The sequence below is a fragment of the Jaminaea rosea genome (genome assembly GCF_003144245.1).
Source record: "Jaminaea rosea strain MCA 5214 unplaced genomic scaffold BDZ90scaffold_1, whole genome shotgun sequence".
Taxonomy (NCBI): domain Eukaryota; kingdom Fungi; phylum Basidiomycota; class Exobasidiomycetes; order Microstromatales; genus Jaminaea; species Jaminaea rosea.
The window spans coordinates 2,523,388-3,003,411 of NW_020289975.1; the positions used below are offsets into that span (position 1 = coordinate 2,523,388).

The following is a 480,024-nucleotide window of genomic DNA, read 5'->3' on the forward strand; positions in this document are numbered from 1 at the left end:
AGAGGTGGGGGCCCTGCTTACTTGGCAGCGCCTTCTGCCTCCTCTGGAGCGCTAGCGGAAGACAGCGACACAGCATCCTTCTCCCTCCTCGCAGAGCGACGCGCCTACCTTGCGTCGCTCCCATCTCCTCTGCACCGCAACATCGAGAATTCGAGGCGGTTTCGCGCCCTCCCTGTGTACACCACACTCCTCTGCTACGGGCGCGAGGGTATCACAAAGATGGTACGACGCAACGTGGACTTTGCGCGGGCGATTGAGGCATGGATGAGGGGAAGCGAGGGACGGGAGTGGTACGAGGTTCTGACTCCAGAGTGCGGACAGATGGACAAGGGGAAAATGCACGAGCCTCAACCTTGGCGCGGGGAATGGGCTACGACGGTGGTCCTCTTCCGTGGGAGAGCCGTTGAGGCTGCAGAGCTGATTGCAAGAATCAAGGCGACGAGGATGTTGTATGTCTCGCCAACGTCGTGGGGTGGGAAGGGGGCTGTGCGCCTTGCTGTGAGTAATTGGCGGACAGGGCTGGAGGATGGTGACGGGAAACATGTCGCGAAGGTGCAGCAGAGTTACGACTACCAGGTCACGGTGCAGACGCTGCTGGACATCGTTCGAGGGGATGCGTTGGCGCAGTGAGGGCCGTCCGCAAATAGATAACATTGTTCTTCGCGGCGTGCCTACTTCATCTCGACATCGCCGTCCTGTGCAGCATCAGCCGGCGCATGTGCAGATTGAGCCGACCCCTTTGGCGCTTTCATGAAAGCGTCGAGCTCGGCATCAAGATCGCTTGCCGTCTTGGGCGTCCTCTTCTCGCGTTGCTGCTGAGAGGCACCTCCTCCGCGTCCCGCTTCTCGTACACCTCCCGCGTTGCGTCCGCCTACGCCTCTGACTCCCGACTCTCTAGTACGCTGCCCACCTGCTAAACTACCACTGGCAGCGCGAGGTTGTCTTGGCGCGCCCGGTGCTCCTGGCGCTCCCCGAGCTCCGGACGGTCCCGTCGGGGCGTTGGGTGGGGGCAGCTGTCGTTCTCCCCCCATCCTGGAGAGGAGGTCCATCCTGGACCTCAAGTCTTGCGAAGCAGCACCTGCACTGGCAGTCTGCCCAGATCCAACAGCTCTGCGTCCACCGGGATTTCTCATCTCTTCGAAGGAGATGGTGATTGGCTGGCCCTTAGCATTAGCTCCATCGTACTCTGTGCGGGCTGCTTCAGCATCGCGCGCATTGCCGTAGATGACAATGGCCGTACCTGTTGGTCGTCCGGAGCGGTCGTACTGTAGACAGGAGTATAAGAGGGATGAGTCGCTGACGCGTGTCATCTCGTGTCATACGTGCTGTGCTCACCTTGACGATGAGCTTTTGAACCGGTGCGATCTGTTCGAAGAGGTGCTAGTAGCGTGTGATGGTTGGGCAAGCGCCGCCGTCGATGTGTCAGGAGTGGATTGACGGTGTGATATCGGGGCACGAGCTAGCTTTGACTGATTCAGAGATGCCCAAGCATCCGTCTCAGCCGCCCGCGCATGAATCTTGCTTCTTCATCGCACCTTGAGCTCAGCCTCGGTCACTTCGTAATGCAGTCCCTCGATGATGAGTTTAGGCGTTGGAATCCTTGACTTGCGAAAGCCTGAAGAGTCCCTTGATGGTCCCTCGTACATGTCATGCTGCCATCTGTCGCCGCTGTCCGCTCGAGGTCGGTCCTGTTGCGGGCGCTAGGGGGAAGAAAGTGGAGAGAAGCGGGTTGACCAAGTCAGCGACGATGAGGGCAGCAAGGTGCGCAGAGACTCACTCCGTACGGCGAGGACCTTCCCCCTCTTGCCTGCCTTGCAACGCCCTCGACGGAGCGGTTGAGTAGAGAAGATGACATTGTCGGGCAGCAAAGGAATTGAGTGGAGTGTGGTGGTGGTCAACAAGTCAAGCGCCATCGCCATTGTCGCGTCGGACCACTGGGCGCTGATCACTGACTGTCGCGTGGCTCCGCGACCGGAAGCCGCCCAAGACTAAGAAGACGACGGAGGCGCTTACGAGGCTCCACACCGGCCCTTTGGAGCGAGGCCGTGTGACTGGGCCATCTTCCCTTTCGACCTTCTTTACCTGCTGCAACGCATCCTCCAGCCGCTATGACGCTGCTCGCAAGGGTGTCAAGGACACAAGCACGCAGCCTCGCACCATCCTCTTCCTCTTCTACCTCATCGTCCTCAGCATCATCAGCATCTCGCCGCATCGTCTCATGCGCTCGACCGCCACCTCGCTCCTTCGCCACCCCGAGATGCGCAGCGCCCTACACTCCAGCCCAGCTGGGCAGCAGCCCTAGACTCATCTCTTCATCCGCGATAGCAAGCTTGCCGCGCTTCAAAGGCAAGGGCGTTGACCCTCGTGATCACGAAGAGGGCGAGCAGGAAGACGAGGATGACGAAGGACGCCTTCGCAGACAGGATCAGCCTGAGGACTCGTCGGTAAAGTCAGACTCCAAGGGCTCTTCGTCCTCGTCATCTTCTCGCTCTGGCTCGTCGTCTTCCTCTGCCGCTGGATCATCCGCTGGCGGCTCGGGCTCAGGAGGCAGCTCAAGTGATGGCTCGTCATCTGGCGGGTCCTCATCCAGTGGATCCTCATCTCGTCAGCTTACCCCGCAATCGGTACCGACCGTCTACCCACAAGTCCTCGCTCTCCCCATCACCCGCCGTCCACTCTTCCCTGGATTCTACAAAGCCGTCGTCATCAAGAACCCGCATGTATGCGCGGCCATCAAGGAGTCGCTGAAGCGTGGCCAACCCTACATCGGAGCATTTCTCCTTAAGGACGAGGATGGCGATGCGGATACAATTGAAGACCTTGACAAGGTCCACCGCGTCGGTGTCTTTGCCCAGATCACTAGCGTCTTCCCAGCGCAGAGCTCCTCTTCGAACAAGAAGTCAAAGGACGCCTCAAAGTCAGACGGCAAGGAAGGCGAGGAAGACGAGAGCGAGGGCTTGACGGCAGTTCTCTACCCGCATCGCCGTATTCGCATCGATGAGCTGTTGCCGCCTCATGGATCGCCTCAACGTCCTGAGCTCGGCGATGGAGCTCATCAGGATGGCGCCGAGTCAGCGACGAACGCCGACGCTGTCGCCTCCAAGGACCCTGTGGAGGCAGAGCGAGCAGCGACTTCGACGTCGTCTTCCGAGCAGATCCCTTCGCACGGTGCTCCTTACCAGACCAACTTCCTGCGCAATTACCCCGTCTCTCTCGTCAATGTCTCCAACCTCGAGGCGCGCCCTCACTCCAAGGACTCGCAGGTCACTCGCGCTATCAAGTCTGAGCTCATCTCCGTCTTCAAGGACATTGCTTCACTCAATCCTCTGTTCCGCGACCAAATCGCCAACTTCTCCATCGCGCAAGGGGCTGGCAATGTATTCGAAGAGCCCGAGAAGCTCGCAGACTTTGCTGCTGCCGTATCGAGCGGCGATGTCGGCGAGCTGCAGGCCGTCCTTGAAGCTCTTGACGTTGAGGAGCGACTGCAGAAGGCTCTCCTGGTCCTGAAGAAGGAGCTCATGAACGCGCAACTGCAGAACAAGATTTCAAAGGACGTCGAGCAGAAGATACAGAAGCGACAGCGCGAGTACTTCCTTCACGAACAGCTCAAGGGCATCAAGAAGGAGCTGGGCATCGAGTCGGACGGCAAGGATAAGATGGTCGACAAGTTCCGCGAGAAGGCTGCTAGCCTCAAGATGCCCGAAGCCGTCCGAAAGGTCTTTGACGAGGAGCTCAGCAAGCTGCAGACGCTCGAGCCGGCAGCGAGCGAGTTCAACGTCACACGTGGCTACCTTGAGTGGCTCACCAACATCCCGTGGGGTGTTCACTCGCCAGAGAATTACTCGATTGCCAACGCCACGACTGTTCTCGATGAGGATCACTATGGCCTCAAGGACGTCAAGGATCGCATCCTCGAGTTCCTCGCTGTCGGCAAGCTGCGTGGTACAGTTCAGGGCAAGATCATCTGCCTCGTCGGACCTCCCGGTGTGGGCAAGACTTCGATTGGCAAGTCCATTTCGCGAGCACTGGACAGGCAGTTCTTCCGCTTCTCCGTTGGTGGTCTGAGCGACGTCGCTGAGATCAAGGGTCACAGGAGAACCTATGTCGGCGCGATGCCGGGCAAGGCAATTCAGGCGCTCAAAAAGGTGGGCACGGAGAACCCGCTCGTGCTCATCGACGAAGTCGACAAGATTGGCCGTGGACACAACGGTGACCCTAGCTCAGCTCTCCTCGAGATGCTCGACCCGGAACAGAACGGCTCCTTCCTCGACCACTACATGGACGTACCCGTCGACCTCTCTCGTGTCCTCTTCGTCTGCACGGCCAACACGCTCAGCACGATCCCGCAACCTTTGCTTGACCGTATGGAAGTGATCGAGGTCTCCTCGTACACCGCTGACGAGAAGCGTCACATTGCCAAGGGATACCTCGCACCTCAGGCCAAGGAGGCGTCAGGCCTGAAGGACGCAAACGTCACTCTTCCCGACTCGACGATCGAGTTCCTCATCAAGAACCACGCGAGGGAGAGCGGTGTGCGATCATTGCGTAAGCTCCTCGAGAAGGTCTATCGCAAGATTGCGTTCAACATTGTTCGCGATCACGGCGAGAGTGTCTTCCCTGAACCGAAGGAGGGCGAGCTGAAGCCGGCTACTGCGGGCGAGCAGGAGGAGGCGGCAGAGAAGGCCAAATCGACGGAGAGGACGGTCGATGAGCCGCAGCCGGACGATGTGAACAAGGCTGTAGGAGGAGCAGACAGTGCATCGCAAAGTGTCACGCCGCCTCCTACGCCGGAGGATGCGGCAGCTAATGCCGCGAAGGACAAGGAGGGCGAGTCTGGCGATGCTGAGAAGGCTCCCGATTCTTCCGTGCCAGCACCCGACTCTCCGCCACCCGCAGCCCCGAAGACGACGACTGAAGAGCGTCAGCCGCTCAAGGTCCCCGATTCGGTTCAGGTCACCATCACCATCGACTCGCTCAAGGACTACCTTGGTCCCCCGGCCTTTAGCAAGGATCGACTTTATACCGGTCACATGCCTTCGGGCGTTGCTACTGGTCTCGGGTATCTGGGCAATGGCTCCGGCTCGCTCATGCCCATCGAGACGGCTACCCTTCCCTCGCGTAGCGGTGGGGGAGAATCTGGTGGAGGCGGTGGTGGCTCGCTGCAACTCACAGGCAAGCTGGGCGACGTGATCAAGGAATCAGCCTCAATCGCCCTCTCGTTCCTCAAGAGCAACGCTCCCTCCCTTGGCCTCGCGAAGGACGACACTTCCAACATTCTCCGCGGTAAAGACGTCCATCTGCACATGCCGGAGGGAGCAATTGGCAAGGAAGGGCCGAGTGCGGGTGTTGCCTTTGTGGTTTCGCTCGTCTCGCTCCTCTCCGACAAGCCCGTACGCTCTGACCTCGCTATGACGGGCGAAGTTTCCCTAAGGGGTATGGTATTGCCAGTGGGGGGGCTGAAGGAAAAAACCCTTGCGGCGCATCGTGCTAACATGCGAACCCTGATCCTGCCCTTGGCGAACAGGGCGAACGTCGAAGCAGACGTGCCCGAAGGTGTGAGGGAGGCTATGGAGATTCACTACGTGGGCAATGCATGGAGCGCGCTCGATGTCGCATTTGGTGAGGGACCTTGGAGCGCAAAGGCGAGGGAGATGGAGGCAGAGGAGAAGAGGGAAGAGGAGGAGAGACTGGGAAGGGAGAAGGAGGAGAGGGAGGGGGAGGGTCAGCAGGCCTAGAGGTTTCAAGATAGCATCGAGACCTTAGGGACGCTCTCATTGTTCGCTGCATGTGCTACATCTGTTCTTTACGCGCGTCAAACCACCCAGAGCAGTACATCACCATCACTCGCGCATTCTCACGATGGCCACTTCTTCGCTGACGATCAGATGACGGTCGAATAGCATGATGGATGAAAAAGGGAAGAGCTACAGTGGCAAGACAGCGTTCAGGCCTCACACCCACCCGCTTCCTCCCGAGGAAGCTCCCTCGTCTTGACCTTGGGCGTCTGCAGGGCATCCTCATCTTCTTCTTCTTCTTCTTCCTCCTCCTCCTCCTCCATCTCCTCTTGGATCATGTCCCCCTGACCAAAGCGGTGAGCAGCATGCTCGAGCCCTTTGTGAGAAGACGAGGTCGATGGAGTGGGCGAAGCGGTCCCGTTGCCATTGGCTGCTGTATTGCCGTTGGTGTGCGTGGAAGTCTGGGCAATGGCGCGGCGAGCTACGTAGGCTCTGTTGATTACGCCTTTGCTTGCTGGGGCAGAGGAGCTCGAAGCACTCGCAGTAGTAGGTCCTGTGTTGGCCGACTGGGGGTCGCGCTCCTCATAGCTGCCTCGACTGCTCGCTCCTCCACTGCTAGACCCGCTGCTGTAGTACTCATCTTCGTAAGAAGGGCGACCGCGCGATAGCTCTTCACTTGGGCGAGCACTGTCAGAGAGGTCGTCCTCATCCATCCAGCCGGCACGCGAGTCATAGGAAGCTCGTGGCAAGGCAGCCGAGTCAAGGCTGCCCGCCTCTCCTCCTCCACGGCCGCGTGAAGATGATGAGATCATCGATGAACGATAGTCAGTGGATCCGGCCGAGAGGCTGCTACGCATCGTGGCAGACGAGTCGTTGCGGCTGTGACTATGTTTACCCGATCTGCCGTTGCCCACCGTCTTGCTACGAGGGCCGGCTCCTTGACTTCGCGATCCAGTCCGACCGCCAGAACTGGCCGTGTTCGCTAGGCTAGGAGGGCGGGTCCATCCGGGCTCGTGCTCCAGATCATCACTGTCTTCATCCGCAGCCTGCTCTTCGTCGTCATCGAGGCTGGAGGGGGAGCTACGCCAGCTATCCAGCGAGGTACGATACCCCTCGTAGTCTTCCGAGTAGTACGTGTCCCTGTTGCCAGGACCGCGACCGGCTGCTGAGGAGGCAAGGTCGCGCGATGAGCCGTTTTTCAAAACGTCGGAACCGGCAGTAGCACCACCAGTAGCACCGCCACGATTGGTTCCGAAGCCGTCAAAGACAACATCCAAGTCGTCAAGGAAAGAGCCGCCGCCGAAGCCGCCTGCTGCTGCAACGCCGCTGGAGCGTGGGCTTCCCCGGCTGGTCGTTGAGCTCCCTCCACTGGATGAGGCGGAGTCTGAAGTGCCTAGCGAGGATGAAGTCATACGGCTGTCTGTCGAAGGTCGGACAGAGCTCTCGCGCTGGTCGCGCTCCTGTTCTTGGCGCTCCTCCATCTCACGTTGCTGTCGCTCTTGCTCGGGCAAGGACGGTAGTGGCGGCAGGGGTGGCGAGGATCCGGGAATGTATTCGCTCTCCGCAGCAGTGAAGGTGCTCATCCTCTCTGGTCGCTCCGAGATGCGACTGAGATGCGCAGCTGCACGACGACTCTTGGCTGTCTCTGCATCCGCCGCCGCCGCTTCGCCCTCGTCTCGCTGCTGCTGCCTCTCGTGGAGGCGAGGAGCCGAGTACTCGCTGTCATCAGCGACGGTGCCCCATCCACCGGGACCGCGGTAGCCGCTGCCGCTGCTGCCGAGCGCAGGGGATTGCTTGGCGTCTTGTCCTAGGCGAGGCGTCACCGGAGGTGTGGTCGTCTTCGTCGAGGAAGCAGACGACGCAGCTCCACCAAAGAGGCTGCCCGCACCAGCGCCGCCGATGATCCTCTTCTCGAAGAGGTTGAGCGGGATGGAGCTGCGCGAGTGGGTGCTAGCGCTGCTGCTACTGGGTCCGCCGCTCTGCCCAAGGTTGGGTGAGCGGGTGCCTCCAGTTGCGGAGCGCAAAGAGTGCAAAGAGTGGAGATCTGCCGATTGGCGAGGCGTGGAATAGTCGATGGACATCGTCTCCGCGGTGCGCAGCCCATCGTTGCTTGTTGTCCTACTTCCCAGCATGGCGTGGCTCGCCAACGCCCGGAACTTGCTGCCGCGCGACTGCTGTGATACGGATGAAGAGGCCGATGGAGGCCTCGACGAGGTTGACGCGGAAGATAGCGTAGCTGGCAATGAGGCATCAGTCGTCGAAGCCTCGTGCTCCAGCTCAGCGTTGAGGTCGGGCGTGGAGGAGGCTTTTCTGATCATCGGAGTCGAAAGCCAGGAGCGCTTCGATCGCAGGAGAGGCACGTCCGCGTTTTGCGGACCGCGTGCTAGAACGGCAGCGTTGCGAGAGACTTCTGAGCTGGATGGGCGCGATGAGGAAGAAGAGGAGGTAGTGGGACGTCGAACGCCATCAAGGCTAGCCATGCGGGGGCGAGAGCCCTCGAGGCTTTGCTTGAGCGACGACTTTGCGCTGCCGCTGCCGCTACCATGATCGATCATCGAGCCTGCTGCAGGTCCATCGTCGACGCTGCTCTCGCCGTTGTCTCCATTCTCGCGGTGGTAGCGACGGAGGTCTGCTTCAATAGCGCGCTCCTCGCTGAGCCTCTTTGCCTCCGAGCGCGGCGTAGCGGACGGGGTCGATCGTACCTTATTTGTCGGCATCGACGCCTGAAACTCGGACGACAAGCGCTTAGGAGCCTTTCGTGGCGAACGTTGAGGCGATGCAGCTGGCTTTGCAAAGTCACGAGCCTCGACCTTGTTGACGGTTGCTGGTAGCTTGGGCACGGCAGGTATGGCAGTCGTGGCGTGTTGAGAGCGCTTCGACGATGAGAGGCTACCGTCGACTTTTGCGCTGCTAACGCGTCGCTGGTTCTCAAAGTTGCGAGCAATGGACCTCACGCTGCGTAGACCCGTCGCACTGCGCTTACTGCGACGAGCTCCTGCAGATTTGACACTCTCCGGTCGCAAGCCGTCCTCGCTGTCGAGGGCCCTGGGCGTCTTGAGCGTCATGTCGCAGCCTGCCTGAGTGAGGATGCGGGGAAGGTCAAGGTGACCCCTCGTCGTCGTCATGCGATGCACGAAGGAGCAATCAAGACCAGGGCCGAGAATGAATTCCCCTCCCAGAAGCTTGAGGTCGCCGGGACTGCGGATGGGCATCTCGAAGAGACTCTTCTTGATGGCTGTCATACTGCCCTTGAACATCGTCATAGTGATGTAGTCTGGCTTGGCGCACGCCGGTCCTGGGTCGTTGGTCTTCAGATTCATGCCCAGGATCTGGTACGTCTTACGCGATGGATCGGAGAACATTTTGATCCACTCCGGGACGCCCATGACACGCTTGTAGGCGCCAATGACTTCTGGGTGGCCCTGACCCACGACAATGAGGCCGAGGCCGGCTCTCTGGAGAGGTAAAGGGTCGATCTGCTTCATGGACATGGCGAACTCCTGACACATTGGGCAGAACCAGTGGCGGAGGAAGCAGACGAGTGTCCTTTGTTGAAGGAAAAGGTCACCGAAGCGCACCTTGTCGCACTCCTCGTCGTAGATGTGAACGTTCGCAGCCTCCTGCAGGGCGAGAGCCGATGGCTTCTGAATAGCGTAGGCTCCACTCTCGGAGCCTGCCTCTTTGACCTCCTTGCCTTTCGCGTTCGTCTTGCGCGGACCAAAGTCCAAGCTCTGCGATCCCTTCAATCCGAGCGCACGAGTCGACTTGGCGGCAATGCCACTCATGGCCGTCCCAGGCCGGCGAGATCGGACCGTCGAGCGAGAGGGACTCGCGAGGACCTGATTTTGTCGTTGCGGGGACGTAGGTGGGGTATGGGGCTGAGGTGGGGCTGTTCCGGGCCTGCGATCGACACCACCGTTCTTGAGGTGCCATTGGTAGACTGGCTTTTTGGAGCCCGGTGCCTGCGATGATGACAAGCTGGCCGTCCTCTTGTGCTCGGCGTCGGCTGCAGCTTTCGATCTCTCTGACAGGTCGATAGCGCGAGGCGCTGTTCGCACAGGTGACGGAAGACTTCGCAGAGTGCTCAAACGAGACTTGCGAACTTGCTCGTCATCCTCGTCATCGATAATGAAAGCTTGACCATCGATCATGATTGTGTCTCTGCCCTTGCTGGCCAGTCGCGCAGGGGCCGCCGAGATTGGCGCCGTCGCAGGGCGATCGATGGAGGCAGCCCTCTGCCTTGGCGAAGGGACTGGTAAAGCACTCGTTGACTTTCTGTCCGGACTGACAGATTGCAGAGTTGTGTCTGGGTACATCTTGGCGGAGCGTGTGCTTCGCGGGCTAGCAGGGGCGTCTTTGACGTTGAGTGCTGCGCCGTTCTCTGCAGAGGGGGCCTTGGTGGCAGGAGCAGTCGAAGGGCGTGATTGGGAGTGAGCAGAAGAACGTCTTCTCGCTAGTCCCAGCGCTCCTCCTTCATCTGGCAGCGAAGCGGCGACCGACCGGGGGCTCGTCGCTTCGGCGGTTGTGCTGTTGCCTCCTGGTACAGCCTTCCTCCTGACGCGGTGCGACGAAGCTGTGCTGCCGCGTCGCTCGCCAGGAAGAACTTGGAAACCTCCGGATGGCGATGAAGGGCCGCCAAATGATGATGAAGAGGAAGGAGAGAGGAGCGGCGCAACGCGGTCTGCTTCGTCGATGTCCTGATGTTCGGGCGTCAGGACGCGAAGAGATGAAGACGGGGGTAAAGCTGGTGCAAGCGACGACCCCGCGTCTGCCTTGAGTTGCTCTTTGCTGTGAATTTGGTGGCGAGGTGACTTAGGCAATGGCGAGGGTGGCGCGGGTGATGATGAAGAAGAAGATGAGGCGACGGCAACAAATGGCACTGATTGACCCGGTCCCTCGGAGGCGTCGCGGCCGCCGCTGCCGCCGCCCTGCTGGTCAGCCGCCATCGCCTTCTTCGTCATCATTGATGTTGACATTGGTTGGTCTGGCGCTAGGCGGCCCTGCGAAGGCCGTCGAGGGCTCTTTCGACCTCTGTAAGGTGAAGGCGATCGAGTATCAGAAGGTGCGAATCGGTCGAATGGATGGAGTAGAAAGTTCGGAGGGTCCGTCGATGTCGACGTCTGAGCGCAGGAGGCGGCGGCCTGTGAGTGAGCCTGAGCCTGTCCAGGCGGGACAACCTCGACCGCTGCCATTGAGGCTCAGCCAGACGCGGGGAGAGGATCACCAGGCGCGGCTTACACAGCGCTTCGTCCACGATAGACAGGTGACAATAAGGAAGCCTGATACAACTTCGTTGTCGATGTCGTTGTCCTGACCAATGTCTCTCGTCCCTGAGACGAACGACGCTGGTTGTAATGTGCAGCGCCCTGAGCCGCCTGGCTGCGATGCTGCAGATGCCTTGACTTTCTCGGGAACGGGCGCTAGACGAGAGTTAGGCCTTTTGTTCCGCTTTGCTTGTGTGCGTCCGGTGCTGCACGATGCGAGACCTTAAGAGAGAGGAACAAACAGGCAAGGAGGGGCGGCCAAGAAAGGAGGCAGAATGGTGGTGGAGAGAAGGACAAGATGTGGCGATCTTCAGATGTATAAGTCTCTTATTCATCTCGGCGGCCATAGCACCAATGCAAGGCCTTGCTCGACGACCGCGGTGACCATCTCCCACCGGCTGGCTGGGCCGTCCCTCTCGGCCACGACCAACCTCGCCGCCCTACGAGCCTGCGTCTGCCCCTGCCGTGGCGGAGTGCCAAGTGAGTGGATCCAGCCCCCGCCGGCAGACCTCCTGGTTCGCACGGTTTTGGGGGAAGCAGGAGGATGATCACCATCATCTGCTTGCCTGCCCTTGCTCTCCAGGGGAATGCAGCGGGTCAGTTCGCACAGTGCTTCAATCTGTTTGAGATCTCCTGCGTCTGCACTTGAGTTGATTGGAGCTGCGTCTGCGTGGGAGGGCGTCTGTGTGAGTCGCCTTACAGCGCTACACTCCCTTTCGCCGTACCGTATCGTGCGTGATCAGGTGTCAGACTGCGCCCGCTGTGCTGCGCCTAGCAATGTTGAGCGGCTTCCTGCTCTTCTCGGGGCCATCGATTAAGTTCGTAATCGACGCGATAGGTGCTTCATCACTAGCGGCAAGGGTGCGTGCTGCTCCTCGCTGCCTCTTACTTCCGATGAAGCAGGGCCACAAGGACAGCTATGAGCGGGCTGCTTGCCTACAGCTGTACTTGCTCACTGCCCTGTCTTCTTTTCATTGGTCTCAAGGGCCCTTCGACTGCTCGTTGAGTCTCAGTAAATGCCAACGGGTATGTCTCGATGCGGAAGACGTTCGCGCACGCTTCGCGACGGAGATTCAAGGGGGGAGCGGGGCTTCATTCCCAGACGACGTTGGCCATAGTGGCAACGGCCACTACTCGACGAGAGATGTTCGCTAGCAAGCTGATGCGAAGCACAACTTCTTCGTGGGTTTCGGGGCCCAAAGAAGGTTGGACAATCCGACAAGCTGGCGCCAGCCTGGCACGAGCGTCATTGAGGAGGAAAGGCGAAAAGTACCAGCGCCTTGGTGCTCGCCGCCGAGGAGGATTGTGGGACAGCTGTCTTAATATTAGGCGTCAAATCAACGATGCTTAGCCTCATCGATCGTCCGAATGTGAGCAATAGTCGGAACGAAGATGAAAGAGAAAGAAAAGAAAAAAAGCTAGCTTGGTATCGATGTACTCTCCCCTGCCTAGACCGTGGTGGCCGCCACGCCGTTGCCATTTGCCTCTGCGCCAGAGAGCGCAGCCTTCAACTCTCCCTGCAACTTCTCGATCTCCTGCTTCAACTTCCCAATATCACCTCCGGCACCGTCAGCCTCGGCCTCCTGCTCCAAGAATCGCTTCTCCATCGTCACGCTCTCTAGCTGTTTCTCGAGCTCGTCGGCCTTCTGCCTGCTGGCTTCGAGCTGGGCTTTGAGCTCTTCCGAGCGAGCATTGTGACGCTCAGCTTCCTCCGTCATGCGGGATTGATGGGCGGCGTGCAGCTTCTCAAGCTCAGAGGCATCGGGAGCTTGAGGACGAGAGTTGTCTGCCGCAGTAGCATTAGACTTGTGCGTCGCGATTTCCTCTTCCTTCTCTCTGAGCTGCGCCTCTGCCTTAGCAGCGCGCTTGTCCGCTTCGGCCTTCGAGCGCTCCAGAGCATGAATCTTATCGTTGAGCTCCATAGTCTGCATCGCCATCCTCTCATGCCTGCCCTCCGCCTCCTCAAACTCCTTCCTGTGCTTCGCCTTGATGTCCTCAAGTTCCTTCGTCCAGCTCTCCGCTCGCTCTTTGCCTTCCGTCTCCTTCGCCTGACTCATCATCTCCATCTGCTGCGAGACCATATCCTGCGTCTGCCTCAATGCCTCCTTACTGTCCTCCAATTCTTTACGCAGCTCGACCACGAGATCCTCAGCCTCTTTGCGCTTCACCTTGTCCTGTTGCGCCGCATCCAGCGCAACTTTCGCGTCAGCGAGCGCAGATTCGACTGCGGTGCGGCGCTCAGTGTCCTCCTTGCTCGTACCACGCAAGGTCTCCAGTTCGGCCGTAGCCTTGGCGAGTTCTGCGCGTGCTTGCTTGAGGTCGTCCTGTGCGGCGCCCAAGTCGAGACGGAGGGTTCCGCTGGCCGAGTCCTGCTCCGAGCTGGCAGAACGCATAGCCTCGCCGTGATCGTGCCTGAGGCGCTCCAGCTCGTCAGCGTGGTGACGCTTGAGCTCTTCAAGAGCAGAGGAGGAGGACGTCTTGTAGGTCTCTAGGTCCTTACTGTGCATTTCGGCAGCCTCAGAGCGGGCCTTCTCGAATGCGTCCTTGAGCTGCTGATCGAACTGCTCCTTGGCCGCTACCGCCTTGGCCTCGTGCTGTGCATCCGCCTCAGCGAGCTCCTTCTGCACCTTCGAGAGCTGGTCCCTGGCCTCCTGCAGCTGCTTTTGTGCTGTCTCGCTGTCAGACTGACGGCTGGTCTCGCTGGCTTCGCGCAACTTGCTGATAGCTTCCTCGTGAGAGGTTTTAAGCGTCGTAACAAGCGACTCGTGCTCGCTGATGAGGGCGTCCCGTGCAGCTTGCTCGGCCTCGCGGACGCGCTGCTCAACGGTAGTCTGGTGCTCTTCGCCGAGGGAAGCCATGTTGTTCGAGTGGTCTACGCTGGTTTTCTCTGCGTCTGCTTTGAGGGCTGCGACTTCCAGCTCGAGCGAGGCGATCTTCTCATCCTTGGCCTGGAGGTCCGAGGCCTTCTCGGATGAGCTCGAGTCTGCACGCTCCTTGGCTTCATGAAGTGCAGTCTCGAGAGAGTCGATCTTGGCCTGCAGAGCCTCGACTTCCCCGCCGTGGCCTTCGACGGTCGTCTGATGCTCAGTGTGCTTTGCCTTGAGCTGGCTGACTTCATTTTCCAGCGCGGCTACCGAAGCACGAGCACTCGTCAGCTCCTCGTTCGCCTTTGACGCCTGCTCCTTGTCATGCTCGGCAGATTGAAGAGCAGCCTGGGCTTCAGCGAGGGCAGTCTTGGTCTCCCCGAGCTGCTTTTCGACTTCAGCGAGTTTATCGTCGTTGACGTTGCCGCTTGCCTCCTCGCCCGCAGACTTCGCCTCCACTGCCTCAGCTTTGGCTTTTTCGAGCTCTCCTTCAAGCTCAGAAATGCGGCGAGCCTGCTCTTCTGTCTTCTGCGTCGCGGCCTCGACTTCTTCACTGCTCTGACCACCATTCTCCTTCAACTCGATCTCTTCTTCATCAGCTTGAGGGGTGGACTTGGCCTCCGCAGCGCTGAGAGTGTGCATCTTCTCCTGTAACTCCGTTTCCTTGGCTTCCAGATCAGCCTTGAGCGTCTCGAGCTGCTCTTGTGCCTCGGTGAGCTCTGCTTCCTTTGCAGTCAGCCTCTCTTTGAGTTCCGAGGCGGTCACGACCTTCTTTGCACCTGCTGTGGCTCCGGCAGCGGCAGAGGGAGTAGCTGAGGGTCGTGCAGACGGCGTTGCCCTCGTTGCGCCCGTCCCAACAGTGCTCGATCGCGGTCCACCAGCGGTGCTGTTGCTCGTGACGCTCAGGCGGCGGCCGGCAGCGGCGGCGGTTGCTCCTGTTGCGCGGCTGGCTGCCGTAGCTGAAGCTCCACCAATGGAAGGACGAGCAGAGGAGGTATTGGCAGGCTTCTTGACGGGTGATGTGGTGTTAGAAGGAGTGGCGCGAGAAGTGCCGGTGGTCGACCCACTTGAGGGAGCAGATGGTCGGGGAGCGGTTGTAGTACGAGAGGTAGCCGATGAGACTGGTGGGCGCGCAGAGCCAGCGACTGAAGGGCGCCCCGCGGTAGCTGTACCACGAGCGGGTCCACTTCCAGCAGCCACTCGCGAAGCAGGGGTTGTGCCAGCAGCAGCGGATGGACGAGCAGCGGTACGTGTAGCTCCCGTGGTGCTGGCGCCAGGTCCAACGCTTCGATTGAGGGCCGATCCAGCGGCGCTAGGTCTGGCAGCCGTCTTGGCGACTCCAGGTCGCGCGGCGCCCGCTGCTGCTGCTGTCGTCGGCGTTCTGCCTGGTGGAACCGTCGTCTGAGCACGACCGAGGGGGCGAGGAAAAGAAGAGTTAGTGGGCAGCCTTGGACGCAGGAGATACCCTCGTCGCATGCTCACCTTGACTTTGGCAGTGCCAGCCGCAGTCCCTGCGACTTTGTTCGTCGGCGTGCTGCTCTTGCTAGGCGTCGAGTCGTCGGCCGGTGCGCTGGCCTCAGAGGACGAAGCAGGGGGAGGCGACTTGGCTTCCGACGATGCGGATGCGTCGACGGGAGGCGGTGGGATGTTCTCGACCTCGTCAGCCATGGTGCGTGAGACGGAGTGGTCTGCTGTTACGTTTGCGATGTGCGCGTGCGTGTGCAAAGGGGACGACGTTGTGGGTGGTGGTGGTGGTGGTGAGATGGGATGATCGGTTCTCTCTCGCTGTCTCTGCTTGCTCGCACTCGCGGCGCTTTGGAGCGAGTCCAACAGCAGCTCTTGAGACCGTCTCGCGCCGTCGGCCTGCGCGCTGATTGTTCTTTGCCTGCAAGGCGTCAGAGGGCACGCGGGCGGAGCAAGGAGGCAAGGCAAGAGAGCGAGCGGAGTTAGTGTTGGTTGGCATTGCATCCTCGGACGTTTGATTTACCCCCTTTCATCCTCCTCATCACCAATCGATCAGTCGCAGAATCTGAGAAGTGAGAGGTGCTTGGATTGACGATCGGGCGATTATCGAGGATATAGAGGGTAGCGAGATTAGATGATTTGACTGAAGGCGCGGTGAGGCGGGGAGACAGGAATCGAGGTGACTCTTTTGGCTGGAGCAGACGAGGTAGTAAGAGAGCGTTTTGGTATTGTGCTCGTAGGTAGAAGCAGAGATGGCCCATTCAAAGTGCACAGTAGCTCGGCGCTGCGCAGTGAGGGCCATCGCTGAAGCGCCATTGCTGTCGTCTTGTCACAGGCTGGACGATGGGCAAAAGAGCGTACGAGAAGCGTGCGAGAAGCGTGTGAGAAGCGTGCGAGAAGCGTGCAAGAAGCCATAGCGAGGAGAGGGAGAGGAGACAGATGGCTCAGCAGCTGTCGATGGGGATGGTGAAGCGAGCTCTAGGCTGTGAGACGACCGATGAGCGCCGATCAGGATTGATCAAGGCCTCCACCGAGTTTCGTCGTCGCTGCGACCTCGAGGATCCTGACCTGGTGGCGGGTAGAAGATGCCGTAGTTGGCGGGCTGACCCTCCCCTTGCTGTTGATATTGCTGATGGCCCTGGTGCTGAGCAGCGGCGTAAAGGCTCGAACTGGTACCACGGCTGCTGCCCTCTCCTCCTTGACCGGGTTGCTGCTGATGACCGTACGGCATCGTCGTAGTCGGGCGCCATTGCCCAGGCCCGCTCGTCTGGTAACCTCCCATCATATGAGGGGACGTCTGCAGGCTCTGCGAGTGGGCGTCTGACGTCATGGACATCTTGCGCGCATCCGCAGCATCGAAGCCAGCAGAGGTTGAGGAACCAAAGTCTCCCGTGCTAGGCCATCCGGCCATGCTGCTCATGCTGCTGCCAGAGCTGCGATGAGAGTAGTCCGACGGCGACGAGAAGGACGTGTACATACTTGGGCGTCTTGGGACAGCGACTGGCAGTGAGGAGCTAGATGAAGACGAAGGCATGCCAGAGGCCGAGGTAGATGAAGTCGAGGCAATGGGGTCGTTGACGCTGCTCGAGGAGGAGCCGGCACCACTGCTGCCTACTAAGGGGCCCTTGCCCTCAGCAGCATCGCTGCTGGCTTGGTCTGCTGCTTGCTGTGCCTTCTTCAGAGCTGTCTTGGCCTTTGCCCGCCGGTTCTGAAACCAGATCTGCGGGCGAGAAGTGGATGCTTGAGGTCAGCGTCGCTTCAAGTCAAGTCCGGCGACTCGTCTCCCGTACTCGCCTGAACGCTGCGGGAGTCCATGCCAATCTGTTCACTGATTTGCTTGCGGGCTTCGGCGGTGGGCTTGGGCGTGTCTGAGGTGACGAGGGCGAGATGCATCCACGTTAGCTCCGTTGATCGCTGCCAATCTCGGCCCAATCTCGGCCCTGTGTCTCTGCTTTGCTACTCACTGGCAAATGCATTCTCCAGCACCGTGAACTGCGCCTTGGTTGTTCTGCGACGATGTTTGACCTCAAAAGGACTGTAGGGCACTGGACGATTCATGCCATGATCATACATCGAATGGTGATGAGGGTGATGACCAAAGCCGTGTTGTGTTGCTGGATAACTGCTAGGCCCACCGGGGTGCCCGAATGTGCTGTGCTGTTGTGATGGATAGGAAGCATACATTGCTGTGCCTGACGATAGCGAGGGCCCGCCTCCGCCGCCGCCGCCGGGGCCTGCCGCCATAAGGTGGCTGCTTCCAGCAGAGAGAGCAGATGCCGGCCCTCCGTAGCCGAGTGGTGGGTAGCCGTACGTCTGAGCAGCCATTGTAGGTGACGAAGCCGACGACGACGACGACATAGGACGGTAGTGGTAACCCCCGGCCGCTCCCGTCGACCCAACACCCCCGTACATGGCTGCTGCTGCTGTTGCTGCTGCTACAGTAGAGCTCGCATCCGCATGACCTCCTCCTGCCGTTGCTCCAACGCCGCCACCACTGGGGAAGCTGCTGCCTCCTTGCCCTCGTCCTCCGTAGTGCGAAGGCAAACCTTCTGCCGACATGGGCCGGGCTTGGTAGAAGTCCACGGAGCCAAACCCGCCGCTGCCGACGAGGCCGGGGCCAGCGCCAGACCCCATAGTGGGGAAGCCGCTTTGCTGCGGCGGAGGCTGATGAGCCCAACTCGGCGTTGTCGTTGTGGATGACTCGGCTTTGACACCGCCAGCAGCGACGAGCTGCTCGCCCAGCTGAGAGTCGTACGAGGGTCCGGCTGTACCCGGACGACGCCCCGCTGAGTCGGCTGTCGAGGGAGGGCGCTGCGCCTGATCCATCGAAGCGCGAGGCGTGTGGCCGTAGAGGCCCGTCTGATCGAGGCTCTGCTGCTGTTGCTGTTGCTGATGATGATGAGGTTGGTCGCTCTGGTGTTGCTGCTGCTGAGGTTGCTGTTGAGGGTCTGTCGGCCACTCGTGCTGGTGCTGCTGGTGCTGATGGTACGCAGCGGGGTCGCCGCCGCTAGTCGCTGGACGCATGAACAAGTCTGAATAGCCGCCAATTCGTGTCGAAGTTGCGGGCGATTCAAAGAGCATCGTCATAGGGGGAGAAGCTGTCTTTGGGCTGGCGAATCACGTCGGATATTGGTGGTATATTCAATCGCTCTCTGAAGTAGGCGCGACCGAAATGAGGTGGGAATGACTCCCTTGATGAGGATGGAATAGCGGCACGCAGCGACAAAGGGAGGAATTGGTCGTCGTCGTTGCTCGTTGTCGTCGACAAAGGCGGGCGTGCCTGAGCAGTTGATTACGCTGCTCGAATGTGGGCGGCGGGGAGCGGTCACACGCGACGTCTGACGCGGTGCGATGACGCTCGCGACGATTGCTCTTTGCTCTCTCGAGATTTGAAGGTAGGTATCTGTTGTGCTACTTGAGCGTGAAGAGAGCGACACGACAAGGAGTGATCTTAGCTTTGGTGGCGGCGGAATGTAGCGAGATGAGATGGTGAGGTGATCAAGACCTCGAGAAGGTCGTTCGAGGAGGCCTCTGGGTCGACCTGGGATCGCTTGCCGCTGCCGCTGCTTCGACGTCGTGCGTCGTCGTCTGTGCGTGATTTCCACTCGCCGCTGTCGCCTCACCTCTCCAATACGCTAGAGCGTCGTCAAGGAGAAATTAAGCGAGAGAAGGTGAGGGCGCTCGTCTAGATCAGGAGCTAGATGAGAGAGGGGGTGGGGAGGATGATGTCGTGGAGTGGGAGAAGAGGAGAGAGAACGGGGTTGGCCGAAGGGGAGGGAGGGGCAGGCCCGACTTCTTGGGAACTTGGGTGCGTCGAGAGCCGACGGCGGCGACGACCGCTTTGTGAAGCTCGCGATAGCGAGGCGGCCCAGGCCAGGGCGGTAGATGTAGGCGGCACGGATGGCGACGACAGCGACGATGACGGACTCTGGGACTGATCAAGTGCCTCTATGCTGTGTTGACCGATCCTGAGAGCGGCTTGTGAGGGCGAGATGGGTCGAGAATGGCCAACGATGGGCGATGGCGAGGACCGATGGGTACGAGGGCAGCCAATTATTCAAGGCTGGATATGGTGAGCAGCGGCGGCGGCAGCGGCGGCGGCAGCGGCGGCGGCTGCAACGGCAGCAGCGAGCGCGGCAAGACGGTCCGTCGTGACGAACGAGGGCTCGATGCGACGAAGACAACAGCGATGACAGCGACGTACGACGGCGACGACGAACAACGGTCGCGATGCATCATGTCCGCATCAGCGCTATCTCCCGGCCGGCGGGCCGCCCAGTCGGCTTTTGATGCGGTCGAGCAGCATCAGAAGCAGCACCAGCAGCGGGCGACGATGAGAGTCGATGGGGGGGGCGATGATGGATGAAGGCCAAGACAGGCGCTGTGTCTTGCCCCGGCGCTGGCGCGAAAGCTGTCGCTCGACGTCGTGGGAGGGATGCACGAGCATCGACGTTCTTTCGCTCCCTAGGTTTGACATCTTGCGCCCACAGACTTGCATTCTCGCTACGAAGACACCGATGCTCGTCGACAAACGCGCCTTGACACCCACAACTTCAACACCACCCCTCTTTTCGCGCCGCGCTTCCGCTGCCCTCTCGCTCTCGCTCTTGCGGACACCCAAGAGCAAGCCCCTGGCCCTCGTGTGGCCGTCGTTGCCGGCTCTGCCCGTCTGCCTCGCGCTTGGGCGTCCCCGTAGCGAGAGGCAAGAGCTCTAGGCCCGACCCAGCGAGCCGCCGTTGCTGCATTTGAGCTCCGCGCCGCTGTGCCCGTCTGGACGACCGACCAAACCGACCGGCTGGCCGCACGACCACCGAAAGACGACAAGTAGGTAATGAGGGATGCGAGAGCGCGCCTATCGTCTTTCAGCGAGTCGAAGAGGCAGACGAGGTATGGGCGAGTGGGTGCGGACGAGCTGTACCACTGCAGCGCGACTCATACGGTGAAAAGGTCGAGCGTAGCTCAGTGTAGCGCAGTGTAGGGTAGCATCTCTCGGAGCCTTTCGAAGGTAAGGCGTTGGAAATGACGCCCAGCTTGAAAGTCAGCGTGTGGGGACGCAGCCGCATGCACGCAGCAAGAATCGTGGTGATGGGTCACGTCTGTTCTGCACTTGCAAACAGCCCACTGTCACGCAATCGACATTGACGTTGCCTTTGCCCTCACTTTGAAGGACGCGGGAAGGTGTAATGCACGAGGCCACAGCGGGGAGCATTCATATGCCGGCGCCGTCAAATCAAAACCATGTCTCACAAGGACAGCGTGGTACGCCGAGAGCGACGAGAGGGCAGCGATCAACGACTCAAGGGAGGGACGAGCAATCTCGCAGACTTCTCGGCTCGACTTCTCGCAGGTGAACTCATGCAAGCTGTGACGACGGCTACGACGTCTTTGGGGACCACGGAGGGGGGTTTGCTTTGCAGTAAGACGACGATGTGTCGCAATCCTCAAGCTTGACACCGTCTGCGTCAGCGGTGAGCGCCGCGCCATTGCTTTCCAACAACATTCTTGGTTCAGTATTGGGGTCTTTTTGGCCGCTTCTGCGGCATGTGATTTCGCGATGGCCCCACAAAACGGCGCCATGACAGGTTGAAAAGTACGAACTCGCGCGCTGCCAACGATGATGAGCAAATCTTGCTCTGTGTAAAGACGGCCGTCGACACCCGAATGCCAAGACCGCCTGACCGCAGATGGCCTGCTGAGGACACGATGATGCTTAGCCGGCGAGGGCGGTCTCCCGCTGGCCGCAGACCATGCGTACGTGCAAGTAAGCGTGCGTGCGTGCGTGCGTGCGTGCGTGCGTGGGGCCCCTAAACGAAGTTGGGATCCCACGGCCAAGCTTCTACCTGCCTGCCTATTTGCCCTTACTTGACTCCATCTCTCAGCCGAGGAGTCGTTGACGTTGACGTTGATGAATGACGACGGCGACAACGAAGTCTGCCTACTGTTTGCTTGTGGCTTCTTCCTTTCACGCAGGCAAGCAATGCATGCACACCTACCCATACGCGTAGGCGCAGCTCGCAGCGCAAATGCAGGGCGCAATGCTCGTGATGCTGCCTCGCCGCGGCACGGCGGCAGGATCATCGTGCGGTAGCAAGGTGCGGTACGTGCGCTACCACCCAGGAAGGAGGCTGGATCGATCGATGGCCATCACTTGCCCCTTAGGCTTTTGACGCGCGGTGATCTGGTCTGTCCTCAAAAGGTAGGCGTTGCCAACCAGAGCTCGAACGGGGGACGGAGATGATTGGGCTTGGCAGTCAGGGAAGACTGCTCCGGACGTGCACACTGAGCGCCGACATAGGCCACGCATTGCTCCGGCGCTCCTCCTCACTCAATCGGTCGGGTCGCAACCGCGCACCATGCTGGTGCTCCCATGTCACGTCTGCGATTCTGCGCAGCACAATTAATCGCGACTGGATATGGGAATTGATAGTACGTACGCCGGAGCAAGACATCAGGAGCGAATGGGACGGAACGCCGAATATGGGTCGTAAGGATGGCTCAGCAAGGAGTACGGTACACCGCTGGGGGCTAGCAAAGACGGCGACAGGAGCAAGGTGATGGTGAGCAGATGAGAAATAAGATAGGGTTGGCAGAGTACCACATCACGTCGGAGCCCGAACGACGGGTGCAAGGCAATGGGACCGAGCGTGTTCCTCCAGAGCCCAGCACAGCCTCCCGCAGCGCGTCGCATACCCCCTCAAATGGCCATGAATGTGGGCGATGGCTCTCGTCGGAATTGCTGCTGCTGCGTAGGGTGGTAGCCCGGCTGAATTCCCAAATGCTGCCCCTCGCTAGAGGACGGCAGAGAAGACGGTAGCGAAGACGATGGCAATGTGGTGCCGGACTCGTGACTACCGTTGACACTCCCCACAAGAGAAGCCTCAGGACCTCGATGAGAGTGAGCGGATCGAGGTGCGTGAGGAGACGAAGGTTGTGCCCCGCCCATGCTGGCGCTGCCGTGACTTGGGGGATTTGGGCGAAGAGAGGCTGGGAATGAGGGCCTGCGAGGAAATGTGCGATCCTGGTAGGGCAAGTGCGATTGCTCTGTCCCCACGAGCTCTGGCCGTCCAGTAGCCAAAGAAGAAAATAGAGTCGCCGATTGGGGAAGGGCGGCGGGACCATGGCCAGCAAGAAGAGGGTGCTGTTGTCGCTCGAAGAGGTGGTGAGGCGGTAGTGTCTGAGGCGTGAACGCGTAGTACGGCTGCTGGACTTGCGACGTCAGATGGCGCTGCCCTTGCTGCTGCTGCTGCTGAGACATTGCCACGCCAGGTTGGTCACCAGGCGTTGCCCCCATCCTTCGTACGATTCCAACTCTGAAGGCGCTGCGGCTTCGACCCCGTGTATGCGCCGTACTGCCAGCAGTATTGCCGCTTGGTCCTCCATTGTCGACAGGACCTCCAGCTGGCCCTGGCGACCCGAGAGAACCAAAAATTGAAGCCTGATCATCTTTGTCCTTGTTTTTGATGCGGTTGCGGCACCTCGTCACGAAGCCATCAAGGTTCCAAAGACACGCGATGACGAGGAAGGCGAGTAGACTTGCACATACTCCGACGGTGATGACCTTCCACTTTTCCTGTACGAAGCCATGCTTTCTACCACGGCTCCAATCGATTCCCTGGCCGTTGACTGAGACCAAAGTGCCATTGTAGGAAACGGTGGGGAGAGCCGTGATGTTGCCAGCCTGGTCAGCGGGCACTTGGACCGTGTTCTTGGTGACGTCGACGCGGCAAGGGATGGTGAGTGTCTTGCACGCCATGGTGGGTGGGGCATGGGATGAGTTGTAAATGGCCCAGATGTCGGAGACGGCAAAGACGGAGTCGGTCTTGGGAGGCCCTCCCGAGAAGAGCTAACGAGCGAGCGCGAGAGGGAGGCAGACGTCAGTCATCCTTCTGTTTCGATCCATCAGCGTGAGCTGGCTGGCGTGCTCACCGGATTGCCGTCTGACCAGTGAGCAACGAGAAGGTAGCTGGGCACCTGCGGCACTTCATGAATCAGTGCTGCTGTGTAGTTGAGCTCAAGACCAAAGTGAACGACGGTCGGCGTCCACCGGAAGGACCACGTCCGATAGTCATCAGAGATCGAAGCTCCTGGCATGCTCGGCCTGAACATTTGTGACATGTACGTGTCATTTGTCGGTCTCCCGCTGGCATCGTAGTGCTGCGGCTTCGTAGTGTACCGCAAATGCTGCGTCTTGTCCTGCGCTACGTACTCGATATCGGCCTCCTGCGAATCGTTGAAGTAGCTGTAGAAGGCAGCAACCGTGCCCGTCTGATTGCTGACCTTTCCCCTCATGTGGTACGACCCGAACCAGAAGTCATTGTTGACAGAGGATATGGCAGCCGAGGGAATCACCTTGCCATCGACGGAGGGCGATACTTTGAGCTCGATTCCGTCCATTGCTGGTGTGACCTGCTGAGGCTGCATGGATCGACTGAAGTCGCTCGACTCGCGAGCGATCGAGTAGGTCAATGCTCGAAGGCCTGATGCCAGGATGTCGGAAGTCATGCCCTTAAAGTCGGCGTGATAGTAGCTCGTCCAGACGTTCTGGTCGCTATCAGCGTTGTCGACGAAGCCGCAGTCACAGGCTGCTACATCCGGCACCAGGACCATGTCATGATCAGACATGGGCGCAGCGGAGGCAGTCGTCGCATTTGTCGTTGCATTATCCTGCCTTCCAGTCAGCGTCGCAGGAGGTGTGGCTTGCCGTGCCGCTACCGCTGCGACGAGTGACGAGAGTAGCACGAGCTGACTGCGCCAGAGACGCGGCATGGTTGAGTTGAGGAGTAGCAAAGCTGTTGAAGGTGGCGGCGGAGACACACGCTCTCAAGCGTGTCGATCGTCAACATCACATCGGTTCCCATTGCTCCCCTTGCGGCTCTTCTATGCTACCAGAAGGGCGGGCCGATATTAAGCGACGACTGCGCTGGGCACGAGGGCCGTCGACGGCCCGTGAACACAGCAACGCGGCGGCGAAGCCGCTGACAATGCCTGCCATCGCCGGCTCTTCTCCTCTTTACCGGTGTCGGTCCTCGCACCTGGCTGGCCTATCTCTGCGATTGTCGTCGCAGCATTGTCATTATGAGATCGATGGAGAGGGAGGGCAGACGTTGACTGGAAGTCGTCCAGGGCTGCTCCCGCTGCTCCCGCTGCTCCCGGACGGAGCTCGTCCAAGAGTAGTGGAGGCTTCTCTACCCGGCGTCAATCTCACCCACTCTAACGCTCACACAGCAGACAAAGGCATGCGTACACTAATATCGGTATTCTTCAGAGCTAGCACCCATCCTCGACGAAGCTTGGCGTGCACTGCGAGGGGTTGGCCCTGCTCGTGTCGTGCCCTCGCTGACTCCTCTCACGTCCTGTACACCTTGGAAGCGTTGCGGCTGAAGATGCCCTCCAATGCATCATTGTCAAGCCCCATGCCTGCAAAGACCTCACGCACAACTTCGTACCACTCCTTGACGACTGCCTCCTCTCCTCCTGCACCACCGCTGCCGAGTGTAACGGCCCAGACGAGACGATCTATACCGAATGCCTCGAGCAAGACGTCAAAGAAGACGCGCAACCTCCTCCTGAGCTCGCTCCTTCGATCTTCATCGCTCTCCCCTCCACCCAAGGCGCCTGAAATGGCAGACTCGACGCCCGAAGCTACACCTGTCGCCGTGTCCGTAGCACGCTGCAGAGTCTCGGAGGAGTAGTCTGCATTGCGCCCCTTGGCAAGGAGGGAGGCCGGGACGAGGTTGGCCAGGGGCAGCGGGCTAAGCTTGACGTACGTACGAGGGTGCAATGCCAGTCGGCTGATGAAGCTAGCCCAGTCTGACAGCTCCTCACTCTTGATGAGCTGCGAAGAGGCGAGGTGGAGCGGAGGAGAAGCCAAAGTCTCAAAGACGATGCGATAGCCTGTGTCCTCGCCGCCGGCAATGGCCGCCTCTGCATTGCCTTGAGCACTTGCGTGAGACTTGCCCAGGAGCTCCTCGACTTGATCGCGAACCTCCTCGAGAGCAGCATCCTTGCCGCCGCTGGTAGAGGGGCTGCGCATGGCTACCTCGAGGGTGTACTTCTTGTCGCCGGCCGTCTTGAGGAGGTCGAGCCAGCCTTGCTGGTTGGCGGCGATATCCCTGCGGGGTCAAGTATATCAGGGTCAGAACTGTGGGCTAGAGAAGCTCCCGTCCTGCGCACTTACTCCTTCTTGTTGAGCGTGGGGAGCGAGAAGTTGACGCTTTCGTGAGCAGGTGCCTGAGGGGCTTTGTCCGACGGTAGGGATGGTGGCAGCGTCTTGCCGGACACGGGCTGAATTAGGGTGATGGGCATGTTCTCGCCAGCGACCTGAGCATGCAGCGGCGGCGTTAGATGTCACCACGTACTAAAATGCCTCTTCCTGCTCTCGTCGCGCACACTCACCCTGCCGGCCTGGAAGAGCTTCGGCGTCTCATCGACGCCTGCGTCGCTCTGGTTGAGCTCATAGACGAGAGCTCGGAGCTTGAGTGCCTGATCGCTGAAGACACCATTGTTCCACCACTCATGTGTAATCTTGTCAATCGTCTGGACGGGCGCCGAGCCAGAGACGACGAATGTGATCGATTGGGGTTTAGCGTCCCCTGCCGACCTGGCTGCGGTCCCCTCCTTGGCCGGGTCGAAGGCCGAGAGATCCAGCTTGGCCGGGCGCTTCGATTGCTGTTGCTGCTGTGACATGGTGATGTTGCGGGGATGTAATGAGGGGAGAGAAGAGTGGAGTGAAGCAGAGGTGAAGACGTCGAATGAATCGAGGCAATCACGGACCTCTCTCCCGCCCTAAGATCGCTTCTTTCCATTCCCACCGACCCCGCGTCGTCGATGCAGCAGCTGCTTCCCTCTCCTCATCTCCGCCTCTCCACATCCCAATGACGCACAGCGAGCGGATCGAGCGGATTGACGCCCAGACGCAGCACAGTCTAGCAAAGCGAGCTTGGGGACACGTCCTCGCCTTCACATTAAACCTCGGCCAAGAAAGGCGAGGCCAACGCAGGCGATCGACATGGAGAGAGCGTAATGATCGGCAGCTCAGGCGAAGCCGGCCGCGAAGATCGGGGGATAGAGTCATGATTTTCTATTGCCTAGCTCCGCCGGCGACACGCTCCTCTAGAGTTTCGATGATATCAATCAACTCGTCCATCTGATCTCGAGTCCATTGCACAGCATGGTCGAGCAGCATTGCCTGACCTCGTCGATAGACTTTGATCATTCGCAGCACCTCTGGGCGAGCGCTGCTCCCGCCATTGTCCCCATCGACTTGCCGCTGAGCTGCTCGAAATCCCTTGCGCTTCGCACACAGCATCTCTTCGAGCGTCTCAAGGACCTCGCCGTCCAATTGCGCCGCAGCCAGACGTGCTTCGTCACGGCGACGGGCGAGGAGGGCCGCCTTTCGGACTGATGAAGAAGGAGCGCCTTCTTGCTCCTCCGCCTCGCTCGCGGGTGTGCCTGGCGCAGAGGGTGTGGCTGTGTGCGACTTGAGTAGCCACGAGTCCTCCAGCTCGGGCTTCGCAGCTGCGTCGTCGGCTGCTCCGTCGAGGAGTCGCTCCCGCAGCTCAAAGAGGAGACCAGCTGGTGCTCCCTGTCCCATGCGCCAGTAATGATTGCTGCCCCAGGGCTTGCGGAGGCTAAGGGCATTCGAGGCTGGGTCTACAAATGCGTTATTCGGCGCATCTGGGGCTGCTTCGCCACTGGCCTCTCCGCCTTTACCGCCGAGTACGAGGGTGAGCGTATCGTCTGGCAAGTCAGGAGTGTCGAGTACAAAGCCGTAACCTGCCAAGAATTCCTCATTAGACTTGCCGCCATAGCAATTGAAAGCCTGCGTGTTCGCTGGTACCGTATAGCCGAGCGTGATGGCCACCTCCATTTCAGCATCGCTGATCGCACTCGGTGCGGCTCTTGCCGGTTTCTCAGGCTCATCAGTAGGCACACAAGGATATGTCCAAGTGACGGGCACACCCCGTGCGTGGTTGAAAGCGTCGATACCTGGCAGGAGTACTGGACCCACGAGGCTGCTCTCGTCTTCTGGCTGGGCGACGAGTGAGGGTGGGAAGGCCCGGCTTGAGTACGCAGTAGCCGCCCAAGTCCAGATGGAAAAGAGTGGGTGTTGCGCTGCTTCATCCTCGTTGCCAACGTCGTCGACGCTTGGTGTACCTTGGAGAAGAGCTTCTACTGGGGAGGAATCCGGCCGTCTTCTTAGCCAGCGCATTGCCGTCGTGAAGGCCTTGAGCATCCTCTTACGTCGCTCGATGGCGTCACCGTGAAGGGGCGTGGCTTGCAGAAGATCGAGCTCAGAAGTGCTGAAGTGAATTGGTGTGAGGGTGTCGTTCGGGAGCAGGGCAACATACGGGTTGTGAGAGGTGAGGGTGACTCTACTTGAAGAGGGATCTGGCCTCCAAGCCTTGACGTCAAGTATTCTCCTCACAACAAAGAGGTAGAAGACGACCCAGTCACCTGGCATCGCAAAGATTGGATCCCCCTCACCATCGCCAAGGCCAGCCTTGAGCGCGTCACGACAGCGTTGAGGTGTCAATGCTAGACTGCGTGGCATCCGCACCACCGTCGAGTCTGCTGGGATCTCAGCCTTGGTAGCATAGAGGGAGAGACCAGTGGTGGCATCTAAGCGGTACCGTTGGCGAGGGTGCAGGGTCAGCGGCAAAGCCCAGCTAGCATCCTATTCTTTCGTGCAATCACCTTGTCTGAATTCTACGGCCTTGTGATACCATCCACCCGCTTGTCTGAACCACTCGATGAAGTCTTCGCACTCGCCATGGCCTTGAGGCATTGCTTTGCTTGGCTTGGCTCTCTTGCTTGCACTCTTCCTGCTCTTCGTTTGATGAGCGGGAGCAGGGGCAGTGCTATTTTCGAGGCGGTGTTGTGCCGCCCGCGCGGCTCAAGGGCCCGATTTCTCTGGGCGCGGCAACTTGGCTTGCCTGCAGGGTGACGTTGTGGAGGCCTGCGAGTCGGACGACTCACTTTCAGTTTCCTACCATACGCAGCATCCATCCATCCATCCTCGTCGTTATCACCCTGTGACCGCCGCCCACGCCATCACCACTACCTACCTTGCACAGCTTCGTAGTAGTCGTCAACAACCTTGTATTCGATTAGCGCAGACGGAAGCAAAAGCACAAGTCACCTCCATCTTACGTCGCCGCCCAAAGCGCTCCCAGCACCTCGAAGCCTTCTCCCTACTCCAAACCTGATCGAGCTCCTCACAGCACGCTAAGATGGACTTCTGCTTTTTCATCCCCGTTATTGTGAGCGAGCCTCGCACTTCATGTCGGCGTTCCGGCCAGAAACTGACCCAGCGCTTCGCGTACACTTCTCCCCCGGCCGCCGCAGTTTGGCTGCCCAAACAAGATCAAGCAGGACGACGACCACACACCATACCTCTGCCCAAAATGTCACAATCCACAATTGGTCAAGGCGCGGTCTCGTACTTGGTTTGAGCTTTGCTGGATACCACTGATCCCAATGAAGAAGCACGCCATTTACATCTGTGGGATCTGTCAATTCCGAGCAGACCAGGACAAATTGTAAGTACCACGAAAAGCTGTTCAAGGATGACCAGCGACGTCCTGCCTTCCTGATGCTCTTGTTGGATCAGATGCTGACACTACAGCACCCCTCTCTCCTTGGCTATTGCAGCCAGCCGCAGCCAGCTGGAGGCGGAGGCGGCCACTTCCACGGCGGCGGGTACCCTCAGCAGCCGTACATGCCCCAAGGTGGTGGCTACCCTCCGAGAGCCTAATCATTGGGCTTTCTGCTGCAATGAGTACTCTTCGCTATCAAGTTCGACTGCTGCTCGCTATCAACTTCGACTGCTCCTCTCTCTTGTATCTCCCGCCGCACTGCGCGTGGGCGCTTCGTCATGTGTACATTGTGATGTGAATACTATTCCCAGTCTTTTGCGAGCTTCTCATGCGAGGCATGACTTGCGATCCGACTAGCAGAGACTACTGTGGATGAAGCTAAGAAGATAGCGAAGGCGGAGCGGGCAAGAGACGCGTGAGAAAGGAGCGAGGGCCTCCTCCGCACGTGGAGGCCTGGACTTGGCGGCGCGGGGGCGGTGACACACACACGAGGGCTGGTTGCGAGTGCGAATGCAACGCTCCGCTGCGCTGTGAAGCCGGTGGTTGTGCTGCTCCCCGTTCGTTGGCTTCCTCTCTGCGACGCCTCGACTTGTCCAACTCTTTGTTTCCTCTCTACACCATCTCTAGATTGCTAGCAGATCTCACTGCTCGTCGTTTCGACACCATCATCCAACCAGCCTCCCGCGTCATTGGCCGCCGCCGCTGCAGCGACTGCCACGACTGCCACGACTGACCATCACAACGTCGTCATGTCCTCCACTCAAGATGCAAAACCACCACCATCGGCCGTAGATGCTGACAATGCCTCAGCAGATGAGATTGAAAAGGCGCCCGAGTCGGTGGCCATGACCGATGCAGAGGAACTCGACGCTGCCAATGACAAGGACAATTCAGACTCGGGCAAGCTCAAGACGCTCATGGGCGTATTGAAGCGAATGATCGGCGTAAAGGATATGGCCGCCATTCGCCTTTCCCTCCCCGCCAATCTCCTCGAACCCGTCCCTAACTTGGAGTACTGGAACTACCTCGATCGAGGTGATATCTTCTCTTCCATTGGGGAGTTGGATGACCCCTTAGACCGCATGCTCCAAGCGCTGCGCTTCGCATTGACAAAGGAGCTCAAGTTTGTCCATGGCAAGGTCTGCAAGCCCTACAACTCCATCCTCGGGGAACATTTCCGCTGCCACTGGGACATCGATGGCATGAAGGCGTCGAGCGACGGGGGCATCGTGCCCGTCCAGTGTGTCAACAAGAGCAACCCGTCCACTCTTTCTACGAGCACCTCCAAGCCAGGAGGGCTCACCGCGACGAGCTCGCGAACCTCACGGCCCAACAACAGCCGTGCAGCCAGTACCAGCTCGACAGCTACTACCACGACCAACAACGATGAGGCGGCAGCACCTAAGCGTAAAGGGCTGGGAAGGCTCCTCTCAAAGGAAAAGGTTACCAAGCCCCTGACGAATGCGGCAGGTGGGGGCAGCAGTGGGGCTGGAAGCTCCAAGAGCTCAACCAAGTCGCCCGTTCTCGCACCAACGGCAGAGGAAGGAGACGATTCCTCGAGCTTGGCAGGAACAGTTGACAAGCTGTCTCTCAGCGATGCAAAGAGCACAGGGGGTACCTCACCATCGTCCGGCCAGACGCTCGCTGGTGGGCCACGTCGTATCACCTTCTTGACGGAACAGGTCTCTCATCACCCGCCTATCTCGTCCTTCTTTGTTGAGTGCAAGGATACCGGGGTACAGCTGTACGGTGTTGATCAGTTAAGCGCCAAGTTCACGGGGACGGCAGTCAAGGTGAGTGCAGACGGGTGGACGTCAGCCCGTGAACGATTTCAGCCAGCAGCCTGCTGATATCACCCCCCCCCCCTGGTTCCGGCACGCAGGTCTTCCCCGGCGAGCACAACAAGGGTATCTTCGTCCGCCTCACAGACGATTCACCTCTGGGCAAGTCCGTATCAGGGGAAGAGTATCAGATCACCCACCCGACTGCGTCCATCAACGGGCTTCTGCGCGGCTCCCTCTGGGTAGCAATCTGCGACACCCTCTACGTCACCTGTCGCGGTGGTGAGCGCTCTGACTCAAAACGTCTTAGAGCCATCGTAGAGTACAAGGACGAGTCATGGCTCATGAAGGCCAAGTATGCCCTCGAGGGAGTCATCTACGAGTACGACTCGCCCGATGATGCGGACCAGTACAAGGCTGTAAAGGACGTGCCTGGCGACAAGGTCGTTGCGACCTTTGAGGGCACCTGGCGAGGCAAGATCACCTGGAAGCGCAAGGGCGAAAAGGAGCCGCGCCTCCTTATCGACTTGGACGAGATTGAGCCACTGCCCAAGACGGTGCGCCCTCTCTCCAGCCAGGAGGACATGGAATCTCGTAAGATCTGGCAGCCTGTCACTAAGGCGATTCTGGACAAGGAGTACTCGGCTGCTACTCGCCACAAGCAGGTCATTGAACAGCGTCAGCGAGAAGAAGCTGCGGAGAGGAAGAGGGTGGGAAAGAGCTTCACGCCGCGCTTCTTCGAGGAGGACATCAGCGATGGGAGACCGAGGTTGACGCAACAAGGACGCGAGGCCATCGATGGAGAGAGGGAGCTCAAAGGGTACGCTGAGGGACAAAATGTCGCCGAGACGAGCAGGGAGGCCGCTGCTAAGAATGCGGTCGAGGGTGGGGGCGGGCATGGTAAAGCCGCCTCTACGCCGGCCAGCGCAGCCGGTGGTGATGACGACGACGACGACGATGATGATGGTCAGAGCTTCAGAAGCGCAGAATAGGTACGAGGTACACTAGGCATCGTCTGCCTTCTCTGAGCCGCACTGTTCCTCGCCCCCTCATGACGTCTCGCGTACTCTTCCCCCACTTCGCAAGCTCTCTCGCGCTCTCTTCTCACGAAGCTCAGATCCTTCCACTTATCCTGGACGAGTAGTACCATTTATGCTGTTCTTGCCTCTCTACATCAATGAATGAACGAATGACAGACCAGCTGCGCGCTGGCTTGGCGCTGCGACATTCCCGCCGCTCTGGAGCGAACACTATCAGCCACCTTTGCTTGCTTCTGCTTCGCAAAGACAATATCATTGAATGCTTTCTCCCCCCTCTGCAATGCTATCTTACATGGAAACTGAGCTTGACGCCCATTGAAGCCAATTCTGCGGCCAGGTAGCGTGTGACATAGCTGATGGCGATGGTATCCAGCCCGCTTGACCCCCTCTTGACCACAGCCTCGGCGGGCACCTGCAAGCGCGCCGCAACCATGCTGTCCTTTGCCTCATCTTCATCCACCTCGCCACCATTCGCCTCAGCATCAAGCGCCTTTATCCTCCTCTCCTCCTCATTCGCCCTGCAGACCCTGCAGTACTCTCCTGAAAGGCCTTCACGCTCCATCCTGTCCTCCTCCTCCTCAAGATTCCACGCATCGAGCATATGCGCATCATCCGCACCTCCGCCACCACCCTCGTTGCGTGAAGCGTTGCGAGCCTCGTACCCCAGCGAGGTGATCGACCCACAGTCCCTGCATACGTAGCAGGTCGAGTAGTCTGAGCAGTTCATGAGACGATCCGCCAGGAGGAAGGCACATCCGTGCGCCAATGTGGCATCACGCTCCATCTCTCCGAAACGGATACCTCCTCCGACTTTACGTCCCTTGATCGGCTGGCGGGTCAAGGCGTGAACGGGTCCGGTGGTCCTGCACTGGAACTTGTCGTTTACCATGTGCCTTAGTCGCTGGTAGTAGACGCATCCCAGGTAGATGTCCATCTGCAACTCCTGTCCCGTGATCCCCGAGTACATGGGCTCGTGGCCCAGCCTTGAGTAGCCAGCGCGGACGAGCTGCTCCCCAAAGTAGTCGTGAGGCGTGTCGCCCTCATTGAAGGTCCAAGGGGTCCCGTCTTCACGGAGACCGTGAAGAGCGCCTGCTTTGCCAGCCATTGACTCGACGAGCATTCCGATCGTCATGCGTGAGGGGAAGGCGTGCGGGTTGATGATCACGTCTGGTTGCATGCCGGACTCGGAGAAGGGCATGTCGATTGCGGGCCCTGCGTGTGCGAGAAGAGGAGGATGGTCAGCTCTCAAGAAACCTCCTGCCTTGGTGCCCCGCGCCACTCACACTTCTGCGAGCAGACACCCTTCTGCCCGTGCCTACTCGAGAACTTGTCCCCGATCACCGGACTCCTCGGGATGCGCAAAGTGATCTGCAGCTTGGTCCACTGCCCGCCGCTCGTCTCGCTAGACGGCATGAGCCTTACGGTATCCACGTACGCAAAATCGTCTCCCTTGAACTTCTTGTACTTGGTCTTGTTCGTCACCGTGTCCCAGTATGCTACCATTGGCTCGCCCATCTTGACCTTCTCACCAGGAGGCAGGAGTCCATCCTCGTCGAGGCGCTCGCGGATGGGGTTGTTGGGACCGACGTCCGGGCCAAAGCCGAAGCGCAAATTGCAAGTCGAGGAGCCCCGCGAGCCCGCTTCCACCGTAAGGTCGAGCACCTCGCTCTTGTAGACCGTCCCGTACCCGAAACCGCGTTCATGTGCCGACTTGTTGAGGATCATTGCGTCCTCCATGTCGTATCCCGTGTACGAGATGACCGCCACAATGGCATTGGTCCCGTTGGGGAAGCCGTCGAAGCCGTACTTGTCGTGCAGCTTCGGGCGCACAATGGGCGTCTGCGGCGTTTGGATGCGGTAGAGCTTGTTGTCCGTCCGGCGAGAGATGCTAGTCGAGGGAGTCCCCATCGTCTGCTTGCCCATCTGGCACTGATACATGTTGCGAGGCGACTGGTTGAAGTCGGAAAAGGGTGTGAGATTGGCAATGACTGACAGCACGTTGGTCGGCGCCCACTCGATGTGCGTTGTCAATCCGCGGTGAACATCCTCAGGCAGGCAGGCGACATCGAGGTAGACCTGCTCGAATGGCCCGACGTGGTCGAGATGGCCATTTGACAGGTACTTGACCGGACGCATCATGCGCGCACGACCCGAGAAGAGGTAAAGCCCGGGGTATTGCCCTGCTTTGGAGACGGGTACGTACCCGATTTCGAGGTCGAGCGGCACACCGTGCGACTGCTGCGTCTTGAAGAGACGTAGGTTGTTGGCCATCTGCTGCGCTAGGGCAGGGGTCGCCCAGCCTACGATGCTGCCGTCCAGCTGGACGACGACGTGCGTTCGGCCATCGGTGTGCGCAAAGGCGGGGGACATGCCCATTGATGAGAGGAGGGGAAGAACCGTACTGACATCGAGTTCGCGAGTCACGAGCTGGCAGGTGTGGCTGAAGTGGTTGAGTAGACCACAGGGCGACCCGTCGGGCGTGTGGACGGGGCAGAGGAATCCCCAAGCCTCGGGCAGAAGCTTGCGCACCGACGTCGTCTTCAGCTCGGCGAAGAAGGCTCCTCGATGTACCGAGCGGAAGTGTGAGACGTAGCGATAGAAGTTGAGCTTCTCTGCCACAACGGTGAAGCCGGAGACTTGCTGCAGATCAAGACCGGAAGGGGAGAGCAAGTTGCCTGTAGCGAGGAAAGAAGAGAGACGCCCACCGATATTGGGCGTGACGCGACGGAAAACCTTGGTCATGTAGTGGCCGTCGAAGAAGTCGAGATTCTTTGCCCCCTGACGCACGTCGCGGGTGATCTGCAGCGTCAGGTTCGAGAGATACTCGTCGAGACGCTCCTTGATGATCATGCCGTACAAGAAGCCGGGCAGAAGGACTTCTTGGTGCTGAGGCGAGTCTGGGTTGTCGACGGAGCACTCCCCTCCAACGAGAGCATACAGCTTACGCATCATAAAGACGAGCAAGCGGTACTTGTCGCGCGGGCTGTCGAGGTGGACAAGGACGACCTTGTCGATGAGGTAGACTCCCACGTCGATATCGCTCCAGTCCTCTGGGCAGCCAAGGACGATACGGAACTTGGAACCCAGGTACTCGAGGCAGTGATCACCGGAGAAGAGCGAGTACGACTTGAAGCCTCGCAGGAGCATCTCAACGCGATCGGTGAGGAAAGTGTTGTCTACTTCGCCGCGGGTGAGCTCCATGAAGATGTCCTTGTCCGAGGCGGACACAAGTGCTTTGAGAAGCATGATGGCTGGGATCATGTACTCGCGCTTCTTCCAGCTGAAGCGCAGAGTGACGCCTCCGTTGTCAAGGTAGTGGATGGTGTTGGTGACGCTGGTCAGGTCATTGCGGTGCAAGCAGCGGATCTGGCAACCTTTGCTGGTGTAAGATGGTCCTCTGTTAGAGAAGGATGGACGGTCGATTGCGACGACGTGATTTGATCTCGGCACAATGAGCAAACGAATGAGACGCTCGTTACCGTTGATCAAGAAGTAGCCTCCCATCTCTGCGGCTTCCTCATTGTGAGCTACAAGCTCTTCCGACGAGAGGTCGCGCAGGTGGCACCTGTTGGACTTGATCATGATGGGGACCATTCCCATGTCCCTCTCGACGACCTGCTTGGGCAAGCCATTGACCGAGTAGCTGACCCTGGCCGTCATTCTCGCCTTGTACGTCATGAGCCTCTCTCGACACTCAATTGGCCACACTCTCTTGACATCTCCTGTGTTGCCTGCGCCAGTCTGTGAAGGCTTGCCTAGGTGGATACCCTCGATTGCCATCTCGACGCGGTTTCCCCTCTCTCCTGGTTGCGTGGTTGGGGTCTGTATCCTGTCAAATGCTACTTTGGGAGTGATGCTGCGAATGGCTCGGTCGAGGAGCCCACCGCCGCTGCCTCTTGAGGTAGAGGCCGCAGCTTCGGGGCTCGAGTTGATGGAGGGGTCATCGCTAAAGAGGGCGTTGAAGCTCTCGAGGTGAGGAGCGATGAGATCCTGGAGGGATGGGTTGACGAAAGTCGATTTGGGTGGATTCTTGAATTGGTCGACATTGGTCAAAGTGTGGAAGGTAAAGGGGTCTTCATGCTCGCCAGTCGGAGTGATTGGGCCTGACGACGAGGATGCCGACGATGATGAGGCAGACGACATGCCTGGCGGTGATGACATGGCGGCGATGGTGATGAGCGAGGGAAGGAGGAGCGGCCGCCGCCGCCTCTGCTTCTTCACGTCGCTCGACACTCACTCTCGGCCGCCTGTCCGCCCGCCTCCAGAACGCAAAAATTTGGAAGCGCGGACGGAAGCGCACCCACCACTCGGGATGGGCTCGTCACTCACATCCTCTGCATACACTCACAACCTTGAACAGCATACAGAGATGGCATTGACGGGCGCAGCACCCTCATCGCTGCCAAAGAAGAGCAAGAAGAACACAACAAAGCCTTCGGCCTCAACAGCAGCAGCTTCGCCGTCAACCGTCTTTGCAAATCGCCTCGCCGCTCTCCAGCAGTCGCTCTCAACGTCGACGGATCTCAACCCTCTCGCCGACCTAGTCAACCTCGTTCAAACCCATGCCGACGACCTCAACTCAAGCGCCATCATCCCAGCCCTGACTCTCATCGTACGCACCTTCACGCATCTGATTGAGCGCAAATCTCTCCAGCCATGGCCGGCAGTCCGCGCGACAGGATACCTCGCCATCGACGACAAGCCAGCGCAAGACCAAGTCGTCCACTCGTGGCTCAAGGAGCGATTCAATGAGGCACTGAAACTGCTTTCTGGTCTTATTGCCACTCACTCGAAGGACAAGACCCGCAACGCTGCCCTCAATGCCCTCATGGAGCTGCAGCGCGCCACAACAGAGGCAGGAGCGGCAGCTACTACTGGTGGGGCGGCTTGGAGTGAATGCCCGTGGAGACTCATCGTGGGCACTGTACTCTCAGAGTCAGTCTCGGACGAGCTGCGTGCCATGTTCGTGCAGGACTGGGTAGAGAAGTACGCCGATGTGAAGCTGGCGTTCTTGCGATCCCTCAACACCGTCCTTTCGGCTCCTACATCTTCTGGAGCGGCGCCGCCTCGATCTGCTGCTCTGTCGATCCTTGTCGCCATGAGCAACCCGCCGGCAAAGAAGGTGGAGATCAAGTCGAGCGACTTCTTTGTCAAGGTCTTCTCAACAGCGCCTGAGGCGTCCTCGTCGACTGGAGGCAAGGCGAGTGGGCCCAAGGGAAAGGGATCCAAGGCGGCCGCCAAGAAGCGCAAGATCACTCAGGATGGGGACAGCGCTTCTGGATCCGACGATGAAGATGACGATGATGGTGTCATTTACTTCTCTGACTCAGGTGAAGAGGACGAGACGAACACGGTGCCCAGCCGACTCGATGGTGCGCACAGCAAGGGTGACGGATCTTCGCGCAAGCGTCGGCGTGGCGGTATGGCCTCGATGCCCTTCCACCAAGCCCTCTACGAGCTCAAAGCCTGGCGCGCATCGACCGAAGCCGTCTGGCTGACCCTCATCCTACAGGCCTCCCCAAAGTCATCGTCTGTGGACGCGCAAAGCTCGGCCACTGGCCTGTCGTTGGGTCAAATCAACACTATTCTCCGCATAATGGAGAAGCGCGTCCTTCCTTACCTCTCCCGTCCGCAGCTGATAGCGGACTACCTGCTGGATTGCCTCGACGTCGGCGGACCGACGGCTCTTTTGTCCCTGTCTCCGCTCTACTCGCTCTACATCAGCGCCTCCCTCTCCCTTCCCACCCTCTACACCACGCTGTATGGCCTGCTCACCCCTTCGCTGCTGCACAGCCCGCATCGCTCCCACTCGCTGCGGATGCTCAGCCTTTTCCTCTCCAGTGAGAAGTTAAGCCTCGCAACTGTGGCTGCCTTTGTCAAGCGGCTGGCTAGGTGTGCACTGAGAGGCCCGCCCGGTGGTGTCATCCCAGTGGTGGTGATGACGTACAATCTTCTCAAGAACCACAGAGAGGGGATGGCGTTGCTCCATCGTGAGATGTCGGATGATGAGGTCCCGGAGGGTGGGTGGAAGGATCCCTACGAGGAGGACGACCCGTCCTGCCCGCCCTCGGCGAGCAGGGCAGTGGACTCGTCCCTCTTCGAATTTGTGTCACTGGGAGCACAGCCGACCGAGCCGACCGCCTCTACGTCCACGTCTCAGGGCAGCAGAGAGTTGGAGTCGCATTACCACTCCCCCACCTCTACGCTTGTCCGCATGTTGGCTCAACCGTTCACAAAGACAGGGTACGATCTGGAAGAGTTCCTCGACCACTCCTATGCCACGTTGCTTAGCACCGAAGTGAAGCGCACGCTCGACGAGAGCGAAGCTGCAACCAAGAGGAGGAACAAAGCTCCAGCTCCAGCGGTAAGGCACAGTGTGCCGGGCAGCTCAACAAGGACCGGTCCTGATGGCAAGAAGAAGACTAAGATGCCCAGGGTCTTTCCTCGTACGGTAGGCGGGAATGCGGGAATTGCGGGGAAGGTGGCGGAGGTGGTTGGCGCTGAGACCGGTACGGCCCGGCTCGGTGCCGGCGCATACGGTGCCGCTGGTGATGGTGATGCGACAATGCTCGATCCCTCACTTGCACAAGCACAGCCCGACGACGACGATGCGGAGCCCCACGAAGCTGCTGCCTCCGACGACGACGAAGAAGAAGAAGACGACAGTGTCAATGAGGACAATCTAGACGATGAGGAGCGGGAGGCACGCGAAGCTATGCGGGAGGTCAAACGCGAGGAGAGGCGACGTCTCGCACGGGAGGCTGAGCTTGCGAGGAAGAGGAAGGACGAGGAGGGGAGACTCAGGAGGGAGATGGACACTATGGGGTTGGGGGTGTTCTGAGAGTGCGACGTGGGGGCAATCAGACACGTGTGTCATGAAGAGGAGTAGCATGTCCATTCACAATAGCATTACCAGTCGCTACCTTCAACTAATCGCTTCCCTCGCTCTACATGATGGGCCAGCCTACACGCTCATCTTCATCTCAATCTTCTTGTGCGGCTGGTACCCAATCACCTCAAAGTCCTCCGCCTTGAAACCATCCACATCTCCTACTTGCCTCTTGATCCCCAAAGTCGGGAAACTCCTAGGCGTCCTAGTCAGCTGCTCTTTGAGCCCATCGACGTGATCCTTGTACACATGCGCATCCCCCATGACCAGCGTCAACTCTCTCGCCTCGCAACCAGTAACGTGCGCGATCATGTGCGTGAGGAGGGCGTAGCTTGCGATGTTGAATGGGATGCCTAGCCCAAGGTCGCAGGAGCGTTGGTACATTTGGCAGGAGAGGCCGGGTTTGCCGCCCTCTTTCGTGGGCAGAGTCACGTAGAACTGAGCAAACATGTGACAGGGTGGAAGGGCCATCAGAGGGAGGTCTGGGTGCGAGGGTGAAGCCGTCGTTAGCGCGATGCTCTTCGCCACATTTCGCGCTGCGCTCACCCTTCGGATTCCAAGCACTCATCACCATTCTCCTGTCCGTCGGATTCTTCTTGATCGTCTCGACGATCTCCTTCAACTGGTCCACCCCCTTGCCAGCGTAATCAGCATCCGCATCTTCGTAGGCAGCACCAAAATGGCGCCACTGGAAGCCGTACACTGGTCCGAGGTCGCCCTCCCGTCGATGCTGCAGTCCCCTCGAGTCTAGGAAGCTACGCGATCCATTGCCATCCCAGATGTGGACATCTCGCTCCTCGAGCTTCTTCGCGTCTGTACAGCCGCCGACGAACCAGAGGAGCTCTTCAACTACGCCTCGCCAAAAGACGCGCTTCGTCGTGAGCAGGGGAAGTCGGTTGTTGGTGAGATCGAACTTGAATGGCTGAGGAGCAAAGAGGGCGAGAGTGCCTGTGCCTGTTCTGTCTGCTCGCGGCTGGCCGTGATTGATGACGCGAGAGATGAGGGAAAGGTACTGTTGTTCTTCATGAGGTGTTGAGGCGGTAGGCTGGCCGGAGGGGTTGGAGGGGGAGACGGATACAGTGGGGGACGGGCCACTGTCCAAGGGAGGAACAGCAGGGACGATTGGGTTGTGAGCAAACCGAGCATTGCTTGTCAATAGGCATAACGCCGCGTCCACTCACGTCTTTGAGGAGAACATGCCTGCGATCGTTGGCTCATCGAAGTTGTGGTGCGCGTACGATAGAATGCACACGCCTCCTGCGTCCATCTCAAAGAGACGGCCGTTGGTCAGAGGCAGGCCGAGCCAGCGGGTGATGAAGCAGCTGCGGGTGATGATGACGGGCGAAAGATCAGCGACACAATGCTTACCAGTCAAGAGCCTTGCTCTCTCGCCCGCCAGTCCTCACCGGCTGTGATGCCCATGGCTGACAATCATGACATCGCCCCCCTTCTGCATCACCGCTTGATCATGCGTCCTCTCGGGATGGCCTTCGATGACGGCCTTCTGCAACCTCTTGATCTCAGCGATAGTCCCATCAATCCTCTTTGTCATATCCTCTGCCGACTCTCCCTTGAGCTCAGGACGAGTAGCATGGTCTTTGGTTCCGTCAACCCAAATATCCCATCCTGGCCATTCCTGCCTGATCTCCCCGGTCTTACGTCCCTCTGCGAAGCCATAACGCCATTCCTGACATTCGGGCTTTACTTCTGGCTGGACGACGTTTGCGAGTTCGTGCTCTGTGAGGTGGGCTAGGAGTAGCTGCAAGGTCCGCCTTGATCGAGTACGTGGGCTCGTCCAGATATGGCTGATCCTAGTGGGGTCGACGGTAAAGCGACGATCTTGCTTGTCTCCCTCTGGGCTGTTGACGCCAACGAAGGTGGGTGCCAAGCGTGCCATGACCTCTTCCCCGTGAGCGGTGAGGGGAATGTCCGTCTCTCCTGTATGTTGGCCGCTGAGCGACCACTCAGTCTCGCCGTGCCGGACGAGGATGACACGGGGCATGCGTACGGGGGGCGAGGGGGACATAGTGGCCGGAATGAGGGTATGTAGATCGGTCAGAGGGAGGAATGACAGGATGTGAATGAATGCACTTTGCTCTCGTCCTGAGTCCTCAGTCGACCTTCGTCGTTGGCCGTTGCCGTCGCGCCACTTTGTGGCTGCACCCGCGTCGACGCGGCCGGACAGAGTTGCCGCCGGCACGCAAGTCTCCTCCTTGACAACTCTCCGTTCTTCAACGTGCAAGCCTCCTAGTCGATCACGCACGACGGTCCACCATGCCTCGCCTATCACCCGTTCCAGAGCCATCGACGCGCCGACTACCGCTGCCAGAGGTGGTACCGAGCGCGATCTCACCTCGCAGGCCACGTCGCAAGAGAGCGCTCTACGGCCTGCCCTACGAGGACGAAGACGATGAGAGGCAAGCAGCGAATCCCCCGTCGCAATGGCTGGGCAGCCACGGCGCAGATTTCCAGCCTTGGCCTCGAGCTGCAGATCAGTCGAGCTATGCTACTTCTTCGTCATCACACGCAGCATCACAGCCTCGTCGAAAGCGCTTGGAGAGCGATGCGCTTTACGACGTCGTAGCCTGGATATCCGCCAGAGTCCTCAAGGAACGTAGACAAGAGAAGGGAGGACGTCGACATCGCTCGGCACCGCTTCGACCAAATCAAGAGGATGTCGACAACGACAGTGTCTCTGCGGCTGGCTCGATGTCTTCAGCACTGGGCGCGAGAAGTTCTACGTCGGCTTCGTTGAGAGGGAGTGGTCAGGACAGCGATGACGAAACTGAAAGTGACGGCGATGCAGAAGGATCAACGCTGGACAGCGACCTCGAAGACGCAGGATCTTCCGATTCTGGAACTACCACGCCGCACGAGCAAAGCGATGCCCTCCTCTCCCCGCTCGTCCTCTCCATCCAATCAAGTCTCGAGACCCTCCTTACGTCTCTGGAGCAACGAAGACGCAGCCAGGTGCGGGCGCAATCCCACCGTGGATGGAAGCAGCCCCCCTTAGAGCCTATGACAGGTTCAGAGGTATTGAGTGCGCTAGAGAGGTTGGTGACCGACGAAGAATCGCGCAGAGGTGGTCGTGAGGGGAAGGAAAGGGCTGAGAGCTGTGTGGGTGGGAGAGAGGTCTTGGAGGCTGTGAGGCGGATGGTGAAGGAGCGGGCGGGGGAAAGCGAGGAGGGTGTACACCAAGACGATGATGAAGGAGTGGAAGAAGTAGCAGAGAGCGAGCTGCCCAGCCAAGAGCCTGGTGAGAGGTTCGGCGACCCCAGCGACGACGTCTCGATGCAGCACCCCAACCAGCAGCCGCAGGACGCAATACCCTCAGTGAAAAGACGCCGCCCTCCCCCCTCAAAGAATCAGGCAAAGGCAGCGACGTGGACACACTACGCCTCGAAGCAGGAGCAGGATCGTCAGCTCGAGAGACTATTGCTGCTCAGCTAGACGAGCGAAAGGGAGATGAGCGAGTCCAGATCAATCTATTGGAGGCGGAGGCGGAGGATAATGAGCTGTTCTATGATACATAGTAGATTTCGATGGGTCAATCGCATGGATATGGTAGTTGCCTGCCAGGTGGCTACGCACTAGCGCGGCGGAGGAGAAACAGCGCCGCTTCATGCTTCGGCAGCTTCAATCAATCCTTCCTCGCCGCAGCCTTCGCGTCATTCCCCCTCGCCAGCTGTCTCCTCGCACAGGCACCTGGTCCCCATCCATACTTCTGCCCGTCCCCCTTGGCCTCCCGCAAAGCATCGTCCACTAGCCGCATAATACCAATCGCCTTCTCTTCCTCAAATTTGCGTGTCACAACCTGAACCGATACGGGCAGACCACGCATCGCGACTGGATCGTAGACCTTTTCCGTGTAGAGGGCGTGACTGACCATCTTCGAGCAGGTAGAGAAGCCGGGCGTGGAGAGGTAGGACTGCTGAGCCTTGGTGAGGGAGCTGCCGGCCTTGGTGGGCGGTAGAGCGTCCAGCTCTGGGTCCACGCGCGTGACTGGAAGCACGGTCACCGCTGTGTCCAGTACGTTGTAGATGATGGTGCTCACGGCCAGCGTGCTTAACTTCGCCGTCGCCCCATGTGGGACGGCTGGACTGCCTTGCACAGGACAAAGAATCGCATCGACCCCATACTCCTTCCATACCTTTGCGTCAAACTCTCGCTCATACTCGTTGCGCTGCGCCACAGTCTGGAAATGCTGCGCGGCCGTCTTCCTCCCGGCAGCCGTCGCACAGTAGCTTAGCGTATGATCGCGGACGACGTACTTCATGATCCAGTAGACCAACTTGCGTGCCCAACCTGGCATGCGGGCCAGAAGAACGGGGACGAAGAGGGAGGAGTCCATTGGTTCCTTCACTTTGCCTTGGCGAAGCGGTGAAAGGAGCCCATCGAACCCATCTGAGCCTACTGCGGCGAGAAAGGTGCGGAGCGCTTTCTTCGCTTGAATTGCGGCTGGATCGATGGGCACCAGTTGGATAGAGTCGCCGTGCGCCTGCTGGAGGGCGGCGACCGTCTCGTCTATGCTGCGCACCACAGCCGGAGAAGACTGGACGAATCCGTCGCACGCGTAGTAGCCTAGCCGCAATGGGCGGCCACGGTTGGAGGCTACCTTGAGGGGCTCGAACCAGGCGGTACGTAGCGGCGATGGGCGCAGGGCTTCCGAGCTGAATTGATCTTGGGCTTCGCTTGGGTCTAGTGGCGAGTCGGAGGAGGGGTGGATGAGAGGGATGATGTGGCGCATCATGCTGCGGGGAGGGGGAAGCGGCGGGAGGTCAGCCTGACGTAGCGACTGACAAGCTAAGCATGCTCGGCACTCACAACTCAACATCGTCCGCTGAGCGACACATCTGTGCGACGCTGACATTGATGGCCTCGAAGCCGTCACGTGCGCTCGCCGTACCTTTGCTCGGGATGCGGCCCTTGGTAGGCTTGAGAGCGTAGATGCCGCAGTAGCCCGTCGGGATCCTGAGTGAGCCACCGATATCACTGCCAAAGCCGGCCGCTGAGCCGTCAGAGGCTAAAAGGGCAGCTTCTCCGCCACTGGACCCGCCGCAGGTGTGCGCGGCGGAGTGGGGGTTGGTTGTGCGACCAAAGAGGGGATTGTTGCATTCGAAGGACAGCATCGTTTGAGGGACGTTGCTGCGGTCGCACAGGGACGAGAGCGAGAAGTCAGAGATCATTGGATTGGCAGGTGTCTTTCCTCTGCGCCTACTCACGTTTTGGCTATGACAATGCCGCCAAGATGAAAGACGATCTGAGCCAGGGCAGCATCGTGCGTGGCCTTGCCCCTTGCGGTCCAGCCACTGTACCCTAGCGTGGTGCTGAGGCCCTTGATGTTGAACTGGTCCTTGAAAGAGAAGGGGATGCCGTGCAGCGGGCCAATGACGTTGCCCGTCTCGCCAATGTAAGCATCGAGCTCACGAGCGCGCTGAAGAGCAGCCTGGAAGTTGGGCTCCGTAATCGGGTTCGAGGCCAGCTGAGCACGGCGTGCTGATCGTATGAAGGCTTGCGTCACTTCGACAGACGTCCACTTGCGCTCTTTGATCGCGGCTGAGAGGGCAGCAAGGTCGCTCGAGAGGATCTCGATGTCCCCGTCTTGGATGTCGATCTCGCTCGCCTCGAGCTTGATCAGCGAGGAGGATGTACGGTTGGCTGCATCGTCCAGAGGAGCGCAGAGAGCTCGCTCTCGATCCGCGATGTGATTGGCGCGAAGGGCCAAGGTGTGCTTGTTTGCACGAGGGAAAAGAGAGAGCATCGTACGTATGAGATGAGGGGGCTGGGACGTTTTGGAGGAGCGATGAGGATGAAAGGAGGAGATCGAGGGCCGTGTTTGTATATTGAAGGGCAACGAGTGCCTTGGCCGGTCTCTGATATGAGGGCAAAGAGAGGCAAAGACAAGGCAGAGACAAACCCGTGCGTCAGGCAGGTAGAGGTGAAACAGGAGATGTGGATCGAGAGAGTAAAAGGAGCCGTCACCTCAGTGTCGAGGCCGCTTCGGACCTCGGACCGGCTATCCGAAGGGTGTTGGTTGCTCTCGCTGCCGCCGATTCCGGTGCAAGCGCGCTCCATCGTGCATCTCCACCGCGGCTTTGCTTCCTAATCACTCTTCCAGCTCGATTCGTTCCCATACGGTGCTCCCTATGGCTTGCTGACAGCATGGGGTATGAACAGCAACCAAATTGGATATCACGGTTCTGACCCTCAGGCCCCGTGTCTTTGCCTGTAGCAATTGACGCCGCCTGCTGATTGGCGGGGTAAGATGCTTCGCGGCCAAGGTCTCGCGTTGTTAACCCATCTAACCAGGGCGATGACATGAGAACTCATTTCCCTACATTGCGACCCACGACGGCAATCTGCGCTCCGCAGCGGCTCCTGTCGCACACCAGACGTGGTGTATGAGCAAAGAGCGCTACATCCTCCCACGAGCAGCTTGGGGGGCTCTACCGTCTACGCTGGCCCCGGAGGCATGCAGCCATCATCGAGCCGATGAGCCTTTTGACGATGGCGCATCCGCTGTGTCGAGCGGCATGCACAATGTCAGCGTCTCGACATCAATGGATTCGCCATCCTCATCAGGACCGAGGACGGGTAGACATGGATGCCAGGTGATCCGCCGCCTTCTCTCCCGACTGCTGTCTTTGGCACGCTCGCACAGAAGGTTAGGCCAGGCTCTCAATGGAGTGCTGCTCCGATTGGTTACCTCACAAAGGCTCACAACGCGATGCTGATCAATCGTCTCAGCCGGTCAGGCTTCGGAGACGGTTCGCTGACGATGTCACAGGGCTACAGCATATCGCAGATGAGCAAGCGGCACGTCCTCCCTGCGATCCTTGAGTCTTCCTCTACATCGAGCCCTAGAGGCCCTTTGGAGGACGAGGAGATGGTCGACATCGACCTCGCTCTAATTCGGCAACAGCTTGAGCCATACAGGGGGTCGTTGCCTCTGTGCCTGCTTCGACAGGCGGCCAGTTGACATTGGCCTCCACGGTCTTAGCCATCCTGCGAAACTTGCATCCAAGGCCAACACTCGCTCGGCAGCTTGGCATCGCAGGCGATCTAGTCTTGTGGGTAGACAGCTCGACGAATGGACCTTCGTCTTGCCCTGACCGCATCCAGCTGGCCATACCCTTGTCCCTCTTGGAAGCACGCAATCCGCCCTTCTTGAGATGTGAGCTCACTTCAAGGCCGTCCATTCGCACCTCACGCGCTGCTGGATGGTGTTCATGGTTGCTCAGATCATGGAGCACTCCTCTGGCTGATCTTCAGCTCAAAGCTTGGCATACCTTGCTGATTGTAGAAGTTCCAACACGAGTGACATGCCTTACACCCGCGTCAATTGCATCCGCCCAACGTCGGACAAAATCGTTTGCACTATCACATGGTGCTGGACCTTCATCAGGCACGACAGAGTTGGTGGGACAGGCGCACGAGGCTGTTGAGGAGGTCGATGACTTGGTGCTACGGCCGATGAGGGACTTCTCAGCTCGGACAAGCTCGGAAAGCTGCCACGCTGCATTGAATCCTGGCTCGTGAAGCGACAAGCTCGTCCTGACGAGGACGATCACCGACTCAATTTGAGCACGCTCCTCTCCTCTCAGCGTCTTACATGCTGGCAACCCGCGTACGTCGATTGTACGCTGGGCTCTGCACTTGCTCGACAGTTGAGCAGCATTGTTGAGAGGTGCTTCGTGATAGATGCGGTCGAGCTTTTACATGCAATGGCATCGCCTATCCTGAGTCATGTGTGGTAATAGCCTCACCGTTGCCTCGTACGTTGTGCACTCCTCGTCGCTGTCGTCTAGAGCATGCTGGCACTGAGATGGCATTCACGTTAAGTCAGGAGAAACGCATGTCGACCGTTGAGGACGAGGCAAGCGCCAGTTGGATAAGTCCACACCTCTGACGATGCCGCTTACTCTAGCGAGCTGAAGGCGGCCAGCTTCTGGAGAGCTACAACGAAGTCGCCTCTGAACATCAGCTGAGTGCTGATGAGGACGATGGAGTAGGCGATGATAATGATAGGCAGTACGAGGGCGACCAGAGCAACGAGAGCAACGAGAGTAACAAGGACGTGGGATCGAGTGGGGTCAGACACCGCTCCGGCGCGACAGTCGCTGCAACCCCTCGTAGCCCAACAACCTTGTCTACCTGGACACACAGAGCACGCTGGAGTCAAGAATGCTGTGCGAGAGACATTGGGAAAGTCACACCGAGCAATGCATCACTTTGAGAACTGAGGACGTCATCGAAAGCACACGCCAAGTGCAGGGCTGGCACATTTGCGAGTCATTGTGGAAGCAGTGTCGGCGTCGTTGATGTAGGTCGGTGGTCTACCGGACCGTAACGCTCGCGACGGCCTGACTCGTCACTCGGATGTCTGCCCCCGTCTCTGCTTCGAGTTCTCAGGGAGGCTCCCCTGACGGCCAAGAGAACTCCTTGAGCGATAAGCGATCCCCAGTCTGGCAGACGGTGCTTTCCTGTCTCGAATCGTTTGCGGACGGGATATGTCATCGCACACGGAGCTCTCCAACTCGTAGCCAGTCTTTGGTCACCAGTGAAGACGGCACGCCCTGCCGCTCATGCGAGATGCCGCGAACACATCAGTTTCGAAGAGTCTACAGAGGGGACGGGAGCGTCACTCCAAAGAAGGACGTGGAAGATTGTGCGTACGACTGCTTCGCTGCTACTTTGAGAGATAGGCTGGATGCGCCAACAGCGACCGCCAACTTGCATGCCGTGCCGTCGCCGTCGCCGTCGCCGACTGGCGATACCATATCTCTGGACCTACCTCATCGTTGGGGCGCCATGCCGCAGAGGGTAAGCGCCACATCTAGCTCAATGCTCCGGCTCCCCGTCTTATCTTCCGATGGTTGCTACTACTAGCGATAGCTGATCATCAAACGGGATCGCCACGCCTTCAGTCTAGACCGGGCTTGACGATGTCCTACTCAGCATTCGCCTGCTATCAGCAACGCCTCAAAGCTGGATGATGCTGAACTCCGTTCGCACGCCAAGTCAGCTTTATCATGCTGAGCTCAAAGAGGGGCATGTGTGGGGTGCATGCTTCACACATTGACATTGTTCGTCGTGCGTATGAGTGGCCCCCTGCACGTCGATGCCACCATGCCCCGCGTTGAGCTGACCGGCCGGTAGGCGGCCGGCGACGTACCCCGCAATGAATCCTCGAGTTCGCTGCGTGCTACCCCACAAATGTCGCTCAATTCATGCTCCTCATGCTGCTGAGATACGAAAGGGTCCAGCTGTGATCATCTCCTGAGTGTCCCGTGACCCCCTCTTGGTAACAGATTTGGCTGATTGGACCATGGTACTAACTTCATCGTCTGTTTGCCGTCAAGGCGCCGGCGGTGGCGGTTGAAGCTTGATGGTCCGCGCTGTCCTTGAGTGGCGGCAGACAGACAAGCGAGTTGCTAGGCCAAGATGGGACCGCTGCCCATATCGCCCCTCGCGCGTACCTTGTCCCGCTTTGAGACCACTGACCTCACTCTCCGCCTTGCCCTGGACCTTGTTCGCTTTGCCCGTTGGCCCACCGGCTATCTGCCTGATGTCGCCTCACTCCCATTACTCACTCACTGTATCGCTAAACCGTAGTCGAGGAGAGCTTCGCATCGTTTAGCAGAGCTAGCTGTGCAGCCGCTTCATGCATCCCTTGTGCATCGTGGTGCGGCAAAAGCAACTTTGAGCTCTTGGCCCTCTAGGCATTATCTCGGCGCCTTATTCCAAGTGGCGGCTTCCGAGCCAGGCCCAGGTCGCGCGCCACCGACCCCAGCGCGCAGCCGCGCACGGTCGAGATACGGTTGGACGGCAAGAGAGGGACAGGATTCAATCTCAGCAGACTCACTCCTTCGTAGCCGCCTTTACGCCTTTACGCTAGCTAGCACGCGATTGCATATAGATACGACCCCACACCGTCGTCTCTTCTTCCCTTCCCCCCCTCATCCTTCGTGGTCAACGACCGCCTTGACCCAACGTCCCTTCCCTTTACCATCCATCCACCCCTCCTGCCCTCCCCCCCCCCAACCCTTTACAAGGCATCCACCATGCCCATGTCACACAAGATGCTAAGCTTCGTCGAGGACTTCAGGCCCAGGGACATGACGGCACCCCCGTCTGGACATGGCGACGTTACCACGTCATCGCCTAGCACTACGTCGTACGAGATGAAGACTTCGGACGACCCAGAGAAGGCTACCGCCGAAGTATCGGAGATGACCCGCGAGGACTTCACTGGTGTGGGTCCTCATGGCAGCCCTGCTCAACACGGTGTCGTCACCGATGCCCAAGGTCGTCGATACGCCACGGCCGACACCGGTCTCAAGCGTAACCTCTCCAGCAGGCACATGCAAATGATTGCCTTCGGCGGTGCCATTGGTACCGGTCTCTTCGTCGGATCCGGAGGCGCACTCGCTAAAGGTGGTCCGGCCTCGCTGCTTATGGACTTCATCATCATGGGTGTCCTCCTCGCCTCTACCATCCTCGCCCTCGGTGAGCTCGCTACCGTCCTGCCCGTCTCTGGATCCTTCGCCGCCTACAGCACCCGCTTCATCGACCCAGCCTGGGGTTTCGCCATCGGATGGAACTACTGGATGCAGTGGTTCGTCATTCTGCCCCTCGAACTCGTCGCCGCCTCCATTGTTATCGGCTACTGGGACCCTAACGAGAACATCACTCCTGGAGTGTGGATCACTCTGTTCATCATCCTCGTCTTCTTCATCAACTGCTTTGGTGTACGTGGCTACGGAGAATGGGAGTTTGCCTCGTCGGGTATCAAGATCCTGGCCGTCCTCGGTTTCATCATCGTAGGCATTGTCATCCAGACTGGTGGCTCCCCCAGCGGCGAGTACCTCGGAGCGAGGACCTGGCAGAACGGTGAAGCATTCAAGAACGGTTTCAAGGGTTGGTGCTCCGTCTTCGTCACGGCCTCCTTTGCCTTTGGTGGTACTGAGCTCGTCGGTCTCGCTGCCGCCGAGTCTGCCAACCCGCGCAAGGAGGTTCCCAAGGCATCCAAGCAGGTCTTCTACCGTGTCTTCTTCTTCTACATCATCACCCTCTTCCTCATCACCCTCATCGTCCCCTCTGACACGCCCGCCCTCCTCGGTGGCTCCTCCTCGTACGATGCCCGCGCCTCGCCCTTCGTCATTGCCATGGAGATCGGCAAGATCAAGGTCCTCCCCGACATCTTCAACGCCGTCATTCTCGTCTCCGTCTTGTCCGTCGGCAACTCGTCCGTCTACGGTTCATCGCGTACCCTCTGCGCCATGGCTCAGGTCGGCCTCGCACCCAAGATCTTCGGCTACGTCGACAGGAAAGGTCGCCCCACCTACGCGGTCCTCCTCTCCCTCGCCTTTGGCTTCCTCGCCTTCCTCGTCTACTCTGCCTCGAAGAACGACGTCTTCGACTGGCTCTTGGGATTGTCTGGTCTCTCGTCCATCTTCACCTGGGGCTCCCTCAACTGGTGCCACATCCGTTTCCGTCAAGCATGGAAGCTCCAGGGCAAGACTCTTGAGGAGCTCCCCTGGAAGTCGCCCCTGGGCACCTGGTTCTCGTGGGTCGGTCTCTTCCTCAACTTCATCGTCCTCCTCGCTACCTTCTACAAGGCTGGCTGGCCCATTGGCGAGGGCGAGATGTCGACCAACGAGCGTCTCGTTAACTTCTTCCAGAACTACCTTGCCGTCCCCGTCGTCATCATCACCTACGCTGTCGGCTACTTCTTCATCAAGGGAGCTGGATACGTGCCCCTCGACCAGATCGACGTTGTCACCGGTGCCAAGGACCCCCCTTCCCTCGAGCAGCTCAGGCTCGAGAGGGAGGAGGCCGCTATGCAGCCTTGGTACAAGAAGGTCAAGGCTTTCCTCCTTTAAGCAGGCAAAGCAACCAGCAAATCCTAGTCCCGTCAGCATACCAAATCGAATCGTCCCCTGCTCGTCCCGTATCCTTTTGTAGCTCGTAACAACCCAGATTCCGTGCTTCTCTCGTCTTTTATCCGCCTCCTCCTGCTATCGTCGGCTGGCGATTTGCACAATGCTCGTAATCTCAATGAAAGCTACGAAATGCCACGAAAACCCTCCTGTGTGCGTGCGTGCGTGCGCGCCTCGATTGTTCAGCCTGCTCGTCTGCTTATTGTCTTTGCGGACGCACATCGAGCGCGCCGAACCGTAGGTGACGTGGTCAAGGAACCGTAGCGGCCCTCTACCGGCAGTCTACTGTCTACAGCGCGGTCAAGCTGGATCGCCTTCGTCAATGATCGATTTGCAATTCTCTCGTAGCAGCAGTGACGAAACGGTCAATGAGCCAACGTCAATGTACAGGGCGAAGCGGTCCACGTGCACAGCTTCTCTCACCACCCCCTCCAGAGAGAATGCGCCTCAGCCATGTCAGATCCACCTGCCCCACCTTGTCCACCTCCACCACCACTGCCATTAGTCGCAGCCCCAATGATCGAGTTGCTGATAATTCGATGCACATGACAGAGATAATCCACCATGCTCATCGCACCATTGTTCTCGTCCTCGACCAACATGTTAGCCGCTTCCACCTCAGAGGCATCCCGGTTCTGCCTGGCAACAATCACTGCAAGCTGGGGCTTCCCGCGTTGTCTCGCAAAGTCCTTGACGAGGGCGCGAGCCTGCTTGGAGAGGTGTGTGGGAAGGCGAGGGAGGGTAGTCATGCGCGGGTCGACCTCTTCGAGGGAGGAGGCGCCATACAGGTCTTCAAGGAGTCGCGGGTTGACGTCCGCGCCCAGCCAGAGGAGGACGTGATCCCCATTCTCGATGAGGTAGGCGCCATGCGCTTGCATGCGCTGGAAGCTTGGGCGAAGTAGAGTAGGGCACTTGACGCGAGGAAGCTCGATCTCTGCTGCGCCGGCTTCGTCGCTTTGCTTGACCTTGACTGGGTGGCCGTCCTCTGCGCTCATGTTGTGTAGCGCGACCATACGCGGGTAGAGGAAGGCCATCAGGCTCCCCACGGGGCTGGAGCGCATCAGCCGCATGTGATGGACACGCACGTCCGATGTGACGTTGCCTCCCTTGATGGCTTTGCTCTTGTTGATGCACAAGCTGTACAAGGGGAGGAGTTTGAAGGACTCGGGCAGGATGAGCTGCTGAGGACCTGAAGAGGCGGCGCAATTCTTCTTGTATGCCAGGAGAATCTTGGCACACCTGTCGGTGAGGTAGTGACGGAGCTCCTGGAGTGGCTTAGACTGTGCGAGGGTACTGACTTCCTTCAAGTAGTAGGCAATCGTCGAGTCTAGGTCCGCGTAGCGGAAGACGTTGCCCAGCAAATTGGTGACCGGGACTGCGATGTTGTGCACTCGTACGCGCCTCTCGCCATAGTTGGTCGTGTAGAGTAGTGCGGACTGGAAGTGACACTCTTGCTTCTCGTCGAGACGTCCCTCGTGTTTGAGGAGCACCGATACCGTCTCGTCAGCATCGATGTTGGCAAACTCGAGGTCTGTGACGTTTCGCTGGAAGAAGTTGCCGTAGTGCGTTGAAGGGTGCAGGCCATTCGAGCAGCGCAGCCTCAGCGTGGCATTGTAGCCCACGTCCCGCAGAACAGTCCTCTGCACCTGCGATAGAAGCTTGACACCGTCCCGCACCGGGTCGAAGCGCGGGTGGAAGTAGACGTCGCCTCCCGTCGTGCCCACCAGCGTTGAGATGGTGGCCACGTCGATGTACTGGCTCGGGAACAGGAAGGCGTTGATACCGATACCGGCCTCGACACATTCCTCGGCCACGCCTCGGTAGAAGCCGTCAGCAGGGACAAAGAGCTGCTTTTCCTTGTCGGTGCCATACAGCTTCGTGTCCTCGCGATGCTTGAGAGCGCCAGGCCCGATCGTTGGGATGGTGCTAAGGAAGACGTTGACCTGTCCGCCGATGGTGCTTAAGCACGCCTGAGCGCCTCGAATGACAGCGCCCAGGGCAGCCTCGGATGCCATATTCTCTGCAAAGATGCTGGCGAGGTTGTCGAGCAAGCCCTCGACGACGTGGCGAGACTCCCAGGGATCTGCGAGAAGGCCATCACTGATGGGCACAAAGGGCTCGTCAATGTCGGGCACGACGAGCATCTGGGCTGCATCGAGCTCTTGACTGAGGTTCCAGAAGTGAAGCGAGCGGTCGAAGGTCAAGAAAGCAACGCGACTGCCGTGAGGCAAGCCAAAACCTGTGCTTGATGACGATGAAGCTTCGCCTTCGCCTTCCGATGCTTTCTCCTCTCCCTCTCGCGGACCGTACAGGGCCTCTCGGATGCTCTCCGCAGCTGCCTTGAGACTGCCGCACCTCACCGCCGAGAAGCTGACGTCGATGGCGAAGAAGTACGTGAGCGGGCGAGGAGCTCGCACTGTCGCCTTGCCAGGCCCAATGGACAGGTTGCCAAACGCATCGCTAGCCGCTTTGGTCGCCGCCTTGGCAGCTTGACCACTCTGCCCGGACAAGCCCATCGTACTGCCCGCAAAGGGATCTACGTCTCCCTTCTTGTCTGGCAGAGGAGACAAACGAGCCGTAGCCGCATCCGTGAGAGCGGGCGCCACAGGTAGCATAACGCTGGACGGCGGCTTGCTTTGTATGGCCCAGTACTCCTTGGGCACGACAAACTCGACTGTGCCCTTCTGCAACTCGACCCTCTGATCAAAGTCGGCTCTTCTGCCGGACATGTCGAGGTTGCAGAAGTATTCGGGCCCAGTCTCCGTTGCCGTGCCGCACAAATTGCAGACCCACTTCTGGCCGCCCTCGACAAAGATGACCCAAGGGTTCACGTAGGCGCGACAACGCTTGCAGCGCGGGGGGCCAGATGGCCCGCAATCGATGACAGGAATGGGCTGTTCATCGGGCCGCAGCTGCGCAAGAGGCTGGACGTTGACAGCGAGGGGCAGCTGAGCGGTCGAAGCCAGCTCGTCGGAGAACGGCATGCTGTATGTGGTCAAGCGCATAAACTTCGGGTTGGCGTTGCCCTGATCGACGGCGCCAAAGTCGGTGGTGCTCAGCGGCAGGCCGCCAGTGCCACAGGTGGCGAACCACTGCTTGTCAAAGAAGGTCTGATCTGCTTCTTGATTCTCGACGGGCGCGGGGACCTGGTCGGCGCTGATGTTGGCCTTTGGACCTCTGAGCCTCTGGCCGGCTTGATGCGGCGGTTGGCCAATCCCTCCGCCAGGCTGACCACCTTGCTGCTGCTGATGTTGCTGCTGGAAGAATTGACCTTGGCCGGCGCCCACTGGAGCTGGCGTGTGAGGGCCAGGAGGAGACATTGGCAAATTCTGAGCATAGCCGGGTCCTTGCTGCCCTTGACCTGGGACATTGACGCGGCCCTGTTGAGCGGCCATGCGCTGCTGATTGGCAGCTGCGTGCATGGGGTGAAGGACGTTCCTCTGGCCAGGGATCTGGTCGAGTGCATCGTCTGCGCTTCCCTCGAAGTCGTGGGGTTGATCGCCGTACTGAGCGAGTCGAGCTGCAGCCGCCGTCTGCCAAGCCTGCTGCTGAACTTGATTTGGAGGAGCATCGTTCCAGCCGCCGTCTGTACCAGCAGTCGGATCATGAGGGGCATCCTGATGATAGGCTCGGGCGCTCCTCTTATTACGGGCTACAGCGTTCGGGGGAGCGGGTGACGTGGGAGGCTGCGGCGAGCCTGCGTTGACATTAAGTTGCGACATCTGCGCTGCCAGTCCCTGCTGCTGTTGAGGGGCCATGCCTGGTCTGGGCTGCTGTTGTTGCTGTTGCTGCTGCTGGAGATGTGGCGGCTGCTGGCCGGGCATCGGCATCTGCGGTCTGGCGCCGGGAGGCATAGGCGACGTGGCTCCATTCCTCATCTGCTGCTGCGGCTGCTGATGCGGCTGTCCAGGAGGACCGGGCGGTGGCCGTGCTCCCATGGGATTGGGCGATGGCGCCATGCCGCGATTGGGACCCTGCGGAAAGGGAGGTCGGGGGGCATTTGGTTGTTGAGGACGAGCTGCGAGGGGGTGAGAGGTTTGGAGGAGAGATCAGCACGAGCTCGATAGCATATAGGCGGGTCATGAGCTATGCTCACCACCTGGAGGAAAGCCTTGCCCTCCCTGCTGAGGCGGCGGCGGACGCGCTTGGCCCTGGAAGGACGGCTGCTGTTGAGGAGGATAAGGACGTTGGGGCTGACCACCAGGGCCAGGCGGAGGAGGTTGCGCCATTGCGGAGGAGTTGTGACGCAGCCTCGAGTCGTCTGTCGGAAGGCGGAAGCGGCGTTACGATAGGAGGAGCAGGTATAGAGCTCGATCCGATGCTAGGAGTTCTCGAGGCGTTGTTGTCGTTCGTCGTTGTAGTCGTCGTCGTCGTGAGACCAACTGACACTCATTCGCGTTGCTCGCCCGCACGCCGCCTCCTGCAGCGTTGTCGTGGCACGCTCAGGCTCAAGCTCAGCCCGGTTGTGGTCAGACTCCCCGTTCCGATTGGTTGTGTCCTCGCTCGGGCCTCCTCCCTTGCAGCAATGCGGCAGTGCGATCCAACACCTCCATCCATCGTCAAGGTCCACGTCCCGTCCTCATCAAACACATGCTATGATTGGCCGCATTGCTCATTACACGGCTGATGCCGTGCTCATCTCGACGGTTCTTGCCGGCGTCAAGAGGCACACAGGCTACACGTGAGTGCGTGAGAGGCACGCGAGGAGGCCAATACTGCGCGTGCCTTCCCTCCTCCTTTGACCACCTCATCGCTTTACTTACTCCTATATGCTATCTGTTCATCCTTTACCTCTCCTCACTCTCAGCCCAAACGCAGATCCCAATGCTCCAAACCCAATCCCCTTCGTCTCCGGTCCCAATGCCTCAAAGTACTTCGGCCACTACCTCGGTGTAGGCGAGTACGTCTACGACCACACAGTAGCTTATGCACACAAGTCTCCTTACTTCAAGCAAACAAACCCGGCCTTGAACTTGGCTGAGGGAGCGGGGCACGTAGCAGAAAAGCTGAGGGAGGAGGGTATGAAAAAGGGAGGGCAATGGTTCTGGGGTAGCGGAGGGGGAGGAGCGGAGGGGAAGGGAAAGTGAGGTGGTGAGGGGACTAGGGAAATGGGCAGTGATGATTGATTCCCTCTGCTTGGGACGATGGGGCAGGATCATCACACTCACCAATTAGATGGTCACACGCCTTTCACGACCGCCATCACCATCACCACCATTACTCGATCATTGCTTTTTACGTGTCGCCGCAGCCACTTCCGTAGCTGCAGCCTGCTCTGCGCTTTCATTCTGTTCACTACGCCCTCATGCTTTGTAATACCACCTTGCGCTGCTTCCAGCTTATCAGTCTCGCATGTCACGGGTATGAGGTTGGATATCATTGATGGGTAGGGAGGCGAGGAAAGAGAGAAAATGCATAGAGTAGAGAAAATACATGATGTGATGCTGGATGGAGGGAAGAGAAGGCGAGCCAGATAGCCAGAGAGCGTCGACAGGCGCTCAGTGTGCGTCTGCCAGGTATGCGTAATTTAATCGTCGAGAGTGTCGATCACTGTAGCCAACATGACCGCTTCCGTCGCCGGCGCCTAGAAAAAGAAATCCTCATCCCACCCACCGTCGTCGACAAAGACGCCTGCCTCGTAGAGCATGGCCTCGTATTCGTCTGGGTCCTCATCGAAGCGGTAGCCGTACATCCACAGCTCTTGAATTCGCTGCTCGTAGCGGTCCCCCAAGCCGTGCATGTCGAACTCAGACTCAAAGTCGAGGTCGTCCTCCTCGTCGTACCAGTCTGCATCATCGTCGAGGTCGTCGAATGTGCCCGCAGCGGTAGGTATAGCAGGGCGTTGCCGGTCGTTTGAGATGGTGCGGGGACGATCTCCACGATTACTCCCGAATAAGGCCTCTTGCTCGCGACGGTAGGCTCGCTGAGCACGACGACGTTGCGAGCGACGGCTGCTTTGTGGGGGAGATGCTGGTGGCGCTGGTTCTGCTTCTGCTGCTCTGGGGGCACCAGCGTGGCCAGCGGTCGCTGCGGCTGCATCAAAGGCTTCCGCTACTGCTACGCGGCGGTTGGTGGCTATGTGACGCCGTCTGACGGCTTCGTCTGGCTGTCGATCGTCTCTTCCTGCCCGTTGCTGATCCTGACGTTCGAACTCTACTTCTGCCTGTGCTCTCTCGACGACAGCTCGAGCATCTCCTGCGTTCGCTGCTAGTGCCGCTCTGAGATGCCTGCCCCACGCAACTTCCCGAGCGATCAGGGCCAGTTGACGCCCATTGTCCGCCATAGCACGCAGAGCCAGGTCCGGGTCCACTCGAGGCTGAGGGCCGAAGGTTGCATCCAGATCGCCGCGGAGAATGGCAGGGGCGTCGTTGAGCATTTGCCTCATTCTACGAATGTCCTCCTCGAGTCGGGGTGGTTCGCCTCGTTCTATAGCAGCTCGTTCTCGAGCCTCGGCATTGGCACGGAGCTCGTCGCCTTGCTCGTAGGAGCCTCGAAGCGGATCCAGGCCCCCACGCGCCGCGTCCAGACCAGCGTGTATCACGGCTAGCATGGCTAGGGCGTCGATTTCGGTCGCAGGCTCGTGGCGAGGGTCCAGACCGCCGTCTCGAAGGTCATTGCGGTTGCCGGGGGCAGCTGGAGCGACTGGAAGGGCCGCGGCGGCGGCAATCTCTCGAGCTGCGGCAAGAGCGACTGGGTTGTCCTGTGCCCTCGCCGCCTGAGGCCGCAGACCACCGAGTGGAGCACCGCGCCTGGCCCTCATAGCACGCTCGAGACGGTTGCGACGGACCATGTCTCCCACGTGTGCTCTCCACTGTCGCTGCTCTCTAGCCTTGCGATCCTTTTCTCCTCTCTTGAGCATGTACTTGAATCCGCCGCCGAATTCGTAGCGTCCTTCCCCCTCCTTGAGCACGTGAGCATAGAAGCACTCATCTCCGTAGCGGCACCAGGGGCCTCTAGCTGTGCCCTTGGTAGCTTCGAAATGCTTGCAGGGCTTCTTGGCTACCACGTCCTTGAAGCGCGCTGTAGCGACATCCTTTGCCGGGCCGGCTGAGTGGAAGACGGACGAAGGGATGATGTAGAGAGACTGCTTGCGGCAGAGTGGACACGTCTTGCGGTTGTTGCCCTCGCTGAAGTCGTCGTCGTCTTCGGATGGTGGTACGCGTGTATCGCGCCATTGACGGATGCACGAGAGGCAATAGGCGTGGGAGCAGCCTTCGAGGAGTCCGTAGGTGGCTGGCGTGTCGTGGAGGCAGATGTGACACTGGGGCTGCTCCTTTGTTGGCTCGAGGATGGCGTCCGGCGAGATAGGTGGTGATGGAATGGTGTCGTTTGTGGGTGCGTCTGTCGTGTCTGCTGTGGCTGCTGAGGCTGCTGAGGCTGCTGAGGCTGCTGCTGGCTGGAAGACACGAGCTGAAGCGGTGAGGCGCCTGGCACGGGGGGCTGTCAAGGCCACAGGTTCCTGTGGCGGTGGGTCGGCCACGACTCCATGCTTGAACCAGCACTCTTCACCTCGAGCGCAAAAGCCTTGAGCCCACCACTTGCACATGATGTTGGCTGCTCCTGAAGGTGGACCCTCAGGTCGCTGACCCCGATTGGCCGTGGTGTTGGTCGTGTTGGTCGCAGCGGCAGCAGCTGGCTGAGCTGCCGCCGCCTGTGGCGCTGCGTCGGCGATAGGTGCGGCTGGCGGTGCGTCCGCCATGATGATTAGGAGGAGGTGGTGGGATGGAATTGGAGATGTGGACAGAAAGGCAAGCTGTTCAGTACAACACTCGACCGCTGATTAGGCAGCGATGGCTAAGCGCCCCGCGATTGAGCGAGAGACAAAGACATTTGGTCCCGCTTCGACTTGACCGTCCGTTGCCGCCGCTTGGCCCTCTCATCTGGCGACTGCCCTCTCCGCTCTCCGTCTCCCAAATTCAAAGGGCCCGAGCGCTCGACGGCAAGGAACAACTTCCTACGACTTCGAAGCACACACTCGAGTCACGTCAAGAAGGGCAAGATGGCTACCATGACGGCGACGGAGACGAGAACGTTGGGCGGCGGTGGTGATATGGCAGGCACTGCGACTCGAAACGACCCCTTGTCAGCACCTGCGCTCGCAAATTTGGGGCCAGGCTTCCCCGTCGCTCATCCAACAATCTCGCATTGGCAGGAGCACGCCCGAGACTCGCCGTGGCACGATCACGTCCATTCGACAGAGCTGATGAGCAAGCAGCCTGATGACGTCGAACTGACGATTGTAGGAAGCGGTATCTCTGGCTGCTTAGCCGCCTACTTCTACCTCAAGCAACGCCACGAAGAGGGCCTCCCAGGTGACGGTGCTCGCGGCAGAGTGCTCCTCCTGGAGGCGCGGCGAGCCTGCTCAGGAGCAACAGGTCGAAACGGCGGCCACTGTCGCCCTGATAGCTACGCCGGCTTTCTGGCCTACTCGAAGCTCTTCTCACCCTCCGCAGCGCATGACATCCTCTGTAACGAGCGCGAGACCTTCGAGCTGATGCGGGACGTCGTCCAGGAAGAGGGTCTGGCGGAGGAGTGCGAATGGTGGCAAGGCAGGACATGGGCCCTTTTTCTAGATGTAGAGCGTAAAGCAAGAGCTCGCAAAGCCTTCGAAGCATACCGAGGCGCAGGGCATTTGACGGAGGGCGACGGACCTGGACAGGTGCAATGGATAGAAGACGAGACGCAGGCGAGGGAGATGAGCAGGGTACAGGAGGCCGTAGGCGGGGCCACCTTCGAGGCTGGCTGTCTATACCCGCTCAAGTTCTGCCACGCCATCCTACGGATCTGCGCGGAGCGGTATGGACTAGAGCTCTACACTCATACGCCTGTTACGGCCATCCACCGCGGTCGCAGCGACGAGGCTACTTCAGCCCGGTGGACTGTCGCCACACCTCGCGGCACCATCTCGACCGGCAAACTGCTTCTAGCCACGAATGGCTATACGACCGCCCTCTTACCAAGCATGAACTCCTGGCTCGCCCCGCACAGGGCGCAATGCTCCTCCGTACGTCCCTCAGCCAACTTTCATGCCTCTTCTCCTGGCCGGCTAGATCGCACCTACTCTCTGGGCCGTCGAGAAGGGTCAGACTACGAATACCTCACTCAGCGCCCGGACACGGCAGGAGGCTACTTTATCCTAGGCGGAGGCCACCCATTTGCGTCAAAGGAAAGTCAGGTGGACACCTGGGACGACAGCGAGGTGATGCCTACTATCTCGAAGCATCTAAGCTCCTACTGCGGGCGGGTATTCGACGACTGGAAGCTCGACGACGGTGGTGTAGGTGCAGTAGAGATGATCTGGACGGGCATTCAAGGGTACAGCAGAGACTCGGTACCTACGGTAGGCGAGGTGCCTGCCTCTCTGCTGCCTGGCGCCACTGATCGACGCCTAGGAGATGAAGACCCTACGACTCAGCGTGCATCTGGGAGAACCAACCTGTACATCTGCGGCTCACACCACGGTCACGGTATGGCTCGAGCTGCTACGTGCTCGCGCGGCATCGCGAGGGAGATGGCGGGCGAGGCGTCGCTGCTCTCGACCGAGGCCAGCGATGAAGATTGGGCTCAACTGACAGGCTTGCCTGCTGTCTTCCGATGGACAGCGACGAGGGCGCAAAGGAGGGACGTCGATTGTCGATACGACTTCTAGACGCGGCGTGGCTTGATACCACCGAATCAGATGCTGTCTGAGCCCAGGTCTCATCGCAATACATGTGTCAGCGCCCAAACCTCTGTCTCGATCCAATCTCACCTACCCCACGCTCTCTCGCTCCCAGCCAGCAAGATCATAGCGCCCACCGTGGTAATATCGCCACCAGCTTGACCTTGACGGCGTCAATGCTCCGCTGCTCCGCTCTCGCGATTGGTGAGCAGGCACCGCCTGTCGTGTGATTGAGCGTGCGGGGCTCACCTGATGGGCAACGGATTCAGCGAGGGTGAGCTTCACGGCTCATCTAGCGGAGGGCAAAATCTTGCATCGTCATTGTCTCATCGACCTCCTCACTGCTAGCGTCGCAAGGAGCAGCCGCGCCCATCAGCGCTCTCGTCCGCCTTCTCGTCCGCATCGTCATCTTGAGCTGTCTCCGCCCTCTGGATTTCTCACCCCGCACTTCTCGCGCGCAGTCAGCGCCAGCGCCAGCGCCCATCTTTCGCACCCAGTCGTAAGTGCGCTCGCTCGCTCGCTCGCTCACTGAGCTGGGTGCGGATGTGACGATCGGGCGGAGGCCGAGTTCTGAGCCCCAAGCAGCAGCCAGGCCGTGCGCTCGCTTGAGCGTCGTTGTGCCTCACGTAGACGACAGGACGAACTCGAGAGTCTGGCGGGGGCGGAGCGGCAAAAAGTCAAGGCAGCGGTCTCGCCCCCCGCGGTCGCTCTCCTCGTCATCGAAGAAGCAGTCTCACTGTCGGCGTGCCTCTGCTAGCCCTCTGCGAGCTGCGCGGAACACGACGCGAGACGGCAAGAGAGTGTCGCAGTGCGTCTGGCGAGTCTGGGGTTCGCAGCACAGGGCGAGTGTGAGGAGAGCAAGCGCGTAGAGCAAAGAGCTACGTCAAGCGCACACTCTCAGAAGACAGAAGGGCGCGAGCGGCAGCAGGCAGGAATGCGGTTTGAGGCAAGCAGGAGCGCCGCCGTCGTACGCTCGTCAATGCCGCCGCCGCCGCCGCCAATGAATGGGTGATTTCACGACTGTGGGTCCTGGATGGCAAGCAAGCCTGAAGCAGTCTGCTCTTTGATCTCTCCTCGTTACCAACCATCCATCCCCCTACCTCCTAGTCCTCATCCGCCGGGCTTCGTCCCAACTCCCCAAGCCTACTCCTCCTCCTCCTCCTCTTCCGCTTCCGCCCTACCTCTTCGTCACCGCGAGACACGACGCTCAGACCTTCGCCACAAGCGGCCATCTGAGAACCTAAAGCTCGTCCATCGCCACCTATCGCCCAGCAAAAACGCGTGCGACACCCTTGACGTCAGTCAGTGGTATCCTCCCCTCCCCTTCATTCTCATCCAACCCACTCGTAGCGCGCCACCATGGGTCTCCCAGAGCGCTACTCACTGAGCGTGCCGGCGCAGGACCCGCGTGATGGTCCTCCGGCCATCAACCCCAACATCATCCTCGTCATCCGCTTCCTCCTCACCTCGCTGGTTTGCGGCTTGGCGCTTGCCACAACCATCATGTGCTTGCTTGTTGTTGTCTACTACAACTCGCACGACCCAATTATCAGGCCGTCATGGGGCTCACTCATCTACCTGATTGTCCTCGGATTCTGTGAGTAGGCGCGCATCTCTCTCGCCACGGTGAAGACACCTACTGACACGCCCACCCTCCCCCTCCTTCTCTGATCCGCAGTCACCTGCATCATCTACTTCGGCTACAACATCTTCCTCCCGCTCATGCCCTTCATCAGGTACGGCGACTTCCTCTACTCCCTCTTCATGGTCAAGCTGGAACTCCTTCTCCAATTTGCATTCTGCGTCCTCTGGGTCTCCGGCGCCCTCGCATACGCCTCTGATCTACGAGGATACGAGAATTGCCAGTTTGATGGGTACTACCACTACCCAAAGCCTGCAGACTTCAACCACGTCTGTGACCTCATCAACTGGGCTGTCCCACTCGCCTATGCCACTTTCGGTGTTCAGGTGCTCCTCTGGTTCTTCGAGACCTCGTTCGGTCTGTATACCTTCCTGCTCCTCGACCAGGAGTCGTTCAACGAGCCTCACTTTGCCTGGGGCCGTCGCGCGTACGACTGGAAGCACAATTCCAGTGCTCACCGTGGCTCTACCGGCTCCAACACCTACCGTGCCCGTGCCGTCGCTGCTGGTGCTGGCGGCGCGGCCGCTGGCGCCGCTGCTGGTGAGCGTGGCTCGCCCAACGGCAATGGCCGTGGCAGGCGAGGTGCGGCGTACAACGATCCTGAGGCGGCTGAGAACCAGGATGAGGAGTACGGATACGCTCATGGTCAGGACGGCGAGTCAGAATTGGCCGAGGAGATGACCGAGTCTGAGCACGGTCAGTCTCGCGGACCTCTTGCTTTGGGCAGGAGAGGCAGAAGAGGGTACGCGGACGAGGAGTCCGTCGGCAGCGGTGGTACAGCTGATGGGAGGTCGCAGGGTCACGAGAGAGGGGACAGCGAGGCATGGCATCTGCGCGAGTAGTGTGCGTGCTGCCCTCCTGCGCTTCCTTTTCTCGTCACCATCACCTAGCAACCTCAGCCTCCTCACCAGCTCCGTCCTCGCAGCATCGACTCTGGTCCCTCACGGGGCGACACGTACCCGTCGTCGCCTCCGATGTAGGCCTCAATACCACCACGACCACCAACATCGAAGACGCTAATGCGGCCTTGGCTGCCAAGCCGCTTCTCACTCTCTTTTCGAATCGTACCACCACCACCTGCCCCGCCCAGCTCGCCCTCCTCCAAGGGCTGAGCGCACGGCTGTCCCCTCTTTCCTCTTCGTCGCACTTTGTTTGTCTCACTTTCGTTCACTCTCCTTCGTCTTCATCGAATGGTCACACTTCGTTCTTTTGCCACAGTCGAGCGATTTCGATTGCGTGAAGAAGACGCTTGATCCTTGCCTGCGCCTCACAACTTGGACCCAACCCTCTCCCCCTCCTCGACCCTCAGCTCTGCCCACCCGCCTCCCAAGCTCTTCTTGCCAGTCGTCACATTCGTCTGCTCAAAGGCCACCTCGCAAGTCTCACCCACCTTGCCCAATTGACCCTTCAGCACCCACACGTCTGTCCTCAACTCGTCGCCAGGTCGGACGGGTGAGGTGAATCGACCCGAGATACGGCGCAATGTCGAAGCTGGCGCGCCTGCTTGGCCGTCCTGTCCGTTGGCGGCGAGAAGAATAGCTCGAGTTGCAAAGCCGTAGCTGCAGAGCCCGTGCAGGATCACACCGCCCAGTCCACCTCGTTGTCCAATGGCCGGGTCGACGTGCAGGGGGTTGGCGTCGCCGGCCAGACGATACAGGACTGCCTGATTAGGCGTAGTACGCTCCGTCAGACTGAAGTCAGGCTTGCGTCCGTCCTTTGGCGGGCTCCCCGCTGGCGGCCTTGTGTCAGCGCTCAGGCTCTTGCTGAAACCTGTGCCTTGGCCTCCACCACGGTAGAAGCTCGAAGAGACCATAGTCGCGTACTCCCTACCCACGGGATCGCAAAGGACCGCTGTCCCTTCGAGGATGAGCCCACTCTTTTTGTCATGTACGGCTGTGATCTTCTTGCGGAGGTGCCAGCCTTCACCCTGCGCAGCCGTGAGGGGCAAGCGGCGGTGAAGCTCCAGAGTCTGTTCAGCATGAACGAGCGTGTTGGGGTCGAGCTGCGGGAAGCCTGGCAGTTCGCCTCGCCCGCTGATCATGGTTGCGAAGTCATTGATATCGGGCGAGTCACCCTTCAAGGCTAAGACGAGCGGGTAAGTGGGAAGGGGCCGGAAAGCGTCCGTCTTCTCGTAGACGTAGTCGAGTTGCTGGGCGCTGGCGCCGATGGCGACGTTGTAGAGGAGGAGGTCCTTGCGGTTCCAGCTGACAGGCTGAGAGGGCTGCTCGTGACCTACTGTCAGGTCGAAATTGATAGCTGGCTTGGAGGCGGACATGCTAGGCGTGAAGAGTAATAGTGAGAGACGCTCGATCGTGGGGAGCTGAAGAAAGAAGGTGGGGCCCCGGCCTTCGGGACAAGATTGAACGGCGCCCGGCACTCGGCAGATCCATCGTTCCCACGGCCCGTGCGACCGGCCAATCTTCCAGCGAGATTGAAGAGGGCAACTCATCATTTTTCGTCTTAGACTACGAGCATGTATTGCGAACAAGTCAAGCGTTTCTATCTATGCTCTATCACAGAGGAGCGTCAAGGCGCTCTAAGCCACGCTCAATTGTTGTTCTGCGCCCTAGGAATCGGCCTGTGAGGATCCTCGCTCTTCTTGTGCGGGTGAGAACGATGATACTGCGGGCTGCCCGCAGGCTTGACCCCCATCAGGTTGGCGCCCGCAAAGGTGACCCAGGCAGGGTTGCCGAGGAAGCCTCTTGCGAGCGCAATGAGGTCGGCATCCCCGCTCTGGAGGACCTCCTCAGCCAAGCTACCCGGCTGCTCGGGCGTTGCCCCCTCCAGCATGCCGACGCTCATGACCGTCAGCTCGCTCTTTGGGATGCCGAGCTTCGAGACGCCAGCTGCCAAGTGACGCTGATAGCCTGGAGCAGGCTTAATCTGCTGGAAGGAGACGAGACCGCCGGCTGAGCAGTCTAGGACGTCGACCATGCCAGTCTTGGCGAGAGAAGAGGCCAATTTCTTCGTCTCTTCGAGCGTCCAGCTCTCACCCTTGCCAGCGTTCTCGGCGAAGTCTGTGCCGCTGACACGAACCCAAATTGACTTGTTGGGGAACTCAGAATTGATGGCGCTGATGATCTCGTGGAGGAGTCGGGTACGGTTCTCGAACGAGCCGCCGTACCTGTGCATGGACAGGAGCAAATGAAGGTTAGCGCCGAAATAGACGGCATCGGTCGCCCTTTTTCTACTCACTCGTCCGTACGATGGTTTGAAAGCGGCGAGAGGAAGGAGTGGAGCAAGTACCCATGGGCCGAGTGGATCTCGACAAAGTCATACCCAGCCTTGAAGGCCCTCCTGGCCCCCTCGACGAATTGCTTGACGACATCCTTAACTTCCTGATTGCTCAGCTCCTTTGCCTTGAGCCAACCTTCGCCGTATGCCAGAGCAGAAGGTCCAACGACCTCATCGGGCCACCCACCCTCCTCTTTCGTGACATACTCGGCATGCTTATGCTCTCCACGGTAGAAGGGACTCCAAGTGCTCGCCTTCCTACCTGCATGTGCCAGCTGGAGACCAACAGTCAGTCCCTCAGTGAATGTCTTGAGGCTGCTGACGATGCTGGCGTGTGAGGCAATGTGCTCGTCCGTATAGATGCCGGCGTCTTGAGGGGTGATGCGCCCTGCGGCTGTGACGCCGGACGCCTCGACCATGATTGTGCCCGCGCCGTGCAGGGCAAAGGAGCCTAGGTGAGCGAGGTGATAGGGAGTGAGGTGGCCATTATTGGCCGAGTATTGGCACATGGGGGAGACGACGCTGCGAGCGTGGAGGGTAGCAGGGAGCAGGACGGGTCAGAGGGTCGACTCGAATACATCATCGCAGCTAATGGTCTCGCACCACTCACGCCCGATTCTTGAGCCTGAGCTTGGAGTGAGGCAAGTCGAGGTGTTCGAAGAGCTTGGGCCTCTGCACTCCATCTGGCAGAGTGTCCTCAGGGACGGTACCAGGAGGAGGGTGATGGAGACGAGTAGGCACAAAGGACTCGAGCTTGAGACCGAGAGGCTCACTGCCCGACCAGGCAGGGTCAGTCTGACCGTGAGCAAAGTCGATCTTCGAAGATGACATGGTGTGTGAGCGGCGTTGGTGATGAAGGAAGAGAAACAGAGAGGAATAGCTTTGTGCTGCCGCTTCTTAAGATGGATACATTTGGGCGGGCGTTGACTTCGGTCGTAAGGAGGACCGTGCCACCTTCGCCCTCTGTGGAGGCCCGTGGCGTTGCCTTCCCGCTGTGCGCCACCTTGTTTCGCGTCTGGCGTCACGAGCGGTCAGCCACCGTACCCTATTGCTGACTGTCAGCGCGTGCTGACAGGCGTTGCTTCTGACCACTCGGACATGCGTATCAGGATACACAGGGTCGCTGGACCACTGCATCTCCTTTCTTCTGACCAATGCCCACCGACTGGCCCGCTGACAAGGGGCCCTGACGCCAGGCCGCCCGCAGAGGGCGTCACGGTGAGCCGCAAAACCTCTCCCAGCCCATGCTCTTCGCCCTCGTCATTCGTCAGACACGTCTGGCTGAATGAGTATCGTATCAAAGGAGAGAGGGAAAGAGAAAGCCTATACGTACAGCGCGCCTGGGGTGCTGGGCGACAATGGCGATGCGACGACAACGAGTAGGTAGCGGCCAGCTCAGCCGCGCCAGCGGTATGAGAGCGATGGGTAGAGAAGAGAGCTGGTACATGCCTCGATGACCGTCAACTTCTCGTATCGTATCGCCTCGTGACCTCGTACTCGTTGCGGTAGTCGTGAGGGAGAGGAGAAGCCGAGAAGAGATAAGCCGAGAACACAAGACACAGTTACAATGGAATCATCGAGACGGAGAAGGCGCGCACGTGAGCCGAGCGAGATGGTGTTGGTAGGCCGAGAGAAGATGTGGTGACGACGACAGCATGGTAGTGTCGACGAGCTCCTTACTTCTTGGCAGCGGCCTTCTTGGGCTTAGCAGCAGCCTGTGTTGTAGGAGCGAGAGGAGTGCGCTGAGAGGTGAGCGATGCGGTAGGCGGGAGAATGAGGCAAGACACGTGTCAGGGGCTGCCCATGATGACGAGCCCGGAGACAGAGGCGCGTACGGCTCAGCTCACCTTCTTGGCCGGGGCAGCCTTCTTAGCAGCGGGCTTCTTGGCCTTGGTGGTTGTCGACGAAGCAGCCTTCTTGGCGGGGGCAGCCTGCAAAGGACGTGGAGAGGTAATGCGATTCAGCAAGGTGTCCTGCTACATCGCATCGCGAGCGTGGTAGCAGCGGCGTCTCACCTTCTTAGCAGCGGGAGCTTTAGCCTTGGTCGAGGTGCCGGTAGCAGCCTTCTTAGCCGGTGCCTTCTTGGCGGCGGCAGGCTTCTTCTCAGCAGCGGCAGCGGGCTTAGCCTTGGCTGCGAGCTTGACACGGCCAGAGGGGCCCTTGGGGAGGTTGAGGGCGCCAGTAGAGTGTCCTCTCTGGATGGCCTTGGAGACGAGGTTGTTGAACTGAGCGTCGCTGACCTTGGTCGTAGCGGGGAACTTGGCGTGGATGTACTTCTTGAGGGTGGGTCGGCCGAGTCCGACGCGGGCCTCCTCGGGGTGGCTAGCGATGGCCTGCTTGATCATGTCGACTGGTAGTGATGAGGTGAGGAGTGCGGTGAGGGAAGGACGATGATGTGTCAGTGATTGATGTCAGGATGGGTGCTGATTGTGTCGTGATTGCGCCGTCGAGTAGATGGTGGAAGTTCGTCGGCGGGGCGGCCCCCACGCGGCGCGCGCTCGGTCCTCGCGAGGAGGGGTGTGATGATAGCGAGCTCGAGTGCGATGGCACCGAAGTAGCGATGGCGCTCCAAACACTTCGTCATTCGATGGCCAGTGGGTGCGCACCGTGGATGCCAAAGGTGCGACGACGATCGCTTGGGTGTGCGAGGCGTACCATCGATTCTGGCGCGTCGAGGGCCATCGCGACTCGACACGTCGGCATCGAGGACCAGCCTAACCCCTGTTAGCGGCCAGGGCTCGTCGCCAAGGTAGCGTTGCGATTCGAGACCAACGGAAGTGTGTGGATGCTCGGTATAGCTACCGCCTGAGCTATCCAGCCGCTCGCTACCGCTCGGTACATGCAAGAGACGAGACGATGACAGCATAACAGTGTACTCACGGTAGGATGGGCCGCTCGACGACTTGGCGCCGGAAGCCTTCTTGGCGGGGGCCTTCTTGGTAGCAGTAGACATTGTTGTTAAGAGGGGTTGTGGTGGTGGTGGTGACTAAGGTGTCGGTGAGCGATTGGTTGCTTGAAGAGACGATGAGGTCGAGTTGGTGGTGGTGGTGAGGAGGATGGGAGGGAGAGAAGGGACTGGGCGAAGGTGGGCGCGAGACTCGGCGCGCCCTTTGGCCGTCGACTCCAACTCGCGCCGTCTCCGTCTGTCCGTCCGACAAAAGCTGATGCAGCCGCGTCGGAAAGGGAGCTGAGGCACTCGGCCAGTGTACGGAAGTAGACTCGGGCAGGGGCCACACAGAGACGCATACAACGCATCAACTCGAGGGGCGGCGAGGCGTCGAGGCCGCAAGGCGGCGGCGCAGCCAGAGGCAATGAAGCAAAGGCAGTTAGTTCCTCAACCCACCACACACACACGTACAATCCCCCATATTTTGCGATACGTCTTCGTTACCACCATTGAATGCCAATGTTCTTCTCGACGATACTGCCAGATGTTCACTGCTGTCGCCACCACCAGCCTCTCGATGATTCGTTGCTTTCGCCACCGCACGCGGGAGCTGCAAAACCGCGGCGCCTGGCTGGCTGATGGGATCAGCGCGGCGGCCTGATCGCACGCGAATTCCAAGGTTTGGCGCAGCTGGCTGGCGATTCCAACTCGATAGCCGTGGCAAACTCGGGAGAGAAGTGAGGGCTGTCCATGCTCGGCCCGTGCCGCAGAACAATCACCGACGAGCTGGAGGCAACGGCAGCGGGCCCGAAGTCACCCGCCCCCGTCGTCGTTATCGCGGGAGGATATCGGCCGGACGAAGGCGGTCTGTCCTCGTGGCGACGTAGCCTTCCGCGATGTCTTGAGGTGCCGGGCATCGTCTTTCGCGCAGAGATGAGCACATGACGCTTTCGTCGGGCCCTACTCGAAGGCTCATTCTTTGCAGCCTGACTGCGGCGAAGACGGTGGTATAGCTGCTGTGAGATCATCGTCTGTCCGGAGATTTTCGCTGGATGTCTCTTGCACTCAGAATGCTTCATCGTACTCTTGAAACAGGCCGCGAGCGGCTACAATTCGACAAACATAGCATCATCGTTGGTCGTGGTCGTGCATTCAACCGTCGCGGTGTAGTAAACCTCAGCTGCGCTCGACCGCCGCGGCGAAAGCTCGAATCACGTGTGCAGCACGATGAACCTGAAGTCATTGATTGAAAGCTGCCATGACCGGTCGAATGGCACTTGCTAGCATAATGATAGCTCGGCCCAGCGTCAGAGAGCTCGTCGTCGACGAACGGGCGGTTGTGGCTTTCGCGACTGAAAGGTATCTATGTGGCCTGCAGAGTCAGTCGAGATTGCCTCTGCCCGGACAATCCTGGTTAGCTAGTATCCATCAAGGCTTCGATCACTGCTCGACCACTGCTCTGGTGGCACCATGGAGACTCAGATGCAGAAGGATTGTCATGCTGCGGACCCACATCGTTGGACTCGTACACAGCACGCCAGAGGGAAGAGGTCCCGCGCTGGGAGGGGGGGCGTGCGACCTCGTAGGTGGCTAGCGCCCAGACACGAGCAGGAGCAGTAGTGAAAATCATCTCAGCTCATGTGTGCTCGCTGACCATCTGCAGTTCGCAGAAAGCCATGGGTGATGATGATGCAGACAAGAAGTTGAAACAGGGCGTTGATTCCTCGTCGTGATCGCGATTTCTATGGTGCAGGAGCCGCTGGATCCTCCATGACCGCAAGCAAGAGCAGCGCTCGCGAGGCCGTCAGCATCCGGCTATAAGATAAATCCGGGGCAGAGTAGGTAAGGCGCTCCTTCACAGCGCTGCTGAAGTCATCCCTCTCCATTTGCATGGTTCACACGGTCTATAGCATGTGGGAGATCTCTGCCCTGATGAAGTTGCTCATTCAGGCTCTCTTTCGACTTATGAGCATCGGAATCCATCGCAGTACCGACCCCTACGAAGACAAAGATACCGAGATGTGCTCGCCGCAGAGGCAATTGCCCTGAAGTCTGACAATCATCACCACAGTGAGCTCGGAGGCCAACTTCCGCAGCGCACGTCGCGCACATCGGCAAGACTTTCGAGTAACGACCGCACGCTCAATCTTTCCCTCGTCAGCTTCATCGATGCTTGGCACGTTGCTCCCAAGCTTCATTAGATTTGATTCGCCCTGCCCATCATCATCCTCATCGCCACCGGGGCACCGTGGCGTCGAAATAGAGCTCCCCATCCTTGCCACGCCTCCGCCGGCTCGCCGCGTTCCGTCCTACCGAGGCCGAACCTCGGCCTCAGCCCCTCCATCTCGGCGTCGATGCCTCACGCAGTCCCCCGCTTTCATGCCCGCAAAATGAGCGACGGGTGCCATCTCGGTCTCGATGTCAAGGATTGGCAGAGGAGCAATGACTTGGCGTTGCCTGTCAGATGAGAGCAGTCGTATATAGAAGAGACAAGCTTTGCACTTGCTTTCTTATCATCATCACATATTTCCAGGGCTATTCGTAACCTCACGCGTCGACCGCTTGGTCTCGAGTCGAAAGAAGCGATCTAAAAGCGCCCGTCACCCGTCCCCATCGTAGACAAGTCAGGATGTCGTCGACTACAACGTCTACGGCCACAATGCCCCCTGCCGCTGGCTTCACTCCAAAGCCAACAATCAAGAGCAAGAACCAGATGGCTTCCAGCTGGCTCACGCAGGACCCCTCAACCTGGGATCGTAGCCAGCGTCTTCTCCACAAGGTACGCCGCGAGTGACGTAGATCGGTGCACGTCTAACCTTCGTCGACCTCTCGCTCACTTCTCTTGCTTAACCTCGCAGCTCGGCGCCGTTCAGTTCCTCCCGGACATGAATCTGCCCAAGTTCGACGCATCGCACCCGGTCCCTTACTTCCCCATCTGGAAGCAGTGGGCCTGGTGTCTCCCTCGCATTCTACCCCCCATCGCCGTCAACTGGGCCGTAGTCAAGGCTTTTGGCTCTTTCCACCCTGTGGCTGCTTTCCTCTTCTATGCGGCGTACCTCATCTGGTTCGCCCTCAGCACCCTCGCCCTGCTGCAACGAATGTCAGTCAGATACGGCGTCTTCGACGGACAGAAGGCGAGGGACGGCATTCCGGACGTGCTCAGTGACAAGGTTTTCTCAAGCTTGCTCTCTACGGTGACGGTCAGGCCTCTCTTTGCCACCTTCTTCGCATTCGATCGATTTGAGCTGCCCAGCATCAACCCCTGGGCGGTCGTCTTCCAGGTGGCCGTCTACGCCACGGTACTCGACTTCTAGTGAGTTAGCGCGCCTGTAGATCCCGATGAGAGCCATGAGCTTACCGCATCCACTACAATTTCTGTCTCAACAGCTTCTACTGGTACCACAGACTGATGCATGAGGTCCCCTGGCTCTGGCGTGAGTGGCGATCGGAGCGCGTAGTAACTGCGGCGACCGTAGATGCTGACGGATCTTCTCTCTTCTTGCTTCTACAGGTCTACACAGCCTTCACCACCGCACAAAGCATCCTCAAGCCGCGCTTGCGCCCTTTGCCGACGGTATTCAAGAGATTGGGTAAGTTCAATACCATCCTGTACCTTGCCGCAGCTTTCCAGAACCCACTGACACGCTTTCAATCATCCCATCATCCTTCCGGCCCCTCGCAGCGACATCCTCGTCATCCCTCTCATGACCTACTTGACCTGTTCCCGGCTCTTCCACATCAACTTCGCAACTTGGTGGGTTGCCACAACCATGATTCTCTTTACGGAGGCCATGGGTCATTCGGGCATCAGGTTGTACTGGCCGGTCCCTACTACCGGCCTTTTCCTCCAACCCTTCGACGCCGACCTGGCACTTGAGGACCACGACATCCACCACCGCGCTGGATGGAAGAAGGCCAAGAATTACGGGAAACAGACGAGGTTGTGGGACGTCATCTTCGGGACGTCCGGGCAGAGGATTGAGGGGCATAAGGCTAACATTGATTACTCGGTTACGGTTAGCCCTTGGTAGTGAATGGCCGCTATTTACAAATGTCTTGGCTCTTGGTTTGGTGACGACGGCTCATGCTTTCTAATGATATGCTCTCTTCTCTGACTCTTAGTCCCGCGTGGCCCCTGTTCACATCTGCATCTCCGCATCCTCGATCAAGTACTCAGTCCTCCTCGCCATCTGTTGGCGCCCGTACGGCAAGGCTCCGCGACCAGCCCAAGCTCCGTCCGTCAGTCCCATGAATTGGGCCGCAGCTGCCGCATCAGCAGCACCGGATGCGCCCGCCGCCGTGGCACTGGATCCGCCACTGACGCTGGCCACGATCGCCTCCCCAGCTCTTGCGAGCCCGTACCTACTTCCACCCACACCGGCCGCCCGACCCCGTGCTTCAGCAACCGCCTCGCTGACCTCCCCCTCCAAGTCAAGCAGCGCGCTCAATAACCTGCCCGCGTGAACCTCGAGGCTCTGCACGTGAAATTTCATCTCCATGCGATGCGTTGAGTTCAGGTGCGAATAGGCTGTTGAGCTGCCAAGGTAGGCGTGAGAGTAGGAGGAGAGGAGCGCGGGGTGCGCAGAGCCGCTGCTGCTAGAGGACTCGGGAGAAGTAGGCCCTGGATGCGGCTGGATCACCGCTTGACAGGAGGCGTTGTCGACCTCGAGCTTGCGTAGCGAAGGCCATTGCGAGGATTGCTCTATGCCTTGCTCCGGGTGCCGAGACGGTCCAGCCAGATTAATGGCGCCGAAAGTGCTGAGGACTTCGGGCGTAACGGACGTCTGCCATAGCGCAGCTTGATACGAAGAGCCGGGTAGATTCGTGCTCGAAGAAGCTTCCGTAGCGGCAGTCGAGGGCGCGTAGAACCAATCTCGATACACTCTGTCGAGTCCCTCTGCCACTCGCTTCTGAAAGCGTAGGGTTTGCGAGTAGCCCGAATCGTACGACGCAGGCGCCGAACCTGGAGTTGACGAGGGATAGCCAGCCCTGGACCGGGTCGTGCTCCCTATCTGCTTCTTGCTTCTAATAGTCAAGCTCAAGATCCACGTCTCGAAGGAATCCAGAGGATCGAGCTGCATCTTGTAGGTAGGCTGCTGGTACGGCCCTTTGCCCCGAGAAGCTTCAGGCGGAGCCGTTCCTGACCCTCTTGCTCTTGATCTGCTTCGCATGGAAGAGGGAGACGTGCCTCCTCCAACTTGCGAGGAGACTGGCGCTCCCCAATCGTAGGCGCTCGCTACGGGGAAGAGGTCGTCTATCCCTGCCTCGGGGATCGAGGCGTCAGAGGAGAAGTCACCGCGGTTGGCCTGCGGCTCCAAGGTCGAGTTGCGTGATGAGGAGGCTCCCCCAACTGGTTGAGCGTCACGATGGTCCAGCGGCGCAGCAACGAATGTGAAACCCTCGCTGCGACTCGCACTGCGTGATCTCGCCACTACGGAGCTGGAATGATGCTCCTCTCTCAATCGTCCCAGCAACGAAGGATGCACACCGCGCTGCATGGCCACTTCCTCTACGCTCTTGGGCGGCGCAGGCGGACCCCTCGATGAAGCTCGCGAGACCGGTTGACTGCCCTGCTGCTTCTCATCCTGGCTACTCTGCGCGGCGGGCGGCACAAAGACAAAGTTGGCGATGGTCGAGAAGACGCCGCCTGGCATCGAGTTGGTGACCCCAAAATGCGAAAAGAACAAGGAGTGTTTGCTCACGACCGTATCGATTGGTCGCTGGGCCTCGAAGATGAGCTGGGTGCGGGGCTCACGACCCTCCAGGCCACTGGTGCCGGCTACCAGGGCGAGGAGCTCGCGACGTATATGCGCATCGATGAGGGCGTGCCAGTAGCGATTGGTGCGGGCCAGGCCCTTGGATAGGGCGCGGATTGACAAGCACGAGAGGACGTGACACTGTAGTTCCATAGGAAGGCTGGCGAGGAGAGGAAAGCCTTGCAGCTTGGAAGAGGAGGGGACGGCGGCGGTCGCAGCGCCGGCGGTGAAGTTGGCCATCTTGGCAAGTCGAGTACGAGAGGGCGAGGATGAGGTATTGCGCTTCTTGTCGAGTGGCGAGCGGATGGCGTCTCTAATCTTATGGCACGCCTTGAGGATACGAGAGCTGACTTTGTTGCGAGTACGAGCTCTGCTAGAGGGCATAGCCCTCTCTACGGAGTCACGATGACGGTGCAAAATAAAGCGGTGTACAATGTACGGAGCAGGATGAGCGTGGTTATAGCGGCAAAGAGGCAACACGGCCCGCTCTCTCGCAGCGGCCTGCCGTACGGCCCGAGGCGGCTGAACGGAAATCGATGGGCCCGTGCACCCCCGCTGGGCCGGATCGGGGACGACATCTGCGACGGCGTGTCGGGAGGCGTGAATGCCGTGGCCAGGATAGAATGACCACGCTCACTCTCGTTGCGGTGTCCCGGTCGAGAGTTGATGAACACAATGTCGATGATGATAGTCAAATTGCTTGTCCGCAGGAGAGAAGACGACAGCGGCGATGAGGACGATGCCTTCCGAGGACGCGAAAGTGGAGCAAGACGAGAGAGAGTGTGAGGAAATGGATGAGTCTGACCGGTGTCTGCGAGAGGGCGAGAATGAACGGAGCAAGGTGTAGTAATACAGATGATCGGCGAGAAAGGAGAACGATAGCCTTGAGAAGCAGGGAGAGGAGCGAAGACAATAGCGCGAGAGCTAACGAAGCTCTCCAGGAGAGGAGGGGGAAATGGAGACGTCTATGAAGTGGAAGAGAAGGAGATAGGAGGGGTAGCCAACGCTTGCGAGTCCCAGAGGTAGCTGATGCGATCAAGAGAAAGGATGCGAGAAGTCGCGTCGAAATGAGGCCGAGCAGTGAGGAACGAGAGAGAGCTCCAGTGATGCTCATGATGTAGGTAGGGTAGGTAGCGCGCGTTTGCGGATCCGTCGTGTATGGCGAGACGTAGCTTAAGAGAAGAGTCGGGCGGGTTGCAGCGGGACTACAGTGGCTTGAAATGCTACAGTAATGCTGCTTCCTGAGGTCCCAAGTCTCATCAGAGAGCAGGAGGAGCCAAATGGTCTGGGTGAATCAGGAAGTTGCTATCATCGTCGCTTTGCATATTGAAGTCGTACGATGTCGAGGAGCCGTGGGCCTTGTCTGCAGAGATAGGGCTGAAGGCCATGAGGTGCGTAGGCGTGATAGCCTTGGGCGTGGCTGGACCCTCGGAGCAGGCTGGCGATGGAGACTCGCCGTGATCGAAGCGACGAAGACCAAAGTACGAATCGTCGTCGGCACTGTCGTTTTGCAAGACTTCCATGTCCTCTTGGCTGCCGCCGGCGTTGAGAGCCGTCATGTTGAAAGCGAGGGGAGACATGCCTGAGCGACGCGCCTTGCCGTGCTTGGAAGCGTGGCTGGCCTGAGAGGGCGACGCAGCCATGGCCGCGCCCCCTTGCGCTACCATTGCAGCTGTTGCCTCTGCCTGACGACGCTGCTCGCGATGAGCGGCGAAAGACGACGTAGTAGCTGGCCAGCCGCTGGAGAAGAGAAGACCGTCGGAGCCCTCTGCCTCGATGCGGGCATCAAAGGCGCGACATTGCTCATCATACTCCTTCTGCGTCGCGACAGGCGTTGAGTAGCTGCGCATCATGCCAGACGCCTGAAGAGTGCGCATTTTCGCCGACTTGGTAGCCTTGACTGTGGACGACGTCGTGGGACGCTGATGGTCGTCAGGGCGTGGCGTGCGCAGACCGTCCTCCTTCTCGCGGGCGTTGCGGGCAGAGAGCTCCTCGCTGGTAGGGGCGGGAGGCAAAGGAAGAAAGGGCGACAATGGCGCGAGCCCACCTCGAGGAGGAAGACGAGAGGTAGCCTTGCGTGGACGCGTGCCTTGGCCGAGGTCGCGTGATCCTTCGTCTGAAGGTGGATTGTAAAGAGGACCCATCTCAGAGATGGCGCGAGACTGGAGCCTGGGTCGAGTCGGCTGCTTGGCCGTCTGCCTGGTACTCATAGGGGCGATGGTGGTCATGCTGGCGCCTTATGAGGGATGATGCTCAGGACGAAGACGGTTGCCGTCTTGATCGTGGTGTCAGGGTTGATAGGAGGAAACAGCGGCGGAGGTGGACCTTTGTCCGGGAAGCGCAAGTCTTGGACGGGAGCGGACGACGCCGGGCCTTTCTTTTGTTGGTTGGTGCCGAAGGCTGAATGAGGCTGGCGACGGCGGGCTGCGAGGGCAGGGGGCAATCACGGCGGCCGACGGCTCTTTGATGATTGTCAAGAGCGGCACTTTGAAGGATTCAATGTCCCTTGATCCCGAATGTCCGCTGCCAATGTCAGTGAAAAGGACCTGTCAAGGAGATGGCGTGCGCGAGAGACGAGAGAGCTTGGTGGGTGGTGCAAAATGAGGCACCGGTGTGGAATAGGTGAGGCCGAACAAAGGAAGAAGGACGCTGTAGTGAGGCTAAAGACGGGAACGCCCTTGATAATTAGCCAGCGATCCGACTCGGAGGCGGCGAGCTCTGTTTAGCAAACCGCCGTTGTTGAGTTCAACCAGCGAGGGGGCGTCGAGAAGAGACGACGATGATGGCCGATGAAGCCGCTGAAGCCGCTGGACGCTCTTTCCCGCACGAGGGGGGCCGAGGCAGATGGGATGAGGCGGAGTGTCGATCGTCGTGGCTCTCAGAGAGAATTGAGGAGGCGACTGGGAAAAAGGGGGCGGGCAGTTGCAGGAGGGCGGAGGAACAGCAGGAGGAGGACGGAGAGGGTATTAACGGGGCAGTTGATGTAAGATAGAGTAGAGGTGAGGGCGAAAAGGAGTTGACGAATGCGATGCAAATGTTGAAGGTGATGGTGACGAGGAGAGAAGGCAAGAGGGACAGAGGAGGTTGCTACTGAGTGGACTTCGTAGTCTGGAGCGAGACAAAGCGGGGGGGCCAGTCTGAGCCACTCGCTCGGCAAAGGGCGCGGAGGTAGTTGGGCAGGCGAGCGAGCGAGCAGGGCACGCAAGGCGGGGAGGCGCAGGCAGGCTTGACGAGTCTTAGTCGCAACAGGCGCGGAGGATTCAAGGGGCCCTCAGTCAGCGGGAAGCTGCTCCTACGCCTCCTCACGACAGGTGGCCGCCTTCACGGGTCGTCATGTCAAGCGAGAAAAAGGAGGGACGTGCTTCGGCGCTTCGAGACGCAGCTTGCTCTCACCTCCAGGATCATGTCGTCGCCTAGCAGCAGTCTTAGCGATACGGGGCTGCGGGACTCAGACGGACGCCCAATGCTAAATGCTGCCGGAGACTGAGATCAGGGACGAGGGACGGGCGCGCCTGGCACTTGGGCCAACGCTAACCAAGTGACGCTCAAGCTTCGTTCTTCTTCGAGCTTGCTTTCACTTCCCATAATCGGCCGCCCTGTATCTCTCACATCAGGCCCCGGAAGCCGGCAAACGGGACGACTCTGTCTTGCCTGCGACGGCCTAAGACGCCATGATCACTCGTCGACGTAAATGGGCAACAAGCCACCCACCAAGAAGAAGGAGCCGGCAAGGCGGGCAGCAAGACGCGCGGCGCGCTCTTACGAGGTGGCTGATACTGGACCCTCGCACCTCGATGCACCCTCGCACGCACGCACCATCGTGTTGGAGCTCGGTCGGGCCCCGACTTGTGCTTCAACGCTCCGGTGGCGCTTGGGAGCGGCCAAAATCGAGTCGAGACGAGAGGCCACCACGCCCGCAATGCAACACCAACGGGGCGGGCGGCAATGACGGCCGTGCAGCGTGCGAACTTGGTCACCTTTGCGAGGAGCGACGACTACGTTTGGACCCGACGTTCCCACAAGAATGAAGCCGAGAATAAGCCCTCATGAAAAGCTACGAAATGCAAGACGCTTGCGTTCTCTCGAGGGCGGAATGCTTGCACGAAGGTTGCGAGAAGGTCGGCTGCGTCAATGATCCCGTCCGTCTTCGTCTGGGTGTTCCTCTTTTCGCCTCACGTTAGCTTCTTCTGGCGACGTGTCCACGCGCAAGGGGGAGGAGATGCACGAGCGTGGGCAAGATTATCAAGCTACGGCGCTGTCTGCGATGTCTGCACGCAACCCAACGCACCGGTTCGCAGAGGTATTAGTTTCATCTGCTGGCGCACTGCTCTGCACGCACTCAGATTGAATGGAGTGAAATTGAGAGACAAACGGCGTCTCGTGCAGACCTTGGAAGGAGGTGGGCGAGGGGTCTTGCCTGCCTGCAAGGGTAAAGAGACAGCCGCTTCGATCATTTGTATGGACCCTGCGATTTACGGAGTCGCATGATCGCGTCGGGGCGAGCGAGAGACCCTTGCTTCCTTCTCACTTAGGGAATCACAAACTGCTCTATCCTCGCCGCTCCCGTCGCACCCGCTGCTGCTGATCTCGAATCATTGTCCCGAGGAGTCCGACACCTCGACGTGTGAACTGTGAAGCTGGCATGTAGAAGACGGGCAAAGCGGGACGTTGTTCACCCTGCCATCCGACGCCAGACGTGCGGAACTCGCTCACACTCGCTGCTCACGGCCCATTGCTGCTGTCGACGCTGATGCATTATGGAGTGGTGTGTACCTGATACGAATCCTTCATCCACCCTGACTACCCCACACTTCCTCTCTCCTTCCCCTCCTGTTCTGCTTTCCCCCATACAATTGCTGATGACACTAAGAAAGAACCGGGGAATGTGTGCGTGATAAAGATGCGCCGGGTGAAGGGAACGAAGGGAGGGACAGAGCCACTGGCGCTGAGATGCTGGAGATGAAGAAGATGGTGATGATGTTGAAAGAGAACGGATCATTTGCTGGTGTGCTATCGCCGCTTCTTTACATCATTCCCCCCATCCCGCCCATCCCACCCATTCCACCCATTCCACCCATGCCGCCAGGTCCGCCAGGGCCCTTCTCCTCCGGCGCCTCAACGACGCACGCTTCGGACGTGGTCAGGAGCGACGAGACGGAGATGGCCGAGGTCAAGCTGGATCGCACGACCTTGAGCGGGTCGAGGATACCGGCGTCGATCATATTGGTGTATTGGCCCACGCTGGCATCATATCCGTAGGCAAAGTCGTTGGTGCTCTCGAGCAGCCTGCCGACGACGACGGAGCCCTCCTCACCTGCGTTCTCGACAATGGTGCGGGCAGGGCGGGTGAGAGCGGCACGGAGGATAGAGACACCGAGCTGCTGGTCAAAGTTGGCCGTCTTGACCGAGTCGAGGGCAGCCGTCGCCTTGAGAAGGGCGACACCACCACCGGGGACGATGCCTTCCTCGACAGCAGCGCGGGTAGCGCAGAGAGCGTCATCGTAGCGGTCCTTCTTCTCTCCGACCTCGACCTCGGAGCTGCCACCGACCTTGATGACGGCTACACCACCCGAGAGCTTAGCGAGGCGCTCTTGGAGCTTGGTGCGATCGTACTCGGAGGTAGTGTTGTCGTTGATGGCCGAGCGAATCTGCTCGCAGCGGGCCTGGAGCGAGTCCTTGTCGCCGTTGCCATTGAGGAAGATGGTGTCCTCCTTGGTGATGGTGACGGACCCGGTGCTGCCGAGGAGGTCAGGGGTGGCCTGCTCGAGCTTCGTCTCGAGCTCGTCGGAGAAGACCTGGCCACCAGTGAGGATGGCGAGGTCGCCCAGGATGGACTTGCGGTTGTCACCGAAGCCGGGGGCCTTGACGGCGCAGACCTGCAGCTGGCCACGCAGCTTGTTGAGGATGCAGGCGGCGAGGGCCTCACCGTCGATGTCCTCGGCAATGATCAGCAGGGGGCGGCGGCCCTGAGCTGCGGCCTCAAGCGAAGGAAGGATATCCTGGAGAGCAGAGATCTTCTTCTCGGAGAGGAGGATGAGAGGGTTCTCGAACTCGCATTTCTGAGTCTTGACGTCAGTGATGAAGTAGGGCGAGATGTAGCCGCGGTCGAATCGCATGCCCTCAGTGATCTCGATCTCGTCCTCGAGAGTGCGGCCTTCCTTGACGGTGATGACGCCCTCCTTGCCAACCTTCTCCATGGCAGTGGCAATGAGCTCACCAACGTGCTTGTCGCTGTTGGCCGAGATGGTGGCGACCTGGGCAATCTCGTCGGACGTGGTTACGGGCTTCTTGTTGGCCTCGAGGAAGGCGATGACGGCTTCAGCTGCGGCCTGAGTTCCCCTGCGCAGGTCCATGGGGTTGCATCCCGCAGCGACGTTCTTGACGCCCTCTGCGAAGATGGCGCGGGCGAGGACCGTAGCCGTCGTGGTACCATCACCAGCCGTCTCGTTGGACTTGTTGGCAACGTCCTGGACGAGGCGAGCACCGAGATTCTCAAACTTGTCCTTGAGAGTGATAGCCTTGGCTACAGTAACACCGTCCTTGGTAATCTTGGGTCCACCGAAGGCTGCGCGGGCGAGGGGTGGAGAAGGAATGAGGATCAGAAGGGGACCAACTATAGTGCGATTGCTGCGCCACACTCACCCTGCTCGATGATGACGTTGCGTCCCTTGGGTCCAAGAGTGACCGAGACGGCGTTTGCGAGAAGGTTGACACCAGCAAGCATAGCCTGACGTCCGTCATTGGAGAACTTGACCTCCTTGTGAGCTCCCACAGGTCGACTTGAGCTGAAGCTCCTCGCTGACGAAGCCGCCGAGGCAGCTGCGAGGGTCTGGCGCAGCGACACGGAGCGAGTTGCTGCCGGTGATGACGATGATGCGGCTCGCAGAAGTGACATGGCGGGCGTGAACGTGAGTGATGGTGAGAAGGAAAGAATGGAAGGATTGCGTCGTCGCAGTCGCAGTCGCAGTCGCAGTCGCACCAGACTGGAGGACGTCAGTCGTCGTTGGATCAGTCGGCCCTTCCCCGGCTGACAGACAGAACTGCAGACTGCTTGCGCTCGACTCTTCTCGCTCTTTGGCCTAGGCCGCTTTCTCAGGCCCGCTCGACACAAAAGTTGGCAAAAGTCGTCGGACTGGCGCTTCGACGAGCTTCGGGCGGCGAGGGCCATTGTGGGCGGGCGGACAGGCCGGCCGGTGGCTGCCTGTGAGCAAGCTCTCTCTCCGCCCTGGCTTCGCAGTCTTGCAGCCTCGCAGCATCGTGGACGACGTCGACGTCGACGTTGATTCTTCCCATCTCACCACTACCAGTGAACGAGCAGCAGCAGCTCCACAATGGTGAGACGGCGGCAGACGCTCAGGTAGATGGCAGTTACTCCGCTGAGACCTAACGTCATGTTGCGCCCACCCCGCGTCAGGCCTCGTCAACGATTCGCTCAATCACCAGCGTCAAGCCGCTCCTGGACCGAGTCCTTCTCCAGCGCTTCAAGCCGGAGACCAAGACGTCTTCGGTGAGTGCGAAAGAGGGATTCAAGTAGCCGCATACCGTCATCAATGACTAATGTCCTCTTGCTTGCATCTGTGCCAGGGCCTCTTCCTCCCCTCATCAGCCACCTCGTCGCCCCTCCCCGAGGCTAGCGTCATTGCGACTGGCCCTGGCGCCCCGAACAAGGACGGTGTCATCCAGCCTCTCTCGGTCAAGACCGGTGACAAGGTTCTGCTCCCCAGCTGGGGCGGTCAGAGCATCAAGGTCGGAGATGAGGTGAGTAGGCGCACGGCCGAGTGGACTGGGGGGAGCGTTGCCACGCTGCGAGGTAGTCGCCGTCTGCCAGAGAGTCCGATGGCTACAAAGGGCCTGGAGCAGCTGCTGCAAGGCGCCCCTACGAGCTTGTAGCTCTCTGCAACGTAGCAGCTGCGACCTGATTGGCTGCAGACAGGCTGTGGTGGCGCAGACGTATCCAGACTCTCCGCCGCAGGCCTCTTCGCATAGGTCGCCACTGCCTTCTACATCAGCTTGCTGACCCCTCATCGCCGCTTTCGCCTCGCCAGGAGTACCTCCTCGTCAAGGACAGCGAGATCCTGGCAAAGATCAACGAGAGCGCTTAAGTCTGCCTCGTCTCTTCTTGCCCTCTCCTCATTGTCACCCTTGAACTCCTAGCATATGTTTATCCGTTGATCAGATGGGATCTCAGCGACGTTGTCGCACGAAGCGTGTGGTCGCAATGGCCATCAGCGACGACGATGGTCGCCATTCACTGTAATGCAAGCATAGCTGACCGCGTATCGGCGGTGGCTTTTATTCACCTCTCAAAGAGTCGAGAGCGCTTCCGAAGTGCAGCCTGCCTAGAGTGTGCCACAAAGGTGTGGAGTGTCGTCGTAGCCGCCTCACGACATCTCTTGTGACGCAATCACTTGCAGAGACGGACCCTTGGCAGAAAGGACGCCATCACACTCCGTCTTGGCCGAGACATTCTCCTCGGCTTGCTTCAAGACCTAGCTGACACAGCTTCTTGCTTATGATGTCCTCCGTCGCATGTCTGTCGCTGTCCTTCTCGTGTCGATTAGACTTTCTCTCATCCACCCTCTTCTTCACGCCTCTCTCTTGCTCATGCTAACAAGCCCCGCTTCTCGACGACGTCGGAGCACGGTGACGAGCGTCAAAACGCGTGGGCTTCGGTCGCCACGCGATGCGGTCCAACAAACAGACCTCGAAGAAGCAGGCGTGTCGACGGCGGGCGCGTGGGCCGGAGGGGCGAGAGCGAAGCAGCAGCAGCAGAGCTTTCGTCGAAGTCGAGGTCGAGGTCGGGGCGAGGCGAGGCCAGACTGGGCAGCCCGCCCGTCGACGACGTCGCCCCTCTGGGCCTCTGGCTCGCTGCTGCTGGCTCAGAGAGTAACACCTCGACTTCGCCCGCCCGCTCGACGACGGCACACCCGCTTCGTCTCGCCTTTGTCTCTTTTCACCATCACTCCCACCACTGCCCGCCCATCTTCCTCGACCCTCCTCTCCGTTCCTCTCACACACACACTCCCTTGTGGCAGCTGCTTCTTCTCCTCGTCGCTGTCTGCAACGCAAGTACCACTGCTCCTCGCAATCAAGCGTGCCTGAGAATTGACACCTTTGGAAATGTGAGCACACGCGCGAAGCCAAAGCGCGAAGATTGGGTAGCGATTGCGGTGGTGATGGGCTGGCGGGCGTACCTCGACCACGCGGTCGTCTCAGGGCAGGGCAGCAAGGGCGTGTTGTTGTCGGCGGATCGATGAACAAACAGTCGCGCAACCACGCCGCCATCTCGAGAGCCAATCGCTGACCGCATCGTCTTCCTTCTCTCCTCCAGCTTCCTCTTCCCAACCCCCCCACTACAGATCTGCAATCATGAGGGAAATCGGTGAGCTGCCTTGGCATTTGTTGATGATGACGCTCGCCCACTCACGCCTTGTGATCTTGCCCGCCCTTGTGCACGCGCAGTCCACCTCCAAACCGGCCAGTGTGGTAACCAGATCGGTGCCAAGTTCTGGGAGGTTCTCAACGAGGAGCACGCCATCGACGCTCAGGGTAACTACCACGGCAACACCGATCTCCAGCTCGAGCGCATCAACGTCTACTACAATGAGGCCTCGGGTGCCAAGTACGTCCCTCGTGCCGTCCTCGTCGACTTGGAGCCCGGAACCATGGACTCGGTGCGATCCGGCCCCATTGGTGGTATCTTCCGTCCGGACAACTTCGTTTTCGGGCAGAGCGGTGCTGGTAACAACTGGGCGAAGGGTCACTACACCGAGGGTGCTGAGCTCGTCGACTCGTAAGTAGGCGCGCGCGCGCCGAGACGAAGGTTTGGACTGATGGCACGAGGAGCATGCTGACAGTGAATACCTTCCTCCCTCTCTCCTTCTTCGTTCGCACACAGTGTCCTCGATGTCGTTCGCAAGGAGGCTGAGGGCTGTGACATGCTGCAAGGTTTCCAGATCACCCACTCGCTCGGTGGTGGTACCGGTGCCGGTATGGGTACCTTGCTCATCAGCAAGATCCGTGAGGAGTACCCTGACCGTATGATGGCTACGTGAGTCGGCGCGCCAAGCAGCGTCAAGAAGATCGTTTCGCAGCAAGCTCACCTCCTATCGTCGCTCGCACCCTTAGCTTCTCGGTCATGCCCTCGCCCAAGGTCTCGGACACCGTCGTTGAGCCCTACAACGCTACGCTCTCGCTCCACCAGCTCGTTGAGAACTCGGACCAGACGTTCTGCATTGACAATGAGGCCCTCTACGACATCTGCTTCCGCACCCTCAAGCTGTCTACCCCCAAGTACGGCGATCTCAACCACCTCGTCTCCCTCGTCATGTCGGGTGTCACAACCTGCCTGCGTTTCCCTGGTCAGCTCAACTCTGACCTGCGTAAGCTCGCCGTCAACATGGTGCCCTTCCCGCGTCTCCACTTCTTCATGTGAGTCGTCACAGCGCAGAGGGCCAAACATTGAGCATAGTCTAATGGACTGACGCCGCCTATACCATCCCGCTCGTTCTCACAGGGTCGGCTTCGCTCCCCTCACCGCTCGTGGCTCGCAGCAATACCGCGCTGTCTCGGTGCCGGAGCTTACCAGCCAGATGTTCGATGCCAAGAACATGATGGCCGCCTCTGACCCTCGCCACGGCCGCTACCTGACCGTCGCCGCCTACTTCCGCGGCAAGGTCTCGATGAAGGACGTCGAGGACCAGATGCAGTCAATCCAGACGAAGCAGTCGTCGTACTTTGTCGAGTGGATCCCCAACAACATCCAGACGGCGCACTGTGACATCCCTCCCCGCGGCCTCAAGATGGCCGTCACCTTCATCGGCAACAACACGTCGATCCAGGAGCTCATGAAGCGTATCTCGGACCAATTCTCCGTCATGTTCCGCAGGAAGGCCTTCCTGCATTGGTACACTGGAGAGGGTATGGACGAGATGGAGTTCACTGAGGCCGAGTCTAACTTGGCAGACCTGATCTCTGAGTACCAGCAGTACGAGGCGGCTACTGGTGAGGATGAGGAGGGGATCTACGAGGGTGAGGAGGAGGAGGTCATCGAGGAGTAAGAAGCGCAATAGACACAGCGCAGTAAGAAGAGCAACAGTGAAAGGAGTCTTGTCCCCCCCCCACAAAGCCCCCTCCCTCTGGACGTCATCATCATCAACTTGGAAGGCGCGCGCCAAGTCGCCGTCGACTTTGCTGCCCCGTCTTCGCCCTTGTCCCTTTGCCCCGACCTCTTCTTCTTCTCCTCTCTTACTTTCTTTGCGAACTCTTCTTCTTTTTCCACGCTCCCTAATTGATTCCACAAAGTCTTCGCGAGCCAGCGTGCGGTGAATGATGGCTCGGGGTTAGCGCTCCTTACGACCTGCTCTCGAGGCTGGCTCCTTCTTGCCGCCGGCTGAGGGGGGCGGACAGAGGCTGCGCTGCAGGGTTCACGTCAGCTCCTGGCTTTTTGGCCCGCTCTTCTTTCACGTCCTGACCATTCGTCACACTTGGATCCGCATGGAACCCTCATCATCTCTTCGTCCCTGATTGTCTCCTATTTCATTCATTCATTCGTCCGTCATGTCCACCACTCGCGCTGACGAACGGACCCCACTGCTCGACGACGACGGCGGCGGCGGCGGCGGCGGCCGCAGCAATGGCGAGCCTTCTCAAGAAACGACCCTTTCCACTCTGCCTTCCCCATCAGCTTCAAAATCCACCACAAGACAAGTCGCACCCGACCTCCTCCGTGGCGTTCTCATGATTCTGATGGCCCTCGACCACACCTCCGTCTCATTGGGAGCATACCCGCATGGAACTGGAACGCACAGCGAGGAGGCTAGCGTGCCTGTTACCCAGTGGAGCGCTCCGCTGCCTTTCGCAATGAGATCCTCGACGCACATGGTCGCTCCGGGGTTTAGTCTATTGATGGGCATGGGGATAGCGTACTTCATTGAGAGCGTGAGTTGCGCGGACAAGGGAGACGCAGCATACATAGGAGCGGATTGACATGAGACATGAGCTGACCTTTCGTGACCCTCGCGAACCGCAGCGCTCAAGACAGGGCTGGACTGTCACCCGTCAGCTTCGTCATATTGCCGTGCGTACTCTGGCCATCCTGCTAGTCAATTATGCATCCGTAGGCGTCAGCATGGCCACCTGGACCGGCAAGTTTCTGGTGGTGCCCAACATAATTCTTGTGGCATTGGCCCTCGACTACCTGTTTGTCGGGGTGCTCTACGTGCTGCATGTTGCGTATGTTGAGCCGTGGCTGAAGAGAACGTTCAGCAGGCGGCAGGGCAGATGTGAGGCAGACGAGGATGACGAGTCTGCGGTAGCGTCATTGGGCGAAGGAAGCTCTTCAACGCTCGTCACCGTCGCGGTGGACGCGTTCCTCGTCCTCCTCGCCGGCGTCACCCTCTCCGCCAATATCTTGACCTCAGCCCATCACGGTGTCTGTCCGGCAACACAGGGACACGCACACGACCACATCAGCGCCGCAACAAGCGATGCTCCTACGATCTGGCTCCTCGCGGGCGGACATACCTTCCAAGCAGCAGCAGCAGCATCATCTTCTCGTCCCTCTTCACCGCCCGAGGTCTGTCAACACCCAGGGAAGCTCCTTTACAACTTCCTGTTCCAGCAAGTCACCTGCCTCGACCAAGGGATTCTCTCCGGCTTTCCACCAGTTGGGTGGCTCTCCTTCGTCATCTTCGGTGTAGCATACGGGCGATGGTTGCTCGCTTCCCGCAAGCGCAACATCAGCGCACAGAGCATCAACGCTAGCCTGGCAGTCGTGTTCGCTCTGCTCTTTGTCTCGACCAGACTAGGCCAGTGGGGCAACACATCGACGCATTGTCTTTCCACCCCGGACCAGCTCGCCCAGAAAGCTGGCTCCAATCCTTACCTGGCAAGCTGGCGCTCATTCGCCTACATAGTCAAGTATCCTCCCGATGCAGCCTTTGCCTTTGCCACGCTTGCTGGCAACTTCATCTTGCTCGCTCTGTTTGACGTCGCCCTCTCCACTGGGCCCTCTCTGATCAAGAAGAGCCTGCAAAACCCGTCCAACATCCTGCTAGCGTACGGAGTCCAGCCCTTGTTCTTCTACGGCGCCCACTTCTGGGTTTTAATGACGGTGCAGGCGATCTTGCTATACAGTGGTCTGGCGAAAAGGAATGCAGAGGGCAGGCCCGAGGTAGGCCTGGGCTGGGTCTTCTTGGCCGGCTATGCCACGGTGCTCGGCGTGATGTGGCCGCTATGCGTTGCGTTTGGACGATTCAAGCGCAGGCAAGGGGGCGATAGCGTGTGGAAGTTCCTCTAAAGACTGGAACTTTTTTTGAAATTGGAATCGTTTAATGTGTAGAGTCTCTCAACCATGACGGCGAACGTGACGATTGGGCGTGATTGGGCGTGAGCGTACGACTTGATGCATTGATTCGCCACGTGGCTCTTCGTGGTCGGTGCGCGTGCGACGTGGACCCGCTCCTCGACCTTCGCACCTCAGCCAACCAACGCACTGCATATCATCATGGTGAGCTGCGAGCCAAGCATAGGGCATATCAGCGCGCCGGAACTGACTCGAACAACTTTGCCACCGCTATCAGGCTCCATCAGCAAACGCCAACGCGGGAGCGGCGGCCGACGGGCCTCGCGCTATTGAGACTCTGCATGAGGATATGATTGTGAGGACGAGGCGGAGGCGATGACGACGACGACCAGGAGGGTAGCTACGATCTTCAAGCGACTGACTCGATGCTCTCTTTACTTCATACCCTCTGTTTCTCCTCGCTCTGACAGCACGATGCCCAACTCGACTACTACGGAAAGCGCCTCGCTACCTGCTCCTCTGACCGAACGGTCAAGGTATTCGACGTGGTTGACGGCAGCGCCTCTGGACAAGGGACTACGCTTCGCGGGTTAGTAGCGCTATTCCTCACGCTCTTTCTCCTCATCTGGAGTACTTGCTCACTCTCCTTCCCTCCTGCTCCTCGTCCACAGCCACGAAGGCCCCGTCTGGCAAGTAGCCTGGGCTCACCCCAAGTTCGGGCCCATCCTTGCATCTTCCTCGTACGACGGCAAGGTCATTATCTGGAAAGACAATGGCTCCGGTGGAGCGGCGACGGCGCAGCAGCAGCAGGGATATGGGGCATATGGACAGCAGGGATACGGCGGGGCAGCGTATGGAGGAGGAGCGGCTGGAGGTTGGACCAAGATCAAGGAGCATGCACTTCACAGCGCGTCGGGTGAGTCCGCGAGTCCTCCAGGGGACTTGAATCGCTCTCCATCAGCCAACTGACGCCTTCTTATGCCGCGCTCTCGCAACCAGTCAATTCAATCTCCTGGGCCCCGCACGAGCTCGGCTCCATCCTCAGCTGCGCCAGCTCGGATGGAAATGTCTCCGTCCTCACGTTCAACGATGACGGCTCATGGTCGGTGGACGTGGTTGCCGCTCACCCTATGGGATGCAACGCTGTCAGCTGGGCTCCGGCGACTGTCCCTGGCTCCCTGATCACGGCGCAGCAGCCAGCGACGGCAGCGAACGGAGCAACCGGTGCTGGGCAGGACGCAGGGCAGACTCGCACCGTGAGGAGGTTCGCGAGTGCCGGGTGCGATAACGTCGTCAAGATCTGGGAGTACAGCGATGATCCGCAAGCAGGTGTGGACCCTTCAGGCGCAGGAGCTGGAGGTAGATGGAGGGAAGTCGAGCAACTCACAGGCCACAGCGACTGGGTCCGTGACGTAGCCTTTGCGCCCAACGTCGGTCTCCCACGCAGTTATCTCGCCACATGCTCGCAGGACCGAACCGTCCTCGTATGGACTCAAGATGGGCTCGAGGCGCCGTGGAACAAGACGGCGCTCAACCCTACTCCCGGGGCTGGAGCGGCTCCTGGTGGGAGTGCGACGGGGGGCAAGTTCGCGGACACAGTCTGGAGGGTGAGCTGGAGTGTCAGCGGGAACGTTCTGGCGGTGAGCTGTGGAGATGGCAAGGTGACGCTTTGGAAGGAGAATCTCAAGGGAGCGTGGGAATGCTGTTCAGAGATGGATTCGTAGTAGGCGGCGCGATCCATGTAGAGGGCTGGGAATGATAGGCCCCTGCAACGAAATAAGATGCCATGTTCGATCGATTGCTACTTCGCGACGTGTGTGGTATCAAGGGAGCAATGATGCGATACAAGCGAGAGACGAGTAAGGGGGATAGACGGATGCTGGGGCTATTGACACTGAAGCGATGAGGCAAAGACGATGATGCAGATCCGGTGTGAAAAGATGCATAGATGCTATGAGAGATGTTGCGATGATGGGCAAGCTCAGTTGCCGCCATTCTCGCCCCCCTCCTGACGCTGCTCCTCCATCATCTTGGCGCCATCCTTATGCTCATCGAATTGATAAATGGGCAAGTCGAAGAGCAGCCACGTCTTGACGAATTGTGGCAGCGGCTTGTATACGGCAGGCGGCATCGGGATAAGAATGCTCGTCCTGTTCTTGTGAGCCTTGTACCTTCTCCAGGGGTCTTCTTCACGCTGCGTCTTGCCGTAAGGCTCCAAGGTCTCTCCTTTGCTCGACATCTCGAAGTATTTCTGCTGCGTGGGCTTCTCTGCGGTCGGCATGCCCGAGAGGAACATGAGGAGGCCAAAGGTAAAGAGAGGCGAGACGACGGTGCCCAGCAGTGCGGAGTGGCCACGGTTTGAAATCTCAGGCTGAGCCGCAGGCGAGATACAGACGAGGTAGATACCCAGCCAGTTCATCATCTCGCCAAAATAGTTGGGGCGCCTCGACCAAGCCCATGGTCCTACATCGGTAATTGCGCCCTTTGGTGGCTTGACGACTGACTTGAAGCGGTACTTGGAGATGTCGGCCCAAGACTCGATGCCGAGGCCTAGTGCCCAGATGATAACACCGATAATATCCTTGGCCGTACCGAAAGCGGGTCCACGCGTGCCGCCGTAGCCGTCGACGTCGCGGGTTACAGAGGGGGAGTTGAGTACATTGATCGGCATGGTAATGGTCCAGACCCAAAGGAATTGGAAGAACCTGGCGTGGAGCAGAGAAAGACGGGTGTCAGTGAACTGTAGCTTCGGGCAGAGGATGGAGTGTCAGTGGTGCTCACCAGAATCCGGCGAACTTGAGAGGGTTTCCCCTCATCTGATCGAACCTGGAGTCGCCTCCCATCTTTGCGATCCTGAAGAGCTGGAATCCGCCGAGCCTAGCTGCCCAGAGCATCCCAAAGATGGAGGCGACGATATTACGCGCCGTGTACGCTGCACCGAAATTGAGCGTGACGAGGACGAGGAGGACAGTGGTCAGTGACGACCAGAAGTCGGTAATGATGTCGGTGCCCAGCGTGTAGGCAATGGTGAAGCCGACGACTTGCATGCCGGCTGAGAGGATGGCCGTGAGGCCCAGGTAGTAGGCGTCGAGTGCCGCAACGAACATGGCGGGCGAGGTGACGACGAGGTGGTGAGTGACAAGAGAGAAGTGGATCGCTGTAGGCGTCGCGACTTTGTACGTCGAGAGAAGGAGAAATTATCGGCTTGGCTCAGCTGAGTGCGGATCTCGGGACCCGCATACACGAGGTCGAGGGAGCTCAGCTGGACCCTGACGATGAGAAAAGTGGACTCCACAAGCAGCAAGCCAAGCCAAGCCAAGCCAAGCCAAATGGGTCGATGCGTCGTAGTCTACCTCTAGCTTAGCCAATGTCGCCTGTGACTAAGGCCCGATGCGGCGGCGCGACTGCGTCATCTCTCATCCGCTGCCGCGTGGGCGGCTACTCTTGCGGTACGAGGTGGAGGCGATGGCACGCAAAGGATCGAGCTCTAAATCAGAGATCGGCTTAGACTAGCACACACGCGAAAGGGCAGAAAGCATAGGCCGGGCCTGCTAGTAGTCGGAAGGGGCGGGCCAATTGGAATGACAAGCCAGTATTGAGACTTGACATCCTACTCCTACTCGTGACATCCGTATCCAAGGCCACGGGCATCATTACCACCCTCTTCTCCACCAAGACCACTCGACTCGGTGCATCGGCGCTGCGATCGTCTCTCATCAGTGCTACCGCGCAGCATCATCCCGCCTGCTCGCGACTAGCACAGAGTCACCAGCTCGCTCATCCTCACCACCTTCAACAACTGCTGCGCCCTCTGGCTACTCGTTCAGCACCATTATCCACCATGGCTCCCAAACGTCAAGCAGCCAGCAAGAAGTCTCCTTCGCCCGACGCAGATGAGAAGGCTCTGGACCCCACCCTGGCCGAGCATGGCGACGCGTCTGATGGCGAGATGGCTCAGCCGGCAAAGAAGAGAAAGACGTCAGCAGGCTCAAAGAGCAGCAAGGATGACAAGAAATCTGGAGAATACGGAGGAGCCCCGCTCAATGACGATGATGGAAAGACATTCAATGCAAAGAGGAACGACTGGAATCCTAATCCGGGAAAGTTGCCAGAGGATGGAAAGACGCCACTGGATCAGTTGAGGGAGGAGCTAGGCAAACAGAAAGCTTCAGAGGCTAAAGATGGGAACGTAATCTGGTGAGTCGCAGGATTGTGTGCGCGAGAGCCAAGAATATTACTGACCTCACTCATTGCTATCATTCTCGCCCTCGCGCAGGTTCATGGGCATGAAGTCGCTCCGCATCGAAGACAATCGTGGTCTTGCCCACGCCTCGTCCCTTGCAAAAGAGCGTGGCGGCCATCTCATAGTCGTCTTCTTCATCTCACCAGGAGACTGGAAGATGCACGACCGAGCACCGCAGCGCATCGACTTTGTCCTGCGCAACCTCGCCGAGGTGCAAAAGCAGCTTCAAGAGCTCAACATACCCCTCGTCATTCACACACAGAAGAAGCGCACAGACATACCCAAGGATATGGCTCGCTTTGCCAAGGAGTGGGGAGCTACCAGCGTTGTGGGCAACATCGAGTACGAGGTTGACGAGTGCTGGCGCGACATTGCGGTGATCAAGGAGCTCTCCAAGTCAAACGTCCACGTCGACTTCCTCGAAGACGTCTACGTCGTCCCAGCCGGCGTCCTCAAGACGGGACAGGGCAACCAATACTCCGTCTTCTCTCCATGGAATCGCTCCTGGACGGCCTACCTCTCTTCGAATCTGGACCTCATCGAAGAGTCACCACTTCCTGAAGCAAACGACGCCTCGATCCGCAAAAAGGGGGGCAAACTTGCCCCTCTCTTCGACTCCAAGGTGCCCAGTAGCGTCGAAGGGTTCGAGTGCGAAAACGTCGATTACATGAAGAAGCTCTGGCCCGCTGGCTCGCATGCCGCACGCACCGTACTCGACAACTTCATCAAGCGAAAAGGCGGCGAGAATGGGATGGACGCCCCCGCCACGGGAGACTGCTGGGATGACGTGGGGCCCAACGCCAAAGAGTCCCGCATTGGCAGGTACGGCATTGGTCGTAACCTCGTCTCAGAGAATGGCTCAAGCAGGCTCAGTCCTTACCTCTCCGCGGGCGTCATCTCTGCACGCGCCTGTCTGCGCGCTACCATGAACTTGGAGAAGGGCAAGCTCAAAGTGGGTCGCTCGACGGGCGTCGAGATGTGGAACACCGAAGTCTCCTTCCGCGACTTCTATGGGCACGTGTTGGCCGCCTGGCCTCGAGTGAGTATGCAACGCAACTACATCCTCAAGTACGAGGCCGTCGTGTGGGAGAACAACGAGGAGCACTTCAAGCGATGGTGCGAGGGGAAGACGGGCTACCCCTTAATCGACGCGGGAATGCGTCAGCTTGCCCACTCGTCGTGGCAACACAACAGGGCGCGAATGGCTTGCGCCATGTTCCTGACCAAGCACCTCCTCTGCGACTGGCGCTGGGGCGAACGTCACTACGCCCGCCATCTGATCGATAGCGACCTGGCGTCGAACAACGCTGGATGGCAGTGGTCCGCTTCCACCGGTACGGACCCCCAGCCCTACTTCCGCGTCTTCAACCCCACCAGCCAAAGCGAGAAGTGCGATCCTAATGGGGAGTACATCAGGCATTGGTTGCCTGAGCTGAGCGGAGTCAAGGGAAACGCGATTCATGAGCCGTTTGCGCGATTGAGCAGGAGCGAGTTTGAGAAGCTCGACTACCCGAAGCCCATTGTGGAGCACAAGGCTGCGAGGGAGAGGGCGCTAGCCAGGTTCAAGCAGCCTGGGTCAACCTAAGGGGGCCATGAAGTAGGGTCGAAAGCTCAAAGTACATCTATCTTTCCCAATCATTCCCCATTGTCGTGCGACATCCCCCCCTCTTCCTCTCTCGATTATCACATCTACTCGCTCTCTCTCTTGCTCTCGTTTAATACAACGTCGTCGATTACTCCATCACACCCGCAGGAGCGTCTTCGAGTCACAATTTGTTTGCATTTCAATTTTTCGGGATACGGTACACAAAGCTTCTAATAGCAATCCTGAGCAGCACGATCTCACTTCCACCCAATCCTCCTACAACTGTACCGGCAGATCACGAGGCGTAGCCAGCATCATGACAAGCAGCGCCGCCCTCACGAAGAGACCATATCGCATCTGTCTGAAGTAAGCGGCCCTCTTGGTATCCGTGTCCACCTCCGGGCTGAGCTCGGTAGTCCTAGGCAGCGGGTGGAGCACGATCATGTCCCTCTTGGCCTTTGCCAGGAGGGCATTGTCGACGCGGAAGTGGTCCTTGACAAGCTCAAACTCCTCGGGGCGCTCGAAGCGCTCCTTCTGGGTACGCATGACGTAGAGGACGTCCGTCTCCGCAATGACGTCGTTGATGTTGCTCGTGGCGAAGAGCTGTACCCCGCGCTTAGCCAGATCGCGGCGAAGCGACTCGGGGAACTCGAGGCCGGGGGGCGAGACGAGGTTGAGCCTGCACTGGTAGAGGGAGAGGATGTGCGCCAAGCTGTGGCATGTTCGCCCGTTCTTGAGGTCGCCAAGGAAGGTGACTGTCAGGCCCGAGATGGTACCAATCTCCTCACGGATGGACCAGGCGTCCAGCAAGGCCTGCGTGGGGTGCTCACCAATGCCGTCACCGCAGTTGACGACGGGGACGGGTGAGAAGCGAGCGGCCTCCTGCGCCGAGCCTACTGCAGGATGGCGAAGGGCAACCGCGTCGGCGTACGAGCCGACGGTCTGGATCGTGTCGCTGAGCGACTCGCCCTTCTGCACGCTGGAGTGCTTCGTGTTGATCGGGAGTACCTTGGCACCAAGGCGCTGAGCAGCCGCTTCGAACGAGGCGGAGGTGCGCGTCGACTCCTCGTAGAACAGGGTGCAGAGGACACGGCCCTTGAGGATGTCTAGAACGCCCTCGCGCTCGATTGCCAGTCGGATTTCTGAAGCGACGGAGAAGAGCGCGTGCAGGTCGTCACGGTTGAATTGCTTGACGCTGAGGATGTGTCGACGCGAGAAGGTTGGGTGGCCGATCAGAGAGCGGATCGAGGGCAGAGAGACATCGCCTGCTGATGCTACGGGGGCAGAAGAGGGCAGAGGCGTAATGGCGCCCAAGCTGGACGACTCCTGTGCGACGAGGCTGGGCGACTTGAGCTTGGCGAGGTGGCCAGATGGAGGCGACATGACACCAGCCGGGGTCGAGGGGGCGTCGACACCGCTAGCCACGTCCGAGGCGAACGACAGGCGACGGCCCGTCGACCTGGCCGCAGGCTTGATGGCGCCGCCAACCAGGCCGGAGACGTTGCTGCCCATGGTACCGTTGGAGAAGGACTCGCCGTCGATGACGACCGTACGGCCTCGCAGATTGACACGGTGCACCGAGCCAGTAGCTGCTTGCGACTCGAGCGGGCTCCAGTACTCGCGCTTGATGAAGGGCACGGTACGGTCAACCTCAACCTCGACCTGCGTCTCAGGCTGATCAGTGATGCCAAAGACCTCACGAGGCTTGTCGTGGAGCTTCTCGAGAATGTCGTCAAGCGAGAGGCGTCCCTGGCCGACAGCGCCGAGGAGCAGGCTGAGGGTCTCCGAGATACCTGATTGGGCAGAGGCGGTGTGGCCGAGCTCCTTTGCGAGCTGATAGGGCGTGCTGCCGACGGAGAACATATCGATCTCGGACAGGTTGGCCCAGAGTGCGTTCTGGTCGTCCTTTGATGGCAAGCAGGTAGCAGCGGGGAACATCTCCGACGAGAAGAAGAGCGCGTACACCGTGACATCGCATGTGACCTTGAGGCCCTTGGCCTTGCTCAGAGCGATCAGCTGAATGTCGTCGCGGTGGAAGACGTTGGTGACGTGAATGCTGCGGCTGTGCAGCGAGGCGAGGAGCAGGACAGAGGCCAAGTCCGTTCCGCGCGCGTCGGTCACAATCGACTTGTCTTCAGGCCAGTTGGCAAAGTGAGCTGCAATGGCTGCGGCTTTGCTGACGTTCTGACCCAGGCCGTTGAAGGAGATGAAGAGCGAGCGAGCACGGTCCGAGAGTTCGGCAACGGCGTCAACATTGTCGGCTGTGGCCGAGAGAGACAGAGAGACGTCGCAGTGTGCCGATCCTGTCACCTTGCCCTCGGCGATGGCGAGGCTTTGGCTGTCAGTGAGGGCCGACGAGGCGACGAGCTGCACACTGGTGAAGCCACCAGCGAGTGATGCCTTGGTCAGTTGAGCAATCTCGCGGGCGCCGCTCGTTGAGTTGGCGATGTCCTCGGCGTAGGCCTGGATGTTGATCAAGCCGGGGAAGGTGAAGGTTGAGTGGCTCGTCTTGAAGTCGATGGGCAGGATGGGGAACTGCCCTTCCCTACGACGGTGTCGGGCGAGGGCCTCGACGAAGAGCTTCGCATTCTTGACGTTGGTGATCAAAGGAATCGAGCGGTCAATCGCCAAACGACGAGCACGGTATCCCATCGAGGTGAAGGATGCCGGGCGACGGTACTTGTTCTTCGACGGGAGCGAGATGAAGAGCGACGACAAGCCCTGTGTCAAGTGGCTGAGCAGCGAGTAGGCGGCCTTGCTGTTGTTGTCATCAGCGCCGGGCAGGTCGTCCTCAGGCAGGGCCTCGAGGTGGATGACGGGAATGCCCTGCTCCGAGTAGAAGTCGGCGGACCCAGACGAACCGTACAGCGTGAAGCCCAGGGCGTGGAGCGTGCGAACGGCAGGCAGAAGCTCCTGCTTCTCGCTGAAGCTACCAATGGACAGCAGCACGTTCTTCGTCGGCAGCTTGATGCCACTGGCCAGCATTCCCTTGAGGTACGCCTCATACTTGTCGCGACCAAAGCAGGCCACCTCACCAGTCGAGGCCATCTCGACGCCGAGGATAGGGTCGGCACCAGCGAGTCGGCTGAAGGAGAACTGCGGAACCTTGACACCGACATAGTCGCGAGGCAAGTTGAGCTTCGGGTAGGGCACGATCGGCAGGTCAAGCATGACGCGCGTCGCCATCTCAATGGCGTCGACGTTGGTCACCTTGGAGACGAAGGGGAAAGAACGAGCAGCGCGCACATTGCACTCGATGACCTTGATGTCGTTGTTCTTGGCGATGAACTGGATGTTGAAGGGGCCAGTGACGTGCAGGCTGGCTGCAATCTTGCTCGTAGCCACCTCGATGCGACGGACCGTCTCAGGGTCCAGATCTTGAGGCGGGAGAATGAGCGTAGCGTCACCCGAATGGACACCGGCGTTCTCTACGTGCTCCGAGATGTAGTGCATGACCATCTTGCCGTCCTTGGCGACGGCGTCCATCTCAATCTCCTTGGCGCCCTCGAGGTACTTGGTGATGACAACGGGGTGGTCGCGGTTGACGGCCGTAGCTTGCGACAAGTAGGATTGAAGGTCCTCGGGCGAGTACACGACGTTCATCGCAGCTCCACTCAGGACGTACGAGGGTCGAACGAGGACAGGGTAGCCAAAGCGGGCGCAGGCTTCCTTTGCCTCATCGAAGCTGGTCAACTCCTTCCACATGGGCTGATCAACACCGATCTTGTCAAGCATGCGCGAGAACTTGTAGCGGTTCTCTGCCATGTCGATCATCTCGGGAGAGGTGCCGTACACCTTGACACCCTGACGATACAAAGGCAGTGCGATGTTGTTGGGCGTCTGACCACCCATGGAGATGATGACACCTGCTGACTTCTCGACGTCGTAGATGTCCAGGACAGTCTCGAGAGAGATGTTCTCGAAGTAGAGACGGTCAGCCTCGTCGTAATCGGTCGAGACGGTCTCCGGGTTGTAGTTGACCATGACGGTCTTGAAGCCAGCTGCGCGGAGCGTGCGAATGGCCCTGACGGCACACCAGTCAAACTCGACCGACGAACCAATGCGGTAGACACCGGATCCCAGGACCATCACACCCTGGTCGGCGAAGTTGACGTCGTGCTCGCTGCCATTGTACGTCGTGTAGAGGTAGTTGGTGAAGGCAGGGAACTCGGCGGCGACTGTGTCGATCTGCTTGGTGAAGGGCATGATGCTGTTCTCTACTCGCAGACGGCGGACGGCGAGCTCGGTGCTGCCCAGAACCTTGGCAAGACGAGCGTCGCTGATACCAAGCTGCTTTGCTTGACGGAGATGGCCAACGGAGAGAGTGGCTGCGTTGTACTGCGAGAAAGCCTGTTCTGCCATGACGATGTTGTTGAGCTTGCGCAAGAACCATCGGTCGATGAAAGAGAGCTCGTGGATGCGGTCGACGGACATGCCCTTGGCCAATGCGTTGCCGACAGCGAAGAGGCGCTTGTCGGTGGGGGTCGTGAGCTCGGTGTCGATCTCTGCATCGTCGCTTGGGCCGTAGCTATTCTTGCCGAAGCCGTCGAATTGAGGGTCAATGGCACGGATGGCCTTCTGGATCGTCTCCTCAAAGGTTCGACCGATTGACATGACCTCGCCTACACTCTTCATGCTCGAACCCAACTTGCTCGAGACTCGGACGAATTTACGCAGATCCCAACGGGGGATCTTGACGACGCAGTAGTCGAGCGAAGGCTCGAAGCAGGCCGACGTCTTGAGCGTGACCGAGTTGCGAATCTCGTTGAGAGGGATGCCGAGACCAAGCTTGGCAGCAATGAATGCCAAGGGGTAGCCAGTCGCCTTGGAAGCCAGGGCGGACGATCGCGACAAACGAGCGTTGACTTCGATGATGCAGTACTCACGAGTGTGAGGGTTGAGGGCGTACTGGATATTGCACTCTCCCACTACACCGAGGTGTCGAATGACATTGACGGCAGTGGTACGCAGCATGTTGAAGTCGTGGTCGTCGAGCGTTTGCGAAGGCGCGACGACGATCGAGTCACCGGTGTGGACACCCAGAGGGTCGAAGTTCTCCATGTTGCACACGGTGATGCAGTTGTCGCGACCGTCACGGACGACTTCGTACTCGACCTCCTTCCAGCCTCGCATAGACCTCTCGACGAGGACCTGCGGACTGTTAGCAAAGGCCTGGTTGCACAGCTTGCGCAGGTCGTCCTCATTGTAGGCAAAGCCGGAGCCAAGACCACCCAGAGCAAAAGCAGCTCGGACAATGACGGGGAAACCGATATCGCGGGCGGCAGCCAGGGCCTCCTCCCAGGTGACGGCGGAGGCGCTCGGTGCACACTTCTCACCGATCTCTGCCATCGCATTGGCAAAGAGCTCACGGTCCTCGGTCGTGATGATGGTGTCGATGGGCGTACCGAGGATCTTGACGCCCTCCTTGATGAGCTCGTCCTTGATCTTGATACCGACGTTGAGGGCCGTCTGACCACCGAAGGTCACGTAGATGCCATCTGGTCGCTCGTGGCGGACGACATCCATGACAAAGTCTGGCGTGACGGGCAGGAAGTAGACCTTGTCTGCAAGACCAGACGACGTCTGAATGGTAGCGATATTGGGGTTGATAAGGACGGTGTAGATGCCCTCTTCCTTCAGAGCCTTGATGGCCTGCGAGCCCGAATAGTCGAATTCACCAGCCTGACCGATGGAGAGACCACCAGAACCAAGAACGAGGACCTTGCGCACGTTGACGCGAGGATATTTGGCGGCGTTGTCGGCTGCGAGACCACCAACCCACTTGACAGGGGGCAGAGGGGTAGCGACAGGGCCCGTGAGCTGAGCCTTGACGGTAGAGCAGTCGACGACGGAGCGAATGAAAACATCGAAGAGGTATTCTGTGTCGCGAGGCCCCGGTGTGGACTCGGGATGGAATTGGACGGAAAACCAGGGGCCAAGCTCGGAATAGACACCCTCGTTGGACGAGTCGTTGGCGTTGTAGAAGAGCTCCTTCCAGCCGTTGGGCAAGCTGCTGGCGTCGACCTCGAAACCATGGTTCTGAGACGTCTGCGAGCATCGACCAGAGATGACGTCGACGCATGGGATGTTGTGCCCACGGTTACCGAAGAGCATCTTCTTGGTCTTGGCGCCGGCTGCGAGGGAAAGGAGCTGGTGACCAAGACAGATACCAAAGATGGGCAGAGCCTGCGAGCCTTGGAGAGCGAGGGCCTTGCGCAGGTTTGCAATGGTGGGGCCGCACGACGTCGGGTCACCGGGACCGTTGGAGATGAAGAGACCATCAAAGGGTTCAGACTCGACGGCCGGGTTGAGGAAGTCGTGGTCCCAAGGGACGACCTTGAGCTCGACCCCTCGGCTGGTGAAGCAGCGGATCTGGTTGTACTTCATGCCCACGTCGAGGGCCAAGATGCGAATGGGTCGGCCCGAGGGGTGAAGGAGGGGAGGAGCGCCGATGCGAGAGAAGCCTCCCGCAGCAGTGTTGGCAGGAGTGTAGAGCTGGGGCTTCTTGCTCGAGACGAGGGCGACGAGGTTGACTGTGTTGGGGTCGGCGAAGGGCACGTCGACAAAGGAGGACTTCCAGTCGGCCTCAGCATCGGCGCTATCACGCACGGGCGCGTCGGCGCGCTTGGCGAGGAGCTTGCCCAACATGCTTCCCTCATTGCGGATTCGCTTGACGAGGGATCGAGTGTCGACGCCATAGATGGCTGGGACGCCGTTCTCCTTGAGCCAGTCTCCAAGGGAGCTCGAAGCGAGCCAGTGGCTGTACTCTTCGCTGTACGATGCAACAACGAGACCGGCGACGTGGATGCGCGAAGACTCAAAAGGCGATGCAAGGAGGGCATTGAGCGACTTGGTGGCCTCCTCGCGAGAGGGCACACCGTAGTTGCCGATGAGCGGGAAGGTGAGGACCAGGATCTGCCCTTCGTACGAAGGGTCAGTCAGAGACTCGACGTATCCGACCATACCTGCAGAGCGAAGGTACGACGAACAGGTGAGCACGAGGACGAAGTCCCGTGTCGCAGCTCTGGCGCAAGCTTACCAGTCTGGAAGACGCATTCTCCGCTGATGCTCTTGCCCTCAGCTCCGAAGCTCATACCACGGTACGAGGTGCCGTCAGCGAGCTCGAGAACCATCTCGCCGTCGACTTTGCCCGAGAGAGGCGCGCTCGTGGCCGGTGCAGAGGGTGACGGGAGCCTCGAGGCCGTACCAGTACGAGACATGGCCGATGACGTGGGCTGTGTCGTGGGTTGCGAGGCTGTGGCCATCTTGACGGCGCGATGTGAGGAAACAGTAGCAGAATCAAGAGGAGGCTGAGTGGATTAGTGGGGCGCACTTGGCGCGATAGCCCTTATTGGCTGCGTTCTGGGCAGGAAGGAGTGTGAGGTGGTGCGGGAGGGGGGAAGGGGGATGGGACTGGGAGAAGGCGGAGGGACTGGGTAGGGTACGTGCGTGCGTGTATGCTATATTCCAAGTGCAGAGTAGGAAGCTGTGAGGCTTGAGCTTTCCTTTCTCTCCACGAGGATATCGTGGAGAAGGAGAAGAAGGGAAGGAAGGAAGCGGGCGCTGCACTCCCACTCACTTTACTCTCCTCGTTGCTCGACCACGTCTCTAAATCCGAGTGAAAAACGCGCGGAGAGCTGAGCAGACGCCGCCAGTGAAGCGCGAATCGATTATGTAAGCGCCCGTCGAGTTGCAACAGAATTTTGGACGCTCTCGAGGGCGGACGAGGACAATCAGGCGAGCAACGTCGAATTGTTGGTGCCCATCCGTCCGCATCATCAATCGATCGATCGTACAGGGGTCATCACGCCAATCACGACGATGGCGAGAGATTTCAGACCAAAAGACAAGAAGCAAGGCGGTGGAACGAAAGACAAGGCGTCCAGGCCTCAGGCTAACGGCCATGCGCAACAGCAGCCTCGCGACTTTAGACCAAAAGCTGCGAAGCCCAGCGGTCAACAGACTCGTTTCGGCGACGACGAGGAGCGTAGCAGCAGCAGCGCAATTGCTAGTGGAGAGGTAGCCCCGAGCGCACACTCAAGTGATGGAGACGATGGCGAAGAGGGAACAGAAGAGGAGCTGCGTGAAGCAATCGCAGCTCTAGGAGGGGAAGAGGGAGATTTGGATCTCATTTCGTCAAAGGCTCTCAAGGCCACTAAGGGCAAAGGAAAGCAGGACGATGGCAGTGAGGTGAGCACACTTTGATGAGACTAGAGACTGGCTGTAGCTGACCATCGTCATCATCTGCCACCCGCAGGCTGGCCTTGGCGATGAGCTCAAGGCGTTCATGAAGGGCCTCAACCTTCCCACCGACGTCGTACCCCAGCCCGCTCCTGGCCCATCAAAGAGCCCTGCGAAGGAGGTCGGTGGCCCCGCGAAGAAGATGGATGATGATGCTGCTGCTGCTCTCCAGGAGCCCACACCGACGGACGCTGCTCGCGCCTCGCGAGCAGCAGATAAGGAGAGAACAAAGCAGGAGAAGAAGGAGGAGCGCCGCAGAATGGCAGAGGCGCAAAAGGCAGCAGCAGATGAGAACAAGCGCAAGGCATCCAAGGTCGAGGAAATCGCAAAAAAGGCAAAGGAGACGGCAGCAAAGAAGAAGGTTGAACAGAAGAGCAATGCTGTGGTCGAGGCAGCCAAGGCCTCTAGCAAGCCGACTGTCAAGGAGGCAACCTCGCAGCTTCTCATCACGCCAGCTCCTCAATGGATGGGCACCGACGTTGAGGCTCTTGGGCCTTCCTCGTCTTCAGCATCGTCTTCGGCCCTGTCACACGACAGGGTCGTTTCTCTACTCGCCGAAGGCAATGCCGTACTCAGCGCCGAGAACGCCACGTATCACTCACTCCTCAACTCCGGGTCTCACAGCATGACGGCTGCTCTCGGCGGCCTCACGCCCAGCGATGCTAAGTTCATCTCGTCCCTCCTCGGCGATACATCCTCTATTTCTGGCAGCGCTGGAGGCGGTGGTACACTTTCGGATCGAATCGCCGCTCATGCCTTGCTACTGGGCTCATCGGCGCTTCACAATTTGCGCTCGCTCGATGCCCTTGTCACCATGGCAGGCAAGAAGAGCCGAGAGGAGAGCGGTCGCGCTACACGCGCTCTGGCAGACTGGTTTGCGGGTGCGGGGCTGGGTAGCTCAGGACGCAAGCTGCGCTACTTCCGCGACCAGCCCGAGCTCGCTGCCACAGCTGCGGCGCCCAGCTCGCGTGGAAAGCAGCAACGTCTCTGTCTCTTTGCCTTCGAGGACCGTCTCAAGAAGACGTATTTCTCCTTCCTACAGACCCTTGAGAACCAGTCGCACGACCCGCTGCCATTCGTGCGTCAGCAGGCCGTCAGCCAGACATTCATTCTTTTGCGCGAGAAAAGCGAGCAGGAGCAGAATTTGATGAGACTGCTGGTCAACAAGTTGGGCGATGGAGAGAAGTCAGTGGCGAGCAAGGCCACGAACAATCTCCTGGAGCTTCTCAACGTTCATCCGAACATGAAGGCCATTGTCACTCGCGAGGTGGGCGAACTCATCCGCAAGCCCACTCGATCGTCCACACGCGCAGACAAGGAGACAACAAAGAAGCACCACAACCACGCCAAGTACTACGGTGTGCTAGCGCTCAACCAAATCATGCTCACTCGGCAGGACACAGAGGTGGCCAACAGCCTCATTCAGCTCTACTTTGAGCTCTTTGAGGAGGCACTCAATGACGAGGCGGCACGACCAGATGCTGACAAGGCGGATGGCGAGGAAGGGGACCAGGCCAGCGGCAAGAAGAAGAAGGATCGTTGGCGTGACAAGAAAGGAAAGAAGGGCGGCAAAGGCAACAACAGTCAGAATCCGGACCACGCTGCTGCTGCTGTGGCCGAGACCGAAGGCAAGATGATGGCAGCCATCCTTACAGGTGTCCGTCGAGCCTTTCCCTTTGCCCAGCTGGAGACGAACGTCTTCGACAAGCATCTGGACACCCTCTTCCGCATCACCCACTCCTCCTCCTTCAACATTGCTGTGCAAGCACTCCAGCTCATCTACGTCGTTGCCACCTCTTCTTCTACCTCCTCCACGAGCCTTAGTGATCGATTCCACTCAAGCCTATACTCCTCCATGCTCGACCCGAGGCTTGCCCAGACGAGCAAGACGGCCATGTACCTCAATCTATGCTTCAAGGCTATGCGGGACGACGTGGATGAGGATCGCCGAGCGGCAGAGGTTAAGCGCCTCGTGCAGGTCTTGGCGCACATGGACGTCGAGTTCGTGTGCGGTGCACTGTTCCTCATTGGAGAGCTGATACGTGCTCAGCCGCGCCTGAGGGGCATGCTTACGGATCCGGAGGATGACGACGAGGAGGTGGTCCGCGACCAGCCTGAGGACGCCGAGGACGACGAAGAGGCAGACCATTCCAAGTCACAAACAGCATCGGCGCGCCCAGCCACAGCTTACGATCCTCGCAAGCGCGACCCCCGTTTCGCACGTGCGCGCCCTACCTGCCTCTGGGAAGTGCGTCCCCTCCTGTCGCATCACCATCCCACTGTCAGACTCCTCACCACGCAACTCATCCAAGGCCAAACCCTCACTACCACTCCCGACTTGACCCTCTACTCTTTGTCCCACTTCCTCGACCGTTTCGTCTACCGAAACGCGAAGAAGGCTGGCTCTGGCGCTCAAAAGGGTGCTTCAGGCATGCAACCCGCAATCGCTGCGGCTGGATCTGGGGAGGACGGTGTGAGGAAGGTGAAGGGCTGGAGCGGTGTCGGGGCTGCGGATGAAGTGAACACGGAGAAGTTCAGAAAGAAGAAGGCCGAGGATGTGCCTGTGGATTCGCTGTTCTTCCATCACTTCTTCAACTTGAAGGAGAAGAGAGACGCGGCGCAGGGAAAGAAGAAGGGCAAGGGGCGTGGAGATGAGATGGACAGCGATGGCGGCGAGGCCGGGGACGAGGACGTCGACGACGACGAAGTCAGCAGCGACGCGGGCAGTGCGATCAACATGCTGGACGATGAAGAGGCGGAGGACGAAGATGTGGCAAGCGACGCTGATTCGGATGCTTCAGACGACTCGGAGGAGCGCGAGATCTGGGCAGCGATGAAGCGTACTATGCCGGCAGAGGACGGAGATGCGGAGCTCATGGACGACAGTGGAGATGAGGATGAGGATGACGAGGATCTTGCGGAGCTGGACTACACCGACAGCGAGGAGGAGGCAGAAGAGGGCGAGGAAGCAGACGCTGGCAAAGCTGGCAAGGAGGACGATGTCTCGTCCGACGAGGAGGGCATGTTCGACGAGGATGAGGACGACTTGCTTCCCTTCGCCGATTTCGAGGACGGGGAAGACAGTAGCGGCGAGGACGAAGGCGCTGCGGCGACAACAACAAACGTTGCAGGCAAGAAGAGAGGCCGCGACGATGGCGAAGACGAAGAGAGCAAGCCCAAGTCGAAGAGCCAGCAACGCCGCGCCGAGCGCAAGAAGCGCAAGGCTATGCCGACTTTCGCTAGTGCAGAGGATTATGCGCACTTGCTTGGGGGAGGAGACGATGAGGAGTAGAATGTCTGAACTTTGTCATGTCCTTTCGAAGGCAATCCCGTGTTGGTCCTCTATGTTGGTCCTCTATGATTGATCAGACTAGGCTTGATGATGAGTGATCAAGTGTGCATCTCTCCCGCCTGCACGAGTGGAAGTCAGCCAACCTCCGAAAACCAACACTTGCGCTCTTGCCGAGCTCAGACCAACCAAGTCGACTCTCGAGTCGACGCATCGATGCACGCTTGGACCCTCGCTTTCGCCTTCGCTTCCTCCTGCGCTCGAGCAGGGAAAAAGGAGGTTGATCCACCTGACACCATCTCGTCTCCTCTTGACCCCCTATCCTCTTTCCTCACCGCATCGTTGCTCGAAGACTTGACGCCTTCGATACCCTTTCTCAGCTGGCCTGAGGACAGAAAGACGACGGTTCCCACCCCTAGCACTCTGACGCTCCTTCTACCTCGGTTTCCCGCCCCTCATCCTCGCCTCGGTGCCTGAAGCTGGCTTCAGACTGGCCGTCGTTCATTCAATCTCTCCATCATCTCCTCCGTACCTTGCCCTCATCCCTCTCCTTCCCGTCAACATGTTCGGCATAACAGTCTCCTTCGTCGTTCTCTGCCTCGCCCTCTCAGGACACGCCCAGCCCATCAACGTCAAAGAGACGCTGCCGCACCATGCCCCTTTCCAAACGGCGACGACGCACCTCTCCTCTTACCTGCTCCTCACAGGCGGCTACTCCGGGGATCTTTCAGTCCTGTCCATCGATTCCACCACAGGCAACCTCACCAACCTCACCTCGACCCGTCAAGCGGGTGCGGGACCCTCATGGGCAAGCTGGAATCCCAGCGATGTCAGCAAGCTCTACGTTGTCAATGACAATGCGGGCGCAAATGCCACGAATCTACATCGATTCACCTGGGATGGGGCAAAGCTGAGGGACGTCGAGCCTGGAAGGTCAGAGCTCGAAGGGACGGTTCATACTCGCTACTCTCGTCGTAAGAGCGCAGCCAGTTGTCTTCTCTCAGCAGGCTATGGAGCCAAAGCGGTTAGCAGCCAGGCACTAGACCAACAGCAGAGCCTGCGAAATGCAAAGACGAGCGCAGGCGTGACGTACAAGTACAGCTTCTCAGGCAAAGGACCGAACACGGCACGACAGGACCAGTCTCGCCCACATGAGATCATCGATTCGCCTGATGGAAAGTTCGTCTACGTTCCCGACTTGGGAGCTGATCGCGTGCACGTCTTCCGATATGCCAATAGCACCACGAGCGATGCTGTTGGGCAGAATGGAAAGCAAGATGGCAGTCAATGTGCGCTCGAGGCTTTGGCGCCGATCAAGACAGCCGCGGGCGATGGCCCCAGGCATATGGCCTTCTTCACTGCGACGGATCAGACGGGGTCACGCAACTCAAACGCGAAGCGTGGTGGTCGCGCACCATTGTCGCTTCATCCCATGGGCACCACGGCCGCCGCCGCGGCTGCAAACAAGACGTACGCCTACCTCGTCACCGAGCTCGGCGGCACCATTCGCAGCTTCACCTACAACTCCACGACCGGTCAGCTTTCCCTCATCGGTCTCGCCCAGACGACCCGCACGGGCATTCAGGGCAACAGCACCGAGCTCGCAAATGTCGCTCCCTCTGAGCCCATGATCTCCCCAGACGGGCGCTTCGTCTATGTAGCCAACCGCCACCTGCCCCATGCTGCCAAACAGAGCAGCCGTGCCGCTACAGGCCGCGGAGGGCAAGACGACAGCATCGCCCTCTTCTCTCGCAATCTGACTACCGGGCTTCTCACTGGCCCTCTTGCCCAGTACTCGAGCGGCGGCCGCAACCCGCGTCACGCCTCGCTGCACAGCGATGGCAAGTGGATCGCAGTGGCCAATCAGGGGGACGACGATGGTACAGGTGCCAGTCTGGCTGTTTTGCGCGTCAATGTCACGAGTGGAGCGCTCGAGGAGGTGCAAAGGTGGGATAATATCACCTCGCCTGCTTTTGCCGGGTGGTGGGGTTCATCCTGAGTGCGGCGTCAGCCCGGGACTTTCTGCTGCTCTTACACTCTCCGTCATTCAAGCCGAAATGTGATGGTAGTATTACAAGCTTTGACCTCGCCCCAAAGTAGCACGAAAGCCGCACGCACGAATGAAAGGGCGATTCCAGCGTAGGGCAGAAAGCCTTTCTGGGCCGTTGCCTCGACGGCTCGCTAGACGGAGCTTGCCCCTTGAGCTGGTCTCCACCTCGACCCTCTGTATTGACAAACTCGCCCAGTGAGACTTACTTTGCTGTGATCGCATTGACGAGCCTGTGACAGACCAGCGATTAGTGGTCAGCTCCTATTTCCCCCATGCAAACGCGCTCGCGCGTACTCACCAATCCATTCCCTCATCCAGTCCCTCTCCCTTTGTTGCCACACTCTTGACGATCGTCCATTCCCTATCCTTCAGCTTGGTCAGACCGAGCTTTTCTGTGATCTCCGCTGCGCTTGCTGCTCCCTGGATATCTTGCTTGTTGGCAAAGATGAGTAACTTTGCCCCTTTGAGCTCGTCTTCGCCGAGGAGGGAGTGGAGTTCTGATTTTGAGAGGGACAGACGAGCGTGGTCTGATGAGTCGATTACGTAGATGACCGCTGGAGAGGAAAGGAGGGAGGAGAAGGAGTTGGTGAGCAGACATGTCGATGAATGCCCAGTCTGCGGGCTCTTTTGGCGCTCACCCTTGGTTCCCCCATAATAACACCTCCAGTACGGCCTGATGCTCGTCTGACCACCCAGATCCCACACTTGAAACTTCACATTCTTGTACTGCAGGGTCTCCACATTGAAGCCAATCGTAGGAATGGTCGAGACCACATCGCCGATCTGTAAGCGGTAGAGGATCGTCGTCTTGCCTGCCGAATCGAGTCCTAGCATGAGGATGCGCACGTCCTCTTCGCGTGACCAGAAAGCTAGTCTGCCCAGTAGGGACGAGAAGGTAAGGCCCATGTTTGCAGAGACGAAAAGAGAGAAAGCGAAAGGGGTCGGGGACGGAGAAGGAATGGGACGTGGATTGGATCTATGTAGAAGAGGAGGATGTCGGAAGAGATGGACCACAACGTTGGAAGGCTGCGCTGTCGAAACTGCCGTCGCTGGCGGGTCCACGACCCTAGACGAGGTGATAGAGATGCCCCTGCGGTTGCCTACGAACGAGCAGCGTCTTGTACGTCTGCCTATGAGGTATCGCGATGTGGCAGCGTCTCAGGAGTGGACGATGGTGTTGGGTGAATGAACGGAGAGAAGCGCACTGACTGCCATCTCCCCTAGTCCCGTTGCCTGGCCCGCCTCGACTCGCTCTCCCCGCAACGCGTGGCAGGGACAGACGGATGGAAGTGAGGGAGTGAAGGCGTGGCTGCTAACTTGATTCGAGAGCCACGGCGAGCTGAAGCCGTTTCCTTGCTACAGAACATCTCGACGCCAAGGTGAAAATTGGCCGAGGAGCATCACGAAGGCCAGGTGGAGGCTTGTGGCTTAACGAGAAATGGATGCACGATTTGTTTGGACAGGCGAGTGGTGGTCGCATCGCCGGCTTCATGGCGATCAGCGATTCATACCACGATGGGCGACAAGACAGCAGGGCCCGCGTTGACAGGCTTAACGAATGGCTCTGCCGCCCACATACGAGCATTTTGGCGCACGTCCCGCCCTCACGCACACCCAGTCTGTGAGACCGTGGCGTCGACTCGACCAATCTGCAAGCTCGAACTCTCCGGCCAGCTTGCGAGCTCTATCCATCATCATTGCCTTCGCCTGATCCACGACGACAGGCTCCCCCTGCCAGGTCACCATATGTGAAGATAGGAAATGTCACGAAGTTGCTCCTCCCAGCCGTCCAGCCGTTCGCGCGTCGACGTATGCGCGTCGCCGAGGCTCGCTCACTCATCACTCATCCTTGATCGTCAATCCACCTTCGCCCATCATCTTTCCTCGCAGGACGTCCGACCACTCATTGCGACTCAGTCGAAGGTCTATTCTGAGGCCCAGGCTGCGTCCGAGTTTGCCGCAATACGAGGCGAGCGGCCTAGCTGGTCGATGCAATCATCTCCTCGTTGCGGAAGGACGATTGACCATTTCTTGTGCTGCCAACGTCGGTGGTCCGTCGCGACTTTGCGTGGAGTTGCAGTTTAGCGGACCTGGACCGACGTGCTCCCGACCTCGGTCACGGCTGCCCGGCCTGCTGCCTGCGTGCTCCTTGGGTCGACATATTGCTCCGCCCGCTGCTCATCGATGCAGCCATTCTCTGTCAACGCCTCGTTTCATCTCGTGTCTCACTCCTTAGTCCATCTGGATCGCCTTGCTCCATCTCTCCTGGTTAGACATGCTGGCCTCTCGCCTCGATTGGATCATCCTGGGTGATTGACACCAGCCAACCATCATCTCCCCTCTCTCTCTTCAACACAACACTCACTTCTTAACTCCTCTTCATCAAAGTCACGCGACACGTTCTCACCGCACGCCGAGTAAAGGCTCACCCTCATCTTTGTCGCCTCGCCTCCTTGTCTTGCTAGCAAAGAGGGCATTTTACAGCCATGCAACACCTGCGCATCGCCGCCTTTTGCCTCATCGTCGCGGCCGCGCTCATCGCCTTGCCCAACGCAGTCGCAGCAACTCACGATGACCTTCGCCGCGGGATTCGCATACCACCAGCTCGCAGGCAAGCCTCTGGCTCCTCTTCGCCATCGTCATCATCAAGCGCCTCCTCGGCGGTGGCCACTGCAGGCGTAGGCGATGCTCAAAATGTAACCGGCGCGGCCTCTGGGGGCAGCAAGTCTACCTCCTCCTACATCAACTGGCAGCTCCCCGACACATTTGTACAATGCCAGCCGGCCTTGATCTCCTTCTCTGCCGTCTTCGGCGCCAAAGACGAAGATGCTCTGGGAGGTACACTGAAGAAGGCCATATCCAATACGTGGATCAATCTGCGCATCCGCCCCACTACGGGGAACGAGGAGGGGATTAGTGAAGACTTGTCTAGCAATGCAACATCGTGGTCATGGGCAGCTGTCAATTTTCCCGAGGGTACCAACTTCGAAGTGCTGATCAGTGCTCTCACCAACATAACTCTTGGCAACACCACGTCCTCGTCCAAGGGCTCTTCCAACTCAAAGGACAAGAAGACCAACAACCTCGCAGTCTCCAATGCCAAAGACGACATTTCTCCAGTGGTCATCGCGCGCGCCTTTGCTCGCTCGATTGTAGTCGCCAGCCCAACAAATGATTCCACATGTCTGGGCACTACGACAGCCAGCAACGGTACCGACGCGAGCACGTTCGGCGGAAGCCATAGCGGCTCTCTTGCTGGACCAGCTGGTGGAGCTCGGGGCGATGCTAGTGGTGGGAGCCGCAAAAAGAACGGCGATCGTACCGTCATCATCGTCGCCGCCTTCCTTGGCGGGCTCGGCGGCCTCTTCATTGCGCTGGTCGGCGCACTGGCCTGGCACAAGCGCAAAGACCAAAGGAGGCTGCGAGGAGTAGCAGAGGCAGGGCAAGGAGGATACTCGCATGCCATCCAGATGGCGAGGAGGTCCGGCGCCTTTGCCACAGACAACTCTTTGCCGCGTCCCATGTCTCAAGGCAGCGGCCTCGCAGGCGCAGCGGGCAACACGGGAGGCAGGGGAGGCGCCCGCTCCTCGGCCGTCCCTCTCTGGGACGGAGGCTATCGTGACGGGCCCTCTGCTGGCTGGGGTTATATGGCCAGCCTGGTCCCCGGTCTGGCACCTCAGGCCCCACCAGCCTTTACCTCTCCCAATTCAAGTCCCGTTGATGGCACCTTCGCTGCACTTCGGGGAAGGAGAGGAGGGCGTAATCGTCTGTTGGCGACGAATCGTCGTCAGGAGGAAGGGGAGGAGGATTTGCCCAGCTATGGGAAGAGTGAGGCCGAGGTGCGCGACTTGCCTAGTTATGAAGCTGGGTTCTTGGCCGGGCTAGCAGCATTGCAGCAACAACAGCTGAGGGGACGTGCCGGGTATGAGGCGGCACCAGGTGGGGAGCCGACGGCGTACGAAGATGCGACAGCCGCAAGTCATGGCGCCAATGCCACTGGCTTCTTGGACGAGCGCTCCGGTCTCCTAGCTACGGTGGCAGAGGAGCGGTCTTCCCTATACTCGAACGACGGTGCATCGGGCGGCAGCCTTGGTCGATCAAACAGCAATGCTACCACGAGCACGACGGGCTTCCAAGCTCCACCGCCCGCCGAGGTGGGCAGGAGCGTCACGATGAGCAACGTAGATCGACAACAGCGCGGCAGCGGTAGCAGCGGCGGGCCGCGCAGGAACGACTCTAATTCCTCAACCACCAGCGCGGGCAGTAGTACGGGTAGCGCAACGTGGAGGCTCGATGAGCGCTACTCACAGCAGCCGCGCCTCCCTCCTATCCAAACGAGCGGGCAGGCTTTCACCCATCATCGCGAGGATAGCGACAATAGCGGTGACCACACGGCCACCGCGACGGTGATGCGCAGCCCCTTTGACGACGACTCTGCAGCTCGTGGGCACAGGCACGGACACTCTGCGATCACTTTCCTCGACAATCACCACGATGATGTGAATGCGGGGACGGCTACGCCTACTGCTACGACGGCTTATGAAGCCAGAGCGATACTCGATGGCATGGGCGATGGCGATGGAAATGGAAGAGGCAGCATGGCGGCGAGGAGGCGGTCGAGGGGCGGTAGCCAATCGATATTGGGTGGGTTTACTGGGTTGAGTGATGAGTAGGAGGAAAGGGGCCAGCCTCGAGAGGCCCTTCTTCACGTGAAAGAGAGTGTTGCGGACTCTCCTGAGAGCTGATTCCCGCATCCTTTCCCGCGATCTCTGTCCCATCATCATCTGCTCCTCTTGTTGTACCTCAGCTGTCCCGTACTCTACACTGTGAAATAAGACCCTCAGCATGCCGATTGATCGCTTTGTCATGCTTTCGGCTTGTGGCTCGAACTTCTCGGGCTTTACTCAGTTTGCCGTCGCGCAGAGGATGCGCATACTCTCGAGCTGGCAGCGAGGTCAGCGACGATGATGAGGATATATTACAAGCGCGGGGCATGTGTGAGCGTGACAAGGAGGCATCGGCGAGACCAGGCAGTGATTTGGCTGTCGAGGCTTATTTTCCTAACCGGCTCTCATCTTGCCTTCTTGCCCTCCGCAGCAGCAAGAAGTGGTTCCTTCTCGACCTCGTCGACGCTTTTGCCTTGCTCCCCTGTTGCTTTCGCTTCGTCTGCGTCTGAACGGGGAATATTGGGCAGCCACTTGGTCTGGTGACGTCGATACCACGGCCATGCGGGAACGACGAGCTATGCGAGTCGGCGAGGGGAGGGGAATGAGCGGAGCGGTGAGCTGGCTGCACTACTTACGAGGCAAGGGCCAAGAACTTGCTCACAACGAAGTCAACGGCGGAGATGGCGGCAAAGATGAGCATCATGACCTGCAGTGAGGAGAAGGCGAAGCCGACGAAGAGGGCAAGGAGCTGGTAAAGTAGGAGGGACGGCGAGACGAGCAGGTGAGCCAATCCCTCTGAAAACTCATTGATTGTCTAGTGATTGCCCAGCATACACTCACTGCCCCCATGACCAAGACCTCCTGGTTGATGCGGTCGGCAAGGCGTTGCCCTTGGAAGTCCTGGGCGACGATACGATGCAGTGTGGGGTGTGAGCCCTCGGGCGGACATCCTGTCCCTCAGAGCGGCAGTCTACTCACCACCTTGCCTTCGAAATAGCCCTTGACCTGGTCGAGCATAGCTGACATGGCGATGCGATGGAGACGAGATCAAGTTGCTTGGTTGCACGCCGCTTGATGATTGAAGGCGGAGAGAAACGAGGCCAGTCCACGTCGTCGAGGGCGGCCCGTGCTCGCTCGCTCGCTCGCGTGCGGCGCTTCTTCGTTTCCTCCCCTTCGTACCCATTCCCTCTCACTCAACCATAAGAGGAGGCAACGCATCATGGCAACGCCCCTCACATTGACACCATCAGCCTATGCACTCCTCGTCCTCCACGCAGCGCGGCACCCACACTCAGCAGTCGTTGGAATCCTGGTAGGCGATGCGGCCACCTCTACCGTAAACCACGTCGTGCCCATCGCACATCATTGGACCACTCTGGCGCCGGCGCAGGATATCGCTGTTGACCTGACTGCCGCCCATGTCACTTCACAAGGGAAATATCAGCTTCTGGGCATATACGAAGCCCCGGCTATCGCTAGCGTCGAGGAGCCTTCAGCCGCCGCTGTCAGGCTGGCGATCAAGGCCTCTGCAGGGCAGGCTTCGAGCTCCAAGTCCTCCTCCTCCTCCTCCTCCTCATCAGCAGCATCGCATATCATCGTCCTGCAAGGCTCGAAGCTCCTGCAAGGTGACTCGACCGAGTCCACATCGCATGGGCTGATTCCGTACACTCTTCCGGCTTCTGCTGCGCCTACCAGCCGACCGAAGAAGACAGGAGGCGATGCGGCAGGGAGTGGAATTGTGGTTCAGGGGGCGGGCAAAACGCTGCAGACTGTCAAGGGAATGGTGAGGGGGACGACGGGAGAAGCTGGAGCATGGAAGAGGTTGAGAGATTTCGATGGTGAGAGAGAGCCTGCAGCTACGAGTTGGCTATATGCGTCAGACGACTAAGCTGTCCCCTTCCCTACGCTTCGCAGACCATCTTGAGGACACGGCCGCCGACTGGCTCGACAATGCTGCACTGGTCAAGTCCATAGCTGCGGCAGGCGTAGCAGTCGCATGAAGTAGCAAGTCCGGTAGAGAGAGGTAAATAGGCTTGGGCCTCGTGGGTCAGCAGGGAGATCAAGACGAGGGCGAGCCACACTTTGTGAGCAGAGCATCAATAAGAATAGAGAGTCGAGCACATTCATATCATGATACAGAGCGAGAAAAGCAAAGCAGACAAGAAGCATCGAGTCAAGCAATGGCGAACTGCCCCGCGAGGTGCGGTAGGTCGTCATAGATCTACGTCAGAAGAGAGCCGTCAGACTAGGCAGTCTCCGGCAGGAACCCTTCGCCCTTCCAGTATCGCAACCATGCCTTGACCTCCTTCTCAACATTGAGCGGCTTACTTTCCGCTAGCGTAGAGCTGGCCGCGCACGCCCTACTCGTGCTGAGGCGACGTAGACCCATGGCTTCGTACGCATCATCATCGTTTCCGTCCCCGTCGCCCCCCCTCATCGCCTGGGCAGCGATACCCATTGACTTTGCAGCGCCCAGATAGAAGTCCAGCAACTTCAAGGTGGGCAGGTTCTCTGCGCCTGAAACACCAGCTGCTTTACCGTACTCCACGAGACGCTTTAACCACTCCGTGAAGGGGAGGAGCTCGACATGCAGCTCCCGAGCGAAGACGCCGAAGATGTCGTCCCAGCGTGAGAGGCGCGGGTTGACGATGTGCATTGTGCTGACTTTGGGTGTGCCGGCATTGGTCACGCCATTGCTGTGGCCATTGCCGTTCGCGCCAGGATGTTGGACGAATTGATAGCGCATCTCCAGCAGGGCCTCGGCGGCTACGTCTGTTGGGATCCAGGATACGGATCCTTGACTCTCCTCCTTCTCAGAAGCAGACATCAAGGGCAAGCACTTGAGCTCCGAGGCGCTTCGCACAATCATAGGAAGCCAGTCGCTCGTGGCCCAAGCGCCATTCGTCCTGCTCCCACTCATCTGGCCAACCCTCACGTTCGCCACGGGCAGACCAGCCTCCCTTCCCGCACTTGCCAGAAGATGCTCGGTCACGGCCTTGCTCTCTCCGTAGCCTGTAGGCCCCACGCTGCACTCGAGCGGGAATTCCGTCTCGGGAGTCGGGCCCTTCATGTCTGCGGGAGGTGAAGCGATGGCTGCGATGGACGAAGTGAAGAGGATTGCTGGCGGCTGCGCATGAGGAGAGGCGAGCGCTAAGTCGACGAGGGCGCGCGTTCCCTTGACGTGGGGCTCGAATGACGAAAGGGAGAGATTGAAGTTAAGCTGCCAGGCGTTGTGGATGATAAAGGTCGTGGTGTCGCGCAGTGAAGCGTACGTCTCTTGAGGGAGGCCAAGCAGAGGCTGCGTAAGGTCGGCCTCGAGCAGAGTCACCTTGCCGTTCGAAGCGATATCAGGCGAGAGGCCACGGCCGATGAGAGCATCGCGCTGTCGCTGCAGCAAGGAGCTGCTGCTGTTCGATCGGTTGACAGCGAAGATGCGCGAGACGTGCGCATCGGCTACGAGCTGGTCGAGTAGGTGAGCGCCGAGTCCGCCCGTGGTGCCAGTGACGAGGGCGACCTGCCCGGCAGCAGCGTGGCTGCCGTTGCTATGCCCCTTCGCTGCGCCATTGCTCTTGCTTGCACGACGCTGCGGCCAGTTCTTGCCGTACTTTTCCAGCATAGCCTGCATCGCCTCCAGATGCTGCTTGCCCAGGTCAGCATCGGCCGCTGCGCCACTAGGCGTGTACTCTCCTTTCTTCGCCGCGAGCAGCGCGGTCGTCAAGGCCTGGATGGTTGGATTGGCGTATACGAATGCCGGCTCGAGCCTGGGCGTAGCATCGCGCACGGCGCCAGCGAAGACATTTCGGATTTTGGTGGCATTGAGCGAATTCACGCCAAATGAAAAGATGTCTGCGTCGCTGCCAAGCCCCTTGTCGACGTTGCGGCCGAGTGCATCGCCGATGACGGAGCGTACGAACATCTCAACCGTTTGCTCGTCCCAAACCTCGGGCGTAGCGACCGACGTGCGACCGATGGTCTCAAAATCTTCGTAAGCCTGATCAATCTCCTTCTTGTAGAGATCAAGAGCTATGCCTGAGCGGACGCTGCCCTTTGCGGTGCGGGGCAGGGGACGGGCCTTGTCCGCCACAATGATCATCTCCTTGAAGAGCAGCGAGTGCGAGGGCGCGAAGCTGTTCGCCTTCTCCACCGCAGGCCAGATGGCGTTGCGATACGCCGCCAGAGCTTCGAGATCGGTGGGATCAATCTCGTGTCCAGGAGCTGGCTCAATCAGAGCACCGACGTGGTTGCGCTGTCGTCCGAAGTACAGGGCCGAACGCACGAAGGGGGAAGCCTGGATATGATGCAACAGGGGGCCCGGATTCGTCTTCTCACCAGTCGCGTGCATGATCTGGTCGTCAAGTCGACCGACGACGTGGAAGTACGTGCGATCGGTCGGTTTCTCCTTGGGGACGAGGCGAATCAGATCCTTGGTTGCGTAGTAGCGCTTCCCGTCTATCGTCTCATTGAGGACATTCGGGGCGTACCAGTCGTTCTCACCGATCAAGATCTCAAATACGTCGCCCTCACCCGCCTTGGCAGCCTCGCCTTGTCCTTCCCGGTCACCTTGAGGGCGAAGGTAGACGGGTAGAAAACGATCTGGCAGTTCCATGCGCAAGGGATCCTCGTCATTATTGATCATGACAGACAACATCGTCTCAGTAGCGGCCATGGCATTCTTGATCTTGACGCCCTGACGCTTCAGAGCATGCGCGACATCTGGGTCGATGGGCCCTCCGCCATTGATACAGTATTCGATGTTGGCTAGTATCTTGACAGCCGCCGGGATGGGCGCCCAGCCATGAAACATGACCGGAACAGCTGGGAATAGTGAAGGCTTCCAGAACGCTAGCTCGGCGAGAAGCTCCTGCGGGGAGACTGGCTTCGGAGGGTCCGTGGGCTCTCGCAGGACATTGGTCGTGCCCATACCTGCGCTGCACACTGTTCCGATGAAGAAAGCGAAAGCGTGCCACGCTGGTAGATGGCCTACGAACTGGTCTCGCCCAGAGACGTTGACGTCGCCATGCCAAAGAAGGCACAAGGATCCTACAGAGTTCTTGTGCGAAGAAGGAATGGCTTTGGGAAAGCCCGTTGAGCCGGAGCTATGCAGGATGAAGAGGGTTTCTTCCCTCGACTGGACTGCAGGTAGAGTGTGGATGGGCTTGCCGTAGTTGTCAAGCTGCTCTTGGGAAGGGTTAAACAACAATGACGACTCTGGCCATTCGATGACTCTGGGTGCCGAAGAATCGCCAAGGTCCGCAAGTGCTGCGTCCAAGGCAGTATCGAGGTCGACAGTGGTGCCTCTCGACCCTCTGAGAACGGCTACGGCGCTGCTTGACTTGAGAAGGTGAGCGATGGCCTCGCGCGAGTTGTTGATGGAGATGCAAAAGGGGACCAGACCAGCTCGGTATACGGCGTTTACGACGCAAAAGTACTAGAGCGTGTCCATGTTGGCTACCATCGCCACAACAGGGCGGCTGTCCCTGTCGTGCACACCTTTGCCGATAGGTAGGTAGCGACCGGCATCAAGGTCAATGCTGTCGAAGTGCTTGACAAGGTAGCGGGTGCTGTGGACGGTGCCCCGAGCAAGTCAGCAACGAGCACGACCACGAGCCTCGAGCTCCGAGCTCTTCCATTCCGCACTCACATCCTCTGTACCATGGCAGACATCTGACTGTAGTTGTACTGGACAACCTCATTCGTTCCCTCCTTGCGGTACTTGGCCCATACGAAGTCGGCATTGTTCTGCGCATGCCATTGCATGATCTCTATGAAGTTGAGGGAGCCGTCGAGTGGAGGAACTTTGAAGCCATTCCTACCCTCAATCTTCAAATGGGCATCTGGGAAATGCTCCGGATTGCTGCTGGCCGAAGCCCGATCGACAGAAGGCGTCATGCTACGCGACTAGTGGCCGGCGTTGGTGGTCGATTAATGGAATGTCTACTTGCTGGCTGGATATGAGGCGGTTGGGCGTGAGTCGTCTTTAGCTATGGCTGTTGAAGCAGGCGGCCTGCACTGACCTTAAGGTTGAAGGTCAGGTTGCTACGAGTCTTATAGCCTCTTCCCACCCCGGTTGCGCCTCCTCATTGTCAACCTTGACCATCAGCAGCCGACGGTATCGCTCAGCCGACAACGGCTTTGCTCCTTCATGTCGACGGGCCGTGCCGGCAGCCGACCATTCATCAACTCTCGGGGTTGCTCTGCCGTTGCCCCGTGCCGTAGGTTCGCACGCAACACCAACGAATTAATGCGCCCTTAGCCGTCATCTCAATCTGACTCGGTCCACGAGGGCGAGGCATCAGAGGTACGATGGGGGAGGACGGAGCAATCCGCATAAACGAGGGCGCGTGCGAGGGCGCCAAGGCGGCAACTGACATTCTCCGCCTCCACCAGGCCAGAGACATCCTCAGCCCGTCTGGGTCTGTGCGGTGGTCGATTACCAGTGAAAGGGTGACTGAGCATTTGGGGCGCTGCCCTCGCACGGGCCTGCCATTGCCTCCTTCTTCCCCGCGTCTTCCGTGCATTCGTTGCGTGGACCTGCGCACTTTGACTCGACGAGCAAGAAGCGGCATGTAAGAAGGCACGGACGTGTCAATGGCCAGTCCTTCTAGTTCGCTGTCAAGCTGATAGGGTGACATGACCGAGAAGAAGGGCAAGTCAAAGCGTGATTGACAGGTATGTTGAGCCTGTGAAAAGGCATGAATAGACGTGTGCGTGCGCCTTCGCGGCTCACTCATCCCGAACGGCATTGAGCCTCACACCCAAGTATTGCTATGCGCTCGATTTAGGCGACCAAGAAGCATCGGAGGTGCTGATCCGGCCCTTATCGTCGACCTCATCATTCATCCTCATCCATCAGTCTGCTCCACATTTGCCTTTCTTCACTTGTGCGTCGCCCTGCCCCACAACAGATCCGCCAGAGCCATAATCGTCCACTTCCTATTCTCCGCCTCCGGGAAAACCAAGCTGCGCTTCGAGTAGAAGACTTCATCATCGACCTCCTCGCTCTTCCTAGGCAAGCAATGCATGAACTTCCAGTCGTTCTTTGCTCCACCCTTGCTCGCCATCTGACTCGTCACCTGGAAGCCGGCAAAGTCGCGCAGACGCTGCTCCTTTGAAGCCTCGTCGCCCATGCTGATCCAGGTGTCGGTCACGATGATGTCTGCATCCTTGACGGCTTCGAGAGGGTTGCTGGTCCATTGTGTGATGCCCTTCAACCCCTGCTCACCACCACCATTGGAGCGCTGAGCTGCAACCCCGTCTTCCATCGTCTTCCACACTCCCTTGTCCACCTCGTAGCCCTTGGGCGTAGCTACAGACAGCTCGATGCCCAGACGGGGGAAGCAGACGAGCATGTCGAAGAGGATATTGTTGGCGTCGCCAACCCAGGCGACCTTGAGGCCGGAAAGGGAAGAAAGGTCGTGCGTGCCTTTGGGTGAGTACGTCTCCAGAAGGGTGAGGAGGTCGGCGAGGATTTGCGTCGGGTGGTACAGGGCTGAGAGGGCGTTGATGACGGGTACACCAGACTCTTTGGCGAGCGTCTGTACGGCGCGACCGAAGTGACAAGAAGTCAGTCAATGTCATGAGACATCATCTCCTGCGTCTTCTCTCTTGGCTCACCTCAACCTCCTCATGTCCGCCGACCCTTGCCATGATCCCATCAGTCATTGACCCGATAACCTTTGCCGAATCATACAAGCTCTCGTTTACCCCCAGCTGGATGTCCGACGGCCCCAAGAACATCGGATGGCCACCCAAGCTTGCGACGCTGGTCTCCGTCGCTACGCGCGTACGAGTGCTACGCTTGCTGAACATGATAGCGATGGTCTTGCCTGACAGCGTCTGCTCGAGAGGAAGCTGTCCGGGGGTGCGAGGGGCCTTACTTGCTGATTTAAGAGCGGCGGCGTGGGAGAGGATGTTCTGCATTTGAACGGGGGAGAGATCAGCCATGCTAAGGAGGTTGCGGGGCAGGCGGGGCTCCATCGTCGGCTTGGGTTGCGAGGCAGCTCGCAGCGACGACGTGTGGAAGCGCGAGGTTGCCGCCCATGATGAGCAGCCTGCGCTCTTGGCGAAAGTGGCGCGAGGTGCTGCCGTCTTAACAGCGAGCATTGTGATGATCAAGGTTCGTGAGGAGGGAAAAGAAGAAGGATTGCGGGGTCACAACGAGCCTTATCTCGCCCCGAGACGGAAAAGCGCCTCGATCCGAGTCAACGCCGCCAGTCCGCCGGTGAGCGCGAGAGAGATCGGGCAAGGCAATACGCTCATGAGGCTGCATAGGTAGCAATGGTACATTGTTTATAAGCACATGAGGGCAGAAAGAGATTATGTACAGATCCGAGGAAAGATGCAATCTAATATGTCGAAGTGTTGAATGGGGCAATCGTCGGCCCCGCCCTCCGCGCTTCTGTCGAGCTACTCGAAGCCTCGGAGCTTTCCTCCCCTGCTCCATGCCTATCCCTCCTGCTTCTCCTCCTCGTCGTGCCCCTCCTACTGTTGCCCGCCGACGATGTCGTCCTCCCCGGTCGCAGCGCTCGATGACACACAGGGCAAAAGGCCTGCGACATAAGCCAGGGCACGAGACAGGGGGCGTGCAGCTCATGCTGGCAGTCCAGACGCACCCCGTCTTCGTCTTCGTTCGCCCATTCGATAGGCTCGAAGCAGATGGCGCACCATCCGTCCTCGGCACATTCGTCGTGATCGTGACCGGAACAGAACGCGGTAGATCCCAATGCCGCCGCTGCCGCTTTGTCATCGCGCTCCTCTTCGCTCGTTCTCCTTGCAGTGGTCCGGCCCCATCTCCGTCTCACAAATTCCAGGCCCTCCATCTTTCTTCGCTCGACATTCCAGCTCTTTGCCAGGAGCCCAATCTCGGCCCGTAGCGCCAGTAGCGCAATGACAGCTGGCAAACTGGTGGGAGAGATGGTCGGAAGCCGCATGGTCACCACGGCGTAGCCCACGATGAGGCTGAGCGAGGAGCCTACCATCAGCGCCAACGAGGCGAGATAGAGCGAAGGCAGGCTAACCACCTGATTGTCCCGCCTCAGACTGGCCTTGCCTGCCACTGACGTCGCCTTGTGAAGGGAGCGCGCGTGAGTCGAGCCCAGCTTGCCCGCCGTTTCGAGCTCGTCAAGCATCTCTTGTTGCAGGCGAAGCAGACGACGCCCCTCAGGTGAGGTGGTAGAGTCGATGCCCCGACTGTCGAGGCCTGAGGCCTCCGCTGCCAGGGCCATCGAGGTGCGCACGGATGGTGAAGGGGAGGCGTCGTCGTGCGATGATGTGGCAGCGGGTGCTAATGTGGAGTCGGTGGCCGGTACGTCTGCTGATACGGCAGAAACCGGGCTATCGATGCTATAGCTTTCACTGACGGTATCGTGCGAGGAGAGACCGGGGTTCCCTACGTTTGCCTCGTCAGGGGAGAGTGACAGGTGCGGAGGTAGTCTTCCAAAGGCTCCGTGCCTTCGACTGCGGCCAGAGGCGATGGCTGCATTTCGGGCTCTTGCCCTCTCTGACGGCATGAATGGCGCTCGAATCCAGAGAGGGACTGCTTCGAGTAAAGAGGGTGAATGCGAGGGGGAGGGGACATTGACCTTCGTCGGGAAGCGTGAAGGAAAGAGAAGCAGCGCCAGCGGGAGCAAGGAAAGTAGTGTTGGCACCGCCTCCACGAGGAGGATAATGAGAGAGGGGAACGTCGTCGGCGGACGAGGTCTGTCAGCGTTCTGACCTGACCATTGCCGTGCTAGGCCGTGCAGTGACGCAGCCGTGGTAGGAGCAACAACTGCAACCGTCGTTGCGAGAAGAACAATTCCAGCGACAAGTGTTGGCCAGAAGGCTACGCGTTTGCTCTTGCCGCTCGATCGACCTTCGATCTCACCAGCAAAGAGCCTGACAAGCCAGAGGCCATGCAGCTGAACGAGCGTCGGGAAGATGGTCGGAAGTAGAAGCGTCTTGGGCGAAAGAGCGCTCGAGAGGGTCGGCACCTTGCTACTGCCATTGTCTGCACCCTTGTTCTCGACGAGAACAGCGATGAAGCTTGATGGCTTCCAGATGAGTGCATCGGGTCCATCCGATGAAGACGCTTGCGACCCTACATTTGAGCTCTCGCCTTCACCTCGCAAAGAATCTGGCAGGACATCGCGCAGCCTCTCTGACCAAGTGCCTGCTGGCGACGAGAACGACGATGAGGAGATGATCTGCGTACCGAAGTCGAGCAGCGTACTCTTGCCATTGGAGTATGCCGAGGTGACTGCATCACGAGCGCTAGATGAGGAAGATGATGGCGTCCGTGCACGTATGCTATCACGATAGTCGTTGAAGCCGAGGGCGAGGAGAAGCAGTACGAGTGCTAGCCGTTGCCGATAGACGCGGGATCGGAAATGGTCGAGGGAAACGAGAGCGGGCATGGCTGATGCTGGTTGTGTTTGAGCGGGAGTAGTAGCTGAGGTGGCTGCTGCTGATGCTGCTGCTGCTCTAGGCAGCGGCGTAGAGGAGCTTGCTAGCTGAAAGTAATGGTTACCTCCGGCCGGTCAGAGGGCAGTAGTTGTCTGAAAGTTGAAAGTCTGTGCCTGCGCGGCGCTCGGCCTGGTTATCTCGCAGCGGGCGGCAGCAGCTGCGATTGTGGGCTGCTCGCCCACGTCAGGTGGAGGATGGTAGTGAGGAGAAGGAAAGGTGTGCTGTGCTGAATGGGTGTTTGAGGGTAAGTGGTGTGCGATGGTTGGAAGGGCAGGAAGGCAGTCACTCCACAACCGGGCAGGCATGCGGGGCTGCTCACAAGCCGGCTGATGAGATCTGGACCGGGGGTCAATTCAGTCTGGTCTGGTCTGGTCCAGCCGAGTCGAGCTGAGTCGTCGAGTCGACGGTCGAGTTCCGACAGCCAGTCGCCGAGGGCAAGAAGGGGTGCGAGCGAGCCACGGCGCGGGATAGACGGGATGATTGTCTCCATTGTAGTAGCGAGATGAGTGATGGATGACGCTACGCCTCAAGCCCCTGTGCACGGATGATTATCGCCCTGGATGCTCGATGCTCAAGGCGACCATGCATTGCCTCAAGATGTCTTGTGAGCAGGCTTGGGTGAGCGGTGCGGTGGCTTCGGCGCGGGGCAGATCTATCTCCCTGCCCGCGGGTCGCGTGGCCTCTTGGCGTGGGCCCGCCGATCTGTCGAATCGTAGGATTAGCCGCGGCGGGAGGAGGAGGACACGGGTGCGCTTGCAGCCAGCCAGCCCGCCCTCTGCAGCTCCGTCAGATCGATCATTTTGGCGAAACGGCAAGCCAAGCAGCAGCACCTCGAGTCGAGTCGCAGCCAACGACGGCCATCACTATCCTCCATCCTCCCATCCTCCAACCTACGCGTCCCCTCGTAGTCATCGCATCCATTGGCGCAGTGGGCGCGCGATATAAAGCAGTAGAAGCTTGTCAGTGCCATATCGAATGGCTGGCAGCGCCTCGTCCTCGTCTTCGACAACAGGAACGACGACGATGTCAACAGGAGGGGCGGGGCAGCCATCCTCTTCGTCGTCGCACGCGCAATTCAGCCTACCGCCGCCAGTAGACTTTGATGCCATCCGCAGAAAGCAGAGGGCCATCACGCAAGCCGCAGGAAGCGCAGCCAGTAGCAACGGCAGCCAGATGAACAGTCCAGCGTATCAACAAGGCGGAGGCAGCAGTGGCGGTGCTGCAGGCAACCACTTTAGCATGAGTGGGAGCAATGGCGTCAATGGCAGTAGTAGCAGCAGTGGCGGAGGCGGGCCCAAATTGCCTACGACTTCGTCATCGGCAGGTGCCTTCGGATCGGGAAACGACCCTGACGCATTTCAAGCTGCGCTGGATCAACTCATGGCGGGCAATGACCATGCCATGGGAACGCCAACGCATCCACCAGGCGGACACGCCAACATGTTTGCACCCAGCCAACAGCAACCGGCTCCGCACCATCATCATCACCATCCTCACGGCCCAGCACGACAGAATTCTCAGCCAACCACGCCGCAGGGCGCGCCGATGATGATGGCCAACCAATTTCACCAGCAACATCAGCAACCTCAACATCACTCTCATCCTCATCTTGCACATTCACATCATCATCATCACCATCATCCTCACGCGCCGCAGCAGCCGCAGCAGCCAAGTTCGCAGCCAGGTTCGAGCGCGTCCCCGTTCCCACCCTCGGCCAGTCCCATGCCTGCCGAGGAGCACGCTCGCCTCTTGGGCAACGCGTCGATGTCCTTCAATACCTTTGCCATGGACCTTGGTCGCTCACAACAGGCAGCTGCAGGCATGCAATACATTGACCCAAGCGTGACTGCATGGGTCGGCGGCGTACGCAGTGCGGCGCAGACGCTCTGCACCGAACTTGCTGGCATCAGCCAAGCCTTGCGAGCAGGGTCGATGTCGTTGTGGAGAGGACAAGGCGGTCGTCCTGGTCCGGCTGGCACCGGCGCGACCAACCAGTTCTGGCCGAATGACTTCGCATCGATGTTCGCTCAGATGCAAGGTCAGCAGTCGGGTGACAGTTCGGCGCAGGCTTCCCCAGCCAACCCTCGAGGTATGGGCGGCGCGCAGGGGCAACGTGGTATGCCCAACGCCGCCAACATGGAGCCTACGATGCTCCTCAACTTCCTCGATCAGAATCAAGGTCTGCCACCTGGCTTGCCGCCTGGCCCTGCCGAGCAGATGCTCGACTTCCTGACGCAGCCGTCAACAGGCATCGCGCATGATGTCAACGGCAGCAGCGCCAGCTCGTCGAACGCAGCCATTGCGAACAAGAAGCGTCCCGCAGACTCATCAGCCTCCCCCGCTGGCCCAGCTGCTGGACCTTCGGCCTCCAAGATACCCAAAGCGGCTGGCAAGCACAAGTCTCGTCCACCCATCGAGGGAGTGCGTCGCGAGTCAGTACGCTACCGCAATCGCAAGCTTCTGGTTGACATGCGCGAGCAACTCTACAAGTGGCTTGACACGACGGAATTCTGCCGCATTGCCCGCTCTTACCCTCAGGGATCCAATGGGTGGGCTACTGTACCCATCGACGCTGAGCGCCCCGAGTTGGGGACCAAGCGCGTCTTCAAGCCCAATTTCGAGATTGGGTCTGACTTGTACATCTGCAACAAGGAGCTGCTCGAAGCGCTGATTGAGCTCGGCCAGCAGAAGGTGCGAGATGGTCCGGAGGCGTACGGGATGAAGGAGGGTGTGGAGGCGAAGGATGTTGTGGTGGACGTGGCGAAGGATCTGATGGATTCAGCACGACATGGCTATCGCGCGAACCTGAAAAAGCAGCAGGAGGACGAGGCGGATGCAAAGGCCAAGTCGACGAGGTATAAGCAGCAAGAGCGTCACAGAACCAAGGTCCGCAATCGTGAGGTCGGCGCAAAGAGGCTGCGCCACCCGATCCCGGATGCCCTCTTGACGATGGGCCTGCACTCGGACGATGCGGCTAGCGACCAAGAGGACATGCACAAGATGGACAAGGACGAGTGGCGTCGTACGCGTCTGCGCAAGCTGCAGAGTAAGCGTGGGTGGGAAGCTCTCTCACCCCGCTGGCGTAATCCGCACCTGACAAAGGCCTATCACATTGCGGACACCCTCTCCAAGTCGAAGCAGATGCCTCGCTGGCGTCGCGATGGGGGCGTGGACTTGGATCCTCCTTCACGCCTCTGGGGCAAGACCCTGCCAAAGGTGGTATTTGACCCCACCTGGCTCGCGGAAAACGAGCAAAGGATAAAGGAGGACCCTTTCCACATTACTGTGGAGGATCGTCCTGTTGCCGGGTGGAGGAACGAGGAGCATGGATTGAGCGACGATACCGAGGATGAATTGGAGCGCTTTGAGCGGGAGGTCGCGCGACTGAACCGGGCAGCGAGGAAGAAGACGGCGGGAACAGCTGGTCCTTCCTCGAATGCGTATTCGATGATGGGGATGCCTGGGGCCAGCGGTACGGCGGGAACAGGTCGTCAGCACTCCTCGTCTGCTTCTTCGCCGTCGACGGGTAACTCCGAGGGTCGAGATCGTGGAAGGAGCAATAGCGGGCGCTCAGGGGAAGGAGAGGACGCTGACGGCGATGCGGACGATGAGGGCCACAGCGGGGATGTTGGCATGAGCATGGACGTCGATACCAAGGATAGCAGGTCAGCGCTGCTGCCAGGGGTCGGGACGGCTATTGGCGGCGCAGGGGGAGCGGGAGGAAGTCTACTTCATCAGACGGCCGGCCTTGTATGAATGAGGAGTCTCGCAGACGGAGGCCGTAGTCGCGGAAAGGCGGTGTTGGGAGTCTTTTGTATTGTATCAAGTCCACTTTCGAATCGTACACTGTCATCCACTTGACGCATACCGCTCCATTAGCTAGACACGAAGCATTTGTATCGCACTGGCTGCCCACCTACTTGCCAATGCCCTCAATTCCTCTTCCCATCAACGCCTCCTTGATCTCCTTCTCCACCTGTTCCACCTCACTCTTCGAATCGACCTTGACGACCTTGCCTTGCTTCTCGTAATGCTCAACAACGGGCATCGATGTCTCCAAGAAGGTGCGGAATCGCTTCTTGATCGACTCGGCATTGTCATCTGCTCGACCGGAGGTCTCACCACGCTTCATGAGGCGCTGCAGCATGATCTCTTCGGTGCAGTCGAGGAAGAGGACGAATTGCGAAGGACAGACTGACTGGTCGAAGAGGAGGGCCTGGTCCCTGCGGCAGAGGTGAGGCGGAATCGATCAAGTCAGTAGAAACACAGTACCAGTTGACCCGTTCCAACGCACATCTTCCTCGGAAAGCCATCGATCAAGACTCTGCCCTTTGCCTCGTTGCCGAGCTTGTCCTTGATTGCGTTCTCCAACAACTTGATGGTGATCTCCTGCGGGACGATTTGGCCTTCCCTGATATAGCGGTCGATGAGCTCTCCAAACTGGGATCCCTTGCGGTTCTGCTCAGCGCGAAGGAGGTCACCAGCGGAGAGGTGGACGAATCCGTACTCGTCTACGAGCCTAGCGCATTGAGTTCCCTTGCCTGAGCCGGGACCACCGAGGACGAAGATGACTTTGCAGTCTTTCGATGAAAAGAGGGGTTGTGTGCGAGAAGTGATTTCGTCTGCCATTGTGACTACTTTGGATCGCCGTCCTTGTGTCGTGGAGGGATGAGGGGATTCTCAAATTGACGCCTGCGTTCAGAGGCTGGGAGGTGCTTTGCTTCTTGGTCGCGTGATTGGGTAATGTAGACGAATGCGCCGAGTGATAGGGCGGCTAGTGCTGCGAATGCTAGGGGCGAGGGATTGTTGCTGCGAGGTGGGGGCATGCGGATAGCGGGGAGAATAGGAAAGGGAGAAGGAGGTGTTGGACGGCTTCCAAGTCTCGCCCACGCGGCTGTCGATTGCTCGCCTTGGGTCGCGGACAGAGCGAGGAGCGAGGACTTTGCTTCGCTCTGCCTTTGTCTCTTCCGTCCGTCCAATCAAGGCATATACCCACCACGCGCCATGATCCGATCATCATCCTTTGGCACTCTGGGTCAGCCTCCAGCCAAGCAGCCATTCTCCTTCGGTGGTGGCGCCTCATCATCACAGCCGCAACAGCCTCAATCAGCTACGACGGGAGGCTTCTCCTTCGGAGGCGCCGCTGCTCAGCCTTCGACGAGCAACAACAACAACACGGCCGCCTCGTCGACGTCTCTGTTTGGAGCACCAAAGCCAGCGACGGCAGGCGGCTTCTCTTTCGGCGCCGGGGCGACCTCACAGCCTCAACAGCCGCAGCAGCCGCAGCAGCAAAGCAATCCTGCTCCATCACTAGGCGGCAGCCTCTTTGGCGGTGCAGCTTCCAACTCGGCCCAGCCTTCAACATCCCTCTTTGGCCAGCCTCAGCAGCAACAACAGCAGCAGCAGCAGCAGCAACCGAATCAATTTGTTTCAGGCGGTGGCGGCTTCAGCTCCTCTCTCTTCGGCCAATCACAATCGCAGCAGCCCAACAACCAGCTACAAGCCTCTCAGGCTTCCACATCCGCCTCCCCCTTCAGCCGTCACGCCTTCTACCAGAAAGAGCGCTTCAATGATCTCCCTGACGATGCTCGTAAGCTCGTCGAGGAGATGGACGCCTTGATCACCTCGCACGTCTCCATCCGTGACGAAGTCCACCCCAAACTCATCCCGGCCTCTTCTTCCTCCTCCTCTGCTACAACCGCCGAGCTCGCACCATTAGGGGCGCAAATCCACTCTCTCTACTCTCAGCTACACGACGCAACCGTGACCCTGAGCGCGCTGAGTGCTACAGTAGATTACCAACAAGCCAATGTGCGCAGCTTGGCCAATGGAGTCGAGACGGACAGGAGGGATCTGGCCCAACTGTGGGAGATTGGGGATGCGTACAGGCAGAATCAGATGGGTGGCACGATGCAAGCGCCGTCGCAGGGACAGGGGCAGCAGCAAGCCTTTGGACAAAGCCAAGGCTTTGGTCAGAGCCAACAAGGTCAGCAGTCGCAGCAGCCAAATCAGCAACAGCAGCCCCAACCCTCCCCCACCTCCTCCCGCCCGAACAATGCCCAAAAGCATCGCCAATTCCTCTCCTCCTACTTCACACGCTCCGCCTCCGACTTCCAGGCCCGTGTAGCGCAATATAGACGCTCTCTGGACGCTATCACGCAACACCTCTCTTCCCTCTCCTCGCGGGACAAGCACTCACCCAGAGCGATCAGTGACACCATCTACTTTCAGCATGAGACGTTCATGCAGTTCGCTGGACAGGTGGCTGCGTTGAACGGGGAGGTAGAGGGATTGAAGAGGGACTACCGCACTTGGTATGCGAAGGTCTTCAGGAGTGTGAGGGATCCATTCGAGGCCAAGGGGGAAGGAGATGGGCTGGACATGTAGGCAATGAAGAGTGTGCAGGGGGCGTCATAGGCGACAAGGAAGGCACGCAACCGAACGCCACGGCGAGCCGATGTACATGCAGCATGGAATGGCATCAAAAATGGACACATTAGTGTTGCAAATACAGATTGTAGAACGAGCGATACCGCCTCTGCGCCGTAACATCTCTTCTTCTCCCTCCTCCCCCTTCGTCCCTACCGACTCTCCTCTGCCCGTCACCCCGCTCAAAGCGTCGACCTACAAAGTGGGCAAGTCGCAGACCCACTCGTACTGACCCATCTGAACAGACACGCAGCATGGAAGCCGTGCTTACAAGTCTTGCAGTGCTTGTTCGGCAGGCTCCTCTTATCCTCTGGGCTAATGATCGAATAGCAAATCGCACATTCTGCCCCTTCGTACCCGGCAAATTTGGCTTCAGCGTTGCGCTTGAAGAGGAGCAGCGCGTCAACAACTAGGCCGCCACCTTCGGTGGAGACGAGACGTTGCACCGAGAGAAGCCAAGAGCGCCAAGTAGACTCGGCGACTCCTACTCTGCGGACGTCCTTGACTTCGATGGGATGCAGAGGGTACGAAGAGGGAAGACGGATGGCCATCTCCAATGGATGCTCGTCGATCGTGTACGTTGCAAGCACCTCACCTCCGCCCCCTGTGCCGCTCGACAGCACCTTGATGCTCATCGCGTCATCCTGCAAGAGCTGCTGCCTTGCCTCAGAGTCAGGGTCGCGCAGAGCGGAAAGCTCCCTGCCCGTGAGGAGCGGTGAGCAATGTCGCGTTGTGAAGGAGGCGACGCCTATCGAGAGCTGGCGGTCCTTGATTGAGGAGAACCATTCGCGCACCGAGGAGGCAAGATGGATGAGCGAGCGAAGATAGACGTGCGCTGCAAGGTGCCGTAGTGAGGTGACGTCCGAAGGGTCGATGGAGTCCAGGAAGAGCTCGTCGAGGGAGAAGCGCTCCGGGTCGTAAGCCACCACAGGCGCCGAAGCAGCTTGCGCCGAAGCAGATATAGCGGCCGTCATCGACTGGGTCCGCCCACTACGCTGCGGCTCCACAAGATCAAAGACGGTCGGCATCAGGCTGCTAGCCACAAGGGCTCCATCGCTCTGCAGCTGACTTGAGAAGACAGCTCGAAGGGCCGGTGTTGCCCCCTCGAAGTGTTCGAATATTGCAAGCCAGCAGAGCAGGTAGCTCAATGTTGCGCGGCAGAGGTCGGCGTCCTCTTGTAGGTCCTCGACGGTAGCGACCAGCGGGGAGCGCACCGCCTCTATGAGCTGGGGCAGGAGCTCGACGCGATGCTTTTGCACCGGTGTCGGCTTGGAGGTGGTCAATTGCTGTGCAGCATCCGCAACTGGAGTAGCTTCCTTCTCTCCATCTCCTTCGTTGGCACCCTCAGCACCGCCTCCCCCTTCGTTGCCCTTGTCCATCGCCGACTGGAAGATGAGTTCCTGCACATGAGCGCGAATTGAAGCCGACAGCATACGGTACGCTGTAGCCTGTACAGAGCGCATCGGGCTGCTCAGTAGCTTGCAGAGGGTAACGCGGTGCTCTGTACTCTGGCCGAAAGCCTTGCCGCTCTTGCCCTCGCTGTTACGGCGAACAACGGAGACGAGGAGGTCGGAGGTGAGCTCGAGAGGGAGAGATGTGCGCGCTGCTTGCTGCTGCCCTTTTGCAGAGGACATTGTGGCCAGCGAAGCGAAGAGCGGTTGCAAAAGTTCCACGATTGCCTCCTCATGGTCTTTGTGCACCTCCCGGAGCGTCGCATTCGTCCCCGCCAGCTCGCACAGCGTCTCAAGCAGCTGAAGTGTCGCATGCAACCCAGGCAGGGATGCCTCCTCCTTGAGTGAAGCCAGCTCTAGATTCTCCTCCAAGACATCATAAAAGAAGTCCAAATGCGTACCTGGCATCTCCTGCACAATAGGCGCTACATGCAGGAACAAGTCGACCACGAGCGTATTGACCTCATCGGGGAAATCCTCTTCGGAGGCCATCCAGCGCTGCAAGCCTTGGAGGAGGAAAAGAGCACGTTGCTGCGGTACCAGAGCCACATCCGACTCGACCGGCGGTGCTAGTGCAACGGCCAGACGCAGCAGCCGGACGCCTTCTGATGCTGCCTTGGTGGGTGGAGTGGCGGACAGGCGCGAGACGACGTCGTTCCTCATGCGGTCGTAGAAGGGCGTTTCGAGGACGAGGGGCTCGGTTGAAAGAATCACTGCCTCGCTCAGGAGGGGGGCTTTGCTCTCCACACTCATGCCCAGACGCAACCAAAGCGTGGCCTCCTGATCGCCGGCAGAGCTGAAGGAGAGGACGCCGGAGATGAGACGAGAGAAGATGCGGGGCAGGCGTGAGTCCGATGAGGGAATGAGGCATTGTTGCCAAAGCCGTGCCAGAGTGGCCAGCAGAGCATCTTGGCTGCTCACTGCGCCATCGAGACCTCGTTGAAGAGCCTCGGTGGCCGTCTTGTGCCATGACTCCGCGATTGACCCGCCCACTGATACGAGAATGCCGCTACTGACCTGTACGGCTCGCACGAGTATGCCCTGTAGCCTCGCCGGATCGACCGAGCCTTCGACCAGACCTCGAGAGGATCCGGCAGCACTCAGCTCGTCCTCACAGACTGTGGCCAGGAAGACAAGGTGCGGCAGAGCCCACGGATTGGCTTTGGCTGTTGCCCGACTCTCCTCCAGGGTGAGGAGCAAGGCATACGCGGATCGCACGCCGAGGCTCAGACCCTCAACGTCATGCTGAACAGATGTGGCTGCGGCGCTCTTGCCGGCCTTTGGCGTGACGAGGGGATCCAGGATAGCTAGCGCAGGTGACGAGGAGGTGGCTGCTAGACCCTCAAGGAGAACTTCGTCCATCTTCTGTCTTGATGGCAGTATCGACAACGCAGTGACGTCTTTGCTACTTGGTCCGGCGGTGGAGGAAGAGCCGAGAAAGCGCCTCGCGGCCTCAAGCACGACCACGACCTCGATCTGGGCATCGAGGACTGAATCGCGCAGCACCTCAAGCGCGGCATCCGTTGCCTTGGCGTCTGAGGAGACAGCATCCCACAGTGACGACAATGAGCCATGCGGTCCGCTCTGCCTGAGATACTTGAGCATGAAGGCTGCAGTAAGCAATGGCTCGAGCAGGTGAATATCGCGCACCTGATCGAGTCTCTGCTGCGGCGCCTTTTGTACCCAATGGTGCAAGATGCCAGCGATCTGGTCAAGTGAAGACTCTGCGCTGCCCCTCTGCTCCCTTGCTGCCCCGTGAATGTGCGAGATGAGGATGGCAAGAATCTGCTTGACCGTCTCCACATCCACGAGCGGGCCCGGCTGGTCCAGAATACGACTGAGGAAGGCCTCGCCCTCGGTCTTTGATCCTGACGCAAGCTCATTCGCCACGTCGAGCGCCACGTCATCCAGTTTGGTACCGGAAGGGGCATCCAGCTGCACGTCTGACGGCAGCCCATCTAGAAGGCATTGCAGGGTTGCTACCTTTGCCTTGGGGTCTGAGACAGAGGCGGCGCTCTCTACGAGAGTGACTACCGCCTTCTCTACGTCCGACGAAGGCGCCGCGCGAGCGTAAGCGGAGATGAACTTGCCGAGTGTCGAGGTGTTGATGGATTGCTGGGTGATGCTAGTCGGCAAGACGTCCTGCGCAACGCTGTGAGCCGCTGAGGACGGGCCAAGATCGGCAGGGAAGTGCGAGAGGAGGCTCGAAAGAAGGAGAAGGCGACTATCGAGCGACGTCGTTGTGGTGGACTGCGCAGCCTCGTCTGCGGCTTTTGTGACTCTGCTTTGGACTTGCTGAGCGAGGATAGAGGTCGAACCCTCTGACGGTGATGATGCCAGCTTCGACAGGATGCTGACTGCTCGTTCGATGTGAGCTGCCGAGCTTGCAATGCTGCCTTGTGCAATCTCGTCCAAGCGGCCGAAGATGGCATCGAGAAGCGGAGTGGCTGCATTCAGCTTGGCCAAGCTCGCGATGGTGCTCGCCAGCCTGTCATCGACGCCTTGGCGAAGGCTGTTCAAACGAGTTACGGCCGCAGGATTGGTGCGACGCGTCTCTATCGGTTCCCGCCCCTCAGTTGCATCAAGCACCTCCTCTCTCCACACTTTGCCCAAATGATCCCTCGCCAGCTGTGCCGCCTGCTCCGTGCTGTTCTTGCTCACCCTTCCCACAAGGTACGCCGCGCACTCAACATAGCTGTTGAAGAAGACATTGAGCGGCAGACGGTCGCCAGAATCGTAAAGACCGGACTCGTAGGAAGCCCAGAAGTTGTTGAGAAAATGATCCCATGGTGTGGCTTCGAGGGGAAAAAGGTCTGCGTGGATCGTGGTGAGGAAGATGAGGATCGTTGGAAGACCTTGCAGTGGCTGGCCTGCACAACCTGACTGAACCCATGCTGTAAAGCTGGCGAGCTTGGTGCTCAGTGTCGAGGTCGTCGATGCGACGATCTTGGGCTCCTTGACCCCTGCTTCTGCTTCCTCTTCGCTGTCCTCATCGTCCTCATCATCGTCATCGTCATCGTCGCCATCGCTATCTGCCTGCTCACCGGCCATCTTCCAGGCATCTGGATGCTTGCTCAACAGAGGTAGTAGGGCGTCCAACATCTGCCTCTGCGTCGATGTGTCCCTTTCTTCCCACGCCGCTGAGAGAGCGATTGGGGCTACGATGTCAAGCGTTTGGGTGAGCAAGCCATCATGCTTGGCCGTCAAGACCTCGATGAGCTCCCATGCTCTTGTTCTTGTGACAGGGTATCCGGCGCCAAGCCCTTCGTGCTGCGGCGAAGAGTGCAAAGCTCCCCACATCTCTTGTGAATGGAGCAAGTTGACGAGCTCCTCGCACGAATCTGAGACGCTCGCGTTGGACGAGAAGATCCAAGTCAGGGCCCCGAGAGCCCCTGCTGCTAGTCTAGCATCGATGCCTCGCGGATCTTCCTCGACATTGGTCTCGTCGCGATTCTTTGCGTCCCTGCCTCCATCGGCGCCATTGGCGAATGATTGTCCTCTCGTCAAGGCGGGGGCTGCAGAGCCACTCGCGAGAGCTGCTGATGAGCCTTGGCTGAGGAGGAGGGAGAGATAGTTGGCGAGTTGCGAGAGGTAGTCCGAGAGGGACAGCTTGTCCCCCTCACCTTCGGTGTCACTTCCCCAAGTGACTGACTTCTCCCAGCTCTCTCTCGCCGTAAGCGACGTAGCTCGATCGGTATCCCATGCCAGCGTCGCCCAGGGTCCTAAGATTGGTTCGATGTATTGATGTGACTGGGTGAGTTCTCCTCTTGTGCTCAATGACGGCGCAAGGAGGCGACTGTGTATCTGCGCAGTGAGCAAACGCAACCGTCTTGTGGGCGAGGCTGCCAATCGAGGGAAAAGGTGCGCCCAGCTAGGAAGCATCATGACGAGAGCGCTCTCTCTCTCCTCAGCGCTGAGCATTTTTGCTTCCTCGTCTTCACCGCCTTGCCCGTCCACCCAGGCCAGTAGCCCCTCGAGCGCCCTACTTCTCGTGACGACATCCTTCTTTGCAGCTTTCCTCAGCAAGACGACCAAGCCCGGCGGCAGTAATGACGCCAAGCCGAGCGTATCGAGCGGATCAGGCGGGGGCTGAGGTGGCTTAGGCGGCGGGATGAAGACCTTCTTCTTTGGCTCCTTCTTGGACTTCTTGTCCTTCTTCTGGCCACGCTGAGGGCCTTTTGGCGTACCGGGAGCTACGGCGTCCGGTCCATCGCCTGCCTTCTTGGCCTTCTTGGCCGCCTGCTTCTTGCGTGTGGCCGACGAGGCGGAAGATTTGCCGCTGCCCTTTTTGTTGGCGGGCATGGCGGGTGCTAAGAGAGAGACGAAGACTTAGTTGCGTGGTCTCGAGAAGAAATCAAAGGCAGGCGGCAAGCAAGACGTCGTGTGCCTCTCTCCATCGCCCGCGGAGTCGGACTCACTCGCTCGCCCCTCGTCTCGCCGCTCTGTCCGCCTTCTTCGTCAGCCCGCGTTTTCGACGTTTAGGTGGAGTGTCAAGGCTGCGACGTACCACATGGCACAGGGTCTTGTCCAACGTGAGATCACCATTGAAGCATTTCGACGTCGCTGCTACTGACAGAAATGCCAGGTGACGAGGGAACACGACACGACTACCACACCAACACGTCAGCGTCTTGGTCGAGTCGCGACGTCTCTTTGAGATCTCCGGTCGCGGTAGAGCGTGACATGGCCATCAGTGGCGTCACGCTAGGCGCCGAGCATCATCGATTACCACGCCCATCGAGGATTGCTACGCTTTGACTTCTGACTCCTGATAGCGTGAACACTTTCTCGGCGAGGTCACCGATCCCTCGCTGTTCTCCTACGTCATCCTCTTCAACCTCCATCTTCCGGACGGGACAGGAAGAATTAGCAGAGGAATAGGCGGGCCTGCCGTCTCGCAGCTCCGCCGTGCGCCCGCTGCTGGACCCTGACCCTGACTATCGACTCGAAGGACGATGAGGCGGTGCCCTGAATGACGCACGACACGCCCTCGCACAAGCCAAGCACTGCCGATTTGGGCGCTCGATTAAAGTGCCTCCCCATCAGCAGCAGGCGACCAGGGTCGTGCTCCTTCTGGGCGGCGACGCTTGTTTGGACGCCTGCTTCATTCAGAGGCAGAAAGAGATGTCGGCAAAGCAGCACTCGGAGCAGCGGCTGAGATCGTACGATGCGGTGCACGCCTTGATGTCCGGGGTGGCACGAGAGCAATCTGAGACGTTGAGCCGTTGACTCTGTTTTGGGCATCACGGGAGCCGTCGATGGGGATGGATCCGTCAACTTTTTTAGAGTGCAGCGCCGCTCAATGACAACATCGTTGCCGCTCGACCCCTAGACAAGCTCAGGCTTTTCTTGACGGGTCGGACGAGGGCCGACGAGGACGGCATACAAAAGGGTCGATGGTGGCCAACTCCGTCTTGACTCACTACAACAACATCATCGCTACATACCACTGCCCTCATCTAACAACATGGGAGGTGAGCACGCTCGGGCCTTGGCCACCGTACCGTCCACCATTCGGAGCACTGACAGAATTCCTTTCTTCCGTCCTCCGTGTCGGCAGCCGTCTACTCTTGCCTTACCTCGATCGTCCACGCCATCGGCGGACTCATCATGGGTCTGTTCCGTGCCATCGGTGCTGCCCTCGCCGCCGTCGTCCGTGCCGTGGAGAGTGAGTCTCGCGCCCTTGCTGCTCTGAGACCCTGCTTCGGCCATCATGCTGACCATCCACTTCCACTCTTCGCCAACAGCCGTCTTCTCGGCCATCATCGGCTGCATCACCTGCCAAGGCTGCGGAGGAGGACGCAGAAGGGGAGGGAGGACCAAGGTCTGATCAGCGCAAGAGAGGAAGGAGTAAGAAGGGACACTTGACGTTAGACCGACGGCTATATCAGCTAAAGTCTAGAGAGATACCCGATCAACAGTAGCAGTCCTCTCCTCAGGATCAGGCTGTGCATGTAGCATTCACGATACACGTTACGATACGACATGCGCGTAGTGCAATCAGACCAGAGTCGATTGATCAGCGAACCATCAGGACGAGTCTCAGTAGTCATTGCGTGGTGAGAGTGATGTGTGTTCCTCGAATTGCATCTCGAGGAGTCTGTGATACCAACGGAGAAGCAATGCCCGAGCGTGAGACTTTTGAGACGCGTCCGTCAACGCAATTCCATCAACCCATCGTCAGCACAACTGCCTTATCCCTTCCATCCATGTAGTCATCCACTCTATCCCATGGCGCCCGCCATCGCCGACAATTGCGCACCCTGCGCCGGGAACTTCTCAATGAAGTTGAGCTGCGCTCTTGATGCACTAGCGTACGAGAAGGCATTCAGGAGCTCTCCCTCCGTTCTGGCGATATTCGCCGAGCGCTCAAAGAAGTCGATTGCCTCCTGAAGCTTGCCCGACTGCAGGCTGAACTGCGCAAGCGTACCAACGGCAGCATCGCAGTCCTCGTCGATCTTGAGTGCCTCGCGGCAGAGCCTCTCGGCCGACGCAATGTCCTGCTTCCACTGGAAGAGGGCCAAAGCCTTGTTGATCATTGGCAGGACGTTTCGGCTGGAGTCCCTCTGGCTCTCAATCTCGATCGCTTTGTCGAACTTCTCCATCGCCTCCTCATGCTTCCCCTGGTCGAGGAGCAACTCGCCGTAGTAGTTGTACGCTTCTGAGCTACCCTCGAAGTTGCGCAAGATGCGACGGAAGGAAGCGAGAGAGCCTCCGACGTTCTCAAGCTTATATTGCGCGACTGCGTGCTGGACTTGGGAGAAGATGAAGGTGTCGTCAAGCTTGGTGGACTTTTCGTAGTCAGCCATTGCTTCTTTGAACTGGCCGAGGATGAAATAGACCTGACCGCGATGGTAGTAGATGTCCGGGTCGTCCGGGTTGGCCGCGATGGCCTTGTCAAAGTCGGAGAAGGCGGCCTCGTTCTCGCCGAGCTCCATATGTACGGAAGCCTTCTTGACCCAAGACTGGACGTGGCTGGGCTGCAGCTCCGTAGCCTGGTTGAGGTCCTCCAGAGCGCCAGGTGCGGTGCCAATCAGGAAGCGGAAGGTGCCGCGCATGTTATAGGCCAGCGCCTTGAGCTCGTCCGTGCTTGGCGACTGGTCGACAGCCTCGTTGAAGAGGCTGCAAGCGTGCGGATAGTTGCGCGCGTCCAGGGCTTGGAAGGCGAGGAGGAGCGTCTGGTCGCCCTGAGAGGGAGAGTCAGGCAGGGTGGGGTGCGGCTTCTTACGGAAGGCCTCGAGGTAGGCTGTGACGAAGGTGGGCGACGGCAGCTTGGGCTCACGAGTCTTGAGAAGCTCCTTCGCTTTGACGGTCGAGACCTTCTTGAGGACGCGCTCGACGCTCTCTGTGGCCGTCTGATCAGAAAAGTGGCCGAGGAGAGCAACGGCGGTGAAGTCGCACAGACTGCGAAAGAGGAGGTCTTTCTTCTCGTCAAGCTCAGCGCCGGGCTTTTCGCCGTCAGCGTCTGCGCCGAGGTGCTCTTGTGCCACTGCTCTCCTGTTGAGAGCTTTGATGTAAGCAGGGTCCATGGCGAGGGCTGAGTCGCAGTCCTTGATGACCTCGCGGTACTTGGACAGGTTCGAGTAGCAGGCAGCGCGGTTGGAGAAGAAGACTGCGAGAGGCTGCGCCGCGATAGCCTTTGTGTAGAGGTCGATTGCAGGCTCGAAGCGACGCTCTTGGTAAGCCTTGTTCCCCGCAGCCTTGAGCGCTTGAGCCAACGACTCTTTACGTTCTGATGGCAGCTTGGCGATCTCGTCCGCGGACAGCTTAAAGAGGGCCTCGTCGGATGCTTCCTCCAGCAGTGGTCCGTCAGGGCGTTTCAATGCATCGTCGCCGCTGCTACCACCACCACCGCCGGCTCCACCCTTCTTGCTCTTCTTCTTCTTCTTCGACTTTGATGATGCTGCAGCTGCGCCGGTCCCCTTTGAGCCCGACTCTGCTGCATCATCGCTGCCACCTGCCTTTCCCTTCTCAGCTGCATCTGCTCCATCGGGCGCTGACTTGCCCTTGGATGACTTCTTCGAGCTGCTACTGCTGCTACCGCTGAGCAGGTAGTAGGCTCCTCCTCCAGCGACGACGGCTGATCCGACACCGAGGGCGATGGCGAGGTTCCTGTTCTCGTCAATCCATCGCGAGAGGCGATTAGCCGTCGTGTGTGCCTGCGTAGAGGCAGCGTCGACGGCCTGTTGAGCGCTGTTGTTGGTCGTCGTGCTCGCCATCGAGGAAAGAGTGTTGAGAGGTGAGGTCGATGAGTTGACAAAAAGCAAGAGATCGTCGTCGACCTCTGGCTCGCACTTGCGCCTCTTTCCTTCCTCCACCACCCTGTGAGCCAGTCACTCACTCTGCCGCGCGGTTTTGGTCGAGGCCGACTGACTTCAACGACTCAGACTGATGATGGGCGGCGTCGCGTGGCAAACCATCTTGCTCAGGCTCGCTCAGTCCGCCCTCCGTCGTCCCCGCTCGCTCACCTCGCAGTCGAGGCGGCAATGAAGCGTCGTGTTTCTGGCCCGCCCTGAAACGCATCCTCATCATCTTTCCATCCGATCAAACCAACCACTCCTCCTTATCGCCACTGCCAGCAAGACACGCGCAATCATGTCTGACCACGAGGAGAACGCTCCCAAGCCCGAGCCTGAGCAGCTCAACATCAAGGTCAAGGACAGCGACGTGAGTGGGCGGGCGAGCGAGCGAGGGAGCGAGGGAGCGCGTATCGTGAGAGCGACGCATAAGCTGATGGCGACTGCCCTTCCTTCGCTCACCACGAATTAGGGAAATGAGGTCTTCTTCAAGGTCAAGTGAGTGCAGTGTGGCGCAAATGTTGCCTGATCGTTGCCGAGCAAGGCTGACCATTGTAAACCCTCGTTGCCTCCACCCCCACCTCAGGAAGCACACCAAGTGAGCTTCTTCTCGAGGCCAGCCGCACGCTCCATCGCAGCCAGTCTTGCTGACCACGCTCTCATCTTTGCCCCATTCCAGGCTCGCCAAGCTGCAGAAGGCCTACGCGGAGAGGATGGGCAAGCCCTTTACATCCATCCGCTTCGTGTTCGACGGTCAGCGCATCAACGACGAGGACACAGCTGACTCGATGGGCATGGAGGACGGCGACGAGATCGACGCTCTGCCCGAGCAATTGGTGATTAGCCTCGAAGATGATGCTTCCGTGCGTCGCTGTATCGCTGACACCACCTCGCCTCACTTCGCTCTTGCGTTCGCAGGGAGGCTGCAATTAGGCGCTGCACACCCTTTCCTTCTTGTCACCTTGTCGACGTGTGAATGGATGGACGGATCGCTCGCTGAATTGACCAGGACGGCAACATCGGCAACGACGTCCTCCTTGCTCGCTCGGCCCATATGACCCGCTACCATTCGATGTACACTCAACCTCCCTTCCATCCGTTCATCACCTTCACTCGCCACCTTGTTCCGCTGATGCGAATTTCAAGACGATGTTCCTGATTGCGAACGGGATGATGAGCTGTTGCGCTTGGGCGCGTCGGTCGCGTTGTGCCGACTTGCCTGCTAGGCAGATTGGGTCGGCCCTGTCTGGTTTGCTCTGACCTCCCATTGTCACCCTCCAATCCACCTTGCCTTCCAATCAGCTACATTTGCGCATTCACCCAACAGGCGCACATGTCATCATGGCTGTCGCGGGAATTGGTCACCTCGCGCTCTCCTTCGAGATGCGCCTCGACCGCCTCGTGATTGTCGTCATCGACATTGCACAACAGCTCAAGCCCATACTCACGCACACCGTCGTATTTGATCGCGACCTGCCCCAATATCAGTGAGGGCGAGTGCCGTGCACTACCATGAAAGTTGCTAATGCCTCCTCATCATGACCTTCACTTTCCGCCCCCTCATCGCCATTCTGCAGGACTCGCAACGGTATCTATACGCTTGGGCCCGCTCCTGGCCCAGCATGCGTCACCCCCGTCGAGCTCATCATTGCTGCGCTCGACACGGCGTTCGAGTGGCTGGCCCATGCTCAACTGCCATCCACGCCAAGCTCATACACCTATTCAGCTCTGCCCATCATCGCCCGCATCATGTCCATTTCCATCGCTTCTGAGGTGAGAATGCGCCAGCAGTGACGCTGCACTGCAGCAGTAGTCTTTGCTCAACTCTTACTCCACCGTCCCACAGTCCCTGGCTCCTGTTTTCCTATCAGAGATGGCCGGCCCACTCTTTACTGCCCTCTCACCCTCGCTCGAGCTACGCAGCCAACTCTGCTACCCGACCTGCTTCACGCTCCCGCTGAGCCCCGTCGAGCAAGATCATTCAGCTTCAAACGAATTGCACGACATCGAATGGGCCATATTTGAGCAGCTTCGCGACAAAAACCCCGACTGCAAGGACCCAGCCTACCGCCCGTCACGAGTCGAGGTCCGGAGAGTCGTCAATGAGAGGTTGGGAAGCCCTTTGAACGCCAATGGCTGGATGCCGCAGCTCCTCAAGATCAAGCGTGGACGTACTGTTGCTTCTGATGGACGAGGGATGGGCACGCTGCAAGATGTGTGGGAGAGGAGTGAGCGCGTCGTGACGCTGCCCGGCTTGCTCGCCAGCATCCTCGCTGCAACGGTCGTAGAGTGAGCCGCCGTTAACATTGCTCAACATTAGTATCTCGCTCACCTTTTGATGCACATTGCACAGCATGACACCAAGCGAAGCTTCGCTCACTGGCATGCTCCAAGCCGACGGCAGCTGGGACCACAACATCCTTGCTCTCGTCGATAATCTGAGCCATACCGGCGCGCCAAGTCAAACCTACGACCGACCCCTGAAGGACATGCTCGGCCCCATCAACGACCTCTCCCTGCAGGGCACCATCAGCGCCTACTTTGTCGAGCGCTTCGGCCTCAACACAGCTTGCATCATTACTGCCCCTATTCCGTCCGCTGTCGCTGCGTACCTCTCCTTCCTACCTGGCTACAATGACGTCGGCCTGCATCTCAGCCACAGCGATACGCTCATCGTACCCACCACCACGGCCGCCGTGATACAAGAGGGCGCTCTCGTACACAATCCGACGGCAGGTCTCACTGTCGATGTCGAAGAGAGATCGGGCACACCTTCTCAGCCCTATCTGCGAATTGCCACATTCCCATCGTCCAGCGAGGCTCGTTTGGCCATTCGCAATGCATATGGCAATGCGGATTGGAGCATCTTCGGCAAGGTCATTGGTTTCGTGCCCGTCGGCGGGAGCATTGGACTGGACAACAAGGTGGGCGGGATACGCTGCTTTCACACCAGCAACATTATCCTGACTTCCACTCTTCTGCTCCTAGTTTTTCTCCATCTGGCGTCACGACGGGCATGGCCCCTTGCTTACGCGCTATGAAGGTGGTATCCCTGTGCCGGAATTTTCAGACCTGCGAGCCAACCCACGCTGCCTCATCGAGGGGCAGGCACTGGCCTCACGCGCCGTCTACGCCCGAGTAGCCACAAACGACCGCTCCGCAGCGGCTGCAGCGGGCAAGAAGGTCCTCAAGAAGGCCACGCCGCTCTCAGCCGACTTTGCCTCAGGCTTTCTCGGCGCTGGCCAGGTGCTTGGCTTCGACCCGTACGACCTGACTGTGTCCCCCGAGCGTATACTCGCGTGGGGCAGAGCCGCACACAATGAAGCCATCGCCGACTGCTGGAGCAATGTCTTGGGTGGGCAGTGGGTCGTACCGTCTTGCGAGCGAGAGCCATGCGCTGCCGTGGGAGCGACCTTTCTCGGCCTGGCCAGCATTGAGGCTCACCATGCCCGGCAGCATGGAGGCAGCTTCCCCGGCTTCGCTCCCTATATAATTTCCCTTCTCGACGGCTCTACTGCCTTCTCGCCTACCACGCCCTCGAATGCACAACTTCCCTCAAGCCCACTCTCACCGCTCTCACCCAGTACGTCGTCGCCCCCACCGTTCTTTCAAGGCAGGCTGCGTTCATCCTCCTCCCCGCTCATTAGCAGCGACCTCGGTCGCTTCACGCCGTTCAGCCTCGTCATCCAGCAGGCGGACTTTGAGCACAGGTCACCGTCCATCACCAGTCCTACGACGGGCTTCTCAAGCGTGATCGGTGGAGAGCCACTCACCCCGCCTTCCTCGCCTCTCATGGCGCGTAGGATGCCAAAGAGAACGACTTCGAATATCTCTTCAACGACGCATGGAAGTAGCTCGTTGCATGTTCTGGAGGAAGGAGAGGAGGAGGGTACTGGTGCCTGTGCTGGGCCGGAAGCCGTGACTTCCAAGGTAGGCAGCGATGAGCCATCGATTGAGGATGCCACCACGCCCAAATCGTCCGTCTTCAAGATCAACACAGCCGTAGGCCGAGGCCAAGCGGAATCTACCACAGCTTCGACGATGATATCGCGCCGAAAGTCTTTCAATACTCTCGCCTGGGACATGACGAGCATGAGCCGCAGCATGAGCAGCAGCGGGATTCCAACGACGAGCAGCGCCGCACGAGGCATTTTTGAGCCTCCTTTACCTGTCATCGGCCGGCCGCGCGCTGATACGGACCTCGGCCTGCGAACACTTTCTACCATCTTGGACACCGTCCCGCAGGCCAAGTCAAGCGCCTACCAGCCACAGCAGTTAGAGCAGCCGATTCACCATGCGCAGCGTCAGAGACAGATCTCTTCCGGCGCCAAGAGTGACGGTGACGTCGGAGTAATTGGCAGCGCCCGCTCTGCCTCTAACTCTCCAATTCGACGCATCTCCTCCGCTTCCTTTGTCCAGGCGTCGTCCATGTCGCCTATCTCGCCGCCCTCTGAAACCTCGTCGACCGCAGACAGCGACGGGCATGAGAAGAGGATGCGTGCTTGGTTGATGGGACACATTGATGGTCCAATGCCGGTCGCAAGTGCCAAAGAGCCGGCTTCTGCGAATGCGTTGCCCGCTAATGCGACAGAGGCAAGCAAGTGCGTGCGATCCGATCACGCTGAAGAGGCGGCTATGCCCCCTCCCTCCAACAACGAGTCGTCAACCAGCTCCGTCCAGCTCATCAACAATCGTCATCATCTCATTCACCCTCATTACTGCCAGCTTGACTCTCTGCGTCACTCACACGCGCGTCATGAAAAGCTCCTCGGCTTGAAGAGACTGGCAGAAGCAGACGAAGACTTGTGGATCGTGTACGGTGCGCTGGCCGAGGAGTATGTCAGACTGAGGTGTGGAGGGAGGGAAGTAGGGAGTGCTGTTGCCGAATCGCGCGAGTAGTAGATCATGGCGAGCTGGTCCTCGTCTCTGATGTTGCATTCTCTTCACCCTTCATCTACTCACAGTCAATGAGAAGTCACTGTCCATCCAGCCGGCTGTGATTTGCACGACTCCACCCCCCAACTTGACAGCCAACCGAGGCGCGCGCCCAGAGTTGCACGAAAAGAATTCGGATGGCTCGAGCGTCCCCACATTGGGCGTGACCCAGCCCTCCAGCCCTCAAACCCAAAAGCAAGGCATGGCTTGGCCCCTCAAGGGTGGCGGCCCGCTTGCCCACTGACATCCACCCCAGCTCCGCCTTGCACGCAACCTAGTGCTCTATCTAATCACTACCACCATCATCATCATAGTCTGAACCCTCAAGCGATAGGAGCGACTATTCAGCTCAACATGGAGCACCAGACCACCCACACCACCAGCGAGCCCAGGCTCGACGACCTTTTCGACTCGGTCAGTCGACTGGCCTCTGGCAACCACACTCCACATCAAGCTCAAGGCGCAGGACACTTCACGCCTGGGGGGCGATGGGTCAGCAATACCAGCTTGCCTGCTGAGGAGTGAGTTTGGTAGAGATATGGAGTGAGGATGGCGCTGATGTTCCATCTTGTCGATCGATAACAGGCTGGTCGCTCGACTCACTGGCCAGCCTACGAGGAGGAGCGCTTCAGCTGTGAGCAGACTACCAAACCTTTCGACTTGCAGATGTGATCGCCCCATCTGACGACCTCTAGCACGCTGCCCATCAACAGTCATCCTACCCTAGGAGCACCTCATCCTCCCTCGCCGTCGCCATCCCCGCTGGGCCTAAGAGCAAAGTTGTGAGCATCCAAGGACATGTACAAAGCCGGACCACAAGGGAGCACACTGACATCTCGCGTCTTCGCATCGCGCAGCTCATTGCCTTCTCTCGACCCCCCTCTCCTCCCGAGCCAATCAACCTCGAGCTGTGAGTCCTGTCGCTGCCCTTCGCCTGACAGATCACCAGCTCGCACAGCACTGAATGCTTCCACTGCCCTTGCGTCTCTCTCGCGCATGCTCAGCTACAACATCGAAGGCTTTCCCCTCCCCCTCACAACAGGCTCAGCCTGTGGATGGCTGATCCGCTTCTCGCTCCTCGAGTGGGATGAGGACCGGCTGGATCGCCTGCTGCTCAGCTTGAGGCGTAGCATGCCTGAAGGGGCCGAAGGTGAGTCGACGCCTTACCTGCCATCGGCGAAGTTGATTTGACTCTCAAACGTCCCCTTTGCGAACACGTAGCCCGCACCTCTCGCATGCTCCTCCACGACGGAGACTGGGTTTGGCGTCTGCAAATCACCTTGTACCTGGGGCCATTCTTGGGCTGGCAGGAGAGGACCTTCGCCGCTGCTGCTATGAGCGGGCGTCATCAGAGGGCCAGGCTGAGGCCGGCGGGGCTGATTGCCGCGATTTGAGCGTTGAGGAGGGGAGGACAAGAAGGGAGGAGGGCCAGAAGCATTCAGAGAGGACGAAATGGCCCTGCATCATCGCTGAAGAACGAAAGAACGTCGTCCAAACCATGTCGAAGATAGCTTGCAATGAAGTCGTCAATCATTCTCTGAAGGATAAGTGGGAAAGAAGAGAAGAATTGACGGTGCTCTGCCTTGCCTTCTCCGCCTCTTTCAGTCCACCACCTAGGGCAATCAGACCAACAGCCCCGCTTTCCGCTCTCTCCGCACCTTTCTTCCTTTCCTTCCCACTCGATACCCACCCTTAACGGCTGGCGTAATGCCAACCTCACAACAGCAGTTCCAATCGGTGCCGCTCACCTCTCCGGACCTCACACCCCTCTCTTCACTACCAGAGAAGACCGATCTCGCACGATGGCGTCTCACCACTCCTGGCCTGGGAACGCCAGACGTGGGAAGGCATTTGTGGAGCTACTTGAGCGACGATGAGGTGGGCACTGCGGGGGAGCAGACGATGGAGGATAGATTTCACCTGGGACTACTGCCGACTTCGTCGTCTGGATCGAAAGGCGAGCGCCGCAGCGCAGCGAAAGCAGCAGAGGATGCGTTCCTTTATTACCAAAAGGTTCAATCCCCTGATGGCCACTTCGCTGGCGAGTATGGAGGGTGAGTATCGCGCGCAGCGAGACTATATGTTATCAGACGCAGACCAATTAAGCTCACTGTCCTTCACATTGCCGTGCTCAGCCCTCTCTTCCTCCTTCCCGGTCTCGTAATCGCCTCGTACGTGACCGAAACCCCTTTCCCAACCGAATGGCGCATCGAAATCACCCGCTACCTTCGTAACGAGCAACACTCAGACGGCGGGTGGGGCCTTCACATCGCCGGTCCCTCAACAGTGTTTGGCACGGCAGCAAACTACGTCGTGCTTCGTTTGCTAGGGAACGGGCCCGATCTGCCCTTCATGGCGAAAGCGAGGGCTAAGCTCCACGAGCTGGGCGGGGCAACGGGGATCCCGAGCTGGGGGAAGCTGTGGCTGGCTGTTCTGGGCGTCTATGACTGGGAAGGCATGAACCCAATTCCGCCTGAGCTGTGGTGCTTGCCCGATGGGGTGCCGATTCATCCCTGGAGATGGTGGATCCATACGCGCATGGTCTACATCCCTATGGGGTGGTTGTGGGGGTGCAAGTGTGAGTTCGGTGCGACGGGCGATGGCTACGACGGCAGCTGAAGAGATTGACATGTTCCCGTCCCTGTTTCCGTAGACACATACCATGACGCCGAGACAGATTCGCTCATTTCAGCGCTACGCACAGAACTCTACGCCAAGCCATACAGCTCCATCAACTGGCCCTCACAGCGCAACAACATCGCCTCAATCGACATTTTTGCACCGCACACTAAGGTGCTCAACGGGCTCATGTCCCTTCTCGGCATCTACGCCAAATTTACCCCGGGCGTTGTTCGCTCCGCTGGCCTGAAGCAAGCCTACAATCTGCTCTGCCGGGAAGACGAGAACACCGGCTACCAATGCCTCGGCCCTGTCAACAAGATGCTGAATCAAGTAGTCCGCTACGCAGTCGATGGGCCCAACTCCCCCGCAATGGCCAAGCATCGCGAGAAGATGCGCGACTTCCTCTGGATGTCCCCTTCCGGCCTCATGATGTGCGGGACAAATGGCTCCCAACTGTGGGACACGAGCTTCATAGCTCAGGCCGTCTCCTCTACCTCGACACTTGTCCGCAACCCCAACATCAAGCCCAGCATCCAAGCCATTCTTGCTTGGCTGGACGACACGCAGATTCGCGAGAATCCGCAGCATTATCGCTCTTGCTACCGCTTCTCTACGAAGGGGGCTTGGCCGTTCAGTACGAAGCAACAAGGATATACTGTGTCTGACTGTACGGCGGAAGGATTGAAGGCAGTTTTGGACCTGCAGCAGGAGAGTATGGGATTGGAACAGCTGGTTGATGAGGGGAGGCTCAGAGACGCAGTCGACCTGTTGTTGACCATGCAAAATTCTTCTGGCGGATTTGCTAGCTACGAGACGATCAATGGACCGGCGGTGCTGGAGTGGATCAACCCGGCGGAGGTGTTCGGAGACATCATGATTGTGGGTGATGGCGAAGCCGCAGACCGCCAGGTACTTGAGCTGACGATCGATCCCCCTCACTTGGCCGTCATCAGGAGTACTGCTACCCCGAATGCACCACCTCCGTCGTAGGCGCCCTTTGCAAGTTCCGCGCCCATTCCCCCAAGTATCGCCGTGCCGACATCGACAAGTGCGTCTCTCGTGCCGTGGCCTATATCCTCTCCGCCCAGCGCAAGGACGGATCTTGGTTTGGCTCATGGGCTGTATGCTTCACCTACGCGACTATGTTCGCCCTCGAATGCCTGCACCTCGCCGGCTACCACTACGAGAACTCAGAGCCGGTCAGGCGGGCGTGCGCATTCCTTGTCAGCAAGCAGAATGCAGAAGATGGAGGATGGGGCGAAGGATTCGAGAGCTGCGTACGTGGGGAGTGGACGCCGACAGAAAGCGGGAGGAGCGAGGTTGTGCAGACTAGCTGGGCACTGTTGGGGCTCCTGCATGCACAGTACCCTGATGAGGATGGAAGCTTGAGGAGGGGCGCTGAGTTTGTGCTTCGGGGCCAGGAGGAGGATGGGAGCTGGAAAGAGACGCCAGAAGGTAGATGTGTGGGCGTCTTCAACCGTAACTGCGGCATCGTGTATCCGAACTATCGGTGAGTAGCGCGAGGGAGAGGAGGAGACGTTCGCACACGAGAGCAGCTTTGACTGACTTCCGCCTCGCCCTTTCACTTCGCCGCAGCTTCTCCTTCACCATCTGGGCGCTGGGTAAGGCAACGCAGCGATTCGGAGAGTCATGGCCGCCGGCATCGACGTCTTAGATAAGGCAAGTACGCGACTGTATCTAGCATTAAAGCCAGTCATCACTGGCCGAAAGCTTGGCAATGTCAGACAACAGCATCTCCGTGACATTGGTCCACGCATTCGAGAGATGCTATGCTGCGCCTGACGTCCTCAATTTGCCTTCTTGGCGCGGTCAACAGCGCCCGCATGTTTTTCAAGCGCTGCCAATCTTTCGGGCAAGGTCGGGTGAGAGTGGTGATACGCCGAGTAGAGCCAGTCGTAGTGCATCGACGAGAGACTGTTGCAGGAGGAAAGTTGAAGCTGTCAATGTTCGGCTACGAAGAGCGGACTTCGAGACTCGCACTTACTTCTGCTTGTGTAGCTTGATCAGCGCTACCTGCAACAGCTCTGCGTAAGACGTTTGCGTGCTCTGCGCCAGCTCGGCTTCACGCAACTCTTTCCTTGTTGCTTGGTCCTCGTCTTTCTTCTCTGGCCCCTTCTCCTGGCTCTGGCTCTCCTCCTTCTCGGCTACCGGCTCCGGCTCCTTGTGCATCTCTTTCACCTGCTCGTCCGTAAACGCTGGCCTATCCAGCCCGGCGGCAAATGAGTCCGCAGCATACTCCATGGAGCGCACGGCGCTATTCATCAAGAACTTGAGTACCGCATCCAGCGGCGCCAATACCAGCTGGAAAAGCTCTAGCCCAATGATGACAGGCAGCACCGGGCTCGCCAGCCCCGCCTTCTCGGCGAGCGTACTCGCCTGCCCAAATCCGAAGGCCTCAAAGAGTGACCTGTTGTCGATGAAGCCAGCAAAGACCGCAAAGGTGAAGCCAATCTGCGCCTGTGCGAGTACCAGCAGCTTCGTAGGGTCGCTATGCGCCCAGTGGCCCAACTCGTGCGCCAAGACGGCCTCAATCTCACTGCAAGTCGACTTGGCGATGAGCGAGTCGTAGACGACGATGTGCTTGTTACCCCAGGGCAGGACACCAAAGAAGTACGCGTTTGAATGGGCAGAGCGCCTTGAGCCGTCGATCTGATGCAACTTGGCCAGAGGAAAGCGCAGAGAAGCGGCCAATATTTCGACTCGTGCTTTTAGCAGTCCGGGGGGCAGAGGCGTCAAGGTGTTGAATAGCGGCTGGATCACCAATGGATAGAGTACCTGCAAGACCACCTGGAAGGCGAGCATGAATACCAGCACCCAAAGGACGAAGCCATCCGTCCCCGCCCAGCGGATGATACTGATCAAGGCGGCGATGACTGGGCTCAGAACTATCCCGCCCAGAGCGGTGGATTTGAGGAAGTCGGTGAAGAAGGTGGTGCGCGTCATCTTGTTGAAGCCATGTGCCTCTTCGAGGTAGAAGTGAGAGTAGTAAGAGAGAGGTAGGTCGAGGATAGTGCGAGAGAGAGAGGACAGGAGGGTAAAGATGATCGATTGTGTGATCTGCATATGGAAGGGGCAATCAGCATGTTGGACACTGCGTGTGCGGGGAATGTATGCTATTCGCGAGCTCACCTCCGTCGTACGCCAGTCGAGCTTCTGCAGCACGTCAGCCGATAGCTGCCAAAAGAATGGCATGAGGTCGAAGTAGACTATGGCGAGAGAATTGAGGAGCCCCCACGCTGCTACCACGAAGCCGAAGCGCGCCTTGTCCCTGCCGTATCGCTGCGATTTCTTATAGGTCTCGAGATCGACATGCTGCAGAAGAGAAGCGGGAGGTGATGGGAAGGAGTAGACCTGCGAAGAGAGCATACTCAAGCATCAGCTGAACGTTCGTCGATAGTCGGTTTTCCTCGCGATGCACTGACCTTGTATTGACGCAGAGAGAGGTACGTCTCAAAGGCCCAGACGCCCACAATGAGGTAGAGGACGAGCGTCTTCCATGGGACAGCAGGGTCGTCCAGCGCAGCAAAGGCGCTATGCAGCTGATGCTTGGCAGCTTGCACGATATGGCCGGACATGAACGTTGAATGTGATGGTGAAGAGATAGACATCGTACGACATTCTCTCGCGGCTCTTCTTTGTCCTCGTATGCACGGGCCCCGGCGCCTCGCTCGCGTGTGAGTCTCGGGCTGACATAAGCAAGGGAGGAGATTTCTGAAGCGGCCGCTCGCCGGGAGCAGCGGGAAAGTGAGAAGCGGGGCAGCGACTTTCTTCGTGTTGCGCCTCCTCATTCGTCATCAATATGAGCGCCCGTATCGTCGCTGGCAGCAGAGTTGGAGCTGGCCGACTTGCTCGCCTCTCAGCTAGAGGCGTAGCAACGTCTCGCAGCGCTCCTGTTGCTGCCTCTATCTCGCCATCATCATCCTCTAGACGATGCATATATTCTGCTCCTCTTCGCTTCGCCGCCGGCGCTCCTTCATCCTCTCGCTCCTTCCACTCTTCGAGAGCAGCACACGTCGACGTAGCAGCAGAAGCGGCCGCGGCTGCTCCTCCTCCGGTGGAGTTGAGCCAAGCGGATCTGACTCGTCTCGCTAGGCAACGCAACATCGGCATCGCAGCTCACGTTGACTCAGGAAAGACGACTTTGACGGAGCGAGTCCTCTTTTACACAGGCCGTATCAAAGACATTCACGAGGTCCGCGGTAGAGATGCCGTGGGAGCAAAGATGGACCATATGGAGCTGGAGAGAGAAAAGGGAATTACCATCCAGTCCGCAGCTACATACGCACATTATCGTGCCACTCCGCCGACGGAGACACGGGCTGTGAGTGGCGACGCAGCTTTGATGGACACAAAAGGCGAAGCTCCCAAGGAGGACTTTCACCTCAACATCATCGACACACCCGGTCACGTTGACTTCACAATCGAAGTAGAGCGAGCGTTGCGTGTCCTCGATGGAGCTGTATTGGTGCTCTGCGCCACCTCCGGTGTTCAGTCACAGTCCATCACCGTCGATCGACAAATGCGCCGCTATCGTGTCCCCCGCATTTCTTTCATCAACAAGATGGACAGGCAGGGCGCAGACCCCTGGCGTGTTATCGGACAGATCCGACAGAAGCTCCGTATGCCGGCCGCAGCTGTGCAGATCCCTATTGGAGCCGAGGACGAATTCAGTGGAGTAGTCGACATTGTGAGGTGGAAGACGGTATACAACGAAGGAGAGAAGGGAATCGTCGTACGAGAGGAGGACGGCGTACCTGCCGAACTGGAGGAGTTTGCCAAGGCAAAGAGGCAGGAACTGATTGAGCAGCTCAGCGAGGTGGATGAGACTATGGCGGACATCTTCCTTGAGGAGCGAGAGCCTACGCTCGAGGAGTTGGCAACTGCCATTAGGCGAGCGACGCTCACGTGCAGCTTCTCGCCTGTCTTCATGGGCTCGGCCATCAAGAACAAGGGCGTGCAGGCCATGCTTGACGGTGTATGCGCGTACCTGCCTGACCCTTCGCAGGTGCCCGTCACGGCGATGGACATGAGCAAGGAGGCCATTGAAAAGGCAAAGGCAGCCGCTGCTGAGGCTGCAGAGGCCGCAGCGGGTACTGCATCCGCCGAGGCAGTTGTCACCGGCACGCCCGCCACCCAACCCCTCATCAGCCTCGCCCCCGCCTCCTCTGCTCCCTTTGTCGGCCTCGCCTTCAAGCTTGAAGAAGGTCGTTACGGACAACTAACCTACGTGCGTGTCTACCAAGGGACGCTCAAGCGGGGCACAACAATCTTCAATGCCCGTACAGGCAAGAAGGTCAAGGTGCCTCGCCTGGTGCGAATGCACTCAAACGACATGGAGGACGTGGACGAGCTTGGCGCTGGAGAGATTTGCGCCATGTTTGGCGTCGAATGCTCATCGGGCGATACCTTCACGGACGGTCAGACGTCCCTCAGTATGACGAGCATGTTCGTCCCGGACCCGGTCATCTCGCTCGCCCTCACTCCCGAGGGAGGCGAAGGAGGCAAGGGAGCGGGAGGTGCCATCTCGCAGAACTTTTCGCGTGCGCTCAACAGGTTCCAGAAGGAGGACCCGACCTTCCGCGTGCACGTTGACTCCGAGTCTGGCGAGACGATTATTAGCGGTATGGGCGAGCTTCATCTCGAGATCTACGTCGAGAGGATGAAGCGCGAGTACAATGTGCCGTGCAAGACTGGCAAGCCTAGAGTCGCCTTCAGGGAGACGATTGGCGCGCGCGTACCTTTCAACTACACACACAAGAAGCAGACTGGTGGTGCTGGTCAATTCGGACGTGTGGTTGGGTACATTGAACCAATGGAGCGCGACGAGGAGACGGGCAAGGATGTGGCTTTCGAGAACAGGGTGACGGGTGGAAACATTCCCTCGGGCTACTTCGCTGCATGTGAGAAGGGCTTCTACGAGGCGCTGGAGAAGGGTGCACTTACTGGGCATCCGATTCAAGGGATTCGCTACGTCCTAGAGGACGGAGCAGCTCACTCGGTCGACTCGTCCGAGTTGGCCTTTAAGCTGGCTGTCATGGGCTCCATCCGAGACGTGTACCGCAAAGCGCAGCCTATCGTCCTGGAGCCCAAGATGAAGGTCGAGATTACCAGCCCGGCACAATGGCAGGGTGCCGTCGTGGGCTCTATCAATCAGCGTCAGGGACTGGTGGAGGACTCGGAGACTCGGGCAGACGACTTCAGCTTGACGGCAGAGGTGTCGCTGAACAACATGTTCGGATACTCGAGCTTGTTGAGAGGGCTGACCCAGGGCACGGGAGAGTTCAGCATGGAGTACAGGAACCACTCGCCCGTGGTGCCGGGGGTTCAGAAGGATATGGAGGCAGAGTATGCCAAGATTCAGGCGAAGAAGAATTAAGCAGTCGAGAATCTCGCATGTGTAGACTATAGAAGCTTCGCCTCCTAGACTGCGGAGACGCATCGGTCAGCCCGATAATCATCACTCTTTTGCGACGCATACCTCTCGTCTCGACGTCAAGTCATGGTTATTCGAAGCAACGCAACGCAGCGCAGCTCTCATGGAGGCGCCGTGATATCACCAAGTCAATTTGTCTCGACGCCTACGACCTGCTCGCCCTGTACTCGCCCTCTGCGCTAAGTGCAAGCTGTGCCATCTCCCCACTGAGCTGGCCCAAGAGGTCTCCCGCTGCCTTGTGATAATCAGCCTGAGCCTTGATCAGAGCCGCGAGACTCTTGACTGGCTCGTCATTCTCCGTCACGCTCTTCATAGCACTAATCGCCTCCTCTGTAGCCGCAACGAGGGAGTCTTCGGCCTTTTCTACCTCATTTCGCTGATGCTCGACCTTCTCCGTCTTGCCCGCCGCCTCTGAAGCCTTGAGCGTCGCCTTCCATGAGTCGAGGTGGAGGCGCGCAGAGTTGACGCTCTGTCTAGCCTTTGTGGCAGCGGCGAGCTGCGAGCCAAAGGAGGTCCAAGGCTTCAAGAAGCCCTGGCGGATCTGCTCGTCCTGGCTCAACCTCGCATTGCCAAGCCTGTCCTGAGCCAGAGCGAACTTCTGGAGAGCTTCGGCCAGCTTGCCCGGCTGAGCTGATTCGGGTTGGACGCCAGCGGGCGTTGAGAGGCCGGCAATGTTCGTAGGTGAGGCGCCTAGCTGGATGGCTCCGCTGGCTGCGGCACGCGAGAGGGCATGAGGGAGAGTGCGGTGAACGTTCTCGGGGGCCGAAGTGGCTTGGATGGGAGGGAGGTTGGTGCCCTTAGCTGCGGAGGCGGCCCAGCTTGTCACCGAGTGGGAGACCTGCGTCGAGAGGAGAGTCATGGACTCTTGGACTTGCGTCTGCGCGATGTCGTACAAGATGATGGTCAGCATGTGAGGGAGTTGCGGACAAGAACAAGAGACGCACCGGGTAGTCGTAGGCTTCGTTGTCATAGGCCTTGGCAATTTTGAGGAGGCTGGCGTGCGCATTCTTGAGTCCATCGACACGGTTTTCGAGGGAGATGTACTCCTCAGGGAGCCTGGAACGGGGACAAGAAGTGTCAAAATGCATGTATGCTACGTTTCGTGGCTCGCAGCCTCAAGTCGTCCTCACTCGGTGATATCATCACTGTGAACCTGTCCCAATCTCTCACGGGCCTGCTGGCTCAGATTGCCAACGCTCTGTCCCAGGTTACCGACGCTCTGGCCCATGTCTCTGCCCAACTTCTGGAAGTTGGCGGATAGCTTGGAAAAGTCCATGTTCATGGCGGCGATGCAAAAGGAGGGATGCGGATGGTGTCGGTGTTGGCGATGGTTATGGTTATGGTGGAGGAGGACGATGAGAACAGTCGAAGCCGAGTGTCAATCAAGGCTGCGCGAAGCTGTCCTCGGCGCCTCTTCGAAGCGGCAAGCGGCAAGCGGCAACGACAGGCACACCATCAGACTGGCGTCGAGCCGGAGAGCGGGCTGCGTTGGCAACACAGACCAGAAAGCAGAGCAACACGTGGCACGGACCTCCGCCTTGCAGACCGGGACGATCACCACTACGGCGTTTCATCAAGTTAAGGCTCATAAACAAAAGTGGTCTATTGAGCCCTGTTATAGAAGGCTGTTCATCGCCGCACACTAGTCGCGCAGCTCAAACCCTCTTGAGCTTCTTCTTATCCCTGCCAGAAGCTCCAGGGTCACCACCGCCGCCCATCTTCTTGGCAATCCCCGCCATGATCCTCTTGACCTCCCCATCCCCCTCCCTGAAGCTCGACGGGTTGAAGTACGCCGGGCTTGACGTAAGCAGCCACTCCGGTCGCACTTCAATGCACGTTCTGATCCAATTGCGGCTTGTGAGCACGAATTCATGGTAGAGAACGAACTCGGGCGAATGGTCCAGCGATGTGCTAGGGTGGAGTGCGACGACCTGGTTATCCTTGAGGGTAGTGTACTGCGCCGACTTTCCACTTCCCGATCGATGCGCCACCTGCATGAAGAAGCCACACGCAATCGCCTTGCGGATATTGTCGTAGTAATTGCGCTCGTTGCCCTCAAATTGCGTCGAGACCAAGTCCAGATTGAAGCGCTCCATCGTCCTCTGGAGCTGGGATCGCACGTTGTCCGCCTGCTGCAGCGCTCGGTGCGAAACGTAGTTCTGCCAGCACCAGTTGTTGGGATCCTGCTTGCCCGCCGTCTTGTACGCATGGTAGACGTTGAGTAGCGAGAGATGGTCCCCATCCGGGTGGCTGAACTCGGCCTTGGCCGCGTCCGCCTGCTGGCGTTGCGCATTCGGTCGCATGAAGACGTTGGGGACGGAGAGCATGGCGGCGATGGTGAGGATCTCGTTGCTGCATTTGAATTCAGGTGAGACGATGAGCATTTTGGCCAATTGAGGGTCCAAAGGGAACTCGGCCATGATCTCGCCCAAGGGAGTCAGGTCACCATTGTCGTCGAAGGCGCCGAGGTAGTTGAGAAGCTCCAGAGCACGCATGATTGTCTCAGGGGCGGGAGCATCAAGGTAATCGAAGCGGACCAGATTGGAAACGCCGAGCTTCTTGAGCTCGAGGACGGTGTTTGCGAGGTTGCTGCGGAGAATCTCGGGATACGTAGACTCGATGAGCTCTTGGACGAAATCCTGACGCGGAGATGATGGAAAGATTGTCAGCATCATCTTCACTCTCTTTGCCGTTTGCAATTGCGCCTCACCTTCTCAGTGTAAAGCCTGAAGCATTTACCCTCACGCGTACGCCCAGCACGACCCATTCTTTGCTGTGCTGACGCCTTGGAGATGGGCGACACGAGGAGTGACTCGACTCTGATCCTCGGGTTGTACACCTTTTGCTTTGAGAAGCCTGGATCCACCACATACACGATACCATCGATGGTGAGCGACGTCTCGGCAATGTTCGTTGAGACGACGACCTTGCGTCCTGGCGGACCATCAGGGCTGACCCTCGGCGGCGCTGAGTCGAAGATACGTTGCTGTTGGGAAGGTGGCAGAGACGAGTACAGGGGCACGACCTTCAGCGGTCCGCAGAGGTCTGGCGATGTAGACGCCAGCTCGTCGGCTCCTGCTCGGATCTTTCTGCAGGCATCTTCGATCTCCTCCTCTCCGGTCAAGAAGAGGAGGACGTCGCCCTCGTCTTCCGCCTGGTGGATCATGAGGACAGTGCGAATAGCCGCCTCGAGATAGTCTGGCTCTGGCTCGGGAGTATAGAATGTCTCGACGGGGAAAGTACGGCCGGGTACTTTGAGGAGGGGAGCGCCATTGAAGTAGTTTTGGAACTTGTCTGCTTCGAGGGTTGCGCTCATGACGATGATCTTGAGATCGGGTCGCTGTGCACAGAGGGGCTTGAGGAGGCCAAGGAGAATATCCGTCGCAAGCGTTCGCTCGTGGGCCTCATCGAGAATGATCGTCGAGTAGCGCGAGAGCGTCTTGTCGTGCATAGCCTCTCGGAGGAGCATTCCGTCCGTCATGTACTTGAGGAAGGTGTGAGGCCGTGATGTGCAATCTTCGAAACGAATCGTGTATCCTACCTCCTGGCCTAGCGTTACGTCCATCTCCTCCGCGACACGCTTTGCGACACTCATGGCCGCCACTCTCCTTGGCTGCGTGCAGGCGATGAGCTTGGGTGCGCCATCGGGTCCCTTCTTGAGGTGAGGTAGGTCAGAATAGGCGACAAATTGAGGGATCTGCGTCGTCTTTCCTGATCCAGTCTCTCCAATCATGACCATTACCTGGCTCTCTTGAAATTTCTTCAAGAAGTCGCCCATCTGAGCAAAGACGGGAAGAGCCTTGCGCTTGGCGAGGATGTCGCGGTAGCGCTGCGAGTAGGACTTGTTGGAAGTGGTAGCAAAGGGGTTGGTGGGAGCGTCGATGGCTTTCAAGACCTGGTCTGCTGTCACCTTGCGCGGCAAGAAGCCATTGAGTGGGCTAGATGATGATGATGAGGTTGACGCAACTTGATCTTCAGGCTCCAAGTGAGCGAGGTATGGATTGGGCTTCGCCGGCGGAGGTCCCGGAGGCATAGCGCCATTGGCAGCAGCTGAATTTGCCATTGCTGGTGTAGGCAAGGTGGTGGTAAGATGGATGGCAGGCAGCAACAACAAATGCTCGAAATTCAATCTCATGGGACATCGAGCGGACGCAGCTTTTCGTAAGGGAAGGACTGAGCCACGTGGGGCGGAAGGAGGGAGCGGAGGCGTGGAGAGAAATATTTGGCCCTCGTCGAGCAACAGAAATTGACGAGGAGCAGCGGCAGCAGCTCGTCGTCGACGCATTCCCACTTCATCACAGTGGGCCGCCATGTCAGTCGATGATGGCGCCCAGGTCGCAGCTGAGTCGCCTCTCAAGAGGAAGAGAGACGGGCAAGACGATCAGGCTGAAAGTAGCAACAAGACCAAAGCAGAGCCACCATCAGCATCAGCTTCAGCATCGCAGCTAGCTTCTGGACTCAAGACAGCATCGCCCGACACGCTGCGAATCGCTTTGACATCGCTCAGGCAGGCGACGCAAATCCAAAGCGACGAGGATCCTTTGACGAGTATCGCAGCCAAGGACAAGCGCTTGCAATTTGCTCGCGAATTCCTTCAAGAACACAACGGACGAGATCGCATCTTTGAAGCATGGCAGCGAGTCCACGAGGTGAGTGAGGCTACTGAAGAGGCACCTAGGGCGACTAAATGCTGATCACACGACTCATGTACGCCATCACAGACTGGCATTGGGTCTCTCATGCCTCTTCCCATCTTCGTTCTCTCCAACCTCATCACCCTCACCTCAGTCCATCCCACAGATAACGACCTCTCCCTTAGCCTCATTCAGCCTATAGCCCCAACCAAGTCGGCCGACGTTTCTGGCTCTTCGAGCTTCTGGAACCGGCTGCATGGCTACCTGCTCAATCCAACCTCACGCCATGGGTCTCAACAGCAGCAGGGTGGCAGTGGTGGGTCGAGCGAGATTCTCGTCGTTGCCAGCCTGCACGTCCTCACCAGCATGGCCCGATTCGAGAGCGGACGCTTTGCCCGCAGCATCGTTGAGAATTTGGCTTGGAACGCCAAGTCTGTTTTGCGACTGACGTCGATGCGCAGACGGTCAGGCAAAGACCAGAAGGGCAAGGCAGGAGCGAGCGGTGCTCAGCCCAAGGCAGCGGCAACATTCACTCGCCCAGATATCAGGCTGCTCTTCATTCAGCTCCTGCTCGTCATCCTGCATCCGAGAATTCTGCCCGAGATTGACAGCGAGGGCAAGCAGCCTGAGAGCGTTGACTCTGGGGTTTCTCCCTCGACGAAGATGCTTCTCATCAACGCCGACCACGCACAGTCGAGTCTGTCGTCCATCTTCAAGACACTGGCAGACGATCCGCCCTCAGTGGTTCTGCACTTCCTGCACGTCCTTGACCGCTCTCTCTTGCTCGATAGCAAGCTGCCTCGAGGAGCGCTCGTCTCGCTGGCCAAGAGCGTCGACCTCTTGAGCTCCCTTGTTCAGTTCGCATCGAAATCAAGCCAGGTCGAGAGGCTCGCAATGGAGATGCTACACAGGCTTTGCTCCCAGCCAGGTAGAGGAGTCTGTTTCAAGGACGCTGGATGGTATGGGAGGGCAGCACCGTCATCTCGACCAGACGGCGAGGCCGAGCCGGGATTGCTGGACGACGATGAAGCACCGCGCCCGACCGACACTGCCAACCGCAGCTCAACGAGCGGCATTCACAACCCCATGATCGGCTTCTTCATCCAGTCTCAGCAGTTTTCGCCGCTTTACAACGACGCGCATCGTGACTTGCTCATGGCAATCATGCGAGCCGCACCCGAGTTACAGCCAGTCTTCTTCAATTCGACGCGCACTGTTTTTGGTGCTGGCAGACTTGAGCCACCTCTTCCCGAAGCAGGTGCCCGATTGAGCGGTCTATTGGCCAATCGGCTGATGGGACTGCTACTAGATCTGGGTCTGCCGCGAATTTTTGACGCTACTCAGCCACCGGCAACAGGGAGGTTGATTTCAGCAGTCTTCCCTCACACACTTGCGAGAGCCAATCTCATCAAAGGATTGCGTCACCCGGACAGGCTAGTGCGATGGAGCACGCTTGACCTGCTCAGCCGCCTCCTTGGGCGGGTCGGACGGATGCTCGCTGTATGCGCACGCTTCGCTCGTCAAGACGAGGGGTGGCAGCAAGCAGGTCGTGCTTTGCTGCGCGAGTGTGCGAAGCGCCTACCTGACCTCTCGACGATCATGAGCGCTTCGGAGCAGATCGCTACGCCCGCGAAAGGCAATAGTACAGCCACTGCCCCATCGACGTCTGTGACGCCGCAGGAGAAGGCGACAGCAGGAAAGATCGACTGGGTCCTCCTGGAAGGCTCGCTCCGCTCCGGCCTGCGGTACATGCGTCTCACTCGTCGACGTTTCGGTGGCGGGGGAGTGAGTCCGCTTAGCTCAGGCGGATACGACTTCCGTAACCTGCTATCTGCTCCCTACCTCACCAACGCCTTTGTCAGTGAAGACGCCAGTGAAGCAAAGGAGCTCTTGCCCCTCATTCAGCTCCACGCCATCAAGATGCTCAGACTGGCAAAGCTACAGCTCGCCTCGACCAGCGGGAGCGACAGTGTACTCGCACAAGTGGTCGAGCTCCTCATGTCGCCAGAGAATTCGCCTGAGGCGCGTGCAGAGGCGGCGAGCTTGCTGAAGGAGGCGTTCGGATCAGTAGCTGCCGACGATCCGTCAGCGTCCAGCGCAGCGCTCACCTTCGAAGGCGATCAGGGAGAGTTCGAAGCTTGGATTGCAGCTTTGCCCACTGGCCATGATGAGACTGCTCGCGCTCGCCGTGCTACTGCCGTCGCGCTGCTTGAAGAGTGCCTCTCGCGCTGCTCGAAGAACACTTATCGCTATCTGGAGGCTGCGCGCTCCTTCAACACCGAGCTTGAAGAGAGCGATACCCTCTGCGTGTCGCCTTTGTTTGCTACTTTCGCTGAGCAGCTTGCCATCAAGATGGAGAAGGGGCTGTTCCCAAATGGAAATGCGCAAGAAGCCGTGCTGCAGTATCTTCGTCGGCTCATGCCGCTGCTGATCGGCAGAAGCAGGCCAGGAGCTCAAGGCGCGATGCTCGCATTCCAGGGCAAGCTAGTGGACATTGCAGCTGCGAAGGCTTTCGAGGAGAAGCAGGTAGCCACCATCAAGGGCACAAGGAGCGTCATCGATTGGGGCTCTGCTCTCGAGGAAAATGAGAGTAAAACCGTGCGCGCCGAGACTCTGTCGGCCATCGGCTTCGACCCTGAGGACCCAGCATCCTACCCGTCGCTGCTTCTTGCAACTCCTTCTGCTCTCTCAGAAGCAAGCGCCCTCCCTCCCTGCATTCTCCTGATGCAAGCGCATCGCCACCTAGCGAGCAGCCATCGCAGAGCTGGCAAGAAGAGCAAGTCAAAATTGGCAGTAGATCACGTTATCCTCCTCACAGAAGATGCGCCAATGGCCAAGCTCTCCCTCCGACTCATCGCAGAGTTGCTTGCGCTGCCCAAACGCACGCCCGAGGTGAACGCTCTGCTCTTACGCTGCCTCGATCACACTCTGGCTGCTGCAGACCTGCCTTCTTCATCGCTGGGTCAGGTCTTCTTCGACCTCCCTCAGCTACGAGACGCTGTGGAACACTGCGACGCCAAGCTCCTGGCTGCGTTTGCAAATATCCTCGCAGAGCGTCTCGACAGCGCGAGGGCAGGCGTGCTACGCGACTGGGTCTCGTCTTGTGCGGACAAGCATGGCCTGAGCGCCGTCACTCGACCTCTGGTGCCATTCATGGACGACATTACGCTGGACCGTCTCTGGTCAACCAGCTTGCAAGGCGACCTCATTACGGGTGGAGTGGAGGAGCTGCGGATGCTCAGAGAGATTGATGCTCTGCGCCACACGTCGAGTCAGAGCGCGGACGCTGCTCAGCTTCTTGCCTTGGGAAGCAAATTGCTCGCCCACGATGGATCCCGCGAAGAGTTGGTAGCTCTACTCCTTTCGATCGTTGGAAAAAGTCAAGCAAGCAACAGCTCCAATGACCACGCCCGCGCGTATCTCTCTGCTCAGGCCTCAGTGGGCAAACTCGACCTGCAATGGCTCACGCCAGACTTGCCCGGAGCTGACGCTCTGCAGTCGCTCCTAATCTACCGCTTTCATGATGGTCTCGAGCTCCTCAGTTCTCAATTGGCGACCAAGTCTGGAGGACAAGACGTTGCAAAAATGGTCGAGAGCATGCCATTGTCAGTGCTGGCTTGGTTGGATGTGCAGTCGATCCTTTGCGAGGCAAGTGACTGCGGCACCGCTCTGCAGTTGGACGAGCTCGCCTCGCCGCTGGCGTCCCTGGCCTTCCACCCAGACCCGACTCGGAGCGTGGTAGCAGGCGATGCTCTAGGGCTGCTCTACCTCCTCTCCTCTCGCCAAGCCGACAAGACCCTGCCGTCATCTGTGCTCAGTGTCGTCCTCTCCGTCATCCCGAATAAGCCAGGAGATGCCTTCACCGCTGGCGCTCTTCGTTTCGGCGCCTCCTTGCTTTCATCCAGCAAGACTTCGTCGACAGATGCTGTCAACATTGCCCAGCGTCTTTTAGAGCAGTCTCTCCTTTGGCTGGTTCGCCGCTTCGCAGAGGATGAAGAAGATTCTCCTAGCCTCCTTACGGCAATCGATGCCTTCGGCTCCCTCCTCTACCGTTGCGCCGCTGTTGGCGGCCAAGCAAAGCCAGTACCACACCTAGCGGACCCAGCCATCGAAGCTGCATTTAAGCGTCGGTTGACACAGAGGAAGCAGATGGATATGGTGCGCTTGCTCGTCTTGACGACGGACCTCAAGCCCAGCTCGGCAGCGGCCCACACAGCGGCTTTGCTTGCTCATTCGCAGTTCAGGACTGCCGCTGCCGAGGGTGCAGCCTCACGAGGAGTGCTGGTCTCCATTCTCCACTCGCTGGCATCACAGCACGCAGAGCAGGTGGTGACGCCGCAAAATCTGCAGGCTCTGCTGGGCATTTACGGCGGGACCATGTCGCTTCCTGATCGACAGTTATTTGACCTCTTTCAGATGGCAGGGGAGCGCCTTGGAAGAGGCTTGTTCCCTAGTCTAGCCCGCAGCTGGTCTGCTGACGGCACACGCGGTGGTCAATCATCGACGACTGCACTTGACGCTCTCCTGTCACTCGACAGCGGTCGTGCCTTTTCAACCTGCGCAGCCTTCCCTCGCGACCGTGCCTTCGAGCACCTCTCAGCCGGCGCAGTGCCTTCAGGCAGCAACGACACTTACGATCCTCTCTGGGTCCTGACCCTTCTCAGCGGAGCTATGCAGCAGCAGAGTGGCGACCTGCGTATTACTGGGCTCGAGTGGCTCGCCATCGTCCGTACCAACGCCCTGGGAGTGGCCATTGTCTGCCTCAGCTCCAAGCAGGCCAGCACGCGCAACACTGCAGCAAACGTGATCGCTCGAGCTTACGCGGGGATCTCGGGCTCGGACGTTCAAGAGAAGCAGCACCTCATGCTCAATATGGACGTGGTTCGCTCCCTCCTTTCTGCCTCGCAACAGGAAGAGGAGGCTGCACCTCTTCCCCTCACCACTACCCTCTTCCTCGCGCACCACCTGCGACTCGTCGGCTCTCCCTCATCCGTTCTCTTCCCCCCAGTCTCTCGCTTCCTGCTGCAGCGACCGACGTTCGACAGCACGGATGTGCCGATGCTGTATGCCACACTTCAGTCGACCGATCCGGATCACTGGAGGGCGCATCGTCTCTGGATGCTGCGCTTCTTGAGGGATGTGAGCACAGCGGGTGGCGTTGGGTTGGAATGGCGGGTGTTGAAGAGGCGCTACGTCTGGGATCTATTGGCCAGTATGTATACCGCACTCAAGAGGGCGGCAGGAGCTTTCGATGGGGCGAGCAACGGCGGTGAGGAGGCCGAGGGGTCGTCTTCAACTGCTCCGAGTGTCACAAGACAGACGCTTCGCCTCGTCGAAGAGACTATGCTCGCGCTCGTGAACAAGCCGCGTGTGGCCAGCGAGCTGCTGACGCGCAAGGGCCTGTTGACGTGGATACTGCAGCAGATTACGCTCGAGGGAAAGGGCAGGCCAGGCAGGCACGCTGCTACCTTCGAGTCGAATAGCATCGAAGCAGGGAACGAGCAGCTAGACCAGGACCACGTTGAGACAGCAGAGCAGGAGATCGATGCCAACTTCAAACTACTGCTCTTACGCCACGCCCTCGGAGACAAGCCTGAGCTCTGGGACCGTTTAGACCGCACCATGGCCGACGTCAGCTGGACATCAACGGTGCTGGCCATTCTTGACGGCATGGAGGACTCTTACTCATCTACGCGTCACTTCATCGAGGTGCTGTGTATTGTAGCCATGCGCCAGGCTAGCGACATCTCCGGCTCGTCTAGAGGTCTACTGTTGCGTCTACTAGGCGAAGCTGTCGCTGGTCTGCAGGCGCGATCGAGCGCATCAACGAGGTCTGCCCTGAAGGGTGAGGTGTCTATTCTGGCCGGCAAAATCTTGGAGAGCCTGTTGACCTTGCGAGAAGGTGAATCAGAGGAGCAGAATAGGCGGCAGATCGGGGCTTACTTTGCACAAGCTCTCGGACTCGCAGTATCGGGGGATGAGCAGAGATGGAGACGAGAGCATGTGAGGATGTTGCATTCGTGACCAGACGACAAGGATGTATTTTGCAATGCTATCATGAGCTTTCCCCGGGGTCTAAGATGCTTTGTGCCCTTCCGTCCCGACCGCGATTCTCTGCCACGCGACGCTGGCTCTCCCACGGGAAAGGCGTCCGCGATTGGTCGACCGTCCATTACTACTCATCGGCTTCGCACCACTACCCCTCCTTCACCACTCCCTCACCATGCGCCCCACCTCTCTGCTGAGCGTCTCACGCTCGCTGCCTCTGCTCCAACAGCAGGCGGCTTCCTCATCGTCATCAGGAGCGGCTTCATCTCCCTTCACGACGGCGCATCGCAGCTATGTCAAGTCGCTCTACAAGCGATACCTCAAGAACGAGCTTGACTGGGTGATTAGGAGGGACATTTGGAGGGACAGGGCGATTGAGATTCGTGCAGAGGTAAGTTCCAGGCTCGAACTCATCAGCATGTGCGGTGATAAAGGACAGGCAAGGCAATGTAGCGCCCTTGGACAAGGTCTTCTGCCTGGCGTCTGCAGCTCGTCGAGGCGCATCTATGCTGCTGCCCCCGAACAAGGAGATCGGACATTGGCTCACCGCGTGCGCCCTTCCCCTCGCTTTCGTAGTTTGAGCGCAACAGGCACATTCGCAACCCCCGTGAGCTCGCCAAGGTCCTCGAGGCTGCGGAGGAGCGATTGGCCAGCCTCGCCCACCCGGACCCTTACAGGCGTGAGTGCGAGGACGAAGAGAGGATTGAATTGTGCAGTACACAGCGTACTGATGTTCCGCATCCTCACTTTAATACACCGCAGCGCCCCTCGCCGAGGATGGAACCAAGTGGGAGCGTAACATGCCGCCGCCGTACGTATGAGGCGATTAGGCCAAGCTGGGCAGTCGGATCGTCGGAGGAATGGGAGGGGGGCATGGCCGGCTCACGTACGACAGCGTCGAGAAAATGTAGGCAGAGGCAGCCAGGTCAGATGCAAAGGAGATACTCAATTCGGCATTGTGTGGGGTGAGGACGAAAGCGTGCTTTGCTTCGTGACAGTCGGCGCTCCTGCGTGAGGACAGCATCAACTCGATGCAACACCACGAGGAGGCTTTGTCAAGGACGAAATGATCAGGTCAAGGTTGCTTGAAGATCAAGATACCGCATTGCGTGCAGAGGTATTGGCGGTAGCATAAAGGGCGAAAGGTGTATCTCAGAGCGCTATGAACAGATTGATTACCCCTCCTTCTCTCCCCCCTCGCGGCCCCCCTCGCGCCGCTTCATCGCGCCAACAACAACCCCCAAAGCGTCACATAAGCTAGTGCGCCAATGGGCGCCACATTTCTCCTTACCGCAACCTCCCAATGAAAGACCCTCCTGCTTCTGATATGCCACGACCCTTTCATCGTAGCGGCGGCCACAGCGGCAGCCCTGTTACTCGCAGCGGCAGAGGCTGTAAGCCCCCATCCGGAGACGGCCCATACCTTCTCGCGCATACGGCGTCGGCGGCGACGTCGTCGCAGAGCGAGGCGAAGACGACGCAGGGCTTCAGTGGGCGTTTCGCCATCCTGAAGTTGGAGCGAGTCGTGCAGATCTTCATCGTCGTCATCGTCGTCAAGACCTGTAAGGCCAGCGGTGGTGAGGCCAGGGTCTGTTGTCTCGCCTTCCAGAACGGAATCTTCTGCGCCAGTCACGCCACCACCACCATCGTCCGTTGTAGCCGCAGCGTCTTCTCGAGCGGGCGATGTATTCTTGCGCCCCGCAGCTCGCATACCCCTCAGTCGCCTGAGGAGGATGTTGGTCATCCCACTTCGCCCAATGGAATCGAGCGCACTCGTCTTGATGAGGACACCGTTGCGCTCTTGTTGACGTTCCTCGGCCGCAAGCAGGGCGCCTTCGTCCACCGGCCCTTCGTCTTCATCGCCGCTCTCTTCGTCGGAGGTAGAGGAGTCGAAGGGTGCTGAACCCATGATCGCACGCCAGAAGCGCTGCCCTGCTCGTACGCGGCCTGGTGTGTAGGTAGGGCGAGAGGGACGGATGGCTGGACCTGACTCTCCGCCAGCTAGCGTCGAGGCTGGGGTGCGCTCCCTACTGCTGGCGCGCGATCGGGACGAGCCCACTGTAGGCGTGTGGAGCGCCGAGGCCCTAGAAGAAGATCCTTGCATCCTTCCATTCCTCGTCGAGCCGCCCGATGGTGGCGCCCTCTGCGTGGGCGCATCGGCGATGTTACTCGTGACCCATCTCGCCACGACGTCACTGAAGGCGGTGAAAGACGCAATGACGATCCACGCTTCGACCGGCCTGTCAGGGCCAGCGACGAAGATCGTCAGGCGAACGAGCGGCCAGCAGATGGCCTGCAGGGCGATCAATCGGATGAGCGAGGGGAAGAGCGAGTAGTAGATGAGCCACCTGCGCAGCAAAAGCGTGGTGAGGGAGAGGGCGTGGTACGCCGTGCACAGGGCCCACAGGCTCGCCAAGAGGAAGTCGAGCCCGCAGGTAGCGCGCGCGTGCGGGTATTCGGCCACGTTGAGGAGTCGACCTTTTTGCAGAAGAGAGCCGCGAGGTGTAGAGCGCGACATGTGCAGCGCGGTGTTGCGTAGAAGCCAGAAGGTGCCTACGAAGCCGGGTACGGCGGCTAGCATGCGCAATGGATGGAGAAGCAGGCGGAGAAGCCAGGGTGAGAAGCCATCGTCATCGCTGTCGTCGTCTTTGTCTGCGCTGACTTCCGTGACTCGTCGCGACGATGTTGCGGGCAGTCGGCGACGGTGATCGTTGGCTGTCGAGCGCCCTTCACTTCTGGTTGGTGGACGACGTTCCCGCCTCGATCGAGTGGACGAGGTCGTTCGAGAGTGTGAGACCTCGTTTGCTTCTTCGCCTTCGGTGTCGCTTTTCGGTTGCCAAGCAGGGGGCTGTGCAGCCTCCTCGGCGTCTGGAGCTTGAGCTCGCGTTGGCGGTGCTGGAGTTGTAGAGATTCGGCGCCGCGCCTCACCGATGGCAGATGAAGGAGCTACGCCATGCTGTTGGAGAGGGACGGACGCGGAGGCAGAATGCCCCCTGTTGCGCCTTGTCTCGAAAGCCAGACCGTCGTCATCATCCATGTCCGCAGCAGCCTGAGCGTTGATGGAAGCTCCGTCCACCGCATTTGCGGGGCGAGGCGGTGGGAAGTCTGCATCGTTGGCCTGGTACGGCGGAGGAGGCGGAAGCATCTCGCGCACATCCGCGGGCATATGGTGGGGCGACGCCGCGTCGGAAAGACCATTGACGGCGGTGTCAAGCCCAGCTGCGGCGCCTAAGGCAGCTGCGTGCAATTGCCAAAGGCGGGGATCCCCCGGAGAAATTCCCCCCTCTCCGCCACTGGGACTGATGCCAAAGTAGCCCACTGGGGAGCGCTGAGCTGCATCCATTACCATAGTCTGCCAGGCCCCATCGTACGTATGATTTCCTGTTGAAGACGAGGGTAGCCCGATTGGCAAGGATGCGCTCTGAAAGTGGAGATGCGGGCTGCTATGAGTCCGACCTGGACGGACTGGTCGTGCATTGCCATTACAGCGAATGCCTGTCCCTTCTCCAGCTCCCACCTCGACGTCGCCCTCCTCGCCAGTATCACTCGCATCAGATTCTGGGAAGCCTTGCGAGGACGTAAGACTGGCGCCCGAATTCGAGCGGTGTCGCGTTCTCCGGCGGGAGGAGGATGAGGTCGCGACTGAGCTGAAATGACCGCTATTTCGCCGCGAGCCTGGAGCACTTCCTCCCGCCACATCGGATGATGAGCGCAAACGATTTCTGCTAGATGAATGCTGCTGTTGACGACCGCTGTGGCTGCGCGAGCCTGACGGCCGAGCTGAAGCAGACGAGCTAAGGCTTCCACTACCTGCAGAAGAGCCGCCAGCTGCGGCTCGCACGGGAGCTGGCCACGAGCCTGTCTCCAGAGGTGAAAGCCGCGGCGACTCCATCGCTGGCGGAGTAGTCGCTGGCGTGAAGCCTGTACCACGAAAGTCATGAAAGGGCGAGAGCCGCCTCTCAGAGGAGTGAGGGAAGAGGGAAGAGCTGGGTAGGTTGGTCATAGAGAGTGGAGAGAGGGGCGAGATCATGGGCAGCGCAGATGAAGGGGATGCTGGGGATGATGACGTCGACTCGGATCGTATACGCCGGTCGATGGATGTCCGCGACTTTGGTCGGCGAAGACCTCTCGGTGTGGATGATGAGGACATCGATAGGCGTGGGGAGGATGGAGAGGATGCCGACGAGGATGCGCGTGGGACAGCCTCATCGCTGATTGGAAAGGTATGTGCGCTTTCGTCGAGGTCGAGGTCACCGCTGCGCATAGCAATGGAGTTGCGCAATACCTCGAGGCTGGCAAAGCTCGCCGAAGGAGAGACGGGCGCAGACACCGAAGATGTCGTCGGCATCATGGCGCGCCTTTGCCTCTGCGGCGGCGAATCCGGCGGGGATGTGGCCATGCCTCTCTGCGACTTTGAACTCTAGGCGCGGTAGCGAGAGGCTATCATGGATGCGATGAGAGCGGGGGCTGTGGTGGTAATGAGGGCAAGGCTGGTTGACGACGACGTGGCGTGGGTGAGAAATAGACCACGATTGCCAGGAACAGGCTAGAGATAGAGTGCCGCCGCTGCCGCCCACCGCCCGCCGCCCGTCGCCTGGATGGAGGCCGCCCACCACGCGGCAGCAACGACGCTCCAAGACTACGACGACAACGACGACGAAGACGCTACTTTGAGCTGAGCGAACCAGGGCCGCCAAGGTGTTGATCAACTATGATCTCGACGCGACCTCGTATAAGATATTACGATAGCAGCTCACTGATACCCGTGAGACCTGGATCCAGATTCGCCATCACCGGCAAGCCTGTTTGCACCCGTTTCCAATCTGACCTTCCCGCGACAAGCAGGAACCGTCGGCACACTGAGACCAAGGTGTTTGCTGCTGCTGCGGGTGACAATGGCTCAATTGAAGCTAGGCTACTCAATCTCGCGAGACAGCCTCCAATAGGCTTTGTTTGAGGAAGAGCCGTGGGAGATGGAGACGGCATCGCCAAAGGCCACGCGACGAGGCACAATTCCAACACCGCGACGCCGCTGCGCGAGAAAGTCCCGATGGACGAGGTGCATCAACCTTCGCATCGCCCCCGTTTCAACGTCTACGCGACATTGAACGCGGCCATGAACCGCCCATTTACCGCCCGACTTGGTACGGCAAATCAAGGTTGCGCCTCAGAAGGCATGCAAAGTGCGAAGGCCGGGGCCCGTGGCAGCCAGCAATGGACGGCAATAGCAGCGGCTTGCTTGTTCCCTCGACCGGTCCACCGTCATCGATCACAAAGCTGCTGTGTGGAGTCCGAGGTAGCGAGCCAGATTTGGCTAGACGTTTGAATGCTGCTGCTTGCCTGAGCCGGAAACTCAATCCAGTCTACGCCAGTTCCAGCTTGGACACGGGTTTCGGTCGGGTGACATCTGCTACTTTCCTTTCCTCACCCCACCTACTTTCCCTTTATCCTCTCCACGCACGCACCAACGTCTGTGAAGCGGCTCATAGAGGACAATCGTCTTGACTGGTTCAAGTGATTGCCTTCCTCGCACCTTCCTCCTCCTCTCCCTCTTCAGATACTCGAATCGCCCTCTGTCCGGGAGACAGCAGGAGCGAAACCAGCGCCTTCCAGGATAGCCTCTTTGCGGAGCTCTTGCTCAGGCCGAGCAGCCTTTCAACATTGCTCTAGTCTTCACGGCTTCTATACGCACAGAGAAGGGGTCCGTCTTCAAGCAAGCGTTCTCTGTTCGTTCCCTCTCAAGGCGTCAATCATCGACAAAGGACTTCAGTGGCCGGCCACCTTCGATCGTCCTCGTTCTATCCCCTCTTCCACCTTCCCTCCCTTACCTCTTTCCTTCACGACATCCTCCAACATGCCTTCTCGTAGGCAAACTCCCTCCGTCTCGCAGTACTTTGATCAATGGCTCCCTTCGACGAGCGCTTCGCCGAGCCTCTCGCCAACGATGGCGTTTGGGTCGCCCATTCTCTCGGCTGTCAGCAAAGGCTTCAAGGGCGCCTACGACGCCTTTGCTAGTCCTATGCTCGGCACTTGGGGACCCTTGCTGGGGGGCGTCAAGGGTGATGGTATGTGCAACCGGGCAGGTCATGATGAGGGACACCGACGATTGACCCCATCTCCCCCCTCTCACGCAGGCTCCTTCTTCGGCGGCCTTATGAGCGACGACAGCCCAGTCCCCTCTGACATGGGCTCGTGCGCAACGTCGTCACCCTCGTACACCTTCCCCATTGCCACGGCTCAGATCGATTTGCCTGCGTGGTGCGCCGATGCCACCGCCCTTTCCCCCTCGGAAGATGACCTGCGTGGCCCAGACGCAGCTCCTAAGGCGGAACCCATCAGGAAGCTGCGTCACACAGGTAATCGCCGAAAGAAGCAGTCGATATCGGCCGCAACGGCCCCTGCTTCGCCTGAGTTGGAGGGTGGAGCAGGCGATGTTATTCGCTCGCACGTCGTCGACCCTTACCTGAACCCCATCCCAGCCAATCGCCTCCCTCTGCGCCAGTACGTGAGTGCGCCGGAGCTTCACGCTCAGCGATACTCCCAGGCAGCACCCGTGCAAAAAGCAGGAGAGACGCGCGTCGGTGGTGGTTTGATGGCTTCGGCGTCGATGGACGATCTACTCAGCGAGCTGGGCTGGTCGTCAGCGCAGGACTATGGCAGTGGCGGTGCGACATCGGACGCCGGGCCTGCGGTCGCGCAGGCAGCTGGCAACGCTCCGGAGAGCGGCTCTCTCTTCCAGCGTCGTGCGGCGCAGTGGAGGGATGAGATGCCTGCGCCTGCTCCCATTCAGACTTCCAACGAGGCTTCCGCCGTGACATCGTCCTCCTTTACGAACCCGGAGCCACACACTGCGGAAAGTAATATCCGACAACAGCAGCGTCGCCTCGAGATCGAGCAGATCCAAGCTCAGTACGCCGCCACACACGCCGGATCATTTGGCATGCCTCTCCTCAACGACTTTGTCACCCCAGCAGCTCAGCACACAGGCGACGAGTCGTGCGAGAAGACGGCACGGACTGTGCAAGCGGCGTTGCTGTTTGGCTCAGACGCGCCCGAGCGACGCAACAGCGTCGAAAACCTGAGCGTATTCGGCTTCCCTACTGACAGCAATGGGCGACAGTATCATGCGCCTCAGCAGCAGCAGCAGCATCCCTCAGCCAGCCCTTACGGTGGCCACTACCTGCTCTACAGCGGCGGTCCTGCCACGGGACCCGGCTTCACCTCTACCTTCCCTCCATCGTCCGACCCTCGCACTCCCCGTCAGCGTAAGCAATCTATGCCGGCACAACAGCAGCAGGCTAATTCGCTGCAGCTCGAAGGAGTGCCGTCGTACGCCATGCGACCGCAGTCCTCGGTCACACGCGGCGCAGCGGCCGAGACAATCAACCCCTCGACTGCATTTGCAACGCCTCAACAACAGCGCACCTACGCGGCCACGGTACCGCTTATGCCCGTCTACCTCCCCCCTACCGACCCAATGCACCAGCACCAGCATCAAGGACCTCCCTGGTCAGCCCCTCGCCCCTCGTCAAGCGCCTCTTCGCACCCAGGCAGCGGAGGGTCGACGCACACTTACGCTAGCCTGCCCTCGACAACTCACACTTCGCAGGGCTACGCTAGCGTGCAACAGGCCCCCGTCAAGCTCGAGCCTCAGCAACAGCGCACGATGCCCAAGACTCCCACCTCTGCCTCCTCCTCAATGGCAAAGAAGGCGCGATCTACGCCCAACCTCCGCAACACACCACCGAGCAGCGCCGACGTCACTCATGCGTCGTCGAGCAGCGCCGGTGGCAGTAGTGGAGCAAGGCACGCATCGCCAACCACGCCGACGAGGAAGATCGCAACGAATCGCCGCGTGCAGTCCAACAAGGATTTGCGTGGTAGCGCAGGGCTGGGTTCGCCCATTGGTTTGCACAAGAGAAAGGCTGCTTCAGGTAGTGCAGGCAGCGGCTCGGCGGCAGCGGAGATGGCTGCTGTGATGGGTGAGGGTGTCGATCCTTGGGCCCCTGCACCCGGCGGGTTCAGCTTCGTCAACTACGGCGTTGAAGATGCACAGGAGCTGTGCGCCGCTGTGGCTCCGAGTGGAAGCACGAAAATTCCCTTGAAGGGCTACGTAGCAAAGGAAGGACAAAGCGCTTCGGGCGCGACGGCGGCGACGGCAAGCAGTGCATCGAGCAGCAGCGCCGGTCACAGCCACAGCGGTGGACTCCCGCACAAGGCTCCTTCTGCTGCCATCAAGAGCAAGCCCCGCCCAAAGGCTACGGTTGACAACTCGCGATGGATCCAGGAGACGGGCGAGGAGACGGATGACGAGGATGACGATTCGGATGGAGAGGATTTCGATGACTCTGGCGCGGGTGCATCGCCTGCGAAGAAGAGGAAGAGCATCGGTGGCGCAAGTGGGACGGGTGTGGGGGCCTCGCCCGCTAAGAAGGCAACGCCGAGGAGGAAGGCAGGGGTTGCGTGAGCGGGGCAAATGGTCAAGGTGGTGGGCAAGGGCCCCTGCTCGAACAGGAGTGAATCCATGTGGGCCTCTGTGTGAGGGTCATGGGCATTTGGCATTTGGCCGTTGGGTATTTACAGCGGTCGCAAGCATGCAAGCGGGCAGTGCGGCAGGGCAGCGGCGTGATACAGAAGCAAGCGCTGTCGAGCAGTGCGTTGTGGAACCTGTGCTATCGCAGTGTCTTTGGGATGATCGTTTGTACCTGGAGTAGAAGGCCAGTGTGGCCTGTCTTGCTGGAAGGCTGTCTCGTTCCTTTTGTTAATACCATCTTTATCACTTCATCCCCTCCGAAGAGCGCCTGAAGTCCAGCTTGTCGTGCTCGTTGCATCGTCCCCTTAGTCGACCAACGATACGCGAACATTGCCCACTCTACTCGGTCTGTTGAGCCTTGCTCGGCTTTTGCGCCGTGCGACTACGTCAATCTGCGCCGCTGTCAACCGAGGTCGCGACGGTCGATCAGCGACGCTGCTGTTGGAGCTCGAAGGGGCGCTGCCCTCGTTTCCCCCGCTCTCCGCCGCATCAATGAGACTCTGCGATGTGGGATCGATGTATCGCTCGTAGCGATAGGGCGGTGATGCGCGCGATGTTGTTGGCGTAGCAGATACTGTCGATGCTGACGATGGCCGTGAAGAGGTCTTGGCATCCCGTGACCGTTGTACTTGCTCCCTTTTTGCCCCCTTGCCCTGTGCCACTGAGCTACCGCTGAGCCTGCCGGCCGAGTCCTCCTCCTCCTCTTCTGCCCATGCATTGAGCCAAGCACCACGCCCACCCCTGCTCCACACCTTGACGTCTCCCTTCCCACTGGCCGCATCTGCGTCGATGAGTGCGAAGCGTATTGAGCCGCCTGGTGAGAGGAACATGACTTCCAGTAGCAGCGACTCGAGAATGCCGCGCAGCCCACGAGCACCAGTAGCCGTGGTCGTGGACGCAGAACCTACGCTAGCGGCGCTTGCGTCCACATTGCCCGTCGCAGTCTCCTCGCGCTGCTCCCCATGCATGGCCGTCTTTGCAATTTCTCTCAGCCCCTTCTTGGTGACCTTGAGCTCGACGCCACTCAGCGCCAACAGGCACCGGTACTGCTCGACCAAGCTGTTTCTTGGCTCGATGAGGATGCGTACCATCTCGTCTTCACTGAGGGGGAGCAGAGGGCAGATGGAAGGGACGCGACCCAAAAATTCGGGGATGAGGCCGTACGAGAGGAGGTCGGCCTCGGCGAGGTGACGCGACAAGAGTGTCGACGTCGACGTGCTTGCGTCGACGCTGCTACCGAGACGCTGTCGGATAAGGTCTTCGATACCGACAAAGGCGCCGGAGAGGACAAAGAGGACGGAGGAGGTGTCGAGATTGTACGTTGTTGGCTGGCCGCTGCTCATCGGAGAGTTGATACTTGACTCAGATGATGAGCTTGATCCGCCGGCCACGCCTGCTTCCGCTGCGCTGCGTCCCTTGCCCTTGCTGGGCGAGCTAGACGGAGGCGATGATTTGAGGGAGCTGGAACCCGGGCGTGGGGCTGGACCTTGGACTTGTAGGATGCAGCCCTCGAGGATACGTAGGAGCGCCTGCTGCACTGCTTCGCCACCGATGTCGCGTCCTCCACCTCCAGAAGCCGCAGTGCCTCCGCCGCCGGCGCCACTCCCTGCTCGCCTGGCTGCCAGCTTGTCTACCTCGTCGATGTAGACTATGCCTCGTTGCGCCATCTTGACGACATCTGACTCCTCAACGGTGATCCCCGTCTCCGATGCCTCTTGCTCGCAGATGCGTCGAGCCTCGGCAATAAGCCTGCGGCCAATGACATCGACGTCTTCACCGACGTAGCCGCTGGCTGTGAGCGGAGTGGCGTCAATGGAGATGAATGGGACTCGGAGTGTCGAGGCAAGGGTCGAGACCAGAAGTGTTTTGTCTACGCCCGAAGGTCCAAGAAGGAGCAGATTCGACTTCGAGTGACGAGGGGGAAGAGCGGCCGAGGAGTGGGATCGAGGATGGGGACGTAAGAGGCGAATCGGTGATGAGGCCGCATCTCCATCGTCGTTGTCTCTCTCTGCGCGGCCTCTTGATCGAGTCTCCGTCTTTTCCGCTCTCGAATGAGCATGGCGTGATTCTTCTTGCGGGGTGACACTGTTGCAAGTGCTAGAGCTACTGCGTGGGAAGCGAGGATGTGATGGCGAAAAGTAGGTGCTGGGCAGGGCTTCGCCGCCTGAGACAAAGGGTAAGCTTGCGGCGCTGGCTTAAGGAAATCGCGGCGCTCAGCTCACTTTTTTCTTCTATGCGTGGAGCACTGCGCTGCTCCCTCGAATGCTGATCTCGATGCCTGCTGTGTGACGCATGCTGCGTACCAGCTTCAAAGTCACCTGCTTGGTCGTTCTCCTCGTTGCTCAGAACCCGGACGTAATGGTTGAAGAGCGCGACCGCGAGGTATTTCTTGGCACGCTCTTGCCCAATTACATGGTCGTCGAGGTGAGCTACGAGCTGTCGCGGTGCTGGAAGGCCAAAGGGCACCAGTGAGGTGCGTGCAGCCGCTGGCTTGCGAAGCGGCTCGACGTCGTCCAGCCAATTGTCAGCACGACGCTGCGCAGCTGGAGCCTTCTGAGTGCGCGTGTGGGCGTATCGATGGACGATCGATGGCGATGAAGCTGGCCTGCACCGCATGGCTACAGCCAAGCTTCTTGATGCGATCATCTTGGCGGCCATCCAGGGGATGATGGATTGAAGTGCAATCAGAGGCTCGGATTCCACCTCGAGGGCTACTGAGTCCGTGCGCCGTGCGCCGTGCGTCGTGCCGTGTCTCCGGCGGGTTGCAGCGGAACTGACGCGGCAAAAAGCCATCGTTGGCAAACGACATTTGGCGCTTTTGTAGCTTTGCCTTCTAGGACTTCACCCATGCCAGGTATGACCTGAGCGCTCTCCAGAAGCTCATCAACTGGAGCAATGGCTTATTTCGTCCGCGATCAGCCCTCGCATCACTCTTCTCCTCTCCATCCGCCAGCATACATTCCCTCCTCGTCGTCGTCTTCGTCCTCTTTTGTCCTCGTCGACGTGCCACTGCGCTATCCCCTCTTTGGCTGCTTGCCTTGGCCCGCAACCCTACAAGATCAGATATCTATCAGCATCGCACTCATAGCTGTAAGCACGCTCGTCATGGTCGCTGTAACCGGCCTCCGATCAGGTGCATACGATCTTCTTTGGAGGTTCGGAAGACAGGAAGGGGAGAGCAATGAAGCCGGTTCATCGAATGGGTCCTGTCGACGTCGAAGAGCAGCACATACACACGAGCCCGACACAACGTCAGGTGGTGATTGGTATCCTGGCCTAGTCAACACGGGCAACACCTGCTTCTTCAATAGCGTCTTGCAGTCACTCGCATCGCTGCCGTCGTTTGGAGACCACTTGCGCGCTCTGCATTGCAAAGCCGAGCAAGCGGATGTCCCCACGCCCGTCTTGGACGCTCTGCTCGATCTGATCATCTTGCTCAACACACCAAGTTTCAAGCGGCGGCGAGCTGTACGGCCATACGAGCTCACGCAAGCTCTGTCAAAGCGAAATCCTCAAGGAGGCAGAGGCGCCCTCCGTAGCCTGGTGACCGCACACCAGCAGCAGGATGCCCACGAGCTGCTTGTCTTGCTACTCGACGCTCTGTCACAGGAGCGAGACGAGGTCCTCAAGTCGCTCAGTGGGCCGTCTTCTCGCCCTGAGCAGGGAGGCCTGGCAGGCCTGTTAGGACCGACGCTCGATGTAGTCCGCACGCCCGCTGCCGCTCTGCCGAACCCATTCGACGCTCTCGTTGCGCAGCGCACAGCTTGCCTCACCTGCGGCTACTACGACGTCATTCGCAACTATGCCCAAGAGGAGCTCACACTCAATGTCCCCTACTCACGGACATGGGGCGGCGTGCGATTGGAGGATTGCCTGGCCGAATGGGCGCAGCTCGAGGGCGTCGAGTGGAGATGCTGGGCATGTACGCTGCGCGGCAATGCTGCCAAAGTGGGAGCAGATTTCCAGCGTCTATCGGTGGATGCAACGAGCTCATCGGCCAAGAAGAGGCTCAAAGAGCTGCGAAAGACGCAAAGTGCGCTTCAGGATGCAATGAAAGAAGGCGCCAGCGAGGAGGATTTTCGCACTCAGCACCCCAATATCAAGCTCGCTGCGGCACTCGGGACAGGTAGAGGGCCAACAGCCACTAAGCAGATCGTCTTCTCCCGCCCGCCAGACGTGCTCGCATTGCATCTCAGCCGATCACTTTTCGCCGGCTTCGGAGCAAGTAAGAACGACACGCGGGTGGCCTTTGGGGAGTGGCTAGACTTGAGCGCCGTTTGCCTCGGCGACGGAGGCGTCGAGAGCCAGCCGGCACGCGGTATGAATCAGCTGAGTGGCAGCGACGACGAGGAGGACGAAGGGTGGACCAAGATCGCGGGGCCCCATGCCGCCACAAACGGCAATGGCAACGGGTACAGCAATGGCAACGGCGGGCCGCACCCGCCGCCGCCGCCGCCATCCTCACCGCCGGTATACCGTCTCTGCTCGGTCGTGTGCCACTATGGCGGGCACTCATTCGGACACTATGTTGCCTATCGCCGGGCTCCCACCGCGACGCGCACTCCCGCGACTCTTGATACCTATCTTGATGGGAGTGTCAGCGATGCTTGGCTTCGCATTAGCGACGAGTCGGTGCAACAGGTGACAATAAAGGATGTCCTCGCCGAGGGAAAGGGGGCGGTAGTGGTATTCTATGAGCGGGTGGGGAGTGCAACGCACCAAGAGGCCAGAGATAGGAGCTACCTACCCGGAGGGCCGGCGGGCAAGGTGTTTGCCAATTTGGTCGAAGGCGAGGTGGTGCGTTCAGGCAGGAGACCGCGACAGGTCGAGCGATGGCAGATCCGATCTTCAACATCGTCAAGAGCGGCGACGCCAAGCGCGACGCTGCCCTGACGTCTCTGTTGCGGCGACACAATGAAAACCTCTTTATCCTATCGTGATGTACGACGGCTGTAGAACACGATTCACGGCCCGGCAATGGAGATGCGAGCGCACACGACCGTGGGTATGGTCACGCTCGTCGACTGTCGCTACAGCCTTATCTTCCAGCTACCTCGTCTCCTCTTGTCATCTAACCCCACCTTCGCACCATTTGCCTCGCGCATGATGGCAGGCTCGTCGACCACACCCTCTGCGCACGTCCTCTTGAACCAAGATTCGAGGCCCACAGACACCAGACCGAATACGGGAGACATGGCTGCGGAAGATGAGAAGAAGAAAGTAACGAAGGGCGATGCCGTTGACGAGGAGCTCGTGCAGGCCAAGCGTGAGGACGCTGATGTTGAGAAGCCCAGCGTCACCTCCGAGGAGCATGCAATGGACGGCGGGCACTTCGCAAGCAGACCCACACAGTTTGACCGCAATGGCGACCCCATCATCAACACGGGATACGACGTCTCACGCTACCTCATCTCGCTGCGAGACGATGGAGATGAGGCGCTCACGCTGCGTTCCTGGGTGCTTGGCATCCTCCTCGGGCTCGCGAATAATCTACTAGGCGTGCGTTAGTTACAGAGCCCTATCACGTCCAGTTGTTCACGGACATTTTTGACACCTTCGACACTCCGCGACAGGCACTGTTCAAAGCCAAGCCCACTTCGGCATCATTCACGGACATCTTTAATATGCTGCTGCTCTACATCATGGGCTGCACCTGGGCCTTTGTCCTTCCAACCGCCGAATCGTTCCACCAAGAAGGCAAGGCGTGGGACAATATTCGTCGCGTCATACGCGTTGTCAACCCGTCCAAGACATTCGGTCTCAAAGAGCACGCCATCTCTCTGATCATCGCCTCAATTGGATTCCTCGGCGGATACGCCGTCGACGCCCTCGCCACGGCTAAGCTCTTCTTCAATGCTCACCTCAATCCGGCGACGGTGATCCTCGGGCTTTTCTCACTGTCGACAATTGGCCTGGGCCTCGTTGGCGTTCTCGCCCCAGCCATTGTCTATCCCAGCGAGCTGGTCTACTGGAATGGCATCCCAACCTGCCACGGGTTCCAGGCCCTTCACTACTCGAAGGGCGATCAGGTTGACCGACGGCGCAAGACGTTTGGCTGGTGTCTTCTAGCCGCCTTTACGTGGGAATTCGTCCCTGCCTATATGGCGCCCTGGCTGAACGGTATCAGTATCCCCTGCCTGGCGTCCATGCACGCCTCGGAAAACAGGCGCAAGACGATCAGCCGCATCTTTGGAGGAGCTAGCGCAAATCAGGGGCTGGGCCTCTTCAGCATCTCCCTAGACCCGCAGTACGTGCCATTTTCTACATTCGCGGGCTCGCCGACCAAGTTCCTCATCCCCTACTTCTCCGGCGCAATTCTGGGCGCGTTCATCCTCATTGCACTCTACCAGACCAACGTGTGGAATGCCAAGGCCTACCCCTTTATGAGCTCAACCCTTTACACGGCCACGGGAGACGCGTGGGACCAGAATGCAGTCTTTGATCCGCAATACAGGCTGAACGAGACCGGTCTGGCCGAGCAAGGCCTGCCGCGCATGGCAGTCAGCGAGGCTTTCTCCATCAAGACAACTGCTCTCGGCTTAGGCGCTCTCATCGCTCATGTGCTCCTATTCCTGTCCAAGACGGTCATTGAGGACTTTCGCCGCGTCAGGAATGGCTCGCTGGACGACCCACACTACCAGGCCATGAAGAAGTACAAGGCCGTACCCCAGAAGGTCTGGCTGCTGTTCATGGCGCTCGGCGTTCCTGCAGCCTTTGTGACCATCTACGTAGGGCACACCACCCTTCCTTGGTGGGGATTGGTCGTAGCCTTGGTCTTCGGAGTTTTGATGACGCCCATCTCTCTGAGCATATACGGACGCTTCGGTTCGGCAGTGCCGACGATGATGATAAGCAAGATGATCTCCGGAGCCTGCCACCCTGATCACCCTGTGGCCAATCTGTGGTTCGCTCTATACTCACACAACATCGTTGAAGTGTCGGGTACCGTAGCTGGCTATCTCAAGCTCGGGCAGTATCTCAAGCTGCCCCCGAGGCTGAATTTGGCTGCTCAGCTCACAAGCGTCCTGCTTGGCGCCTTCACGCAATGGATCATGACAAGCTCCATCATCGATCGGCACGCGGATATCCTACGAGATCCACAAGGTGACGCCTACTGGTTTGGAGGCTTGTGGCAGGACGCAAACGTGGAAGCGACGGAGTGGAGTATGGCCTCTAGAGTCTTTGCAGTCAGCTCTGGTACCGACTATGAGTGGCTGCCGCTAGGCATCATGATTGGCGCCTGCTTCCCTCTCGCCCACTGGTTGCTCACCAAGCGCGTCAAATTCATTCGCGACTTGGGTGACTTGATCGTGAGTACGCGGGGACGAGGGGGTGCAGAGTGCGTACCCCAACTGCAGCTGCGCGCTCACCCTTCGCCTGTCCCGCAGAACCTGCCGATCTTCCTATATTACCTGGCAACGCTCAGTGGCGGCGTAAACTCCGCGTTCTTCAGCTCCATGCTCCTAGCTTACGGTAGGTCATCGCCAGCTGCGTCTCTGCGCACGTAGTCTGATCCTCATCCCGCCCTTCACTCGCAGCCTCTCAACACTGGCTCCGCACTCATCGGCCCAAGTGGTTCATCGAGGTGCGTTGCCCTCAAGTGCCTGGCTCTCGCTCCGAATGCTGACCCCCGCCGCCTGCCGTACGCAGTTCAACTACCTTATCGCTGCTGGCGTGAGTCAGAGCCTTAAGGACAAGGTGACGTCGTCTTCCCCGACTGACCTGCCGTACTTTCCCGCGCTCTAGGTCGACGGTGGAGTTGCTATCATGGTCTTCTTGCTGGCCTTTGCGGTTCAAGGCGCAATGGGAGTAGCCCACCCTTTCCCAACTGTGAGTGCGCTCGCTTCCTCCATTGCACTCGCGTGACTCGGTCCAGCTAATCACCTCTCATGCTCCACTCTTTGCTCAAAGTGGTTTGGCAACCCTGCCGCACCGGAAGCCCCAGACCACTGCCTGCGTGGGGATGCGTGAAGGAGAGGATGAGTTGAATGAGTGCATTACGGCGAGGTGAACCGTACAGTTTCAGAAGACAACCTTGATCTCCACCGTCTCATCCTCTGCTCTTGCCTGCTTCTCCTTTCTCACCGTCTATCGTTCCGTGCGTTTAAGAGTCCTTTCCCTAGTGATGTTGGTTGTGTTCGCGGCGCACCATTGAAATCTCCGTTACGCTTTGTTCTTCCTGTGCCTACGGCAAAACATACCGATCCTTCGGTCGAAGAAGTCGACGCACTGCAGTGACCGCACGTTACTGCGCATCATCGACCTCTTGTCGCGTAAGGCGTCGAGACGAAATGTCCCTTTCTCAGGAGGGCGAGGTGATGAAGTTGACGACAAGAAGGAGGTGATGGTTCTGAGCTGGCGAGACGTTGGGAGAGGATGGAAGGATTTCAAAGGGAGAGCGACGCGAGATCCAGTTGTGCAGGCAGGGCTGGCCGAGCAGCAAGCGAGTCTCGCAGCGGGGGCGAGCAAATCTACCGTCGCAACTGCACCCGAAGCCAGCGCGGAAATACGAATTGCATTCTGAGATATATGTGAGCTACGACGAAACAGCAGACAGCTCGGCCACTCCCGCCTCACATCAAATCGGCACTGCCCCTTCCATCCCTCTGACGCTTTTGCTCTTCTCCAGCTCGTAAGCAAATCGCAGCGACTCTCCTGCCCTCTGTCTCCTGCCCGTCTTCATCTGCACCTGACCCAAGAAGAGCCAAGCTTCCGCACAGTCCCATCCAGATCCGCTTGTGGTCGTGGCGACGAGAAGGCCCTCAGCAAGGGAGAGAGCGGTAAGGTCGCGCGCTGACTGGCTGGATTGGGCGTCTGCTGAAGATTTGAAGGCGTTTTGCTTGCCGCCAACACTGATCCCTTTGGGTTGCGCATCGGCCCCAATGCTGCGGCTGCGCGTCCCATCATCGAGCGGTGTCTGATGCTGAGGGTGAGGCAGTCCTGTCCCTGCGGCGTTGACCTTTTGCACTTCCTGCGCAGCCAGCAATGCGTCCTCATGCGTGAGGAAGATCCTTGCCAAATGCACCGCAGCAGCAACGCTCTCCGCCTCACACGCCAGCGCCTTGTACAACGAGTTGACGGCCAACCGACGATCACCGGACTCTTCACTGAGCAAAGCCAGCTGAACCCACACGTCTGACCTGCCGGGCGAGACCTTCTCCGCCTCCTGTACCGCGGCTCTCGCCTCATCGATTTTGCCGGCCCGACGGAAGGAGGCGGCAGACATGAGCCAGAGGGAGCAGAGGGTGGTCACCTCGCGTTTGGCTTGGTAGAGACGACGCATGTCTGCTGGTGAAGCGGTACGAGGCTCAGCGGAGGAAAGGACTCCGCCGCCCGTGTTGGTTGAGGGGGGCATGACCGCCGGCACGCCATTGGATGAGCCATTCGTGGCCAGGAGATTTCCGCTCTTGGTGCGCTGCATCGCTGCAGGGCGATTAGCGGCACTCCCACTCAGACCGAGACCGGTAGAGTTGACGTGGTCAGCCGGCAATGCAGTCTTGCCTGGCAGGAGGGGTGCTGCGCCACGGCTCGCAGTAGGAGGGACGTGCTGGCTGAGGGTGCGGTGGAAGAATTCAAAAGTCTCCTTCTGCGACTCCAGCGCTACCTCTGCGCCAGCAACGATCTCCTCAAGCGCATTCTGCGTCATCATGAGGGAGAGGATGGCTTCGGCTCGCTCCGTTGCGCTGGGCGGGTAGTCCACGCTGAGGAGAACGGTGCGGGCGACAGGTTTTGATGAGTCGCGACCGTTCGGAGTGGAGAGCGGATTGGGATTCGTTGCCTGCGCATCAGCCTCATCGTCGTCCTCTGCCTCATCGAGGGCCACCTCTGCCAGCTTGAAGGCCGCCTTGTGGTCCTTTTGCGCCGAGACCAGCAGTACGAGGAGATGCCACGCCTGCACGTCGGCCGGCTCGAGTTCGATAGCCTTGCGTACCTCGACAATTGCAGGGTTCACCTCTCGCATTTGACCGAGCAGCCTGGCGAGCTGGTAGTGAGCCTCCGAAGAGTGAGGGTCGAGATCAACCGCCTCCTTTAGCATAGCCAGGGCCTCGTTCTGGAGCACGGGCAGCTTGGCAGCGCTCGGTTGACGAACCGCCAATGCGGCACGAGCCTGCCCGCTGACACGCAATGCCCGAGCCACCAATTCTCGCTGCGTCTGGCTCCCTGTAGTCAGCTTTTGATACGGGACTAGCGCAAATGCCTTGCGAGCCATCTTGTCCGCTCCCTCTGCATCGCCGAGATACTTGGCAAGTACGTGAGCGCCGTGCAGGAGCGTCGCAATGAAGGTCTGGTCGTCATCCGCGTCGAGCAGAACCTCTTCGCCAGTCTCCTTTGCCTTCTTGGAAATACCGCCTTTCCCAGCAGCGGCGCGCTTCTTCTTCTTTTCCTCCTCAGGCTTCTCTTCTTCCTCCTTCTCCTTTTGTTTGATCTCCTCTAGGTCATACCCCTCTTCTTCCTGCTTCTTCTCGCGCAACTTGCTCTCCTCCACCAGCGCAGCAGAGCCTGCTGCATCGCCCTCGCGAGCCTTTTCGACGATGGAGACGTAGAGCTGCAGAGCCTCGCGTGCTTCGTCGTAGGCTTGGGCGGCAGTGAGAAGGGTGAAAAGGTGGCGAGAGATACGCTGAGAGTGGAATGTGAGCCGGGCTAGCGTGTAAAGGCCGTCGATGACGTCATCTGCGTGCTCCCCGCCAAGTTCCCCATTGAGCTGCCAGCTGCGGACGAGTTCGTCGGAGAGGAGTAGAGCCGAGACGTTGACCTTGCCTGCACGCGGGAACTCGCTGGAGCGCTGCACTGTGGCAGCAGCGGCGTGAGCGATGGTCTGAACCTCGTTGGACCATGAGATTGATGCCGGTCTGAGGGAGCGGTGGGCGTGCGGGCGACGCTGCGAAACCGTCCGGGACGTGATCCCCTTGGCGTCGATCCCAATTGGCCTCTTGACTGATCCGAACTTCGGTGCTCGCTCGACTTCAAAGTCGCGAATCTTGAGACGGGATGCAACCCCAGCAACTACACTTCGCTGGTAGGCCTGAGAGCGCCAGTCGTCCGTACTCTTGGCCGGCGGAGAAGGGAGGGGCACATAGTTGCCAGCTTCGACTGCGCGGTTGAGGGTACGCAGGTAGACGCGGCTGATGGTGGTGCGCTGAGGAAGTCGGAAGTCGGCGGGCCAGCGGGCTACATGGGCTTGGTAGGCGCGCAGGGCGTTGAGACCTAGCGAGGCGTCGCCTTCCCGTACGCTGAACAAGGCGTTGCGGTACAGAGCCGTCTCCGCCCATCGTTCAATTTCATCTTCCGGCAGACCGGGCAAAGCGCTCGCTCTCTTGCCACCTCTGACCTCCTCGTGAAGCTCGATGGCGCGGGCATACCCAGCAAAGGCAAACGGGCTGTAGCCTGCGGTGGGTCGCTGCAGGTGGAGTCGCTCGTTTGCCAGGCCATAGGTGACGAAGCCGAGCAGGAAGAGAGCCGTCTGATATTGCTCGCCTTGCTCTTCTGGTCGCAGTTGCTCGGTGTTGACAGTCTGCAGGAAGCGAGACTCGTGGAGTAGGCTCACAGCCTCTTCGTCTTTGCCCAGTGAGACGAGCGAGTAGGCTTGGATGGCTGTGATGCCCTGCAGAGCGGCATCATGGGAGCCAGCACGCTGAGCGAGGTCCTCTAGTTGCAAAGTTGACTGCTCGAACTTGGGGCCAGACCATCCCTGTCCCTGGCGGTTCAGTGGCAGCAGCGGCGCAAAGGCCGTCTTCCCACTGCCTGGCGCAGCATCATCATGCTCGTGCGACGAGTCTGTGTAGCCCTCCTCTGCATAGAAGGCAGCGAGAGAGCTCCTGATCTCCTGCTCTGCACCGCTGACCGCTGGCGTGACTGACTGGTTGGGATTGTGCTTGGAGTACTTTCGCAGCAGCTCTGCCCAGGTGTTGTTCTTTGCCTTGCCTGCGAAGTGAAGGTTGTCCGAGCTCCAGTGTCCGCGCAGACGAGCCTTGTCGAGCTCCTTGGCATACAGCTCAGCTTTCTGCTGCTGTACGCGGCGAGGGAGGAGAATGGAGGACCAAGAGGATTGGGAGCGAGTGCGACGAAGCCGGCGCGGTGGTGGTCGAGATGACACCGAGGTGGATGAGATGGGGGAGGAGGGGCCGGCGGAAGTGTCGGATCGCGAGGCGATCAGAGTCGCACCGTATCGTTGGGGCGGTGGTGCGAGCAGCGATGATGTGCGATTGCGGGTGCGACGAGGTAAAGGCAGGGAAGCGGACGCCGATTCAGGGGTGTCAGGGCGCAGAGATGCCATTGGAGGGAGCGATGGAAAGGGAAGGGAAGATGGAAAGCGGAGCGGAGCCGTCAGCATTCTGTTGTTGCTCTCAGTTTGCGTAGATGATCGCTGCGCCATCTCACCTGAGCCGCCATTGTGATTTCACTTGTTCCGATGAGACTAGCGGCGAGTGGGTAGCGTCGTCCAGTCGTCGTCGTCGAGTGGAGCAGCACAGCAACACGCGGGCGAGAGGCAGCTGAGACTCAGAGGCGGAGGGAGATCTCGGGTCACTGATACACGCTGAGATGGATGAAAAATGAGCGTGGGTGAGGGTTGATGACAACGACGACGAGATGTAGTGGGTATCGTCAGCTGAGATGGGAGTGGGTGCAATGTGGGGAAGAGGAGCTGGAGTGGGACCTGGGGACAGGCAGAGCTTCTCAGGCAGCCGTGTGCCGAGCGAACGGGCTGAGAGGCGAAGCGGGCGGGCCATCCCATCCATCGGGGCGGCCGCCTTCCTGGGCTGGATTGGCGCCCGCCAACCAGTCAATGACGAAGGCGGCAGCGGCAGCAGCAGCAGCAGCACAACGCGAGAAAGCAGGCAGCCTCGGTCGCATCGAAGCGTGAAAGTCGAGTGCGGGGAAGAGGCAGGGCGTCACGACGAAGAAGATGATCACAGATCGAAAAGCGAGAGGCTCGAGCGATCGCCAGACAAGAGCGTTGAGATTCGCTACACTAAAACAAAAGCGAGTGAGAGCCTGGGGTGCTCGGCCTCAGATGACCAATTGCCTCGACTTTCTCAAGCCGCCAATCGGCCCTCCCACGCTAGTACCAGTGGAGAGCATAGGCGTCGTCTTGTCCCGTTGCAAGCGTGCGAAAGCTTCGCGGACGTGGTGGAGGAGGAGTATGGGCGTTTCTTCAACCTCGCGATTGGCGTGAGCGTGGCCATCGCCCTCGCTAGCTTCGCCTTCTTGACTATCTTGCTTCTTCGCAGTGGCTTCACCTTCGCCGCTGCTCTCTTCGCGCTCCTTCGCAGTAGCGCCCGCTTCTGCTTCGCCCTCCTTGCTCGCAGGTGGCTGGGGATGCAGAGGCGCTGGCTTCATATCCTTGACGCTCGGCAACTCCTCCATCGCTGGCGCGAAGCCGAAGAGGCCGCAGAAGGACGTAGGCTCGGCATTGCCCCCTCCAAAGGGACCTCGTGGGTATAGTGCTGCATAGTCGATTTCAGGCTTCTCCTCCTCTTCCTTCTTCTTCTTCTCTCCCTCGTTCTCTTTTCCCTTTGCGGGGCTCCCTTTGGTCTCCTTGGAGCGCATTTCCTTCGTCGGTGACGATGATGAATGCCGTGAGACGGGAATGCGAGATCGGCCCCGCCTCACGTCCGTATCTCGCTCTGATCGCGCAGTATCCTCACGCTTGATGTCCCGGCTAGCTTGCTCAGCCTCGCTCGACTTGTGTCCCCTTGACGAACTGGTTCCAGCGCCCCTTTCACTCCCATCGCTACCCGTCTTGCGCCTCTTGACCGCACTTTCACCTCCGCCAGACGATCGTCTCCTCTTCTCCTCCCCCGCCAGCATCTTCCTCTGCTCCCTCCTCTCCTGCTCCCACGCATAGCACGCGCCAAGCGTGATCTCCCTGACAACCTCGAATGCCAGAAATCCCAAAATGTCAACAATATCGTCGTTGGGCTTGACGTCGAGATAGTTGCTGGATGCGATGAACTCGCGAAACTTCTTAGCCTTGCGGAAGGTGAAGCTAGCAGTACGACAATCGGCGTAGTGCTCGTACTCCTCGCGGGTCATCTTCAGGGTGGCTTCGTCCGCCTCCTTGAGTCTCTTGAGACTGTCCCGCATTGCTTCTTCGTCGTCTTCGTCTAGCTCGTCGTCCATAGCAGCTACGGCGGCGGACCCCGCTGCATCAGCTCCTACTTTGCCGTCGGAATCTTCGGCTGCTGCTGTCGCCTCTGCGTTGATGGTCCTGATCGTACTGCTCGTTGCACCAGGCACGACATAGTCGGTGTATACCGAGCTGATCTCCCATGGAAGCTTGACCTTCAGCTTGCGATTGATGCCGCCTTGCGCCTTGGCCATATCCGCATCATCTGCTCCGACGTTGTTGAGGTCGACGTCGCCTGGCCCGCCGCCGTCTTCTTTAGCATTCTTGCGAACTTCCTTCCATGAAAGGTAGGTGCGTAGACGGTTCACTTTGGCTCGGTCGTAGCGTACGAGAAAGATGAAGTCCTCGGGAGACATCGTGCGTGAGTGGCGGAGCAGTGAGATGTGACGAGCTTGCATCGTCTGTAGGCGGGCGAGTAAGAGGAGGGTGAGCTGAGGTTAGGACGTTGACTCGCGCCGCGACCACATCGCCTTACCATCTGGATGACTTGGTTGCGCACTATGTCCTCGACTGCTCTCAGCACCTCGACAGGAGGATCCTCGACCTTGCCAAAGACGAACATCTGAGTGCGGCGAATGGCATGTAGCGTCAGTAGGAGATGCTCTGTTCCCTTGGATCGCCCGCGCCTCACCATCTGCCCAATTTCCTGCGTGTAGCGATACTGCGAGCTCCCACTCCCAGATGCTGCCGCAGAGGTGGACGACATGCCGAGAACATCGTCGTTATCGTCAGCGTCGGCCATTTTCTGATGAAGGAGGGCCAAGCGTGGGTGGTGGACAAAGTGGTGCCAATCAATTCACAGCCGCGAAGCCGCCCATCCCATCCGCTCTTGCCGCCGCTTGCTTGCCCTTGCTCTCCGCTCGGACCAATTGGACCCCGTCGAGCAGCCCCGCCAGGGCTGGCTGACGACTCGCAGATTGCTCTCTGCTCCCGTTCTCACCACCACAACGTCGTCATAGCGATCTCTATTCATCCGGTCAGGGCCACGATTGCTACGAAGTACGCAACATCAGGCACTCTCACACCTTCGGCACCTCGCTCTCGATCCTCACGTCGCACGCAGCGCAGCACACCCTGCGATTGATAAGACGTCTGAGAGGCTCTTCCTCCACTGAGCCTGGCCAGCTCTTCGTCCTTCCTTCCTCCCTTTCCTTCCCTATCTTATTACCTCCCACTGTGCCACTGCGATGTCCAGCAAAGTTCACCCCCCACCGACGTCAGGGCAGCCTTCAATGCCCCGCGGCGCTACATCATCGTCGTCACGATCCGGCCATGGTAGGCAGCCTGTGCGGATCGGCCAGTACACGCTGCAGCGGACGTTGGGCACTGGAAGCTTTGGCAAGGTCAAGCGTGCGTAGCGTCGGATAGAGGATCCTCGACTAGCCTCAGTAGCTGACCGTCGCTCCCTGATCGCCGCCCGCTCTATAGTCGCAACCCACTCCCTGACAGGACATCGCGTTGCAATGAAGATCATCAACCGTCGCAAGATCTCATCGATGGACATGGGCGCGCGCGTCAAGCGTGAGATCCAATATCTAAAGCTGCTCCGCCATCCTCATATCATCAAGCTGTACGAAGTCATTACTACGCCTGGCGACATCATCATGGTCATCGAGTACGCGCCGAAGGAGCTATTTCAGTACATCGTCGACAGGGGAAAGATGCCAGAGGCGGAGGCTAGGCGCTTCTTCCAGCAGATCATCTGCGCCATCGAGTATTGCCATCGAAGGAAGATTGTGCATCGAGACTTGAAGCCAGAGAAGTGAGTGCAGCGCAGCAAGACGAAGGCACGTGTTGACTGGCTGCTGATGTGCTTCTCCAAATCGCTCCCCGCACAGCCTGCTCCTCGACGACCAGAACAACGTCAAGATTGGCGACTTTGGTCTCTCCAACATCATGACTGATGGTGACTTCCTCAAGACCTCATGTGGCTCACCCAACTATGCAGCTCCTGAAGTCATCAGCGGCAAGCTATACGCCGGCCCAGAGATCGACATCTGGTCATGCGGAGTCATCCTCTACGTCATGCTCTGCGGTCGCCTTCCCTTTGACGACGAGTACATTCCAACACTCTTCAAGAAGATCAACAGCGGTATATACTCGCTCCCTTCGTACCTCTCAGCTGAGGCCTCCTCGCTGCTGAGCTCGATGCTCATCGTCGACCCGGTGAAACGTATCACGATCAACGAGATCAGGCAGCTCCCATGGTTCCAGCAGGACCTGCCGCGCTACTTGCAGCCACTGCCTTCTACGCCGACGGGGCTCATGGAGGGAGAATCGAGCCAGGAATTTGACTTTGGCGGTGGCGTGCAGCCGCAGGCCCCTACAGATGGCGAAGGGCAAAGCGCACACAGTGTCGACGATCGAGCGTCCCCGAGCGGACCGCGCACCATCTTCTCCCCCGACCTAGGCTACCTACAGCGCTCGATTGTCGAGGAGCTTCAATCCAAGATGGTGACCTTTACCGCCGAAGAGATCCTCGATCTCCTTCAGCAGCCGGGCGATAACCAGCTCAAGGTTGCCTACCAGCTCGTGAGGGATCATCGACGGATGGTACGGACATCGGAGCAAGAAGGGGACTCGGATGATCGACTGCGGGAAGAAGGGATGCGCGCATGGCTCGACTCGGGAAGCCCGCCTGCTTGGAATGAGGGGTTGGAGGAGAGAAGGGCAAAGGCCGCAGCTGCTGGAGCGGGAGCTGCACCTTCGACTAGCCACGACCCCTCATCCGCGTCCGCCTCTGGCAGTATGTCTAGCTCTGCCGCTTCCTCGCAGCCTCCAACGAGGCAAACAAGCATCAGACGACCCATCCGCAGGCGAACGCGGGATCCGTCCATTCAGCGGCCCCTCGGCGCATCGCACGAGGCGGACGAGACCACTTCGCAAGCAACGGACGACGGCAACGAGACGTTTGCGTCGGACACATACGACTCTGAAGTGGCAGAGGCGGACGCGGATGCGAATGACGGGCTGGACTCTGGGTTGAGCGATGCAGAGGATGGTGGGGGCGGACTGGCAGAGGATGATTTGCTCTTCGATGATGAGGATCTGGACCAGCCGCCCGAGGTGGCTGTACCTAGCGGCATCTCGATATTGGAGACTAGCCTGCCAGCGAAGCGACCGTGGGCCGCCAAAACGCAAAGCGGTGATGCAGCTGCAGGAGGGCAAGCATCAGCTCCACCCCCGGCTGCGGCTGCTGCTACGCGGCGCTCGAGACCTCGATGGCACTTTGGGATTCGTTCACGCTCTCCACCGATGGAGATCATCATGGAACTCTACCGCACCCTTGAGGCCCTGGGCATGGAGTGGCGAGTCAAGAAGGCGCCGCGTACCGCCCGGCAAGGCGAAGACGTCTCTCAACAAGGCCAGCAGCAACCCAACACAGATACCCAAGCTGCCGCAGGCGAGTCATCCTCCAAGGAGACTGGCAGCGACAATGCCCTTCCCGGCGCAAGTACTGAGCTTTTCTTTATTGAGACCCGCTGGCGAGTCGAAAACGTCATAGTCCGCATGGACCTACAGCTCTACTCGGTTGACTCGAACAACTACCTCGTCGACTTCCGCAACGTGGCTTACGTGCGGCTGGATCCTACCCCGCCGCGAACTCAGGAGTCGAGCAACGAGGATCTTGCTGAGCTGCGTGACGCGGCTGCTACGGAAGGTGTGGAGCGTGCACTTGATTCGGCGGCGCAAGAAGCTCGCTCCATGGGGGGCGATGAGCAGCAGCATCGCGCGAATATGCGACGTCGCCTTCTAGGCAAGACGTCCGCCAGCAAGCCTAGCTTGGCTCCTGCGGTACCCGAGGGAAGAAAGGAAGTGTGCAGTCCCTTTTTGTTCTTGGAGTGCGCGACGAGATTGATTGTTGAGTTGGCCGGGGGAGGATAGCGAGGAGCCACACATCACCATAGACGTTGGAACTGGCGCTGCGGCAGCGCATTGCGAGCGTTTCGTATTTGTCCTTCTCTTCACATCTGTCTATCGCCGGATATAGAAGGTTACGATGCTCTGACTGCGGCGTTTCTGCTTGATTTCATCTCCACTCCTTCTCGGATTCTACCACCTGGTCGCCCTCGCCCCACAATCCGCACTTCTCCCAAATCCCTTGGCTCAGGCCCATGCTCTGCTGTACAAAGTCATCACGCCGGTCCTTCATCTTGCCGTAGCCACCTTGGTTGCGCTGGAAGAGACGTACCCGAACCGGCTCGATGTCCTCGCACGGATCGCGCGGGGCGCCGTATACTGAGTCAAGGCCGTCGTCGGCGACTTCGCTGCGGGCGGTGGCTGGGGCTGCTGTCGAGCCTCCTCTCCTACGGCCCCGCTCAACGACGACTTCTGTGAAAGCCCGTTCGAGCTGACGCGGTGCGTCGGCATGCTTGCCAGCGAATTCCCAATGCAAGAGGCATCGCAGATGCTCATCTTCAAGGATGGCTCGCAGCCCTAACGCGAGGTTAATAGGCTGCTGTTGCGGCGCACCTCTTCTGCTTCCGACTTGCCTAGCATTCACGGCGTCCCTCCTCCTCATCGCCTCTGCCTGCTGTGAGTTGAATGGCGGCAGACCCAGCACGAGTGTAGCATGCGTCGAGGACAGCTTGAGTCTCTCGAGAGGGCTTCTGACTAGATGACTGACCAGCCAAAGTAGTTTTGGCGCGTGCGCTGGCACGGGAAAGTGGCAATCCAGGTATTTGCAGCGCGAGAAGACGAGCATGCTGGCAAACAACGCCGGCTCCTGATTCTCGAAGAGCGGCAGCGAGAGGATGATGGACAGACTCGTGGGTCGACACCCTTTAAGTTGTCGTTTGTCCTTGCGCGAGTTGACGGCGTGTTGGGTGAGCAAATCGTCCGAAGTTCCCGTTGCAGCGGCGGCTACGGCTGCGTCTACGTCGCCATAAGGGGCGAGATGGGCGCGATGTGTCCTTGCGACTTCTGCTACGGGCTTGGTCTCGAGCTCCCGACGAAGCCACTGCGGCATCTTTTGGCGGGCACGCTCCCTCATTGCGGCGAGCTCAGCCGCCGAGTTGATGACCGCTTTCGAGCCTGTGCCATCCTCTTCCTCTTCGCTTGCATGGTCTTCCTCGTCATCGCTTCCTCGCACATCTTCAAAGTCATCCCCTTCTCCCCATGCCCACGCCGGGCCCAAAGCACCCAACCGCCTATGACGTCCCCTCACTTGCCCCGCATCCCTAAGCAATATTCGACTTTCCGAATGCCAAAGACTCAAATGACTGATGCCCGGGCCGAGGATGTGCAACATCCTCAGGAAGCAGCTTTCCCATCCTGCGCTGGTATGGGTCAAGCGACTGACGTCGTCTAGCGCACAAAAGACCGCATGAGTGGTCCCCACACCAGGGAATCCGGCATTGCGTTGTCGATCGTACCATTTGCGGAAGTCTCGTACGTGGCGTGGGAGGAGGAGAACTGACTGAAGATGTTCTTGGGCACAAGCATGGGTGAGCCGTGAGACGAGAAGGAGTGCTTGGAGAGTTGTGTGGGTCAGAGGAGAGGGAGAGAGGATGGGGGAGAGGTTCGGGGACAGGAGGATCTGGAGTAGCAGTTCCGGAGGCAGACGAGGCAGGGCCGCAGAAGAAGCTACTGGCCCGTTGTGGTCGTTGCCATTCGTCGTTCCATAATCCCTGCTGTCAAGGGAAGTTATCGTCTGGTCATCGTCGCCGTGCAGCGTCATACGGCAGCGACGATGATGGCGACGATAATGGTAATCGAGGCGAAAGGAGTGCCAGGGCTCAAAATTCGCGGCATACACAGAGACAGAGGTGGAGGCGCAATCGGGCGGCCTTCCGCTCCTCCAAGCGCGAGCCTCACGGCAAGCTTGAGATGTAACGACTCCCTACGATGGCATTATCGAGAAGTGATCGAATTAACAAGTCCATAAATGATCAATTCGCACCCCTCGCAGCCTCCAAAGCCTCCGCATCAGAGTCACTCAGGATCTCGACCGTCTCACCCTGATCCACGCCATCTTCGAGAGCCTTTCTCCCCACTCTCACTCGCCCACCCTTCTCCCTCACCATCTCTTCCACCGTCTTTGCCTCGCCAGCATCCTTGAACCATGAGAGATGGTCGGCGATGAGGTGGCTGCAAGACGTGATGAGCAACGTAGAACGAGGCCGAGTGGCAAGCAAATATATCAGCGACCTGCCACTTTCCCCATCATTCGCTCGCTCGGCAACTCACCGATTCTTGCATTCAGGGCATTGCACAATGACGATACCCTTTTCGTAGGATCGCTTGGCAAACTCGTGCGTGGATCGATGTCCACAGCCCTCGACTGCGCAGGTAAAGGTCAGGGAGAGACGCTGCTCAATCTGCCCGATGGGGGTGCCGCTGCGAGCCTCTTCGCCGGCGCCGGCGTTGCGACGAGGCAGTGTCGCAGTGCAGAAGGCACGGCCCCTCCATTGCTGATCAAAGTGAGGAGGACGGTGTAGAGGAGGAGGAGCAGCTGTCGTGTGACCAGAGTGCCTGAACAGGGTCGAGACTGAGGGGTTCACCCTTACCGCTTTGAGGACCGATGCCGATGATGACGACGATGCTGTGCCAAGGCGTGGAATCAGAGTCCTAGTCAGACTTGCCGATGCACTAATTGCTATTGTCATGGCTGCTAGTCGATTGGATGAAATGGTGAGTTGCTCGGATCAAAGGTGGAGTTGACCCAAAATCTGGTCTGTCTCATCGAGCGGGAAAGTCGGCAATTTCTCGGCTTCGCCCACGCGAGGACTCAAGGAATGCAAGACGCCGAGCGCGATATGCCTCGGTGCTCGAGTCCAACCCATCCTGCCTTCTTACCGCTGCCAGCAAGCAAAGCAACAATGAGAGATGAGACTTCGCCGGGCAACGCACGATCCACCTCGCTACCGCGGCGACGACTGCAAGGCGCTCGTACGATCGTCCTCTCTCCCCGCTGCGTAGATATCTCACCACCGATGCACGATCGCACCCGGCCGTGGGATAGGGAGCAGCGAGCATCTACTATCTACCAACGCCGATGCGATTTGGCTTACCCAGAATGGCATCGACGGACTCTTTGCACTCATTGAGAGACTGAATAAGAATGCGGCCATGTCCGCAAACTCTGCCTCTCCTTTCCCTTAGCTACGCTCACCATCCTCACCTCCCCCTCACCTTCCCTTCTCCACCGCAAGACTGCTGGTCCAGTCTTGACGAATCCGCTTTACTTCCTCTACCTCATCATCTCTATCCGCCCTTGCTCTCACCTTTCACGACTCACCTTAGCGCCTACACACCCAGCTTGCTGGCACAAGCGCTCCTCACTGTCATTTCCTCATCCTCTCGCTTCTAGACCGGTCTCATTTCACATACCTACCGCCGCTCTCCTCATATCCCACCTCCATCTCACGATACAGTAGCCCAAAATGTTTCGCGCCGCACACTCTCTCTATTTCTTCGTCCTCATGTCGCTCTTCATGGCGACGGCGAGCCAGGCGGCAAGCCTGCCCATACATCAGCAGGTGAGTACGGGCTACGCTAGCAGCAGCAAAGAATTATAGCTGACGTCCCAGAACATGCTTTCCACCAGGCTGCATTTGCCATCCGCAACCCCTCAGCTCATGTCGGGCGAGCTGTGGCCTCTTTCTCTCCCGACAGTGAGTTGTCGACCCATCAATACGCCCGTCGAGGCCTGATTGGTGACCTCGTCAACGTGGTAAACGACCTCATCCACCTCAACTTCACAGGAGTCGGTGAAGAGCTCAAGAATGCTCTGGGCGACCTGACGTTCGACCGCGTAGACAATTCGACGTCGTCTTCAACCGCCTTGCCTGGAGCTTCGACCACTCCTGCCGTCCCGGGTGCGCCGCAGCGTTCCGAGTCGTCATCAATGATGACTCGCACTCAAACCTCAGTCTCCGCCGCGGCCACACCCACCGCTGCGCTGCACGCCAGGATGCAGCGCCGCAGCCTTATCGGAGACATGATCGACCTGGTGCAGGATTTCAATGGCAACCTGACCGAGGTCGGTCAAGACATTAAGAACATCCTCAAGGACCTCGGCGTCACAGCTCTCGCCCGTCGCAGTGACGAGCTGGTGCAGAATTCCAAGCGCTCGCCTTCGTCTCCTGCCGAAGCCATTGCCATGCGTCGAGGGTTGGTCGATGACATCCTTGGCATTCTCAACGACACGCTCCATCTCAACCTCAACGAGGTGGCGACTGACGGCAAGGCTTTGCTGCGCAAGATTGACATCAATGTAAAGCGCAATGAGGCCTTGCCTGCCACGCAAATGCAGCGTCGTGCCCTCATCGGACACATCCTCAGCCTAGTGAACAATTCGATCCACTTCGACTTGCCCCAGACCCTCTACGATGGCAAGAACCTCCTCCACAAGCTCGACATTAATCTTAAGCGCGACGTCAACGAGGACCATGCAGTGGCGCATGAGCGTCGTGCACTTCTCGGCCACGTCTTGAGCTTGGTCAACCATGCCATTCACTTTGACAAGAACGAGGTCGCCACAGACGGCAAGGCCTTGCCGAAAAAGATCGACATTAACCTCAAGCGCAGTATCGATGAGGCTGCCACGCCAGCTGATGCGATCCAGCGTCGTGCCCTGGTGCAGAACATCATCAACCTGGTCAATGATGCGATTCACTTCAACAAGACAGAGGCTCGCAACGATGGCAAGGCTTTGCTGCACAAGATGAACATTCATATCAACCGACGCGATGGCGATGAAGAGGCTCTTGCCCGCCGTGGTCTCGTCGACGACATCATCGGAATCGTCAATGACGTGCTGCACTTGAACATCACAGAGACCGCTGATGATGGCAAGAAGTTGCTCCACAAGCTCAACATCGACGTCAAGAAGCGCGACGAGACCCCCGGAGAGGCTCTTTCTCGCCGTGGGCTCGTGGACGACATCCGCGGCCTCATCAATGACATTCTCCACCTGAACCTTACCGAGACCGTGGATGAGGGGCGAAGCATGCTCCGTAAGATCGACATTCATGTCAAGCGCGATGGCGAAGACGCCGACGCTATGGCCAAGCGCGGCCTCGTGGACGACATCATCGGCATCGTGAACGATGTGCTACACCTCAACCTTACCGAGACGGCCGACGACGGGAAGAAGCTCCTTCATAAGCTCAACATCGATGTACAGCGCCGCGATGATGGCCATCAGCATCCAGTGCCTAACTTTTCAGCTACGGCTACTGAGCCTTCGTCCGCTGGGACCTCGGCCCAGCCTGAGCAGACTGGCAAGTCAAAGGCCGCGAGCAAGGGCAACAAGGGCGATGACGGCGAGGAGGGTCACGACGCCGATTCGGTTGCCTCGGCTGTAGCTCAGGCGGACAGCACAAGCTCGATCTCCTCCGGCAAGCCAAAGAACAATGCTGTGCAGACGGGTGCCGCTGGCCTTGACTTCGATCGTGGAGCGTCAATGGTCACGCACGTCGCAACTGCCAAGGCAGAGCCTACCGCTGCCTCCTCGGCAGCCCCCAGCGGATCGTCCGACTTTCCTACGCAGCCTGCCCTCTCCGCCGGTGACGCATCCTCCGCCGCCTCCTCGTCGATGAGCGCCGAGCCTTCGGCTTCCTCATCTGATGCAAAGGCTCCCACCTCCGCAGCGGCCGCAGCTGCTGCTCCTGAAGGCACTGAGGTCGTCATCATCGTCAAGGCAGAGGAGGCTTCGGCCACCAAGACATTGAGCTTCCCTGCTGCCTCGGCATCCGCGGACGCTTCCGCTCCTGCCTCGTCATCGTCCGCAGAATCCTCGGCACCATCGGACGTGGCTAACAAGGGCTCAGCAGCGATGAAAGTTCAACCATTCATGGGCAACGTCCGCATTTCCTCTCGTGCTGCCGCAGCCAACCCGACAACGACTCCCGCAGCCAACGCCGCCTCCGCCAGTGAGTCCGTCGAAGCCATCACGCCTACAGGGACTTGGACTTACTTCCCCGGCGCGTTTGGCTGCCTCGATCAGGCCTCCTCATCTAAGGGCAATGGACGTCAGGCGGATGCGGAAGGGCATGAGCTGAAGAAGGGTCACTACTCGACTAGCGCGGACAAGGCTGAGCATTGGTGTACTGCGTCGGCTACTGCCAAGGCTCAGGCTTCACCCACGTCTTCCGGCAGCAGCAGCAGCAGCAAGCCCGTCTCGAGCTCTACCGCCGCCAACGCCAACGCATCTTCCTCCTCCGCACCCTCTTCTGGTCCCCTTGCTCGACGCTCTTCCCATGGCAGTCAGCGCTCTCACGGTAAGCATGGCAAGTCGGCAAAAGCCGGGGACGAGAAGGACCGCAAGGCCAAGGCGAAAAACCAGGTTGAGGCGATTGCGATGGCCCAGGCGCATGCTATTCAGCAGGCTGTGATGGGTACCGAGCATGGCATGAAGCGCTGGAGCGCTTCGCAGAGGAAGGATCACTAGGCGCACTGAGTGATGTAGATAGGTAGCGGCGTTGTGTGTAATGCAATCTGGTCACCTACTTTGTTCGCGCCTGTGTGTCGCAAGCGTCTGATAATTCGAATGAGGCCCTTAATTGCGATGGGGTTGCGATCTAAGCGGAGGCGAGGGCTGCTGCTCTCGCCCATCTCTCTACTGACACTTGAAGCTGCATTGCATTGCGTTGCGTTGCCTGGCTGGTAAGGCCTTTTTGACGAGTCTGTATCCCCTCCTGTCAAATCATTATCATCACGTTTAGACCCACTTCTCCTGCAGCGCAATGCCCTCCTTTGCCAACTCGTCCCTGAGAGGCTTGCACGCCTCCTCGGTGTAAGGCACCCAGATGCCTCCTCCAGGCATAGCCACGCTCTTGTCTCCCTCAAGCAACAGCCTTGTAGCGACACCGCAAGGCACACCCACCAGCCTGGCCATGCTCGAGTGACCCATAGGATGGCCATAGTCCAGCAGAGAGGAGGTCATGACCTTCTGCTCGCCCGACTTCGTGGTGACCTCGAAGCGATGCTGCAGCATAACCATGTCGCGCTCGCCGTCAGCGTACGCGCACTTCTGCTCCAGGGTAGCGCAGAGCGTGTCGAGCGGGTTGCCGAAGCCGGCGCTCATCTGCTGGGGAAGGCCGCGTACGGTAGCATTGGCGGATGTGTCAAAGAAGCCGAGCCATCGCATTCCCTGAAGGACGGCGGAGCGCTCGTACTCCGACTTGAAGTTAACCTTGGACTCGATCGCCTTTTGAAGAGCGGCCATGTCCTTGTCGCCGCCCTGTGCGCCAATGAGCTTGGCGACGACAGAGGGCCAGGAGAGGGTGGAGCCCGTCTTGAGCCACTCCTTGGCAGTCTCTCCATCGTCAAGGAAGCCCAGACGCACCAGCGCGAGGACCAGCTCGGGGAAGCCGCCGTAGCGCATCGTACCACGGATGACAGTCTGCGCCTCCGGGATGCCGTACCACTCGCGGTAAGGGCTCGAGTCGCGGTTGGGGTAGCAGACGAAGTTGAAGGCCGGGTTGCCCGTGTTGAGCGGCTTAGCGCTCTGCATCAGGTCAATACCAGCAACTGTCTTCTTCTCGCCGTCCTCCCAGAAAACGCCCGTGTTGCGCAGAGCGAGCAGCACACCGCGAGAAGACCACGAGAACTTGTAGCCAAGCGGGTTGTTGGCGGCCTCGGGTGCAGGGAGACCACCGCAGTATGAGGTGAAAGAGGTAATCTTGCCTCCGTCGGCGTGGATGTCATGGATCGCCTTGACGGCGTAGAGGTGGTCGAGTCCGGGGTCGAGGCCGATCTCGTTGACCACGGTGATACCAGACTTCTTGATCTCGGGCTCGAGCTCGCGGATGGCGTCCGAGACATACGAAGTGGTGACGACGTTGGTCTTGCTCTTCATGGCAGCCTTGATGACATCGACGTGGTAGATGTACGGCACCAGCGAGATTACGACGTCGTGCGCAGCGACGGCGGCCTCAAGCTCCTGAGGGTTTTGCACGTTGACGGCCTGAGCCTTGGTGCGAGGCAGGCCCTCAGCCATCTTGTCGGCGTTGGCTTGCTTGGACGACGAGACAGTGAGCGAGTACTCCTGGTAGCGGGTGATGTACTCGGCAAAGGGGCGAGCGACGTAGCCGGATCCGAGGAGGAGGACCTTCTTGGCGTTGCGCTTGGCCACCTCGCCGTCACCAGAGGCAATGACGCGGGGAGGCGCCTGCTCGCCGTCCTCGATGACCTTGCGGGCGAACTCAGGAAGGGTGAAGGCAGCCTTGTGGACGGCGGGGCTCCAGTAGCGGCAGTCGGACACCTCACGAAGGGGCTGGCGGAGGTCTTCGTTGGGCTTGAGGGAAGCAACGACGAAGCCGATCTGGCCGCAAGGGTACGTAGGGATCGTAGTGAATGCGTAGTCTGCGACGGGGAAGATGTCGTTGACGCTCTGGCGGATCTCGCGGATGAGATTGAGGTGGATCCACATTGACTCGGCCTGAGTCGAGATGTGGCCGCCCTCGCGCAGGGCATTCTTGAGGAGCTTGAAGAAGGGAGGTTGGAAAAGGGCCTCGGCCGGTCCAACAGGGTCGGACGAGTCGGTGATGATCGTGTCGAAGGCCCTAACGCGGGGAGGGTTGAAGAAAGGCTCAGCCAAAATTGCCAGAGGTCCGTCTCGCCCGCGCACACTCACTGCTGGTTCTCGCCGCGCTGGAGGAACTCGAAGCCGTCGCCGATGATGACCTTGACCTTGGGGTGATGAAGCCCTGCAGCCATCTTGGGAAGGTACTTGGCCGACACGCGGGGCACAGCCTCGTCGATGTCACAGAGAATGACCTCCTTGACCGAAGGGTGCTTGACAACCTCACGGAGGACACCGCCATCACCTCCACCGATGACGAGGACCCTCTCGGGGTTAGGGTGCGAGGCAAGGGGCAGGTGTGCAATCATCTCCTGGTACGAGAACTCGTCTCGCTCAGTGGCTTGAATGACGCCGTCGAGGACAAGGACATTTCCGTACGTCGTCGACTCAAAGACGAGAACCTACAGGCGCGAGGACAGGGTAGATTAGGTGCTGACTTCATGGATATATGCACTCGCGCGCACACACTCACATCCTGAAACTTGGATTGCTCGTGGTGGAGAATGCGAGAGACCTGTAGAGACATTCCCTGGCCAGGCCACTGCGAGTTGACCTCGGTGAACCATCCATCTCGAACGAGGGGGTGAGTAAGGATAGTGGGTGCCGACATGGTTGCAAAAGGATTGTTATGGAGCAGAGGCAACGTCGCAGTCAGTGCGGAGGTCGAGCAAGAATCGATCCACTTCTTCCCGTCCCTCGACTTGACTTGACTTGACTCCGCTCTCTGCGCGGCCACAGGGGAGGGCGGACTGCGAACAAATCGGTCCACACTGCGCTACGCTGCGAGACATTCTTTCCTCGCTCCCACCACCACTCAGCATGGCGTCCATCCCGAAATTGAACGCAGAGGAGACCTTCACTCTCATCACGCGCGACCTCGATGAAGTCTTGGGCGCAGACAACCTCAAGGCCCTCATCGCCAAGAACGACAGACCGCTGCGAGCCTACTGGGGAACTGCTCCCACCTCGAGACCGCATATAGGCTACTTCGTAGCTCTGACCAAGATCGCCGATTTCCTGCAGGCTGGCGTTCAGGTCAAGGTCCTTCTTGCAGACATCCACGCCTTCCTTGACAACCTCAAGGCACCCATCGAGCTCGTTCGACATCGCGTCGACTTCTACCAGCGCATCCTCATCTCCGTCTTCAAGGCCATCGGCGTACCGACCGAGCGCTTGACCTTCGTCGTCGGGTCGAGCTACCAGCTCACTCCCGAGTACACAATGGACGTCTACCGAACGGCTGCCCTCACGACAGAGCACGACTGCAAAAAGGCGGGAGCAGAAGTCGTCAAGCAAGTTGCCTCGCCCCTCCTCTCCTCGATGCTCTACCCGGGTCTGCAGGCACTTGACGAGCAATACCTCGACGTCGACTTCCAATTCGGCGGTGTTGACCAACGAAAGATCTTCACATACGCGGAAGCTCTGCTTCCAAAGCTAGGTTATGCGAAGCGCAGTCACCTCATGAACCCGATGGTGCCTGGCCTCAAGGGCAGCAAGATGTCATCGTCTGACCACGGATCCAAGATCGACTTCCTCGACCCGGCAGAGAGTGTGCGCAGCAAGATTAAATCGGCCGTCTGCGAACCGAAGTCGACGCCTGCGGATGGCAACGGTGTATTGGCCTTTGCCAAGGCGGTGCTTTTCCCCGTATCGAGACTGAGGGCAGAGGCGGCAGGAGGGGAGGGCATCGCCGAGCCCTTTGTCCCTGCCGATGCGCCAAAGGGTACACTCTTCACCATTGCCCTTCCCGAGAAGTTCGGTGGCGGTGTTCTCAACTTCGCCGAGTACAGCGAGCTTGAGCGCGCCTTTGTCGCTGGCGAGGTTCACCCTGCCGACCTCAAGAAGGGAGTGGCGGACGCACTTGTCAAGCTGCTGGCGCCCGTCCAGAAGGCTTTCTTGGGCGACGAGGAGTGGCAGAAGGTGGAGAAGCTGGCATACCCGCCACCAGAAGAGCCGGAGAAGAAGAAGAAGGCCAAGAAGATCAACCCGAGACATGTGCCCGTCAGCCAAGGAGGCCAGATGCCTGACCCAGAGCCGCAGCCGCCCAAGGCAGGGGTCACGACTGCGCCTACGGATGGGCAGGCGGCGGAAGTTAGCAAGGAGGGGGCGGAAGCGTTGGCGAACGGGGTAGAGAAGATGGGTGTCGACGGGAAGTGAGTGGGGGCGCGGGCGAGTTGTCACACTAATGAATATCGAGAAGATGCTTTCTCATGCGCATCAATGAGTGCGGTGACAATAAGATGAGGAATCAACGCGCTGGCCCCTAGGCCTCTTGACTCTGGCCGGCGGCCACCTCTTCAGGCGATGGAGCTCTTGCGACCACGTAGGCTGGCAAGGAAACGGGCAACGGGAGCAACACGTTAGCTGAAGACTGGTAGAGGCAGAGTAGGTTCCGCGATACTCACTCGCAAAGCTTTTCCGAGCGAACACCTTCTCCATCTCCTTGAGCTTCCGATACTCGGTCGTCCCAGCCTTGTCCTCTCGACTCTCTTCCTTCTCCGTGCGGGCAAGGAAGGCCAGATCAGCGTCCGGGTCCTCCCCCGAATCGACGCTGCTCGCGTCTGATCGATCCTCGTCCTCATCATCCTCTGCGAGACCGCGGTCAAGAACTTGCGTCGAGACGTCGACGAAACCTGCCTCGTCCATTGCTTCGAGGACTTCGGCGAGCGTCCAGAAGCGGAAATCGTACGAGAAGAAGTCGCGAGTCCAGGAGGCTGGCAGAGGGAGAGGAAAGTCAGCAAGGCTCCACGTCTCTCGAGCGGAGGGTCTCGAGCACTCACCATCCTCGCTGAAGCGGAAGCTCAAGCTCATCCTGAAGCGATTGGTCACCAGATCCACTGGCGCGTCCTCCCTCCAGTATTCAAATGCGACATTCCGTCCCTTGGCAGTCGGATGAGGAACAGTGCCCTTTCTCACCAGGCTCAGTCTGCCTCTGGGCCATTGACTTGCAGCCGCGCCATCCTGCGAATGAGCAGCCGCGTGCTGACGGGCGTGCGGCTTCCAGACCTGGATACCCGCGACAGTAGCATCGAGTGGCTGCGGTAGGCTCTCGTACATCGTCTCGCCCCTTCGCAAGAAGCCCTCTTCCTTTGAGAACTGTCGCCAGAGTGCCTCCTGCTCCTCGTGTTCCTCTGTAGCGCTCAATTGACGTGCTCCTCGCCCGGCTCGTACATGTGCCGCTTCCCCTAGCGGGCCTGCGAACTGGTCGCACACTAGCACGCCAGTGCCCGGTCGCAGACTTTTCCGCACGCCACGTAGGTAGGTGAGCAGGTCACTACGCTTGTGGAAATAGCTGAGGGCGTAGTTGAGTGAGGCGACAATATCCGGTGGGCAGACGTCGGCTGGTTGGCCGTGATTGTGCGATTTGGTTGATGAAGGGGGTAAAGGCACGGGAAGGGAGAGGACTGACGAGTGTATGCAGAGCAGGTGCGGCGCTTCAAGCTCTTGACGATCAACGTGAGCGTTGCCATTGGTGAAGGAAAGGGAGGACAGGCTGTCGATGCCGTCATGATCCGAGCGGTCCTCCTCGTCCTCATGTCCGCCTCGCTGCCGTCGTCGCACCTCGCCAGCCAGCTGCAGCTTCTTCTTGTCCTTGCCTTTTTGCTGCCTCGCCATCCTTGCCTGATACTTGCGCTCGAAACGGTCTGAAGTAGCTCCTTCTGCCCAAGTCGTCGAACGCTCGCCTGACGAAGAGGCGCTGTTGCCGCTTGCTGGCTCGTCCTGCTCGTCCACAGCCAGCCATCGACTGCTTCCTCCCTCCTCATTGAGCTCTCCGTGCTGTAACAACTTCGCCGTCCACCTCTCTCCTCCCGGTGCGCGATCGCGCTCCTGTCTCAACAGCCGTCGCCTCGCGATCCTGAGCGCCTCCAAGTCCAGATCAACTGCCTGACTGCGATTCCCCTCGGCCATGTTCACCCATCGAACTGCAACGGCTCCCGTCGAGGAGAAGTCTTCTCGCAGTACGCGAGCCTCAGGGCGCCGTGAGCCGATGGGCTGCGCGTTGTAGTAAAATGAGGCGAGGTTTGCGCACTCGATTGCGGGGGTCTGGACCGCTTGCTCGTAGACGGCGAAGGGATCGATGGTCTTGGCCAGAGACGAGGCAGGAGTGGAAGAAGGCATGGAGTGGATGGGAAGCCGTGAGTCGTTTGGCGGCCCTGCCATCATGTGCGTCTGTGTCGAGGGCGAATAACGATCAAGGGCACAGAGATGGAGGGCGAGGGGGATTGATGAGCAGAAGCGTAACTCGAGGAGGCCCGAGCGAACGGACGGACAGACGGACGGCCTTTGGTTTGCGAAGGCGGACTGAGAACGATTTTTGTCAGAGCGATGCAGTTCCGTCTGTGCCTGGTCTTCTTCTCAATCATTCCAAACACTCCATCACCGCCGCACGATGGCAGACTCCCTCGACGGCAATTACGTTCTCGAATCAGACAGTGATCATGACGCTGCGGCGACTATCTCAGGCCCCTCGTCTTCACGCGGCGTCGCAGGGACAAAACGAGCCCGCCGCCCCGACGATGACCACAGCGACGACGACGACGACATCACCGCAGCCAAGACGGCAGCAGGTGCCTCCTCCGCCGCCAAGAAGCAGAAGCGCAAGCAGCGTGAAAAGGCTCGCAAGGCCCGCCGAGCAGAACTGCGGAAGGAGGAAGAGGACACGCGGCAGAATCCAGCTTTGCTCCCACCGGAATTCCAGGCCGATTGGTTGCGCAAGGAGTTGAGGGGCGTCAAAGGGTGGAAGGAGTTAAGTGAAATGGAGATGGATGAGGTTGCGGTAGGCAAAAGCAGGCTAGTGGATTCCACTACTTGGAAAGGAGGGAGGGAGGTGAGCGATCTCGCAGGCTTCTTGAGGGATCGTGAGTGCAGCGCAGCCAATGGAGGTGGAGTTGACGGCAAGCTGACGTTCCTTTTGCTTCTACATCACAGTACTTCCGGATCTTGAATCGCTGGTCAACGATGCGGGGTCGCCGCTTCGCAGGATCAAGGGCGCGCCCGCTGTCCTCGTCGTGACGAACAATGCGCTCAGAGCAGTGGACCTTGCTCGGGGCTTGCGAGGCCTACTCAGTGAGAATGACCAAGCATCATCAGCCGCAGCGGACAAAAAGAGCGTCAAGAAGGGCAAAAAGCCTAAGGTCTCCCGGGACGACGAGGAAGAGACGACGCAAGACAAGAAGCCATCCACGAGCGCGGCGCCCCTGCAGATCGCCAAACTCTTCGCACGTCACTTCTCCGTATCCCAGCAGACCGACTTCCTCTCCGCCAACCACGTAGCCGCAGGAGCAGGTACAGCCCAGCGTCTGGCGACCCTCCTTTCCTGCAGGGCTATCAAGCTGGACAATTTGCGTGCCCTCGTCATCGATGCTGGCTGGCGAGATGAGAAGATGCGCGGCATGATGGACGAAGAGGCGGGGCGAGAGGGACTCAAGGAGGCTTGGGACTGTGTGAGGGGGAACGAGGGGGTGAAGGTGTTGCTCTTCTGATCAAGATGACCAAGCACAGTCGACTGTGAGGGAGCGAAAGATTACGGTGATCTTGTCGCCGTGCACTTTGGACCAATCGATGGGTCCATGTCCCCATTCCTGGGTGCCGGGCGGGCTGCCCGAGACGTCCCAGACACCGAATTGGACGCTGCGGCGCGTCGCAAGGAGCCCAAGGAGGTCAGTCGACAATCTCACACCACGGCTGAGGCGTCCACTCACGTCTGTCCATGCGTTGGCCAGAAACTCGCGTTCTTGACACGTCGACTATCGTGCACCGTGGCGCCATCGAAGCCGAAACGGATCACTTCATCGTCCCAGGCGTACGAGTAGGAGTGGAAACCGTCTGAAGTTTCAGACCCGTCAAGCTTGGACGACTCCCAACCAGTGCCGGACTGGCCCTTGCCGCCTACGAAGTAATTGGTGCTGCGGCGTCGAAGCATGGGTGAGGTTAGCATCGAGCCCAGCTGGTGTCGCGGGCGGCGCTACGTACTTGCACACCCCTCCCGGCAATTCGATATCAATCTCATCCTGCCCCGGATGATACATAGTCAAGGTACTGACCGCCCCTCCCACGCCCGAAGTCTGCATCTCCGCCGTCACCTTAGCGCCCATCTTGAGCACAAACGTTGTTGACATCGTGGCTGCAAGCGCGGCGGTCCCGCTCTCCTTGGGCTTGACGAGGTAGAGCTCCAGGCCTTGGCTGGTCAGAGCCCACGTCGTGCCTGCGGGCGTGCCGGAGAGGTCGATGAAGTCTGCGAGGGAAGCGGCAGCGGAGGTCGTGTCCCAGTTGGAGATGATCGAGGAGCGAGGGAGGGAGCGAAAGTCCCAATGCGAGGAGCGGCAGGGCTGCTGGCCTGGTGGAGAGGGGTGCGGTGCACGAGAGGACGTGCTGCCAGTGGTGTGAGTTGACGAGGTCGCTGAGATGCCTTTGGAGGACGCCTGCGGAACCGACACTGTCGAGCGTGTGGCAGTGGTGCTGGAGGGCGCCCTGTGCGTTGAGCTGGGCTGTTGGAGGGAGGAAGAGTGCACAGTCGGCGATGTGGTTTCGCTGACAGCTCGAAGTGACGACGTTGAGAATCTCGCAGGCACCGGATGACCGTTTGTCGAGCGCGTGGAGGACGTCAAGGCCAACGTGGTGTATGTCGAGCTTGACACGGAGCTCGAAGATGATTTCGACTCGCTTGCAGGTGGCACAGGGGAGGAAGAGAATCCTGACGGCGTCGGATGACCATTGCCCACGGATTGATAGCTATGAGTCATGATCGTCGTACTGACAGGTCTGTGGATAGGTTTGGGCAGATGGCGATGCATGCTGGAAAGCACGCTGCCCTGAGGCACCCAATGACCGGGCGATTTGGCTGCGTTACCTTCGGTCTTCGCGCCCTTGTGAATCGTGGCACTGGTGAGCGGTCGAGTTGATGCCGTGGCGGTGGTGTGCTGATGGGAGGGGTGGGGGGCATGATGCTCCTGGCGGCCAGCGCCAACTGCTTGGAAGTGAGGGCCCGAATGTCCCGAATGATAGGCATGGTGAGCGCGACACCGCCTGGCGTCCGCGAGGAACGAAAGAGAGACGAGGATTAAGGCAAAGGCAAGGAGGTTGAGGAGCTTCATGACGGACAGTGGACAGGTAGGGAGCGAGTGAGGGACAGTGATGACGACTGGGAGTGGTGTCAAAGGTTTTGTGGTAGACAAGAGTGTTTGCGAGAGAAAAAAGCTACCTTATACCTCATACGCCTCCTTTGTCCTCACGACCGCAGGCGCCGTGGCAGGCGGCGCGGCAGGCGGCGCGCTCCTTTGTTCGGCAATGACAAAGGCGGTTCACTGTTGAGAATTGCCTTCTCCACAGGGAATGCGAGTCTGAGTCGGGTACTGATCTCGGTGACGAGTGTTACGTACCTGTGATGAGATGTCAGTCGCTAAACTTCACGCCTCTCAACATGACCAGCCCCATCCCATGTCCGAGCCTCGAGCTGCTTGTTGCCTTTCGCGCGTGCACGTCTTTGGGGTTCGCGCGTCGATTTCAAGCCGCTTGTTCGTCGCTCTGCTTCGCTCCAGCCACTTATCTACTGTGATTTGCCAGCTCATCCGCTCCAACGTGCCAATCACACCCAGTCCATCATCCGCATCGCTGCGTTTGCTATCCTCCCCCACTCCCCTGTGCAGATTCGCCTCCCTCGACCTCAACTTACCGCCTGATTGCAGTCGAACATTGGCTCACTTTGGGACTTCTGCATCATCGACATCAAGGCAGAGGGCTCATGCCACGATCAGCCGGTGCGCACTACTCCGCCTTTACCCATTGGCATCGTACCCATTGCACTCGAAGGAAAATCAGCAGAGTCGTCAAGACTCATGGTCCTGACTGAACCGTGACGTCTCGGGAGGCTGTAATGTGGAGCACGTCGTTTCAAAGTGATAGATCAAAAGGAGGAAGCTGAAGAAGACAGAGACTCGAGCTCAACAAACCAGATAGGGACAAAGAAGGGGTCTGAGCGCAGGCTAGTCTAGCCGAGCTTTGCCTCAACAAGTACGACGCTGGCTTTCGCGGCGGCGCCCTCACCGAGGCCCATGGTAACAGCGTAGGCCCAGACGGGGAGGATCTCACATTCCTGATTGTTCAGGGCGACGTCCCCTCGCTCGCCGACATCCACAAACTACCTGCCCCGAACCGAAAGGCTTGGGCCGCGACGTGAGCATTTCTCTGATTCTGATCGCTCTTCCAGGTCACCACTCACACTCTCTATATCCTCATCGACGCAGGGCGAGGAACCGTCAGCAGGCTCTACAAAAGGCAATCGACGGCAGAGGCTTAGCGTCGTACATTCGGCTGTACAACCGACGCCAGGCTTGGAAGGCGGTCCCCAACAAGCCTCCCATCGAGCTCCTTCCCGCCAACAACAACTTGGCTCCCGCTGCCGTCGCCCCTCCTAAACTCTCTGCCGACGAGCTCAGCAAGTTTCGCTCTCGAGACCGACGTAGGCGATTCCTGGAGGCGCAGAGCGCCGAGTACATTGCCGCCTTCAACAAGGTCGTCAACGAGCGCAAGAAGCTGTGAGTACCAGAGACAGTGTCAGCATCTATCGCCTCAAACCCGGACTCACCCTCCTCTTCCTTCTTCGCAGCCGACGTGCTCTCATAGAGGACGAGGAGGACAAGACGGAGGAGAAGGCGTCGCACAAGGCATCCCACCTGCGCCACGCCCAAAAGGGCCAGCAATTTTGCGACGAAGCCATTGCGGCAACGCGCACCGGGGCTTACGAGGCCACCCTGGAGAGCGATGACGAGGAGGACGAGGAGCTGTTCGAGCTCGTCGTGCCGAGGGACGAGACTTTGGGGGGCGATTCAGATGACGAGGAGATGGAGTAGAAGGATAGGAAAAATGCAGAGGGGAAGGGACTCGGCATATGTAGTCGCAGTTCTCAGCACACAATTCAATCAAACATCATCATCGAAGAACAGATCTCGCATTAAGCCTCGTCCTCCCACTCCGAGTCAGGCCCTGCGCCAGAGGTCCATTCGTGAGCAGTCTTCAAGTGCTCTACAACACGGCTCTTGTCCGTCTTCTCAGAAGCGACTTGAAATGCTGGCACTGGACCCTCCATCCGAGGCAGCAGGAGTTGATCTTGCCCGGATGGCAGGACCTGTAGCGCCTCCAAGCACATTCCTCCTGAGACTCTCGAGGCTGGCGATTCTTGTCCTCGTCGCCCTCGTTCTGAAGAACTGCGAGTAGAGTAGGCAGAGAAGGCTTAACGGTCAGCTCATTGCATCTCTGCACCGTAGACGTACAGGCAGAAGATACGTACTGCAGCGCTGGTCGCCGTACGGGCAGACGTGCCACTTCTCCTTGACGGTGCGATGAGGAGGGCGAGACCCAGAGGATGAACTTGCCGACGATCGCTCCATGACGAAGCTCCTGCCCTTCTTTGAGCGTCCCAACTCCGTGCGGGTGAACGACGTAGGGCCTGCGCCGGACGAGGATGACTGGGATAGGGACGTCAGCTACTGTGGGAGCAGTCGTGAAATGTTGGCCACTCACGGATCCGGCCGGATCACCGTCGACGTTCGTGAACGTGCGAGGGCAAGCAAGGTGGCCGTGGCGGTTCACCTCCCCGTTGATCGCCCCCGCAACGGCGAGTAGTCGGCGATCACCCGCACCGCGGCGAGCCAACTCGCGCACGTCGCTGAACCCCTGACCAGACCGCAGCATGTCTAGCAGCTGTTGCTGCGAGCGCACGATGTACACTGCCCGTCCCCCCTCGTCCCAGCAAAGCACGTAATCGGCCAGGGTCTGCTCCACAAAGGCAATGAGAGAGGGGGCATCTGCTGCCAGAGACTCGCGGGCGAGGAGGAAGATGCGAATGGCGCTGCGTGCCGTCGGCAGGATCTTTTCAAAGACCTGGTGGACGCGCTGACCATTGATGATCTTGAATCCAGCGATCGCAGAGCCGTTGAGCTGGCGAGCCTCGAGGTTGCACTTGGGGTACTTGAAGCCATTGGCAGGGTTGTTGTCTCCTGTACCAGAGCCTCTGCTGCGTCGGAGTAGTCAAGGTATGGCTGACTCTCCTCGCTGATGCGCCTCAGTGCAAAAGGCCGCCTGGTTACCCCTTTGGCAATGGATGCGGCTGGCATAGGCCTACATGGGCAGCTTTTGCGAAGGTGATTGCTGATGCTCTTCCGCAAGGTTTCAAAGGCGATGAGTGCTATAAGGCCTCATAGCTACCTGGATGCTTTAGATTGCGATGCCCGTCCCCGTGCGCTTGAGACTAGCGTGTAAGGTGGGCAAGTGAATCATGGCTGTCTGCGTCGGTGACGGGAGTGTGCGCCGACATCAAGACTCGTAGCGTTTGCGTGCGCTTGGCGAGTCGAGAATAGCAGTAGCCAGCTGTTTCGAAGAGCTTGATACCCTGCGATACCATAGTGTGCTGGCAAGCCGCGCCGCTGACCATGGTAGGAGATTGCTGAGTTCAGAGCGTACTCCCGGGGTAGCGCCGACTTAAATGTAGGCTGAGCCAATACTTCGACGAAGATGTAGAACACATCCACGGCAGTGCAAGGGGATCGCAGCTGTAGCCTTTGACTGTTGACTAGACGGACACTTTCAGCCTCCTCTGGGTGAGGGCTCGACAATGTCGAGTGGATGCTGGGCGAACCGGATAGGGTCGCCGTCGCTCACGCTGGCAAGCCCTTTCCCACTACCTTTGACGAGGTGCCTGAGCACACCTTGCCTACTAGCAGAGGCCAATGGCATGTCTGCGCGACCGACGCATCCTCGCCGCCATGAGACGGCGACGTGGTGGACGCGCGCGTGTAGTGAGTGATGGTTATGAAGGCAAGAGCGGAGCGCTCTGTCGCGCACGGACAAAGGAGCGGCCGCTCTGTCAGTATCCAAGTGGCCTAGCACAGTAACGTTCCTTTCATCCGCTCACGTAGGGATCCTCGAACCTCACGACCTCATCGAGCTAGAGAAAGGTCAATCAGAAGGCACGCCGGCAGCAGAGAGGCCTTGCAAAAGCATGACCCCTCCATGGGAGCATGCTGGAGCCACTTGAGCATGAATGCCGACGGAGAACCAACGATGGGCCGCACTTACCGTCTCGGCACGGCCGCGAGATGAGGTCGTGACACGTCTGACAATACTGAGAGACACCGCCGGCTGCATAAATGAGGTAGCGTGGTCCTGCTGTATCGTCGCTTACGTCTGTACCTCCTCCATCCATCCATGCGATCGTCCCTCACGGCATGTCCCATTTTGCCTCCTCTCAGCGACCCACGGCCGTCTTGAGCCTGAAAACCGCGGCCTCCTTCCTCGATTGAGGCAGTGAACGACGGACAAGCGCGCTGAAAGCCAGGTTGCTGTGGAGCGCCGGTGGGAGGAACTCATCCCACTACTCTTGGGATCTAATTGCTGACATCAAGCTGCAGTATGCACACAAGCTCAGCCAAGGCGTATGCCGCTTCACCTTACCCTACAGCTTGACGGAAACAGGTTGCGACAAGACCCGCTTCGACTCAATTGTCCAAGACCTGACGGAAGAGCTACACCAGGTATTTCGTTACTCGGCAAGGTGGTGTCAGCCAAGAGTCGTGGGCTCTATGCTCTGCTTCGACCTCTCTGAGACAAAAATTGGGCCGCAACAATTGCTGAAGTGGGCCTGCAACTTTCATTTTGGTCATCAGTGGGATTCAGTCAGACTCGGGAGCCTACCTCTGGTGACGCAGCCAGTGCTGCCGAGGGACTTTTCGTGCTCACAATGTTCGACGTTCCCCCAGAGCTACAGGAGGACATTGCGGGCAAGATGGAGCAGATACTGAGGCCTGCAATCTCTCATCCGGAAGATCCCGTCGACTATCAGGTACTTGACGTCTGGGGGCCACTGCGCGCCCAGACTCACGGTGTCGAACCACTGTCACAACTAGTCGCAGTGATTCGCCTCAAGCGTTCTGGACACGACGTCGAGCGACGAGCGAAACGATGGGCCGGCTTTGCCTTCTCCCGTGCGACGGGCAGGAAGCACAGTCTGTACTTCCCAGGCCGCTTTGATTATTGCGAACATCCCGACTGCCAGGTTGTCAACGCCGAGGAGAGCAGGCAAGACAGGGCCAAGTGCCCCCACACCTGTCTGGCGTACCCCAAATGCTTGCAAGAGCATACAGGAGCGTCGTGTCCCGTGTGGCAGAACATGGTTCGCATCGATCCGAAAAATGCGCACGCGCGCCTCTTGGAGCGGCATTGCAAGGAGGCAGCAGATGATATGATGCGCGCAAGGCAGCTTTGGGAGGAACGTAAATGGGAGGAGCCGATGCCGTGGGCATGTTGGGGAGAGGGGTGGCTTATGGAAGACAAGTAGCAACATCGCGCTCGACTGCCCGCCCTCAAGGGAAGCGACATTTAATACGACATCGCCATGCGCTTTTGCACAAGGACCTCGACTACTGCGCATGGCGCCGCGCCAAAAATGACCTGAAAGCGTCAAGGCAAGCAGCGTGCCGTCTCGATGGCATCGGAGACGAGTAACAGCGGTGCGCTGGAGGAGCTCAGATTCGCGCGTTCGGCTGATGCTGGGCGGTATCAATGTGAGCCGCGGGTCACCAGTCCACCAAGGCTGAGGGCGTGGATCCACCGCCGCACAGAGCAAAGAGATCAGACAGAACACATGACTCGCTGGGCGGGGCGCGAATGATCCAGCTTCTATGGTCAGGAGAAGCCCAGCTCAGCGCATCGGCGGCACTGCTGCGGCTGTCCCTCATGACGCGTCACGGCAACGTAGACGCTCCTAGACCTCTTCAATGTGGCGCACAGCATGCGGCAGGCTACGCATAGCAATCTGGTATCAAACAAAAGTGGCAAATCTTCGGTGGGGTAAAAGGAATGGATTGGAGCGAGTAAAGAGGTGGGGCCGAAACAGTGCCTGCGGTCACGGCAGGCAGGAATAGCACGTCGGATCAAGAGCAAGAGGTGAGAGACTACGCGAACCAGTGAGCTATGGAGCGCTTACTGGGGACCGTTGGGCTGGAAAGGGCTGCTCTGCCCGCCACCAGCACCAGCAGCGCCTCCAGGGCCTGCAGCGGCACCTCCGCCTCCCAAGCAGTTGCCTGTAAAGGTGTGAAGGGGATGGAAAGAGTCAGTCATGTGGCACGGACTGGTAACATGAAGAGGACACTCACCGAGCAGGCAGCCGCCAAGACCAGCGCCACCGCCTGCGAGGAAAAGAAGATCGAAGTATTGAGTCAGTAGAGTCCCTTTGACTGCTAGACACAGCCTCCATTACGCACCAAGTCCGAAAAGGCCACCGCCGTTGATGCCAGCGCCGCCGTTACCATCAGCCCTGGCCTCTACGACCTCAGTCTCCCTCTTGGAAGGTCCATTTGGGCGGAATGGGCTCGAAGCACCTCCACCTGCTCCGGCGGCGCCACCAGGGCCTGCTGCGGCACCTCCGCCTCCCAAGCATTGGCCTAAAAAGGATGTAGAAGGGGCACAGTAATGGTCACGGTCAGCGACGCGTTCGAGGATGGTAGCACGGACAGGAGACTCACCGAAGAGGCAGCCACCCAGGCCAGCTCCGCCGCTGTCATGTCGAGAAGGTAGGAACTCAGTCAGTGTGCAGGCTCGCCTTCGCAGCGAGCGACTCTACTCACCCAAGTCCGGCCAGTCCACCGCCCACGATTCCCGCACCGCCGTTGCCCTGCTGACGCTCGACGACGACCCCAGTCTCGCGCTTGGAAGGTCCATTGGGCTGGAAAGGGGATGCGCTGCCTCCCCCGGCTCCGGCGGCGCCACCAGGGCCTGCTGCGGCACCTCCTCCTCCGAGACAGTTACCTGTATACGTGAGGAGAGGTGAGCATGGGGTCAGCCACGTGGCCAGTACTGGTAACATGGAGAGGGTACTCACCGAAGAGGCAGCCGCCGAGACCGGCACCTCCGCCGAGACCCAGAGGGCCGTTGCCTACGATGCCGGCACCACCGTTGCCATCAGCACGGGGAGCGACGGGGGCAGCGACAGCAGCGCTAGCCATAGCGGCGACGACGAAGACAGAGAACTTCATGTTGATTTGAGTAAGGGGTTGTAGGGTTGGGGCTGGAGTGAGGGGCGAGTGGAGTGATGGAGAGGACAAAGGAAAAGACGAGGGACAGAGGGGTTCTTATAATTCTCTTACGAAGCCGTGACGTCGCGCTTGAGATGCAGCAGTGCCCTAGCGCGTCCCTCCTTTCACAACTGTCGAAGTGTAGCAAGGTTCGCTAGAGCGGGCACCGATCAGGTTGCGGAGGGGCATTGCGGGGTAGCAGGGTCGCTGGAAGCTCTCTGAGAGAAACCAATTCTGGCGGACCTTCGACGAGGTTGCCGTAGAGCGAACGAGGTCACAGCGGGGACGAATAGCGAAGCGGCTCTGCGGTGGTGCCAGACTACAGTCATTCCCATTAGCAGCGTCACTGTATGCGAGACACAGGCATCAAATCATGGTGCGGGGCATTGATCTTGAGAAGCCTGAACAATGGCTGGGTGTCTTCGAGGCCAGATGCTCAGGGACAATGGACGCGACGCCGTGGCGAGGCAGTCGCATAAATTGACTGGCGAGCCGATATTAGCGAGCTTGGCAGCCGACCGCACCTTGGCTCGACGACAAACACACGGACCATGCGAGTCTAGGTGGCCCATCTGTCCTCGCCCTCAATCGAAGACGTATGGCCATTTCCTTTGTCTCGCTACGACGAAGCTGTTGGCGACTGAGCCAACAAAGCCTTCTGGGGCAGTGTCGTTTTGACGAGTCGTTGGGTTCTGTGCAGAGATTGGCCGTAGAGGGCTGGGCTGCGCGCGCTCGTGCGAGAAGCTGCTTTCTGGGCCTACCTCGTCCTCTTGCTATGATCACAATTGCCCAAGTTGTTACTCAATACGAAATGAATGAACAATTTCCTCGCGCCGAGCGGAGTCGCTCCCAAAGAAGCAATCGCAATCATGCAAGCGGGATGGATGATCAGCAAGTGTGCTTTCACGCCTTCAAGGGCCAAGCTTCGCAGCCACGGGGTATGGGAGGAAGGTTTGAATCAGCGCATGGTACCGCGATGTCGTCGATCGAGGTCGTCGAAAGATCGGGCGTTTGTCTCAGTGGGTACTGTGCCTTCAAGCTGCTGGTTGGCAGGAGCAGCGAGGATTCACGATTTTGCCTCTCGTCTCGGGTCAACAACGAACAAAGGACACTAGCTCGCGTTTGGGGACCCCGCACTCTTCCTCTGCTTCGCTGCACAGACACTGCAGCGGCTCCCCCGCACTTCTTGCCGCTCGCTTCGATTCGCGTCCCGCGCGCCGCGCCTGCCTTTCGCTCCGCATCACCATCATCATCATCATCGTCGCCAAAACAAGAGAGACGGCGGGTCGGGGTTGCGGGAGGAAGTTAACGTATGTAACACTGAGGTGTTGATGAAGTGAATTCCGCCAAGGTCTTGCGCTGAGGGAAGCTTGGAGGGTCAAGCTCGAAATTGGAAGCTTGGACGCTGCGTTGCCGCGCGGCAGAATGCTTTCTGGCTGTTGAAACGCACGATCACGCGCACAAGCTTCTCTGTAAGCACACTGGCTGCAGAGGGGCTCCGCGCAGGTTCGTCTGTGCGCGACGACGCCCCTTCACCACACCTAGGATCAATATGTTGAGAGCCTGACGGGGCTTTCCACGTTGGTAGTGCCACATCGTCTCCGATCATCGCCGGGGAAAGACGGACGAGCGGCCATGGTCAGGTCCATGGCCTACTTGACTTCCCCTGACTTGTCTCAGTCGTCAGCAGAAGGGAAGGCAGGGACGATGACACTCGAGGTCACGCTAGCTGATGATAGGTCGTGGAGCCCATCAAGACGAGTCACAACGTGCCAGGAGCCATCGCGCTCACTCCGAGCACCGGATCAGTCTACATTAAGCATGATCCATTACGTAGTCGAAAGAACGAGAGTGCGAATCCTCCACGCCTTCGAAACCTCCGTCTCAGATGCTCTTGTCCGTGCCTGAGTCGAGACGTCTCCTGCATCGACGTGCTTTTCCCGTTCCATCACCACCGCCTTGAGCCTGAGAGGCACCCTGTGCAGCACCATGAGCACCATGAGCCGCGTCTTGAGCGCTGTTATTCGCACTCCCCTTCGCATTTGATGCTGCCGATCCTACCGCCCCCGCCGCTCCTGAAGTCGACGTCGGAACTGCAGCCTTGGATGATGACGCCGTGCTTCCCGCTTTGACTACGCTGCTCGTCGATGACGATGACGACGCCGCAGTGCTCGCCGCTGCTGCCACCTTGCTGGCAGATGAGGGGTGAAGTGCCCCCCCAACGGCTCCCGCCTCAGCATCTCCCAACCCGAGCGCCCCTCCACCGCCAAAGCAGTTCCCAATCAAGCAGAGGTTCGCCGCATCAGCCGCAGCGATTCCATTTCCGTGGACCTCAGCTTGGGCTACGCTCCCCTGCGTACCCTTGGCTCCCGTAGCTTTCCCTTCGCCAACAGCTTCATTGCCCAGCACCCCAGCAGCAACGGCTCCCGCGTCACCTAGGCAGACGACATCCCCTGCTACGCAAATCTCGACGGAGCCGGCGAGGCCCCCGCCAACGCCCTGGCTATTTCTTGAGCCGCCGAAGGAGGAGGATGTCTGCAATCGAGAAGATGAAAACAGGTAAGCGCTGGTCGTGCCGGTGGGACATTGACATTGCGAGCTTACCACGTCAATGAGAGAGGGGTCATTTTGCGTCGCTGCAGCTCCACCGCCTCCCTGAGGCGCACCATTGGCAGAAATGAGAGGCGTGGCCGCGACATTGTTACCGTGAAGCAGAGCCAAGCACTGTGCAAGTGAGAAGAGAGTGACATGAGAGCGACCCATCGGGGGCGACGGTGACGATGAAGGAAAGGGTGAGGAGCGAAGAGGGAGATATTGACGATAGTCAAGACGAAAAGAGAATGGAAAGGGACCAATGGCTCGCATTGAGTGGCTTCCATGAACCAATCTATCTACCCTTTGCCTCGCCTGCCATTCGCCAAGGACGGCTGCTCGTTCCTTGATGACCTTCCAACACTGAAAAGCCCCTCTCGCGTTTCGCCCTCTTCGCCTGCCTCGCCTCGCGAATGGGCGTAGGTGCGCAGCCTGAGACCGCCCTAGCCGTACTCGCCTCAATGAGTTGCATCGGAGCGCCCGGCCGCCATCGATTGGCCTTCCGTGCTCCGCTCGCGCGGCCAGTCGGTCGACTCGGCGCGATGGCCATTTGAGAATCATCTGGCCTTTGTCCATCCTCTAAGGAATGCGAACAAGAGGTCAATAGCATGCGTACGAGCTACTGAAACAGACCCCAATCTACAATCTTCAGACTTTGCGCTGCCCGCCTGAAGGCCTCGGCCACGTTGGCATCGCCTCGTGGCGTCTCCTCTGTCCTTCCATCGCTGCTCTTCAGCGGCTCGTTCCAGCTCATGACCAAGTCGACGTCCTTCCTCGGCGCCAGTCGATACAGCGCAAAATGGATCAGGACGTTGTCAAGCGGCTGATCTGGCTTGGCGAATTTTCGGACTTGCTGAACGCCGGTGAGGAGGGAGGGAGAAGGAGGGTCCGAGTCGCTGGAAGACGCGGACGCTGGTGAGGGCTGAAGCGTGAGGATACGTGATGACTCGGCGTCATTGTCGTGCGCCAAAGAGGAGAAGTGGAAGCTGTACGAGAAGAGAGCGAGGGGGAATCAGCGTCTCGAGCTGGATTCGATGCCTCGCTCCAGTCTCACCGCAAAGCCGCCTCGGTATCATCTTTTGCCTCCCCCTCTTTGACGCTTTCCAAAACCTCGACAATGCAAGTGACATCCGAGCTCGGACTCAGAAGTACCTCTTGATTGTCTGGTATCTGGCGAAGGTCGCTGCGACGCAGAGGGGGCTACCAATCAGCTGGCTGAGCCCATGGCTCTCCTCCTCCTGCTCATGCTCACGAAGCATCGATCAGCCCTTGAGGCATGTCCAAAGTGATCGCACCACCAAAGAGCTCTCTTTTCTCTGTCTGCTGATTTGAGATGGCCATGCTGACGAGGAAGAAGTGGAATCGATGGTGTGGAGCAGCAGCAGCTCAATGAAATCTATTCGTCCCCCTCGCCCTCAGTCCGCCTCGACCTCCCTTTCGCTCCAAAGCAAGCGACGGGCCAACCGATTCGGGGTCGGCAGGCGGCCTGTGTCAACTCGGACTCGCCGTGAGCCCTGACGCGGGAAACCAACCAACATCACGCCGGCGGCCTCACCTTCCCATCGCTACCACCCTACCACTCCCTCATACCCCAACCCGTAAGCCGGAATGGACGACTCAATGGATGCCTCGTCCTCTTCGGCCGTCCTTTCGCGCCTCACCCTTGACCTTCGTGGCACACGCTTCGTCATCGAGCGTGAGACGCTCATGCACCTCCCTGAATCGGTGCTCCTCTGCTTGTTTCCCAATGGTCTCGTGCTGACGAGGCAGAATCAGGGACTGGGCGGGTTGGATGACCCAGAGGATGAAGAAGAAGAGGAGGTGTACATGGTCGATGTGAGTTCTGCGAAGGCGAGGCAGCATACAAGCATCATTGCGCTGACCATCCTCGCTCATCATCCTTGCGTCCCCAGTTCGACCCACAATGTCTCTCCTACGTCCTCTCCTTCTTCAAGTCGGCGCAAGAGGACTTTTATGGTACGCCGAACCGCCCGGGAAAGTATCGTGGGCTGAGGCAGCAGCCTTCATCTGACTTCAATGACAACAGTTTCATGTCCGGCGGAGGAGGAGCAGGATTGAGCTCGAATCCGTTGCTCAATAAGCAGGCTATCATCGTGCTGAGGGAGGAACTGGTGGGTCCACGTACGGGTCAGTGCGTTCACCCCGCTCATTGCTGACATCTTCACCACCCGCGAGTCGCCAGGAATACTTTGTCATACCGCCCAAGGCGACATCCAAGCTTGATGGGGACGGGCGCGAGGGCACAAACTTAGAGGGCAAGGCGACGAACGCTCTTCTCAAGCTCAAGCATTCAGCCGGAGAAGCCTTGCTCCAGCGTAGACACATCTTTACGGCCCTGCAGCGCAATGTCAACAAGGAGAATAACATGGCTGAGCAGCACCTCATCGACATGTTGTGCATGAGGTGAGCGCGAGGGAGGGCAGTGAGAGCAGTTGGGGATGTGAGCTGACTATGTCCATTCGTTTGCACACACAGTGGCTTCTCTCGCGATGATCTCTGGGGCTTCAGAGCCGTCGAGCCCACACGCTGCAGCATCACCTCAATTGCCCTCGTCCTGCTCAAGACGGTGAGCGGCCAACCGCTGCTATCATACACTTCTTGTCTCTCCGCTGACCATCAGATTCCCCCACGCTCGTGCGCAGGGCATCCGCTTTGGCCCCAATGATGGGCCCGCGAACCCAAACGAGGAAGAAGTCGACTTCATGGACGGGGTCCGCGTAGACCACACGCAACTCAGCACGGCCCAAAAGCTCCTCCTCTTCTGGCGCAAGCCCGCGCGTAAATGCTGGTGGGACGGAGTAGACATTGTCGTCCCTCACACGTCGGCGTCTGCCTCTTCAGCAGAGCAGGATGGGTCTGCTGCTCTGGCCCAACAGGCCGCGGATGAGGCCGAGGGAGCGGACATGAATGCTACAACGGCGGGGATGACGGGCAAGGAGGTGGAACTGCTGAGGAGTAAGGGCGGCAGGAAGTGCAGAGTCTGGGCGAGGAGGGTTTGGACATTGGAGTTGAGCCTGGTGAGCTGCCCTCGCTACAAGTCGAATGGCTGCTTCACCTGAGCTGACGTCCGACTGCCTTTCATCACAGATCTAAATGCATGCAGAGCATATGGCGCCTGCTCAGTCCTTATGCACCAGCATCTCTCGCTACCTCGATCCCCCCTTGCGACTCTCATATACCCCTCGAGGCAGATCTAGACATCGTCTGCTACCGCGCCTGGACACTAGCTTCCCATCTCATCTCACTCAGCCTCCATCTGCTATCCTCGTGCGTGGCTAATCAATCTGCATTCCATCGGTAACTGTGAATGGCTTCGTTATGAGTTAAACCGCAGCTTCCTTTCTTCAACAACCCTCATCACCGATCTGATCCCCTCTTGCGCCTCAATCGAGATCTGGAGGCGGCAGGGGTCCCCTCTCCCTTCCTCTTCCCAACGTGTCCGCCTTCTGATCAATGGCACCCTTGGTGCTCTGCCCCTTCGGGTCCACCTCAGCCTCCGGGTCGTACAACTTCGGTACGTCCAGCCCTACTCGGCGAGCCGTCGCCTTGACTCGCTCTTGCTCTGTCAGGTCGTGAAGCGGGGAGTAGCGATGCAAGAGTTCCTGTGTGACGAGGGGTGAAAGGACATCAGCAAGAACGCAAACAGATGTGAAAGTACAGTGGGAGCAGCGTTACATACCCTATGCACCCTGTTGCTCCTCAGGTACGTCTCCAAGTCCCTCATCTCCCTCAATGCACCTTCTGTTTCCTTTGCCTTGCCATCGCGAAACGTTGTCCTAACATACGCCACAATGGGCTGACTCTTGAAGGCTGGCGCGAGAGTGGGCTTGGGTGGATTATTCGGATTTGAGCGAAGCTCCCGGAGGAGTGTGCGGTATAGATGGCGCGGTGTTGCCGTTGATGAAGAGGCAGCGGCTGACATGGTTAAGTGTGAGAGTGGGGGAAGAGTGAGAGGTGCCGAGAAGAAGTTGAAATGAGGGAGCGGACAGACACCAGACGGACAGAAAGGCGGAGAGCGGACCACGACGGAGGCGCACCGAGCCAAAGCGGCGGCTCTGAGATACATAGTCAGGGTGGAGCGCGATCAGATGCCATTAGAGTACAAGGCGAGGCGGTATGCGGCTCGACCAAAGGAGGTGCAGAGTACAAGGAGAAAGACCTTCGGGGCAGTCGGCGTGCGGGCTGGGGGCGCTTGCCGGTCAACCAATTGGCTTGAGGCGGAAATTGAGGCTGAGAAGAGATTGAACGAGACACTGTCGAGCAAACACAAGATGGAGTCAGAAGTCAGCCTTCGTGAGCTTGATGGCATGGGCATCATCGGGAGGCCGGGCGCGGAGCTCACCTTGAGGTCCTGCACCAAGTAATACATGACCCTCAACCCCTCTGGATCCTCGCTATCCTGCACCTCAACGAGGGACCCAATCTTTGCCGTCTCAAAAGAGATGTGGTCATTGCCTAGTCGGACTTCAAGCTCTTGACGGCCGACGACGTTCTTCTTGGGCCACTTGCTATCGTCCTCGCTGGGCATCACCGAGAGGGACGAGTGGGAGGGTGGTCAGTCGAGACCCCTCAATTTCGATGCAAAGAGATGGCGCACTCACCGCATAATTTCGCTCTCCTCAATGATACGTCGGAACTCGTTGATCATGGCTTGGGAGACCCACACTGAGGGTGAAGAGGGGAGTCGGGGAAGGTATGTCAGTCCTGATGCCAGCCCCTCCTCCTTCCATCCCGCCGCGCTACCCACTCTCTTTGCGGATGAGCGAGTCCCGGCGATAGTTGGAGTTGTTGGCATAGCGCAGTCTCCCCCTGCTTAGCTCCCATTCGAAGAATTCATGACCATGCTAAGAAGGAGGGGAAGGGGCGAGGTTGCGAGGTCAGTGGTGCATACAGCCAGGCCAGGCCAGGCCAGGAGCGACGGCGCCTCACTTGTCCCTGATGGCCGGTACTGCGAGCGAGACGAAATCGTCAGTACTAGTCCTGTCTCGTCATGCTCATCGCGCTTGCACTCACTAGTACCGCACGTAGAAGTCGTTGGCCGACATTGATGGTGAGCGAGCGGACGGACGGCAAGAAGCTCTCAATTGCCCGCCCGTCGTCGATCCGCCTCTGCCTACGACGCCAACCACGTGTCGCAGCCCGTTCGCGACTCGACCCTCAACACGGACTCGCGGACCAAAATACGGAGTCCAACACCTTGTCCCTCGTCCCTCGTCCCTCGTCCCTCTGCTCCTCATTCTCACCTCACCACCTTCACTTTCGAAACTCTGCGGCTGGAGCGCCCGCCATGCGCATCGAGGAGCTCATCATCGATGGCTTCAAGTCGTATCCAGTCCGTACGCACGTCTCTGGCTTCGATGAGTCGTTCAACGCCATCACGGGCCTCAACGGCAGTGGCAAGTCAAACATCCTCGACGCCATCTGCTTCGTCCTCGGCATCACAAATATGAGCGCAGTGAGAGCGACAAATCTTCAAGACCTCATCTACAAGCGTGGACAGGCAGGCGTCACGCGAGCATCGGTGACCATCGTCTTTGACAACACAGACAGAGCCCGCTCGCCCGTCTCGTTCGAAGCCTACTCGCAGATTACCGTCACGAGGCAGATTGCTATGGGCGGGATGAGCAAATACCTCATCAATGGACACAAGGCGACGCAACAAGCCGTACAGAATCTGTTTCAATCTGTTCAGCTCAACATCAATAATCCCAACTTTCTCATCATGCAGGGCAAGATCACCAAGGTGCTCAACATGAAGCCCGCCGAAATCTTGAGCATGATTGAAGAGGCAGCGGGAACGCGCATGTTTGAAGATCGAAAAGACAAGGTAAGGGTATGAGGTGGGATGCCTGGGTATGACGAGACTGACATGCTCTGATCCTCCTCGCAGGCCATCAAAACCATCGCAAAGAAGGAACTCAAGGTCAAGGAGATCAAGGCGCTTCTGGACGAAGAAATCACGCCAAAGCTCGACAAGCTGCGTGAGGAGAAGCGCTCCTTTCTCGAGTACCAGAAGGCAACCTCTGAGCTCGAGCGCCTCACTCGACTGGCCAAAGCCCACGAGTGGCAGACGCTAAAGTCAAAGCACGAAGAGAAGAGTGCGTTGGGCGATGCGAAAATGCAACGTGTACTGTGTTGACTCACCTCTCTCTTTGGCGCGCCCGCAGGCCAGTATGTCGACCAGCAGTCATCCGAAGTCGACCGCCGTCGCAAAGACGTTGAAGCCCTGCAACGCCAAATTGCAAGCATCGACGAGGAGCTGGCGCAGATCGAGCGAAAGAAGGAAAAGGAAATCGCAAAGGGCGGCAAGCTCAAGGCGCTCATCGAAAAGAGCAAGACGCTCCAGCATGAAGTCGTCAAGGCAAAGACGTCCCTCGACTTCAAGGCTACGAGCGTTGAGGAGGAGCAAAAGAAGTTGGCCGCAGACGCCGAAGCTCTCGAGGCGCTGCAGCAGGCGCGCGATGCCAAGGCGGAAGAGCTAACCTCGCTCTCAGAGTCATTTGCCAGCCTCAAGGCGGAGCACGATGCGGCCACATCAGAGCTGTCCAAGAACGATGAGCTTCTTCAGTCCCTCTTGACGGGTATGGCGTCGAAGAAGCAGGCAGGAGGAGGGGGACAAGGTGGATACATGGGTCAGCTGGCGGACTCACGAGCAGCAGAGGCATCGGCCCGCACCGAGGTTGAGCAAGCCAAGCTTCGCATCTCAAGTCTGGAGAAGGAGGTCAAGACAAAGGAGCCGCAGGCGCGCAAGGCGGAGAAGGAGGGCGCGGGTCTACTCAAGCAACTGGAGACGGCTCAGGCTGAGGCTGAGAAGCTGGCAGCGAACCTTTCCGCCAGCGGCTGGGATGAGAGCAAGGAGCGAGCATCGGCTCAGCGCAAGCAGGAGCTGTCTCGCTCGCTCAATGGCCTCCTTGAATCCCGCGACCGCCTCAAGTCCCGCCTCGCGGGCGTCGATTTTTCCTACTCAGATCCCGAGCCCAACTTCGACCGCTCACGCGTCAAGGGCCTCGTTGCCTCGCTCATAGACCTCGCAGAGGATCGCCACCAATACAGCACCGCGCTCGAGATCTGCGCAGGCGGACGCCTGTATAACGTCGTCGTCGAGGACGAGGTGACGGGTTCTAAGCTCCTCTCCAACGGCAAGCTCAAGAAGCGCGTGACGCTCATCCCGCTCAACAAGATCAATGCCTTCGTCGCTGCTTCGCAGCGCGTCGGTGCTGCACAAAAGATTGCAGGAGATCCGAGCAAAGTGAACCTCGCCCTTTCGCTCGTCGGCTACGACGATGACGTGTCCAAGGCAATGGAGTACGTCTTCGGCAACACACTCATCTGCGCTGATGCTCAGACAGCGAAGCGTGTCACTTTCGACAACGCCGTCAAGATGAAGAGTGTCACGCTGGACGGGGATGTGTACGACCCGGCAGGCACCCTGTCCGGTGGAAGCAAGCCGCAGTCTGGCGGTCTCCTCGTCAAGCTGCAGGAACTCCGCGGCATCGAGCGCCAGATCAAGGCTGCTCAGCAAGAGTTGGCCCAGATCGAGCGTAGCGAGGCGGGTGACGCCAAGCACGCAAAGACGAAACGCACCCTCGACCTCAAGCGGCACGAGGCTTCACTTCTTCAACAGCAAGTCAGCGGCAGTAATGCCACGCGCATCCTCGGCGAAGTCTCTGCGGCCCGCAAAGCCATCGCTGAACTTCAGCAGTCCATCGTCGACGCACAGGAGCGGCAAAAGACTGCTGCATCTGAGGCAAAGAGGTTGGAGAAGGAGATGAAGGAATTCGAGTCGAACAAGGACTCGAAGATCGACGAGCTGAAGGCCAAGGTGAAGAAGATGAAGGCCTCCTTGCAGAAGCAGAGCGTCTCTTTCCAAACCAAGCAGACCGAGGTTAGGACCACAGAACTCGAGTTAGAAGGGGCGAGCAAGGAGGTTGAGGAAGCTGCCGCAGCGCTTGAGGAGGCTCGCTCTGCCTTCACCGCCTCGCAGACGAGCTTGGCAGCAATGAGCAAGGACCTTGAGCAGCAGCAAGCCGAGGCGGATGCCACCGAGACCATGCTCAAAAAGGAGCGAGCAGCCCTCACGGCCTTCGACGAGGAGTCTGCCTCGCTACAAAATGCGGCCAAAGCCAAAAAACAAGAAGTGGCCGACTCGGATCTCGAAGTGAAACAACTGCTCCACACTCTCGAAAAGGCCCAACAAGATCTCCTCTCCCTCACTCGCTCCATCTCCTCTCTCGAATCAACCCACGACTGGCTCGTCGCCGAGTCACCTCAGTTTGGCCAACCGGGCAGCGCCTACGACTTCCGCAAGCACAACATGCCCGAGGTGAGACGCAGCTGCAAAAAGTTGGAGGAGCAGCATGCTGGCTTAAAGAAGAAGGTGAACCCAAGAGTACTGGGATTGATCGATTCGGTCGAGAAGAAGGAAGGAGAGTTGAAGACGATGTTGGGGACGGTTCTCGGGGACAAGAGTAAGATTGAGGAGACGATCGGAGAGTTGGACAGGTACAAGAGAGACGCGTTGCAGACTACTTGGCAGAAGGTCAACGGCGACTTTGGCGAGATCTTCGCAGAGCTTCTGCCAGGCAACTACGCCGCCCTCCAACCCCCGGAAGGCCAGGACGTCACCCAGGGTCTCGAGGTCAAGGTTCGCCTTGGTCAAATCTGGAAAGCCTCGCTGACCGAACTCTCTGGCGGTCAACGCTCTCTCATCGCCCTTTCCCTGATCCTCTCACTGCTCCAATTCAAGCCTGCACCCATGTACCTCCTCGATGAGGTCGATGCGGCCCTCGACCTCTCCCACACTCAGCATATCGGACAACTCTTCAAGAATCGCTTTGGAGGATCCCAGTTCATTGTCATCTCGCTGAAGGAGGGACTGTTCAACAACGCTAGTGTCATCTTCAGGGCCCGCTTTAGAGAGGGCACGAGTATTGTTGAGAGAACGAGCAACAAGGCTATGGCTGAGCAGATGGCGTTGAGTGGGCAGAGAGCGGCGGCAACGTCTAGGAGCGGGTTGGCAGGCGCTGCGCCGCAGAGAAGGACGGCAGTTGCATGAAGGACTCCACCCACTCTTTGGCTTCGTTCACGCTGCGATCGGTGTAATATTATTGTATCAGGTCCTGTCCCTCGCCACCTTTGCGCTCCCCTCTTGTCACTAGTACATCACCTGGACCTCGACAACATACTCCCGCATCCCTGAGACTACCTCTCCCTCTCTCGCCCTGTATCTCTGTCGGATCCTCCCGTTTGCAGCCCCGCTGCCAGCACCGCTCGCAGAGTCCTTTTGCGCGTCCGAGTACAACGGCAACCCATACTCATCAACCTCATCCAAGAACGAATCATGACCTCCCCTTACCTCCCCCTCTACGCCTTCGCGCGACTCGTACCCCTCAATGTCACCCAACAACAACCCCTCCCCTTCCGGATGATCAGGTCGCGAGTACGAGTAGTTGCGCTCACCTTGCGCATCACTTCCCCCGTATCGTGCACTGGCGGGCATAACGTTCCACCGACGTGCGTGCAGTCGACGAACGAGCGCGTGAGCGTGTGCAGGGCTGGCCAGACGGATGAGGAACATCGTCGTCTTGGTCGAGGCGTGGAAGGGGCTGCTGAACAGGTCCTTGACGTCACTGCCATTCGATGCAGCTTCCGCCGCTGCTGCGGCTCGTGCTTCACGGGCCTCCGTGGCACTGCTGGCCGCCCAGAGTTGAATTATCTGCTCTAGTTGCACGGGTGCCCAGGATCCTATGCGTTTATCCCACAAGCTGGTCCTGTTGCGCGGACCACCGGGTGCAGCCAAGGTGTAGCGGCGTCCAAATCGTCTTACGAGCAACTCTGGTCGGACACCTGGTGGCAAGCCTCGCAAAAGAACGACGGAGCCTGATCCGCCGCTTGAGGTGCCCCATCCACTTGCCCTGTCATTGGTCGTACTGTGCGAAGAAGCTGCCGAGCTTCTCGCCACAATCGCCCTAACAAAGTCGGTCACGCTGCCATGCGCTTGTGGGTTGTACGCCTTACTCGAGCACGCAACTAGGTTGCTCCCCAGCAGCGTACCAGCACCGTCTGCGTGATATTTCAATGCAGACAGCTCATGACCCGCGTAGAGTCGGCCGTTCAAGTGGTGGAGTATAGTGGGAAGGTGGCGCTCGTGCAGAAGGCGAAGGAGGAACCGGTCTGTGCCGCGGAGAGAGGTGGGTCGATACACCGGGAGGACGTCGCTGATGAAGCGGGAGAGACCTACGGAGGAGGAGGGCGAACCGCCAGCGCTAGCGGTACTGGAAGTCGAGTCGAGGACGCGGACCACGTCCGCTGGTGTGGCTGTGGGTGGCATGCCTTTGATGCAGATCCAGTGCTGCTCGCCTTCTAGGGCGTCGCTGGGCGTCCACGGTGGGGGACGCTTGTTTTTGCGGGGGCGGTCAGATGTAGCGTGAGCCGCAATGTCTCGCGGAGGACGGATCGATCGATCTGTGGAGTTGCTGGCCTCTGACTCTCTCGGCGATGACCATGACGACGTAGGGGGCGTCGGTGATGGCGCAACATCGCTATAGCTGCGCGAAGGTAAGCGAGATGGACCTGGTGCACTGCATTGGGGCAACGGTCTGTGTGTCAGATGGCCACTTTGCGGGCGAGGCTGCCTTAGTAGGCAGGCAGGCAAGGAGGTAAGTAGCGGAGGGAAGCCAAAATGTTGGTAGCCTGAGCTAGGACTCGCTCCCTTGGTGTCGACGTTGTCTCTTGCCCTGCTTGTTACTCGTCGCTCCATCCCCTTGAACCCGCCGCAAGCCCTCGGCTGCCATTCTGAGCAGCTCAGGCATAGGCGTATCAAGCGCCGGCCGATGGATATGCGCAACAAGCAGAGAGCTATCCGCGCGAGTGAGGCCTCGATGGAGCGGGCTCTCGTCTTGATCTCCTTCATCGCGCTGCAAGCACCACTTTAAGGCCCAGAAGACTCTCCGCGCGGCTCTCTGTCTCAGCACGGCGTCGTTGCTGATACTCTTTTTGGACTTGATGGCCATGATCGCCACACTTTTCCCGTCTGCTCCGGGAATGAAATCGCGTAGCTTGGAGGTGGTGTGGGTCTCCTTTGTGACTTGTCGAGGCAGGAAGGATGGGAAGAGCCGTTGGGTGAACTTGGTGTAGTGTCGTCGCTCAAGACGAAAGGCAGGACACTGGTATATGCCAGACCCGGGGTAGAGCTTGGAAGGGGACTCGTTGCCCGTGTGGAAGTGGGTTACGTGGATGCGGTCCGAGGGGAGACGGGATGGCTGAGACAGGTCTCCTGTGCTTATGGAATGGGAGCTGGAGCTGCGACGAGGGTTGAGGCGGGCGATCAGCATACTCTTCCAGTGACTCGATGGCATGTCATCCAGCTGCAGGTATCTTGTCGTTGAGCTGCTCACCTTCTTATCCTTTCCAGCTCGGCATGACCTGCTTGACTGCCTGCCTGCCTGCCTGCTTACAAGGACCGGATCAACACTCACCTACTAGAAGAGGCGGCCGAGGTTGGTGCCAGTGATGTGGTTGCGGCCGAACGACTTGCCCTTGCCACTACCGTCCTGATCATCCTCATCGGTGTGAGATGAATTGATTGTGGTGGAGCGGAAGGAAGCGCACAGGCTGCGAGGCTGCGAGGTCCTCAGCCAAAATGTCTGCCTCGGCTCATTCGCCGCTGCCCTCGTCTCCGCCTTCCGTCGTCGATCCGTGCGGGCCATCAGTTCAACTCAACTCTTCTCGACCTCACCACTCCATCCCACTCAGACGAAGGCAACGATGGATCTCGATGAGGCAGGCCCTTCATCACGGCCCGCGGGCGTTAGTCTGGATGAGCTCGGTGAGCATTTACAGCCCGCCAACACCATCCTTGTGTCTGGACATCCGCTAACGTCCGAATTGCGCACATACAGCCACGTCCTCGCATGATCCGTCCCAGTCCCGCAGCCACGCCGCCCTCCTTCGAGTCTTCGAAGACCGAAAAGTCTCCCGCTCCCTCGCAGTACCCACGGCTGACCACGCTGTCCGTCAAAAGCTGCGTGACCTGGGCGAGCCTCAGACCTGTTTCGCAGAGGCTAACGTCGATCGCAGAGAGAGGTTGAGGGATGTGCTTGTCAAGGAGAGGCAGAGGAGGATTGAGGCTGGTGACGTCGAGGGGGAAGAAGATGTAAGAAGCGAAGGAAGTGACGGAGAAGAGGAAGAGCAGGATGAAGAGTTCTTCACCGAGGGGACAGATGAGCTGCTCGAGGCGAGAAGGGATATCGCATGGTATTCTCTTGCGAGAGCCAAGAAGAGAATACACAGGCAGAGGTGCGAGGCCAAGGTGCCACTTGAGGAGTTGGTGGGGCTGAGAAACAGGACGTATGAGCCCTTCAAGGTGAGACACAAACCTCTCGTTGCACTCGCGTCCATCCACTCACTGCTTGCCTACCTCTGCTCGCCCGCAGCACTTCACCTCTCTCGGCTCTCAACCAGCCTCGGACCGTCCGATCTCACAGGTCCGGTTTTCCCCGTGCACCGGCTCTTTACTCGCAACAGCCTCCTGGTCAGGTCAACTCAAGCTCTGGTCAGTCCCTTCCTGCTCCCCTCATCCTCACCGCGATTATCGGGGTGGCCACACGGACAAGATTGGTGGGCTTGCATGGCATCCTCAAGCCACACAGGGACAGAGCGCTGCGAGTGTGAATCTGGCTACAGGTGGGGCAGAGGGGAACGTCTGTCTTTGGTCACTCGACAAAGACACGCCCGTCGCCACGCTCAAAGGCCATGAAGCAAGAGTAGCGCGCGTGGCCTTTCATCCTTCAGGCAACTATGCCGCCTCGGCCTCCTTCGACGGGACGTGGCGTCTCTGGTCTCTCAACTCACCCTCGCCCTCCTCGATTCTCATGCAAGAAGGACACTCCCGCGAAGTCTACACCGTTGACTTCCACCCCGACGGCTCCCTGCTCGGCTCAGGCGGGCTCGACGCACTTGGTCGACTCTGGGACCTCAGGACAGGGAGAGCGGCCATGGTGTTAGACGGGCACGCTAGAGAGGTGCTTGCGCTCGATTTCCATCCTATGAGTGGACATCATGTCGTGACCGCGAGCGGGGACGATACAGTCAAGGTGTGGGATATGAGGGCACTCAAGAGTATCTATACCATTCCCGCGCATACGAGCTCGGTGGCCGACGTAAGGTTCTTCAGGGGCGGCAGCGCTGTAGGAGGAGCGAAAGTCAATGGAGCAGGCAAGGAAGAAGACATGGATACCAGTCATGACGTTGCAGACTCCTCATCTCAGCCGCAGCTCTCCGCTTCGGGCCTGTACCTCTGCACAGCAGGGTACGACGGCCTTGTCAAGGTATGGTCGTCCGACGACTGGCAGCTCCTGCGGACGCTGAGCGGGGACAATGGCAAGGTCATGAGCGTGGATGCGTCGCCGACAGGAGAGCATTTGGCATCGGGCGAGTGGGGAAGGACATTCAAGCTTTGGGGCGCGTTGTGAGGGGGGGGAGGGGGAGAAAGCAAAGAGCTCAATGTCATCCGTTGCACGCGTAGTCTCCAAACTTTAGGCGTGCGTCTACGTCTCTTTGATTGAGGACGAAAGAGAAAGATTATCTACTGCATGTCTAGAGAGGCTCTCAAGTTGCGCCTTTACTTCTGAACCTCGCCTGCCGAGTAGCCAGCGGGGGGTGTCGCAGATCCAAAGTCGTCGTGAAGCTTAATCAGCAGCTTCATAGCGTTCCTCGCATGTTGTCTCGCCGGGTCTTCCCATGGCCTCATCCCCTCGGTCTCGCCCTGGTCCTCTTTGCCCTCGAAGGGATACGGCAGCAGCTTCTGCAAGTACTCGTACGCAACCAGCGTCGCACCAAATTGCGGACTACTCCTCAGCACTCTCGCCAAGCTTCCCTTGAAGAGTGCTCGGGGCCCCTCCTCCGCCAGGATACGCGTGAATGCATTTACGATGCCCGTGTACGCCTGCTGACCCTTGCGTGCTTCAACCTGCAGACGAGTCTTGATGACGTCTGCTGGCGTGGTGAGGAAGGCAGCAGGCATGCCCGCCATGGCTGCGGAGGCGAGGAGCTCGCCGAAGCCCAGCTTCTTGGGCGCACTGCCCTTGCCAGCTGTGGGGGAGCCCTCGCCGAAGAAGTCCTTCTTGAGGTGGGCATACCCGGGGAAGTAGATGGCAGAGAAGGGCACATCGCGAAGCAAGCAAGCAGAAGCACCCTTGTAGAGACCGATGAGGCCCAGCTGCCTAACGTGGTGCATGGCCCCTCGCGCAACTCGGTCTGCCCCCTCGCTCTTTGCGAGCTCTCCTGCCACTTGCAGACGAATCTTGACAATCTCTAGCGGGTTGGTGAAGACGACTTGGCATCCTCCTGCTGAACCACCAGCTACGAGCTCCCAAGGGAGCGAGATCCCGCCCGTTGCAGAGTCCTTGGGCGCCTTTGCCCTCACCAAATCATTGACAGTCAGCTTGATAGCCTTTTCTGGCGCCACGCCGATCAATTGCGGACCGAGACCGCCATAGAAGCCCAGGAAACCCTCGTTGCGGAAGACCTTCTTGACGCAGTCGAGCGAATTCTTGTAGAGCTGTGGCTCGCCTACAACGGAGGAGCGTTGATTCTGCATGCGCGTCTTCACCAGATCGATGGGGTAGACAAGCGTGGCGCCTACCGAGCCAGCAACACCACCGAGACCGAAGTTCCAGAAGGACTTGGCGGCATCCTGCAGCAAGCTCTTGGGCGCAACCTTGAGCTGCTCCTTTGCCTGGTCAAGCTTGGCAGCGGGATCGTCCGGTTTTGATGTTGATGCCTGCGCTTGCTGCTGAGCCTGTGCTGCTGCTGCGGCCGCTTCCGGATGAGGATCCAAGTCGTCGCTGATGAAGAGCTCGTGGCAGATTAACGTCTCATCCTCTGACTTGCCGCGGACGACCGAGGTGCGGTAGGAGAGCATGCCGGGGGAGGAGAGGGTGACTTCACGGCGGAAGGCTTCGAGGTGTGACTGGAAGGCAGGGTCTGCTTGCGGGCGAGAAAAGATCTGGGGCATGCGGTATGAGTCAGGGGGCAGGCGGGTGTGAGCTCAATACTCCGACGGCAGTGGTAGCATACAGGCAGCTCAAGCTCGGGCGCGCTCACCTTGGCAGAGACGTTGAAACGCCCCTCTCCGGGCAAATGTGGAATCACGTAGACCTTGCCATTGCTGCCCTCGATGGTCTTTTGCTGATCTCGCGGCTGGCCATCTTGTGGCGGCCCAGCTTCGCATTGGAGGGAGGGCCTGAACGGCAGAAGGAACGACATGGCGGCGGCGGCGGCGAGAAAGGAGCGTCTGATTGGAAGGGAGACAAGGAGTCTATGCAATCAGGTGATTTGAAGTTGTACTCGATGAGTGGTGGTTGCTGCCGGGTCGTCCTGCGGACTATTTGCTGTCTCGGTGTGGGGAAGATTGAGATTGTCACTTTGGAAGGAGTGACATTCGACATGGATTCACTCACACAGTTCGCCGCTCGCTCGACTCTCGACTCGACTCGCCCGTCCGAAGCATCGGCAATTCAACTTCACAGGCACCCACCCCCGACCACGCTCGCAGGAAGGGTTCACAGTTCAGCCTCAGCCCGTTGAGCGCCCAGCGCCCAGCGAGCGCCCTTCAGCCCACACAAACGGGCAGATCCGGCGGGCAGGCGGGCGGGCGCGCGGTGTGGGCGAGGAGCGCTCTCTCACTTGAAACGCACTGGAGTCCGAGATGGCAAAGTGGGATACGACTTGGAGCGTGATATTGACCAAGAGCTGAGGCTAGAGCTAAAAATACAGATATGAACATAGTGGGTATCGCGATTCGCACTTCAGCATCTAGAAGGGCATCTACTGCGGCGGCGTCACATCGCCGGCCATGGCCCTCGCCGTAGTCTCGTCGGTGCGCTTGGCGTTGGCTCCAACGGCCTGGCGGTCAGGAAAGATAGGAGGGATAGAGGGAGGAGTAGCGTCAGTGAAGAGCTCCAGCAACGCTCAAGACTGTATGATGTATCCCGGAATCCCCCCTCCCTCGCCTTCTTCTTCGCCTAGCTAGGATCAGACAGTACCAATATAAAATCGTCGGCACATCCTTGTTCAGGACTAGGCCAGGGATAACTAATCTCTCTCGCACCGTAGTGACGAGGAGACGACATCATTCAAAGCGAACGCGGCTCCACCACCTTTTCCCCTTGACTTCGGACGTCCGTTGGCTCACTCTGCGTACTCACGTGGTAGAGGACGATGAGGATCATCGTGAGGGAGCCCAGCCAGTTGGCGAGAGCGGAAAGTTGGACGTCGGTGATCATGCTGCGAGAGAGAGGGCGATGACGAGATGGTCAGCGGTCATGTCAAAGCAGACGCAGGGGTGACACCAAGCAAGCTCCCTTGTCTTCCTCTCTGCTCGCCCACCAGCACGCTGCTCAGTGCTGCCTCCAGCCGCTCCTACATCTCAATCAGAAGCCGACGTTTTCCTTCAAAGCTATCACCTCGCTTGACCGACCAGCGATTTTGTACACTTGCCAGCCGGCTGCAACCTCGAGAGGAAGCATGACGAGGGAAGCCATTCGGTCCGCCTGTCGGTGGGTTTCATCCCGTCGAGATGGAGAACGGGCGGGGCAAGCAAGAGCCAAATGCGATGGATGGTGACGAGGGCAAGACCACAGATTGGAGGGTCTTGCGGATACTCACATCGTGGATCGTCGAGTCTTGAGCTCAGCGGATGAGGGTTGCGAATGCTGGGGTGTCGTCTAAACGAAGCGGCGAAGACGAGTGCGGACGAAGGTCAGCATTTCGTGCTCCTCCTTCTTCGTGGTATCTCGGGCGCATGCTAGGGCTCAGACAAGGCTGAAACTTGGATAAAAGAAAGGTCTCGCCACTGAGAAGGCTGAGTAATTCTAGAGCTTGGTTCTTATGGGAATCATCACAGAGACGGGACGCGCTGCGATGCTGATGGGAGCATCGCAGCTGCCTTGAGGGGTGCACTTGTCGAGGACTTACCTTTTCGTGGGTGAAGCTTGTTGCGAAGCTTGTGGAAACGCAAGCTGTCGTGCAAAGCGTCGTTTCTACAGATCGATCACTTGGGCCTGCCCAGAATGAAGGTACTTTGGTGACGGGAGGCAAATGAAGAAGAGGAAGATCGTCGACGCGCCGCCGTCTGTCCGTCCATCTTGACTTCCAGCACGGCGTGGGCGCGCGGAGCCGGGCGCCAGTCGACGTCGACGTCTCGGACTAGGAAGCGACGGCGGCGTCGACCACTGTCCCCACATCCTCATTGATCATCAACATCATCGTCATCGTCCGTCGAGATGGCAGCCATCTTTGGTCCCCTTCGCGGCACTTATAGGTACCTCGTGAGTACTCGACGCCAGATGGGCTCGCTTGAGGACGATACAAGGGCACGGCAGCTGGCTTCGTCGCGAGGAGGCTGCCTGTATGCTCCTCCCCTCACCACTCGACGCTTGCCTTCTCAATCTTGGCCTGGACGGCAGGTCGCTGACTCTCCTTCTTTCCCCTCTTCGCCCCTCTGCAGCAACGCTGCGCTCACGAGCAGCCGGTCATCTTCTACTCTCTGGCCATTGGATGGATTGGACCCGTAGCAGTCATCACGGTCCCCTCGTTCAGAAAGAACTACCTTGGCTGGGTCCCCCCGGAGGCCGTGCCTACTACTTACCCTCGTGAGTGGGCGTGGGCGCACAGGGAAGGGCCGTGATGAGAAGGCGAAAGCTCACGTAATAATCTCGCCCTCTTCGCCCCTCGACAGTCCCGCAAAGAAAAAGAGAGGAGGTGACGGGATACGATGACGAGTAGAGGACCGAGCTGAGCGGAGCAGAGATGGACGAGGGAGCAAGGCACATGGCTAGGCATGCTCACTGAGCACGGCAGAGTAGGATCGAAGATCAGGGTAGATACCGGTGTCGCCCGCCTCGCTGTAGAGCGCCCAGGATGGTCAATACAGACACGAGATTGCAAGCATCCTCGAGGAGCAGCCGTTGTTACGGTCCTTTCACGGCTGTTGCAGCCGACTCGTTGCGGCAAAGAAGCCTATCCTGATTACGGGAAAGCTCGAATAGCTTACAGCTCGCCCTGCCGCTTCACACATCACGCGCCTTCCCCCTTCCCATATAATCCCCTCAACTCTAATCCAAGCTGCACCCTCCTCTTCCCCTCGATCCACCGCATAGCCTCCTGGTACGTCTGCGGAGAGACTCTCCTCTTCCTTTCGCCCGCTCCCAGATCAAAAGAGAAGTCAAAGGTATTCGTCTTCTTCCTCTCCCCCGTCTCAACGTCGATCGTCTCCACCAGCACTGAGATAGCCGCGACCGTCCTCTCTTCCTGGCCCGCAGCAAGTGTGGTGGTCGTTGTTGTGTAGTCGATCTGCGATGTCATGCAGAGGATGGCACCAATGGGCACGGGCGAGTGGAAGGAGAGGGCGTCCAATGCGAGGAAGTTGACGGGTGCGTGCGCAAAAGTAGCCCCAACCATCCAGGCTAGCTCGTAGGCTTGACGCATGATGAAGCCGCCGAAGAGGCCTGCAACGTTAGAGCGAGATGGAGGTTAGCTGGGAGCGTTTGCGGGAATGTGTCGTGCCCACGTACGCTTGTGAATGTTAGCGCTCTGCGGATGGATATGCTGGGTAGAAGTCAATCTTGTCTTACCCGCCGGCACGACTTCGACGTCCTGCTTTACGTCCCTACCTGTGAATGCCCCGCTCCCCTTGACCTGCTCCTCTAGTACCCTCTGATCCTCCAACCATCTTCCATGCAACTCTCCCGCCTCACCTTGACTAGGCGGTACCCGTTGCAAGCTCGTCTCCACCTCACTCCTCTTCCTGTCCTTGTGCGACCGTCCAAACTCAAAGAGTTGGCGCTCATCGTCCTCCACTACTTCGAGCGGAGGGATACGTTGGCTACGCTTCGTGACGCCATTCATGGCCACCATGGTGAAACGGCCGGACATGACCGTCTTAGCCGCTGTCCCCGGTGCTGCATCGTGGGCAGGCAGCTCGTCGATCACAACTAGCACTTCCATGCTCGAGGAACCCACGTAGATCGGCAGGCCTGACAGCCGGTAGTCTCTGTCCACTCTCAAGTGTTCCGTCCCCACCAAATCCAGCCTGTCCACAGCAGCCGTCACCAGGAAAATGGGCACGGCCTCATCGCCGCTTGAGGGCCTGCCACCGAGGACATGCTTGTAGGAGATATCCCCCGCGAGGGAGTCGAGGGCCTCGAAGACCTTGCCTAGCCTGATCTTCCCCGAGGTAGCGATGTACTCCTCCAACAGGGAAGAGGACGAGCTGAATGGGAGTAGCAGCTCGATATACGAGGAATGCATACGCTTCGGCCGAGACATCAAGGTGGTCAGGCGCTCCGATGCAGCTTGGGCATCCGGGGTAGGCGCGGCCGATCCTGAGGAGGAGGAGGAGGAGGAGGAAAGCGGTTGCGAGGAGGCAGCGGCTTGCCTTTCGAGATACTCGAGCCATGTTTGATTGCTCATGCGAGTCGGCAGACGACCTCGGATGCCAGGATGACGCTGCTTTACTTGGGAGAGGAGGACGCGCAGTCGTTTGACTGTGGCTGCTTCGAGTTGAGAGAAATCGGAGGGCGTGCCGGAGTCTGAGCTGCTCGTATTTGGATGCCGCCTTGCTATTGATGCTGAGAAGTGACGACATGAGCTGCTTGCTAATGTCTGCCTTGCTCCCCTGAGCCACGATGATGACGCTTGATAGCCACTTTTGAGCTTCAGAGGACGCATGACAGGCTCTTGTTTCGCCGATGCTTGTTTGTGGGGAAGAGATGCAGAGGAGGAAGCATCGCCCGTCCGTGCGAGCGAAACAGACGGGGAAGGTGGTTGGACGAGAGCAGACCAACACCTCGGCAGACGAGGCGGGCGTGGGACCGTCGATTAGTGTGCAAAGAGATCAAGCTTGGCTCGCTTTCGTCATGACCATCACTGTATAATCGATTGACAATAGGAGCATTTCGTCGCCTCATCTCACATCACAATAGAGTCCTCTCGCCCTCCATCCCTCCCACCCGGCCATCCCACCACCACCGGGTCCTGCGTCAGACGGCAGGAGCGTCCATCTCTGTCTCACCCCAGCAGACGCTACTGTCCATCCAATCAAGAGCAAGCTCGTCGTCAACAACGGGCTACGCGGGTGGACTACAGCAAGACAGACTCCTGCAGAGAGACCTCCGAGAAGAGTCCGGACCGCGAAGTCTGTCGACAGGGTGGGGAGGGGAAGCGAGGCGAACTGAGGGAACACGAGGAGAGAAGAGGGAAGGAGGTCCCCAAGCACCGAAGGCTGCGGAGCAAGTATGTCGGCGCGGTCTTGTCGGTGATGGTGCCGAGATGAATTGTCGACGCCTGAGCGTGGCAGCTTGCTCTCCCAGAGAAGCACGATAAGGAGCAAGAGGAGCGTGGAGAGCGAGGAGAGGAGAAGGGCAGTTGAGATGAGCTGTGGACGGTAGAGGTCGAGAAGCTCGACGCCCGGAGGAGGATGATCCAATGGACCAGCGCTGTGGCAACTATCGGAGTCGGAAGAAGATGAAGAGGCGATGGAGAATGCATCGTCGTCTTCCGCTGCCTTGTCGTCATCATCTCGTCGGATTTGCGCGAGGCCATGCTCATGCTGAGCAGTATGCTGATGTTCTCCCACAGCCGCAGTGTTCTGCCTTCTTCTTCTCATCCGCTGCCACCCGACCCAAACAGCCGACCCAGCAGTGACGGTAGCGTGAAAAGCGAGCAGCTCAGCCATCGTCGCCAACCACACCATCAGGTAGCCCTGCACCATCACCTGCGTCGCGTCCGATGTCGCCGTGACGGAGCTTGTAGACTCGACCACGGCGGCCGCTGCTGTCGCGAGGGCGGAAGCGGCCAGGCCTGATGGGGATGGTCGTGGCCGAAGAGACCAGGGCCAGCTTGACAGCCTAGTAGAGGTCGACAGTCGTGGAGTCCGCAAATACCCGCCCGCCATACGAAGGAGAGAAGGCAACGTCCACCAGGGTGACGAGCCTGCAGCAGCTTTGAAGGCGCCCGCTCCATCTGCCATGGGATAAGCGCACAGATAGAACCATCTCAGATAGGCATCCACCAGGCTGAGGGCGATGAACCGCTTGATGACCGTCTTCCAGCTTGACCAGTCGTCATCGCTCTCGTCGGATTGCAATTCTTCGTCCTCCCCTCGTGCTGGGCTGATTGCGAACCCCTCCCTGCTCGGATGTCCAGGCGGAGGTAGGAGAAAAGGCACATTGTACAGAAAGTGACGGTACGCCCTCGGCTTGACTAGGATGACGTCCATCCAGCTGATCCCATGGGAACCCCAGGCTTTTCCGTCCGCCGCTCCCTGATCCTCCTTCTCTCTACCTCGTATCGGTGGTGGTCGTCTCCACTCCTCGTCGGCATACGAGTCAACAACTCTCCCGCATCTGGGATTGCCGCAGCGCACCAGTACAACGAGCGAGGGCGTGTACCGGCGGTAAAGTGTAGAAGCGGGGGAGGAGCAGTGGATGCAGATCGGGTAGCGCGACCTAGGTGGGCGATGAAGCAAGGTCATGGTAGCTTCTGATGGTGATCGGTGAGGCGAGGCCATTGGTTGAGGTTCGGTGAAATCGAGTGATTGAGTAGACGGGGAGGAAGAGGGGTATCGATGCGCACGTTGTTGTGCAGCGTTGATTGTTGGGGAAGAGTCAAATGAAGGACGAGTTGAGCAAGATGCCGAGTGTGTCGAGCGCGTCGAGCGCGGTGGGCCATTGATTGGGGCAGACGTCGAGGGCGAGAGCGAGGCGAGGGGTGCAGTACAGGTGACCGGTGGCGGATGCGCGATGACATGCGGCGGGTACGTAGGGGCAACGTCCTGGAGTCAATCCCAGACCAACTGACCCTGCCCATTGACCGAAGCCTTCGCATCGAGCCCACCTCTCTTGGCGCTTCCGTTGCCAGCTCCATTGGGCTTGCCCTTGGGGGATCCACTGGCCCTCTTCGCCTCCTCGGCTCGAATACGCTCCATCTGTACCTGGCGACGATGGGCCTCCATCTTGGCCACCCGAGCCTGCTCTTCGGCAGCGCGAGCCTCCTTGGCCGCATTGTTGCGCGCAGCATTCTGTCGTTGGCGCTTCGTCTGTTCAGCGGCGGCTGCGGCTGCTGAGGCCGACTTTCTGGCCGGCGAGGGCGATGATGCGGCGCCGCCGATGGAGATGGAGTGACTTGCCGAGGAGGACTTGGGTGCCTTCGTTGAAGCGGAGGGGAGGACAGCGAACGGATTCTTGGAGGCGAACGAGGACGACGAGGCAGTAGAAGGGGCAGCGCCTACACAGAGAAAGGAAGAGCAGGGTCAGACTCACACAGCCGCCGCTTTGTCGCATTCGTTGGTAACTTACCTGACTGGTTGACCACGTTCTTTGCAGCGCCCCTGCCGCTGACGCTCTGCCAGACCTCCTCCTCTTGAGGCTCTGCATCCTCATAGTCATCCATAGTGACGGTACCTCGAGGGACGGCAGAATTGTCAAGATTGGTCGCCGAGGCTTCCGATGAAGCTGCGTCCAGGTCGTCTTTGCCGGCGGCTACCTTGCTGTACGTGACGGACGATGTACGAGGGGGAACGGCCGCATCTTCAGCAGGCGCGACAGCAGGCACGTCAGCAGCCCCCTTGACCTCTTGAGGAGCTGCAGGTACAGGTGTGGGCGCAATCACTTCATTGACTGCCTCCTTTGCCGACGCCACGATATCAGAGGAGTGCGCCTGTTGCTGCTGCTTCTTGACCTTCTTCTTCTTCGACTTTGCCTTGCTCGAGTTGGACGCAGACGTGGCCGCTCCTGGCGCTTCAGGCGTCAGCTGCGACGCCTTGCCATCGCTACTGGTCTGTTTGCTCGATGTCGCCTTGAACCTGGGCAGTACAAGCGACGCAGCGATGCCTGCTGCCGCGAGGAGAAAGATGGCCTGCGACAGGTTGATGCCCATCTTGACGTCGTACGGTGCGGTGATGTCAAGCTGTGTCGAACGCTGTTCGCCGACTGTGGTATGCGCAAGCAAAAGCGAAGAAAGGGCTGGTAGTGAGGAGGTGATGGAGAGGAAACAAAGACGTGGAAGGGTAGGAACGAAGGAAGCTAATCGACAACGCGATCCATCCCACTTAGGGTTGGCCTTGGCGCAGCGACAGCCAGACGAGCGCCCTCTCTCATCCGCGGGCCCAGTCAACCAGTCGCGGCACGAAAGAGAGCTCATAGAGCTCCACACGCGGCGAGGTGCGGCGGCGTCGAAAGGCTCATCAGCTCGGCTCTCTCTCATCTCTGTGCCGAACAACGGAGTACGACGGAGACAACGCCGATGGTCGGCAAGGATTGAGGGGTTGCTGCCAGATCCGCTACGGCTGCTCAAGATGAGCATCTTCCCTTTCGCAACATTCGAGTATCCGATCGGCAGGATTGAGCGGGCCTCAGCAGAGCCGCAGAGTAGGGTTGCCAGCCAGCAGATTGTAGACGAATAGTCGTCAGCAACTCGCTGGAGGTCAGCAACCTCGCCTTGATCAGCTCATCCCGCGCCTCACGTTTTTCAGACGGAGCCCAAGATGACGGACTCCACTGCACACCCGTATCCTCAGCCACCTTCCAGTATGGTCAACGAACGCTCTCCGCTCCTCGACGCTCGTCGTCAATCCGCACTCTCCCAGGACGCAGATGGGATTGAGGACCTGCATTTACCCCAACGTCGCCACCTGGACCCTCATCTTCCAGCCAGCCGGCACTCCGATTCACGTCGCTACTCAACAGTAAGCAGCACATTCGACATAGAAGAGGACCAACCTAGGGTGCGGCCACGCTCCTCTTCCCGACTGCTCAGGGAGACCGTCTCCTCCGCGCGCCTATCCATTGTCTCCGCCACCACTCAGCTAGCCCAGCAAGAGACTCTAGGTCTCTCGCTCCTTCTCCTCGCCGCCTTCTTCTCCTCCTCTATGGCACTCACCTACACCCTCCTCTCACACCTCACTGCGGCTTCGCAACATCCAGTCACAGCCCTGCAAGTCATCTTCGCTCGTATGGGCATGACATACTTGGCTTGTCTAGCTGCGCTGCACATCAAGGGGGACCCACACCCCTTCCTCGGCCCTAGAGGGGTACGGAAGCTACTTTGTGCTCGCGGAGTCGTCGGCTTCGGTGGCATCTTCGGCTTCCTCAGTTCGTTGCGCTACTTGCCGCTCTCAGACGCCCAGGTCATCAACCTGGGCTTGATCCCTATTGGGACTGGCTTGTTCTGCTCCTGGTTCCTTGGGGAAAACTTTGCTCGCCGCGAGTTAGGAGCGGGTATTGCGAGCTTAATTGGGGTAGCATTGATTGCAAGGCCAAAGGCCATCTTCGGGACTGTGGGGGGAGGGGGAGACGTGGCGGTTGGGGTCCCGGGAGAGGAGGCTTTCAGCCTTTCCACTGGTGCGGGCGGCAAGCAAGGCGAAGATGAAGGGCAGCGCCTCTTCGCTACCTGCCTCGCACTCGTGGGCGTAGTAGGAGGAGCAGGGGCGTTCACCATCATTCGCGCCATCGGCACGAGAGCCTCCCCGCTCCACTCCGTCTCCTTCTTCGCCCTATATTCCACGCTTGTCAGCCCAATCCTGGCATGGATACAAGGGGAGACGTGGGTTCTCCCGGGCGGTGATCCAGCGGACCCCAAGGGCCTTCGCACCCAGGCAGCCATCCTCCTTGGCCTGACGACAGGCTTCGGTCTATGTGCTCAGCTCCTCTTGACGAAGGGGCTGCAGATGTGCAAGGGTGGAAAGGCGACGACTACCGCGTACACGCAGGCTATCTGGAGCTGCTTGTTTCAGCTGGTGTTCCTGCATGAGCCAGTGAGTACGGGTGAGGGGCAACAAAGCCCGAAGAGTGCGATGCTGACAAGCGAACGCCTTATCCTCGCCACAGATTGCTCCGCTTTCTGCCATCGGCTGCACCGTCATCCTCACTGCGGCGCTCATCGTCGCCATATATCGATGACCCTCGAGCTGCAAGGTGTGCGTATATGTACATTGGATTGCGGGTGTAGATTACATTGCATTGTCCGCCTCTCGTCCCTTCCCTACTATCCCAATGATACCCTCTTCACTATTTGGCCCTTCATTGTTGCGCATCAGATTCTCTTGGCTACCTCAATCGCCCCTTTACATCCCGCCTGAATCACCGCGCTCAAGAGGGCGTGCGCCGGAGCCTGCTGCGCATCGTGTTCGACAGCGGTGTCCAGGTGCTCCAACTCGTCATCCCTGAACTCCTCTAAGAGGCCACGCAACGTCTCAATAGACTTGAGAGCCTCTGCAGTAGCCGCGTCGTTGACCGGCGCCGACGCGGTAGCAGAGCTAGCTGCCGCAGCGGACTCTGGCAGGTCCTCTTTTACCTCCGGCTTGAATGAAGCAAGCACTTCGTCGATGTGCCGGATCTGGTCGTCGTAATGCTCCCCAATGACAGTCTCTACCGCCTCTGTACAAGCCATAGCCGCCTCCCGACCCATGGCTGCTGTGACTCCTCCCAACAGACTGCCCAAAGCCCCCCACACCGGATTGAGCGCACTAGGTCTGACCCTATGCTGGCGCAACAGCATCTCGGCGACCTTGAGATGCTTCTTCTCTGACTCCCACATCTCTAGCGTCAGATCCTTCGCCGTAGCATCGTTGCGCAGCGGGGAAGAGAATATGTAGGCTTGCGCCGCGTAGATTGTATTGGCTGCTATTTCCCCTGAATGATCCACGCGCAGAAGTGATGCAAGGGTGGCTCGATGGTGCGCTGGTAGGGAGGGAGTCGTGGACGTGGCGGCTGTTGGGTGAAGTGGGGGGGAAGTGTAGATTGACGAGGCGAGAGATTGCGCTTCGGCGGTGGCGGTGGCTGAGGAGGAGGAGGAGGTGAAGGCGCGGCTGAGGACAGCTTGTGGTCGAGGAGTGGTGGTAGCGACGAGGCTGCGCTTGAGTGCGCGAGTGGACGACTCGGCGAAGGCTGATCGTATCATTGCTGCGAATTGATGGTGGTGATGGTCTTGGAGTAAATGGCGCTGCTGCAAGCCTTGATCAAGTCTGGCTGATCAAAGCCACTTGCGAGGCCGCCGGTCCGCCGTGCCTGCCTCCATCCCGTCGCCCGCCCGCTGCTTAGTCATCCGACCCGCGCCTCCATTTTCGACATCAGCATCGGCGACCTTCGCATCGTCCCAACCATCACCTCACAACATCGACTCGCAGCCAATCATGGACAACATCTCATCAGCTTTTGCGTCACTCAAGGGCGGCTCGCCGCAGGAGAAGAAGGAGACGATCAAGCGTCAGGTCTCGGCGGAGATTGCCATGGCTAACGTGAGTGTTGTCGACCACGAAACGCCTTGCCGAGCTCGTCTGCGATGATGGCGACGTCGATGGCGCAGTGATGGACGACGACAGACATGTGCAAGGGGCTGATGAGCTGACACATACTTCTCCTCCATCCGACAGGCTCAAGAGCTCATCACAAAGTCGACTGAGAAGTGCTATGCCAAGTGCGTGCCATACCCTGGTTCGTCCCTCTCGTCCAAGGAGGAGACTGTGAGTACTGCGCCCGCCATCACCTTGGGCCTTCATCTGCTTCCAACTCAGCTGCTGACATTCTGTCTCATTTTTAATTCGTTGCGTCTGTCCACTCGCGCTCACAGTGCTTGGACCGATGCCTGCAGCGCTACTTCGAAGCCTTCAACATCGTGTCTCAGTCCTACGTGAGGAGGGTCGCCGCTGAGAGGAATACGGGAGCTACCCTGGACACTCTTTGAGCAGGAGAAGACAAAGAGTAGACGATGGGACTGCATACGGGTAGCGCCTTGTATAGTAGACGGTGGCACGCAGCAGCCAACACATTTCACTCCTCAGATCCAGCAAAGAGCGTGCAGTGAGGGTGACGTTCGATGGCATTGAAGGCGTGGCTACAGAATCCTACTGAGCACACCATCGAGCGTTCCTCGCCCGCCAGGCCCGCCTTGCTCGCTGCTGTTCCCCCTAGCATCATCGTCCTGCCCTCTCTTCCTCTTCTTTTCGCCGTCCGCCTGCTCCCTGACATCGCGCAGCACTGGCTTGCGCTGCTTGAAGGTGCGCATGCGCTGCTCGTCTTGATGCTTGGTGGCGGCGGCAGCGGTCGACGAGGCCGAGACGCTGCTCTCCTTGTCACCTCTTGTCTTTGATGATGCCGCTCCCGCTCCTGTCTTGCCCTTCTCCTCTTCCCTCTGTCTCTTCCTCTCCTCCTTATTCCGGGCCACCCTAGCCCTCTCTACCTTCCTCAAATAGTCCTGCTGCTCTACCTTACTCTGGCTGAGCTCCGTTCTAAGCCTGGACGCATGCGCTGCCCTCTCGTGCGCCATCTGCTCGCTCAACATGTGCCACTTGAAGCCTGGGAGGTACTTCATGGTCCAGACATCGTCTTGCCATCTGCGTGCATTCTTGTTCGCCTTTCGGGAGGAGGATGAGACAAATCCTATCGGTTGGGCATTGAGGGAGGAAGCGATCAACTTGGCAGTAGATTTGGAGAGAAACTCGACCCATCCCTCGGTGAAGCGGCGGGCTGCGGGAGCGAAGGCGAGCCAAGATGATCAGCTCGTCGCACCTATTGCTCTTACCTTCCTGAGTTGCCGCACTCACTCTTTTTCCTCTTCTGTTGACCTCCCTGCTCTCTCTCGCGCTGCTTGCCCACACCGTCTTGAAGGAAGATCCTCTCCACCTCTCCAAAGCCCGAAAGCAGGTGTCGGACCTTAGGTGGTGTCATTCCCGGTGGGATGCGCGAGATGTAGATAATACCGCGCTTACGCTGTTTGCGGTCGAACGCAGCGAGCTCTTTGGGTGTGAGAGAGGAAGGGAGCGGAGGAGCATCGCTAGAATGCAGAGGGTGAGAATTGCCATCTTCGAGAGCGTCTACATCGTCGTCGTCTTCGTCGTCCTCCTGGAGCTCTACCTCATCGTTGTCCTCTTCTGCGCTCTCTTCGCCACTCGAAGACGAGGTAGCTTTTGATGGCCCAGCCTCTGCCTCTTGCGAGGTCCAATGCGAGGTATCGAAGCGCGGGTCCTGTGTCGTGGCCGGCATCTTGGTGACTGGGTATGTGTGGATGGTTGAGGATGGCCATCCAGCCTCGCAGCCAAAATCTCACCTCGGCCTCAGTCCGCCCTCTCCGCTTCGACTGGGCGCTCGAGCTCAAATCTTGCGCGCACACGACCGGCTGGCCGCCCGCTCTCAGAGAAGCTCGGTCTACTTCTTCTTTCCCTCCTTGCCCCAACACACAACACACCAATTTAGCACTCATCAATCACGCCTTCGGGCTCTTGCGCCATGGGTCGCCCAACCTTCTACGACGAAATCGAGCTAGAGGACATGTCCTACGACGAAGTCAAGGACCTTTTCCACTACCCGTGCCCCTGTGGCGATCGATTCGAGATCACGCGGGCGCAGCTCAAAGAGGCAGAGGATGTTGCGCGATGTCCCAGCTGCAGCTTGATTATTCGCGTCGTCTTTGATCCTGTGAGTATCGTCAAAGAGGCGAGGGGCAGGGCAGGGAAGGGCAGGGCAGAGGGGCCAGGGATCCAAAGGACGAATACAGTTTCATTTGCACGTCAGGCGTAGTGTCCTCCTTGAGAGGATGCAATGCCGAGACCTTGAACCAAAAAGCTTTTCATCTTTCCACTGATGGATCAGGAGAAGAGGGGAAGGATCGATGACGCCAATGAGAGTCGCAGAGAGCTCGAGCTGATCATCGGCGCTTTCCTCACCCGCTCTTCGCAGCTCGACTTTGAGGAAGATGATGATGTCGCCCCGTCGACGGCCATCGATACCACTGGAGCGCCTCAAGTCAGCGTTGCCGCTTGAAGGCCCAGGATCATAGTCGCTTCTAGGAGCACCATCAATACCACTGCCCAAGCTGCAACCGGCCGCCGTCTGCCGTTAAGCGGCCTGCTTGCTCTTCGGCGTCGCACCACGCGGCAGCCTTGGCGCTCTACTTCGAGATGACACATCTTACAAGGTACGGTCAACACTACCGGCACCGTACCAGCAAGCCAGCGCTGTCGGCCATCGGACGCTTTAGGCTAGCTCGCAAGCTGGCAAGACCAGCGGCTCGCACTGGCATACCTCAATAGCACCCTCAGTTCTGGGGAAGAAAATTTTGCATTGCAGTCACTCTGACTCCATCAATCGGCGCGCTGCCCGCTTCAGACGCTGCTGGACAATCGCCTGGCCTGATGAACGGCCAGGAAGCTCGCAAAGCTCCAGCTGAGCTCCCTCGCTCCCCTCATCCAACCAGAGTAGCGATCAATCTGCTCGCTCATCTTGCCCTTCCTCTGCTCAGCAAAGCGCGCCGCATTCGTAAGGTACACTTCGGCCATCTCGCGCATGCCGCGCATGATGCTCTCCCACTCGTGGCTGCCGCGATGGTACGTAGCTCCTGCGCGGGCGTGGCCTGCATCGAGGAAGTTGCTGAAGAAGGACAGGGTGGCAGGGGTGAGGGTGATGGGGAGGGAAGTGCGTGCGTGGTGAGCTAGGGTGAGATAGAGGACGTTTGAGACGGCAAAGGTTGTCAGGAACCAAGGGTTGCCAATGCCTGAGTGCGCGGGGAGGGGCGAGAAGGTTAGCGAATGACGCCTGTCCTGCTGCGGTCTCAATTGAATCTCACTCTGTCCTACGCCATCGTAGACGTCCTCTGGGTAGCGACCACAAAGCACTCCATCCCTGACCGGATCCCTTCCCCTATTGACAGGGTAGACCTTAGCGAAGACCTGGACATTTCGCCACAGGGTGGCCAGGCAGCGCTCTCCCCAAGGTTCCCACGTATCGTCTGCCTTGAGTCCGACATCTCCATCCCACCCGTGCGTAAAGCCAAGCAGAACAGCGCAATCGGCTTGTGTTGGCTTGTGCTGCCCGCTCACCCTGTTCAGTGTGGGAAGGACGTGCGGCGATGCGAGAACTATGTCGCCGATAGAGGACAGGTGACGCTCGTCGTGCCAATCGATGTTGCTTCCCTCATCTGGCCCGCCTTCGAGGTTGAGCTTCCCTTGTGCGTTCCAGAACTTCTCCAGCCTGTTGGTGATTGCAGCTGCAGCTTCGTCCCATCTTTTGGCTGCTACCTCATCCAATGTCTCTGTGCGGCGTGCCAGGGCAGCTCCCTCCAGCAGAGCACGGCGTTGTGTCATCAAGACGTGGAAGTGTCCTCCGCCGGCTCCAGCGTCAGCGCAGACCTCCTCCCACAGTTCGAACGTCTTGCTCTGCCACTCTCTGCAAATGTAGTCGAGATCATCCCTGATCAACAAGCGTCGCTTGCCCTGCGCCTCTGGATCCTTGACTCCATTGGCGGCCCAAAGCTGCTGCGTGACAAAAGTCCTGGAAGCATCGCTGATCGAGCGCGTGTCCAGTACGTGCGCCATGTACCTCGCAGCGGTGATGGATCGCAAAGCGGGGCCATCGTTTTGTGGTCGGCCCCACGAGCCAGTGAAGGGGGAGCCGTCGACGTTGAATTTCGGCTCGCCAATACCACCCGTCTGGAACGTGCCAGATGGGTTGTCTGTGTGTTGGAGCTGAAGAGACATGATGAGGAAGCTGGGCGAGGGCAGCGGCGGCGGCGAGGAATGAAGGTCAGTACGAGCTGTCCACCATCCTCGTCTGTGCGCTGCCTTGCCCGAAATCACTCCTTGATACGACGTTCGATGGCCGATGCATCGTACTGGCCTAGACCTTTGCCCTCCTCAGCCTGCTTCAGGGCCTCAACCAAGCTCCTCACGCACAGCCCGGAGTCGCGGGGCCACTGGAACCAGTAGTTGTTGCTATCCCCATCGCCCTCCTTGCTCGGGCTCGCGACCATGCACCCTGGCGCAGTTCCCAGAGCATTCCTACCGTCGGGGCCAAAAGCTGCGAGCAGATGGTCTAGGGCAGTCGCATCCTCGGAGATGGACGTCGACGAGGTGAAGAGCTGCTTAGCTTGCTTGCGCGTACGCGTAGGCGGGCCGAGAGCCTTGTAGGCTGCCAGGCCTGAGAAGACGGCAGAACCAGTCGCACCGGCGAGGATGAGCCAGTGGGATAGGGGAAGGTCCTTCAGAGAGCGTTGTGGAGCGGACATGCTGGTGATGTGGATCAGGGAAGTCAAGGAGTGGGGCCCAACCTCTAGTCACGAACGAAAAAGGCCAGCAGCAGCCTCGACTTAGACCCTGAAGTGGAGTTGAGCTTGAGCCACGTGGTTAGAGATCCAACACCGCGTCTTGAGGGGCATGCTAGTGTAGGCCTGTCATAGATAGGTTGCATTCAGATGAGCCTGTGCCGAAGATATTGCTCGCTGCTTTGCCCACGCTATGTTGTTGAAGCTGATTGAAGGGCCTGGCTCCTTTGTGTGCTGAAGGTCCTGGGCATCGACGTCGCTCACCACGCCCACTGGCGCGGGCGACGCGTCGACAAATTGGTCTCTGTCGCTCGCTCTCCGTCGCTGCATCTCGCTCTCCCCTCACTTGCTTGCCTTGCCCTCCGATCTTCTCGTCCCAATTGATGCTGGTCAGGACGACGTGGCGACCCGCAACAACATCGTCCATCTTCCGTCCTCTTCGCCACTCGTTGCCGCTAGTCACTTCTCTGAGACCACTCACCATGGGCAAGCAGTCGACGCTCGGGTGAGTAGCAGCACGCGGACTGTGCAGCATCATTAGAGGTACCATCACTGACCTCGGCATACCTCACGCCTACGCACGCGCTCGCAGCAACTTTGTCGACTATCCACCAGGCGCAGCCAAGCCTCCTCCTCAGCAAGGCGACCTTAAGACGATGTTCAAGAAGAACAAGTCGACGGCCAGCACCAGCGCCTCTCCCGCAGACGAATCCGCTGCAAGCTCGTCCAAGAGCGTCAAGGACGAGGCAGCACAGGTCGATGACGACGTCGCTATGAAAGACGCAAGCAGCAGCAGTCGCGCAGCCTCGTCTTCATCGTCTGCACCTCGCAAGCGCAGCAGAATACAGATTTCGGACAGCGAGGAGGAGGAGGACGTCAAGCCTGTCGTCAAGAAGGAGCAAAAGATCAATGGCAGCGCAAAGGCGGCGGGGGCTTCCTCGTCCAAGTCGAGTGGCAATGCAAAGGCCAGCAGTAGCAACAGCGCTGTCAAGAAAGAAAAGCAAGACGCACCGGCGCTTACCAGCGAGGCATCTCCTGAAGCCGAGGATGAGGGTAGCGACACAGCGTCATCGGAAGGAGAGGAAGAGGAGGAGGACAAGGCTGAGGACCCCAAGGCGCACGTCAAGGTGGCCGCCATGTTCATGAAAGCGAGTGAGCGCAAAGCTGCAGCGGCGGGAGCTAGTTCCTCCAACAAGAGCGACGCAAAGTGGCAGAAAGGTGAGAACAAGCCGCGAACGAGATGTCGTGTGAGCCAGCAGAACTGATAGCAATTCCTCAACGCCGCGCTTGCAGGAAAACCGATACCCTACGCAGCCTTGGCCGATGTCTTCTCGCAAATCGACAAGACCACAAAGCGACTGGAGATCCAAGACATCCTGAGCACCTTTCTCGTCACAGCCATCGAGCACGCCTCCACGCCCGAAGAGGTGACACAAGCCATCTACCTCTGCATCAACCGCCTGTGCCCTGACTACCTGGGCCTTGAGCTCGGTCTCGGAGAGAGCCTCATCATCAAGGCCATCGCGCAGAGCACGGGCCGTGGCGTAGACAAGATTAAGAAGGACCTCGAGGAGCTTGGCGACCTGGGCAGAGTCGCTATGGCCTCGCGGGCTAAGCAGCCTACCATGTTCCAATCCAGCGCCCTCACTGTCCCTGGCGTATTCAAGACTCTCAAGGAGATTGCGACGACGTCTGGCAACAAGTCTCAGGACAAGAAGATTGGCCTCATCATGAAGCTCCTCTCAGCATGCAAGGGCGAGGAGACCAAATGGATTATCAGGAGCATCGAGGGCAAATTGCGCATCGGTCTGGCCGAGAAGACGGTCATGATCGCCTTGGCGCGTAGTGCCGTCTTCACGCGCTTCAAGACGAAGAACATCGACACGCTGAGCGATGAACTCAAGATGGCAGAGGAGCAGTGCAAGGCTGCCTTCAGTGAGATGCCGAATTACGACATTCTTGTCCCTGCCTTGATCAAGGACGGGCCTGAAGGCCTGCGCAAGACTTGCCACCTTACGCCCGGTATCCCGCTCAAGCCTATGCTGGCTCGGCCTACGAAGGCTATCACGGAGGTGCTGGATCGTTTCGAGGACAGGTCGTTCACCTGCGAATACAAGTACGATGGGGAGAGGGCGCAAATTCACTTCTACGTGCCTGGCGAGGCGAATGCGATTGAAGGAGAGCAGGCAGCCCCGACAAAAGAGATTGCAGGGAGCAGCAGCAGCAACGGCGCGTCGTCGTCGTCGTCACAGGGCAGGCTAGGAGTGTTCTCACGCAATTCGGAAGACATGTCAGTCAAGTACCCTGACCTCCTTGAGAGCATCGCCCGATGCCGCAAGCCGGAGACGAAGAGCTTCGTCATTGACGCCGAGGTGACGGCGTGGAAGGCTGCCGTAAAGAACGAGGCCGGCGAAGTCATCGATGCTGGAGGGCTTCAACCCTTCCAGCAGCTCAGCACCCGCAAGCGCAAGGACGTGCAAGCGGACAAAGTGACGGTCAAAGTCAAGCTCTTCGCCTTTGACATCCTCTACCTCAATGGCGAGCCCCTCCTCCAGTACGACCTCGCTACTCGTCGCGAGAAGTTGCGCTCCGCCTTCAACCCGAACGCGGACGAGTTCGACTATGCTACGTCGCAGGATTGTAACACCGTAGAGGAGATTGCTGCCTTCCTCGAGGCGTCGGTGCAGGACCGCTGCGAGGGCTTGATGGTCAAGATGCTCCAAGGCAAGGAATCCACCTACGAGCCGTCTCGTCGGTCCCAGAACTGGCTCAAGCTCAAGAAGGACTATCTCAGCGGGGCGGGCGATTCGCTCGATCTCGTTGTGCTGGGCGGGTACTATGGGAAGGGGAAGCGCACAAAGGTGTACGGAGCCTTCCTCCTCGGATGCTGGGACGTCGACTCGGAGTCTTACCAGACGGTCTGCAAGATCGGAACGGGCTTCACAGAGGCGAACCTGGAGGACTTTACGGCGCAGCTCAAGCCACTTGAGCTCACAGTGAAGAAGGGCTACTACGACGTCGGCGGAGCAACGCCGGATGTCTACTTTGAGCCCAAGGTCGTGTGGGAGGTCAGGGTGGCAGACTTGTCGCTCAGCCCGATCTACACGGCGGCCAAGGGAGCCATTGAGGCCAGAGGGATCTCATTGAGGTTTCCGCGCTTTATTAGGATTAGAGATGATAAGGATCCAGAGGACTCGACGGGGCCGGAACAGATTGCTGAGATGTATCGCAAGCAGGCTTCGGCGCAGCAGGGCAAGAAGGGGGGAGGAGGTGATGATGATTATTGGTAGATGCGAGGGGAGGCCCTCTCCCGTATGTCCATGCTTGTTCCTCGAGCGGCGAGCTAGTCGCCCGACTTAGTGGCTCAATTGCCATTCATTCGCCCATCCGCACCTTCGACCGCTACCACGTCCGCTCTTGCTTCTCGGCCGTGTAAAGAGAACCTCCGTTTCCGCCGCCGTGAACTCCTTCTCGCCTTCACTCCGCTCTTCGCGACCTCTAGGCCCACCTTGTGTCCTCAACGCCTCCTCGAATGAAATTGCGAATTCGCCTTCCTCAGTTCACTCGCGGATTACCTTGACGTGGCGTGCGCCCGTACGGCCATTTCTAGGACGTAGCGTGCAATGTACGCACGCCTAGGCGCCTGCACGCACCTCGCGCAGCTCTTTCGGGGATCTTGCGCGAAGATACGGCCGAGTAATGGAGGTGAGCCCAATCAATCAATCTATCTATGTCTGCTCACCTGCGTCCTCGGGCATCGATGATGGGACTGCTTGCAGTCTGCAATTCGGGGCAGGTATTGACAGGCGTAAGTGGTGCGGGACGACGGGTAACAGGTCTTTGCATTACGCCGCTTCTTGGTCGATCGAACCAAATCGGCCGGATAAAGTGTCAAGTGGGATTCAGCCGTAACTTCCTTCCGCTGAAAGGGAGCTGAGAAGATCTTTCGTCGAGGGTAATGCCACGGCGAAAGCGGCGTACCATGGACGTTGCCAAGCTCACGGTCCTCTGGTCGATCATCTCGGCGAAACAAGGATTGGAGTGGCACCGACGTCGTCCCATTGGCAGCGAGGCATCGCAGTGAAAAAGGCACTACGGAACTAACGGAGCTGTCCTTTCGCTGAAATGATTGGTGAGCGTACAGAAAGAAGGCGTTGTCAAAGAATGCGGTCGACATTTGTCTTGAGCGGGGGACGCGGCAAGGAGCACTTGAGAGCATCGTTTTTCTGGCAGCGCCTCGACGAGCCAATACGCGGATGTATCTAGCACGACATCAATTCAATTCGCCCCACCTTAGCCACGCTCAGCTCACGACTGTGGGACAATGTGCGCCAGCGAGCCGCCGCTTTGTTGACACAGCGGAGCTCAAAGGATAAAGCCTCGAGCTTCCTTTACACCCATTGCCCTTCCGGGCCCCGAGCTGACGGCGCTCTCGTACATGCTCGGGAAGCGTGAGAGTTTATCGCGAGCTTCGCACCTCAGCGTCATCGTGATGCCGTGGTCTTTCTTGTTCTTGTCAGTGCACTCTTCTCGGCGTCATCGGCATCGTCGCGGCAAGGAAGCGTCTCATTGCTGATGATGCTGACCGCCTGAGCGGCAGGCAAGGAGCGCTTCCTGCCTGCCGTGCCTGCCGTCCGTCAGCCTCGCAGCTTGAATCGCTTGCTGAGCTACGAAGTTCAAGACCTCGGTCTCGATGCGCATTGTGGACGGACCTCAGCCCAAAGCGTCTCGCTTGCTTGCTACTCTCAATGTTCACCTGACAGGAAGCTCGTACCCACGGGAGACGGCGGCGAGGCTCTTGCGGGCTATTTCCCCATTCTCCTCCTTCTCTACATTCCGCTCGGGTCAAAAAGTCTCAGCCTAGCGCTCTGCCGGGCCATCCTTATCGAGCGTCGAAGAGAGACTCAGGAACAAGTCGCCTACCAGATCGACTGCGCCTGCATAATACACGAGGGAGCGAGCGAGCGAGTGATGAAAGCTTGGCCTTGCCCTTTGTGTGGCGGTGTTGACTCGTCGGACGTGGAGGTTGGCTCTCACGCGGGCGCCACGATTATGGGCGTACTTTGGTGAACTTCCGCCGATCTCACGGCGGGCAATGCAGTGCCTCGGCATCCTTTCTGAGACGCCATAGCGGAGTTCATTCTGACATCGCAGCTCCGATAGGCGGCCACATTCATCATCAGCATCGACGAGGACGGGCGACGGGGAGCATTCACGGCGAGCATACGCTTGATTACGGGCGTTTAATGCGCAAGTTAAGGGTTGCTACGATGCTCGCGATGCTCGCGATGCTTACGAATTTCCCCCACCTGCGCCGCATGTCCCTTCGCACCGTGTGTACCTGAGGTTAAAGGCTGCTCAGCGGGCGGCGCGGCCGCCGGGAAGAAAGACATGCGAAAGGGAGAGGGGAGGGGGGCACGCAGCAGCATCAAAGCAACCCCGCGACGACGGCGGCAGCAAGGCGGCCAGAGTTGCTGCTACGAGTGTAACTTGGCCATCTTCGGAATCCTGAAGCCGGTCTGCATCTGTAGAGCAAGTCGACGGATGCCAACGAGATCGAGGTCTGAAGACGTCCGGACGCTGCATGCCGGAGGCCACCATTGGAAACCATTCTGTCTTTTTTGCACGCACGAACTCGCACCAGACCTTGCACACGATACTCTTTCTTGCCCCTTCGCCTCGCCTGCGAAGTCTTCGTCAGTCTTCGTCATCTCCTCGCACTCATCCGCGCTCCGGTCTGACGAGGCGACATCCAGTGTCGTGTGCGCCAGCGCGAGCGGGCGTCTTTTACATCCCTTTTGCTCCGCGGGCGGGCGCCCCGCTTCTGCTCCTCTTGCTCCTCCGGGCCTAACTTCGTAGCGAATCAGGGGGGACCGCTCAAGCTGGCTCCCTGTCTGTGCTCGCCAATCAAGCTTCGCTTCAAAGACGACTGACGTCGATACGGGTCCAGTGCCGCGCGGAGTATAGACATAGCACGGCGTCCCACGAAGACGACGTCCCGCAACGTCCCAATCGTAGGTTTGGATCGCGCACGACAAGCAGCCGTGGAGCCTGCGCCAAACTTGGAATCAAAGGAAAGCGAGCGATACGTTGCTCGGTGATCTATTGAGACTTTTCGCTTAGTAGGTCGGGCACCGCTCCATCTGCGCTTCGTCTGTGCATCAAGTAGGAGGGGGGAAAGGTGTCTCGCGAGGCTCGGTCGTTCACTCATCGTCGTCATCACCAGACGTCTGCTGCTGCTATCGTCTTCACCGCCACACATCGAGACTCACGGCGACGCCTCTCTACATCGTTGGCCGTCTTTCAGCCGCCGTTTCCGACGCCCGGTCTGGACGTTGCAAGCAGCGCAGACGCCCACTGCTTGCATCTTGCATACAGGCCGCCATCTGCCCACTCTACCGAAAGGGCACTAAAAGTCAGCAAAGCAGCAGCGGATCGCACCCGCGCTTGCCTCATTTCAAGCCGGGAGTTCCGACCAGAGCAAGAACAGGGCAACCCAATTCCGAACGCTCTGGCTGTACAGGCCAGCACCCCACGTCGTACACACTTGCGTCCTCTGCCTTCTGTGCGCTCTGTAGGTGGCAAGGAGGTAGGAGAACCGGGAGACTGAGGACAGAGGCGACGATCTCTCGCATCCCGCTTGCAAAAATAACTCCCGCACGACCAGTCGAGGCGAGGATTCAGGGACACGACTCGTCTCAACTCAAACATACCCCGACAAGACAAGAGGCGGGCAGGGACGAGAGGAGAAGGCCCGGGCCTAGCGCCTCTCACACGTCAAAGTTGAGACTCACACTCCCCGGCGCAAGATCACTTCGGTATCTAACATAGAGCAGCCTTCGTTTGCGATCTAAGCCAGCCAGGACCCTAGCTCTCGCAGCGCCGCACGCCATCCCCCTTACTCCCCGCCTTCTGCTCTTCCTTTCTTTACTACCTCTTCTTACACACCAAGCTTCTTTTCGCCGTCATTGTCGAGAGCTTTTCGACGTTCACTTTTCGACGCCGCCCAGACCCCCTATTTACGCTTCGCACGCTTCCTTTCAAGCTCCTCGAAGCTACTCACAACGCCCTTTCGCGCTAGGCCGGCCGTCCCCCCCCGCGCGCCACCCTCCCCCGATATTCACGCCGCCACGACCACTACCCCGCTGTCAAGCAGCTCAAATACTCACTCGAATGCCCCTGGAGATTCAGCCGCAATAACGTCTAGCTTTCTCGACCATGTCGTATCGAGGGGGTCACGAAGAGGAGGATCGCGAACAGCGTCATCAGCAACACCAGCACCCAGCCATCCGCCTGCCGCGACTGCAGATCATGGACGAAGGCAGCAACGCCTCGATGTCTCACCGCCATCGTAGTACTTCGGGCGGAAGCCAATCCGGAATGGCCGCCTTTGCACCATGGTCTCCCGGTTCTGAGCATCCCTCTGCTGCTTCCGGAGGAAGCCAGAGCGGCATCTCATCGCCGACGACGTCCTTGCCACCGTTGCACGGCCCAAGCAGGTCGCAGCCATTCTCCGCCTCGACGAGCCCCAAATTTCCTCTTCTTCCTGCTCCTACACGGCGTTCGACTATGATGGAGGGCTCTCTACCCCCGCTGTCTGCTACCATGTCGTCCTCGGCTTCTCTCGGCGCCGGAGCATCGCGCATCAGGTCAAGCTCAGGGTCAGCGGCGCATCTCCTCAATCGCTCGCCTATGCTCCCATCGTACAGCCATTCGACCGCCCCTCAGCACCCTCCTGCAGCTCCCTCAATGTCGTACTCGACTTCTCCCTCGACGAGCGCCGCAACACCAAGGGGCATGCCTACGGCTGCTGCCTTCTCACCGCCCGAAACCGCCGCCATCGAGCGTAAGCCAGCCAAGGCGCACGTCTCCTCAGCCTGCCTCAACTGCAAGCGTGCTCACCTTGCCTGCGACGCCGAGCGACCCTGCCGTAGGTGTACCAAACTGGGCAAGACGGCGACGTGTGTCGACGTGCAGCACAAGAAACGTGGCAGGCCCAGGCTCAAGGACCGTGAAATGCCGCCTGCATCTTCAGCTAGTCAGGACCCCATAGCTGGGCCGGCTGGATGGTCGCCGGCTCACGCCGAGGGATCGATGCCTCCCAGTGCATCCTTGTATCATCCCAGCAGCACGCCGCAAGGCTGGGGACAAGCCGGCCATCACGATGCCGCACGACCCCGAAGCTACACCGCGGCGGCTCCCATGTCATCTTATCCACCCTCATCGTACCGCTCACCACCCTCATCATTGCACTCTGCCTACGGCCCGCCGCAACCGCAACCGCAACCGCAACGTCGGGGCGAGCGGACGATCGCTACACTCCTTTGCGGCACGGACCTCGTTGCAGCGCATGTCTCGTACGAGTCGCAAACGATCTTTGGTCTTCCGCCCGACCAAGTACGTCAGCGATCAGCCGTGGAGCTCGTCCACCCTGCCGACCACCAGCGCTTTGAGGCGGCGTGGGCTCGCCTGGTCCACCCAGTCGAGATTGCGCCCGTCGAATTTCCTGCGCTTGGGGAAGAGATTATGCGCAGCGAACCGACTCGGTTGCTGGAGCCTGCCCGTGGTACCATCTTTGTCGAGGAGACGATTCGTATGCGTCTGGCTGGCAACTTGTGGGCGCCGTGCTCCGTACGCTTCTACCTTGGTGGGGCCTTTGGGCTCGACTTGTACCGGCCCGAGACCAAGGACCGTGCATTCATCGTCACTTCCATCTATCCGTTGGCCGCCGGCGAGTTGGCTACCGCCTCAACATCATCGTCCTCATCGGCGTCGACATCGCACCACCCCAACTTCGAGATGCTGCGCTCTGTTGAGTTCCCACCTACCTCGCACTGGTCTCAGTCCACCTTTAAGACTCCCTCGACTAACCCATCGCCGTACATGCAGCACAGCACCTCGATGCCTTCGTGGTCGGAGCGTAGCTGGGGTGGCGAGCGAGCGTGGGATGATGCGCAGCCACCTCCTCTGGCTCGCCGGACAAGCATCAAACGTGGGATGCCCGCCGACTTTGACCATCACGAGCAACTCCCGGCTAGACGTCCAAGCTACATCTCGGCGCACTCCGATGTCCGACCTCGACTCGCAGCTCTGAATATTTCGGCGCCCGACCGCGATACCACGCAAGTGCTCGCAACGACGCCGTCGCCTGTCGAGCGCGGTGCGATGCCGCCGCCACCTGCAGGTGGTCCCTCTCCCAGATCGGCTGCCAATGGCAGGAGCGCAATGGCAGACGTCCATCATCCCTTCTCTTCCTTTCCGTCGTCCGCCTCCTTTGCCCATGACATTCCTCATCACCAGCGTCCAGCGGGCAGCTCCAACGTCAATACAAACGGGAGCCTGCGCCATCCCCCCCTCTCCAACGCACGGGATCTTGCCTCCGCTACTAGCAGCAGTCCTAGCAGGCTCCCACCTACCCCTTCTTCAACTCCCGCCGCCTCCACGCATGGTGCGAGGGGACTCGCAGCCGTCGCAGCCACCAAGAGCAGAGTTACCACAGGCTCTGCACCCGCTGCCGCTACGACAACTGTAGGCGGAGGAGGTGGGAGCGTGGGCGCGCTGGCTTGCTGAGCATGCGTGACACCACCAAACTCGCAACATCATACCCCACAGGCCCGCCGCCGCGCATACACGAAGGCGAGCCCAGCACCCGGAACCACGTCATCGCCGCAAGCAACAAAGCCGAACAGGAGCGCGGCTGGTCCACAATCCTCTCCGAGCTACTCTCGTTTCACGCCGCTCATCCAGTCTCATCGTTCTATCCTTTCCAGTTTTTGTCGCTGTTGTATCGTCTCAGCCCTCTCGCACGTCAGGTCCGTGATGCTACAAATACGTAATAGCATCTCCATCGCCACCAGCTCTCTAATCATACTGTTCTCATGAGTCCATTCCTCTCAGCATCTCATCCTCACGAGTCCATGATTCTCAGCATCTCCTCTACCTGCAGCACCTTCTCGCGCTCCTTGCCCGCCTCCTTTCCCCTCCGTCTCTCCTCGACGTCCAATCGCTGCCACGCTGTCCAGTCTACGATCTGCTTGCCCTCGCGTGTTCTTGCCGTACGGATCGTTTCGGGGACTTGCGACTCGCTCAGCGAGCCTGTCAACCCAGCTGCAGAGGTCGCGCTGCTGTGGTCTTCGAGAATGGCATCCGCGACCGAGTAGGCATCATGCATTGTTGAGGCAATCACGCCTACCGGGCCGCGCGCCAGCCAGCCGGAGACGTACACCTTGCCGTTGAGGCCGGTGACGCGCCCGGCGTTGTTGGGCACGATTCCGCGTGATGGGTCCCATGGTATTGTGAGAGCTGAGGAGGAGGTGGTGGTGGAAGAGGGGGAGGGCGACTCCATCGCTGCGCCGAGGGGAGCACCCTTGTATCCTACACTGGATACCACGAGATCTGCTCTTGTTTCGAAGGTCGAGCTGGGCAGGGAGCGGGTGGGTGACGTCGAGCCGGAGGGGAGGGTCGCTGCACCCTGATGGCTGCCTCCTTCTTGTGGCGCAGACGTCGGCTCGTTGCCCCACACGGCTCCAGACGGTCCGCCCGTAGCTTGTGCCGCTGTGGCTGCTCCACTCAGACCAAGCGCAGTGGCCGTCCATTGTATCTTTTCGAGTCGTGGCGTTCCAGCCTCTGACCCAAGGAAAGCAGCCGGTGCTCGAAAGAAGTTGACTCCCCACCTCTTGTCTGCCTCGCCCGGCTTCGTCTTGCTCCCCTTGGCAAGCAAGCTCAGTAACCTCTTCTTGACCCTCGCCTGCCCAGCAGCATGCGCAGCTTCTTCCTTGTCCGCCTCACTCAGCTCTTCCCCCTTGACCTTTTGCCTTTGCTCCTCTTCCTGCTCCGCCACACCCTTCTCCGCCTGAGCAATGAGTTGTGGGTCGACCCCCTCGAAGCCAACGCCGGGGAGGGCGAGCATCTCGCGCAGCTCCTTGTTCGTGAATGCTGCTTGTGCAGGGCCTCGTCGAGCATTTATGTCTACGTGACTGATTCGACTCGATGATAGGTAGCTCAACACGCTCTCTGGCACATCAGAGTGGGCCAGCTCGTCCCTTGCTGCGGGCGTGGAGGGGTGCGAGGCACGGAGCACGATGCGGGCGACATCGAGCGCGACGTTCCCCGCGCCAATGATGCTCATGTCTCGCATAGATTCGGAGAGAGCGACTCGCCGCCAAGGCTCCTTGGCCAGTATCTCCTCATCGTGCGCCGCAGGATGGCCGTTATACCAGTTCACGAAATCGAGGGCGGAGTGCACGTTGAGCACCTCGCCTGGCGCTGAGCCTGGTATGCCGAGCATACGCGAGTGGGAGCAGCCATATGAGAGGAGCAGATGGGTGTAATTTTGCGCGAGGTCGGAGAGAGGGATGTGTAGGGCGTGCGGGTATTGATAGCCAGTTGCTGGGGTCGAGGACGATGACGCAGTTGATGTGGGTGAGTGGGGCGCTGTCACGTTGACATTACCGAAGAAGGAGAAGCGTGGATCGCTGGCCACCTCTGCGAATCGATTCTCGACGTTCTTGACCTCCAAGTGATCGGGAGCCACCCCCCACCTCACGAGGCCATTGGGCACGGGCAGGCGCTCGTACATGTGGACGAGAACATCTTGGCGGGCCTTGAGAGAGGAGAGGACGCGAGCTGCTGAGTAGAAGCCCGAGGGACCAGAGCCTATGATGGCTAGGCGTAGGGGAGGGACAATGGCATGCCGCGGGACGGAGGGGGAGACCATGCCCGCCAGCCGCTCATCAAATGATTGTAGGAAGGAGTCAAAGGATCCGTAGCCGGCCGGCCGGGAGCTGCCTGTATGCCGCCGCCTTTTGCGCTCAGTCCGCCTTTTGCCGCCAGTCCGCTCGTCTGTCCGCGTTCGAGGAGCCCCGAGGGCGAGATTTCCTTTCTCTCCACCCTCTTTCAGTCGCATACATTCTCAAGAGAGCGCCTGGACCAACGAGTGGGGCCAGCAAGCCATGCCTATCCGGCCTTATGTCTGTGCGTTGGAAGCGTGGCGTAGAGGGCGCTGATGGAGGGGCTTTTGCTGACTCGCATCGTTGATCCCTTTGCAGCCCTCGTTGGCGGGTTCGCAAAGTACCTGACCAACGTGCACTCGAGCTCATGCAATGTCATTGGCTTGGAGCGCTTTACGGAGCTTCTGGCTGACGAGGAGCGCAAGAAGGACGGGCGTGGTGTCTTGACATGTGAGAGTGAGCGGTGAGCTGATACGCTGGCGCAGGACGGCTGACCAATACCGCTCCATCCTCGCTGCTCAGACGCCAATCACATCTCCGTCATGGACGACCCTGGCGTCTTTGGCTGTATGCCCTGGTGGACATTTCAGCGACCAGACACAACGCGATGGACTTTGGGAGCGTCTGATATCTTGTTCACCAATCGGTACGTTCGCTACCTATCCCCCTCTCCTCGTCCTCCGCTCACCTTGTCCCTCGTCCGCGCAGCCTCTTCAACCACCTCTTCAACCGGGGACAAGTGATTTCAACGGACAGAGGGCGCGGCATCTTCCAACCGGCACTGGACCGCGCCATCGCTAAGCTGGAGGAAGGGCAATGGGTCCACCTCTTCCCCGAAGGGTACGTCAACCTCTCGAGGACAATGGTGCTCAGACGGTTCAAGTGGGGAATGAGCAGATTGTTGCTGGAGAGTCAGCAGAGGCCGAGAGTCGTGCCGATTTGGATTGAGGGTGAGATGCGCGCGAAAGTCGAGGACATGCGTTGCTTGCGCTCATTCTACGTGCCTCCTCTCGCTAGGCTTCGACCAAATGATGCCCGACCCCCGTGGCTTCCCTAGCTTCCTGCCACGCCCCTTTGCTAAGCTCACCATTCACTTTGGCGAGCCCATCGACCGAATAGGCTCGGCTCTCGACACAATGCTGGACACCCTGCGTTGCAAGCACTCGCTGAATCCAAGGGGATGGGAGAAGGAGCAGGAGCTCGTCTCGGCCAAGCAGCCTAGCGATGTGCAGCGCGAGGAGGCTCCCTCAATACCTATCCCTCCGCCTTCGACTTTTCCTAGTGTTCCGACGCCAGACCCAGCGGTGATGGGCTGGGCGCCTCCTCCTCCTGACTCTCGAGCCGCCCAGGCGCAGCAGGCGACTTTGGACGACGAATCTGCAGCTATGGAGGCCCGAAGTCGCCTTGTTGAGGTGTTGCGTCGCGAGCTGGCTTGGTTGGGCGTGAGGAGTAGGAGGTTGAGGGGCGAGAAGGAGGGAGAAGTGGGCAGGCTGGTGCATAGCTTAGTGCCTGATGGGAGCGATAGATGACTTGCTGCGGACGTTCTTGCTAATATACACGATAGAGTCTTCGCATGTCGAGGTGGTCATGAGAGGCCTGCCCATGGATCCTCGAGGGAAGAGGGGTCGAAGAAGCCCTGCGAGGCGTGAGAACTCTTCGTCAGTCCATGCTGCGTTCCCCTCGAGAGCTTTTTCAGACTCACCTGAGCAGGCTTATCCGGACCTATCGTCGCACCTCCTCTGCCACCACCACCTTGATGTCCCCCTCTGCCTCTGCCTCGACCACCATCCCCTCCAGCGCCTCCCCGGCCACCTCGCTGTGCGAACTTGCCTCCGCCCCTCCCTCGCCCTCGATCTGATCCTGCCGCGATGCCTCCGCGTCCTCTGCCTCTGCTCTTGTCACCACCTCCCCCTCTTCCTCCTCGAGGCGCAGCGTTGGCGTTGTTGCTCCCGCTGCCGCCCGCTGAGCTGAAGCCAGCAAAGGAGGACGGCAGGCCAAAGGATGCAAAATCGGGCTGCTGATCGTTGTTGCCGCTCGTCATGGTCAGCTGATAGCCAGGTAAATCCTGCGGCTCAGGGCGATGGATCTTGGACCTTTGAGACGAGGATAGCAGCGGCGGGCGCTCGCTTTGACTCGCGGATGACGGGCGTTGAGTTGGTCTCGTTTCGCACGCAGCACGAGATGAGTTGAGTTGCTCGCACGGAGGCTTCAGAGCGGAGAGACGGGCGAGACGCAGAGCGGACGGGCGCAGCGGCCAGGCGGGCGGCCAGGCGGGCGGCGGCAGCTTGCTTGCCTGCCTGCGAAACGAGGCGAGTTGACGAGACGGAGGAACGGACGAGCGGACGAGCGGACGAGCGACAACGACGAGCAGCGCCTGCCAGGGCCCGGTACCTCTGAGCGATTCCTGCGTGAGCGTGTTACTCTTCCCATTCCTACCACATCGAGCAGCACGCTAGCATCCTCGGACCGCCGCCTGTTCACATCGGCCCGGCTCTCGTCCTGCGATCTCCTCACCTCATCACCTGCCGGACTGGCCCTCGAACCTCTCCCAGTGTCGCCGCCGTCCTCCTCCGTTCGACGTTGCTCCCAAGACAAGCAGCCGGTCAGGCACCACGATCAGGCCGTAACGACGACACGACGACGACGACGCCGATTACCGAGAGGACAGCGACAGCGATCCAGAGCGTCGCGACTAGCCAGCGCCGCTTCTGCCTTTACCCTTCATCCTCGCACAGCTGCGACGATAGCCTCGCGACGACAGCCTCGCGACGACAGCGTCAAAGCACGTAGCATCGTCGATTCGACGCCAACGTAGACTGGCACCCGTCTAGCGCCCACCACGCAGAAGTCCTTGCTTCCCACCGCGGCTTGCACCCGCGATGATGTCTGCACAGGAGAGGGACGAGGTGCAAAATCAGCTCGACAACGACGTCGATGCTCTGAACAGTACATCCAGTGCAGTCTCTACTACTGAGGATCCCTCTACTAGCGCTCTCTCAGCTTCTGCACCTGCTCGCGGCCTGGTGAGCGTGCCAGAGGACGAGCAGCTGCATGGACGTCACTTCAGCGACCCATCGCAGAGACCATCGAGTAGACAGCAGCAGCAGCAGCAGCAGCAGCAGCAGCAACAACACCAACACCAACGCGAAAACTCACTCGTGGAAACGGATGATCGGCCGTCACGCAGCCCAGTCGCTGCACCTGTCAATCGACCTCGCATGTCTCAAGAGCCAGACGTCTTTACGAGTGGTGGAAGCGGTGCCAATGTCCTCTCGCCATCCGCATCCTCTTCATCCTCGTACGATGCTCAGGCGCCAAGAACACCAAGCACGAGCGGTAGTCTCGTCCACCCGTCGAGTCATGTTCGGCGCGTACCATCAGATTCGTCCAATAAGGCTCTCCCGGTCACGCCTGGACAAAATCAGGCGGCTCCTCACTCGAGGGCTTCGCCCGCACCTCCTCACAACCTCGAGCAGATGTCGCTGCCCCTCAATGGCAACAGTCAACCTCCAGCCTCTTCGTCAGCTGCCTTTGGAGGACTTCACTCTCCGAGCGCTGTACCACCTCAGCACATCCCACGACCAGTTGCCAAGATGTCGTCAGAGGAGCGCATGCACATGGCCACGCCCATCTCAACGCGCGGGCTGAGCCAATTTGAGAGCCCCTTGTCGCCGCCAGATGCTGATCCCGGTCGTACATTGGCAGAGAGCAACCGCTCCAGTATCGACGACATTCGACGGATGCACGCGCAGAGGGCAGCGGCAACGGGGCAATCACCAGAGGCTGCGTTCGCGCAGCCCCACCCTGTCAATCGAGAAAACGATCCTCCTCGCCCGTCTAGCGTTTTGGAGACGAGGTCAGCGCGCTTTGAAGCGGCGGCGGCGCAGAGATACCGCGCAGACAGGCCGCGCTCGAGTGGAATGGCCATGGATGCGTTTGCGGGGGCCAACGGTACAGCAGCAGCACCGCGATCAGCGTCGAGCAGTCACGCGCAACCTCAGCAGCGCCAGCAGCCAAGTACGTCGGGCAGCGAGCATCCCTCTACAGGCAGTAGTCGGAGGGAAAAGGAGCGCGAGAGGTCAGAGCGGGAACGTCGTTCGCGCAGGACGCTGGGCGACTATGCGCTTGGCAAGACGCTCGGCGCTGGTAGCATGGGCAAGGTGAAGCTGGCAGTCAAGATGGGGACCGGTGAAAAGGTGGCCATCAAGATCATACCGCGACACACTTCGGTGGGCGCAGCTCAACATCCCAAGCCGGACAATGAGGGCAAGATGCCTCCTCCTGCGACGGCGTCGTTCCTCGCCAAGGCGGCAGCCAAGGACCAGTCGAAGGAGGTGAGGACCATCCGCGAGGGCAGCTTGCAGATCTTGCTGCACCACCCGTACGTTTGCGGGATGCGCGAGATGATCATCCACCCTAATCATTACTACATGGTCTTTGAGTACATCGACGGCGGGCAGATGCTCGATTATATCATTTCTCACGGCCGCTTGCGGGAGAGGGCTGCAAGGAAGTTTGCTAGGCAGATTGGTAGCGCTCTGGAGTACTGCCATCGCAACAGCATCGTTCACCGCGACCTCAAGATTGAGAACATTCTCATCTCCAAGACGGGCAACATCAAGATCATCGACTTTGGGTTGAGCAATTTGTTCTCGCCCCACTCCCACCTCGCGACGTTCTGCGGGTCGCTCTACTTTGCTGCGCCGGAGCTGCTCAACGCCAAAGTCTACACGGGACCCGAAGTCGACGTGTGGTCGTTTGGGATTGTGTTGTACGTGCTCGTGTGCGGCAAGGTGCCCTTTGACGATCAGAGCATGCCCGCCCTACACGCCAAGATCAAGCGCGGCCACGTCGAGTATCCGGCCTGGCTGAGTGGCGAGTGCAAGCACATCCTGTCGCGCATGCTGGTCACCAACCCGGCGCAACGAGCGACTCTGCCCGAGATTCTCTCACACTCGTGGATGACAAAGGGGTACGATGGGGCGCCGAATGCTCACTTGCCAGAGAGAAAGGCACTCCGTGCTGGTCAGCTAGACCCGGAGGTGGTCAAGGGCATGACGGGTTTCGAGTTTGGCACTCCCGACGAGATTGAGCTGCGTCTCACCGAGGTGTTGACGAGCGAGGTTTACCAGGCGGTGCTGTCGGCATGGGACGCAAAGCACTCGCCCGATGCAAGTCAGGCCGACGTTAATGCGTTGGGTCGAGCTACGACGCGTGGTAGTCAAGACTCGCGCAGCAAGACGGGATCGAGGCGGTTCAGCGGCATCGACTTTTACCGCAAGAAGATTAGCGTCTTTGGCAACCGGGACGACTCGGGGAGTAGCGGTACGCTCAATGGCTCGCTCAATGGGTCGACGGTGCCGACGTGGCCTGGCGCAGGCAAGGAGCCCTTGGATCCCACTCGCGGCTTCCACCCGCTGATCTCCATCTACTATCTGGTGCAGGAGAAGATGGATCGCGAGCGTCTGTACGGGCACTCCTTTTTTGCATCATCCCACGCCTCGCTCCTTGCTCAGCAGCGACCGCCGCCGTCCGCGTCGGCCGGTGGATTTGGCACCTCCTCGATGCCTACGACGGCGGACATTCCACAGGAGGTGCTGCGCGTCCCGGAGCCCTCTCGCCCATCGCATCGAGGCGACTTTGCCAGCAAAGAGATGCCCACTCCACCCGCGAGCGCTACGCTTGCCTCCCCCCTACCGGCCTCGCCTACGCCCGTCTTTGAGTCGCGCGAGAAGAGCAAGCCGCTGCCGAATATGGCTGGTCCACCGAGGGCAAGGGCGAATGGCGATGAGGTGGAGCAGGCTTTGCGGGAGAAGGGAGGGGCATCCTCCATGGCGCCTAGCGCCTTTTCACCGCCTGAGCCTAGTGAAGGCCCACGTCGCTCCGTCAGTCTTTCGATGCGCAAGCCCAGAACGGCAGGCGGCGGCGGCGTGCCAGCAGATCAGGACGCTAGGGCGCCATTGAGCGGAGCTACGGCGGGCGGTACGCTGCGAGCCTCGCGAAAGAGCTCATCGCCTGAGAATCGTCGAAGCATGCACGTCGTCGAGGCGCCGAGCACGCCTTCGTCGGCTGCTACTTCTCCTGCTGCGGGATCCTCACTTGTGCGGCGTTTCGGCTCGCTACTGGGCAGGTCGCCGTCGAGTGGTGGTGGCGGCGGCGGCGGTGATGCGGAGAGACGGAGAACCGCGAGGATGTCGACGGGTCAGATGACGGCCCCTTCAACCATCTCAAGACGATCTGGTGCTGGCGGATTGGGAGGGGGTGTCAATGAATCGGCGGAGCGTCTCAATGCTCTGGCCCTCGAGGAGCAGCCGGAGGACAAGGCGCAGGAGAAGCCTCTGCCTGCTCCTGGCATTTCCACTTCGCCGTCGGGCGCTACCGTCAAGAGATCGGGCACGGTGCAAGGCTTGTCCAACCCTGCGCGAGAGCACGGCGCGCGCGAGCATGGGGCGCGCGAGCATGGTGGCAGTCCAGGATCGCCGAGGCGCACGAATGATGCGCCGCTCACTGCGCAGCACAGTACGATGAGCAGGCTCATGGGCGGTCAGATGTCCCCATCGAGCGGGCGCTCGCCACGTCGCCCGGCTACCATGCTCATCCCTACGTCGGCGCAAGAGAGCAGCAATGGCGGCGTGGGCGGCGTGGGCGGCGCGGGCGCAGCGAGTGGCGGCGGTACCTACGAAGACTATGGCGGCTGGCAAGGCCCTCCTCCCTCCGAGGCACAAGCGAACTGGCTCTCAGCAGATGCCGCTGCGGCCGCAGCGGCAGCAAGTAACGCGGGCGGTACCACATCTCCGTCCTTTGGGTGGCGCTCTCCCTCCCAGCCAGGTGCAGCTCTCACTGCCAAGCCAGTCTTTCTCAAGGGTCTCTTTTCTGTTCAGACTACAAGCACCAAGCCGCGCACGATCATCATTGCCGACCTGGTGCGCGTCCTCGATCGCATCGGCGTGCAGTACCGCGAGATCAGGGGCGGGTACGAGTGCGTACACCTGCCGAGCATCGACTTTGAGAGGGGGCAGGGAAATGCGAGGATCCCGATCGAGCAGCAGCAACAGGCGGCAGCAGCTGCGGCGGCCTCGAGCCCGGCGCAGTCTCCTGACGAGGCGGCTATGAGTCCAAGCAGCGAGAAGGCCCCGCAGCCGAGGAGAAAGCAGAGCCGCATCTCCGTCCTCTCGGGCATCATGGGAAACAGCGGGGAAAAGCACGCGCGTAGGGAGAGCATCTCGCAAGCCTCCTCTTCGGGAGATCCAGCTGCGCCTGCTCACGGTAGCATGTCGCCACGCCAATCGCCAGAGGCACTGCAGGCGGCGGGGGCAACGCGAAGTCGTGCCAGCTCGCTGATGCTGGGCGACTCGCGCGATGAGCCCGGTGAGGCGGCGCCGAGCGACGATCAAGGGGTGGAGAATGGCTCTGGCGTGGTGGGAGGCAACAGCACCATCGCTGCAAAGCGCAAGTCACGACAACGCACCGATTCGTTGGGCGCACCGGCTTTCTTTGCTGCCGCCACACCGGCTGCGATTCCCAATTCGCCCTCGAAACCTCAACCGCCCATCCCGACCGCGTCGACGGACGCTGCGACGACAACCAACGACGCGACCTACAGTAGTGCGGCTGGGTCGGGGAGCGGGAGCAATGGCCTTCCCCTCTCTACGGAGCTGATTGTGCGATTCGAGGTCTTCATTGTGAAGGTGCCGCTGCTGCTCGGCGTGAACGGCCTGCAATTTAGGCGCGTGTCGGGAAACCCGTGGCAGTACCAGATGTTGGCGAAGCGGGTGTTGCAGGAGTTGAAGCTGTGAGCGCGCGGCGAGGCCGCACTGCGGAGCGGTGCCGGGGGTTAGACGATGAGGTGCGGCGGTCCTTGCGCGGCGGTCAATCTTCGGTGTGGGGTCGCTTCAAGTCACGAACGAACTGCTACATGGTCACTCTTCTTCTCGCTCTACACTCTTCTTTTCGTTCCCTTCAGCATGCGGGCTGAACGCAAGCGAGTTGTGCTGTAATCGATTTCTATTTTCCAGACGCGCACAGGCTGCGTACGCATTGACTGGCCGAAGCTAGCGGCATGATGCTCACCTGATCGATCACGAGGAGCAAAGAGTGCTTGTGACGTTGTACAGTGACTGCTTCTCACTGGTGTCATCACAAAGCGCCCACTGGTCTCGTTGTGGTGGGAAATGGTCTGCAGATGTACACCAGCGCGAGGGCACGTCGGGTGGGCAAGAGTGGCTACTGCCTCGGGAGGACCGTAGCAGGTGGATCGCCGTCGCTGCGCTGCTGGGCTGACAGCCGACGAGGCGAGCGGTTCTTGCGCCGAGCCCTCACGGCAGTCGCTCCCTCAAGTAATCGACGAGCCCAGCGAGCGATTCTTGCTGAGCCGTACCATCCTCCATCGCCCGCTCTCTCCTTCTCCTCGCCGCAATCTCCACCGCCTCGATTTCAGCTTTGATGCCTTGCGCGAGCATCTGCGTGAGTTGCAGCCTGTGCGGGCAATGACGAGGTTGTCAGTGTGCCGCCGCGGAGGTACGGTCGCAGGACTACTGACTTAATCCTGCTTGGCATCTCGTTCGCAGCGCTGAGCATGTCGTTTGCCTTTTTTCGATCCGCTGGCGAGAGGGGCTGCGTGGGCAGCTCGAGGCTGAGGAGCGCGGGTCAGGCGTGGGTCGTTGTGTGGCCGCAGCTGCGGGCCGCCTCACCTGCTGACATCGGCCATGGAGATGCCTACGAGCTGAAACGATACCGCACTTGGTAGGGAGCGACGATAGAGCTCCGAGATGTCCATGCCATACGGGTCAGCATCGACGAGTGTGAAGATGGGAAGGCTGGTCGCGGGTGGATCAGCCTCTCGTGCTCGACGCGTGGTGGGGCTGCAACGCGTGCTCACCCGGGCTTCTCCTCGCACAACCTCGTCAGAAACTCGCGACTGGCGAGGTCTGGATACCCTCTACCCGTCATGATAATGCCCTTCGACGCGGTACTGTCGGCGAAGCGACATTCCAAGAGCGTACGAAAGACTGCCTCTTTTTCCACGACGAGGATCCACTGCGCCTGCGTCTCGACGCCCTCGAGTACATCGACATCCGGCACACTCGTCGCTCTCGCAGGCGAGAGGTGCAGCGAAGCTTGCGGCTCGAGTATGTCCGCCGCCGCAGCCTGTGCTGTGGTGAACGTCAAGTGCAGCGTCCCACACCCAGCCAACAGTCCCTTGGGGGCGGCCACGATGCCTGTAGCTGAGCGTCTCACGCCTAAACGCGCGACTACACTGTCCACGATGCGGTCAACGACGGCCTGCTTGCCGAAGAGGGACGGGGAGCGATAGTAGACGTCGCGTTTGGTGACTAGCTGGTTGGTGAGCAGAGCGCAGGACATTTCTTCGAGGACGCGAAGTAGTTGAGCGAGCCGGCGGGTGCTTGTGCTGGAGCGACTGGGGAAGAGCTGGGTACGCGAGGTGCTGGCGTCGTCGCTGCGGGCGCTGCGGGTGAGGGAGAAGCGGGCGACGCGTGGGCGGGTGCATGGACGCTGAGAAGGCGTGTCGACGTGTGGAGAGGCGAGTGCTGCGTCGATGCGCAGCTGCCTGAGGTCGTCGAGGAAAGAGGTCACTGCAGATTGGATTGCTTGCTGTACGGTTGCGCGTCTGGCGTGTGGGTACGATGCGTGAGCTGGCGGCGTCGTCCCTTTTCCCCCAGGCCTACTCACTGCTGCGCAAGCCTCGCTCGATGTGCGAGTGCGTTTTGACTTGGCAATGGCGCGAGTGCATTCTGACTTGGCAATGGCGCGAGTGCATTCTGAATTGGCAATGGTGTTCGCGGCTCACCGGCCTCGGCGCCCAGATCTGCTGCCGAGGGTACGCTGCTCGCATTGCTCTCCTCGACGGTCGGGATGGCATCCTCCTCCTCCTCGTCGCTCATCTGAGAAGGCGGGACCTGATGCTGCCCCTGCTCCTCTTCCTCGTCACTGAAGCGCAGATCGTCATACTGAGCCAACGCACTGCTCGAGGCGTACTGACCCTGGCTAGGCCACGCTGGCCATATCTGCGACTCTGGCAAGTCGATGTCCATGCTACGAGGAGGCGAGAATGACAAGGAAAGGTGGTGGGAGGCGTCAGGCCAGCCTGTATGCCCCCTGCGCGTCAGCCAGGAACGGCGGGCCGCCGCGAAATCGAAGCAAATGAATGCGGCCACGTCTGGGTATCGATTCGGTATTTACAAGTCCACGCGCCGCCTCACGCCGCCATTGCCACCACAGCAAAGCTCAATGCGCTCCCCGCTGCGAGCCCGATTGTCAACCAAAAGCTCAAGATGGCCCCCGCCGAAGCGCGCTGCGTGTCCTCCATCTCACCGTCCTCTGCAGCGCACACAAATATGCTCGTGGACAGCAGGCCGTTGCTGAGTCCAAACGCCACGACGCACGCGAAGAAGAACCAGTCCGGCAGGCCGCCGCCACCCTTGCCGAAGTTGCAAGCCAGGAACGCGGGCACGAAGGCTGTTCGAGCAAGAACGGCGACGGCGATGATCTTGGGGTTGGAAAGGAGCGGGCCAGTGATGGAGGGCAGGGTTCGCCCCGCCACGTCGCTGAGATTGAAGGCGAGAAGGTGCCAGGCGATGAAGACGAGCGGCGGAGTATCTCCGTGCGAGATAACCCTGGCGGTCAAGGCTGGATAGACGCTCAGAGTGACGACGTAGATGTAGAAGACGGAGAGCGAGAGGAGGGCGACCTTGCGCTGCACGTCGAGTAAGTCGCGCCGGCTGCTCCCCTGCGCGTGCACCGCATGAGCGACCGTAGCCGCTTCGTACCCGCCGTACGTGCGACGAAAGCGCTGCGTGCGAACGAGCCACGCGAACGCAGCGAGGACCAAAGCCATAAAGGCGGTAGCGAAGGCGAACAAGGCGGTAGCCGCGCCTGAGGGGTCAGCTCGCTGCACCCTGTATGCCGCTGCGAGTTGGACAGCCGCTATGATGGCGCCTACGACTCCCTGTCCCGAGAGCATGAGCCCCATTGCCTGACCGCCAAAGATGGAGCATAGCGCCACGACGGCGTTCTGCAGGTAGGCGGCACTCCCTGCAATGAAGGCGACGCCGGCGAGAAGGGCGTAGTATGCCGCCGAGGTCGCCACGCGAGTTGTGATGGAGAAGAGAAGCAAGCCCGCCAGAACCGTGGAGGCAGAGATGAAGATGCGGCGGGGAGGAGTCGTCTGTGCGCGCAAATAGCAGTCAGTATCGAGGGTCTCACGCGCGGAGCCACCCGGACAGCATACCTTGGTGAGGGACACGGTCGCATGAGCGCCCAGCGAGATGGACGAGACGTTGTAGACGAGGAGGACCCAGCTCAAGAAGCCCTCCGAGCGCGAATGGTCCGCTGCGAAGAGTGTGCGGTAGTACTCGGTGGGCGTCACGAGGGTATTGCTGCGAGGGAGTCAGCTTAGGCAATGGTACGCTTGGCCCTCGCACGCTCTCACAATGGCAAAAGGATAGCTGCGCCCAAGAGCGCAAAGACGGTGAGCAGAGCCCAATTCGGCGTGTCGTCCCGCTGCGGAGGCTCCTCATCGCTCACAACCGCTTCCTCGTCGTCTTGGTCGTGCTGCTTCAGCGGCTGATACAATCCGCTCCTCCCCGATCCACCGCCAGAAAGAGCCCTTCGCGAGTAGTGATTCGGAATGTGGTACGTGTGATGGTTCAGCTCTGGCGTCGGAGAAGGCACTCGGGTGCTCTGCTGCGACGACGACGACGGCCCCTCGTCCTCCGGAGATCGCAGCGAGGTAGGCATGGTGGTGGACGAGGTGGAGTCGATGAATGAGGAAAGCGGGGAGGGGAGGCCACATTCCTGGGAGCATGTGTGGATCGTGGCGTGAATCATCACTATATGTACCAAATGGTTCGACCCCGACGGCTGTCATTGGTAATTTGATCAAAGTAATGACACCTGCTTGGTGCTATGGTCCAGTGGTAAGGACTATTGGTTTTGATTACGTAATCACACTGTTCCAATCAGCCCCGGTTCGAATCCGGGTAGCACCTCTTGTTTTTGCAACCTGGTGATCTGCTACTATTGTTTGCGCGTCGCCGTCCCAAGAAGATCACACGGGCGACTCAGCCAGCTCATCGTGCTGCGGGCAGAGTCGAGGCTCGCCAACTGAACGCGTGGTAGGCCGAGTAGGTGGCAGGGTCAAAGGTCCCTGGTCAAGCGGTATTGCGTGAGAAGGCAAGAAGGTGTCGTGGAGAAACGAAGCGGGAGGTGATGATAGTGCTACAGCGATTGCCTGCTGATGCATCATCAGACGGGGTCCGCGTCGATTCAAGCCGCATCGTCGTCGCTCTCGACCTAATCTCGTCGTTTGCGCTTTCTCCACTCCTGCCTACCTCGTTGAAGGTGATCTCATCTCCGCTCAGCAGCAGCAGCAGCACCAGCCGAATTTGATGCCGATGTGATCAGCGTTTGCGGGGAGAAGCCCTCCGCAATCTCGTCGCCAGCAGTCTAGCTACCTCTGAGGCCCAGAAGCTTAGTGAAGCTTGATGTGACTGGCCGGGCGTACTGCGTGCGATTTGCGCGCAGCATCCGCACTGCCCGACGATGCCACTCATAGGACTGTCAGCAGACGATACACACCCGCACGGTACATACTCAGTCAGGACTCCCTCGACAAGACCGGTGCAAGGCGATCCCTTGCTCGCTCATTGCCATCGCGCCCTCGTGAGCCCAACAGCACTCCCATCGACGCAATATGGCCTTACCTTACTCGGATCTACCTCCTTCTCCGATGCTCACTTCGATACTCGATGATCTCAGACCATTCGTTCGACTCGCTCGTCGGCTCAACGATGTTCGGGGACTCGTATTGCCGAGGCCTGCCTGGCGAACATTCTTCAACGAGCAGCTCAATCACATCGCTGACCCACCCTCCCCTCCGGCCCCCCGATGTGCCCGTAGAATCACAGGTCGATGCTCATCCACCACGGCTGGCAGCATACAACCACGCGGCCGACTTGCTGCTGCGGCCCTCCTAATCAACGCAAAAAGCCCCTTCGCTGCGCAGCGCTTCAAGTCGGTCCCAATGCCCAGCTCAAACTCTGAGCGCAGTGGCTTAGCAAGGGGGGCAGTGTCACCACTTCGATGCTGTGGTGCAGTCAGAGGCGGCAATGCAATCACTACATCGTCTTCAGCTACACAAGTGCTCTACACTAGCAAACATGCGGTCTCCTTCTCAACTGCAGTCACCTAGAAAGTCTCCTTGCCACGGCGAGAAGGCGTGCTCACCACTGCCCTTGGAGCTGCGATGAGCCATCACTGACAATGAGCAGAGGGAAGGGAAAACTCGACGCGGTGGCGCTGGTGATTAGCGTCGCGGGCATGCGGGCAATGCGTCAAATACGCACGATTTGATATTGCTACGGCGTGTGCACGCGAGCGAGGTTGAGGATGACCTGCGCAGAGGTGGAGAGCCCGAGTCTTTGCGTTGAAGTGCAGGGACAACACAGGCACAGCTCCGATGCACTCAAGCATGGCCTCAGGGATGTTGCGGCGACTGCGCTGAAGAGGGAGCGGGAGACGGTCGTTCCGCCTGGGAAAGTGATCCATGGTACGCGGTGGCTCAGAACAGGGCGGCGTAAGTTGGCCGGAGAGCCCCGGAGAGGTGCGAGGTCGTGCTGTCGCGGCACCATGCTGGGAAAGTGTCTGCGCTGCGAGTACGCCGCCCATGAATGGTCATCATAGATGCAGCGTCAATGGACTCGTAGAGGGGAAGATGGGCAATGAGACTGAGATGCTTGCGAAGTCATCGGACAAGCACAATTCGAAGCAATTGATAATGATGATAATGATGATGGTAATGGAGTAGAAGAGGCGCTTGGCGCGAAGAAAAAGCAAACAGAGTACGGCAGCGAGTCTACCTCCCTCTCGTCGGGCGTCATCTCCCCACGAGGTACCCGCTTGGCAGCTGTGTTTTCTCGCCACTGCTGCTTGAGCCTCTCCTCCTTCTCCGCTGCCGTCATGCCGAGGAGCCTCTTGCCAGGCATCTTGGCGCGATTGATGTCGGAGGGAGGCTGTCTCGACCCACTCACGAGCGGGAGAGTACTCGTCGGGGACGAGGGCAGGGCCGAAGACTCGCCAGTCGTTCGCGATTGGCTGGGCGAGTTGGCTTCCCTCCTGATTCTCCTTCTTGACGGTGCTGCTGTGGGTAGGCCGGGCAGAGGCCAGGTCGTCGACACTTTCTTGCTTGACGCTCTCATCTTCATCGTGAAGGTCTGTGATGGAAAGATGGAGGCGAGTAGATCGTCCATTGCCTTTTGTTGCATCTCAACGCCTTAGTGATTGGACTCGGAGAGCCGTGTCCAGGCAGCACGGGCGAGCAGCGGCGTGGCCAGCTTGCCCTTTCTTGACTTGCGACTGATGATTATCTGCAGGATATCCCTCGCCGTCCAGGCCTCGCAGGTTGGTCCGTTGCCGTCGTTGAGAGGGAGCGAGTGGTGACATTGAGGCGAGTTTGAGGGAGAAGGTACGCTGGCACGAGGAAGGAAGGTGTAGGCGAGTGGTCGGGGCTTGTCCCGTTGTCGAGACCTACACGTACTACTGGGTACTCCCTCGAATACTACGCTGGGCGCACCCTGCTCCCACTAGCAGCCGCGAGCGCTTTCTTCTCTGCGCTCCTTTTGACGAAACTCCTGTCATCAATCTCCCTTTTCTTGGCCCTTTTTTCCTCCTCCGTCATACCTCCTCGCCTCTCGTACGCCCTCGTTGGCCCACCAGCCATCCTCCTGGCCCTCGCCAGGCGCCTCTGCACATTGGCGCGTTGAGCCTTCGCCTCTTTCGTCCAGCCAGACAAATCGGCGTTCACACGGTTGCGCAGAGGCACAGCGCTCGGCGGGGCAATCTCCGAATCCTCCTCCTCATCATCATCCTCATCTTCATCCTCCCAGTCAGCCTCCTCCCCAACGGCGCCGCCATTCCTCTCCTGTTGCTGCTGCTGCTTCTGCTGCTTCTGCTGCTGCTGCTGCTCCTCCTCCATCTCGGCCTCAGCCAGGAGGGCCCTCTTCTTCCCCCAAGGCATCTGCGCCCAGCGCAGCTTCTTGATCCTCGTGTTGACTTCGGGATCTTCGTGCTCAACATCCGTCCAAGGCCTCTTGTTGATCGCCAAGAAGCCCATGGAGTCGTGCGGCGAGATTCGATCGCCCCGGCCGCGGCTGTTGAGATGTGCAGGCGCAAGAGCGGGGCGACCAGTGGCGGCCGACGACGAAGAGGAGGAGGAGCTGGAAGGGCCAGCAGCACGGGAAACTGACGATGGACGAGGAGCGGCGGCCGACGACGAAGAGGGGGAGGAGGAGGAGGAGGAGGAGGAGGGCGAGGAGGAGGGCGAGGAGGAGGGCGAGGAGGAGGAGGAGGAGGAGGAGGAGGAGGGCGAGGAGGAGGCCACAGAGGGACCTACGATGGGCAGGAACGAGGACGAGCCAGCGGCGAGGGTGGACGGGCCCGAAACGGCCAGCGATGAGGAAGAGGAGCGGGAGGCGGCGGCAGTCTTCCAGTCCGACGGTCCTGCAGCGGCCAGGATCGGCGGGGAGGAGGGCGAATCGTCGATCAGGTGCGCCAGAGTGATCCTGATCTCCGTGGTGAACTGCGTGGTCTTGACAACGGGCTCGCCGAGGAATTGTCGCTGGACGAAGGATGGCCGCGAGGCTGGACGACGCTGCAGGTCGAGGTGAGTCAGCGAGGATGGTTTGTACTCGCGATCGCATCGCGCATGCTCACCTTGCCAATCGTGTGCTCTGTTGGGCGGGCGTGAGGCGCTTGTTCTCGAACAGATTGTACCTCTTCGTCTCCGGGGCCATTGCGGGACCAAGGTGATCTACCTCGCGACGGGCTTTGCCGATCGTTTTGATTCCCAGAGCCTCTTCTTCCTTGAGAGCTTCTCCGGGTCCTCATCTTCCCCATTCTCATCGCACCATGGCCTCTTCCTGAGCATCTTGAAGGCCAAGGGGTTCGACGGCGACCACTCGTCCGAGGGACCGCTCGAGCTAGGTCCGGCGCGTGGTGCAGGGGCGGCAGCGCGGAGGGTCGAAGATCCCGCTGCGGTCGAGGAGGAGGACGATGAGGAGGCGGAGGCGGAAAGACCGGCGACGAGCGAGAATGACGACGACGAGGGGCCAGGCTTGGCAGAGGAGACGGCGCTGGACGAGCGTGAGGCGCCGAATGTAGACGAGGCGGCGGAGCGGGCGGCAGGCAGGGTCGAAGGTCCCGCGACGGCCAGGATCGGCGACGGGGAGGGCAAATCGTCGGGCAGGGCGTGCGCCATGGTGATCCTCATGGTCTTGCAGAACTCCTTGCTGCTGACGACGGGCTCGCCGATGACCCTCCTCTGGACGAAGGACGACCTCGAGGCCGGGCGACGCTGCGACGACACGGGTGAGTGGTCAGCGAAGAGCGTCTCGAGGCGTAGAGCCGCGTCTCGCTCACCTTCCCAACCGTAAATTCCGTTGGGTGGTACTGGAGGTCCTTTGTGGCAAAGACCTGGTATCTGTGCGTCTCCAGCGCCATCGCGAAGCCAAGCGAGTACGTCCCACGACGAGCTTCGCCGATGACCATTTGGTGCATCAGCTCGCCCTCTCGCTTCACCCCAGACATCCTCCTATGGACCCATCGAATCAGCTTGCCCTCGCTGCTGCTGCTGCTGCCGCTGCCTCTCCCTCTCCTCTGTTTCGGCCTCACGGAGCAGGGCCACCCTTTCTCCATCGGGCGACTGGATCCACCGCAGCTTCTTCGCCCGCAAGTCCATATCCGAGTCCGGGTAGTCCATGTCCGTCCATGGCCTCTTCTTGATCGCCAAGAAGCTCATGGGGTCGTCCAGCGAGAGGCGTTTGCGCGCTGCCAGGAGCTTGGACGAGGAAGCAGCGGGGGCGACAGGCTGCAGCGTTGAGGGTCCGGCGATGGCTGAGGATGATGACGACGAGGTAGAGGGCGATGGGCGGGGAGCGGCGGCGAGGGCAATTCTTGAGCGTAGCGCGATGGCTGATGATGAGGACGAGGCGGACGGGCCAGCGGCGGCCAGGACGGAGGAGGAGGAGGCGGCGGCGGTGACAGGAGATGAGGAGGAGGTCGAGGGACCAGCGGCGGCGACGGCGGAGACGGGGGCGGACGGGGGCGCCACCTCCAGGATCGGCGAGGACGGGGGCGAATCCGAGAGAGGGTGCGACAACATAATCCTCATGGTCTTGAGCAATTGTGTTGTGGAGAGGATGGGCTCTCCAAGCACTGTCCTCGAAACGAAGGACGAACCCACGGCAGGGCGGCGCTGTGCGGGCGATGAAGAGCGGTGAGTGAGGACAGCATCAAGTCGCAGCGTCGAGTCTGACTTACCTTACCAAGCGTATGCTCAGACAGGTCGTACGTCTGACCCTCGGTCGCCATGAACTGGTGCCTGTGGGTCTCCGGGGCCATGGCGTAGCCAAGATGGTGCACTTGGCGGCGGGACTCGCCGATGACCATCTGGTGCATCAGCTCGCCTTTGCGCCTCGCCGGGTCGCTTGCCATCTCCAAGTACTCTTGCACCGTGCGAGCCTCAAACATGGCGCCCCGCCTTGGCATCGCCGAAGATGTAAAGGATCATGGCCGTGGGCCGAGCGTGCGAGAAGATGGCGGCAGCCAGAAACGAGGAGGCGACGGCGACGGCGGCAGGCGATGATGATGAGGAGGAGGAGGAGGAGGAGGAGGGCCAGCGGCGGGCGAGAATGACGACAACGAGAGAGCGGCTGCAGGCTTGGGAAGGGCGGCAGGCAGGGTGGATGGTCCCGCAACAGCCAAGATCGGTGACGGGGGGGGCGTGTCGGCGATCGGATGCGACCATAGGATCCTCATCGTCTTCTTGAATTCCCTGGTCGTCTTGATGGGCTCGCCGATGACCCTCCTCTGGACGATAGATGAGGTCGAAGCGGAGCGACGCTGCGTGGGTAGAAGTGAGTCAGCCAGGACGCTCTCGAACCGTAGAGCCGTGTCTTGCTCACCTTGCCGACGCTGTCTTGCGTTGGGCGGTATTGGAGGTTGGGCTCCGTGAAGAACTGGTACCTCTTGATCTCCGGAGCCATCGCAACCGCGTTGTGAAGCGTCCCTCGGCGGGACTCGCCAATCACCATTTGGTGCATCAGCTCGCCATGGCGCTTGGCCGGGTCGCTCGCCATCTCGAGGTAGTCTTGCACCGTGCGAGCTTCGAACTTGGCGCCTCCCTTCGCATCGCCGAAGACGTAGAGAATCATGGCCGTGGGTCGAGCGTTTGAGAAGAGATAGACTGCGCGGGCGAAGGGTTGCTAGAGGTCAGCTGCCGGACTCTCAAGACACAGGCGCAAGGATGGCTGCTACTCACGGAAGCTCCTCATGTCGTCACAAAAACCATCACGCCCCACCAACACGAAGCCGTCGGCGTCGGTAATCTCCTTGACCGAGGGCTCCCACACGACGTGCGACACCTTGCCCGTCCTCGAGTCTTGCTGCAACCCCGCCGTCGCCTTGCCCGCGCGCTAGTGGTGCTTCCAGATGAGCGAAGCGACGTCCTTCAGCCGACCACCATCGCTACCGTTCTCCGCAAATACGTGCCATAGCTCTTCAAGCGCGTTGAGGATCTCTCGGCTCCAGTCGTATTTTTTGGAACCGAGCTGCTCCAGCGACCGCTTGCCAAGAGCGTAGGCTCGGTGTTCTTGGTCTGCGTTTTGCCGAGGGCGGGGATCTTGAAGCCCATTGTGCTGGCCATACCGTAAGCGGTACGGACCTGCTTGAAGGAGCCTCGGAATCGCTTGGCCTCAACGGCGTCGAGCTGACGACCCAACAGCAGAGCGCAGCACGTGTAGGTAAAAAGAAGCCAGACCAGATCGCCTTGCCGTGGGACTCGCCTTACTCATGATCGTGCGTCCTCCGATGAAGGAAGCAACGTCCTTGAGGCGACCACCGTCCGCCTGGTTCTCCGAGAAGACGTGCCACAAGTCCTCAACGCCATCGAAGACCTCCTTGCTCCAATCGTATTTCAGCGGTCGCCTTCCACTCCAGCGGCCAGCGCAAAAGAGCATGGGCTCCGCGTTAGCAGAGCGGGTGACTTTGCGGACAGGGATCTTGAACCTGCCCCGGCCCGCAAGCGCGTAGGCCTCCCTAGTCTGCTTGAAGGAGCTCGTGAAGATGGCGACCTCCCGCTTGTCGAGCTTGTGGTGGAGGGCCCTCTCGTGGTCTTCGAGGCATCTGCGCAGAGCTTCATCTCCGCTCGGATGGGCTCCATTCCATCCATCAGCTGCTTGACTGCATCCGGCTCGCAGCGCCTGGCTGCGGCCCAAAGAGCGTCGCTAGGAGCAAGGGCGCCGAGGATGGGAGGAGGGGGCGAGCTGAAGGCGAGCTCGGCCGCGGCGTTGCGTAGGGGGTCCACTGATGGCACTGTGTGAGCAGCGAGGTGTTGTTGGTAGAGCGAAGATCGAAGGAGGCGACAGGCCAAGAGGCGAGGAGCGGAGCGGCGAGGAGCGGCGAGTCGAGGAGGTGTGATTGATTTGTTGACCTCGAGCTCGCTGAGAGCCAACTTGGGACGGTGCTTGACTGCACTGGGCTGAAGTCGCTCTGCGGCCTCCCAGAGAGCGTCGCTGGCGGCGGGAGGAGGCGACTTGAAGGCGCCTTCTGCCGAGGCGTCCATAATGGTGTCGACCGACGGCATATTGAGTGTGTGATAGGATCAATCGTTGGAGCTGGTGATGGTGCGAATAGGGTAAGGAGGAACTCAGGTGTGGTTGAGTTGTTTCCATCGAGCTCGCTGAGAGCCAACTTGCGACTGAGCACGATTCCTTCCTCCTTGACGGCGGCAGCGCAAAGCTTCATCTCAGCTCGCACATGCTCCGAGGCGTCTAGGACCTCCCTCGCGGTAGCGGGCTCGAGTCGCTTGGCTGTTTCTCAAAGTGCGTGGCTAGGAGGGGCGGCGTTGGAGACGGGCTGAGGGGGCGACCAGTCGTACGTCGGCGGCGGCCGCAACTTGCTTTAGGGAAGGCTCCCACAGGACGTGCGTGATCTTGCCCGTCTGCGCGTCACGCTGCAGGCCTGGCGTCGCTTTGCCGCATCTGAAGTGTTGCTTCCAAAGGAAGGAAGTAATGTCCCTCAGGCCATCTGCCTCATTCTCCGAGAAGACGTGCCAAAGGTCCTCGAGTGCCTCGAGGATCCCGTCGCTCCAGTCAAACTTTTTGGGCATCTTGCCGCTCCACCTGCCCGATCCGAAGATCATGGGCTCCGTGTTGGCGGCCACGGGGGCGACAGAACGGTCAGGCGGCACGTATTTGGTCACGCTAGCGAGGGAGTATGCTAGGCGGACTTGCAAGAACGATGCCTTGAAGGTCGCGGCCTCAAGGCGGTCGAGACTGCGACCCAGCTTCTGCTCGTGATCCTCCTTGGCAGCGGCGGCGAGAACCAGTTCCTCGTATGCCGGCTTCATAGACGCCAGAATCGCCCGGACAGCAGCCGGCTCGAGGCGCTCGGCGGCGGCCCAAAGATCGCGGCTGGGAGGGGCGGCGACGGAGATTGGCTGGGGTGGGTGCTGGAAAGCGTTGCTGGCAGCGGCGTTTCGTAGTGGGTCGACAGACGGCATTTTGAGTGTGTGAGGGATGCGATCACGGGTGGGAGAACTCAGGTGTGGTTGCTTCCATCGAGCTCGCCGAGAGCAATCGGCTGGGCCTTCCACCGTGCCCTCCTGTCTTCTCTACCATGAGTTAGTGAGAGACTATTGATGGCGTATCACTGTGCGCGTAAGGCATCAGAGAGGTGTTTCGCCGTTGACTCGAGGTTGATAGTGAGGAGCTCGGGTAGCCACGCTGAGTGCCGACGGAGACGAGGGGGAGCAGAGTCATTGATGGTGGCTCTGTGCCCTGCCTCAGCGCGAAGATAGCGAAGCTGGCTGGGCTGCCACCGTCGGTGCTAGCCGTCGTTGATGACATGTCGCGACTCAGGCTGTAGTGAGAGAGCGTGAGGGTGTGTGCCAACGATGCAGGGCGGCGTGGAGGCGACCAGAGGTTTGCGCGTTGGCGGGCGACTGCAGGTAGTCGAGCTCCACGTCGTGAGAGGAGAAGACTTGATCACCCTTCTTGAGCTCCGGACTGCGGCGGTGGGGAAGAAGAGTGGGGTCGTGAGTGGCGGCTCATGTCAGCGCTTAGACGAATCCACTCACTCAATGTATCAATGTCGCAGTAAGTCTCTGCTCTGTCATTGATAACGAGACCGTCGCCGTGGAGGAGCCTGCGAGCGTCGAAGGTGTCTACCGTCGAGACTTGCGAGACGCATCGTGGGCTTGAGCCGTTCAGCCGTGCCTTCTGCGTGATGGCGCAGAGAGCTGGGAGGCGTGAAGCTAGGCAGCGTGGTGTTGGCGTTGGCGCCGTGTCGCGTACTGCGAGGAAGGGGAAGAGGTGCGGGTCAGCAACTGCTCAGCCGTGACACTCAACCTCACTCGTTGTAGTCGCACCCACCTGACTCGCTATAATGCCCGAACACGGGCGTGCCTTTTGCGAGCAGCGTGACCTTGACGGACGCCAGGACGGCTTGACCAGCTCCTACGGAAGCCACGAGCGTGGTGCGACGAGGTGACGAGGGTGACGCGATGAAGCCACGGATGAGGTGCTGAGCACGGTGGGGGAGCCGGTAGGAGAGTGCTGCTGGTACAAGTTGATGAACAGATGGAGCTTGATGGCTAGCTTGGAAGCTTGGAGTAGCGACAGACTTCGACGTGCGCGCGGCGCGTGGGAGGACAAGGCCGTGAAAGAGAAAGGAGGTGCGATAGGGTGAAGCACGTGTGCCTAGCCTTGCCTCGCCAGGCCTGACTCGGCCGGTGCGCAGGTCGGTGCGCAGGTCGGTGCACAGACCGGTGCGCAGGCCGTTGCTAGACTTTGAGCTTGTCGCGGACTCCAGGCGAGGGAGAGACGGCGTGCTGAGTCGTCGACACCGAGTGGAGATTCGATACCAGCACGGCGCGGTGAGACCGGGCACCGAGCGGTCAGAGACGGACAGGTGGACGGTGTGGTACAGGTCGAGCGAGGTGGAAGAAGAGCGACAGCAGTGTGAGATGGTGCGATGAGGTGCACGAGGACGAGTGGCGAGGAGTGGATGGAGCGAAGCCAAGTTGCTACACAGCCCGTCTCGCTGGCCTTGTCTTTGTTCTTGCTGGCAGATGAGCCGTCGCCGTGCGGATGTGCTGGCCAGGGCAGGTGATTGCAGGTGCTGAGCGTGTGCTGAGCGTGTGTGCTGGGCGCGAGTGCTGAGCGCGGGTGTTGATTGCGGGTGATCAGCGCGGTTGCTGAGCACGGCTTGTTCCTGACGGCGGTCTCCCCCTGCTCACGGCGGTGATGGCGAGTGCTTGCTCTTGCTCAGCATGACGGTCGGGCTGTGCTAGCGTTGGTGCGACATTGCTTGATTGCGGAGCGGCGCAAGTGCCTGATGTGACTGGGTATTGCTCATGGTCGTCGTGATTGATGGTGTGGTGTGGAAGCAAGATGAGGCGAGAGTGGGGCGGTGGCTCAAGCTGGGTGTTGGCTCTCGTGCGTCTGGCCCACTTCCGCCTCCCCTCGGGGCTCCGGTCGCCACGCGACGTTCGCGCCTGGCCACGCTCCGCGCCATTGACGCCATCGACGCACGCTCAAACGCCTTGTTTTGCTTTGCATGAGATGGTGTTACCCCCGCCCCTTGATAGCTCGCTGTCGAAGCAGCGCAGTACAACGCAACGCAGGCAACGCATCGCAAGCAACGCATCGCAACACCTGCGCCAGTCCCGCGGGTAGGCTGCCGGCCGTGCATCCACCGGACGTTGACGCTCGAGAGCGAACGTGGCAGTGCAGGCGGAGAAGAAGCGGAGCACCCAGAAGGACGGACGCCATGGTACGGCTTGCTCGCCATGCCTATTTCGGTGCTGCAACGCCACGCACGGCGATTGAGAGATGCCCTATTTTCCCGATGGTGCTCCTCATGTCGAGCGGGTCGGGCGCTCGTTGAGCGGCCCTGGAAGCGAGGGCGATTGAGCGCACGGTGTCGATCAAGAGGGCCACGGGCGCGCCCGCGCGCCATGGTACGCGGGGGTCGCGACGGCCGTTGATTGCTAGTCAGCATAGGCTGTGCCAGCCGTCGCCGCGATCCTCTCCCCTCCTCTTCTGCAATTTAGTTACGCTCCTTCTCAACTCCTCGCCACCCTCACTGCGCTGCCCTCATCGCGATGCCTTCTCGCCGTCCCTTCTCGTGGACGGTCCGTCAGGAAGTCGCCTCGACCATCTCAGCGGCTCTGCGGTGGATTCTTCAGCGAGTTCCCTTCCTCACTCATTTCCTCGTCGTCCTCCTCGCTCTTCTAGGCCCCATCGTCTGCCCTCGACTCTGCGCTTTTGTCCTCGTAGGCACGCACATAGTCTTTGTCCTCTGCCAGACGCGCACGGCGTACGGCATCTATGCCGCTTGGCAGGGCGTCAAGAAGCACTCGTTGACTGACTGGGCTCTCGAGTGGGAGAGTGGTGTCAAGGGAGCGCAACATGAAGTCCTCAACTACCGCGACGTCCAGCATGGGATCATCTTGCCGGCTTACAAGGAGGACCTGGCAACGCTACGCGAGGTGAGCCGGCCCGGGGGAAGGCGGCAGCGCGGTTACGCATCGTATTGACCGACACACATCCTCAGACCCTTGATATTCTGGCCTCGCATCCCATGGCCTCGACGAACTACTGGGTTTGCCTAGGCATGGAAGAGCGCGAGGCAGGAGGCGTCACCAAGGCTCGCGCCATCGTAGACGGCTACCGCGCTCGTGGAGCCTTCCGTGACATTGATTTCTCTTTGCACCCCGGCAACATCGTAGGCGAAGCAGCAGGCAAGTCGTCGAATGTCAACTGGGCAGCTCGATTTCTCGTCAACCGAATTCCAGAGCGCCACCACTCGCAAAGCATCATCACGGCAATGGACGCCGATACCGCCTTTGCCGCCGACTTCTTCCTTGCCTGTGCCGTCAAGTTTGCTTTGGCTCCCCAGCACGAACGAGCCCGAATGTAGGTCGGAGCGGGTCGTCGTGATCATGGCACGCCTGTATTGACTCATTGCTCGCGCGGCACGCGCCACCCACGCCGCCCGCACCACCAGGATGTTTGTCCCGCCCATCGTCTTTGACCGCAACTGCGCCGAGGTCCCCATCTTCACTCGCGCCACGGACATCTTCTGGTCTTGTGCCGGTATTGGTGGCATCTACCCGTCGAGTCAATGCAAAATCCCAACTTCCGCCTACGCTGTCAGCATGCAACTCGCCGAGTACTGCGGTTACTGGGACGCAGGACCAGAGGCCATCGGCGAGGACCTCCACTTCTACTGCAAAGCCCTCTACGAGACGCGCGGCAACGTCATCTCGGTCACCGTCTACTCGCCAGCATCACAGTGCAACGTCGTAGGAGCGCCAGCAAAGGGCCCGATCGCCAACTACGTCAATGACATGAAGGCTCGGTGGACGCAAGCATGCCGACATCTGTGGGGCAGCCTCGACTGGGGCTATACATGGCATCGCACCCTGACTGGCGCCTTTGGGCCATCGCAACAGAGCACCGCCGCGTACATGGCGCTTCAGACCGTCGAGAGCAGCCCAGGCTCAACCTGTGTCGGTGACGAGGGCATGGACGTCGAAGCCACGCTGCTGCCACCTTCTGCCTTTGACCAGCGTACACCATCCCCGAGCGGCTCAACAAGTACGGCCTACAGCGTTGAGGAGGAAAAGGGAGAAAAGGTGGGCCAGCTCGATCCTCCTACCGTTGCGCCCAAGCCACTTCACCCTCGTGTGTCTTTTGCCATCGATGACGATCAAGAGGACATCGAGGAGGTGGATGAACGCAAGCAGTTCATGGCGAGTGGCTACGTCGACGATTCTGCCAAGCCGCTGCGACGAGCTTTCCGATTCATTGTCCTCCACACGAGGCTCTACGAGGTAAGCGCAGCCGCCGCGCTGCTTGAAGCTATCGACTCGCGCATAGCTGACGTCTGTCTTCCCGCGCGCCAGGCTCACCTCATGGTCGCTCACGTCTTTGTCATGATGTTTGTTCTCACCCTGTTGCCCGCCGTCGTTCACCGCAACGGTACCATCTCCCTCGTCGACCCGTATTCGCGCAAATGCACCTGGGCCATGTGCAAGCATGCTCTGCAAGTCACGCCCTTCGCTGCTACGGCTGATCTGCCCTCAGATCTCGCACCAGGCTATCAGCCGCAGTGGATGATGCCGGACCTGATTCTCTGCGCCATGAACACGGCCCGCCTTCTTGGAGCGCTCGGCATCCTGGCCACGATCGTCATGTGCGCGATTCACGACTTCTACCATGCCGAGGCCGCCAAGGCACGCTGGGCTCGATCCGACGCCGTCATTGCTTCGTGGCGAACGGCGGGCAGTCTTGGCCAGGTCCCTACTCGCTATCTAGGCATCCGAGCCCACCAGCTCGCTGAACGTAGATGGCCCCGAGCCCTACTGGATTACACGGCTATCCCTGCCGGTCTGCTCTACGGCATCCTGCCCCTCCTTTATGCTCAGCTCCATCACCTCACCACCAACAAGATGACCTACGTCGTCTCCGCCAAGGGCAAAAACGTCGTCTTCCCTGTATCGGACGAGGTGCTGCGCAGGAGCGTAGACGCGAGGCGTAGCTTGGACATCAACTCGCGGAACCGTCGCGCGTCCTCGAGCGCAGCTACCGTCTCGCCTCATACAGCAGCCGTCGTAGCCGCTGCGGCTATGGCACGCATGTCACACGATGAGAGCCCGCCCTCCTGGCTCGAGAGGACAGCATCGATGCGCAAAACGAAGCGTTGCGAAACGAAGCAAGGGGTTGATGGGGACAAGGTCGACCCGGACTCGTTGCCGATGCACCACCTTCGATGGGAGAGCGGGACATAAGGCAGCAGCGTGAGATCATGCTCCTTCTTCATTCACTTTCGCGGATCAGTCCTCGATACCCTTACTCTTGTACTTTGATGGCCACACGCTCGCTACGCGCTCGCTACACACTCTCTACACGCTAAAAGTCGATGCATTTCCACGCCTCACTCACGCCCTGAGCATGAGTGAAGTCACCGCCATTGCAATGAAAGACAAGAGCAGCGCAATGCCTCTGCTGGCTGCTCCTGATGCTTGGCCTCCCTCCCTCTGCTTCCCATCGTAGCTCTCGCACAGTAGCGCAGCGGGAGGTCCACCCACCTTGCCCTTGTTGGTGAACGCATAGCCCACGGCAAGTTCCCCCTCATCGCAGGCTCCTGCGCTGGTACCTGGTCCTGCAAAGTCACCATGAACCGTTGCCGCAGCGTTGCTACCTCCGTCGAACCACACAGTGCGCCGCATGGCCAGGGTAGCATTGGTCGTCGGCGCCTCGCTGACTATTGGCGCGCAGACGGCGGACTTGCTCATCGGAGCAGAGTACGAGTAGCCTACGAGAAAGGAGCGCGAGGGGCACTCAAATTTCGTATAGCCGCGCGCCCAGTCCTTGGAGACATGTTGCTGCGACTGCACTACGGTCAGGTCGTTCGTGGCATCCCAGAGGTTGCGACCGAAGTGGACGTCGGTGCAGAGTCCACGCGGGTTCGGCGTATGGCTCAAGCCCTGTAAGCGCAGACCGTCCGGGCACGAAGCCTTGTTCGAGCCAGACTGAGATGGGTTGTGGGTGAGAAGCCAATTACTCTGTTGCTGTGATCCCCAATCAGGCGCCAGCATTCTCCAGACTTCCACCGGCTCCACCGCATCGTTGCGGCTGTACGTCGAGTCATTTGTGAGATTGCGCCATCCGCTGAGCCTCCAGTCTCCCGAGTCGAGAATCGAAAGCTTGGCTCCTTGCGAGTCGTAGGCGTTCAACGCCCACAAGTCACCTTGACCATTCTCTTGCCACCCCAGCAGCGGCCAAACAGCAAAGTCCAGATCGCCGTCCCTGAGGATTTGCGTAAAGTTGGCCCACCAGCGTCGATCTACCGCAGAGAAATCGTTGCGTCCGCCGACACCAAATTCAGAAATCCAAACCGGCGCCGTGTAATGTTGCTGAACGGCGTCTACGGCGGTGGCTACGTAGCCCGCCAGGGCGTTGAACGTGCTGCGAAGCTTCTCCGTGCTCAGGTCGCCATAAGTCGGATCATTTGTAGACCCAAAGCCACCACCTGCACCTGTAGCATTTGGGCCGGTATAGGCATAGAAGTGCGAGCTGTACACGAGCTTGTCGGGGTAGGGCAGCGCGTGTGAGAGATGTCGGACAGGATCAAGCTCGGGCCGGTAGTGAGGCAGCGAAGGGATGGGGACGCCAACCCAATTGATGCCCTCGATTACGATCAAGACGTCGCGGCTTGCCTCGCGTTGGATGCGTGATGCAGCCATCATCGAGGCCGTGTACCAATCAGGGTCACCTCCTCCACCCCAGATCGGGTCGGTGAAGAGGTCGCGACGTACCTCGCTGCACGTGAGGAGGCGTTGCGCGAGGTCAGCTTTAGCGTACTGTGTTCGACCGATCTGCTTCTCACTCACTTGTACAGCGCTGTGCCAACGACGCGGGAATTGTTGGCGTAGCGGCTGACGATGTACACCCAATCCCGGATCCAGAGCTCAGTAGATTGAGCATCGTTCCACCTGGCATTCTGATCCAGCCCGCAGCACCATAGACTCTTGACCGTGTGGTTGTTGAGGATCACAGCCAGCCCTTTCTTCGTCAATGCCTTGATCACCTCATCGAATACCTCCAGCGGCGTCTTGTTCCGTAGCTGCGGGTTTGCCCCAAGCGCCTTATCAGGCACGTATGCCTCGGCGTGAATCATCTCATTCGAGAAAGGCAGTCTTATCGAATTGACGCCAAGCGCGATGATGTCGTCTACCAGGTCGTCGAGAGGCTTGCGATCCAAGCAGAGAATGGTTTGATAGGCCACCTCGCCCGCGTGATGGTTGGCAGCATCGTCGTAGTCGCCGCGGCCAAGATAGGTGCCTGATGCGCCGTGTAGGTTGCCACTGCGCAGGTGGAAGCGCTTACCAATGGCATCGACGACGTAGCGGCCGCGAGTGCTGAGAGGCGGCGTCCAAGAGAGGAGGAGGGGTGCATCGGCGAGAGTCGAGGGGGCCGCGCTGGAGGGAGCCGCCGATGTTTGAGCCAACGCTGCTCCTAGCGTCGCTGCCAGAAGGAGTATAGACTTGGCGGGCCTCATGGTATGAGTTTGCCTCTGCCAGCTCAAAGAGATGTTGAGATAGAAGTCAGGGCAACGGCATGCTCAGAAGAGCAAGCCATGGTCGCGCCCGTCTGGAGCCTTGGTAGCGATGAAAGGATCAGCTGCTCCTTTCCGCTCTTAACGCACGCTAGAATGAACGCCGATGGTCGCCTTGGCCCTCAATTACTCCTGTCGATTGAGATCACAGCCTCGTTGAGACTGCTGAGCGTCGAGGTGAGGCGAGCACGTTGCCGCCGTCTTGCCGACCCAAGGGGATGGCGTCAGACGGTGAGGCGGCCAAGCTCCGCCTCCGCCTCGCCTCCGCCCCGCCACACCGGTCTCATTCGCTGCCGCGTTGAAGTCGACCTGCAAATTGGTATTCAAGTGACTCGAGAAGAGAGACCAACAGAGGAGAAAAACGTCAAAAGCCGATCAAGGCATCGTGTATGCATGACGAGGCGAACGAGACATGCTCCGTTTGAGGAGATCGAGTTCGACCCGGCTCAAGTGAAAAGAGAAAAGAGACAAGGACACGACGATGAGTTGGGGAAATGCGAGGAGCCGAGAGAGGTGATGAAGTGATTTCAATGGGGGGGCCATCATTGCGCGAGTAGTGATGGTGGGGAGCACCGCAAGGTGAGGGACCGTCGAGCGTAGGGGCGTGCACGCCCGACGGACCCATCTCATTGCACAAAGCTCGAGTTGCCACCATCACCGTCGCCGTTACCGTAGCGGTCTGCCGTCGAAGGGCGAGTGAGCATGATAGGCCCGAGGTCCCCCGCAGAAGGGTCGATGTTGTTGTGCTGCTGTTGAGACAGCGCGTAGTGCTGCTGCTGCTGGGAAGGAGCCGCCATTTGCTGAGGCGAGCTGTTGTAGGGCTGGGCGACGCGGCCCGGTGTGCGGCTGCCGTAGACGTCGAGGCCAGATCCTTGGTGTTCGTTACCGCCATTGCTGTACCAATAGTGCTGCTGGTCCGTCGACCCGGTCTGCTCCTGCCATCGCGGCTGCTGTGACTGCTGCTGCTGCTGATAAGACATGTACTTGGACGTCTCAGGCGTCTCGCCCATCATGACGGAGGGCTGGCCGTAGACGGGGGCCAGATTCTGATTCTGATTCTGAGCTGCAGCTGGTGACCATGATATATTGCCCTCAGCGCTTCTACTGGCCTTGAGATCGTAGGCAGACGGGTCACGGAACCCCGCAGAGTGGGCGAGGTTCTCGAGGCTGGCAGAATGTGCGGCGACTTGCTGTTGATGATCGAGATTGGAGCCGAGCATGGCAGGGAGACCTGACGAATTGTGGGGCTGATGATGAGCAGAGACTGGCCGCCCATCGCCATTGGCAATCTTCATGCCGCTCAAGCCCAAGGTGGTCCCCGGGAAGCCTGCATCGCTGCTTCCCGTAGACGAGCCGCCTCCTCCAGTGTGGAAAGAGTCCCGGAGGGTCGCATGGCTTGAGTGAGAGTGCCAAGTGCCCGTCGTCGCTCCTCGTGGTCGACCGAGGGCCTCGTTGCCGGCGAGTGTATGCTGAGCTGCAGATGTCCAAGGGAGGACACGATTCTGGAAGGATGGCGATGGTTGACTATCGTCATGTTTCATGCCACCCCAGCTGCTGCTACCGTCGTCGATGCCGCTGCCGCCGAGAGGGAATGGCCCGGGATGGTCTCGTACGCTGAACGTGTTGCGGTGTCGTACAGGGGCTCCCACGCCGAGTGCGGAAGAAGATCCGCCAAACCACGATGCTGATCCGCCACCTGCTTCCATCGGCGAAGCCTCCCCGGATGTGCCCATCGAGAGGCTAGGTCGAGAGCCTGGTAGCGGATATGGCTCGTACCGGCTGTTGCCGCTAATCCTCGACCCTCCCGTGACACCGCCTCGTCCATCACGTGAGAGCGTCCCAATGGAGAGTCGCCGTGGGAACCCTCCTCCTCCTCCTATTGACACCGAGTCCGGACCTGCGTAGTATCTTGGGTCCATGCCGAGGTTCATCATGCCGGGTGACTGCATGCCCGCATGTGCGCTTCTGCCGTCGCTACCATCACTTCCCGATCCAGTCCCTGCTCCTGCTCTGCGCGACGCCTCGCTGCCATCACCGCGGTATCGGAGCGATCCGTCCGGCATCACCTCGATGTCCGGCGGGTTACGGAAGTTTGACTTTTGAAGGATGATGGGCGAAATATGGAGACCAGAGATCTCTGGCAGCGAGAGGGGCGTGCGAAGGCGGCCGTTGCGGACGTCGTCGACCTTGTAGTACGAGACGAGATGCTGAGTGGATCCGTCGACTTGAATCGAAATCGTCTTCTTGCAGAGGCCGTCCTTTGCGAATGGGTAGCTGTTCCGCAGGCTGCCTACGAGGGCGCGCTCGAGGTCGGCTTCGCGACGCGCCGCAGAGTGGGACGCGTGTGATGGCAAGGCGGCCGCAGCGGCGTTGTAAGAAGAGGACATGCCTTGGGATTGCGGCGAGTACCACTGCGAGGATGTCGCAGGAGCTCCTCCGTCGAACCAGACCGACGCCGAGTCGGACGCGCTGCTCACTGCTCGTCCGCGTCCCTTGATGTCGTGTTGGGGAAAGCCCAGACGCGCTTGAACTGGAGAAGTTCTCGTCGAGCTTGGCGCAGAGTCGCTACCGGTGCCAAAGCCGTGAGCCAAGGGATCGATCGACAGGTCCGAGGTAGCCAAGGTGGATGCCGTGGCGTCTTGTCCCTTGCTCGACTTCTTTTCAATCTGGCGATAGACCTATGCAGGGGTGGCCATGGCGCCGTGATTAGCGTCACGACAAGATGAATTGGTTCTTCGTCGCCGGCGCGCAACTCACCAGAAAGTTCCACAGAATACGACTGGGACTCCACAGCAGACCATCCGTCCATCTCTTGATGCCGCTCTCATGCTCGTCAAAGACGAACACCGACCCGCTGCGAATGAGCTTGCGCTCGTCGTCTCTCAATCGACGCGGCACCTTGGGCATGATGCCACGGCGAACGCATTCGAAAATGAGAAGGGCATCGTGAGTGCTCGAACTGCGGCAGCGCGGGCGAGAAGGAGGGTCAGTCGTCTCCCACGACGCCTTGATTGTCATCGCACCCGCGCTCGCACCCGCGCTCGCACCCGCGCTCGCACTCACATATAGCCTGTGAAGGTGGGCTCGCCGATGGCTTGCGACATGTTTTCGAAGCAGCTGTGTTCGACGGTAGACAGAAGGAGCTGTGTGAGCGAGAGGCGTTTTCCAATCTCAAGCTCAAATACGTACCCGGACGGCGAATGAGATCGATTTGCCAATAGCGTTGAACGTGAACCTTGACGGCCGACGTCGGCGAGGGTGGTACCGAGTCAGGTCGAGTCGCTGCGTGGGAACGTAGCGGTGGCTGTGCTTTGGAGGAGATGTTTGGAACAAGGAGAAGATGGGAGGAAGCGAGTGTCAGTCGGGGTGGCATGACGCAAGCTTCACGATGAGATCCCTCAGCTGCGCGTGCGCGAGATGGTCCAAGCATCAAGGAGTCTCACCGAAACCGCGGACCTCTGGCTCAGACTCCATCACCTAAATGCCGCCCAAGGGTCTCACTTTTTGCTGCCGCCAAGAGCAAAGGTCTCGGTGCTCTCGCCGCTGCCCTCGCAGCCCTGATCGCAACCCGCTGACGAGAGCCAGAGCTTTGACGGCTGGCGATCGGGCAAACGAGAGCAGCGGTGTTTGCTGCTATTTCCGAGAAGGACGGATTGGCTGCTGCCCGCAGGGAAGGCAGGGATGGACATCCCGTTTCCCCGCTCTCCGCATCGCTCTGCTTTGGTCTCGCTGGATCGAACTCACATCTATGACAAGATCGGTATCTGTGTGCTTGGCAGCCTCCAAATGACCCGAGTCTCGGAAGGCGGTCGTACGCGTGGGGAAACCAAAGACCCGAGGAACCAGCAGCGGAGAAGAGGAAGAGGGGGGTTGCAGGGAGGTGTCCGCGGCGGCGGAGTTGTGCACGGACGGTGAAGGAAGTGTTGCTGCGCTCCTGGCGGCTGCAGCAATCGATTGCTGGCAGTGTGTGGTAACGATGGCGAGGCTCACTGAGGAGAAGACGCGTGGCGCGTGTGTGACAGTGCTTGTCGCGTTGAAGTCCTGCGGCGGTGTCAAATGGGGGACAGTCGGGAGGCTGCCAATAATATATCGTCCTCAGCTGCCAAGAATGAGAGGATGAGGTTCTGCACGTCGAAATGACGATAGATTGTCGAAAGGGGTTTGACGGCAAGAAGGATCTCGTAGTCGACTTGTCAACGACAATGACGGCGACGGCGATTTCTTGGTGCGCTGCGCGAAGACGGGTGGCAGCGCCGGGATGCGTCGTGGATGGGACCTGGCCTATCAAGGGGGCGAGATGCTGCAACTAGCCTAGCCACTATGCCCGATGGCGGCTATTGTTGACGAGGATGAATGGGGAGGAGGAGAGAGGGAGCAAGGATGCAATTCGCCTGATTCCTGGCTGTCAGACTGGCTCTACTCCTCTTGAGGGAGGGAGGGAGCTAGCTAGCTGGCTGTCCCGTGTCTATGCGGGCCGGCTAAGGTTGGCGTCGCTGCAGGACGTCTGACGAGCCTGAGAAGATCGCACTGGGTCGCCTTTGGATCGACAAGGTCCGGGTAAGGTCGGACGTGCTGCCCGATATCAAGGGGCAAAGGGGAGGGCAGGCGAGCGCTGTACGAAGGTTGACGTCGTGCTCGAGCTGGAGCTGAGTTGGGTGTCGTCGTCCGGCGGTCGTAGTAGCGTGGCTGTGAGATAGCTGCCGCTTGGCGCTGCTTTGCTGTTGCAAGCTGCCGCTGCTGTCCTTATTGACGAGGGCGCTGTTGTGCGTCAAAGAAGAGTAGCGTTTGCTGGGCGCCTCTGTGCATTCGCGAGTGGACGCGCACAGATAAATGGGGTTGACGATGGAGAAGAGAACGAGAGAGACAAGAGGCAGACAGAGACGAAGAAGAGGCTGCAGTCGTGATGGTGTTCGGTGGGGGGTGGCGAGGGTCCGTCGTCGAAGAGAGTTGCAGTTGTTGAGCTAGTCGAGCGACTCAATGCATCTGGCACGCGCGTTTAGAGTTGAGGAAGATGAAGGGAGGCGGGGCAGCAAAGGCGTCACTCCTTGTCGAGCGGAATCGAGGTCGAGGAGCTGCTGAAGTCAAAATGGAGCTTCCTTGGTACAGTAGAGCCGCCGCCCCCCTCTCTCTCTCTCCTTGATGTCGCAAGAGGCTGGGCTGTGGAGAATGAGCGCAAGTGACGAATGACGAGGAGTCAAAGGCAGGTCAAGTGGAAGTGTGTGTGTGTGGGAGAGTTGCATCGTCTAGTCTCCACCATCCGCCTTGGCCCTGCTCCTGGCCGCCGCCGCTGCTGCCGCCGCCGCCCTGCTCTTTGTCCGAGACCACAGTCGATCTCGTCTCGTCGTTCCTTCCTCACGATGAGACGTCGGCTAAATTAAAAGACAGACGAGAGTCGACTGGTCGCGACTCGCGAGGCGGGCAGCTTGGCGTTCTCGCCTCTTTCCCTGCGCCCGCACGTCCGAGCGCAAGACTTGTCCGCGGCGTATGAGCAGCCCGCGAGGCACCCAAGGCCTGAAACCAGTTCCCATCAGAACTTCGTCCCAACAGAGGCCGCCTCGAGCTCTCTTTTTCCACGCCTTTTAGGGACGCAACCGGCCCCCTACCGTCACCGCCGCCGCCGCCGCCGCCGTCGTCGCCGTCAACAGGGTGCGACGACACAATGTTGCTCACAAAGCCCCGCCGAGATCGCATTCAAGATCGAGATTGGATGGGAGCAATGCGGGAGCGCGACCGAGGACCCTGACTCACAGTCTTCGCTCCTCGCTCATCGACGAGCGTCGGCGTTGATCAACAAGCCTGTCGCTGAGTGCGAGTTGAGGAGCAGAGGCGAGCGTGGGTACGTACGTAGTAATTCAGCACCGCTCTAGGCCTCGCCTGAACTTCTTCACGCTTCTTCCCCTCCCCATCCCACTCCCACTCCTAGCTGTCCAATCGAGTCGTAGCAAAGATACACCGGCATGCAGAGTCTCCCCGATGCGTCTGCAGATCCGGCCCTTGAAAGACGTCGATGATTGTCCTTGCTCACTTTCTCACTCAGGCGCCAAACTTCGCCTTTACGAGTGTGGGCGCAAGGGCGGCTAATGGTGGTACCCCACGATCCAAGAGAGCGCCGCTCACATCTTCGCCCTCGCCTACCAGACCGAGAGTCGCAGACTCCGAGCGACGTCGGTTGGTGGATCTGATCCTTTCGAGGGACTAGTCTCAGGCGGTGCCCCCACCCATTTTTGCCGGGGAACTCGCTTGCTTGAACAGACGAGCTGAGAAGCAATCAATTCACTGACAGGACTGTCGGCGGTGATGACCATCACGACGACCACGAAGAATTAGCTCGGACGCCTCCCTTGTTACGCATGAGTCCCTCGCAGTGTCCAAAGGTCTCAGCGCCATCTTCAAACGTCTATGCTTTGCTGACAAGACCGCCCTGACCCTGTTCTTCATCGACAAAGCAGCCAGTCTCGGTGATGCGCCGCGCTGACGGCCGCATGAGATTTCCCACGCCTGACGCCTGCAGTCCGAAGTGAATCGCAGCGTCGCCTGCGCCAGTCAGAGGCGAAGAGGAACGACGAAGCTCCGACGGCGAATCATTTCCGTGCCCCGATCCTGCTTTCCCCTCGTCGTCGTCGACGTCTTCGACTGTCGGCTTACGCACGCCAAGCGGCCCCAGCTCGAATACGAGGACGACCGTTAGACGCGAGGTACTAAGAACGAGCGGCATTCACTCTTATTTCGACGACCGAAAGGCCGTTTAGCATCACGACAAGCTGTCAATCAGGCGCGCGTGTATGGTACCATGTCTCGGGAATAGTAAATTGGCAGGTTGGCATGCGGTACGGACATTGAGCGGACACACGTCTCGCGTGGGCCATACTAAAACGTCATTGGCTGCTACGGACCGCTCGCGTGTACATCGCCCGACTCCCGCTACCACGTCTAAGGCCCATGGAGAGACCTCGGCGGGCTGGTAAGATTCATGGCATTCTATCATTGCAGTGGTGTAGTGGCCGACCAAGACCTGCGATGCGAGACAGTTGCTTTATCGCACCTCAGTGTGCTGGCCGGCCTCACCAGACCTTGACTAAAATCGACGCGGAAAATGCGAGCCTCCGAAAGATCCGCAACGCAATTCGATCGAGGAGAGTTCAGGGGTTGGCGGTCTCTTGAGCTTGACGGAGCACATTACCATCGGTCAAATCAAAGAAAAGAGGAGGCGTCGTCTTGTCGTCGCCGTCAACGGGGCTCTGAGATGCCGAGGACATGGCGAGCAACCCGTTGCAAGGAGGTGCGGGGTTACAACCAAATCGGGATGACGTCTAGAACAGCACGGACGTTGTCAATCAGACATTGCTGCTCATCGTCATCCTTCCTTCAGCGTGGGAATACGATCTGGTTGAACCCGGATGTTGCTAGCCGGACAGATCCGAGCGAAGGCGTCTAATAAAAGGCGGAAGGATCAGTGATCACAGAGATGGAGCAAGCTGAACTGCCCTTGCAGCTTCGCCGAGAAGACACCGCTACTCAGACGCGAGCTATGGAGCAAGCTCTCGACCATGACTGAGCCGCCTGGCCCATCGATAGGCCTGGCGAGGGCAGCATTAGGATGTGACGAGCGGAGATGATGCCACCGATTGCGAGATTTCGCGTAGTGCTTCACCGCTATGATGCAAAAAGCATGACTTGCGATCTCTCTCACGCATGCTGGGGCCCGAGCTCGATCTCCCCGCAACGTGAGAAGCCGAGATGAAAGGCAACCAGGGCAGCGGACAAGGTTGACGAAGATGGCGGTGTTGCGGAGTGGCGTGTCGGCGCGTCGCCTCTAGGACCAGGCGGAATTCACCTGGGAGGGCAGCGTGTGTGACTCAACTCTCCTGACTGGTTCGTTCGTGACGATCGGAGCTCAACACGGCACGACTCGTATTGTCAGTCTGGCATCTCTCGATTGTCGACCGCCTTCATACCAAGCAGGTCAGCTGCTGTCAGTGACGAGGGGCGCGTGAGCGACTCTTTGATTGCAAGGTAGCGCTTGCTGCGTCGGGCTCCGCACCTCACCTTGTCCTACATTTCACAATCGCCGTCAGGCTCCCCGTCTGATCGCTTCTTCGTACCTCCTCCGCCTCGTCTCCTCTTGGCCCTCCTTGGTGTAGAGGTCTCTACCACCGCCACCGCCACCGCCTCCACTGTGAGAGGACGACGACGTCTCTCTTCCGACCTCGTGAGCATGCAAGAGGGGACGACTGCCCAGCCCTGCCCGACCAGAGGTCGTACGAGCTGCGATTGGGTCTTGGCTGGCCCACGATGTGGATGCGGATATTGACTGATCCTGTGCTGCGCTCGCTAGACATTGACTGTCTCTTGCAGTCATCTGCGCGAAAAGCTGGTAACCGCGGTTGTCCGCTGAAAGCGCTCGAGGTGGCGAGCGAGATTGGAGAGGCGCTGCAGGGGCGGTATACGACTGGCCGGGAGGATAGGGCGACGACCGAGAACGCGGCCCAGTGGACAGTCCTTCGAGCTGCCTTTGTGGGACAGCAGCGCTACGCATCGATGGTGCTGGCTCATTGGGATGCTGAGCACGCCTCTGGGCGGCTCGGTCTTGGTATTGGCTCGTGCTGGTTGAGCGCGGTGAAGTGCCGCCTCCGAAAAGGCTGGTCTTGGCGCCATCAACGTCAGGCGGCTTTGCGCTGCTCCTTGGCTGGTTGCTGCTGCCCCCGGCCCCGGAGAGGTATGACGACCTGAGCTCGGCCATCTGACGCTTGCGTTGAGCTGCTGCATCGAGCTTGCGATCACCAGAGCCACGCACTTGCGCGTAAGTGGTCGACGCCGAAGACGATGGTGTAGCCATCTGCTTGAGCTGCGAGCCTGCTTGCGTGGCAGAAGACGGCGCACGAGACGTCGAAGCGCCTGCGTCAGCACCTGACGAATGCAAAGGGATCTCATTGGAGCCATCTTGGTGCAGCGAGCACTGCTGGCAAGAGTAGGGCCACGAGTGGATGTGAACGACAAAGGTAGTGTGACCAACGCGCAGCACATCTCCATGCGCTAGCTTGCAGGGGCCTGACGACTTCTTAGCCTCTGACAGCCGCCTGTATTGCGATGTCGGCGGGAGGCGCGCGAGGTCTCGTGGAACCTGAGCAGCACGCAGCAAGAAGGTTCCATACGTCGAGCCCATGTCGGAGGCGTGGAAGTCTTCTTGGTTGGTGTTGTTGTCTTTCATCATGAAGAGGCTGGTGTGATGCTTAGAAATTTCCATGACTGGCAGGCGGATGCGAGGGGTAAAGGCTTTGTCACGTCCCTGTCCAAATCAGGAGGCAGTAATGTTAGGCCAGCTGACCGGATGGCACGAGCAGGAAGTAACTCTTTTGCTTGGCCAGCTTACAATGGAGGTACCCTCGGAGCCCGCATCGATGATTGCGACTTGCTGGTTGTCTGGCAAGATGTCTGACGACACCTTGACCAAGCGCATCTGCTTGCCTGACGCAGATGAGGCGCTCGGATCATTTTCTTCAGCAGGCTGAGTGGCCTGAGAGTCGTAGTGAAGTGCGAGCTGATACGTCTTAGACGGGTCGTACGGCTGAGCCTTTTGGGCATGAGGAGAAGGGAGCGAGAGGATGGAAGGTCAGACGGGCGATCATTAAGAGAGCCTTCCAGGCTAAAGGGCGGGTCGATTGTTTGCAGCCACAAGCGAGGCTCGTGCCTCAGAGTGGGAGGCAAATCTACGCCTACGCAGGTGTCATGACTGCATCGCGTCGAGGCACAGGAATCTACTTCGTTGGTTGCTTACGGGCCAATGATTCACGTCAAGTGGGCTCTGCTGCATCGAAGGAGGAAAGGGACTCGCATTAGAAGGCGGCGATGAGGGCGAGCTGTGGACATCGTCGCAGCAAGAGTGTTTTCCTCTCACTCTGCGCTGTCTCTTGTTGCTATGCTGTCGGCCATAGTGTCCCTCCTTCTCCTCCTCAAAGAGGCCGGCCATGGTAGCTCAACGTCAAGCTTCGAGCTGTCGGTCGTTGAGTGGTTAGGGAAGCAAAGGCGGCGCGCCTCGCAGATGAATCTCAAGAGATGCCAAGTCGGTGCTCCTCGCCGCGCCTGCGTTGTCCTCTTTCCGCGCTGGCCTGACCCTGACCGTCTGTGCGTCATTCGAGTGTGTGGCCCGTGGCTGGCACTGCTGCCTCTTTGGCCGCTCTGGAGCTGCACACGCACTGCCTCAGCGGCTGGGCCGGGACGGGTCAAGCCACTCGAGACGCGGCGGCGGGGAACGACGTCGACGTCGACGACAGACATCGAGGATCATCGACTTCGATTTCCAACTTCCTTGTCTGTCGACGACTACTACCAACCAAGTCAACCTTCTTCATCGTCAGGTGTCAGGAGTAGCTTCAGAATCACCATCACAAGGCCTGCTCATCGGGCCACTCTCTTGAAGACCTTCTACTTCCCCGCCACGTCAGTCTACATTGCCCACCTACTCGCCTCGCATTTGATACCCACCAGCGCGTCACACGCCACCAGTCGTCATCATGTCATTTCAAAACATGGGCAAGTCTGCCATGAGGGTCGGCAAGAACTACGTCAAGGGCTACACAGACGTACAGGTCAAGGTGCGAGAGGCGACGTCCAATGACCCGTGGGGACCCAGTGGCACGCAGATGAATGAGCTCGCTCAGTTGAGCTACAATCAGAATGACTTTATCGAAATGATGGAGATCATGGACAAGCGACTCAATGACAAGGGCAAGAACTGGCGTCACGTCTTCAAGACCTTGACCGTTCTCGACTACCTGCTTCACGCCGGCAGTGAGAATGTCGTCATCTACTTTAGAGACAACATTTACGTCGTCAAGACGCTGCGCGAGTTTCAATACGTCGACGAGGCGGGCAAGGACCAGGGAGGCAATGTCAGGCAAAAGGCAAAGGACATCACCAATCTCTTGATGGACGAGGCACGGTTGAGGGACGAGCGCAGAGGGAGGTCGAACATGAGGGACCGGATGCAAGGATCCAATATGCCGCCATCGGGCAGCTTTGAGGATGACGAGGGAAAAAGGCGAAGGAGAATGGAAGAAGAAAGGCGCAAGGCAAGAAGTGCCAACGAAGACGACGAGCTGAGGAGAGCAATCGAGGAGAGCAAGCGGATGGCAAAGGAGGAGCAGGACCGCATTCGCGCAGAGGCGCAGAACGAGGACGAGCTGCAAAAGGCGTTGGCCCTGTCCAAAGCAGAAGAGGAGAAGCGTATCAAGGAGCTGGAAGCAAAGACGTCCAATGCTCTCTTCGACGACGACTGGTGAGCAAGCTTGCTCGCATGTGAGAATGCCGTTCTTGTCGCTCATATACTTACCTTTGCTCCGCGCCCGCCTGCAGGAACATGCTCTCCAACGCGCCCAACCAATACGCTCAACCGACAGGGATGTGGGGCAACGATCCCAACGCCATGTACATGCAGCAGCAGTACACGAGCTACAACCCTTACTTTTACCAACAGCAGCAGATGCAGGCCGAGCAAGAGGCCGAGTATCAGCGTCAGATGCAGCTGCAAATGGCAGCTCAGCAATACCAGCAGATGATGTCTCAGCAGCCGCAGCAACAGCCTATTCAGCCTCAGCCTACCGCATTTGGCAGCAACAACCCCTTCGCATTCTCTCAGCCTCAGCAGCAGCAGCAGCAGCAGCAGCAGCAACAACAACAAGCGCTGCAGATACCGCAGATGCCCGCGTCCTCATCTGTGCCCATCGCCGACCTCCTCGGCGGCGAATCCGAGCCGACGCCCGCACCAGCGCCAGCGCCGGCTGCCGCTCCTGCCCCGTCCCAGCAGCAGCCTCCGCGTACCAAGGTTTCCATGGACCCGCGCCACGCCGAGCTCAATCGCCTCTTGGCATCAGGCGAGGGAATCGACACGTTTGGCAACTTTGGTGACATGAGAATGGGCCATAGCTCGGCGAGGCAGAATATTCCTTCACAAGCCACAGGCAAGCCCATGAACGGACAGGCAACGGGAAGCAATCCATTCTACCGCGGCTAGAGCGTGAGGGTGCGACAAGAGGAAGCGCTGTGCACTTCCCACCCAGGATCGACTCAGCCATCCCATCTCAACCTTGAATCGCCGGCACACGTATCCAGCTTGCCGGCCCCTTTCCCTCTGTCATTGCTCTTCATTCCCATCATTTTCCTGCTCCCCTCCGCTTTCGTCAATCTCCATCCAGCCTTTGCACTTTTACCGCCTTTGTCTCCGCTCCTCTCCACCTATACTCCAATGCCATCTACCCTTTTTGCTTCGCTCCTGTGAGCGCCGGGATGACTGCAGTCGAGGGATCAGCCGAGAGGCGAGGACATCAGAGCTTGCTCAGCTTGCTGATCTCCTTTTGTAGGACGTTGTTCATCTTGAGGCCAAGCATGATATTGCCCTTTGGCTTCAGCCGACCTGTGTGCGCAGAAGAAGAAAGTCAGCAACGTAGTTCACAATCAACCATCATCCTCTGGCCCGTGCTTACCCTTCAAGAACATGCTTTGAGGCGCCACCTTGCCCATCGCAAGGGCCACCATATCCTTATCAGCAACACGAATTGTCACGTCCGGCTTGGGCTTCGCGGGACCTTTGCCCTTGATGATGGTCCCACCCGAGCGCATATCGACGCGGAAATGCGAAACATCCTTGCTCGAGGAGCTTGCAACCTCGAAGAGGAAATTACCATTGATAGCCTTGCGTGCAGCCTCGCGGTCCATCCTGGCAGCGATACGCATACAGCTCAGGATGAGTGAATGTCCAATTGTTCGGGCTGAATGCCCGCAGCACTGCACTCACATGTCCGTCCCGGCAAGCAGGCCGTCCTCGTCATTTGCATGGCGCAGACCAAACTCGATGATGGCGAAGAGCTTGGAGATCTCGTAGCCCGGCTCGATGAGATCGGCGGGGGAGGATTCGTCTGGGTGATCCAGGTCTGAGAGGTCGAGGTCGTCAATCTCGCTCATGAGCATCTGCGAGCGCACGTCGAGCAACCCAGTCAGCATTGCGAGCGGCATGCCCCACGCCTCGCACGCACCTTCAGTAAATTGCCAGATTCATTCTCCTCCTTCTGAGGAGCCATGCTGTGCTAGCCAGGCAGTGCCGTATGTACCTTGAGGTAACTTGACAGGATAGCTGACTACTCGCACAGTCATTGACGAGGCTTTAATTTTCGACCTCCTCGCTCGATTCGTTCTCACGCTCACCTCGTCTCTACAGCAAGCAGTGAAAGCGCGGGGAAGGTGCGCCTCGAGGCGAGAAGAGTGCGGGGTAATGCACTCCGCCGCCGCCGCCGCCGCCGCTCTGACCCGAGCAAAAAAGCCTTCTTGACCTGGCCAGAACTCGTCGGCCCTTTTGAGTCGATCATGGTCACGCACGCTGCGCTGTCGGCTGCCTGCGGGATGGTGATCCTGACAGACAAAGCCAGACGACGCCTTTGCCATTCGGCTGTGCAGCGAGTGGCGAGTGAAGACTATCCCACGCCTAGCCTTTTGCGGCACGACGGCAATGTTGATCTCCGCCTATCTATCTCGATGCTGCGCTCACCATGCTGTGCGTGGCGCGTGCGGCATCGTCTTCTTCTTCGCTGCGACTATGAAGGTGGGTTGGAGGGTGAGGTCGCCGAGGCATGGTGACCGCCGACCTCTGTCATTGGATATCGTGCGAGTGGACCACACCGAACTCGAGGCGACCTCGCAAAGGCATACGCGAGCTGATGAGCTTGACGTAAGTGGCCACGGAGGCACGGTACACTTCATTGCGAGCCAATGCTTGAGCCTCTTCACCGTTTAACAGGGGTTGCACTATCGCTTTGCGCAGCCACCTTCCTCTTCTTTGGGCTAGCGTTGCCGTCTTCTCCGTGACCCGCGATTGTCGTCGTCGATAATAGCCGGCAATTGGCGGATCTGCGCGCGAATTAAGCTGCATGGAGCCCCTAACCGTCGCCCGTCCGTCGCGGCGTCGCCCCGCTCGTAAGTCGGCCCGCCTTCTTCTCTCCGAATTGGTCGCAGCACGCACGCACAAACGCATGAGCACTCAGGCAACAAGCACTCGCGCAGCAGGTCAACGATGGGCGGGCGAGCGGAATGTCCATCCTCGTAATCTCAGTAGTCAATCGTCGGCCTCTTTCGGGGGCCGCGCTGGTCCAGAACGTGGTCTGACGGTTGAGTCATCAAGCACTGCCCGATGGTCCATCTGATGCCCACTACCGCCTTGCCACGGCCCACGGCTGATTTGCTCCGGGACAACGGTAGCGTCAGGCTGAACCTTCGCGATAGGTGATGATGGTGCCGGTTGATGACGACGATGAGCGAATGACTTGCCGTATCAACTCAGGATCATCCCCCTTGCTTTATGCCTTTTTCCGAAAGGGAGGCTCGACAGTTGCTTGCAGTCGCTTCATCCTCAAAGTTGCCCTTTCCTCCTCTGAAGACTGACTGCCTCGAATACTCGCTCCCGCTGCTGAGCTGCGATATGATGCGGAGATGAATGCACGCGGGCTGAGAGGAAAGAGTCGGTGCTGCACAGCAAATGTGGGCTCATTTTCAAGCGAGGCGTCAAAGAGGAGTGTTGGTCTCACTCTCTTGTCTCCTGCCCGTCCGTCTCAACTCGTCTGGACTAGGCAGTCGGATCCCTTTGTCTCCGCCAGTCCGTCTGTCTTCTGGTTAGTCGCCCCTTTCTTCACCCTGGCTGGCAACGAGCAGCGGGCCTGCTGCTACCGCTGCTTTGTTATTTGCTTGCTTCCTTGCGAGGTGTGTGGAATCGCACCGCAAGGAGACGAAGGGTGAGCACGCGCACCCAGCACCAAAGCACCACACACTGCACTCACTCGCCGGCAGCGGTGGTGCAGCACGACGCCCGTCGTCATCACCATCACTGCCCGGTCATCGTCTCGTCGCCGTATTCTTGGCGTCGATTCGCAGCGGGTCTGCACAAGGTTCTGGCGGCACTCGCGGCATCACACACACGCCGCTTCCTAGACGTCTGAACAGAGTTGTACACAGCCTAGCAGGAGCTTGACGTCCCGACGTTCCTCGGCGACGACACAGACACTCGACTCGACACTCGGGCCTCCGCCACACTATCCGTCTCTTCATCTCTGCCAGGGTCTGCTGCACGTACTCGCTCGTACCCCCTTGACTGTTCGTCCTCGCTTCCTTTGAGGCTTTCCTGGACCGAAGTCCAAGTCCCGCGGGTCTGGCTAGCTCGGAGCAAAAGTGCATTCAGCCTCAAGGGGCCCATTCGCTCGTCCTTGTCACTGTCGTCGGTAGGCCTAGCACCGAACCCTCTTCATCCTCAACCTCGTATCCCTTCTAGCTAACGAGCGGTAAGCTTTGGTGGGCACGTCTCCCTCGAAAGCAAGCTTCTCTTTTTCCTCTCGTCGTGTGGACCCATCTCCTTTTATCTCAGCCTGCGCCACCCCCGCGGACGCCTTTCGTTCATATTCAAGAAATACCATCTCCGACGGCGACAAGCTCGCCGCCTTCGCTCAGCGCCGGACATCCACGACCATACAACAGCCACCGACCTGAGAAGGGTCCAGGTTCCCACTCCCCTTCATCCAGCTGCCGGCAAGCCGTAAAGGCCTCGACTTGGTCCCGCGAGTAGTGTCATCTTTCGAGAGAAGAGCGCGAGGCGCTTGGCACGCTGCCGCCATAGGCTTTGCCCAGCCGCAGGAGCGTCAAAGGACTCAGCTCCCCTTGTCACTGCTACCACCATCATCTCTTCCTCCTCGACGCTCATCCATCTTTGCCTGGCCGCGGAGAGAGGAAGCGGTTCATTATTGTACCAACAGGACAGTCCTTCGAGTCCCCGCATGCGATCTTGATGCGCATTTAGCTGCTCCTATCGCGTCCATCACCCATCTCATCTCACCGAGGCCACCATACTCGATTGGGCATCGAGCTTGGATCTACTCATCGCCGCCATCGCCTCACTATATCATCCGGCAAGCTCTGACCGCAGGCTCGAGCGTGAGTACATGTTGACAAGCAGGACGGAACCAGACCCTGTAGATGAGACCTGCGCTCGAACCGCACCGCGTCACCGAGCGAGTGGGCTGATCGAGCACACGCAGGAGGATTTGCTGGCCGTAACATCGTCGTTGACCTGCTTGCTTCCCTTTTGCGTATACACAGCATTGATTCGCTCCACGCACCCTGGTCTTGGTGATCATCATCATCGAATTGCATCAAAACATCACTGAACCCCTCCCACGGACACAATGGCCGCTGCCACCGCCATGTCCAGGGTTCAATTTCCGCACGGCGCACCATTCGCCGCCTCACCTCACTCCTCGGAGTCCTCACCTGCAGCGGCATCATCTACGTCAAGCGCCGCTCAGCCGCGACCACGTCGCACCTCGAGACGCACCTCTCACCGTGACGCTGCCCCTCAATCTTCGGCACCGATCACAACTGCCACCGCTGGCCCTCCGCCACGGCCGCCTCGCAGGCGCTCATCTACTGCTGACCATCCTGGTCCGGCATCATCGTACGGCAAAGCTTCATCTTCCTCTTCAACAATACCTTCACAGCCTGCTCGCCCAGCTTCGGCTACGTCTCGGATGAAGAGAATCTCACTGGCGGCTTTCGGGGTCAACAAGGGCAAGGAGACCAAGAGAAGTCGCGACGCTCGTCCATCGACAAGTCAAGGAAGTGATTCTGACGGGGCCCTCGGCAAGCTTGCCTTCGCTGCCCTGAGCACACCCGAGTTGCACCTCTCTTCCGACCCTCTCATCGACGTCGAAGACGCCGAACATCGTCACTATGTCTTTCCGTCCAAGCGCCGGGGCGCAGTAGACGATGATGACGATGGCATGGACGCACTACCCCTGAGTGGAGATGCTGCGTACATGAGTTTTGGCGCCATCGCCCTTCAGACCCATGGAGACGCTGTCGAGCCCCGTCGGGAGCGCAACGGTAGCAACAACACCACCATCATCCGTCGCGATTCGGAGGACGAGACGCCTGCACGCCCGGCGCCCTCGACACCCTCATCATCACAGGGCAATTGGTTTGCAAGGAGAGTCAGGAAGTTGAGCGCGAGTGCCACGACCCCAACCAAGTCTATCGCAGCTCCCTCCGCGCCGACGCTCCAGACACCGCCTGCGCCAAGCAGCTCACCAGGAGCGGCAACGGCAGCGGCGCCTCGCCCTTCAATGTCGAGCTCGCTCTATGACAGTGGCTCCGACATGTCTCTTGGAGGCGGCGAGTACGGCTCCGGCTTCTTCAGTGACACGGCGAGAAACTCCTCTGTCAGTCAGCTCACAAGCCCCACCGAATGGTCCGTCAATGCGACTGCTTCCGATGCTTGCACCGAAGCTCTTCAGCGCCTTCGTACGGCAAGATCCTATCTGCACGATGAGCTGTCCAAGCTCACCATCGAGGAGATGGCGCAAGACAAAGGCCGGATCACTGCTCTTGCGCTACGACAACGACGAGGCAGCGACGCTTCCGTGTCACGAGAGACACGCGAGTTCTGGGACTCGATCTCAAATGGCGTCCTCCTTTGCCTGCTACTCAATCGCCTGATGCCAGGTGTGGTAGAGAAGATTGACCGCCGCGACGTCGACTGGGTCAAGGCAGACAACCTTTCTCGCTTCCTCCGCGCCCTTCGTGACCACTTTGGCATCAAGACGCAAGACCTCTTCCACCCACTGGATCTTGCCGATGCCACGGTGGAAGGCCTAGATCGCGCTGTGCACACCATTCTTGCCCTGCGAGCGGTCGCAAAGAGCAAAGGCATCACTGTCAGGTCGCCAAGCATCCACAATGAGCGCCGTCATTCGAAGCGCAGGAGCCTCATCGCGTCGACTCCGCAGACGCCAGAAACAGCCTACAATGAAATCTCGCCCGCCGATTCGGGTCGTCTCAGTGCGTCACCAACAAAAAATGGTGGCGGCTCGGATGATGCTTCTGAGATGACAGTGCTGCAACACCGCCAGGCAGCTGAGGCTAAGCTCTTCCGCAATGTGGTCCCTGTCCCCGCTGGTACGAATGAGGTCAATGGACGACAGCGACGACGCCGCTCCAATGAGCAGCCAGCGCCGATGCCCCGCCTCAAGACCCCGAGCATCACCTTCGATGAGAGCACAATCGCACCCAAACAGTCCGTCGATGATGACTTCTCTTCCCGTACTCCGTACCGGGATCGCAAAATGAGCGAATCTGCTCTGAGTCTGACTGGAGTAGCCGAAGAAGAGCACGAGGATGCGCACTCACATTCGCACCCGAAATTCTCAGAGGGCGAAAGCCTCGAGGTGGTCGTCGACGACGAGTCTACAGTCGACGATCGCTCCGTCTCTCCTCCCATGGCTGGCAGCGGCAGGCCTCGTCTCATTGCGCCAATGGCTCAGCGTAGGATCAGCCAGGAGATTGGCATTGGCGGCATCGCCCTCAGCAGCAGCCCGCGTAACTTCCGAGGCTCCTTTGACGGCGCCATGCTGAGCACAGACAGTCTCAATGGCTCCCCAGTGCGCCACGTACCAACCAGACGACACAGTGCTCGAGCCACTGCCTCTGCGCTCAATCCCTCGCGCGACTCGCTACTGTCGTCGACGTCTACAGCGGCCGGCTTGAGCTCGTCGCCGCCAGGTATTTCGACTGACAGCCTTATGGCTTCCCCACGCTTGCCCTTTCCCCGCCCCTCGACGACGGCGGACACGCCCAATGCTCGCCGCATGAGCGCCAATCTGAGCGTCGATGTTGCCGCGGCTTCCTCGCCCAGGGCGACCCCTGTTCGACCAGCATTCCGTCATATGCGCTACACGTCTGAGGTTCATCTACCTACCTCGGGCGCCAGCACCGACTCCTTTGTGACCTCGCCAGCCACCCCCTCGCCCTTCGAGCGCAGCGAGCGGGGCAGGATGTTCGGAACACCCTCGACTGACGTCACGCCTCGTGCGCGCTTCGACTCTGGCGTCGGTTCCATCTACGGCTCGAGCGCCACCAATCTCCTGAGCCAGGAAGACTTGGCCACGCCCAGCTCTGCAGCCGCGACTGCCAAGGCTCAAAGCCGCAGCGAAGCAGCATCGCGCCATAAGCTCGTGCTTGAGGAGGGTGATAAGAATGTGACGTACCAGATGGGCAACTGCATTGGTCGAGGCCAATTCGGATCCGTCTACCGCGCGCTCAACCTCACGTCGGGTCAAGTCGTTGCCGTCAAGCGCATCAAGCTCGAAGGAAGATCGGAAGAGGAAGTCATGGAGCTGATGAACGAGGTCGATCTGCTGAAGAGTCTTGTGCACCCGTCTGTCGTCAAATACGAAGGCCTTGTACGAGGCCCAGAGGTGGTGTCGATTATCCTGGAGTACGTCGAGAATGGCTCACTCCTTCACACGCTCAAGGCCTTTGGCAATTTCCCGGAGAAGCTCGTCGCAAGCTACGTGGTCAAGATCCTCGAGGGCCTCTCCTACCTCCACGAGCAAGATGTAGTGCACTGCGACCTCAAGGCGGCTAACATCCTCACGACCAAGAACGGCAACGTTAAGCTCTCGGACTTTGGTGTATCTCTCAACCTCAAGGCTATGGAAAAGGTCCAAAAGAATGACGCCATGGGCACGCCCAATTGGATGGCGCCCGAGGTCATTGAGCTCAAAGGTGCTTCCACTGCCGCGGACATCTGGTCGCTCGGCTGCACGATCATCGAGCTCCTCACGGGCAAGCCACCCTACGGCGACATGCTGGCCATGTCTGCCCTCTTCCGCATCGTAGAGGACGAGCGCCCGCCCATACCCGAAAAGTGCTCCGACTCGCTCAAGGACTTCTTGGTGCTGTGCTTTCAGAAGGACCCAACGAAGCGACCCACTGCGGAGGCACTTTTCGAGCATGATTGGCTGCTGGAGATGTGGATGGGTCACAAGGAGCTTAAGGAGCTACGAACGCAGGATAGCGTGCCATTCCTGCGACGCATCAGCCTCGACTCGAGACGACCGGACGTCAAGAAGCTGCACGCTGCAGTTAGTGAGCTAGCCGAGACGACCACGGCGGAAACGAGTCCGCAGCGGCCAAAGTTCGATGGACGCTCCTTCTCTACGCCGGCTCATGAGGCATGGTCTTCGACTGACAGCGGTGCCGGAGGCGGTGCTGGTGGAGATGCCAGCAACGGTTCCAGCCGCGGCGGTCACACTCAGAACGACAGCAGCGAGGACCGCAACGAGGACAGCGCTATGCTACAGTCGCCCGAACCTGCCTCTGCCTCGCGGGATGGCATCCCCTCTCTCGACCCATCCATGCTGGACCTGAGCAGCCCCTCGCCCGACATGGGCCCCCTCACGCCAGAGGAAGAGACGCGTCAGCACTCCTTTGTCAAGAGCACATTCAGCAAAGCAGTGCGCTGCCGCATCTGCAGGGAGAGTGTGCGCAAGCATGCTGTGCTGTGCGAAGACTGCGGGCTGATCTGCCACGCAAGCTGTGCGAGAGAGGTGGGGTCGCCGTGCAACCTGAGGGCGCAGATGATGCTATTGAGGCAAAGTGAGGTGCTGGACAAGACGACCGCGAACAACAGCGGTGGTGCCAACGGCACATCGGCACCCTCATCGCCTGGCCATACGTCTACGACACTGCTGCCCGTCTCCTTTCGCTTGCCATTCGGCAAGGGGAAGCGCTTTTACTCCTTCAAGACAGCCGACAGCAGCGCCGAGAGCTCCGATAATGCGAACACGACGGCGGTGTCTGCAGCCGATACGGCCAAGGGCAGCATTGGTGGTAGCAGCTCACAACACTCGACGGAGCGCGGCGGAGCAGCAGCATCGGGTGGCGCCAGCGGTGGGCGTAAGCGTCGCATTTCACTTATGCCTACGCACAAGTTCCGGGCACGCTCCCCAGCCCCAGCCTCGAGGCCTTCCTCTCCCAGCACGGAGACGAAACCTCTCCCCAGCATCGCCTTTGCGCCTCTCCCTGACACATCAACTCATGCGCCGCCAGCTTCACCGCCCCTCCCACCCTCCTCGCCCAATCTCATGCAATCACCAACCGCAGCAGAGATCGTGCATGCACGCACCGCCCCCGAGCGGAGAGCGAGCGCCGTCTCCTTTGGTAGCAGCATGAGCCCCTCGAGCTCGATCTCGAGCGCGGCGAGCGCGAGCCACAGTCATATGGAGGTAATCTGGCAGAAGGGGAACAGCGCTTCTCCGGCTGTTGCCGCAAGACGACCCTCTTTGACCACGACAATGGCTGCCTCTGGGCCGGGATCGCCTGTAGACGGCGGTGGCAGGCGAGGTTCAGCCACGACAACGACTGCAGCATCTCCCACCTCGCAGCAATCCCATTCCTCTCCCGTCGTAACCACGACGTCAACTACGGCCACGCCGCGCCCGCGCTTCAAGCACAGGCCGAGCCACTCGCTCGCCACCCTCAGTCCTTCGCGGATCAATGTGAACGATGAGCGCGATGAGGCTGTAGAGAGTGCCACGCCAGGCCACGCTTCTGCTGATGCGACCCTGTCTGCCAGCGCTGCCAAGGCGAACGGGGCCGCCCCCAAGGAGGAGGCTGGGAGGCCGAAGCGCAACAGGAAGACGTCCTTTGCTGGGTTGGGGAGCAGCAAGATGGGCGGAGGCGCCGCTGGCTCATCGGGCGGTAACGGCGCAAGCGGCCAGGCAAAGGAGGACTGCCTCATCATGTGAGGAGTCCCGGATGACTGCACCGCCATGAGGATGCTATGGCGCAGCTGTGACGTCCTTTCTATTCCTTCTATCTATTCCTCGGATTCGTCTCCTCTCCCACTTCCACTGCAATACCTCTCATACCCGGACACACACCAACCACCCAGTGCCGAGCGCCTCGACGTACCTACCCTTTCATCCCATTTGTCGGACTCCGTACAACCTTACCTATCTCTCTTCTGACTTCTTAGCTGCGAAACCTTCTATTCAGTCTCTGATAATCAAAGCAGTTCCTTCTCCTCACTCCCCGCAGCTATCGCCATCTCTGATCGTCTGTTCATTCCATCTCATCGCATTGCAAAGCACAGAGTCGCGGCGACGATGTCGGACCCCTAACGAACCCGGTCTACTCATCGCACTGCTCGAAGGCAGGCTCAGACTAGGGGATACGGGGCTCGGATAAGTCTTGAAGTTGATTCATTTCCCACTCCATTACCCGGTTACCAACCCGAAGGTGGCAATGGGGGAAAGCCCTCCTGACCTGCCCTGAGAGGGACGTGGGGAGGGCTTCGGGAGTGGTTGGAAGTGGGGAAGGGAGGAGGGGGAGCGAGAGCGAGGCATGGCCGCGGCAGGTATTCGAGTTGTGATACGGAGGGGGGACGTGAGGGGAGCCTTGGCCTTGTCTGAGTTTCTGAAGCTGATGCGGATCGCGATTGAGCAGGTGGGTGCCTGGGAATTGAGGGGTAGGAAAGAAACATGGAAGAAGAGCGCCTCGCATTGTCGAGCACAAAAGAGCGGACCGAGATGAGCAGCCACGTGACGGAACATTGGAGGCGGTGGCTGTCTACGAAAGGGCGCGCGCCTTCTTGTATGCTGGCAAGGCAAGAAATCGCTACAACGATGAGCGGTGAGCACGTCAGAATGTGATCGTGCTGGTCCCACCAAGCTTGGGCGACTGCGGATACGGCGGGACTTGTCTCGAGGGGTCCACTCCATCCCGCGCCTGTCGCTGCTGCCCACTTGGCATCCCGTTCCCGTTCAACCCAGCAGGCACGTCCAGTCCAAACGCCGCGCCATTCGGCACCACCGCAGCGCCGCTGACTATTCTCTGTCCCATATCGCTTTCCACACTACTACTGAACACCAACGGCGAGCTCCCATTCGTGAGCGTTCGCTTGTGTCCCCCTGCCTCCGCGCCTTCGGCGCCTGCTGCGCCTGAGCTACTCCTTCTCTTTCCCTTGCTGCTGGACAGGCTCGACCGACGCTCCGAGACGCGCGGCTGTAGACTCATGCCTGAGGTGGAGCTGCGTGGTGAGGTTGGCGGAGAGGTGGGCGAGATCTTGCCCGGGGAAAAGGGAAGCGGAGGCGGAGGTATTGAGGAGGGCGCATCTGCTGAACCAGGCCGTGCTGACGGCGCTGAGGAAGATTGCTGCTGCTGCTGCTGCTCCTGCGCTCTACGCTCTCCGATCGCCCTCTGCACCTCCGGCGAAGCCTGCAGTGAGCGGTCGATGAGCTGCTGGCTCATGAGGTCGACAAAGCTTCGCTCGAGATCGGAACGTTGGCGTAGGGTTGCGCCGCCGCCGCTAGCTGACGACGATGATGTCGCCTCAACATGGCCCAGCGCATGAAAAGGCTCCATCTCTGCCCTCAAAACAGCATCACTCTGCTCCCTCATCTGCAGTGCCCCGACGCCTAGCTTGTCCATCTCTCCCGCCAGGGCCTCGATGAACTTGTGCGCCTCCGCAAGCGTCTTAATCTCCCCTACACCGGGCGAAACATCGCCTAGCAAGGGCAAGATTTGCCTCATGGCCATGATTGTACTCGTGTACGTCTGACGCAGTACGGCGACGAGATCTCCGACTGTATGCCTTGGCAACAACTGCCTGAGAAGAGGAGGGCGAGCAGGTGCGGTAACGAGGAATAGCTCTGCGCTGGCCAGAGAAGCCAAGAGGGCCAAATGCCAATACGACCAAGGCGAGGCAGCTCGACCTGCTGCTGCTCCTCCCAGCCCGTTGAGCCAGGACAGTACCGCAAAGATGGCGCTGTTGACGACCCACCAGAGGAGGCTCTCCCTGAGCCCAATGACCATGTATTCCCTCACTGTAAGCGCCCCTCGCCAATCCAGTACAGCGATTCCAAATCGATCGTAGGCGAAACGTCGCACTGAGTCGGTGAGGACATCATGGCTTCTTCTGAGAGCAATGAAGAAGCGCTCCCCACTCGGCCCGACCTTATCTGGGTGATGCACCTTTGCCAGTCGACGGAAGGAACGCTTCACTACCTCCACGTCGGCCTCTACATCTACGTCGAGGAGGCGATACGCTGTTGGCTCGCTCGAGGAGAGAGATGTGCTGAATTGATAGGCCAAGTAGGCACCGATGAGGAGAATCCGCGTGCGGGTTGCGTGGCTGTGGGCCTGTTGTGGAGTTGTAGGCCGGGGCAGGAGATGCGAGGTATAGAGGGCGTCTAAGAGGTACTTTGTAGCGAGAGAGGGGAGAAAGGCCCATCCTAGCCAGGGAGCGTAGGAGATCAGGGCCGAGGACATGCCGCTGATGCTGCTGATTGGAACAATGAGGATGCAAGTGTTGGTTGCGGAGAAAACAAGTGAGGTGGAGTCGCCGTCGGGGCCAGATGCAATCGACGCTCTCTCGTCTGTCCGTGCGTCCGTCGATGAGGCGGACCAGCGTCAAGACCTTCGTGCCGCTCAACGGTACCTTTTCCTCCAGATTGGTCTGCGCAATCAAGATGGTGGCGCCGCAACACAATGGGAGCGACGAGACGTCCAACGCCCAGAGAAGCATACCTGAAAACAGCAAGCAGAGCAATGGCAGCGCCGGCGCTAACGATAAGGCTGCAGGCAAGGGCAAAGGCAAGAACAAAGGCTCATCCCCAGCGCTCGACCCCGCCATAATCGAAGCAAAGCGTAAAGCTCGCGCCGAGAAGAAGGAGCGTGAGGAGCAAGAACGTGTACGAAAGGAAGAAGAAGCCGCAAGTGGAAGCGCACCTATTGCAGTAGACGCTCAGGGTCGTCCGCTATACCGACCGAGAGAATGGGCAGCTGTCAATGCAGTCGATGGTGTTGAGCAGCAGCATGGTCAGCCATTACAATCACGATCTTGTCGCCCCCGCATCAAAGTCCTCAGCTGGAACATGCTCGCCCAAGGTCTAGTCCGCCGCAAGCTATTCCCAGGAAGTGATGCCATGCGCTGGAAGGACCGTGAAGCAGGCCTGTCCGCCGAGCTGCTAGGGCACGGATTCGACGTTGCCTGCTTGCAGGAGGTGGATAGGGTGGAGACGCATACAGCTACGCTCAGCAAAGCTGGATACTCGCATCTGTACGCCAAGGGGTACGCGCAGAAGCAGCATGGCTTGATGCTTGCCTGGAGAAGCAGCTCACGTAGGCAGGGGGCGAAACCACCGCTCTTTGAGGAGAAGCCTGCGGCGAGTAGGATCGTGTATCTGGACGACGAAGAAGTGGCTGCCGGAAGGACGGGCTGCTCGAGGGTGACGAGGAACATCGGAATTGTGGCTGCTTTGCCCTTCGTGAAGGAAGACGCCCAGCCTGCCGCGGACCCAGGCGGTATCATCCTCGCTACAACGCACCTGTTTTGGCACCCAATGCACGGCTACGAGCGGCTCAGACAAGTCGGGCTCCTTGTGCGGGCAATCGACCGCTTCAGACGGTCCTCAGTAGGGAACGACACCATCGCGCCCGTGTGGGCAGATTGGGCAGTCGTCTTCGCGGGCGACTTCAATGATCAGCCGCACTCAGCCAGCTATGCCTGCTTGACGGGCAGGCTGCCCATCGATGAGCATGGGAGGGAGGAGATCAGACAAAGCTCTGTCGTACACAAGAGCGTTGATGAGAAGAGGGAGAGGGAGAGGCAGACTGGTGCGGCTGCGCTGCAGGAGGAGAAGCAGGGGCAGGCGGCATCTACGTGCGAGGAGCAGGAGAGCGATGCGCTGGACGAGGCGGAGGCTGAGGACGCGGAAGGTGAAGGAGAGGAGGAAGAAGAAGGGGGAGCAGACGATCAGATCCTCAAGAATTGTCGTCCTGCCACTCCCTCTGACGGCCTCCTCAGGCTGGAGGAGCTGGAAGCCCTCTTCGACCTCTCCTCCTGCTCGGTCTCTTCATCGACTCCTCCTCGTCACCTGCGCTCAGCGTATGGCTCCTCCTTTCCTCAACTATGCGGACAAGACGAGAGTGACAATCTCTTCTCAACGCCTACTCGAGGGCGGGAGCGATGGGACGATCCAGACTGGAAGGAGGGAGATCCCAATGTGCACACTTGGCTGGCGGGGACACAAGCTGGATGCGAGCCCATGTGGACTCTCTTCTCGAGCTTGTTCAGCTTGACGCTGGACTTTATCTTCCTCTTCCCTAGGACGAAGAGCGAGGGAAAGGAAGGGGTAGAGTATCCAAAGGTGACAAAGCTGCTGAGGACGCATAGGACGGAGGTGCTCAAGGAGGGCTTGCCCAGAAAGGGCATCTGCGTTAGCGATCATGTGGCCATTGGGGCTGAGCTGGAGCTATGATTGTATTCAAATGTAGCAAGAGGATAGCAAGACTGTATACAATAGAAGGTCAACCAGTTGAGCGATGCAACCGCTGTTGAGAATTGATGCAAGAAATGGCCGGGGCCCGTGCGAGGTGAAAAGCCGCCGACCCTCCGCCTGCCGCCATGTTCAGGGCCTTTGGGTCCGGCCCGCATCGCTTATCCATCTTTCCTTTGCTCCCACCACTTCAACTTCCAATCAACATCCCTCTATCATCGCGGCGACACAAAGAGACATATCGCTACCCCCTGTTCCATCTCGCCCGGCCAAGATGCCAGTCACAGGCGACTACTTCATCATTTCGACCAGCCTGCGTGGTCTGCCCCAGTACATGCGGGACGTACTTGTCCCCATGCACAAGTCCAAGGTCAAGTTCCTCGGCAGTCTTACCACCCCTGGAGGATATGAGGAGGTTATGGCCGCTGTCTGTGACGCCTGGGGGATCACACGTGATCAGGGGCAGCTGGCGCTGCTCGACACTTGCGAGGAGGAGGAGGACGACAATGACGACGACGCCACTACGACGACGGCCACTGTCAGCTCCGCCGACTCTTCCTTTGAAAGCTCTCGTCGTCATCACCGTCGCAACAAGGCAGCAGCGACATTCGGCGCCCTCATGACGGCAGAGAAGGAGCCTGCTCAGCTGATCTCCTCCCAGCGCGAGTGGGAACTCTTCTGGGATGAGCACCGCGATGACATCAGCGAAGAGCGCGGTTGGTGGTTCGAGATCGTCGAGCGTCCGAGTCTGCCCTTCGCCTTCACGATGGCCGCCAACATCAGCGAGAAGAAAGGGGCGGCCAGCACCACCGCATCTCAGACGACGGCAGCTCGCACGTCCACCCCTCCCGCGCAACCTGGCTCCAGCAGCGGCTCAAGCACTACGAGCGCCGTTCCTCCTCCCTCTCGTGACAATGGCACGACCTCTGCTCATCCCTTTGCCGACATCCCTGTGCTCGACCGTGTCAAGGACAGTGTTCTGCAAGCCTTTGGGCAACGCGTCCCTCAGAACGGCACCGAGGCCGCGCATCGCGTTCTAGACACGCTGGAGAACATCATTGGTCTCGTGGGACCTGTCAGCGGCGCCACTGCTAGCACCCAACCTGCGCAGCAAACCACGAGCGGCAATGCGGCACCAGCTGGCACGGCGTCGACTGCGGCTGCTCGCCCCACGGAAACTGAAGGCGGCAGCTCGCAGACTCACCGCGAAGAAGCTGCCGCTCAGCCTCTGCCCTCTGCCCGACCCGTCTCTGATCAGCAGCCGCAGATGACCGACTTCGAACGCCTCATGGCACGCTCGCGCGCCCAAGGCGAAGCACTCAACGCATTCTTCGGCAACGTCACGCAGCGTCGCGCTGAGCGACTCAACCCCGGCAGCGGCAGCCGGTCCAACGAGTTGGGCAGCGACAACAACAGTACCGACACGCCTCCTTCGGAGCCGCTGAGGGAGAGCGAAACACCTCTTGCCAGCCGTCCTGACTCTTCGTATGCCTCTGCTACTGGCACTAGTGCCTATTCGATCCCATCCGCCGCCGTCTCGACCTCAACCTCGACCTCAAGCGTGCCGGACGCCGTACGAGCTCAGAACGACCACCTGGCCAGCCTATGGGAGAAGCGCCTCCAGCAGATGGGCCACGAACTGCCCGAGACGCATACGTATCTGAACAGGTTTCCGCAGCAGAGTGTAGGGCGCGCACAGTCTACTACGGCGACCCTTGAGTCTCAGCAGCCTCAGCAGCCGCCTCCAGAGGACCATGACAAGGGACAGGGCAGGTCCACATCGACCACCTCGCCATCCACCCGATCGGAAGGCAGCGCCTCTGAGTGGGAGATGCTTCGCCAGGAGACGAACGAGGGCACCGTGGGCGTCAATTCGAGTGCCAACACGAACACCTCTGCCCCCGCCTCCACCTCGACTGAGCTGCCCACCATGGTTCCGGCCACCACCACGCCTCCTTCGATCGAGCAGAACAACCAGACGCTGGCTGACGCCTTCACCGAAATGCTCGCGCGTAGCCGCAATGCTCAGAGCTCCGGCAGCGGCGGCCAGTAGAGCAACCTTGACGCCTGTAGGGCTCAATCGCGCCCACCATTTCGACTCGCTTCCCTTCTTGTCACATTCACCCAGATCTCATCGCCACCGACGCGCCTTGCCTATCGGCACAAGCTCCACTTGCTGTCTCGCTTCCTGCCGTCCTGTCTTACTTCTTGTCATCAATCCATCTTGTCTCATCACGATCTGCGCAGTGTTAGCCTCCCTGGACCCGCTCACTCCAGTCGCGTCCTCAGCAGTCTACGCGATGCTCCTCCTTATCGTTACCATCGGCCAACATCACTCGAAAGGTCTATCTTTCACCCCACCGATGACGTCGCCCTTCCACGAATAGCTACATGTGGAGCTATGGCAAACTGACTCAGAGCTAGAGGTACGATCGCCTGAGTTGTCGACTGTACGAATCGAGGAATTGTCCTTGTACGATGACGAATGAGACGAGTATGGCAATGCTATTCCGCGTTCATCAGACTACTCTACGCAGAATGCTCCCCCGAGCTAGCCAAGAGAGCGACAACCGTCGCACCGACCTTCTCTGCGCACGCAGCTGCATAAGCATCTTCGTCAGGCACCGTCGCTCATTTCATTGAAGCGGCGACTACCTGTCAGCGGTAGGGGCCTGTCACTGCGTTGCCCCGTTGCAGTCGGATCATCATCGTTGCCCCTGCTGGCTCGTGGTCCGGCGTTACCGGCGAACTCACAACGCTTCCTCTGCGTGAATACGTGAACCTCATGCGGCAAACGGCGAACTCAATCGATCGATGGTTGCTGATGTGACCTGCAACGCTCTAAACCAGCCACAGAAGGTCGTCATGCACCGGCTTTGCCTCCCGCCCGTACCATGATTTGCCGCTGTGAGCTCAAATTTCGCAGCTAAGACATGCGTCGCAGCGCTGATTGCAACGCACCCACGAGTACCAAGCAGCTTGGCGGTTCACGTTGGCGCCTTGGCCTTACGCACTCAGAGTGAGCGCCCCGAGGTGGCTCACTCAAAGAAGTCTACGCCGGCGCTCTACGCCTACACTCTGAGGTACGCCGTGCGGTGCGGCTGCGTCCGGCGTCGCGTTGCTGCATGCCCGATGACTGGACGACAGAGGGCGAGGATTTTTTGGGCTGTCAAGACGCTACGCATTCTCGGCCGCTTCCACTCCCGTCCTTTGCCCTTGGCGAGGTGCGAGGACGATCGCCAGGATGAATCCGATCAGAGGAGGATTAACCATCCAATATGAGCGAGCTTGACCCTACCACGACGTCGTCATCATCATCATCTTTGGATCTCCCGTTCGTTTGGCCGCCGGAAGCTTGCTGATGATGCACACGCACGCTCGGTCGGTCACTGGCATGCTTCGGGGACCTGGAAAGTCAGAGTGGGGCGAAGGCAGGATGGGTGATCATGACGACGTCCGGCGGGAACGGCCTGGTACTCGTGGCATGCAAGTGGTCTTTATTCGCCCGAAACCGAGACGTCGCGTGAGGGTCCAACTATACTCAGCTTCGACCGCACACCTAGTCGCCTCTCACAATCCCACCCCTTGACAATGGCCGCGAAAGGTGGATTCAATCGCAGCGAAGTCTGAGCGTGAGATCACGTCGGGGCTCCCGCCCGCTCTGCTCTACTGTAGTCTGTCATGTCGTGCGAGGCATGGTTGTAGAGGGATTGACAAGCTCGAGCCAGTCTTCGTGAGAAAGCGTACAATCCAGATATTGCTCTCTCGGCATCGTTGCGGTCGTCATGGCCGAGGTGCCATGGCGGCCGCTGCCTTGGTATCCTTGTAGTCCTGGCTACTGGTCGAGATGAACGGGAGAGGGAAGGGGAGGCGCAAGCGGCGGACACTGTCAAGCCGAGGCAGCAAGCAAGTTTTGGGCATCCAGCCAGAGGTCGACCGCTTAGAGCCTGGCTAGGTCGCATGCATGGCCGCTCGTCCTATCCCGTCGCCGCTCAAGTGGCGAGACGAGACGAGACGAAGCGACAGGGACCAAAGCGGCCTGGCGCCTCGTCAGTGTTGCGTCGATTGGCTCAGACCTTCCCTCCGACTCGCCTCGTCCGGTTGGTGCTGCTCAGTCAAGGTCCGATTCCAAAATCATACCAGCCTCACCCACCGCTACCACGAACGACCGACGGCGACGAGCTACTCACGACGACGACGATCTTCATCTTGCTCCATTGAGACGCTCGATTGCTCCTCTCGTCTCCGTCGCCACCAACCAGCAACTGCTCATCGTCGAGACACTGTCCGCATCTTGGCTGATTGGCCAACCCTCTTATTCAATCTCGTCGTCGATTGTCCAACCCACGGCCTAAGCAAGCCACACACCCACACCTTCATCCCTTACCACAGCGCATCGCATCGCATAAGTCCAGCTGCGACAGCGCACGACTACCTACAGCGGACAGCTAAGCAAGCATCGACGACTAACAAGCACGCACACTAGAAGCGGTCGACGGCGCCACTACTACCTGCATTGCTCAGCACCGGCTGGCCGAGACGACTACTGCCGCCGCTGCTCCCCACCTCATCATCACCTACTATCACCACATCGCCACCCGCGCCATCGCCTAGCATGACGATGCCAGCACCCATCCCGATTTCTAGGGTCAATGACCCCTCATCGTCCACCTCAGGCTCATCTGGTGGCATTGGCTCATATCGCATGGGTACATCGTATGGCAACTCCTTTCCCAGCTCCAATAGCGCAGGAGGCAGCGCCAGCTTTCGAGAGGCGATGATGATGGCAACATCCTTTGGCAAGGACGTAAACGAGTGAGTCGCGCTTGCCTTCCACTCCAAGTCACATCCACGCCAGCATATACTCACCTTTACCGCTCCCGCCCCCGCCTGCTTAGCATCATGGATTACTCGTCCAATCGCTTTGGCTCATCCGTCGACTCGGAAATGACCATCGCCCCATCCACATCGCAACCGCGCCTCGAATCAACCTTCTGCCGCGACTTCAGCTGCTGTGGCCAAGAGCTCGATGACCTCCACGACCTCCTCCAGCACTACGAGGAATGCCACGTCCGCTTCGACGACGATGGCATGCCCGGCATGGTAGAGGACGACGGTAGCTCGTCAGCCGGCTCAGCTTCCACTCCCTCGTCCGTACCGCCGAGTCCCCGTGTCGCTCATCAGCGTGCGGCTACGGCCCCTGGTGGATCCAAGCTTGGCGGTGGTGCAGGCGCAGCTGGTGGCAATCATAAGCGGGTGTCCACACTTAATACCGATTTGACATCGCAGGGACTCGATTCGACGACGGGTGCCAGCAAGGGCAAGAAGCGTTCCTTTGGGCAGTATGACGCCAGTTCAAATGCCGGCGTCAATGGCTCCTCGGTCCACCAATCACTGCGCCGAGCTCTCATCGACGGAGGCGTCGGATCACGCAGCGGCAGGTCATCGCCCTCGGTCTACTCTGCCAATTCACCCTTCTCAACGCCAGGCAGCTCCATCCCGGGCACACCAGTGGGTGATGACGAGGAGTTCGCCTTCGCCGGTAACAGTGGTTTGTCAGCATTCTCAGCCCTCTCCCTCAGGCAGTCGAACAACGACGACCATCTGCCGGCCTGCGCACCCCCGAATCTCTTCTTTCCAGCCCCCGGTGCATCAAGTGGCGCAGGTGCCAATGCCACTACGCCGGGCATGCCAGGCCTCAACCTACCCACCTTCAGCAACAGCATGGTCAACGCAGCACACGCGGCCAGTGGCGCGCAGCCACCGCCTGCGAAGCGCGAGCGCATGACCTCCTCCAACGGAGTAGGCGGACAGGGAGGCAGTGGTGGCGGCAGCAGCTCGTCAGCCAATGTGGGACCGGGGGGCGAGAAGCTGGACAAGGATGGCAAGCCCATTGAGAAGCCATTCAAGTGCCCCAATCCCGGATGCGATAAGGCGTACAAGCAGGCAAACGGACTCAAGTACCACAGACTGCATGGCTCTTGCAATCGCAACCTTGCCGGCAAAGCAGGTAGCAGCGGTGGTAACAGCAGTAATGGGCCTAGCACACCGACGCCGTCCGGGAGCGCGGCTGCAAGCAAGGGTCCAGGAAGTCCCTCCACCCCTTCGCCTGTCACCGCAAATGCCAGCGCTGCGCCCACCAAGCCGCCGCAGGCAGCATCGAGCGCTGCACCCAAGCCTGCTCAGCCGCCGCAGAATGCTGCGCAAGCGAAGTCACCGCAACCACCCGTGCCACCCAATGCAGCAGGCGCGCCAGTACCGGCAGGAGCTGCTGTGGGAGCGTCAGCAGCCAAAAAGCCGGCCGCTCCCACCACGGCCGGAGGCGGGCCTGCTCCCTTCCCTCTTCCGCCTAACATCAACTCCGCAGCCCTCGCAGCAGCCGCAGCCCTCCTTCAACGCGGTGGGCCCCTTCCTCCCTCACTGCAGGGCTCGAACGGACCAATCGATACAGCTTCCCTGCTTAAGACGCTGCAGATGTTGCAGGCGCAAGTGGCCGCGCAGCAGAAGGCCAATGGCGGTGCCCCCGCACCCGGGGCGACGGGTGCAGCTGGCGCGGGCGCGGCCGCGGTCAAGAGTCCGCCAGCACTTCCCAGCAAAGCGGCCCCGGGTGCCCCCATCGGGGCAGGTGGGGCCACGACGGCTACCTCTGGGCAGGCCCGACCGCCTCCTCCGAGGCCGACGGGTGTCACTGCGCCTGGTCAACAGGCCAAGCCTGCAGGCGCAGCACCGTCAGCACCAGCACCTCCCGCAGGCTTGGCGCCAAAGAAGGCTTCTCCTACCGTCGCAAGCGCACAACCTCGTCCACCTGCTCCACCCGCTCCTGCCACGGGATCAGCCGCAGGGCAGCAAAAAGCGAGCCCGGCCGCCCCTGCAACATCCTCACCGGCGTCGGCAGCTCAGCAAACCCAAAAGAAGTAAAGCGGCTCATTAGAAGGGCCCCTCTTCACCACTTGTACTACTAGTCTGGCCATCACACATGCGCTACTACGCAAAGAGCCCGGCCGAGCGGGCTATACCATCGTCGCCGCCGCCCAGCGTGGCGCCACGCCCGCCGCTCTCACCATTAAGTATCTCGACCTTCACAGCGTCCGATTCTAATCTCAGTCTCAGGTTCTCACTTGTTCCGTATCAGTCAGCCAATACATGCACGCTTTCTCGTCCACCGCCAAGTATGCTACAGTCTTGTCGCTACATTGTCGCTCGCCGCTGACAGGCCGTGCTGCTCTTCCTCTACGAAAGGTGCGGGCTCAGAATTGATATTTCGAAGTGCGAGCGGCAATGCTACAAGTACATGAATGGTTGTCACGTCACGCGTTGGGCAGGACGTCGTCCTGTCCAACCGAACCCTCTCCTCCTCATTCCCCTTCTTTACTACGCGAGGTCAAGGGCCTCCAATCCGGCAGAGATAGGATGCGACGAGTCCTCTTCATCCTCGTCCTCATCCTCATCCTCTTCCTCTTCATCCTCTTCCTCCTGCTCCTCGTCCTCATCCTCGTCCTCATCCCCGACCTCCTCCCGCATCTCTTTTTGACCAGCAGCTTGTCTCGCTCTAGTCGCATCGAGCATAGAAGGGGCAGTAGCAGCGGCCAAAGTCGCAGTGCGAGTGCTTGCCTCTCCCTGGCCCTCCTGCCTCTGGGACGATCGTACGCGTCCTGGCGCGAGAGGGTCGGCACGGATCGTTGCGTCGCCTTCTTCGCCTTCGGTCCCATCTTCGGCGCCCTGGAGCGAGCGCTGTGCGACGTACGGGGAAGTTGTCCGCGGTACAGTATGTTGATCTGCTTTGCGACCAGCGTCGTCCTCGTGGCGAAGCATCGGCGAAGCCAGTGCCTTGCTGCCCTGCCCTCGCAGTTGCGGCTCATTAGCTTCGCTGTCATTCTCTCCCTTCCGCATGCTCTCCTCCTGCAGTGCTGCCCCAGACTGCGGAGGGACAGCATCAGCACTCAGCGGATTGGCCCTCGCCTGAGCCTTGGGGGTGAGGTGACGTTCATCTTCCTCGTCCTCGTCCTCGCCCGTCTCGCTTCCCAGCTGGGCAACGGTCGCCGTGCGATTCGGGCTGGGCCCATTACGCGCGAGGGAGGGACGAGGAGTCGCCGGTTGTCCCAGCGTCGAGCCTAAGGAAGTCGCGTTGCTCTGCTCCTCTTCTTGCTTGACAGCGCTGGTCGTCAAAGGCGAAGGAGTGTTCGACGCAGCCACTCCCGTCGTTCCCGATGATCGCCTTCTTCGTCTCCAAAGCGCCGTAGCGGCAGAAGCGGGTACATTCTCCGTCGACTGAGCCGCACTAGTCGTCCGCGATGCCGTGGGTGTCATATCCTGCGACCCTAGTCCGCCATCGGCACTGCCCCTCCTCGTATCTCTGCGATGGTCCGGACGTGGCGAACCTCCGCTGGGCGATCGGTTCATCTGCGTAGGAGTGCGAGGCAGGGGAAACCCGTCCTCATCGAGCTCCTCGTCTGCGTGACCACCAGGAGGGCCGGAGGCAAGGGGAGGGCGAGCCACATCCAGAAAGGCTAGGTCTGGCCTGCGATCCGGAGCAGAACAGCGTGGGTCACGCCCGCCGAAGGTGAAACTGTTGCTCGCCGCCCCAAATGGACCTCCTTTTCGTGCTGCAGGAGAGGTCTTTGATGCTGGAAGTGAAGTAGGTCTCAAACGCTGCGCCATCTCCAAGTCGGGGCTCTCCGTGGCACCATCCTCCGCTTGAGTAGACCCGAGTCTCAAAGCTCTCGCTGCGCCTCCACCGTCAATGTCAATTCCAGAGCAGGTGATGGCAGCAGCGGCGGCCGCTTCTGTCATCAGCCCGGCGTGGGCTTCTGCTGCTGAACCTGCGGCCGAGCGACCCTCTGAGATGGTCAGACTGCGTTTCCGCCCGTGTGTACGACGGCCCGAAGCTGGCGGGAGTGGAGCGTTGGAAGAGTCAGGGGAGGAAGCGGAAGAGGAGGGCGCTGAAGATGGGCCGCTGGTGCTGGCGGACGCTGTGCTAGTGGGCGGTGGTGCTCGCGGGATAGGGAGAGGTCCTGTGTTTGTGGTGGCTGCTGTTGTCGACTGGGAAGGTGATGGCGCACTAATCTCCGCTTGACTTTCTTCTGCGGCAAGTGAAACACCTCCTTCGTTCCCCTCGATTTGTGAAGCCGTCGCACCGGACACGTGCATCGTTGTGGCCTCCATCCCCTCATCCTCTGGCAGGAATTTGAGCTTGAGGAAAGGATGCACCACTAGCGGTGGGGGCGGGCTGCCTGATGATGATGAAGCGCCAGCCATTGATGGTGCAGCCAGCGTACTAGCGCGATGCGGAGCGCGTGGCACGCCATGAGAGCTCGACGCCGCAGCCTCCTGACCGTGCTCACCATTCGGCGAAGCAGCTCTTGCCCCGCTCGTATGCGATGCTCCACGATTACGTCTCGGCTGCCTCAATAGACTCAAAGCCGTTCCTGCCGGCCACACCCATTCATGCACGCTACTCGCCCTCACACCCAAGCTCATCTCCTTGCCAACCCACCCTTTCACCCACTTCTCACACGCAACGCGATCGTCCTCCTCTGCCTCTCCCTCCAATCCTATGCGCAGCGCTCTCCCCATTTCCGGCAGGATGCCACTCGTCGCAGGTTCTAGTGAGTGGCCCTGTACCAGACGCAGGATGCCGAGCACTGCGGCGAGGAGCTGAGGGGCCGTCGCTATCACAAGGAGAGGGGAGGCCTGGACGTCCACGAGGTGAGCGAGGGCTTCCTCGACCATTGGACGAGTAAGGGAAGAGGGGCCGCTTTCCTTCCATTTGGGGACTTGAATCCAGTGGACTTTGACTTGCTGCAATTCTGCCCAGCTTTGAAGGGCGGGGAGCTCCTCGAAGGGATGTTTCGGCGAGAGGGCGAGGAGGGTCTTGAGTCGCAGCTGGGTTAAGTAGGGCAGGTGACGCGGGAGAGGATGCGTCGAGGACCAGACGCGAGATGTTGATGATGAGAAGTTGACGCTGGAAGAGGAGTCGGCACCGAGAAGCGTCAGACGCAGTGGAGGCGTCAAGGTTGGTAGATGGAGCGTACGACGAAAGACGGCAGTGGGTGAGCCATCGTCGTAGCCGCCATGGCGCGAAGTGGACGTCATCGTCTCCCCGGCAAAGCGTGCCGGTAGACTGGGTGCGATGACTGTGTCGGCGGAGGGAGCAGCAAAGCGATTGGCAAGGCAGATAATGTTTAAGCGTCGTCGAATGTATGCGCTCGCCTTTCGACGTCCAAATGTAGCGCTCGGTCCGCCTCCGCTTCGTCCACTCTCGTTCCGGCGCACGTGGCAACGGAAGTGGACGTCGGTCCGTCTGTCTCGCAGCTCAAGCCAGAGAAATCGAGATGAAGGGACGAGGGGCGAGGCTGCATTCACTCCACTCTCTGTCTTCGACCAGTAGCATACAACCAACCAGCAATGGCTAGCGCTTCTTCCTCAACAACACCTGCTGCGGGTAGTAGCCGAAGCAATCAGGATGCCGAACTCCTCCCTCCCATCCCCAAGTCGAATGCCATTCTTGTCATTGGCATGGCAGGCTCAGGCAAATCGACCTTGGCTGGTGCTCTCTCCCGCCATCTCGAGGCCGAGGCTGCCAAGCGCAACCCCTCTGCAGCCTCTTCAGACCCCTCTGCCTCCTCTTCAGATGCGTCGTACTTGGTGAATCTGGATCCGGCAGTCTCTACACTCAACTACGAGCCCAACGTCGATATACGAGACACGGTCGACTACAAGCGTGTAATGGACGAGTATAACCTCGGACCCAACGGAGGCATCTTGACTGCCTTGAATCTATTCACGACAAAGTTCGATCAGGTCATGGGAATTCTCGAGGGCAGAAGCAATGAGGTCGACAACATCATCCTCGACACTCCCGGTCAAATCGAGATTTTCACCTGGTCCGCCTCCGGAACAATCATTACCGACTCTCTCGCCTCGGCCTTGCCTACTTGCATAGCCTACGTAGTCGACACTCCTCGTACAACGGCACCGGCGACGTTCATGAGCAACATGCTCTATGCGTGCAGTATCATGTACAAGACGAAGCTGCCCTTTATCATCGTGTTCAACAAGGAGGACGAACAGGATGCCGGCTTCGCGAGGGAGTGGATGGAGGACTTTGAGGCGTTTCAGGAGGCGCTGAACAAGGGGAATGCTACGGACCAGGTCGATGTTGGGAGGGGCAATCCGCGAGCGAGGGGCGCAGCTGGGCAGGAGGGAGAGGCGAGCTATATGAACTCGCTGGTCAACTCGATGGCCTTGCTGCTGGAGGAATTTTACAACAGCATCAGGGTGAGCCCCTCGCCCCAGTCCACTTTTACACCTTTCCCTTCACTAACGTCGTCCTACTTCTTCACGCAGGCCGTATCCGTCTCCTCTCTCACCGGCTCAGGCATGCCCTCCTTCCTCTCCGCCGTCCAAGAAGCCCGTCAAGAATACGTGGACGAGTATCGCCCCGAGCTGGAAGCCTTGCGCGCCTCGCGAAAACAGAAGCAAGAGGAGAGGAAGAAGCGCGAGGTGGAGAAGATGATGAGGGACTTGAGGGTGAAGCCCAGCGGAAAGGCGGCGCCCAAAGCAGCGACTGGGGCGAGGGGAGGGGGTGGGGAGGTCGACGATGACGATGAGGAAGACCCGCGCATCACCCGCATGGCGGATCGAATGCGCGTGCCGGGGTACGAAGGCGATGGGCTTATCATGGAGCCTGACGACGATGATGTCCTGCTTCAGACGCATGGGGCTGCACAGACTCAGGCGGGACAGGTGCCGAGACGAGGAGGAGCGCAGAGGGGGGAGGGGGAGGACCTGGCTTCAGTGGGTCAGAGGAGAAGGGAGGAGCAGTTGGCGAGGGCGAGATTGGGATGAGCGAGACGCAGATGGAAGGTGGCGGGTGAATGATATGATTGCAGACATCATCTCGCATCGCAATGTAGTGGACGTCTCGCCATCAATCCTCATCCTCGCTGTCGCTCCCATACGCTGCCAGCCCGCCAAGCCCACCAGTAGGCGCTGCTGTCTTCGCTGCTGCCGGCTTTGGCTGGGCCTGCTTCGCGGACGCGGGCTGCTGCTCTTGACCTTGTTGCTTCCTGAGAGCCTGAATATAAGCCAAGCCGCCAAGCGCATCTGAAGAGAAGAAGCCTGTTGGGGCCGTGGCCGCAGGTGGCGACGCTGCCGTTGACGCTGACGCTGAGGCGCTGCTGATGTTGGGTACGACAGGCGCAGGCGCAGCCTGTGCTTTTCTTTCCTCCTCGTCTTGCCTGTCCATTTCCTCCCAATTTCGCCGATTCTCCTCAATCAGTCTAGCCATCTCCTCTTCATCCATCTCTTCCCCCTCCCCAGCCTCAATGCGCAATCGCTTGCCATCATGCTCTCCATCCTCCTCGGGCTCTGGCAACCCAGCCTCCAGCCTCGCTCTCGCGGCCAGATACTCCCTCTGCTCATCAGTCATCCTCTCCTCGACCCTCTTCCTGCCCTCGCCCTCCATTCTCGCCCTCTCCCTCTTCTTGGCCGTCGGATTGGGGTCTTCTGTTGCCCATCGAACGTTCAAGATCTCCCCATGGTCCAGAGACTGGTTGCTCATTGCTTCCTTGGCGAACTGCGCGGAAGCCTCAGAAGAGTAGGTGACGAAAGCACAGCCTCGGTGCGTGAGGACGCGCACTCGCTCTAGCGGGCCGAACTCGCCAAAGTGACGTCGCAGTACCTTCTCTGTTGCAGTGACAGGAAAGACGGGTGCGGGTGGGAGGTTGGGAAGGTCATTGCTGCTTGTGTCATTGCCCGCGGACTTGACCTTGCCGTTGTCGTTGCGGATGGCTACGTCCCTTCTTGCTTGACCCACCGACTTTCCACCCTTTACCGTCCTTCCTCCATCCCTCCACTGCGGCCCGACTCCGTTGGCGCCACCTCCAGTCGAGACTTTGCGCAGATCTTCCTCTTCCTCGTGTATCTTGCCAATGTATAGCGTACGATTGACACGCTGTATGGAGCCCACGCCACCCATGTCATCTCTGTAATCCCCTCCCTTCTCTCGTCCAAAGATGTCCTTGCCTTGGTCCATGGTGCTGGTATGTTCTCCATGAGCCCCTTTGACCTGAGTACGCGGCAGACGGTGTAAGAAGGTACAGTCTGCTCCAAGATAGCAGCATCCTCTAGCGAACTGCAGGCAGATGAATGGTGTCTGCAAAGCATCGCCGCGCGTGTAGCCGGCATCGCGAGCTATATCGCAGCGAGTCTCGGACTTGTGCTTTACATGGTCATCGCGGTCCCCGCCGGACCATTTGTTATACCAGATGTTGTAGGAGACGCCGCTGCGAGTGGGGAGGGGAGATGGGAGACATAGCGAGAGTCAGCATGACGAAGCATGTAGTGAGCAGAGTCCAGCGCTGGAACTCACGTCTGGTTGCTCTTGTCTGCCTCATTTCGGATCTGCTCGAGACGATGGGCCGTAATCTGCTTGCGAGCAGGGCGAGACTTGGAGACGATCGTGGGGAGGGCGGATGTTGAAGCTGATGCTGACGAAGATGACGAGGAGGTGGATGCCACCATCTGGACTGTGGGCGACGACATGATCGCAGCCAACGAGGGATGATGGTAGCAAACGAAGCTGAGCAGCCATCTCCACGAGCGACCTCGTTCCGTCGTTGCTCGTCGCTCGCGTGGCACACTCATTGAGCGCGCTGAGCAATGGCAGCTCGCCGGCCGGTCGAGGCCCATGACGACGACGAGGGCGGATTCGCATCGCAACTTTGGATCATCCTCACTCACCTCTCGTCACTACCACACATCACATCGTCACCATGCATCCCACATCGATTTCGCACAGCGGAATGCCTACGGGCAAGAAGTACATGGGCTGGTGGGGATCAATGGGCGGCCCTCAGCAAAAGGGCATCACCGCGTACTGTGAGCATGCACCGTGATACGTGGCCATATACTGGCTCGATGTACGCTGACCTTTGCCGCATGCCCATCTCACGCACGCAGCCATCTCCTCCAACCAGCAGAACATCATGGGTGGCGCTTTCCGCCAGTACATGATCTTTGGATACAAGCGTCTCATGGCGCAGCTGCCTTACTTTGGCATTCCTCTGGCTATTGGTGAGTGCCCGCTAGGCCAGCCTTGACTTACTTGGCTTCAAGGCTGATGGATCATCCTTCTCCCATCTTGGCTCTACAGGCTACGGCGTCTACTCGTGGGGCGTCTCTCGCAACCACTACCTCAACTCGAAAGCTGGACACCTCGAGTTTGGAGAGCATGAGGAGTAAATGGGGGCAGAGGTTAAGGTGGTCAGGTCAGACCTATCGAGGGAGGCCAAATGGAATCTCGAGCAGATTTGTTACCATTGATAAGCAGTCGCAGTGGGTGAAAGCAGTGTGAACTACGGTCGACGATTTGTTGCCTCCCCAACCAGCGGGGGAACAGAAGGAGCAGGCCGACAACGACTGCGTCGCCAGGATGAAGCTGGTGTCTAGCTGCATCGCTCCGCCACGAGCGCGTCCGCAGATAGCCTCCAGCACCGGCATGATGGACTTGCTCATGCGTCACGAGATTCTGACGACGACATCGACACGAGGAACAAGGCAGACAAGCGTACACGATACATTGAGAGCCTCATCTCTATTGCGACAGAGCGTAACAGCCTCGCCTTACTGCCCCGTTGACCTCCCTCGTTGCCTCCTCACTTGCCTCCCTTCTTCTGCTGCTGCTGCTGCCCCGCTCCACTGGGTCCGCCAGCTGTCCCCGTCCTTTGACCACCCTGCTGCCCCGCTCCTGCACCCGGAGGGGGTAGCGGCGGTGGCGGTCTCGGCGAGCTCGTCGCCCCACCAGGAGCCGGGGAGCCGGTAGCTGACCCTCCCCCACCTGCTGCCCTCTGAACCGCAGGCCCACCTCTTGCCTGCTGAGCCTGCAACGCGAGCTGAGCCTGATGTTGCTCATGCGCATTGCGGAACAGAGTCATGGCGAGGTTCTGGATCTGCTCCTGTGTCAGGTTCTGCGAGAGGGACTGCTGAAGCGTGTGCTGGATCTGAGCGACCGTCACCGCCGGTAGACCGCCTAGGCCGATGGCTTGCCCTCCTTGCCCTTGTCCCGGTTGGGCGGGCGTCGATGGAGCGTTGCCCGTGCTATTGCCAGCAGAGGCCGCATTGGATGCAGGAGACGAAGTAGTAGCAGAAGCGGCCCCGATTTGCGGGCTCGCCGTCATATTTGGCGTACTTGCACCGGGCATGGGAGGTCGACCAGCAGAGTGCGCGTGGCTCATGCCCGCCGCCATGCTCTGTGAGACGGCCATGCTGTACTGCTGGAGCCCAGGGTTCGGGCCTGGCATGCCTTGCTGGCCGCTTTGCTGCTGAGCCTGTTGCTGCTGTTGGGCGTGCGCGCCACGCATCTGAGACGCAAATGCTGCCTGCTGCTGTGGGGTCATACGAGCCAGAGCGGCGCCGAGGGACTGCTGCTGCTGAGGGGTGAGTTGGGGCCCGCCACCGTTGTGGCCTGGCTGCTGGCCTGGCGTGCCAGGACGAGCAACATTGCCGCCGGCGGAGGTGGGGCGATTCACAGGCGGCATCGGGGGTCGACCGGCATTCATTGGCATGCCACGTTGCTGCTGAGCGTGCGGCTGGCCCTGCTGTCCGGGCCCCTGCTGCTGATTTGACTGGCCTTGCTGATTGGGCGGTCGTACGGCTTGCTGACCTTGATGGTTGCCATTTACCTGTGGCCCCTGCTGTTGCTGTTGCTGTTGCTGCTGCTGCTGTTGATGGGCCTGAACCTGAGCCTGAGCCTGCGCTTGAGCAGCAGCAAAGCGCTGCTGTTCCTCCGCCATCCTCCTCTGATTATACAACTGCACGTGGCGCGCATGCGCATCGTCCCTGTCAGCCTTATGCTGACTCAACTGCTGAGGCGTAGGCGTGGCTCCACCCTTGGGCGTGTTGTGCGTCTCGTGTGACGCTAGGTTGACCTTGCGTACCTCACCGGGGGCGAGAGGAGGACGAGCAGTGGCTTCGCGCCGCTTGGCCGTCTTGCGCATCGCTTCGAGGATGTTGCTGTGTCGCATCTTGCGGCGCGACCCATCGAATTTCGCAGTGAGCTTCTTGGCCAGCTTTTCGCGCTTGACTGCCATTGAGTTAGGCGGCAGCGATGCCGCCGTCGGTGGCGCTGCGGAGGCCTGCGGGCTTGGCCCATTCGTGTCCGTACTCGCGTTTGCTGCTGCGTCGGTCGACGGCGTCGGAGGTGCAAGCTGCGGAAGGGCAGGAGGCGGCGGCGGTGGCTTGCCCTCTGCTGCCGCCTTGGTGATGCGATCCCACCTATCATAGCAGTCCCACGGCTCGCGACGGTCTGTGGGCACCATCAGCCGCGACGAGTTGAAGACATCAGAGATCAAAGGCCAGTTGGTGCCGTAGTGCTGCACCAGCTTCATGAGGAAGCCGTCTTCCTCGCTCGACCAGAATATCTGCGCTGCTCTGAGCTCTGGCTCGCGCGGCTGAACGACGTGGTTCATGGTCGAGGGCGCTGCTTCTCTGCTTGGCTTGTTGGATCGGCGGCTGAAGATCGTCGTAGCTACGGGAGGGGGCAGATCAAGATCCTGCCTGCAGATCCCGAGATTGGGGTCAACTATCCTCGCGGCAATGATCCAATCGCTGTCCTCCTTCCACCGTCCTTGCGCACGATTCTTGCCGGGCTCAAGCGTCGATACCAAGAGCGGCTTAGCGTCCAACAGCCTGCTGACCTGCGTCAATCTCGAGCCCTGATGATACGCTCCCTCGTCCACTCGCTTGTCCCCCTTGCCCGCTTCTGGGATACCAGGCGGACCGTATTCCATCAGCTCGGGGAAAAGGGCCGCGATCGACCACGTCTGATCCGTCTCCAGGACGCTCTGCATCTTGTCGATGTCGACACCCAGCATCTCGGCTGCGGCTTCGGCATCGAAAGACTCGAGAAGAGCAGCAGGCGAGACGCTAGTTGCAGAGATGTCCATGGAGAAGATGGGGGCGCGCAGCGTGCTGGAAATGCTCTGAAGAAGGTCTTCCGGTTGGGGCTCTTGACGAGTGGAGGGCGCCGGCGGTGAGGCTTCGGCGGTGGACGTCGCTGCGCCAGCTAGGGTGTCGTCGCGGCGGAGTGGGACGGCTCGCATTGCTGGAGTCATGGAGCTTGCGTCGCGAGATTCTTGCCGCCTCTTGTCGCCGGCCGAGGGTCCAGAGAGCTGAGGCATGGGAGCTTCCGGCCTTGCCTCGTTGATGAAGACTGTTCGCGGCTCATCTTTCTCTCCCTTCAGCGCCGCCTCGACCTCACCATCGTCGGCGTCGCCATCTGCGTCAGCGTCTGCCTCACCGTCCGCGTCAGCGTCTGCATCGCCATCGCCATCGGCGTCAGCTTCAGCGTCAGCGTCCACATCAGCATCTGCGTCTGCATCTGCATCTGCATCCACATTCGCCTCTGCGATGCTGACTCGTCGAATCTCTGCTGCTCCCTCTTCCTTTGTCTGCGCCGCAGGGCGCTCGTCGACGTCCATTGGCGCCTGTATCCCTTCATCCCTCGGCTCCTCCTTGATCTCCACCTCCATGCCGTCCTCTTCCAATTCTACCTCCTCGCGTTGCCTCTCGCTCTCCCTCCTGCCACTCGCGGTCCTTGGCACGCACATGCTTCGTTTGGCTTGCGGCGTCTTAGCCTTGACCCATGCCCGACAGGCGTACGCCAGTTGCACACCAACGGCCATCTTCCATCTCCTCTCCTCGCGGAAGTCAGTCTGCATCCACTTCATCTCCTCCAACATCAAATCCCAATGCGCTTTCCTCACCACCGGGGCTTTGGGCTTTTTCGGCTGTCTGAAGCTCCATAGCCCCGCCTCCTTGAGCTTCTCGATACGGGCCATGGCACGAATAAAGCGTTGCTCGGTGAAAGCGACGCGCCAGTCTCGGGTGAGGAGGCACTTGTCTGCCTTTCCCACCAAGCCTGAACCTGGTGAAGCACGGGAGCGGACGTACCACCGCCAGAGGTCTGTTTGTCCGGCGCCAGTGGGACCGGACGGCGGAGGTACGCCGGGCTTGGTTTGGGGCACATGAGGCGCTTTACGAACGCGTGATGAGGAGGAGCCCCCAGCGCCTGCCCCGCCGCTGCCTGCACCTGTGTAGCGGCGGAAAGGATCGGGTGGAAGAGGGCGGAGAGAGGAGGCGTAGGTGACTGAGAGGGGGTTGGGCGAGAGTTGGACGAGAGTGGGATGCAGGGGCACAGTCTCTGGTACAGTGTCGTTACTGACGGGGGCAACGGTGCCGGTCAGAATGGCAGCTACGTCTGCTGCAGAAGGCTGAGAGGCTAGGAGGGCGTTCGAAGCGATCGGAACAGAGAGGGGCGGCCCCGTTGCTGCTGCTGCCGCCGCCGCTTCATTAGACGAGGTATTGCCACTGTCGTCGGTGACGGAGAGCGCTGGCGAAGAGGTGACCGTACGATCGACGGCCGTACCTGCAGCCAGCTTGGAGATGAGAGCAGAAGAGGCAGCAGACGGTGTTGGCTGCGGTGGCGGCGTAGCTACGCTTGCAAGTGCGGGGTCATAATCTGCTTGCTGTCCTGCGCGCTTGCTCGTTGAGGCTCGTCGAGTGGCCGGGCGAGGCGTCGTCGTATTCGGTGTCGTCGGGGAGGTCACTGCCGGACCCTTCTGCGGCGTGGCAACAGTCTTGGAAGCAGCACCACCGGACTTCTGTCCTTCTGCAGTCTTGATCGCCTTTGCCCTTTGGGACGCTGACTTGAGCGGGGGAGAGGATCCCAACTCGGCGAACAGCTTGCGCTTGAGGTGGGCCGACGAGGGCAGCTTGACGCTGGCAATTGATGACGACTTGTCCTTATCTTTGTCCTCCTGACTGGCGGAAACTCCAAGTGGATGCTCTCGATAAAATACCTCAAACTTGTCACGATAGGTTGACTCCTCCGGAATCTCGCGAGGCATCACCGTCGCTGGCTGGCTGTCCTCTTCCTCAGCCTTTTCCAGCGAGCCTAGCGCGCTTGTCCTCGTGTTCTGCTCCCACAGGAGGTAAAGATCACGCAGCTCTGAAGCATGGTCGACTTTGAGGTTGCTGTACAGAGCAGAAAGAAGTTCGGATGGTCAGTCTAGGGACGAGGTGCACAGTATATGCTGTCACGCGGCGCCTCGGACGCACCTCAACCGCTCCTCTGCCTCTTCTAGCCTATCCTGGCGAAGATCCTCAAGCGTCACTCTCGATGAGCTTGCTTGCGCGTTGTTGCTTCCATCTTTCGCCGTCGGTACAGCTGTTGGCTTCGCCGGCAACGCCATCCTGGGCGACGATGAGGGTTGTGAACGACGCGGATGCTCAGCGGCTCGTCCAGCAGCCTAGAACGCGCCCGGTCCGGTGTCCCTTGCAAAAAGGAGATGATGAAGATGGAGGAGAAGAGGAATGGGTCCCCTTGCTGACGATGTCAATCTGAAACTATCGAAATGCCTGCGTCGAGACTGGGCTTGCAGACGTCGTAGTCCTCGGCGTCGATGAGGCGATGGCGAGTGACGAGATCGATGGTGCGGACGGCCAGACGCAAATCGCGTCTTTCCGTTCCGGGAACGCTTCCCGCTCATGCGGCCAGTAGTCACCGTCATTCGATCACAACCGTGGTAGCGAAGCAAGGGCGACCAGATGGCGTGGTCTTTCTATAGGTATTGATGATGATGACAACGAAGCAAATGAGAGCAATGATACAAGGTAGTGGTATGACGGTGGAACGAGGGAGGGCGTGCGAGCTTAGATCTCCTTAGCAGCAACAGCCTCAGCCGCTAGCTCGTCAGTCGCGGCGGCGGCGGCGGCGACTCCTCGCGTGCGAATCTCCTCATCTCTCTCCTGACTGACCCAGTTGCCTACGACGGTGTAGCCTCTCGGGGCCCTTCTCGCCTCCCGCCCCCAGTCAACCACATCACCACGGGCATCGAGCCAGATTGCCTCCTTGTCGGGCGTCTGCGCGTGCCAATCCGCTACATCCTCCAGGTCAAGGCCGACAGGCGGGTCAAGGCGCCTCACGTTGTCGACATGAACAAGCTCCTTGACTGCGAGAATCTGTCCTGCAACGGGTGCGTCCTGTGGAAGGTAGACGGACTGGAGACGCTTCTTGAGGCCCATGGCCGAGAGGACTTTGCTGATGCGAGACGGCAGGCCAATGGCCGAGCGACGCAGCGTGACACGGTAGTGGGTCGTGGGGCGGAGCTGGGCGGTGGACGAAGTGGTTGCGGATGGGTCCTCTTGCGCTGATGAGGCGCTCGTTGAGGACATGGGACGCACCCACCCGTTGAGGGTGTAGGCGGATGACGTGGCGATAGGGGAGGCACGGAGAGCAGGGGTTACGAGGGCCATGCGGCGCATCGTCGAGGGGAAGAGAGAGGACATGCTGTGGGAGAGGGAGAGGGACTGAGGTCAGCCTCTCTAGTCCTGAATTTTCAATCCGTGCGCCCGACTCTGCCCATCACTGCGCCGCACGCTCTGCGTTCTTTCAGGGTAACCTGTTTTCGGCCTGGCCCGTTGCACCGCTCTTCGTCTCAGCCAACAAGGCGGGACCTCCAGCGCATGTAGGGTGTCGGTAACAAGAGGTGACTCGGCGAGGGCACAGCAGGACGAAGCAGCGAAGTAAGTGATCTGGCCAGCCGTGAAAACGACGGGAGAAGCAGAGGCCGAGCGTTTGACCGCCAGCACAAAGCCTCACCAGCCGCAGTCAACAGATCTTCCGATCACCACCTGCGCCGCGCCGAACCCACTGCTCCTCAGCCGCCCTCGATTGCCGGTGACTCCCAACGCGAGGTCATCACACCAACGAAAACTGTGGAGACGAGGCCTTGACATGCAGGGGCTAACGACGGCTCTTCCTAATGCTTTACGGTAAACTCTATGCTCATCACTCGTGCTGGTATGCAACCGAGCGAGAGCAGAGCGCGGGCGGCGATGCGCCTTTTGGAGTGGTACTCACGTTGCGGTGGCGCTGGTAAATGTCTTGAGAAGCAAGAGGAAGGCCAAGAAGGTGTGCAGCTGGGAGTGGACAGAAAGGTAGACGATGTCAACCGGCTGTGCACGAAGTCGTAGAACCGAGCTGCGCCATCAACGTCGCCGTCACTTCCACCGCTGCAACTGTGTGTGACTCCTCGGACTTCCAAGGAAGGTCTGCAAACCCTCATCAGGCCAGGGCCGGCTGCGATCCCCATGCGATGCAAACGACCAATAACGAGACGCCACTGGACGGTCCGACACTCCTGCCGAAGCAGGAGGGTTCGAGTCGGTGCCCTCTCGCAAGGAGATGGACGTCTGTCGGTAGGTCTCTCGCTAGGGAGAGCCAATGAAACCCCACTACAATATAGTCACGCCGGTGAGCGTGGGCCCTAGAGTGGAAACTGCGAATTTGGCTGGATACCATGATCTTCATCATCGGAGTCGAGTAGCAGCGGGGAAAAGGGCGGACGACGTGAAGGCTGCATCTTGGGTGTGCGATGCTTACCAGCTAGGCGAAAGGGCGGCGGCGGTGCGGAGTCGATGTAGTAGGGCAGGAGATCTACGCGCGCAGAGGAGGAGCAATGATGGTCAGCTCAAACTGCCCGTGTCTAGCTAGCGTGATGCGCCATTATCGTGGATCCATCAGACAAAGTCGTACTGGCAAGTACAAAATAGGATGTGCAAAACCCCGTGAAGGGCCCGCGTTGCTCGACAGCGATCGAGCTCCTTTTCTTCTCGGCATGGTCGGGTAGGCCGGGGAAAGGAAGTTGCGAAGATCATCGTGTGGAAAGGAGGGCGCGAATGCGATGCAATAGGGAGGTGTTCGACTGATGCTCACCTGATGTTGCTGTCTTTGAGAGTTCTGGTTCTCGTCGCGATGGACGATGGTTGAATGGACAAGGAAGTCAAGAAGTGAGATGGAGGTTCAACGCTGGCTTTGACTTCGCACCTCGCGCTTGGCTTGAGCCCGACCGAACCCCCCCAGCCAAAAAAACTCGCGGCCCGCGTCTGACCCACAAGCCGACTTTGGGCTGTGGCTGTGGCCGTGGCTTGACTGCAACCCGAGACGAGGCGAGACGAGACGAGACGGCCGCGCCCCGCGTGGCGATGGCGGAGCGGAACAGGGACAGAGGAGTAACAACAGTCAGCTCGTCGTCATCCCGGACTGGCGGCGGCAACTTGGCTTGGCTTGGCTTGTCCTCCTTGCCACCACCAATTACGAGCCTCGCTGACCGCACAAAGGAGCTGGCAGCAGCACAGACAAGAAAAGCGCGGCGCCAGTGGGGCGTGAGGCGCTCGACGACCATCCGCTTTCTTCATCGTCATCATCATCATCATCATCATCATCAACCTCTCGACCCTATTCGTCTTCAAGAAGCATACACGCTGCAAGCCCAAGCGGAGCAGCGCTAATACAGACCAACAGCAGCCTTGACACCTCCTTCAGCATGTCAAATACCATCGACCTGACGCTGGACTCGCCGCCTCGCCCAGCCATCACGCTGCCAGTAGGATCCTCGTCGAATAGCACCTCCACTCAAGACCAAGGCCAGTCTACTTCGTCATCATCGGCAGCTGCGCCGAGTGGCAGTGGCACCGGCAGCGGCAGTGGGAGCAGTCGACGCCCAATGCGATCGTCAGCATCGGATGATGGCTTCGAGATCAGTCATATGTCAGAAGGTGCGCAACGAGCCGCCGATGCTGCCAGAGCAGCTCGGCAAGCCCAAATGATGCAAACAGAGGATTCAGTACGATGGAGGCAAAGTGAGTCCTTGTGTCAAGCGCATACCCGAATTGAGCTAACCCCGTATTCGTTCTCTACCCCTGCACTTAGACTTTCTGACCTCAGAGGGACGCGAGCCACGCCGACGTCCACCAACTTCTGCAGCGGGGGGTGGTGCGTCCTCCTCCTCATCATCATCATCGGCAACTAGACCTACGTCAGGGAGCGGATTCTCTATCACCAGCACCACCCACAACGCGCCCGGTGTACGCATCCACGATGGTCTGCCCCCTGGTCCGCACGCCAACAGTAGCAACGCAGCAGCAGGCCCCTCAGGCACTCGTCGTGTCGCAGTAGACATGATGATCAACGGCGGGGTTCATCGAGTCTATGTCCCCGAGGATCAGATGCCTGGTCGTCGTGGTGCCAACAGCGCTGCCGGAAGAGTAGCCGCGGCAGCAGCAGCTCCCCAACAAGCCGCCTCGGGCTACTCAATGGGCGGCGTCCTCGCCAATCTTTCCCATCTTGCCACTAGAGTAGAAGGCGTTGCGACCCACATGGCTGCTCACGCTGGCTTTGGAGGCGGGGCAGCTGCTCGAGGATTGCCTCGACGAGGGGCATTAGCTGGAGTCGCGCGAGGAAGGGGAGGAGGAAGAGGAGGTGGCGGAGGTCGAGGAGGCGCAAGGGCAAGTGGGGGTTGGAACCCTTCTGCGGCCATGAGGAAAGAGCTCGAGAAGGTGATCCCCGCCAAACATGATCCCAAGATGGTACTCAACCACACCAGCCATACGCCAAAGGGCAACGGCCCAGTCGACCTCACGGATAGCAACCCCAGCAAAGCAAATAAGAAGACCTTCTCTTTCGGCATTGTGGAACCACCCCTCGACGTGGAAACATTCGAGCAGGACCCTCGTATCATTCGCGGCCCTCTCCCTGACACGAGTCCCATTTGCGCCGGATGCGATTGTGCGCTTGTCCTTGGCGGCAGTGGACCAAGGAGGATCTGGGCGTTGCCCTGTGGCCACGTCATCGACGGGCGCTGCTATGAGAGGTACGCGAATGGCATCACCCCGGCCAGGGCGAGAGACATGGCACGCGAGGAGGTGGAGAAGGCGAGGAGAGATGAGGCTGTCGTTCTCAAGGAAGACGGGGAGGAGGATAGCAAAGCGTCGATCATCCCCCTGGGTGTGGACGCAGATAGTAGTATGGAGGGAAGCAGCAGCAGCAGCAGCAGCGGCAGCCACAGTCGCCTGCGCGTCAAGCGTCCCCGAGAAGATGACGATGGCGAAGGTTTCGAGAGGGACGAGCCTCACAAGGCCTTGAAGCCAGACGAGGGCAGTTCTGCTACACACAGCGTGAGGAACTCGCCCAGCGACAAAGGCAAAGGCCGCGCCATCAGCTCGGATGGAGACGTATCCGCCGGAGGAGACACCGCCACACACGCCACTCTTACCGACGCCCCTTCTCACCAGCGCGGCGCAAATGGCATCAAGATCGACGCAGAAGAAGAATACGCCGCCGCCGCCCCTGTTGACAGCGAGACGGAAGACGAGCAATCAGTCTCTCACTCAACAGTGGGCGCCATCAGGGGAAGGGGGCGAGCAAGGGGTGGGAGTAGAAGCAGGCCCGGGGGTCGCACCGCAAGTGGCGCCGCATCGCTTGCGACGTCTCCCCGCGGCGCGAGCAAGACGAAGAAAGCCTCAGTGGCCGGAGCGACAACAACAGCAGCAGCAGCAACAGAGAAGCCCTGCAAGCGTGTCAAGACGTTCGTATGCCCTGTCGAAGGGTGCAACCAGCGCGTGGCTACACAGCAGGGGAGGGCGGCAAGCGGTGTGGAGCTGTACGTTTGAGGCCATTACGCGAGAGAGGCAAGGAGCAGGGAGGCGGCATCATCTTCATCAGCATCACGACCATTCCCGACCATCATTCTTTACGACACCTGTCATTCAGCATTCCTCCAATCGCCAAGCGCGCTGTCACCCTTTCTTTCTGCATCTACAATTATATCGACTGACATCCATCCATTCTCCCACTGGAAGAGTGCGACAGTTCCTCGCTAGCAGGCGCGAATTCGAGGGTACCAAAATGCATTATCGCGTCTTCGAGATACTCGGTAAGATCAGAGGGGATGAGACAGTGACGAAAACGAGCGAGGTGGAAGGAGAACGAGATAAGCTGACCAGCAGCGGCACCGATCAGCCAAGACCCTACCCCTTGACGTAGCTCTCCATGGACTGGGCCAAGCTGGCCATATTGCCGCGCCTGAATTCACCCTGCCCCTTCGCATTGCTCGACTCATCGTTCTGCGTCTTCGCGACCGCAGCCTTCGCTTGCTCGACAGCCTCGACGGCCACAGGCGCCTCAGCTTCCTCCTCCTGCTTCTCCGCAGGCCCATCGCTCCTTTCAATCAGCTCCAAGAAGCACCCTGCCTCTTCCTCGCGCAAGAAGAATTGCCTCAGCCCACTCAGCATGTCCTTACTGATCTTGTCGCTCGTCGTCTGCCATCCTGCGCCCCTGACACCGGCAAAGGCGGCCTCAACATCGCCAACTTGCAGAGCAATGTGGTGCACGTACGGGCGACGCTTCTTCTGGAGGAGCTTGCTGAAGATAGACTCGGGGATGAGACCTTCAGTGATAACGAGGACACGCTGCGTGTCGAAGGGAAGGGCCATTACATGATTGAGCATGTCCTCCTCTCCTTCCGGGGCTGCGCCCGCATTCAAGGTGATGGTTCGCAGGTGCGTGTAGCCTAGCATGCGCTCGTGGAACTCGCGAACTGCGCTGGCATCGGGCACGATGAGGGTGTAATGATCGAGCTGCTTGACTTCAGAGACAAGGGCGTGCGAGATGAGCTCCAAGCCGTTCGAGAGTGTCGTGGGGCCTGCGGCTGAGGGGGAGGAGAGGGACGCGCTGCTAGACGCGGAGGGCTCAGCTGACTGGCAGAAGCTCATGGGGTAACCGGCTTGCTCGCCCGTCAATTCGAGCTCAAAATCCCCCTCTTGGCCCTTCTGAGTGATTGGACGCTCCGTGAAGGCGACGTTCTGCTTTGCCAAAACGCGGCGCGCCTTTTCCAGGTTGGCAACAGCAAAGCGGACGTGCAGTCCCGTATCCGCTGGACCGGCGTCAGCAGGGGCCTGCTCGATAGAGAGGGTTGGGTCGTCGATGCCTGGCAGGCGAAAGAGGTCGGCACCTCCCTCGACGCTGACTACCTCGCTGACGTTGCCCACGCGCAGGAAGGTCTCCTTGGATCGCTTGGCGTCCGGCGATATAAGCGTCAAGTGGGAGATGCGCTCCACTCCCAGCAGATTGATTGCTCCGGCTTGACGCCTCGCTGAGGCTACCTCGTCGCAAGCGTGCCACAGGGCGGTGCTGGTAGAGCTCGAGCCACCTACCCGTGAGAAGACGGCGTCAATGAAGCTGGTGGTGTCCCTTGCGCAGGCGGCCAAGTTGCCTAGCGGCCTGCCTTGGAGGGCAAGTCCACTGCACGTTCTCATGAAAAGATTGGCCGTGCCGGAGTTGCTGACCCACTCGGGCATCATAGTAATCCCAGCCTCGTCCAGCTTGGCAAGGCAGGCAGATCGCTGCGCCGTGGCGGGGAAGACGTTGTTGGCGCCCGCTACAACGTAGCGCTGTGCGTTGGCGCAGAGGTCGGAGAAAGTGTGCGAGACCAAAGCGGCCGTGACCTTGGGCGTCAAGATGTAGCGGCAAGCGCACGGCACAAAGACGTCCGCACGTGCAGAAGTGAGGAAAGAGACGAGGTGATCCTCATCGGTGCTAGCCGTCTTGCGGCGCGTGTAGGTCGGCAGAGCACGCTGCTGGGCGGTCAGACCAGCCTCGAGGCTGTTGGGGTCCACGGTCGTATCAGGCGAGGAGCGGCGCGCCTTGTTGATTGCCGCGACATCGATGCCAGAGTTATCGCATAGGAAGCCGTATTGGCTCGAGATGCCCACGATCCTCCCAAGTCCTAGCTCTTGAGCCGCTTGAGCGAATGTAGCGCCAACGCAGCCGAAGCCTTGCACCACAAGACGAGCACGTCCAATGAGAGCCGGGTCCGTCTTCTCGAGCATGCGCTTGAGCGTCACGGCCATGACGTAGCCGACTGAGTACTCTTCGAGCGACCACTCTACGCCCTCCACACCCGCAGGGGTCGGGACACTCTCCTGCAGCAGGCGGGGCACATCTTTCGCTGACGTTGGGCACTGCAAAGCGCGGCTCAGCGCATCAAGTGCCGTCTCCGTTCCCTGTGTGCAGTACTTCTTTGCATACTCGTCGATGAGCGAGTGACTCGTGTTCAGATCACCTCCTGTGCCCCAGTACGTTGAGATCACCGCGGCATTGTCCCGGATGAAACGCTCCAATACGTGCGTTGCCTCAGGGTCACGGTGCGAGAATCGAATTCCGCCCTTTGCGCCCACGATCTGCGGTTGGGAAGAGACGGCCAGCTTGGTGCTCATGGCGCAGGCCACGTCTCGGACCTCGGTGAGAGAGGCCTGCTCATGAAGGAAAAGCCCTCCACCTGCTGCGGTGGGTTGAGGGGCGTCGATGACGATCCAGCCTTCAGCGATGGTGTGCTTGTCTTGCCAGTGCCAGACGCAGCGCCCATCGATGATTTCGGGGGCGGGGGGAATCAGAAGCGAAGCTGTGGTAGCAGATGGCGGTACGATGCGTGCCTTCTTGATGGTGGTGGGCTCGAGAGAAGGCGAGGCATTGAGCGCCCGCTCCGAGCTGTAAAGAGGAGTCGCAAACGATGCCGTAGGTGCCATACTGTCGGTTTGTGTTGCTCACTCGGGCGATCTTGCTCGTAGAGGAGACGAGTGAGCCAAGATAGGAGTGCATTGCCTCTGCCCTTTTCACCTTTTGTACTCTGCGTCGACGCAACCATGGTCACAGAGCTGCGTTCCCTCGCAGGCACTGGAACTGCTCTGTCGGCTCTGCATGACTGTTTCGTTGCTACTTGCAGGCTGGCCCATGTCTCCGCAAAACTTTACGACGGGCCTCGGGCCTCAAGTGGAGCTGGCATCTTTGTGTGAAGCAACGAGCCGCCTTTTGACCCTGGGCAAGGGGGCACTCGCGAGACAAGCGCCATCACTAGAGTAGACCGGCACTCGGGCGAGGGCACTTGAGCATGTCGGGCTCCCTCGGACGCACGTTGAAGAACTTTGCCTGTCGCCGCGTTCTCATGGTCGCCCTTTCACTGCCCAGCGCAGGTGCTAATGAGCCGCTGGCAGCTGAGTGTCAGTGGCAATGACGACTTGTCAAGCTGAGCTCGAGTCGGGAGCCGCCCTATCGCGGCCGTTTCTCGGCCGGCCTATGAGACAGTTGGCGCCTACTGATAGCTCAAAAGTGCCGCTCTACCTCCCTCCTCTCCATTCGCACCTAGTGGAGCTGCCTCGCCGAATTTTGGGCCGAAAGTGGATGCATCTTGAGCATGCAATGCATTTTGGTACGCCTCGGGGCTTGGCTCCCCTCTGTACTTCCAGAGGCACCATGGCAGCCTGTAGCCTGTCGCCGGGCAAGCTCGCTCCCCATCGCTTACTCCTCTGGGCTTGCGACGGGGGCGTGAGGGCTGGCCCCGAGGTGAGGTCAATTTGAGTTTAGACTTGTGTCGGTGATGCTGCCGATGAGAGAAACGGACGCAGTGGCAGAAGCAGGAGCGGCGAGGCTGGGTCAGAGAGAGACGCGCTCGCCCAACAGCTCCCTAATCGAGGAGGCGCGTCGTCGATTGTCACGTAGGCCCCCTTCCTCCCTCCGCCACCCCGCTCTGTCGCTCAACTCGACTCAGCCAGGGAAGCCGTCGAGCTCGCTGTAAGGCCTGGATGAGAATCCAGAGGAGCAGCACGAGTTACTCTCGGCTGTCTCGCCGTCGCGTCTTTGCTCGACCTGACGTCTCATCAGCCACGGTAGCCCCTTAAGTTCCGGCGCTTGGCCGTCGTCTGAACCTTATTGGGTGGGCAGATCTGTATCTCTAACGCCCCAATGATCACCCTTCAGTGCTGTTGCGCCACGATGTCGGAGCAGTCTTCCTGTTTCGATAGCTGACCATGCGTGGGTAATGGACACGAGCCTCGCTCTTCTCGCAGGGCTGTGCTCGATCAGGGCAGGACCTCCTTCTCACGTTGGCCGCGGCGGCAGCGGTGGCGCATCGACCAAGATCTCACGGTGCTGCAGCCCTCAGTCATCCTGAGTCCGGTGATGCGACGACAAAGGGGTAGTCCGGACCCACCCTGCTCTCTTGCCTATGAGAGGATGAGTGATGGGTGGAGAGGAGCGAGCTTCGCCTTAGACCCGCGCTGCCGCCTCCGCCGCGCTCGCCAGGTCCCTTGCCTGACCCGCTACGCGAGTTGCCTATTCGGGCGCGCGCCTGACGCGTAAAGTGGCCCTCTACACCTCCTTGAAACGTAAGCTCCGCACAGCCAGGAGAACGCCGCCGTCGACCGATCAGGCCACCTGTCGACTCGCCCAGCTCGGCCCTGCGTGTGCAAACAAACTGTGCTCGAACTTTAACCTTGCTCTCGTTCTTCGTCTGCGACCCAGAAAGGACGCTATCCTTGGCCCTCTCACTCGACCCCCTTCTTGATCGAGAATGCCAAGCTACCGAGGCCACTCATTGCTGGGCTGCCATAGTCAATGCGACGGGCTTCGATAGCCGACGTGCGTACGGTCTGTATGATCAGAGGGAGGTGAATCATGATGATGGCGATTGGATTGATCCGAAGGATTCGGTCGGCTCGAAGAGGAAATTTACAAGTGGATAATGGAAGGGAAGGAAAACAAGAATGCGTGTGCTCATAGAGCAGCAAAAGTCCGTTCAGCTACAACCTTCTCCCCTCATGTCGTCTTCTGCTTTACCCCCTCAACCTTGACCTTCCTCTTAATCTTCCGACTGCTCTTCCCGATCAGGATCTCATACTCCCCCTCCGATCGGATCCACTTGTGCTGCTTCGCACTGTAATGGGAGAAGTCGTACGCATTGAAAATCCACGTGACCTCCTTTGTCTCACCCTTGGGCACGAAGACGCGGTCGAATTTGCGCAGCACCTTGGGCGGCTCTCCCGCCGAAGCGGGGAAGCGGAGGTAGGCCTGTGGTACCTCGTGACCATCGTAGTCTCCGGTGTTACGAATGCTGAATGTCAGCTTGTAGACGTCCTTGAAGAGAGAGGCGGGCAGAACTTTCGTGCCCACGAAAGGAGACTGGGTTGGGATGGTGTTGGGCGGAGAGTTGCCATCGTCGTGCCCAACTTGGTCGTCGTAGCTCTTCCCCGGGTGACCGTGGCTCTTGCCGTGCTCCTTGCCATGCCCATCATTGTTGCGCTTCGAGTTGTGGTCGCCATTGATCCACTCGCCGTGCGCCTCTCCAATCTCAAAGCTCGTGTAGCTCAAGCCGAACCCAAACTCAAAGCGCGGGGTGATGTTCTTGGCATCAAAGTGTCGGTAGTCAACGAGTAGTCCATCCGTGTAGTTGAGCTGCGGTGCAACGCCAGGTGCGGAGCGGTTGACGTACGTCACCTCGGACTCATAGTCAGTGCGATTCTTCGCTACGGTGTACGGCAAACGACCGCTAGGCACGTAGTCGCCGTAGAGGACGTCGCGGATCGAGTTGCCAGATTCGGCGCCGGGCATATGCGCGAAGATCACTGCGGTGACATTAGGGTTCTCGATCCAAGCTTCGACGTCCATCTGGCCCGGGGAGTGCATGACGACGATCGTGTTCGACTGGACGGAGGCGACGGCCTTGACCAGCTCATCGCCGGCGTGCCATGCCGTGAGGTTATTACGGTCGCCCGCGTTGCCGTCGACGGTAATGTAGCCTTCTCCACTGTCTGACTGAAGGAAGACCACAGCAGCGTCAATGCCGATGCGCTCGTCGCTGATCTTCTTGGCCTGCTTCAGGTTGTAGTCGTCAAAGCTCCACGAGAAGGCCGTACCGTCAAAGACGGCTCGACCTTGCAATGCCTCGTAGGGAGAGATGAGGTAGCTGTAGTCTGCCGAACCACTGCCCCATCCGATGCCGAGCGTGCCATCTACCCCACCGCGGTCTGCGATACCATTGGCGCCGAGGAAGGCAGGCCCAGCGTCTGATCCAAGGACAGCCAAATGATTGGGGGTATGGCCGTTGGGCTTCTTGAGAGGGAGAGCGCGGTAGCCATTCTTCTTCTTTTCATTCTTGACGAGAACCGTTCCAGCCGAAGCGATGTGCCTGCGAAGCTCCTGTGTATTGTAGAGCTTGTTGACATTGACGTGCTTGTTGATGGGAGTGCTCAGATCGAAAGAGTCGAAGTTCGGCTTCGGGTAGTCGGGGTCATCCTGGCCGAGAAGGAACCAGGCAGCAAGGATACGAACGCCCATGTTCTCGAGCTGGGATGCGGCGACGGTGCCGTTGTTGACGGCTTCAGTGAGATTGCGGCCCCAGAATGATGAGTTCTGTCCGGTGAAGCAGCAGAGCTCGTCACCGGGCATCGTCATCGAGAGCCCAGCATTAGCTGAGGCGACACCGGAATGCTGCGCTCCCCAGTCGCTGATTACGGCGCCTTGGAAACCGAGCTCGGTGTAGAGCACTTCGTTGAGCTGATATGAGTTTTGCGCTGACCACGAATTGTTGAGCAGGTTGTATGAAGCCATGAGAGTGGCGGCATCGGCTTGGACGGAGCGCATAAAGGGGTGCAGGTAGATTTCCCTCATAGCGCGAGCCTCGATGTTGACCGAGCCTTCGTTACGGAAGTGTTCCTGGTCGTTGCCAATGTAGTGCTTGGCACATGCCTGGACGCCAGATTCTTGCATGCCCTTGATGGTGTGGTAGGCAGACTCTCCCGAAAGGTAAGGGTCTGCGCCTCCCATCTCCCAATTACGGCCTCCTGCTGCGAATGCATGATGGTTCATGCCAGGTCCTAATTGAATGTTAACGCCCTTTGTCTTGTGCTCTCGACCCATGCCCTTGCCTCTCTGGTAAGCCAGATCGCTGCTGAACGTGGCGGCAGTGGTCAAGCCGGTAGGCCAGACGTTGACGTTGTCGGCGAAGCGCACACCAAGGGGGGAATCCTGCAAGCAGAGGCCGGGGAAGCCGACTTCTGGGATGGCTGCGATGTTGCCTACGCAGGGTCCTTGCTGCCAGCCGACGCCAGTAACGAGCTGGACTCGCTGCGTGAGGTTGAAAGACTGGATATATTCGCGAGCCTTGCGGACAGGCTCGGCCCAGATGCCCTGCCCAGAGGCATTGGGCGTGGGGTAGAAGGGTGGCGAGTACGGGAAGGAGCTGCGATAGTCAGAGGAGGCGGAGCAAAGGGGTGAGCGAGCTGTGTCTCCTCCTCTCTTCACCAGCATATACCCACTCGTTCATTGCAAATGGGATGTCGGGGAGAAACGGGACCCCCGGTGGCTGATCAGTGCCATCACCACCGATGCCCTGCGACTGACGAGCCCACAGGTAATGATCGCTGAAGGCCCATTCACTCGTGTCAACGGGAGGAAAGACGTGGCTGTTCGCCGATGCCGACGTGCAGAGGGTAACAGCCGCAGCTGCCAAGGAGAGTGGCCTCGAGATGGAGGCGAGCATATTGGGATGTGGCTAATAATCAAGGTGGCAATGGGTGCTGTGCTTGGTAGTGGTAGCAGTGAGGGTATGGAATGATGAAGACGAAGATGATATGTCCACAGCAGAGGAGTCGAAGTCGGGCGCGGGTCGCCTGTGGTGTTCAAAGGATAGGCTTCAGGAGTCGTATGTAGCACGATGAGCTTGTGTGGGGTAATGAAGGAAGCCAAGAGTTGGAAGCGAGGGGCCGAGAGAGTAGGGCGCTAGGGCGCCTTGTTTGTTCTCTGAAGAACAGAGACTCGAGCTGGGTGTGATGGCGAGGCTTTTGTCTGGGTGGCAATGTCAATCAATGAATCGCCAGCCGTCAGGGACAAGGAACGAGGAGGAGGGAGACAAGGCAGAGAAGGCCAAGACCCAGCAAAGCCGCCGTTACTCGCGCTGCCGGAAGGCGCTGCAGCGGCGGTGATTGTGTCCAGGCAGGGCAGACAAGCAGGAGGCACGCACGCAGGCTCGCAGCGGTTCCCGGTTGATTGTGGAGCCCCTGTTTCCTCGAATGAAGCGTTGGAAGCGAGAAGTTCTTGAGCAAAGGAGGGAGGTGGGATGATCAGGCCGCAATGCCGGCATTGTCAAGAATACAGTTCGCCCGCTTTCTGACGATCAGGGGCTCATCACAACACCACCTTAAGCAATCGACCACCTGACCCCACCCAGGGTGTGACTGGGTGATAGGCTGCGTCGGTGGGTAGCGACGGCGTATGCGCCGAGTCGCTAGCTGCTCAGTCTCTGGCGAGCCTTAGGTAGTCAGCTCTGGTTCAACGTCTCTATCGGAGAGAATAAGAAGAGCTCACGCTAGCCGGCAGCGGCTGATCGAGAAGCGGATGAATCATAAGATCCGCTTGAGAGTCCGCGTCGAGAATGAGCGATGATGCCGCCAACGCTTCTTGGAGTGCGTGTGAGCTTGGCAAGATGGCGAGTGGGAGAAGAGTGACGAGGGAGGGGGCGTACGCACGCGAGCCATCATTGCAAATCATGAAGATGGCTTGAGATGTCCTATTCTATTCTTCAAAACGAGCATCCCAATGAAGGGAGCAGGCTGCCAAGTAGCGTAGCGTAGTGTACCGTCCGTGATGATTTGCATCACTTGTTCCTTCTCCTCACTCGCCTCCCGCACCGCCCTCCCACCCGCGCGCCAATGCCTCACATCCCCTCTTAGCCACATCTTCCACATGCACCACACGCTTGAAGCGCCACCCTCTAGCCTTAAGCTCGTCCACCATGAGGCCACGATAGCCCTCGACGCCGAGCAGCGAGCCTCCAAGACAGAGAACTGACTGCTCTGCGAGGACGCGACGACTGTCTTTTCGGTCTGTTGAAGCATCTCTGGTGCTGCTGTTGGCGTGACCATTCGCATCCTTGGACGGCGCTGCCTCTGTCCGCTTCAGAGTCCTCGACCGTCTTGGTCGCCTCGGCCTCTGCAGGAGGAGTTCAATTTGATCCACAATGCTCTTGATCTCTCCCTTGAGTAGGTCGAGCGACATTGCGTCGCCATGAGTGAAGGCAAGATGGAAGACGAGCGGGGCCAAAGACGCCAGACGGAGCTTACGCGCGCCAGCAGTAGTTGCTTCGGCTGGTGAAGCGGGTGATGGTGGTTGTGTGGCTGTGCGCGGAATGGCCAGAGCAGCACTGAGGGCTGAGCTAGAGGGCTGCTGGCTCGTGAGGCAGCGCTCTGAGCAACTCTTTGCAGAGGTGGTGGAGAGGTTTGACGTCGCTGCTGCTCCTTTGTGCCCCTCGTCAGATACAGACTGCCGTCTTGGGCTGCTCGGGTAGCTGTCGATCGCAGGAATAGGGCTGACGCTCCCACCATTGACTGAAGGGGGATGAAGGCGAGCTCCAGGAGGCAAGAGGCTGTGCGACGGGTCATCGAGTTCCATGCCGTCAACGTCGGTGGTGTCCTTTCGAGCACGATCCGAGATGGGGCTGTCGCTCGCCACGCTGGACGCCATTGAGGCTGCTACAGAGGCTCGCTGGCCCCCTGGGCCAGAGGAGGTTGGGACTACGATGTCATTAGAGTAGACTGTGTCGAGGAGGTCGTCCGTGCTGTTGAGATTCCAGTGAGCAAGAATGCGGTCCCGCAGGAGATGCTGTCCCTTTGAACGGCCGAGCCCGCTGAAGAGCTTCGACTGGTCGATCCCCAGGCCATCTCTCGCTGCACCGTCCTCGGCTTCTTCTTCTTCTTCGTCGTCGTCGCTGCTGTCGTCGCTGCTTAGTCGCTCACGATCTGCCTGATCAAGGACAGCTCTCACTGCCTTTCTACCGACCATGTAGCCTCCCGCCTCGTCTCCAAGAAGCCACCCAAATCCCCCCACCCTGCCTACAGCCTCGAGCAAGCTATTGGTACCGCTCTTGCTGCTCGATCCAGGGCTGAGCGTCTCTGTCGTCGCCCCATGACTCGTGCCCGGCTGCGGCTGGTTTCTGCTCCGGAACGACATAACGATGGATCCGGTCCCAGCGATGCAGACGACGCCCTCGCGTACAGCGTCTGGTGGAGAGTTCCCATCTCTCTCCATGACGGGCGATGCCAAGAGGCTGGTGTCGTTGGCTACTATGAGGCGGGAAGAGGGATACGGTATGCAGAGCAGGCGGGAGAGGTGAGGCGACAGGACGGAGATGTTGAGCGGCGAGTCGACACCTGCGATTCCGAGCCATGCTGCGTAGAAGAGTTGGGGGAAGGGGGCGATGCGGTTTGCTGAGAGGGGGTCCACTTTGGTGAGCTCCGCCGATGAGAAGGTCGAGGCTTGGGATGAGGAGCGAGCATTTGAGGTGGTCTTGTCTGTTCTCCACTCGATTTGCGCCTCATCTAGAGCGTTTTCGACTGCCTCTCTGACGCTGAGGAGAAAGCGATCCAAGCCCACATCGGTATAGTTGGCGGCACCGCCGAAACCTCGAGAGAGGAAGGAGGGTGGCTTGCCCGGCTCTACGGACGAGATAGCAATGGCTGCGGCTGCCTTTGATCCGCCGCAGTCTACGGCCAAGTAAAGACGACGAGATCCCAGCCCTCTAGACGACCGAGGCAAGGTGGTACTCGCAACCGGCGTGGCTTCGTCACCCATGCCGGCTGCGAAGGGAGGATGAGGATGACTTGGCAAGCTACTGAAGAGGCTCTCTTCGACGCACTAAAGCTGAAGCTTGTCCCCTTTGCTGTCTGGTGTGGCTGCAGTTCCTGAGGTGTCCAAGACAGCCCAGCGCCTTGTCTGATCGGTGGGCGGCGGGGAAGCAAAAGCGGGGCCGCTGGGAGACGCCGAGCAGGGACCAAGTGGCGCTCTCCGGAGAAGGCGTGGGCTAGAGACGGACGAGAAAGAGTCTGAGTGATGGCTCGATGACTCGGTACTACCAAAGCAGCATCCAGGACATGAAATGAAGCGTAGGAATAGACGAAGGAGTCCGCCTCAGAGCCGTGAGCGTGAGAGCTGGGTTTAGAGTCACCATCCTGTCTTGTCTGGTCCTGCATTGGCCCAAGCTGCAGCCTAAAAAGCCTCGTCCACGTCCGTTACTCCCGGCAGGCCGCCGCTCGAGCCAAAGCCAAGAAAGATCGACACTTCGACCTCGGGCTCCGCCTGATTCGCCCTCTCTTGCCCCGCACGACGGACGACGAACAAGACTGAGATCGATTGTCTCTGCACGGTCCTCCTCGCTCACAACACACCCACGAAGGAGGAGCACAGCTAGCCTCGCGATCTCGAAAGAGCATTGACGGCAGACGATGGAGATGACTTGCCTGACCTCTTCATGTTGAGATGGATCCGCATCGGCACAGCATAACTACTATCGTGCCTTGGCGAGATGACCATCTTGCTGCGCGATGCAGTGACGCAGCGAGGCGGAGGCGGCTGCGAAGTGAGCGTTAGGCGGTACGAGATGGCCTCGCCGAATGGTAGTTGTGAAGGGACAAGATGAAGGCGAGGCCAACGAAGGTCCGTTGAAGCTGCTTGCCGTTGCTGCTCTTGCTTGCCCCCCTTTGTCGCTCTTCTCCCATCTCGGCGTTGTCGCCGGCCGTCCTGCTGCGCCGAGGAAAGCAACACTCTGGCCGGTGAGGAGGCAGCGAGCGCCAGGGCGGACTGCACGTCGCCGCCTTACTGTCCTCATCTCCTCCTCCCTCTCGTCACCTACTCACCATCACATCCATATCGCTCGCACGCTCGTCAGCTGCCATTGGAGTACTGCGAGCATCATCATATTCGGCACAGCCGCTCAATCCGTCATCTAGCTTCCTCCTCGCTACTCCAACGCACAGCGTCATCGCAGCCATGAGCGGACCCAATGCCCTTGCCAAGTTCAAGAATCGTCTCTCAAGGTCCTTCAGCGGTAAGGCACCTGCTTCTGATCCCGCCAAGGGCTCAGCTCCGGCGACGACTACCAATGGCAGCAGCGCTACGGCTACCAATCAGCCCACACCTGCGCCATCCTCAACAGAAGCTGCGGCTCAGTCAGCTGGTGCTGCATCTTCCACAACCGGACCAGCTCCAGGCTCAGCTTCAGCTCCAACTCCAACGCAGCCAAACGCCAACAAGGGCGCAGCAACAGCGTCCTCGCGCAGCCCGCCCCAAGCCCCGCCCAAGGATGAAACCCCGCCCGAGGCCGCAGCTGGCGCTCATTTGCCCAACTATTCCTCGTCCGCTCGCTCCCTCAGCGGCGCCAGGTCAAAGCTCAGGACCCTTTACCCTGCCATCGAGCCCTACAAGACGGGCACGCTCAAGGTCTCTTCTGAGGCCGAGGGTAATCACGAGATCTACTGGGAGCTGTCGGGCAAGGAGGGCGGATACCCGGGTGAGCCCAAAGTCAAGTCCATACCAGCCTGGCACAAGCTGATCAAACCTTTTGCTCCTCTCCTGCAGTCGTCTTTCTCCACGGTGGCCCAGGTGGTGGCTGCTCAGAGGACGACCGCCGTTGGTTTGACCCGAAGCACTACCAGATCCTCACCTTCGACCAACGCGGCTCCGGCAAGTCGACTCCAGCTGCAGAGCTCACCGCCAACACCACCTGGCACCTCGTCGATGATATCGAGCGACTTAGGACGGAGGTGGCTAGAGCAGACAAGTGGCACGTCTTTGGCGGTTCGTGGGGATCGACCTTGTCCCTTGCCTATGCACAGAAGCATCCGCAGAGAGTGTCTGCGTTGATCCTGAGGGGCATCTTTACATTGAGGAGGGCGGAGCTGCTCTTCTTCTATCAGGAGGGAACCAGCTACATCTGGCCGGAGCAACATCAGCCTTACTTTGAGCACATCCCAGCCGCAGAGCGAGGTGACATCATCGAGGCCTACTACAAGCGCCTCACAAGCGATGATCCCGACGTCCGCCTCGCAGCAGCCCGACGCTGGTCTACCTTCGAGAATGCAACTTCCAAGCTCTACCTCGATCAGCAACACATCAAGCGCGGCGACGATGACAAGGTGTGTGCTTGTAGCGCAGTGCTCGATCTCTCCTGACCCATTGCCTGCTCAACCACTGACCTTCCCACCACTGTGTCCTTGTCCCCATACGCGGCAGTGGACTCTCCAATTCGCCCGCATCGAGTCCCACTTCTTCCAACACGGGGGCTGGATGGATGACGGCGAGCTGCTCAAGCCCAGCAACATCGCCAAGATTGCTCATATCCCTACCGTCGTAGTGCAAGGAAGGTACGACGTTGTCTGCCCAGCGAAGACTGCTTGGGATCTACGCAATGCTTGGCTACAGAGCGCAGAGGGGGGAAGGAAGCTGGAGGTGAGTGTAGAGCCATTGAGGCGGAGGGGCAGCAACGGTCGAGCAGAGAAGCATCTAACCAGTTCTTCTTCATCCCCATCGCTCCCCGACCGCAGTTCTTCATTGTACCGGATGCGGGCCACGCATCCAAGGAGCCAGGAATCATGGACAAGCTCCTCTACGCTACCGACAAATTCAGGGCCATCGGAGCAACGCCCGCTGCTGCGGCTGCCACCTCTTCATCCACCGATGTGCCCATCGCAGCTACTGCCGCGACCGACAACGGTACCGCGGCTGGAGCTCCCGCCGAGTCCTCCGCTGATCGCTCCCCGGCAGCACCGGTTGCTGCGCAGTAGAAGAAGACAAAGACGGCAGGTCGGGAAATTCAGCATGGTCCTGCTGCGCGAGAGAACCTCGAGGAGGCTGTAGGAGGGAGGCGAACGGGAGGAACGAGGTGAAGGAATCACTACCCATCTATCCAGCTAGTCGCAGCATCGTTCAGCTGTACCGTACCCCCGTACTGCTCTGAATCTGCTTTTCGTCGCTCGCCAATAGCACTCGTGGACAGATCAAGCTTTCAAAGGCTGACGTGAGACGAGCAAGGAAAAGCAGTGAGGCAATTGCGCTGCGCTACCTGATCCTGATTGAAGCAATGAGAGACAAAAGAAAAGAAGAGAAGCCGAGCATGAGTAGATGATACAGAGACACTCAAAGGTCTAATGAAGAGGCGGTGCGTGAATGAAGAAGCCGAAGACGACGAGTCCGCCTTCCAAAGGAAGACAATGCTAGGTAGTCTATGAATGAGTTTTGGTACGAATCAGGTAAGAGAGCGGGTGCATCGATCCAGAGTCGTCGTGGGCTTATGCCTCCTTAATGGGCTTGATGAGCAGAGGCATCTGTGTCCCCTCACTCTCGAGTCCCTTGACCCTCGGCCTGGTAACGATGATCTGCTTGCTTGAGATATCCACCAGGTCCTCTGGCAGTGGCATGAACTCGAATCTTCTTAGAAGGTGAGCAAGGATGACCTTGAACTCGGTCAGGGCGAACTTGCTGCCCACGCAATTCCTCGGCCCAGAGATGAAGGCGAGGTGTCCACCCGGGATGCCCGACTTGGTGACGGCCTCGGGGAGGTTGAGCCAACGGTCCGGCTTGAACTCCATGGCGTCTTCGCCCCAGATGTCCTTGCGGCGGTTATAGACCACGACGCTGAGGATCAGAGGCTGGCCTTTGCTCACAAGCACGCGGTCAGTGAGCGTGCCGTCAGCCTGCCTGATAGGCTTGGAGAGGGGAATGTACCCGTCCTTGGCCGGCTCACGGTTCGTCGAGTGAACAGGAGGGTGAAGGCGCAGAGTCTCCGAGGTGACACGGTCGAGGTACTCGAGCTCGTGGATCTCGTCGAAGAGGAGGTCGTCATCGACATCGCACCAGAAGTCCTTGATCTCGTCACGTAGCCTCGTCTGGATCTCAGGGTGGGTAGCGAGGGCCCACAGCGTCCAGGTGAGGGAGGTAGACGTCGTCTCGTGGCCGGCCAGGATGAGCGTGGTGAGCTGTCCAAGGACTTCGCGGCGGGACATGCGCTGCGAAGCGGGCACTTTGGGGTCTTCATTGCAGGCGAGAATGCCGCTGAGGAGGTCCGACTCCTCGACGACCTGGGCTTTCTTCTGTTCGTCGATCATGCGGCCAGCTACGTCCTCTACCGTCTTTTGCGTGTCGATGGCCGACTTGTTGAACGAGGTCTTGAGAGGGCGGTGACCATCGAAGAAGGAGAATTGCTCGATGTGAAGCAGCGCACGCTCCTTGATGGTGAGCTCCCCAACGTGGGTCATCATCTTGTTGAAGGAGGCTGCGATTGCCGTACCGTTCTCGCCACTCTTGAGAGCCGCCAGGTCATAGGAGAATGCCGTCTCGCCGATGACGTCGAGGGTAGTGCGCGAGGTCCAGTGGAGCACGTCGATTACGGTGCCTAGATTGCGTTTGCGGAAGGCGCCCTGAAGACGGTCCGTTGCTGGCGAGAGAGCCTCGTGATCTTTGTTGTGGTAGAGCTCGTCGACGGCCTTGACGAGTGCACGAGCGTGGCGATTGAAGACGGGCGTGAACTGGCGGACCGAGGCGTTGTTGAAGGTAGGATTGACCATCTTGCGTTGGATCTTGTGCTTATGTCCTTCAGCGGTGAGGACACCTTCGCCGAGGATGTTGGCTAGCGCAGCACGCAGGCCAGCAGGCTTGGGAAAGTTGTACGAGTTCATAAGGACATGCTGCAGAGCTTTTGGATCTGAAACGAGCAGACGGCGAGTACCGATCATGCCGCGATAGCTCACGACGCCGCCGTACTTGTCGGTCCACTGTGCGGCAAGGAGCGAGCATGATTAGCGTCGTGTGGAGGGAAGCAAGAAAAGAATGAGGCTGGGCCCCGACGTTGGTACGCCTCCTGCTTGGGCCCAAGGCAGTGGTACCTGCCGCCCCGCTCCAGCTTCAACCGAAGCGTGGGAGTCACGGCATCGCAGACACTCAACGTCGTCGTCGTCGAGGGTTGCAGACGGCGCTCAACATCGAAAGCTTTGCTACACTCACCTCCATCTGCTTGACACCTGGATCTTGCTCTTGAAGCTCTGGCAAGTTGCCCATCATGGCAGTCACAAGCTTGCCGAGGAAGCCGCTGCCAGCCTTGACTGGAGGCTTCTGAAGCCTGCGAAGTGGCGAGAAGACGGTGGCCATGAGGAGATGTTGGATCATGCCAGAAGAGATGTAGACGACGCCGACTGTGAGAGCCGCGAGGATCAGAGTCCTGATGTGGGCCAAGTCCAGGAGCTCGAGGACCTCGAGGTACGGCTCAGCCGGCAAATGGTGGCTGAAGGCCGTGACGGTAGCGTTTTCCGCGAGAGAGATTCTCATGGTGGAAGAGTGAGGGAGGAGAATCTACGAGTGAGAGTTGGTGTCGAAGCCGGTGTGGATGCGCGTGCGAGAGAGTGCACAAGTAGAATGTCTAGAGGGCGATGTGGTGGTAGTGATGACCGTAAATAGCCCGTAGGAGACTGGGTGATGAGAGGAGTAGCGGTGCGTGCCTGGGCTGGTGGTGGGAAGGGGTCCAGAGGGGGAAGGCAAGCTCTCTCGGGTTGTTGTTGCTGGGATGATGCGAAGAGGTGTGTGGTAGGTGGTCGTTGAGAAGAGAGAGATGTGAGGAGGGGAAAGGAAGGCAAGAAGGAAACGAGATCGAGCGAATAGCCTTTGAGTCAGTCGTAGGAGAACGAGGGCGGGCTAAAGGCAGCGTGTCGAGTGAAGTGGTTCGAGGCGTGGAAACGATCACTGGGCAGGTTGAGCGAGCTGAGCGTGAGTGTTGAATGTGCTGAAAGGCAGGCGCCCGCTCGCTGACCGACTGACTGGGACGAGAGCACGCAAAGTCCGCTGACCGTCGACGTTTGCAGGTCGCGTCCCAGGTCAGCAAGGCAACGAGCACGCACCAGGCGGCCAAGTGTGTGGCGGAAATTGGACCAGACGTCATAGCCAACATCAACACCGAGAAAACGCACTGCTGCAAAGAGAGATGGGGCCGGCCTTGTGTCGAACCCTGACGAATCTGCGACACAGCGGCCTATGCTATGGCTGCGAGACGGGGGCCCGGGCAGGCAAGGGCGCCGGGCGGGCGAGAGAAACGCGTTGGTTGGTTGGTTGGTGCGGCGCCCTGAGCTCCACCGCGGCCGCCGCGGCACCCTGAACAGCCATCAGATCTTCTTAAGCGGACATCTCGACGGCCGGGACAAACCTTCATCGTCGAGCCACGCAAACGCATGTGAACGTGGTAGCGAAGAGAATCCTATGTGCACGATGACGAGAGTGCATGTGGCCAGACGGAGCCCAAAGAAGGGTGTGTGCGTTACGCGGAGGTGTGCGTAGGCGTAGGCTTAGGCTCCGTCGTGGCTGGCTGCTCCAATGTGTTGCTCCTGACTGCGTGTGCACGATTTTTTGGACGCCGACCGCTATTCTCGACTCGACCCGACTGTGAGAGCATCAAGGGCAAACGTGCTGAGGCAGGCCAGGCCCGGAGCGGGCGAAAGCGGACGCAGGTGCAAGCGTCGATGTAGCCGACTACGGCAGGCCGTCGATCGCAGGTGTACAGAAGGGAGTACGAGTTTGGCCGTCCCTGATTGAGTAGCTCTCAATTCCCGGGGTTGCGGGCCAACACCGTCGAGGGTCCGATCCTGCAAGATGGCAGCGGCATCTGCGCCTCGTAGCTCAGCATCACTAATTCCCGGGAATAGCCACACGAATATTTAGTCGCCGACTGCTTCCCGCACGCACGCATGCACGCTTGAGCTGTTCGTTCGACGTCGACTCGACGCGAGTCGAAGATGGCTGCTGAGTGGAGCTTCAAGCCGCGAGAGCCAGGCGGGGCGCGTCCAGTTCCGCCTCGCAACGCAAGCAAACGCAACGACGACACGGAATAACAGCAGCAGGCATGCTCGCACTCGCCGCCGCCGTCGCCGCCAAGCTGAAGAAAGGGTTCAACAAGTCGGTCTGCTCTCCAAGTCGAGAAAAGCGAGGTCAATCGTCGCTTGAGTGGGGTTCAATTGTATCTTGCCCTGCTTTCCCTTCCAACAACTACCCCACTTGCTCTCATTGCTTCACTTGCTTGCTGTGCTCAGCATTGACACCTCTGCTCACTAGCACTCGAGATCTCCACCCTGTCACTCCCTTGAACAGCCTCATTGTCTCCTCACCGTCTGCTTGTCGTCATGACCGTCTCATCCACGACCAAGCCGTTGCGACCCAACGATCACTTCAAGCTCGAAGACCTGCCCGCCGACATCCTCGAGGGCATCGACTTCTGGGCCAAGAATACCCCTCAAGAGCCAGCGCTCAAGATACCTCGCGGCAACTCGGTCAGCGATGGCTTTGAGACCGTCTCTTTCGGCGAGCTCAAAACGCTTCGTGACCGAGCAGCACCCTGGCTCGCTAGCAAGCTCGGCCTCAGCACGCCAGCTAACAAGGACGCACCTGCCGCCGAGCGAACCGTCGTCTTCCTCATCTCGCCCACGCACGAGGCCCTTGTACCCTGGATGGCCCTTGCTGCCCTAGGGTACACCTGCCAATTCATCTCGCCCGTCCATCAACCAGAGGTGGTCGCAGAGCTCATTGCGAAGTCGACCGCTCAGAGCATCATCCACTCGGACATGGAGCCCAATTGGCTCTCGCAAGTCTTCAGCCTTACTCGTACCTCATCGGATGGCCATCCGCCCGTGATGCTTGGTCTTACCGCCGAGGATGAGCTTCTCGTCCAGCTCGCCCGCGTGCGAAGTGAGTACGGCCGCACATAGGAGGCAATCCTGAGCCGACGGCTGACCAAAGCTCCTTTACTTCTTCCGTTGCCCTTTCCACCGCTGCCAGAAGGTGAAGCAACTTCCCTGGTCCCTGCTGCTCTCCATCAGGTCAAACCAGAGCCTTGTGAGTCGAGCATCTCTGCTCAGGCAGCTCATCTCCAGACGATGGATGCTGACCTCTGCCGCCTCGTACCCGCCGCCAGTCGTCATCTTGCACTCTTTTGGAAGTACCTCGACTCCGAAGCTCTATCCCCTTCCCCTCGCTGCCGCCAACATGAGCGCTCATGACTCTGCATGGTGGGCCTTGATCTCGCCGTTTGAGAAGCGTTGGCGCTGCCAGCTGCAGACGAGTGTGAGTGCCATGCTTACCCTGGAAGCCATTGAGCGTTTCCTGATCGATCTCACCCCTCGCACACACACAGCTCCCCTTCCACTTCTCCTTCCAGAATCCGGTTTGGCGAGCACTCAAGTGCGGCACCACACTCGCCTTCCCCTTGATCAACCCTTCAACCAAGCAGCACCGAGCTCAGCTCCTCGTGCCTGATGCCGAGGACACACTCAACTCGATCTGGCTCGCCGAGGCCGACATCCTCTACTGCTCTCCCCAAGGTCTCCAGAACATGCTCGAGACGTCCGTCAAGCCCGAGTCGCCAAAAGAGTGGCGCAAGGCCGTGGAGAAGCTCAATCAAGCCCATACCGGCGCGGCACCCGTCAGCGAAGAGAAGGCCGAGTGCTACGAGCGTCATGGACTCCTCGTCTTCCAGGTCTTTGCTACGACAGAGGCTGGCCTCCTCTTCTTTGCCCGCAAGGATGTGACGGGTCACACCACCTGGCTTAAGCCGCTGCCGCCTCGCAAGGAGCACATGCTATTCCGCAAGCAACCCAACTCGGACGTCCATGAGCTTTGGCTGAAGGATTCCTTCCCTGGTCTACTCAACCAGTACGTGCGAGCGAGGATGTGGATGAAGCAGACTAGAGCCAAAGGAGTCTAATTGGCACCTCTCCCGTTCTCATCGCAGGTCCGTCAACTTTGAGCCGTACCCAGGAAATCCCGCCATCAAGGCTTGGAATACGTCGGACACGTTCCGTCTTCTCCCCGCCTTTGGCCCTCACGATGACCTGGTGAGAGCGCTGAGGTAGGCTGCAAGGATCTGAAGGTGCGGTGTTGCTGACCTCGCTGCTCTTATCTACGCGCCCACTGTCTCACAATAGGTCTCCTTTGCCGGCCGCCAAGACGATTGGATTCGCTGCACACATGGCACAGCCGCTCGTGCCCTCGAGATCGAGGAGCAACTCACCAAGGACTTGCGTGACGACTTGGGCTTCGAAGCCGTGCGCGGTGTCACCGTCATTGGCAATGGCAAAGCAGGTCTCGGCGCCGTCATTGAGCTCGACAAGGAGGAGGCTAGTCCCATGACCAAGGAGGAGGAAGCCGCCTTGCTCAAGTCTACGACGTACATCAACGATAAGCTTCTCCACTACCCCAGCGTTCTGCACCCTTCAAACTGCATCGTGACCGACGCATCTCGCCCCATCCGCATGACGCAGAAGGGGTCGATCCAGCGAGCCCTCAACGAGCAGACATTCGGTCCAGAGCTGGAGCGCCGTCTCTCTGCCTAGACCATCTGAGACTTGCACAAGAAGCAGGCGCTCCGTGCTTGCCCCTCAGTGGTCTCTCCGGAAGGAGTGTGAGACCCTTTCCCCTTGCTTTCATTGCCCCATGATCCTCTGTACTCGGACGCGTTCATCTTAGTCGCCTCGCTCATCTCATTGTATCTAGCTACTGCTCAACTTCAAGGATTCGAAAATCATGATGCTCGTATTGCCTCTTCGTGTCGACTGCTCCTTCATTGTCCCAAGGCAGCGAAGGTGTGGGCGAGGCTGGGGTCCCAGGGGCCCCGACCCAGACCTGGTGTGAGCTGATCTCTGTATTCGTTTCGGCCCGGAAAGCCCCTGCTCTCTACGGCAAGGGGAGGCAGAGCTGGATCAGCCAAGCCTTTGAAACCCAGGAAAGCATGCAGGCGAGAGCTCATCCTTGGCCCGCTGCACGGCCGTGGTCCAGCGTCCAGAAGCGACGAAGAGTTTGGCCTTGATCAGCGGCTCGAGCTCATGAAACCTGCATTCGCCAAGGTCAGGAAGCAAACAGCCGATTGGCTCAAGCTCACAAGGCGTTGATCAAGGGGCCGGGCCCTGAGGCGGGATGCTGAAGTGCGACAGAAGAGCATGATTCAGTCCCCCCGCACATCAGCGTGACACACTTGTCTTTGCTTGGTCTGGGTGTCAATCTTGCGCACTTCCATCAGTGAGACTCACGCGACCTCAGTCGTGCGTACGAAAAGCGCTGTGCTCTGGCTGGCTGGCCAAGGCTCGTCGTAGGCCTCTCCGTACGTACGAGGCCGCCAGCCCGCGGTGGCCGCGGCGGTTCGGCGTCTTCTTTTGATGCCAGGCAGGGTGCACGCAATCAACTCGAGCGGCGGCCTCGAGTCGAGCGTCGAGTCGAAGCGGGACAAATTTGGGTCGGCTGAGAGGACGGTCGACTGGCCGGCTCATGCACGACCGGGCTGCAGGACGGACGGCAGGCAGCAGCAATCGAGCAACGATCGTGTTGATCACACGTCTCTCCCCTCCTCTCCTTTCGTACCATCCTTTTTGTCGCCTCTCGTTCTCCTCCCTTGTGTGCCGCTATACCCTGGCGAGCTGCCCTCTCCCTCCTCTTCTTTGATATCTCCTTGCTCCCACGCCTGGGACTACGCCGACGCTGCCGCAAGCCGACGCTTTCCACCGCAATTGCGCCTTTGTTGCCTAGTGCCGCCAAGCTCTCTCCCAACGCTGTAGACGCTGTAGGCGCTGTAGACCCCGCCCTCGCCCTGGCTCTGCCTTCATTCGTCATCGAGATAGTATGAATGGCAACGACGACTTAAGAGCAGGGTCGACGACATCCCCTTCGACCATCCCTTCGCCCCGAGCTTCTAGACTTTCGCGCTTCTTCCACGCCATGGCAACCCTCATCGATCCAACGGGCGGCTCGCGCCGTAGCTCCGCCCAGTACCCTCGCCCTTCTCTACAGTCGGGTGTGCGACCCTTCGTCGACGCTGCTGGTACAGCACATGGAGGCAATGCGGCATCCATGGATGGTCGACCTTCCCGTCAGCTTCCCCGCGTCCTTTCCTCGACGAAAGAAGTACCTCCTAGCGATAGCGGCCATGGACATGGTGACGCTACGGTGACCAACAACAGCGTCTACAGTCCAGACGAGATTCACAGAGCCAACAAGAGGGTTCTTTTGAAGACGGACCTCACAGTCTTGCCTCTGATGTGCGTCATCATCATGCTTCAATACCTCGACAAGGCCATTCTCTCGTATGCGGCCTTGCTCGGCCTCACGCAGGATCTCCAGCTCATCAGCAACGAGTACTCGTGGGCTGCCTCCATCTACTACTTCGGCATGCTCGCTGGTTTGCCCATCTGGTGGCTCTTGCTGCAGCGCGTCAGTCTAGCAGCCGTCGTCGGAGGAGCCGTGTCCATCTGGGTGGGTAATCATTGCGCTCTAGCCATGCCTTCTCACCCGTACTGATCCGCTCTCACTTCCGCAGGGAGCTGTCGCTATGTGCCACGCCGCTTGCCACGACTACAGCGGCATTCTCGCTGCAAGATTCTTCCTCGGCTTCTTCGAGGCAGCCATCGTACCGGCCTTCATCATTCTCGTCGGCCGCGCCTACACCAAGAAGGAAACAATCAGCCGCACCGCCATTTGGTACTCGTTCAACGGCGTGGCCCTTATCATTGGCGGCGGTGTGTCGCATGGTCTGCTCACGAGTCGCTCAGCTGCCACAGCTTCCGTTGCCATCTGGCGTCAGCTCTACCTCATTCTCGGCGGCATCACCATCTTTGTTGGCCTCCTTGCCGCCTTTGTTGTGCCGCTGGATCCGACGCGATCCCGCCTTTATACTGAGCGCGAGCGCATCGCCGCCCCTTACCGTGATACCCATCTAGCCGCAAGCAACATCGCTCAAGAGACTCACGACTATCGACGCATGCTCAAAGACGCTGCAGAGGCTCTCCTTGATCCACGCCTCTATATCATCTTCCTTGGTCTCACCTTGGGCTCCATTCCCAATGGAGGTGTCACGGCCTACTCTCTGCAGCTCATCTCTGGCTTCGGCTTCCCAGTGGGACAATCTCTGCTCCTCACTCTGGCTCCTGGAGGCTGTCAAGTCGTATCCGTCATCACCTTCATCGGTGTCGCCCTCTTCACCCGCTCTCGTGCGATTGGTGGCATTGTACTACTCGCAGTAGCTATCGTCGGCGCTGCCCTCATGTACTCGGCAACGGTAGGCAAGGCGGTCCACATGGTTGGCTATACACTCTTGAACTTTGGCTCACCGGCCGTTGTAGCCCTGTACAGCTTCAACTCAGCCGCCGTAGGCTCGCATGGCAAGCGTGTCGTCTTCGCCGTTGTGGCTCAAGTCGCCTACGCAGCAGGCAACATCATCGGACCTCTGACCTTCCTCGCTCAAGAGACGCCAGTCTATCGCACAGCCAAGATCATCATCATTGCGACCCTCTGTGGCGCTGCACTCTCTTTGGCTCTCATCTACGGTATTCACACCTTCTGGAACATGCAGCGAGACAAGGCTGGATACCCTGCCGCCGTTGAGGTTCAAAGCGGACAAAGCAAGAATCAGATCAAGGAGACAGCCACGCCAGAAGAGAGCGGCATCGTACAAGGCGGTGCCGCGAGTGAGCTGCAACACGAGCCCACCGATTTCAAGGACAAAACATTCCGCTACGTGCTGTAAAGAAGCGACTTGGCCATCAGGTCCTCGTCAGCTCGACATCATTCGACGTACCAGCATGGCACTTCCCTCGCTCTGCATCTGTCTGCCGAATCACCCTCATCACCCTCATGTATTATCCATTCTTCTCGTTATCCACAATGTAGCTCTCAGTGCTCCCCCTCTTTCATTTCCTCTAGATCATGCACGCTATACAGTAGAATCACTACAATTGATGATGATCAACGAGTACTGCAGCACTTGAGAATAGACGGCGGCAAAGCTAGCCAACGATCAAACCGTGACGAAGCTCAGCAGACGAGAGGATACGGGACGAAGCGCTGTTGTAAGGCAGAGGTAATGGTATTGCAGCTACGTTAGAGCAAGAGTGATCAGTGCACAATAGAGTAGCTGGATCTGGGGTGCGACGGAGCCTAGAGCACTGCCACGCCTAAGACGACTCGTACGACGAGTTGTCGCCCTGATGGAAGCCATTGTCGTTGCCCGACGAGATGATGCCCGAGTTCTTGCCGTTTCCAGAGAGGATGTCGACATCCAAGCCTCCTCCGCCGTTCTTGTGCCCAGCGCAGGGTGCTGCCGAGACGAGGGAGGTGGACAGGAGGGCCACGAGGGCAAGGGCGAGGATCTGAGAGCGCATGACTGTGGGATGTGATTGAGGCTCGGGCGTCAGCTCGGAGGCTAGAAGCCTGAACGCTTCAAGGACTCACTGGAGTGATGAGAGAGTCGAATGGGGTGATTGGTGCGAGGCAGAGAGGTAGCTGTACGAATGAGTGGCAAAGAAGACAAGGGAGTGCAGACTCGAAGAGGCCTGCATTTACACTCGCTCGCAGCTCCTTTTGGCCGCCATCTTTGGATTTGTTGCGTTTCCCCGTCCTGTTGGCCGAGGTGCGTGCATCTCGGTCCGCTAGATGCATGCAGGGTCGAAGAAACTCGGCAGGCTGCTTTGTTTGGAAGCGGGGGCTGCAATCGCCGCGAAGCGGAGCTGGGCAGCGGCCAAAATTGGCTCGCTTGACGGGGCAGGGCCGCGGGAGGCCGCGGCTTTGAAAGGCTACAGGTCCTACGAGGCGCTTCACGGTGGCGCTCTTCGATGACGCACGGGAGAGCATGCTGAGAAGCAACAAGGAAAGCAAAGCGTCCGAGCAGAGTAGCAGCTACATCGCAGCAGATAGTTACAGCAAGGCACACAGAGAGAGGTAGGACATTGGCATGGCCAACAGGCACCACCTGCTCACTTGCGGGTAGCCAAGACGAGACTGAGCCACCAGCCAGCGGTGAAAGTCCCCTTGGGCCCACCGACGGCCTTGTGTAGAGCATCGAGCGTGGCCTGGTACTCGGGCGATTCAGTCAAGTTTTGCATCGGCATGCCGAGGGATTTGATGTATTCCATCAGGTCGCTGCGTGGGCAAAGGTGGGGGTGGAGAAGTCAGCGATGATTTCTTCTCACTCGGTCTTTGCGATATGAACTCACTCGGTTGTCCATCCCTTGCGCTGCAACAAGCACTTACCTTCCTCACCGCCGTATTCAAATTGCTGAGCTCCTTGACTTGCGTCGGGCACCTCCTCAAAGAGTGCTCGTGAGGACGGAGCATTCTCACCCAAGCCCCACGGGCCACCAACAGCCTCTGGGAGCTTCCACTTGTGTCGCTCTTCCTTGCTCTTGTCGAAGAACGACTCTGATACTCCGACGCTATCGAACTTGGTGACGTGAGGAAGGAGCGCGTTCTTGGGGAAGCCGATCTGGGCCCACGTCGTCTCGAAGACTGGGAACACATTGACGGTTAGTGACAGCAGTCTCATGGCAGTCTTGGTCTCGCGTCCACTCACGAATGCTGAAGAGCTTATTGCAGAAAGGCGCCGCCTCTGGAGGGTCAATGATGGTTGCGTTGCAGCCGTAGTAAATCATGGCGAGAGTACCGCCTGGTCGCAGCTTGTCCCCTGCCTCTTTGCCCCAAGCTTCCATATCGAACCATTGAGCAGCTTCGGCGGCAATGAAGAGGTCGGCTGAGTCGTCCTTCAGCCAATCGCACTCGCCTGCAGCACCGTGGTGGAAGGCAACGCGATCCTTGCCGTAGCGCTCTTGAAGTAGTCGACGGCCTGTATCGACTTGCCATCGATTGAGATCTGAGGGCCAAGGACGAAGCTGGTCAGCCTCGGTGTGACTCTCATTGACTTCTCCTGCTGCGCTCACCACTTGCTTCAACCCGCTCAAATCGGGACAATAGACTTGGCACGATGGTCCCCGGCCCAGAGCCAAAGTCAGCAGCGAGCTCAAAGCTCTTCGACTGCTTTGCGTGGTACGCGAAGATGAGCTCAAAGAGCTCGTCGGGATACTCCGGTCGCACATCGTGATATCGCTGCCAGACCTCTGCCGTGTCGAAGTAGTTGGGGTTTTGTTCAGACGAGCTAAACTCGCCGTTGGCCGATCCCAGAGAAGAGCGGCGGCTCTGGCTTTGCGAGCTCATTGTGGTGACCATGGTGGCTGAGGACCGGGATGTCAGTAGTGGAAGAGATCACAACCAAGAGCGAAGGATTCGTTGGATGAAGCCTGCAATGCTCATTGCACCTCCACGCTTAGGCTCGAAAACGACGTCGTCCCTGGGCGGCAAAAGGGTCAACGACGTAACCCATCCCGATTGCCGCTCCCACCGACAGCAAGCTGCGAGCTCCGCCAATCCTGCTGACGACATGGGCTCGTGCGACCAAACGCAGCCTGAAGAGATACTCCTGAGCAGATGAAGGGACCTATATCCATGGCATTCACAAAGGGCAGCCGGGACCTGCCGTCAACTTGCAGGTCGTCGGAAGCAAACACGCCATGCGGGCCGGCAGACTCGGATGGCTCATACAAGCGACGGGACTATCATCTCCATTCAAGTCGCCGAGTGACGAAGCGGCGCGGGCGTATTAGTTTTTGACCGACTCTCGCATCCCATCTTTGTTCGAAGGCAACTCCGATTTAGCAAATACCGCGTCCTCGGCGGGGCGGCAAAACGCACGCGATCGAAGTTGGAAACAGGTTCGCCCACATCTGGTCTCGGGACGCGAGCCTGCCGACCACTTCGCGATCGCATGTTTTCGACGAAGTGGGAACTGAGTAGGGCAGCTTGCTCTCATGCCTGTGAACTCTGCACCTCAATTCAGCTCCGGGCCATTCATGGGAGGCCGCCATGGCGCTCACGGTCGAGCCTTGGCGCATGGTCCTCCAAGTTTCGATTTGCAGTCACGAGAAGCTAGTTTGGCGCACCTCGCCCTGTGATGCCCGCCTTGCTCGCTACTCTCGGGCACCTTGACCCGCGTGAGAAGCTGCTCTTGCCAAAGATCGGGCTTACGATGCTCAACTCCCCTGACCGAAGCCGGCGACGAATCTTTGCTGCACGATCAGAGCCAGCCCTATCCGGTGCACCCTGGCTCAACGTCCGATCGAGCAGGCAGGCCACCAACCGACCAACATTCTAGCCACTTGTTCATCTTCTCCAGAAAGCAGACGCAAAGATACCTTGCTACACGGCAAGATCCTCACCTCTCGCAACGCTTCCCCTCGTCGCACCAGCATCAATATGGTCACTGCCTCAGGCGAGACGACAGCTACTACCAGCCTCGCCCAGCGGCAGCTAGAGGCAGAGCAGCTCCTTGGCCAAGCTTTTGGTGCGCCGCAGAAGGGCAATCTGGTCGCCGACTCGAGAGCCCCTACGCCGGATGCGCTGAGCACCAGCGACAGCAATGCGAACTTGAGAGCGCTCCGTCGCTCTCATAGCCATCCCTCTGTACGGCCATCAGAGTCGAAGCCAGGTGCCGAGACACCTTCAAGTCTACGGGCCAAGTCTCCCATGCGCTCGCCCCGCCCTTCCATGTCTGGCGTATTGGAATTGCCCAGCGACTCTATCGCAGCGTCACGTCGGACATCAATGGCTAACCCACGCCTATCGATCGAGCCGTCGAGTCAAGTGCCGACACTCGAAGAGGATCCGCCGCGACTCTCAACTGGAGCCTTTAGCTCTCGACCATCGACGGCCATGGCCGGCGGACGACCTTCCATGAGCAACGCTCCCTTGGCCAGGCCCTTCCGCATCGAGAAGAGCAATCATTCCAACGAGTCTTTCTCCAAAGAGAAAGGCTCTCAGCGCAACACCGGCAAGTGGACGTTTATCGAGGAGGACCCAGTTGAGCTTCCTGAGGGCCAGCAGCTTGGTCGCGTTTGGAGCGAGCCCACGGCAGGACCGATGATTCGCCACCACGAGGAGGCTCGTATTCCAACATTCGCTCGTGAACCCCCCCAAGATATGGCCGAGGCCATGACGCGAGCCATCAAGATCCTCGAAGAGAAGGGCAAAGGAGGTGTCAAGGCCAGCAAGGGTCGTGGCGGGCGCTTCTGGCTTACCTTCTTCGCCGTCTTTGTGACGGCTTTCCTTTCCGCCGTCGACCTCACCATCATCTCTCCAATCCTACCTACCATTGCCGAGGAGCTACCTCGTGGCGACACAACGGTCTCGCCTGCTTGGATCACCTCGGCCTTCCTGGCCACAGCAGCGAGCTTTCAGCCCCTTTTCGGGGGCCTTTCCGACGCCATAGGACGTCGCGAGGCTCTTATTACCGCCATCATGATTTTCCTCGTCGGCAGCATCGTCGCTTGCGTTGCTCAAGATCTGCTCACAGTCGTCGCCGGTCGTGGCGTACAAGGAATGGGCGGAGGAGGAATGCTTGTCGTGGGCGAGGTCATCATCTCTGACATGACCACGCTAGCCGAACGAGGCTACTTTTTGGGCCTTCTGTCCATTGCATTTGCCGTGGCAGCGCTGGCAGCACCCATTGCTGGAGGATGGTTTGCAACATTCGACTGGCGTGTCGCTTTCTACATCAACTTTCCCATCGGAGCGATTGCCATCCTCATGCTCCTGCCTACCAAGCTCAACAAGCCGAAGCTCTCTCTCAAGGAGAAGTTCGAGCGCATGGACCTCGTCGGCAGCCTGGTCCTCTTTGGTGCCATTGTGTCCTTGCTCATCGGCCTCACCAATGGCGGAGTGTCTGCACCATGGTCATCGGCGGAGATAGCCACGCCATTGGGACTCGGGGCTGCTGGCCTTGTTCTCTTCTTCGTCCTTGAGTTCGTCCCAAACCCTCTCTGCAGCTACCCTATCCTGCCAGCCAAGCTCTTCCGCCACCGCACGGCAGCCATCTCGTATGCGCTGACCTTCCTCCATGGCGTTATCCTCTACGGCGCGACGCAAGGTCTGGTCGTTTATTTCGAGAACCGTGGTTCCTCACCACTCAAAGCCGCAGTGAATATTCTGCCTGCCAATGCTCCTTCCACCCCAGCTGCATTCATCGCTGGAGTGATTATGGCCGTCACCGGCAAGTACAAGGGACAGATCATCGTCTCGGAGATTCTCATGACGCTGGGTATTGGCCTCTTCATCTACCTTGACCTAACCTCTTCGACCGCTGAATGGGCTATCTTCCAAGTCATTGGATCTTTTGGCCTTGGAGCTCTTTACTCCCTGACGCTGCCGCCGATCCAAGCCACTTTGCCAGCCTCGGAGCTTGCACACGCTACGGCGACCTTTGCCTTCTCGCGCTCCTTCGGTGCCGTGTGGGGAGTGTCAGCATTCCTCATCGCTTTCCAAGTGGAGAGTGGGCAGCGCCTGACCAATATTCCTGGAGCGACAGAGGCGGGCATCAACGGCAGCACGGCGATCAACTATGTGCCCATCATCTCGACGATCCCAGTGGAGCTACGTGCGCCAGTGTCTCAGGCTTTCCAAGACGCTATTCGGATCGGCTTCATCGCGCTTGTGCCTTTTGCTGGGCTCGGCCTCGTCCTATCTTTCCTCATCAAGCACGTGCCGCTGCCTGACTTCAACGACTCGCAGTACGGCGTTGAAGGACAACAGCAGCAGAGGGCGAAGCAGCTTGATGAGCCTGCTGATGTGGAAAAGGAGGCGACCGTGGCCGCTCCTGCCGAGAAGCAGGTCAAGAAAGGCAAGCTGCCATGGCCTAAGTGCGATGCGGATAAGTGGCAGGAGCAGCCTGCGATGGAGATGCAGGAAGCCGGATCAGCCTCGCTCAGAACGCCGTCCCTTGCACCCATCGCAGCGGCAGGCGCTGACTTTGGGACTATCAGGACGGGCAGCACCTCTCAACAGTCTGCCATGGGATCCTTTGGCGCACCCTCTCGCCACTCCGTATCTTTTACGGATGGGCCATTTAATGGCGTGCCTCCCATCCCCATCGTACCCGCGTCACCACCGCCGCCGGGCTGGCTCGACCGCCTGTCCCTCGACATTGACCGCATCGGTCCCAGCGCTGGTGACCCCGTGCAACGTCGTGCAGCAAAGCTGGAGAAACAGCGCCGCTCGCTCGAGCACCGGCGCTCCGTCTTGCAGAAGAAGAGCTTCGAGTTGGACAGCCAGCTTGAAACTCTGTATGACGAGGTTCGGCGAAACACAGGAGACGAGTTCGAGGAAGGACCGAGCACTCACCAGCAAGGAAGTGACAGCTACGTCGGTACATTCTCGTCTCGAGCAGGTACGCCGAGCAATCCTCTGGACCAGTCGTCATCGTCAGGCCGCTGAGCAGCTCCTGAACAATGTCGCGTGCAATCCATTTTTGTCCATCTATTTGTAAGTGTGTCAGTGTGGCGCACGTTCCGCCCTCGAGCAATACCGGTAGCAGCGAGTGTGTTCCGTAATCTATGCATCGTGCACTGTCCTCTACTCCTCCTTCTCACACTCTCAATCCTCTATAGCACTCATGTGCCTCCTCATCATCCACGCCAACATCACGCCACGTCTGCCCCTCTTCCTCCTTCAACAGCGCATGTACCCTCTTGCCCTCCCTCACCCCCGTCAACAAAGGGCCGTGCACTGAAGCAAAATGGTTTGGGTCGGTGTGCTCCCCACAGAAGCCGAGTCGTTCATCCCAGAGAGGGTTGGAGAGCTCCATCATGTCCAATGGCGTTCCGCCCGAGCCGTGGCCGCGGCGGGCGACGGGAAAGTAGGAGTACGAGCCGTACGAGTGGGGGTCCGCGGACCAGCGGGTCACATGAACATGTGCAGGTGGGGCTGGAAGGGGTGTGCTCGGATTGGCAACGCATTCGACTAGCCGATGATGGACAATGGTCGAGACGGTGGCCTCGTCTAGCTGCTCGAGGTGGTTGGCAAGGGGTGGACCAGCGAAGAATAGAAGCATGGGAGAGTTGTTGATGATTGCATAGTTTTGGGCGAAGAGAGGGTGAGAGGCTAGGCGACGACGTGACTCTGCGAGGCCATCGTTGTCATCGACGTTGCTCAAAGCTGACAGAGCAGTAGCTTGCGGATCCGCCTTGAGGTAGACCCAGTCTGCTGGCTCGCCATCGGGTCGCTTAGACGTGTCTTGCCACCACGGTGTAGGATAGATGAGGACAATTTTGTTGAGCAAGCCCATGCCGACGCGTTCGATGGCTTGGAGCCGGCGAGGAGGAAGCGGTGGTGTAAAGCGCGGAGGGGAGCGCTGCATGACGCCCAAAGGCAGACTCGAGATGAGGTATTTCGCGGAGAGGGTGACCGCAGCTGAACCGTTATTGGCGGTGACGCAAACGCCCTCACCGCTTTCATCATTGTTCTGGGCGCCATTGCCATTCATTCGCTCTACGGCTTCTATGCGGTGGCTGAGCCTGATCTCGCCTCCATGTGATTTGACTTGACTGACGTACCAGTCGATGAGTGTCGAGTAGCCCGGTTGAACGACGGCATCGTTGCCCCTGAATTCGCGCTCGAATCCCCCTGTAGTCGCAGCAAAGAAGCCATCGATCAGCGTCCTTCTCCACGTCGTCTTATGCGCTCATCGCCTCATACTCACACCATTTGACAGCTACATCGTCCAGCGCTGCACCCGTCCACCCACTGAACATTTCAGTCATAGCCAACACCTCCTTGCGCTCGCTATCATCCATTCCAGCATACAGTCCTTCCCCTGCTCTAGCCTCGCGAAGCGCCTGCATCATGCTGACGTCCTCCCCCGGCGAGTCCTGCCCCTCTTGCGCCATCTCGATGAGTCGATGAAAGACGACGAGCTCGTTGAGATACTCGACTTTCTCCGCTCTGCTGGCCTCTTCAGGAACGCCATGCGCTGCAGGAGGGAACATGCTGACGACTTCAACGTCGGGCAGATGAAGGTCAAAGGGCACCTCCTTGCTCAGCTTGGTCAGCGGATTATTGAGGACGCCATGGACGAAGCTGGCGCCGAGGTCTGCTTTGAAGATGCGTGGCTGCTGAGAATCACCAGATGATGAGCCGGCGAAAGGCACTGAGAAGTCGACGGTGTTGATGCGCCCGCCTGTCCGATCGCGACTCTCAAGAACAAGGACCTTACGTCCGCTCAGAGCGAGGTAGCGAGCCGCTGCTAGGCCTGAGATGCCTGCGCCTGCAATGATGACATCCCACTGAGGCTTGCCAGACATGGAGCCGGTGGCTGCCGTAGAGGGCTTGGAAGGGGACGTGGCGATAGCAGAAGAACCAGGTGAAGGTCGCGGCATACGGAGAGCAAGACGTTGAGGAGAAGAGGTAAAGCAGAGAAGATGAAGAAGGGAGATCGCGCTGACGAAGAAGACCTCGGGAAGCAGAAGGGGCAGTCTATCGAAAATCTATGGAGGCACGAAAAAGTCGATCAGGACGAAGCTGCTGAGGAGAACGAGCGAGGTGAGGAATGTTGCGCAAGAGGAGAGGGCGGGAAGAAAGCGGGAAGGGGCGACTTTCGATCGAAGACATCGCTCGCCACCGGCGCCGCGGACTGGAAAGGCGGTCCGTGCATTTGTCGTGGGCCCGCCATTCCCAGCTTCATCTAATCTACGGGCCCTGCTTTTCATCAAAGACAGTCCATAAGCACCTGCGCTTGTAAGCAGCTGTTCTCATCAATCAAAAGGAAAGCTATTGTATGCGGCTGTTCCTCCGCGCCGGAATTGCTGTGATCGACAAATGCATTACCCTGAGCGCTCTCCTACTTCGTCTACTGCTACGAGATGAGGGGTGGTATGTGTTGCTGGAGGAGTGGAAACCAAGGATGTGGTGCTTGATGCTTCTCGCAGAACATGCCCTCTGTGAAAGGCTGGTCTGAGGAGAATTCTTTGCCTGCTATAGGCAGTAGACGGCGCATCGTTTCCCGAATGGTGAATGCGAGACGTAGATACAGCTGTGTGGCGACCAGGAGACAATTTGTCAGCTTCTCGTCCTACTTGAATGATGAAGCACTGCTCATCGCCGATGGCCAAGCCGCCATCTCACCATTTCCGCTTCCTCTCTGCACAAAGTCCATCTGTCCCCGCGCATACTCTCAACCGTGCAGCCAATCTGCCGCGAGGCGTCCTGGAGGTGGGCCACAGCCTGCATTGCTGAAGTAGATGGGGCGGCAGCGAGCGTCTCGAGTTGATCGGAGCGAAATTGCTGCCACAAAGCATCGAGGGCAGCGAATCTGTCCCCGCGGCGTCCATCGAGGGTCAGGGTAGGTACCCCTCTCAGCCACTTGAAGCGACGTCGAAAAACGTCCCTACTGTGCTCCTCTGTATCAGTCCAGGGGGCCGTGCTGCTGCTTGCGATAGGGCCGAGAGGAGGAGTCACAAGGTACTTCCAAGCGGCGCAGCAGGCTCGTATCCAATCGTCTGCAAGAGGCCGAAGATCGCCGATCTCGGCGCCAACGGCCTCTAGCATCTCATCCACCTTTTCACGAAGCTGGCGTCGCTCGCTACCAAGATGCTCGCCCAGCCAGTAAGCCATACAACGCTCGGTCGCAGAGTAGAGCTGCAGGTCAAAGCCGGCCATTATGATCTGCTGGGCGATGTTGAGCCTTTCTATGTGCAAGATGTTGGAAAGGAAAGTAGGGCCGAGCTCGAGTTCCGCCCACGCAGGCTCGAGCAGCTCCGTTTCAGCCGCAAAGCTCGCCCACTGTGCGTACGATCGATGCAAAGACCGCTTGGCGCGCGGACGGTTGGCCATCGTCTCAAGGATCACATTGCCAACGAGACTCTCCCCCTTGTTGAGCCATTGCATGAGCCTGCCGTGCGCATGCGGGTCGGTGATCCGAGCGACGCGACTGGTCCAGAGGTCGAGGTCGATACCGGCGATACTGAGGAGTGACTGGAGGAAGAGGTCTGAGTCTTCGGCACCAGGAGGAAGAAGGCAGGATTGAAAGAGGGAGCGGTCGAATGCCGTGCTGGGTTGCTCGATGAAGAGGGCTCCGAGGGTGCAAGTGAATGTGCTGATCATATCCCAGGAATTGCGTTGCGTCGATGCGGGTCTAGAAGCATAGATTAAGCCCGCCTGCGCCCAGTGACATCGATTGCGGTGCCAGAGCTCCAGGATTTCCTCCTTGGAAGGCAAATCGATGGGCCTCGGTGGAACACCTCCTGCGTTCTGCAATCGACGGCCATATGACGGGTCAAAAGAAGCTGCGGCAACTCTTGAGGGGGCCGCTTTCAGCGAGACGGCACCGTGCAGGGCAGGGTGTTTGAGTATATCAAGCTTTTGGGTAAGCTCTTGGGTCAAATCGCGAACCATGCAAGCGAAGTCGTCCGGAGATGATCTGCCTTCCAGGTCATGCTGTTGTCCTTCAGGGGCGAGCTGCTGATTGAAGACGGTGAGGAGCATGAAGACTTTCTGTGAGCGCACGCGCCGTGGTCAGCAGACGAAACGGACGTCAATCTCTAAGCCGCCTACGTCTCACTCTACGAAAGCTCAGACGGTGAATCAGTCCATCGATGGGCTCCTTACTCTGCCCAGAAGCCGTCAAAGTTGCTCGGCAGTGCCTCAACCAAGCATCCGCTGCCTTAAGGTGATGAAGGGTCTGATTCGTCGATATATGCTCGAAGAGCGACTTGCCGCATGTATCTGTCACAGCGTCTTCTCCCTCGTGTATGTTGCCTTTGGCCAGCTCCGACCAGACGAGACCAAAGCATTTGACCGTTGCGACGAGGTAGGCTTGGAGGACGAGCTGGGCGAAGGCTGGGTGAGGCGAGTTTGGAGATGCTAGAGGTTGAGCGGTGGGATTTGTGCGGGGTGAGAGGGCTTCTATGTCATGGAAGTAGAGGCAAGTGTAGAGGGTCTGTGAAAGGGGAGCTGATTTGTGGAAGGCGGCCTAGGCGTGAGGGTATGACAAGGTGGTGAGCTCGCCAAAGCTGGACTTTGCGAATGGAAAGGCCGGCGACGTACCTCGCAGGCAGTCAAACGATCCATGATCCAAGCTACATCCTGAGCTGTCAGAGAAGAATACGGATTGAAAGTAGCCGAAGAAGAGGCTGCAGTATCGTCTCTGCGATCGGCTTCCGGGACGAGACTGGAGGGAAGAGGATGTATGCCCGAGTCCATTCTGGGATCACCGATGGAGATGCAGGCCATGGTATCAAGGAGTGTGAATGTAGGAGGGTGGACCATCTGACCGAGAGCTAACTGCGAGCACGTCTGCCAGAAGTCGCTCGTGGCATCGACGAATTGACGTCGTCTTGAGGTGTTGGAAATGCGTCCATCTCGAGGTGCTGGTGCCCGCCTTGGAGGGGGCAAAAATTCGGGCGAGTCTCCCGATGAACGCACTGAGATGGATATCTGATCCTCCATGCTACTGCCAAGTGAGCTGCTTCTGCTTACGATGAGGGACAGAGCATATCGGGCGGCGATTGATGCTGAAAGGAAGGATGATGCCTCGAATGCTTTCGCTTTTCGCCTGCGCTCTTCTTGACTTGCTTCCCCGCACGGACGTCAATGTCGACTCGAGATCACAGGGCGGCAAGACGGAACTGGAGGCGCGTGGCTCCAACTCTTCTCGCTCTCAGCTCATTACCACGTCCTGCAACAACCGCACTCGTTGAACATATTGCGCTTCGCTACGACTCACGAGGCCTCTGAGCCCTGAGTTGTTTTTGCCCCAGCATGCCCTCGTCCGAGGCGGAGGCCGCTTTTGATGATGGCTACGAATCGGCATCATCATCTGCGTCTTCATCCTCACCCTCATCCTCATCCTCGTCATCACTCGCGCCGCCCATTCTCGACGAATCCTTCCTCCCGCGCATTCTCGCCCTCTTCTTTGCCATCTTCCATCCCACGCAAGGTCCGAAAGTCGTCTATCAAGTGCCAGAGGGTAGCGTCACTGCAGATGAAGTCGGCGACGTCAAAGGCAAGGGCAAGCGTGGAGCCAACCTTTCCTCTTCACCCCGCCATGGCAACTTGGAGCAAGAGCAGCTGTTCGACTTTGATACCCTCAGCGACTACCTCATACCCAAGGCACCTCTTTGCGGTCGTCTCATTACTTGCACCACCAAAGGGCTGCCCTCATCGAAAGACCGCGTGCCACGTCATTTCAAGGTTCTCTCCTACCCAGTCCTTATCGAAGACTCAGAGAAGTACGAGCGCAACACCTTCATCTTCAACCTCGCCTTTGTATTTGATGGAAAAGCCGATGTCAAGAGCTACGAGCCTGTCGTGCGGAAATGCGCTCGCGCTCTACAAGGACTGGAACAGAGCTCGTCCTTCTTATCGTCGACGCTCAACCAGCCTCGCATGTATGGCATCGTCGAGCATCTCTATCAGGATCTCAACTCCTTCTGCGAAGTATTCGTCGACCTGCCAGAAGCACCACATACAGCGTACGAGAAGGATCAGCGCAATCTCGCCCTCGACGCCATCTCGCCTTCCTTTCGCGGCCACAGTACTGGAGCGATGGTGACATCAGCGAGCCAAAGCAGCGCGCTTCGCGCTACGAGAGCGTTGAGTACCGCCGCCGATGGTGCGATCCATGGCAGTAGAATGCCAGCCAGTCTACTCGAGAGTCGGCGCCCAAGCGCAGCAAGTGTGAGTTCGACGGGCAGTCGCAATGGCAGTCGCAATGGGTCTCCGGCCATCGCCCCTGCAACAGACGGTGCAGGCCTGCCATTCGGTATGAGCCCAATCGAGGAGAGTAGCAAGAGCGGACCCCGGCGAGGCTCTATTGCCGGTCTTCACCATCATACCATATCCCCGCTATCGCCTTTCACGTCGAGCAGCATGACGAGCCCTCCGCCAGCCCCCTTGACGGCTCTGGGAGCGCCAGCCATCGATCCACTCGCGGGTTCAGCCACATTGCCAGGCTCTCGCCGTTCTTCTGCCGCAAGCACAGAGGCGCATCGAAGACCAAGCATCAAGAGGAGCAAGACGACGTCGACTGCAGCAGTCAATGAGGCAAAGGCGAGCGCCGTCTCTGCCAGCATGCAACGAGCCTTTAGCAACGGGTCGACCGGTAGCTCCTCGAGCGAAGACGCTCTTACACGCCGGCACGCTCTTGGCGATCGTTCCTCCTACGAGGCGATAGCTGCCGACCTGAGCAGTTCACTCGCATCGTTGCGCAACGTCAAGCCACCCGCAAACACAACGATAGCAGACGGCCTGCCGTCAACAGACCCGGTCCTGTCCCTCCTCCCACAGCCCCCAAGCCGTGCCCCAGGACAACGTGAACCACCCCACGGTCTAGGGCGCACAGTGCGCGAGGCTATAAATCTCAAGCTTTTCCCAACCTACGCCAATCCGCCTCCAGTGAAAGACCACGACGTCCCCGTCTCCCTCCTCGACCTTGGCCACAAAGCTCGGTCGAGCTCCTCCAACTGGGACCTGACCATGAGCGCCGTCTACCCCTACATCAACGGCATCAACCACGTGAAGCGCATTGCACAATTGGCCGACGCGGATCTGGAGCTGACGAGACAGTGTATGGAGCATTTGCTCTACTATGGCTGCATTCTGACGGTGGACGTTTTCCAGTTTTGGAACGTGTATGCGGTCAAGCCTGCCGTCGCGAGGATGGCGGACGATCCGTCTATTCAGGCTGAGTGTGGGCCGTACGTCACGAGACCAGGACATGCTGTTCCTGCTTGGCCCACCCTCCTCGCTCTTTATACGGCGCTCCGACCAGGTATGCAGCTTGAGCGCTGGATCGAGGAGCGACAGGTTGAGGCGCTAGGCATCGACGTGCGGCGCTTTGTGACCTTTGGGGTCATCAAGGGCTTTTTGAGACGGGTGCATCGCTACCCTGTGCTCATGGGAGGGCAGGTCGTCTTGGATGAGATGCTGGCCTGGCTGCGTGAGGGAGGGTCAAGATCCCAGTCAAGGAGCAGGGAGCGGGATCCGGCAGAGCAACGCAAGCCAGCCGCAGCGCCGATGGCTTCCCCGTTGGCTTCACCTTCGGTCGATGCCTCGTCGAAAGACGACTCTCTTGGTCGGCCGGCGTACAATCGACGCCAGCCGTCGGATGGTGCGTCAATACGAACTGTCAGACAAGGTGATGAGCGAGGGGCCAAAAGCTGCGTTAAGACGCCTACGGCTGCAGCTCCACCACGTACGCCGCGATTCCCTCCTTCCTCGCGCTACACGACGGCTACTGTATCCGATGTGGCCAATATTGCCTTTGATCAGTTTGGCGAAGGCGAAGATTCTCCATCACAGCAGCATCTGGCGTCTCGTCGCGGCGGCGGTAACAGCTCTCTGCAACCGGGCAGCACCAACGATAGCGAAGGGTACGGTTCGCGTTCCTCCCTCACGCTCCGGCCCTCGATCCCCAGCTTGCAAGGCTCTCTATCTACTGCCACACCCTCTTCCTCCATTCGCCCCTCCTTTACGGGCCGCAGATCTGCCAATCGCCCTCCCATTCCAGACTCGCTTTTCCCCTCGTCATCGGGAAGCCTGGACCTCCCTCCCGACCTGCCCGCCATGCTTGATGGAACAAACAGTGAGGACGCTCTTTGTGTCCACTTCGGCCTCTCCTGGCCGCAGCTGCGGCGTATGCTCATCCGCCTAGGAAGAGCGGTAGCGAATTTCCAGCAACAAAGAGAACGCGAGCGCGAGCGTGAACGACTGCAGAGGGGAGGATCATCCTTGCAGATGAGACCTAGACGGAGGGATTCGTGGAGCAGTCGGCGGTTGAGCGGCTATGCTGCGGGCGGAGCAGGAGGAGAGAGTGACGACTGGATACCAGAGGCGCCAGCTTTCGCGAATGCGAGTGGATTCGGCGCGAGTGGGTGGGCGAGTGGGGTGAGCGGTCAACAGGGTGGGTCCAACGCGACTGGGTCATTGGCCACTTCGCTGCGCAGTAGCGGGAAGAGAGCGGTCTTTGCGGGTAGCATAGGCAAGAGTGGTACATCAGCAAGCGCAGCGGGGGCTTCGGGCTCGATGATGTCCTCGGGCTCGTTTGGACCCAAGTCGTGGAATCAGTCGCTGGATGGGCTTGAGATTGAGGACGAGGAGGAGGAGCTGGAACGTACGGGCGAGTTTGGGGCTGTTGTGATTATCAGCATTTGAAATACCATGTCAAAGAAGGAATGTTGCAGGCAGCATGCTCAGCGATGATGCAGAGCATCTTGACTTGTCGTGGATTGATGGTCGCAAAGGTGAGGATCCGCACAGGCTGGCCAGTCGATGACGGCAGGCGTTCAGTCCAAGGCCGCCCGCCAGCCGCGCGCGGGCCACCCGTCTCGACGCTCAAGTCGTCTCCACGCCTGCGCGACCAACGAGACCAACGAGCTGCTTCTTCCTTCCTCATCACCGCTTGCTTCCCCTGCAAACCGTTGCACACCGCCCGCCTGGACTCGTCGCCTCCATAACTACATCTTTCACCTTCTGCTCCTCCTTCGACCTCACCTCATTCCTGGCTGAGGGCCCTGTCCCTTCCTCCCCTCCGTCTCCCTCGCCATGACGTCCCTCTTCACCCGCTCGCAGCAGGTGGCCGCCCTCGATCCTCGTCTGGGCGGTCTCATGGCCTCCTTGGGCCTTTCCAATCTGCGAGCTCTTATCAAAGCCATCCGCGCTTGCAAGACCTACGCCGAGGAGCGAGCCCTGATCCAAAAGGAGTCGGCCGCGATCCGCACCTCCTTCAAGGACGAGGACCCGCTGCTGCGACACAATAACATTGCCAAGCTTCTCTACATCCACATGCTGGGCTATCCTGCACACTTTGGGCAGATTGAATGCCTGAAGCTGGTGGCCACACCCAGGTTCACGGATAAGAGGCTGGGCTACCTGGGCGTCATGCTGTTGCTGGACGAGAACACGGAGGTGCTCACCCTCGTTACGAACGGGCTCAAGAACGATATGAACCACTCCAACATGTACGTCGTGGGGCTCGCCCTAGCTACCTTTGGCAACATTGCATCGGAAGAGATGGCGAGGGATCTGAGCGAGGAGGTGGAGAGGCTGATGGGGTCGAGCAATACGTATATCCGACGAAAGGCAGCTATATGCGCTATGAGAATCGTGAGTAGCCGCAGCGAAGTGAATGACGGGATGTCGCCCCGCTGACATGTTGTCGACTCGCTGCTCTTTCAGGTACGCAAAGTGCCAGATCTGCTCGAAAACTTCTCGGGCAAGGCAAAGGCGCTGCTCAATGATAAGAACCACGGCGTACTGCTCTGCGCGGTCACTTTGGCTATCGAGGTGTGCAAGGATGAAGAGGCTCGTGACTCCTTCAGAGATGTGAGTGACTACTCAACGAGCCGTTGGGCTAGATCGCAGCTGCTGAGGCATAGTCTCGTCCCCTTTCCCGCAGGTCGTTCCTCTGCTGGTCCGCCACCTCAAGTCCCTTGTAACAACAGGCTACTCGCCAGAGCACGATGTCTCTGGCATCACGGACCCGTTCCTCCAGGTCAAGATTCTGCGCCTGCTCCGCGTTCTGGGCAAGGGCGATGTCGAGGCGTCGGACACGATGAACGATGTCCTCGCACAGGTGGCCACCAGCACAGAGGCGTCCAAGAACGTCGGCAACGCCATCCTGTACGAGACGGTGCTCACCATTCTGGACATTGAGGCCGAGAACGGGCTGAGAGTCATGGCGATCAACATTCTGGGCAAGTTCCTGAGCAATCGCGACAACAACATCAGGTGAGGCGCCGAGGCTGATCGCGCCAGAAGCAACGAGCAGTCAGTCTGACCTCCTTTCCCTCCTCTGCGCGCAGGTACGTCGCCCTGAACACGCTCAACAAGGTCGTGACGATGGACACGAATGCCGTCCAACGGCATCGCAACATCATCCTCGACTGTCTCCGGGACGGGGACATCTCCATCCGCCGCCGTGCCCTGGAGCTCTCGTATGCCCTCATCAATGAGGCCAACGTGCGCGTCCTGACTCGCGAGCTGCTCAGCTTCCTCGAAGTGGCCGACAACGAATTCAAGCTCGGCCTTACGACGCAGATCTCCCTAGCGGCAGAGAAGCTGGCGCCCAACAAGCGATGGCACATCGACACGATGCTGCGCGTGCTGAAGGTCGCAGGCAACTATGTGAGGGAAGAGGTATTGAGCGCCTTTTTGCGCTTAACCTGCCATACGCCTGAGCTGCAGACGTACACGGCGCAAAGGCTGTACTCTCTGCTACATGCCGATTTCAGTCAGGAGTCACTTACCCTCGCGGCGGTGTGGGCCATCGGAGAGTTTGGAGAGCTGCTCACCCAGCCTGGTGGGGGAAGCATGGAGGACGAGGAGCTGGTGCGCGACCTGACCCCGCGTCAGGTCGTGGACTTGATCTCATCCCTGCTCGACTCGCCCTACGCCAACTCAAACATAAGGCAGTGGGTTCTCACATCCCTGTCCAAGCTAGCGGTGCGCTTCTCGTCGCAGGATCGCAGTCAAGCGGAGCGTATCCAGCAGATCTTGGGGAGGTACGAGACCTCCGTCGACTTGGAGCTGCAGCAGCGCAGTGTGGAGTATGACGCGCTATTGAGCAGACGAGACATCAGAGAAGGAGTTCTGGAGGCAATGCCGCCCCCCGAGATCAAGACGACAATGGTGGGGACCGTCAGTGAGAAGAGGAGCGTAGGGAGCACGAGAAGGGACAAGGATGCGCTGCTTGACCTCATGGGTAGTGATGATATGGGAGGGGCGTCGGCACCTGCGCAGGCAGCAGCATCGAGCAGCAACAACACGCACGACTTGCTCGCCGACATCTTTGGTGGTGGAGGAGACGGCGGTGCCAGCAGCTCTACAGCGCCGGCAGCAGCTGCCACACAACCCAAGTCATCGGTCAACGATATACTCGACCTCTTCGGCAGCAGCTCGTCGATCTCAACACCTGCAGCCAGTGCGCCACCTGCATCGAGCAATATGAATGGAGGGCGCAATGGGGGAGGCGGTGCAGACTCGTTGGCGGGTCTTGACATCTTCGGCGGTGGCTCTTCCTCAGCGACAGCAGCATCGCCCTCAGCCCCAGCCGCTTCTCCCTCACCTTCATCATCCGCTCGGGCCTACACCGCCTTCAGCGGCTCCGGTCTCACCCTCACCCTCACACCACGCATCGCCCAACCCACTCGCCCTGACCTGGTCTCAATCCTCGCCACTTTCACCTCAACCCTGGACGTCTCCAATCTCTCCTTGCAAGCCGCGGTCCCCAAGTCACAAAAGCTACAGATGCTTGCTGCGAGCAGTACAGAGGTCAAGCCAGGCCCGGCAGGGGAGGCAACACAGCAGATGAGGGTCATGCTGCCTAATGGAGGTAGTGGAGGTGTGGCAGGCGTGAGGCTGAGGATGCGCATTGGCTTCAAGGCGGCAGGGAAGGAGGTGCAGGAGCAGGTCGACTTCGCGGGGTTTCAGTAGACGGGCAGAAAAGCCAGATTGGGTAGAAGTGTGGATAATCACTGAGCAGGCGACGACGACGTGGACTAATGAAGATGACGATTACATCGGAGGGGAACATGAAGAGTGATCACAACTGGCGTCGCTGGCCGACAATTAGCAGCTCAGGTAGAGGTCTGCGTCCTGCTGCACGGTAAAGATGGTTCCCAATCCCCTCAAGATGTCCTCGGGCTCACTAGACCAGTGGCCCTACAGCGTCCGATTCACGTCAGCGTCAGCTCATCCTTGACCCACACCACCTCGCGCGCACTCACGATGATCCCCGTATTGTTCAGCTCCAGTCCACTCGCTTGACGTAGGCCCACTCGAGGGATATGCCACGTCACGCCGCTGTGCTTCACGTTTGTGGCCCATCGCCCGCAGTACCCATCCGCTCGGCCGCTCGAGCCGTACGTGGAGAGCTGCGCGACCAGGTATCGTGGAGTAGAAGCTGACTTCACGATGCCGTAGCCTACGGACAACGGAAGCGGGAGCGGTCAGTGGTGAGAACATCGACGGCTGCCTAACAAACTCATGCACCGGTCAAGACGATATTCTTCGACGTTCTTTGGCGGCGTGAGGGAACAGCACAAGGATCTGAGCTTCAGCAGTCGAGCGTATCCCGGCCCTGCGGCGCATCATGCTGGACACACAGAATGCAAGTGTACCCAGACCTCTTGATACAGCGTCGATATAGAGCCAGATCAGCCGCGACCGACCTTGGGTCAGGCCCCTTCGTGGGCCCCTTCGTAGCTGTATCACCTTCGATCCAGCGTACCGTACTCGTCCCATCTGGCTGACGGGTGAGCTTGACGCCTGCCTCGGCAGTGCAGAGGAGGGACGCGAGAAGGAGTGTCAAGAGTGTCACGGTGAGGGCGAAGTGCATCGTCGATGGACTAGAGATGGGTCGTTCTGAAGGAAAAAAGTGGCTCTGTGTGGGAAGCCTGCGTTCCGGAGTACACCCTTCTGTTCGCTGACGGCTTTCAATGGGCCAGAGGGCACACACATTGTCTGGTGGAACCTGGCTATGGTTGCAGTGAGGTAAGGCGCATCATACGATTGACAGCAATCAAATCAGGGTCGACGGCGAGACTGGTTTCGAGACGCTGCTCATGAGCAAGAGCGTAGGAGGCGAAATGTCTTCCATGACCGCAAGCTCATCACTCCTCAAACCCATCTCAGCACTGGATATGCAAGTCTACCCCCGGCGTGTTCGAAACAATGGTCCCTCGGCCGGTCATCTGTGGGCTCCGGTTGATTAGCTCTCGTCTCTCCCGTCTATCTCTCTGGTCGTGCTCGCACTCACCACCTTCCCAGCATTATCTCCAAAGTAAGCCTTGAGAAGTAGATTTCCCTCTTTCCCCCCCGAGGCGCTCGCCAGTTGCGGAACATTGGCTGGCGGAGTGACGCTCGTATAGGCCCAGTCGATGGTGTCCGTTCGTGTGCTATTGGGACAACTTCCGAACGCCTGACCCATGACTATCTGGGAGGAGAGAAGGACGATGTAGTTGTCGACTGAAGGAAAGAGAGCGGGGTTAACGATGTCGAGGGGGGGATCAGATCGAAACAAGCGCCTCGCTGTCCGTCTGCTGCGTATCGATGATTCCAGATGAGCGAATCGAGATGTAGCTTGGAGCACTAAAAAGGTAATAGACGAGATGAGTAGCCAGCTTGTCGGACACGGCATACTGCCACATACAAGATGCATCGTCTGCCTGGCTGAGAGCAGACGGAAGGGCTGAAGCCTCGAGGTGCTGGCCCGGAAGTCGTAGCGATGTTCAGGCCACCTGCAATCGAGGCTGCGAACACGGTCTGGCTGAGGAGGAGCGCGAAGGTCAAAAGCACGCAGATCATGGTGGCATGCTTTGTGATGCGAGGGTAGGTAGGTGAGAGGGGGGGGAGAGAAATTCAACCGTGAGCCTGAGAGAGGTCATCATGGTCTTCAGCCACTGAGGCGACCCGGCCATTTTTAGCGGGCCGACGGCGTTTCCTCGGCGGCTAGATAGTAAGCTGCCTCACGGCCGGTAGGTGGCTTTGAGATGGCAGACCATTCTTTCTATCTTTCCCAAGGAAGACCGCCAGCCACTGCGTTCAGGATATTGAGCCTCGTTGTTGACAAGGAGAATGCAGCTGCGGCACTCGTAAAGTGGTAGGAAGAGCGAGAAGACGAGGTAAAGAATGGCTGAACGGCGCCAAGTTGTGGAGCGACGCTCGAGCCACCCCGATTTTGGCTCAGGGCACCTGACCGGCCCATTGACCCTTGTCTTCCATCAGCACCACCACCACCATCATTGCCCGGCATACGTTCCATCGACATGTCGCCCCTCCTCCTCACGACACTGCTGTTCATTCTATTGGTCTCGTCAGTGACCTCAACGCGATGGCAGCAACACCAGCAGCCACTTGGCGAGCTTGCTGCCCAGCGTGTGGACCTGACTCTAGGCGTCATGTCCCGCTGTCCTGATGCCGTCTTCACTGAGACGGCGCTTGACAGCGTCATTGAAAGGGTCAATGACAAGGTGCGACTGCGCTTTGAGTACATCGGAAACTTCACGGACAGTAGCCAGCATGACGTGGGTGTGACCGAGGTCGGTGGCGTGGTATGCAAGCATGGCGATCAGGAGTGTGAGTAGCAGTGGAGCGGGTACAGCGATATGCTCGTCACCCTATTCTGACATAACAACCGTACGCCTCCTGCCTTTTCACCTAGGCCACGGCAACATCCATCAACTGTGCGTGCAACACGCCCTTCGCCCCTCCCGAGCAGGCAAAGACTACGACCTCTCCCCTTCGGCCGCACAGCGCAAGGTTTGGGACTTTGTTCAATGCCAGAACTACGATGGACTTGCTCAGATCGGTACCGACGCCCTGGCCAAGCAATGCCTCGGACTCGTCAAGGGCCCCAAATGGGAGGGCGAGGATGGAATCGGCGCCTGTGCTAATGGTGACGAGGGAAGGGCATTATTGCGCGATAGCGTGCAAGTGAGCAAGAAGCGGGGTATCATCAAGAGTGCGACGATTCAATTGGAGGGAAAGACGATATGTGTCAGAGATGGAGGCGAGTGGAAGGAATGCCCCGGTGGTCATGAAACGAGGGACTTTGTGAGGCAGATTGAGGAGGCTTGGAGGAGGAAGAATGGCCAGTGACCGCTGGATAGCAATGACGAAGACGACGACCCGGACGCAGACGACGACACGAATCGCTCACATCTTGTATCTTATTTTTCTCCATCCACTCGCATCGATGCCTCTTGATCACCCTGCCTCGAGATGCTGTGGCGTCGCCGTCGTAGTCGCAGGCGCTCATGCCTCCACGCCACTTTACGCGCCTATGATGCAGGCCGCCGTCCGTGTTTGGATCAGCTCCATCCGTCCGTCCTCACCACGCCATCCACCACCACCACCACCACGGTCTACTCTCTCTCCTTGCGACCTCCTCTCAATTTTTGCCCCTCGCTGCTGTACACCATGCTCCATCCAACCCTCATTCACCCACAGCAATGAAGACAAGGGCTCGTCCCGACTCATCTCCCCCAGCAGCGTCGTTCAGCCAAAAATCGGGAACCTCGTCCTTCGGCGGCGAGGATGCCGGCTTCCTCGAGGCGCTCGCCGCCATACCGCTGACGCAGAGCGATGGTAGCCAAAAGGCAGAATCTGCTGACGCTTCGTCTCCTCGTCGAAAGAGGTTACGCTTCGCATCGCCACCCTCGCCATCATCCTCATCGCCGCCCATTGATGCTTCCCCGTCTGCCTCGCCCGAAAAGGCTGCGCAACCTGACTATATGCAGTCAACGACGTACGATGCGCTGCGGTTTGGGGATTTCAGCACTTACATGCGCAACAAACGAGCCAAACTCAAAGTGCAAGAGGCTCAGCTCAAAGAGCAGGAAGACGCCTTGCGCGCAGCGGCGGCCAAGTACCGGGATGGCAGCGACAACGCCCACCAATCATCTCCCCCACCCCCGCCCATCTTCAAAGGCTGCACGATCTACATCACAGGTCATACCGAGCCGCCGTACCAAGAGCTGCGCCGGCTCATTGTACTGCATGGCGGCAACTTCATGGCGTATCTCGATCAGAAGAAGCCAGTCACGCACATCGTTGCTTCAAACTTGACTCCAAAGAAGCGGGAGGAGTTCCGAGAGTACAAGGTCGTCAGGCCGGAGTGGGTCATGGAGAGTATACGAGCCGGGAGAAAGCTGGCTTGGCACAACTTCCGAGTTGAGGCAGACGCAGGTGGGGCGATTGGCAGCGAAAGACTGCCCGTTGGGGTCGCCGCCAACGAGGGGAGACAAGATGGCTTCCTTGCTGCGCCGGCCTCGATCTCAGCGCCGAAGCAATCCGGCTACCTCGCTGGGGCTACGCCATGGGGTAGGGCTGTAGCGCAGAAGAAGTTGACTGGCTTTACAGTCGCAGAGAACAAGAAGGCAGCGCCAGCCCCAGCCCCAGCTCGCCCGCCATCGCCACCTCGCCAGCCGACGCCCCCACGCTCGCCTTCACCCTCCCGCGAGCCATCGTCTCCTCCTCCTCGGATCTCTCCCAGTCGACCGGCCACACCCGATACCTCGTCGCCCATCACGGCCTCTCAGGAGGAATGGCTATCCACCCTCGAGACCCCTCCTCGTCCCAAGCCGGAAACGCCTCGCAAAGACTTCGAAGCCCTGGTTGGTACCGACCCAGTCTCCAAGTCTGCTGCCCTCGCGCATCCTTACGCCAGCCGTTCAGCCAACACTACCGCAGCCCGCCTCATGGCATCCCCCTCATGGCGGGAGCGCAACACCGCAACGAGCGAATCCTTCCTCTCGGGCTACTTTGCCAAGTCGCGTCTACACTACCTCAGCACATGGAAGGGTGAGCTCAAAGACCTCGTCAGTCAGGCGCTCAAGGACGCCGGTAGGGAGGACGACCATCTGCAGCCTCTTCCAAAGGGAGCCTCCCGTGTCATCATGCACATCGACTTTGATTCCTTCTTTGTCAGCGTGGGGCTGCGACACCGGCCAGACCTCAAAGACAAGCCTGTGGTCGTGTGTCATAGCGGGTCGCACGAGGGAACCTCGAGCACCTCGGAAATTGCCTCGTGCAATTACGTTGCACGCTCGTTTGGCGTGCACAATGGCTGGTCGCTAGGGAGGGCACGCCAGCTCTGCCCACATGTCCAGCCGATACCGTACGATTTTGAAGGATACAAAGACGTGTCGATTCAGTTCTACTCGCTGCTATTGGCGTACGCAGATGCAATCGAGGCAGTCTCTGTCGACGAAGCGCTCGTCGACGTTTCGCGTCTTCTGCAGTCCATGCGAAGCGGCGGTGCCACTCTCGAGGACGATGATGAACGCAAAGTGCTGCTCAATGCCTATCGCGGCCATGTCAGCAGCCAGGGCGAACGCTGGACTGAGGAGAAGCAGCTGGCCGAAGCACTCCGCGATGAGATTCGACGCCGAACAGGCTGCGAAGCCAGCATTGGCATTGGAGCCAATACGCTGCAGGCCCGTCTGGCCACTCGGCACGCTAAGCCCGGCGGATCGTACCACCTCGAGCCTGCGGCGCTAGACGACTTCCTCTCCAACCTGGATATCGACGACCTACAAGGCGTGGGATACTCGACGCGACACCGTTTCCAAGCCCTCTTTGGCACGGCTAACATAGCAGAGCTAAAGCGGGCCGCCAGTGTGTCTCAATTCATGAGCGAGCTCGGTCCCAAGCTGGGAAGACAAGTCTGGGACAAGATGCATGGCATCGATCGCGCCGAGCTCGAAGGGACCAAGCAGCGACAAAGTGTGGGTGCGGCCGTCAACTATGCCATCCGCTTCAAGAGTCAAGAAGAGGCGGAGCGCTTCGTTCGCAACCTGTCAGAGGAGGTGGCGAACCGTCTCGCGGGCTACAAGCTGAAGGGCAAGCAGGCAAACGTCACCATCATGGTACGTGACCCTGCTGCCCCAGTGGAGGCTCCCAAGTTCCTCGGCCACGGGGTATGCGATGTGCACAATCGTAGCTGCGCATTGACGGGGCCTGGCGGCGGAGCCACAAACGAGCAAGAGCTCATATTCAAGGCTGCGTGGAAGCTGATCAAGGGGCTGAACGCTGATCCGAGAGAATTGAGGGGGATCGGGATCAGCTGTACCAAATTGGAGCCGACGGAGCCTGGCGTGATCAAGGCGAAGCCGGGGCAGAGGTTGCTCAACTTTGCCAGCGCGCCGGTGACTCCGTCCAAGTTGCCGAGGAGGGTCGACGTGGACGAGGATGACGAAAGTAATGAGGAAGAAGAGCACTCTGCCCTGACGCCAGGTCCATCTGCGCTGCGCTCTCAAAGGCAGCCAAGTCCACCAACCTCACCGACGAAGCCTCCCTTGGAACCGGCGATGCCGATGCCTTCGCTCGTCGACAGCCCAGCACGTCCAGTCGAAGCGCCACCGCAGCTGCCCCTCCCCACTCGCTCCCAGTCGTTGGAGCCTACGCCGCGCCCGCCATTGCCACCGCCTCCGACCCGGGCACCTGCGCCACGGCAGGTAGCTCTCAACTTACACCGCCTACCTACGCCCTTCGATCGAGCAGCGGCGACGAGACGTGGGGTAGGGCCAGGCAAGAACGCCCCCCCTGCTGGCCCTGCGCTCCCTCTGCCCACAATGTCGCAGCTGGATCCGTCCGTCCTCGGCGAGCTTCCCCCTTCCATCCGAGATGAGGTGCTTCGTGAAAGCCGCAGGATGGCCACGACTCGATCAGCAGCTGCAGCTGCAGCCACGGGCATGAGTCGCTCCCTTTCGGCCTCCCCATCTAAGCGTCAGCTTGCAGCGATGAAAGGCGGCACAGGCACCTCACCTTCGAGCCAGCGCCTTCTTCAATTCCCAGCAATTGCTCGCAATCCACCAGCCCCGCTGCGCCTTGAAAAGGACAAGCCCGCATCCTCGACTCACTCAGATCCGTCAACCATCAGCGCCTCGCAATTGCTCGCTCTTGGCATCGACGCAGGTGTGTTCGCCGCCCTTCCCTCCAGTGTGCAGCGCGAGACGCTGCTGGCGCACAGTCGTGAGGCGAGGGGTAAAGATGCACGCTCGGTCGCTGGGAAGAGGCATCAAGAGATGAGTCTTGCCGACGAGCGTCGCCTTGATGCGGAGAAGGCGCGGGGGGCTCTAGATGTAGACGATGAGAGGACGTATCTCACTGCGATGCCCGTCGCAGGGCGAGAGGAGGCTAAAGCTACCGAGGAAGGCGAACAAGCTCTGCCTTCCATCTTGCGCCGCTGGTCGTTCGAGGACGTTCATTCCCTCCTCACTTCGTGGGTGCAACGCTACGCGACCAGAGCACCTAGACCGAATGATGTGAATAGATTCACGCGCTTCCTCGTTGGCAGCATAAGTGCCGATGGTATACCCGGTAGTCGCATGTGCGATTTGGAAAAGGTGCAAAGCCTGCTACGAGGTTGGGAAGAGACGGTCGACACCGAGGTGGACAAGACCGTGGAGGCTGCCGTGCAAGGGTGGAAGGAGGCGTTGCACGGCGTCAGGACGGAGGTGAATGCTGCGACACGGGCGCGCTTCGGTGGCCGGCTAAAGCTGTGAAGCGCGGATGAATGGCTCTCTCTGTATTTTTTGTCCTTTACTTCCCGCTTTTGTGTAGAGATGCTCGAAATGCTCGAAATGCTCGATGCTCGATTGAGTGCTACCAGGAGCCTGCCAGAGCGTTGCGTGACCCGGCGGCTCCCACGTTCGGCCTGCCCGCCCGCTCAGGCCGACGATTGCTTCCGCCTCGGTCGCCGTCCGTTGTGGCCCTTGCGTCGCGGGGCGAGAGTCGTCTGCCTGCCTCACTCTTGATTCCACTTCACATATCCAATCCATTTCTCCTCTTTCTTACCGGCATTCTCAGCTGGTAGCCACGGGCGATGCCAAGACTCAGACTGCGCCTCTAATCTTCGCGAAGATGCTGCCTCATCGCCCCGCGACTTCGCCTGGCGGCGGCATGGCCTCGCATTCTCACTCCCATGACTCGGCGTCAGCATCAGCATCCTCCTCATCCTCGAGTGGGCAGCCGCCTCCCATCTCAGTACATCAGGCGGCAACAGCGGTTAGGATGCCCATCTCCCCGCCTACACCTGCCCCTTCGCCTCGACCTCGTCCTGCTCACTTCAACGCCCACGAGGGGCACGATCCAGCTGGCGGGGCAGGATCCGGAGGAGCAGCATATAGCGATCACCTCGAGTCGAGCGAGCAGCTCGTCTCCCCTCTGAGTGGGAGCGGATCCAATCCCCCCTGGTCTTCCAGTGCTCATATCGACCCTCAGTCGCTCACACGAGCAGCGACAGCACTCCTCCCCACCTTGGCTCCCTCAGCGCGGCTCACCCTCATCTCCGACCTGCTTATGCTCCTCTCCTCTCGCGAGCTGGCGCAGATTTCCACCTTCATCGCTTCGCGCCTGCGCATCGACTTCCTATCTGCGCTGCCCATCGAGGTCAGCTTGCAAGTGCTAAGCTTCATCGATGACCCGGCGACGCTGGCTCGTTGCAGCCAGGTCAGCCGCTTTTGGAGGAGCTTGGTCAACGACGAGCATACATGGGAAGCAATGTGTCTCAAGTACCGCTATCGATACAGAAGACCATCAAGCGTCTATCCGAGAGTAGCAGCCGCGGCGGGTGCGGACAGCTCTGCGTCCTCTTCAAAGTCGAAGCGCAGTCGCGCAGGGCCGCCTGCATCGACGAGCGAGTCCCTCTTCCTTGCCTCACTCTACAGGCGGTATAGAGAGCGAGGTCTCGACCCCGTCAAGGCGCGAGATGAATTGCGGGCGCTGCATGACCTCTTTCTCGCAAAGCAGCAGCAGCAGCAGCAGCAGCAGCAGCAAGAGAATGACGGGGCATCGAGCGCTGACCTCTCCGCACGCTTCTACGAGCAGCTTGACCAAATCCTCATGGCGGAGAATCTGGCTGCGGCGCAAGAACAAGGGAGTAGGGCTCAACCTTCTTCCTCGTCGTCGCAACAGCGTCGCCCATCAACAAGCAGCGACCCGACCGCAGCTGCATCCTCCGCTTCCCGAGGTCTGGGCTGGCTCTCAACCGGCCACCCATCCTCGCAACCACCCGCCAATCCCGCCGTCTCGCCGACCGCGCGCTCTCGTCTGCCCATCCTAACAGGGGTGGGAGCTAACCCCGGGTTCCTAGAACGCTACGGCAGTACTTCAACTTCAGGACCAACATTGAGCTGGGCGAGCGGTCTCGGCCTTCCTTGGGGGCTGGGAGAGTACATCCACTTACCCGCTGCCCTGAACCGTGTCAACGGAAGCGGGAGCGCCAGCAATCCCCCCGTCGACGTCACTGGTGGGATGAGGTTCGCGAATGGCAGCAATGACAGCAGTCACGCCGACAATGAAAACGCCGAACGGGATGATGTCATGGTCGCCGGCCCCAATGCTTCGAGGAGCGCAAACGTCGCCTCACATTCTTTAGGTCTGGGGAGGAGCTCCTCTTCTGGTGAGCTGCGCTCTCGCTCTTCCTTGAACTCCTCTACCATGGGTCTAGGCATGAGCAGGCCTGACTCACAGCCCTCGGGCAGCGTACCGCGCTCTGCAACGTACACGCACGGCATGCCTCCTCCCGCGGAAGCGCAGCCGCAGCAGCCGCACCCTTTCAGCTACAAAGCACACTTCAAGCGCAACTACCTAACCGAGTCCAATTGGCATCGTGGCGGGCATCTTCTCACCCATCATGTCTCCACCGAGAGTGGGTCAGTATGCACATGCATGGCGATGGACGAGCGCTGGCTTGTGGTGGGCATGGCCAATGGGAAGATCCACCTCTTCGATGCGCGCTCGGGAGAGTTTGAGAGGACGCTCCAGGGTAGGCATGAGAGTGGGGTGTGGTGTCTAGCGTTGGTGAGCAAGACGCGCGGCGCCAAGAAGAAGCAGCGCAAGGGCAAAGGGAAGGCAAAGACCGCTGAGACGCAATCGACGTCTAGTAGTAGCGATGCAGCTATGGGTGCCAGCACGGGTGATGCCAGCTACAGAACGGCTCAGAGCAATCCTTCGTCGCCGCACGTCGCCGACGAGGCAGAGGACGTCGATATGCATCACGACGACGACGACGATGATGATGGCGCCGAATCCGACTCTTCCACCTCCACCTCCTCCTCGTCGTCCACACCTTACGAAGGCTTCTCAATGGGCATTGGCGGCTCCGCGTTAGGCAACGGGACGCTTTGCTCGTCCACTCGCGGTTTCGGCAATGAGACTGCCCTCCTCATCTCTGGAGGGTGTGATCGCGAGCTCAAAGTCTGGGACCTGTCCACGGGGCAGATTCTCCACTCCCTTCGCGGGCATCACAGCACCGTGCGATGCTTGCGCGTCCTCGAGGGCAGGCCAGTAGCCGTCTCCGGTGGGCGCGACTCGACGGTGCGTGTCTGGGATGTAGAAAAGGGCGAAGGCCTGCGCGTCCTCGCCGGCCACATCAATTCTGTGCGTTGTCTCGAGGTGGCGGGCAACAAGGTCGCGAGCGGGTCGTACGACTGTACCTGCCGCATTTGGGATGTGGACACAGGGGAGTGCCTTCACGTTCTGCGAGGACACTACAACCAGATCTACTGTATTGGATTCGATGGGCTACGTGTTGCGACGGGGAGCCTAGACTCGACGGTCAGGGTTTGGGACGCGGTCAGTGGCGAGCCAATTGCGCTCCTCCAAGGCCATACCATGCTGGTTGGTCAGCTGCAGCTAGTCAACGGGATCTTGATCTCGGGCGGGTCGGATGGGAGGATCATCGCGTATTCCATTGGAGGCGCAGTCCCCGGCAGGGGAGCGACAAGTGCTGCTGCGGGAGGTCGAGCCCTCGCCTCCGCTCCACCCACCACGACCTCGTGGCCACCGGGCGCCACGTCCTCCACCACCAACACATCGTCGCGCTATCCGACCCGTCTTCCACCTTCAGCAATAGCGGACGTCCGACCAGGTTCCACCACCGCCGCCTCACCTTCGCTCGGCTCCTCGACGGCAACAAGCGTGCAAGCCCTCTACGCCATCTGTGCGCACGACAACTCGATCTCGTGCATTCAATTTGACGAGCACTTTGTGCTGACGGGGGGCAACGATGGGACTGTGAGGCTTTGGAATCTGCATGATGGAAGCTTTGTGCGAGAGCTGGTTGGGCCGGCAGCTACGATGTTTGCTGCCCCGGCGGCCGGGGGCACGGGTGGAGCAGCATCGACGATGGCAGGAGGTGCGACGTCTGCGCAGGTCAGCGGGGAGAATGCGGAGACAAGAACGCCAGTCGATCTTCGCATGGAAAGTGTTTGGAAGCTCGGCTTCCGTGACGATCGAGTGGTATGGGTGGCCAGACGAGGGGATGAAGCCATGGTGATGGGTATTGTCGACTTCAGGCCGTCCAAGGTTGAAGGTGGAGAGTCGACTACAGCGACGCCAGGAAACGAGGATGAGGCGATGATTTCATGAGAGGGCAGCCGAGGAAGTAGACGGGGGATTAGATGTAGATTTCTATACAGAGCACACTTTGAACATTATGACACGTCACATCACAACACTGGGCGCGCTCGTTTGGTCGCTGCTGTTGTGCTTCTTGTCTCTCTCGCCGAGGTAACCGCAGCATCAGCGGACTTCTGCTTCTCCTCTTGTCCCGCTCCACCAGTCTCCTCCTTCACACCTACCGTCGATCTCGAAGCAGCCCAAGCATACATGACGGTCCCCGCACCCACAGCGATGGCCCCCGTTACCAAGCCGGAGGTATCGCCCTGGTCTTTTCCCCTATTCAAGACCAAGACAGAAATGGCCAGGCTGGCCGCCTTGCGCACGACGAGCACAAGGGTGACGGCTACTGAGCTCACGCGAGCTGTCAGCCGATTGACGCCGTTGATGCATGCCAACTGGGTGAGCACGTTGAGCGTCAAGAGGGGAATCAAGCTTGGCATCTTTGCTCCTCCCAATTGCGAGGGGAGGACGACTTGCGGCGATTTGAGAACGGCTTGCACCTCGCCACGGACATCCGAGTAGCGGGTACCTAGCACCAGAGGGAGGGAGAGAGCGTGAGAGTAGAAGAGAGCCTCACGCCACGTATCGCGTCCGTAGACGGCGAAGGTGGCTTCTTGCCAGAGACCCATCAGAGAGGAGAGGAAGAGAGCAAGGGTGAGGAGGGAGATGCCTGTCAGGTAGTTGGAGACGGGCGGAGCTGAGCCGGCCGAGCTGGTAGAGGGTGTAGAGGGCTGCGTTGACAGGGTGGACAGGACTACTCCTCCTGTCACGAGGATGACCGACAGAACCTGGAGAGGGGAGTATCTGCGCGGACGAAGAAGGAGAGTGTCAGCTGTTGATCTTCTTGCTGCGACCTGATCCGCGCATATATTCACCTTCTGCCTCTGACGACCCACCCCATCAACATATTCACCACCAACCCTCCGCTGCGGAAGATGATATGCACGGGCATGGGCACCTCGTACGCGAATGCAACATTGTTGAGAAGGCTAGTCGTGGCGTATAGTACCACTTGTACCGCCCAGCGACTCATTGGCACCGCCCTGCTCTTGAGTCTCCAGCCCACGAACGGGATCCCCCCCGTTGAAGATGTCTTTGGTGAAGAGGAGGGTGCTCGCTCCAGCTGCGCAGGCAATGCGAGCAGCATAGTAAAGAAGAATTGCAACAGCGTGATCAACGTCCCTAGCTGCGGTGCTTGACGAGTGGAGAGTTCGAGAAATACGGCATTACTGCAGCAACCGCCGAAGATGAGGGTCAGGAGGGGTAGCCATGCTGGGGCCAAGGTTGCAGCGAGCGTCGCGAGAGAGGGACGACGATCTTGTCCTGCTACTGCGGGCCTGCCATTGGCCTGCATGGTCACCATGCTGCGTGACGGCAGCAGAAGGGAGGAGATCTGCTCGAATGCACTGCTGGGAAGAAGTAAGAGACGTGGGAGGAAGGGCAAGTCGGGAGCAATGGGGCAAAAAGGTACAAAGTGTTGCTTTCGGCACGGCGGAACTGGACCTCGCTGCGCCTCCATTTCCTCGGCTCGTGCGAAGACGTCTTTCGTCTCTCTCTCCATCCCTCGCCATCTTCCCTCCCAACCTTCCTCACCAACACGATCACAAACTCGACATCCGCGGCTCTGCCGCATTACAAACAGCATGGCTTCTATTACCTCTTCGTTTCAAGTCCCTCCCACCAGCTCTGGCGGGCTCGACTCCCCCGCCACCTTCTTCCAGATCCTCACCGTCCAAACCCTGCACTACCTCACCCTCTCGATCCTCATCCCCCCACTCCTCTCCCTCTTCTCCGCCTCTCCTACGGCCCTCAACTTCGAAGGCGGTCCAGCACAAGTGGGCATGGTCCTGGACTGGCGCGAGTTGGGCGCGAGGCGGACGTTTGATTGGAGTCCACTCGGGGAGGATTTTTTGAGTTGGCGCAAAGGCGTGAGCAAGGAGGAGTTGTTGGGTGGGATGGATGAGGGGGATCGGGTTGCGGCAGCAAGCTGGAGGATGGGGAGCGTTTGGGTGGGCGATGTTGCGCAACAGGCTAGAAAGCCCGTCGTGATTGACGTGGGCAAGATACTGAGGGTGGGCGATGTCATTCCTCCCACGAGTCCGCAGGCAGCAGGCGAGGAGGTGGCAGAGCAACAAGCTGAGATGGCTGATGTGGCGGCTAGTGCGGCCACCGAGGCGGAGGGTGATGTGGAGCAGTGGGAATGGAAGATTTCGAGGGACCCGAGTAGGGGATGGGCAATCGCTGCGGCCTGGGCTGTCGCTTGTGGGGTTGAGTGAGTAGTCGCGGTCGCGTCCAGAAACGCAGTGTCCTGTTTACTGATCTCTCGCTCGTCTTCTTCCCCACACGCAGTGTCTTCCTCCTCACAACAGTAGTGCGTCGACCGAAGCACATCCTTGACCACGTCGTCACACTTCACCTGGTGCACCTGCTCCTCACATCCTGGTACTCCTCGAGCATCCCCACCTCCCTCTTCTGGTGGGGAGCCATGCTCGCCCATGCGACGGGTGCGGTCTTACTGGCGGAAAGGTACGCCATCAGGAGAGAGATGCAGAGCGAGGTGGGATATGGATTGGTGGGGAGTGGAAGGGAGGAGACTGGGCAGACAAGGGGAGAGACAGGGACCGAAGCAGCGCCGCACGTTCTGTTCGACGAGGCAGAGGACGATGAGGCTGGCGAGGGGACGGATGATGTACGCAAGCCGTTCATGGCGGCGCCATCGAGTGTCTTTGGTAGAGGAGCGAACGGCAGTGGTGGTGCGAATGGCCACAAGGGGTCCAGCGAGGAGATAGCCATGAAACCGCTCAAGAAGTAGCTGCGGGGCTACGAACGAAATACCACGTCATCTACAGCGTCATTTACAAGCAGTCATGGGATCAGGCGTCGAGTGTCGAGCGCAAATAAAAATCTGTTCGGGTGAGGAGCACGTGCGTGCCTCGGGGCAGCAGGAAGAGGAAGAGCAGGAGCAACGAGGTGGAGCGCACATGAGAGGGGAACATTGGGGGGAGAGAGCGGGAAGAAGTGAAGACTGTTCATCGAACATGCTTGCCGATCGTTGATGTCGTCCAGTCGTCTGAGCAAGGAGAGCTGCGTACGGAGCATTGTATGCCTTCCCGCGCTCATCCTCTGTCACAGGTCCTGGTAATGACTGATGATCCCGCCGTATGTCGTGCTCCTCGCCCCTACTCCAGCACGACCCCTCACCCACTCCTCATCGATTGTGATTACGCCCTTTTCCTTCTCACTAGCGCCTTCGCTGATCTGCGCAGCGGGAAGCAGCATTTTCCCGCCGACGATGCCCGCAGGACGACGTCGTTGCCCCTCACTCCCCCACACAGCCTTCTCCGCCGATGCGAGATTGACCTTGCTGTTGACGAGCAGGAGAGCCTCGGAGGACGAGGCAACGGCGGCGGCGGCAGTGATATCTTCAGAGGAGGCTGCGAAGGGGGGTGGTGGCGGAGCTGGCCTGGCAGCCATGGCCGCTGCGGTGCCTGGGGCGACGCGAAGCTTGGGTCGCGCCCCACCACGAGGAACGTTCTCATCGGTGAAAGGGTCTTCGTATCTTGCGCCATGGGCAGACTGCTCGAGAAGACTGGCTGTGGCTTCCTCGCCGTGCCCAGGCGCGTCGGCTGGCGCCAAGTCGCAAGAGGAGATCCCTCCTCGACCGGCGAGATGGTAGATCCCAGGCGAATTATTGTCGGGCAACAATGGCTGCCTGCTCGGCGAGGGCGAGGTGATCGGGGACGGAGAGGTGATAGGCGAAGGAGGAGTTGATGGAGCTGGCAAGTGCACCTCGAGCCTCGAAGGAGGGGAGCGCGGCGTCACCTTGGCCGGTGAGCCAGCAAAGGCGTCACTAGTCCTCGCGCTCGACACGGGTGAGAAGAGAGTCCCGTCGACAAGGTAGGAGCGTCTGCTGGGCGGGGTGCCGGCACTGTTTGATGCGAGAAGCTGAGAGAGGGAGGTATTACTGCTGCTCCTGTTGCTTTCGCCGCCGTTGGTGTGATTTTGAGCGCTGCCACTGCTGAGACCATACGTTGCCGCATCGTAGTTGCCATATGGTCCCAAGAATGGACCGCGAGGCCTTGCGCCTATTTCGTCGGCTCCAGCGAGGTGCCCGCTCGAGGATGACGTGGAGAGACTGCCGCTCTGGTACTCCTCCGCCGCGGAGTAGACGAAGGGGTTCTCTGCCACCGAACTCACACTGGCCCTTGCAGATGCTAGTCGTCCCACCCACTCCCCGCCGCGATGCCCCGTCCCGGGCAACTTCTCCGCTGGCGCAATGTAGGGGCTACCTCGGCTGTCGGGGTAAGGAGGCGCAGCGCTTGGTGGCGTGCATGGCGTGCCGAGCCAAGAGGGGGTGCGAGAGAGGATGCGCGGACCCTCAGCACTAGGCTTAGTGTCCTGGGTACGATCTTTCCCGCCAGTTCCACCAGAGCTGCTTCCCTCTGCACTCCCATGCCCACTGTGCGACGTCTCGCGAGAAGCAGGGCGCCACACCCATGCTCCCTTTGCGCTCACGACAGGTGGGGGAAGGCTAGGCCAGAGCTGCCCGGAGTCAAGAATGTCTTGCGGGCTCTTGCGTCGATTTTCGACGGGAGCAAAGGGTGGACGATATTGCTGAGAACCGCCCAGGCCGCCGAACGCACTGCTAGCGAAGGCTTGCGTTTGGTAAGGAGGATAGGGCGGCGTGTCGAAGCCACTACTTCCGCTCCCACCGGCACCGTAATCGAAGGCACGATACCTCGCCACTTGCGCCGCAGTTGCTGCTCCGCCCGTTTCTGCCATGCGCGTATCCAGGGAGCTCTCCGCCGAAGACCAGTCTGCGCGTGTGCTCGCTCGTCGAAACGAGTGGAGCATGTGTGGGCCTGGGATGTGCTGATCGTGGTAGAAGGCCATCTCTGGGTGCAATGTGCCACTCGAGCGGTGCGTGGCAGTGGCTGGATTGAGCAGCTGGCTTGAGACGGCGGTTCCTTCCGAGTCGACACGAACGCGTACATTCGGTGGTTGCATGATGGAGTGGCCGAATAGCGGGGACGCGACCATTGATGCTCTGCGGTCGGGGATGCAACGTGGGTCAGCTCAGCGTGCAAATGGCGATGATCAAGCTGCATGCCGGCTACGCACCTGTTCCTCTTCTTCTTGTTCGGCTTGAGCTTGCGGAACCAATACTTGAAAGGCAATTCGTCCCAGTACAGCATCGTCGCAGGCACGATGGTGAACATTGGCAAGAACCACACCCAGTTGATGTGCGTCATGTGAACGACAAAGTGCGCCAGGCCCGTGATCAGCGCAAGGTAGAAGATGACCAGGTGCCCCACATGCCAGGACTTTTGCCCAAACGACTCGCCACGACTACGTTCGGCGGAAGAGCGAGCTGAGGTGCCCCAGCTGGTCTTGCCCATGGTGGTCAGGGCGAGGAGCTTCGAGGGTAGCAAGCCAAAGAAGTAGAGCAACGGGTAGCCAGGGAAGAGGAGCATGCGCCAATCCTTGGAGATGATGCAGGCCAAGACCCCTTTGAGACCCGCAGTGGCGAACATGGTTCCTGCCCAGGTGCACAAACGCAGCCACGGCGTCTGGCCGTAAAGGATGTTGAAGACGGTGGCGAGGAGAATGAATGGGTACAGCCCCTGCTTCAACGTCTCCACGCCGAGCCAGATGTGGTGATAAGCAAAAGCGCGTGGAAACCAGATGGCCTCGCGGTAGAAGGACTTGGACCAGCGTGTCTGCTGGCGGATCCAGCGAATGAAGGTCGAGGGGCTCTCCGAATGGCAGCAGGTACGGTGAGTGTAGGCGGTTCGCAGTCCTTTTCCCAGCAAGCAATTGGTGAGGTGTCGATCATCTCCGAATGTAGTGTGGGTGCCGAGGAAGGTCTGGCAAAGCCACATGCCGATGATGGAGTCGAGATCATGGGCACGGTAGAGGGCCATTGGGCCTGAAATGCAGGTGACGCAGCGAAAGGTCGATTGGCAGGCGCGCTCGATATTGAAGGCCATCCAGTAGCGGAGGCGCGACTGCAGCGATATGAACGAGTCCTTCCTGTCGGGAGGGAGGGATTGAAGGTCAGAACTGTGACGGTCACGTCGGCGGACAGACACCCACCAATTTTCAATCTTGACGTCTGCGGTGACGGCGCCGTAGTTAGGGTCCGAATCGAGGAGGATCCACATCTCCTGGAGCGCGTTGGACTCGAGGAGCGTGTCCGAGTCGGTCGCAAAGACAGCTTCCGCGCCCAAGAACAAGCTGATGGCAAAGGCAGTAAACATGGCCGTCCGCTTGTCACCGTGCGGCTGCGTGTAGAGCGTACGGTAGCAGCGCGTGAGGTCTTCCTTTTCGTGCAGCCCGACCATGTGATAGTAGAGCGCCTTTCTCGCGTAAAGATGGGCGGCCGCCTCTTCAGGATACGGGATGCTTGTGAACCAGCGCTTGAATTTCGCCCAGCGTGAGCGTGGTTTCCAGCAGAGTGACTTGAGGCTGGCTGCAAAGGCGTCCTTGTAGACTGAGGCTAGCGTCGCCTCGAGGTGGATGATGCGACAATCCCGATCGGCGTACGCCTCTGCGAAACCGTGCGCCATCTCCATGTCGGGAGCATCGTTGCCGTCGACGCAGCACCTTGACGTGCGAGTCAGGAGAGAGACGTCAGCTTCGGTTCCCAGCCGCTTTGAGCGCGCGCGCACTCACACAATAGCCTGCGGCATCATCCTCTGCGCATCGAGCGTCCTCAGACATCGCTGCCACGCCTCTCCATCTTCTCGATATCCGACGGCGGTCATGATGATTCTTGGCGTCTTGGGAGTCACACCCGCCTCGATGAGTCGCTGTTCTCTATTCCTGGCCTTGTTTGCGATCTTGTTGACTCTGCGTCGATTGTATACCGCCGAGCTGAACTGCACGATGAAGTCTGTGGTGATAAAGAGAAAATAGAGACCGAACCCGAAGTTATCGATGTGGAAGACCTGCGAGCGAGCGGTGCGCGAGAGGCTGTTAGTATGGAAGTCCTATGCCGATGATGTGGGGCGTACCGCGCAAGCGCACCTTGAGACTGAGCGCGTAGCCGATGACGAGGGCCGTAACGACGTTGCTGGCCAGCATGACCTTGAGCGTGCCAAGGATAGGCCGCAGTTTAGGAGGCACACGGCCTAATGGCGCCGTTGTTTGCCACATCGTCGCTGGCGTTCAGGCGACCGAATAGGGGAGGGAGAGGGTAGAAGTCGTAAGGGAGGTCCACTTTCGCGTCGATGATACTATATGTGCCGCAACCGTATTCGTGAGGCGTCAAGTTCTCAGAGATGATGTGCAGCACGTACGTAGCCGTGGGTTGATAAAATAAAGAGCGTCGATGAGACGATGAAGCGAGGTGCCAACCGCCACTGCGAAGTAGACGGAGCAGAGGATACGGTCAAGGGTGGTGAGGGGGATGGCAGATGGTGACGATGGTGCTGCTGCTGCTGCCGCTGCTGCTGTGTCCCGTCGACAGGCGACGACGGCGAAAGCAAGAGCGAGCGACGACAACTGTCGGGCAGGGAGGGCCCTTGCTCTCATTACCTCCTCGTGGGCCCTGCACCGCCTCCGCCTACGCTGGCTGCCTCGACCTCGACGGATCTTGACTACTTTGGACCCTCCGTCTCTGAGTGCGTCGACGGCCATCTCCGCCTCCTCCTCGCCGTCATCGCCGTCATCGCCGTCACCCCATCGCGATCAGGGCCGCCTGTTGCCTTCCCACTCGGGGCGGTCCAGGGTCATCGCGGCCCGTCCCGCACCGCTTTTCTCGTGATGAACATCTCGTCCTCCCGTCTTTGGCCGTCTCAGCGCCGGTGCGATTCTGTTCAGATGTTTTCGATTAGGCGCCTTCGATGAGCTTGGCGACGGTCTAGCATCGCGCTGTTCGTCATCATTGCGATATGATTGTTGAGTGGAGATTTGAGGATCGAGAGTTGACGAGGAGGAGAGGAAGGGACGGAACTGGAGGTGCAGGGACGCGGAGACGGAGGCGGGAGCGGGAGCAGCGAGGGCGTCGGTCGCGCTCGCGTAGAGTGTCGGACGGGCGGCTGATGCTCCTCGCAGCCATTCCTTCGTTCCTTCCTTCCAAGCGCTCAACCTCGTCTCATCTCACGACAGCCGCCACGCAGGGTCGACAAGATGTCGAAAGCAGGTGGCGCCGCGGAAGAGGTGCCCGTGGCCTCGACGTCGGCTGCTGCCATCCAAAGGCCAAAGGAGTCTCGCAAGTTGCCCTTCCAGTATGCCGGCTTCTACCCGCCGCCTCCGCTCAACACCAAGTGTGAGCATGCTCGATACGAGCGAGTAGCTCATTCGCTGATACTGATCCTCTCTCTTGGCCGCCTCACCCGCAGACGTCTCGTCCTCGTTTCTAAAGACGGATCTCCAATCGGTCGCGGGCAGAATGCTGGCAAACGGTACGAGAACAGGAGGTGCCTCGTCTGGCAAGAACAAGCGCAAAGCTGAGGCGTACGATGATGACGAGGATGGAAGCGGGCAGGAAGACGAAGAAGAAGATGTGAGTGAGGGCGGCAGCCGCGAGACGATGTTGCAGAGCCTGACGATCTGCCGCTCCTCCTGTCCGCCTAGCAACAAACACCAGCATCGCAGACCATCATCATTCACCCTGGCTCGACGAGGATCAGAGTTGGGCTTGCAACGGACGTTGCTCCCGTCGAGTGGCCATGCATACTCGCACGGAGGCCTCGATTGGGCGCTCCTCCCATCACAGCGCCCACGCCAGCTGAACCGGCAGCCGAGGACAAGACGGAAGCTCGTGACGCAGATGGGAATGTAGAGATGAAGGAGGGAGGCGAGACGGCAGAGAGCAGCCAAGGAGAAGGAGGCTCGAAAGATCCAGTAAGCATCGCAAGATGGTGAGGAGGCCAAACTTCTCACGCTGATCCCCCCTTTCTCGCCCGCCGCCCGCGTAGCTGGACTCCCGCATCGGCCTCCTTCGCAACGAGCTCAAATCCATCATGCGCTTCATGAAGCTGCGTGGCGTCTCAAACGGCCGTGGCCTGGCAGCGCAGTACAATCTCAACGCAAAGGCAGAATCCATCCCCTCGCACAACGATTTGGGCGACGAGTGGACGCCAGAGAAGGGCAACGATGCGACGGAGGTGGAGCTTGGCGAGCGAGCCCTGAAGATTCCATCCCTCTCGCCTCCGCCGGGCTCTGCGCCACCCACGTCGACGCGACCTTGGAAGCTCTTCAGCCCCTTTAAGGCAGGCAAGCTCAACCATGCGGCTTACATTGAGGCGTATGGAACCACGGCGGAGCGCAGGTTGAGCGCGGACATTGCGCACCTCTTTTCGTCCATGCTCACCTCCCCGCGCGAGGACCTCGCCGCTCCGGGCAAGGTAGAAGAGGGGCGCGGTCACACGCTCAACGGGCTTGGCATCGCAAAGCAGGACCTGGCATCCCATTCTATCATCCTCATTGTCCCAGACCTATTCCCCAAGGACGACCTACGCTTGCTCGCCGAGGTCATCATGGACGACTTGGGCGTTTCGCAGCTCATCCTTCAGCAAGAGAGTACCGCTGCTACTTTTGGGGCTGGAATGAGCTCGGCCTGCGTCGTGCATGTAGGCGGTGAGCGTACCAGCATTGCGTGCGTGGACGATGGCCTTTTGCTCCAAGACACGCGCATGCACCTCGACTTTGGTGGCGAAGACATCACAGCTTTCCTCTACGAGCTGCTCAAGCGTGCCAATCTTGCGTATAGGGAGTGCGACCCGCGGGTGAGACTCTCGGACGTCAAAATACTCGAGGACCTCAAGCGCCAGATGATCACACTGGACGCGGCGCAGATCGGCTTGTACATTTACAACTTCTTCCTTCGCCTGCCCAACGCGCCGACGAAGAAGTTCGAAGTGCGCGTCTACGATGAGGCAATCCTGGCGCCTATGCTGTTGTTTGGGCTCGGCACGCGATTGGTCGACTTCGCCAGGAAGGAGGAGGGTAGGAGGGCGGAGGCGCATCTGACGAAGCTAATCGTGGATGCCGAGGAGGAGGACGAGCCCCCAAGCGTAGCAGCACCCACCGGCGCGGCGTACGCGAGTGACAAGAGGATGCCTGTGACCGCTGCGATGCTGCAAGCGGTGAGGCATCTATTCCCGCAAGTGGGCGGCGTAGCGACGACGGCGGAGGACGAGAAGGCGGCGGCAACGCAGCCAGCTGAGGAGAACAGCGTGGCACCAAGTCGGGACGCGAGCGTAGCACCAGGCATGGCTGCCGCTCCTTCCGACCAGGGCTCGGCCGCAGCTCCGAAGCCGATCATCAAGCCTCCACCTACAACGACGACGACCAGCAGCCTCATCGCAACCAGCGGCACCTCGACCTTTGGTGCGGTAGAACGCGCTCCTCCCGGCTTCGACCCGTTTCCCCCTTCCACGCAGCTACCCCTCGAAGTAGCCCTCTACCACTCGCTTGTCCTGTCAGGTAACCCCATTGCGCAAGGTCCCTTCCCTCAGGCGCCGACAGCAGGGCAAATGGCAAGCGCCACCGCCCAAGGAGAGGAGAGAGTGCGACGCCTTGCATCTAATATCTTGGTGGTGGGTGGGAGTGCAAGGATTGCGGGAATGGGTGGAGCAATTGAAGGCAGAGTAACGCCAACCTTTGAGAGAGAGTATGCGGCGCGCAATCAGAAGGCGCAGAGGGAGTATGCGGAAGCGCAGCAGAGGGTCGTGGAGCAGCAACAGAGGGCTGCGGCGGAGGATGTGCTGAAGGCGGCGGCTGCGGTTGGTGGTGAGGGAGACGCGGCGCCCGTAGCGGCAGCCAAGCTTCCGGCTACCCCAATTCCAGTACCCACAAACCTGGTGCCTCCGCCGATCAGCGTTATTCCTCCACCGCGGGACCTCGATCCTACTCTTTTGGCATGGAAGGGTATGGCCGTCCTTGCGCGACTGGACAGTGCGGCGGATATGTGGACGACGCAGGGCGAGTGGGCGCTGCTCGGGTGGAAGGCTGTGCGTGATAAGTGTGTGTTTTTGTAGGCCACGAGACGGGGGGGCATAGAATGAGAAGCTGGTCCTTGAGCTGCGTTTGATTGTGCGTCTCTCGTTGGCCCGTGCGGAGTTGCTTTGAAATGCCGCGAGGAAAACAGTGCGCCCCTTCGTCCGTCCGTCCTCGTTGCGTCTGCATTACATACACCGTCTCAACATCATCCCTCGACGATGGCGGACTCGTCCTCGCCATCGTCTGAACTGCCGCCCACTCCTCCAAGCAAGCGGCGCTCGACTCGCTCAATGTCACCACACAGGCTTTCGGCGTCCACGCGATCCCTCTTAGGCAACCCTGTCCATCTCCTCCCGGCAATCCGCACCACTTCCCACCTCTCCGCACTCGCCTTCTCTACCTTTCTGGTCGTGCACCTGGCTTCGCCCGTCGCCTCCGCTCTCCACACAGGCGTAAGGCTGCTAAGCGGCCATGCACTCAGCGACGCGGTGGAAGGGAGCACAGATGCGGCGAATGGGTACCTGCTGTTGGGCAGGGTTTGGTATCGGCCCGGGGCTGGAGAGTCAGCCAAGATTGGGTGGACAGAGAGTGTGATTGTGTGGGGTAGTCTGGCGGTGCATGTCGGGTGTGGCATTGCCAAGAGGGGAATACTGGTTGGAGAGCAGGTCAAGAGGCGGCGAAGGAGGAAGGCGAAGCGGGCGGGGCTGGATGGTGATATTGAGGGGCGGCAGCAGCAGGACCGAAAGCGAGATCAAGGATCCTCAAGCACAGAGTCAGAGGCAACGTCAACGTCACCATCACCGCCCTCATCATCCGCGTCATCCCTCCCATCGCCCTCCCTCCTCCACGCCCTCACCGGGCATCTCCTCGTCCTCCCCCTTTCAGCACACGTCCTCCTCACTCGCCTAGGTCCAGCAGTCCGCTCCCTCTCCGGCAGCGGCCGCAACATCGAAGTGGATCACACGCTGGTAGCGCACGGTCTCGTCTCAGAGTCAGGCACGCGCACAGCGGCGATGAGCTGGGCGGTACTCGTAGGCACGACTGCGCTATCGGCGTGGCATGTAGCGAGTGGGACGCATTTGATCGGGCAAAGCATGGCAGCGAAGAGTAAGGCGCGAAGGAGAAGGCAAGCTGCCGCCGCTGGTTTGCCAGATCCAGCTGCCTCTGCAGCTTCGCCTCCTCCTTCATCACGCCGCAAACAGCTCGCTCGGACAGCCCAGCCCGCTCTGCTTGGTAGCGCAGCCGTACTAGCGGGTGCGGCGTGTATAGCCACGGATTATGCGCATGGAGGAGGGCTTGCCGTGGGACCGTGGGTGAAGAGGAGATTTGATGAGGTCTATAGAGGGACTTGGCCGTGGAGTTCGTGAAGGGTAGAGCGGGAAATGGAAAGGTCCGTAGAGAGGTGTGGCAATTCGTGTGGTGGGAGTAGGTTCACAGACGAACCTTTGTGGGCAAGCGTGGCTTTGCCTCAGTAGCGCACCATCCTTCGCGGCACAAATAAGCAGAGACTGTGACGTCAAAGACTCATTCTGTAGTATTCTTCATAAAAGTGGGTTCTAGCCAGTCATCAACGAGTCGTGATGCGAGCTCAAGAAGTGACGAGCGGAGGAGTGGAAGGGAGGAGTGGACGCAACTTGCAAGCGAGGGCAGCGTCGCGCACACAGTCAGAGAGCCTGCGAACGACGCGATCCCTCCTCTCGGCCCCTCCTGCGTGAGCCGATGGGGCTCAGAACGGTTTGATCGAAATCACTATCGTCTTCCTCTCCTTCTCAGAGGCACGCGTACGATGTCAAAGTGGGTGAATTGATCGAGTTGATGTGAGGAAAGCATGGCGAGCTGCTCGCGGCTTGACGGTTAACTCTCTGCACCCGCGCCAGACTACTCGCTCACTCCTCTTTTCCTCTGTGAAACCAGTATGGGGCGCCTGCTCAGTGGGAGGAACTGTGGCAGCGCTGCACGCGAGGTGGGACGCTGAAGGGAATGAGCATCTGGCATTGGTCGCAGAGAAAGGCCGCCGATGGCAGTGGTCCCTTCTATCGCCCGACTCACGAGAGCCTCTTCACGGCACTTGCGCCTCAAGTCGGCATGCCGGACCCAGAGGCACTGCGTGTCAAGATGGCTGATCATGTTGGAGATGAGAAGAATCGAGGAGGCAAAGAGGTAGAGCCGCTGAAGGAGCAGTGGTTGTCCATCACGCGGGGGGGTACGCTTCCCGGGGTGAAGGTGCCTTTCTGGGAGAGGGGCGAAAATGGGCAGAAGGAGAGGGGCAAGGGCAAGGAGGTGAAGAGGGGCAAGTAGCTGTGGAAGGATACGGTAGTCGGCGTCAGTCAGGAAGGGCAGGGAGTCTTACGACGAGCCCCTTCACCGCAATCATCTCGTCATTTGGCCACCTCCTTGATCTCTTCCATGCACATCTAGTCTCAGCTCGCGGCGTTGCAGCGCCTTGCTGTCTTGCTGTTTGCTCTGCGCCTCGCCGTGCTATGCCAGTACCAGCAAAGTAGGCCAGCACTTTGTGTAGTCACTCAGGCCAAGAAGCAGACATCGTGACGATTGTAGCGGCGCGAGCTACGAAGGCGGGATCGATGAGATTGAATGTATTTGAGAGCTCTGAAAGAAATCCAGTCGACTGCTGTGCGAGCTGGACAAGACGCTGCCTGCCGTGAGAGAAGAGGGCTTTTGCTACAAGTATGAGGTCGTGGGCGAAGTGAGAGGCGAGGAGGGCCTAGTGGTATGAGGAGAAGGGACGCGCGTGCCTTGATCTAGGGATCTTGGCAGTCGAGAAGATCAGGGTCGTACAGTGGGTAGGCAGCTCTGCGCGGGCCATAGGGTTGAGAAAAGGATCGTGAGCAACGAGCTTGATCGAAATCAATTCTAGCAAGGCCAGAGTGCTCACACTCTGCCCAATGGTGTCTCCATATCTCGAAGCGAAAGATGCACGCGGCCACGCCGAAGATCCTGTGTAGTCGCTCGATGTCCCTCGTGGTCCCTTCGACTCCACTGTTCGGAAGGCCAATTGCATGGTGCTTGTCCTTGCCAATGAGACTGCCCAACGCATGACAGCTCATGCCATCGCGAAGCATGGACTCCTTGATCCTGTGCACGAGGTTGCTGCTCGAGACGGATGCGGGAATGATCACCCCGCCGCCAGGGCTGGTATCGTCGCTGAAAAGCTGCCGCAGCAGCATCATCAGCGCCATTAGCCGTGACGGCCGTTGTGGTGGCATCGTTGGCAGTGGATGTGCTGCTGGCATTGGTCGCGCTCTTGCCGTTCATTCCGAGGGTCTATCGAAGGCACTGGCAAAGACAGATGCGAAGGCAGTAGTGCTGACGGCACTTTGGCGGCGCCGCTGCCCGTCCGCAAGATTTGAGCGTTGTTGTGATCGATGCTTGAGCGAGACGTGAGAGGTAGAGCGGTGATGACAGAGTGACAACTGGCTCTTGCCCGTGTGAAGATATGTGTCAAGTCGCGAGTAGCGCGAGGCTGGACTTGTGAGTGGTTGAGAAGACGGCAGCCGCAGCAACATTACCCTTGAGCCATCGATGGCCGTCCCGTAACGCCCGGGCCGTAACGCCCGGCCCGCTCCGCGTCCTCTACATCCGCTCGGCCGAAGCAGGCTCGTCGACAAGGAGTGCCAGCGCGCCGCTTTGTTTTGCTTTTGCTCTTTCTCCATCGCCACAACTCTACGACCCAACTGCCCAAGACAACTGCCCAAGACAAGACCTCAGAAGACAAGACCTCAGCAAATCAGCTCACGATTAGCCCACGCTCAGGAGGTGCACATCTCCTGGGTGTGGGCTCCAGGCCACGCAGGAAACGCCCGCCGCTCACGCTGTAATCAACTGGTGCGTAGCGAAGCTGAGGGCTAATCAGCACGGCAGAAATGCCATCATCAGCACTTGCTCACCATACATTCTCTGCTTCTCCTTGCGTGATCCCAGTGATTCCTCTACGACCAGCACCAAAGACGCAAAGTATGCCACCAAGAAGAAGAATTCCAACAACGCCACCGACACTCGTCCTACCTCCTCACTCGAGGCCAAGCTCGGTCGTAGCTTCCTTGCCTCGCACGCAAGCAAGAGCTAGGACTTGAATACCGTCGATTCAAAGTGATAGATCAAGAGACGGCAAGTCGGGAAGGCACGCACACACTCAAGCCACAGAGACCAGACAGGGGTAGCGAAAGGGTCCAAGCGGCCTCTCTCCAATCGCTTCAAGTAACTTCGTTGTCACGCACCGACTGAGCAATGAGTCCTTGCCTCCTCACCTGTGCCACTACACTCGGGTGCAAGCGGCGTCCGCCAAGAAGGAGAACGAAGACAATCGAGGGCACCAGCCTGAACATCAAGGTACACACACGATTGGAGCCTTCAGCAATCCGTGGGTGGCTACTGTACCAACTAGAAGCCTCTCGCTCTCAGTTCAACGGCTTGCCCACTCCAGCTTGCTGCTACACGACGGTGTCGAAGTACTCGTGCTCCGATCACGCTACTCGGTCCCGGGGCGATGTAGACTTCCGGATTGACGCAAATCAGGCCAAGGACTCCGAGTGGCCAGCCCGCGTGGGCCGACCATTCACATTCTCAAAGACGGCGGAGGGGCTGGAGCATGCCCGCAAAGTTCTTGTCTTGCCCGTCGTCAAGGCCTTTACCATCGCTGGCATGCCGGGCACCTCAGCGCCCACTGCCCCACCTACCGCCCCCTCAGCACCCGCCACTTCGACCACCGCCGCGCTCGCACCGGCAACGGGGCAGCTGATGGGCTACCGTCCCGCCATCAGCGCGGAATTCATCAGCCAGCTCAAAGCCCAGGCAGTGCGCCTCGAGCTCTCCATCGCCGACCTCGGCGAGAAGATCAAGGAGGACAAGGAGCATGTCGTGGGTATCTTTGCCGGCCGCATCAAGCCTGGCCTGTCGCACCTCCAGTGCCTGGCCGATGCCCTCGACGTGCCATTCGAGGAGCTGAAGCAGCAATTTTGGCACTATGGGGAGCATGCCCAAGCACGCTCGCAAGCATCACCATGTCTTGTCTTGATTCGCATCTGTCCACCTAGCTGTCGTCTTCTCGTGTCAGCTTGCGCCAAAGCCCGCAATCGCAGCCATCATAGTCTAGTAGGCGGATCAAGTTCAATTTGGTCGGGCAAGGATGGCGGTGCGGTAGCGTCCTTCGCCCCGCCGCCTCTACGCCCTAGCCGGCCGAGATCAGCACCACTGGTTCGAGACCGGATGGTGGGAGAATCAAGCAGCGCTTCACTACGGAAAGGTCATTTTGTGGTCCTCCGCAGCAAGCACGCTACCGCCTTGGTGGATTCATCCTACTGCCCTTTGAGACCTCCAAGCTCATCGACCCTCAAACGCCGCAACTCTCTCGCGCCGCCAAGGCCTTCGAGGATATCGCTGCTGGGCAAGCAGGTGTCAAGCCAGCCGACTGGATGAGCAAGCTCTCCGCCGAGACGATCCGTCAGGCAGCGCAAGGTGCGTACAAGATGGCCACGCCTTTCGCCCTGGAGCTCGTGACGGTCCTCAACATGGGCCTCGTCGACGTCATCAAGGACGGGGAGTACTGGGAGGCGAGGCAGGGGTCATCGGCAAACAGCAAGCTGAGCATGGATGCGTCTGCTGAGGTGATGACGGCCGGTGTGGTCTACCTACGGGTCGAGATCATCAGCGGCAGGCTGGCGGGCATCTACGTCGGACGCACGGGCTGGGCTTGGTTTCGCCTCACCGAGCACATCGCAACGATCCTGTTCGATTACCTCAAAGATTCCCAGTATGCCTACCAGACGGCGAGGGCGGCGGACGTGGTCTTGACTTTCAATCTCTTCGAGGACAAGACCGCGGATAGGCACGACGCTGCAGCCTGGCCTACACGGGCGATCATCGAGGCAATTTGGGCCCTCCTCCTCGGCTCATACGACCGCAACGAGGAGTGTTGCTTAGTCAGGCGCCGCTACGGCCTGGTTGAGCTGGGAGAAGCTGTGCGTCGGTGCAACGGTGAGTCAATGGGCGAACAAGCAAGGCAGTAGGCGCCTTGCTGCATCTGCCACCACCGCTCAATGCGACAAGAACTGAGCTGACGCTGACTTTCTTCTTGCTGTGATCCCCGCACTCACAGGAACGCGCTGCTTCGAAGCGCCCGAAACGGGAATGCGCACGATGGCCTTGCACAACGTCCAAAGGAGGCTCCAGCTGTACCTCCATCAGATCCGTACGGCCGTCCCCAGCGCCAATGGCCGCAAGCACGCCCATTTTCTTGTGCTTTACCAGATAGGCCAAGACGTGCGATGCGGACTGACTGGTCTTTTGCTGGCAAGCGGCGCGTACATCAACGTCAACACGACCGGCCAGAATCCGTTCCTCTTCCCGATCGGAGGCAGGGGACGAAGGCAGGATGTCGCGAGGCTGAGAGACATCGCAAAGTCGGGCAGGTGGTCGTTCCGGCTGGTCGAGGGTGGCGAGACGTCTCTGCTGAGCATGGGCCCAGTTGACATGGCGCTTTACGGCAAACTGGCCCTGATTGGATCCTCGGCAGACAAGAAGCGATATGGCGACGAGGAGGTCGTCTTCTACTTCGACGCTGCTCCGATGGCCGTAGAGACGAGGCTTTTCTGGGAGCAAGTGCTGCTGATGCTCCCCGCCGAGAGCGCCGCTCACCGTCGTCGCGCTCATCGCGAGGCGGCCGATGCCGTCATCGCACGTCGAGCTGCCGACCATCACGCGCTCGACATCAGGGTCAGGCTGGCATGGGACGGCCTGTTGACCATGAGCACAGTCTCTGGCAACATCAGCCTCTTTGACGTGGTCGTGCCCACGCTGCGAGGCGGCGGCGGCGGCGGCCGCAGCGACACTGTGGTCACTCGTAGGCGGTCGATGCTCGGAGCGCTCCAGCAGGCTACAGGCGTCGGGCAGGGGGTGTCAGGGCGGGGTACGACGGCTGCTGTGCCGCTACAGCTGGATGTATGGGGCACAGGCGCAACATCGGGCATCGAAGGCGGGCGCAGCAACTGGACGTGGCGGGTCTTTGCCGCTGACCGCCACGAATGGGTCGACCAGCCGTATCAGATGGAGGTGTCCGGACTGGCAGTTGCGGTGCAGACCGAACCGCTCTTCCGCGTCTTCGGAGATCTGGAGCGGGTCTACGGCAGCGATCCCGCCCGTGCACCGACGCTCGCCTTCTTCCGCAGCATCCTTCGCCCGATCACGCTCACCAGCCCCGACCCTTTGCCCAACAAAGACGACGGCTACGGCAAAGCTTCCGTCACTTGGAAGCACGCGAAGGCCGGTGGAGCAGGCACGGAGACATTCAAGCTCGCATTCGACGAATCTGGGGTCTGCACAATCTTCGCCAATCAGCGACGCAGAGGGCGACATCATGTGGGCATCCTGGACGGCTGTCCGGACGGACGAGGCTCGCAACTTCTTCTCCGACCATAGGGCAGCGCTTGCTCATGTCAACTCGTGGATCCCTCGAGCTGCCCAGGAGTCGACCTCGCTCTCCTCACAGCCCTCTTTGCCTCCCTCTCAGCAACGACTCCGGATAGCTCTGACATCGTTGACTCTGCGTCCCTCTCACCACCACTTACGACTCAAACCGACATACAGCTCCTTCAAAATGACGAACAATCTTCGAAAGCGCAAGGCAGATGCTATTGCCCCCATCGCCGCCGAAGCCCGCGAGAAGAGGAAGAAGCCAACACCATCGATCATCGAGGGAGAAGTTGAGCTCGAGGAGGAGTCGTACTCTGGGAGTGAGTGCGAAGTGGACGACGATCTCATTGGCAGCGGGGACTGCCCATGGGATACCAACTATGACGACAACGACGAGCAGCACCACGAAGCAGGAGACGAGGCATCGCACAGCACGACACACCAGGGAAGGCAGGGCCAATCGCTCAAGAGGGACCGCAGCTTCACCGACCGGCAGCGTTCAAAAGCGGCTCTCTTGGCATTGGAGAGGTCCTTGACGGAGTGAGTCCCGCGGCCGTACAGCATTGCTTGACTTCCTTGGCAACTGACGCGACTACCTTCTGTGCACAGAATCCCTGGCAGTCGTACCCGTCGGGCGCCACTCAGCGGCGCAGGGCGAGATCATGAGGAGATTCTGGACGGCTGTCCGCTCGGGGGAGGCTCGCAGCTTCTTCTCCAGTCATAGCGCAGCGCTTGCTGATCCCGACTCGTGGATCCCTCAAGCTGCACAACGCCAAGACGGATGCCGAGAGGAAGCGCCTTGCAGGGGACATGACCTTTCGCTGGCCTTTCTCCGAGGCAGCCTGGGAAGTCTTCGGATACGAGCTGTCTAGGGAGGCCAAGGCACATCTGCAAGCCCGCTACTTGAAGAGGCACCCCGGTGCCAAGTACGGCGAGTTCAGAGCGCGCTTCAGAACGACCAACCACTACAGCATTGAGACAGAGCTGGCCATCTCCCTCTCTGAAGAGCGATTCGACTTGTACCGAGGCTTCGTCCTCGAGGCCACCAGAGCCGACGACGAAGACTTCAGCAACTGCGTCAAGGTCCACAACTACCGCGCCGAAGTCCCGGTCACATTCCAGCGCCTCTTGGACCGACTCTGGCGATGCCTTGATGCTCAAGAGCAAGAGGCACGCCTGGCAGCAAGGGATCACAGGGTAGCTCAACGCCAGCAAAGGCGTGCAGAGCTGCCACTCACCCCCTTTGCAGCCACTCGAGCAGAGTACGGCTCCTTGAAGCCTGTCGCGCAGCAACTCTTGGATGGGACGATCCCATTCATCAGCATTCCCACCCTCAAGCTAGGCAAGAGCGATGGCACCGACAAGACCAGAAAGAAGGTCGAGTTGAGGGTCGTGCGCGCTGCCAAGGCAGGAGAGGCGATGAGGAAGGAGTGCTCAAAGCGTTTGGGCTGGGGCAACAAGCTACATCCGAATCTACAAGTTCCCCAGACGTTCGGCCAGCTGCATGGCAGAGTCGCTTGGGAGAGAGCCGGATTAGGGAGGCAGCGGCGGCAGGCATGGCTGGCATCACGCCCATCGGCTCGGAGCTGCTCGCGGCTTTGCAGCGGGATGACCTGGCGAGCACAATCCTTCGAGGCGACTATTGGGCCTCAAGGCAAGCTCGCTCCATCAACGCTCGCGCTGCAAGGCAAGGAGGTCAGCAGCGGTGGTTGACGGCCGGCACGGTCTACCTGCGCGTCGATCTTGCGCGTCATCTGCTCACCAGCATCTACGTGGGCAGGACGGGGCACGCATTCTACCACTTCATTGAGCATTGGACCAACATCCTCCTTGCTCAAGACGGGAAGTGGGCATATCAGACGGCCCGCACAGCAGACACGGTCCTGACCTTCAGCATCTTTGAGGACCAATCTGCAAGTCGACATCAACGCCCGGCCTGGATCAACCGAGCCGTCGTTGATGGGCTCTGGACTCTCCTCCTGGCATCATACACCGCCAGCGACACCTACAACCCGCTGCGCGCCTCAGACGGTCTCCCACGCCTCGGCTGGGTCACCGGCTCAAATGGTGAGCAATGGATGCGCTCAAGTCGATGCGCTCCGCCTTGAGTGAGGAACTGACAGTAGATCTTGCTCGCTTTGCAGCCACGCCCTGCTTCGAGGCGCCCGAGGCGGCGTCGAAGCTGACCGACCTCGAGCGTGTGGGTGGTAGAATGGAGACCTACCACTCTCTGCTCCTCAGGGCACTTATTCTCGGACAAGGCCTTCAGCACGCAGCGGCTCTTGCTCGATTCCACGCGGCTCAAGAGGTGCACGATGCCGTCGTCTTGACTCCCCTTCGCGCTGGCCGCTTGCCCTACAACCGACGAAAAGGGCACAACCCAACGGGCATCTTTATGGGAGGCTACATCTCGGGCGAGGACCTCGACATCCTGGACCAAGAAGCAAAGTCTGGCCGATGGTTCTTCGAGCTGCGTGAGGGTAAAGTCTCCTCGCTCTACAACCTCTCCCTCCCCGATCGCGCTCTCTTTGCCGGCTTGGCCCTCGTGGCATACTCTGCGTGCCCCGAAGAGGACGGCTACGGAGAGGTGGTCCTCACGTGGGACGCAGCACCAATGGGGATCTGCCTGCGCCGTTTCTGGGATGGGCTGCTGGGCATGTTGCCTCCGGCAAGCATAGAGAGGAGACGCCAAGCTCACCGGGCTGTAGTGGATGGCATCATCGCCCAGCGCCACCCTCGCCACAATGAACTTTCGCTGAGGGCAAGACTCGGGTGGGACGGCCTCGGAATCTTGACGTAGACGGCAATCTGCTTTCCGGCGATGCCCTCGTGCCGACCATCCCACGGCAAGGAGCAAAGGAGCAGCAACTTCTGGAGGACCTTCGCCGACACTGCAACCTGGCGGCAGGTGCCAGAGGCCGACGGATGAAGGCCGGTGGCGCCACTGCTTTGGTTGCAGGAACGACGGAGATAGGCCCTGCTCGGCGGTGAAGGGAGGCGAGGCGTGGTGGGCGGCAGACGTGTGGCATGAGGAGCGAGAGGAGTGGATGGCGCCGCCGCACCAATTCTACCGGCCCTCGCGCAAGTTGGACAACGGCAGCAGATCTGAACCCCTCATGGATCTGTTCCGAGAATACGACTTGGTCTTCGGAGGCCGACGATCGGTGAAGGTGCCTAACCTCTTCGCCGTGCGCAACCGCAAGGTCAGCCTGTGCAACGAGCCTGCGGGAGAGGAGGCCTACGGTGCTGGCACCATGCGGATGACGGCAGGCGGTCGCGTGGAGTACTTGCACTTCTGCGAGGATGAGGTGCGGAAGCTCTTCGACTCGCCTTGGCAGGGCAAATATACGACTGGCCGTGCCCTTTTTACCCGCATCGACGGCACTGACGCTCAAGGACCTGTACGGAGAGTACGACACGCTCCTTGACAAGAAAGGCAGGCTTCCACCTGAGCACATCGCGTAACATATAACGCACGCCAGAGGAAGCCGGCGCCGTCTTGGATTGATGCGATCCTTGAAGCGCACAGGAAACAAGAAGACCTGTTTGATATAGCAGTGACAGAAAGCAAGTGCCATAATCGCCGCGAACAATACCATCTTTTTGCTACCTCACGAGCGTAACGACTCACCACTTCTGAGCATGCACAGCTTTGTGAGCTGAGTGATTGATGCCCGAGCTCGCGTCGAAGATGTGAGAGCACAACGAGGAGGGGGCAAGACATGTACGTCAGTCTTTGGTCAGTCAGATCCTCAGCGAGTCTTGGTTGGGTCTTTCGCTCTGTCGTGATACTGACAGGGCCTGGCAAGAGCTACGTCTGATGCTCTTGAGCAAGAAGGTAGCCCGGCGCAAGACGTGTGCGAGGACAACGCGCCGGGAGTGCGACACCACCGCCTAGCGTGACGCCGCGTGCAGCGGAGTTGAGCGCGGCACTCCGCCAAGCCACGAGCATGGCCTGGGTCAGCTGTGAATGCGGTCAGTCTGTTCGTGTGATCGTGTACCAGAGAAGGTCAGCAAGTTCACTTTCACGCCACATTAGTGATCGAAAAGTGGGTGAGACAGCCATGCTCGAAGACGTGCTCCCTCCGCTAAATTGGTTTCAGCCCCGCAGTCCCACTCAGCGGAGATTCAAAAACGCGGGGAAGCGAAGCGAGGCGCAACGCCCAGGAAGGTACAACATCTTGGGGAGGCGTTTAGAGCTCGGCGTGGCGCGGTGAAAGGCGACGCTGGAAGATCGTGGCGAGCAGTCAAAGCAATTGGTCGGGCCGAGTGCGCCGGTGAAGGGAGTCAGGACAAGTAATAGATTGCGGACGGAAAAGAATGCAATGGAAATGAAAGGGCTACGGGTGCGTAGTGAGAAGAAGTCGAAAAGGGTTGGCGAGTCTCAAAAGAATGTGGTGGGAAGGTAGAGATAGTGTTCGAGAAGGGGGTGTGGGTGCTGCGATTCGCAAGCTCAAAGCTCCCAGCGGCGCTGAGCGCCACAGACGGAGTTGGCGTACGAGCGAGCCTGCTCGCACAAGCTGGGGCACGAGTCTGAACCAGAACCAGCACCAGCTCCTGCGCCGTTGCCGCTTGAACCGCTGCCGTTCGAGCCGCTTGAACTCGAGCCGCTGCCGCCTTGCGATGAGCCGTTTCCGCCTGAGCCAGAGCCTCCATTGGAGCCCGAGCTGCCGCTCCCGGAGCCAGAGCCTCCGTTGGAGCCTGAGCTGCCGCCGCCGCCTGAAGACCCTCCTCCCGAGTTGCTGCCACCATTGCCTCCCTGTCCGCCATTACCACCAGATGAAGAGCCTCCCGTGTTGCCACCGTTCCCGCCGTTACCGCTGCCGTTCCCTCCCGGACGAGGGTGAGGGTGAGGGTGAGGGTGAGGGTGCGGGTGCGGGTGTCCGCCGTTGTTGTTGGTGCCGACTGGGACAATTGCCGTGGAGGTACCCGTGAAGGTCGCGGTGATGGAAGAGACCTCACCATCGGTCGTGGTGAGGCCAGTCGAGGTGCTCGTAAAAGTGGTCACAGAGGTTGAGGAGATGGTGGAAGGCTGTGCGCTCGTAGAAGGCGCGCCGCTTCCCGTAGACGCGATCGAGGAAGGAACGTTGCTTCCCGTAGAAGCCACAGAGGAGGGGACATTGCTGTTCGTGGAGACGCCCGTCTCGATGGGTCCAGAGGCGGTAGATGTGGCACTGGCCATGCCGGGACGGTCCAGGCAAACATGCACATCAGCCGCTGCGGCGACTTCGACGCAGATTTGGTCTGGGTCGCAGGTTGTGTCCCGCGCACACGATTGTGCCGCCGAAAGTGGTACACAGAATCCGCCAAGGCACGAGCCACTTTGACAGTCATCATCGGCTGAGCAAGTCAGCGTAAGTGGTCCAGTACCCAGCCCGACACAGACGTTGTCCAGACAGAGGAGGTTGTTACTGAAATAGACGCGTAGGAGGGTCAGCTGCGGCCAGGACGCTTCGTTTGTCTTGTCTCGCGTTCAACTCACCCACAGTCCGTCTGAGCGGAGCATCCGAGGCCAAGAGGGGGTACGACACCGCTGGGCAGGACCGAGTTGATGGCGCTGTTCGGCAGGATAGAAGAGACCTGGCTGGCAATCTGCGACGCCACGCTCTCCACGGGCGTCAAGACAGGACCCGCGGCGCTAGTAACCCTAGAGACAACTTGAGAGAGGTCTGAGGCCAGAGTGTTGAGAGGAGGCTCCGCTGCTGAGAGCACGGGCGAGGCCGCACTACCTACGTCGGATACGACGGAGCTCACGATCGAGATGGGTGCCGAGGCTGCAGAAGTGACAACGCTGAGTACGCTGCTCAAGGCGCTGGCCCCATCGCCTACAGCAGAGTTGACCGCACTGAGGACGGGATCAAGGGGCGAGTCGTCAAGCTGACGCTTCATGTGAGGTACGCGAGCGGCCTCTGCCTGGGTGATGGCCACGAGGGCGATGGTGTAGAGGGCAAGCTTCATGGTGGGCGGAGACGGGTGGGAGAAGAGGAGGGGCGGGGAGGAGTTGATGAGGGACAATCAAATGGGGGCATGAACACCCGCGTTCTTATAGCGTTTCGTCGTGAGATGTCTTGCTTCGACTTGATTGCTTGGGGCGAAAGCGCTGGACGCTGGGGACCAGGGCCTCTCCTGGACAATGAGGCAGCCTGCTCACCTCGGCGTGCCCGTGAGACCCGTGTCACGCCTCTGCCCCCTCAAGGACACCAAAGTGTCCTTTTCTTGCTACTTCACGCCGCATTCGTGGAACAATCATCGAGGGTGGCTCTCACGTCCTTGCAGAAAGGAGGGGTGGTGAGTGATTGATATGCCACGGTGACCGCGAGCAAAGACCTCGTTCTCGGCGTCGAGCGGCTCCCGCGTTCCTGGCTGATTCCCCGTCCGACTACACCCTCATGGATGTGAGACATCGTGGCAGCACAGTCTTGTTAGCGAGCGGCGACGCAAGTGCTCGACGACATCGACGTTGCCCAGCTGCAAAGGCAATTACTGGGGTGAGTGAGACTGCGCATTCAAGGCCCGCCGACTTTGCGGGGCGGGCGCGCGAAAGAGGGCGGAGTCGTGAGCGAGGGTGAGATCCACTGGGCTGAATCGGAGGGATACAAGCAGCACGGTTTCTCCGCCGAGGTTAACAAGCATCGCTCGGCACTTGCTTGCACTCGCCTTCTATTGCGTCTTGTCACCACCTGATGTCGCACTGGACGTGTGGCTGCAAGACAAGCGCGCGTGAAGCCTAGAAGTCTCTGTGCTGGACCGAGGCGCTGCCAACAAGCAGTCAGAACGCACAAAGACAGCTCTCACGGTAAAGCGCATTCATTGAGGGCGCACAAGGGCGCGCGAGGGCGAATCTATGCCGGGTCAGCTCATTAAGCTCCTTGCGCGCGCGCGGCGCTGCTGCCGATGATTTGTGCGCCGGGAAGGCGAGCACTAAGTGCTTGAAGGTGGGAACCAGACTTCTTCGGCGAAGGATTCCACAAAACCTTGAATACTGGAAACAGGCAGTCTCGGGACCTGACAACCTTGCTTCTTCGGCTTCGATTCGGTCAGGCCTGGACAGAGAGCAAGGTACAGCAATCGCTGGATGCTTAGCCGAAAGAAGCTCGATCGGGGATCCTTTGACCCTGCCGAGGTTCCCTATGCGTGGGAAATTGCGGGCGCATCGGGCGTGCGCGCTGCGACGCGTCAGCGTGGCGACTTGATCAATGCGATACGTTTGCCGTCGTCATCATCAGCGTCGACGTCACACAAATCATATTGCTACTCGCTCATGGCCGCGATCTCTCTCTTCCATCACCTTGGTCGCCGATGAAGAGCGCGGTGACAGCGAGAAGTTGGGGCGGGCCCATTGGTCGTCATGTGGAGTCAAGTCTGACCGAGGTATCATGCAGGGATGTGCAGGTAAAAGCTTGTATTGACTCTCCGCAAATCTAATTCTTATCGAGTCTAAGCAGGAGGGTAAAAAGCAATATAACGAATTGCAGCGGAGGCCGCCCAAGGAAGGCGAAGATGAAGATGAACAGTGGATGTCACGGCACAAAGGCAGGTAGCGCGAAAGGGTGAAAAGAGCGTCGATAAAGTTGGGGGACCCGAGGCAGAAGAAGAGAGCAGTAAAATGTCCAGAGAGAGGGCGAACTAATCAACTTAGTTGCCGCAGATGCTGTCGGCCAGCGCTCGGACGGCTTGGCACATCTGCGAGGACGACGACGAGCCGGAGCTGCCCTTGTTGCCGTTGGACGAAGAGCCCGAGTTGCCCTTGTGGCCAGACGACGACGAGCCGGAGCCGCTGTGGCTAGACGAGCCGTTTCCTGAGCTGCCAGAGTTGTGGTGAGGGTGCGCGTGGTGGTTCTTGGACGGGTGCGAGTTGCTACCGCTGCCGTTGTTGCCAGAGTGGGGGTGAGTGCCGTGCGAGGGGCGAGGGTGTGGGTGAGATCCACGGCTGGCCGATGGGTGCGGGTGAGGGTGAGGGTGAGGGTGAGGGTGGGGGTGCCCGTTGCCGCCGGCACCAGCTCCTCCGGTAGACGAAGGGCCCTCTACAGTCACGGTCGAGGTAACTACGTCAGTGGTCGTGACAGGTTGAACCTCAGAAGCCATGGAGGCGCCAGAGCCTGATGGGGCGGCCGTTGTAACGAAAGTCGTCGTAAATGTAGTTGTGAAAGTCGTCACGGAGGGCTGCGCCGAGCTGACAGCACCCGTAGAAGAGGCGCCACCGGCAGCGGGGTTAGCCAGGCAGACGGCGTCATCGTCGGCGGTTCCGTAGGCGAAGCACAGCTCGTCGGCAGCGCAGTCATTTTGCGTGTCGTTGCACTCGGAGAGCACGGCGCCAACACAGTAGCCCTCGACGCAGGTGTCGCCGTTGGAGCACTGAGCGCTGGTCGAGCAAGTCTGGTCGAGCGTGCCTTGGCCGAGGGGAGTGCAGATGCCCTTGTTGCAGAGGAGCGAGGAGCCGCAGTCGGTCTGAGCGGAGCACTGGTCACCGGCAGCGGGAGCACCAGTGGGGAGCGTGGTGGGCAGGACCGAAGAGGGGACGACCGACGAGGGGATCGAGATGCTGGGCACCTGAGAGGGGACCGAGACGCTGGGGACATCCGAGGGGTTGGCGATGCTGCTGATGATCGACGAGATGCCAGTGGGCAGGGCGGTAGGGGCGCCAGAGATGGAGGGTGCCGCAGTGGGGATGGCGCTCTCGATCTCGCTAGCGCCAGAGGCGATGACGGACGAGGCCTGGCTGACGATCGAGCTGATCAGAGAAGTGGGGATGGGTCCGTCGGTGATCTGGGATACAACGGACGAGATCTGCGACTCGACGGCGCTCTCAATGGAAGAGATGAGCGACGTAGGGATGGGCTCCTGCGAGGCGATGGAGCTAAGGATCGAGGAGACGTCCCCGGCGACGGATGAGGCCTGCGAGGCGATCTCTGACGCAATCGACGTGGGGTTAGGAAGAGCGCTGGCCTCTCCCGAAGCGATGGAGCTGATGATGCTCGAAGCCTCGCCGGCTCCCGAGCTCGCAGCGCTCTCGATGGCGGAGGCTACGGACGACGGGTTGGCGGGGGCATCGCTGAAGATTGAAGATACCAGCGAGGTAGCCTGGCTTGCAACGGAGCTTGCAATGGACTCGACCTGAGAGATGATGCTGGTGGGGACCGGGCCCTGATCGCTGATCACCGAGGAGATGATGCTGGACGCATCGCCCGCGACGGAGCTGGCTGCAGACTCGATGGCTGAGATGACGGACGTAGGGTTAGGGTCCGGGATGCCATCGCTGAAGATCGAGGAGACGATGGAGGTCCCCTGGCTCTCGATTGAGCTCGCAATGGACTCGACTTGGCTGATGATGCTCGTCGGGAGAGGGCCTTGGTCGCTGGCCACACTTGAGATGATCGACGAAGCGTCGCCTTGCACAGAGCTGATGACGCTCTTGATCTCGCTCACAATGCTGGTGGGGAGGACCGACGGGCCAGCGCTCTCCAAAGAGGAAACGATGGACGCAATGGGCGCATCGGTCAGGATCGACTCAATGGCCGAGGGAAGACCCGAGGGGCTCTCGCTGACCACGCTCTCGATGACGGAGGCGATGCTCTCGATGGGGGGGTTCACGGGGTCCTCGGGGAGGGCCTGGCGGCGGTACATCCAGGGGACGTGAGCGGCGTTGGCCTGGCTGATGGCCAAGAGGGCAAAGGCAAGGAGGTAGGACTTGTTCATCTTGATGGGCGGCCTAGGGGAGGGGAAGGGGCGGGAGAGGAGGAGGACGGATTGGAGAGGGATGAGGAGAAGACGATGGGTGGTCTCACCTCGTCCTCCTTTTATCTCCTTGTGACGGTCAGAGTGGGAGGGTGTTGTGGGGGCGTGGCTGCTCAAGCTCACGCGCTTCGTCCGCATCCATGGAATGCTTCCACTTCGACTGCTGAGGAAAGAGAACCCTCATTGGTGCTGGCAAACGTAGAGCTTGTCAATGGCTACCTCGATCAACCTGAAACAAATTGACAGCGAGGCTTGACAGTCGTGACGGCCGGATGGTATCGCACCGCACTCGTCGCGCCGCCGCACTCGTCGTCGAGACCCTAACTTCAATTTCCGACTAGCTCAGATTCCTACGAAGCCTAAAGCCGTAGACCCACCTTTTTGTTCATGCTCCGACAGAAGATCCGCTCGACTGCCCGACCGTGCGCACACGCGCGCTTTTCCGCGTGGTACAACGGCGAGCTGACCAAGAGGTGTGCAAGCACTTCGGTGAGGAGTCACCATCACTCGCTGAAGTCGCTTTCCTTACCACCGCTTGGTAGGCGACCGCGATGCTTGTTACTCCCGTCCTCGGCCCGCCCTGCGTTCGCTGTACGTGAGGCACGCATGGTGCTCCCAACAATCAACCTTCGCTCGGCTCGGCGGTGTCAACGAAGCTTCGCTTGGCTCGAGGCGGCATCGAACATCTCGTGGTCTTCACCACCTGAGTTAATTTGTGGAATCGACGAATCAGAAAAAGACTGCCATTGGTCGACACGCAGCGGGATCCGCGAGCTCCACGAGCTTGTGTTCGCTGCCTCGAAAGGTTCGCTGCCGACTCGTCACCCCCTTGGCGACGTCGTGCCGACTTACGTAGCGACGAACCTTGACCATCGCAGCAACAAACCTTGTTGGCGAGTGACCCTCCTGTCGTGCCTGCTTAGGCGACCAAAGAAGCTCAGGACGTCAATGCGGGAGACGAGGCGACGTCAAGCCACCGAGAAAGTTTCTTGCGCATTGCTAGCAAGCTATCGTGGATGTCGCTGCCCTTGCTTGGCCCTCGACACTGAAGCTTGAGGACCGCATCGTTGCGTGAGTGGTACGCGGTTTGCGGGGAACGAGATGCGGCGACGGACTCGTGGTGAGAGAGTGTTAGCTGACCTCAGGCCACCTGCCCATCTGTGTGCAGCACGAGGAGTGCGGAGATTGCGCGGAGATCGCGCGGAGTCCGCGGCGGAGAGCGGAGTGTGGGATGGATTTGATCGATTCATTCGGCCTCGACTCGGGCGACGCTACAACTTCTCCGCCGCGGAATCCTCCTCAATGCGGTCGAGAGGAATGACCTACTCTCGCGCTTGGTCTCGCGCTTGGTCTCGCGTGGCCGGTAAGCTATAGGCTTCGAAGTGGGTCCCGTCTCACATCGTTCGCCAAGCCCATCGCGTGGGTGGAATGTTCGTCGTCGGACGGCGACCAGACGTTAAGCTTCTTATGAGACGTCGTTTTGAGCTTCTTCTGTCGCGTGGGGACATAGCAAAGGGCGGGGCGATAGCTACGTTAGCTCGCAAGGATCTGGCTGACTTCCATTCGTGGAAATCGGCGTTCTCTCCAGCCCACCACCTCGGCATGTTACCATGTCGAGAGGAAGGCGAATGTGGCCGGAACGGGAGCAAACGGCGCCTTCCCAACCACGTGGTGATGGTCACCCCGCATGGCCCGTGCGAATTTGGTTCGACGGCGATCACGCAAGCAACCGCTCGCCTCGCGTTGTTCTCGCCGCCGTGGTGACCTGATCGCGAAGCATTGCGAGATGGAACACGTTTCGCCGTGTGCCGGGTCCGTGGTAGTCATTCTCGACTGTTGAATTCTGTCTTGCACCTTCTCAATCCAACCATATTCTCTTGCGCCCTCCTTTTGCGATGCCTGTAGCACCATCAGCCTCGACGGTCCTCGTCACCGGCGCCTCCGGTTACATCGCCGTGCACGTCGTTCACCAAGCGCTCAAGGCTGGCTTCAATGTCGTCGGAACTGTTCGCTCCGAAGAAAAGGGCAGGTACCTCGAGCAGCTCTTCGCCAAGCAGTACCCGGGCAAGTTCAGACATGCCATTGTCGCTGACATCGAGCAGCCGGGAGGATTTGACGAGGCGGTCAAGGGTGTGCAGGCCGTCCTCCACACCGCATCGCCATTCCACTTCAATTCCGAGGGCAAGGCGCTCGACGCTCTCGTAAACCCCGCGGTCAACGGCACCAAGTCCGTTCTCAAGAGCATCAAAGACCATGGCACCGAGGTCAAGCGTGTCGTCCTCACGTCATCGTTCGCCGCCATCCTTGACCCGTCCAACAAGACGCCGAAGGAGTACACCGAAAAGGACTGGAACGAGTCCAGCCCGGCTAACAGCGCAAAAGAGGGCAACAGCCAGAACCCAATGGACGCGTACCGCGCCTCCAAGTCCATGGCAGAGCGCGCTGCATGGGACTTCGTCGAGCAGGTCCGTGTAGCCCCCGGCTAGCTTGCTTGGTCACCTACGCTGACATTACACCCCCGTCTCTTTGCAGGAGCAACCACAATGGGACCTCGCAACCATCAACCCGCCCTTTGTCCTCGGGCCCGTCCTCCACCAAGTCAACTCGCCAGACTCCCTCAACACGTCAGTCGCCAGCATCTGGAAGCTCATTCAAGGTACTGGCAAGACCGAGCAAGACCTTCCCGGGCCGGCAGGCTGCGTCGTTGACGTACGCGATGTGGCTGCGGCTCACATCAAGGCACTTCAGGTCGCCGATGCGGGTGGGGAGCGCTTCGCCCCAACCATTGGCCAGTGGACTTGGCAGAATGTCGTCGACATCGTGCATGACGCGAGCTGGATCCCCGGAGAGTACAAGGACAAGGTGCCCAAGGGAAAGCGTGGCAACTACGACGTCAAGCAGAATGATTTGTCCGGTGCCAAGACGGAAAAGGTTCTCGGCGTCGAGTATCACTCGCTCAAGAGTACCATTGAGAGTGGGTACGCGGCGCGACATGTGGCGAGGAGATCGCTGCTGACCCCCGTCACCCATTCTCCTGCGCAGCCACCGTCGGATCGCTCCTCGAGTACCAGGCGCGCGACTGGCAAGGCGCCCCCGCTCTCCCCGCCGTGTAGGTGTCTGTGCACCGTATCATGCAATACTTCATGCCTCTCACATTCTCTCATCCCGCTTGCCTGAATACCCGCGCATGCTGATCGCCCCACGTACAGCGACATCGACCTTCCTCCCTGGATCCCTCCCAAGCAGACTAGCGAGTCCGGCCTCGAGTGGGCGCCCCTACACACCCTCGACCTGAGCCGCGTCACGATAGAAGGCGACCACACGCACGTACCTGAGGATGTGGTGCGCGATGTAGGCCAGGCATTTAACACGATCGGCTTCATTTATGCCGTGGACCACGGACTGACCTATGGCGAGCTGCTCAGGCAATTTGCGATTGGACAGTACCTCCTCAACAACGTGTCAGACGAGGACAAGGAGAAATTCCGCGCGAGAATTCGCGAAGACGGCTCCTTTGTCGGATACAAGCAGCAGGGCAAGTGGCAGCTTGATGGTGTGCTTGACCGCGTAGAGCAGTGTGAGTGCGCGCAGCGGAGGTCGAGTCATGGCATTGAAGTTGGTGCTGACACCACGCACCGCGTTCAGGCAACTTCGGCTCCAAGTCCTTCCAACCGTCGATCGCGTCCAAGACCTTCCCGCCCTCCGTCCAACCCTTCATTCCCGAGATCTTGGCCTTTGCCCGCTTCAATCACGCAGTCATTTACCGCAAGCTCCTCGCCGTCTTTTCGCGCATTCTCGATCTCGACTCCGAGTTCCTCTGGAACCTCTCGCAGAACCCCGAGGAGCGTGGCCTCGACCTCCTGAGGTACGCGCTGTACCACAAGCCGAGCCAGGCGGATGACGATAAGCTCGGCGGCGTGCGTCTGAACAGCCACACGGACTTTGACTCCGTCTCGATCCTCTGGAGTCAGCCCATCACCTCGTTGGAGGTCCTCATGCCAGACAACCAATGGCGACTCGTAAAGCATCGCCCCAACGCTCTAGTTATCAATGCGGGCGACGCGCTCGCTTTCGTCTCGGGCGAATACATCAAAGCGACAATTCACCGCGTTGTCAAGCCTCCGCAGGACCAGGCTTCCTACCCACGTCTCGGCGCATTCTACTTTGCCTTCTTCAACGAGGACACCCCGCTCTCTCCTCTCACGCAGTCCCCCGTCGTGCAGAAGGCTCTCGCGGGACGACAGGGCAAGCCGTTCTGGCCTGCCGAGGTGCCAACTTCGGGCAAGTGGGAGCAATTGCGCGTTAAAGCGTACGGTGCTGGCGGGGAGAAGAAGGGAGAGGACGGACACACGCACGAGGAGTTGGCGGGGAGGAAGGTGACGTACCATCAGGGTCAGACTGTTCAGGCGAGGAGGCAGGCGCAGGTTGCCTAGTGCGCGAGGCGTGCGATCACACCATTTCGTCCTTGAATAGAATACTTTGTGCTTGAGCGATGCAGCTAGCTCGAGGTCATGGCCGCGTGGGCGCATGGCGCGTGGCGTGTGAATCCCTTCTCGCCCCTCTCGCCCCCACTCGCCCCTCTCGGCAATCGGCCCGAGTCGAAGAAGCTCAATCGCTCTTCCAATTGCCGGACGCGGGGCGCGTCAGCTCGCTCGCCGTGGCATCTCGTCGTGTCTCGCCCGCTACTCCACCTTCTTGTCCTCCCTTCCATCACAGCACCACGATATCGTCACAATGGTCACCACGCGTCGCCAACAAGCCTCAACGGGCGGTCCCTCCACGGGCTCACCGCTCGGCCCCACCCCTCCCGCATTCGAAGGGGCAGTCACCCACATGAATGCGGACCACCGGGCCCACCTTTCCTGCATCGTTTCGCATCACCTCTCCCTGCCTGGCCCTCCGAGCTACGTGAAGCTGGTACGAATGGATGAAGCGGGGTTGGAAGTCGAGTACGAGGAGGCGGAAAGCTTTTGGAGGAAGCCCGTCAGGCGAGGGGTCAGGATTGGGTGGGAGGAAGTAGGAGGTAGTACGATTGAGACGGGCAGCCAGGCGAGGCCGCTGTTGGTCAAGATGACGAGGGAGGCGCAAGAGGGTTTGACGGGACGCAAGAGAAAGGTGAGTGCGGGCGGCGGATGTCAATGGTGCTGCAAACTCGGCTGATGTATCCGCCTCTTCGCTCGCGCAGCCCCCAATCCGCTACTCGCTCCCACCCGAGGTCCCAGGCGCACTCATCCTCTTCGCCGTCCTGCACTACCTCTCAACCACCCACCCGCTCACTCACCTCCCCGAGCCTATCCTCTCGTCCATCTATATTCCCCTGCGCAAGGCACTGCGCCTCGAGACGTCCATCCCGTTCCTGCTGCGCTGGGTCGCCTACGCGCATGTCGCCGAGTTCTTCCTGATGCTCGGGCTGGTGCTAGGCAAGAGGGAAGGGCGCGTAGGGGCTGCGCTGGCTTGGGCAGTCAGTACTCTACCTGTAGGCTTCCCGACTTTCCAGCGATTCAGCAAGCTGAACCCGACTTGGAAGCTCGACGAGGGAAAGAAGGAGCACTAGCCGGGCGAAGGGTCATGACAGATAGCTAGTTGGATTGCTTCGTATAATACACATGTACAGGACACCGCACATCTCTCGCCCGCTCACCTGCCCCTCTCCCCAATACTCAGCCAAGAGCGGAACGCCCGCAACTTGGCCTCGCTCGCACCCTTTATGCCTACATTCATGCCCAATGTGGCATTCCCACCCGAAGCGAGGGAAGCGTAGTTGAGGAGGATTGGATCCACTTCATCTGCTCCGGCGACTGCGCTCGCGGCTTGGTGCTGTGATGCGTTCTCGGCGCCGCGCATCGCCATCAGCCGTCTTCGAGGACTGTCGTGCGGCGCTTCCCCCGCGCCTGCACCCGTACCCGCCGCATCGTAAGTCGCAGTACCGGCCGCCAACACCGGGCACGTCCCTCGCCTCACAGCTTTGACATACACCTCGACATCCGCGTCCGCCAAGTGCACGTCCCCGCGCTTAGCCCCTACAGTCCGAACCTCGAGGGGTGTCTCCCCCCACATACCTGCACCAGCGGAAGCGTCCAGCGTCAGATCGCCCGTGAACTGCTCGAGCCACAGAGCGTACTCGCGCGCCTCACTGGGCGCTACGGTTGGATGCGTCGAGGACTCGAGGAGGGTCTCAACTGGCTGGTGCGCTTGCGTCGAGGGAACAAAGGGGTTCGTCCAGCCGCCGATGCCGGCGGGGCCAGCCGAGGCGCTGCTGGCTGGACCCTTGCTCGCGAGTGAGGCAGCCTTGTCATTGCTCGAGGTTGTAGAGGAGGTTGCGCCGGCTTCTGGTTCGCCAGCGGCACCCATACCAGAGGCGCGTCTCTGACCCCTCTGTCCACTCAGTGGAGATGCCTCGCCCACGCGTCGCCCATTATTCAAACTCATCCACCTCCTCACACCTCCAATCAGCGCCTTCGGATCGCCTGCAGCTGAAATCGCTGTAGCCGTGGGCGCGCTTGACCCCACCGCGGTCGAGCTGCTGTCCCACGTAGTCGATGCGCTTGACGATCCACCAGACGCGAAAGACGACCCGGACGTCGACCGTAGCCTCTGAGCTGCCCTCGAAGTCGGCTTGGCGGGGGAAGAGGGCGTACGACGATGCCCGACCGCATTTGACCCTAATCGTCCCTGTTGCGCGGGCGCCAAGCGAGAAGTAAAGGGAGAAGTGACGAGAATAGCCGCGTCCGTCGGACCTACGCCGCCATGACTGCTTCCTCCTGCCACGGTCCCGCCAGACCCTGAGCCAGGTCGAGCGGTGGAGAGTGTGGCCATGCTTGAAATGCTGTCCTTCTTCGAGCGATGACCAGGAGCACTGCCGCCAGAGAAGCTGCCGCTCGCCCTACCCGTCAATGACGGGCTACTCGTCCGCCCCTCGTCATCCCGCTCGCTGGTCGGAGCCGTCACCACCAGCCCCACGGGCTGATGCTGCATGACCGCGGTCATCTTGAATGCATGGTGTCGCATCAAGTCGGTGAAGAGTCTCGGTCGGTAGTACTCCGCCCAGAACCCCTCCTGCCTACGCACCACCTCGTGCAGTCGCGCAACACGCTCCGCCGTGGCTTCTATTCGTTCAACGTGGCGCGGTGTGTACCAGGCTTGGTAGTCTCGCCTATTGGCCTGACGACGACGTGGTCGATACAGCTGTTGATCACTGGGGTTCGCACGACGCGTCGCCTGGCCACTCGGGGCGACGGTGAATTCGTCAATCCCAAGAAATAGGTTGATAGCCGCTTGCTTGTCTGCATCCACAAACGAGTTGGCGTAGTAGCGCTTCAGTCCCTCGAGCATATCGCGAGAGTGGCTCGTCCACTGGTTGATCTTGCGGTACGTCTCCATCGTGTTGACCAGGTGGGAACCGCCATACTGCAGCGCAATGGTGTCGCCGAGGTCGTGGTACATCTCCGTCAGCATGTCGACGGCGTCTGAGTCGAAGGGAAGGGCGGGATGTTCGAGGAGCCCGAGGGCGTGAAGTTGGTGCCCCAGGGCCGCCTTGCCTATGACGAATTGGGCGGCATTGGTACGGTCCAGACAGTCTACGCAGTTCACGCGTGCTACGCCCGTCTGTGTGAGGATCGTCTGCCTGCGTGGGTGTCTCGTCGTAGAACCATCCGAACCCGCTTCAGCTGCTGGCGCATACTCGAATCGCGTCGGCTCAGGTCCAGAATGAAAGAACCCAGTCCTCTCAATCGTCTCTTCAGCTATATCCTCCAGTATCCCAATGACATCCTGATCGTGTGACTTGCTCGCCCGACTCATGTCCCAGGCGATGTAGACCATCTTCTTGTCGTCGGGGAGGAACTGATTGAGATAAGCGACGCACTCCCCAAAGGCCTTCAGGAGCTTGGTCTCGCGCGGCGTCTTTTCGCGTGATTTGATGAGATTCAGGATGATGAGAGGCGAGCCATACCGGGCGAACATGTCGTCCTGATAGGGAGGTGTCGGGTCAGCGAGACCTTCGGTCACGCAAGCTCGTCGCGCTAGTACCCACGAAATGGAGCGCTGCGCTCGAGTAGAATGGGTCAGCGACGGGTATCTCGATCGGCGGTCTAGGCGACATGTTTGTGCTATCCTGCGTCCAAAAGATGGGTATAGAGCCGCGGTGCATGACGTAGGATGTAAAGCGCGGATTGGCAGCGTAGCAGTGGGCATGCTCCGCAGCGTAGAAAGGCGTGGTCAGGGCTTCGCTGACGATCTGCTCCGTCTCGACGTCGTTTGCGACTTGTCCTGCATCATTTGCGCCACGCTTGAGGAAGCGCGCCCCTGCAAAGTGGCGCGAACGTCGGGCGATGAGGGTTACGTGGATGGTGCGGTTGAGGACGGACAGCTTGGCTTGGTCCACGAAGCCGTAGCAAAGCGGGCTGCGCGAGGTGGTCAGAGATGATACGTCAGCACGGCTAATGAAGCGACCTTCCGATGTTCCCCGCACTCACAGCACCCAATCTGACGCTGCGGCAGACGAGTCGAATGCTGGACTGAGCAGGTGGTGATTCCAGATGAACTTCTCGCAATATCCCCACGAGCTCGCATGATCCTCGAAGCGCTTTCCCGTCAAATTCTCCTGCAGAGTCCTCGTCAAGTCGTAGGTGTACGAGAAGTAGAAATTCTTGCTCAGATCCACTTGCTTGAAGATGTGCAGCAGCCTCAATTCCTCCTGATCCATCGCCTTTGTTCTGCCGGGGATGGCGGTGGAGGGGTGGCAGACGGGGATGATCTTGGTCTCGTCGCAGTGATAGATGTAGTGTCCACCCAAGAGCGCCACTACAGAGCGCCGAGAGATAAGAACCATATAGTATGTGGATGTGAAGCGGATCAAGCCCACGAGACCGAAGAAGTGGCCTACCTCTTTGAGCCCGCCATTGGCCTTGTTGCCGTCCGATATCATGTCCAGCAGTTCGGTGATCTGGGCTCGATCGTACTCTGCAGCATCGGCGACGATGTTGAGCTGCCAGTAGGCGGAGCTCGAGGGGTGTAGAGGTGTCGCAGCGTCGTCGCCGCCAGACGTGGACGTTGTGGATGGTGCTGCGCCGCCATGTCTGTCCTCTGCCTTGCTCTGGGATGGTCCGCCTTGAGCTTGGTCTTGCTGACGATGGTGGCCAGCTGGCGTGCGATCAATCTTGAGGACATGGAAACGTGTCTGAGCCGTATTGTAGGCGACCAAGTAGAAGCCTGGCGGGCGGCGTGACGGGCGTGACGATGTGGTCAGACATTTCAGTCGTGTGAGCGGATGGCCCGCATATACTCACGAGCTTTCGTCTCCCACAGCGTGAACCTCGACGTGCGAGAGAAGTCTGTGCCGACGACATCCTCCTGCGTCGACCGTGAGAAGTCCTCAGACTTGCTCTCCTGCGCCATGATGATTAGGCGGCCTCGACAGCCATGGTTGCGGTGAGCGCTCGAATCATGAACTGAATGACCGAGTGTTGGTTGCTCCCCGCCCACGAAGTGAGTGGGCGTCGAGGGCGGTAGGGCGGACGGGCGGAGGCGGAGAGCGGAGAGGGCGACGGAGCTCGGGCGCCTTTCTGTCGTCTGAGACTCGAGTGAGTGACTGCCAGCCAGTGAGGCAGCGGGGCGAGCGAGCGAGTGAGCGGGCGGGCCAATGGCCCTGGCGCAGGCGACGAGGCTTCTCGTCCATCACTACCATCTCTCCTGATTCCTTCTCTCCCATCCTCTCTAGCACACAATGGCTCACCAAGATGGTCTCGGAATTGGTGAGCAGCCGCGCAAGAGAAGCAACGAGAATGCAATCTCACTCTGATCTGCCTTCGCTCCCTCGACAGGCATTGCCAATCTGCCCAATCAGGTGAGGAGCTGCAACGAAGTCCAACCTCTCGTCGTCTGATCGGCGATGCTCATCATACCTCTTTCCCTGTCTTCTCGCACGCAGCGTCACCGCATTGTCTCCAAGGCTGGCGCCCACTTCACTCTGATGGTCGTCGGAGAGTCTGGCGTAGGCAAGACAACTTGTAAGTAGCGGCAGCTGTCTGTATGCAGTTGGCCATTCATTCATCCTCTTCTGGACCCCCCGCAGTGATCAACACCCTCTTCTCTACTGAGCTCGCCGCCAGCAAGGTGAGTCTGCAGCGTCTCTCGCTCCGCTCAAAGTCAAAGGCTGATCCCATTTCCCACTTGCTCGCTCTGCCAGGACTACTCTCGCCGCCATGCCAAGCAACTCGACAAGACCGTTGAGATCGACATCATCAAGGCGGAGCTCGAGGAGAAGCAATTCAAGTGCAAGCTCTGCGTCATTGATACTCCCGGCTTCGGTGACTACGTCAACAACCGCGACTGCTGGACGCCCATTGTGAGCGAGCGAGCGAGACTGCTGAATCGTAGAGGGTCGATGCCTAGGACACGAAGCTGATATGCTTCTACCCTTGCACTCTCAGGTCGACTTCATCGATGACCAGCATGAGATGTACATGCGTCAGGAGCAACAGCCTGAGCGTAATGAGAAGACGGTGAGCAGAGAAGGCGAATGTTCAGACGCCGACTGCGATGCTGACTCCTCCTAACGCCCCAACCGCCAGGACCTTCGTGTTCACGCCTGCCTCTACTTCATTCGTCCTACCGGCCACACTCTCAAGGTGAGCAGCAACGGCAGCAACGACATCGCCGCCGTCATCTCATTGAAGCTGACGATCCGTTTCCCGCACCCACGCAGCCCCTGGATATCGAAATGATGAAGCGCCTCGGCACTCGTGTCAACCTCATTCCCGTAGTCGCCAAGGCCGACACTCTGAGCCCCAAGGACCTCGCCGTCTTCAAGCAGCGAATTCGTGAAGTCATCAACACGCAAGGGATCCGCGTCTACTCGCCCCCCATCGAGGTAGACGACGAGGCCAGCGCAGAGCACGCCAAGACGCTCATGAGCGCCATGCCCTTCTCGATCATTGGGTCCACGCAGGACGTTCAGACCCACGATGGCCGTACAGTCAAGGGCCGTGACTACCTGTGGGGTGTGGCAGAGGTAGAGAATGAGGAGCACTGCGACTTCAAGAAGTTGCGTTCGCTCTTGATCCGCACGCACATGCTCGACCTGATCACAACGACCGAGGAGCTGCACTACGAGAACTACCGTCAGACGCAGATGGAGACGAGGAAGGTGAGCGAGCGCGGCCCAGAGCACTCATCTCCACGCATGCTGACGTGCTTCACCCCTCTCTTGCACAGTTCGGCGAGCCCAAGGTCAAGAAGCTTGACAACCCGAAGTACCGCGAGGAAGAGGAGGCTCTGCGTCGTCGCTTCACCGAGCAGGTCAAGCTCGAAGAGTCGCGCTTCCGTGCTTGGGAGTCGCACCTCATCGCAGAGAGGGACAGGCTCAACAAGGACCTCGAGCAGGCCCATGGCTCAATCAAGGCGCTCGAGTCGGAGCTGGACGCGCTGGGAGGCTACGGCAGGCAGAATGCCGGAGGGCAAAGCACCGCTAGGCGTTGAGCGTCAACCGTCGTCTTCACCTGTTGCCTTGCTCCTCCTAACTCTCTTCCTTCTCTTCACCCCGGCGCATCGTCATACGGGACTTTGCCTTCTCCCTCTTGAGTCCGTTCCCCAATGTTCCTGCTATTCCGAATACCTAGCTAGCTTTCGTGCTGCCCACACCGTCGGAGTGACATCACGTTACGCTCCTCGCAGACTGCCAAGCTTCTCTGAATGTCTGTCCATCTATTAGGCAAGCGGGGCATATCGTACAGCGCCTGTCTCGACTGCTCATCCGAAGTTGAAACCAGGGTGGCCTCCCCTCCTGCCACCACCGCCGAAGCTAGCACCTCCTCCAGGGAAACCGCCTCCGCTACTGAAGCTCGCCCCACCACCGCCGGGGAATCCACCCATCCCGCCCATACCACCCATACCTCCCATTCCTCCCATACCACCCATCCCTCCCGCAGCACCAAAGAGCTCGCTCAAATCGACACCTCCCATTCCCCCCATGCCGCCCATGCCACCCATACCTCCTCCCGCAAAGGGGCTCTCACTCTCTGGATCCTCGGCGCCCGAGTCGTACCGTCTACGCTTCGTCGGGTCGCTCAGGATGTTGTACGCCTCGCCAATATCCTTGAACTTGGCTTCGTCCCCTCCCTTGTCGGGGTGATGCAAGAGACTCTGCTTCCTGTACGCCTTCTTGATCTCTGAGTCCTCACAGTCCCTCTTCAGACCCAGGATCTTATAGTAGTCCTTGCGCAAGCTGCGCTTGTGAAGCATTTCAGCCTGCTGAAGCTCCTTACGCAACCCGCGAGCCGTTCCCTCCGGGTCGGGGTCGGAAGCGGGGGAGATGGAGTCGATTGCCTGCTTGAAGTCGCGGATTGAGGACTCGAAGTCATCGAGGGCGAGGTGGGCACGGGCGCGTGTGCGGAGGGCTTTGAGGTAGGACGAGTCGAGGGACAGGGTCGTGTCGCAGTCCTCTAGTGCTGGTGAGTAGGATTTGAGCTTGAGGTTGGCGGTGGCACGGTTGGAGAAGAGGGTCGCGCGGAGCATGCGTGATCCACCGGCCGTTGTAGGGGCGGTGACGCTTGAGAGGAGCGTGGACAGTGAATCACCCGACGAGGTCGTAGCCTCTGCGGCATCGCCATTCGTTTGCTCCCCATTCGCCTCGCCATCGCTTACCCCCAACTCCTTGAGCGCCTCGGTGTACTTGGCCTTGGCCGCCTCCCACTTGCCGCTCTTTGCCTCATTATTCCCCTCATCCTTCATCTTCTCGATCCTCCTCGCCAGCCTCATCAAGTCGCGCGCATCCCTCAGATCCGGGTCATTCCTCAGGGCAGCCTGGGCATGCTGCACGCACTTGGCTACATCTCCTTGGGCAAAGAGGATGCGGGCACGCAGCAGGAGAATCTCCGAGTCAGAAGGGTTGGAACGAAGCAGGTCGGTGACGCGGCTCGATGCCGTTTGGAGGGAGGAAGCGTTGCGGAGGAAGAGGAGAGAGATGGAAGCAACGCGCCAGGATGTTGGTGGGGACGGTACCAGGCCAGTGGAGGCAAGAAGCTTGTCCATTGCCATCGAGGCCATGCGTGGCTCCTTTGCCTTGACATCTCGGATCAAAGCATCCCAGTGCGCTTCGAGGCTGCGCAGCTGTTGAGAGAGGGTCTCGACTGCTCCTCGCTCTTCCTCTGGAGTCGAGGCCGTTGGCGAGAGGAGCTCGTCCAGCCGGCTTCGAGCTGAGGGAAAGTCGCCGCAGCCAATCGAGGCACGACAGAAGCGCAGCTGTGCCTTTGTGGTGGCAGAACCGCTGCTGGCCTCCTGCACTTCAATGGCTTTGCGACAGTCGTGGACGGCGTCTGAGTGGCGGTTCAGGGCCATGAGGGCGGCGGCGCGATTAAGATAGAGGGAGCCGTCGCTGGGCGAGGCCGACGAGGAAGAAGAAGCAGATGGCTCGGCATGTCCGTTGGGTCCATCACCATTGGGAGCAGCATGCCCATTCTCCTTTGGCTGCGCCTGCGCCTTGAGATTGGCAATACGCTGCGCCTCCTCTTCATCAATGGCAGCATTGTACTTGTCCAGGGCAGCCGAGTACGACTTGGCTTTGAAGAGGTCGTTGCCCTCTGCTCTGAGCGAAGCCACGTCCGTCGTCATGCTGATGGTGGGTGAGGACGGTGATTGGTCGTCGTCGTCGTCGAGGTCAGACGAGAAGTGGTTCGACGGGCCTTTCTCACTTGCACCCCGCCCGCGCCTCTCTCTGTCTGCGCGCCTTGGCCTGCTTCCGGTCGACAGGACGGAAGAAATTGAAAGTCGTCGCCGACGCGGATTGGCGGCATACAGGCAGCAGCACCCACACGCCATTGCTGCTAGCGTCTCGCCATCAACTTCACATTGAGACTCGTAGCCCATCACGGCTCTTCGACCTTCAGCACCCCGCTACAGCTGGCTCAGTCGACTCGTGGGATTCACTCGCTCCCTCATGGCAGACTCAGACGCCGCGGCTGCTGCGCCGGCCAAGCGATCACCATCGCCCGCACCACCCTCTGCTACTCATGCGGCTGGCTCATCATCAAGCGCAGACGCCCCAAAGCAGAAGCGCCAACGCATCGATCGCCGCGGTGACGATTCGCGTGGTCAAGACAGCAATGACAACTCCTCGGGGGCCGCCGAAGGGGAGGTTCGCCTGCCTAAGCGACCCGTCGCCCTCCTCTTTGGGTACTGCGGCGTAGGCTACTCTGGGCTCCAAATCAACCCTGGCGTAAAGACGATCGAGGGAGACATCTTTGACGTCCTATGCAACGCAGGCTGCGTATCAAAAGACAATGCTGTCAACCCGAACAAGGTCAGCCTGCAACGCTCCGCTCGAACCGATCGTGGTGTCCACGCTGCGGGCAATCTGCTCAACATGAAGTGCATCCTCAACCCTCCTGTCTCGCCGAGCGGGGAGATGAAGCCGCTGATCGCCTATCTCAACTCGCAGCTGCCGCCTTTGATCAGAATTTGGAATATCGTCAAAGTGCAGAGCAGCTTCAATGCGAGGAGTAGCTGCGATTCGAGGTACTACCAGTATTTGCTGCCTACCTACGTCTTCTTGCCGCCAAAGCCGGGATCCGCTATGTGGAAGATGTACAAGGAGTGGGAGAAGGAGGAGGAGGAGGGCGTGGGAGAGGAGGAAAAGAGGAGATTGCAACAGATTCTCTATCACCCTTTCTGGGCGGATGCATACGCGGCGTACAAGGAGAAGGAGGAGAAGGGTCCTGCCGCAAAGGAGGGAGAGGGAGAGGGTGAAGCTTCGGCGGCGACAGCGACATCAGCAGAGGACCCTACGGACGTCAAAGTGGACTCAGCCACCACCGATACTGCCCCTCCTCCTGCCGCGGACACCTCCCCTTTCAAAGCGGACACGATCCGCAAGAGAACCTATCGCCTCTCAACCGACCCTTCCCCCTACGGCGCCGAGCTTCTCCCGCGATTACGCACTCTCTGGTCCACCTTCCTCGGCACTCGCAACTTCCACAACTTCACAGTCGGCAAGCCCTTCAAGGACCCCTCGGCCAAGCGCGTAATGAAGAAGATGGAGATCTCCGACCCTTTCATCGTGGACAATACGGAGTATGTCAGCTTGACGTTGCATGGCCAATCGTTCATGCTGCATCAGATCAGAAAGATGGTAGGCTTGATCGTCATGCTCGCCCGTTCTCCCGCTCCGGGCCCCAAGCTGCTCAACGCAAGCCTAACGACGAAGGACAAGATTCACGTACCCAAGGCGCCCGCATTAGGCCTCTTGCTGAACAGTCCCGTCTTCGTAGGCTACAACGTCAAAGTGCGAGCGCACAATGCCCAGTTGGAGAAGATGCACAAGGAGGGCAAGATCGACGAGACGAGAAAAGCAGACCAATGGCGCGAGGAGATCTCTTACGATCCTTTTAGGGCGGAGATGGAGGAGTTTAGGATGAGGCACATCTACCAGACCCAATACGAGACGGAGGAGAGGGAGGACGAGTTTGCTAAATGGCTCAACTATCTCGACTCCATCGTTGGGCCGGACTTTTTGTTCCTCAATCTCAAGGGGAATATTCCGAAGGAATGCTTAGTGGGAGGTAATGCCGTCGGTGGGGGGAGTAGTGTGATGAAGGGACTGGGAAAGAGCGAGAGGGCCGAGAAGAGGAAGGAGAGGGATGCGGCACCTGCATCTGGGTCGATCGGAGAGGTGGCGAAGCAGGGCAACGATGAGGAGTACAAGGGCAGCGATGATGAAGATGAGGCACTTCCTGCTGGAGCAAAGGCGGCAGACTACGAGGGATAGACGCGTCGGGTCTTATCAAGCTTTCGAGCATGCAATCGGCATCATCATTGTATCGTATCGTACATGGCGTCTGCGCTCGCCCGCCTTCACTTGACGATAACCTCGATCTCCCCTTGCTCGCCACCCCCACCCGGCTCATTCGAGGGCTGGAAGCCCAACTCGCCCAATGTCTGCTTCAGAGTCAGCATCTTCCCCGTACTAACCATCTTCAACTTCAAGCGACTAGCTCCCGTATTCGGGAAGCACTCCGCCTGACAACGGTCACGCAACGTAGCGACCGTCGTGCTCGGTTGAAGGTCCGAGTAGGTCTGGGTGCGAGAGAGGGAGGGGAGCGAGAGGGTGACAGATAGGGCAGAGGGAGCTGCTTGCTGTTGGGGAGGGCCCCAGCCGGTCCCCGCTGGTGGGTAGCCCTGCGGTGGTTGGTGGTGGTGCTGCTGCTGCTGTTGCTGCTGCGGCTGGCCATACTGACCTGGTTGGCCGTACTGTCCAGTCTGCACCCCCACTTGAATCGGGACCGGCCCGCCGTGCGCCCCCTCGTACGCCATGCGCTGCGCCGGCGGAGGATACATGTTGCCCTGCGGGTACATCTCCTCCGCCGGCCTTTTCATGCCCGCCGGTCCACCAGCTGTATAGTTTACGGGTGCGGAAGAGGCGTCGGCGCCGACCACATGCTCCGGCTCTGGGTACGCCTGTGGCTGCTGTGGTGGCTCTGGAGTAGCCTGTGCCTCCCCACCTTCCTGACCGGGCACACGAGGACCAATACTCTGCGTGTCCTTTTGCGGGAAACGTTGCTCCATCTCCTTCGCCCGCTGCTCAACCAGGTCCGTACGATTGAACTCATCCATCGTCCTCCCCCTGCTAGCAGCATGTCCATCCCAGACCAGCTTCTCCCTCTCTCTCGCCCTTTTCCTTTCCTCTTCCTCTCGTTCTCGCAGCGTCCCCTCCTGCTCTTGCAGACCGAAGATGTCGCGCCTCGCTCCGGCGAAGGAGCGCAGGAATTTCGCAGGGTCAGCCCCTTGGGTGAGGGCGGCTTGCTGAGCAATGCGCGACTCGAGCTCGGCGCGTTGCGAGCGGTAGGCAGGGTTGAGGAGCTCGATGCGGACATGCTCGTCGAGCTCGGAGGTGGGGATTTGTTGGTGGCAGATGGGGCAGGACGTTGTTTGCTGCGCGGAGGCGGCTTGGCGTTGTGCGAGGGTCTTGGGGACATAGTCTTTGCGGATTTTGATGTTGCTTGGTGGGGCTGATGCGGGAGGCTTCGAAGGGTTGCTCGCCGATGCTGAGGGCTGCGCTTGTTGCGATGCTTTCTCGCCTTCATCCTCACTGCCACTATCCATCTGCATCTCCTCGGCTCCGCCCTGCCCATTCGCCTCTGGCGCATCCTCCTCGGCGGGCTCCTCGCCCCCGCCCTGCTCCATGATCATAGCCGCCATCCTCTTCTGCGCCATCGTCATGTTCTCGACATCCCTCAGCGACATTGGTACGGGCAAGTCAATGTGTGCGTCCGTCTCGGTGATCTCGACCGTAGAGACGACGACAAAGTCTTGCCAATCGATCTGATTGAACGCAGCTCGCTCCTCCTCCTCCTCGTCCGCCCGCTTTTTGCGACGTTGCTCTGCCCATTTGTTGTAGGCTGCACGACGGCGAGCTTCAGCGAGAACTAACTGACGTGGCCCGCCTGCGCCCATACCCGTTTTGCTCGTCGAAGCGACGGGGCCTGCCTCGCTGCCGCCGCTGCCGCCGATCTGCTCGAGGAGGTCCTTGGGCGGCTCGAGTACAAGTCTGTACTGCTCGACGAGCCGATTGAAGAAGCCGAAGAGACTATGAGATGGGCGTAGGAACTCAAATTGGTAGCTGCGCGCCTCTCGTTCGAGGAGGGCAGTGGCGAATGCTGGGCCTTTGCGGGCGACGAAGAGGGCTGTGAGCTTGAGGACATCCAGGTCTACGGCGGTGATGTTGGGGAGGTCTGTGGTGAAGAGTAGAGGGCGAGGCTCTGGAGGTGCAGATGATGATGGGTCTTGCAGGAGAGCATTTGCTGCATCCTGGGGTGCACCGGAAGCCGTCGTCATGAGCTGCCCTTGACCTGGTCCATCCGCTGTTGCTAGAGGGCCAGTGCCATCTCGTATTGCCTCGATCCTAGCACGGTAGTATGCATTAAAGGCATCGCCATCGTTGAGAAAGGCAAACTTGGTGTTTGCTCTCTCATCGCCTTTGATCTTTGACTCGAACGTCGCACCATTACGAGCGACAAAGGTGGCCGTCTTGTCAACGATGGAACGAATGTCCGGCGGCGGGTAGATGAGGCCGCCCGTCGAGAACTTTGGCTTCGAGGCCGCGCTGGTGGAAGCTTCTGCCACCTCGTCGACATCCTCGACTGTGGCGCCCTTCGACGGCGGTGGCAGCTCGAGGGCTGGCATCCTTGAGTGGTGGATGGGAAGATGCAGTGATGGAGTCGCAAGACAAGCTGCCCGCTCACACTCTGTCCGCTGCCGCCCTCCTCCCGCTCGCTCGCGCAGTCCGGCAGAAAAGTTGGTCCGCGTCGTTGATTCATGGCCCGAGCGGATCGTGCCTGGCACTCCTTCTTCTCTGCCACTCGAGCGCATACAGCCAGCGGGAAAGGTCCATGGTTCTCGGCCTCAGCAGGGCAGGCTCATCGCTGCGAGCATCAGCAACATGTCACTGTGGCTCGTCCACGCTGGTCTCGCTCCAGTCCCTCGCCAGGCCAGGTGGGGGACGCCTCATCCTCGCTCGACGACTCCATAGCAGTCCCTCCTCCCTCGCACGTCGCAATGAGCATCAATCAACGCTCAACCTTCCCAAGACCGCTTTCGCCATGCGAGCAAATGCGGCAGCGCGTGATCACCTCTTTTCCCGTCGAACAAATGAAAATCTCTATCGTTGGCAGCGCTCCCACTTGCCTGCCACGCATGAATGGCATCTCCAAGACGGTCCGCCCTACGCGAATGGCTCGCTACACATGGGTCATGCCCTCAACAAGATCCTCAAGGACATTGTGAATCGCTATCAACTACTACGCGGACGCCGTGTTCTGTACAAGCCCGGATGGGACACGCATGGTCTCCCTATCGAGCTCAAAGTCTTTTCGCAGCCACAACTCAAGGACACGACCGCACGCTCTGCCGATCCACTCCTCGTCAGACGGCTGGCCAGGGAGTTTGCGCAGAGCCAGGTGGACAGGCAGCGTGAAGAGTTCAAGGAGTTTGGTATCATGGCAGATTGGGAGGAGACGTACCACACCTTCGATGCCGAGTACGAGAGCAGGCAGCTCGAGGTCTTCGCAAAGATGGTCGAGAAGGGCTTGGTCTATCGGGCGCATCGGCCGGTCTACTATTCGCCGACCACGCGTACGGCGCTTGCTGAGGCAGAGCTGGAATACAATGACGCGCACGAAGCTAGGAGCGTCTTTGTGCGCTTTCCACTCGTCAAGGTGGGGACGCAGTTGATGGAGGCGATCAAGGGCTCGCGCGAGGCAAGCGAGGCAGTGCAAGCAGGAAAGGTGGATGCCATCATCTGGACCACGACGCCTTGGTCCCTGCCGGGTAACATGGCGCTGGCCGTCAATCCCGAAATGGAATACTCGATTGTACGGTCGAAGCTGCACGGCTACATGATCGTGGCCGCAAATCGCGTCGAGTACCTCTCGCAGCGTAGGGCTGGGGCGGTCGTCGAGGTGAGCGACCCCAGCAGCAGTAAAGGCAGCAAGAAGAGGCCTGATACACGGCCAGAGATTGGTCGACTCGAGGTTCTGGCTACCTTTTCTGGATCAACGCTCATTGGCTCGTCCTACCGACCTCCCTTTGACAGCAGGGAGCGGCCCATCCTGCCCGCAGACTACGTCACCGACGATTCCGGCACAGGGCTGGTCCACACGGCCGCGGCGCATGGCCTGGACGACTATCACCTCTGCGCCAAGCATGGCCTGCTCGACGATGTCGGAGGCAAAGACGGCTCCACCTCCAACAACACCCACAGCAGTGCCTCTGCCTCCCCTCTAAGCCCAATCGACCTCGACGGTCGCTTCACCTCCTCCCTTTCCTCCATGATCCCTGGTCTCGCTGGCCAACCCGCCCTAGGCTCCGGCACACCCTTAATCATCTCCCACCTCTCTACCTCAGGATCCCTCCTTGCTGAGCAGCGCATCACACATCGATACCCATATGACTGGCGCTCCAAGCAACCAGTCATGATGCTCGCCACCGATCAGTGGTTCGTGGATGTTGAACCTCTCAAGCCTCTGGCGCGTCAGGCGCTGGAGAACGTCGAGTTTGTGCCGGACAGCAGAGGTGCGCGGGAGAGACTGGCGCGAATCATTGAGTCAAGGACCGAGTGGTGCGTGTCACGACAGAGGGCTTGGGGAGTGCCTTTGCCGGTCGTGTACGAGGAGGCGACAGATGGACAGAGGATCCCGCTTTTGACGCCAGAGAATGTCAGGCATATCGCCGACCTGCTGAGAGAGAAGGGAACCGACTACTGGTGGTCCGGCGAGGCAGAGCAATTCGTGGCCCCGCAGTATCGCGCAGAGGGGAAGCGATGGACAAAAGGCACCGACACTTTGGACGTATGGTTCGACTCTGGCGTCTCGTGGCTCGGATCGGGCGCTCGTACTGTGGGCGATGAGGAGACACCGGCCGATCTCTACCTCGAAGGAACTGACCAGCATCGCGGCTGGTTCCAGTCTTCTCTCCTCACAAAGCTAGCCCACTCCTCCCACTCCTCCACCTCACCTCCCGCCGCGCCGTTTAAGCGCATCGCAACGCACGGCTTCGTGCAAAATTCGGCGGGGGAGAAGATGAGCAAGTCTTTGAACAACTTCCTCGGTCCTCTGCCCTTCATCAAAGGCGGGGAGAACAAGGCCACCGAGCCCGCCTGGGGATCAGACGTGCTGCGCTTCTGGGCCGCGGGGGTCAGTTGTTGGGGAGAGGATGCGAGGGTTGGATGGTTGACAATCAAGCATGCTGGGGAGGGGTTGCGCAAGCTGCGTAACACGCTGCGCTTCTTGCTCGCCAATCTACCACCTAGCAGGGTGGAGGAGAGCGCTTCGACGGCGCTGCTGGAGAGGGAGTCGATTCGCTCCCACCTCACCCTGCTGGATAAGCACGTCCTTTCCTCCCTGACCTTCCTGAGCACAGAGTGCCAGGCATGCTACGAACAGCTCGACTACCCAGGCGTGGTGAGACGCCTCTCCCATTTCGCGAACACGACGTTGAGCAATGTCTACTTTGCCGTTGTGAAGGACACGCTCTATGCTGATGCACCCGAGGGGCCCAGAAGGCTAGCAGCATTGGCAGTCTGCGAAGAGGCGCTGCGTACGATTAGTAGCGCTCTTGCGCCTATTGCGCCCAATCTTGTGGAGGAGGCTCATCATTACTCTCAAGGGGCCGAGGCGGACCCGCCCTCGAAATGGGAAGGCAGCGAGGTGGAGCCTAGTTTCTTCCACGGCGGGTGGCGTGAGGTGCGCGAGGCCCGTCGATGGAGAGAGGAGGATGCTCGTCCTGCCGGAGCAAAGCTACTTGAAGTGCGAGACGCGGTCCTGAAGCTCGTGGCGGCGAGGCCCAAGGAGGAAGCAGGAGGGAGCAGTGCAGCGTACGACGTCTTGTTGGGCTTGACCCGCAGTGAGAGTGAGGGCGACGAGATGAGAGCGCATGAGGTGGTGCGCTCCCTCTCTCACGATGATCTCGCGGAGACTTTCATTGCTGCGAGTGTCGAGGTCATAGAGGGTGAGGCGCAGACGAACGAGGAGAAGCTCACCGTAGACGGTGTCACGGTCTGGGTCCGACCAACGCACAACGTCAAGTGTCCACGATGCTGGCGCTTTGCGGTAACCGTGGAGGAGCAGAGCAGGAAGGGTGAGGATGCATTGTGCGGACGATGTACTGACGTCTTGGAGGAGAAGGCGCAAGGAGAGAGCGAGGCGCGTTGAGAGGTCAGTGCTGAGGGCACCGTGGATCGTCACCACTTGCCTCGTAGATGGACATGTTCAAATGACCATAGATAGAATTAAAGCTCAAAAGAGCATCTCAGATGAGGCAAGCAAGAGCAAGTGTGAAAGGTTGACGCAGACGAAGGACAAGGTGCGAAGAACGAAGGACGAAGGACGAAGGACGAAGAACGAGGGGCGACGGACAATGCTGCGACGACGAAAAGGAAACTGCAGAGAGTGCGATACGGTGCAACCAGCTGTGCACGTCGACCGGGCTGATACAGAGGATGTTGAGGGGACTACAGAAGCATTTGGGTGAGCATGGGCAGGTGCAGGTGCGGGTGCAGGTGCACAGCAGGTTCGCGGTTGGTGAGCAGCTGAATGGGTAGCAAGGAGGTGATTGCGTGGGGCAACTTGGTATAAAAAGTGTGATGTGCCGGGTCGAGACCAGGATGGTGGGTGATCTCGCGTGCTGAGTGCTTGGTGCTTGACCTACGCTGCCCTTCCTCCCAGCGAGTTGAAGCGTCCCGTGGTCCCGGCCCTTGCAAAGGGCCTACGCGCCGGAGCGAGAGGCAAGGAAGCTGGCTTGCTGCTAGTGTCAGCGCCGAGAGCAGCCCGCCTCGACCCAGCAGAAACGACAGCGCAAGGGCTCATGTTAACGCCCACACCTGAGTCGCCTAGCAACCCACCGCCGGGACAGCTGTCCATCGAGTCGAAGCTCGCGTCGCCCATGCTGGATGAAGCCGTCAAAAGCGAGGGCGGGGTAGGCTCCGTTTCCTCCTCCTCGTCGTGCCCACCACTGCCCGCGCGGAGATGCTTCTTGACAGCAGCAAAGTTGCTCGGGCTACTCTCCTGCTCAAACGAGCTCTCCTCCTGTTGCTCACAGATCATACTGCTCAGCGTGCGCGTCGCAGGCTTGGGGCGCGGGTCCACCATCGGCACAGCGGTATTCCCGTACGCGGGGCCCCCACGCCCTTGCCCACGAGTCGTATCTCCGTACGTAAAGGAGCGATGGCGGCTGAACTGCTTGCGGAATCCATTGAGCTCAGCAGACCTGCGATCTTGGTAGGTCGGATCGTCCATCTTCACGTACGCGCTGGGCTGGCAGACGTGCGCAAATCGCTCAAAGAAGCCGCTGTACCCTCCCTGCAAGATGTAGATCTCAGGGTAGTGGCAATTCGGGTAGTCTTGCGCCAAGCTGCGGTCCGCCTGACGCAGGGCGAGGGCCATGGAGGGTGCGCGCTTGGCGCTGAACTCGCAGTGGAAGACCAGCACCTTCTTCAGCGTGTTGCCATGCGCGTCGGGCTGGCCAGATTGAGAGCGCGAGGGGAGGTTGCCCTGCTTGGCTACGGGGCCTGTTGGTGAGAGAAAGTGCTCCTTAACCCTGTCGACGGTAGAGAGATTGATGGCGCCCGGGATGTGTCCACCGTCATACTCGTAGCCAAATCGACAATCGATGATCTGGCAGCTGGCCATCTGCCCCTCGTATTTGCCGCCGAGGAGGTCAACGAGTGTCTCGGGTTTGATGCGCATCAGCCCGTCCTCCTTGACGTTGAAGCAGGGCAGAACCTTTCCGCTGCGCTCAGAAGCGCCGAATCCAGGCATGCACTCTGCACCGAACGAGGACGAGGCGGATGGGTCTTGGAACTCGTCGTCTACGGTCGAGAGGCCGGATGCGTGGTTTGCAGCAGCTTGGCGACGCGTACCGTAGGGCAGCGGGGAGGTGTCGTCTTTGCTCGTTCGGCGAAGCAGACTAGGCCTCTTGCTGGCGGGAGCGATGGGTGAGCCATTGGCGTCGAAGTCGTCGGGGTAGCCGCCGAGCATGCCCTCTCGGGAGCGGGAGGGCGGGAGGAGCATTGCGGCGCTGTGATCGTAGCTCGAGATGGCGCGACGAGGCGCAGGTGCAGTCTGCCTCTGAGATGTCTCGGTGACAACTGGCGCGCTCTTGTTAGCAGCCTTGAGCCCCGGACGGCCAGCTGCGGGGGCTTGCTGGCGGTCAGCTACTTTGCGCTTCGAAAAGGGTCCCAACGTGGCGGATGGGGCGAGGATAGCATCGGTGTGCGCCTTTTGCAGAGTGCGAGGTCGCAAGGGGAGCAGGCTGGGCTTCGACGAGGATGCCACATTGGCTGCGGATCCCAGCTTGGGATGCGCCGGCGCGACAAAGCTGTGCTCGGGGGACTGAGGGTCGAAGAAGTAGCTGCCCAAATCTTGCCTCTCAAAGGTGCCCGGCGAGGGCGACTCGAGAATGGTATTGTGGGACGCAATGGCGCCGAGTCCCATTTGGTCCGCCCTCTCTCTGCATCTTGCCTCAAAGGAGGAGGAGGACTCGGGCTCAGAAGATTGGCGGTTGGATGACATGACTGCGCTCGTGAGCGAAGGTGCCGACGAGCGGTTGCCCTTGATGTGCAGAGAAGGCAGTACGTCGTGGCTGGAGCGACGGCGCGGCGCATCGTTGCTGTCGGTCCCAAACGAAGTCGTGAGCGAGGACGAGTTGGTTCGCATACCGGCACTGCGCAGGCTGGGTCTGACGGGTACTTTGCCCTGTCCCATGGGCAGCGACGTTGGCCTGCGCTTTGAAGCAGGAGCGAGAGCCTCGAAGCTGTTGTCCGCGTCGATGCCGCTGCCAAAGCTGTCGTCGCCATCGCGTGCGGCATTGACCGAGAGGCAAGTGCCAAAGAGCCTACCCAGCGACCCTCCTTGCTGCGATGCTTGCTGCCCCTTCTTTGTTGGCTCTACATCGGCCGGGCTCGCGCTGCGACTGACGCTGCGACTGGAGCGACTGCTACTGCCTGCTCGCGAGCTTGGACGGCTATTGGGTCTGCTGCTGACTCTGCGTCTTGCTGCGGGCACAACGGGCGTGTCCTCCTTCATCGCGCTGCCTGGTGGGAGCATGGGCGAGGACGAAGAGGCCAGGGGCTGACGAGGAGCAGGCGAGATGTCCATGTAATGGGGTGAGCTGAGCTTTGCTGCGAGACCAGGCGACTTGCCATTGAGCTCGGTACCCATGGCCTCGCCCAGACGTCGGCTTGATGTGGGAGAGGACCGCTTTGCGCTGCCCAATGGCACTCTGCGCGGTGGTGATGGCGACGAGTGTGACGAGGATGTAGAGGAAGAGAAGGATGCTGATGTCGAGGGACCCAGTGCAGCATTGATTGTATGGCCCGAGTCTGACTTGGGTAGGATGTTCCTCGATGACGATGAGGACGAAGGCATATGGCCAGACTGCGCTGATGGGAGCTCGAACGATGAGCCCAGCGACATGCTGGACCCAAAAGATCGATCTCCAAACTCGGCGGGCAGGTCATCGTGACGCAGCGTCGGCGAGCTGGGCTGCTGGTCGAAGATGTCGAATCGCATCGGGGGTCCCATTGGTGAGGAGAGGAGAGCTGTCATCGCAGCAGCAGCGGCGGCGGCGGCGGCGTGAACGACGTTTTAGGATTGACGATGAAAGAGGGAGCGAGAAGTAGGATATGAGAGTGTGTTGGGGGCAGAAGAGCAGGAGACAAAGCAAGGGCAGTCCTGTGTTGCGTTGTGCGCGTGAGTTGAGCTAAGGCTGTGCGTGGGCGTTGGCAAGACAAAGGGAGGTGCGAAACCAGCCTGAGACGGACGAAGGAGGATCGTCGGTCTATTGAGTTGCGGTCTCGGGCTGCAAAAGGGTGGGAAAGGGTATCACTGATGGTGAGACGATGGTGATGTCGTCACAAAAGGCGGTGGGGATGGCAGTAATGGAAGCCAGGTCAAGCCTCGTCGTTGATGGATTGGCACCACCTGCGAGCATTGCCCGCTCTCTCTCTCTCTCTCTCTCTCGCTCTCTCTCTCGCCCGCCCGCTCGCTCGGCCCTGCCCGCTTGCCTGCCTGCTTGACTGTGATTTCAAGGTGGTGTTGGTCTGCCCGCCCCGCCCGCCTCGCGCCGCCTTCCAGTGCCTCCTGCTTGGCAGCAGCGGCGGCGGCAACGGCGGGATGGATGAGAGATGCAAGCCACTCGGCGCGCCTTGCCTGTGTGTTGAGTCGACGAGCGCGAAACGAGTCGAACAGCAGGCTCAAAGCTAGAGGAACGAGACGATGCACACAGCGCACCCCCATCTTGAGAGCAAGTAAGTGACCGAGCGAGCGAAAGGATGCGACCAGCGTACGTCCGATCTGGGGACATCATTCGATCTCTGTGGACCGAGCTTCGCTACTACGAAAACGTCCCTCACGCCGCGAGACGTCGGGATCGCGCTGCAAGACGCCTGCTCAGCGTGCTACGATGACGATGGGCCTCCAATGATGGCCGAGTGACAGACTTGCGCAACGCCTTGAGATGCCATGCCCGCATCGTCATCCTGGTGCGGGCAAGCTTTCGGTGTTCTCCGTCTGTGCGATCAGTCGCTCTCACCATTGATCGAAGCTTCCACGAGCAGGCCCATCAAGCAACTCAGAGCGAGGAGCGAGACAGCCAGCCCGAGCAATGTTCGAGAGGTCACCGCCCCCTCGTAGCCGCTGCTCCGACCACAGGTGCGCGTCCTCTTCCTTGCTCGCCGCCCCGGCTACTCCGTCGATTCCGTTCAGCCTTTCGCCCTCGGCCAAAAGTAGAGTAGACGGTTCGCTCGACGATGTCGCCAGACTAGGGCCTCTGCTTCTAGCGAACCGACATCGTGGTCTGCCCAGGACCCTTTTTCCCGCCCAGGCTTCACACATTGCCTCGCAAACGCCCACGCACACACTTGGCTCGTCACCCAAAATGATACGCCAAATCGAGGCGCTGTGCTGTGACTTGAAATGAGAGACGAGCAGGAGGACCACAGGCCCAGTTGGAGATCGGGGTTGGACCGGCCCAATGAATGTCGGTCGCAACGTCCGGTGCAGCAAGGGTCTTGTGACGCTCCATTCGTGCGACTCGCCAGCGAGCGTCGCTGCACCACACTGATCATCACCGTACATCCGCGCGCGCGACATCAAAGAGCTGAGCACAGCACAGCCAGCGAATTAGCAACTACGACGATTTCATGGGGTCCATGAGCGTTTCACACCACCCCTTGAGGAGCGACGAAGCCTGCTCGGTGTTGCTACGCGTGCTATGCTGCAAATAAGCAGAGCAGTGCGAATGTGATATATGTCTGGAAGTGAGCTTGACTGAGTTAGTAGTCTCGTTGCGTTGCAGAGCCGCGGCGGCGTACAGGCGCAGCAGGGCGTCAAAAATGGTAAACACGCACTCACACGCGCTACAATTCAGGCGCGCCAGTGCGGGCAAAGCCCGGCCCAACCAACAACAGGCGGGCGTGAGCCGTGAGCTGAGGCCAACAGGCGTGAGCCGAGGCTCCGATTTGACCGACGGCCAAGCCACGTCGTTCCGCCCTTCGAAGCTTCGACGACGATGATGTCAACAACGACCCGAGGGGGCTTCGACGAGAGGAAGAAGGGCAACATCGAGCAGGCGGAGCAGGTAATGAGCGCATGCCGAGTGATCCGCTTGGAATTTAGAGCTCGTTCTGAGAGGCCCGAAAAGAAGCAGTCAGCTTCGTAGCGGGCAGAGCGAAGCCTGCTCGTGTGACGGTGAGACAAGGCAAGAGCAGCGTGCGTAACTGTGGCTGGCTGCTGACTGGCTGACTGTCATGAGGCTCGTATCAATGAAGTAGATGGAAGTACAGATGATGCTGATGAATGATGAGAAGCACTGTCGCACGTCGCGCTCACGCGCCCACGCCCCCCGTATAGCTCTCGAGCGGCACCCTCCAGGCCCTTGGCCCAGCAAGAGCTACAATCGACCCTGCCCCTACTTGCCCTCCTGTCCCTCCTGCTCCCTTCTGTCCCCAACCCCTCCCACCACTCCACACGCAGTCCCCCAATGGCTCCCCACCTTCGCCGACCTCCTCGACCCCTACCGTCCCGCGTGTACACATCCTTAAGTCCCACATCCTAACCTTCCCATCTGGACAGCCCTGAATGCAGTAACTGCCATGAAAGGCTGGTCGCCCCAGCCTACCCAGTGCCCCTACACTCGTCGAGTCGAGCCAGCCAAATTGCGTGACGGGCTGCTGTGCCGCGCGCAGATCGTAAAGCTTATGCTGATCGTAGTCGGCCCGTAGCGAGGTTATGTCGAGGATGTGGGGCAGGCGGGTGCGAGTTAGCTTGGAACAATGGTCCGTCGAATGCCAGAAGCGGACCATCTTAGACGTGCGACCATCGAAGGCCATCAAGTCCGTTCCATGGCCAGAGGCAGGGTCTGTTCTTGGATGCCCCGCCGTAGTAGCCTGCTGTGGGGGACGCGAGGCGCTCACCACTAGCTCGATGCTCGGAAGCGTCTCGAGCGCGTAGATGGCATGACGATGCGGCTGGACGTCGAGACGCTGCACGCTGGCTTTGGATCCGCGACGATACGACCACGAGTGGACGTGTCCGTCACCCCCACCGGTGATGAAGCTGAGGGCGTCGCCTTTGCCACTGTTGTCGTTGATGGCACCGTCGTTCATGGGCAAAAAGGGCGCGACAGAGGTCGCTCCGCCGCTGGAGAGGTGAGGCTGTTGCGGCAGGGCAGTGAGAGAGGCACGGACGGAGCGCCGTTCTCGCTCGTGTGCATCCTTGTCATCGTCGTCCTCTTCGCTTTGCGAGGGCCTTGCGAAGACCAAAGTCACCTGCGTCCCCGCCTCTCGCCCAGTCTTGTGCTTCACGCTCTTCGTAGGCGACGAAGCGATCGCTACGGCGTGCGTGCTCAGCCTCCTAACATCGCGCGGCTTGATAGCAGGTGAGAGGCTCGACACTTGACAGTCCCTACTTCTCAGAGCCAGCGGTACGTTATCCTGCTCGTCGTCATCTTCCTCCTCTCCAGACAGGCATATTGACGTCCTGCCGCGAGAAGAAAGGGCAAACAGGGTTGAGAGGCCGGTAGATTGGGATCGCATGCTAGCAAGCCAGTGGAAGCTCGCAGTCTGGCCGTGCCCGAGGGGTATGCGTTCGTGACGATGCCAAGGGGCAAGACGGAGCGCGGTGCTGCTGCTGCTGCTGCTGCTGCTGCTGCTTGTGTGCGGCTTTGTGGACGGCAAAGTCGACGTCGAGGCGTCAGGCTCTGCTGCGGCTTTGCCATTACTGTCATCCGAGGCCGTAGACTTCGCAGAGGTCAGGGCGGGCTTTGTGCCACTGTCCTCCGATCGCGCGATGGATGGGACAGGACTGGCATCCCGGCCGAAGAAGACGTCGTTGAGCTCGAGCTGGGCTGGTGGTGGCGGCAGGGGGGTAGTCGCTTCAGCGGGCGCAGGTGGCATGCCTTCCTCTTGTGCGGGCGCCCCTGAGCTTTCCTTCAACCATTCGTTTGCGGCCTCGATCGCTGCCTGGAGAGCCGAGCCACCCATCAAGTCGGCTGAGAGGAGAACAGGAGTCTCGGGCTCGCTGCGCCCTGCAGGTGGGACATGCGCTGGTAATGCTGAGGCTGCGTTCGATTCTGGCGCTGCTGGCTCGAGGTGCTCTTCCTTGATGGAGATGGGAAGCGGAGCGGGCATTTCAGTCGCTTCTACTGGCTGTTTTGAAGCGACCGAAGCCGTCGTGGCGGGAGCAGTATCATCTTGCTCTTGCCCCTGGCGTTGCTCGCCGACGTTGCTGTCCGCTTCCATCTCATCAGCAGGCGCGGTACCCAGATCCTCTGCAGCGACTCTTGGTGCCGCCACGGGTGGCTCGGCCTTTGTGCCTATGCAGCCGTCTTTGTGTGGGGCTACACTTTTCTTCTGGGCAGTCGCCTCCCGCGGCATTTGTGCAACTTCCACGATGGACAGCTCGTCGTCTTCGTCTGTGAGTTCTTCGTCGATGGTCAAGTCTGCCTCAGGCTCCTGTCCACCCGCACGCCTCAGCGACTCTGGAGCGGTTGGAGGTGTTCCTCTGACTAGCTCGTCCTCCTTGGCCTTGGCCTTGCCTTTGCCTTCGCCATTGTCGTGATCTACAGTGGCCGCCTCATGCTCTTTGCTACGTGGAGGTTTCTCCTCTTCTCGAGTAGCGACACCACTCGTCCCGCTACCGGAAGCGGCGGACCGCCTTGCATGATCTTGCGCAGCCCTAGCCTCCTCCTCTTCCTGCCGCTTCATTCTTCTGTTGAGCTTCTTCCTTTGCGACTTGCTCATTCCGCTGTCGGCAGCCAGCGGCGGGCCACCTCGACTCACAAAGGCTGCCGTCGCAGCTGCATGCTCCTTCTCCTTTTGCGCCTTCGCCTTCGCCTCCCTCTCCCTCGGCGCTTTCACCCTCTCCTCATTCTCTCGCTTCTCCTTCTCCTTCCGCTCCTTCTTCATCCTCCTCTCCCTCTCCTGCCGCTCCTTCTCCTCTCTCTCCCTTGCTTCCCGCTTAACCCTCTTCTCCTCCTCCAGCTTCAAGACCTTCTCCCGCTCGTGCAAAGGCAGCTTCTCGAAGTGCGCCTTCTTTCTCTGCTGCTTCGCCTCCACTGCCTGAGCATACGCTTCTTGTCTCTTGCGCTTCCTGGTCTGCTTCTTGAGCTCGAGTTTGGCGGCCGCGTCTGCCTTTGCAGCCTCGGCGTCTGATTGAGCAGGGGTGGCTCTGCGCGAGGACGGGACCGAGAAGGAGGACGAGGACGAGGGAAGGGGGGAGTCGGTTCTGGAGGCGGATGTTGAGGTGGGAGTGGACATTGACGGCTCGTGGGCTGGAGATGGGGCGGCTGTACTTTTCGGTCTCGGAGCTTGAGGTTGGTGGTCGACCTTCGCCTTCTTCTTGGCTCGAGGTGGACTGCGGGCTTGTGACAGCGATGAGCTGCCCTTGGCGTTTGCGGCGTCGCTGCCTTTCTTCTTCTTTTTGGTGGCGCTGCGCTCAGCTTGCGAGCTTGACGAGCTCGCCTGCGTCTGAGGTGACTGGGGTTGTCTCTCGCTCAGCCTCGAAGAGGATTGTTCCGACGACGTACGATTCGAGATCGAAGTACTAGTTGACGACTGCCCTGTGAGCCAGGCGGGTGCTGCAGGAAGTGGGTGAGACACAGCGGCTGGTAGATTGGATGGAGGTGCAATCGTCCGAGAGGGTCCAGCGAATGGTCTTGCTGATAGACTGCCGCCTCTACCAAGAAGTGGTCGTGGAGGTGGATAAGGCCGGGTCCCTCCCGAGGACGACGATGCTGCTGCGTTTGCTAATGTGAAGCTGCTCTTGGGCCGTGCAGGCACAATGCTCGGCGGAGCGCTAGGCTTCTCCGGCGCTACATGACGTCTGGTGGTGAACATGCTTTGCAGCGCAGGCTGCGGCCCGATCTCGTTAGGCTGGACATCCTCTGCCCGTTTTGGCGGCGCCTGGACGGCTGCTGTGGGTCCAGCGGGAGCGTTTCGAGGTGGGCCTCGATCGAGCCGCGAGGGAGGCTGTGACCTAGAGGACGGACCATGCTGTGTACCGCTGGGCTGTCGTGATGTACTGCTGCTGGGCGACGATGACGGAGGGTCAACGGCGCTGTCGTGGCGGCTGCTCCACCCATTGTCATGTCGAGGCCCAGTCGGTGCACCTGGCCCAGTCCAGCCGCTCTGACCCCAATTCCAGTGCTGTGCGTTACTGCGAATCATAGCGAGGCCTGCAATGGCGCCAAAGACGCAGGGTTGGTGGCGATGATGGCCATGTGAGCGATAAGGTCGATGATGATGAATGAAATGAGGCTCGAGCTGCCTCCGCTCCTCGCTGCCTTTGTCCAACTTCAAGATCCGACGACGCGGATGTGAACGACGCCCACTCACTCTCTTTCCGTCCAGCCCAGGCTACAAGTCGGATCGGAATGGCCCTGTGCAAACCACGTGGCCGACAATGACAAATGGGAAGGCCGGCTGGACGTGGTCATCGTCGTCGACGCCGACGTTTCCCCACCTCCTCAATCTCCACTCCGCCACTCCTCATCACACGCCATCATGTCCCTCCGTGCAGCAGCTTCGAGCGCCCTCCGTGGCGCAACTAGGTCATCACGCGGTGTCGTCGCCAGCTCGTCATCAGCCCGCGCTATCAGCACATCGGCGCCGCGAGCTTCGGACTCCATCTTCGTTCATCGCGATACCGATTACAACAACCCGTCGATCGTGAGCACGACCACTGCTCAGATCCCCACGCCACGTCTTGGCGTCTCACTGACTTTGCCTTCCCTCCTCTCCGCGCATGCAGCCCTTCAAATTCAATGACCAGATGCTCGCCCAAGCGAAAGAAATCATCTCGCACTACCCTCCTCAGTACAAGAAGGCTGCCGTCATTCCGCTCTTGGACTTGGGGCAGAGGCAGAACAGCGGCTGGACGTCGATTAGCGTCATGAACTACGTAGCGGAGCTGCTCGAGATGCCTAGGATGAGGGTGTACGAGGTTGCGTCTTTCTACACGATGTGAGTGCGCGAGCAACACGAGGCTAGATGAGGGATGTATGCTGATCACGGTCCACGCTCTCGCCCAGGTTCAACCGCGAGCCCGTAGGCAAGTACTTCATCCAGCTCTGCACCACGACCCCCTGCGCCCTCCGTGGTGCCTCCCCCGGCTTCTCCTCATTCGTCCAACCGGGCGAGTCCATCTTGGAGACCATGGTCTCGCACCTGGGTATCAAGCCCGGCCAGACGACCAAGGACGGTATGTTCACGCTCCTCGAGGTTGAGTGCCTGGGAGCGTGCGCCAATGCACCGATGGCGCAGGTTAATGACTTCTTCTACGAGGATCTGACCCCGGAGACGACGAGGAAGTTGTTGGATGACTTGAAGGCGGGCAAGGTTGTCAAGGCTGGTCCGCAGGGTGGGGTGAGGCATACGAGTGAGGCGGCTACTGGAAGGTGAGTGCGCGCACTGCTAGAAAGACGATGAAGACAGAGCCGTAGCTGACCGCCTCGTTGTTGCAACCTACTCCCTCTTCGCCAACAGGACCGCCCTTACGTCGAAGCCGACAGGCACGGAAGTCTTCAGGGCTGACTTTGCTTGATCATCGTCTCTCTCATGCGTCTCGTGTATCTCTCATATCCTCTCATACGTCTCGATGTGAATACAATGCGAGCGTAGCGACTCCTTGTGCCTCTCCTGTATGCTCCCCGACGCCCGTGGTACGCTTACATAATCGCCTCCGCCCTGTCGAAATATTTCTCAACTTTGGCAGCGTCGTTGGCCTCGTTCCGTGCGTCCCTTGCGATTCATTCTCCTCTCGCACCAGTGTCATCATGGTCCGCCTCCCGCGCGAGTCGCTCCTCTTCTCATCGCCAAACCACCTCTGTCTGGTCGATGTCGCCCATCCAAAGCCTTCAGCGCCCGTCGTGAGCCTCAAGCCGTCCTCTTCGACGCCTCCTCCAGCGCAATGCTTGTCCGTCGTTCCTCCTGACCCCTCGCGTGGTAGCCAAGGATTGGCAGCATGGGTCGACGGTCCGAAGCGCAATATCATCTACGTCTCGCCTCTTTCCACGCCGACCTCCTCATCATCGTCAAGTAAACAGGCCTCGCCAACTGCAACACGCTGGCATCCCCCGCAACCGGTCTCCTCACTCTTGCTCAGCCCGGACGGACGCCTCCTCCTGGTAGGATGCGACGATGGGCGTGCCTACCTTTGGGAGGTGAGCAGCGGTCTGCTTAGAGCGACGTGGGAGCCACACTTTCGTGCTGTGTCAGCGATAGCATGGAGTGCTGATGGCGGGATGGTGGCTACGGGGAGTGAGGATGGCAGAGTGTGTGTTTGGAGTATTGTAGGGTGAGTACGACTCAGGCTCGATCTGGGCTGGCCGAGCTCCTAGCTTACGCATGACCCTTTGCAGTCTCTACCATCCCTCTGGTCCCCATCCGCAACCCTACGCAACTCTCTCCTCCCACCTGCTCCCAATCACAGCCCTCTCCTTCTCCCCGGCAACATGCAATTCCACCCCTTCGCGCGCCCAACTTTGGTCGGCAAGCAAGGACGGGACAGTCAAGCTGTGGGATATGCGCAGCAGATCGCTGCTGGCGGATGTGGTTGATCCGGCAGGTATTGCAGCAGGAAGCGCGAAGGGTGGGGCATCTCCTGCGGTAGACGCTCTGGCAGTTGATCAGACGGGACGCTTTGCCTTCGTAGCGGCTGGTGGGCAAGTGAGTCGCATAGACGTCTACAAGAAGATCTCGGAGCCTTCCTTCGCAGCAGCAACAGCAGCATACGAGACTTTCGACCCCTCCTCCTCCTCTTCTGCAACCGCCTCGTCATCGCGAAGTATCTCCCTCCCCACCAGCTCCGGTCGTCCAACGTCTCTCTGCGTCTTGCCCTCCTCTTGCACACTGGCAGTAGGAACTGCGCAGCCTTCCGCCTTGCTATTCGTGGATATCGCCTCCCGCCAGGTATTGCGGAGTGTTTCCCTCGCCGGGGAGGGGGCGACGGCAACCTCAGCAGCAGCAACGGGCGCTGTAGGAGTGACAAACGTGGCGGGGATGTACAGGCCCAACGAGGACGAGAGGGGCGAGGGATTCGTGGCGAACAAGGCAGCAGCAGCCCCGAGGATCATTGCAGCCAAATTGGATCGCGTCGTACGCTCGGCGGGCGGGGTTGGCGCTCATGGCGTCGAGGAGGGAGAGGAGGAAGACGATGAAGAGTACTGGGCTATCCTCCCTGACAGGTGGGACGCTCACATGGCTGAGGTCGCGCCCTCTGCGTATCCCGCCACCGCTGGAGCAGCAGCAGCAGCCTCCTCGGTACCTCAGACGAACGGAGCCGCGGCTTCGACTAGTGATACGGAGCTTCAGTCGCGTCTCAAAGCCTCAGAAACCCGTACGGCGCAATTGGAAGCGCAGGTCAGGCGAGCGGCCAAGTTGAATGACGATTTGTGGGGAATGTTGGTCAAGGGAGGACATGTGAAGCAAGGCGAGCAAGCTGGCGCTGCGGCTGTGGCAGGGACTGAGAAGGGAAAGGGGGATGAAGATGATGAGGAATCGGAGGTGGAAGAGGAGAAGGAAAAGGGCAAGACGACACGCGCCTCACGGTCCAAGGCAACCGCGGGTAAGGGGAAGCAAAAGCGGAAGCGCCACTGAGGCGAGGTCACAAGGCGTTTGCTCAAATGGCGCACATATCGATCTACGCTCATCTTGCACGTCTGAGAGCGTTTCCATTTCGTTCCGAATCAAGCTACAGCACGATCCAACGCGATCGTTCAGAGGTAAGAAGAAAGTCGAGGCCAAGGTTCATTCGCCGATCAGCGACGCGTCGCGCTCCTGCCCTCACGCGTCCTTCCTGAGGCCCGCAGCAGCCGGCGGACTACTGCTCTTCCTCCTTCCAGCCCCGTAAGCCTGCGCAACCCCCTTCCTCGTCGTCTCATCATCGAACACCACCCTGCCCCCAATGAACGCATATGGGTAGTCCCGCTGGTACGCGTTGCACACCGTCTTCCTTCCCGCGACACAGGGAGTGCTCGCCCAGCTCCCACCCAGGACAACATCGTGTCGCCCGTCGTGGAAATCGGCACTGTAACCCGGGTAGAGGATGGAGGGTACGAACCCTTCATGAGCGGAGAAGGCGGTACAGGTCCATTCCCACACACCGCCGTTGTGTCCGGGAAGACCGAGGGAGTTTGCGCCGCCTTTGGCTGTGATGTTGGTGGGGAGGGCGGCAGGGACCGGGTGCCAATAGCGGAATCCGACGTTGCTGCCCGGTCGGTCCACGCAGTTGGGAGACGTGGCAGAGTCGAGGAAGCGACGGAGCTCGGCATGCGTAGGTAGACGTCCGCCTGCCCAAGCAGCGTAGCGACGTAGCTGTGCGCCTGAGCCCGTGACGGGCCAGAGGCGGGCGACGGTAGCCAGGGGCACGGGGCCGTAGATGGTGCGGACATTGTAGTCATGGCTGGACTTGCTGCCGGTGCCGGTTGCCTTGATCCAGGAAGGGGGAACGTCCTGCTCCTGATAGCCGGTGGCGGCAACGAAGCGCAAGTACTGCTCGTTGGTGACCGGGCTGGCCGTGATACTGAAGGCCTTGGTCTGCTCCTTGCGCGCGGGCTGCTCGTTGTCCCACCCGAACTCCGGGTTGCCCAGCTGCGCATTGAGGGCTCGCACATCCTTAGAGGGAGCTTTCGTCTCGAAGTCTGTGTCGCGGCGGTCATCATCATCGTGACCGATCACCACGGTGTCGGCCTTGAAGTTGACGAGAGCGTTGCGCTCTTCCTCGCCTCCCTGTCGAGCGTCTTCCTTCTCCCACTGGCGAGTAAGAGACGCCCAGTCCGGCTGCGAGAAGCCGACGGGAGGTAACGTCTCGTCGCTCTGTGCCAGCATGTAGAGCAGTGTCTCCTGATGCAAGTCGATGTGCTCCTGCACCATCTTGATGCACCTCGCGACATGCCTGTTCAATGTGCGCTTCCCGCTCGCGAAATCAGCATAGATTCCCACGAGCCTGTCCATCACCTTCTCCCTGTACGCCAAGATCTCTTCGACCTTTGGCCAGTCCTCCTCCGACTGAGGCACCTCGCTGTGCGAGTGGCACTGCGTGGGATCGTCGACGTGTGGGTCGATGCCGCGCTCGAAGATCTTGTTGTAGTATGCGTCAAGGGGCTCAAGGTCGGGAAGAACCTTCAACAGGAGGATGTCCACGAAAGCGGGAATGTGCCCGAGGTAGAAGAGGCAGATGTGACGCAGGTCGATTGGTTTGACGTGGAGCCTGGTGAGCAAAGGGGGAGCAAGAAGGTCAGTTGAAGGCGATCTCTTCGTATTCATGGAGGTGGTGCGCGTGCTCACATTCGGCGAGAGATCATCGTCAGGGTAATCACGTCCCAGCTTCGCCAGCTCGACTCCCTGGGCACGAAGAGGGCACGAAGAGGGCACGAAGAGGGCACGAAGAGGGCGCGAAGAGGGCGCGAAGAGGGCGCGAAGAGGGCGCGAAGAGGGCGCGAAGAGGGCGCGAAGAGGGAAGCGATGGGTCAGCGTGTGCCTACGTATGACGCGTGCCGCCTCTGACTTACCACTCGTCGAGCGAGGGCATCCCCCAGGACCCCCAAGCCTCATGAGGCTTGGGCGGCCCACCAACACTGAATGCGCTGGACCCTCCATCAGCGTCAAACTCGTGCGACCCATTACTGTTATGAGCCTCCTGCACCGACAAGCCCTTGCCGACTTGCTCGCGCCATCCAGTCAAGAGGCGCGTCGACTGGAAATGGAAGGGAGTCTTCTCCACCAGCCAGAGGTCGTAACGCTCATCGTCATCGGTCCATTTCTGGACGACGCGCAGACCAGCATGATCGAGGGAGTCGAGAGTCTCACGCTCAGCGTACTTGTAGCTGCGCTCTACGTGGATGAGCTCGCCTTCCTCCAGCTCGACCGTCTCGCCGTCTGGGAGGGTGAGGAGTTGCGTCAGGAGAGAGCGATAGTAGCTTTCGTGACGACCCTCGACATCGTTGTATCGATCATGATACTCGAACCTCGCGGGGTCAATCACCCCTTGGCCGCCCAGAACGCGGTCGGCGTGCTTGAGCCCATTCATGACGAATGAGGCTGTCAAGCCCTTAGGGTCGTTGTACGCCAGCTCGATGTCCCTCGCAGCGTTGCGGCGGTCAATGCCGATGAGCATCTTGTCACCGGCTCGCATCGACTTGTCGGCCATGGACTTGAGGAACTCAGCACCATCACGGCGTTCGAAGTTACCAATCGATGAGCCCAGCCAGAGGAAGACGCGACGCCCATCCCCGAGCCCGCCGTCGGCGATGTGCTCGAGCCCTTTGTCGTACGTGGCCCACAGGCCGTTGATGGCTACCTTTCCATCGAGGATGGTCCACTCATCGCTGACGCAGGCCTCCTCCTTTCCTTGACCTCCACTCGTGCTCGAGCCCAGCTGCGAGCGGAGGTCGTGCAACGTGCGTACAAGCTCAGACTTGTCCAAGTCCAAAGCATAGTATCGCACGGGGTCCTGCTTCTTCAGCCCGGGCAGCTCGCCCAGACCACGAAGCAGGTGAATGGTCTTGCGCAGCGAGCCGGCGCCAAGCTCTACGACGGCGGCTCCGGCAGCTGGTGAGCCACCAGAGCCGCAATCGTCGAGACCGTGCTCCGAGTTGACGCCGCCGTTGTGACGGCCAACGGTAAAGTCGCCCCACTTCTCTTTGAGGGTGCGATACTCTTCGAAGTGGAGACCGTCGAATACGGGGACCTATGAGCGCGTGGGTCGGGGGAGTGTCAGCATGGTCGCCCATCAGCCTCGCCTTCATGTGCGGCACACGCACATCCTTGTCGTCCTTGTTGTGCTCGTGCTTCTTCTTGTCCTCGCGCTCGAAGTCCTGCTCGCTGAGTGCTTCGCGGAGCATCTGCAACGTCTCCTCAGTCTGATGACCGAAGAGACGCAAGGCAATCTCGCGGCCATGCTTCTCCAAAATTGTCTTCTCGGCCTTCCAGAGGTAGTACTCGGGTACCTCGACCATCTGTACGGAGGTGCAAGGGCGGGTCAGCATAGGGTCATCCACTCCTTGCGCCCTGCCACTCTCCTGCTCACCTGATCGTAGATCTTCAAGCCGGCCTCGTCATATAGCAGCGTGGTAGGCAATGTCTTCCTGTACGCCCACTCCACATCTTCTGCGCGGTCGGTGCTGCCAGGCACCGTAAGCGTGGCGTGGCCCTTGAGTCCAGCAATGACCTGACGCTTGAGCTCCTCAGCCTGGCCCTCACGATCTTGTTCGGGAGATCCAGATTGGAGGTCTACTACGGGCGGCTCCTCCTGCGCAGTACCATTGGTTCCAGCCACCTTGGACGGGACGCTACTGTTAGGCCCCGTCTTGAGCGACTTGGCGGCCGGTGGAGCCGTAGGCGTCGGTGCCGCCGACTCTACTGTCGTGGCGATGGGTGCCATGATGCGTAGATGAGAGAATGAGATGGTTGGATGGTTATGGTCAGGAAGACACAACAAAGCTGGCTGAGAGAGAGAGAGTCTCTTGGCTTAAGACATCACCCCCACACTTGAACCAAATGGTCCCGCTCTCGTCCCTGGCGCAGCATCATCACTGTCGTTTGGCCGACTCAAGTCACTCAAGCCCCCGCACGGGCCCTGGTTCTCGACCCAGTGACAAGGGTCCTTGTCCCACTCCTCTTCTTCCTAGCCGCCGACGTCGCCGCCCCGCGGTCGCCGTGCCGTCCGTTTTGCTTCCTCAGCTGCCAGAAAAGTGCCCGCGAATTCAGGCACTGCGCCACTCTTTGCGCAGAGTCGAGTCTATTCCGCCTGCCCTATGACCACGTACGACAGCCACGACAGTAGCCTGGCGCCTGGTGGAGGCGAGGCCGGCAACTCGCATCTGGAAGTCAATTCATTTGGGGACCATCAGCGCGGCGCAGCTCTCGCAGAGAGAGAGAGAGAGAGGAGAAAGGGGTAGTATTCGTCTTCGTGAGATGAGAGAACATAGATGGAGGGGTGAAAGGAGGGCAGCCGGCGCTGCCGTCCTGGCCAGCTCGGAACGTCGAGCGCTGTGGAACGAGCAACGCGTGGAGCGCGACGATTCGACGCCACGGTCGAGTCTGCGGTGTACCATAAGATCACTCGTACTTGACGGCTTGAGCGTCGCTCCTCAAGGACGCGCAGGACCTGTGGGAAATGCATTACGATGTCAGTATCATCATATGCTCCTCGCTGCGCAGGTCGAAGCTCTCACTGGCCAGGGCCGAACGGATTGTCCCACTGTGCAGCAATGCTCAATCCATAGACGTTCTTGAATGTCATGGCCGACGGCAGTGAGGGAAAGAGCACTGCAGTGCGGTGTCGTGCGCGACAAGTAAGCAACATTGCCCTTCTGAGTGAGCTGTACCGCCTCGTTCGCCTCCCGACACTCACCCTGTACCGTGCTGCCCTTGACTCTGAACGGGTGAGCATATGTCTCATCAAAGTAGAAAGTCTGCTTTGTGCACGTTGGGATATCCGTATGCTCGTACGGGGCACTGAGCACGCCTTTGAAGAATTTCGGATGGATCGACTTTCTGTTACTGCTGCCAGCCCTGCTGAAGATGGCATTCACCACCGGCGAGTCTGGAGTGGGCAGACCGAGCAGGCCGTCGAGCTTGACGCCGACGTCCACGCTCAAGCTCATTTGTCCGCCCCCGATGGACTTGTACGCGGCATCGGGAGGGTCGAAGTTAGCAAGGACCATGTTGTTGAGTTGTTGAAGGGTACCAGCTAGGGCAGGAACGAGCTGAGAGATGTAGATCACCGTCGGGATGCGAGTAAAGGCTGTGCTGCCGTCATTGCTGGCGTCGACGAAAGGGAGCAGTGTCCGTTGGATCTGCGGAGGAAGAAGGGATGTCCGATTTTTAGCACAGCTCGGTGTGAGAGTGACAGCGAGCTGATACTCACTACGAGGTTGGGAATGGTCACACCAACCTGCCTGATGTCGTGCTGCAGTCCGCCATACAGGATGAGGGGATGCTCGTCTTCCTTCAGGTACCCTGCAGGCAAGCCGCGTACGGGCAGCAGCTTATGCCCATTGGCCATCGACTGAGCGAGACTCTTCTTGATCGGCAGGGCGAAGGCCGTCAGGTTCCATGAGGCCGTCTGGCCTACCGGGTCAGAGGGGTAAATGGTGTTGGGTGCCTGGCGGGACGCGAAGGGCGTGTGTGAAAGAGCTATCGCCGCGGTGGCGAGCGAGAGAAGGGAGAGGATGGAGGGAAGCATGCCGGGAGAGAGATGGGCTGGATCGTGATGGTGCGCTCACAATAGGATGGCAGGGCGAAGGCAGGCTATATAGCAACTGCCTGAGATGCTCACGACCCCAATCACCCTCAGCGGTTCAACATCTCGCACCTCGAACCTCGGCGAAGATGTTAATCGAACCGCAAGCGCTCCTTGCGCTCCTTCCCTCCCCGCCAAAGTTATGAGACAATTGCTGACAGAGAACGGGGCTCGATCTCGTATTAACTTCGCCCTCTGATGACCCCGCTACGCGCCCGGACCGCTCGTGCCGTAGAGCCGGTCCGAGCTTAGCCTTTTCTGTGCATACAGTACCGCAGCGCAGGTGCAAGAAATTGGGGATGGGGGCATAGAGAAGGGGCTCCAGCGCGTGTGCATCTCCTCTCTACTCTACATTAGCTTGCTCTGGCTTAGCGTAGAAGCTGGGCAGGGGGATTCAGGCAAGATGTCACGGCTTGCGACTCCGGTTTCCGATCGCACGGCGGGACATTAGGGATAGCGGGGTGAAGCAGTTTGCGAAGCTGTTCTAATGAGCACGAAAGTACCGCTTGCTCACCCGGATTTTGGAGGCAATGGGCGAGCCGAGGGCGGCAGGTGTCATGCGATGAATCATCTAATCGACGACCTTTACGACCCGTGGCGGGGTGAGTGAGCACAGGAGGCAAGAAGAGCGTGACGAAAACGATGCGCGCAGACGAATGAAGGCAAGACGAGTGGAGAGGATCAACTATCGAGATTGCGTCTTTGTGTGTTTGCCTCAGTCTTGTCTGCCTATCTGTCGGTGAAGCGTGGAAGAAGAGGGAGAAGCTTTGAACATGGATCGAAAAGTGGGTGCGAAATAAAGGATGCGAAAGGCGTGTCAGGTGAGAAGGTGGGGGAAAGTGTCCATTGGTGAAAAGTGCATGGTCGATCGGCGACGGTGAAGACGATGACGACGACGACGACGACGACGACGACGACGACGACGTCGGGCGGGGAGCCGGGATGACGCGGGCTTAGAATCTTCTAATCGGCTGTTGTTGCTGCCCACCATAGCCCTGCTGCGGTGGAGCCCTGAATCCTCCCGCACCGCCGCCACCGCCGTACCCTCCCCCTCCCTGCTGAGGAGGCGGCGGCCTCGATCCACCGTATCCCTGCTGTGGTGGTGGCCTCGACTGTTGGAAGCCAGCGGGCGGATGCTGCCCTCCATATCCACCCTGCTGTTGCGGGGGCGGTCGTGCCGCGTAGGCCATGTTCTGCTGCTGTGGGTAGCCTCGCGGGTCTGCTGGGCCTGCTCCCGGCCGAGGGTTGGAGTAGCTGCGCGGCGGTACGGCTCCGTTGGCTCCGTTGGGTTGAAGACCACCACCACCACCGCCGCCGCCATTGCCGTATGGGCTTGGCCCATTAGGACGACCGTTCATCGGCGCTCCATTCGGTCGAGGTGCCGGACCACCCATCCCTGCCAGTCTACCTCCATTAGGCGCTTGCACTCCTCCACCTGCCGGCCTGCCACCAGCAGTAGGCCTCGAGCTCGGCACGGCTGCCATCCTGGATGGGGATCCCCCACTAGCTGCGGCACTCTTCTCCGCCGCCTTGATAATCTCCTCATCCAGCACGTTGAGAGCAGCACACAGCACGATCCACTCGACCATATCCTCGTTCCCCTCGCCCAGCGTTTGCCAAACGGCCTTCTCCTCCGGGCTCTTCCCCGTAATCGTGACCCTAGTTCCTCCTCCTCCCCCACCTCCCCCGCTTGAGGAGCCCTGCGTCGCATTCTTCTGGATCTTGCCAAACTCGATTCGCTTAGGCGGGATAAGATGTCCCGCGTACGTGAAGTAGAACATGGTCCAATAGGGAGCGTTAGGGTTTGGCTTGGAGATCTGAAAGAGTGGTTGCTCGTGGCCGGGAGCGTCGGGGTTGGGGAGGGTGAGCTTGTACACGGGGGCGTTGATGCCCGTGTTGGTGATGGACCACTTGAGGTTGCGCGACGCCTCGCAGCGCACTGAACGATCTCGATTCGGGTCGTTGCTGTGTCCTGGATCAGATGCTTGACCACCAGGACCGCGCGAGCCGGGGGGAGGGACCATCTTGGCTACGCATAGGTCGCCTTGTGGGGAGGGGGTGAGGAGGTACGTCTCTTTGTTGAAGTTGGTGTGGATGTAGCTGTACAGGGTGTGGTGCGGTTGGCCGTGTGGGGTTACTATGAGGGTTGGGAGGTGGTTGGGGATCGGGGCATGATTGGGAGACGTGAAGACTGAGTAGGACGCTGCGAGCGGGAGAAGAGGGGGGATGGATGAGATAGATGTTGTTAGCGGCTGCCACAACAGCCAGGCTGTAGCTACGTCTACTCACCTGACATCTTGGCGGCGATTGCGACGTCAGCGCCGCGATGTGGTGATGGATGCTCGGCGAGGTTGTCGAGGACGAGGACGAGTCGGACGAGGGTTCAGGGGCAAGCAATCGTACAATCAATGAGCCGCCCTTGTTTGTCGTTGCGCAAGCTAATGAGGGTGAAAGGACGCGCGGATGATAATGTTGATCAAACCACGCTGTGATAGCCGTCAAGGGATGAAGAGGAATCTGCGCTGCGGATGCTGTTTTGGGTGTGTCGTTGGTAGTGATGATGGTTGATTGAGAGAGGCGTTTCTTGGCTTCGCTGCATATAGAACGACGGAGCGAGCCAGTTGAGACGGCCGACAGGCAGGCAGGCAGGCAGGCGGGCAGGCAGGCGTGGGCAGCAGGGAGGCAGCCAAGGCGGAGGCGGGCAGCGGGCAAGGCGCGGCTCAAAGTAGAGGCGGCTCCACGGGCGCGAGAGCAAGCAGACGGATGCCCAGCCCAGCCAGGAGCCAGGGGCTAAAGCCGCCCTCATCAACCTCCTCCTACTGCAGCACCAGTCGAGGTTCCTTGGCGCGAAAAGGAGGCAATGCCTGCGGGGGAGGAGGAAGGCCAATAATAGGAGGCAGCAGCAGGCAAGTCATGCTCTGATATCATCGTCATTAGGCACACGCAGCGGCGAGGGGTCACACGAGCTGCGCTCACGTTCTGCTGTAAAATCGCTCTGCTCATTGAATCGAGACGACGATGTAGGAGGGACAAAAAAGTACATGAGGATCATCGCATCGAGCCGACAAGCATTGCTGGCGCTGGCAAACGCCGTAACACCCGCACGCTTAGGCGACGAGGGTGGAAGCGGTGGCAGCCTCGTACTTGAAGGTGGGAGGGACAGCACCGACGCGCTTGTAGTAGCGGGCGAGGCGGTGGATACGCGACTCGATGAGAATAAGGCGGAACTGTGGGCGTGAGCGGGGCAAAAGAAGGTTAGATGCTGGCTAGCTGAATGTCGAGTGTCAGAATGGGCTCGACTCACCTTGGAGTCCATGTCCTTCCTGTTCCTCTCAAGGTGCTTGCGGACCGAGACGGCCTTCTTGATGAGGTGGTACAGGTCCTCGGGGATGCTGGGAGCGAGGCCCTCCGACTTGAGGATACGGAGGATCTGCGAGGGGGCGGTGAGAAATGAGAAAAGTCAGTCTTGTATTCACTCTCTCGGCTCTGTCCCTAGCCGCCCGCACGCACCTTGTTACCAGTGACGAATCGGACCTGGCCAATGCCCTGCGAGTCACGGAGCTGGACACCGATCTGCGAAGGGGTGAGACCCTTGCGTGCCAGCTTGAAGATCTGGGTAGAGACCTCCTCAGGGGTGGTCTTGAGCCACGAGGGGGCAGAGCGCTTGTAGGGCAGAGCGCTCGAGGCGATACCCTTTCCGTTGGCTGCGAGTGGGAGAGGGTAAGATGATGATGATGATGAGCAGGGGCGCTCACGCTGCCAGATAGGTTGGTGTCTACGCCAACTCACAGTGCATGCGACCCATGTTGGCTTTTTGAGGAAAAAGAGGGTCGAGCGGGTAACGAAGAGCAGCAATCAAGTCAGCTCAAGTCGCTCCCTTGAGAGTCCGGGTCATTCATCCAAATGGGACGTGCTGCGAGGCTACGCTCATTGGTCGAAGCCAGGCTGCCATTTGCTGAGCGTGGCCAGACCGCAAGTCGAGCTGTGATCAGCCGTCGATGACGATGACGATGTGATGGTCCGCAGAGCCTTTGCTCCCTCATGGCAGTCCTTCGCAGCACGTCCTCCAATTCTCTCCTTCCAACTTTCTCTGCATGTATGCTCACCTGCGAGAGGGTAAAAGCAATGTCAGCAACTGGCGATGAGATCCTCGAATGATCCGACAGCAGTGCTCACTCACCTTACTTTGATGTCTTGACGAACCGGGGAAAGGAAGAGGACGAAGGGTGGTGGTAGTGAGGACAGGCAGCAGCGAGAACTTCGGACCGAGGGCGGGTGGGCCGATTCGAGGATCGACGCCAGCGCTGCACGTGACTTGAGCCTCATCCATTTTTGCGGCCGCAGATTTCGAGGCACTGGAGCAGAGGTCCGTTTTGGCTGGCGCTGCACATCGCAGCCTCAGCTCAGGCTCAGGCTCAGCCTCTCAGACAGCGCGGGCGGGCGGCCAGGCCAGACGTGAGCTCATCAGCCTCGAGGCCGAGGATCCCACCTTGTCACCCTATCCCTCATCGCCACCACCAACCCGTGGGTATCATTTGCAGAGCACGCATCGAGATGGCGAAACATTCGCTGCATTGGGAGTGCTACAGGCAGGCAGGCTGGCAGCGTGGCGCGGCATTGGCATCGACACATCGACGTATAGAGCAACGAGCGAGGCTGGCTGGCCGCGCGAGGCATGGAATGTTGGAGGAGATAGCATACCACTGTCAGCGAACGACGTGGGCAATGGTGCGAGGGGAAGATGACGAATGAGGAGGGAAGAAGAGTGGACAGCATCGTAGCAGTTCGACGGAATGAAGAGGGCCTGCGTGTCGAGGCTTCACCTGCGATGGGTGCGCCGTCCTGCGCCTTCGACGTGCACCTCGTCCATACTCGTTCGCCAAAACGAGGACGACGATGATGGGCAGGTGGAACTAGTCTTCTGCGCCACCATCAGCGTCAGCCACACTTGCCAGCACACGCCGCCACGCCACGCCAGCCACCCTCCCATCAGCGATCTCGCCATCCTCCATCTTGCCACTCGCTGCACCATCTCTCTCTTCAGACACTGACCCTTTCCCTACCTCTCGCTCTAACAGCTCAACAAACAATCCAAAATGGGAAAGGTCCACGGATCCCTCGCGCGTGCCGGTAAGGTCAAGTCGCAGACCCCCAAGGTCGAGAAGCAAGAGAAGGCAAAGGTCCCTCGCGGCAGGGCAAAGAAGAGGCTCTTGTACAACCGCCGGTGAGTAGGCTGTCGCGACCTCAACGCGCACTCATTGTCAGTCAGTGACTGACTCACCCTTTCCACCCGTCTCGCCCACTCGCAGCTTCGTCAACGTCGTCGCCGGCCCCGGTGGCAAGAGGAGGATGAACCCCAACAACTAAGCGTCCACCCTCTCACGAGGAGGAGCGCACGCACGCACGCACGCACGCATCGTAGCGCTACCTTGACGCTCTAGTTGGTTCTTCCGAGTCTCCATCATGTACAATCGCACACACACTACACCTCTTGACTTCAAATCGAGCACTCATCCACACATACACACGCATGACTGGGCGAGGTGGTACACAGCGAATAGCGTCATTAATGATTAAGGATAGGGGATAAAGACGAGGGGAAGACGAATGATTTGCCGGTAAGAAGGGATAGAGTATCGTGAGATGAGCGTGCGCCATGCGTTGCGTTACACCGCCGCTGCTATTGCTGCCGCCGCTGCCGCCGCCGCCGCCGCCGCCGCCACCAACACCGCCTGCGTTGAAGGGATGGGTATAGCAGAGCGAGGAAGGTCACGGGTCGGCCGCTGGCAGTCCTTTGCCCTTCCATTGCCTTCGTCGTACAGAGTCGTGCCGCCCGTTACGCTGCTGCCGTTATCAGCTCTGCACACCTGCCCACACTCCATCCGCTGAGCCCCTCGTAGTCGCCTGGCCCCCCGCCAGGCTGGGCGAGGGCACCGTAGACCTTGCCGATGCTGACGTATTGGTGGAAGGGACCGCGCTACCCCTCTCTGCGTGTCCAGACTGGCCGAGAAGATTCATAATCTCGTCCTCAACACGACGACGCCCCGCGTCGCTCTGGCGCAGGAGTGAGGTGGTGGCAGAAGTGGACTTGCTGTTGAGTCCGCTGCCGTCCGGGCTGCTGGGGGAGAGGAAAGAGTCTCTGCCCTGCTGGCCAGTAGGGTCGTCCTCCTCCTCGCGATACGCGCGAGAGATGGGTCGCATCCCTGCCCCTACGTCAGAAGTACGAAGCTGTGCTCCTGGTTGCTCCGCTCCCTCTCCACCGACTGTTCCACCACCCTCCTCGAGCAACCTCCGCTTGACAGCATAGTACTGCTTAGGGTCAAAGAGGAACTTGCCGCCATCCTCGTGCTGTCGGGCCAGGGACTCGAGGAGTTGCTCTAGCTCGACATCATTGGTGTAGACCACTCGCGTGTCTAGTGCCTGATCGGCAAGACGGAGATTGAAGGCGCTCTGAGCTGCAGCCAGTCGCGCGTCTTCAGAGGAGAGGCGAGGTTGAGCTTCGTCTCCTTGCTGTTGAGCTGCTTGCCAAGGTGCGAGTGGCAAGTCGGGCATGCCTTCCTCGCCACCCTTGTACCCCTGCTTACGCTGTCTCATCGCCGCGGCTACGTTGCTCTCGGTCCTCTGTCTTTGGAAGAGACTGCGTGAGTCGTCCTCTCCGTCTCGTAGGAGGCCAGTGAAGGTTCGGCCACCTTCCTCAACGCTCGGTCGGCCCTGCTGCTGATACGTCGAATGTCCCGTAGCCTGCGGTAGGAGGCTGCCGTTGCTTGCATCGGCGTACGAGTCCCTGGGCGGTCGGTTGAGGAAAGAGAATTGCGATGCATCGCTGTTTCCCCTCGTGTGCCCGCCAGGAGGAGCAGCAGCCGTAGCGCCCTCTTCTCCGCTTCGTCTCTCGCCCTCGCCCTTGCCCAACCCAGCAATGATTTGCCAAACGACCGACCCGTCCGCCCTCTCCGTGACCTCAATATGACTGCCCGTGGGCACCTGCGCATGATTGAAGGCCGACGAGCCGGGGCGAGAACCGTCGTAGAGCGAAGCGCCATCGCGGTCTTCATCGCCGGCAGCGCCCGAAGGACCGATGTACATGTCGTAGAGGGAGCCGGCATACGAGCCGCCGTCAGCGCCACCAGTGGCGGTGGAGACGCGTCGCGTGCTGTTGGCGAAGCTGGGCGGTCGTAGGCTGGCGGCACCGAACTTGCTGGCGCGGGACATTCGCATGGTTGCTCTATTCGCTCCGCCGGCATTATCCTCTGATCGACGAATCTGCGACGAGGGTCGCGAAGCCTCATTGCCCGCGCCACTTCCACCGGCGATCAGAGCAGCGTAGCTTGCATTTGCCTCGTCGTCATCAAACTCGCCTGCCTTGTTGGGGCGAGACTTGCGTCTTGAGGCGACCGACGGGGCGACAGAGGAGGCGACGCTGAGGCGGCGGCGTTGCTCTTCGTTGGCGGCGGCTTCGTTGGGGAAGATGAGAGTGCGACGAATGATGGTGTTGCGTGCAGAGGAGGAGGCGACGGCTGGGGCGATAGATCCGTTGGCTGGCGGGTCGCTCGTCGGGAGGCTGCCGGATGTGGCCGTGGACACGCGGTTCTGCGGTGCCGAGGAAGCTTGAAGCTGGGCTTGCTGTTGTTGGGGCTGCTTCCACGCGGGAGCAAAGCCGCCAAAATTGTCCTCCTGGATAGCTGCAGGGGAGCCCAGCAGACCCTTAGAGCCACCGCTCTCGTTCGCTGCGAGCGAGTGATCTGCAGTACTCGAGGTGCGCCAGCTATCCTCGTTGGCCAGGGGAGCAGATGGCCCAGACCAGTGTCCCAGCGCAGACGTCTCACTGCGGTCAACGATGGGGCTGGGCATCATCCCCGTCAGGCGACCAGCGGCACCGCTCTCCGGCAACGTCGAGTCTGTAGACAGGCCGCCCGCACCTCCAGCTCCTCGCCCTGCAGGGCCGGCACTCTCGCCAATGCCGAAAGGCGAAGGGCCACGCATGGGTGTGCCCCTGTCAGGCAGCATCGCCGAGCCCGTTGCGCTATGATCAGCAGCAGAGAGGCTGGGCGACTGCTGAGTCACAGAGGGCGACCCTTCCTCGGTAGGCTTGCGTACGCGCATCCTCGACATGAGGCGACTGAGGCTGCCGTTACTGCTGGAAGCGGGCAGAGTCCCTGCAGCACTCCCTCCGCCGGAGCTCTTGATCGAAGCTGGGGTACCAGGAGCGACGAGGTTGCCTGCGGGTGCTGGCGCGCTTGCTGGCGCGCTTGCTGGAGGCTCACGTAGGGTGCGAGACGCTGGAGGCGTCCAAGCAGCCGCGGTACTTGCGGGCGCGGCAGATGTCGGGCTGGACCACTCTTCGGCTCTGGAGCTAGGCGTGTCCAATCGACCTCGATGACCGAAAGAGCTAGAGCGACGCATGTGCAGCAAGGTCGCAGGCATCGTCTTTGGATCGTTGCGGTAGTCGCTTGCTTGCCTGAATGGCGGGCGTCGTTGAGTCGCAGCGTCGGCCGTCTGACTGCGCGGTGACTTCTTGTTGACCGTCGGCTCAGGGATCGGTTGTGCGTGACCCATGTACTGGCTCGTCGTGAGCAGTTCGGGCGCGCCAATGAACTTGCCTGGGTTGCGCTTAGCCTTGCGCTTCGAGAGGATGCGCGACCTACGCGGCAGGAGATGAGGGCCGCCATCTCCTGAGTGAGGGCCTTTCAGCGCGGCCGTAGCAGCTTGGGCTTGCGCGGCGACGTCATCCACGAGATTGGGGGTGAAGCCTTGCCCCTGGCGTGGGGAGCGGGAGTCTGACCATACCGACTGGGCGGAATGAGGGCTGCTCATGTTGGCGGCTGCGCTGGCGTTGGCGTTCCCACCCGCGCTGGCGTACGGATGGCCCTGCTGCATCGATGGGTACGACTCGTCGTCGTAGCCACCCTCGGCATCGTCCTCTTCGATTGCGGGAGCGAACAGCCCACCGTAGTCGTGCGATGTGCTGCCTCCGGCGGCACGGCTATGCCCATCGGAGAAGCTTTCAAAGTTGGCCGCCTTGTCGAGTGCCTGCTCAAGCGACATAGAGTAGGAGACGCTGTCTGGCTGGATGCCGTTGAGGATGTTGAGGTCCTGAATCGTGGGCAGGCCGCCTGATGTGCGGCCAGGTGGTGGAGACGTAGGGCGATGACTAGACGTGACGTCATACATGACTTCGCGACCTTTGAAGGAGCGCTGCGAGTTGGAGTGGGACATTCGCGCAGATTGACTGGCAGGCCAAGCAGAATCCTCGCTGGACGTGACTTGAGCTGTTGGGCCTCGAGACGGTGAGCTTGGCGTCGATCCGCTAATCGAGCCTCCCCTCACTCGCTCAGCTGCAATCTGTCTCGCCCTCTCTCGCGCCTTTTCAAGCTTGACAGGCGAGACTGGTGAGAGAGGCTGCACTAATGCACTCTGCGCTGGCCGTTCTGGTGACAGAGGCTGCACCGTTGCCGTCTGCGCTGGCCGCTCTGGCGACATCGGCGGCGGTATCGCGTTTGGGTGCGAGGCAGGGAGTGGGATGGGCGGGGCGATAGGTCCAATAGGTCCCATGCCATGACGCTGGCTGACGGAGCGGACAAGGTTGGCCTGGATCTCTGCAAGCTGATTGACCGTATCGCCGTTGAACTGGCTAGCGGCCTCTGCGGGCGGCATATGGCTGACCGGGCGGTACTCGTCCATTGTCGGTACGAGGGATGAAGTCTGTCCGGCACCGAGTCCACGAGATCCGCTCGCAGCCGCGTCCCCTTCTTCTGTGCCCATGTTGCGGGCCACCTTGGCCCACACATCGTCGACTTCAGGCTCCTGTTCGAATTGCCTCTCAAAGTCGGAGATGTTCGACTCGCTCCCACCGCCAATGCTTCCAACGTCGCTGGGCGAAGCCAGGCTCGGCTGGCCGTACGTCTGCCGCCAGCGTTGTGCGAGGATAGGGTCGTGGGTCGGCGGCTGAGGAAAGAGACCGCCCGTGGTTGGACTCAGGACATCCTCCTGCGATGCATTGATTGCCCGCTGCGTGTCGACGTTGGCTGGCGGAGGCTGGCGCCGGACGATGCTGCTGAAGCCTTGCGAGGGAGTGTTCGTGGTCGCAGCCAAGGCGCTCGACGCAGCAGCGAGGCTGCCGTCATTGACCAAGGGAGCGCGATCTGAAGTTGACCCGGCGGGCGTCGATGGGCTGTTTCTGAAGCCGCTTGCGTATTCGAGGGGCAGCGTCGTCTTGATGCCTCCGCCAGCTGAAGGGAAGTAGCGCTGACTTCTCGCCGCGATGTTCCCAGCGGAGATAACTGAGGCGCTCGTGCCGCTGCTAGAGGAAGGTGGGGTACTCGCAGCGAGGCTCGCGTTGCCGGCAGACGAGGGCTGTACGGGTCTTCGTGGAGCTGAGTTTGCAGCGCCTTGCACCCTAGGCGTCGTCATGACTTCTGGCCTAGGGGTCTGCTCCAGCTGAGGGGTGCGTTGGACGTCTTCGTGAATGGCGACGCTGGTAGCCGTTTCTTCCTTGGCGGATCTGAACGACTCGCCGTCCGAGTCTGATGCCTCCTTGCCGCGTGAAGTCAAGCCTCGTAGGAGGTGACTCTCGTCGCTGACCTCGTCGTCCGCTTCATCCCCACGATTCGAGCGAGTCGCCATACCTTCTGCGAAGAGATTCTCCCCCGCCAACGAGTGGCCGCGACTTTGCTCCTCGTCTTCCATCTCATCCTCGCCGCCGTCTTCTCCGTCCTCCTCGTCCGACTCCTCTGCGGAGATGGCGTCGATCTCGTAATCGCCGTCGTCTCCCGGTGCGCCGCCAAAGCGAGGCAAGCTGCCAGGTGACACGATGCCGATGACCTCCTCGAGGGCGGTGCTGACTCGGCGAAAGGCTTCCGGAGAGAGAGCGGACAAGAGCTGCGATTGACGCTGTGGTTGTTGGAGGGTGGGAGGAGCGAGGTGTGCGCCGCTTCGCTGCGCAGCGACCTGTGACTGCGCATCGCCAAAGCCGCCTGGCACAGCAACATCGTCCTGAACCGCTCTCTCCTCTTCGGGGTACTGCAGCTCTACTTCTTCTTCTTGCGTTCCCTCGTCCTCCTCCTGCTGCTCCTCCTGCTGCTCCTCCTCCTCCTCTTCCTCCTCGATGGGACTCGCCATGCTAGCTACCTTGCTCTTGTCGAGGCTGCGCAAGTAGGCATTGTCCCTCTCTGAGCTCCTACCAGAGAAGAGACTGCCGCTGCCGCTCGACGGAAAGCTCGAGACGTTCTTGAGCTCGCCGAGACTCTCTGTCAAGGAGCCTATGCGGTCGGCTGCCGAAGACCTCTCACCAGTCGAGGATGCATACGATGCGCCGAAGCCGTCGCTACCGGATCCGACGGTGAATCGATCGCGATTGGTATCGCCATCCTGGCCATTCGCCTGCGCAAAGAGCGTCTGCTGTCTCATCTGGTCGATGATCTCGTCCTCTTCTTGCTCGGTGAGGAAGTTTCCCCCTGGCTGGCCAGTAGCGCGTGCTCTGGCTCTCTGAGCTCGAAGCTGCGCTCGCATTGCGTCAGGAGTAACCATGGTACCGTCTGGGGCTCGTAGAAGTGTGAAGCGACGAGTGAGGTGGGGCATGATTAGTGATGTGCCTGCGAGGATGGGATGGGGCGGGTAGAGCACGGGATGTCAGTCCGGCGTCTCTGCGACTTCCTTCGAGCGCATGTCATCCTCACGGTAGTCGCTCTCTGGTGGTAGGGAGAGGAGTGCTCCTGACGACGACGACGACGTTGATGCAGCATTGTCATTCTCGTGTCTTTGCTGTTGTTGCTGCTGCTCCTTCATCTGCTGATTGCGCTGGGCGAGACCGATGCGAATGCCTCCCGGCTTCGAGGGCTGGCGAGCTTTTCGCCGGAAAGGGTTGGATAGCATGGTGTGGTATCGCGATGGTGGATGGCGGCGGCGGCAATGAGGATGATGATGACAAAGAGAGGTCGCGGCCCTCGCTGCTGCTGCTGCTGCTGCTGCTGCTGCTGCTGCTCAGTTGGATACGAGGGAAGCGAGGGCTAATGCCGGCTGCGAAGGGGGGAGATGAGAGGGCGGGCGGCAGCGGCAATCGAGGGCCACTCGGCGGCGGCAATGAAGTGGGCACAGATGGAAGAGCCCCGACAAAAGCTGATCTTGCGGGCTGCGGAGCCGCAGGTCGAGATGATGCAGAGTAGAGAGAGTGATGAGGAAGAAGAGACCGCCTCGCTCGCTCGCTACCTCGGGGACTGTACGTTGCCCTCTTGCTTGCCGTCCGTCGTCGTCGTCGACGTTGCCGGGCCAAAGGGAACGACGCACGTAGATTATTTCGAGGTCCGACGCCAGAGATGAAGGAAGCGGCAGAGGAGAGCGGCAACAGGCCTGTCAACGAGCAAGACGCGGGCAAAGACGCGGAAGAGGACCGAGAAAGACGCGGGCGCGGACGATGATGCAGGGCGAGCGGCACCACCACCCCATCTCTAAGTTTGGGTCTCGCAGCCAGACCGTAGCGAGTGTGAGGTGAAGCAGGGATGCGATTTAAAAGGGAAGGATGCAGGATCAATAGCAGTCCTGCGAGATGTGAATGGGATAAACAAGGGGCAACAAATCCCCAGCGATCACTGTAAGCTACGCGGTGGTATCGAGGAGCAGCGGGAATACGGGCGCGCATCACCATCGTCACCACACATGCAGCTCAGTGGACAATCTGCCAGATGGCCTCATCATCCGCCGTCGCCTTGACACGGTATCCCTCCTTAGCCCACCTCTCCCTCTGCCTCACCGAAAAGTGCATCTTGGGCTCCGTCTCCCTCACAGTACGGTACCGCCCGCGATTCAACCCAATCTTCTTACGCCATATCCCCGTCTCCTTGTCCTGGATACGGTACTTGATGGGCCAGGCCAGCTCGAGGATCCACCACACCTTGGCCTGCTTGAGCTGGTCGTTGAGCGACGCAATCGAGTCAAAGTAGTCCTCGTGCGCCTCATCGAGGATGTCGAGTTCATCGACCGGGGAGCCGTTCTCACAGACGCCGCGTACCATTGAGCGTCGGGAGTCGAGAGTAGGCAAGTCGCCACGCGCATGCCTCTCGAGGTAATTGGGAGATGGCCCAACTGCAGGCTCGCTGCGGGGGAGCACCTTGGGGTATAGCGTCTCGACGTCGAGGCCATGCTCTGCCAGGACGTCGGTACGGTAGAGCAAGCCCGTATTGCACTTGAAGGTCTCGCGGATCATCCAGCGCAGCGGGATGCGTGATGCTTGGTGACGCTCCGAGTTGGGGACAGCACCGCCGCCTACATCTGCGTGGCTGCCAGCAAACCAGACCTGCGCGGGCGCAGCGTAGAAGAAGATCAGCAAAGCTGGAATTCGCGCGTTGAAGGTTCGGTCCCGACTCACCTCCTCGACGTCAGTCTGGAACGGAGGACGACCCCACTCCCTGGCATCCTTCTCCTTGAATTCCTTGATCAGGTTCAATTGCCGCTGACTCTTCTTCACCTTGCGCTTAGAGTCGCCGAGGTCCTCAGCCGTATTCGCGTCTCGGAGGGTGGTGGACGAGTTGGACGTGGCTAGCGAGCTGGGATCGGTCGTAGAAGGGCTCATCTGCTGCGACTGCTGCGCTTTCGTGGTCTTCGCTGGCGGCGCACCCTGCTCTGCGTTATCGTAGAGCCCCTCAAGATCAAAGGTACCGTACACTCCGTAGCTCGACTCGCGGCCAGACGAATCGACGTGGGTGCCTCGTCCTGCACCTCGAGTGCGGCGACGATGCTCGCGAACGGCATCCTCGGTCTCACTTCCCTTCTTGGCCTTGGCTGGATGGCGTTGGTACCAGTGATTGGCCTTAAATTTTGCTCGGCGCTCGTCGAGGGCGAGAGCGTGACGAAAGAAGGCGACGGAGGAATTGTCGCTCTTGGCTAGAGGTAGGATACGAGGGATGACTCCCACGCTGGCCACCGTGTCCCAGCAACCCAAGAAGTGCACGTTGACGTCGATGGAAAAGGTACGCTTGAAGTCGGCGCTCATCTGCCATCCGTATGCGCTATCATCGCAGTACCAATCGTATGCAAAGGGAAGCTGAGCGATGTTGTGCCTGGGGAGCAAGCCGACCTTGGTGAGCATACCGCAGAGAGCTCGCGCCGTGTATGCTCCCCTCGAGAAGCCCAGCACGCTGATCTTGTCACCCTCTCTGTACGTCTGCATCAGGAATTGGTATGCCTCCTTGACGTGTGTGCCGAGTGAAGAGCCGATAGCCATGTCGAGGGCAGCAGAGAAGCCGGTCTTCAAGGAGCTCTTGGCAGATGAGGTGTAGGTGCCGACACCGCATTGATAGTAGCAGAGCTGGCGCGGGTCGTCCTTGCGTAGGGCTTGGAACAGCTTGACGACGTTGCTGTTGTCGCCGTCGAACATGTCACCGGTCCCATCGCATAGGAGGCAGATGACGCGGGGGGGGGGCGTCGATGCTGTTGTAGAGTCAGCGACGGCTTCCACCGTGGCTGGTATGCGTCGGAGCACCATGATCGTGGATGGAAGAAGACAAGAAGGGGAGCAGGCTATTGACGATGTGTTGTCCCACCCACGATTGTCTCAGATTCGGTGCTTCGCTCGGTCTCACATCACGACAACGCCTCGCGCGGCCCCGCGTTCTGTTCTTCCTTGGCTGAAAGACAAGGAGCACCGCGACTTCCTCTCATTCACATTGCTTCGACCTGTGAATAGATCGCCGACACCTCGCCGCCTACTCTCGCACGAAGATCCCTCGCGCACCATCGCCGCTTTCTCATCACACCTCGTCCCGAGAGGCGATTCATCCGCTGCGAACACGCATCCCGCTGACCAATGACGTTGAGAAGGGCGTTGTCAAAAGAGGAAGGAGCTCCAAAAGCCGACTCACTTCGACCCAGGTAGACTACTGCCGGCAACGCAGCGCTCGACGCCCCCCTTTGCCCCGCTGCCGTCATCATCGCGATGTGATATCAAGATGGCATGCATGCTCGAGTCGGCCCTGCAATGACCTCTTGAATTGGTGCGCTCTTGGTGCGCTCTTGTCGCGCTCTTCGTTTGCTCTACTAACGAGTCGTTCTGCGCGTGAACAAGGTTCAGGAAGATTTGTGTTGGTCGCTTAGAGTAGAGGAGCGTCGGCAGGCTGGGACGGAGAACGGGTGCGTGGGAGGTCAGGGCCTTGAGTGCTTTCCTTCATTGGCCGGCGCTGCGCTGCGAGGTGGACTTGCACATGCGAGAAGTCGATGCGTGCACAGGCCGCCTCCCAGCCCGCGTTTCGCGAGAGGGAGAGAGGAAGGAGGCATCGAGGGTCGAGTGAGAGTGCGACTATCGCTTCGTCTCCTCGAAGCCGTCTCGGTCATTTGTCACCTGGCGGACAAAGGCGCGGGCAGCCTCGCCATTGCCCAGCAACTCAGCATCGACAGGCAAAGCATCGCTGATCGAGTCTCTACGCACCTGGCCACGATGCCCGCCGCTTTTGCTAATCAGAGGTTGGGCGCTCGTTCGTCGTGGCTGCCGCCGTCCTCGCTACGCCGTCCCCGCCACGATTGGCATATACCCAAGAGAGGAGATCAACTCTTCTTGACCTCTTACTAGTCCATACCCATCATGGCAAAGGGAGTCTCCAAAGTGAGCAGATTCGTGCTGTCAAGACGATTGCCCGCATTCTTGCTGACCCAACACTACGCTGACTCGCACCCAACAGATCTTTGATACCATCAAGCGCAAGGCGCCCACGGCGCCCGACGGCCGCTACGACGCCGAGGCCGCAAGCAGCCCCGCCGAGGCAAAGGAGACGTCTGTCCTCCACGATCTCTTCCACCTCAAGGGCAAAGACGCCGTCACCTTGGCTAAAGCTCTCGAGGGCATTGCCTCGGGAGAGCCCCTCGATGATCGAGACTTGCTGCTCGAGCGAGCTGTAGAGATGCTGCAGACACTGCCCGCTAACAGCGGCTTGTCACACTCTGTCAGCGACGCCTTCATCGGAACACTCTTCAACGAGATGCCTCATCCTCCTCAATCGACCATCGAGCCTCGATCTCGCTACCGCACCGCTGACGGGAGCGGCAACAATCCGTACAACCCGGACTTGGGCAAGGCAGGCTCGCCTTACGGTCGCACTGTTCCACCTCTCAAGCCGAAATCTCCGTTCCAACCAGACAACGCGCTGATCTTCGATACACTCTTCAAGCGCGGCAAGGAGTTCAAGGAGCACGAGGGTGGTCTGAGCTCCCTCTTCACCGCATTCGCCACCATCGTCATTCACAACTGCTTCGAGACCGACCGCGCTCAGCCGTGGATCAACAACACGAGCTCCTACGTCGATCTGGGCCCCCTCTATGGCAACAATCAAGAGCAGCAAGACAGCGTGCGCACTCGCGTGCAGGGACGCATCCATCCAGACTGCTTGGCTTCTGCTCGTATCTTCATGATGCCCCCTGCCGTCATCGCTGTCACTCTCCTCTTCTCTCGCCACCACAACTACCTCGCCGAGCGTCTCTTCGAGGTCAATGAGCGTGGCACCTACAAGGCGTGGGAAGATCTCGGAGAGGCCGGGCGCAAGGCACAAGATGAGGACATCTTCCAGCTAGCCCGTAACATCAACATCGCCTTCTTCGCCAAGGTCGTTCTGACCGACTACGTCTCGGCGATCCTTGGAACTGTTCGTGCAGACTCTGAATGGCATCTCGAGCTCGGCAAAGAGATCAAGGATCGAGCTGGAGCGAGGATTGAGCGTGGAACGGGCAATAATGTAAGCGCAGAGTTTGCGGTGCTCTACCACTGGCATTCTCTTCTCTCTGCGGCGGACGTCGAGTGGCTGGACGAGACAGCGAACAAGGCTCATCCTGGCAAGAAGATGAGCGAGCTAGGCCCAAAGGAGTTCATGGTGATGGCTCATGCTCATGCCGAGACATTCAAGGCGCTACCGCCCAAGCAATGGACCTTTGGCGGGCTCAGCCGCAAGGAGGACGGATACTTCGAGGACGCTGCGCTGGCTAGCTTGATCAAAAACGCCATCGAGCAGCCTGCTCACGCCTTTGGAGCTCGTACCATTCCAGAGGCCATGAAGATCGTCGAGTGCATGAGCATGGCCCAAGCCCGTGACACTTTTGGAGTCTGTACGATGAACGAGTTCAGGGAGTACTTCAACCTCAAGCCCTTTGCGTCCTTCCTCGAGTGGAATTCTGATCCTGAGATTGCTGCGGTCGCCGAGCGTCTCTATGGCCACATCGACAACCTCGAATTGTATCCTGGTCTACGAGCCGAGGAGGTCAAGCCCAATATGCCCGGTTCAGGTGTACAGCCCGGCCATACTATCGGGCGGGCCATCCTCGATGATGCAGTAGCTCTCATTCGCAGCGATCGCTTCCTGACGCTCGATCTCAATGCCTCTACGCTCACAAACTGGGGTATGGCTCAGATAGCACCGGCCCCGGGAGCGTACGGCGGCTTCCTGAGCCACATCTTGTACCGCGCTCTGCCGCGCAGCTGGGGCCGCTATTCTACGTACAACCACCTGCCCTTCTACACTCCCAAGTCGATTGCTTCCGTCCTCAAGCGCAACGGCAAGAAGCACCTGTACGATCTCGAGCGACCCATCGATGTCGACAAGCTTCACGGCGTGCATTCGTACGAGGCCTGCAAGAAGATCTTCTCAGACCGCGAGACGTTCAGAAACATCTATCACAGCAACCTCGACATTCTCACCGACAAGGGTGGCTTCATGATCGGCTTCGACGACCACCCTACGCATGACCGTATGTCCGGCTTCATGCACGAAGCCTTCTTCGAGCCAGGCTTCGAGAAGAATGTGCGCAGGGACTACCGCAAGATGACGATCACGCACATCGAGAACGGCACGCTCGAGTATGGCGACGGGCGTAAGCAGCTCAATGTCACGCGCGACGTCTTCAACCGTGTGCCCGTCATCTGGCTCGCCGACCGCTACGCCATCCCGCTCAAGACGGCCGAGCACTCACACGGCCTCCTGACCGTCTTCCAGCTTCAGGCCGCACTGACTGCCCTCTTCATCTACTCGAGCTTCGACGTCATCCCTCACGCCAGCTGGATCCTTCGCCAGGCGGCGCTGGAGCTGGGCCCGCTCATGCGCAAGGTCCTCGCAGCACGCGTTCAGACCAACTACGGTATCCGCGAGAAGATGCACGATCTCGTCGCCAAGGGGTCTGCTTTCGAGGTTTCCGAGGCGGCAGACCACCTCTACCACAAGATTCACGAAAAGAAGATTCCCCTCGACGAGGCCGTAGGCAACCTCCTCGGCACTATGATCCCCATCGCCGGCAACATCACGCAGCAGTCGACACTGATCCTCGACCTGCTCCTCACGCCGGGCTACGAGTACGCAAAGGAGCGCTGCATCGAGCTGAGCAAGCGCGACGATGCCGAGGCGGAGAAGGAGTTTGAGATGTGGGTCTGGGAGGCTATGCGCGTCAGTGGCGTGGTACCTGGACTGCCCCGCGTCGCTGCCAAGGACGTTGACATCGATGATGGGGAGCGCGGCAAAATTCACGTCAAGGCTGGTGAGCGATTGGTGATCGCTTCATCACACGCCCATCTTGATGAGAATTTCTTCCCCAACCCTCGCAAGCTCGACCCGACTCGTGACCCTAAGCTTTACATCCTCCTCGGTCACGGTATTCACTTCTGCTTCGGTGAGTGCGCGTGTGCGCCTGCCGTCTTTTCTCACCACCGCACTGACATCCGCTGGCTCCTTCTCGCTCTCAGGCGCCCGCCTCGTCGCTCCTTCAATCGTCTCGATGCTGCGCGAGATCCTCGTCTTGCCCAAGATCCGTCGTGCCCCTGGCCGATCGGGCGAGCTCATCCGCCTTCCCGAGCAGCTCGGCCACAAGGGCGATGCCTGCACGATCCAGACGTACCTGGACGCCTCGTGCAAGGAGAGCCCCGTTCCTTCGAGCTTCGTCATCGAGTACGGGCCATGAGCGGGCGAGCAAGTGTGCGCGTGTCGAGCAGCCGCGTCGTCTACTTCAAATTTGCTCGTCGAGATCAACACCACCACCCAAGCCTTGTCCACTCTGCTCTTTCTCTTTCCCTTTCGATCCTTTCAATTCATTCACCATCAAATGGTACGCCGAAGAGCACAGCGATTCACATCGACGGAGAATCTTGTTACATCATTGCAAGCGGTAAGGGTGACGTGACGTGACATGACATGCAGCGGGGTGTATCGACCAATGGTCGTGCTGATTTACAGAGTATCTAGTGTGGGTCCTGAGAAAACCTCCCTCCCTCTCTTCGGTGTTACCTAGTTCCCCACATCAAGCAATTGCGTCCCCTGCACAGGGCTAGCAGATGCATCGAACTGGTACAGGTTCATCCTGCTGCTGCCACCGCAAGCAATCGTCGAGTTGCCCTTGCAGGGCATCGAACAACCCCTCGTCGTCGGATCCTTTGAGCTCCCACCAGCGGGAGTGGGCGCAGCCGTGTAGTTAGGCTGGTCCTTGGCGCCGTAGCACTCGCTGGCGTACTCGAGACCACACCAGGTCATGTTCGCAGAAGCGCATGCGTCCAGGCATGACTCGACTGTCATCTTGTTGGCGCCGCCAGGCACCGAGGGGCTCATGGGCAGCAAACGAGCAGAGACTGAGTCGACTGCGCAGTCGGTGAAGTTCCAGCGGTCGTAGCGCGAGACGGTGAAGAAGGTCTGCTTCCAGCTCTGGTCCTCGAGGACGTTGAGGCGGTTTGGCCCGCCACAGAGCTGGCCGTTGTCGCCCGAGCAGGTCATCGAGCAGCCAGAAGAGGCAGCGCTGTTGGCGAGAGTGTTGCCGCAGTAGCACTCCGAGGAGTACTCGGTGCCAGAGTAGCGGAAGCCCTTGGCTGAGCAGAAGGCTGAGCACTTGGCGGGGGTGTTGTCTGACTGCGAGTACGAGGCGGAAGAGAGAGTGCGCGAGCCGCCGTCATCGAGGTAGCAGCCCTTGTCGGTGTAGCCGGAGGGGACTGCGGTGGTGGGTGTGCTCGAGGCGGACGTCGAGGTCGAGGTCGACGTTGAGGTGGTCGCGGCGGATGTGGTGGTGGACGTAGACGATGAGGTGGTCGCGGTTGATGAGGTGCTCGTGGTGGAGGCGGTGCTCGTCGTGCTCGTGGTCGCGGTGGACGAGTCGGTCACGGTCGTCGAAGCAGAGGTGGCGGTAGTGCTGCTCGCCGTCGTCGTGGACGTCGCGGTGCTCGTAGCTGCACCACCCGCCTTGGTGTACACCAGGATCCTGTCTCCGGCACCACAAAGCTCCGTCGAGTCGCTCGAGCAGGGCATATTGCACTCGCTCACGTCCTTCTTCACGGCAGTGCTACCCAGCGCCTGGTCACAGTAGCACTCGCCGCCGTACTCGACACCAAAAATCGGGTAGCCGGCGCAAGAAGCCTGGCAGGCCTCTACTGACCCACCAGGCTTGCCGACGGTGAGCACTCGCTGGCTGACCGAGTCGGTGTAGCAGCCAGAGAGGGTGTAGCTGCCGTCCTTGGTGGCAGATGCTGCTTGCGGAGTCGCCGCAACGGGGACGGTGCCGCTCTGTGCGCTGTACAGGGAGAGGCGATTGCCATTTCCGCAAATCTGCGACGCGTTGCCCGTGCAAGGCATTGTGCAGTCAGTGGCAGTCACGGCCGCGTAGTTGAGCTGCGAACCACACCAGCACTCTCGACCCCACTCGAGTCCGGAGATGCTGAGCTGAAGGGCCGAGCAAGCTGCGGTGCACAACTCGACGGTATTGTTGTCGCTCGAGTAGGCCTGCCGAGAGAGGAGACGGCCCTGCGAGCCATTGTCCACCACGCAGCCTTGGTAGCCCGACGGGGAGGGAGCGGCGGACGACGTTGTAGTCGTCGAGGTAGAGGCGGTAGTCGCAGTGGTGGTGGCAGTGGTAGACGTAGCAGTCGTCGTGGCAGCCGGCGCCGTGTTGTTGTAGACGGTCAGCCTCGAGCTAGCACCGCACAGCTGCGTATTGTTGCCCGAGCAAAGATAGCTGCACTCCGACGCTGTCGTGAGGGCACCGCCAAGCGTGTTGCTGCAGAAGCACTCTCGCGACCACTCCAGACCCATGTACTTGTACCCTGCGCACGAGGCCGCACAGCTTTCGATGGTCATGGCGTCAGAGGCGGTACTGTAGGCGTTGAGAGTGCGGTTGCTGACGTCGTCGGTGTAGCAGCCGATGTAGTTGAAGCTGCCTGACGAAGCCACTGTTGAGCTTGCGGGTCGCTGCGAGGGTGCTCCGCCAGACCAAATCGAAAGGCGCTGGTAGCCTCCGCAGTACTCTGCCGAGTTGTCGTTGCACGGCGTGAGGCACGCTCGGTCTACGACCTTCATGGCTTGGTAGGAGAGAGTGTTGCCGCACAGGCATTGGCCACCGCCGAGCATGCCAGCGATAGAGTAGCCCGCAGATGAGCAGGCTGCCGTGCAGGCCTCGACGGAGTTGCCAGAGTTGACGGAGACGGGGAGCGCGTGTCCAGTCGAGTCGTCAGAGTTGTCGGAGTAGCATCCCTGGAACGTCATGCCAGCCGCTCCTGTACCGACAATGGCCGGAGGAGGCGCATTGGCAGGATCGGGCTGCGGGCTGTCTCCGGCTTGAAGGCGATTGCCAAAGTCGGCGTGGCGCGAGCCGTCACCGTTGAGATTGTCCAAGAAGAGGCGCGCCTGACCTGCGGGGCTGGCCATCATGGCGCCATTGTCGTGCCCAACGGGCGTGTAGTCGACGTTGTCGATCGATTGAGGAGGGAAAGCGGCAATTTGGGCGAGGAAGCGCTCATCGCGATTGGCGCCGGCGGTCAAGGGGTTACACGAAGACGAGTCCTCTCCAAAGTCTTGCGTGCCGCGAGCGTAGATCTTGGAGCGGCTGTTGTAATTGGCGAGGACTGCAGCGCGGCCCTGATTCGTGAGGTCGGTGTTGTAGGTGGGCAGATCACTACCTAGACCTGCTCGCCAGGCGTCGTAGGTTGGGCAGACGGCTCCAGGGTCGCGGTAGACGGGACGCTTGTCGCTCATGTAGACGTAGTCGTTGGGGTTTCCGATCCAGAAGCGAATGGGCGTCGAGAGGCCCAGCTGCTTGCCAATGGCGGCATAGCGCTGCACTGTCTGGCCGCC

At 59.5% G+C, this 480,024-nt stretch overlaps 186 protein-coding genes across 186 annotated transcripts in view; 84 read left to right on the forward strand and 102 right to left on the reverse strand.

The window, feature by feature from the left end:
- The window catches only part of BDZ90DRAFT_229948 (PLP-dependent transferase), a 1,857-nt gene extending 1,194 nt beyond the window's left edge, over window positions 1-663 (forward strand). The window contains exon 1 of the mRNA XM_025505282.1: window positions 1-663. This exon is cut by the window's left edge and continues 1,194 nt beyond it. Within this exon, the coding sequence (XP_025365569.1) occupies window positions 1-630 (630 nt within the window). The 3' untranslated portion in view covers window positions 631-663.
- On the reverse strand, window positions 607-1,675 carry BDZ90DRAFT_229950 (hypothetical protein; the record flags this gene model as incomplete). The annotated part of the gene is made up of 3 exons (XM_025505283.1): window positions 1,536-1,675; window positions 1,336-1,380; window positions 607-1,265 (listed from the first exon to the last, which is right to left on the reverse strand). Coding segments are annotated over exons 1-3 (745 nt in total), but the record flags the coding sequence as incomplete, so codon positions are not given.
- Window positions 1,676-2,108: 433 nt separating this feature from the next.
- Window positions 2,109-5,735, forward strand: BDZ90DRAFT_263721 (ATP-dependent protease La; the record flags this gene model as incomplete). Its single annotated transcript, XM_025508616.1, has 2 exons — window positions 2,109-2,126; window positions 2,352-5,735. 2 exons carry the CDS (start codon window positions 2,109-2,111, stop codon window positions 5,733-5,735), a joined length of 3,402 nt encoding a protein of 1,133 aa, XP_025365571.1.
- Window positions 5,736-5,871: 136 nt separating this feature from the next.
- Window positions 5,872-11,075, reverse strand: BDZ90DRAFT_229952 (hypothetical protein). The gene has a single exon (XM_025505284.1). The coding sequence runs from the start codon at window positions 10,697-10,699 to the stop codon at window positions 5,945-5,947; it is 4,755 nt and encodes a 1,584-aa protein (XP_025365572.1). The 5' UTR covers window positions 10,700-11,075; the 3' UTR covers window positions 5,872-5,944.
- A 762-nt stretch (window positions 11,076-11,837) lies between these two features.
- Window positions 11,838-12,492, forward strand: BDZ90DRAFT_229953 (hypothetical protein). The gene is made up of 2 exons (XM_025505285.1): window positions 11,838-12,369; window positions 12,452-12,492. Exon 1 carries the CDS (start codon window positions 11,894-11,896, stop codon window positions 12,152-12,154), a length of 261 nt encoding a protein of 86 aa, XP_025365573.1. The 5' UTR covers window positions 11,838-11,893; the 3' UTR covers window positions 12,155-12,369; window positions 12,452-12,492.
- Window positions 12,251-15,630, reverse strand: BDZ90DRAFT_229954 (hypothetical protein). Its single transcript, XM_025505286.1, has 2 exons — window positions 15,346-15,630; window positions 12,251-15,264 (listed from the first exon to the last, which is right to left on the reverse strand). The coding sequence occupies exons 1-2, from the start codon at window positions 15,529-15,531 to the stop codon at window positions 12,448-12,450; spliced, it is 3,003 nt and encodes a 1,000-aa protein (XP_025365574.1). The 5' UTR covers window positions 15,532-15,630; the 3' UTR covers window positions 12,251-12,447.
- A 1,343-nt stretch (window positions 15,631-16,973) lies between these two features.
- On the reverse strand, window positions 16,974-18,721 carry BDZ90DRAFT_29901 (hypothetical protein). The gene is made up of 2 exons (XM_025509472.1): window positions 17,292-18,721; window positions 16,974-17,195 (listed from the first exon to the last, which is right to left on the reverse strand). The coding sequence occupies exons 1-2, from the start codon at window positions 18,412-18,414 to the stop codon at window positions 17,086-17,088; spliced, it is 1,233 nt and encodes a 410-aa protein (XP_025365575.1). The 5' UTR covers window positions 18,415-18,721; the 3' UTR covers window positions 16,974-17,085.
- A 1,525-nt stretch (window positions 18,722-20,246) lies between these two features.
- Window positions 20,247-21,713, reverse strand: BDZ90DRAFT_29853 (hypothetical protein). The gene has a single exon (XM_025509471.1). It carries the CDS (start codon window positions 21,403-21,405, stop codon window positions 20,452-20,454), a length of 954 nt encoding a protein of 317 aa, XP_025365576.1. The 5' UTR covers window positions 21,406-21,713; the 3' UTR covers window positions 20,247-20,451.
- Window positions 21,714-21,721: 8 nt separating this feature from the next.
- Window positions 21,722-24,424, reverse strand: BDZ90DRAFT_229957 (hypothetical protein). The gene is made up of 2 exons (XM_025505287.1): window positions 23,254-24,424; window positions 21,722-23,170 (listed from the first exon to the last, which is right to left on the reverse strand). The coding sequence occupies exons 1-2, from the start codon at window positions 24,091-24,093 to the stop codon at window positions 22,022-22,024; spliced, it is 1,989 nt and encodes a 662-aa protein (XP_025365577.1). The 5' UTR covers window positions 24,094-24,424; the 3' UTR covers window positions 21,722-22,021.
- Window positions 24,425-24,492: 68 nt separating this feature from the next.
- BDZ90DRAFT_29908 (hypothetical protein) lies at window positions 24,493-25,679 on the reverse strand. The gene has a single exon (XM_025509473.1). It carries the CDS (start codon window positions 25,358-25,360, stop codon window positions 24,674-24,676), a length of 687 nt encoding a protein of 228 aa, XP_025365578.1. The 5' UTR covers window positions 25,361-25,679; the 3' UTR covers window positions 24,493-24,673.
- A 728-nt stretch (window positions 25,680-26,407) lies between these two features.
- On the reverse strand, window positions 26,408-28,114 carry BDZ90DRAFT_258014 (SET domain-containing protein; the record flags this gene model as incomplete). Its single annotated transcript, XM_025508022.1, has 2 exons — window positions 26,408-27,948; window positions 28,024-28,114. The coding sequence occupies 2 exons, from the start codon at window positions 28,112-28,114 to the stop codon at window positions 26,408-26,410; spliced, it is 1,632 nt and encodes a 543-aa protein (XP_025365579.1).
- A 186-nt stretch (window positions 28,115-28,300) lies between these two features.
- On the forward strand, window positions 28,301-28,881 carry BDZ90DRAFT_29934 (hypothetical protein). The gene is made up of 2 exons (XM_025509474.1): window positions 28,301-28,589; window positions 28,675-28,881. Exons 1-2 carry the CDS (start codon window positions 28,560-28,562, stop codon window positions 28,870-28,872), a joined length of 228 nt encoding a protein of 75 aa, XP_025365580.1. The 5' UTR covers window positions 28,301-28,559; the 3' UTR covers window positions 28,873-28,881.
- Window positions 28,485-29,088, forward strand: BDZ90DRAFT_229960 (hypothetical protein). Its single transcript, XM_025505288.1, has 2 exons — window positions 28,485-28,589; window positions 28,675-29,088. Exon 2 carries the CDS (start codon window positions 28,922-28,924, stop codon window positions 29,081-29,083), a length of 162 nt encoding a protein of 53 aa, XP_025365581.1. The 5' UTR covers window positions 28,485-28,589; window positions 28,675-28,921; the 3' UTR covers window positions 29,084-29,088.
- A 392-nt stretch (window positions 29,089-29,480) lies between these two features.
- BDZ90DRAFT_229961 (hypothetical protein) lies at window positions 29,481-31,901 on the forward strand. Its single transcript, XM_025505289.1, has 2 exons — window positions 29,481-30,718; window positions 30,808-31,901. Exons 1-2 carry the CDS (start codon window positions 29,675-29,677, stop codon window positions 31,696-31,698), a joined length of 1,935 nt encoding a protein of 644 aa, XP_025365582.1. The 5' UTR covers window positions 29,481-29,674; the 3' UTR covers window positions 31,699-31,901.
- Window positions 31,902-31,976: 75 nt separating this feature from the next.
- Window positions 31,977-35,919, reverse strand: BDZ90DRAFT_248615 (putative RPA135-DNA-directed RNA polymerase I, 135 kd subunit). The gene is made up of 2 exons (XM_025507629.1): window positions 33,030-35,919; window positions 31,977-32,958 (listed from the first exon to the last, which is right to left on the reverse strand). Exons 1-2 carry the CDS (start codon window positions 35,905-35,907, stop codon window positions 32,030-32,032), a joined length of 3,807 nt encoding a protein of 1,268 aa, XP_025365583.1. The 5' UTR covers window positions 35,908-35,919; the 3' UTR covers window positions 31,977-32,029.
- Window positions 35,920-36,083: 164 nt separating this feature from the next.
- Window positions 36,084-38,587, forward strand: BDZ90DRAFT_273218 (hypothetical protein; the record flags this gene model as incomplete). Its single annotated transcript, XM_025508793.1, has 1 exon — window positions 36,084-38,587. The coding sequence occupies exon 1, from the start codon at window positions 36,116-36,118 to the stop codon at window positions 38,585-38,587; it is 2,472 nt and encodes an 823-aa protein (XP_025365584.1). The 5' UTR covers window positions 36,084-36,115.
- Window positions 38,588-38,669: 82 nt separating this feature from the next.
- Window positions 38,670-40,726, reverse strand: BDZ90DRAFT_229963 (hypothetical protein). The gene is made up of 4 exons (XM_025505290.1): window positions 40,042-40,726; window positions 39,817-39,957; window positions 39,182-39,729; window positions 38,670-39,117 (listed from the first exon to the last, which is right to left on the reverse strand). Exons 1-4 carry the CDS (start codon window positions 40,659-40,661, stop codon window positions 38,711-38,713), a joined length of 1,716 nt encoding a protein of 571 aa, XP_025365585.1. The 5' UTR covers window positions 40,662-40,726; the 3' UTR covers window positions 38,670-38,710.
- Window positions 40,727-40,909: 183 nt separating this feature from the next.
- On the forward strand, window positions 40,910-42,085 carry BDZ90DRAFT_258020 (hypothetical protein; the record flags this gene model as incomplete). The annotated part of the gene is made up of 1 exon (XM_025508023.1): window positions 40,910-42,085. The coding sequence occupies one exon, from the start codon at window positions 40,910-40,912 to the stop codon at window positions 42,083-42,085; it is 1,176 nt and encodes a 391-aa protein (XP_025365586.1).
- An 11-nt stretch (window positions 42,086-42,096) lies between these two features.
- BDZ90DRAFT_248620 (amidase signature enzyme) lies at window positions 42,097-44,588 on the reverse strand. The gene is made up of 3 exons (XM_025507630.1): window positions 43,858-44,588; window positions 43,460-43,780; window positions 42,097-43,386 (listed from the first exon to the last, which is right to left on the reverse strand). Exons 1-3 carry the CDS (start codon window positions 44,394-44,396, stop codon window positions 42,276-42,278), a joined length of 1,971 nt encoding a protein of 656 aa, XP_025365587.1. The 5' UTR covers window positions 44,397-44,588; the 3' UTR covers window positions 42,097-42,275.
- A 4,023-nt stretch (window positions 44,589-48,611) lies between these two features.
- Window positions 48,612-50,268, forward strand: BDZ90DRAFT_229968 (general amino-acid permease GAP1; the record flags this gene model as incomplete). The annotated part of the gene is made up of 1 exon (XM_025505291.1): window positions 48,612-50,268. A coding segment is annotated over exon 1 (1,569 nt), but the record flags the coding sequence as incomplete, so codon positions are not given.
- Window positions 50,269-50,887: 619 nt separating this feature from the next.
- On the reverse strand, window positions 50,888-54,950 carry BDZ90DRAFT_229969 (hypothetical protein). Its single transcript, XM_025505292.1, has 2 exons — window positions 54,674-54,950; window positions 50,888-54,595 (listed from the first exon to the last, which is right to left on the reverse strand). Exons 1-2 carry the CDS (start codon window positions 54,804-54,806, stop codon window positions 50,997-50,999), a joined length of 3,732 nt encoding a protein of 1,243 aa, XP_025365589.1. The 5' UTR covers window positions 54,807-54,950; the 3' UTR covers window positions 50,888-50,996.
- Window positions 54,951-55,147: 197 nt separating this feature from the next.
- Window positions 55,148-55,915, forward strand: BDZ90DRAFT_229970 (DUF1748-domain-containing protein). Its single transcript, XM_025505293.1, has 2 exons — window positions 55,148-55,258; window positions 55,385-55,915. Exons 1-2 carry the CDS (start codon window positions 55,173-55,175, stop codon window positions 55,662-55,664), a joined length of 366 nt encoding a protein of 121 aa, XP_025365590.1. The 5' UTR covers window positions 55,148-55,172; the 3' UTR covers window positions 55,665-55,915.
- A 20-nt stretch (window positions 55,916-55,935) lies between these two features.
- BDZ90DRAFT_229972 (hypothetical protein) lies at window positions 55,936-58,395 on the reverse strand. Its single transcript, XM_025505294.1, has one exon. The coding sequence runs from the start codon at window positions 58,274-58,276 to the stop codon at window positions 56,162-56,164; it is 2,115 nt and encodes a 704-aa protein (XP_025365591.1). The 5' UTR covers window positions 58,277-58,395; the 3' UTR covers window positions 55,936-56,161.
- Window positions 58,396-58,514: 119 nt separating this feature from the next.
- BDZ90DRAFT_30188 (DAO-domain-containing protein) lies at window positions 58,515-60,535 on the forward strand. Its single transcript, XM_025509476.1, has one exon. It carries the CDS (start codon window positions 58,577-58,579, stop codon window positions 60,224-60,226), a length of 1,650 nt encoding a protein of 549 aa, XP_025365592.1. The 5' UTR covers window positions 58,515-58,576; the 3' UTR covers window positions 60,227-60,535.
- Window positions 60,536-61,352: 817 nt separating this feature from the next.
- On the forward strand, window positions 61,353-63,027 carry BDZ90DRAFT_277396 (hypothetical protein). The gene is made up of 2 exons (XM_025509003.1): window positions 61,353-61,835; window positions 61,917-63,027. Exons 1-2 carry the CDS (start codon window positions 61,598-61,600, stop codon window positions 62,720-62,722), a joined length of 1,044 nt encoding a protein of 347 aa, XP_025365593.1. The 5' UTR covers window positions 61,353-61,597; the 3' UTR covers window positions 62,723-63,027.
- Window positions 63,028-63,147: 120 nt separating this feature from the next.
- Window positions 63,148-64,155, reverse strand: BDZ90DRAFT_245178 (hypothetical protein; the record flags this gene model as incomplete). Its single annotated transcript, XM_025507493.1, has 1 exon — window positions 63,148-64,155. The coding sequence occupies one exon, from the start codon at window positions 64,153-64,155 to the stop codon at window positions 63,148-63,150; it is 1,008 nt and encodes a 335-aa protein (XP_025365594.1).
- A 116-nt stretch (window positions 64,156-64,271) lies between these two features.
- Window positions 64,272-66,057, reverse strand: BDZ90DRAFT_30244 (FMN-linked oxidoreductase). Its single transcript, XM_025509477.1, has 3 exons — window positions 65,725-66,057; window positions 65,076-65,636; window positions 64,272-65,004 (listed from the first exon to the last, which is right to left on the reverse strand). Exons 1-3 carry the CDS (start codon window positions 65,943-65,945, stop codon window positions 64,428-64,430), a joined length of 1,359 nt encoding a protein of 452 aa, XP_025365595.1. The 5' UTR covers window positions 65,946-66,057; the 3' UTR covers window positions 64,272-64,427.
- Window positions 66,058-66,695: 638 nt separating this feature from the next.
- Window positions 66,696-68,134, reverse strand: BDZ90DRAFT_229978 (hypothetical protein). The gene is made up of 4 exons (XM_025505295.1): window positions 67,995-68,134; window positions 67,130-67,464; window positions 66,962-67,045; window positions 66,696-66,829 (listed from the first exon to the last, which is right to left on the reverse strand). The coding sequence occupies exons 1-4, from the start codon at window positions 68,065-68,067 to the stop codon at window positions 66,791-66,793; spliced, it is 531 nt and encodes a 176-aa protein (XP_025365596.1). The 5' UTR covers window positions 68,068-68,134; the 3' UTR covers window positions 66,696-66,790.
- A 2,264-nt stretch (window positions 68,135-70,398) lies between these two features.
- BDZ90DRAFT_229981 (hypothetical protein) lies at window positions 70,399-72,240 on the forward strand. Its single transcript, XM_025505296.1, has 5 exons — window positions 70,399-70,780; window positions 70,860-71,314; window positions 71,389-71,435; window positions 71,513-71,591; window positions 71,684-72,240. Exons 1-5 carry the CDS (start codon window positions 70,661-70,663, stop codon window positions 72,030-72,032), a joined length of 1,050 nt encoding a protein of 349 aa, XP_025365597.1. The 5' UTR covers window positions 70,399-70,660; the 3' UTR covers window positions 72,033-72,240.
- On the reverse strand, window positions 71,981-74,224 carry BDZ90DRAFT_229982 (hypothetical protein). Its single transcript, XM_025505297.1, has one exon. It carries the CDS (start codon window positions 74,139-74,141, stop codon window positions 72,141-72,143), a length of 2,001 nt encoding a protein of 666 aa, XP_025365598.1. The 5' UTR covers window positions 74,142-74,224; the 3' UTR covers window positions 71,981-72,140.
- Window positions 74,225-75,016: 792 nt separating this feature from the next.
- BDZ90DRAFT_258033 (hypothetical protein) lies at window positions 75,017-75,985 on the reverse strand (the record flags this gene model as incomplete). The annotated part of the gene is made up of 1 exon (XM_025508024.1): window positions 75,017-75,985. The coding sequence occupies one exon, from the start codon at window positions 75,983-75,985 to the stop codon at window positions 75,017-75,019; it is 969 nt and encodes a 322-aa protein (XP_025365599.1).
- A 2,506-nt stretch (window positions 75,986-78,491) lies between these two features.
- On the reverse strand, window positions 78,492-80,777 carry BDZ90DRAFT_277403 (chaperonin GroL). Its single transcript, XM_025509004.1, has 2 exons — window positions 80,400-80,777; window positions 78,492-80,322 (listed from the first exon to the last, which is right to left on the reverse strand). The coding sequence occupies exons 1-2, from the start codon at window positions 80,650-80,652 to the stop codon at window positions 78,782-78,784; spliced, it is 1,794 nt and encodes a 597-aa protein (XP_025365600.1). The 5' UTR covers window positions 80,653-80,777; the 3' UTR covers window positions 78,492-78,781.
- A 296-nt stretch (window positions 80,778-81,073) lies between these two features.
- On the forward strand, window positions 81,074-82,021 carry BDZ90DRAFT_229985 (putative heat shock protein 10). The gene is made up of 4 exons (XM_025505298.1): window positions 81,074-81,091; window positions 81,172-81,264; window positions 81,342-81,515; window positions 81,803-82,021. Exons 1-4 carry the CDS (start codon window positions 81,089-81,091, stop codon window positions 81,857-81,859), a joined length of 327 nt encoding a protein of 108 aa, XP_025365601.1. The 5' UTR covers window positions 81,074-81,088; the 3' UTR covers window positions 81,860-82,021.
- A 693-nt stretch (window positions 82,022-82,714) lies between these two features.
- BDZ90DRAFT_229986 (alpha-beta tubulin) lies at window positions 82,715-85,044 on the forward strand. The gene is made up of 6 exons (XM_025505299.1): window positions 82,715-82,879; window positions 83,089-83,139; window positions 83,220-83,550; window positions 83,656-83,808; window positions 83,886-84,188; window positions 84,274-85,044. Exons 2-6 carry the CDS (start codon window positions 83,127-83,129, stop codon window positions 84,815-84,817), a joined length of 1,344 nt encoding a protein of 447 aa, XP_025365602.1. The 5' UTR covers window positions 82,715-82,879; window positions 83,089-83,126; the 3' UTR covers window positions 84,818-85,044.
- Window positions 85,045-85,207: 163 nt separating this feature from the next.
- BDZ90DRAFT_229987 (hypothetical protein) lies at window positions 85,208-87,104 on the forward strand. The gene is made up of 2 exons (XM_025505300.1): window positions 85,208-85,697; window positions 85,789-87,104. The coding sequence occupies exons 1-2, from the start codon at window positions 85,317-85,319 to the stop codon at window positions 87,055-87,057; spliced, it is 1,650 nt and encodes a 549-aa protein (XP_025365603.1). The 5' UTR covers window positions 85,208-85,316; the 3' UTR covers window positions 87,058-87,104.
- A 137-nt stretch (window positions 87,105-87,241) lies between these two features.
- BDZ90DRAFT_229988 (WD40 repeat-like protein) lies at window positions 87,242-88,813 on the forward strand. Its single transcript, XM_025505301.1, has 5 exons — window positions 87,242-87,267; window positions 87,341-87,418; window positions 87,534-87,652; window positions 87,735-87,979; window positions 88,063-88,813. The coding sequence occupies exons 1-5, from the start codon at window positions 87,265-87,267 to the stop codon at window positions 88,785-88,787; spliced, it is 1,170 nt and encodes a 389-aa protein (XP_025365604.1). The 5' UTR covers window positions 87,242-87,264; the 3' UTR covers window positions 88,788-88,813.
- A 27-nt stretch (window positions 88,814-88,840) lies between these two features.
- On the reverse strand, window positions 88,841-90,199 carry BDZ90DRAFT_229989 (DUF1295-domain-containing protein). Its single transcript, XM_025505302.1, has 2 exons — window positions 89,848-90,199; window positions 88,841-89,771 (listed from the first exon to the last, which is right to left on the reverse strand). Exons 1-2 carry the CDS (start codon window positions 90,168-90,170, stop codon window positions 89,045-89,047), a joined length of 1,050 nt encoding a protein of 349 aa, XP_025365605.1. The 5' UTR covers window positions 90,171-90,199; the 3' UTR covers window positions 88,841-89,044.
- Window positions 90,200-90,664: 465 nt separating this feature from the next.
- BDZ90DRAFT_236341 (hypothetical protein) lies at window positions 90,665-93,101 on the forward strand. The gene is made up of 2 exons (XM_025507293.1): window positions 90,665-91,260; window positions 91,340-93,101. The coding sequence occupies exons 1-2, from the start codon at window positions 90,905-90,907 to the stop codon at window positions 92,889-92,891; spliced, it is 1,908 nt and encodes a 635-aa protein (XP_025365606.1). The 5' UTR covers window positions 90,665-90,904; the 3' UTR covers window positions 92,892-93,101.
- A 63-nt stretch (window positions 93,102-93,164) lies between these two features.
- BDZ90DRAFT_236344 (putative URA2-multifunctional pyrimidine biosynthesis protein) lies at window positions 93,165-100,418 on the reverse strand (the record flags this gene model as incomplete). Its single annotated transcript, XM_025507294.1, has 2 exons — window positions 99,931-100,418; window positions 93,165-99,856 (listed from the first exon to the last, which is right to left on the reverse strand). The coding sequence occupies exons 1-2, from the start codon at window positions 100,154-100,156 to the stop codon at window positions 93,168-93,170; spliced, it is 6,915 nt and encodes a 2,304-aa protein (XP_025365607.1). The 5' UTR covers window positions 100,157-100,418.
- Window positions 100,419-100,637: 219 nt separating this feature from the next.
- BDZ90DRAFT_229992 (CBF-domain-containing protein) lies at window positions 100,638-104,511 on the forward strand. Its single transcript, XM_025505303.1, has 2 exons — window positions 100,638-101,081; window positions 101,149-104,511. Exons 1-2 carry the CDS (start codon window positions 100,713-100,715, stop codon window positions 104,422-104,424), a joined length of 3,645 nt encoding a protein of 1,214 aa, XP_025365608.1. The 5' UTR covers window positions 100,638-100,712; the 3' UTR covers window positions 104,425-104,511.
- A 340-nt stretch (window positions 104,512-104,851) lies between these two features.
- Window positions 104,852-106,592, forward strand: BDZ90DRAFT_30758 (3-carboxy-cis,cis-mucoante lactonizing enzyme). The gene has a single exon (XM_025509479.1). It carries the CDS (start codon window positions 104,984-104,986, stop codon window positions 106,418-106,420), a length of 1,437 nt encoding a protein of 478 aa, XP_025365609.1. The 5' UTR covers window positions 104,852-104,983; the 3' UTR covers window positions 106,421-106,592.
- Window positions 106,593-106,765: 173 nt separating this feature from the next.
- On the reverse strand, window positions 106,766-107,377 carry BDZ90DRAFT_245187 (putative ARL1-ADP-ribosylation factor; the record flags this gene model as incomplete). Its single annotated transcript, XM_025507494.1, has 2 exons — window positions 106,766-107,025; window positions 107,110-107,377. 2 exons carry the CDS (start codon window positions 107,375-107,377, stop codon window positions 106,766-106,768), a joined length of 528 nt encoding a protein of 175 aa, XP_025365610.1.
- A 1,580-nt stretch (window positions 107,378-108,957) lies between these two features.
- Window positions 108,958-111,144, forward strand: BDZ90DRAFT_258044 (hypothetical protein; the record flags this gene model as incomplete). The annotated part of the gene is made up of 1 exon (XM_025508025.1): window positions 108,958-111,144. The coding sequence occupies one exon, from the start codon at window positions 108,958-108,960 to the stop codon at window positions 111,142-111,144; it is 2,187 nt and encodes a 728-aa protein (XP_025365611.1).
- A 398-nt stretch (window positions 111,145-111,542) lies between these two features.
- On the reverse strand, window positions 111,543-112,164 carry BDZ90DRAFT_277413 (SPC12-domain-containing protein; the record flags this gene model as incomplete). Its single annotated transcript, XM_025509005.1, has 4 exons — window positions 111,543-111,713; window positions 111,800-111,886; window positions 111,979-112,038; window positions 112,117-112,164. 4 exons carry the CDS (start codon window positions 112,162-112,164, stop codon window positions 111,543-111,545), a joined length of 366 nt encoding a protein of 121 aa, XP_025365612.1.
- A 126-nt stretch (window positions 112,165-112,290) lies between these two features.
- Window positions 112,291-113,295, forward strand: BDZ90DRAFT_229996 (hypothetical protein). Its single transcript, XM_025505304.1, has 3 exons — window positions 112,291-112,976; window positions 113,053-113,222; window positions 113,278-113,295. The coding sequence occupies exons 1-2, from the start codon at window positions 112,358-112,360 to the stop codon at window positions 113,136-113,138; spliced, it is 705 nt and encodes a 234-aa protein (XP_025365613.1). The 5' UTR covers window positions 112,291-112,357; the 3' UTR covers window positions 113,139-113,222; window positions 113,278-113,295.
- An 88-nt stretch (window positions 113,296-113,383) lies between these two features.
- Window positions 113,384-117,027, reverse strand: BDZ90DRAFT_258047 (acetyl-CoA synthetase-like protein; the record flags this gene model as incomplete). The annotated part of the gene is made up of 3 exons (XM_025508026.1): window positions 113,384-116,462; window positions 116,568-116,699; window positions 116,780-117,027. The coding sequence occupies 3 exons, from the start codon at window positions 117,025-117,027 to the stop codon at window positions 113,384-113,386; spliced, it is 3,459 nt and encodes a 1,152-aa protein (XP_025365614.1).
- A 764-nt stretch (window positions 117,028-117,791) lies between these two features.
- BDZ90DRAFT_229999 (putative ornithine carbamoyltransferase precursor) lies at window positions 117,792-119,260 on the reverse strand. The gene is made up of 2 exons (XM_025505305.1): window positions 118,753-119,260; window positions 117,792-118,673 (listed from the first exon to the last, which is right to left on the reverse strand). Exons 1-2 carry the CDS (start codon window positions 119,239-119,241, stop codon window positions 118,014-118,016), a joined length of 1,149 nt encoding a protein of 382 aa, XP_025365615.1. The 5' UTR covers window positions 119,242-119,260; the 3' UTR covers window positions 117,792-118,013.
- A 21-nt stretch (window positions 119,261-119,281) lies between these two features.
- BDZ90DRAFT_30845 (hypothetical protein) lies at window positions 119,282-121,623 on the reverse strand. Its single transcript, XM_025509480.1, has one exon. The coding sequence runs from the start codon at window positions 121,530-121,532 to the stop codon at window positions 119,484-119,486; it is 2,049 nt and encodes a 682-aa protein (XP_025365616.1). The 5' UTR covers window positions 121,533-121,623; the 3' UTR covers window positions 119,282-119,483.
- Window positions 121,624-122,410: 787 nt separating this feature from the next.
- BDZ90DRAFT_230001 (hypothetical protein) lies at window positions 122,411-125,476 on the forward strand. Its single transcript, XM_025505306.1, has one exon. The coding sequence runs from the start codon at window positions 122,557-122,559 to the stop codon at window positions 125,335-125,337; it is 2,781 nt and encodes a 926-aa protein (XP_025365617.1). The 5' UTR covers window positions 122,411-122,556; the 3' UTR covers window positions 125,338-125,476.
- BDZ90DRAFT_31044 (uridylate kinase) lies at window positions 125,180-126,290 on the reverse strand. The gene is made up of 2 exons (XM_025509481.1): window positions 125,876-126,290; window positions 125,180-125,804 (listed from the first exon to the last, which is right to left on the reverse strand). The coding sequence occupies exons 1-2, from the start codon at window positions 126,208-126,210 to the stop codon at window positions 125,498-125,500; spliced, it is 642 nt and encodes a 213-aa protein (XP_025365618.1). The 5' UTR covers window positions 126,211-126,290; the 3' UTR covers window positions 125,180-125,497.
- A 245-nt stretch (window positions 126,291-126,535) lies between these two features.
- BDZ90DRAFT_31058 (hypothetical protein) lies at window positions 126,536-128,080 on the forward strand. Its single transcript, XM_025509482.1, has one exon. It carries the CDS (start codon window positions 126,586-126,588, stop codon window positions 127,966-127,968), a length of 1,383 nt encoding a protein of 460 aa, XP_025365619.1. The 5' UTR covers window positions 126,536-126,585; the 3' UTR covers window positions 127,969-128,080.
- BDZ90DRAFT_31188 (hypothetical protein) lies at window positions 128,066-133,901 on the reverse strand. Its single transcript, XM_025509483.1, has 2 exons — window positions 128,171-133,901; window positions 128,066-128,141 (listed from the first exon to the last, which is right to left on the reverse strand). The coding sequence occupies exon 1, from the start codon at window positions 133,761-133,763 to the stop codon at window positions 128,193-128,195; it is 5,571 nt and encodes a 1,856-aa protein (XP_025365620.1). The 5' UTR covers window positions 133,764-133,901; the 3' UTR covers window positions 128,066-128,141; window positions 128,171-128,192.
- Window positions 133,902-134,914: 1,013 nt separating this feature from the next.
- On the forward strand, window positions 134,915-135,337 carry BDZ90DRAFT_230006 (hypothetical protein). Its single transcript, XM_025505307.1, has 2 exons — window positions 134,915-134,935; window positions 135,022-135,337. The coding sequence occupies exons 1-2, from the start codon at window positions 134,929-134,931 to the stop codon at window positions 135,327-135,329; spliced, it is 315 nt and encodes a 104-aa protein (XP_025365621.1). The 5' UTR covers window positions 134,915-134,928; the 3' UTR covers window positions 135,330-135,337.
- BDZ90DRAFT_230007 (putative mitochondrial precursor protein import receptor tom70) lies at window positions 135,241-137,700 on the reverse strand. The gene has a single exon (XM_025505308.1). It carries the CDS (start codon window positions 137,678-137,680, stop codon window positions 135,686-135,688), a length of 1,995 nt encoding a protein of 664 aa, XP_025365622.1. The 5' UTR covers window positions 137,681-137,700; the 3' UTR covers window positions 135,241-135,685.
- Window positions 137,701-138,004: 304 nt separating this feature from the next.
- BDZ90DRAFT_230008 (ubiquitin-like protein) lies at window positions 138,005-139,055 on the forward strand. Its single transcript, XM_025505309.1, has 5 exons — window positions 138,005-138,128; window positions 138,231-138,256; window positions 138,345-138,356; window positions 138,438-138,594; window positions 138,677-139,055. The coding sequence occupies exons 1-5, from the start codon at window positions 138,057-138,059 to the stop codon at window positions 138,689-138,691; spliced, it is 282 nt and encodes a 93-aa protein (XP_025365623.1). The 5' UTR covers window positions 138,005-138,056; the 3' UTR covers window positions 138,692-139,055.
- Window positions 139,056-139,858: 803 nt separating this feature from the next.
- On the forward strand, window positions 139,859-142,816 carry BDZ90DRAFT_31442 (hypothetical protein). The gene is made up of 2 exons (XM_025509485.1): window positions 139,859-140,682; window positions 140,747-142,816. The coding sequence occupies exons 1-2, from the start codon at window positions 140,113-140,115 to the stop codon at window positions 142,655-142,657; spliced, it is 2,481 nt and encodes an 826-aa protein (XP_025365624.1). The 5' UTR covers window positions 139,859-140,112; the 3' UTR covers window positions 142,658-142,816.
- On the reverse strand, window positions 142,805-143,837 carry BDZ90DRAFT_230011 (hypothetical protein; the record flags this gene model as incomplete). The annotated part of the gene is made up of 1 exon (XM_025505310.1): window positions 142,805-143,837. A coding segment is annotated over exon 1 (431 nt), but the record flags the coding sequence as incomplete, so codon positions are not given.
- BDZ90DRAFT_31346 (hypothetical protein) lies at window positions 143,350-144,255 on the forward strand. The gene is made up of 2 exons (XM_025509484.1): window positions 143,350-143,843; window positions 143,915-144,255. The coding sequence occupies exons 1-2, from the start codon at window positions 143,492-143,494 to the stop codon at window positions 144,085-144,087; spliced, it is 525 nt and encodes a 174-aa protein (XP_025365626.1). The 5' UTR covers window positions 143,350-143,491; the 3' UTR covers window positions 144,088-144,255.
- A 106-nt stretch (window positions 144,256-144,361) lies between these two features.
- Window positions 144,362-147,447, forward strand: BDZ90DRAFT_248671 (putative lanosterol synthase). Its single transcript, XM_025507631.1, has 5 exons — window positions 144,362-144,747; window positions 144,829-145,271; window positions 145,347-146,194; window positions 146,269-146,825; window positions 146,912-147,447. Exons 1-5 carry the CDS (start codon window positions 144,401-144,403, stop codon window positions 146,988-146,990), a joined length of 2,274 nt encoding a protein of 757 aa, XP_025365627.1. The 5' UTR covers window positions 144,362-144,400; the 3' UTR covers window positions 146,991-147,447.
- BDZ90DRAFT_230014 (putative zinc metallo-protease) lies at window positions 146,988-148,927 on the reverse strand. The gene is made up of 4 exons (XM_025505311.1): window positions 148,759-148,927; window positions 148,466-148,687; window positions 147,321-148,393; window positions 146,988-147,250 (listed from the first exon to the last, which is right to left on the reverse strand). Exons 1-4 carry the CDS (start codon window positions 148,909-148,911, stop codon window positions 147,124-147,126), a joined length of 1,575 nt encoding a protein of 524 aa, XP_025365628.1. The 5' UTR covers window positions 148,912-148,927; the 3' UTR covers window positions 146,988-147,123.
- A 54-nt stretch (window positions 148,928-148,981) lies between these two features.
- Window positions 148,982-151,712, forward strand: BDZ90DRAFT_263743 (putative MEF1-translation elongation factor G, mitochondrial; the record flags this gene model as incomplete). Its single annotated transcript, XM_025508617.1, has 2 exons — window positions 148,982-149,010; window positions 149,162-151,712. 2 exons carry the CDS (start codon window positions 148,982-148,984, stop codon window positions 151,710-151,712), a joined length of 2,580 nt encoding a protein of 859 aa, XP_025365629.1.
- BDZ90DRAFT_236368 (hypothetical protein) lies at window positions 151,506-153,000 on the reverse strand (the record flags this gene model as incomplete). The annotated part of the gene is made up of 3 exons (XM_025507295.1): window positions 151,506-152,646; window positions 152,714-152,825; window positions 152,900-153,000. The coding sequence occupies 3 exons, from the start codon at window positions 152,995-152,997 to the stop codon at window positions 151,915-151,917; spliced, it is 942 nt and encodes a 313-aa protein (XP_025365630.1). The 3' UTR covers window positions 151,506-151,914.
- A 315-nt stretch (window positions 153,001-153,315) lies between these two features.
- Window positions 153,316-155,866, reverse strand: BDZ90DRAFT_236371 (P-loop containing nucleoside triphosphate hydrolase protein). The gene is made up of 2 exons (XM_025507296.1): window positions 154,480-155,866; window positions 153,316-154,408 (listed from the first exon to the last, which is right to left on the reverse strand). Exons 1-2 carry the CDS (start codon window positions 155,830-155,832, stop codon window positions 153,425-153,427), a joined length of 2,337 nt encoding a protein of 778 aa, XP_025365631.1. The 5' UTR covers window positions 155,833-155,866; the 3' UTR covers window positions 153,316-153,424.
- Window positions 155,867-156,048: 182 nt separating this feature from the next.
- Window positions 156,049-162,478, forward strand: BDZ90DRAFT_31535 (hypothetical protein). The gene is made up of 2 exons (XM_025509487.1): window positions 156,049-156,418; window positions 156,491-162,478. Exons 1-2 carry the CDS (start codon window positions 156,080-156,082, stop codon window positions 162,425-162,427), a joined length of 6,276 nt encoding a protein of 2,091 aa, XP_025365632.1. The 5' UTR covers window positions 156,049-156,079; the 3' UTR covers window positions 162,428-162,478.
- A 127-nt stretch (window positions 162,479-162,605) lies between these two features.
- Window positions 162,606-163,401, forward strand: BDZ90DRAFT_230017 (hypothetical protein). Its single transcript, XM_025505312.1, has 3 exons — window positions 162,606-162,842; window positions 163,028-163,130; window positions 163,214-163,401. The coding sequence occupies exons 1-3, from the start codon at window positions 162,627-162,629 to the stop codon at window positions 163,270-163,272; spliced, it is 378 nt and encodes a 125-aa protein (XP_025365633.1). The 5' UTR covers window positions 162,606-162,626; the 3' UTR covers window positions 163,273-163,401.
- On the reverse strand, window positions 163,323-166,981 carry BDZ90DRAFT_277433 (hypothetical protein). The gene has a single exon (XM_025509006.1). The coding sequence runs from the start codon at window positions 166,848-166,850 to the stop codon at window positions 163,671-163,673; it is 3,180 nt and encodes a 1,059-aa protein (XP_025365634.1). The 5' UTR covers window positions 166,851-166,981; the 3' UTR covers window positions 163,323-163,670.
- A 1,150-nt stretch (window positions 166,982-168,131) lies between these two features.
- On the forward strand, window positions 168,132-171,104 carry BDZ90DRAFT_31587 (hypothetical protein). The gene is made up of 2 exons (XM_025509488.1): window positions 168,132-168,516; window positions 168,586-171,104. The coding sequence occupies exons 1-2, from the start codon at window positions 168,306-168,308 to the stop codon at window positions 170,916-170,918; spliced, it is 2,544 nt and encodes an 847-aa protein (XP_025365635.1). The 5' UTR covers window positions 168,132-168,305; the 3' UTR covers window positions 170,919-171,104.
- A 185-nt stretch (window positions 171,105-171,289) lies between these two features.
- On the reverse strand, window positions 171,290-173,630 carry BDZ90DRAFT_258067 (P-loop containing nucleoside triphosphate hydrolase protein; the record flags this gene model as incomplete). Its single annotated transcript, XM_025508027.1, has 2 exons — window positions 171,290-172,776; window positions 173,288-173,630. 2 exons carry the CDS (start codon window positions 173,628-173,630, stop codon window positions 171,290-171,292), a joined length of 1,830 nt encoding a protein of 609 aa, XP_025365636.1.
- Window positions 173,631-173,795: 165 nt separating this feature from the next.
- On the forward strand, window positions 173,796-175,962 carry BDZ90DRAFT_230022 (cysteine proteinase). The gene has a single exon (XM_025505313.1). The coding sequence runs from the start codon at window positions 173,880-173,882 to the stop codon at window positions 175,875-175,877; it is 1,998 nt and encodes a 665-aa protein (XP_025365637.1). The 5' UTR covers window positions 173,796-173,879; the 3' UTR covers window positions 175,878-175,962.
- Window positions 175,963-176,300: 338 nt separating this feature from the next.
- On the forward strand, window positions 176,301-179,109 carry BDZ90DRAFT_248686 (OPT peptide transporter Mtd1; the record flags this gene model as incomplete). The annotated part of the gene is made up of 7 exons (XM_025507632.1): window positions 176,301-176,483; window positions 176,558-178,294; window positions 178,373-178,457; window positions 178,523-178,569; window positions 178,635-178,658; window positions 178,731-178,814; window positions 178,896-179,109. 7 exons carry the CDS (start codon window positions 176,301-176,303, stop codon window positions 178,953-178,955), a joined length of 2,220 nt encoding a protein of 739 aa, XP_025365638.1. The 3' UTR covers window positions 178,956-179,109.
- A 374-nt stretch (window positions 179,110-179,483) lies between these two features.
- Window positions 179,484-183,619, reverse strand: BDZ90DRAFT_230025 (protein prenylyltransferase). Its single transcript, XM_025505314.1, has one exon. It carries the CDS (start codon window positions 183,313-183,315, stop codon window positions 179,563-179,565), a length of 3,753 nt encoding a protein of 1,250 aa, XP_025365639.1. The 5' UTR covers window positions 183,316-183,619; the 3' UTR covers window positions 179,484-179,562.
- A 293-nt stretch (window positions 183,620-183,912) lies between these two features.
- On the reverse strand, window positions 183,913-185,896 carry BDZ90DRAFT_230026 (TFIID-18kDa-domain-containing protein). Its single transcript, XM_025505315.1, has 3 exons — window positions 185,744-185,896; window positions 185,588-185,674; window positions 183,913-185,513 (listed from the first exon to the last, which is right to left on the reverse strand). Exons 1-3 carry the CDS (start codon window positions 185,852-185,854, stop codon window positions 183,993-183,995), a joined length of 1,719 nt encoding a protein of 572 aa, XP_025365640.1. The 5' UTR covers window positions 185,855-185,896; the 3' UTR covers window positions 183,913-183,992.
- Window positions 185,897-186,043: 147 nt separating this feature from the next.
- Window positions 186,044-189,203, forward strand: BDZ90DRAFT_230027 (Pkinase-domain-containing protein). Its single transcript, XM_025505316.1, has 3 exons — window positions 186,044-186,462; window positions 186,541-186,874; window positions 186,951-189,203. Exons 1-3 carry the CDS (start codon window positions 186,345-186,347, stop codon window positions 188,995-188,997), a joined length of 2,499 nt encoding a protein of 832 aa, XP_025365641.1. The 5' UTR covers window positions 186,044-186,344; the 3' UTR covers window positions 188,998-189,203.
- Window positions 189,143-191,720, reverse strand: BDZ90DRAFT_273255 (zf-DNL-domain-containing protein; the record flags this gene model as incomplete). Its single annotated transcript, XM_025508794.1, has 3 exons — window positions 189,143-190,386; window positions 191,015-191,202; window positions 191,302-191,720. The coding sequence occupies 3 exons, from the start codon at window positions 191,718-191,720 to the stop codon at window positions 189,143-189,145; spliced, it is 1,851 nt and encodes a 616-aa protein (XP_025365642.1).
- Window positions 191,721-192,329: 609 nt separating this feature from the next.
- On the forward strand, window positions 192,330-195,137 carry BDZ90DRAFT_31823 (hypothetical protein). Its single transcript, XM_025509490.1, has 4 exons — window positions 192,330-192,593; window positions 192,662-192,728; window positions 192,819-194,990; window positions 195,065-195,137. The coding sequence occupies exons 1-4, from the start codon at window positions 192,498-192,500 to the stop codon at window positions 195,076-195,078; spliced, it is 2,349 nt and encodes a 782-aa protein (XP_025365643.1). The 5' UTR covers window positions 192,330-192,497; the 3' UTR covers window positions 195,079-195,137.
- A 641-nt stretch (window positions 195,138-195,778) lies between these two features.
- BDZ90DRAFT_216427 (putative chimeric spermidine synthase/saccharopine reductase) lies at window positions 195,779-198,254 on the reverse strand (the record flags this gene model as incomplete). Its single annotated transcript, XM_025504270.1, has 3 exons — window positions 195,779-197,624; window positions 197,696-198,045; window positions 198,117-198,254. 3 exons carry the CDS (start codon window positions 198,252-198,254, stop codon window positions 195,779-195,781), a joined length of 2,334 nt encoding a protein of 777 aa, XP_025365644.1.
- Window positions 198,255-198,463: 209 nt separating this feature from the next.
- On the forward strand, window positions 198,464-199,801 carry BDZ90DRAFT_245198 (tyrosine tRNA ligase; the record flags this gene model as incomplete). The annotated part of the gene is made up of 2 exons (XM_025507495.1): window positions 198,464-199,639; window positions 199,685-199,801. 2 exons carry the CDS (start codon window positions 198,464-198,466, stop codon window positions 199,799-199,801), a joined length of 1,293 nt encoding a protein of 430 aa, XP_025365645.1.
- BDZ90DRAFT_230031 (hypothetical protein) lies at window positions 199,554-201,883 on the reverse strand. Its single transcript, XM_025505317.1, has 2 exons — window positions 200,425-201,883; window positions 199,554-200,358 (listed from the first exon to the last, which is right to left on the reverse strand). The coding sequence occupies exons 1-2, from the start codon at window positions 201,761-201,763 to the stop codon at window positions 199,862-199,864; spliced, it is 1,836 nt and encodes a 611-aa protein (XP_025365646.1). The 5' UTR covers window positions 201,764-201,883; the 3' UTR covers window positions 199,554-199,861.
- A 151-nt stretch (window positions 201,884-202,034) lies between these two features.
- On the forward strand, window positions 202,035-203,127 carry BDZ90DRAFT_258079 (hypothetical protein; the record flags this gene model as incomplete). The annotated part of the gene is made up of 2 exons (XM_025508028.1): window positions 202,035-202,503; window positions 202,574-203,127. 2 exons carry the CDS (start codon window positions 202,035-202,037, stop codon window positions 203,125-203,127), a joined length of 1,023 nt encoding a protein of 340 aa, XP_025365647.1.
- Window positions 203,128-203,342: 215 nt separating this feature from the next.
- Window positions 203,343-204,387, reverse strand: BDZ90DRAFT_258080 (hypothetical protein; the record flags this gene model as incomplete). Its single annotated transcript, XM_025508029.1, has 2 exons — window positions 203,343-203,550; window positions 203,618-204,387. 2 exons carry the CDS (start codon window positions 204,385-204,387, stop codon window positions 203,343-203,345), a joined length of 978 nt encoding a protein of 325 aa, XP_025365648.1.
- Window positions 204,388-205,657: 1,270 nt separating this feature from the next.
- Window positions 205,658-206,563, reverse strand: BDZ90DRAFT_31911 (hypothetical protein). Its single transcript, XM_025509492.1, has 3 exons — window positions 206,229-206,563; window positions 205,863-206,145; window positions 205,658-205,785 (listed from the first exon to the last, which is right to left on the reverse strand). The coding sequence occupies exons 1-2, from the start codon at window positions 206,358-206,360 to the stop codon at window positions 205,900-205,902; spliced, it is 378 nt and encodes a 125-aa protein (XP_025365649.1). The 5' UTR covers window positions 206,361-206,563; the 3' UTR covers window positions 205,658-205,785; window positions 205,863-205,899.
- A 2,601-nt stretch (window positions 206,564-209,164) lies between these two features.
- On the forward strand, window positions 209,165-210,293 carry BDZ90DRAFT_31942 (hypothetical protein). Its single transcript, XM_025509493.1, has one exon. The coding sequence runs from the start codon at window positions 209,379-209,381 to the stop codon at window positions 209,973-209,975; it is 597 nt and encodes a 198-aa protein (XP_025365650.1). The 5' UTR covers window positions 209,165-209,378; the 3' UTR covers window positions 209,976-210,293.
- Window positions 210,294-210,619: 326 nt separating this feature from the next.
- On the reverse strand, window positions 210,620-211,671 carry BDZ90DRAFT_225620 (hypothetical protein; the record flags this gene model as incomplete). Its single annotated transcript, XM_025504676.1, has 6 exons — window positions 210,620-210,720; window positions 210,793-210,825; window positions 210,901-211,080; window positions 211,162-211,193; window positions 211,264-211,444; window positions 211,518-211,671. 6 exons carry the CDS (start codon window positions 211,669-211,671, stop codon window positions 210,620-210,622), a joined length of 681 nt encoding a protein of 226 aa, XP_025365651.1.
- Window positions 211,672-213,456: 1,785 nt separating this feature from the next.
- On the reverse strand, window positions 213,457-215,066 carry BDZ90DRAFT_31994 (hypothetical protein). Its single transcript, XM_025509494.1, has 2 exons — window positions 214,315-215,066; window positions 213,457-214,245 (listed from the first exon to the last, which is right to left on the reverse strand). Exons 1-2 carry the CDS (start codon window positions 214,876-214,878, stop codon window positions 213,595-213,597), a joined length of 1,215 nt encoding a protein of 404 aa, XP_025365652.1. The 5' UTR covers window positions 214,879-215,066; the 3' UTR covers window positions 213,457-213,594.
- On the reverse strand, window positions 214,922-215,643 carry BDZ90DRAFT_215620 (Mog1p/PsbP-like protein; the record flags this gene model as incomplete). The annotated part of the gene is made up of 3 exons (XM_025504242.1): window positions 214,922-215,288; window positions 215,357-215,485; window positions 215,555-215,643. The coding sequence occupies 3 exons, from the start codon at window positions 215,641-215,643 to the stop codon at window positions 214,922-214,924; spliced, it is 585 nt and encodes a 194-aa protein (XP_025365653.1).
- A 242-nt stretch (window positions 215,644-215,885) lies between these two features.
- On the forward strand, window positions 215,886-217,626 carry BDZ90DRAFT_230038 (hypothetical protein). The gene is made up of 6 exons (XM_025505318.1): window positions 215,886-216,138; window positions 216,216-216,434; window positions 216,506-216,726; window positions 216,799-216,889; window positions 216,966-217,340; window positions 217,411-217,626. Exons 1-6 carry the CDS (start codon window positions 215,923-215,925, stop codon window positions 217,414-217,416), a joined length of 1,128 nt encoding a protein of 375 aa, XP_025365654.1. The 5' UTR covers window positions 215,886-215,922; the 3' UTR covers window positions 217,417-217,626.
- An 80-nt stretch (window positions 217,627-217,706) lies between these two features.
- BDZ90DRAFT_258085 (hypothetical protein) lies at window positions 217,707-218,245 on the reverse strand (the record flags this gene model as incomplete). Its single annotated transcript, XM_025508030.1, has 2 exons — window positions 217,707-217,925; window positions 218,003-218,245. 2 exons carry the CDS (start codon window positions 218,243-218,245, stop codon window positions 217,707-217,709), a joined length of 462 nt encoding a protein of 153 aa, XP_025365655.1.
- Window positions 218,246-218,522: 277 nt separating this feature from the next.
- BDZ90DRAFT_258086 (putative mago nashi protein) lies at window positions 218,523-219,368 on the reverse strand (the record flags this gene model as incomplete). The annotated part of the gene is made up of 6 exons (XM_025508031.1): window positions 218,523-218,576; window positions 218,666-218,843; window positions 218,925-218,988; window positions 219,071-219,167; window positions 219,253-219,271; window positions 219,337-219,368. The coding sequence occupies 6 exons, from the start codon at window positions 219,366-219,368 to the stop codon at window positions 218,523-218,525; spliced, it is 444 nt and encodes a 147-aa protein (XP_025365656.1).
- Window positions 219,369-219,610: 242 nt separating this feature from the next.
- BDZ90DRAFT_277453 (putative SMC2-chromosome segregation protein) lies at window positions 219,611-223,378 on the forward strand (the record flags this gene model as incomplete). Its single annotated transcript, XM_025509007.1, has 3 exons — window positions 219,611-220,150; window positions 220,214-220,421; window positions 220,491-223,378. The coding sequence occupies 3 exons, from the start codon at window positions 219,611-219,613 to the stop codon at window positions 223,376-223,378; spliced, it is 3,636 nt and encodes a 1,211-aa protein (XP_025365657.1).
- Window positions 223,379-223,477: 99 nt separating this feature from the next.
- BDZ90DRAFT_277454 (hypothetical protein) lies at window positions 223,478-225,889 on the reverse strand (the record flags this gene model as incomplete). The annotated part of the gene is made up of 3 exons (XM_025509008.1): window positions 223,478-224,870; window positions 225,253-225,624; window positions 225,801-225,889. The coding sequence occupies 3 exons, from the start codon at window positions 225,887-225,889 to the stop codon at window positions 223,478-223,480; spliced, it is 1,854 nt and encodes a 617-aa protein (XP_025365658.1).
- Window positions 225,890-226,033: 144 nt separating this feature from the next.
- On the forward strand, window positions 226,034-227,845 carry BDZ90DRAFT_263752 (WD40 repeat-like protein). The gene is made up of 3 exons (XM_025508618.1): window positions 226,034-226,150; window positions 226,224-226,687; window positions 226,758-227,845. Exons 1-3 carry the CDS (start codon window positions 226,090-226,092, stop codon window positions 227,793-227,795), a joined length of 1,563 nt encoding a protein of 520 aa, XP_025365659.1. The 5' UTR covers window positions 226,034-226,089; the 3' UTR covers window positions 227,796-227,845.
- A 65-nt stretch (window positions 227,846-227,910) lies between these two features.
- BDZ90DRAFT_230044 (mitochondrial carrier) lies at window positions 227,911-229,775 on the reverse strand. The gene is made up of 2 exons (XM_025505319.1): window positions 229,429-229,775; window positions 227,911-229,330 (listed from the first exon to the last, which is right to left on the reverse strand). The coding sequence occupies exons 1-2, from the start codon at window positions 229,588-229,590 to the stop codon at window positions 227,945-227,947; spliced, it is 1,548 nt and encodes a 515-aa protein (XP_025365660.1). The 5' UTR covers window positions 229,591-229,775; the 3' UTR covers window positions 227,911-227,944.
- Window positions 229,776-230,151: 376 nt separating this feature from the next.
- BDZ90DRAFT_258091 (hypothetical protein) lies at window positions 230,152-230,609 on the reverse strand (the record flags this gene model as incomplete). The annotated part of the gene is made up of 2 exons (XM_025508032.1): window positions 230,152-230,229; window positions 230,532-230,609. The coding sequence occupies 2 exons, from the start codon at window positions 230,607-230,609 to the stop codon at window positions 230,152-230,154; spliced, it is 156 nt and encodes a 51-aa protein (XP_025365661.1).
- A 973-nt stretch (window positions 230,610-231,582) lies between these two features.
- Window positions 231,583-232,245, forward strand: BDZ90DRAFT_277458 (hypothetical protein). The gene is made up of 3 exons (XM_025509009.1): window positions 231,583-231,653; window positions 231,833-231,977; window positions 232,064-232,245. The coding sequence occupies exons 1-3, from the start codon at window positions 231,609-231,611 to the stop codon at window positions 232,108-232,110; spliced, it is 237 nt and encodes a 78-aa protein (XP_025365662.1). The 5' UTR covers window positions 231,583-231,608; the 3' UTR covers window positions 232,111-232,245.
- Window positions 232,246-232,401: 156 nt separating this feature from the next.
- BDZ90DRAFT_215760 (Thioesterase/thiol ester dehydrase-isomerase) lies at window positions 232,402-233,796 on the reverse strand (the record flags this gene model as incomplete). Its single annotated transcript, XM_025504247.1, has 2 exons — window positions 232,402-232,832; window positions 232,899-233,796. The coding sequence occupies 2 exons, from the start codon at window positions 233,794-233,796 to the stop codon at window positions 232,402-232,404; spliced, it is 1,329 nt and encodes a 442-aa protein (XP_025365663.1).
- A 425-nt stretch (window positions 233,797-234,221) lies between these two features.
- BDZ90DRAFT_32238 (hypothetical protein) lies at window positions 234,222-236,007 on the reverse strand. Its single transcript, XM_025509496.1, has one exon. It carries the CDS (start codon window positions 235,892-235,894, stop codon window positions 234,290-234,292), a length of 1,605 nt encoding a protein of 534 aa, XP_025365664.1. The 5' UTR covers window positions 235,895-236,007; the 3' UTR covers window positions 234,222-234,289.
- A 1,563-nt stretch (window positions 236,008-237,570) lies between these two features.
- On the forward strand, window positions 237,571-239,406 carry BDZ90DRAFT_230048 (hypothetical protein). Its single transcript, XM_025505320.1, has 2 exons — window positions 237,571-239,137; window positions 239,211-239,406. Exons 1-2 carry the CDS (start codon window positions 237,869-237,871, stop codon window positions 239,280-239,282), a joined length of 1,341 nt encoding a protein of 446 aa, XP_025365665.1. The 5' UTR covers window positions 237,571-237,868; the 3' UTR covers window positions 239,283-239,406.
- BDZ90DRAFT_230049 (COQ7-domain-containing protein) lies at window positions 239,247-240,336 on the reverse strand. Its single transcript, XM_025505321.1, has one exon. It carries the CDS (start codon window positions 240,280-240,282, stop codon window positions 239,416-239,418), a length of 867 nt encoding a protein of 288 aa, XP_025365666.1. The 5' UTR covers window positions 240,283-240,336; the 3' UTR covers window positions 239,247-239,415.
- A 165-nt stretch (window positions 240,337-240,501) lies between these two features.
- On the forward strand, window positions 240,502-241,167 carry BDZ90DRAFT_230050 (hypothetical protein). The gene is made up of 3 exons (XM_025505322.1): window positions 240,502-240,619; window positions 240,755-240,844; window positions 240,952-241,167. The coding sequence occupies exons 1-3, from the start codon at window positions 240,515-240,517 to the stop codon at window positions 241,063-241,065; spliced, it is 309 nt and encodes a 102-aa protein (XP_025365667.1). The 5' UTR covers window positions 240,502-240,514; the 3' UTR covers window positions 241,066-241,167.
- Window positions 241,168-241,509: 342 nt separating this feature from the next.
- Window positions 241,510-242,102, reverse strand: BDZ90DRAFT_205408 (hypothetical protein; the record flags this gene model as incomplete). Its single annotated transcript, XM_025503935.1, has 2 exons — window positions 241,510-241,847; window positions 241,946-242,102. Coding segments are annotated over 2 exons (495 nt in total), but the record flags the coding sequence as incomplete, so codon positions are not given.
- A 504-nt stretch (window positions 242,103-242,606) lies between these two features.
- On the forward strand, window positions 242,607-243,140 carry BDZ90DRAFT_258098 (zf-CSL-domain-containing protein; the record flags this gene model as incomplete). The annotated part of the gene is made up of 2 exons (XM_025508033.1): window positions 242,607-242,795; window positions 243,057-243,140. 2 exons carry the CDS (start codon window positions 242,607-242,609, stop codon window positions 243,138-243,140), a joined length of 273 nt encoding a protein of 90 aa, XP_025365669.1.
- Window positions 243,141-243,407: 267 nt separating this feature from the next.
- On the reverse strand, window positions 243,408-245,069 carry BDZ90DRAFT_230052 (Six-hairpin glycosidase). Its single transcript, XM_025505323.1, has 2 exons — window positions 243,943-245,069; window positions 243,408-243,870 (listed from the first exon to the last, which is right to left on the reverse strand). The coding sequence occupies exons 1-2, from the start codon at window positions 244,850-244,852 to the stop codon at window positions 243,482-243,484; spliced, it is 1,299 nt and encodes a 432-aa protein (XP_025365670.1). The 5' UTR covers window positions 244,853-245,069; the 3' UTR covers window positions 243,408-243,481.
- An 828-nt stretch (window positions 245,070-245,897) lies between these two features.
- Window positions 245,898-248,705, forward strand: BDZ90DRAFT_225630 (ATP-dependent DNA ligase; the record flags this gene model as incomplete). The annotated part of the gene is made up of 3 exons (XM_025504677.1): window positions 245,898-245,920; window positions 246,008-246,633; window positions 246,709-248,705. 3 exons carry the CDS (start codon window positions 245,898-245,900, stop codon window positions 248,703-248,705), a joined length of 2,646 nt encoding a protein of 881 aa, XP_025365671.1.
- A 3,674-nt stretch (window positions 248,706-252,379) lies between these two features.
- On the forward strand, window positions 252,380-255,281 carry BDZ90DRAFT_32715 (hypothetical protein). The gene has a single exon (XM_025509498.1). The coding sequence runs from the start codon at window positions 252,634-252,636 to the stop codon at window positions 254,983-254,985; it is 2,352 nt and encodes a 783-aa protein (XP_025365672.1). The 5' UTR covers window positions 252,380-252,633; the 3' UTR covers window positions 254,986-255,281.
- Window positions 255,027-257,168, reverse strand: BDZ90DRAFT_230056 (nucleotide-binding domain-containing protein). The gene has a single exon (XM_025505324.1). It carries the CDS (start codon window positions 257,129-257,131, stop codon window positions 255,323-255,325), a length of 1,809 nt encoding a protein of 602 aa, XP_025365673.1. The 5' UTR covers window positions 257,132-257,168; the 3' UTR covers window positions 255,027-255,322.
- A 132-nt stretch (window positions 257,169-257,300) lies between these two features.
- BDZ90DRAFT_230057 (hypothetical protein) lies at window positions 257,301-258,967 on the forward strand. Its single transcript, XM_025505325.1, has 6 exons — window positions 257,301-257,388; window positions 257,463-257,594; window positions 257,667-257,790; window positions 257,853-258,094; window positions 258,162-258,782; window positions 258,849-258,967. The coding sequence occupies exons 1-5, from the start codon at window positions 257,367-257,369 to the stop codon at window positions 258,671-258,673; spliced, it is 1,032 nt and encodes a 343-aa protein (XP_025365674.1). The 5' UTR covers window positions 257,301-257,366; the 3' UTR covers window positions 258,674-258,782; window positions 258,849-258,967.
- Window positions 258,730-259,185, reverse strand: BDZ90DRAFT_258104 (hypothetical protein; the record flags this gene model as incomplete). The annotated part of the gene is made up of 2 exons (XM_025508034.1): window positions 258,730-258,780; window positions 258,847-259,185. 2 exons carry the CDS (start codon window positions 259,183-259,185, stop codon window positions 258,730-258,732), a joined length of 390 nt encoding a protein of 129 aa, XP_025365675.1.
- Window positions 259,186-259,560: 375 nt separating this feature from the next.
- On the forward strand, window positions 259,561-265,165 carry BDZ90DRAFT_230059 (Pkinase-domain-containing protein). The gene has a single exon (XM_025505326.1). The coding sequence runs from the start codon at window positions 260,027-260,029 to the stop codon at window positions 264,938-264,940; it is 4,914 nt and encodes a 1,637-aa protein (XP_025365676.1). The 5' UTR covers window positions 259,561-260,026; the 3' UTR covers window positions 264,941-265,165.
- Window positions 265,166-265,370: 205 nt separating this feature from the next.
- On the reverse strand, window positions 265,371-267,278 carry BDZ90DRAFT_32749 (DNA topoisomerase IV, alpha subunit). Its single transcript, XM_025509499.1, has 5 exons — window positions 266,835-267,278; window positions 266,023-266,772; window positions 265,835-265,960; window positions 265,684-265,776; window positions 265,371-265,619 (listed from the first exon to the last, which is right to left on the reverse strand). Exons 1-5 carry the CDS (start codon window positions 267,194-267,196, stop codon window positions 265,460-265,462), a joined length of 1,491 nt encoding a protein of 496 aa, XP_025365677.1. The 5' UTR covers window positions 267,197-267,278; the 3' UTR covers window positions 265,371-265,459.
- BDZ90DRAFT_32754 (hypothetical protein) lies at window positions 267,231-268,965 on the reverse strand. The gene is made up of 3 exons (XM_025509500.1): window positions 268,594-268,965; window positions 268,393-268,540; window positions 267,231-268,329 (listed from the first exon to the last, which is right to left on the reverse strand). The coding sequence occupies exons 1-3, from the start codon at window positions 268,899-268,901 to the stop codon at window positions 267,361-267,363; spliced, it is 1,425 nt and encodes a 474-aa protein (XP_025365678.1). The 5' UTR covers window positions 268,902-268,965; the 3' UTR covers window positions 267,231-267,360.
- A 2,607-nt stretch (window positions 268,966-271,572) lies between these two features.
- BDZ90DRAFT_34376 (hypothetical protein) lies at window positions 271,573-273,456 on the reverse strand. The gene is made up of 3 exons (XM_025509509.1): window positions 272,874-273,456; window positions 272,495-272,811; window positions 271,573-272,377 (listed from the first exon to the last, which is right to left on the reverse strand). The coding sequence occupies exons 1-3, from the start codon at window positions 273,060-273,062 to the stop codon at window positions 271,720-271,722; spliced, it is 1,164 nt and encodes a 387-aa protein (XP_025365679.1). The 5' UTR covers window positions 273,063-273,456; the 3' UTR covers window positions 271,573-271,719.
- Window positions 273,320-275,180, reverse strand: BDZ90DRAFT_33909 (hypothetical protein). Its single transcript, XM_025509507.1, has 4 exons — window positions 275,123-275,180; window positions 274,479-275,060; window positions 273,579-274,413; window positions 273,320-273,513 (listed from the first exon to the last, which is right to left on the reverse strand). Exons 2-3 carry the CDS (start codon window positions 274,704-274,706, stop codon window positions 273,751-273,753), a joined length of 891 nt encoding a protein of 296 aa, XP_025365680.1. The 5' UTR covers window positions 274,707-275,060; window positions 275,123-275,180; the 3' UTR covers window positions 273,320-273,513; window positions 273,579-273,750.
- On the reverse strand, window positions 274,257-275,579 carry BDZ90DRAFT_33948 (hypothetical protein). Its single transcript, XM_025509508.1, has 4 exons — window positions 275,479-275,579; window positions 275,123-275,403; window positions 274,479-275,060; window positions 274,257-274,413 (listed from the first exon to the last, which is right to left on the reverse strand). Exons 1-3 carry the CDS (start codon window positions 275,489-275,491, stop codon window positions 274,725-274,727), a joined length of 630 nt encoding a protein of 209 aa, XP_025365681.1. The 5' UTR covers window positions 275,492-275,579; the 3' UTR covers window positions 274,257-274,413; window positions 274,479-274,724.
- A 418-nt stretch (window positions 275,580-275,997) lies between these two features.
- On the reverse strand, window positions 275,998-276,924 carry BDZ90DRAFT_33390 (hypothetical protein). Its single transcript, XM_025509506.1, has one exon. It carries the CDS (start codon window positions 276,799-276,801, stop codon window positions 276,133-276,135), a length of 669 nt encoding a protein of 222 aa, XP_025365682.1. The 5' UTR covers window positions 276,802-276,924; the 3' UTR covers window positions 275,998-276,132.
- A 123-nt stretch (window positions 276,925-277,047) lies between these two features.
- Window positions 277,048-277,719, reverse strand: BDZ90DRAFT_258109 (hypothetical protein; the record flags this gene model as incomplete). Its single annotated transcript, XM_025508035.1, has 1 exon — window positions 277,048-277,719. One exon carries the CDS (start codon window positions 277,717-277,719, stop codon window positions 277,048-277,050), a length of 672 nt encoding a protein of 223 aa, XP_025365683.1.
- A 163-nt stretch (window positions 277,720-277,882) lies between these two features.
- BDZ90DRAFT_34402 (hypothetical protein) lies at window positions 277,883-279,746 on the reverse strand. The gene is made up of 4 exons (XM_025509510.1): window positions 279,457-279,746; window positions 278,591-279,375; window positions 278,296-278,511; window positions 277,883-278,224 (listed from the first exon to the last, which is right to left on the reverse strand). The coding sequence occupies exons 1-4, from the start codon at window positions 279,489-279,491 to the stop codon at window positions 278,046-278,048; spliced, it is 1,215 nt and encodes a 404-aa protein (XP_025365684.1). The 5' UTR covers window positions 279,492-279,746; the 3' UTR covers window positions 277,883-278,045.
- A 528-nt stretch (window positions 279,747-280,274) lies between these two features.
- Window positions 280,275-283,014, forward strand: BDZ90DRAFT_277476 (hypothetical protein; the record flags this gene model as incomplete). The annotated part of the gene is made up of 4 exons (XM_025509010.1): window positions 280,275-280,710; window positions 280,776-281,137; window positions 281,229-282,057; window positions 282,130-283,014. Exons 1-4 carry the CDS (start codon window positions 280,324-280,326, stop codon window positions 283,012-283,014), a joined length of 2,463 nt encoding a protein of 820 aa, XP_025365685.1. The 5' UTR covers window positions 280,275-280,323.
- Window positions 283,015-283,089: 75 nt separating this feature from the next.
- Window positions 283,090-285,607, reverse strand: BDZ90DRAFT_32809 (cellulase). The gene is made up of 2 exons (XM_025509502.1): window positions 284,620-285,607; window positions 283,090-284,548 (listed from the first exon to the last, which is right to left on the reverse strand). The coding sequence occupies exons 1-2, from the start codon at window positions 285,285-285,287 to the stop codon at window positions 283,165-283,167; spliced, it is 2,052 nt and encodes a 683-aa protein (XP_025365686.1). The 5' UTR covers window positions 285,288-285,607; the 3' UTR covers window positions 283,090-283,164.
- A 493-nt stretch (window positions 285,608-286,100) lies between these two features.
- On the reverse strand, window positions 286,101-288,672 carry BDZ90DRAFT_33007 (hypothetical protein). The gene is made up of 5 exons (XM_025509503.1): window positions 288,534-288,672; window positions 288,408-288,461; window positions 288,102-288,303; window positions 286,576-288,022; window positions 286,101-286,279 (listed from the first exon to the last, which is right to left on the reverse strand). The coding sequence occupies exons 2-5, from the start codon at window positions 288,446-288,448 to the stop codon at window positions 286,227-286,229; spliced, it is 1,743 nt and encodes a 580-aa protein (XP_025365687.1). The 5' UTR covers window positions 288,449-288,461; window positions 288,534-288,672; the 3' UTR covers window positions 286,101-286,226.
- A 4,385-nt stretch (window positions 288,673-293,057) lies between these two features.
- On the reverse strand, window positions 293,058-294,965 carry BDZ90DRAFT_32803 (hypothetical protein). Its single transcript, XM_025509501.1, has 3 exons — window positions 294,715-294,965; window positions 293,391-294,630; window positions 293,058-293,311 (listed from the first exon to the last, which is right to left on the reverse strand). The coding sequence occupies exons 1-2, from the start codon at window positions 294,799-294,801 to the stop codon at window positions 293,416-293,418; spliced, it is 1,302 nt and encodes a 433-aa protein (XP_025365688.1). The 5' UTR covers window positions 294,802-294,965; the 3' UTR covers window positions 293,058-293,311; window positions 293,391-293,415.
- A 579-nt stretch (window positions 294,966-295,544) lies between these two features.
- Window positions 295,545-297,721, forward strand: BDZ90DRAFT_236419 (ENTH-domain-containing protein). Its single transcript, XM_025507297.1, has 2 exons — window positions 295,545-296,619; window positions 296,697-297,721. The coding sequence occupies exons 1-2, from the start codon at window positions 295,856-295,858 to the stop codon at window positions 297,352-297,354; spliced, it is 1,422 nt and encodes a 473-aa protein (XP_025365689.1). The 5' UTR covers window positions 295,545-295,855; the 3' UTR covers window positions 297,355-297,721.
- BDZ90DRAFT_230073 (hypothetical protein) lies at window positions 297,272-298,666 on the reverse strand. Its single transcript, XM_025505327.1, has 4 exons — window positions 298,373-298,666; window positions 298,135-298,307; window positions 297,824-298,056; window positions 297,272-297,753 (listed from the first exon to the last, which is right to left on the reverse strand). The coding sequence occupies exons 1-4, from the start codon at window positions 298,415-298,417 to the stop codon at window positions 297,665-297,667; spliced, it is 540 nt and encodes a 179-aa protein (XP_025365690.1). The 5' UTR covers window positions 298,418-298,666; the 3' UTR covers window positions 297,272-297,664.
- Window positions 298,667-301,273: 2,607 nt separating this feature from the next.
- Window positions 301,274-307,198, forward strand: BDZ90DRAFT_33366 (hypothetical protein). Its single transcript, XM_025509504.1, has 2 exons — window positions 301,274-301,307; window positions 301,473-307,198. Exon 2 carries the CDS (start codon window positions 301,559-301,561, stop codon window positions 306,956-306,958), a length of 5,400 nt encoding a protein of 1,799 aa, XP_025365691.1. The 5' UTR covers window positions 301,274-301,307; window positions 301,473-301,558; the 3' UTR covers window positions 306,959-307,198.
- A 207-nt stretch (window positions 307,199-307,405) lies between these two features.
- Window positions 307,406-309,549, reverse strand: BDZ90DRAFT_33370 (hypothetical protein). Its single transcript, XM_025509505.1, has one exon. The coding sequence runs from the start codon at window positions 309,480-309,482 to the stop codon at window positions 307,854-307,856; it is 1,629 nt and encodes a 542-aa protein (XP_025365692.1). The 5' UTR covers window positions 309,483-309,549; the 3' UTR covers window positions 307,406-307,853.
- A 93-nt stretch (window positions 309,550-309,642) lies between these two features.
- On the forward strand, window positions 309,643-311,576 carry BDZ90DRAFT_230077 (hypothetical protein). The gene has a single exon (XM_025505328.1). It carries the CDS (start codon window positions 309,683-309,685, stop codon window positions 311,471-311,473), a length of 1,791 nt encoding a protein of 596 aa, XP_025365693.1. The 5' UTR covers window positions 309,643-309,682; the 3' UTR covers window positions 311,474-311,576.
- On the forward strand, window positions 311,241-313,757 carry BDZ90DRAFT_34575 (hypothetical protein). The gene has a single exon (XM_025509512.1). The coding sequence runs from the start codon at window positions 311,538-311,540 to the stop codon at window positions 313,542-313,544; it is 2,007 nt and encodes a 668-aa protein (XP_025365694.1). The 5' UTR covers window positions 311,241-311,537; the 3' UTR covers window positions 313,545-313,757.
- A 2,219-nt stretch (window positions 313,758-315,976) lies between these two features.
- Window positions 315,977-318,636, forward strand: BDZ90DRAFT_34627 (hypothetical protein). Its single transcript, XM_025509513.1, has 2 exons — window positions 315,977-316,306; window positions 316,390-318,636. Exons 1-2 carry the CDS (start codon window positions 316,107-316,109, stop codon window positions 318,407-318,409), a joined length of 2,220 nt encoding a protein of 739 aa, XP_025365695.1. The 5' UTR covers window positions 315,977-316,106; the 3' UTR covers window positions 318,410-318,636.
- Window positions 318,637-318,690: 54 nt separating this feature from the next.
- Window positions 318,691-321,600, reverse strand: BDZ90DRAFT_230080 (hypothetical protein). Its single transcript, XM_025505329.1, has one exon. It carries the CDS (start codon window positions 321,581-321,583, stop codon window positions 318,863-318,865), a length of 2,721 nt encoding a protein of 906 aa, XP_025365696.1. The 5' UTR covers window positions 321,584-321,600; the 3' UTR covers window positions 318,691-318,862.
- Window positions 321,601-321,861: 261 nt separating this feature from the next.
- Window positions 321,862-323,385, forward strand: BDZ90DRAFT_230081 (hypothetical protein). The gene is made up of 2 exons (XM_025505330.1): window positions 321,862-322,768; window positions 322,838-323,385. The coding sequence occupies exons 1-2, from the start codon at window positions 321,896-321,898 to the stop codon at window positions 323,336-323,338; spliced, it is 1,374 nt and encodes a 457-aa protein (XP_025365697.1). The 5' UTR covers window positions 321,862-321,895; the 3' UTR covers window positions 323,339-323,385.
- BDZ90DRAFT_230082 (hypothetical protein) lies at window positions 323,187-325,061 on the reverse strand. Its single transcript, XM_025505331.1, has 2 exons — window positions 324,864-325,061; window positions 323,187-324,777 (listed from the first exon to the last, which is right to left on the reverse strand). Exons 1-2 carry the CDS (start codon window positions 325,034-325,036, stop codon window positions 323,421-323,423), a joined length of 1,530 nt encoding a protein of 509 aa, XP_025365698.1. The 5' UTR covers window positions 325,037-325,061; the 3' UTR covers window positions 323,187-323,420.
- A 205-nt stretch (window positions 325,062-325,266) lies between these two features.
- On the forward strand, window positions 325,267-325,735 carry BDZ90DRAFT_248745 (putative ubiquinol-cytochrome c reductase complex 11 kda protein; the record flags this gene model as incomplete). The annotated part of the gene is made up of 3 exons (XM_025507633.1): window positions 325,267-325,372; window positions 325,454-325,567; window positions 325,647-325,735. The coding sequence occupies 3 exons, from the start codon at window positions 325,267-325,269 to the stop codon at window positions 325,733-325,735; spliced, it is 309 nt and encodes a 102-aa protein (XP_025365699.1).
- A 320-nt stretch (window positions 325,736-326,055) lies between these two features.
- BDZ90DRAFT_277491 (hypothetical protein) lies at window positions 326,056-330,970 on the reverse strand. The gene is made up of 2 exons (XM_025509011.1): window positions 330,611-330,970; window positions 326,056-330,526 (listed from the first exon to the last, which is right to left on the reverse strand). Exons 1-2 carry the CDS (start codon window positions 330,742-330,744, stop codon window positions 326,149-326,151), a joined length of 4,512 nt encoding a protein of 1,503 aa, XP_025365700.1. The 5' UTR covers window positions 330,745-330,970; the 3' UTR covers window positions 326,056-326,148.
- Window positions 330,971-331,204: 234 nt separating this feature from the next.
- BDZ90DRAFT_258127 (hypothetical protein) lies at window positions 331,205-331,840 on the reverse strand (the record flags this gene model as incomplete). The annotated part of the gene is made up of 1 exon (XM_025508036.1): window positions 331,205-331,840. The coding sequence occupies one exon, from the start codon at window positions 331,838-331,840 to the stop codon at window positions 331,205-331,207; it is 636 nt and encodes a 211-aa protein (XP_025365701.1).
- Window positions 331,841-333,879: 2,039 nt separating this feature from the next.
- On the forward strand, window positions 333,880-336,004 carry BDZ90DRAFT_258128 (hypothetical protein; the record flags this gene model as incomplete). Its single annotated transcript, XM_025508037.1, has 2 exons — window positions 333,880-334,195; window positions 334,266-336,004. The coding sequence occupies 2 exons, from the start codon at window positions 333,880-333,882 to the stop codon at window positions 336,002-336,004; spliced, it is 2,055 nt and encodes a 684-aa protein (XP_025365702.1).
- A 179-nt stretch (window positions 336,005-336,183) lies between these two features.
- Window positions 336,184-339,158, reverse strand: BDZ90DRAFT_34855 (hypothetical protein). Its single transcript, XM_025509514.1, has one exon. It carries the CDS (start codon window positions 338,915-338,917, stop codon window positions 336,362-336,364), a length of 2,556 nt encoding a protein of 851 aa, XP_025365703.1. The 5' UTR covers window positions 338,918-339,158; the 3' UTR covers window positions 336,184-336,361.
- A 1,510-nt stretch (window positions 339,159-340,668) lies between these two features.
- On the reverse strand, window positions 340,669-344,070 carry BDZ90DRAFT_277495 (glycoside hydrolase). The gene is made up of 2 exons (XM_025509012.1): window positions 343,481-344,070; window positions 340,669-343,404 (listed from the first exon to the last, which is right to left on the reverse strand). The coding sequence occupies exons 1-2, from the start codon at window positions 343,702-343,704 to the stop codon at window positions 340,983-340,985; spliced, it is 2,646 nt and encodes an 881-aa protein (XP_025365704.1). The 5' UTR covers window positions 343,705-344,070; the 3' UTR covers window positions 340,669-340,982.
- Window positions 344,071-344,577: 507 nt separating this feature from the next.
- BDZ90DRAFT_230089 (hypothetical protein) lies at window positions 344,578-347,159 on the reverse strand. The gene has a single exon (XM_025505332.1). The coding sequence runs from the start codon at window positions 346,788-346,790 to the stop codon at window positions 344,835-344,837; it is 1,956 nt and encodes a 651-aa protein (XP_025365705.1). The 5' UTR covers window positions 346,791-347,159; the 3' UTR covers window positions 344,578-344,834.
- A 629-nt stretch (window positions 347,160-347,788) lies between these two features.
- BDZ90DRAFT_230090 (peptidase S33, proline iminopeptidase 1) lies at window positions 347,789-350,005 on the forward strand. Its single transcript, XM_025505333.1, has 4 exons — window positions 347,789-348,504; window positions 348,573-349,129; window positions 349,227-349,442; window positions 349,538-350,005. Exons 1-4 carry the CDS (start codon window positions 347,985-347,987, stop codon window positions 349,775-349,777), a joined length of 1,533 nt encoding a protein of 510 aa, XP_025365706.1. The 5' UTR covers window positions 347,789-347,984; the 3' UTR covers window positions 349,778-350,005.
- Window positions 350,006-350,019: 14 nt separating this feature from the next.
- Window positions 350,020-352,068, reverse strand: BDZ90DRAFT_230093 (cytochrome P450). The gene is made up of 2 exons (XM_025505334.1): window positions 351,993-352,068; window positions 350,020-351,763 (listed from the first exon to the last, which is right to left on the reverse strand). The coding sequence occupies exons 1-2, from the start codon at window positions 352,047-352,049 to the stop codon at window positions 350,282-350,284; spliced, it is 1,539 nt and encodes a 512-aa protein (XP_025365707.1). The 5' UTR covers window positions 352,050-352,068; the 3' UTR covers window positions 350,020-350,281.
- Window positions 352,069-354,927: 2,859 nt separating this feature from the next.
- BDZ90DRAFT_230095 (hypothetical protein) lies at window positions 354,928-356,556 on the forward strand. Its single transcript, XM_025505335.1, has 4 exons — window positions 354,928-355,088; window positions 355,159-355,676; window positions 355,756-355,858; window positions 355,949-356,556. Exons 1-4 carry the CDS (start codon window positions 355,011-355,013, stop codon window positions 356,354-356,356), a joined length of 1,107 nt encoding a protein of 368 aa, XP_025365708.1. The 5' UTR covers window positions 354,928-355,010; the 3' UTR covers window positions 356,357-356,556.
- A 1,307-nt stretch (window positions 356,557-357,863) lies between these two features.
- Window positions 357,864-359,535, forward strand: BDZ90DRAFT_215546 (MFS general substrate transporter; the record flags this gene model as incomplete). Its single annotated transcript, XM_025504239.1, has 2 exons — window positions 357,864-358,265; window positions 358,330-359,535. 2 exons carry the CDS (start codon window positions 357,864-357,866, stop codon window positions 359,533-359,535), a joined length of 1,608 nt encoding a protein of 535 aa, XP_025365709.1.
- A 398-nt stretch (window positions 359,536-359,933) lies between these two features.
- On the reverse strand, window positions 359,934-360,276 carry BDZ90DRAFT_230097 (hypothetical protein). Its single transcript, XM_025505336.1, has 2 exons — window positions 360,240-360,276; window positions 359,934-360,171 (listed from the first exon to the last, which is right to left on the reverse strand). The coding sequence occupies exon 2, from the start codon at window positions 360,167-360,169 to the stop codon at window positions 359,963-359,965; it is 207 nt and encodes a 68-aa protein (XP_025365710.1). The 5' UTR covers window positions 360,170-360,171; window positions 360,240-360,276; the 3' UTR covers window positions 359,934-359,962.
- A 442-nt stretch (window positions 360,277-360,718) lies between these two features.
- BDZ90DRAFT_277501 (hypothetical protein) lies at window positions 360,719-362,320 on the reverse strand. The gene is made up of 4 exons (XM_025509013.1): window positions 361,721-362,320; window positions 361,357-361,653; window positions 361,001-361,292; window positions 360,719-360,926 (listed from the first exon to the last, which is right to left on the reverse strand). Exons 1-4 carry the CDS (start codon window positions 362,004-362,006, stop codon window positions 360,761-360,763), a joined length of 1,041 nt encoding a protein of 346 aa, XP_025365711.1. The 5' UTR covers window positions 362,007-362,320; the 3' UTR covers window positions 360,719-360,760.
- Window positions 362,321-363,824: 1,504 nt separating this feature from the next.
- Window positions 363,825-365,438, forward strand: BDZ90DRAFT_215263 (MFS general substrate transporter; the record flags this gene model as incomplete). The annotated part of the gene is made up of 1 exon (XM_025504216.1): window positions 363,825-365,438. A coding segment is annotated over one exon (1,614 nt), but the record flags the coding sequence as incomplete, so codon positions are not given.
- An 814-nt stretch (window positions 365,439-366,252) lies between these two features.
- Window positions 366,253-368,041, reverse strand: BDZ90DRAFT_258138 (FAD/NAD(P)-binding domain-containing protein; the record flags this gene model as incomplete). The annotated part of the gene is made up of 2 exons (XM_025508038.1): window positions 366,253-367,289; window positions 367,366-368,041. 2 exons carry the CDS (start codon window positions 368,039-368,041, stop codon window positions 366,253-366,255), a joined length of 1,713 nt encoding a protein of 570 aa, XP_025365713.1.
- A 269-nt stretch (window positions 368,042-368,310) lies between these two features.
- On the reverse strand, window positions 368,311-371,191 carry BDZ90DRAFT_277504 (hypothetical protein). Its single transcript, XM_025509014.1, has 4 exons — window positions 370,707-371,191; window positions 370,222-370,632; window positions 368,787-370,154; window positions 368,311-368,694 (listed from the first exon to the last, which is right to left on the reverse strand). The coding sequence occupies exons 1-4, from the start codon at window positions 371,106-371,108 to the stop codon at window positions 368,518-368,520; spliced, it is 2,358 nt and encodes a 785-aa protein (XP_025365714.1). The 5' UTR covers window positions 371,109-371,191; the 3' UTR covers window positions 368,311-368,517.
- Window positions 371,192-371,329: 138 nt separating this feature from the next.
- On the forward strand, window positions 371,330-374,844 carry BDZ90DRAFT_230103 (NPR2-domain-containing protein). The gene has a single exon (XM_025505337.1). It carries the CDS (start codon window positions 371,421-371,423, stop codon window positions 374,811-374,813), a length of 3,393 nt encoding a protein of 1,130 aa, XP_025365715.1. The 5' UTR covers window positions 371,330-371,420; the 3' UTR covers window positions 374,814-374,844.
- Window positions 374,845-375,047: 203 nt separating this feature from the next.
- BDZ90DRAFT_248757 (golgi adaptor HA1/AP1 adaptin gamma subunit) lies at window positions 375,048-378,146 on the forward strand. The gene is made up of 4 exons (XM_025507634.1): window positions 375,048-375,764; window positions 375,837-375,983; window positions 376,057-376,388; window positions 376,463-378,146. The coding sequence occupies exons 1-4, from the start codon at window positions 375,204-375,206 to the stop codon at window positions 378,090-378,092; spliced, it is 2,670 nt and encodes an 889-aa protein (XP_025365716.1). The 5' UTR covers window positions 375,048-375,203; the 3' UTR covers window positions 378,093-378,146.
- Window positions 378,147-378,572: 426 nt separating this feature from the next.
- On the reverse strand, window positions 378,573-379,114 carry BDZ90DRAFT_35080 (hypothetical protein). Its single transcript, XM_025509515.1, has one exon. The coding sequence runs from the start codon at window positions 378,994-378,996 to the stop codon at window positions 378,715-378,717; it is 282 nt and encodes a 93-aa protein (XP_025365717.1). The 5' UTR covers window positions 378,997-379,114; the 3' UTR covers window positions 378,573-378,714.
- Window positions 379,115-379,179: 65 nt separating this feature from the next.
- On the reverse strand, window positions 379,180-379,964 carry BDZ90DRAFT_273301 (hypothetical protein; the record flags this gene model as incomplete). Its single annotated transcript, XM_025508795.1, has 4 exons — window positions 379,180-379,308; window positions 379,417-379,593; window positions 379,679-379,748; window positions 379,810-379,964. 4 exons carry the CDS (start codon window positions 379,962-379,964, stop codon window positions 379,180-379,182), a joined length of 531 nt encoding a protein of 176 aa, XP_025365718.1.
- A 332-nt stretch (window positions 379,965-380,296) lies between these two features.
- On the forward strand, window positions 380,297-381,371 carry BDZ90DRAFT_230105 (hypothetical protein). The gene is made up of 2 exons (XM_025505338.1): window positions 380,297-380,735; window positions 380,821-381,371. The coding sequence occupies exons 1-2, from the start codon at window positions 380,426-380,428 to the stop codon at window positions 381,255-381,257; spliced, it is 747 nt and encodes a 248-aa protein (XP_025365719.1). The 5' UTR covers window positions 380,297-380,425; the 3' UTR covers window positions 381,258-381,371.
- Window positions 381,372-381,485: 114 nt separating this feature from the next.
- Window positions 381,486-385,767, forward strand: BDZ90DRAFT_230106 (DNA repair protein). The gene has a single exon (XM_025505339.1). The coding sequence runs from the start codon at window positions 381,611-381,613 to the stop codon at window positions 385,664-385,666; it is 4,056 nt and encodes a 1,351-aa protein (XP_025365720.1). The 5' UTR covers window positions 381,486-381,610; the 3' UTR covers window positions 385,667-385,767.
- Window positions 385,768-385,922: 155 nt separating this feature from the next.
- On the forward strand, window positions 385,923-389,622 carry BDZ90DRAFT_230107 (WD40 repeat-like protein). The gene has a single exon (XM_025505340.1). It carries the CDS (start codon window positions 386,175-386,177, stop codon window positions 389,532-389,534), a length of 3,360 nt encoding a protein of 1,119 aa, XP_025365721.1. The 5' UTR covers window positions 385,923-386,174; the 3' UTR covers window positions 389,535-389,622.
- On the reverse strand, window positions 389,615-390,930 carry BDZ90DRAFT_258146 (UAA transporter; the record flags this gene model as incomplete). Its single annotated transcript, XM_025508039.1, has 2 exons — window positions 389,615-390,371; window positions 390,443-390,930. The coding sequence occupies 2 exons, from the start codon at window positions 390,928-390,930 to the stop codon at window positions 389,615-389,617; spliced, it is 1,245 nt and encodes a 414-aa protein (XP_025365722.1).
- Window positions 390,931-391,100: 170 nt separating this feature from the next.
- BDZ90DRAFT_230109 (hypothetical protein) lies at window positions 391,101-392,717 on the forward strand. The gene is made up of 2 exons (XM_025505341.1): window positions 391,101-391,839; window positions 391,917-392,717. The coding sequence occupies exons 1-2, from the start codon at window positions 391,211-391,213 to the stop codon at window positions 392,377-392,379; spliced, it is 1,092 nt and encodes a 363-aa protein (XP_025365723.1). The 5' UTR covers window positions 391,101-391,210; the 3' UTR covers window positions 392,380-392,717.
- Window positions 392,527-396,880, reverse strand: BDZ90DRAFT_35197 (hypothetical protein). Its single transcript, XM_025509516.1, has 5 exons — window positions 396,597-396,880; window positions 396,243-396,517; window positions 395,664-396,173; window positions 394,689-395,600; window positions 392,527-394,614 (listed from the first exon to the last, which is right to left on the reverse strand). The coding sequence occupies exons 1-5, from the start codon at window positions 396,723-396,725 to the stop codon at window positions 392,694-392,696; spliced, it is 3,747 nt and encodes a 1,248-aa protein (XP_025365724.1). The 5' UTR covers window positions 396,726-396,880; the 3' UTR covers window positions 392,527-392,693.
- A 751-nt stretch (window positions 396,881-397,631) lies between these two features.
- On the forward strand, window positions 397,632-400,602 carry BDZ90DRAFT_230110 (hypothetical protein). The gene is made up of 4 exons (XM_025505342.1): window positions 397,632-397,839; window positions 397,913-398,076; window positions 398,148-398,417; window positions 398,492-400,602. The coding sequence occupies exons 1-4, from the start codon at window positions 397,701-397,703 to the stop codon at window positions 400,553-400,555; spliced, it is 2,637 nt and encodes an 878-aa protein (XP_025365725.1). The 5' UTR covers window positions 397,632-397,700; the 3' UTR covers window positions 400,556-400,602.
- Window positions 400,603-400,645: 43 nt separating this feature from the next.
- BDZ90DRAFT_35211 (hypothetical protein) lies at window positions 400,646-402,302 on the forward strand. Its single transcript, XM_025509517.1, has one exon. The coding sequence runs from the start codon at window positions 400,736-400,738 to the stop codon at window positions 401,882-401,884; it is 1,149 nt and encodes a 382-aa protein (XP_025365726.1). The 5' UTR covers window positions 400,646-400,735; the 3' UTR covers window positions 401,885-402,302.
- A 3,426-nt stretch (window positions 402,303-405,728) lies between these two features.
- On the forward strand, window positions 405,729-408,053 carry BDZ90DRAFT_35247 (hypothetical protein). Its single transcript, XM_025509518.1, has 2 exons — window positions 405,729-406,508; window positions 406,630-408,053. Exons 1-2 carry the CDS (start codon window positions 405,947-405,949, stop codon window positions 407,946-407,948), a joined length of 1,881 nt encoding a protein of 626 aa, XP_025365727.1. The 5' UTR covers window positions 405,729-405,946; the 3' UTR covers window positions 407,949-408,053.
- BDZ90DRAFT_35256 (hypothetical protein) lies at window positions 408,054-408,650 on the forward strand. The gene is made up of 2 exons (XM_025509520.1): window positions 408,054-408,482; window positions 408,552-408,650. Exon 1 carries the CDS (start codon window positions 408,158-408,160, stop codon window positions 408,476-408,478), a length of 321 nt encoding a protein of 106 aa, XP_025365728.1. The 5' UTR covers window positions 408,054-408,157; the 3' UTR covers window positions 408,479-408,482; window positions 408,552-408,650.
- A 514-nt stretch (window positions 408,651-409,164) lies between these two features.
- On the forward strand, window positions 409,165-410,866 carry BDZ90DRAFT_35250 (hypothetical protein). Its single transcript, XM_025509519.1, has 2 exons — window positions 409,165-410,009; window positions 410,087-410,866. The coding sequence occupies exons 1-2, from the start codon at window positions 409,499-409,501 to the stop codon at window positions 410,740-410,742; spliced, it is 1,167 nt and encodes a 388-aa protein (XP_025365729.1). The 5' UTR covers window positions 409,165-409,498; the 3' UTR covers window positions 410,743-410,866.
- Window positions 410,867-412,395: 1,529 nt separating this feature from the next.
- On the reverse strand, window positions 412,396-413,900 carry BDZ90DRAFT_258153 (hypothetical protein; the record flags this gene model as incomplete). Its single annotated transcript, XM_025508040.1, has 2 exons — window positions 412,396-413,353; window positions 413,425-413,900. 2 exons carry the CDS (start codon window positions 413,898-413,900, stop codon window positions 412,396-412,398), a joined length of 1,434 nt encoding a protein of 477 aa, XP_025365730.1.
- Window positions 413,901-415,329: 1,429 nt separating this feature from the next.
- Window positions 415,330-417,697, reverse strand: BDZ90DRAFT_230114 (hypothetical protein). The gene has a single exon (XM_025505343.1). It carries the CDS (start codon window positions 417,636-417,638, stop codon window positions 415,578-415,580), a length of 2,061 nt encoding a protein of 686 aa, XP_025365731.1. The 5' UTR covers window positions 417,639-417,697; the 3' UTR covers window positions 415,330-415,577.
- A 321-nt stretch (window positions 417,698-418,018) lies between these two features.
- Window positions 418,019-418,949, forward strand: BDZ90DRAFT_36248 (hypothetical protein). The gene is made up of 2 exons (XM_025509521.1): window positions 418,019-418,752; window positions 418,846-418,949. Exon 1 carries the CDS (start codon window positions 418,065-418,067, stop codon window positions 418,731-418,733), a length of 669 nt encoding a protein of 222 aa, XP_025365732.1. The 5' UTR covers window positions 418,019-418,064; the 3' UTR covers window positions 418,734-418,752; window positions 418,846-418,949.
- Window positions 418,950-419,524: 575 nt separating this feature from the next.
- On the forward strand, window positions 419,525-422,170 carry BDZ90DRAFT_230115 (Clavaminate synthase-like protein). The gene is made up of 5 exons (XM_025505344.1): window positions 419,525-420,142; window positions 420,210-420,651; window positions 420,720-420,786; window positions 420,887-421,254; window positions 421,323-422,170. The coding sequence occupies exons 1-5, from the start codon at window positions 419,573-419,575 to the stop codon at window positions 422,108-422,110; spliced, it is 2,235 nt and encodes a 744-aa protein (XP_025365733.1). The 5' UTR covers window positions 419,525-419,572; the 3' UTR covers window positions 422,111-422,170.
- Window positions 422,171-423,245: 1,075 nt separating this feature from the next.
- Window positions 423,246-427,184, reverse strand: BDZ90DRAFT_230116 (hypothetical protein). The gene is made up of 4 exons (XM_025505345.1): window positions 426,965-427,184; window positions 426,152-426,887; window positions 425,710-426,079; window positions 423,246-425,645 (listed from the first exon to the last, which is right to left on the reverse strand). The coding sequence occupies exons 1-4, from the start codon at window positions 427,071-427,073 to the stop codon at window positions 423,315-423,317; spliced, it is 3,546 nt and encodes a 1,181-aa protein (XP_025365734.1). The 5' UTR covers window positions 427,074-427,184; the 3' UTR covers window positions 423,246-423,314.
- A 217-nt stretch (window positions 427,185-427,401) lies between these two features.
- BDZ90DRAFT_277522 (putative CDC12-septin) lies at window positions 427,402-429,234 on the forward strand (the record flags this gene model as incomplete). Its single annotated transcript, XM_025509015.1, has 9 exons — window positions 427,402-427,429; window positions 427,499-427,521; window positions 427,606-427,684; window positions 427,750-427,790; window positions 427,864-428,022; window positions 428,108-428,179; window positions 428,249-428,305; window positions 428,383-428,823; window positions 428,892-429,234. 9 exons carry the CDS (start codon window positions 427,402-427,404, stop codon window positions 429,153-429,155), a joined length of 1,164 nt encoding a protein of 387 aa, XP_025365735.1. The 3' UTR covers window positions 429,156-429,234.
- Window positions 429,235-429,361: 127 nt separating this feature from the next.
- Window positions 429,362-431,341, reverse strand: BDZ90DRAFT_230118 (hypothetical protein). The gene has a single exon (XM_025505346.1). It carries the CDS (start codon window positions 431,283-431,285, stop codon window positions 429,426-429,428), a length of 1,860 nt encoding a protein of 619 aa, XP_025365736.1. The 5' UTR covers window positions 431,286-431,341; the 3' UTR covers window positions 429,362-429,425.
- Window positions 431,342-431,564: 223 nt separating this feature from the next.
- Window positions 431,565-433,477, forward strand: BDZ90DRAFT_230119 (pseudouridine synthase). The gene has a single exon (XM_025505347.1). It carries the CDS (start codon window positions 431,611-431,613, stop codon window positions 433,435-433,437), a length of 1,827 nt encoding a protein of 608 aa, XP_025365737.1. The 5' UTR covers window positions 431,565-431,610; the 3' UTR covers window positions 433,438-433,477.
- On the reverse strand, window positions 433,462-435,889 carry BDZ90DRAFT_230120 (hypothetical protein). Its single transcript, XM_025505348.1, has one exon. The coding sequence runs from the start codon at window positions 435,849-435,851 to the stop codon at window positions 433,524-433,526; it is 2,328 nt and encodes a 775-aa protein (XP_025365738.1). The 5' UTR covers window positions 435,852-435,889; the 3' UTR covers window positions 433,462-433,523.
- A 118-nt stretch (window positions 435,890-436,007) lies between these two features.
- On the forward strand, window positions 436,008-439,487 carry BDZ90DRAFT_230121 (isoleucyl-tRNA synthetase). The gene has a single exon (XM_025505349.1). It carries the CDS (start codon window positions 436,058-436,060, stop codon window positions 439,373-439,375), a length of 3,318 nt encoding a protein of 1,105 aa, XP_025365739.1. The 5' UTR covers window positions 436,008-436,057; the 3' UTR covers window positions 439,376-439,487.
- Window positions 439,488-439,621: 134 nt separating this feature from the next.
- Window positions 439,622-442,906, reverse strand: BDZ90DRAFT_36413 (hypothetical protein). Its single transcript, XM_025509522.1, has one exon. It carries the CDS (start codon window positions 442,766-442,768, stop codon window positions 439,868-439,870), a length of 2,901 nt encoding a protein of 966 aa, XP_025365740.1. The 5' UTR covers window positions 442,769-442,906; the 3' UTR covers window positions 439,622-439,867.
- BDZ90DRAFT_36452 (hypothetical protein) lies at window positions 442,863-443,603 on the reverse strand. The gene has a single exon (XM_025509523.1). The coding sequence runs from the start codon at window positions 443,456-443,458 to the stop codon at window positions 443,045-443,047; it is 414 nt and encodes a 137-aa protein (XP_025365741.1). The 5' UTR covers window positions 443,459-443,603; the 3' UTR covers window positions 442,863-443,044.
- A 795-nt stretch (window positions 443,604-444,398) lies between these two features.
- Window positions 444,399-444,930, reverse strand: BDZ90DRAFT_36466 (hypothetical protein). The gene is made up of 2 exons (XM_025509524.1): window positions 444,571-444,930; window positions 444,399-444,474 (listed from the first exon to the last, which is right to left on the reverse strand). Exon 1 carries the CDS (start codon window positions 444,811-444,813, stop codon window positions 444,580-444,582), a length of 234 nt encoding a protein of 77 aa, XP_025365742.1. The 5' UTR covers window positions 444,814-444,930; the 3' UTR covers window positions 444,399-444,474; window positions 444,571-444,579.
- Window positions 444,843-448,994, reverse strand: BDZ90DRAFT_230125 (hypothetical protein). The gene has a single exon (XM_025505350.1). The coding sequence runs from the start codon at window positions 448,885-448,887 to the stop codon at window positions 445,048-445,050; it is 3,840 nt and encodes a 1,279-aa protein (XP_025365743.1). The 5' UTR covers window positions 448,888-448,994; the 3' UTR covers window positions 444,843-445,047.
- Window positions 448,995-449,165: 171 nt separating this feature from the next.
- Window positions 449,166-450,323, forward strand: BDZ90DRAFT_230126 (NdufV2, NADH dehydrogenase 24 kd subunit). Its single transcript, XM_025505351.1, has 4 exons — window positions 449,166-449,388; window positions 449,471-449,682; window positions 449,751-450,116; window positions 450,205-450,323. The coding sequence occupies exons 1-4, from the start codon at window positions 449,224-449,226 to the stop codon at window positions 450,260-450,262; spliced, it is 801 nt and encodes a 266-aa protein (XP_025365744.1). The 5' UTR covers window positions 449,166-449,223; the 3' UTR covers window positions 450,263-450,323.
- A 171-nt stretch (window positions 450,324-450,494) lies between these two features.
- BDZ90DRAFT_277530 (WD40 repeat-like protein) lies at window positions 450,495-452,316 on the forward strand (the record flags this gene model as incomplete). Its single annotated transcript, XM_025509016.1, has 2 exons — window positions 450,495-451,015; window positions 451,080-452,316. 2 exons carry the CDS (start codon window positions 450,495-450,497, stop codon window positions 452,314-452,316), a joined length of 1,758 nt encoding a protein of 585 aa, XP_025365745.1.
- A 186-nt stretch (window positions 452,317-452,502) lies between these two features.
- On the reverse strand, window positions 452,503-456,100 carry BDZ90DRAFT_258167 (DUF323-domain-containing protein; the record flags this gene model as incomplete). The annotated part of the gene is made up of 5 exons (XM_025508041.1): window positions 452,503-453,928; window positions 454,006-454,062; window positions 454,230-455,407; window positions 455,481-455,675; window positions 455,747-456,100. 5 exons carry the CDS (start codon window positions 456,098-456,100, stop codon window positions 452,503-452,505), a joined length of 3,210 nt encoding a protein of 1,069 aa, XP_025365746.1.
- A 586-nt stretch (window positions 456,101-456,686) lies between these two features.
- Window positions 456,687-458,039, reverse strand: BDZ90DRAFT_230128 (hypothetical protein). Its single transcript, XM_025505352.1, has 4 exons — window positions 457,589-458,039; window positions 457,073-457,517; window positions 456,894-456,987; window positions 456,687-456,826 (listed from the first exon to the last, which is right to left on the reverse strand). Exons 1-4 carry the CDS (start codon window positions 457,904-457,906, stop codon window positions 456,778-456,780), a joined length of 906 nt encoding a protein of 301 aa, XP_025365747.1. The 5' UTR covers window positions 457,907-458,039; the 3' UTR covers window positions 456,687-456,777.
- Window positions 458,040-458,542: 503 nt separating this feature from the next.
- BDZ90DRAFT_277533 (hypothetical protein) lies at window positions 458,543-460,500 on the reverse strand. The gene is made up of 2 exons (XM_025509017.1): window positions 460,253-460,500; window positions 458,543-460,166 (listed from the first exon to the last, which is right to left on the reverse strand). The coding sequence occupies exons 1-2, from the start codon at window positions 460,257-460,259 to the stop codon at window positions 458,917-458,919; spliced, it is 1,257 nt and encodes a 418-aa protein (XP_025365748.1). The 5' UTR covers window positions 460,260-460,500; the 3' UTR covers window positions 458,543-458,916.
- A 480-nt stretch (window positions 460,501-460,980) lies between these two features.
- Window positions 460,981-462,206, reverse strand: BDZ90DRAFT_230132 (40S ribosomal protein S13). The gene is made up of 5 exons (XM_025505353.1): window positions 462,144-462,206; window positions 461,753-462,069; window positions 461,474-461,667; window positions 461,268-461,393; window positions 460,981-461,190 (listed from the first exon to the last, which is right to left on the reverse strand). The coding sequence occupies exons 2-5, from the start codon at window positions 461,766-461,768 to the stop codon at window positions 461,071-461,073; spliced, it is 456 nt and encodes a 151-aa protein (XP_025365749.1). The 5' UTR covers window positions 461,769-462,069; window positions 462,144-462,206; the 3' UTR covers window positions 460,981-461,070.
- A 417-nt stretch (window positions 462,207-462,623) lies between these two features.
- Window positions 462,624-463,383, forward strand: BDZ90DRAFT_230134 (putative 40S ribosomal protein S30). The gene is made up of 2 exons (XM_025505354.1): window positions 462,624-463,187; window positions 463,273-463,383. Exons 1-2 carry the CDS (start codon window positions 463,060-463,062, stop codon window positions 463,328-463,330), a joined length of 186 nt encoding a protein of 61 aa, XP_025365750.1. The 5' UTR covers window positions 462,624-463,059; the 3' UTR covers window positions 463,331-463,383.
- A 335-nt stretch (window positions 463,384-463,718) lies between these two features.
- BDZ90DRAFT_36757 (hypothetical protein) lies at window positions 463,719-469,980 on the reverse strand. The gene is made up of 2 exons (XM_025509525.1): window positions 469,636-469,980; window positions 463,719-469,551 (listed from the first exon to the last, which is right to left on the reverse strand). Exons 1-2 carry the CDS (start codon window positions 469,829-469,831, stop codon window positions 463,817-463,819), a joined length of 5,931 nt encoding a protein of 1,976 aa, XP_025365751.1. The 5' UTR covers window positions 469,832-469,980; the 3' UTR covers window positions 463,719-463,816.
- A 417-nt stretch (window positions 469,981-470,397) lies between these two features.
- Window positions 470,398-472,436, reverse strand: BDZ90DRAFT_248796 (hypothetical protein; the record flags this gene model as incomplete). Its single annotated transcript, XM_025507635.1, has 4 exons — window positions 470,398-470,906; window positions 470,955-471,248; window positions 471,321-471,658; window positions 471,716-472,436. 4 exons carry the CDS (start codon window positions 472,434-472,436, stop codon window positions 470,619-470,621), a joined length of 1,641 nt encoding a protein of 546 aa, XP_025365752.1. The 3' UTR covers window positions 470,398-470,618.
- Window positions 472,437-473,176: 740 nt separating this feature from the next.
- Window positions 473,177-477,026, forward strand: BDZ90DRAFT_236488 (linoleate diol synthase). The gene is made up of 3 exons (XM_025507298.1): window positions 473,177-473,549; window positions 473,626-476,590; window positions 476,664-477,026. Exons 1-3 carry the CDS (start codon window positions 473,529-473,531, stop codon window positions 476,876-476,878), a joined length of 3,201 nt encoding a protein of 1,066 aa, XP_025365753.1. The 5' UTR covers window positions 473,177-473,528; the 3' UTR covers window positions 476,879-477,026.
- A 112-nt stretch (window positions 477,027-477,138) lies between these two features.
- BDZ90DRAFT_277539 (WSC-domain-containing protein) overlaps window positions 477,139-480,024 on the reverse strand; it is a gene marked incomplete at its 5' end in the record, with an annotated part of 3,697 nt that continues 811 nt past the window's right edge. Inside the window, one exon of the mRNA XM_025509018.1 lies at window positions 477,139-480,024. This exon is cut by the window's right edge and continues 141 nt beyond it. Coding sequence (XP_025365754.1) covers window positions 477,202-480,024 — 2,823 coding nt within the window. The 3' untranslated portion in view covers window positions 477,139-477,201.

What these genes read in the sequence shown, in the direction of transcription:
- BDZ90DRAFT_35256 (XM_025509520.1), top strand. Translation starts at nt 408,158, where the DNA reads ATGCTATTGCCCCCATCGCCGCCGAAGCCCGCGAGAAGAGGAAGAAGC.
- BDZ90DRAFT_230132 (XM_025505353.1), bottom strand. An exon ending in GATTCGTCACTGGTAACAAG is followed by an intron (nt 461,394 to 461,473) that starts GTGCGTGCGGGC and finishes GCCCCCTCGCAG; the next exon opens with ATCCTCCGTATCCTCAAGTC. An exon ending in GGAAGGACATGGACTCCAAG is followed by an intron (nt 461,191 to 461,267) that starts GTGAGTCGAGCC and finishes TCACGCCCACAG; the next exon opens with TTCCGCCTTATTCTCATCGA.
- BDZ90DRAFT_33909 (XM_025509507.1), bottom strand. Translation starts at nt 274,706, where the DNA reads ATGCCAAGGCGGGGCGCCATGTTTGAGGCTCGCACGGTGCAAGAGTAC. An exon ending in CTGAGCATACGCTTGGTAAG is followed by an intron (nt 274,414 to 274,478) that starts GTAAGTCAGACT and finishes TCGCCCGCACAG; the next exon opens with CGCCGCCCTGCCGTGGGTTC.
- BDZ90DRAFT_230109 (XM_025505341.1), top strand. Translation starts at nt 391,211, where the DNA reads ATGGCTTCTATTACCTCTTCGTTTCAAGTCCCTCCCACCAGCTCTGGC. An exon ending in GCTGTCGCTTGTGGGGTTGA is followed by an intron (nt 391,840 to 391,916) that starts GTGAGTAGTCGC and finishes CCCCACACGCAG; the next exon opens with TGTCTTCCTCCTCACAACAG.
- BDZ90DRAFT_230128 (XM_025505352.1), bottom strand. Translation starts at nt 457,906, where the DNA reads ATGCTTCCCTCCATCCTCTCCCTTCTCTCGCTCGCCACCGCGGCGATA. An exon ending in CAAGGGCAGCACGGTACAGG is followed by an intron (nt 456,988 to 457,072) that starts GTGAGTGTCGGG and finishes ACCGCACTGCAG; the next exon opens with TGCTCTTTCCCTCACTGCCG. An exon ending in AATCCGTTCGGCCCTGGCCA is followed by an intron (nt 456,827 to 456,893) that starts GTGAGAGCTTCG and finishes CATTTCCCACAG; the next exon opens with GTCCTGCGCGTCCTTGAGGA.
- BDZ90DRAFT_31994 (XM_025509494.1), bottom strand. Translation starts at nt 214,878, where the DNA reads ATGGACAAAGGCCAGATGATTCTCAAATGGCCATCGCGCCGAGTCGAC. An exon ending in ACCCCTCTCTCATTGACGTG is followed by an intron (nt 214,246 to 214,314) that starts GTAAGCTCGCAA and finishes TCTCGATTGCAG; the next exon opens with ACATCCTCCTCCTTCGGCGG.
- BDZ90DRAFT_230120 (XM_025505348.1), bottom strand. Translation starts at nt 435,851, where the DNA reads ATGCCAGCCCTCGAGCTGCCACCGCCGTCGAAGGGCGCCACAGTCGAG.
- BDZ90DRAFT_230118 (XM_025505346.1), bottom strand. Translation starts at nt 431,285, where the DNA reads ATGACGACGGACGTGGCTTCGCTCAGAGCAGAGGGCAACGACCTCTTC.
- BDZ90DRAFT_230106 (XM_025505339.1), top strand. Translation starts at nt 381,611, where the DNA reads ATGAAGACAAGGGCTCGTCCCGACTCATCTCCCCCAGCAGCGTCGTTC.
- BDZ90DRAFT_230022 (XM_025505313.1), top strand. Translation starts at nt 173,880, where the DNA reads ATGGCTTATTTCGTCCGCGATCAGCCCTCGCATCACTCTTCTCCTCTC.
- BDZ90DRAFT_230025 (XM_025505314.1), bottom strand. Translation starts at nt 183,315, where the DNA reads ATGCTGACGGCTCCGCTCCGCTTTCCATCTTCCCTTCCCTTTCCATCG.
- BDZ90DRAFT_248671 (XM_025507631.1), top strand. Translation starts at nt 144,401, where the DNA reads ATGCCAACCTCACAACAGCAGTTCCAATCGGTGCCGCTCACCTCTCCG. An exon ending in TTCGCTGGCGAGTATGGAGG is followed by an intron (nt 144,748 to 144,828) that starts GTGAGTATCGCG and finishes TGCCGTGCTCAG; the next exon opens with CCCTCTCTTCCTCCTTCCCG. An exon ending in ATCGTGTATCCGAACTATCG is followed by an intron (nt 146,826 to 146,911) that starts GTGAGTAGCGCG and finishes ACTTCGCCGCAG; the next exon opens with CTTCTCCTTCACCATCTGGG.
- BDZ90DRAFT_31942 (XM_025509493.1), top strand. Translation starts at nt 209,379, where the DNA reads ATGTTCGACGTTCCCCCAGAGCTACAGGAGGACATTGCGGGCAAGATG.
- BDZ90DRAFT_230107 (XM_025505340.1), top strand. Translation starts at nt 386,175, where the DNA reads ATGCCCATCTCCCCGCCTACACCTGCCCCTTCGCCTCGACCTCGTCCT.
- BDZ90DRAFT_230093 (XM_025505334.1), bottom strand. Translation starts at nt 352,049, where the DNA reads ATGATGGGCAACTTGCCAGAGCTTCAAGAGCAAGATCCAGGTGTCAAG. An exon ending in CAGGTGTCAAGCAGATGGAG is followed by an intron (nt 351,764 to 351,992) that starts GTGAGTGTAGCA and finishes CTTGCCGCACAG; the next exon opens with TGGACCGACAAGTACGGCGG.
- BDZ90DRAFT_229988 (XM_025505301.1), top strand. An exon ending in CAAGGGACTACGCTTCGCGG is followed by an intron (nt 87,653 to 87,734) that starts GTTAGTAGCGCT and finishes CCTCGTCCACAG; the next exon opens with CCACGAAGGCCCCGTCTGGC. An exon ending in TGCACTTCACAGCGCGTCGG is followed by an intron (nt 87,980 to 88,062) that starts GTGAGTCCGCGA and finishes TCTCGCAACCAG; the next exon opens with TCAATTCAATCTCCTGGGCC.
- BDZ90DRAFT_230114 (XM_025505343.1), bottom strand. Translation starts at nt 417,638, where the DNA reads ATGAACAAGTCCTACCTCCTTGCCTTTGCCCTCTTGGCCATCAGCCAG.
- BDZ90DRAFT_32754 (XM_025509500.1), bottom strand. Translation starts at nt 268,901, where the DNA reads ATGCCTACCTCGCTGCGATCTCCGGAGGACGAGGGGCCGTCGTCGTCG. An exon ending in GCAGCTATCCTTTTGCCATT is followed by an intron (nt 268,541 to 268,593) that starts GTGAGAGCGTGC and finishes ACTCCCTCGCAG; the next exon opens with CAATACCCTCGTGACGCCCA. An exon ending in CGACCGTGTCCCTCACCAAG is followed by an intron (nt 268,330 to 268,392) that starts GTATGCTGTCCG and finishes TTGCGCGCACAG; the next exon opens with ACGACTCCTCCCCGCCGCAT.
- BDZ90DRAFT_36452 (XM_025509523.1), bottom strand. Translation starts at nt 443,458, where the DNA reads ATGGGGGTGCGCTGTGTGCATCGTCTCGTTCCTCTAGCTTTGAGCCTG.
- BDZ90DRAFT_33948 (XM_025509508.1), bottom strand. An exon ending in CGCAAGACAGCGTCGGCAAG is followed by an intron (nt 275,061 to 275,122) that starts GTGAGCAAGACA and finishes CTACCCACGCAG; the next exon opens with CGTCGCTCCGCTTCGACCTC.
- BDZ90DRAFT_229986 (XM_025505299.1), top strand. An exon ending in GGTGCTGAGCTCGTCGACTC is followed by an intron (nt 83,551 to 83,655) that starts GTAAGTAGGCGC and finishes GTTCGCACACAG; the next exon opens with TGTCCTCGATGTCGTTCGCA. An exon ending in CCGCGTCTCCACTTCTTCAT is followed by an intron (nt 84,189 to 84,273) that starts GTGAGTCGTCAC and finishes TCGTTCTCACAG; the next exon opens with GGTCGGCTTCGCTCCCCTCA.
- BDZ90DRAFT_29908 (XM_025509473.1), bottom strand. Translation starts at nt 25,360, where the DNA reads ATGCGCAGCCCCTCTACCAGCGGCGGCAAGGATGCTGCTCTCGAGGAG.
- BDZ90DRAFT_230077 (XM_025505328.1), top strand. Translation starts at nt 309,683, where the DNA reads ATGGTGGCGCCGCAACACAATGGGAGCGACGAGACGTCCAACGCCCAG.
- BDZ90DRAFT_230050 (XM_025505322.1), top strand. Translation starts at nt 240,515, where the DNA reads ATGGACAACATCTCATCAGCTTTTGCGTCACTCAAGGGCGGCTCGCCG. An exon ending in CGGAGATTGCCATGGCTAAC is followed by an intron (nt 240,620 to 240,754) that starts GTGAGTGTTGTC and finishes TCCATCCGACAG; the next exon opens with GCTCAAGAGCTCATCACAAA. An exon ending in TCTCGTCCAAGGAGGAGACT is followed by an intron (nt 240,845 to 240,951) that starts GTGAGTACTGCG and finishes TCGCGCTCACAG; the next exon opens with TGCTTGGACCGATGCCTGCA.
- BDZ90DRAFT_31535 (XM_025509487.1), top strand. Translation starts at nt 156,080, where the DNA reads ATGTCAGTCGATGATGGCGCCCAGGTCGCAGCTGAGTCGCCTCTCAAG. An exon ending in CATGGCAGCGAGTCCACGAG is followed by an intron (nt 156,419 to 156,490) that starts GTGAGTGAGGCT and finishes ACGCCATCACAG; the next exon opens with ACTGGCATTGGGTCTCTCAT.
- BDZ90DRAFT_263752 (XM_025508618.1), top strand. Translation starts at nt 226,090, where the DNA reads ATGGATCTCGATGAGGCAGGCCCTTCATCACGGCCCGCGGGCGTTAGT. An exon ending in CGTTAGTCTGGATGAGCTCG is followed by an intron (nt 226,151 to 226,223) that starts GTGAGCATTTAC and finishes GCGCACATACAG; the next exon opens with CCACGTCCTCGCATGATCCG. An exon ending in GGACGTATGAGCCCTTCAAG is followed by an intron (nt 226,688 to 226,757) that starts GTGAGACACAAA and finishes GCTCGCCCGCAG; the next exon opens with CACTTCACCTCTCTCGGCTC.
- BDZ90DRAFT_30188 (XM_025509476.1), top strand. Translation starts at nt 58,577, where the DNA reads ATGGCTACCATGACGGCGACGGAGACGAGAACGTTGGGCGGCGGTGGT.
- BDZ90DRAFT_33007 (XM_025509503.1), bottom strand. Translation starts at nt 288,448, where the DNA reads ATGTCGCAAGCCATCGGCGAGCCCACCTTCACAGGCTATAT. An exon ending in GTATTCTGTGGAACTTTCTG is followed by an intron (nt 288,023 to 288,101) that starts GTGAGTTGCGCG and finishes ACCCCTGCATAG; the next exon opens with GTCTATCGCCAGATTGAAAA. An exon ending in TCAGCCCCACAATTCGTCAG is followed by an intron (nt 286,280 to 286,575) that starts GTCTCCCTGCCA and finishes CCGCGATGGCAG; the next exon opens with GAGCAGACCGGGTCGACGGA.
- BDZ90DRAFT_230059 (XM_025505326.1), top strand. Translation starts at nt 260,027, where the DNA reads ATGTCTGCACAGGAGAGGGACGAGGTGCAAAATCAGCTCGACAACGAC.
- BDZ90DRAFT_31442 (XM_025509485.1), top strand. Translation starts at nt 140,113, where the DNA reads ATGACACCAAGCGAAGCTTCGCTCACTGGCATGCTCCAAGCCGACGGC. An exon ending in GCATTGGACTGGACAACAAG is followed by an intron (nt 140,683 to 140,746) that starts GTGGGCGGGATA and finishes TTCTGCTCCTAG; the next exon opens with TTTTTCTCCATCTGGCGTCA.
- BDZ90DRAFT_277495 (XM_025509012.1), bottom strand. Translation starts at nt 343,704, where the DNA reads ATGCTCGCCTCCATCTCGAGGCCACTCTCCTTGGCAGCTGCGGCTGTT. An exon ending in ATCCCATTTGCAATGAACGA is followed by an intron (nt 343,405 to 343,480) that starts GTGGGTATATGC and finishes TGACTATCGCAG; the next exon opens with CTCCTTCCCGTACTCGCCAC.
- BDZ90DRAFT_36466 (XM_025509524.1), bottom strand. Translation starts at nt 444,813, where the DNA reads ATGCGCTCATTACCTGCTCCGCCTGCTCGATGTTGCCCTTCTTCCTCT.
- BDZ90DRAFT_32803 (XM_025509501.1), bottom strand. Translation starts at nt 294,801, where the DNA reads ATGCGCTTGGTCAAGGTGTCGTCAGACATCTTGCCAGACAACCAGCAA. An exon ending in GCTCCGAGGGTACCTCCATT is followed by an intron (nt 294,631 to 294,714) that starts GTAAGCTGGCCA and finishes TGATTTGGACAG; the next exon opens with GGACGTGACAAAGCCTTTAC.
- BDZ90DRAFT_230082 (XM_025505331.1), bottom strand. Translation starts at nt 325,036, where the DNA reads ATGTCGTCGCCCACAGTCCAGATGGTGGCATCCACCTCCTCGTCATCT. An exon ending in GCAGACAAGAGCAACCAGAC is followed by an intron (nt 324,778 to 324,863) that starts GTGAGTTCCAGC and finishes CCCCACTCGCAG; the next exon opens with CGGCGTCTCCTACAACATCT.
- BDZ90DRAFT_229970 (XM_025505293.1), top strand. Translation starts at nt 55,173, where the DNA reads ATGATTGGCCGCATTGCTCATTACACGGCTGATGCCGTGCTCATCTCG. An exon ending in AAGAGGCACACAGGCTACAC is followed by an intron (nt 55,259 to 55,384) that starts GTGAGTGCGTGA and finishes CCTCACTCTCAG; the next exon opens with CCCAAACGCAGATCCCAATG.
- BDZ90DRAFT_29901 (XM_025509472.1), bottom strand. Translation starts at nt 18,414, where the DNA reads ATGACGATGCTCTTTGAATCGCCCGCAACTTCGACACGAATTGGCGGC. An exon ending in GCTGGAGAATGCATTTGCCA is followed by an intron (nt 17,196 to 17,291) that starts GTGAGTAGCAAA and finishes TCGTCACCTCAG; the next exon opens with ACACGCCCAAGCCCACCGCC.
- BDZ90DRAFT_230007 (XM_025505308.1), bottom strand. Translation starts at nt 137,680, where the DNA reads ATGGCGAGCACGACGACCAACAACAGCGCTCAACAGGCCGTCGACGCT.
- BDZ90DRAFT_229961 (XM_025505289.1), top strand. Translation starts at nt 29,675, where the DNA reads ATGTCCTCCACTCAAGATGCAAAACCACCACCATCGGCCGTAGATGCT. An exon ending in TCACGGGGACGGCAGTCAAG is followed by an intron (nt 30,719 to 30,807) that starts GTGAGTGCAGAC and finishes TCCGGCACGCAG; the next exon opens with GTCTTCCCCGGCGAGCACAA.
- BDZ90DRAFT_230080 (XM_025505329.1), bottom strand. Translation starts at nt 321,583, where the DNA reads ATGACGTCCACTTCGCGCCATGGCGGCTACGACGATGGCTCACCCACT.
- BDZ90DRAFT_229952 (XM_025505284.1), bottom strand. Translation starts at nt 10,699, where the DNA reads ATGATGACGAAGAAGGCGATGGCGGCTGACCAGCAGGGCGGCGGCAGC.
- BDZ90DRAFT_230052 (XM_025505323.1), bottom strand. Translation starts at nt 244,852, where the DNA reads ATGTCTCTTCAGCTCCAACACACAGACAACCCATCTGGCACGTTCCAG. An exon ending in CTACGATGGCGTAGGACAGA is followed by an intron (nt 243,871 to 243,942) that starts GTGAGATTCAAT and finishes CCGCGCACTCAG; the next exon opens with GCATTGGCAACCCTTGGTTC.
- BDZ90DRAFT_230031 (XM_025505317.1), bottom strand. Translation starts at nt 201,763, where the DNA reads ATGCCTTCTTCCACTCCTGCCTCGTCTCTGGCCAAGACCATCGATCCC. An exon ending in CTTCCGCTTCAGCGAGGATG is followed by an intron (nt 200,359 to 200,424) that starts GTGAGTGCTCGA and finishes TCCCTCTGCCAG; the next exon opens with CCTCCTGGACTCGCGACTTC.
- BDZ90DRAFT_230027 (XM_025505316.1), top strand. Translation starts at nt 186,345, where the DNA reads ATGCCCCGCGGCGCTACATCATCGTCGTCACGATCCGGCCATGGTAGG. An exon ending in AAGCTTTGGCAAGGTCAAGC is followed by an intron (nt 186,463 to 186,540) that starts GTGCGTAGCGTC and finishes CCCGCTCTATAG; the next exon opens with TCGCAACCCACTCCCTGACA. An exon ending in CGAGACTTGAAGCCAGAGAA is followed by an intron (nt 186,875 to 186,950) that starts GTGAGTGCAGCG and finishes CTCCCCGCACAG; the next exon opens with CCTGCTCCTCGACGACCAGA.
- BDZ90DRAFT_230095 (XM_025505335.1), top strand. Translation starts at nt 355,011, where the DNA reads ATGAGCGCTCATGACTCTGCATGGTGGGCCTTGATCTCGCCGTTTGAG. An exon ending in TTCCCTGGTCTACTCAACCA is followed by an intron (nt 355,677 to 355,755) that starts GTACGTGCGAGC and finishes TTCTCATCGCAG; the next exon opens with GTCCGTCAACTTTGAGCCGT. An exon ending in TTGGCCCTCACGATGACCTG is followed by an intron (nt 355,859 to 355,948) that starts GTGAGAGCGCTG and finishes GTCTCACAATAG; the next exon opens with GTCTCCTTTGCCGGCCGCCA.
- BDZ90DRAFT_229957 (XM_025505287.1), bottom strand. Translation starts at nt 24,093, where the DNA reads ATGCCGCGTCTCTGGCGCAGTCAGCTCGTGCTACTCTCGTCACTCGTC. An exon ending in ACTGGTCAGACGGCAATCCG is followed by an intron (nt 23,171 to 23,253) that starts GTGAGCACGCCA and finishes CTCGCTCGTTAG; the next exon opens with CTCTTCTCGGGAGGGCCTCC.
- BDZ90DRAFT_33370 (XM_025509505.1), bottom strand. Translation starts at nt 309,482, where the DNA reads ATGTCCTCGGCCCTGATCTCCTACGCTCCCTGGCTAGGATGGGCCTTT.
- BDZ90DRAFT_230115 (XM_025505344.1), top strand. Translation starts at nt 419,573, where the DNA reads ATGCCTGTAGCACCATCAGCCTCGACGGTCCTCGTCACCGGCGCCTCC. An exon ending in CATGGGACTTCGTCGAGCAG is followed by an intron (nt 420,143 to 420,209) that starts GTCCGTGTAGCC and finishes GTCTCTTTGCAG; the next exon opens with GAGCAACCACAATGGGACCT. An exon ending in GCCCCCGCTCTCCCCGCCGT is followed by an intron (nt 420,787 to 420,886) that starts GTAGGTGTCTGT and finishes CCCCACGTACAG; the next exon opens with CGACATCGACCTTCCTCCCT.
- BDZ90DRAFT_36248 (XM_025509521.1), top strand. Translation starts at nt 418,065, where the DNA reads ATGCTCCGACAGAAGATCCGCTCGACTGCCCGACCGTGCGCACACGCG.
- BDZ90DRAFT_30244 (XM_025509477.1), bottom strand. Translation starts at nt 65,945, where the DNA reads ATGTCATCTTCGAAGATCGACTTTGCTCACGGTCAGACTGACCCTGCC. An exon ending in CTCAGGCTCAAGAATCGGGC is followed by an intron (nt 65,637 to 65,724) that starts GTGAGTGGTGCG and finishes CCACGCTCGCAG; the next exon opens with CGTCGTCTCCCCCATGTGCC. An exon ending in TCAAACCATCGTACGGACGA is followed by an intron (nt 65,005 to 65,075) that starts GTGAGTAGAAAA and finishes GTCCATGCACAG; the next exon opens with GTACGGCGGCTCGTTCGAGA.
- BDZ90DRAFT_32749 (XM_025509499.1), bottom strand. Translation starts at nt 267,196, where the DNA reads ATGGACATCGACTTGCCAGAGTCGCAGATATGGCCAGCGTGGCCTAGC. An exon ending in CGAGCGAGGCTTGCGCAGCA is followed by an intron (nt 266,773 to 266,834) that starts GTGAGTAGGCCT and finishes CCCACACGCCAG; the next exon opens with ACGCGCAACCGTACAGCAAG. An exon ending in TTGTGCGAGGAGAAGCCCGG is followed by an intron (nt 265,961 to 266,022) that starts GTGAGCACGCGT and finishes ACCCGCGACCAG; the next exon opens with CCTTCCCATCTTCACACTCG.
- BDZ90DRAFT_230008 (XM_025505309.1), top strand. Translation starts at nt 138,057, where the DNA reads ATGTCTGACCACGAGGAGAACGCTCCCAAGCCCGAGCCTGAGCAGCTC. An exon ending in TCAAGGTCAAGGACAGCGAC is followed by an intron (nt 138,129 to 138,230) that starts GTGAGTGGGCGG and finishes ACCACGAATTAG; the next exon opens with GGAAATGAGGTCTTCTTCAA.
- BDZ90DRAFT_229989 (XM_025505302.1), bottom strand. Translation starts at nt 90,170, where the DNA reads ATGTTCGTTGCGGCACTCGACGCCTACTACCTGGGCCTCACGGCCATC. An exon ending in CCTCTCAAGTTCGCCGGATT is followed by an intron (nt 89,772 to 89,847) that starts CTGGTGAGCACC and finishes TCTGCTCCACGC; the next exon opens with CAGGTTCTTCCAATTCCTTT.
- BDZ90DRAFT_230125 (XM_025505350.1), bottom strand. Translation starts at nt 448,887, where the DNA reads ATGATTCGCAGTAACGCACAGCACTGGAATTGGGGTCAGAGCGGCTGG.
- BDZ90DRAFT_277433 (XM_025509006.1), bottom strand. Translation starts at nt 166,850, where the DNA reads ATGGCCACATCCCCGCCGGATTCGCCGCCGCAGAGGCAAAGGCGCGCC.
- BDZ90DRAFT_230134 (XM_025505354.1), top strand. Translation starts at nt 463,060, where the DNA reads ATGGGAAAGGTCCACGGATCCCTCGCGCGTGCCGGTAAGGTCAAGTCG. An exon ending in AGGCTCTTGTACAACCGCCG is followed by an intron (nt 463,188 to 463,272) that starts GTGAGTAGGCTG and finishes GCCCACTCGCAG; the next exon opens with CTTCGTCAACGTCGTCGCCG.
- BDZ90DRAFT_229985 (XM_025505298.1), top strand. An exon ending in CGGAGACCAAGACGTCTTCG is followed by an intron (nt 81,265 to 81,341) that starts GTGAGTGCGAAA and finishes CATCTGTGCCAG; the next exon opens with GGCCTCTTCCTCCCCTCATC. An exon ending in GCATCAAGGTCGGAGATGAG is followed by an intron (nt 81,516 to 81,802) that starts GTGAGTAGGCGC and finishes TCGCCTCGCCAG; the next exon opens with GAGTACCTCCTCGTCAAGGA.
- BDZ90DRAFT_230073 (XM_025505327.1), bottom strand. Translation starts at nt 298,417, where the DNA reads ATGGCTCCTCAGAAGGAGGAGAATGAATCTGGCAATTTACTGAAG. An exon ending in AATCTGGCAATTTACTGAAG is followed by an intron (nt 298,308 to 298,372) that starts GTGCGTGCGAGG and finishes GTGCGCTCGCAG; the next exon opens with ATGCTCATGAGCGAGATTGA. An exon ending in TCAAAGCATGTTCTTGAAGG is followed by an intron (nt 297,754 to 297,823) that starts GTAAGCACGGGC and finishes CTGCGCACACAG; the next exon opens with GTCGGCTGAAGCCAAAGGGC.
- BDZ90DRAFT_229954 (XM_025505286.1), bottom strand. Translation starts at nt 15,531, where the DNA reads ATGGCTGACGAGGTCGAGAACATCCCACCGCCTCCCGTCGACGCATCC. An exon ending in CTGGCACTGCCAAAGTCAAG is followed by an intron (nt 15,265 to 15,345) that starts GTGAGCATGCGA and finishes GGTCGTGCTCAG; the next exon opens with ACGACGGTTCCACCAGGCAG.
- BDZ90DRAFT_230126 (XM_025505351.1), top strand. Translation starts at nt 449,224, where the DNA reads ATGTCCCTCCGTGCAGCAGCTTCGAGCGCCCTCCGTGGCGCAACTAGG. An exon ending in ATTACAACAACCCGTCGATC is followed by an intron (nt 449,389 to 449,470) that starts GTGAGCACGACC and finishes CCGCGCATGCAG; the next exon opens with CCCTTCAAATTCAATGACCA. An exon ending in AGTGAGGCGGCTACTGGAAG is followed by an intron (nt 450,117 to 450,204) that starts GTGAGTGCGCGC and finishes CTTCGCCAACAG; the next exon opens with GACCGCCCTTACGTCGAAGC.
- BDZ90DRAFT_34627 (XM_025509513.1), top strand. Translation starts at nt 316,107, where the DNA reads ATGACGATGCCAGCACCCATCCCGATTTCTAGGGTCAATGACCCCTCA. An exon ending in TTTGGCAAGGACGTAAACGA is followed by an intron (nt 316,307 to 316,389) that starts GTGAGTCGCGCT and finishes CCGCCTGCTTAG; the next exon opens with CATCATGGATTACTCGTCCA.
- BDZ90DRAFT_229969 (XM_025505292.1), bottom strand. Translation starts at nt 54,806, where the DNA reads ATGGCGCAACCTCCTCCGCCTGGCCCTGGTGGTCAGCCCCAACGTCCT. An exon ending in GCAAGGCTTTCCTCCAGGTG is followed by an intron (nt 54,596 to 54,673) that starts GTGAGCATAGCT and finishes ACCCCCTCGCAG; the next exon opens with CTCGTCCTCAACAACCAAAT.
- BDZ90DRAFT_236371 (XM_025507296.1), bottom strand. Translation starts at nt 155,832, where the DNA reads ATGGCAAATTCAGCTGCTGCCAATGGCGCTATGCCTCCGGGACCTCCG. An exon ending in TCAGGCTTTACACTGAGAAG is followed by an intron (nt 154,409 to 154,479) that starts GTGAGGCGCAAT and finishes TCTCCGCGTCAG; the next exon opens with GATTTCGTCCAAGAGCTCAT.
- BDZ90DRAFT_277403 (XM_025509004.1), bottom strand. Translation starts at nt 80,652, where the DNA reads ATGTCACTTCTGCGAGCCGCATCATCGTCATCACCGGCAGCAACTCGC. An exon ending in CAACGTCATCATCGAGCAGG is followed by an intron (nt 80,323 to 80,399) that starts GTGAGTGTGGCG and finishes TCGCCCGCGCAG; the next exon opens with CCTTCGGTGGACCCAAGATT.
- BDZ90DRAFT_230038 (XM_025505318.1), top strand. Translation starts at nt 215,923, where the DNA reads ATGGATGCCTCGTCCTCTTCGGCCGTCCTTTCGCGCCTCACCCTTGAC. An exon ending in AGGAGGTGTACATGGTCGAT is followed by an intron (nt 216,139 to 216,215) that starts GTGAGTTCTGCG and finishes TTGCGTCCCCAG; the next exon opens with TTCGACCCACAATGTCTCTC. An exon ending in TCGTGCTGAGGGAGGAACTG is followed by an intron (nt 216,435 to 216,505) that starts GTGGGTCCACGT and finishes GCGAGTCGCCAG; the next exon opens with GAATACTTTGTCATACCGCC.
- BDZ90DRAFT_248757 (XM_025507634.1), top strand. Translation starts at nt 375,204, where the DNA reads ATGACGTCCCTCTTCACCCGCTCGCAGCAGGTGGCCGCCCTCGATCCT. An exon ending in CTCGTGACTCCTTCAGAGAT is followed by an intron (nt 375,984 to 376,056) that starts GTGAGTGACTAC and finishes CCTTTCCCGCAG; the next exon opens with GTCGTTCCTCTGCTGGTCCG. An exon ending in AATCGCGACAACAACATCAG is followed by an intron (nt 376,389 to 376,462) that starts GTGAGGCGCCGA and finishes CTCTGCGCGCAG; the next exon opens with GTACGTCGCCCTGAACACGC.
- BDZ90DRAFT_31188 (XM_025509483.1), bottom strand. Translation starts at nt 133,763, where the DNA reads ATGCCCGCCAACAAAAAGGGCAGCGGCAAATCTTCCGCCTCGTCGGCC.
- BDZ90DRAFT_35211 (XM_025509517.1), top strand. Translation starts at nt 400,736, where the DNA reads ATGGCGGACTCGTCCTCGCCATCGTCTGAACTGCCGCCCACTCCTCCA.
- BDZ90DRAFT_230081 (XM_025505330.1), top strand. Translation starts at nt 321,896, where the DNA reads ATGGCTAGCGCTTCTTCCTCAACAACACCTGCTGCGGGTAGTAGCCGA. An exon ending in AATTTTACAACAGCATCAGG is followed by an intron (nt 322,769 to 322,837) that starts GTGAGCCCCTCG and finishes TTCTTCACGCAG; the next exon opens with GCCGTATCCGTCTCCTCTCT.
- BDZ90DRAFT_230110 (XM_025505342.1), top strand. Translation starts at nt 397,701, where the DNA reads ATGTCGAAAGCAGGTGGCGCCGCGGAAGAGGTGCCCGTGGCCTCGACG. An exon ending in AGGAAGACGAAGAAGAAGAT is followed by an intron (nt 398,077 to 398,147) that starts GTGAGTGAGGGC and finishes CTGTCCGCCTAG; the next exon opens with CAACAAACACCAGCATCGCA. An exon ending in AAGGAGGCTCGAAAGATCCA is followed by an intron (nt 398,418 to 398,491) that starts GTAAGCATCGCA and finishes CCGCCCGCGTAG; the next exon opens with CTGGACTCCCGCATCGGCCT.
- BDZ90DRAFT_34376 (XM_025509509.1), bottom strand. Translation starts at nt 273,062, where the DNA reads ATGAGAATGGGGAAGATGAGGACCCGGAGAAGCTCTCAAGGAAGAAGA. An exon ending in CAGAGCACACGATTGGCAAG is followed by an intron (nt 272,812 to 272,873) that starts GTGAGCATGCGC and finishes CTCGACCTGCAG; the next exon opens with CGTCGTCCAGCCTCGCGGCC. An exon ending in TCCTCCTCCTCCTCCTCCTC is followed by an intron (nt 272,378 to 272,494) that starts GCCCTCCTCCTC and finishes TGGCCCTTCCAG; the next exon opens with CTCCTCCTCCTCTTCGTCGT.
- BDZ90DRAFT_230014 (XM_025505311.1), bottom strand. Translation starts at nt 148,911, where the DNA reads ATGTCCGGCCATATCGTGCAAGCTGCCAAGCATCAGCTGCATAGCGCC. An exon ending in TCGACTGGCGTACGACGGAG is followed by an intron (nt 148,394 to 148,465) that starts GTGAGCTCGCGA and finishes TTCCATATGCAG; the next exon opens with ATCACACAATCGATCATCTT. An exon ending in ATCAAGCTACACAAGCAGAA is followed by an intron (nt 147,251 to 147,320) that starts GTAAGTGCGAGT and finishes CTCCTGCAACAG; the next exon opens with TCTCTCGTCGATGCACTACG.
- BDZ90DRAFT_230049 (XM_025505321.1), bottom strand. Translation starts at nt 240,282, where the DNA reads ATGATACGATCAGCCTTCGCCGAGTCGTCCACTCGCGCACTCAAGCGC.
- BDZ90DRAFT_229981 (XM_025505296.1), top strand. Translation starts at nt 70,661, where the DNA reads ATGCCCCCTGCCGCTGGCTTCACTCCAAAGCCAACAATCAAGAGCAAG. An exon ending in TGAGGTCCCCTGGCTCTGGC is followed by an intron (nt 71,436 to 71,512) that starts GTGAGTGGCGAT and finishes TTGCTTCTACAG; the next exon opens with GTCTACACAGCCTTCACCAC. An exon ending in GACGGTATTCAAGAGATTGG is followed by an intron (nt 71,592 to 71,683) that starts GTAAGTTCAATA and finishes GGCCCCTCGCAG; the next exon opens with CGACATCCTCGTCATCCCTC.
- BDZ90DRAFT_236488 (XM_025507298.1), top strand. Translation starts at nt 473,529, where the DNA reads ATGGCAAAGGGAGTCTCCAAA. An exon ending in TGGCAAAGGGAGTCTCCAAA is followed by an intron (nt 473,550 to 473,625) that starts GTGAGCAGATTC and finishes CGCACCCAACAG; the next exon opens with ATCTTTGATACCATCAAGCG. An exon ending in CGGTATTCACTTCTGCTTCG is followed by an intron (nt 476,591 to 476,663) that starts GTGAGTGCGCGT and finishes TCTCGCTCTCAG; the next exon opens with GCGCCCGCCTCGTCGCTCCT.
- BDZ90DRAFT_229972 (XM_025505294.1), bottom strand. Translation starts at nt 58,276, where the DNA reads ATGGCGGACGCACCGCCAGCCGCACCTATCGCCGACGCAGCGCCACAG.
- BDZ90DRAFT_31044 (XM_025509481.1), bottom strand. Translation starts at nt 126,210, where the DNA reads ATGGCAGACGAAATCACTTCTCGCACACAACCCCTCTTTTCATCGAAA. An exon ending in GATGGCTTTCCGAGGAAGAT is followed by an intron (nt 125,805 to 125,875) that starts GTGCGTTGGAAC and finishes CCTCTGCCGCAG; the next exon opens with GGACCAGGCCCTCCTCTTCG.
- BDZ90DRAFT_33366 (XM_025509504.1), top strand. Translation starts at nt 301,559, where the DNA reads ATGGCCGCTGCCACCGCCATGTCCAGGGTTCAATTTCCGCACGGCGCA.
- BDZ90DRAFT_31587 (XM_025509488.1), top strand. Translation starts at nt 168,306, where the DNA reads ATGCCTTCTCGTAGGCAAACTCCCTCCGTCTCGCAGTACTTTGATCAA. An exon ending in GGGGGGCGTCAAGGGTGATG is followed by an intron (nt 168,517 to 168,585) that starts GTATGTGCAACC and finishes CCTCTCACGCAG; the next exon opens with GCTCCTTCTTCGGCGGCCTT.
- BDZ90DRAFT_230001 (XM_025505306.1), top strand. Translation starts at nt 122,557, where the DNA reads ATGGCTGGCAGCGCCTCGTCCTCGTCTTCGACAACAGGAACGACGACG.
- BDZ90DRAFT_35247 (XM_025509518.1), top strand. Translation starts at nt 405,947, where the DNA reads ATGAGCAAGCTCTCCGCCGAGACGATCCGTCAGGCAGCGCAAGGTGCG. An exon ending in AGCTGTGCGTCGGTGCAACG is followed by an intron (nt 406,509 to 406,629) that starts GTGAGTCAATGG and finishes CCGCACTCACAG; the next exon opens with GAACGCGCTGCTTCGAAGCG.
- BDZ90DRAFT_277396 (XM_025509003.1), top strand. Translation starts at nt 61,598, where the DNA reads ATGGGTCTCCCAGAGCGCTACTCACTGAGCGTGCCGGCGCAGGACCCG. An exon ending in CCTGATTGTCCTCGGATTCT is followed by an intron (nt 61,836 to 61,916) that starts GTGAGTAGGCGC and finishes TCTGATCCGCAG; the next exon opens with TCACCTGCATCATCTACTTC.
- BDZ90DRAFT_229953 (XM_025505285.1), top strand. Translation starts at nt 11,894, where the DNA reads ATGAAGCAGGGCCACAAGGACAGCTATGAGCGGGCTGCTTGCCTACAG.
- BDZ90DRAFT_230105 (XM_025505338.1), top strand. Translation starts at nt 380,426, where the DNA reads ATGTCGCCCCTCCTCCTCACGACACTGCTGTTCATTCTATTGGTCTCG. An exon ending in CAAGCATGGCGATCAGGAGT is followed by an intron (nt 380,736 to 380,820) that starts GTGAGTAGCAGT and finishes CTTTTCACCTAG; the next exon opens with GCCACGGCAACATCCATCAA.
- BDZ90DRAFT_230026 (XM_025505315.1), bottom strand. Translation starts at nt 185,854, where the DNA reads ATGGCCGACGCTGACGATAACGACGATGTTCTCGGCATGTCGTCCACC. An exon ending in CGCAGGAAATTGGGCAGATG is followed by an intron (nt 185,675 to 185,743) that starts GTGAGGCGCGGG and finishes CGCCGCACTCAG; the next exon opens with ATGTTCGTCTTTGGCAAGGT. An exon ending in GCAACCAAGTCATCCAGATG is followed by an intron (nt 185,514 to 185,587) that starts GTAAGGCGATGT and finishes GCCCGCCTACAG; the next exon opens with ACGATGCAAGCTCGTCACAT.
- BDZ90DRAFT_34402 (XM_025509510.1), bottom strand. Translation starts at nt 279,491, where the DNA reads ATGCTGAGCAAGAGCAAGCACTCGCCATCACCGCC. An exon ending in CGGGCATTATAGCGAGTCAG is followed by an intron (nt 278,512 to 278,590) that starts GTGGGTGCGACT and finishes CCTTCCTCGCAG; the next exon opens with TACGCGACACGGCGCCAACG. An exon ending in CTGCGACATTGATACATTGA is followed by an intron (nt 278,225 to 278,295) that starts GTGAGTGGATTC and finishes CCACCGCCGCAG; the next exon opens with TCCGGAGCTCAAGAAGGGTG.
- BDZ90DRAFT_36757 (XM_025509525.1), bottom strand. Translation starts at nt 469,831, where the DNA reads ATGCTATCCAACCCTTTCCGGCGAAAAGCTCGCCAGCCCTCGAAGCCG. An exon ending in ACCACCAGAGAGCGACTACC is followed by an intron (nt 469,552 to 469,635) that starts GTGAGGATGACA and finishes CCATCCTCGCAG; the next exon opens with GCACATCACTAATCATGCCC.
- BDZ90DRAFT_248620 (XM_025507630.1), bottom strand. Translation starts at nt 44,396, where the DNA reads ATGCTCTCTCTTTTCCCTCGTGCAAACAAGCACACCTTGGCCCTTCGC. An exon ending in GGCATTGTCATAGCCAAAAC is followed by an intron (nt 43,781 to 43,857) that starts GTGAGTAGGCGC and finishes GTGCGACCGCAG; the next exon opens with CAACGTCCCTCAAACGATGC. An exon ending in TCAGCGGACGATGTTGAGTT is followed by an intron (nt 43,387 to 43,459) that starts GTGAGTGCCGAG and finishes CCCTCCCCGCAG; the next exon opens with CATGATGCGCCACATCATCC.
- BDZ90DRAFT_230057 (XM_025505325.1), top strand. Translation starts at nt 257,367, where the DNA reads ATGCCTATCCGGCCTTATGTCT. An exon ending in GATATCTTGTTCACCAATCG is followed by an intron (nt 257,791 to 257,852) that starts GTACGTTCGCTA and finishes TCGTCCGCGCAG; the next exon opens with CCTCTTCAACCACCTCTTCA. An exon ending in CGTGCCGATTTGGATTGAGG is followed by an intron (nt 258,095 to 258,161) that starts GTGAGATGCGCG and finishes TCCTCTCGCTAG; the next exon opens with GCTTCGACCAAATGATGCCC.
- BDZ90DRAFT_277501 (XM_025509013.1), bottom strand. Translation starts at nt 362,006, where the DNA reads ATGGTCACCACAATGAGCTCGCAAAGCCAGAGCCGCCGCTCTTCTCTG. An exon ending in TGAGCGGGTTGAAGCAAGTG is followed by an intron (nt 361,654 to 361,720) that starts GTGAGCGCAGCA and finishes CTTGGCCCTCAG; the next exon opens with ATCTCAATCGATGGCAAGTC. An exon ending in CGCAAGGGATGGACAACCGA is followed by an intron (nt 360,927 to 361,000) that starts GTGAGTTCATAT and finishes TTGCCCACGCAG; the next exon opens with CGACCTGATGGAATACATCA.
- BDZ90DRAFT_230044 (XM_025505319.1), bottom strand. Translation starts at nt 229,590, where the DNA reads ATGTCGTTCCTTCTGCCGTTCAGGCCCTCCCTCCAATGCGAAGCTGGG. An exon ending in GTTTCAACGTCTCTGCCAAG is followed by an intron (nt 229,331 to 229,428) that starts GTGAGCGCGCCC and finishes CGCATGCCCCAG; the next exon opens with ATCTTTTCTCGCCCGCAAGC.
- BDZ90DRAFT_229982 (XM_025505297.1), bottom strand. Translation starts at nt 74,141, where the DNA reads ATGCCCTCTAGCAGAGCTCGTACTCGCAACAAAGTCAGCTCTCGTATC.
- BDZ90DRAFT_31823 (XM_025509490.1), top strand. Translation starts at nt 192,498, where the DNA reads ATGTTTCGCGCCGCACACTCTCTCTATTTCTTCGTCCTCATGTCGCTC. An exon ending in GCCTGCCCATACATCAGCAG is followed by an intron (nt 192,594 to 192,661) that starts GTGAGTACGGGC and finishes GCTTTCCACCAG; the next exon opens with GCTGCATTTGCCATCCGCAA. An exon ending in GGCCTCTTTCTCTCCCGACA is followed by an intron (nt 192,729 to 192,818) that starts GTGAGTTGTCGA and finishes TCAACTTCACAG; the next exon opens with GAGTCGGTGAAGAGCTCAAG.
- BDZ90DRAFT_248615 (XM_025507629.1), bottom strand. Translation starts at nt 35,907, where the DNA reads ATGTCATCACCGCCAGGCATGTCGTCTGCCTCATCATCGTCGGCATCC. An exon ending in GGGTGTCTGCTCGCAGAAGT is followed by an intron (nt 32,959 to 33,029) that starts GTGAGTGGCGCG and finishes TCGCACACGCAG; the next exon opens with GGCCCGCAATCGACATGCCC.
- BDZ90DRAFT_230090 (XM_025505333.1), top strand. Translation starts at nt 347,985, where the DNA reads ATGAGCGGACCCAATGCCCTTGCCAAGTTCAAGAATCGTCTCTCAAGG. An exon ending in AGCGCGGCGACGATGACAAG is followed by an intron (nt 349,130 to 349,226) that starts GTGTGTGCTTGT and finishes CATACGCGGCAG; the next exon opens with TGGACTCTCCAATTCGCCCG. An exon ending in AGGGGGGAAGGAAGCTGGAG is followed by an intron (nt 349,443 to 349,537) that starts GTGAGTGTAGAG and finishes CCCCGACCGCAG; the next exon opens with TTCTTCATTGTACCGGATGC.
- BDZ90DRAFT_277504 (XM_025509014.1), bottom strand. Translation starts at nt 371,108, where the DNA reads ATGGAGGATCAGATATCCATCTCAGTGCGTTCATCGGGAGACTCGCCC. An exon ending in ATCGTTTGACTGCCTGCGAG is followed by an intron (nt 370,633 to 370,706) that starts GTACGTCGCCGG and finishes CCTCACGCCTAG; the next exon opens with GCCGCCTTCCACAAATCAGC. An exon ending in GCAGAGAGGAAGCGGAAATG is followed by an intron (nt 368,695 to 368,786) that starts GTGAGATGGCGG and finishes GTCGCCACACAG; the next exon opens with CTGTATCTACGTCTCGCATT.
- BDZ90DRAFT_277491 (XM_025509011.1), bottom strand. Translation starts at nt 330,744, where the DNA reads ATGGCGTTGCCGGCGAAGCCAACAGCTGTACCGACGGCGAAAGATGGA. An exon ending in GAGGCAGAGGAGCGGTTGAG is followed by an intron (nt 330,527 to 330,610) that starts GTGCGTCCGAGG and finishes TGCTCTGTACAG; the next exon opens with CAACCTCAAAGTCGACCATG.
- BDZ90DRAFT_34855 (XM_025509514.1), bottom strand. Translation starts at nt 338,917, where the DNA reads ATGGCACCTACGGCATCGTTTGCGACTCCTCTTTACAGCTCGGAGCGG.
- BDZ90DRAFT_229999 (XM_025505305.1), bottom strand. Translation starts at nt 119,241, where the DNA reads ATGCTCGCTGTTAAGACGGCAGCACCTCGCGCCACTTTCGCCAAGAGC. An exon ending in GCGGACATGAGGAGGTTGAG is followed by an intron (nt 118,674 to 118,752) that starts GTGAGCCAAGAG and finishes CGCGCCGTACAG; the next exon opens with ACGCTCGCCAAAGAGTCTGG.
- BDZ90DRAFT_229992 (XM_025505303.1), top strand. Translation starts at nt 100,713, where the DNA reads ATGGCGAGAGATTTCAGACCAAAAGACAAGAAGCAAGGCGGTGGAACG. An exon ending in AGCAGGACGATGGCAGTGAG is followed by an intron (nt 101,082 to 101,148) that starts GTGAGCACACTT and finishes TGCCACCCGCAG; the next exon opens with GCTGGCCTTGGCGATGAGCT.
- BDZ90DRAFT_236419 (XM_025507297.1), top strand. Translation starts at nt 295,856, where the DNA reads ATGTCATTTCAAAACATGGGCAAGTCTGCCATGAGGGTCGGCAAGAAC. An exon ending in GCTCTCTTCGACGACGACTG is followed by an intron (nt 296,620 to 296,696) that starts GTGAGCAAGCTT and finishes GCCCGCCTGCAG; the next exon opens with GAACATGCTCTCCAACGCGC.
- BDZ90DRAFT_29934 (XM_025509474.1), top strand. Translation starts at nt 28,560, where the DNA reads ATGGACTTCTGCTTTTTCATCCCCGTTATT. An exon ending in GCTTTTTCATCCCCGTTATT is followed by an intron (nt 28,590 to 28,674) that starts GTGAGCGAGCCT and finishes CGGCCGCCGCAG; the next exon opens with TTTGGCTGCCCAAACAAGAT.
- BDZ90DRAFT_35250 (XM_025509519.1), top strand. Translation starts at nt 409,499, where the DNA reads ATGGCTGGCATCACGCCCATCGGCTCGGAGCTGCTCGCGGCTTTGCAG. An exon ending in CTGGGTCACCGGCTCAAATG is followed by an intron (nt 410,010 to 410,086) that starts GTGAGCAATGGA and finishes CTCGCTTTGCAG; the next exon opens with CCACGCCCTGCTTCGAGGCG.
- BDZ90DRAFT_31911 (XM_025509492.1), bottom strand. Translation starts at nt 206,360, where the DNA reads ATGGCTTCGTCGCAAAATTGCTGGCCCTTTTGGGCGTGGCGCAGGTGG. An exon ending in TGCGAAGAAGGAAGAGGAGG is followed by an intron (nt 206,146 to 206,228) that starts GTGAGTCCGGGT and finishes ACCTTGTTGAAG; the next exon opens with GCGGCAATGTACTCGGCGCT.
- BDZ90DRAFT_32809 (XM_025509502.1), bottom strand. Translation starts at nt 285,287, where the DNA reads ATGAGGCCCGCCAAGTCTATACTCCTTCTGGCAGCGACGCTAGGAGCA. An exon ending in GTTGGCACAGCGCTGTACAA is followed by an intron (nt 284,549 to 284,619) that starts GTGAGTGAGAAG and finishes CCTCACGTGCAG; the next exon opens with CGAGGTACGTCGCGACCTCT.
- BDZ90DRAFT_32715 (XM_025509498.1), top strand. Translation starts at nt 252,634, where the DNA reads ATGTCGTATCGAGGGGGTCACGAAGAGGAGGATCGCGAACAGCGTCAT.
- BDZ90DRAFT_230056 (XM_025505324.1), bottom strand. Translation starts at nt 257,131, where the DNA reads ATGGTCTCCCCCTCCGTCCCGCGGCATGCCATTGTCCCTCCCCTACGC.
- BDZ90DRAFT_229960 (XM_025505288.1), top strand. Translation starts at nt 28,922, where the DNA reads ATGCTCTTGTTGGATCAGATGCTGACACTACAGCACCCCTCTCTCCTT.
- BDZ90DRAFT_277458 (XM_025509009.1), top strand. Translation starts at nt 231,609, where the DNA reads ATGGCAGCCATCTTTGGTCCCCTTCGCGGCACTTATAGGTACCTC. An exon ending in GCGGCACTTATAGGTACCTC is followed by an intron (nt 231,654 to 231,832) that starts GTGAGTACTCGA and finishes GCCCCTCTGCAG; the next exon opens with CAACGCTGCGCTCACGAGCA. An exon ending in CGTGCCTACTACTTACCCTC is followed by an intron (nt 231,978 to 232,063) that starts GTGAGTGGGCGT and finishes GCCCCTCGACAG; the next exon opens with TCCCGCAAAGAAAAAGAGAG.
- BDZ90DRAFT_32238 (XM_025509496.1), bottom strand. Translation starts at nt 235,894, where the DNA reads ATGGCCTCGCCTCACCGATCACCATCAGAAGCTACCATGACCTTGCTT.
- BDZ90DRAFT_229987 (XM_025505300.1), top strand. Translation starts at nt 85,317, where the DNA reads ATGTCCACCACTCGCGCTGACGAACGGACCCCACTGCTCGACGACGAC. An exon ending in TAGCGTACTTCATTGAGAGC is followed by an intron (nt 85,698 to 85,788) that starts GTGAGTTGCGCG and finishes CGCGAACCGCAG; the next exon opens with CGCTCAAGACAGGGCTGGAC.
- BDZ90DRAFT_229978 (XM_025505295.1), bottom strand. Translation starts at nt 68,067, where the DNA reads ATGTCTACTGCTACCAAGAAGGCCCCCGCCAAGAAGGCTTCCGGCGCC. An exon ending in GTCGAGCGGCCCATCCTACC is followed by an intron (nt 67,465 to 67,994) that starts GTGAGTACACTG and finishes CATCACTACCAG; the next exon opens with TCGACATGATCAAGCAGGCC. An exon ending in AAGCTCCCGCTGCTAAGAAG is followed by an intron (nt 67,046 to 67,129) that starts GTGAGACGCCGC and finishes CGTCCTTTGCAG; the next exon opens with GCTGCCCCCGCCAAGAAGGC.
- BDZ90DRAFT_29853 (XM_025509471.1), bottom strand. Translation starts at nt 21,405, where the DNA reads ATGATCCTGCCGCCGTGCCGCGGCGAGGCAGCATCACGAGCATTGCGC.
- BDZ90DRAFT_34575 (XM_025509512.1), top strand. Translation starts at nt 311,538, where the DNA reads ATGCAACCGCTGTTGAGAATTGATGCAAGAAATGGCCGGGGCCCGTGC.
- BDZ90DRAFT_30758 (XM_025509479.1), top strand. Translation starts at nt 104,984, where the DNA reads ATGTTCGGCATAACAGTCTCCTTCGTCGTTCTCTGCCTCGCCCTCTCA.
- BDZ90DRAFT_36413 (XM_025509522.1), bottom strand. Translation starts at nt 442,768, where the DNA reads ATGACAGCTCTCCTCTCCTCACCAATGGGACCCCCGATGCGATTCGAC.
- BDZ90DRAFT_31058 (XM_025509482.1), top strand. Translation starts at nt 126,586, where the DNA reads ATGATCCGATCATCATCCTTTGGCACTCTGGGTCAGCCTCCAGCCAAG.
- BDZ90DRAFT_230097 (XM_025505336.1), bottom strand. Translation starts at nt 360,169, where the DNA reads ATGCGCTCTCAGATCCTCGCCCTTGCCCTCGTGGCCCTCCTGTCCACC.
- BDZ90DRAFT_35197 (XM_025509516.1), bottom strand. Translation starts at nt 396,725, where the DNA reads ATGTGGCAAACAACGGCGCCATTAGGCCGTGTGCCTCCTAAACTGCGG. An exon ending in GACGTCAAGATTGAAAATTG is followed by an intron (nt 395,601 to 395,663) that starts GTGGGTGTCTGT and finishes CCCTCCCGACAG; the next exon opens with GAAGGACTCGTTCATATCGC. An exon ending in AACAAGAAGAAGAGGAACAG is followed by an intron (nt 394,615 to 394,688) that starts GTGCGTAGCCGG and finishes CCCCGACCGCAG; the next exon opens with AGCATCAATGGTCGCGTCCC.
- BDZ90DRAFT_230103 (XM_025505337.1), top strand. Translation starts at nt 371,421, where the DNA reads ATGCCCTCGTCCGAGGCGGAGGCCGCTTTTGATGATGGCTACGAATCG.
- BDZ90DRAFT_230121 (XM_025505349.1), top strand. Translation starts at nt 436,058, where the DNA reads ATGGTTCTCGGCCTCAGCAGGGCAGGCTCATCGCTGCGAGCATCAGCA.
- BDZ90DRAFT_31346 (XM_025509484.1), top strand. Translation starts at nt 143,492, where the DNA reads ATGTACAAAGCCGGACCACAAGGGAGCACACTGACATCTCGCGTCTTC. An exon ending in CATGCCTGAAGGGGCCGAAG is followed by an intron (nt 143,844 to 143,914) that starts GTGAGTCGACGC and finishes GCGAACACGTAG; the next exon opens with CCCGCACCTCTCGCATGCTC.
- BDZ90DRAFT_229996 (XM_025505304.1), top strand. Translation starts at nt 112,358, where the DNA reads ATGGCAACGCCCCTCACATTGACACCATCAGCCTATGCACTCCTCGTC. An exon ending in GAGGTTGAGAGATTTCGATG is followed by an intron (nt 112,977 to 113,052) that starts GTGAGAGAGAGC and finishes TACGCTTCGCAG; the next exon opens with ACCATCTTGAGGACACGGCC.
- BDZ90DRAFT_33390 (XM_025509506.1), bottom strand. Translation starts at nt 276,801, where the DNA reads ATGCCGTCGGTCGACACCATTATGGACGCCTCGGCAGAAGGCGCCTTC.
- BDZ90DRAFT_30845 (XM_025509480.1), bottom strand. Translation starts at nt 121,532, where the DNA reads ATGCCCGCTCTCGTTTCCCTCGACCATTTCCGATCCCGCGTCTATCGG.
- BDZ90DRAFT_230048 (XM_025505320.1), top strand. Translation starts at nt 237,869, where the DNA reads ATGACGGACTCCACTGCACACCCGTATCCTCAGCCACCTTCCAGTATG. An exon ending in TGGTGTTCCTGCATGAGCCA is followed by an intron (nt 239,138 to 239,210) that starts GTGAGTACGGGT and finishes TCCTCGCCACAG; the next exon opens with ATTGCTCCGCTTTCTGCCAT.
- BDZ90DRAFT_236341 (XM_025507293.1), top strand. Translation starts at nt 90,905, where the DNA reads ATGGCTCCCAAACGTCAAGCAGCCAGCAAGAAGTCTCCTTCGCCCGAC. An exon ending in AAAGATGGGAACGTAATCTG is followed by an intron (nt 91,261 to 91,339) that starts GTGAGTCGCAGG and finishes GCCCTCGCGCAG; the next exon opens with GTTCATGGGCATGAAGTCGC.
- BDZ90DRAFT_230116 (XM_025505345.1), bottom strand. Translation starts at nt 427,073, where the DNA reads ATGGCGCAGGAGAGCAAGTCTGAGGACTTCTCACGGTCGACGCAGGAG. An exon ending in GCTGTGGGAGACGAAAGCTC is followed by an intron (nt 426,888 to 426,964) that starts GTGAGTATATGC and finishes GCCGCCCGCCAG; the next exon opens with GCTTCTACTTGGTCGCCTAC. An exon ending in CGAGCGCAGCGCTCCATTTC is followed by an intron (nt 425,646 to 425,709) that starts GTGGGTACTAGC and finishes CCTCCCTATCAG; the next exon opens with GACGACATGTTCGCCCGGTA.
- BDZ90DRAFT_230119 (XM_025505347.1), top strand. Translation starts at nt 431,611, where the DNA reads ATGGCAGACTCAGACGCCGCGGCTGCTGCGCCGGCCAAGCGATCACCA.
- BDZ90DRAFT_230089 (XM_025505332.1), bottom strand. Translation starts at nt 346,790, where the DNA reads ATGGGTGACGAAGCCACGCCGGTTGCGAGTACCACCTTGCCTCGGTCG.
- BDZ90DRAFT_35080 (XM_025509515.1), bottom strand. Translation starts at nt 378,996, where the DNA reads ATGCACTTCGCCCTCACCGTGACACTCTTGACACTCCTTCTCGCGTCC.
- BDZ90DRAFT_230017 (XM_025505312.1), top strand. Translation starts at nt 162,627, where the DNA reads ATGCGCCCCACCTCTCTGCTGAGCGTCTCACGCTCGCTGCCTCTGCTC. An exon ending in CGATTGAGATTCGTGCAGAG is followed by an intron (nt 162,843 to 163,027) that starts GTAAGTTCCAGG and finishes TCGCTTTCGTAG; the next exon opens with TTTGAGCGCAACAGGCACAT. An exon ending in CCACCCGGACCCTTACAGGC is followed by an intron (nt 163,131 to 163,213) that starts GTGAGTGCGAGG and finishes AATACACCGCAG; the next exon opens with CGCCCCTCGCCGAGGATGGA.
- BDZ90DRAFT_229963 (XM_025505290.1), bottom strand. Translation starts at nt 40,661, where the DNA reads ATGTCCCCCTCGCCCCCCGTACGCATGCCCCGTGTCATCCTCGTCCGG. An exon ending in AGCCATGGGCATCACAGCCG is followed by an intron (nt 39,958 to 40,041) that starts GTGAGGACTGGC and finishes CATCACCCGCAG; the next exon opens with CTGCTTCATCACCCGCTGGC. An exon ending in GGCATGTTCTCCTCAAAGAC is followed by an intron (nt 39,730 to 39,816) that starts GTGAGTGGACGC and finishes TCCCTTGGACAG; the next exon opens with TGGCCCGTCCCCCACTGTAT.